Here is a 576716-nt window from a genome sequence, read left to right on the forward strand (position 1 = left end):
ACAAGTGTCCGGGGCCCCGCCCTAAGAGGAGAGAGACCAACTCCCGGAGCTCGGCTCAGCGGGACTAAGGGCATGGGCATGCGAGCACGAAAACACCTCAGCCCGGGGACAATAGGCGCCAATTTCGGGGCAAGCTATCAGGCTGCCCACGCGTGCAGGGATGCGCGCGTGGGGACACCTCGGCAGGAGCACGGAAACACCTCGGCCGGGCAACAATAGGCGCCAATCGCAGGGCAAGATCTTGGCTGCCCGGCCCGTGCAGGGGCGCGCACACAAGGACACCTCAGCTGACTCCAGCGGGCAGCAAGGGAGCGCGCGCCATGCCGGCAACCGCGGGCGCACACCATTGCTGCAAGAAACAAGAACCTCTGAACCGCCACACTAGACCAGCTGCGGACACAGAAAAAGAAGACGACACACCAAGGCTAAACTGAGTAAAAACATCCCTTTTTTTCTCTCTCTCTCTTTCTTATTTCTTCTTTCTTTTCTTTCTTTCTTTCTTTCTTTCTTTCTTCTTTTTTCTTGGGGATTTTTTTCGCGTTTTTTTTCCTTCTTCTTCTTTCTTTCTTTCTTTCTCTCTTTCTTTATTTCTTCTTTTTTCTTGTTGTTTTTTTTCTCCCCTTCCAAAAAGAAAAACAAACTTTATCTCAAACGTGTTGCATATAACCTCTCCTTCTCATCCTTTCTCTTTAATCGTTGTTTATTTGTGCGTCTAGTTTATCCCCCGATCACTCTAAATAATAGAATATAATTACTATATAAACGCAATACAATACAATCCCACTTTCTTACTATATTATGCATTTTTCCATCCTTTTCTTCTATTTTTATTAACATACAATGTAAATATTACCTACTGGCTTGCATAGTCTCAACTATTATTAATCTATCACGCCCTCTATCAAAAAATATATTTTTCCTCCCCCAAAACAACTCTTTTTTTTTTTTTACTGTGTGGTTGCCTCTCACTCACGCCCCTAACTGGGGACATGATATGCAACCTAGTAATGTGCCCTGACTGGGAATCGAACCAGCGACACTCCCAAAACAACTCTTATCTATTCTTCTTATAGTATAAAAACTCTAATCTCTTTACATTTATATTAATATGGGCTCGTTGGTTGATGATAGCGGGATAGAGGGTGGGGGATATTTTTTGAGGGTGTGGGTCTCCTGCCTGGGCCGTGTGTTTATGTTTTTAACAGCATATCCACAAAAGAACTCAAGACAAAGTGGACAGAGTAACTCTCAACCAACTAGCCAGAAGGAAGATTCTACCAAAGAACATCTGAAATATAACCAGGCAGAATAAACAAACGACATAAAGGGTAACTCAAGAACATCAGCTCAGGATATCAAGGAGACTGCAACACTGAAAACCCCAGATCTCCCATAAAGAATCTCATACCACAAAGAAGGGAAGTCAAAGCAGACCATCCCCCCCCAAAGCAAATAAATAAATAAAAACAAAAAGAATCCAACATGGTAAGATGCAAAAATAACCCCTCAATGAAAAGAAAAGAGGAATCCTCAGAAAGAGAGATAGATGAAATAGACATAGCCCAAATGTCAGACATGGAATTCAAAACAATGGTGGTATAGAAGCTCAATATACTCAACATCCTTAAAAACAACTATGACAACCTCCAAGGAAGTTACCAGCAGCTCCAAGAAAATTACAGGGAACTTGCAGAGAACTTGTTGTCGTCGGCGGCGGCAGCCGTCCATCTCGAGAGACGATGGTGTAGCTTCTTAAGAGTCTATCTGCACCGCCGAGAATGGCTGTGCAGTCCGACTCGAGTGACACGGTATCTGTCTCCTCCCGTGTTGAATCAACATCTTGCGATGACGCTGGAGTGTCCTCTCCAGTGAAGCTGAAGCTACAGAGCCTGGACAGGATGATATGGAGGGTCTGCTGTTGCCCATGCAGCAGACCCCCCCTCTCTTCACAGCTGAAGGGTCCAAGGGAAAGATGGAGTCAATACAGCTTGGCTTCAGGTGCGCCGCAGGAGTTGCCGGTGTTGACTACAATGTCAAACCGCCTTAGGGACTCCGGCTCCGGATTTTCTGTCGGGGTTTACTCCCTTAGCCTTTCCCCTGAAGAGGTATGCTGCAAGGCAGTGGAGGTTTTTTGGAGTCAGAGTTTTCCTTCTCTGATGTGCCCTGACTGGAAGATCGAACCAGCGACACTTAGCTCGCAGGCCGACGCTCAATCCACTACACCAGCATAAAAAAAGACATAGAAACTGTTAACAAGAACCGGGAAGAATTGAAGAATTCAATCTCTGAACTGAAAAACACAGTAGAATCAGTCAAAAGCAGACTAAACAAAGCGGAGGATCAGATTAGTGAGTTAGAAGATAATGTAGAGAAAAACTCCCAGACAATACAGCAAAATGAAAAAAGATTTAAAAAATATGAACAAGATGTAAGGGAATTACAGGATAGCATGATAAGAAATAATATCAGGATCATCGGAATTAGAGAGGGAGAAGAAAAGGAGCATGGAATTGAAAAACTGATAGGATAAATAGTGACAGGAAATTTTCCGAACCTGATGGGAGAAAAAGTTATACAAGTTCAGGAAGCACAGAGAGTTCCAATGAAGAGGAACCCCCAAAAACCCACCCCAAGGCATATCATAATTAAAATGGCAACATTTCAAGACAAAGAGAGAATCCTAAAAGCAGCAAGAGAAAAACAGCAAATAACATGCAAGGGAGCTCCGATAAGGCTATCAACCGATTTCTCAACAGAAACATTACAAGCCAGAAGGGAATGGTCAAAAATATTTCAAGCAATGAAAAACAAAAGCCTACAACCAAGAATACTCTACCCAGCAAGGCTCTCATTCAAAATAGAAGGTGAAATAAGGAGTTTCTCAGACAAAGGAAGACTGAAAGAATACATCTCCACCAAACCAGCATTGCAAGAGATGCTAAAGGGCGTGTTCTAAAAAAAAAAAGAAGAAAAGAACAAGAGAGGAGAGGAACAGAGGTACAAAGGGCAATGAATAAATACACGTCAATAATAACCTTAAATTTAAATGGATGAAATGCTCCAATTAAAAGGCATAGGGTAACGGAATGGATAAGAAAACAGGACCCACATATTTGCTGTCTACAAGAAACACACCTTAAAACAAAAGATTTACACAGACTGAAAGTAAAGGGATATAAAAAAATCTTCCAAGCCAATGGACCAAAAAAAAAAAAAAAGCCGGGGTAGCGGTCCTCATATCAGACAAAACGGATTTCAAGGCAAAGGCAATAAAAAGAGACAAAGAAGGACATTTCATAATACTTAAAGGAACAATCCATCAAGAAGATATAACACTGATAAACATATATGCACCCAACATAGGAGCACCCAAATACATAAAGCAAATACTAGAAGACCACAAAAAGAATATCAACAACAACACACTCATAGTAGGGGATTTCAACACTCCATTATCAACAATAGACAGATCATCCAAGCAAAGAAACACCAAGGATATACAGGCATTGAGCAACACACTAAACCACATGGACTTAACTGATATATATAGAACTTTTCACCCCAAAGAAGCAAAATATACATTCTTTTCAAAGGCACATGGGACATTTTCAAAGATAGACCCCGTGATAGGACACAAAACAAGCCTCAGAAAATTCAAGAAAATTGAAATCATATCAAGCATCTTTTCAGATCACAATGCCTTGAAACTAGAAATCAACCTCAGAGAAAAAAATCAGACACCCAAACTCATGGAGATTGAATAACATGCTATTAAATAATGAATGGATTAACAATGACATCAAAAAAGAAATCAAGAAATTTCTAGAAACTAATGATAATGAGCACACAACAGCCCAAAACCTGTGGGACACAGCAAAAGCAGTCCCGAGAGGGAAGTTCATAGCAATACAGGCATATCTGAAAAGGATAGAAGAATCTCAAATAAAAAACCTAACCATAAAGCTACAAGAACTAGAACAACAACAACAAACAAATCCTAGGCCAAGAAGAAGGAATGAAATCATCAAGATCAGGGCAGAACTAAATGACATAGAGACTAAACAAACAATCCAAAAGATTAACAAAACTAGGAGCTGGTTCTTTGAAAAAATAAACAAAATCGACAAGCCTCTAGCCAGTCTAATCAAGAAAAAAAGAGAGAAGAACCAAATAAACAAAATCAGAAATGAAAGAGGAGAAATCACGACTGATACCACAGAAATACAAATGATAGTTAGAAATTACTACAGAGAACTGTATGGCAAGAAATTTGACAATCTAGAACAAATGGACAAATTTCTAGAAACATACAACCTTCCAAAACGGAATCAAGAAGAAGTGGAAAGTCTCAAGAGACCAATAACAAAGAAGGAAATTGAAACAGTAATCCAAAATCTCCCTGCGCACAAAAGCCCTGGACCGGATGGCTTCACAGGCGAATTCTATAAAACATTCAGGGAAGAACTAACTCCTATCCTCCTCAAACTGTTCTGAAAAATCCAAGAAGAGGGGAAAATCCCAAACTCTTTCTATGAAGCCAGTATTATTCTAATCCCCAAACCAGGTCAAGACACAACAATGAAAGAAAACTACAGGCCAATATCACTGATGAACATAGATGCTAAAATCCTCAATAAAATATTGGCAAACAGGATCCAGCAATACATCAAAAAGATCATACATCACAATCAAGTGGGCTTCATTCCAGGGATGCAAGCATGGTTTCATCGTCGGCAGCCGTCCGTCTCGAGAGACGATGGTGTAGCTTCTTAAGAGTCTATCTGCACCGCCGAGAATGGCTGTGCAGTCCGACTCGGGAGTGACATGGTAGTATCTGTCTCCTCCCGTGTTGAATCGACATCTTGCGATGGCGCTGGAATGTCCTCTCCAGTGACGCTGAAGCTACAGAGCCTGGGCAGGGTGATATGGAGGGTCTGCTGTTACCCATGCAGCAGACCCCCCCTCTCTTCGCAGCTGAAGGGTCCAAGGGAAAGACGGAGTCAATACAGCTTGGCTTCAGGTGCGCCGCAGGAGTTGCCGGTGTTGACTACAACGTCAAACCGCCTTAGGGACTCCGGCTCCGGATTTTCTGTCGGGGTTTACTCCCTTAGCCTTTCCCCTGAAGAGGTATGCCGCAAGGCAGCGGAGGTTTTTTGGAGTCAGAGTTTTCCTTCTCTGATGTACCCTGACTGGAAGATCGAACCAGCGACACTTAGCTCGCAGGCTGACGCTCAATCCACTGAGCTAAACCAGCCAGGGCTAAGGATGGTTTAATATTCGCAAATCAATAAATATAATACATCACCTAAACAAAATGAAAGACAAAAAACACATGATCGTATCAATAGATGCAGAAAAAGCATTTGATAAAGTACAACACCCATTTATGATGAAAACACTCAGCAAAATGGGAATAGAGGGAGCATACCTTAACATAATTAAGGCTATATATGAGAAGCCCGAGGCCAACATCATACTGAATGGACAAAATCTAAAAACATTCTCCCTGAATTCAGGAACTAGACAAGGTTGTCCACTCTCTCCACTCCTATTCAACATAGTATTGGAAGTCCTAGCCACAGCAATCAGACAAGAAAAAGAAATAAAAGGCATCCAAATTGGGAAAGAGGAAGTAAAACTTTCATTATATACAGATGACATTATAGTATACCTAGAAAACCCTATAAACTCCACTAAAAGACTACTCGATATAATAAGTGAATTTGGCAAAATAGCAGGGTACAAAATAAATATACAGAAATCTAAGGCATTTCTGTACACCAACAATAAAATCTCAGAGACAGAGACAAAAAAGAAAATACCATTTACTATAGCAACAAGCAAAATAAAGTACCTAGGAGTAAACGTAACCAAAGAGATAAAAGACCTGTACTCTGAAAATCACATAACATTGAAGAAAGAAATTAAGGAAGGTACAAATAAATGGAAGAAAATACCATGTTCTTGGATGGGAAGAATCAACATCATCAAAATGGCCATACTACCCAAAGCATTTTACAGATTCAATGCAATCCCTAATAAAATACCAATGACATATTTCACAGACCTAGAACAAATCCTCCAAAAATTTATATGGAACCAAAAAAAGACCCCGAATAGCAAAAGCAATCTTGAGACGGAAGAACACAGCAGGAGGAATCACGATACCAGGCATCAAACAATACTACAAAGCCACTGTGATCAAAACAGTCTGGTACTGGCATAAGAACAGACATATAGATCAGTGGAACAGAATTGAAAGCCCAGAAATAAACCCAGGCCTCTATGGTCAACTAATCTTTGATAAAGGAGGAAGGAACATAAAATGGAGTGAGAAGAGCCTCTTTAACAAATGGTGCTGGGAGAACTGGACAGGGACGTGCAAAAAAATGAAACTAGACCACCAACTTACACCACACACGAGAATAAACTCAAGATGGATTAAAGACTTAAATGTAAGCCGTGATACCATAAAAGTCCTAGAGGAAAACATAGGCAGGAAAATTTCAGATATCACACGTAACAATATCTTCACGGATACATCTCCCAAGGCAAGAGAAATAAAGAAAAAATAAACAAATGGGACTACATCATACTAAAAAGTTTCTGCTCAGCAAAAGAAAACATCAGCAAGATGAAAAGGAAACCAACCATATGGAAAAACATATTTGCCAATGATATCACAGACAGGGGACTGATTTCCAAAATATATAAAGAGCTTATACGACTCAACATCAAGAAAACAAACAACCCAATTAAAAAATGGGCAAAGGACCTGAACAAACACTTCTCCAAAGAGGACATACAGAAGGTCGATAGACACATGAAAAAATGCTCAACATCATTAGCCATCAGGGAGATGCAAATAAAAACCACAATGAGATACCATTTTACACCAGTCAGAATGGCCATCATCAACAAATCAACAAACAACAAGTGCTTGCGAGGATGTGGAGAAAAGGGAACCCTACTGCACTGTTGGTGGGAATGCAGACTGGTGCAGCCATTATGGAAAACAGTATGGAATTACCTCAAAAGATTAAAAATGGAACTGTCTTTTGAACCAGCGACTCCACTACTAGGATTATACCCGAAGAATCTTGAAACACCAATTCAAAAGAACTTATGCACCCCTATGTTCATTGCAGCACTGTTTACAATAGTTAAGTGCTGGAAACAACCTAAGTGCCCATCTGTAGATGAGTGGGTTAAAAAACTGTGGTACATTTACACAATGGAATACTATGTAGCAGAAAGAAAGAAGGAACTCCTGCCATTTGCAACAACATGGATGGAACTAGAGAGAATTATGCTTAGTGAAATAAGCCAGGAAAAGAAAGAAAAATACCATATCATGTCACCTAATACAGGAAACTAAAGAACAACACAAACAAAGGAACTAAATAGAACAAAAAGCAGAATAGCAGTCAATAGGGGGGAGGGGGAGGGAGAGAAGGGGAATAAGTAAGGGAAGGGTTTAGTCAAAGAACCTGTATAAATGACTCATGAACATGGACAACGGGGAGGGATATGATTGCGGGAGAGGGGGTGGGTTGGGTGGGGGAGAGAAATTGGGGAAAAAGGGGACAATTGTAATTGAAAAACCAAAAAAAAAAAAAAAAAAAAAAGAAAGAAATTGAATGTATGCTGATCTTAAGTAAAATATTTTCTTTAAACTTTGCATTATGGAGAACCTCGAGTGTACCCAAGTATAATCCCACAGCCCCCAGACACCAATACCTGGTCCACAGGCCCTGCCCACATCGCATCTCCCTACACCAACCTCGATCCCACGTTATGTGAATGTCACACATCATCTCAGTTAATCTCTAAACATTTCAGTATATTTTTATGGAAAAAAAAAGATATTTATAGGAGTTTTTCAAAACACAGTCACAGTAACATTATTATACCTAAAAACAAATTCCTCAGTAGTATCAAATATCCAGTCAGTATAAAAAAATTAAGTACAACATCTTCATGTTCACCAACTAAAGATAGATTAGTATTAGACTCTATAATTTATGTAGTCTTATAATGTGCGCTGAGTAATTGCCTGTTTATATTTCAGTACATATATGTACTTCTATCATCTCCTCATGTGCTTATTTCTGAGGAAATAAAAATATAATTAAATGTTTATCTTATTACGTCTCCATCATTACAATGTTGTACAACATCTAAAATATTTTATAACACTATCCATTAGAAACAAACCGAATTACATTATGATTATTAACCACTAGATGCCACAGTTACTTCACACAAATGAAATAAGTACAGCCTTGATCTATCAAGAAGAAGCAACATTCTAAATATGACAGTAAAATACTAAGTCAGAGTGTCAGTACTAGCCTAAACTTGCTCACATCTTATAACGGAAGCATATGCTGAGCCATATATTTAAATATTTATCTTTAAATTTCATAACTGATCAAACTATGATATTTTTCCTTTTAAACTAATTTGTACCATTTTTGGTAATTTTAAAGTCATCTCTAATTCTTTCCAATCAATTCCAACACTCAATGTAGTACCTTCAGAGTGGTCTGGTGAATGGCTCTAAGTGTGTCAGAAGTGGTTTTGGGGTGGGTGACATTTATGTCATCCCAAAGCCAGGAACACAGCCCCTACCAGAGCTCTGCTTCGCTGTGAGTCTAGATGATGCCTATGTTCCCACAGCTCCAGCTCAGAGCTGGTGGCAAATGACTCACATGCTGCAGTTGTCAGATGTGGGCTTGTCTGAAATTGTTCAAGGATTCAGAGAGGACAGGGATCAGTTTTGTACTTTTCTCTGGAAACTGTTACAATTTTAAGAAGTTTTTGTTTTATAGTTTTTCTCAAAATCTACTGAAGTGCTTCACAGAGATTTTATCAGGTGGTTCAAAAGTGTAATTAGTGAAACTTTTTTGTTTGGACAAGAACAGTGATCCTGGACTTCTGACCAAGATGGAGGGGTAGACACGTTTTGCCTCCTTCCATAAGATTAAGAAGGATTACATCTACCTCAAACTAAAATACAGCCATAACTACCAGAAAATCAAACTGCATGGAAGTCTAACAAACAAAAACATAAAGAAGTAATAGTCACACAGACAGGTAAGAGGAGCGAATCCAGGGAACAGGGGCAGAGAGGACGTGGTGTGGTGGCAGCAGTGGCAGGCTATGGTTTCAAGGCAGAGGCTGCAGCCTGCCGGGGTTAACAAGCCATCGAAAATTATAAAATCCAGGAGGGATACCTGGGAAGTCATCCCAGTCCCAGGGCAGACCATGCTGCTGTGAGATTTCATTTTCCAGCACTGGGAAAATAAAGGCTCATTGCTTCTGGCTCTGAAAACCAGTGGGGACTGGGGTGGTGGAGGAAACTGCTGGTCTCTCAAGATAGTCTGTTTTAAGGCTCCTGCAGTCCTAGAACTTATGCAAAACCACCCACTCTAAGAACCATCACCAGGACAACTTGAGGGGCACCAGTTGCATACAGGAAGCAGGTGAAATGACTGGAAAAGGTGTGAATATGAAGCAGGCAGCATTTTCCCTCTCAGACCCCTGCCCCACATATAATGCCAAACGTGGTGAAACAGGTCACACTGATGAATACCTAGGGCTCCACCCTTTACAACATAACAGGTGTGACTGCTCTACCTAAGGCACAGGCAACACAGGTGGCTGTCAGGTTGAGGAGACAGAAAAGCATGGCCCAAAAGGGAGCAGATCAAGGTTCCAGAGGAACAACTAAGTGAGGGGAAGATAGCCAACCTAACATATGAAGAGTTCAAAACACTGGTGATAATGATGCTCACAGATATGATTGAGTATAGCAAACGCATAAAGGAAGAAGTGAAGGCTACATTAAGTGGAATGAAAAAAATCCACTTGAAACTAGGAAGGAAGGGAAGAAAGCTAGGGTTCAAATCAATTATTTGGAACATTAGAAAGAAATAAACAACCAGTACAGAATGAAGAAACAAGAATTGAAAAAAATGAGTAAAGGCTTAGGAACCTCTGGCACAACTTTTAACATAACAACATCCGAATCATAGGGGTGCCAGAAAGAGAAGAGGAACAGCAAGAAATTGAAAACTTATTTGAAAAAATAATGAAGGAAAATTTCCCTAATGGATGAAGGAAATAGAAATACAAGTCCAGGAAGCACAGAGAGTCCCAAATAAGCTAGACCCAAAGAGGACCACACCAAGACACATCATAATTAAAACGCTAAAGGTTAAATATCAAGAGAGAATCTTAAAAGCAGCAAGGGAAAAGAAGAGAGTTACCTGCAAAGGAGTTCCCATAAGACTGTCAGCTGATTTCTCAAAAGAAACTTTGTAAGCAAGAAGGGACTGGTAAGAAGTATTCAAAGTGATGAAAAGCAAGGACTACAATCAAGATTACTGCAGCCAGCAAAACTATCATTTAGAATGGAAGGACAGATGAAGTGCTTCCCAGACAAGGAAAAGATAAAGGAGTTCATAATCACCAAGCCCTAATTATATGAAATATTAAAGGATCACATTTAAGAAAAAGAGGATCAAAACTAGGAACAATAAAATGACAACAAATTCACAACTATCAACAAATGAATCTAAAAAAGACAAAAACAAACTAAGCAAACAACTAGAACAGGAACAGAATCATAGATATGGAGATCATATGGAGGGTCATCAGTGGGGAGGGGAGAGGGGAAAAATGGGGGAAAAGGTGCAGGGATCAAGAAGCATAATCGGTAGGAACAAAACAGACAGGGAGATGTTAAAAATAGTATAGGAAAGAGTGAAGCCAAAAAACGTACATGCATGACCCATGGACATGAACTAAGAGGGGAGGGATTCCTGGAGGGAAGAGGAGTACCAGGTGGAGGGGGGCAAAAGGAAACAAAATTTGGACAACTGTAATAGCATAATCAATAAAATATACTTAAAAAAAGAAAAGTGACCATATCATATATTTTTAGCCAGTGATATTAGAATTACCTACATTTCTGTATTCTCTCTTCCAACATAGTATACAGACCTAGCTCTATTTCAGTATGCATTTATTATGTTTACTTTCTTCAATGATAAAGGATTTCCATATAAATTTGTCTCTTTACACTCCTCTTCTCCAAATAAAACTGTTTCTTTAAATCCTTCCTAGAATGTATTATTTTAGTCTTTGTTTTAATAAAAAACAGTGCTTGGTAGAGATTTCCCAAATTTTACCTATCCTAAACCTCCTGTATCTTCAAAATTAACATATGAGAAAATTACTTAACTGGCTTTTGGAAATGCCAAATAAATAGCTAGAAGAATCTCAATGAGTATAAAATTAAACTCATAGAAAAAAACCTTTCCCATTGCTCTACTGATTACAAATGAGGAAGACACTGTAGAAAGGAGAAAACTATTTGTCTTTTATTTTGAAGGGGTCCGTTCAATAATGTTTTTTTTAAAGTATATTTTATTGATTATGTTGTTACAGTAGTTCCAGTTTTTTCCCCTTTGCTCCCCTCTGCCCAGTACCCCTATTTCCCTCCAGCAATCCCACCCCCCTTAGTTCGTGTCCAGGGGTCGTACATATAAGTTCATTGGCTTCACCCTTTCCTATATTGTTCTTAACATCCCCCTGTCTATTTGTACCAACCGATTATGCTTCTTAGTCCCTGCACCATTTCCTCATTTCTCCCTCTCCCTCATCCCAGCTGATACCCCTCCAAATGATCCCCATACCTATGATTCTATTCCTATTCTGGTTTGCTTAGTTGGATTTTGTTTTTATTTTTTAGATTCAGTTGTTGATAGTTGTGAGTTTGTTGTCATTTTGGTGTTCAGAGTTTTGATCTTCTTTTTATTAAGTAAGTTCCTTTGAAATTTCATATAATAATTACTTGGTGATGATGACCTCCTTTAGTTTCACCTTGTCTGGGAAGCACTTCATCTGCCCTTCCATTCCAAATGATAGCTTTGCTGGGTAGAGTAATTTTGGTTGTAGGTTGCTTTTCATCACAGTGAATACTTCTTGCCAGTCCCTTCCTGCCTAGAGTGTCTTCTGAGAAATCAGCTGATAGTCCTATAGGCACCGCCCTGTAGGCAACTCTCCGCTTCTCTCTTGCTGTCCTCAGGACTCTGTCTTTATTTTTCACCTTTGGCATCTCAGTCTTAATGCATCCTGGTGTGGTCCCTTCTGGGTCCAGCTCGCCCGGGACCCTCCGTGCTTTCTGGACCTGTATGTCCATCTCCTTTGCAAAATTTGGGAAGTTTTCCTCATTTTTTTTTCAATTCTTGCTTCCTCATTCTGCACTGGCTGATTGTTTTCTTTCCCCCCCTTATGTTCCAAATCATTGATTTGAACCCTGGCTTCCTTCCCTTCACCATTGGTTTTGTGTGGGCTTTCCTTCATTTCACTTAGCGTAGCCTTTACTTCTTCTCTTATGTGTTTGCCATACTCAAGCGTATCTGTCAAGGCTGTGAACATCTTTATCACCAGTGCTTTGAATTCTGCATCTGTTAAGTTGGCTATCTCCTTGTCGCTTAGTTCTCCCACTGGAACCTTGATCAATTTCCCCTTTAGGGCCATATTTCTTTGTCTCCTCATTCTGACAGGCTCTTGTGTTTGTTTGCCTGTGTCCCAGGTAGAGCTGTCGTCCTGTTACGTTTTAAGGGGCGGAGCCTTAGGGATTTGTCAGTACAGGGAGACCTGTTTCACCATGCTATGGCACTGTATGTTGGGGAGAGGTCCGAGAGGGAACAATGCCGCATGCCCACCAGCACTTGCCCCTTTTCCAGGCACTTCTCCCACTTCTGCACCGGACTAGTGCCCCTCTAGCTGCTGCCCTGGCCATCGTTCCCAGAGTGGGTGGGTCTGCAGATGTTCTAGGACTGTGGGGGCCCTTTAAACAAGCGGACTCTGCTGAGATCCGCAGTTTCTGCCTCCACCCCAATCCCCACTGGTTTGCACAGTCAGAAGCAACGAGGCTTGATTTTCCCTGGTGCTGGGACCGTGGGTTTCGAGGTCTGGTGAGGAGCTGGGAATGCTTCCCAGGTGTCCCTCCTGACTTTTTAAAACACGTGACTGTGCTTTCTGCCGGTCTGCCACTGCCCTCGCTGCTGCCGCCGCTGCTGCCACCACCACACCGCACCCTCTCCACCCCGGCTCTGCCCCTCCTACCTGCCTGGATGAGTATTTCTTCTTTATATCTTTGTTTGCTGGACTTCCATGCAGCTTGAATTTCTGGAACTTCTGGTTGTTTCTAGTTTTGAGGTAGTTGTGTTCCTTCTTAGTTGTGGAGGGAGATGCAACGTGTCTGTCTACACCTCCGTCTTAACTGGAAGTCTCCAATAATGTTTTAAATGCTTATTCTGCTTCCATTCTTGTCTCCATCCAGCTTTTTTCCCCCACAGGCACTAGAGTGGTCCTTATAAAACAAATAAAAACCATATCTCCACTTTACTCAACACCTTCACTGTTGGTCAGAATAAAAGCTCAAACCTTTTCAAATGTCTTCAAGTCTCAAAATACACACTGTCCAATATAGGAGACACTAGTTCCATGTGTCTACACAACATTTGAAAAGTGGCTGCTTTACTCTGGCTGGTGTGGCTCAGAGAATTGAAAACCAGTCTGTGGTTTGAGGGTTGTCAGTTTGATTCCCGGTCAAGTCCCCAACAGACATATCAAATGTTTCTCTTCCTTTTTTTCTCCTTTCCTTCCCCTCTCTCTAAAAATAAATAAAATCTTAAAGAAAAAAGTGAGTAGTCTGAATTGAGCTGTGATGTAAGTATAAAATACACAATGGATCTGGAAAACCTTACTAATGAAAAGAATGTAAATTTTCTCACTAATGATTTTTTATTGACTATTTGTTGGAATGATAATATTTGGATTCATTGAATTGAATAAAATACCTTATTAAATTAAATTTCACCTTTTAAAAATTGTGACTACAAGAAAAAATTTAAACTCCATGTTTTATATTTATGGCCCACGTTTTAATACTATGGGACAGCGCTGGCCTAAATGATCACTAGTCACCAGCTCTCTTCCGTTTCACCCATACGGGCCTCTGCTGTTTTCAATACACCACATCTCTCTCAAGCCTTGGCGTTGCTATTCCCTCTTCCTGGAAAGTCGTCCCTCAGATATTCTTATGATTAGTTTCCTCTCTTCCTTCTGTTTTCTGCTAAAATTATCAGAAAGAACTTCTCTGACCAATCAATTTATTATGGCCTCCAATACATCCACTATCTCCCTCCATTTTTTCAAAACACTTATAACCCAGACTATGTATAGGGGAGTAATCTCTCCTTAGGAGAATATAAACCACCTGAAGTCAAGGTCTTCTTTTTATTTACTGCTGCTTTTCTAGAATAATGTCTAGAAATACTAACAAATAAATAATTGTTAAATAAATGAAAGGATGAAATATCACAAAGAGTAAGGTGATATCTAAGAGATTTTATTATAAAGGAAGAGATTGGAAAATGAGAAGAAGTAACATTTCCTGAGTGCCGACAATAAACTGCACACTGTGCCAAGCACATAACATATATACTAATACATCCTCACAAAAAGATATTTACCGGTGAGAAATATAAAGTTCAGATAATTTAAATAACTTTCCCATGGTCACTTAGCCAGTATAGAACATCCTTTCATTGTTTTCATTTCATTTCAATGTCTCCACATGCCTCCCCTGACTCCCAGGCTAAATCAGATGGTCATACAAACACTCCCTCAGAGAATGGCTCTGCATGGTCCTCTCACATCACTGGTCACACTGTAGCTCATTTTGCCATGTAGTGTTCAATGTCTGACTTCTCCATCGCACTGTGAACTTCATGCTAGGTGACAGTGAATATCCTGTTGACATTTCCATGTGCAGAGACGTCCACCTTGTCGAATGCTTAATCTCTAACACCTATTTGTTGAATAAAGGAATGAATAAAGTTAATTTTTTCCCTAATGTTATAACAGTTGATGAGTGGGTTATTTCTGCCCAATTGAATGCACAATTTTGTAGATCAACTACATGAATGACACCCATTTGGATAAAGCCTGGCAGGATATTGCAGGGGAGAGTATGCTGGTGTGTTCTTGACAAGTTACTATAGATAATGGAATCAGATGGTATGGATTTCCTCCGACAATATGCTGTCCATCATGGAGCTCCTAGCCACTAAGGCTACTTAAATCAAAGTTAATTAAAATTAAACATAATTGAACAATCATTTCTTTAATCACACCAGCCACATTTCAAGTGCTCAATAACCATGCACGGCTAGTGGCTGCCTTATTGGACAGCACAGATCAAGAAAATTCCCATTAAGGAAGAGTTTTGTTGAAGAGCACTGTTCTAGAAAGTTTAAAATGTCCTTGGGAAGGTATATTTTTAAATCAGAAGCAACTGTTAGATTAGCTTTGTATTCTAAATAAAATTAAACTTTGAGATAGAGTCCAATAATCTGTATCACCAAGTGTTCCTGGTTAAAACCTAGACGTGGAAAAGGAGCTTTATGGTCCATAGATGAAACGCTTAGTGAGACATGCTGAGGCACAGCCAGTGACCCATGTGGGAAGACCCACTCCTCCCCGGCTCTGGGCAGGCCCCCTCTTCCAGGGTCCCTGCTAGCACCGTGCTGGGCGGAGCCCTGTGTCTAATACTATTCAACACCATCCCTTTGCATTTGATGCACAAAACAGAAGACTGAAATGTGAGGACAAGGAAAGGGCTTAGGATGCCAAATGCACCTCAGACCATAGTTATGTATATTCACAACCTCTGGGGAGAAATTTTTCAGTGTTCCCTTCTTCAAAATGTCATGTATCTTCGTTCAGGTAATTTCTTCATAGAGTGACTTTTAATGCTTTTGGCCAATAGAGTTTAAATTTTTTTTTTTTTTTTTAAGATCTGTTGCTTGGGATTTTACCTTCCCTAACTGGATATGTAGAACATTTCCTGTCATTGCCTTCGACAATAAAGTGGTTTATAGACAAAAATAAAAATTATATTTTATTTTATTTTCTGATTAAGTTCACTTATGGGGTGTGGGCGGGTAACAATCTTCAGGGTATTGGCCCTGTAATTTGCTCACATTTCTCCAGTCTTACTGAGCCAGTCTTCTACCAACACTGAAAATAGCACTTCTGGACAAGAGACCAGTAGGAGAGGTGGGGAGGGGAGCACTGGGTAGGCCTCTATTTCCTAACTCAGCAGGTGGGAACATGGAATTTGTATGTTCTTTATGGGGTGCAGCCCCCCCCCCCCCCACTTCCCATGATCTTCCCTAGCCTTTTAGGGTTAGGTCTTTCCTATCCCTCTGAGATTTTGTAGGAGGAGACACCAAGTGACAACGGTGTTTCCGTGGAGAGGGGGTGAAGGATGCAGGTATGCACTGGGGTGTTAGTCATGCTCAGGAGGAGGTGCTGAGATGGGACAGTTGATTTCCTGAGCAGTGAGCAGGACAAGGAGCCAAGACAGAAACCTGAAAAGGGCTGAGAACGCAGAGAGAAACGCAAGCGGACCTGGGCGGGGCAGAATAGGGAAGGGTCACGCCAGGCTCAATGGGCCGTGGGCCGGGGGAAGTGATTCCATTGAGACGCAGGCTCTTGCCCTGGGTTTAGGGAATCTAGCTCCGCTGATGAGCTCAGTGTAGCCTGTGCCCCGTGAGGAGAGTGGACCCCTGGACGCGGGCACCGTGAGGCTGGCGGCGGGGCGGGATGGGACAGGACGGGAAGCGGGATGAAGAGCCAAGGCCGCGGGAGGAGGGACGAGGGGGCGTAGGCGCTGAAAGCCGGAGGTGGCCCTACCGGGATCGTTTCCTTCCGGAGGGGCGGCCTGTCTGGACCCTGGCGCGGATGGGTGCGTCCCAGGGCGGGGGACTGGGAGATACCGTGGCTGTGCTTCCCAAGGCTGGCAGCAGCGGCGTTTGTGGCTCCTCCTCCAGGCCAGTTCCTAGTCTAGCTGCGGGGGGAGCAAGAGGCGGGGAGCGAGGGCGGGGGATCGAGAAGGAGGGCGGAGGGAGGAAGCAGGCGCGCCAGTGACAGGGTGGCAGCCGAGAAGCGGACGCGTTGCTACCGCTCCACCTCCTCCTGCAGCTCCTCTCCCTGTAGCCACCGAGGCCGCCACCGCTGCCCGGAGAAGTTTCACTCAGATCCTCGCTCGGAAGCCCCCGACAGAAAGCGGAGTGGGAATAGCGGCCAGCGACTGCGAATCACGGCGGGTTAGGCGCCGGGAGCGCACCGAGCCAGAACCGGCGTGGGCGCCTAGGCGACGCGCAGCGTTGTGGGCTGGGGGCTCCGAGGCGCAAACGGGGCGGGTGTGAGCTAGTGGACCCGCGCGCAGCGCTGTAGCAGCTCCGCTAGCGGCGGCGCCAGGCAGCAGCGATGGCCGTGCGCTCCCGCCGCCCGTGGGTGAGCGTGGCATTGGGGCTGGTGCTGGGCTTCACAGCCGCGTCCTGGCTCATTGCCCCCAGAGTGGCCGAGCTGAGCGAGAGGAAGAAACGAGGTTCCAGCCTTTGCTCCTACTACGGCCGCTCGGCCGCTGGTTCCGGCGCACAGCAGCAGCTTCCCCAACCCCAGCCTTGGCCGCGGCCGGAGCAGTCACCGCCCCCCGTGCGCCCGGAGCTCCAGGGGCCGCAGCTGCCTGAAACAGTGGCTGGGGTAACCAGTTTTCGGAGCAGCCCCTGGCAGCAGCCACCTCCGCTGCAGCTGTGGCGGCGAGGACGCGAGCCCGAAGGCGGGACGGGGCTCCCCGGTGCCCCCATAGCGGAGGGGGAACCCGAAGAGGAGGACGGGGGCGCGGCTGGGCAGCAGAGAGGCGGCCGGCCGAAGAGTAGCCACAACGGCAGCGGGGATGGAGGCGCCACCGCCCAGAGCTCCCGACCCCGAGATTTCCTGTACGTGGGGGTGATGACCGCGCAGAAGTACCTAGGCAGCCGCGCGCTAGCGGTGCAGCGGACCTGGGCGCGCTTCATCCCCGGCCGCGTGGAGTTCTTTTCCAGCCAGCAGCCCCCCAACGCTGGGCTTGGCCAGCCCCCGCCACCTCTGCCAGTCATCGAGCTGCCGGGGGTGGACGACTCCTACCCTCCCCAGAAAAAGTCCTTCATGATGATCAAGTACATGCACGACCACTACCTGGACAAGTATGAGTGGTTCATGCGCGCCGACGACGATGTCTACATCAAAGGTGACCTCCTAGCGCCGGTGCCCAGCCTGCCCACCTCCTTTCCCTGCATCCAACCCAACCCCCGTCCAGCCCCCTTTGCTCCTCCGCCAGCACGTGCTCCGGGCTCCTGCCGACCCCAGCCCGCCACCCCCACCCCTGGTTCGCTCCGATCCTCCTCCTTTCCTGCGTTTTGGGCTGTCCTCACACCTGCCGGGTTTATCCGCCTTCCTCACCCTTGCTTCCTGGTTTCCGCCCAGCGCTTAGCCCTGCTCTTTCCGATGTGGGGGAGGTGAGGACCAGCACCTTCGGGCTCAACAGAAGGCTGTTCCCACTATGTCCTGGCCTGAAAGCCTGGGAAGCTGGCAGTTTCCCAAAGGGATCCAGAGAGGCGTGTCCTCGTTGGTGGACTGGAGCGAGAGCCTGTCTGGAGAGCCCTGTTGTTGCTTTGTCCCCCTGCCTTTTTGCTGTAACTGGATCTAGCGCAGTTTCAGAACTGGGGAGACTGAGGAATCATCTTCCCTGCCCCGGACCCTCCCCGTGCCTTTCCTTCCCTCTTGCACGGCCCGCCACGCACTGGGAGTCCTTTAGCATCCCCATAGCCCACTCGCGTCTCCTTCCAGCTACTACAGTGCAGCACCAAGCCGCACCCACCCCCCACCCCCGCCCCGTCGCACCTCAGGTAAACCCCCAGGCGATGGGTGTATTGTCACATTTGGCGATGGGAAGAAAGAGGCAGCGTCCTCGAATTGTCCTGACCCTAGGAGCTCCAAGCTGTGCTAGCCCACACCAGTATGGATCCTTTCCAGTCCATCTTGGTGGCTGCGGCGGTAAGCAGAGGCGGGAAGTCCCTCAAACCAGGCGCAGCCACAGCATGAGAAAACTTTGTCAGCTTTTTAAAGAGGCGCAGCTCTGGCCAGAGATTTCTAAACCCAGCATAGAGAGGCTCCTGAGAGCTGGAGTAAGTCTTTCCAGTCCAGCCAACTGCGGGGAAGGAGAGGGACTTGAGGAAAGTAGAAGGGCTGTGTGGAAGGAGGTCTCTGTGCGTCTCACGTTTCCCAGCTTCTTGAACAAGGGGGGCAGCCCTTCCTTAGGTTCTGCCTCTCTACTTGGAGCCTCATTGCCTTCCCCTGATCCGGGTAGCAGTACCTTTCCCAGGGCTCAAGGAAAAACAAACTTTGTGAGATTGTCCTTTAGAACATTGAAATGCCATGTTCTTTCCACTTCTATTGAGAATGAAAGGCACTTTTTATTAAGAACCCAATAATAGCTGAAACTCATTGCGATCCGGGGGGCGTGGTCTGGGATCAAGATAATGAGTGCAGATGCTGTGTTTATCAGAAATGATGGTGAAGATGCTGACTGGGGCATACAGGCAGGTGACTACTTATTCCAACGCATCATTGCTAGAATGTCAAATGCTTTGGAACTGTGTCGGCAAATTTTAAATAGTTTTTCCTGATTAAGTCACAAATTAAGTAAGTCAATTTTATTCTTTAATTTTTTTACAAATGTTTATTTTTTTCTTAAAAGGGTGCTTTGCAAAGTTCCAAAGTTAAATTTCAAGGCAAGTTAAGGACAAAACACTAAACTGAATCGTCAGTAGAAAAATAATTTTTGGATTTTAACAGTCAAAGCTAATTATCAATATTTAATATATTGGGGATTTTTTTATTACTTCAAACATGCTAAGAAACCTCTATTCTGCTTATTATTATTTTAACTTTTAAAATCTGATGATTTTAAGACTCATTAAGGTTTATTCAGTGACCTTGACTGCAGGATTGATAAAATTTAATTATGATTTAATTAATAATGATAAATTAGCATTTTATAATAATAAATATCCAGAGAGATTTTTTTTCTTTTCAGTTGTTTAAGACTTATGAAGCGGTCACACACTATATTCGAAGTCCTGTCCCTTTGTACATTTAACTGATGATGAAACTAGGAGAAGCATTGATTGTTGCCTGTCTCTTTGTAGGTGACAAGTTGGAAGAGTTTCTTAGATCACTGAATAGCAGCAAGCCCCTCTATCTGGGCCAGACTGGCCTGGGCAATGTTGAAGAACTGGGAAAGCTGGGCCTGGAGCCTGGGGAGAACTTCTGTATGGGAGGACCTGGCATGATCTTCAGTCGGGAGGTTCTCAGGAGGATGGTGCCACATATTGGTGAATGCCTCGGAGAAATGTACACGACACATGAAGACGTGGAAGTAGGAAGGTGTGTTCGACGGTTTGGTGGGACTCAGTGTGTCTGGTCTTATGAGGTAAGACTTGAACTGTGATGAAAATGTTGGCATATGACAGGTGCGTGCCACTTTATAGTCTGGGCTGCGATTCTGCGTATTTTCTCTGTATCTGCATTTGCTTGAAAATGATAGCACAGCTGGTTATGGACATAGGGTGGTTGTGGGACATACCTTTTTTCTTAGAAAAAAAGCCTGTCTGAGGTTTTCTCATTAGTGTGTCTACTTACCTTAACCTTAATCAGCCGCCTAGATGTATGGTCACATCTCTGGACAATGCTCTCTCCTGTTACTTGCTTTGTGTATCCATTTCCTGTCTCTAACAAAAGGACTGATTCTCTGAGGCTATAATTTTTATCATTTGGTACTTTGTTGGTGTTGTTTTGATTAGGTATATACCATAATTGCATCTGTTTTTCTCAAATAGTAAACATCTGAAGTTTCTTTGAAGATTTTCATGTGGAAATTTACATGTATTTTTTAAAGCATAGGAAATGTTAACTCATATCACTTATGATAGATTTATTCACAAGATTTTAAAAGAAATGAATTATCCAGAAAAAAAAGAAGTAGTTCTGAAGATGTTAAGTAAGGGATTGATAGTTTGATTGGCTCCCTAGAGGTTGTTTATGTCTGCCCTTATTCTATTTGCTGAACAGCAACTATTATTTAAATAATCTGAGTTATGAACTGTTGTTTAATTACAGTGATTAGTTTTATGAAATACTCTGAGACTTTTTCCTTCTGTAATTGGTTTTTAAGTGAAATACAATTTAAAAAGATAGTTTTCCTGAAGATAATCTTAGTAAAAATTGATTAAACACTTAACTAGTGTATTGCAGTTTTCTAGCTTGGTTTTCAAGTAGTTGGAGTGTAATATATTTTATCTACCCAGTGCAACATTTGCAAATGATAACTCATTTACTTTTCAAATTTTCATGTCTCTTAGTATAGAAGATACATTTTATGAAAATATACAGGGGTGGCCAAAACTAGGTTTACAGTTCTAACACAAACAATACAATAATTAATAGATAATAATACAAGAACAAATTGTGTTTCACGTACTCCCAACTGTAAACCTACTTTTGCCCACCCCTCTATTGCCTGTGAAGTCCTTATACCTCAAAATTGCAGTCTCATTTATTTTACACTTAGCAGTTTATTCTCACTTTGGTGAATTTCACTTTTTTTTTTCCTTTTTCCTGTTTTATGGTATTTACACTGTGGGGAAATAGTTCTTATTTATTGCAGAAAGTAAAATTTATTTGAGAACTACTTATTTGGAATACATAATATGCAAACTTAAAATTGTTACATACCTCATTCATTTTAATAAGAAAAATAGTAACTTTTATAAAACTGTTTCACAACTACCTTTTAGAATAAAAATTTACACAAGCATTTTATGGTTTAAAAATAGGTAATTTAGAATAAAATGAATGAAAAAGATTTGTCTTTTGCCGTTTAATATATTGGGTTGGCCAAAAAGTTCATTAGTTTTTCTCCATAACATGGTTCTAGTCCCTTAGTTGTCTTTAACTTCATTTGAAACAATTTTGTTAGATTGTATTGTGATAGCTCTCATTGCAGCTTGTATTAAAAAAAAGTATCAAAATTGGTGAATTTTTGTGTAGCCATTTTAATATTGAAGATGTAAGTAAATAAGTGACATGTTTGACACATTATGCTTTATTATTTCAAGAAAGGTAACAATGCAACTGAAACACAAAAATGATTTGTGTAGTGTGTGGAGAAAGTGCTGTGACTGATCAAATGTGTCCAAAGTGGTTTGTGAAGTTTCATGCTGGAAATTTCTCTCTGGATGATGCTCCACAGTTGGGTAGACCAATTGAAGTCGATAGCAATCAAATCGAGACACTAACTGAGAACAATCAACATTCTACCAGGAGGGGAGATAGCAACATACTCAAAATATCCAAATCTATGAAGTTATTAGTGGAAATGAGAAATGTGTCTTTTATTTTATGAAAAAAATCTAAATGGACTTTTTGGCTTACCCAATAAAACTAACTGGAAGGAAAAAAACAACAACAAAAAACTCAATATAGAAAACACATCCAGTGGATTCTGTTTACCTGTGGATATTATTTTGCCAGCTTACTCTGTATGGATGAGTAAAAACAATCACATTTAAAAATAAAAATGAAAAATTATTTTTTTACTTGATACTTTGTTGCCTTACCACCACATACAAAGTTTTAAAAAACCTTTTGTTCGTGTCCCTCCCTTCAAGTTTTCATTGATTCTGCTGTGAAGGTACAACCCTTAGGAGGCGGTCTACCCATTCATGTTCCAAGAGAGTAGAATATGCTCAAGGGACCTACATGCTCAAGAATTGATTTAATGTTTTATTTATAACATAGGCATTTGTTCTGGTGAAAGTGAAGGGGAGTTATCGTAGATGTGTTTCCTCTCTGTCAGAGTAGTGGAAACTTAGATCTTTTCATAAACTGATGTAAAGGGAGAGACAAACCAAAGGGACTCCATGTCTTACAGAATGTAACTTTGTGATCACCATATTTTTGTTGACTTCTCACTATACATTTTAATTTTAGACCAATCCTTGTCCTTTACTGACTTTAGAATCTGTATGAAAAAATTATTTCTACATATTTTTAGCAATAGAAAATATTTTCTGAAGGAACTGTTTCAGAATGTTGACTTTATATTTTGCTAAGCAATTGTATAAAATTTATTTTGTTTTGGAATTTTACTCTTTAAGGGTAAACTTAAACAATATTTATTTTAGCAGAGGCATTGATTTAATTCTAACACAGGGTCTCAATGTCTTCTTTAAAAGAATGATGGATACTTTTATTATCTAGGAATATAATAAACAGCATCTATTAAAAATTTAGTAAAAATAAATATACTATGAAATTGTATCTAAGCATTTTAATATTAGGGTATGTTCTGTGTTTTATGAGACACCTGAGTGGGTCAGTTGGGCAGAGCCAAGCTAAGGCTTTCCAGTCTGGATATCCAGTTAGTAGATATGGTGTTCATCTTTTCTAGTGTTCACATGATATGGGAAAATTTACCTATTCTACTCTTTGCTGGCATCCTCAGTAAAGGTAAGATTTCACATCTGGTAATAGAGGAAGTTATGAAATTGATCAGTGATTTTGTTTCCATATTTCTTTTAAAAGAACCATCTGTGACAGAACTTTCTTAAAATTTTGAATTTCTCTAATCTATATCTCCCATGGATTTCAGGATTTTGTTTGGCTTTTTCTCCTAATAACTGTTCTTGCAGAGTTAACAGCACTGTTATAGATGCATGTTCATGATTTTTGAGTTTGAATAGATGAAACATTCATGATGGAATTATATCTTAAAAAGATGATGAACAGGCTTGCAGATCTTATAGGAAAAGAATTGGACAAAATATTAAAATACATAGATTATATAGCTTTTCTGGAATATAAATTTATGGTTTTTGTAAAATATAGGTATCTTCTGGTATTCTTCTTTCTTGTTCAATTAAAGTCTACTTTCTCTCTGTTGTGTATACAATTAAGCACAATGTTGAGAGGGAGAGAATATAAATGTGAATTTGGGTTTGAGACCTCACTCTACTACATATTAGTTTCATTGTCTTTTGTAAGTTACTTCTCTGAACCTTGTTTAATTGAACTGAAAGTGGAAATTATAATAGTATAATAGTATTTACCTAATATTGTATCTGTGCAATTACTAAATGTTAGTGAAAAATTATTCTATTCACTCTGTGAATGTTAGAATTTACTGGCCTCTACTGTTGGCTATGCTCACATTTGTGGTCGAGCTCAATCTTGGCTACTGTTTTTTTTTTAAAGTATCTTTTATTGATTATATTGTTACAATAGTTCCAGTTTTTCCCCTTTGCTACCCTCCACCCAGCACCCCCCTCCGCCAGCACTCCCCCCGCAATCCATGCCCATGGTTTGTACATACAAGCTCTCCCGCTTCACCCTTTCATATATTCTTCTTTTTTAAATAAATAAATGATTAATTAATTATTTTAATAATAAAAAATAACAATCCCTCCCTCTCAGATATTAAGACCCTTTATAATCTTATAAAGGACAATGGGCGAAGGTCTCAAGCTCCTCTAGCTGCTTCAAGCTGGACATGGTTGTCGTTCTACCTACCCTTGGGTCCAGAAATCCCTAATAAGAGTCGGGGTGTGGAGGGGAGGGTGGCCTTCCCACATGGGGAAGGATCGTGCAGACTCCAGGTCAGTTGGATGTCCCCGGACAACAGCATGCTTGGTTTAACAGGCTGGCATCCTTGTATTCTGGGGGCAACAGATTTGGCAAAAGGGTTAAAATATATCATTCAATCCATAACTACTAGATGACAAAAGACAGGTATTAATTTTTCAATGTCCCACATTAGGGGGAAAAAAAAGGGCTTCTTTGGAGGAAGGTGTGCCAGGCACATCTCACCTGTCCAAAACCCTTTTGCCCATTATACTAAGTTTGGGCTGAGGGAAATATTTTAGGTTTCCCCCCTCAGACCTCTGGGCGCTCTTGGTCCAAGCCATTAGGATAGAAAAGAGAAACCAGTTTTAAAGTGGAGCCCACAGACCACCTCATTCTTCACCAACCTAGCCACTTAGTTCAGCCAAACCATTGAGCCTCAGGAGGCAGCGCTGCAGACAGGATTAAGTGAGGCCTGTACATACAGACAATCACTCAGGTAAAGAGATCATAGGCTTATGCCCTTTGAAAACAGAAAACACATGTTAATTTATGCAACATAACCCACAAACAAGTCTCTAAATCTGTAAGACTGTCTTATTGGAAAGACATCCAGTTGCAAGGCACTTGACATTCTTCTTGCCTCTGGTTCAGTTTTGCTCATTTGTTTGTGTTGTTCATTAGTTTCCTGTAATAGGTGACAGCATAAGGTATTTTTCTTTTGTTGCCTGGCTTATTTCGCTAAGCATAATTCTCTCTATTTCCAACCATGTTGTTGCAAATGGTAGAAGTTTCTTCTTTCTTTCAGTACTTATTCATTGTCATTTTCCCCTTTTGTACTTGTGTTCCTCTCTGTCTCTCTCTGTTTCTTCATCTTCTTAAAGCAGACTGTTTAGCATCTCTTGCAATGCTGGTTTGGTGGAGATGTATTCTTTTAACCTTCCTTTGTCTTGGAAACTCCTTATTTCACTTCCATTTTGAATGAGAGCCTTGCTTGGTAGAGTATTCTTGGTTGTAGGCCTTTGTTTTTCATTTCTTGGAATATTCTTTGCTATTCCCTTCTGACTTGTAGTGTTTCTGCTGAGAAATCTGATGATAACCTTATTGGAGGTCCCTTGTATGTTATTAGTTGTTTCTCTTTTGCTGCTTTTAGAATTCTCTCTTTGTCTTTCAATGTTGCCATTTTAATTATGATGTGTCTTGAAGTGGGCCTGTTGGGGTTCATCTTCATTGGGACCCTTTGTGCTTCCTGGACTTGCGTGACTCTTTCTCTCGTCATGTTAGGGAAGTTTTCTGTCATTAGTTTTTCAAAGAGGTTTTCTATCCGTTGCTTTCTTCTTCTCCTTCTGGAATTCCTATGATATGGATATTATTACATTTCATGTTGTCCTGCAGCTGTCTTAGAACATCTTCAGTATTGTTCAGTCTTTTTTCATTTTGTTGCACTGTCTGGGAGTTTTTGTCTACATTGTCCTCCAGCTCGCTGATCCGATCTTCTGCTTCCTCTAGCCTGCTTTTAATTCCTTCTACTGTGTTCTTCAATTCAGAGATCGTATTCTTCATTTCCTCCTGGCTCTTATTGATAGCTTCTATGTCCTTTTTCATGCTGGTGTAATTCTCAGTAAGTTCCTTATAGTTTTTCTGGAGTTCTTTGTAGTTTCTGCTGAGCTCATTGAGCTTCTCCATAATCCATGTTTTGAATTCCACATCTGATAGTTTGCTCCCCTCTATTTCATTTAGCACTCTTTCTGGGGGTTCTACCTTTCCTTTCAATGGGGGGTTGTTTCTTTGTCTCCCCATTTTTGTGACTCCTATTGTTCGTTGGTGCTTGTTAGAATGATCTGCACTTCCTGGATCTGCCTCTGGTGGCGTCAGATCCTGTACCAGTCTGGGCCTAGGCAGCCTGTTGGAGACTTCCGGGGATCTACTGCCTTTGTCTGTCTTCTTTAGTTGTTAATCTATTCAATCTGTGATTAGCTGTCAGGCTTAAGGACCGTGGGTGTGGCAGCTTAATTCCTGTAGGCAGGGCCTTTGCTTCCCCTCAGGCTGACGCCACTTGGAGGGGAATGGTCTGCCTGCAGTACTGGGGATGAGTCAGCACTGGGACCTGGTCTGCTGCTCCCCTAGTTCTCCCCTCAAAGCCACCGCGCCAAACTCTCCCCAAGCATCTCCAGTCCTCTCTGCCTTCCCTCTGCTTGAGCCCAGGGTAAGTGGGGGCCAAAATATTTTCGTATGTGATCCGCTTAAGAGCTCTTTTTCTCCTGCTGTTTCTCTCCGGCTAGCAAGTAACCCTGTGGCTTTTCGCTTTTCATAGCTGGATACTATTTTACTTTCCATTCTGTTGCTGTAGGCTGGGAAGCCCAGCTGGGGGTTTAGACCCTGCCCTTCTCAGGGGGAATCCTTGGCTGCTGAGCTGTTTCTCAGTCCCTTCAGCTGCCACCTGTGTGAGCCCAGCCAGCCCTTCCGCGTCTCTGCACTCCCTACCGGTCACGTTGTGATGTAGTTATAAGACTTCTCTCCAGCTAGTGTTTGGTTGGTTATTCCAGATGATTTCTCCAAAATTAAGTTGTAAATCCAGAGTGGTCCTGGGAGGAGGTTAGTGTAGCTTCCACTTACTCCTCCGCCATCTTGGATCCTCTTGGCTACTGTTTTTCTAGTTATCGGAGCTGCAGTCTGGCAACTTGGGAGGCTGCATGTGGCTTGGAAACATTGTCTGGCAGGCACAGGGAGAGGTTGAAGGTTTTTGTTTTTGTTTTTTGATGACTTAAGCAGTCTTAAGTACCCTCATGTTCTAGTGTTGTCCATGAGGTTCTATTTGCATGTTTATTTTAACACATGTTGTAACTCCCTGCACATTTAATACTCCTTGCATGTTTATTTTAAGTGGTTCAGGTAGGCATATAAATTTTGATATTTTCCATCAGATAATTTACATGTTGCAAATTTCATTAAATAGACTCTAGGAAATTAAGTGATTTTTCCAGTGAGAATGAGATGTGTATTTTAAATAATTTACAGAAGAAATAAAATTTTCAAACTTGGCTGTTAGAATTATATGTCATATAATATAGTTATATGTTTTTACTAAATAGCTATGTATATATAATATAGTTATAACTAGAAATATATATAAATAGTTATAAGTTTTGACTAAATAACTACAAATATATATAATATAGTTGTATGCTTTTAGTAAATAACTAGAAAGTCCCCATTGTTAAAAAGTTGTGTATATGATTCATTTCCAGCCCATGTCTTAGCAGAATTGGAAGTTCTTTTTTTGGTTTTGGTTTTAGTAGGATCACTTATATTCAAGCATTAAAATAATTTTAACTGTAATGATTCTTTTCCCTATAGGGAGTTTCACATTTCATCTAAGAGTCATTTTCAGAATAGTTTGAATTTATCTTTTAATGTTTGCAGTCAAATGGAGCCACAGAATATGTATCTTTATTTCATCTAATTAAATATTGTTTCACAGAAAACTTAGGTCTACATCAATAAAAATATTTCTCTGTGGTTTGAAAAAACCCATTTCTTATGACTGGACTGATTTTTATTAGATTCCCTGAAGAGTTACATTTAAAATGTCTTATGTCTAAGCTTGGCCCCCTAAATGCTATAAACACCCTAGAAAATTCCATTATTTCACAAAAGTTTATGTTCTGGAAGTGTTTCTCTAGGCTTGTAATACCAGAGAGTTACATCTAAAAAATGTGAGTACATGAAAGTTCTTTATAACATAACCATTAAAGTTAAAATATGTGGCCATTCCTATAGGGCTATCTTTTTAGCTTCTTCCTGTTACTTACAGGCTTCCTTCTTCTGTAGTGCTAAATTTTACTATAGCATGAGCATGGTTTATACACAAGACGTATATCAATATCTACAGGAAAGTATCACTCTGGAATTTTGATCTAAAATTCAGTTTTTCAAAAATCTTTTCTTGGTTCTGATTCAGTCATATTTAGTTTTTAAGTTGACTAAAGGCAGTGAGCTTCTCACACCTACTTTCCCACCACTGTTCTACTTGTCAGATGAAATAATCATGCATTGATTTTATGAAATTTCTTTTCTGCCATACTGTTTCCTTCACTGTACAGAATAAAACTGCATTCTGAGGTGAAGGAGAAACGTGACATGGTTTTTCCCTACTTTGTAGTCTCAGCTGGATCATTTTCATTTTTCAGTGATGCCTTGTCTCCTGGATCATGAGCGTATGTGCTCTCCAAGAAGACAATTTCCAACAGTTGTGAAAAATGCTAAGTCTGGATGATGTTTTTATGAAATAATCCCCATGATAATTAAATATTTATATTACTTAACAAACCTTGGATACTCTTCTTCTTTAATTGAGCATAAGGGTTCTAATTTTCTGAAAAGATTCCAAATCAATTTTCTATTTCTACTTTCTTTCCTGGTCTCCAAAAAGCTTCTGAGAAACATTTATTTCAATCTGTTTTCTACCTAGTGAATTAGTGCTCCACATGGAAAGAAATTATCATATAACTGTATTACATTTTGCTCTGATTATAGCATTTATTTTGGCACAAAGGCATATATTTTAATGAGGTATTTGAGCTCAACATAGACTTCATTGAAATTAAAAAAAATCTGTGTCTAACCTAAGTAAACAGAAATACTGAGGAGTTGCAGTTTCTCAGAATTCTGATGTTTTCTTCATTTATTGTCCTATTAAACAATTCTCTAGTTAACCAGTTTGAGTCATGACATAACATTTAATGTGACACTTTCTTGCAATGGTGTTGGACATTTATAGTACAATAAGTATGTTACAAGTTTCTAAATTAACTGAATCAAAATAATATTTGAAAACAATTCATCAGGCACTATTTGGACTAATTAATAAATGAACTGAATATCTTAATTTTTTGATTGTAAAATCTTTACTCACCATTTATAATTTTGAAAGTTATGTCCCTTATTCTTCAGTCAGTGTTCTCTAAACTTTGTTATTTCTTTCAGCTTATTTTTATTGTAGAACTATTTATTGATAGAGTACTAGTACCTCATAAAGGATGTTTGAAGAAGTATACATATTAATAAAAGTAATGTACAATAGACTAAAGTTAAAATGTGAAAAAGTAAGGGAAAAAAGGTATACAAAAATAAGAAAAAAAATTAAAAATTAAAAATTCATGTTGACTCCTGTTTTCCTGGCATCAAAGGGGACCCTAACTTAGCGTGACAGGAAGCTGAGAGAAATCTTTGCCGCATGTACAGCATGGCTCCTGTGGTAAGTGGCAGAGTGTGAGTCTTTTAGGTCTTTCATGCTTGTCCCCTCAACGTGAACCAGAACTGCAACACCAAAGGGCAACTTTGCAGGAGGAGTTATACTCGCAGACAATGAGTTATGATGAGGTGCAGCTTTGTTTGCTTCCTTGCTTGATTTTACTTTAAAATTTGGAATACTCTTCAGATAGTCCTTCAGGGATGTCCTCACTCAACTGTTTTATATTAGGTTGGCTGACAGGAAGTTTGAGTTATGTCTATTTTCTGGTAAGAAACTAGATGGCAGCCATTATGACATTGGTTAAGGGGAGATCTGTGCTTGCCTAGTCCAGAGGAAGGGAGAGACTCCAGCTACAAATGGGGGACTCAAACCAGATAAAGGACCCGATGGCCACCCCAACCAAGGAGCAGAGTCAGGCCCAAGAGAATGCCTGCTGATGTGGCCTCAAGTTAGCAAAGTAGTCACCTAGCTACTCAGTTGGTTATTAGACATGTCTGTTTTCATAAGCTTAATAATTATGTAAGCATCTTATGTTATATAAAATTACATATTTATTAAATTTATTATATACATATATTTAATTTTAAGGTAAAATTTGCACGCATATATTAAAATATTGAAAGATCAACATTTTGATGAATAATACATTTTAATAATTCAATATTCTATTATACAGAAATAAATTTTATATGAAATAAGACATATAATATACATGATACATATCTTGAAATATGAAAGAAATAGTGTTAAAATACAGTATTCTCTCACTTATCGTGGGTATTACGTTCTAGACCCCCCCTGCGATAGGTGAAAATCCATGAAGTAGGAACCTTACATTTATTTTAGCATTTATATATGTTTTAAGGCTTTATAAACCCTTCCCACACACTTATTAACCATTCCCAGTCCCTTATTAACCTTTCCCACTCCCTCATTACCCTTTTCCACACTTTTATAAACATTACTTATGTTCTTAAACATATTCTACATTCTTAAACCTATGTAACTTTAACAACATATGTATACAGTACCTCAAAATCCTGCGATATAGTGAAAAATCCATGGTAAATAATTAAATATAATATTTTTAAAAATACTGTGATACAGTGAGGCCACAATAAGTGAACTGTGATATAGAGAGGGACTACTGTACATTGAATATAGTGTGCCTTAGAATTCAGCCATCTTGAATGTCCTGTAGCCAGCCAATTGCATTTGCTCAAATCTGTTTGCCCAGCACTTCCTTGCAGTGGCTAAGGCACACGGGCCTTCCTTGTTATCACAGAGCTTATGGGAGGACAGGTCAGGCTTCTAATCAGTCTGCTTTCCTGATGGGGAGAGACTTGGGTTCCCTGTCTTCATCATCTTTCATTCTTTTTCATTCTGAGTCATGAAAGCACCAGTTGGATCCAGCAGTGGTACCTGTCTTGGAACTATAATCAAATGATTCTTATTTCAGTTTTCTTAAATGAGCATCTTTGCTTTGTATTACTGTCTAAAGAGGAGGAGAAAGATGTGTTTAGTAATGTACTTGCATTTTTATATATTTTGTGGCTGTTGTATAACACAGAGCACAGGCTTTTGTTTTTTAATTATGTCTGGAGCTAGACTACCTGGCTTCAAATCCCCGCTCTGACATTCAGTAACTGGATGGCCATAGACCAGTTCTTCTTCTCTGTGCCTTAGTTTCCTCATCACTCAAATGGATATAATAACAGTACTTACCTCACAAAATCTTGTGAAGATTAAGTGAGTCAGTGTATATAGCAGCATTGAAATGATACCTGGCAATGATAAGCATTCTGCAACTGTTAGCTATTTTGCAGATGCAGACGGCATAAGAATGCCAACTGTCCAGAGCCTTTGTGAGGAATAAAAAGGTCAGTGTATTAGCAGTTCTTAGAATAATGCTTGACAACAATAATTCTGGTATAACTGTTCAGTGTTATTAATATTTCCCAATTAACAATGTTCACATTCTTTGTTTTTCTTTATGGGAAAGAAGGAATGTTGATTGGAAACAGCTTTTGCCATTGCTTTTTGAAAGATAGGCTTTGCTGTAGGGGGAAGGTGCTGATTTAGAGGTTCTCTACCCTGACTGCACAGCAGAATCCCCTGGGAGCTTTGAAAAATGCTGCTACTGAAACCCATCTCTGGCCCATTAGATCACTCTCTTACAGGTGAGGCTGGTAGCACGGTAGTGATTCTCATGAGGGTCCAGGACTGAGACCACTGTGTCCATTCTTGTATTAACTTTCTGTTTTCAAATACCCAATACATTTTTAACTGTTTTTTATGTTACTTTCTGTTTTATTTTCCTTTTGGGAAAATCGTAGTAAAGTAACGAACACTTCTGCATTTCTTTCTAAGTCTGTTCCAAAGAACTAGTCATTGGATTTAAAGACAATGAAGATAAAGCCATTGCTCACAACTGCCATATGTTTTCTTATGGTCTGGTTTTCATTTTTGTATAGTACTCCTTTTCAAAAAAAATTCAAGATGGATTTAAAAATATTCTTAAGAAAAGATATATTATGTATTCTTGTAAGGCTTAAGGCATTATAGCTGAGTTTGTGTTACATTTGAGTAATATATAGTAATAGAGGCAGGCACCTTGTTTTGTTGCTCTTCACTTTATTGTGGTTCACTGATGTGTGGTTTTTTAATCATTATTAATTTTTTTTTTTTTTTTACAAATTGAAGCAAGATTTCCCACCAGAAAAAGATTACAACTCTCCTTATTGTGATACTCACTTTATTGTGGCAGTTTAGAACTGAAACCACAGTATTCCCAAGATAGGCCTGTATAGGTGGAATGTTTTCATTGATTGATTGTTTTAACATTGCCTTATTGAATTGGAGCTCAAAGGGAAATAAAGAATGACTTTTTTGATGATTGCAGAAACTATAACTTATTAATACCTGGGTAATTGATTTCAACTAGTCATTATCAACAAGTATTTTCATGGCCACTGCTATAGCCAACTGCGATAATTGAGGAAAGTATAGGGTTCTCCAAACTAGAAGTAATGCTTTAGGGACATTGCCAGGTGAGTGGCGACACATGGGAAGGAAAAGATGGGAGAACAGCTTGTTAGCAAATTGTGTGTTTGGTTCAAGTACATCTGGAGGTAGGCTGCTGGTACAAGTTGATTATGAAAGGTCTTGTATCATCTGCAGAGGTTTAGAGTGTACCTTGTAAATCAGTAATTCTTAGAATTACTGGGGGTTATGTAATTGGTTTAGATCCACTTCTGATGGAACCCATGAATAATATGTTAAAAACGTCTCTGGGAGATTCTAACGAATAGCCAGTGAAAAATCAGTTTCATAAATATTGGGGAGCTTGGAAGCATTCATCATAGGTGAGCACTCTGATCAGATTACCATGTAGCATTTGTGGCTGAGAACTGTGGGTTGGAGGCTCTTATGCCTAAGGATAGGACATAACACAGTTAGGAGGCTATTGCCCCAGGCCAAGTGACAGACAAGTCTTGAAAGTCAAAGTAGAAGTAAGGAGATGGAATTTAGAGCTATTAAGAAGAGAGAATTGACAGAGGTAGGTGATTAATTAGATCAAGGGGTGGAATGGGGAAAGTTAAAGTTTGAATCCTAAGTTTTGGCCTTGGATGATAGTAATATTTCGAGGGATAAGGAATAAAGGGGAAGGCTAGGTCTGGGTGATTGTTGTGTTTGAGGCTTGGGCAGAGGAGAAAGGAATTCTCCTTTGGATACATTATTCATTTATTCAACAAACTTACTGAGCATCAAGGCAAGAGTCCCTGCCTTATTTTCTAGAGGGCAGAGGAGTTTCTGTTGTCTTACTTAAATGCAGTAGATAAGCAGGGAATGAGCTAAGGAGTGCAGGGCAGTGTGTGGTTTCTTTCTCTCTCTCTCTCTCTTTCTTTCTTTCTTTCTTTTTCTTTTCTTTCTTTCTTTCTTTCTTTCTTTCTTTCTTTCTTTCTTTCTTTCTTTCTTTCTTCTTCTTTCTTTCTTTCTTTCTTTCTTTCTTTCTTTCTTTCTTTCTTTCTTTCTTTCTTTCTTTCTTTCTTTCTTTCTTTCTTTCTTTCTTCTTTTTCTTTCTTTCTTCCTTTTCCCCAGCTTTTCTTTATTGATTATATTGTTACAATAGTTCCAATATTCTCCCCTTTACTCCCCTCCACCCAGCATCTCCCTCCCCCAGCAATCCCCCCCGCCCCAAGTCCATACCCATGGTTCGTAAAAAATAACTATCCCTCCCTCTCAGATATTAAGGCCCTTTGTAATCTTGTAAAGGACAATGGGCGAAGGTCTCAAGCTCCTCTAGCTGCTTCAAGCTGGACATGGTCGTCGTCCTACCTACCCTTGGGGGTTTCTTTCTTTAAAAAAAATTTTTTTTATTGTTTTTCTATTACAGTTGTCCCATTTTTTACCCCGATGAACCCCCCCCACCTAGCCCACCCCTTCTCCCACAGTCAATCCCCACCTTGTTGTCCATGTCCATGGGTTATTTATACTAATTCCTTTACTAAACTCTTTTCCTACTTACCCCCTTCTCTCCCTTCCCCTGATAACTGTTACTCTGTTCCTTGTTTACATGTCTCTGGTTCACTTTTGTTCATTTGTTTATGTTGTTCATTAGTCTCCTGTGGTAGGTGATATCATATGATATTTTTCTTTCATTGCCTGGCTTATTTTGCTAAGCATAATTTTCTCTAGTTCCATCCATGTTGTCGTAAATGGCAGGAGTTCCTTCTTTCTCTCTGCTGCATAGTATTCCATTGTGTAAATGTACCACAGTTTTTTAATCCACTCATCTACAGGTGGGCACTTAGGCCATTTCCAGCACTTGGCTATTGTAAACAGTGCTTCTATGAACATAGAGGTACATAAGTTCTTTTGAATTGGGGTTTCAGGATTCTTAGTGTATAATTCTAGCAGTGGAATCACTGGTTCAAAAGGCAGTTCCATTTTTAGTATTTTGAGGAAATTCCATATTGTTTTCCATAGTGGTGGCACCAGTCTGCATTCCCACCAGCAGTGCAATAGGGTTCTCTTTTCTCCACATCCTTGCCAGCACTTGTTTGTTGATTTGTTGATGATGGCCATTCTGACTGGTGTAAAGTGGTATCTCATTGTGGTTTTTATTTGCAACTCTCTGATGGCTAGTGATATTGAGCATTCTTTCATATGTCTATGGACCCTCTATATATCCTCCTTGGAGAAGTGTTTGTTCAGGTCCTTTGCCCATTTTTTGATTGGGCTGTCTCTTTGGTGTTGAGACATGTAAGTTCTTTATATATTTTGGAGATCAATCCCTTGTCTGAATATCATTGGCAAATGTATTTTCCCACATGGTTGGTTCCCTTTTCATCGTGCTGATGTTTTCTTTTGCTGAACAGAAACTCTTCAGTTTGATGTAGTCCCATTTGCTTATTATTTCCTTTATTTCCCTTACCTTAGGAGAAGTATCGGTGAAAATATTGTTATGTGGGATATCTGAAATTTTTCTGCCTATGTTTTTCTCTAGGACTTTTATAGTGTCACAGCTTACATTTAAGTTGTTGATCCATTTTGAGTTTATTCTGGTGTGTGGTGTAAGTCGGTGGTCTAGTTTCATTTTTTTCCATGTCCCTGTCCAGTTCTCCCAGCACCATTTGTTGAAGGGGCTCTTCTCACTCCATTTTATGTTCCTTCACCCTTTGCCGAATATTAGTTGACGATATAGACCTGGGTTTATTTCTGGGCTCTCTATTCTGTTCCATTGATCTATATGTCTGTCTTATGCCAGTACCAGGCTTTGTAGTATAATTTGATGTCAGGTATTGTGATTCCTCCTACTGTGTTCTTCTTCCTCAAGATTGCTGTGGCTATTCGGGCTCTTGTTTGGCTCCATATAAATTTTTGAAGTATTTGTTCAAGGTCTGTGAAATATGTCACTGGTATTTTAATAGGGATCGCATTGAATTTATAAATTGCTTTGGGGTGTATGGACATTTTAATGATGTTGATTCTTTCAATCCACGAACATGGTATATGCTTTCATTCATTTGTATCTTCCTTAATTTCTTTCTTCAATGTTATATAGTTTCCCAAGTGCAGGCCTTTTATCTCTTTGGTTAAGTTTATTCCTAGATACTTTATTTTTCTTGTTGCTATAGTAAATGGGATTTTTTTTTTTAGTTTCTATTTCTGATATTTTATTATTGTGTACAGAAATGCCTCAATTTCTGAACGTTGACTTTGTGCCCTGCTATTTTGCCAAATTCATTTATTATGTTGAGTCATGTTTTCACGGAGTCTGTAGGGTTTTCTATGTGCACTATCATGTCATCTGCAAATAATGACAGTTTTACTTCCTCTATTCCAATTTGGATGCCCTTTATTTTTTTTCTTGTCTGATTTCTGTGGCTAGAATTTCCAACACTACGTTGAATAGGAGTGGGGAGAGTGGACATCCTTGTCTTGTTCCTGATCTCAGGGAGAATGCTTTCAGTTTTTGTCCGTTGCATATGGTGTTGGCTTAAGGTTTCTCATATATAGCCTTTATTATATTGAGGTATGCTTCCTCTATTCCCATTTTGCTGTGTGTTTTCATCATAAATGGGTGTTGTATGCTATCAAATGCTTTTTCAGCATCTATTGATATTATCATGTGATCTTTTTATTTCATTTTGTTTATGTGGTGTATTACGTTTATTGATTTGCAAATATTAAACCATCCTTGCGTTCTTGGGATGAATCCCACTCGATCGTGGTATATGATCTTTCTAATGTGTTGCTGGATCCATTTTTGCCAGTATTTTGTTGAGGAAATTAGTATCTATGTTCATCAGCGATATTGGCCTGTAGTTTTCTTTCTTTGTTGTGTCCTGACATGGTTTTGGGATTAGGGTAACAATGGCTTCATAGAATGAATTTGGGAGTATTCCCTCTTCTTGGATTTTTTGGAATAGTTTGAGAAGGGTAGGCATTAGTTCTTTCCTAAATGTTTTATAAAATTCACCTGTGAAGCCATCCAGTCCAGGGTGTTTGTGTGCCGGGAGTTTTTTGATGATTGCTTCAATCACTAGTTGTTATTGGTCTGTTCAGACTTTCTGCTTCTTCTTGATTCAGTTTTGGAAGATTATATATTTCTAGAACTTTGTCCATTTCCTCTAGGTTGTCAAGTTTCTTGCCATGCAGTTGTTTGTAGTAATTTCTTACAATCGTTTGTATTTCTGTGATATTGGTTGTGATTTCTCCTCTTTCACTTCTGATTTTGTTTATTCGGGTCCTCTCTCTTTTTTTCCTGATGAGTCTGGCTAATGGCTTGTAGATTTTGTTTATCTTTTCAAAGAACCAGCTCCTACTTATGTTGGTCCTTTGAATTGTTTGTTTAGTCTCTATGTCATTTAGTTCTGCTCTGAACTTGATGATTTCCATCCTTCTACTTGCTCTGGACTTTGTGGGTGTTGTTCTTCCAGTTCTTGTAGCTGTAGGGTTAGATTTTTTATATGAGATTCTTCTATCCTTTTAGGTATGCCTGTATTGCTATGAACTTTCCTCTCAGGACTGCTTTTGCTGTGTCCCATAGGTTATGGGCTATTGTGTCTTCATTATCATTGGTTTCCAGAAACTTCTTGATTTCTTCCTTGCTGTCATTGTTAACTCATTCATTATTTAATAGCATGTTATTCATTCTCCATGAGTTTGGATGTCTTTGAGTTTTTTCCTTGAATTTGATTTCTAGTTTTAAGGCATTGTGATCTGAGAAGATGGTTGATATAATTTCAATTTTCTTGAATTTGTTGAGGCTTGTTTTGAGTCCTACCATGTGGTCTATTTTTGAGTATGTTCCGTGTGTACTTGAAAACAATGAATATTTTGCTTTTTTGGGGGAAAATTCTATATATGTCAAATACATCGCTTTGACCTGAAATGTTGTTCAATGCCTTAATATCCTTGGTATTTCTTTGTTTCAAGGATCTGTCCATTGTTGACAATGGAGTGTTAAAGTCCCCTACTATGGTGTGTTGCTGTTGATATCCTTTTTGTAGTCTTCCAATATTTTTCTTATATATTTGGGTGCTCCTATGTTGTGTGCATACATATTTACCAAGGTAATATTATATATTTTTGATGAATTGTTCCCTTAACTATTATGAAATGTCCTTCTTTGTCTCTTTTTGTGGCATTTGTTGTGAAATCTGTTTTGTCTGATATAACTATTGTGACCCCAGCTTTCTTAAATCTTCTTTTGCTTGGAATATCTTTTTTCATCCCTTCACTTTTAGTCTGTGTATATCTTTTGTTTTGAAGTGTGTCTCTTGTAGACAGCATATATGTGGGTCATGTTTTCATATCAATTCTGCTACCCTATGTCTTTTGATTGGAGCATTTAACCCAGTTACATTTAAGGTTATTATTGACAGGTATTTATTTATTTCCCTTTGTTCCTGTGTTCCTCTCCATCTTTTTCTTAAAGCATTCCCTTTAGCATCTCTTGCAATGCTGGTTTGGTGGAGATGTATTATTTTAGTCTTCCTTTGTGGGAACTCCTTATTTCACCTTCCATTTTGAAAGAGAGCCTTTCTGGGTACAGTAGTCTTAGTTGTAGGCCCTTATTTTTCATTTCTTGAAATATTTTTTGCCATTCTCTTATGGATTGTAGTGTTTCTGTTGAGAAATCAGTTGATAGTCTTATTGGAGCTCCCTTTTATGTTAGTTGCTGTTTTTCCCTTGCTGCCTTCAGGATTCTCTCTTTGTCTTTGAATATTGTCATTTTAATTATGATGTGCCTTGGAGTCGGTCTTTTTGGGTTCATCTTCATTGGGACTCTCTGTGCTTCCTGAACTTGCATGATTTTTTTCTCTCATGAAGTTAGGAAAGTTTTCCGTCATTACTTTTTCAATCAGGTTTTCTATCCCATGCTCCTCTTCTTCTACTTCTTTTATCCCTCGGTGTGCAGTTTCAATGCGGTGGTTAGATGGGCCTCACTGAGAAGATGGTATTGACTCACATAGATACCTGAATGGGGAGCTTTCCATCCTAAAAGCGGTAGGTGTATAAGTCCCCGGAGAAGTGCGCCTGGCAGGTCAAGAACTCGCCAGAAAGAAAGAGAAACTAGGGTTTAATAGAGGACTGGGAGTGTATTAAAATGAGAGATCACAGAGGAAGAGGGGTGAGAGATGGAGGCAGATGCTACATACAGCTTTGCAGCCCTTTGTACAATAAATACAAATTTTTAGTCGAAATGGAAGGACTACACAGTTTGAACTTCTTTTCCCAAATTAGGCAGGCAGAGGTATCATTCCATTGTGAGTATTTTTAGGCTACATAAATGCATTAATAAAAAAGCATTTTGAAGTAGTTATTGTTTAAAATGTAAAAAGAGATGTCACACCACAGTCATTGAATGAAAAAATTTAGTTCATTTAAAATTCAGGTAAGTTGACTTCCGGCCAAGATGGAGGCATAGATAGACATTCTATGTTGCCCCCACAACTAAGAAGGAATACAACTAGAAAACAACCAGAAGTTCCAGAAAATCAAACTGCATGGAAGTCCTGCAAACAAAGATATAAAGAAGAAATACTCATCCAGACAGGTAGGAGGAGCGGAGTGGATGCGGAGAGGATGCAGTGTGGTAGCGGCAGCAGCAGTAGGCCAGCAGAAAGCGCAGTCACATGTTTTAAAGCATGGGGAGGGACACCTGGGGAGAGTTCCCAGCTCCTCACCAGACTGCACAACCCACAGTCCCAGCACCAGGAAAAATCAAGCCTCATTGCTTCTGACTTTGCAAACCAGTGGGGGTTGGGGCAGAGGCAGACTACTGGTCTCTCAGCAGAGTGTGCTTGTTTAAAAGGACCTCATGGTCTTAGAACACCCACAGACCCACCCATCCTGGGAACGATGGCCAGGGCAACAGCTAGAGGGGCACCAGTCCCATACAGAAGTGGGAGAAGTGCCTGGAAAAGGGGCGAGTGCTGAGCAAGAAGCATTGTTCCCTTTCGGACCCCTCCCCCACATACAGCGCCACAACGTGGTGAAACTGGTTGTCCTGTACTGACGAATCCCCAAGGCTCTGCCCCTTACAACAACACAGGAGCGACAGTTCTACCTAAGACACAAAGGCAAACAAACACAGGAGCCTGTCAAGATGAGACAGAGAAGTATGGCCAAAAGGGGAAACGGATCAAGGTAGCATATGGGAGAACTAAGCGACAAGGAGATAGCCAACCTAAGAGATGAGGAGATAGCCAACCTAATAGATGCAGAATTCAAAACACTGGTGATAAAGATGCTCACAGGCTTGACAGATATCCTTGAGTATAGCAAACGCATAAGAGAAGTGAAGGCTATGCTAAGTGAAACAAAAATCCACACCAAACCAATGGTGAAGGGAAGAAAACCGGGGTTCAAATCAATGATTTGTAACATCAGGAAGAAATAAACAGTCAACTAGTACAGAATGTGGAATCAATAATTGAAAAAAATGAAGAGAGGCTTGGGAACATCAAAATCATAGGGGTCCCAAAAGGAGAAGAGGAAGAGCAAGAAATCAAAAGCTTATGTGAAAAAATAATGGAGGTGAAGGAAATAGACATACAAATCCAGGAAGCACAGAGAGTCCCAAAAAGCTAGAACAAAGGAGGACCACACGAAGACACATCATAACTAAAATGCCAAAGTTTCAAGGTAAAGAGAGAATCTTAAAAGCAGTGAGAGAAGAGAGTTACCTACAAAGGGGTTCCTATAAGACTATCAGCTGATTTCTTAAAAGAAATTTTGCAGCAAGAAGGGACTGACAAGCAGTATTCAATGTGATGAAAAGCAACCTATAACCAAGATTATTCTATCAAGCAAAGCTATCATTTAGAATGGAAGGGCAGATGAAGTGCTTCCCAGACAAGGTAAAGCTAAAAGAGTTCACCATCACCAACCCGTTATTATATGAAATGTCAAAGGGAGTTACTTAAGAAAAAGATCAAAACTATGAACACTAAAATGACAACAAACTCACAACTATCAACAACTGAACCTAAAAAATAAAAACAAAATCCAACTAAGCAAACTAGAATAGGAGCAGAATCATAGGTTTGGGGATCATTTGGAGGGTTATCAGTTGTGGGCAGGAGAGGGAGAAGTGTGCAAATGGTGCAGGGATTAAGAAGCATAATTGGTTGGTACAAAATAGACAGGGGGAGGTTAAGAATAATATAGGAAATGTTGAAGCCAAAGAACTTATATGCTCAACCCATGAACATGAACTAAGGGGGGTGGGATTGCTGGAGTGAAGGGGGATACTGGGCAGAGGGGAGCAAAAGGGAAAAAATTGGAACTACTCTAATAACATAATAAAATATACTTAAAAAATTTCAGGTAAGTTACTTAAAATTATTTAAAATTTAAATTTCATTTAGTGATTTAAACCAGTGATAATATAAAAAGGTTCCAAATCTAAAAGCATAAAAATACATACATTGTGAAACTTTCCAAATTCCACCCTCCATCTGCCAGAGTGGTCCTACCCCTACCGCTCTCCCGTCCTTTTTCCAGTTTCTCTCGCATGTCAGATGACTAGGTATACACTAAATTCTCCCACCCCAGTTTTTGTTTGCCACAAGAAGCAGCATATTATACACATTTTTCAGAAAGACTCTTTCTTCAGTGAAGACTATTTCTTGGAGTTATTCTTATATCAGTAACTCCTTCTCATTGAATCTCATGTTCAAAAAACAATCTTTATTCTTTTTTATTTTAATGTTGCCCATTGTAAAGCAGATGGACTGTTATTGCAAGAGAAGTTGCATGTGAGAGAAAAAGGAAAATGGACTGCACAACATTCACAAACCAATATGCAAATTCACACCCTTCTTAGCCTGATAAAATTTTTTTCAAAACAGGAAGACTCCCCAAATAATTAGCTTTTTAAAACTTGTCATATTCATTTATCCTACAAATATTTATTGAGCACTTCTTGGATTTCAGATGCTGTGATGGGCTCTGTCCTTGTGGAATTTATAGTCTCATAGAAGAGGTAGATGATAAGTAAACAAATATATGATCACAAACTCTGATATTAAATGAACAGGATGATGTTGGAAAGAGTAAATGTGGAGTCAACGTAAGGAAGCTTTACCAGAGAAACTTTCTGGAAAGAGGTGACATTTGAGCCCAGAGGGAAAACATTAGAATGAACTTGGGAAGATTTGAGTATCTAGGTTAAGGAAATGGCCAGTGCAAAGGCCCTGAGGTGTGTGTGGAACTGACTGGGTGCCAATGTTGTTGAAGTATTTAAATCCAGGGAAAAGGTGGTATGAGAAAGAGGTTCCAGACAGGTGAGAGCCAGGGGGTAAGAGAATGAGAAGGCTTGAAAATTTTTAAAAGGCCAAGTGGTATGACTTACTTCCAACTTCATGTTCCTTTTTACCTAAAAAATAATTTGTATTTATTTGAACATGTCGAATTTGATCTAATCCTTTTAGATGCATATAGTGTAATTTGAAAGATGTCTTGATGCTAATTGTAATATTAAAAACACATTTTATATTTTTGAATATTATTTATATTAAATATCTACATATTTAGTATAAATACACTAAACATTACATTTAGTACCTTATGTTACATAGTATTATAAATAATATATACTGGTTATATATGTTATGTTTAATATAATATGTATATATATGTAAAACATTAATATATGAGCTTGTGAGAGCAGATTTAATAGGGAGTCGCAAAAGTATTACTAAATGAACAGTAAGTAGATAATGGAGATAAAGTATAGTAAATGTCATTATAAATTTGGGCTTTCATTTATTATATGTGAATTTACCAGAACTTTTATGCAATATGTTATATCATTGTATAATTTTCTGCACTAGGATTACAAAAAAAAATTTGGGTCATTAAAGCATATAGCATGGAACTTTATCTCACAATATTATTTGGCAGTAGACCAATGTTCTTTTTATTTCCCTTGAAATTTTGGTTGAGAATTTTAAGTAAGTTATTTATTACATATTTACATGACATTATTTGTTATACCTGGAGGTTATTCTTGTAGAATCAGTTTATAAAATTTCTATCTGAAATGGCTTTAGTTTAATGTTTCACATCTCTTAAAATACATATCTTACTGTGTGAAACTGGAATTTTGGAATTATGAACATATAATTCTGTTTTGTGTCATAATTAATTGAATTGTAAAGGCTTTAGCTACAAATAGATTTAGAGCAGGTTAGCCTCAGATTAATTACATTGCATGTAAATCCATCACCCCTGATTTCCTATCCATATAATTGCTTATATTCATGTCCTTCCTTTGTATGTTTAAAAATCTGCATTTCTTATATTTAACCTTTATCTTGTCTTGTTTCCCTTTTTTTATTAAGTAACCATAAAAATTTATGAAACTGTGGTCATTAAATATCTTCTGACTTTGGTAGGTCTATGGAAAGACTCAGTATAATCAAATAATCTTTATTAATCAGTATTTGCTCATCTGACAATATATTTTATAGTAGTGTTTTTAAATATTTTAATTGGTTATAAGCATGTAACTGATGATTGCTCTTGTTATTATATACATTTGTTATATATTTGTTATAATATTTATACATTCAATCCAGTAAATCCTGCATAGAGATTGCCTAACACCTAACTGATTCAAAAATAATTTCAAATCCATTAAAATTGATTTGTTTTTCCATTTGATTATATATAGCTGTATACCATAAATTAGATTTTGAAACCTAAGCAATATAATGAATGGTAGCATATTAACTGGAATTATGATTACAATGTAATTATGACTCTTCTGTAATAAAACAAACACTCGAAGCAGACCCTGTAAATGTAGGCCTTTTTATGAGGACTTATAAGGCCCTAATATAAATAAATTTTAATTTTTTGTCTTTTCTCTTATTTCACTAATTTCTAATTTTCTTAATCTCAATTAATTTTTAATTTTGTTAATCTTAACTAAATTTTAATTTTCTGTTCTTTAATCTCGTTTTTTTTGAATGATGGGTTTGTTTTCTAAAATGATTCAGCCATATCGGCCTAACCTAGACATGTTATGAATTTTGATCACACTTTTCCTATAAAACTAAATTGCCAGATTAATAGAGAAAATAATTTCAATGTTGATACTTTTTAACTTTTTTCAATTATAGTTTATATTAAGTACTATTTTGTTTCAGGTGTACAGCATATGGTTAGACAATCATATACTTCACAAAGTGTTTCCCTGATATTTCCAGTACCCACCTGGCACCATATATTGTTATTACAATATTATTCACCATATTCCCTGTGCTGTACTTGACATTCCCATAACTGTTTTATTAACAGCCCATTTGTAGTTCTTAATCCCTTCATCTTTTTCCACCCAGCCCCTACTCCCCTCTCCTCTGGCAACTATGAGTTTGATCTCTGTATCTATGAGTCTGTTTCAATTTTGTTTGTTCGTTTATTCTGTTCTTCCTTTTAACAAGGGGTCACATGAAGTAGAGTTTATGTTCATAGATGCAAAGACTGGCATAGCCAACACCCTCAAACTATCCAAGGATTGTAAAATGTAAATTGCATTTGAATTACAGTAGTCCCTCTTTGTATCGCAGTTCACTTATTGCAGCCTCACTGTATCGCGGGATTAAAAAAAATTAAATTATTTATGGCGGATTTTTCGCTATACTGTGGGATTTTGCGGTACTGTATATGTATGTTGTTAAAGTTATATAGGTTTAAGAGTGTAGAATATGTTTAAGAACATAAGTAGTGTTTATAAAAGTGTGGAAAAGGTTAATAAGGGAGTGGGAAAGGTTAATAAGGGACTGGGAATGGTTTATAAGTGTGTGGGAAGAGTTTATAAAGCCTTAATATATATATAAATACTAAAATAAATGTAAGGTTCCTACTTCGCGGATTTTCACCTATCGTGGGGGGGGGAGTCTAGAACATAATACCCGCGATAAGTGAGGGAATACTGTAGTTCTATTTTATCAACTATATTATTTGAAGAATTGCTTGAAAGAGTTGTTAACGAGTGAAATTGGTTTACCAAATTCGACAGACAGTTGTAAAATGTATCTGGAAATAATGAAAGGTTTGTTCCATTACTTTTCAGGTGTCATTGTATAGCAATTATCATTTTTATATGTAACTATATAGGTAATGATACTGAAATTCTTGATTATGTAAAATGTTTGTGCTTTTACTTATTTATTTTTTAAATAATTTAATTAATTAATTATTAATTATTAATTTATTTGTTTTATTTATTTATTTATTTTTAGAGAGAGAGGAAAGGAGAAAGAGAGGGAGAGAAACATCACTGTGTGATTGCTTCTCACTCGCGCCCCCAACTGGGGACCTGACGTGCATGTGCTCTGACTGGCAATCGAACCAGTGACACTTTGCTCGCAGGCCGACGCTCAATCCACTGAGCCACAGCAGCCAGGGCTGTGCTTTTATTTTTAAAAGAACCTCCACTTTATTTTATTCTTTGTCCAAAGGAAAATTTGTGATCAAAAACATTCTGTGAAAAAAATACTTTCAGGTATTTGAGTGGTGAGTTCCTTTTTTGGTTTTCCATGTCTCCATGCTATTGTTAAATTCCCGTTTGTATACGTGAGTTTATGGGACATCACAATTTCCAGCCAGCCTTCATAATCCCCAGATAAATTGAATCGAGGATGATGTTAGTGACATATGCTTCTTATGGCCTATTTATTTATATTTATCAGTCACATATTTTGGAATGTTAGAAAATGATGAAAAAACTTTTTTTGTTCATGTATCTGCCATATTTTAAATTAATTAACTAATTAATTAATTAAATTTATCTGTTTTTAGAGAGAGGGGAAAGGAGAAAGAGAGGGAGAGAAACATCAATGTGTGGTTGCCTCTCACGTGCCCCCAACTGGGGACCTGGCGTGCAACCTAGTCAAGTGCCCTGACTGGGAATCAAACCAGTGACACTCAATCCCCTGAGCCACAGCAGCCAGGACTCTGCCATATTTTTTACTGTAGTATAGAATTAATGTATGTTGGCCAAATTAATCTAGATCTGGGTTTAATAGAGTTTCTTTTATTTTAAAAATTGGTGGGTAATGCTGGCATCATTTTGTATCAGTGTTTTTGATTAGATTTGTTTCTTTTGAATGCTGTAACTACTATTGATGGAAATTTAGATGAGTCTCTGAATCATTTTAACACATTTTAACAGTTAAGGTACATAGCCTGTGAAGACAATGGAAGCCAGAACAAGGACTTCCTGCAGTATAACAAGCAGTATAGACAACCTGATCAAATGCTGATCTGTAGCTTGGTGTGGTTCTATTAATTTCTACTCTAGCTCATTAAGAAAAAATACTATGCTAGGTAGGACATATCTCAAATGTCTAGTATTTCATTATACTAAGATGAACAATAATCTAAGCTTCTAATCATCTTCCTGAGTATATAATATAATAGTAACCACCAAATTGAGATATATATATATAATCTTGATCACCAGCCATGTACCAAACACTGAACTGGGCTACAAGGGGGAGTTAAGTGAGAAATTTCCTTTTCCTTATACTACAAGTGGGCAAGAGGCTCAGATGAGTCAGTGACTTGCTCAAGGTCACACAGTTAGAAAGCTGTTAGCATCTTGCTTTGAACTCTGGTTTATTTGATTCCTAAGACCATATTCTTATTAAAATGTACATTGACATTCTGCCTAAGGATTCAAAGAATGTCATTTCATTTTTATTTTAAAACTATGATGTTAGATTGGAATAGAAAAGGTGAAGTATATTCAATATGAGGAAATTGGAAAGAAAAGAGGTAGGTGACAAAGGACAGAGGGTAAAGACACCAAGTAGAGAGCTGCTGTCATCAGTTTTCATATTCTTTTCACTGGATGTGGTTACTTGTTAGAGTCTCTTCATCTTTCTGGAAGAGATCTGTGAAGAGTGAATGAAAGGGACCCAAATTATGACAGGTCTTCCAATACTTAGCCTGTAGGTTTATAGAAGAAAATATGTAACAATAAAGTTTTCATTTTCAGTAGAAACAGAAAATTGTTTATTTTACTCTACCTCAGAGCAAGAATAAAATAGAGGCTATTGTTTTATCTGAATTATTTTCCTTTCAGTTGTACTATTTAGGAACAAAGTATATATGGGCATATATATCACACTAGAATTTCATTTATTGGGATATACTCTGAGAAGTCATCATTTTATCTCAAAAGTATTCCTTTTTCTGGTCATTAGTTTTTGATAGAATGAAGATTTTCATTTACTGCTCAGTAATAACATACATTTAAAGATTTTAGAGGAATAGTTAAATATATATGTATTTAAAAGAGCCAAAACTTTGTAGAAACTCTTATTGTTTCTGCGAGTTTTAATATGAGTGTTTTATAATGATTTGTTTCTAGGAGTGACTTTTACCTGGACTTACACTGTTAATAAATTCTTGTGAAAATTCCTGAGGATAAAGGGGCTTTTTAGTGTCTTTGTTAGAGTTATTGTAGTTATCTGGCTCAGGTTGAGTGCCAGCCATATGCTTTGCTGTAGATAGAACACGAGGACAAGGATTCTGTTTTGATAACAGGTTTAGAAAGGTACAGCTGTTTCTGGAGTCAAATGCCAAGTCATAGAGTAGAAATCACAGAACATTAGACCGTGTCAGCACGAGTATGTGTGAAGCACTTACCAAGTACAAGATTTGTGCATTGTTCTAAGCAGTCTCCTCCCTTGAATTGTTTTGAGTGGAGCTGGGAAAGAGAATGGCTACATGAGAAGATTAATAACATGGAAGTGAGCGTGGCATTGATGAACTGTACTTAGACGAGCACTGGAGATGTTTAAAAGAAGCCATCCCTAGGGGAGCTGGGAGTTTGGGCCCCACGAAGAAGTTGACCTCGACTTTAGAGAGTAGGCAGGTCAGTCCTCCAACCCTGGGCTGTGTTGGTATCCCCAGGGCCCAAGGGCACGGTGGTCAGGCTGCTTTCCCTCAGGTCAGAGCCACAGAGGAGGGAGTCACAGCACCAAAAGAGGGAGCTAGAGATTCTTACTGCACAGGACTGACTGTCAGTGACTACAGGAGAGCCAAGCTTTTGGCAAAATCAATGCAAACACTACAGACGGGGTAACAGATGAACTCTGAATAAAATGAATGAGAATCCTCTTTCACCTCTGGGGACTGAGGATGTCCTCTAGCCTTCTGGTTAAAGTATGTTCTTGGACTTTAGAAACCCACTGGCCACTAGGCTAACTTAATCTCCTCTTTGCAAACAGCTTTACTTAAATTTTTCAGTGTGTCTCAATCTTTCCAATCTAGTTCATTTTCTTTTTTTCTTTCTTTCTTTTTTTTAGTTTGTCAAGCCAGGTGGCTTTTAAAATTTTTTTTTTCACTTTTTATTGTATTTTTCCATCACCATTTATCCCCTCTAGCCACCTCCCCTCTTCCCCGCATAGTCACCACACTATTATCCGGGTCCATGAATTCTTTTTCTTTTTTGTTGTATCACGCCACCCCCAACCCCCCTACCACCAGAGCTCTCAGCCTGCTCTCTATCCATGAGTCTGTCTGTATTTTGCTTGTTACTTTAGTTTGTCCATTAGATCCTACACATGAATGAAATCATGTATTTGTCTTCTCTGACTACCTTATTTTACTAGCATAGTGTTTTCTAGGTACATCCATGCTATTGCAAAGAGTAACCTTTTCTTCTTTGTTAGAGCTACATAGTATTTCATTGTGTAAATGTACTGTAGCTGTTTTATTCACTCATCTACTGATGGGCACTTGGGCTGCTTCTGTATCTTGGTGATTGTAAATAACACTACAATGAACATAGGGGTGCTTATGTTCTATCTAATTAGTGTTTTAGATTCCTATGGATATATTCCCAGAAGTGAAATTGCTGGGTCAAAAGGCAGATCCATTTTTAATTTTTTGAGGAAACTCCATACTGCTTTCCACAGTGGCTACACCAGTCTGCATTCCCACCAACAATGCACAAGGGTTCCCTTTTCTCCACATCCTTGCCAGCACTTGTTTTTTGACTTATTGATGATGGCCATTCTGATATGTGTGAGGTGATATCTCATTGTGGTTTTAATTTACATTTCTCTGATGGCTAGTGATGTTGCGCATCTTTTCATATTTCTACTGGCCATCAGCATGTCCTCTTTGGAAAAGTGTCTATTCAGGTCCTTTCCCCACTTTTAAGTTGGATTGTTTGTTTTTTTGGTGTTGAGTTTTATAAGTTCTTTATAAATTTTGAATATCAATGCCTTATCAGATGTATCAGTGAATACATTCTCCCAATTTATGGGTTGCCTTTTCGTTCTTTTGATGCTTTCCTTTGCTGTCTGACAAATCCAGTTCATTTTAAATTGCCTTTGTCTCAGCTGCCATGACCTTATTACAACCTTCTTATAGCAACATTTGTAGGTTCATATATACCATACTAACTAAAAAACTGTATTTTTTCATTTTGAATAATCCACTGAAAACAACCCCTGTTTAGTGAGCTTCGTAAGTAATTTAAAATATATATATTTGTTAAAAAGATATCTAGCTGAAAAGCGTGGCAATATCCTTATTTCTTAATGCTGTGCTACCACCATTCACACATGTGGAGAACCTGACTCTGCCCCGGGGGTCTCAGCAGATTGGTAGGGTTTGCTGCTCCCAGCAAAGCTGTAAATGAAGGTCTTTGAAAAGAAGACACTCACTATTTGCTGTCTCAAATTTTATTTAAGAAAATTATTAAGTGCTTAATAAATTATCCCTTGGCTTTCAATATTTTTATTTTTAAAAATTACTTTTTACTAACTTTCTGTAAGGAAACCAATATGTACCAGCTTAAGGCTCTAGATATTTGGGTAGATGTGTGTAAAGACATTTTACAAGTTACTGTGTCAGATAAGAATGTATTTGACTAAGAAAACAGAAAACTTGGCCATCGTAGCTTTTGTTTGTTAGTTTTCCTGACGTGTGGGTGAGAAGGCCAGGGTTAAGTGGATGCTGAATGACATCATCCTGGTCCCAGGCTTTCACTGTCCTTCTGCTTCACCTTTGCTGAGATGGTTGGCTTCTGTGCTCATGCTAGTAGACATGAGGGCACATTTAAGTCTAATCCTATTTCCAGGGTGGGAGGGCAGAGATTTCCTGCTGGCATGAGATTAGTCCTACTTTCAGTGATGCTAGTTCTCCCCATGAACTTCTGCCTATGTCTCCCTGGTTGGAATTGTGTCACACAGCCATCTGTGGCTGCAGGACCGGGGTCCATTGAGCACTTCGAGCATTCATAGCAGAGGAAAGCAAAGGAGAAGGAGCTTGGGAACAGGTGTGAACACAGTAACCTAAAGTACTACAGTTTTCTAGAGAAACAGACCAATAGGATGTATGTCTCTCTAGCTGCCTATCTAGCTATCTATAGAGAGAGATTTTAAGGGGCTGATTTACAAAATTTGGGAGCTGGCAAGTCTAAAGTCTTCAGGGAAGGCTGGCAGGCTGGAAATTCTGGCAGGAGTTGATTTTGCAGCTAAATCTGAGAGCAGTCTGGAGGCAGAATTCCTTTCTTCTTAGCTTTTTGGGACACCACATTCTTTTCTTTCAAAGCCTTCACCTGATTAGACGAGGCCCACCCACACTGGGAAGTGTAATTTGCTTTGTTCAGACTTTACTGATTTAAATGTTAAACACATCTTAAAAAAAAAAATACATGTATAACAACAGTTAGACTGCTGTTTCACCAAACAGCTGGCGTCATAGTCTAGCCAAGTTGACACATAGTTACTCATCACACCTACGTTATTTAATAAGCCTCAATTGTAACCAGTGGTTTAGAACTTTGGCCTACTGAAGGTCAGTATCAGCTTTAGTGCATTCACATATTTCTGATTCTTGTTTAGTTTGTGTGTACTAAATGCAATAATTTTTCTCTGTATCCCAGGAAATTTTCAGGATAATTCTGAGAGTTAAATAAAATGCCAGTATGCATCTAAACAAGGGAAAAGCTTAAAAAAAAGGTATATTGAGATTGCTTAGGCTCTTATTTAGTTCTAAGGTGGTAAATGACTGCTTTTACCTGCATGGACCAGATCAGAGAATGCTAGGGTGGGTAATGGAATTTTGACTGGAAATAAGGAGGTTTTTATATTATTGCTGACATCAGCTAGTTCATCACCTTGTCTTTCTGAACCACCTGTAAAAGAGGACTAATGATAGATTGCCTACCTTTCCTGCTGGATTGTGACAATTACATGAGTTAACGGATCTAAAAAATGCTTTGTGAGCCATAGATGATAAAAGTGTATAAAGATACTGGAATATAAATATAAATATCTTCCTGTAGCCTCTTGTTTGATTGGAGGGTGGCATGGGTGATGAGCTGTCAAATGGCAAGGTTAGAGCTAAAGGCAGACTCAAAAGTGATCTGGTCCAAATGCTGATGGGAAGCTTTAGCCTAGAGAGACTCAAAGGAACACAGTCTCATGAATCTCACTAGGGAGAGCAGGCCAAGGGCCATTTTTGGGCAGTTGAGGGATGTGTTGCAATTCACATCAGGCTGTCAGGTTTGGTCAGCGTGGCAGCCGTTTCAGTCTGTGCTTGTTCTGCCATCTCCTTTGGAAATATACAACAATTTTTCAGCTAATACTAGCAAAATATAACTTAAGACATTTTATTTTAAGAACAACCTTCTAGAGCTAAGTATTAATTAAAAAAATTAAATCAGGGTTACAGAAGAGCTTACCTAATGTATTTATAAGAGCAACTATTAAATAGTTTCAAGTGACGTGAGTTAATTTTACTTGTGGGTAGAATAATTAGGCACAACTAAAAGTCATTGGCAATTTCTTAATTCAGTGAGGCATCATTGCAAGCATATCAAAATCAGCTAAACTTCCAAAAATAGTTGATTACAGTATAAATGTACCTGCTGAATGGGATTTACATAACCCTAACTACATTTTATCTCTGACTTCTTTCATTTCATTAAAAATGTCTTTGGGAAAATGACTTTAATGTTTATATATGATATCAACTTCTCATTTATAAAATTTATAAGATATACCTAGCAGTTTAATTCCTTTAAAATATTTATTTTAAAACTCTTAAGCACTAGCTCTTAACACTTTTTCTTGATGTCCAATGTGAAATAGACACTTAAAAATTTTAAGTTGTTTCAAGTTTTCATGTTGGTTGTTTTTGATCTGTCCTTTATCCTTGCAGTTTTACCTTTGATCATTTATCCTAAGGGAGGTAGAGATGATTTTATTTTATTTTATTTATTTATTTTTATAGTTGGGTTATTTGTCTTTTATTATTGAGTTATAAGATATTTTTTTAATGTGTTTTATTGATTATAATATTACATTTGTGCCAATTTCCCTTCCCTCTGCTCCCCTTCACCCAGTGGCCCCCCTCCCTCCAGTTGTCCCCCCCTTTTAGATCATGTCCATTAGTTGTGCATACAGTTCTTCTCAACCTCTCTCTGTCTATTCCATTCCCTCCTACCATGATCCTTAATTCCTATATCATCTCCCTCCCTCTCCCCATTGCCCCTCCCTGTTGACCTCCCCCCAATATGTTCCCCGTACCTATTGTTCTTTTTCCACTCTCGTTGCCTGTTTAGTTTGCCTTTGTTTCAATTCCCTAGCTTCTGTTGTTTCTTGTGATGCAGTTTTCATTTTAGATTTCATTGTCTTGATCCTCCTTTTTCTAAACCAGTCCCTTTAACATCTCATATAACAGTGGTTTGGATCTAATGAACTCTTTCAGTTTTATTTTGTCCTGGAAACACTTTCTCTGTCCTTCTATTCTGAATGACAATTTCGCTGGATAGAGTATTCGTGGTTGTAGGTTTTGGATTTTCATTACTTTGAATATTTCTTGCCAGTCCCTTCTTGCCTGCAGGGTCTCCCTTGAGAAGTCAGTTGATAGTCTAATTGGGACCCCTTTGTACATAATTCTTTTCTTCTCTCTTGCTGCTTTTAAGATTCTCTCTTTATCTTTAATTTTTGACATTTTGATTATAATGTGTCTTGGAGTGGTTCTCCCTGGGTCCAGTTTTTTTGGAACTCTCTGTGCTTCCTGGACCTGTAAGTCTATTTCCTTCCCCAAGTCTGGGAAGTTCTCCTTTATTATATTTTCACTCAATTTTTCAAGTTCTAGTTCATCTTCCTCGCTCTCTGGCAGACCAATGATTCTTATGTTGGGCCTTTTATAGCTGTCCCAGAGGTTTCTGATCCTCTCATCGTTGCTTCCCATTTCCTCTCTCTGCATTGGTTGACTGCTTGTTCCTTCTCCATATTCCAGTTTGTTGAAATGAACTCTGGATTTTTTTTCCTCACCATCTGTCTCGTATGTGGTTTTGTTCCTTTCGTTATGAGTGTTTTTCGCTTCTTTCTCATCTTTTTCCAGATCTTTTGTGAATTCTGTAAGCCACCTGATAACAATGGCCCAGAACTGAGCATCTGACAGGTTTCTTTTTTTTTTTTTTTAAATATATTTTATTGATTATGCTGTTACAGTAGTTCCAATTTTTTCCCCTTTACTCCCCTCCACCCAGTATCTCCCTCCCCCAGCATCCCCCCCCCAAGTCCATACCCATGGTTCGTAAAAAATAACTATCCCTCCCTCTCAGATATTAAGACCCTTTGTAATCTTGTAAAGGACAATGGGCGAAGGTCTCAAGCTCCTCTAGCTGCTTCAAGCTGGACATGGTCGTCGTCCTACCTAGCCTTGGGTCCAGAAATCCCTAATAAGAGTGGGGGTGTGGAGGGGAGGGTGGCCTTCCCACATGAGGAAGGATCGTGCAGACTCCAGGTCAGTTGGCTGTCTCCGGACAACGGCGTGCTTGGTTTAGCAGGCTGGCATCCTTGTTGTGTTCTGGGGGCAACAGATTTGGCAAAAAGGGTTAAAAAGCATCATTCAATCCATAACTACTAGGTGGCAAAAGGCAGGGATTAATTTTTCAATGTTCCACATTAGGAGGAAAAAAAAAAAAAAAAAAAGGGCTTCTTTGGAGGAAGGTGTGCTAGGCACATCTCTCCTGTCCAAAACCCTTTTGCCCATTTTATTTAGTTTGGGCTGAGGGAAATAGTTTATGTTTCCCCCCTCTCAGACCTCTGGGCCCTTTCTGTCCAAGCCATTAGGATAGAAAAGAGAATTCAGTTTTAAAGTGAAGCCCACAGACCACCCCATTCTTCACCAACTCAGCCATTTAGTTCAGCCAAACTGTTGAGTCTCCGGAGGCAGCGCTGCAGAGAGGATTAAGTGAGGCTTATGCGTACAGACAATCACTCAGGTAATGCGGTCATAGGCTTATGCCCTTTGAAAACAGAAAACACATGTTAATTTATGTAACATAACCAACAAAAAAGTCTCTAAATCTGTAAGACTGTCTTATTGGGAAGACATACAGTTGCAAGGCACTTGACATTCTACTTGCCTGCAACTTGAATCTCTTTGGTGATATCACAGATATGGTTTAATTTTCAAGTGAAACCATTTTTTAAATGAGAAGAAACTTTTAAGACGGTTAGCTGCCCTACTTTACAGTCTGCCACTGATCATTGTGATTTTCCTTGAATACTGATTTTTCTCCCTAAGATTGCTCTCCTTGTCTTTAAAGGGACTACATTAAGTCCATTTTTAATTTATCCTGTTCATTTGCATAAGCATAACAAGAGCAGCAAATGATCACTTATGATCTTTAGTTCTGTTTTGCTGGAACTTACCCAAGGAACATTTAGGGTGGCCCTCAGTCTGCTCTTCAGTGCACAGAAGCTGGGCCACATACCTGGCATTCATCCTTGCCTGTACACACCTGTCCTTTCCAAGTCTTTCTGGTTTTCCATTGTGCCTTAAGGTCCCTTCTAGCCATCTTTCAGGAAAACAACCTTCGTTCCTTCCCTGGAGAGATTGCTGTGGACCGCACAACCAACCATGGCAGCAGGCCTTTTATTTCGCGGGCTTTTATTACCTTTGAAAGTCATTCCCAGTTCGTTAGGGCTTTTTGGTAACAACATGAGCCCAAGCATGTCTCCTTTAGGCTTGACATTCCAGTCAAAGGCTTGTTCAGAAAAAGGAACCTCTATTAACAACTGGTCTTATTAGGTCTATGCAAAGAAACTTAAGTCATTACTTACTTGTTTAGAATGCCAAACTCTGGAGAGATCAAATAGGGAGAAAAATATACAATGTGAAGGAAAATCTTTGTCCTAATATTCACTGAACTGGCATTTCCATTCTTCATATTTTCATTTTCCCCCACTAAAAAAAATTTTTTTGTTTGTTTTTCCATTACAGTTGTCTCTCTTTTTTTTTTTTTTTCCCCTCTTGCTTCCCTGTATCCTGCCCCTCCCTTCCCCCACATTCAGTCCCCACTCAGTTGCCCATGTCTGTGGGTCATTTATACATGTTCTTTGATTTTACACTTCCCCTTCTTACCCCCTTTTCTCCCTCCCCCCTCCCCCCTTGTTGCTGTTAGTCTACTCCTTGTTTACATACCTCTGGTTCAATTTTGCTCATTTGTTTGTGTTGTTCATTAGTTTCCTGTAATAGGTGACAGCATAACGTATTTTTCTTTCGTTGCCTGGCTTATTTCGCTAAGCATAATTCTCTCTAGTTCCATCCATGTTGTTGCAAATGGTAGAAGTTCCTTCTTTCTTTCTGCTACATAGAACTCCATTGTGTAAATGTACCACAGTTTTTTGATCCACTCATCTACAGATGGGCATTTAGGTTGTTTCCAGCACTTGGCTATTGTAAATAGTGCTGCTATGAACATTGGAGTGCATAGGTTCTTTTGAATTGGTGTTTCAGGATTTTTCGGATATAATCCCAGTAATGGAATTGCTGGTTCAAAAGGCAGTTCCATTTTTAGTTTTTTGAGGAAATTCCAAACTGTTTTCCATAGTGGCTGCACCAGTCTGCATTCCCACCAGCAATGCACCAGGGTTCCCGTTTCTCCGCATCCTCTCCAGCACAAGTTGTTTGTTGATTTGTTGATTATGGCCATTCTGACTGGTGTGAGGTGGTATCTCATTGTGGTTTTTATTTGCATCTCTCTGATGGCTAGTGATGTTGAGCATATTTTCATATGTCTATGGGCCCTCTGTATGTCTTCTTTGGAGAAGTGTTTGTTCAGGTCCTTTGCCCATTTTTTAATTGGGTTGTCTGTCTTCTTGGTGTTGAGTCGTATGAGTTCTTTATATATTTTGGAGATCAATCCCTTGTCTGAGATGTCATTGGCGAATATATTTTCCCATATGGTTGGTTTCCTTTTCATCTTGCTGATGTTTTCTTTAGCTGAGCAGAAACTTTTTAGTTTGATGTAGTCCCATTTGTTTATTCTTTCCTTTATTTCCCTTGCCTTAGGAGATATATCAGTGAAAATGTTGCTACGTGGGATATCTGAAATTTTCCTGCCTATTTTTTCCTCTAGGACTTTTATGGTATCGTAGACAGCATATATGTGGGTCATTCTTTCTAATCCATTCAGCTACCCTATGTCTTTTAATTGGAGCATTTAATCCATTTACATTTAAGGTTATTACCGATAAGTACTTATTCATTGTCATTTTTCCCCTTTGTACTCGTGTTCTTCTCTGTCTCTCTCTATTTCTTTATCTTCTTAGAGCAGACCTTTTAGCATCTCTTGCATTGCTGGTTTGGTGGAGATGTATTCTTTTAGCCTTCTTTTGTCTTGGAAGCTCCTTATTTCACCCTCCATTTTGAATGAGAGCTTTGCTGGGTATAGTATTCTAGGTTGTAGGCCTTTGTTTTTCATTGCTTGGAATACTTTTTGCCATTCCCTTCTGGCTTGTAGTGTTTCTGCTGAGAAATCTGATGATAGCCTTATTGGAGTACCCTTGTATGTTATTAGTTGTTTTTCTCTTGCTGCTTTTAGGATCCTCTCTTTGTCTTTGAATGTTGGCATTTTAATTATGATGTGTCTTGAGGTGGGCCTGTTGGGGTTCATCTTCATTGGGACCCTCTGTGCTTCCTGGACTTGCGTGACTCTTTCTCTCGTCATGTTAGGAAAGTTTTCTGTCATTAGTTTTTCAAAGAGGTTTTCTATCCCTTGCTCTTCTTCTTCTCCTTCTGGAATTCCTATGATACGGATATTATTACGTTTCATGTTGTCCTGCAGCTGTCTTAGAACCTCTTCAGTCTTGTTCAGTCTTTTTTCATTTTGTTGCATTGTCTGGGAGTTTTTGTGTAGGTTGTCCTCCAGCTCGCTGATCCGATCTTCTGCTTCCTCTAGCCTGCTTTTAATTCCTTCTACTGTGTTCTTCAATTCAGAGATCGTATTTTTCATTTCCTCCTGGCTCTTATTGATAGCTTCTATGTCCTTTTTCATGCTCACGTAATTTTCTGTGAGTTCCTTGTAGTTTTTCTGGAGTTCTTTGAAGTTTCCGCTGAGCTCATTCAGCTTCTCCATAATCCATGTTTTGAATTCCATATCTGATAGTTCGCTCCCCTCTATTTCATTTAGCACTCTTTCTGGGGATTCTACCTTTCCTTTTGATGGGAGGTTGTTTCTCTGTCTCCCCATTTTTTTGACTCCTATTGTTTGTTGGTGCTTCTTGGAATGATCTGCACTTCCTGGATCTGCCTCTGGTGGCGTCAGATCATGTACCAGTCTGGCCCTAGGCAGCCTGTTGGAGACTTCCAGGGATCTACTGCTGTTGTCTGTCTTCTTTGATTGTTAATCTATTCAATCTGTGATTAGCTGTCAGGCTTAAGAACTGTGGGTGTGGCAGCTTAATTCCTGTAGGCAGGGCTTTTGCTTCCCCTCAGGCTGACGCCACTTGGAGGGGAATGGTCTACCCGCAGTACTGGGGATGAGTCAGCACTGGGACCCAGTCAGCTGCTCCTCCAGTTCTCCCCTCAAAGCCACCGTGCCAAATTCTCCCCAAGTGTCTCCAGTCCTCTCTGCCTTCCCTCTGCTTGAGCCCAGGGTAAGTGGTGGCCAAAATATTTTCGTATGCGATCCACTTAAGAGCTCTTTTTCTCCAGCTGTTTCTCTCCGGCTAGCAAGAAAGCCTGTGGCTTTCCGCTTTTCACAGCTGATACTATTTTACTTTCCACTCTGTCGCTGTAGGCTGGGAAGCCCAGCTGGGGGGTTAGACCCTGCCCTTCTCAGGGGGAATCCCTGGCTGCTGAGCTGTTTCTCAGTCCCTTCAGCAGCCACCCGTGTGAGCCCAGCCAGCCCTTCCGCGTCTCCGCACTCCCTACCGGTCACGTTGTGATGTAGCGGCCTTTTCTGTCTCTCCGTGGTTATAAGACTTCTCTCCAGCTGGTGTTCGGTTGGTTATTCCAGATGATTTCTCCAAAATTGCGTTGTAAATCCAGACTAGTTCTGGGAGGAAGTTAGTGTAGCTTCCACTTACTCCTCCGCCATCTTGGATCTCCTCCTGACAGGTTTCTTATCTGTTCATCTGTCAGGTTCTCCATCTGTTGCCTGGTGAGCTGCGCCGTCGGGATTTCTATAGTTGTCTGCCTCATTTTGACAGATGCTTTTTGTTTTCTTGGGCCGGCTGTAGGGGGCAGTGCCTGTGTACGCGTCACAATTCAGCGACCGGCGCCTGTCCGCGACCTATTTCGCAGCCCTGTGGTGCTTTCTTTGGGGGCGGGGGTCCAAGATGGATTCACACAGTTATTCCGCTAGGAGACCGGGATCCGTCCTCCCGCCCCCCTGGGCCTCACTGTTCAAGGCGATGTGGTGGCTGCTTTCCCCAGCATTGGGGTCGCGAGCTGCCGGGGGTTCGACTGCAGCCGGGGTTGTTCTCCCCGCCGCTGTCCCAGGTGCGACCGCAAACAGCTCCGCCCCCTTTCACTTTTACCTGCCCAAAGGGCGCCGCTGGTTTATAACTTCATATGTTGGGCTTCCGTGTAGTTTTATTTTCTGGAATTTCTAGTTATCCTTTGTTTTGAAGTAGTTGTATTCCTCTCTAGTTGTAGAGGGAGACCTAGCGCGTCCGTCTAAGCCTGCATCTTGGCCGGAAGTCCCCAGTAGAGATGATTTTAGATTTGTGTGTAATATTTAGTATGTGAGACAACATAAATGATAAAGAGGGATAGTTAAACCACTGTGTATTCATATTCATATTACAGAATTGCAGCAGCCATTAAATTGATTTTCTATATTTATTATATAAAATAGAAAAATACTTATGATATAATGCTATGTGAAAAGAATGGGATAAAAATGTAATATGCATCATTATCTCAATTCAACATATTTACATATTGCAATATAATTAGGCCTTTGGGGACAGTACATTGCACTATTATTCTTGATAAGAATATGTTAATATATAAAACAATGTTGGTACTCTAATGAAATTTAGAGTGCTTTTGTTTGTGGGTAAATGACAAATAAAAAGAAACATGGGGGATTCATTGCTGGATGATGGGCATAATAAGAATCTTATACTAAGAATTAGACTCTCATGTTAAATGAAACACACTAACAGCTGGGCTTTAAAGAAAGACAATATACTAAAAGCCATTTTAACTACTGTACTAAGAAGTACATTTCTAGTAAAGATAGAATTTCCTTGGTTGCAGCATGTTTTCAATTGTGCAGTTATCTTTTTTTAATGTGAGAAAATTATTTTATTTATTATCCTCACCTGAGGACATTTTTTCATTGCTTTTAGAAGGACAGAAGAGGGGTTGGGGGAAGAGAGAGAGAGAGAGACATACATATATACAGACATACAGACAGACATCCACGTGGGAGAGAAACATTGATTCGTTGCCTTCCACACATGCCCTGACTAGGGATCCAACGGTAACCTAGGTATATGCCCTGACTGGGAATTGAACCTGCACCCTTTTGCACCAAGCATCTGAGCCACACTGATCAGGGCTAATGTGAGAGAATTTTTTTTTAAAGATTTTATTTATTTACTTTTAGAGAGAGAGGACGGGAGGGAGAAAGAGATGGAGAGAAACATCAATGTGTGGTTGCCTCTTGTGCATTCCCAACTGGAGACCTGGCCTGTAACCCAGGCATGTGCCCTGACTGGTAATCAAACTGGTGACCCTTTGGTTCGCAGGCTGGCATTCAACCCACTGAGCCACACCAGCCAGGGTGTGAGAGAATTTTTAATTTAAATATTCAAATGCACATTTCTGAGGTAAACTTTTTGAAATATTTTATTTTGAGCAGTCCTTTTAATGTTTAAATAATTTCTCTTTCTAAAAATCACATCCATAAAAGACGTATTTTTATGTATCATTTTTCCTTTTAGTGTACACATTGGTCATATATGCATTATGAAACTAAAAAATAAAAAAAGCTTTTGTTTATTTTTAGCAGTCTGTATCTTTATCCTGTGTCCCTAAATTAGACTTGCTACACAGCCTTATCTCAGAACACCCATTTTCCTGCGTCAAATAAAGAAGAGCAGACATGACTCTTGAGGTCAGTCTGTCATTCATCCAGTTAAAAGGTTGTTTTTTGACACTGTCATTTGCACAAAATATTCATTTGGCGCAGTTTGCATTTTCAGAGTTCATTTATCCACAACAAGGATAAGGAATAGCTACATGTGATGATTCTTCACAAACAGCATTGCTTGGAGGAAAAGGAAGAATGGATGAAAAAGAAAAATGAAAATTGTACTTAAAAATGAGATGGGATACTCTTGATTTATTTGCTTTTTATTAAATTCTGAGTCAATCAGTGGGAATACTGCATTTTAAAATAAGTGTTAGAACACGACATTCACAGCTCTCAAACTAAACTGAGTTTGGCACATTCAGGTGTTCACTTTAAATAGCTCATAAATCACTGGCCTCTGTTTAGACAGCGTTTGTCTACAGAGTTGGTGCAGGACAGCATCCTGTTCAGTGCTTTTTGAAACCAGATAGCTACAGAGCACTTTCTGACTGCAGAGATCTGGGAATAGGGCTGGGGACAACCTCTTTTTAAAAAAATTTATTTTTCAATTACACTTTACATTCAATAATGTTTTGTATTTGTTTTGGGTGTATAGCATAGTGGTTAGGAAATCATATACTTTATAAAGTGTTCCCCTCGATATTTCAAGTACCCATCTGGCACCATACGTAATTATTATGATATTATCGACTATATTCCCTGTGCTGTAACTTACATCTTTGTGACTGTTCTGTAATTACCAATTTTTACTTCTTAGTCCCTTCACCTTTTCCACCCATCCCCCTAGCCCCTTCTCCTCTGTCAAATGTCACTCTACTTCAATTTTTTGTTTATTTTGTTCTTTAGATTCCACATATAAGTGAAATCATATACTACTTGTCTTTCTCTATATGACTTATTTCATTCAGCATAATACCTTCTAGGTCTACCCATCCTATTGCAAGAGGGAACATTTCATTCTTTTTTATGGTCAAGTAATATTCCATTGTATATATGTGCCACCACTTTTTTATCCACTTTGATTGCTTCCATATCTTGCTTATTGTATATAATGCTGCAATATACATAGATCATATATTCTTATATGATCTATTAATGTATTGCTGAATTCAGTTTGCTAATATTTTGTTGAGAATTTTTGCATCTATGAAAACCTCTTATTTGATTTGAAAGGCAACTTTTGGCAAAAAAATTATTTGATGGTTTAAAAAATTCAGGATTTCAAAGCTCTAGCAAAGTACAAATTAAAAGATAATCTGTATTTATATTGTTTTAAACCATTAATTAGATAAAATATGTAAAATGTTGGGAAAACTTGATCAAGTTTATAAAATTCTTTAGAAGGTAAAAGAAATAACATTTCTAAATGCAATCCACATTTGGAGAAAATTAATTTGCCTCTAATTGACTTTTGGTTCTACATATCCTACAGAGTAAAAGTCAAGTACTCTTGGATGGCTTATAGGTCAGGATTCTTGGTTGAAAGCAAAGTACCACCTCTGGCTAATTTATACAGAGGAGACTTATTAAAGGATCTTGGGCAATTCACAGAATTCTGTTCAAGCCAGAAAACCAGGGTGTGGCCAGGCTGCCAGGGACAAGGCCCAGAATTATGCTCCAGCCCCTCTCTGGTGTGAGGTCAGGTGTCATGGTGGCTGCGCAAACAGCAGACACTGCTAGGAGCTACAGGAAGTCAGATGTCACTGTCTTAGAGCCATGTATGTAGACTGACCTTCAAGGACTATGCTACTTTAATGCTCAATGTCTTCCACAAAGTCTTCCTTTTTCCCCTAGGAGGAAATATCTGCCTTTATTTGTGTAAATGTACCCTCTATTCTTGAATATAGACTTTCTTTACGTATCGTCGGCAGCCGTCCGTCTCGAGAGACGATGGTGTAGCTTCTTAAGAGTCTTATCTGCACCGCCGAGAATGGCTGTGCAGTCCAACTCGGGAGTGACATGGTATCTGTCTCCTCCCGTGTTGAATCGACATCTTGCGATGAAGCTACAGAGCCTGGGCAGGGTGATATGGAGGGTCTGCTGTTGCCCATGCAGCAGACCCCCCCTCTCTTCGCAGCTGAAGGGTCCAAGGGAAAGACGGAGTCAATACAGCTTGGCTTCAGGTGCGCCGCAGGAGTTGCCGGTGTTGACTACAACGTCAAACCGCCTTAGGGACTCCGACTCCGGATTTTCTGTCGGGGTTTACTCCCTTAGCCTTTCCCCTGAAGAGGTATGCCGCAAGGCAGCGGAGGTTTTTTGGAGTCAGAGTTTTCCTTCTCTGACTTTACGTATAATAATAACATTAAATAATTACTATTTAAAAGTTTATTCTCAGAGGATATGCTCTTGATTAGCTGGAATGAAAGAAGGTATTCTCATTTACTGAACCAGACACCACACATAACATGAAATACATTAACTTATTTAGTTTTTAGAAGAGCCCTGAGGGTACAGATTTTTATTTCCATTTTATAGGTGAGGAAAACTGATACTTTGAGGGGTTACGTGACCTTCCAGAGCTCTGACTTCAGGCCTGTGCTCCTTGTACTCTACTTCCCTAGATCAGGGAGGGAGCACACTCTTTGGTTTGAATGTTTTAAGTAATCTTTTATTTGATGATGGATTTGGGAGGTAGAACTTATGTCTAACATTTTCTTCCCTTACAGCAGGTTGCTAATAGAGTGGATAACAAGTTTACCAGATTAGCTTCATTTGATCCTTGTATTTATCCTGCCTCCAATGGAAAGTCTCCACTGGGGTTCTTTCTTGGACCTCTGGGAATCAACAATTGCATTCTTATGGGTCTGAAAGTTCTCCACAGAAGTTATTCTATATTTTTGTTTTGATGATAATTGAAAAATATATAATGACATATGAAGAGATTATGGGTTGCTTGGATGACACCATTAGAATTGAGTCTTGCCATGCAGTATGTGTGTATTTATATCATTGGAGCCAAATCGGACTCTTTCCATTATCATGAGAGAAGGGTAGCAGAAAAGCATCAGCCTGAATATGGACATCATGCATTAACACCAAAATGAAGATTAAAACATCGTCAGTGTCCACGATGAGAAAGGTTTTTGCAATAGTTCAAACAAAGGAAACTGCTGGAGTAATTGCTTCATCAAATGGTGCCCATATAGGCAGGCTGGACTCAAAAGAACCTGAGCCCCTAAATACATTGCAAAATAACAATTGTGACACTAAAATATTGCTAAATTATTGTTAATTCAAATGTTAATGGTTTTCCATGTTTGCGGTTTGCAACTATAAAAATGAGGTTTGTAGAGTTAAGTATTAAACATTGCCATAAAATTTGGAAGGCATTAGCTGGAAATCTCATGAAATGAGGTGAATGCCAGGCAGGGTGCTCAGAGCTGGGGACACATGTGCATGAGGGTTGCAGCGAAGTAACTTTCTGTGACCCTCTCCCACTATTCAATGCGAAGTCTCTTTTCTCATGATGGCTCTTTGAGGATTCTTAAACTTCAGGTTTCCACTTGGAAAGTGCTAAGTGATGGTCACAGAACTATTGTTTTCCTCTTGGCGTCGACACTGATTCTACAATTTCTCTCTCCTGTGGTTGCTGGAAAAGGGCCCCTGAAATTAATCTGAGAGAGTCGTCAGCACCTCTAACCCAGAGGTCTGCTTCCTTGGACCAAGATAAATGACTCATCTAAGTACCCATGTAGTTTGCTGGCCGAGGTGGGAGAAGGGAGAAGACTAGCTGGTCTGGACCCATAGTGTAAGATATAATGAGAAAGAGCTCTGTTTAACTTGCTTAAATAGAACTACAAACTATGTGTGAAAATGGTCTCATACATTGCCTGCGGGCCTTCCATTCATTCATTTGGAACAATGAAGTGGACTTGGTATTTTGAACTGTTGACTACAGCATATATTTGTAACTATTGGATCTAATTTTTTAGATCAATACACTTCTTACAGATGAAAATTCCAAGCTCTGTGGTTTTCTTCTTCTTTTTAAATTACAAAAGTAATGCATGCTTCTTATAAAGTCACAGTACACACAGGTAAGGCGAACAAAAAGTCTTTCTCTGTACTCTTTAAAATGTGTGCATTCATAGTTTAGACCAAACAATGGCTTTTTAAAAAAATTACAAAATGAATGACACAGCAAGATTAAGAAAATTGTCATTTTCTTAGCAAATGCTGATGTCAAGTAGTAATTTTAGTAGTCTAATATTCCATGGTAGGAAGTCTGTTATTTTCTTTTTATTTCTTTGAATTTGTCTACCCAGATGAACTAAATTGAAAATGTTGTGCTTCAGTAAAAACAGATGTCTACTTAAATACCTGATTACTTCAATATCCTAAGTCAGTGAAGCACACTGAAGCTGTCCATGAGCTGCTGCCCTGGGCTGTGGAGGAAAAGATGGGCCTTTGGAGGCTGTGGGACAGGAGGAATGTGGGACATGGCACTTGTGCCTGCTGGGAGGAAGCAAAAACCCCCAAATCTCTAGTCTGTTCATTTCAGTTTGGCCTGGGCACCCCAAGAAAAGCCACAGGATAAATATGGTCCAGCTTTTCAAAGTCTCAGCTTTCCTTGAACTTTTAAGGGAAAAAAAGTTATAATGAAATAAAACTATGTTAAGGAATAAAATCGAGCATTTACTTTATGGGACTTCTTAAGTTTTAACATAAAACAAGCCTATTTTTTAGGCATTGAGCTTATCCCATCAATCCCTAAGAGTGTGTATCACACATCCTCTGCCCTTAAAGGTACTTTTGTTTGGATAAATTTGAGAAACTCTATTATATGTTGAGGATACAGAGAAAGAAGAGAGACTAAACTTGTGGATTTTTCATTTGGGAGTGTGGGAGAAGCGATGGGTAGATAAATAAAACTTAAGTATTTCTCACTCATTTTTTTTTTTTATTCCTCACAGTCTTTAGCATAATACCTTACTGATGGCAGGGCATATAAAAATGCTTGTGGGTATTTGATTTAGTTTCTGTTCTTAATAAGGAAAAATAATGCTGGTCATTGAGCACCAGTTCTCAAACTTGGCCAGTGAGTTTTTTAAAAAAATTCTTCAACTAGCTGGTACTTAAAAAAAATTTTTTAAAAAATTCTGTAGATCTAAAAGGCTCTGACTCTCTCAGAGAAAAAAGAACAAGACATGGAGAGAAGTGGAATTATAAAAATGTTCGAGTCATAAAACTTATTTTTAACAGCCTTCCCACATTAGCAGTAACTCAAATAGTTTCAGAGAAGTACACCTTGACTAGTGAGGTATGATGAGGTGCTGGGCTGAATTTTTCACCCTCATGAATATTGCATGATTATTGCTATTTTGTTCACCCACTTTTTCTTTTGTCTTTAAGTAGGTGGGTTGATGTGAAGTAGCATAGTTGAAGTAACTTTTTTGTTTTAGAAAAAATAAAGATTTCTAGAAATGTTTGTTTTTAATTTTATAGCTGCTTCCTAAAGAATAAATTTGAGTACAGTTTAGAGGATTTGGGGAGTAAACATAATTCCAAAAAAGATTTTTTTCAGATGAGGATATCATTATGCAAAGTTAGGTCAAGGTAAAATATAAAATTATAGGATTGAAAGTAAAAAATATATATGTCTTAAACCTAACAATTCAAACACAATTATAAATTTATGTAAATTTTTTGTTTAGGTTGAAATTGTGTAAGTACTCATAGATAAATTTTGCATTAATCTATGCTCTATTTTCATTAAAAAAGGTACATTTAAGCAGAATATAGGAAATGTTTTATTTGACATTAAATACTGAAGCATTTCAGTGTAAATTGCTTTGTAATGTTTAATAATTAGTATCAATATGGGAGAAGTAATTATATTGAAGCAATACATGTTTATATAAATAAATGTAATCAGGTAGAAAGGTAGTATGAGAATAAATATAACATTTTCAGTTTTTTATAATGCCTTTTCCACATTTTGAGAGTTAATATTATTATTCATGTTTTTGTCAAATCTTTGAAAAATTCAAATGTGTAATGTTAGTGCAAGAAATAATATATAAGGTCTTCACCATGACTAACATATTTTAGGAACAATTGTAAGGGTATAAATAGGAACCAGTGATGTCTATACCACTTAATTCTCAGGTATGTTAGAGTACCATGGAAACTTCAAGAATAGTTTTTAGAATCTACCTCCACTCAAAGAGTGATTAAATTAGTATACATACACACAGGTATTCTAAGAATATTTTTTAATCTCATCAATTTTTCATTTACTAAATTAGTAATTTTGTATAATCATCAGCAGATGGTAACAGCTAAACAATTAGTCATCCTCTCTGAACTACTACAAATCCTTTTTCATAGTGTGCATTGATGGTATTTTTATCTTCATTTTGGCACTAAGGGTTTATGTTTATATTAAATTTGACTTTCTTCTGCTACTCTAACTCAGGCTAATGAAAAGAGCCCTATCTGGCACCATTGAGAGAACAAACGTGGATATAAATATACAATACCGCATGACAAGACTCCATTATAATGTGTCTAGGTGTTGTTAGGTTCATATTCATTTTGGTATAAATACTTGTGCCCTTCAGATATGGGATTTCTCCCCTTATTATTTGATACATTCCTTTGCTTCATCTTTTCACTTCTTTTAAAAATTAATGCTTGTTAGTCAGATATTTTACCTGCTATATTGATTCTCTCTCTTAGAATCAACCTTTCTTTCATATTTTTCTCTTTGTCTTTCTCAAATTTACATCCTGGGCAATATCTTCAAATTTATATTCCATACCTTATATTAAACTGACAATCTTACAATTTTCTAAAGGTTTTACATGTTCTCAGGTGGTTTTTCTCAGAGCATCCGGTTATTTTTATGGGCATGATACCCTTCTTGAATATTTGAGTGTTACTTAGTTTGTGTGTGTTTCTCTTGTTGCTTGAATTAGCACTTTTTTTTCTGTCTTTTCTTGCTCACGTTGTTGATTTTCCTTGGAAATCTGGTAATTTTTGGTCGTCTGCCCATATTTGAATGAAAGCTTCGGTTGATTATTCTAAGGAGGCAGTGTGGATTTCTTCTGAAGCCCTGTGACCAGGCCTGCTTCCTGTTGGGCCTTCCCCTGGAGTAGTGTGTCTGGCAGGGAGCTGTGTGAGGGAGATGGGCAGCAGGGAAGGCCAGCAGGCGAGCAAGGAGGCACCAAGTGGATGGCCCTCAAGCCTGCCCTGGAAAGCTGTCCTCCAGGCTTCTTTCACATCTTTGTCAATTATATTGTTGTTTTTTTTTTTTTTTTTTGGCAGGGCCAGGTGAGACTTTATTTTGGGGAAAAAGGAAAACACTTGATTTGGCTTCTAGTCAGGGACATGGGTAAAAGGCAGTAAACTCCCCCACCCCAAGGGCGAGCTGAGGACTGGGTGGGGCTGAGCTTCAGGTAGGCCTCCTGTGCCCTCCACCCCCCTGTGTAGCTCAGAGGATGGGAGAGACCGCAGCAGTCATTCACTTGGGCAGGACATCAGATGACTTAGACCCCAGCTTCCCATCGCGGGTCTCAATCTTCTTCACAACCACCGACTTGGAGGAGCTGGTGCTGGTGCGGCTGAAGGAGCCAGAGCTCCCCCCAGAGCCCAAGCTGTCCTGGAAGCCCATGCCGTAGTTGAGGTTGCCGTAAACTGGGCTCAGCGCACCTGAGTAGCCGCTGGTGGTCTTGGTATGGACACTCATGTTCTGCATCCCGGACTCCAGCCGGCTCTCCTCGCCCTCCAGCAGCCTGCGGTAGGTGGCGATCTCCACGTCCAGGGCCAGCTTGACGTTCGCAAGCTCCTGGTACTCACGCAGCTGCTGGGCCGTGTCCTGCTTGGCGGTTCTCAGAGCAGCTTCCAGCTCAGCCACCTTGGCCTGAGCATCCTTGACGGCCAGCTCACCACGCTGCTCGGCATCAGCGATGGAGGACTGCAGGGCAGCCCTCTGGCCTTTGTGGCCATCAATCTCAGCCTGGACGCGGCTGATGCTCCGGTTCATCTCAGAAATCTCGGTCTTGGTGCAACGCAGGTCATCCTCATGCTTCCCAGCCAGTGTCTGCAGCTCTTCATACTTGATCTGGTACATGGTCTCAGTCTCAGCCCGGCTGCGGTTGGCAATCTCCTTGTACTGGGATTTGACCTTGGTGACGATGCTGTCCAGGTCCAGGGAGTGGCTGTTGTCCATGGACAGCACCATGGATGTGTCAGAGATCTGGGATTGCAGCTCACGAATCTCCTTCATACAGCTGCCGGTAGAAGTTGATCTCATCGGTCAGTCCTTCCAGGCGGGACTCCAGCTCTACCTTGTTCATGTAAGCTACATCCACATCCTTCTTGATGAAGACAAATTCATTCTCCATCTCTGTGTGCTTGTTGATCTCATTCTTGTACATATTCTTCAAGTCCTCCACCATCCCCTGCATGTTGCCAAACTCTGCCTCCAGTCTCAGTTTCTCCTGGGACAGTGTTTCCAGCTGCCGCCGAAGGTTGTTGATGTAATTCTCAAACATATTGTCCATGTTACTGTGAGTCATCTTCTTTTGCTGCAAAAGAGTCCACTTGGTCTCCAGAATCTTATTCTGCTGCTCCAGGCTCCGCACCTTATCGATAAAGAAAGCAAACTTTTTGTTGAGGGTCTTGATCTGCTCCTTCTCCTGGTTGCGCAAAGCCTGGATGTTGGGGTCCACCTCCAGCTTCAGGGGGCTGAGCAGGCTCTGGTTCACTTGGATGGCTTTGATGGACCCTATACTCCCTGCTCCGCTGAAACCTCCAGCCAGATTCATGTTGGCGCTCAGGCCAATCCGGTAGGTGCTGCCCACCCGGGAAAAGGCTGAGGAGCTGATGCTGGGACCACTCGAGTATAAACGGCTGCTGAAGGCCCAGGGGCCAGAGGTAGACACCTTGTAGGCCGTCTTCTGGGTCATCCTTGTGGACATGGTGGAGGCTGGAGTGGAGGCAAGGAGGCCAAACCAGACAGAGGTTCACGAAGGAGCTGAAAAGCTGCTCAATTATATCGTTTTGTTGAATTGTTTCTCCATTAAATTTTACTTTACTGCTGGTTCTACATTCAGAGAAATTCTACCTATTAACAAATTAAGAGTCAGTTATATTGACCCTGCAAAACAGAATTGAAAGTAAATTAAGAAAAGACACTGCGATTCCCAAGTAGTTGTCACAACAACCTTAGAGAAAAATCATGAGCTTTATTTCTTATCCTTCATATAGAACTTCATTGATTTTTATGTTTTCCTGTTTTACTAACAAGGTTGCTTTCTGTTTATTTAATTTAATTTAATTTATTTTATTACCAGAGAGAGAGAGAGAGAGAGAGAGAAAGAAGAAGAGATGTAGTGAGAAGTAGGTAGTCCACTAGAAATCAAAAGTAAATAGAAGATGAACCACACACTGTGAAGAATAGGTCATATAATCTCCATGTTAAATTGTGTTCAGTGCTTTTCTCTTTTTTTTTGAGAAAATAGAGACAGAATTTCTTTTAGAGAAAGATCATTTTTGAATGGCTAAAGAAATGTGTAAAGATTAATTCCTGAAAGAATAAAACACAGCACTTAATATTTCCCTACTAGCCTAAATAAATGAGTTGTTACCCTAAATTGTTGGCCAAACATAGCAAAGTTCTGTTCAACATTCAAAGCCAGCTTGAATCCTGTCCTTTTCAGTGAAATCTTCCTGGATAAACCCCAATGAGATGTGCTTTCTCTAGTCCATTTACTTACAACCTTATTTCTTTTGTGAGACTTGACATATTTTGCTTCATATTCTAACTTGTGTGCTAATATTATAGTTAATGTTAGATGTGAATCTTCTTATGAACAAGATTTTATTTTTTTAATTCTTTTTGTATATTTCTTGGGTATTTTTGCCAAGTAGGCACTTAAATAATATTGGTCAAATGATTGGAACAATGCCGATTTCATCATTTTCCAATAATAATTTGTTACTTGTTGATGCTTAACCTTCATATTTCCTAAATTTATCTCTGAGATTAGAGTTTGTATTTTGAATTATGGTTTACATCCTGAAGTTTGGATGCTATAAACAAAAAGCTTGAGCATAAATACTCTCTTCTCTATTTTTTCACATTCGTATTTATTATAACTCAGTAAAGAAACTTCTAATTTGCAAGTAAAAGAATGAGATGTGTCACAGAACAATAAACATATTTATGATCTGGAATAGCTGAGCTCGTTGTTATTCAGTTTGAATATACAGCTAAAGAGGCAAAATTTAAATAGAAGTGGTTTCCATAAATAGCATTTTTAGACTTATTTGCATTAAGATTTCTGTCACCAGCATGGGAAAGATGCTGAGGGCAATAATAAATTTGTAAAGTTTTTCAATCACAGTTTTACTTTTTACGTATTTTGTCATATACTAGTTCCCCTTATGCTTGGTTTTGCTTCCCGAGTCAACTGCACTTCAAAAATATTAGATGGAAAATGCCAGAAAGAAATAATTCATAAGTTTTAAACTGTGCGCTGTTTTGAGTAGTATGATGAAATGCTATGTCACCCCCTCCATGCTGCCCTGTATGTGACTCATCCCTTTATACATGGGGAGTTAGTCACTTAATAGTTGTCTTGGTTATCAGATCTGTCATGGTATCACAGTGTTTGTGTTTAAGTTACCCTTATTTTACTTAATAATGACTCCAAAGTTAAAGAATAGAGATGCTGGCAATTTGGATGTGCCAAAGAGATGTCATAAAGTGCTTCTTTTAAGTAAAAAGGTAAGTACAGTAAGTGATTTGCAGAGAGAGACAGGGAGAGAGAGGAAGACACCATACTCACATAACTTTTATTACAGGATATTGTTATAATTGTTCTCTTTTATTGTTGGTTATTGTTAATCTCTTACTGTGCCTAATTTATAAATTAAACTACCATCAGTATGTATGTACAGGAAAAAAACAGAGTATACATGAGGTTCGGTACTATTTGAGATTTTAGGCACCCCTTGGGGATCTTGGAATGTATCCTCCACGGATAAGAGGGTACTACTCCAGTTTAAGGTATGGTTTATCCTGTTATTGTAATTGATATACAGTCGGCAGCCGTCCGTCTCGAGAGACGATGGTGTAGCTTCTTAAGAGTCTATCTGCACCGCCGAGAATGGCTGTGCAGTCCGACTCGGGAGTGACACGGTATCTGTCTCCTCCCGTGTTGAATCGACATCTTGCGATGACGCTGGAGTGTCCTCTCCAGTGAAGCTGAAGCTACAGAGCCTGGGCAGGGTGATATGGAGGGTCTGCTGTTGCCCATGCAGCAGACCCCCCCTCTCTTCGCAGCTGAAGGATCCAAGGGAGAGACGGAGTCAATACAACTTGGCTTCAGGTGCGCTGCAGGAGTTGCCGGTGTTGACTACAACGTCAAACCGCCTTAGGGACTCCGGCTCCGGATTTTCTGTCGGGGTTTACTCCCCTAGCCTTCCCCTAAAGAGGTATGCCGCAAGGCAGCGGAGGTTTTTTGGAGTCAGAGTTTTCCTTCTCTGAATTGATATACAGTATATATATATATGTGTGTGTGTGTGTGTGTGTGTATGTATACATATACATACATACATATAAATATATTTTTACTTTCTAAGAACACTTTAGAACTCTGATATCTTTTTTGATTATTTCACAGACCCAGAGTTGAGTCATGTTGAGTGTTTAAGCATTTCTGACGCTTGTTCTGTTGTTCACCCAAACCTAGGAAGTCTCTAATCCTGAATAACTCTGAATGGACCAGTTGGTTTTATGACAACACACAACAATTGGCTTTTCAGGACCATTTCCCCCTCTACAGACAGCGATATGCCCAGCTTCTCGCTATCCTCGGCACATCCTACTGGCATGGCCCTTATGCTGCCTTTGTTGTCTTTATCGATTTATTTCTCCTGATTTTGTCCATAGAAGGCTGGTTAGCATTTGACACATAGGAGATACTCACTAAAACAGTTGAATGAATTAATTAATTTTGATTTCCCAAATGTTGGAGAATCTCTGAAGGTTTTTTACCAAAAATAACATGGTGAAAACGTGTTTCAAAACTTTATTTTCTAATATTCTTTAAAATGGCTATTGATGTTGGGATCGTATTGATACTTGGTATGTTTTTTAATAAATAAAATAATTCAAGGATTGATATTTTTGATGGATTGGCGCAAATCAATTTGTAGATTTTATTATTTGAAATGGACAACTGTAGTGAGATGAGCAAGGGTTTGAACATTTTACTTGAATACAAGACAACATGGAAATGATAAAAACAGTAATTTCAACTCTAGCTTTGATTAGGTTCATTTTTTTAATGTTTTAAAACTTTCAATGTATTGTAATAATCTCTGATGATTTGGTAAATGTGAAACTTTGTATCATCAATGTTTTAGCAAGTCAGTTGTTTTGTACACTTTGTCTCATTGTTTAAGAAGTAAAGTAGTTTATTCTTTTCCTGGAATCTATTTAGCAGATTTTTATGGAACATTTTATATGACCCTACTCCCAGTCTTAGCATAAATAGGGAATGGAGTCATATAGTCATGTCCTAGTAATAATTTGTGTCTAATGTTCTGAATTGTCAAATTGTAATTTGTTTTCTAAGCTCCTCTGAATACTCTGTCCACCAGTGGATATGCTGCTCAAACCCATAGAAAATTTCCACAGTGTGTTCTGAGTTGAAATTCTTCCCAGAGTTTGGTTGACTGTGGCAAGTCTGACTTGCTTTTCCCCATAAATGGTACAGACATGAGTTTTCAGAAAATGGGCAGTGGAAATTACAACTAATGCATGGAATACACCGAGAGGGGTAATTGCTTTCTTCCTTCCCTCTTTAAATTTAGTACTTCAGACATTGCCACAGTTGCTGAAGATGCTTACTTTCCTAATTGTAATGTATAAAGTCAGGAGAAGCAGTGGAGGTGTGTAATGCTGGTAAAAGGGTTTGTGTTGAGAGATAATGACTGATGTGTTCACACTGGTGTATTACCTCTTCTAATACATGTGAAACCATAGCAAAATAGAAAACACAGTCCTGCAAAATTGTCTGAACTGCCCAAGCTGAATCCTTTCATTTGAGAATAGAATTTTAAATCACTTACTCTCTTCTTTTAAGAAACAATGGTCAGCCATGATCCCCTCCATCTAACACATGAGCGCACTGCACTCTGTATGCCCTCAGCCCTGAGACTTACCTCTGACACCCACAAGCCCTAAACCCCTGTGGCCATCACTCAGCCTTCTGTGTTCCTAATTTTCAGCACGACCTCAGTTGGTCCCTCTTCTGATCACAACTGTTTTTTTTTTTTCTTTCAGCTTAATCATTTAGCTGTTTCCTACTTTCTCTCCCTCTCTCTCTTTTTCTTTTTGCTTTGCTTCCTTTCTTAGGGGAGGGGTGCATGTGTGTGTGTGTGTGTGTGTCTTTACACCATGGACTACAATTTCAGTAACACTTTCTATCATAACCCTCTTAAGCCCAAACTTTCTTATAGAAGCACAACTTGATGTTAACTTGTACAACAAGTGTACTTTGTTTTTCTGGTCAACATTTTAAAAGAAACTTCCAGTATTTTCAAACTTTCTCTACTCTCACACTTTTCATTTATCATGTCATTCTCCATAGCTGACCCTGTTTCTTCCATCCAAAAGAAAAGCAAAGTTGTCACGTGGAAACTCAGCTTCCCTCAGCCCAACCCTAGAATCCACCGCTCTCTGTAGCCATCTTTTCAATGTTTCCTCAGTTACATAAGAGGGATCCTGCCTTATAGTATACCATCCCCTTCCTCATGGCTTTGTTTCCTATGTCAACAACTCTTTCAGGAAATTCCATTATCAATTACTCTCTTCTCTTTCCCACTGCATTTTTTTTTTCTCAAAGAGACCCCTTCAATCAAGACTCAGACTCAACATCTCCATGACTGAATACATGACCTCCATCACCATCCCCTGCCTTTGAGCCTCTGATTTCAGTCAGTAGCGCTGGTCCAAGCCAACTGCACATATAAACATGAGTCATTCATGAGAGTCTTCTCTCATTCCCTGAATTCAGTGTATCCCAGGTCTTGTTGACATTGCTTCTTAAAGGTCTCCAGAATATCCACCTCTTTCCACATCCCCTCTGAACGTCCTCATTTAGGCCAGCATCACCTGTTACCAAAGCGATTGCAGTGGCTTCCTAATTCATCAAGATTGTTCTCCAATTCGAAGCTGTATTTTTCTTTTCTGATTATAAATATGGTCTGTCACTCCGCTGCTTAAAACTCTTTTGTCATTTCCCATAACAAACGAAATGAAAAACAAACTACTTTCCATAGCTTGTAAGATCCCACATAGACTGACCCCTGTCTGCATTTGCAGCCCTGCCTTGCTCTCCCTGCTCCCTGTTCTCCAGCCACACCAGCCTTCTCTCTCTGGTCAAGGAAAGGTATCCTGCTTCTTCCTTATTTTGGACTCTCAATTTTTTGTGAGAATTCTGGCTTCAAGGATTGCATCCAGCAGAAAAAGAGAACTTATCTAGAATTATCCAAACTATCTAGAAGGATAAATTGACTATCTGAGAAGTTAGAACACACAGATTGTGAACAATTGGCAGCAACCTTGGGTGTTGGTAGCCATTCTGAAGCAGCCAGGTTCAGGTGGGCTTTGTGTTGTATGTTCTGCTGCTGAAGTTGTCCTAAGCTCAAGGTGATTTCTAGGAAACTCAAGGCAGCTACCAACTTTCAATGGCGAAGCCAGAATTGACCATTACTTATAATCAGCCCAGCAAAACTATGATGTGGTGGGAAGAGATGACTTCTTTGCTGAATCATGGACTAGAATCCTATTGGTTATTAAAGAACAGTATGACCTTATTTTATTTATCAGGCTAAGGAAGTGCAACATTCTTATCTTGATAGCATTTTAATGTTTACGAAACTGTTTTCACCTACTGCCTTGGTTGATAGGTCACTTGGTTTTTAAGGGAGGCAAAACAAATATTTTTAAAAATTCTTTTTGTATAGATAAAGAAGCAAAAAGAAAAGTTGCAACTTTACCATTACACTTGGATTTAAAAGTCAGAATGAACAGCCAAATCTAATTTCTGTGCTGTTCCTCAGAAGGTTGGTATAAAATTTAATACTGTTCTGGTTACAGTGTGTACTATTCACATATTAGTGAGGTGCGATGCAGTGAGAAAATAACTGGCAGAGACATGGAGGAGTCCTTTCCCAGCTGTTTTTCACAATGCAGCCCTCTCTCAGCAGTTAAATCAACCTATTTTTAGTTGTGTTTGGGATGAAGCCCAGAGCCGTACTGAACAGAGTCTACAACCTTCTGCTTGGTGTTACTTGCCCTTAATCATCACTTGAATGTTTATGATGTTAATGTGACGCAGAAAATACACATTTTTATTTTCTTCTATGGTATTGGTCCAGCTGATCTTGAGTCCTATGTAACATTAGGTTTTTTTTTTTCATTTAATAATTTGAAAAACGCTAAGAAATTATTCTCTCTCCCTCTCCATCTCTCTCTTTCCTTCTCTCTCTCCTTCCCTCTCTGTGTGTGTGTGTGTGTGTTCCCTGTAATGCACCTGTGAGGAAAATTTGAGTCGTGTTAGTACTTCATTCCCCTACCCTCAGCTCTCAGAACATGTGTGGTAGTCCAGAGTAGAATAGGAAGGTAATTTCTCCATTAGGCCCACCTCATGGGCAATAGGGAACTATGCTGGATGGGAAGAGACAAGGTTCAGCTTCTTCCTCAGGAGCCTGGATTTCTATGTGGGCTAGAACCTGCTTCCAGAAAAGTAAATCCGATGTGTCTGCTGGTCACATCACCCCAGAGTGACTGACTGCAGGTCTGGCTGGAGTCCGAATGTGTACAGTGGTATAGGAGAGGAGGGGTGTTCTTGGATAGATGGAATTCTATCTTCCATGGCCTCTCCTGGCCACCCATCAAGCTCTTGCCTGGTTGTGAAGGAGAAAGCAGGAGGAGGTGACAGTGGTTCAGGAAAGAGAAGGGAGTAATTCTAACTGTCCTCGGAGCTGTGGCTAGCATAGCCCAAGTGCATCCATGTGCAGCTTGGAGATTACGACAGCTCCCACTTCATGCTGCCAATGTTTCGTGCCTCTGTTCCATTTGGGATTCCCAGCTGGAAACACTGCATGGTCTTCAACTCTCCTTATTTCTACAGCTATGATTGAACAATATGGGCTTGAGTTATTCAGCGTGATTTCCCCCGTGTATAGCAAATAGTATGCACAGAATTTTAATCACTTTAGAAATAATCTTAATTACTGACATAAGACAGGTTATTAGCCATTCTGGTATGTGTGAAATTCAAACTGATATGAAGAGTATTCCTCTCCATACAAATTCTCCATACAAGCTGTTCATGTTATAAACATTTCTTCTTTCTTTCTTTTCTTCTTTCTTTATTCCTTTCTTTCATTCTTTCTCTTTCTTTTTCTTTTTCTTTTTTTACTTTTCAGAGCTGTGATCGAACACAGCTCTAGAAGTAAAGGATTCTTACTCCTCCTTCCCACTGCCTGTGCATTTGTCATTCAAATATGGGTATCTTTTTTGAAATTTGTTTAGTTTGCAATCAAAAGTATAGATTCAGTCATTCAGAGGCTTTCATTTTTACCAATTTAAGCTGTCTTTTTTGAAAATTGAAAAGCCCCTTTCCATGTTTCACAAGAATGCCATGTTAGTGTCTGCCATGTTGCAAGTCTGGACACCACGAACAGTGACAGTCCCGTTACCAGAATCAGGGGCTGCAGCCGTGCAGATTTTCTTGGCTGCAGTGTGAAAGGCAAATGTCCATGCTGGTGGCTGTACAGTGGTGAAAGGAGTGTGTGTCTGTGTCTGTGTATCTGTGTGTGCATGTTGACAGATAGAGGATGGGAAGAAGAGGCTAGAAACTGTCAGGCTGCCAGGCCACACAGATGCCAGGAGCCATCTGTGCTGATACCTATTTCTGTCACAACTATGTCTGTATAGTTAAAAGTAATAGTTCTCATCTCATCAAAGCTGTAGGTGACTGGTATTGTGCATATTCTTTTGACAATACATAGAATGTAAGCTCATGGCAGGAGATTTACCAAAAAAAATCTGCTTTGTTCACTGCTGCACCTGTATCCGCACCTGTCTGGTGCACAGTCGGCCCTCCTTAAATGACTTCTGCATGGATGAATGAGTGAGTGCATGAATTGGTATTCAAGGGGCAAGTCTGATACTAATAATTCCTTTGCAGCCAGAGCACAAATGGATATTGGTCATTACCATCTAAAATTTAATTTTAGCGTGACATTTTCATAAATATTGAAGAGCATTAACAGAAGCTTTGTATATTTAACTTACTTGTTCAAAATTATCTCTGCCTATTATATGCCAGGAAGAGTTTTAGGTGCTAAGGATTCCAAGATGAGAAAACTAAGTCTTGGCCCTTGGAGAGTTTACATGTTAGTTCAGAAAGACAGGCAACAATCCAACAAATAAATTATTCCGTGGCAAGTGCTGTAGAGAAAAATCAGGATGAGGCCTGTCTGAGGTTACATGTAAGCAGAGACCTACAGGAAGTATGGTAATGATCTTGTAAATATCTGAAGAAAGAATGCTCTAGGCAGAGAAAGTGTACACAGGCTTTGTGGTGACAGCGTGCTGGGAGACTCACAGTCTGAGCAGGGTGGTTGAGGTGGTGAGAGGAGGGAGCAAAGCCAAGTGCAGTAGCCTGGGGGTCAGTGACACACTGGGGTGCCAGCAGAGCATTGTAGTATCAGACTCTGTTGTCAGGACGTAGCTTTTCCTGAGAATGAGCTGGGAAGCCAGTGGGGGCTTTCAAAACAACTTGGTACTGGGGTCATCAAGAAGAGAGAGTAGCCCCTGGTGGGCGTGGCTCAGTGGATTGAGCGCTGGCCTGCAAACCAAAGGGTTGCAGTTCAGCTCCCAGTCAGGGCACATGCCTGGGTTGTGGGCCAGGTCCCCAGTTGAGGGCATGTGAGACCACCACACATTGATGTTTCTCTCCCTTTCTTTCTCCTTCCTTTTCCCTCTCTCTAGAAATAAATAAATAAAATATTAAAAAAGAAGAAGAAAGAGTAGGACCTTCTCTATCATCTCTGGGGTGATTGGCTAGTGGAGCTACCCCACCCCTATAGCCACAGTGTCTGCAGTATTGTTATGGTTTCCCAGCACAATATATGTAGCAGAGCTGGCCCAAGAGAGAGTGGTAGGTAAGATGGAAAACATTGCCCCATGCCTCCAACTCCCCACACACATTTTTAAAGATTTCCTTAAAAGTTTTTGTTATTCTAAATTTCAACATTAGTTTGAATTCTTTGGGTATATGTGTTCACAAAGACTTGGATTTAAGGGAAGTTTGCATTTTAGGAATAGGAATTAAAAGATTGCGTGTTGGTGTGGTGCTTGTTATTTTATTTAAAAAAAATAAAGCTCTGGAATGGCTCTCAGAAATCAGGTTTTCACGCCAACTTCTGATAAACACTGCCATTTGTTGTTGGGCAAATGATGTTACCCCTTTAATACTCTGCTTAAAATGAGCAGCATTTGGCTAGATGTATCCCAAGGACTTGGCCAGTCAGTATCTTAGTCCACCTGGGCTGCTGGGGCTTCAACAATAGAAATTTATTTCTCACAATTCTGGAAGCTGGAAGTCCAGGATCGAAGTGTAGGCACCTTGGGTCCTAGTGTTAGTTCCTGGCTTGCTGACAGCCACCTTCCATGACTGTTCCTACAAGGGCTCTAATTCCATCCTGAGGGCTCCACCCTCATGACCTAATCATCTCTCCAAAACCACTCAGTTGAGGTTTCAACACATGAATATGGGGTGGGGGGCATCCAGTCCATAATAGGCAGCTTTAAAATCTGACACTATCATATGCTCTTTCATTTTATTGAAGAATTTCCAAGTTATAGTTCCCTATTGTAAATTTGTTTAACATGCACGTCATCAAAAGTTTGCTTTAACTTTTAGTACTGACAGTTAGTTAAATATACATCATGTGCACTTGCTTAGTGGACTCCTCAATTTTTCATTATAATACATTATTTTGGTTGTGTAGCGGACCTTGAGGTTCTCTTTAAGTACACTGTGAATTAGTACAATCCTTCTGAGAGTAGATGAAGAAAAGTTTTCATTGTATCTTACATTGAAACAAGATAAATGACAGGTTTCAAAAAGAAAACTGGAATAGTGGGGAGATTACTTATTCTAACACATAATTAATTGCCAAATGGTGATGGTCTTACCACACTCATCAAACAGTTTCTTCTTCAGTAATTCTTCTTTGCAGCTGTAAGAAAAGAAGAGCAGAGATGTCTCTTTGGGGACCATCAGAGACTTTGTTTGATATTATAAAATACTGATTTATAAACTGTCTCTTGTAAAATTTGCTGGCAGAAAAACATTTCAATTAGTGAGATCAGAGTCTTAAATTCTTGTTTTACAAGCCATAATTGACTAACTCTTCTCATATCTCAAGTGATCTGGATCCCATCCATCAGAAACCTATTTTAATGAGGGGAGATCTATACACACTTGGAAAGACGCACAGAGTCATCCTAACATTTCTGACAACATGCCTCATTCCAGATGTTATTCTGTAATTGTACTGTAGGCTGTGAAAGAAAAATTTCTCTTTAAAGTGTTAGAAATACCAAAGGTTGGAGAATAACAACTTCTGCAAGCTTGAGGTGTGTTTGTGTGGTGGAAGCTCAAGTGTGGGATGTTCGCCTTCTGTTGAATCTGTTCATCCAAATAAATTTATCCTTGCAAGCTATCCACTGCCTTGTACATGACATAATGTCATGTATGTGAGTGGCAGTAATCAACATCTTATTTCTAGTGCACAGCTCAACAGGAACGTAGATAATTCTGTAAACTTCGCTGCACAGCACACGTTTGAACCCTGGCTCTGCCACCTGCTTGCCTGACACCCCTTCTGTGTCTTAAACTTCTGTGTGAAAAAGGGGCAGTCATGAGATTCATGTCACAGGGCTGTTATGAACATTACATTGGATAAGAACGTGTAATTAAATGGTTCAATGTTAACAATAAATAAGTATTTTTATTTGGGCTTAGTACATTTTAGAGAAACCAAAACTGAAAGATTTCCATCAAATCAGCTTGGAGTGTATAGAGCCTGCAAATCCAGCCAAGGCTCTTTAGTAAATAAGTGGCTTTTTCAGTTCCATAAAACTTTCCAGCTTTATGCCAGTGGCTACTTGAGGGAGGAGACTCTAACCTACTATTGAGGATAAGTTGTCTTGAAATGTGTTTAGCTTTGGCCTTGAAAAGGGAAAGGAAAACGGAAATAAAAAGTAACAATGAGAAGGGAGGCTATGCCTGCCTTCATTTTCTGTCTAGGTGACCACATCGCATGTCTTACTGTAGGTAATTTTATACTTAAATTCAAAGGACTCCTTGTGTAGGGTCTCAGCATGTCTAGTGTTACTTGTTTTGAGAGCAATTTAAGAAGGTAATACTTGAATGATTCTGACCATCCTCTATTTATATAACCAATTTAGAGTGACAGGGTTGTAATGGAAAACACACTCATCTTATAATCAAAGGAAATTCTGCTTAAAATCAGACTTTACTCCTCCATGGCCCCCAGGTTCCTCATTCATAAAATATAAAAATGATAAACTTCTCTCACTGATTCTTTTTTTTTAAAGTATATTTTATTGATTATGTTGTTACAGTAGTTCCAATTTTTCCCCCTTTGCTCCCCTCTGCCCAGTACCCCTCTTGCCTCCAGCAATCCCACCACCCTTAGTTCATGTCCATGGGTCATGCATATAAGTTCTTTGGCTTCACCCTTTCCTTTATTATTCTTAACCTCCACCTGTCTATTTTGTACCAACCGATTATGCTTCTTAGTCCCTGCACCATTTCCCCATTCCCCCTCTCCCCCCTCCCAGTTGATAACCCTCTAAATGATCCCCATACCTATGATTCTCTTCCTATTCTGGTTTGCTTAGTTGGATTTTGTTTTTATTTTTTAGATTCAGTTGTTGATAGTTGTGAGTTTGTTGTCATTTTAGTGTTCATAGTTTTGATCTTCTTTTTCTTAAGTAAGTCCCTTTGAAATTTCATATAATAATGGCTTGGTGATGATGAACTCTTTTAGCTCTACCTTGTCTGCCCTTCCATTCTAAATGATAGCTTCATTAAGTAGAGTGATCTTGGTTGTAAGTCCTTGCTTTTCATCACCTTAAATACTTCTTGCCAGTCTCTTCCTGCCTGCAAAATTTCTTTTGAGAAATTAGCTGATAGTCTTATAGGCACCCCTTTATAGGCAACTCTCCACTTCTCTCTTGCTGCTTTTAGGATTCTCTCTTTATCTTTCACCTTTGGCATTTTAATCATGATTAAAATTATTATTTTTTCACAGAAGTTTTCAATTTCTTGCTCTTCCTCTTCTCTTTCTGGCACCCCTATGATTCGGATGTTGGCACGTTTAAAGTTGTCCCAGAGGTTCCCAAGCCTCTCCTCATTTTTTTGAATTATTGTTTACTCATTCTGTACTGGTTGACTGTTTTTTTCTTCCTTATGTTCCAAATCATTGATTTGAACCCCAGTTTTCTTCTCTTCACCATTGGTTTTGTGTGGATTTTCCTTCATTTCACTTAGCATAGCCTTCAATCCTTCTCTTATGCATTTGTTGTACTTAAGCATATCTGTCAAGTCTGTGAGCATCTTTATCACTAGTGTTTTGAATTCTGTGTCTGTTAGGTTGTCTATCTCCTTATCTGTTGTTGGCTATCTCCTCATCACTTAGTTCTCCCACTGGAACCTTGATCCATTCCTTCTTTTGGGCCTTACTTCTCTGTATTCTCATCTTGACAGACTCCTGTGTTTGTTTGCCTCTGTTGCTCCTGTTATGTTGTACGGGGCGGAGCCTTAGGGATTCATCAGTACAGGACGACCTGTTTCACCACTTTGTGGCACTGTATGTGGGGGAGGGGTAAGAGAGGGAACAATGCTTCTTGCCCAGCACTCGCCCCTTTTCCAGGCACTTCCCCCACTTCCGTATGGGACTGGTGCCCCTCTAGCTGTTGCCCTGGCTGTCGTTCCCAGAGTGGGTGAGTCTGTGGACTTTCTAGGACTGTGGGGGCCCTTTAAACAAGTGGACTCTGCTGAGAGACTGGCAGTTTCTGCCTCCATCCCAACCCCCACTGGTTTTCACAGTCAGAAGCAATGAGGCTTGATTTTCCCTAGTTCTGGGACAGTGAGTTGCATGGTCTGGTCAGGAGCTGGTAGCGCTCCCCAGGTGTTCCTCTTGACTCTTCGAAACATGTGACTATGTTTTCCGCTGGCCTGCTGCTGCCACTGCCACCACCACCACCACCACACCGCATCGTCTCTGCCCCAGTTCTGCCCCTCCTACCTGTCTGGATGAGTACTTCTTTATATCTTTGTTTGCTGGGCTTCCATGCAGTTTGATTTTCTGGAACTTCTGGTTGTCTAGTTTTGAGGTAGTTGTAGTCCTTCTTAGTTGTGGAGGGAGATGCAGCGTGTCAGTCTATGCCTCCATCTTGGCTGGAAGTTCCTGATTCTCTGTTTTAATGTGCTTCACACACCATCAGCACTGCCTATATGTTAATTAAAGGGGAAAGTAATCCAATAATTTGAGGTCAGCTTAATTCAAACATTAGTTTGGAGGAACATCAAAACTCTTTTCAAACTTATTTGAAGGTGTGGTAATTTTGGCGTTGGGCTGACCCATGGTGTATTTCCACACGTGTAACCTGTTTTTTTTTTCTGTATATATAAAGGTAGGAAATAGTTTAAGACTGCTATCACTTATTTCAATTTTCTTTATTTTTCAGAATTAAAAATCAATTATCTTTTAAAAAAATTGTTCAAAATTTAAATATTTAACAACAGTCTTAAATTTTTCATCACAATAAATTTTAGAATGCAATTTACAGTTATACTCAAACTTGTGAATTAGATTTTAGATTGAAATTGAAAAGTTATGTCATAAAACATAAGTGAGTAAAATAAAATACCATTAGGGGTATGGTATTCTTTTTATTAATATTATTATCTTTTTGATTATAGAGAGAGAAAGGAAGGGAGTTAGAGAAAGAGAGAAGGAAAAAACATTGATTTGTTGTTCCACTTATTGATGCATTCATTGTTGATTATTGTATGTGCCCTGATTGGGGATGGAAACTGCAACCTTGGCATATCAGAGACAATGCTCTCACCACCTGAACAACCTGGCCAGGGTGGGTATCATTAAAAAAGGGAGGATGCCCTGATTTGTGTGGCTCAATGGGTTGGGCATCATCCTGCAAAGCGTTAATGTCACCAGTTCAATTCCCCATCAGGGCACATGCCTGGGTTGCGGGTTCTGTCCTGGTTAGGGAGTATAAGAGGCAACAATCCATATTTCTTTTGCACATTGATGCCCCCCCCTTCTTCCTCTCTTCCCCTCGTGCTAAAAATAAAATCTTAAAAAAATAAAATTAAAAAGGATGGAAGGAAAATGGAAACATTATCTCTCTCTCCAGATAATTTTATTCACTTAAATGAGACTGAATGAAGTAGAACTTATTTCAAAAAGGCTGCATGACTCAGGTGACAGTAGCCTGGGAGGACAAGCCAGTGGCCCTAGCTTCTGCAGCTTATTTAACATAATCAGTAAGATACAGGAAAGAGCAATAAAATGGTTCTGGGGCAGCACCATATGCCAGTGTGCTGACACCTCTCTCAGGCAGGTCTAGCGAGCACAGAGCAAGTTCTAAGTTGAGCTCCAAGTGAAAACTTGTCCTCTAATGCATTTGGTAGGAAGCAGCAAAGGCACATTTCAGGGCATAAAGAGCAGATGAAATGCAGGAGGCTTAGAAGCTTGAGAATGAGGCTGATTGCATGGGGTAATATGTTAACATTTTCTAGGCCTCATTTAGACAGGGTGAGAAAAAAAGGATCTGAAGGAAAGTGCATCAGTTAATGAGGGCCTTTTATACCAGTCTAAAGAGTCAATATTTGACCCAAGAAGAATCAAGAAAAGTGAATTAAGATGACTTTCAAGCAATCAAACTTAATAGAAAGTATTTATATGACATACAAGTTATAGATGTGCCACACATATGTACATCTTGTTTACTTTTAAATATCCTTGGAAGAGAATAGAACAAATTTATTTCTGAAAAATGAATTCTAAACTACTCTTTTTCTGGCTAAGTATGGCATTTTTTTAAAAGGTCTAATATTTGCCAGTCACTGCTTCTATTTGTTTTCATAAAAACCTTCCTAATTATTTGAGAACACCAAAGATGATCTGAGCTTTCTTGGCAAAGGGATATTGACTTTCCTTAAGACTGAATTACAGTACAGACCTTTAAGCCTTTATCTGCGTCTCATTAACTGGCATGTGATTTAGGAGAGTGGCTATTAATTATACAGAAGACGGTGAGTGACTAGAAAGGATCGTTCAAAGGCAAACCATGCTTAAACCTGGCGTGTCCTTGAACCTTATACACTTCACCTGTCAGACATTATTTTTATTTTTATTTTTAATCTGCCTAAGTGTTTGGAATCAGCCATAGTAAGAGTTTTTAAAGGACACATCTAGAAGGAACATTAGTGTCTAGTTTTGTTTCATTTAATTTAATTTACCACTAAGTCTTTTTTTTTTTTTTTCAGATTTAATGTGTTTTATTGATTAAAATATTACATTTGTGCCAATTTCCCTTCCCTCTGCTCCCCTCCACCCGGTGGCCCCCCTCCCTCCAGTTGTCCCCCCCTTTTAGATTATGTCCATTAGTTGTGCATACAGTTCCTCCCAATCTCTCTCCGTCTATTCCATTCCCTCCTACCATGATCCCCAATTCCTATATCGTCTCCCTCCCTCTCCCCACTCCCCCTCCCTGTTGACCTCCCCCCACTATGCTTCCCTTACCCACAGTTCCTTTTCCACTCTCGTTGCCTGTTTCGTTTGCCTTTGTTTCATCTCCCTAGCTTCTGTTTTTTAAACCAGTCCCTTTAACATCTCATATAACAGTGGTTTGGATCTAATGAACTCTTTCAGTTTTATTTTGTCCTGGAAACACTTTCTCTGTCCTTCTATTCTGAATGACAATTTCGCTGGATAGAGTATTCGTGGTTGTAGGTTTTGGATTTTCATTACTTTGAATATTTCTTGCCAGTCCCTTCTTGCCTGTAGTGTTTCCCTTGAGAAGTCAGCTGATAGTCTAATTGGGACCCCTTTGTACATAATTCTTTTCTTCTCTCTTGCTGCTTTTAAGATTCTCTCTTTATCCTTAATTTTTGACATTTTGATTATAATGTGTCTTGGAGTGGTTCTCCCTGGGTCCAGTCTCTTGGGAACTCTCCTTGCTTCCTGGACCTGCATGTCTATTCCCTTCCCCAGGTCTGGGAAGTTCTCCTTTATTATATTTTCACTCAATTTTTCAAGTTCTAGTTCATCTTCCTCATTCTCTGGCAAACCAATGATTCTTATGTTGGACCTTTTATAGCTGTCCCAGAGGTTTCTGATCCTCTCATTGTTGCTTGCCATTTCCTCTCGCTGCATTGGTTGACTGCTTGTTCCTTCTCCATATTCCAGTTTGTTGAAATGAACTCTGGATTCCTCACCATCTGTCTCGTATGTGGTTTTGTTCCTTTCGTTATGAAAGTTTTTCGCTTCTTTCATATCTTTTTCCTGCTCTTTTGTGAATTCTGTAAGCCACCTGATAACAATGGCCCAGAACTGAGCCTCTGACAGGTTTCTTATCTGTTCATCTGTCAGGTTCTCTATCTGCTGTCTGGTGAGTTGTGCCACCGGGATCTCTATATTTGTCTGCCACATTTTGACAGATGCGTTTTGTTTTCCTGGGCTGGCTGTTGGGGGCAGTGCCTGTGTACGCGTCACAAATCAGTGACCGGCTGGCGCCTGCCTGTCCGCGACCTATTTCGCAGCCCTGTGGTGCTTTGTGTGGGGGCGGGGGTCCAAGATGGATTCACACAGTTATTCAGCTAGGAGACCGGGATCCGTCCTCCCGCCCCCCTGGGCCTCACTGTTCAAGGCGATGCTGCGCTGCTCTCCCCAGCGCCCGGAGTCGCACACGCCAGGGGCTTGATTGGAGTCGCGCACGCCAGGGGCTTGATTGCCTCCCGGATTTTTCGCCGCCCCGCCCGCCGCTCCGCAAACAGCTTTGCCTTCTTTAACTCTTACCTGCCCAAATGGCACCGCTGGTTTATAACTTCATATGTTGGGCTTCCGTGTAGTTTTATTTTCTGGAATTTCTAGTTATCCTTTGTTTTGAAGTAGTTGTATTCCTCTATAGTTGTAGAGGAAGACCTAGCGTGTCCATCTAAGCCTCCATCTTGGCCGGAAGTTCCCTAAGTCATTTTTTTTTTGACTTTGCATGACTGCTTAGTTGAAGTGGCAAGAAAGGAGCAAATATGATATAATAGGAATAAGTCCTATAATAGGAATAAGCCCTGGCTGGTTTGGCTCAGTGGATTGAGCGTCGGCCTGCGAGCTAAGTGTCGCTGGTTCGATCTTCCAGTCAGGGCACATCAGAGAAGGAAAACTCTGATTCCAAAAAACCTCCGCTGCCTTGCGGCATACCTCTTCAGGGGAAAGGCTAAGGGAGTAAACCCCGACAGAAAATCCGGAGCCGGAGTCCCTAAGGCGGTTTGACGTTGTAGTCAACACCGGCAACTCCTGCGGCGCACCTGAAGCCAAGCTGTATTGACTCCATCTTTCCCTTGGATCCCTCAGCTTCGAAGAGAGGGGGGGGTCTGCTGCATGGGCAACAGCAGACCCTCCATATCACCCTGCCCAGGCTCTGTAGCTTCAGCTTCACTGGAGAGGACACTCCAGCGTCATCGCAAGATGTCGATTCAACACGGGAGGAGACAGATACCGTGTCACTCCCGAGTTGGACTGCACAGCCATTCTCGGCGGTGCAGATAGACTCTTAAGAAGCTACACCATCGTCTCTCGAGGCTCTGTAGCTTCAGCTTCACTGGAGAGGACACTCCAGCGTCATCGTAAGATGTCGATTCAACACGGGAGGAGACAGATACCGTGTCACTCCCGAGTCGGACTGCACAACCATTCTCGGCAGTGCAGATAGACACTTAAGAAGCTACACCATCGTCTCTCGAGACGGATGGCTGCCGACGGAGGAATAAGTCCTGAGAACCTACACATCAATGTTTATGAACTAAATCTCTCTCCCCTCATCATAAGCTATGGTGGTGCACTGTTCTTAAATCCACTACAAGGTAAAGTAAAATGTTCCCTTAGTATAAAGATACAAGAAGAGGCAATCCTCACACCTACTGTTAACATGTCAGCAAGCAGATTGTGTCTTGTTAAATATAGACTCTACTGTAAATCTACATTCATCTTTCATTTCTATTAAAGAGACACCTCCTCATATTTGTATACATCCACACGTAAATAATACATTAAAATGAATTTGCAGTAAATGTCATGTGAAGTTGGTGTTTTCAGTTTTGTCTGTGCTGTTAATGCTTTTGAAATGTGGCCTTGTGCTCTCAAGTCTGTCCTCTTTTTAAAGTCAAATGCTTACCTCTAATTTTTGTATGCAAAATTCCTATTTCCAATATTCAAATTATCTGCCTTACTGTAATTCAGGAAACTCACATTGAATATTGAGTGCAAAATGCACTGTGCTACATTAGACCGTTTTGATGGGTGGTCAGAACTTGGAACTTTTAACACTAACCTTGTGAAAAGACAGGTAGCCATTTCCCAGCTCCACTTGTGTGAACAGGCTGTTTGGTATCTGATCTGAGCAGCTGCATGTTCTCCAGTTCTTTTGAGTTCAGGTATAACTGCCTATAAATGACAACTTTTTCTCAAACTTTGATGGAGCAAAAGCAAATGTAAACCAATCATTTTCACTGTAGATTTTTGTTCAATGGTAAGCATTGTGTGACCATAAGATTCTGGAGGAAAGAGGCTGATGTGCATTTAAACGTTGTTGTAGAGATGTTCCTGGTGTGTCCTAAAGCTGAGGCCGGTGATTGTCCACCTGCCTCTGAAATGTATGGGTATTTGTTAATGCAGATTTATTGGCCCCCTTTAGACTTAACTGAGTTAATCTGCATTTAACTCACCCCTTGGGTGTTTCTTAACAACTGATTTAAGTTGTCTGTCTAGCATTTGTTGGGGGTGGGAGTTGATTTGTTGCTATGAAAAATGTTTATACTTAATGGGTATCACATCAATTAAATCAGTGTTGTTATGTATTTGTATATATTTTACAGAATTACTATATCTTTCAAAAGAGGTATCTATGGGTCAGTGGAAGTAACTTGGTGCTGTGATAGATCCTTTCCTATTTTCTTATAAAACAAACTTCAAAAGAATTTACTTTATACTTATATAAACACACACATGAGGTTAAGAGGTGGCACAGCTAGGGTTAAATAAATTGGGACAAGTTTGGGACCAGATTTCTGGAGTCAGTATAAATAACACTGTGTTTAAAGTAATTGATACTACTTTCATTATCAAGGTAATGATTTACTCATTAATGTTTAATACTTAAACATTACTTAATGTAATTAAATGGATCATGTTTTATGATGCATATTTCCTTCAACTAAGCATTAGATAATTGTACTTAAGTCATTATGTATACTGATTGCATACTAAACACATTTTCTTGCTCTTTGTAGACATTTGATTTGAAAAACTATGGAACAACCCTGTTATTTTTATTTGCCTCTGACTGAACTCAGGCCTGAATAGAAACTTTCTCATAAAGTATTTAATTTATTTCTCTTTACACAAAGGACATGAAAGCATAATGTAAGTGGATTTTCAAGATTCTTTGGAGTAGAAAATAGATCTTCCTTCCCAATTTTAAATTATTTAATCTTTTATTTAACAGTGGAATCATTTTGGTAAGGTATTCTTAAGTGCTAGTTCTACAAGAGTGGAAGGTTAGCCAGGAAAATAAGCTTGGGCATAATGTCCTACTTTAATTAATTCATTAAGGCAGTTTTTTTTTTTCTTTCTGTTGAATCAAAGGGAAAAAAAGAACTCCCGACCAAAGACTAGTGAAGCATTATGCACTGATTTACTTGCTGAGTAAATAAAATGAGCACTGTGCTTGGTTCAGGTTCTTCAACACTGCACTCTGGCCTGCCCCAGGGTCCTGCTCACACACCATGCCTCTGCTGTAAAGGGGTCTGCGAGTCTGCAAAGCTTCCTCCTTGGTATCCTCTAGGCTCCCACTTGAAGGCAGTCTTCTCAGATCGGCCTTGTTTGACTGCTGTATTTAATGTAGCTCTTCACTTCAGCCTTTTTTTTTTTTTCTTTTGTAAGACTTATTACACCTTATAATTGTTTTATTTGTCTGTTGACTCATTTCATGCCTGTCTTTCCCACTGAGTTGTGAGGAGCTTGTAATCAGAGAAAATATTTGTCTTATAAACATTTACATCACCAGGGCCTAGCAGAATGACTGGCACATAGGCGGTACTCAGTATATATATTTGTTTGACTTCAGGGATAGATGGATGGATGGATAGATGGATGGACTTACTGACAGATGAATAATAAATGCTCTTGGGTTGAAAATGTTTGCAATGAGGGAGATCTTAAATGGCATGCTAACGTTAAATAATGCTTACATTTGTTCAGTAGTGACGAATGACAAACCCTCAGAGTAATTTTATGTTTAAACCACTTTAGTGGAATTGGACTGATCATGTTGGAGCATTTTTGTTCCTTGTGTCATTTTTATGAGACCCTGTACTTTATTCACACTTTTCTGTGTGACTTGGTTGATACTATAGATGTGATGTGATTTTTTTTTTGTATAAGTGTGAACATATGTTTTCTCCTTTTTGTAAAAAAGGCATGCTATGTGGATGTAATTTGATTAATATAATGCTACTCCAGGCTATAAAGCTGTGCTTCTGGAAGCCATGCTGTGATTTGAATTTGGAAAATGTCTAAACCTGATGATGTATGGGATAGCACTGGGGGACAATGAGTAGATATATGCTACTCTAAATTATTATTGTTACATAGCAATGTAAATGCCTCCATTATGTCAGATGAATATAAGGTCATGACAGCTCTTTTCCATGAAAGCTAGAAAATTGAGGTTTATTACAGTATGTACCTATAAAATGTATACTTAGCACATTCTTTGGTTTTCTGTTTTAAAATACATAAAAAGATTTAGAAGAAAATGGAATATTTAAAATTCAAAGGGAATGTACTGAACAGCTCTAAGACATTGAAAATGAGAAGTTTCAAGATGATTCAATTCTCCAGTTTATAAGAAGGTGGAAGTAACTCTGCATGTATTTTAATTTTAATAAAGTAGAAGACTGTACATTTTGGATTTGGCATCATTTAACAAAGAAGGGCAGTATAGATATTTAATACATTAATTAGTCAAATATAATAAGTAATTTTAAGACAGATGCTGTTATAAAGATATGCAAAAAATAAAAAATATGGGCTTGTTCCTAATTTTATTTTTACATGCTATTCATTTAGCTTTATAAATCTTCAGTCATTGATTAATGAAAGACTAGCATCAGAATACTATGTACTATAGGTTGAATTGCTGTTACATTACCAGACACTGAGCTGGGCAAGACTTTTACATATCTATATTCACAGTGACTCTGAAAGTCAGTGTTGTTACCTCTGGTTCACAAATGAGAAAACTAGTTTACAGAAATTATTGGTCTAAAGCCATATGCTAAAAAAACCTGCTGACTCAAGTTTATCTGCTTTCTAATCTCAATTTTTTTAATGCTGAATCACATTGCTTCTAGAAAAGAGCTTCAGCAATTTTAAATAATACCAGAGACATTATTTATGTAGTTTATATTTTCCATTTAGTCAGCCAACAAACATTTATAAGAAGTGACCAGGCATTGCTGAGAACTGGGGATAGTTTAAAATTATGCATGAATTTTGTCTCCAAGGACCTTAGGGTTTGTAAAGTGTGATTGTCTCTGGTGGCTGTAAATTTCTGCATGTGCTTGGCTTCTGCTGGGAATTCAGCTATGCTATTTTACATATCTCTTCATCTCTAGCTGATTCAAAAGAGTGAAAGGACTCCCTTCCCTAGAGCAACTCTTGATGTGCCTTGTTTAACCAACAATGACTAAATAATTCTGGCTAGAGACAGATTTTCCCTTATGAATCAGATTGGAATTTTGACTGAATTAAAGTAGGCAATTTGAAGAAAAAGAACGCCAATGTGCTTTCTATCTGTGGAGTAAATAAATCTAAATTATTTAGATTGACTTAAGAAATATATCCCCAGTTTCTAAAAGCACTCCAGATTGTCTCTAGACTACCACTCTGAACCCACAAATCCAAGAGGCTGGTTCTCTACCTCCTCATTCCCTAAGTCTGCCCTGGTGGTTACTGACAGTAATCCTTTGCTCTGGGGTTCTCCGTGCTTGCAGCCTTTTTGCTGCTTTGGCAAATCTTACTTGTATTCCATGGCTGGCTCAGGTCACCTTCCCTGGCGAGGCATTCTCCACTGTTTCCATTCCTATTAATCATCCCTTCCCAGAACTCTGTTAGCCCTATTGTTCCGCAGTTCTTTGTCCCCTACCCTTTCCTGTGCTCATCCATCTCTATCCTCAATGTGTGACTATATTTTCAAATAGACTGTACATACCATACCTTCATTTCGGTTGTTTGTTTTTGCAACACCCTGCTGGGATGACAGCCACAATTGATTTTTAATGCAGGCAGGTTCAGTGAATAAACCCCATTACTGGATCAGCGCTTGTCATTTCCATGGACTGGCAGCAGCTATAGTTACTTAACTCTTTTCAAGTTGAAACCTCGGTAGACCAGGATTAATTCCTTGGCACTGAGTATTTCAGTAGGGAAGGATTTTGCCTTAAGTACCTACTTGCTGCTCTTAGCCATGACCTATGAGACAGAGGGCCGAGGGCCAAGGGCACAACATTTTTAGTTATATACAAGAAATCTGTGATGAAAGAACTTGGATTTCTACTTGGTTCGACACTTAAGTTTTGAAGATTCATAAAAGCATAATTGATTCTACTTAAAAATGAGAAATCGCTTGCTGAAATCCATTAAAAGCTGATTGAAAATAAAATGTGCACGTAATGTCATCACCACAAACCTGTGACTGTCATGTCGTTCCATTTAGCCTAATCGTCTTTCTGACAGTGTCACCACAGGCTGTGTGCTTTTGTTTCGCCTTTAACTAGATACTAAAGATTGAATGTGTCTAATTTCCTGTAATAACCCATTGAGAGGGTACAATCTGTAAACTTGTATTTCCAACCTATTTCAAATCCTTTTATGACCTGAGTAACAAAATTCATATACAACGTACCAGGGAGTAATACCTCTTTTTATCTAACCCAATGCTCAGCTTCAGGAATTAGCACTACAGCTGAGTGGGGCATGGGGGTGGGGAGAAGAGCACCTCTGTATCTCAGGTGAATAGTATTCTGCTAGTATGCACCTGTGGTTTCTCTTTCCATTTGGAATGGCCTTTAACCATCAATGCCCAAGAGAGTGGTTTGGACTGAAATTCCTTCACTAGGCCTTTCATTAAAAGGGAGGGAATGCTCCTATACTTGTTTATTTACATTTAGTATTTTAGTGTATATTCACTTTGAAAAAACAATGTATTTTTTCATTTACATTAAAAATGTATTAATAGTTCTAGCTATACCAAAACCATGCATCCTAAGAAAATCTCATGTCTAAACAGTCTTCAGCATTCTGGAAACATAAAGGGACAAAAAATTATGCAAGAGAGAGGGGATGACCTCAGGACACTTAACCCCAGTCCCTGGAACTTTTCCCTTCCCACTTTCTATTCCCAGTATCCAGGATGTGGTGAAACAAGCCCGCTTTAGTCCTCCCAACCTGTACAGAGACAGAAGTAGGCATCCCAATATTTTTCATAACCTATAATTCTTGATGCAGTAGCCCTTCTTAGCTGAGTAATAATCTTCATGTCTGTTTCAGCAGCTTTGTTATGTAAAGCTGCACCAAGAAAGCAGCTACCGGCTTAGTTCTCCAGCCAAGTGTGTGTGTGTGTCTGTTTGTCTGTGTGTCTGTGCATCTGGATAAATAGGGGAAAATGCTCTGCAATTGGACACTCAAGGATATTTCCCCACCCACCATCATGCACTCAAAACCAGGCCTGTGATAGACAAGGAAGAAGTAAGGAAACTGTCCTCTTTGATCACCTTCCAACGTCCGGCTCTTAGATGTGCCGTCTGATATGTTCTCTGTCACCAGTGTGCTCCAGTTCCTGTGTCTTTGTTTTGTGCCTGTGTCTTTTCAAGGCTGTCATTTCCATCTCACAAGCCTGTCTTGCCTGCTCTGCCCTTTTCTCCCATGCACTGCCCTGTCTCTTCCTACGTGACCTTTAGCTCACTGACCAGGTCTTGTGATGGGTCACTCACACTTTCTGATCTCATGATGAGTCTCATGCCTTCTGTTGCTCTCATACTGTCTTTGTACATCTTTCACATGATGCCCCCTGCTTATTCCTCCCATTTGATGGTTCTTCCATGGACTTCCTCTCTTGTGAGTTATCACTGAGCTGCAGTGATTATGAAACTTTTGCACATCGGTCAATCACGCCTTATCGGGAATGTCGTCTTCTCAGCCATGATTGTTGATTTACATCACGTTACTCAGTGCAAGGTTACATGCTTTCCAAAAAGAGCTCATTGCTGTTCTATTTTTCCTAATTTCATCATAGTTTTAATGAAGAATTATAGAGAATATACAATCCTATTATAGCCCTAGCTTGGCTACCTCTAAGTGCAGTCAAATAAACTGAGCAAATTTTGTCTGTTTTTATAGATCTCTGAGTTATATTCCTATAGCTCTAGCTATCTTCTGACTTTCGAGCTCTTGTTCCTGTTCAAGTAAATATAACACGTTTCTTTTTGAATAGTTGCTAAATTCTGGAGGTCATTCTAAAGGCAACTTAGTTTCTTCTGGATTTCAAAGTGATTTTTTCCCCGCTCTCCCTCTCTTTCTAAAACCCACTGCTGTTTGGTATGATTTCTGTTAGAAGTTTTCAGCAGTCTGTATTGTCATTTGTAAAACCCACTTTCCCCAATTTCTATAGGCAGTGCTTTGATTAAGGGCCTTGTTCTGTCTCCTGGAAGAATGATGAGGGGCAGCCTCAGAGCTGAGCCCTCTCCCAGTGATGGCTCCTATGGTAGTCTTGCTAACACATGTCATTCTGCATGAGACATGTTTATGCTGAGGTTTTTTCAATATCTCCGTATTGACAAAGAACAGACTTCACAGTGAGGTCTGCCCCTGCTCACATTCTCAATAAAAATTACCCTCCTGCCTCTAAAGCCCAAACTAGTTGTATTTTCTCTTTAGAACGATAGCTATTTCACAACACCATAACTTTTTACATGCCGGTTCCTGGAATGCTTTTATTTTGTCTGTTTGGCAAAGTCTTATTGGGCCTACATTCTTAATAGATTGACCAACCCTGAACTTTTTATAGTTTTAAAAATAACTTATTAGCTCAAGTAGCTGGATGTGACATGTTAGAATTTCATCAAATCTGTTTTGGAGCAAATGGGGTTTCCTGGCACATAGCCTCTTTCTAGTAGTCCTCCATCAGAGGGACCCTTATCCTGAGCTGGTGACACTCCTGCCTGGTCCTCCCTGTGAATCACATGTGAGGGAGGGAATGTGCCAGTCTGGGTGTGCAGGTCATTCCCTCAGGAAGGAGAAGCTAACTGTCCCTTATGTGGACTGAGTCTGGCTCAGTCAGAGGAAGAATCATTCCAACCAAAATATTTCAAACATGTTTATGCTCACCTCTACCCACCCTCCAGTGCTCTTGATATATATAATTCCTGTTGCTCATCTTTAAAGTAGGGTTTGAGGACACCAGAATCTTTTAAGTTATCTATGGTGAAATAAAATCACCAAGGTTAAGAATAGAAGAGCAAAAGCCCCTGAGTACTTACGGTTCTTCAAGGTGATGAGTGTGGTTAGGGGTTGGGTACCCTTCACCGTTCTAGAGAAACTGTGTGGCACAGCGGTGAGGGGCTCTGAGAAGAGACAGCTGAGCCCAGGGCTCCTTCAGGGGCCATGGTGGGCACACAGCAGGTGGGCAGAGAGACGCAGCTGCTCCTACAGAGTTCAGACCACCTTAGAGTGCCCTTTGCTCTCTTTTAGAAAGGATCTCCATTTATAATTTATACTGGAAAACATGGTATTGGTATAAAACATAGTGCAGAGGAGTAATGTTATGTGTGGTGATATGAAACTCTAGTAAGACATTGCTTTTGTTGTTTATGATATAGAAGCTGCTTCTTAGAACTTGAGTTTTCAAACTCTGTGCAATTATTACTTAAAATGGTTATTTCATAATTTATGATATGACCAAATGACTTCTCATTGACCTTTAATTTCTAAAGGAAATAGCAAGTTAGTGGAAGAAGGTAAGCAAAGCATTGATTATAAGCTGAGTGTTATGGTCTTTAATGTTAAAATAATACTTTAATACAATGAACTAATTACTTCATAGGTAGTAAAATTATTTCTTTGAAAATTTATCTATGATGGTGAAATATAAATTTTAAATAAAAAGTGCTTTCTCCAATTTGATTATTTGATGATTTTCTCATTTTGTAAACTTTTTATATATATTATAGTGTGTCATTCTGTGACGATGTGAATATTTTTCTTGAAGCTTTCCATGGGTTTTCAGCATCATGAAACATCAGTGTAATGAAGAAATTACTTCTAAATCATCTCTCCTGTGAGATTTCTCTTCAGTGATGATGATGACAATGATGATGACAACATGATAGTTATTGTACGGAATTGGAGCTAATATTATGTGCAACTTGGTGTTCTAAGCACTTTGTGTAGGGCTGTTGCATGAGTTACTGGAGTTAGTTTGTGAGGTGGGGGCCATCGTTTTCCTTGCGTGCTGGCCAGGGGATCGAAGCATGGAGAGTTGAAGTAACTCCCCCAGGTAAGTAAGTGGCCGCCGCCAGAGTCGCATCCCAGCTAGTCTGGCCCAATTCTATGTTCTGTGTGTAAAACTAAGCTGAGGGGAGTGCTTCTCTGATTGAAACCAGAAGCACAAACCTACACCCTCTTGCACAGCATCCTTCTAACGCCTGTATTCTGAACTGAGAGATTTGTCACAGCCCTTCCTTTTGTAAATTAAGACACCACTGATTTAACAGACCATGTGATAGCCATGTGCTTTTCTGGGACCACACATCAGTAGCCAGTTAGAAGCAAAACCTCATTACTGCAAATCTAGTGTTGTGTCTGCTACCCAGTTTGTCCTAAGATTTAGTTAGACTTGAATGCAACTTCTGCGTGTCAGGCACAAGGCGCCTATTAAGTCAACATCTATCAAACGTTTGTCCATTTACTACATGCGCACCAGGACCATCTCTGTCTCTACCTTAGAGGTAATTTAGACACTTATGATGGCTTTTAGATTAGTAGTTAGAGGTGTTTTAGAGGCTGAGTGCACTGCTCAGATGCCGGAAGCCATTACCATCACTCCCCTTGGTTTGGGCAGGCGGCACTCAGGAGTCCTGTGTCAGCAATGAAAACAACTGGCTGCAGTTTCACCTTGTTTGGGAATTCTGATTGTCTTATTTTCTTTCTTTTTGATACGAGAGTTGGTCTGAAACTGTCCTTATCTTGAATATCTGCAACTGTTGGGGATGAGCCATGGAGGTCTCACAAAGAAGTGAGACTTGATCAGTTAGTTTGGAAAGAGAATCACTTTTTTATGAACTGGACACTGTACTAATGGGCAGAAAATTCCTGAGGAAGAAGCCACACACAGTACCTTCTGGAGTTGTAACTGAACGAGCCCTTTTCTTCCACTATCAACAGATGTGGTTTTTTAAAAAAGAACTTATCTACCCACTTTGGAGTCAGATTGTGTTCGCATGGTCCACTTCATTCAGTAACCATATTATATTCACTGAATTTTCCAGATTCTTTGACATTGCATTTGGGAGCCAGCCCCCTGGCTCATGATGTCTGTGTTCTGTTACTAGTACAGGTATTGCCACTGTTAGAGTCAATCTCCTGCCAGAATTGGGCAGGCTCAAGAATCCATGGATTTTGCACTTATTTTAGGAGTACAGCCATAAGAACTGTCTATGAGATGACTCACACATATACATGAGCATATTGTTGGGATATTGGTTAAATTAGACTTAAAGATATTTAATTTTTTTATGGATTGTCTTAGTCATTTCTGAAACATAATATTCTTTTATAAGTAAGAGTATAATGCAAAAATAAACAAATTCCAAATGTTTAGGGTTACATCCTCCATTTTTTTTTGTAACATGGAGCATGGTGCTTCTCTCTGAAATATTTAAGGAAATTTGGGGAAAACATTTTTAAAAACTAAAGGCTATAAATTATAAAAATTAAAGTGAGCAAATATGTAGTGATTTGAAATCTATAACCATTCCCATTCTGGTTTCCCATATCACATCCCAGTGCACATGCTCAGATGTTTGCTGCAATAGATGCTCACCTAATGACACAGGGAATTTTGGGGGGACATTAGAATCAAATGTTATAAAAGGGGTTGGTTGAATGAAGGATATCTTGGGATATTACTGTTTTGGACATTGTATTTTTTAAAAATTATATTTTATTATGTTATTAAAGTTATCCCAATTTTTCCCCTTTTGCTTCCCACAATCCAGCATCCCCCACTCCCTCAGGCAATCCCCTCACCATTGTTCATGTCCATGGGTCAAACATATAAGTTCTCTGACTGCTCCATTTACTATGCTGTACTTTACAGCCCCATGGCTATTCTGTAACTACCTAGTTGTACTTCTTAATCCCCTCATGTCTTCGCTCACTCCCCCACACCCCCTCCCATCTGGAAACTATCAAAATGCTCTCTGTATCCATGATTCTCTGTTCTTGTTTGTCTTGTTTTTAGATTCAATTGTTTACAGATATGTATTGTCATTTTATTGTTCATAGTTTTGATATTCTTTTCTTAAATAAGTCCCTTTAACATTTTATTTAATAATGGTTTGGTGATGATGAACTCCTTTAGTTCTTTTGCTGTCTGGGAAGCGCTTTATCTACTCTTTGATTCTAAGTCATGCTTTGCTGGGTAGAGCAATCTTGGCTATAGGTCCCTGCTTTTCATGACTTTGAGTATTTCTTGCCGGTCCTATCTAGACTGCAAAGTTTATTTTGAGAAATCAGCTGATAGTCTTATGGCAACTCCTTTGTTGGTAACTTTCTGCTTTTCTCTTGCTGCTTTTAAGATTCTCTCTTTAACTTTAACCTTTGGCATTTTAATTATTGATGTTTCTTGGAGTGGGGTTCTTTGCATCCATTTTGTTTCGGATATTCTGTGCTTCCCGGACTTGGATGTCTATATCCTTTATCAAATTAGGGACATTTTCTTTCATTATTTTTTCTCTTCTCATTGTGCAACCCTATGACGTGAACATTGGAATGCTTGAAGTTGTCCCAGAAGCTGCTTATCCTATCCTAATTTTTTGGGGTTCTTTTTTCTTCTTGTCGTTCTGATTGGTTGTTTTTTGCTTCCTTATGTCCCAAACCATTGATTTGATTCTCAGTTTTATTCACTTTACTGTTGTTTTCCTGTAAATTGTTCTTTATTTCATTTAGTGTATCCTTCATTTCTGACTGGATCTTTTTTATGCTGTTGAGGTCCTCACTAAGTTTCTTGAGCATCTTTATAACCAGTGTTTTGAACTCTGCATCTGATAGATTGCTTATTTCCCTTTTGTTTAGTTCTTTTTCTGGAGTTTTTCTTTTTCTGGAGTTTTGATTTGTTCTTTCATTTGGGTCATTTTCATTTGTCTCTTCATTTTGGCAGTCTCCCTGTGTGTGTTTTTGTGTATTAGGTAGAGCTGCTTTGTCTCCATGTCTGGGTAGTGTGGCCTAATATATTAGGTGTCCTGTAGGGTCCAATGGCAGAGCCTCCTCTATCATCCAAGCTGGGTACTAGAGGTGCACCATAGGTGTGGGCTGAGTATACCCTCCTCATGTAGTTGAGTCTTGGTCGCTGTTGACAGGTCAATTGAAGGGATTTACCCAGGCCAGTCAGCTGCAAGGATTGGCTGTGACCGCTGACCACCAACCTCTGTCCTCCATGGAGGATCAGCTGTGCAGGGGCAGGGTGGTGGTGTTCCAACATGGTCTGTAGCTTTCCACTGGGTGCCCAGGCCACTGGGTGTTCTGGGTTGTGCAGGCCAAGTTCAGTTCCCACCTTTGTTTTGCTTGGGGCCACCCTGCCTGAGGTATAGAGCAATCTGAGATGGCTGCTACTTGTGCTGGGCTTGGAGATTCCCATGTGAAGCCAAGCTGTAAATCTAGGCAGGTTGCTGCTATTGTCGTGCCTGGGGCCTCTTAGCAAGGAGTGCTGGGGTTGGGGACTCACTAAGGTCAGTTGTTGCTTGTTAACGGCTGTAAGTTGTGAAGGATGGAGCCTTAGGGAATCTCCAGGGTGGGGCAAACAGTGTTAGCCAGGTTGATAGAGTCTCAGATATGGCACCTTGCTGGCTCTGTGGCTCTACCCACCTTTTTGTCCAGGAGAAAGCTGTCCCCCAGCTCTCACCTGGAAGCCAGACACTTTAGTTCCTCCACGTATGCTGCTAGTGCCTTTCAAGCTTCTACCCGGGTGCTGGAGCTCAGGTGGAGTGAAGGTGAGTCCATGTGTGGGTTCTTTAAGGGGAACTTCTTGGGACTCCAGGAGTTTCTTCCACTGACTCAACCCCTGCTGGGTTTTGCAGCCAGTAGTTTTGGAGACTTATCTTCCTGACACTAGAACCCTGGGCTTGGGAGCCTGGTGTGGGGTGGGACTCCTCACTTCTGAGATACCCATCCCAAGTTTTTTATCCACCACATGTCGGTGAGAGACCACCTCATTTCGTGTCTGCGCCCCTTGTTCCCATCTCGATGGGTGTGGTTTCTTTAATTCTGTAGTTGTCAGACTTCCATTCAGCTTGATTTCTGCCAGTTCTGAGTGATGGTTGCTCTATAATTTAGTTGTAATTTTGATGTGGTTGTGTGAGGAGATGAGCTGTGTTTACCTATGCTGCCATCTTGACTGGAAGTCCCTGACATTGTATTTCTTTAACAATATTTAATATAGATCTTTCTGATTGCAAGACTTACATGTTCATAAGAAAACTTCACACATAGAGTTTTTTTAAATGGTGGATTTCAGGCTGTGTATATAATTAATTGTTTGTAGAGGGAGGATGGTAGCAGATTTTTAAGAACTGGCTACTTTGGCTTTTTTTTTTTAACCTAATAATGAAGAACACTGTAGAATAAACTGAATAAGATTTATTAAAAAGGAGAGCTAAATAAGTCACAGTTTTTCTTTTCTTTCTTTCTTTCTTTTTTTATGACTAGGGCAGTTTACTTGAGCAATCCATTAAAAAAGTATAAAAATTTGTTCTTTAATTTGTTAAGAGAATACAACTTTGTTGCTTATAGATAGGTATAGATAAGCTAGATATAATCGTCGGCAGCCGTCCGTCTCGAGAGACGATGGTGTAGCTTCTTAAGAGTCTATCTGCACCGCCGAGAATGGCTGTGCAGTCCGACTCGGGAGTGACACGGTATCTGTCTCCTCCCGTGTTGAATCGACATCTTGCGATGACGCTGGAGTGTCCTCTCCAGTGAAGCTGAAGCTACAGAGCCTGGGCAGGGTGATATGGAGGGTCTGCTGTTGCCCATGCAGCAGACCCCCCCCTCTCTTCGCAGCTGAGGGATCCAAGGGAAAGATGGAGTCAATACAGCTTGGCTTCAGGTGCGCTGCAGGAGTTGCCGGTGTTGACTACAACGTCAAACCGCCTTAGGGACTCCGGCTCCGGATTTTCTGTCGGGGTTTACTCCCTTAGCCTTTCCCCTGAAGAGGTATGCCGCAAGGCAGCGGAGGTTTTTTGGAGTCAGAGTTTTCCTTCTCTGATGTGCCCTGACTGGAAGATCGAACCAGTGACACTTAGCTCGCAGGCCGACGCTCCAGCTAGATATAATATATTACTGTATATAAGATTTTCTTGTTTATTTTAGTTTTATTTTTTGTTTCAGATTTTCAGTCTAATATTTTCATTTAATTGACATCATTTAATTGAGTAGCTACCATGCAAGGTCCTACTTGCTAGCTATTTATATATAATACTGCTAATCTATAAAAGAACTACTTAATGTAGAAATCATTAACTTTGCTTTATTTACAAAAGAGCCAGAGCTCAGATAATTTGAGGTAAAGCGACCTTCCAAAGGTCATGCAGGAAATCACATTGTTGCAACCCAAACCCAAGTCTCTTTGTCCCAAAGATCACACACTTTTCATTGTACCACACTGACCTCCAAGGACAAGATAGATCCAAAGGAAGCAATTTCAAGGGTAGGTTTTATTTGCAACTACTGATTAGCAGCAAAATGATCAAGTATTACAAACTTTTAAGGACTGTGCTCCATGGGGGCACTGGTTACTTGGGACTGCCTGTACTTGTGAACATTTGCTGCCCACCACTGTGGCAGCTCAAAACAGAGGGGCCCTTTGTGCACGTGCTGTGTCTTTGTTAAATAAATTAAATGTACTAACGTCACCCAAAACTGGTTCAAGTTACTTGTAAGACAGCTTTAACAGTGTAGGCAGATAATAATTAAAATATGTTGATGATTCATCAAACTATAAAAAAAGAATGGAGTGAATATAGCATTTAACCGGTGTATACATTTCAATGGTAATTCTTCTTCTTAAGAGAGTTAAATATTCTTTTACTTTGGGGGAAAATATCTTTTATCATGGTCATAAAACAATTTGTAGTATGGAGTATCTATACTACAAATTTAATTTTAAAGAAATATTTTTATATATTTTTGTCTTTTGGATATTTTTCTTTTTTATTAAAGTTTACATTCAATATTAGTTTGTATTGGTTTCAGGTATATAGTGTAGTGGTTAGGCAATCATAAGCTTTACAAAGTGATCCCCCTGATACTTTTTGTACCCAACTGGTACCGAACATAGTTATTACAATATTATTGACTACATTCCCTATGCTGTGCTTTACATCCCTGTGACTATTCTGTAACTACCAATCTATAGTTTCCAATCCCTTCACCTTTTTTTTTTACCCAGTTTCCCAAGACTCCACCCCTCTGGCAATAATTAGTCTGTTCTCTGTATCTATGAGTCTGTTCTAATTTTGTTTGTTCATTTATTTAATTCTTTAGATTTTATATATAAATGAAATCATATGGTATTTGTCTTTGGCTGACTTATTTTGCTTATCATAATGCTCACCAGGTCCATCCATGCTGTCACAAATGGTAAGAGTTCATTAAAGAAATATTTTTAACAACATGTATGAAAATACTGAGTCATTTCCTTGATTTTGGCTTGCTCAGAATTACTATTAGATATGTAAGTAAAAAACAAACAAGCAAAGCATGTAACCTACTTATGGAGAAAAAGAAAGCAGAGGTAGATACCTAAATGGTGATTATAAAAGGCATCTAGAACAAACTTTCACTAGATTTCCTCAGTCCTTTTCTTTTTCTTCTTTTTTTGGCCAGTTGCTGTTGTGCTTGTTTTCCACTTCAAACACAACTTTTTGTCTTTCTAGAGAGTAAGTGTGTTAAGAACTTGTACAGGAATTTACATTGATATGACTCAAACCTTAATGTCATTTATTTTGAGGTTCTAAATTACTTTGTTGGCTTAGATGGTTAAAGTTCTGCTTCCAATGAAGTATTTTAAGTAATATTTATAGTATGTCTTTGAGCCTCAAATATATAATGATATCTGATATAAAAGATTTATTTTAGCCATACCTAAGTTATTTAATATACACTATTTTGCCAATGGACATTACGCTAATAGGAGTTTTTCAGTAGCTTTGCTTGTATTTTTCTCTTAAGTTAGAGATAGTGGAAGCTCCTTGAGCTCAAGTCCCAGGCAGAGTTCATGCTACTTTATATCCTCACAGAAATTAGTCATTTCTTAAAGGCAGCGGGCTATCAAATGTCTGTGGAATTGAACCTTCTTTGTAAGAATATTTATTTTTTAAGCTTAAAATGTGGTTAGCTTCCCAACTGTATTTATGTAGTTCAAAGAAATGTCCATTAGTATTATACTGTCATTAGAAAAACTGCTCCTGATTTAGTAGTGAGCAATATAAACCAGAAATAAATCTAATGTGGAAAACACTATATTAAAAAGTTAAAGTCATAAGTCAGATTTAAAAGTTGACTTAAAGTTTGGATCTGTCTTATGTATTTTATACTCATTCACTGGATGATATCATGTGGTATTTTAACTTTTTAATTCATAATAACTGGTTTAATTAGAGATAAAAGGCTTGCATTTTAATAGAATTTGAGTGCCATGTATATTTTTAAATTTACTGAAGTAAACATTATTGTTTAGTAATTCAGTTCCATAATTTAGTTTCTTATATAAATCTTCTTTTCAGTTCTTTATAACACACTATTCATTTAATTCACTTATGTGATAGGAACAGTCTTCAATGATTCTTCTCTTCATATATTTCTAACTATATCCTTCTGATGTAAAAATAACCCCTCAATGAACCCTACACTAACACAGTTGGCTTTAAAAAAAATTACAAATATTTTAAAACATAGGACAAATAAGGAATGTATTTTTGTCATCCATTTATTACATGTGGTTGTGAACATATTCCTCCCATCATCTTTTCTGCTTTGGAATAGAATAATGTCTTAAAAGCAATTATATAATTTGATGAAAATTTGTGTCTTAGATCACTAGCCCAATCTGTAGTTTTCTTCTGGACAGTTTAGAACTATGTTAAAAAAGGGGGAAGGGGAAGAACAGTTACTGTATTTAATACCAAACCTTTCATTCACTCTTCCTGATATATTTTAGTAGTCTCATCAAATTCAAATGTAACTGAAACATTCCATTCCAGGCTTTAGGACATTTATATTAATTTAATTAAAGCAAAGTGGCAGAAGCATCACTCAGCAAGTTATATAATATCTACTAGAATTAAACTTGATTAGAAGTATATAGAGTTTTAGCTTTTGATTTAAACATGAAATTTATTTCACTTCTTAATGTTTCCTCATCTAATAGAAGTGAAGATGGTAGCTACTTCACAAAGTGGTTTTAAGAAGTAAGTGGCCCAGTGTAGGCAAAGGGATTAACATAGTACCTGGCCCACAATAAATGCTCAATAAATGTTAGCTTTTATTAATGGTTAATGTACATTATAATTTTCTGGTTGGGATTTAAATTTTATTTTTTATCATTAAACTAACCAGTTTGTAACCTTCTATGCTATAGTGAAACATTTTTTTCAATAAAAATTTAATTTTTATGGTCGTCGTCGTCGGCAGCCGTCCGTCTCGAGAGTGTTTTTATGGTACACTTTGATAAAAACTGCATTATATATATCCTCAGTTAAAAAGCATAATAAAATAGACATCTTTTGTATATTTTAAGTTGTGCCTTTGCCTCATTTCTCTTCATTTATCAACCCTATAATTGTTTCCAGAATGAAAAGATGAAATCTCTAGACTGTCAGTGTCTCATTCAGGCAACTTTAGTGCTGTGGTAAATTGCAATTCTTTTGAAGTTTATATTCACAGGACAACGTGATTAAATCTATTTTTTTGTTTAGTATTCCTTGTTCTCCTAGAGCCATATTTGTCAACATTATAATTAGAATTCATATAATATGTTAAGTTTATTATTTGCTCCTTTTTTGGAACCACATTAACATTTTTCTACTGTATACACTTAGATTAAGCTTAAATATTCTTTGATCTCTGAGGAAGGTGAAGCCCTTTCATTCTGCTCTGATGTGGATGATGAATGATCAGTTCAACACATACTTATTGAACACCAACTGTATACCAAATGAGAGGGTGAATGCTAATGGTAACGCCATGGAAATTGCCTTGAAGATGCTCAGGCACAAGCTAATTCTTTTCACTGTGGTTTATTAAATGTTAAGACCAATTCATGCATAAAGTGCTAGGAGAATAGCACCTAATCTGGCTTCCAGGAAATGAATTCAACCCAAACAACTCTTCAGAAGGTAGAATGATAATTATATTCAGAATTATTCCTCTGAATGATCACCAAGCCCTCAGTCATCAGTAAAGATTCTCTTATGATCATGATAATTTCCTGAATATTAAGCAAAACATCCTAATCATTTCAGTAAAAAATTTTAAATGTAGTAAACAAGGAGGGCTGTCTGCTTGATAACTACAGATTTCTTTAGAAACCTCATTTGTTAAGTATTACTGCTAATCAAGGATTCACACTTTATTTGATTGAGACTATATTTTAATTCTCCATTTACTACTGATTTTTAAAAAATGCCAGCATAATTAAAATGTATTGCCATTTTTTATATTTCAAAGAAAATTTTCATATTAATGAGGTTTCTTGGATTAAAAACATTGAACAAAGCTGGAAAATAGATACAATGAAAAAGTGTAGCAATGTTTTCCATTAATTTAAAAGTACTTAAGTTGCTAAAATCTTGCTTTTATTACAGGTACATTTTTTTGCAAAGTTTAGTGGTTCTATATTAGATCTTGATATTTAATGAAATAAAAATATTAAAATAAAGAATACAGAAAGCATAAAGATTTCACCACTACCCTAAAATCTAACTTGTGATGAAAGGAATTACATTCATTAATTTGTTCATAAAATTCTATGGGCCACATGCAGGAAATGTAACATTATGTTACCAGTAGAGCAATTTGAAAAGTAGAGGAATCTCATGATACAAAACTAACGTCAAACACCCATCCGAGTTAATGATGTACTTGAGTATGCAAAATGTCCTTGTCATATGAAGTGGGTACAAAATGTTTTATCCTAATAAACTTTTTTACCAATTAGATCTTAGGACAGATTCTGTGTAATCAATAATAGGAAATATTTCTTAATTAATGATTTCAGCTATTTAACAATATTTTTGGGATAATTTCTTAATTAAAATATATTGGACTTGTGGCATAGATATATATCACTTGGGTTTAAAGGAATGACTTCTCAAGGGAAATAATTATCTCATTCACAGATATTAGATATTTGGTGCTGTTTTTTGGCTTGGTTTCAGTTCCTAAAAAAAGATGAACTGCCATAACCCTGGCCAGGCGGTTCAGTTGGTTGGAGCATCCTTCCACACAGCAAAGGCCTGAGGGTTTGATCATATACAGCAGGCAACTGATGGATGTTTCTCTCTCTCCCTCTCTCCTTTTCTCTCTCTCCTTCCCTTCCTTCCTTCCTCCCTACCTCCCCATCTCCCCTTTCCCCTTTCTCTAAAACCAATAAACATGTCCTCTGGTGAGGATTTAAAAAAATTTTTTTCTGTCTTGGTCATATGTTTTACATGACATATTTATGTTCTGCATTATCTGAGGATAAATTGTACTTAAATTATAACTGGCAAGTAAGAAAATCATATTTGGACCAGTTTTTTTTCTGTTGTTAAATATGTTGAAAGAGTTGCAATTGTGGCTCTTAAATCATTTAACATCAACTGAAGATATGACTGCCTGTTTGAGATCATTCTCAAAATCTGTCTTTTGAAACTTACATTGTGCCATGAAATTTATAATTAGCAGTTAAATTTTTTAGGTAGCTGAGAAAATATATCTATAAAACCAAGGAGTGCAATAAAATAAATGTATAGAGATAAGATGACTTTTGCTTCAAAATGACATTTGGACTCAGGGCCAAAAACAAGTTACTGTCCTAGTCTACGGAAGTTCCTTTTTAGATAATGACATCTGTATTGTTCCCCAAATTTGGATGAGTAACAGCACCAGAGCCATTTTACATGTGACTCTAAATCTCCTTGATTATTTTTATCCTCTTAGGTCACTCAGGTGGTAAGTACACAAGATAAAGTTATTTTTGGTAAAAGCCATCCCTTGATCATTCATCTGAAAGCTTACACTGGGGAACACAATTTTCATTGAGTTAGATCTGACACATTTTTTACTAACTTTTGGGATCAGAATCCAAAAATGACTGCAGTTTTTCTCTACTACGTGAACTTTTTAAGGTACAGGATACCCCCTTTGTTCCCCCAAATCATACAAACTACATACAAAGGAAAAGAAAGAAAAATATTACCTGAATATACTGTTTATTTAGAGTTACTTTATTCATATAAAGGCTATATATTGTTACTGTAAGTCAAATTGTGTGCAAGTAGTAAAGTTCTGCTACCAAACATATATTAAGGTATTTTAACTTTTCAAACAACAGGCTAGAAAATGCCAAAATGAGATACTTGAAACAGTCTCCTTCAGTTGGCAGAGCTTTAACAAAGTGCTTCATGAGACCCAGTTTTATGTGCAGAGGTGGGAATATAATGTTCTTTCTGTCAACAAGTGGCTCATGTAGAATGTTTTGATCACCAGATTTGAGGTCAGATCTTGGAGGCCAATTCGACTCCACCCAATGCTTCTCACAGCTCTGCTGTCCCACATACACAGAAAACAGGAATACTTGGTGTATCCGCATTGCTGACCAAGAAAGAAGAAGACCATTTTAAGGTCAATACAGATGATCCAATTGTGCTTGTGATATTACAACAGATCAGTGACTCTCTTTATGTCTTCATATTTTTCACGAAAACAAACTGAATGGCCAATTGGGACTGCATCAAATAAATTGCCATTGTGGAGGAGGACACACTTCAAGCTCCACTTTGAGCTATCGATGAACAGTCGCCATTCAGTTGCATTCTAGATTGGAATTCCCAATTCCTCCATTAAACCCTGTATGGTATGGCAATATACAAAGCCACCATCACTTTGAAAGTACTGCAGAAATGCACTTTCTCTTGATCGAAAGTAGGATGCCTTCTCTCCTTTTTCAAGCAAGTTTTTCTTGTGCAGTCTTGATGCTAGGAGTTCTGAAGCCTTTTTGGATAGTCCCAAATCTCGTGCCAAATCATTCAGCTCATGCTAATCAAATCTCTTCCGAACTGAGTCATCTTCAATTTCAAAGTCTTCATTATTGCTGTCACTTAGTTCTTCACCATATTCCTGTTTTACAAAAGAGGGTAGTTCAATGAAAACTGGCACTGGGATTTCAGCTGAGTGAGGCACTGTGCGTATAGCTGATGGTAGACTCGGATACTCTATTTTACGTTTATTTTTCTTGTTCTATCCTGATGTTTTCACTATACAAAAGTAACAGTCACTTGAATGCTCTCTGAGCTCTCGCCAAACCATAGGTATACCAAATGGCAATTTATCACGTGTTTCCTTTGTCCACATCCATAAATTCCCAACACACTGCTTACACACCTTGCGAGGGGCCCAAGACTTATCTTGTTCACCAAGTTTTACTTTAAAATATGCAAAATAGGCTTGCCTGACAAATGCGCTGATGTTTGTCCTTTGGGAATGGTGAAACTGCCACAGATATAACAAAATGAATCAGGGTTGTTTAGGCACGTATGATGAGAAACAGCAGAGGCAGACATGATCTGAAGGAAAGAAGAACGTATGTAAATAAAAAAATAAATTCTGCCTCTCACCACGCTGTCTCATGCGTAACTGAATAGCCTAGAAAAGTATGAACCTGTTGCTAGTCTCCAAGTTTATCCTCCACCCCTCCCCACTCAAGGGAGGTTTGCTCTCAGCCAATAGGAGAGCACTAGTGCTTCCCTTGATCCAGGCTTGATCCAGCCTACAGTGGTTGCATTAAGATAAGCTGTAGAGAGAAAACTTGATGTGATAGAAGAAAATTAACTGCAGTTTTGAAATCAGCATGCCTATTTAAGTCTAAAACAGCTGAAAATCGAACTCCTTTGCATTACAACTTTAACATGAAAACGTTCTTTTCTGACAAGAAGAAAAAGATTCAATATTAACATTTCATTAGTATCTACAGGAAGGAATCCTTTCACAGCTTGTTAGCACAAGTAGTAAAATACTTTTACTTCTCTTTGTGTATTGATTTTGAAAGGGATAAAGCCAAATTTATCATATTTAAAATTTTTTCTTTAAAATCCAGAGCAGAGGTTTTTATTCACAACCGGTTTAAGGTATAATTATGATAAATTTTAAGGATGACTAATCAGGATTTTTAAAAATCAGTTTTGTTTGTTCACTGCTGTTTTCCCAGCACCTAGAACAAAGCTTAGTGCATAGTAGGTGCTCAATAAATAGTACTGACAAAGCATTTCTTAACTTCTATCAGAACTACCACTTGTGTGAGTGAATTAACTTTAGGTCATTGGGCTAATCAAGTCAAAGGTGGAGCCTTTGGGGCTACTGACTTTTCAAGTGAGAATAATAATTATATTATTTTAACAACTCTTCAAGGCTTTAGAAAACGTGTTGTTGTTTTTTTCTGGAAGTATACAACTCCATCAGAATTTAAAGAAGGGACAACTTTAAACCTGTACTCTGTTGCGAGCACCCTCAGAGGTGCCCATTCGCCCTCCGGGGAGGACAACTTAGGATGTTTTGCCTCCAGATGAAAGGAGGCAGGGGCACATTATAAGATCTTGAAATTCAAGAAAATATACTTGAAACAATTGGCCATTCTGATGCTTTCTAACAACTTGGTCCTAAAGCTTCACCTTTTAGAAACAAAGTGAGAAAGTGTATCATTGAAGGGAGAAAGCATCAAGATTAGCAACTATTTCAAGTAGATTTTATTGGATTTCAGAATCTATAGCCTGACTCCAAAGGATACTACTATGTGTTTTATATATAAATTACTGTTATGAGATATGCATTGCTATTGAATATTTTAAGATGATTTTTAATTTGGCAACTAACAAACTTTATTAAATAATGTGCTGCAGGTTAACTTGAATAAAAACACTATGACAACTAGGTTTGCGTGTTTGTGGAAACTATTTTTCTCTCTCACACCTAATTTTGTAATATTGATGTGTTAGTGTAGAAAATAAGGTATAGATTTAGCAACAACAGAAAAGAGATTTTGAATAACATTCTTTGTTGAGTTCCTTTCTATTAAATTATCTTGACAGGCAATGGTTAAGAGCAAAGGCTTGGAATCTGAGTGCCCTTTCCCAGTTATGCCACTTGCTAACTTTGGGACATTGGTCTCAAATTACTTACCCTCTTGGCACCTCAGTTTATTATCTATAAAATGGGAATAATTACAGTGCCAACCGCAGAGGGTTGTTTTTGTGATTTGGTGATTTAATATAGTGAAAGTGCCTAGAACAGCATTTGGCAGACTTTTTCTGCAAAGAGATGGATAGTTTATAAATATGAGATTGCAAGTCATGTGGCCCCTGTGCAACTGTTCAACTCTGCTGATGTGCTGTGCATGCATCATAGATAATTCTTAAATGAATGAATGTCGTTATGTTACATTAAAACTACTTACCAGAAACAAGATGGTGGAGGAGTAAGTGGAAGCTACACTAACTTCCTCCCAGAACTAGTCTGGATTTACAACATAATTTTGGAGAAATCATCTGGAATAACCAACCGAACACCAGCTGGAGAGAAGTCTTATAACCACGGAGAGACAAAAAAGGCCGCTACATCACAACGTGACCGGTAGGGAGTGCGGAGACGCAGAAGGGCTGGCTGGGCTCACACGGGTGGCAGCTGAAGGGGCTGAGAAACAGATCAGCAGCCGGGAATTCCCCCTGAGAAGGGCAGGGTCCAAACCCCAGCCGGGCTCCCCAGCGTATAGCAACAGAGTGGAAAGTAAAATAGTATCCAGCTGAGAAAAGCGAAAAGCCACAGGGTTTCTTGCTAGCTGGAGAGAAACAGCTGGAGAAAAAGAGCTCTTAAGCGGATCACATACAAAAATATTTTGGCCCCCACTTACCCTGGGCACAAGCAGAGGGAAGACAGAGAGGACTGGAAATGCCTGGGGAGAGTTTGGTTTGGTGGCTTTGAGGGGAGAGCTGGGGAAGTGGCCGGCTGGGTCCCAGTGCTGACTCATCCCCACACTGCAGGCAGACCATTCCCAGCCAAGTGGCGTCAGCCTGAGGGGAAGCAAAGGCCCTGCCTACAGGAATTAAGCTGCCACACCCATGGTCCTTAAGCCTGATGGCTAATCACAGATTGAATAGATTATCAACTAAAGGAGACAGACAAAGGCAGTAGATCCCTGGAAGTCTCCAACAGGCTGCCTAGGCCCAGACAGGTACAGGATCTGATGCCACCAGAGGCAGACCCAGGAAGTGCAGATCATTCTAAGAAGCACCAACAAACAATAGGAGTCACAAAAATGGGGAGACAGAGAAACAACCCCCCATCGAAAGGAAAGGTAGAGTCCCCAGAAAGAGTGCTAAATGAAATAGAGGGGAGCCAACTATCAGATATGGAATTGAAAGCATGTATTATGGAGAAGCTCAATGAGCTCAGCGGAAACTACAAAGAACTCCAGAAAAACTACAGTGAACTCCAGAAGAACTATAAGGAACTTACTGAGAATTATACCAGCATCAAAAAGGACATGGAAGCTATCAATAAGAGCCAGGAGGAAATGAAGAATACGATCTCTGAATTGAAGAACACAGTAGAAGGAATTAAAAACAGGCTAGAGGAAGCAGAAGATTGGATCAGCGAGCTGGAGGACAATGTAGACAAAAACTCACAGACAGTGCAACAAAATGAAAAAAGGCTGAATAAGACTGAAGAGGCTCTAAGACAGCTGCAGGACAACATGAAACGTAATAATATCCGTATCATAGGAATTCCAGAAGGAGAAGAAGAAGAGCAAGGAATAGAAAACCTCTTTGAAAAACTAATGACAGAAAACTTCCCTAACATGAAGAGAGAAAGAATCATGCAAGTCCAGGAAGCACAGAGGGTCCCAATGAAGATGAACCCCAACAGGCCCACTTCAAGACACATCATAATTAAAATGCCAACATTCAAAGACAAAGAGAAAATCCTAAAAACAGCAAGAGAGAAACAACTAATAACATACAAGGGAGCTCCAATAAGGCTATCATCAGATTTCTCAGCAGAAACACTACAAGCCAGAAGGGAATGGCAAAATATATTCCAAGTAATGAAAAACAAAGGCCTACAACCAAGAATACTCTACCCAGCAAGGCTCTCATTCAAAATGGAAGGTGAAATAAGGAGTTTCCAAGACAAAAGAAGGCTAAAAGAATACGTCTCCACCAAACCAGCATTGCAAGAGAAGCTAAAGGGTCTGCTTTAAGAAGATGAAGAAACAGAGAGAGACAGAGAGGAACACGAGTACAAAGGGGGAAAATGACAATGAATAAGTACTGAAAGAAAGAAGGAACTTCTACCATTTGCAACAACATGATTGGAACTAGAGAGAATTATGCTTAGCGAAATAAGCCAGGCAACAAAAGAAAATTACCTTATGCTATCACCTGTTAAAGGAAACTAATGAACAACACAAACAAATGAGCAAAATTGAACCAGAGGTATGTATACGAGGAATAAACTAACAGTAACAAAGGGGGAGATGGGAGGGAGAGAAGTGGTAAGAAGGGGAAGGGTCTAGTCAAAGAACATGTATAAATGACCCATGGACATGGACAACTGGGTGGGGACTGAAAGTGGGAGAAGGGAGGGACGGGGTGCAGAGAAGCAAGAGGGGGAAAAAAGTGAGACAACTGTAATGGAAAAACAAACAAACAGAAAAACTTTTAGTGGGGGGAAAAATAAAAATATAAAGAATAGAAATACAAGTTCAGTGAATATTAGAAGGACAAGGATTTTCCTTCACACTGTATATATTTTCTCCCTATCTGATCCCTCCAGAATTTGGCATTCTAAAGAAGTAAGTAATGACCTAAGTTTCTTTGCATAAAACTAATAAGACCAGTTGTTAATAACGATTTTTTGACTAAGACTTTGACTGGAATGTCATGCCTAAAGGAGACATGATTGGGCTTTGGTTGTTACCAAAAAGCCCTGAGCAACTGGGACTGACTTTCAAAGGTAATAAAAGTCCATGAGATAAAAGGCCTGGTATCTTGGATGGATGAGCGGTCCATAGCAATCTTTCCAGGGAAGGAACGAAGGTTGTTTTCCTGAAAGATGGCTAGAAGGGACCTTAAGGCACAATGGAAAACCAGGAGGACCTGGAAAAGACAGGTGTTTACAGGCAAGGCTGAATGCCAGGTATGTGGCTCAACTTTTGTGCCCTGAAGGGCAGACTGAAGGTCACCCTAAATGTTCCTTGCATAAGTTCCAGCAAAGCAGAACTAAAGATCATAAGTGATCATTTGCTGCTCTTGTTGTGTTTATGAAAATGAACAGGATAAATTAAAAATGAACTTAATGCAGTCCCTTTAATGACAAGGAGGGTAATCTTAGGGAGAAAAATCACGATTCAAGGAAGATCACAATGCCCAGTGGTAGACTATAAAGTAGTGCAACTAACCGTCTTTAAAGTTTCTTTTCATTTAAGATTTGTTTTCATTTGAAAGTTAAACTATGTCTGTGGCATTATCAAAGATGTTTAATTTACAGGCAAGAAGAATGTCAAATGCCTTGCAACTGGATGTCTTCCGAATAAGACAGTCCTACAGATTTAGAGACTTGTATGTGGGTTATGTTACATAAATTAACATGTGTTTTCTGTTTTCAAAGGGCATAAGCCTACGATCTCATTACCTGAGTGATTGTCTGTACGAATAGGCCTCACTTAATCCTGTCTGCATTGCTGCCTCCTGAGACTCAATGGTTTGGCTGAACTAAGTGGCTGGGTTGGTGAAGAACGGGGTGGTCTGTGGGCTTCACTTTAAAACTGGTTTCTCTTTTCTATCCTAATGGCTTGGACAGAAAGGGCCCAGAGGCCTGAGAGGGGGGAAACCTAAAATATTTCCCTCAGTCCAAACTAAGTATAATGGGCAAAAGGGTTTTGGACAGGTGAGATGTACCTGGCATACCTTCCTCCAAAGAAACCCTTCTTTTCCCTAATGTGGGACATTGAAAAAGTAATACCTGTCTTTTGTCATCTAGTGGTTACGGATTGAATGATGTCCTTTAACCCTGTTGCCCCCAGAATACAACAAGGATGCCAGCCTGTTAAACCAAGCATGCCGTTGTCCAGAGACAGCCAACCAACCTGGAGTTTGCACGATCCTTCCCCTTGTGGGAAGGCCACCCTCCCCTCCACACCCCCACTCTTATTAGGGATTTCTTGACCCAAGGGTAGGTAGGATGACGACCATGTCCAGCTTGAAGCAGCTAGAGGAGCTCGAGACCTTCGTCCATTTCCCTTTATAAGATTGTAAAGGGTCTCAAGTCTGAGAGGGAGGGATTGTTATTTTTTATTGTTAAAATATTTAACTAATTAATTATTTTTTTTAAAAAAGAAGAAGAATATATGAAAGGGTGAGCCATGGGCATGGACTTGGGGAGGGGATTGTCGGGGAAGGGGGGTGCTGGGTGGAGGGGAGCAAAGGGGAAAAAATTGGAACTATTGTAACAATATAATCAATAAAATATACTTAAAAAAAACAAACAAACAAAAAAAAAACTACTTACCAATATTTACAGTTCAGGAGTCATAGTTTGCTAGCTCCTAGCCTAAAATATTATTTAATATATAATGAAGTTTCAAAATGATTAGGTATTTTACTCCACCTTATGACGTGTATATTGATCCACATGTCATGGACATATAGAATTTTCCAATGTATAAAAAACAGCGTATTTGAAAATCTAATTTTTAAACAAACATAAGATGATTATAATTGAAAGAATGCCTGAAGATTTCTGATAGGAAATTCTCAAATTAATCAAGTGATATGATTCAAAAGTATTTTTAAAAGAATATAAATGATATTGGCTTAGGGACACCCAGTGGTTTGATTGAAGTTGAGAAAGTGGGATGCAGCAGGAACAGGGGCTAATGCTATGAGTGTCTGTGTCTCTGTATATCTGTGTCTCTGTCTCTGTGTGTGCATCCTACTTTCTGTTTTTTTAGCTTTTCCACCAGCCGGTGTTAACTATGATTAAATTCAGAAAGTATGTTTACCTCTTGACCAAACAAAAATTGAATATGAAGCAATGTGCATATTTAAAGATGGCTAGGGAGCATATTATCAACTTAAACTTTTGATTTTATAGACATTAACTTTGCTGTCTAGTTGTAACTACTTAATTCTAGAAGTATCCCAGTGTCATACATATCAGTTGGATTAATCCAATCAGACTCCATTTTTTCCTGGGTGTTCACTTATTTATTTATGGACTTATTTGTTCATTCATTAATTCATTTAGTAACAATTTGTTGAGTACCTTCTTTGGATTAGGCTTTTAGGACAACAAAATGAGAAAAAAAAGTCCTAGTGATCAAGAAGTCAACAGTAGAATAGAGATAAGGTGATAATATCATGGTTGACAAAGGTACCATAAGGATACACCCAGAGGACTGAGACTATGCAGAGGAAGGGCATATAATCTCGCCTTCCCATGGAGAAAAGGCCTAAACTAAGACCTAGTGGAGGGGTTATTGTGAGCAGGTTTAAAATGCCTGGGAAAAACATTTCAGACAGATGGGGCACCATGGTGAGATCACAGGGAGGCACCAAGGAGGTCATTAAGGGTGAGAAACTTGAGCAAGGTCCAGAGAGGTGGCAGGTCTTTATATAACCCCAGGCATGTTACTGAAGTAATTGAGGAATAGCATGATTGCATTTGTCCTTCAGGAAGAACATCGAGTGACAGGTGGGGAATTAATGGGAGGAAGGTGAGTCTGAAGATGCGAGATGATGCCAGCTCTGAAGGAGGATTTAGGAGGCAGAGTTTAAAAATTTGAAGATGGAGTCAAAGTGGAAGTGAGAGTATAGATGAAATCAGGGTGATTTCTAGATTTATGGCTCTCTTTTATACTAATTTCTGTTTGGCATCTCAAGTGTGACATTTCATCATACATTAAATACCCTGTGTGTTCTTTTTACAAAGTAGTGATGGTGTGACGTTCAAGATTTTGTTCCTTTATTTTATAGATTTTAACTTCACTCTCTAGTTTTAACTGGCTCGATGCTACAAGTACCCCAATCTCATGTACTAGTATGGAGGTATTTAAAGGTAAACAGTAGATCCTTGAGTTCTGATCAACAAGATTTTGAGTCTTTCAAAAAGTTAAGTCTTAAACATTTTCTATCCTAATCATCATTATTGTTGACTCTGTTCTGTTGCCATTGTTACAGTCATGATATTTGGATTATCTGAGTGATGTGAATGGAAAGCCGCCATGGGTAATAGGGTCAAAACAGCATGGATGAAGGAGTAGAAGAAAGAGAAACAAGAGAAGGAAGAAGAGCAAGGAAAGAGAGAGAAGAGGAGGATTTCTGTTTTGGATTGGGAATCAGAGAGCAGATAAGCAGATAACTGTTGGCCCCTAGATTTAAAAAAGAATGCAAGGAATAGTGTTGTCCCAGGGATTTTAGGGGAAATGAAGTTGCTTCTTGCAGGTGCAGACCACTGCACTGCAGTGAGTACCCTGTTTAGAGTGCTTGAAGAGACTCACTCTACAGTACATTTACAGTACATTTACTCGCTCTGTCACTCCATTTACATCTGTTCAAGAAACACTAGAAGTACACAATCAAGGATGAAAAGAATGTTTTAGTCAGTTAAAGTTGTTCTGTAGCTTTCCTTTGTTTTTTTTTTTTTGTTTTTTTTTGTTTTTTTTTTTTTTCTGGGCACCCCTTCAGCAGTTGGAACCAGCCTGTGACTATGTGAGGCAGCTTGTGAGAATCCAAGATCTGAGAGCAGTGAGCTTTTTCTTCCAGAATGTTACACACTTTTGCTAAGTACATACTTTCTTTACCTTTCAGTCACAACAAGAAAAGTAAATTAAAATATGACTAGAGTTCAATAGTACATTACTTTGGCCTCCCAACTAAATGATTTCCATGATTAAGTCAAATGGTTTTCAGAAGGAATAAGAATATTTCCCCTACTTGCACTTATTTTTTAAATAGCATTTGATTTTATGCAAACTTTTAAATTAGAAATCAGAAGTCACTCCGTTGCTATGTTTAATTAAAAAAAGGTGCTGATGTAAGCTACAAATAAAGCATAAGATACAGAATGGAAAAAATTGGCATTCTTGGGTACTTAGAGACATTGTCTTAAGGTCTTGAACACATTGCCTAGTCTTTAGGTTCTCAAATGGGATATATTTTCTATCCTACTGCTAAAGCGGGAAAGCAGACTTGAAGTCTGTCATTGGTAGCTTTGTAGACAGAGGAGATGGACTGTGATCCACAATCCCCATCAATATATTCAGTGTTTTATGGTTGGAGAAACCATTTGTAACTGCTATCATCTTTTGTGGCTTTGGCTTTTTTTTAAACATTCTTTATTGTTGACACTATTACAGATGTCCTCACCCCCACTTTGCCAACCTCCTCCCCCCACCCCACCCCTGCTTCCCTCTGGTCATAACCACACTATTGTCCATGTCTTATGCACATATATTCTTCTGCCACCCAGTTCCCCCACCCCCTCCCTCTGACAGCTGTCAGTCTGTTCCATGTGTCACTGCCTCTGCTTCTATTTTGTTCATCAGTTGGTTTTGTTTATTAGATTCCACATATAAGTGAGATCATACTGTGTTTGGTATTCATCTTTCTCTGACTGGCTTATCTTACTTGGCTTTTAAATCTCTCATCCGCCTAAACATTTTGCTAAAAAGAACCAAGCCATTTGTAATTGCAACATGATTGTCGATTTGAGGCAATTTACTAGTAAATCCCCAGTCATGCCATGTTGTATCCAATAGTGCCCTAAAACAGTAGGTTTAAATTCTCACACTTATTTATTATTATTATTGGAATAGATAAAGTGATAATAAAGTTTTTATTCAGTGTTTTTGAGTGTTTGAGTGTTTTAAGTTGTGTTTTGAATAACAAACTTCTGTTCAATGTTTTGGCACTCAAAAACTGTTCTAAATGGCTTATAAATATTGTCATTTAATTTTCATCCCAATTTTAAGAAGTGGGTACTATTATATGCTGTTTCAGATGAGAAAGTTGACCTCTGAAAGATTAAGTGTCTAGCTCAACCTTATACAGCAATACATGTTGGAATCAGAATTCTAGTTCCAGTCACTCATTCTGACTCCAGTACTGTCTATCCTCTATATCATTTAAGAATGATCTGGTTCCAAAGCATCTGTGTCCATTAAGAAGAGTAGTGCATGTGCGTAAAGGTCATGCTTATTCCTTTTAGACAAGACAGTGAACACGCATGAAGAAATTTCCAACTGCATTCAATAACCCTTTCTCAGGGCCACACTTCATAGCTTGGAAACCCTCGGTTTGTGTGTTGGCCTTTTTTTTGTCTTTGTTTTATTTTAAATTTTCTCTTCCACCCCTCCTTTTCCTCTTTTCCCTGTGTTCTCCCCACACCCCCTCTTTCTTTCACTAAAATTCTGTGGAACATAGGGCTTAGAACCAAATAGACCTCATTTTGAAGACTGGTTCTGTCTTTTATTTTGAGAAAGTTGCTGAATTTCCCATCTTAAAGAAGGGATAATAATACCCTTGTCAGAGTAATTTCCATTTAAAAGATTTTGTGTCTGGGAAGTGCCTAACCTCAGTAGCTATTGTTACTACTATTAAAATTTGTCATTATTGCCAATATTATTATTTTAGGTCACATCAGAGCCTCCATGCTGATGTCATTGGGCTGCTCGGCCCATGCAGCCCAGTTGCTTTGTCATCTCTTTTGAGCTGACGGAATAGTTTGCTTACAGGATCTTTTGAGCAGTTGTCATTTCATGCACTGAGAATGTCCTAATGAACTGCCTAGGGAGCCTAGTGGAACATGGTGGTGTTTTCGCCTTTTGGAACCCTAGTGTTGTTGGGATGTGAGGATGTGTTTATTTTACATCTTCCCTCAATATTTAAAAATGTTGTAGAACTTAATGCCAGCAATAATACCTGTCTCTCAACCAGTATACTGGATTTCTTGGTTTTGTTTCTTAGTTGATTGTTAGAAAGACTTTGTTTTAAAAATGCACAGCCAAGCTCTGTCTTGATGAATATCATGGATAAATTTCATGTGATGAAATTTTTGAAGAAGAGGACTTTTAAACCACTCTGGATATTTCAAAGTTTCTTTCATTTTTTAAAAAAATATGCTTTATTGATTATGCTGTTACAGTTGTCCCAATTTCCCTTCCCTCTGCTCCCCTCCACCCAGTGACATTCCCCCCTCCAGTTGCCCACCCCCTCAGTCCATGCCCACTGGCCATGCCTATAGTTCTCAACATCTTCCTGTCTACTCCACTCCCTCTTACCTTGCCTCTTAATTCCCATACCAGCTCCCTCCCTTTCCCCACTTCCTCCTCCCTGCTGACCTCCCGCCATAATGTTACCCGCACCTATAATTCTTCTCTGACTCTCGTTGCCTACTTAGTTTGCCTTTGTTTTGGTCCCTAGCTTCTGTTCTTGGTTGTTGTGATACAGTTTTCATTTTAATGTTCATAATTTTGATCCTTTTTCTCCTAAACAAGTCCCTTTAACATTTCATACAACAGTGGTTTGGATCTGATGAACTCCTTCAGTTTTCCTTTGTCCTGGAAGCACTTTCTCTGCCCTTCTATTCTGAATGACAGCTTCGCTGGATAGAGTAATCGTGGTTGTAGGTTTTTGCTTTTCATTACTTTGAATATTTTGTGCAAGTCCCTTCTTGCCTGAAGAGTTTCACTTGAGAAATCAGCTGACAGTCTTATTGGGACCCCGTTGTATGCAATTCTCTTCTTCTCTCTTGCTGCTTTTAAGATTCTCTCTTTATCCTTAATTTTTGACATTTTGATTATAATGCATCTTGGTGTGGTTCTCCCTGGGTCCAGTTTTTTGGAACTCTCTGTGCTTCCTGGACCTGTAAGTCTATTTCCTTCCCCAAGTTAGGGAAGTTCTGCTTCATTATTTTTTCACATAATTTTTCCATTTCTAGTTCTTCTTCTTCACCTTCTGGCAACCCTATGATTCGGATGTTGGCCCGCTTATAGCTGTCTGATAAGTTTCTGAGCCTCTCATTTTCCTCACTTCTCGTTTCCTTTTTCTGCACTGGCTGACTGTTTGTTCCTTCCCTATGTTCCAATTTGTTGATTTGATCCCTGGTTTTCTTGCCCTCAACAGTACTTTTGTATGTGTTTTTGTTCATTTCAGCAGGATAGCCTTCATTCCTTCCCCATCTTGTTTAAGGTCTGCTGTTAGATCTGTAAGCATTTTCATAACCAAAGCTCTGAACTGTGCCTCAGAAAGATTTTCTATCTGCTGCTTCGTTAGATTAGATATTTGCTGTCTGGTCAGCTGCATCACCAGGATCTCTATTATGATCTGTGGCATCCTGACAGTTTTGTGTTTACCTTTCCGTCTTGGTCAGGGCTGTAACCCTCCTATGCTATAGGGGGTGGAACCCCGTGCACTCTTCAAAACCGGGTGACCTGTCTCACCACACTGTGGCATTTACTGTGGGTCTGGGGGTTCAAGGTGGATTCCTGCCATTCACTCTCCGCTGAGAGACAGGGAGCCTCCTCCTCTGTCCCACCCTCTCTGGGCTTCACAGTCCTAGGCAATGGAGGTCTGCCTTTCCTAGCTTTGGAATTGCAAGCTGATGGGTCTGGTCCGCAGCCGGGGGTGCTCCCCAGGCACTTCTTGCCTCCCCTTAAATACGAGTGTCTGTGCTTACCGCTGTCCTGCCACCATCGCTGCTGCTGCCGCAGACAGCACAGCTTGAACCCTCCGCCCCGGCTTAGCCCCTCCTACCTGTCCAGACAAGCACCACTTCTTTATAACTTCATACGTTGGACTTCCATTTATTTTCTGGAACTTCTGGTTATTTCTGGTTTTGCGGTAGTTGTATTCCTTCTTAGTTGTGGAGGGAAACAGAGCGTGTCAGTGTAGGCCTCCATCTTGGCTGAAGTCTCCTGTGTTTGTTTGCTTTCGTGTCCCAGGCAGAGCTGTCACTCCTATTTCATTGTAAGGGGCGGAGCCTTAGGTTTTTGCCAGCAATGGGCGACCTGCCTCATCACGCTGTGGCGCTGGATGTGGGGGAGGGATCTGAGAAGGAACAATGCTGCCTGCCCAGCACTCAACCCTTTTCCAGGCACTTCTCCCACCTCTCCACCGGACTGGCGCCCCTCTAGCTGCTGCCCTGTACATCATTCCCAGAGTGGGTGGGTCTGAAGATGTTCTAGGTCCGTGGGGGCCCTTTAAAAAGAGGACTCTGCTGAGAGACCGGTAGTTTTTGCCTCCAGTCCAACCTTCACTGGTTTGCACAGTCAAAAGCAATGAGGCTTGATTTTCCCCAGTGCTGGGACAGTGAGATACGCAGTCTGGTGAGGAGCTGAGAGCACTCCCCAGGTGTCGCTCCTGACTTTTTAAAACATGTGACTGTGTTTTCCACCAGCCTGCTGCTGTTGCCACTGTTACTACCACCATACCATGTCCTCTCCACCCCGGCTCCGCCCCTCCTATCTGTCTGGATGAGTATTTCTTCTTTATATCTTTGTTTGCTGGACTTCCATGCACTTTGATTTTCTGGAACTTCTGGTTGTTTCTAGTTTTGTGGTAGTTGTATTTCTTCTTAGTTGTGGAGGGAGATGCAGCATGTCTGTCTATGCCTCCATCTTGGCCGGAAGTTTCAAAGAATTTCTTATTCTCATTTTTTTTTTTTTGGCTTTTTAAAAAAGTATATTTTATTGATTATATTGTTACAATAGTTCTAATTTTTTCCCCTTTGCTCCCCTCCACCCAGTACCCCTCCTCCCCCGGCAATCCCTCCCCCAAATCTATGCCCATGGTTTGTACTTACAAGCTCTCCCACTTCACCCTTTCATATATTCTTCTTTTTCTTAAATAAATAAATGATTAATTATTTTAATAATAAAAAAATAACAATTCCTCCCTCTCAGATATTAAGATCCTTTATAATCTTATAAAGGACAATGGGCGAAGGTCACAAGCTCCTCTAGCTGCTGCACGTTGGACATGGTCGTCATCCTACCTACCCTTGGGTCCAGAAATCCCTAATAAGAGTGGGGGTGTGGAGGGCAGGGTGGCCTTCCCACATGGGGAAGGATCGTGCAGACTCCAGGTTGGTTGGCTGTCCCTGGACAACGGTGTGCTTGATTTAACAGGCTGGCATCCTTGTTGTATTCTGGGGGCAACAGATTTGGCAAAAGGGTTAAAAGGCATCATTCAATCCATAACTACTAGATGAGAAAATGCAGGGATTAATTTTTCAATGTCCCACATTAGGGGAAAAAAAGGGCTTCTTTGGAGAAAGGTGTGCCAGGTACATCTCACCTGTCCAAAACCCTTTTGCCCATTATACTTAGTTTGGGCTGAGGGAAATATTTTAGGTTTCCCCCCTCAGACCTCTGAGCGCTTTGGTCCAAGCCATTAGGATAGAAAAGAGAAACCAATTTTAAAGTGAAGCCCACAGACCACCTCATTCTTCACCAACCCAGCCACTTAGTTCACAATCACTCAGGTAATGAGATCATAGGCTTATGCCTTTTGAAAACAGAAAGCACATGTTAATTTATGCAACATAACCCACAAACAAGTCTCTAAATCTGTAAGACTGTCTTATTGGAAAGACATCCAGTTGCAAGGCATTTGACATTCTTCTTGCCTGTAAATTAAATATCTTTGATGATACTACAGACATAGTTTAACTTTCAAGTGAAAACATTTTAAATGAAAAGAAACTTTAAAGATGGTTAGCTGCACTACCTTATAGTCTACCACTGATCATTGTGTTTTTCCTTGAATAATGATTTTTCTCCCTAAGATTACCCTCCTTGTCATTAAAGGGACTGCATTAAGTCCATTTTTAATTTATCTTGTTCATTTGCATAAACACAACAAGAGCAGCAAATGATCACTTATGATCTTTAGTTCTGTTTTGCTGGAACTTACGCAAGGAACATTTAGGGTAACCTTCAGTCTGCCCTTCAGGGCACAGAATCTGAGCCACATAACTGGCATTCAGCCTTGCCAGTATGCATCTGTCTTTTCCAAGTCCTCCTGGTTTTCCATTGTGCCTTAAGGTCCCTTCTAGCCATCTTTCAGGAAAACAACATTCATTCCTTCCCTGGAAAGATTGCTGTGGACTGCACAACCAACCATGGTACCAGGCCTTTTATCTCATGGGCTTTTATTACCTTCGAAAGTTATTCCCAGTTCCTCAGGGCTTTTTGGTAACAATCAGAGCCCAAGCATGTCTTCTTTAGGCATGACATTCCAGCCAAAGACTTGGTCAAAAAAAAACAAAAACAAAAACAAACCCTCTATTAACAACTGGTCTTATTAGTTTTATGCAAAGAAACTTATGTCATTACTTCTTTAGAATGCCAAACTCTGGTGGATCATATAGGGAGAAAAATATACAATGTGAAGGAAAATCCTGGTCCTTCTAAAATTCACTGAACTTGCATTTCCATTCTTCATATTTTCATTTTTCCCCCACTAAAAATTTTTTTTGTTTGTCTTTCCATTACAGTTGTCCCACTTTTTTCCCCCTCTTGCTTCCCTGAACCCTGTCCCTCCTTTCCCCCACATTCAGTCCCCACTCAGTTGTCCATGTCTGTGGGTCATTTATACATGTTCTTTGACTAGACCCTTCCCCTTCTTACCCCCTTCTCTCCCTCCCGGCCCCGCCCCCCCTTGTTACTGTTAGTCTACTCCTTATTTACATACCTCTGGTTCCATTTTGCTCATTTGTTTGTGTTGTCCCTTAGTTTCCTGTAATAGGTGACAGCATAAGGTATTTTTCTTTTGTTGCCTGGCTTATTTCGCTAAACATAATTCTCTCTAGTTTCATCCATGTTGTTGCAAATGGTCGAAGTTCCTTCTTTCTTTCTGCTACATAGTACTCCATTGTGTAGATGGACCACAGTTTTTTATGCACTCATCTACAGATGAGCACTTATGTTGTTTCCAGCACTTGGCTATTGCAAATAGTGCTGCTATGAACATAGGGGTGCACAGGTTCTTTTGAATTGGTGTTTCAGGATTTTTCAGATATAATCCTAGCAATGGAATTGCTGGTTCAAATGGCAGTTTCATTTTTAGTTTTTGGAGGAAATTCCAAACTGTTTTCCATAGTGGCTGCACCAGTATGCATTCCCACCAGAAATGCACCAGGGTTCCCATTTCTCTGCATCCTCTTCAGCACAAGTTGTTTGTTGATTTGTTGATGATGGCCATTCTGACTGGTGTGAGGTGGTATCTCATTGTGGTTTTTATTTGCATCTCTCTGATGGCTAGTGATGTTGAGCATTCTTTCATATGTCTATGGACCCTCTGTATGTCCTCTTTGGAGAAGTGTTTGTTCAGGTCCTTTGCCCATTTTTTAATTGGGTTGTCTGTCCTCTTGGTGTTTAGTTGTATGAGTTCTTTATATATTTTGGAGATCCATCCCTTGTCTGAGATATCATTGGCAAATATATTTTCCCATAGGGTTGGTTCCCTTTTCATCTTGCTGATGTTTTCTTTAGCTGAGCAGAAACTTTTTAGTTTCATGTAGTCCCATTTGTTTATTCTTTCCTTTATTTCCCTTGCCTTAGGAGATATATCAGTGAAAATGTTGCTACGTGGGATATCTGAAATTTTCCTGCCTCTGTTTTCCTATAGGACTTTTATGGTGTCATGGCTTACATTTAAGTCTTTGATCCATTTTGAGTTTATTCTGGTGTATGGTGTAAGTTGATGGTCTAGTTTCATTTTTTTGCATGTCCCTGTCCAGTTCTCCCAACACCATTTGTTGAAGAGGCTCTTCTCACTCCATTTTATGTTTCTTCCCCCTTTGTCAAATATTAGTTGACCATATAGACCTGGGTTTATTTCTGGACTCTGTATTGTGTTCCAGTGATCTATATGTCTGTTCTTCTGCCAGTGCCAGACTGTTTTGATTACCGTGGCCTTGTAGTATAGTTTTATATCAGGTATTGTGATTCCTCCGACTGTGTTCTTCTTCCTCAAAATTGCTGTGTCTATTTGGGGTCTTTTTTGGTTCCATATAAATTTTTGAAGTATTTTTTCTAGGTCTGTGAAAAATGTCATTGGTATTTTAATAGGGATTGCATTGAATCTATAAATTGCTTTGGGTAGTATGGACATTTTAATGATGTTGATTCTTCCCATCCATGAGCATGGTATATGCTTCCATTTATTTGTATCTTCTTTAATTTCTTTCTTCAGTGTTATGTAGTTTTCAGAGTACAGGTCTTTTACCTCCTTGGTTAAGTTTATTCCTAGGTACTTTATTTTTCTTGTTGCTATGGTAAATGGGATTTTTCTTTCAGTTTCTTTCTCTGAGATTTTATTGTTGGTGTACAGAAATGCCTTCGATTTCTGAATATTGATTTTGTACCCTGCTATTTTAACAAATTCACTGATTAAGTTGAGTAGTTTTTTTGTGGAGTCTGTAGGGCTTTCTATGTGCACTATCATGTCATCTGCAAGTAATGACAGTTTTACCTCCTCTTTTCCAATTTGGATGCCTTTTATGTCTCTTTCTTGTCTGATTGCTGTGGCTAGAACTTCCAACACTATGTTGAATAGGAGTGGAGAGAGTGGATATCCTTGTCTTGTTCCTGACCTCAGGGGGAATGCTCTCAGTTTTTGCCCATTGAGTATGATGTTGGCTTCAGGTTTCTCATATATGGCCTTTATTATGTTGAGGTATGCTCCCTCTGTTCCCATTTTGCTGAGAGTTTTCATCATAAATTGGTGTTGTACTTTATCAAATGCTTTTTCTGCATCTATTGATATGAGCGTGTGGTTTTTGTCTTTCATTTTGTTTATGTGGTGTATTACATTTATTGATTTGCGAATATTAAACTATCCTTGCATCCCTGGGATGAATCCCACTTGATCGTGGTGTATGATCTTTCTAATATGTTGCTGGATCCGGTTTGCCAATATTTTATTGAGGATTTTAGCATCTATGTTCATCAGGGTTATTGGCCTGTAGTTTTCTTTCTTTGTTGTGTCTTGACCTGGTTTTGGAATTAGGGTAATACTGGCTTCATAGAACAAGTTTGGGAGTCTTCCCTCTTCTTGGATCTTTGGAATAGTCTGACAGGATAGGAGTTAGTTTTTTCCTAAATGTTTTGTAGAATTCACCTGTGAAGCCATCCGGTCCAGGGCTTTTGTGTGCTGGGAGTTTTTTGATTACCGTTTCAGTTTCACTAGTTGTTATTGGTCTAGTAAGGCTTTCTGCTTCTTCTTGATTCTGTTTTGGAGGACTATATGTTTCCAAGAATTTGTCCATTTCCTCTAGGTTGTCAAATTTCTTGCCATACAGTTGTTCGTAATAATTTCTTACAATTCTTTGTATTTCTGTGGTATCGGTTGTGATTTCTCCTCTTTCGTTTCCTCTCTCTTTTTTCTTTATGAGCTTGGCTAAAGGCTTGTTGATTTGGCTTATCTTTTCAAAGAACCAGTTCCTAGTTTTATTGATCTTTTGAATTGTTTGTTCAGTCTCTATGTCATTCAGTTCTGCTCTGATCTTGATGATTTCCTTTCTTCTACTTGATCTGGGCTTTGCTTGTTGTTCTTCCTCTAGTTCTTGTAGCTGTAGGGTTAAATTTTTTTACTAGAGATTCTTCTAGCTTTTTTAGGTAGGCCTGTATTCCTATGAACTTTCCTCTCAGGACTGCTTTTGCTGTATCCCATAGGTTTTGGGTTGTTGTGTGTTCATTATCATTAGTTTCCAGAAACTTCTTGATTTCTTCCATGATGTCATTGTTAACCCATTCATTATTTAATAGCATGTTATTCATTCTCTATGAGTTTGAATGTTTTTGAGTTTTTTCCTTGAGGTTGATTTCCAATTTTAAGCCATTGTGATCTGAGAAGATGCTTGATATGATTTCAATTTTCTTGAATTTGTTGAGGCTTGTTTTGTGTCCTATCACGTGGTCTATCTTTGAAAATGTTCCATGTGCACTTGAGAAGAATATATATTTTACTTCTTTGGTGTGAAAAGTTCTATATATATCGACTAAATCCATTTGATCTAGAGTGTTGTTCAGTGCCTCAATTTCTTCAGTGTTTCTTTGCTTTGAAGATCTGTCCATTGTTGATAGTGGGGTGTTAAAGTCCCCTACTATGAGTGTGTTGCTGTCTATATCTTTCTTGGAGACTTTCAAAATTTTCCTTACATATTTGGGTGCTCCTAAGTTGGGTGCATATATATTTATAAGGGTTATATCTTCTTGATGGATTTTTCCCTTAAGCATTACGAAATGTCCTTTTTTGTCTCTTGTCATGGCCTTTGCTGTGAAATCTGTTTTGTCTGATATAAGTATTGCTACCTCAGCTTGTTTTTCATGTCCATTTGCTTGAAATACTTTTTTCCATTTCTTCACTTTTAGTCTGTGTAGATCTTTTGTTCTAACGCGGGTCTCTTGTAGACAACATATATGTTGGTCATTCTTTCTAATCCATTCAGCTACCCTATGTCTTTTGATTGGAGCATTTAATCCATTTACATTTAAGGTGATTACTGATAAGTACTTATTCATTGTCATTTTCCCCCTTTGTACTTGTGTTCCTCTCTGTCTCTCTCTGTTTCTTCATCTTCTTAAAGCAGACCCTTTAGCATCTCTTGCAATGCTGGTTTGGTTCTTATTCTCTTAATAGCAAGCCCAAAGTCATTCTAAAGTCTGCCATCCCCCATGTACATGCACATGCACACACACATGTACACGCACACATACCATGCCATTATTGTCTTTATTTTCTCTTCTGTATAGTACTTATCATATTTGTAACAACCTTATTTAATTGTTTACTTGTTTGTGATGTGTCTTGACCACCATGCTCAGAAAACAACAAAAATAGATTATCTGACTTGTTTTCCATAACCCTAGTGCAAGGCACAATTTCATAATTTATATGAGTTTTTTGAACTAATAAATGAGACCATGTAACATGCGATGTCTGGCTGATAACTGTGCCTTCCATAACATTTGTTACCTTTTCCTTTTTCTTGAATGATCTTTTCATAAACTTCTAATGATTGAAGTCTGCCAATGGACACATTTCTCAGATGACTCAAAGAGTGATTTAAAACTTCCAGCTCTTTTGTTTCCATTCTAGAGGAGAATGTGGACCAGTGAAAGAAAACCAGGCTAGTTTACCATCTGCACTACTTTGTCAAAACCCAGTTACATGAAGAAAGGACGACGTGCACTTCATCATTCTTTGGACACTAAATTTCAAGCAGCAGTGTTGAATCTGACCTTCTTAAACTAGCCTTTCTTTTGGTGAAAAGAAGTCAAAGTAACTATATAATGACATGAGAGTGTCTTTTCTGCCTCAGACCTTTTGGCTACATGCTCAGAAATAGTTATTTAATTTGTAGTAATTTAGCAGGAAAATATTTAGATACATTTCACTCTTTGCTAGCATCTATGTGTGGGTATATACTTAAATGAATACTACATTCACTGTTATAACCCCTTGGCTATTTCTACCTACTTGAAACTATGTGTATTTACAAACTGATGGTTGCCAGAAGGCAGGAGTAAGGGGCCTGGGTGGAAAAGATGAAGAGATTAAGAAGTACAGATCAGTACTTACAAGAGTCATGTGATGTAAAGGATAGGGAATGTAATCAATAATGTTATAATAACTATGTATAGTGCCAGGTGGGTTAGAGTAATCAGAGGGGAATCACTGTGTAAATTATATAATTGTCTCACCACTATGCTGTACACTTGAAACTAATATTAAATGTCTACTATAATTCAAAAATAAAATTTAAATAATAAAGTATGTATCTTTAGGAACTTTCTGTATTTGTATATGACCATATGTTTTTCAAAAGCAGTGTTTTATTGTGTGGATATAATTCCATTTATTGAATCATTTGTCTATCAATTAACATTAAGATAGTTATCAACCTTTTGGTATTTAAAAACAATGCTACAATAAATACTACTGTAAGTACTTTTTATATACACATTTAAAATATCTGTAGGAAGAACTCTTGAAGTTAAATGTTGCATCAAAGGGTTTGTGCTTTCTTTTTTTGTATATTTTATTGATTATGTTATTACAGTTGTTCCACTTTTTACCCCTTTGTCCCTCTCTCTCCGGTACACCCCCTTCCCTCCAGGAACCCCCCCCCCATGCTTAGTTCATGTCCATGGGTCATGCATATAAGTGCTTTGGCTTCTCCGTTTCCTATACTATTCTTAACATCCCCCTGTCTATTTTGTACCAACCAATTATGCTTTTTAATCCCCGCATCATTTCCCCTTTCTCTCCCTTCCTTCTCCCAGCAGATAACTCTTCAAATGATCTCCATATCTATGATTCTGTTCATGTTCTGGTTGTTGCCTTAGTTTGTTTTAGACTCAGTTGTTGATAGTTGTGAATTTGTTGCCTTTTTAATGTTCATAGTTTTGATCTTGTTTTTCTTAAATAAGTCCCTATAACATTTCATGTAATAAGGGCTTGGTGATGATGAACTCCTTTAGCTTTACCTTTTCTGGGAAGCACTTTATCTGCTCTTCCATTCTAAATGATAGCTTTGCTGGATAGAGTAATCTTGGTTGTGGTCCTTGCTTTTCATCACTTTGAGCACTTCTTGCCAATCCCTTCTTGCCTGCACAGTTTCTTTTGAGAAATCAGCTGAAAGTCTTATGGGAACTCCTTTGTAGGTAACTAACTGCCTTTCTCTTGCTGCTTTTAAGATTCTCTCTTTATCTTTAACCTTTGGCATTTTAATTTTGATGTATCTTGGTGTGATCCTATTTGGGTCCAACTTGTTTGGGACTCTCTGTGCTTCCTGGACTTGTATATCTATTTCCTTTGCCAAATTAGGGAAGTTTTTTAAAATAAGTTTTCAATTTCTTGCTCTTTCTCTTTTCCTTCTGGCTTCTTTATGGTTCAAATATTGGCACTTTTGGAAATGTCTCAAAGTTTTAAACTTACCTTTTTATAAAAAATTCTTTTTTCTCCTTTCTGTTCTGGGTGAATACTTCTTCTTTACGTTCCAAATCGTTGATTTGAATCCTGGCTTTCCTCCCTTCACTGTTGGTTTCCTGTGGATTTTTCTTTATTTCACTTGTGTAGCCTTAATTTCTTCCCTTATACCTTTGCACTACTCAGTGAGATCTCAGAGCATTCTGATCACCAATGCTTTGAACTCTGCATCTGATAGGTTGTCTACCTCTGTTTCATTTAGTTGTTTTTTCTAGGGTTTTGACCTGTTCTTTCGTTTGGACAATATTTCGTTGTCTCCTCAATTTGGCAGCCTCCCTGTGTTTGTTTCTGTGTATTAGGTAGAACTGCTTTGACTCCCTGTTTTGGTGCCCCTGTTATGTTGTAAGGGGTGGAGCCTTAGGTATTTGCCAGGGTGGGGCAATCCACTTCAACGCTTTGTGAAGCTGTATGTTTGGGAGGGGTCAGAGAGGGAATAATGCCGTTTGCTCAGCACTTGGCCCTTTTCCAGTCACTTCACCCACTTCCGATATGCAACTCGTTCCCTTCTAGCTGTTGCCATGGTGGTGGTTGTCAGAGTGTGTGGGTTTTTGTACATTCTGGGACTGTACAGGCCTTTTAAACAGACTCTCCAGAGAGATGGGCAGTTTCTTCCACCACCCCAACCCCCACTGGTTTTCACAACTAGAAGCTATGAGGCTTTATTTTCCTGGTGCTTGAACCCTAGCTGTGTGTTCGGGCCTGGGGCTTGGATCAGTCCCCAGGTGTCCCTCCCAGCTTTTGTCTACCACATGTGAATGTGGGACTGCCCATTCTGCCAGCTGCCTTGCCACCACCACCTCATTGCCGCCACACCGAGTCCTCTCCATTCTGCCTCCCAGTCTCTGCCTCTCCTACTCATCTGGATGAATATTTCTTCCTCAAATCCTAGGTTGTTGGACTTCCATACAGTTAGATTTTCTGGCAGTTCTGGTTGCTTTTATGAGGTTAGTTGTGATCCTTCTTATGGTTGTGCGAGGAGGCAAAGTATGTCTACTTATGCCTACATCTTGACCAGAACTTCCAGAACTTTAAAAAATGCATAGCTATTAATCTTTTCTGATACTTCTGTCCTGATGTTCCATTCTAAATGGTCTCTCAGGGCACCTATTAATAGCAATTAGAACAACATAATTTCATCTCCATGTGCAGTTACTTATCTAATTTCTGTGTTGCTCAATAGACTGTAAACTCCATAGGGTCAGGCACTGTCTGTCTGCAACTCCCTGTTATATGCCTAACACATGACATGCACTTGCCTGTTAAGAACAGCTTCTTAGGAAATGTTTGTTGAGTGATTAAAGGAGGGAAGTATTATGACATAATTTATTCTCTTTAAATATGTATTTATGTTCAGAGTATGTATTTATCACAGGCTCAAGTTCCAGTGGTATATATATACATATATCTTTAAAAATATGGCCCTCCATCTGGTTATATCAATACCAATCATTGAAGACTATATTTGCAACCTTTCATGTTTGCTCTAAGAACTGCTGATTTCTATGAGGCTGTGACTTATTTGGTTGTCATTTCTCACTTATACAACATCACTTGTTCATTCAGGAAGCTATAATTTCTTGCCAAGATACTTGAGATGAATTTCAGCATCATGTCTCACAAACAGCTAACTTTGAACTTAAAGAACTCAGGACTTTTTAAAAGAATACACACTTACTCTGTAAAGATAATGATTAAGAATAATATATATATATATATTTTAAACCTTTTGTTTCTTTTTTTGAGAGATAGGGGTATGCTAAGTGTGCTTTCCCATCTCCGTTTAAAAGCATCTTGTGATTTTGGTATAAAATTTTGATAGGCAAAATAAAAATAACACTTGAGTTAACAGTACAAATAACAAGTTAGATAGTGTGAGGTTGCATAATTTTGATTCAACCTTCAGTAATGGAAGAGTTAATAACAGAATTATGCCTGCTTTTAAATTTCAAGTCATCCCAAATTTATACTTTATTTACAAATTTACATTATTTCTGCAAGTTTATAAGATCTTTGTGTCTACTACCTTTTGATTATTTATGTTTTTGATGTCTTTCTCTCTCTCTTTCTGCATCTATGTAACCTTGAAGCTGACAGTTATTTCACAGATCTAGTAAAAGCCACATGCATTTCTTGGGTTCTTCCTTACGTGCATGCTTAGGAATTTTGGCAAAGGGCTCCACCTCTCAGCCCTTGAGTTCTTTGGAGGTTGAATTCATTCTCACAGGGAAGAAAAGATTTTCTGAGAATCAGTTATAATATAAAAGTTTTAGATATGGGTTTCTCTGGAATTTATTTTTTAAATTCTCCTTTTTTTAAAAAAAGACAATTGAGTAAGTAGGTCACTGAAGGAATTACCAGATGGTGGAAGTGTTGCCAATAACACATTAGGCATTGTCATTTTGTGCCTGTGGCAGGGATTGGGGCCAGGATACAGTGAAGGGCCTGAGATGGCTACCAGGACAAGAAGGACCTCATTGAGAATGTCTTACCCCCTCCTTTATCCCACAAGAATAGCACGAAGTAAGCATTCTCTGAGAATGTAAGTATTGTTGCTTCTAGGAAGGGGCAGGGTCCTATGTATAGAGTAATTTAAATGCCTGTGCATTTGCTATTCTTCACACTTATTTCATAAAAATGAATAGCATATTTTTTAAAAACATCTTTATGCTCATAAAAACTGGGCTCCCTTATTCTGAACATGCCCTCACCAACAACTTTCTGTATTTCTAAGTTAGGGGAATGCAAAAAGTCTGAATCCCTGCAATTGGTATTCAGAGATTTAATGTCATGTCAACCCAAAAAAGGGAAAAAGTAACTAAAACAGTTAGTTAGGATTCTGCCTGGTTTCCTTTAGGTTCGTGATATGTAAGTCAATGCTTATATTTACATTTCAGTTACTCTCTATGACCTTGGTCTATTCTTTTTAACCCATGACTTTAATAATTGAAGATGACATTCTGTTGCCTGTATATGAAGAAGGTGGTGCAAGGTGGCTTCTTTCTATGTCCCTATCTGTGGTCTTTTATGAGAATCACCTGGGTCTCTGCCTTAATAACGCAGCATGCACAGCTAAGGAGTAGCTTTTTTGGGAAAATGTGCACAGCCAAGGATTTTCAGGAGAAGACAAGGCGTGGGTGCCTCTCTTCCTACCATCATTCCAGGGAGAAATGTATCATGGCTAGGGTGTTTAGAGACCCGGGAACACAGGCAGATGTGTGCCAAAAGCCTGGATGTGTCAGCTACCTGGTACTTTCAGACCTTAGAATACCTGGGATATTACAGTTGCTTCCAGGGGCTGATAGAGTGATGGAAAACTGAGCCTCATGGCCTCTCCTGTGAGGAGACAGGAGTCCCTAGCCCAGATAGCTCAGTGTCTAGGCAAAATATGCCCAGAATCATTTTCAGACAATCGTTATGCTCGTACTAGATGAATGAGCCACTGAGAGCAGGTTAGACTCTAAAGAGACAGAAATAAATTTTAATAGTTGCAACCTGGCACATGCATTATGTATGTCTTCCTTTATTTTTCTTTTGTATTTTTCTTTTTGGTGGGGGCTTATTATTTGAATTCCCATAGTGACATTTCCAACCCAATTATTGTGTTCCCAGATGGTTCTATGAATGCTTTCATTTTTTTTCTTATAGCCCTGTTTGCCTTGTTTTTAAATTTCCTGTGTCCTTCCTAGTTTCCGTGTGTTGCTTTGCACAGGAATATTATCATGACTTCTCAGGGAACTTGTTACTCAGGCTGATTTGTTCCACACTGACCTTCAGCAACTGAAGATCAGCTGTATGAATCATCAGAAACTGTCCCGTATTTCAATGTTGCAGATAGGGTGGTTATTGCTAATTAAGTTGTTAGGACTCTGGACAGGATACTGATGACAGTTCAGGTTCTTGTTTCCAAAACTGTAATGTAGTCAGGAGCGTATTACTCAGGTAGCGTGCTTTTCATAGGTGCAGTGCTATGTTGCAATCGACTTTGCTGGCCTGTAAAAAGGATAGGCATGTCTTCATTTCCTTTGGATGGACAGGAGGCTTTCCAGCAGTAACATTTTGTAGTTCCTTGGGGGGTTTATTGTGGCCAGCGTGCACTTGCAGACACATGTGTCGTAGATGATCAACCTATATTGTAAACTGATTTGAGAAGAAAAATGATCTGCAGGCTTATTGCCAGGGCCTCGTGGTGGCTCAGGTTAGACTTGGCTAAGGGCAGGTGGCACTGGCAGCGTTGGTGGCCCTGGGCTCCAGGGCGCAGTGGCAGCTGGGGTGCATTCGCTGTGCCTTCTGTCCTCAGCTTGTGCTGAGGAGCAAGGCAGAGATGGGTAAGCCAGGCAGGGTAAAACAATACTTCATTTAAAGAGTGAGAAAGTAGAGCAGAGAAATCATCCAAAGGATAAAAGAAGAAGAACTTTAAAGTTCTTGCCTAGGCAGTTTGAGACCTTGAGGTCCAATTTTGTCTGAGCTTTATGTAATAATGCGGAAAATCAGCTGTAGCATTGTGCTCTGCCGTATGTGCCTTGCACCCCTCAGCTATTTTTTCCAATGTGCAAACGTAAAAAAATCATCCTTTGAGATGTCATTAATCAATTTTTATCATATCTCATGTTTATTATTAAGGGTGATTTATTTTTAACTCATTGGAAAACAGGTATTAAAGCAGTAGTATTTTTGATAAATTATTTTAAAATCCCACATTTACCCTTGCTTAAAATACAGGAAGCAACCAACGAATGCATAAATAAATGGAAGAACTAATCGATGTCTCTCTCTCCCCCCTTCCTCTCTGCTTCTAAAATCAATAAAGAAATCTTTTAAAAAATGTATTGATGCAAGAGTTTTACCAGGAGTCAGGATAACTAATGCTTGTTGTTGAAAAGTGGCCATTTCAGAGATGCTGACAACCACCAGGATCACTTAGTGCTGGAACTTGAGATTCAAACAAATGGTTTCCTTTAATGAAGTTTATATATGGGAAGTTCAATAAGTCTCTAAGGTAATGAGAACAGTTTATAAACATCTTATTTTTGCTCCACATTGCATGGAGAGATTTCTAATATGAATGAGAAACATTCACTTTTTTTCCAGCTTTATTGAGGTATAATTAACAAATAAAATTGTAAGATATTTAAAGTGTACATTGTGATAATTACACACACACACACACACACACACATATATATGAGGTCCTCTCTCTAGTTAATTTAATGCATCCATCCATTGCCTCACATATTTATTTTTTGATAACATTTAAGTTCTCTCTTAGCAAGTTTCAGTTATACACAATGTTATCAACTATAAGTCACCATGTTTTACATTAAATCCCAGACTCACTCACCTTATAGCTGACAGTTTGCACTCTTTTACCAACTTCTTATTTCCTCCACCCCCAGCTCCTGGCAATCACTTTTCTACTCTCTGTTCCAATGAGTTTGACTTCTGTTTTAGATTCCACATGTAAGGTATACTGTGTGGTATTTGTCTTTAGTTTGCATAGTGCCCTCAAGTTTCATTCATGTTGTCTCAAATAGCAAGATGTCCTTTTTTCTGAATAATATTCAGAATTTATTTATGGCTGAATAATATTCCATTTTATATACTCAGATTCTTTAGTCACTCACTTGTCAATAAACACCTAGGTTGTTTCCATGTCTTGGCTGTTATGAATAACGCTGCAATGAACACGGGTGTGTAGATATGTCTTTGAGATCCTGTTTTTATTTTCTTTGGATATAAACCCAGAAGTGGGACTCCTGGATCACATAGCAGTTTTATTTTCACATTTTGAGGAACCTCCATGCTGTTTTCCATAGAGGCTGCACCAGTTTATATTTTCTCCAACAGTGCACGAGGGTTTCCTTTTCTCCAGATCTTCACCAACAATTTTTTATCTCTTGTCTTTTTTGGCATAATAATTCTAACAGGTGTGAGGTGATATCTCATTGTGGTTTTTGATTTGCATTTCCCTGATAATTAGTGATGTTGAGCATCTTTCCATGAACCTGTTGGATATGTGTATGTTTTCTTTGGAAAAACATCTCTTTTGATCCTCTTCCCACTTGTTAATTGGATTGTTTGTTTTTCTGCTACTGAGTTGTGTGTGTTTTTTATCTATTTTAGATATTAACCTCTTATAAGCTATATGATTTTCTCCCATCCCATAAGTTTTTTTTTTCATTTTGTTGATGGTTTCCTTTGCTATGCAAAAGCTCTATATTTTGATATAGTTCCACTTACTTATTTGTTGTTGTTGCCTTTGCTTTTGATGTCAAATCCAAAATAATGTTGTGAAGATCTATGTCAAAGAGTACTCCCCATGTTTTTTTTCTAGGAGTTTTGCTGAATGATCTTAAGTTTTAGTCTATAATCCATTTTGAGTTGATTTTTGTGTGTGGTGTAAGACAGGGGTCTAGTTTCCTCATTTTGTATGTGGAGGTCCAGTTTTCTCAACACCATTTATTAAACTTTTAGAATTGTCCTAAGTATCTCATATAACATAGATATTTATTTACTTAAAGAGTGATTTGATGAGATAACCCTTTTGATTTTGTTTTCTTTGAGAACTTAACTTATTTGAGATCTCTACCCAGAATATGTTCTGAAACACATGAAGCCGTTGAAAAGTTGAATATTCTCTTATGCAGTCTTTAAGCTTGCTTTAATTTATTCACTATAACTCTTGAAATGCTAAAATGTTAGAAACAATTTGTCTCTTGTTTATTTTTGGATTATTTGTATAATGGCCATTCAACCCACTTTTATTACATTAAACTATTTTTTTTCTTGTCTAAACTACACAATGTAAAGTTGACTGTTGAGTGGCAAATAATGAATAGTGCAGTATCTTTCATTGAATAGGCTTGTATTTTGCAGTATTTAATATTTTTATATATTTTAATGTCAGTGATATAGTTCTGTTACCAGCGACGTCAACCCTTAGTTGTTGAGTTTGGCAAAGAAAGAATTCAGAGCCAAGAACTCTAGCACAAGAGGAAATTTATTTACCATGCAAAGTGAAAGCACCAGTATACTAGAAGAGAAGATTTGATCAGGCTGCTAAGAGAGCTGCCTTGGCCTTTAAGAGAGAAAGTCATGGAGGCAGAAAAAGTGAGCAAGCTGGGCTGCGTGGGTTCAGGAAACAAGTTACAGAGACAGAAGGGCACCTAGAGCTTAGGGGAAATCAAGTACAGATTCATGCCTGAAGAGGGAAGATAAAGGCATGCTCTAGAGAGAGGGTGTGTACTGGGTCCTTTGCCTTAAGAGTTTGTATCTGTTATCTAAAGGCAGGAATTTTAGGGGAGGTCTCAGGGGAGGGTCTCAATAGAATATTCATCAGCTTTCCAGGTGTGTCCTTTAATATGCTAATTAATCAAAATGAGTGTACAGGGCCAGGGTGTGGTCTCTATTGATTGGTCAGCATTAGAGGAGCGGGTCATTGGTCATTGCATCTGGTCTGGATGCCAGCCATGGGGTTGCTTCATCTGGTTTTGCTGCTTTTCTGGGCCTGGAACTGAAACACAACTGAGGACTAGATTTTATCTCTAGTTTGACCAGAACTCTGTCTCTGTGGTCAACAGACCAAGGCTTTGTTCCTAAGATTATTTGATGCTGATCAGAACCTCATTGCACTGAGGGCTTAATGTAAAGGGAGTGGTCATGTAAGGGAGAAGGAGGCAGGTGGTCAGGGTGCTGGATGAGGCCAGTTTGTTCAGCTATCTGTCTCAGTTTCCATATTCTACTTGCCAATGAATTTTTCTACTTTCTTTCTAGCCTGCCTCTGTTCTTTTTACTTTGAGGATTTTAAATCCTTTATATTGGAAATGCAAATTATAATGTTCAAGGAATGGAAGGGCCCTCGAATGTCTGAAGTATAGCAATCGCCTTGAGGATTAATTAATGATGAGGTTAAAATGGCATATTAGGTCTGGAATTTTTGCTTGGGTTTTTATTTAGTATGCAGTTGGCATTATCCATTGAACACTTTTGGGTTAGTAGAGGTACTGGTAGAGGGAGGATGATCAAGAGATACATCATGACCTTACTATGGGGCACAGTGTTGGTGATTCTGTGAAGGGTGAGAGCCTGAAGAGAGCTGACTCTCTTAGGAGACAATTGTCACTCCCCACCCTGATGTGGCTGAAGGCAGTTGAAAGACCCTCATATAAGCCAGATTTACATAGGTATTACTTTTTTTCTAGTTTCTTTATGGTGTTGTGAAGTCCTTTGAGGAAAAGGATCATGCTGGCAGTTTCTTCGTTCGTTCATGTGTTTTATATTGCTGCTCTGCAGGTGTGGAGGTTTGAGTGTGTCAAGTCTGTGTTTAGGGGGACCTGCTTCCACATATTCTGGAGCTTAGTGGCTGCCCCACACCTGGATTCTTGCCGCTTGTGTTTCCCAGTCTTAACTTGAACTCCCCTAACAAGCTGGCTCTCCACTGCCCCAGGCTTTCTTGAGTCATTAAGGTTTCTATTCCTACTGCCTCTCCAATGACCTTTACTATCTGCAGGCGCTCTGGGGAACTTGTCATCCTAATGGCTGTTAAAGCAATGACAGAGAAGTTTCTTGGCTGAACTGACCTCCTGAGATGTCTTTATTATCCTAGCTTCTCCAATAAAGGTGGGATTTTATAGTTTCTTTTCAAGGAACTTTCACTCCATCTTCCTCTCCCTTGAACAAGGTTTATATTTACTTATTTTTTTTCCTTCAGACAAGTTGAATGCCAACACTCTGAAGTAATTTTCAAAAAGTGTTCTATGAGCAATCTTTTGCTGTAGAATATAAAGCTTACTAAAACATAGTGTTCCAAAGGCCATGGTATTAAGTGCATTTAACACAGGAACTTCATAGAGGAACAGAAACAGCTTAGCTTCCACTTGCTTTCATGGCATTACTGGGAGAGGGAAAAACCAACCCCAGCCCTCTGCAAACCTCTTCCTATCAGCAAGCTTGCTCAGGATGGAGAATGGAGTTGAAGGACATGCGACTCCTTTATGGTAACAACTGTGCTTCTTGGTCAGTGGCCTGAGGGTCACAGCTGGGGTCCCAGTGCCTGGTAATCTTATGTGGGGATTGCCACTGGAGAGAATCCAAGTAGGTTGTATAGATACACCTTTAGGTCCTTTTATTTTTTAATATATAAGCTTCTAGCTCAACTATTTTGTTTTTCTCTTTAAAGGGAGATCAGGATGATATAGTCTCATATATATTGACTATAATTATATATAAATATATATTAAAGATAAATATTTTGGCTATAAATTATGTTACATAGAATATATTATATATTCATGTATGTTGTGTATGGTTTGTTTAAGTAAATCATATTAACTTAGTGAAAATATAGTAAGTCCTTATTTGCCAAATAAATTGCTCTTCCTCTTGCCTGGACCAGATAGACATCTGGTGTTTTAATAAGTATCCAGAAATTTATTATTTACATTAAAAACATCTACATATCTCCAGCTGTCTAACATACCTAATGACTAACTATGACATGGTCCTAGTGACTGACAGTAAATACTCTGCTTCAGGCATGGTTTATTCTGCTGTGCCTCTGAATGAATGTTTTCTTATGGAGGATTTTGTCATAATCATATTAGGTCAAATATATTTCTTAGAGTTTTGTTATTTATAAAATCACTTGATAACTAGTCGTCAGCCTTGTTTATGTTTTATGGCTCTATCCTAGTATATCTCATATAAAATATTTTTTCTAAAATGTGTTATAGTCCCATTTAACTATTTTTATATGTTTGTTAAAAGAGTAGTTGCTCTTAGCTGGCTGGTTTGGCTCAGTGGATTGAGCGTCGGCCTGCGAGCTAAGTGTCGCTGGTTCGATCTTCCAGTCAGGGCACATCAGAGAAGGAAAACTCTGATTCCAAAAAACCTCCGCTGCCTTGCGGCATACCTCTTCAGGGGAAAGGCTAAGGGAGTAAACCCCGACAGAAAATCTGGAGCCGGAGTCCCTAAGGCGGTTTGACGTTGTAGTCAACACCGGCAACTCCTGCGGCGCACCTGAAGCCAAGCTGTATTGACTCCGTCTTTCCCTTGGGCCCTTCAGCTGCGAAGAGAGGGGGGGTCTGCTGCATGGGCAACAGCAGACCCTCCATATCACCCTGCCCAGGCTCTGTAGCTTCATCGCAAGATGTCGATTCAACACGGGAGGAGACAGACACCGTGTCACTCCCGAGTCGGACTGCACAGCCATTCTCGGCGGTGCAGATAGACTCTTAAGAAGCTACACCATCGTCTCTCGAGACGGACGGCTGCCGACGAGTTGCTCTTATAATTATCATCAACATGGCAATATTATTAGACCTTAACACATCCTAGAATAAATCATTTTTTCTTTTTCCCTTTTCTTTCTTCATGTTTTCCTTTTGAATTATTTTTATTTTTCAATTACAATTGACAGACAATATTATATTACTTTTTAGTATAGAGTCCCAAACAAGATGGGTGCAAAGAGGCCACACCAAGACATATCATAATTAAAATGTAAAAGGTTAAAGACAAAGAGAGAATCTCAAAAACAGCAAGAGAAAAGCTGTTAATTACCTGCAACAGAGCTCCCATAGACTGTCAGCTGATCATCATGTATTCTTTATCTCTGTGAATAGCAACATCAATTTCCCTATCACTCAGCCCAGAAACCTGGGTACCCTTTGCCTCTGGTACCCATTCATCCCTCCACAATTATTATCTGGTTGATCTTAATATCTCTAATTTTATCACTTTCTCTCTATTCCTGTCTCCCAGTTGGCTCCCCTCCTTCTTAGTTCAGATACTCATCCCTTCTCACCTAGATTATTGCAGTTTCCACATAATTAATCTATGTCCAGACTAGCTGGTCCTTATACACACTTACCCCACAGAATAACAACCTGGTTCATGTTTCCCTGGTAGAATTTCTTTCACTTTGTGCAACTAAAACTGCATAGAATGTTTTCACTTGATCTTTGTATTGGAAAGTTTTGTACATTTTTAATTTAGCAATAATACATAATTTGAATGCCAACTAAAGGTCTCTGTACCTTTGATCTCTATCACTGGTACAATGGGAAGCCATGTTACTCTTCACAATACTCTGTGGTTTAGCGATCATATTGTCCCTCCTGGAAATGAAAAATGTTAAGGATTTTGACTGACTTATTACATGTTATAATTCTTTTCACTTAGGATAATGGAAAATAAGCTCCAATTAGCATTTTGCTGAAGAACATCTTATTTTCATGGGTTATTGATGTTAAGAATGAGATTCATATATTTTCTCCACACTGTTCTCTTGGAGATCATACTGAGACACACATTTCACCCCCACATCCTTTTGAGTCAAGTTCTGACTCTCCCCTGCTTGAAGAAAGTCCTGCATTCCTCCCCATGACTGTTCACACTGTCCTTCTGGCAGTCCCCTTCCCCTAGCCCCTGCCCCAACCCTGGACCACGTGGAGCTGAATCACCTGAGATGCACATAAAAAGTAATAGTTCACAGACTGTTTCCCACATATGCAGAATCAGAGATTCTGGAAATAAGGCCTAGGAATCTGTTCCCCTCCCCCAAGCTCATAAACGTGAAAGCTGCTGACCTTCCCCTAAGAAGCAGCTACATTTGGCCAGTGAAGCTGCTTATCCATTCCCCTGGGCTGCCTATTGCCTCTTCCCATCCCTGCTCACAGTGAATCAGGATGCTTCAGCTCTGTGCTCCTATTTGTCCTTGTGCAGTTCTTTATCTATGATACCTTCCCTTCATACCATAGTATTTGAGTTATTTACATGCTTTTTTTTCCTGCTGTAGACTCTCAAGAGAAGAAGCGATATTTTATTCAGTTTTGGGTCCCCAGAATTTAGTGTGTAACCAATGTCCCTGTACAAGTACATGACAAATAGATAATAAAAGCCTTTATCTGTGAAGGCAGTAAGCCTTGGAGACAGGACCTCTGTTTCTTTGTTGATATGTTGCCAATATAGTATATGCAGCATCTGCTCTCCTGTTTTTTTTTTTCATACATGTGTGAGATTATGGGTTTAGTCACAAGAATCTTATCCTAATCACAACTTCAGTAAGCCTGTATTAGTATTATCTCCATAGGTGTAGCTAAGGGGTGCCACACCACAAAATCCTTGGTTGCTATGCCTACACTTGTGGTTGTATTGTTACCTTTACTACCACCACCCATAAAGTGCCCAAATAGTAATAATACTTACCTAGCAAAAATTGAAGTTTTTATTACTATTATTTTCAGTCATGATTGAATTTCTATTCTAACTACATCAGTGCAACCTGATTTTCTGTTCACATCCTGCTAAATATGGGAAGAGAATAAGAGAAAAAAATTCCCTTCTTAGTTTCCATGGAAATGGAGCCTTTCATGTGTTGAAACAGGAAAGACTGCTAATAGGAACCTGAAAACAACCTGATTTTTCTCTCTCACCACCTCCCCTCCACATGCACACACATGAATGCATATACACACACGCACACACTCATCCATATACATACTGACATACCTAACAAACGTACCCCACAACAGTTTATCTTGACAAATTTTATCAAAACTAGAACAAATTTTAATATCTTTTCTCCTTCAGTTAATTTCTATTACCTAGTGGTATTTTCCTTATCAAAAAAGGTAAACACTATCTAAATGCATAAGTATCATATTTAGGAAATGAGAAAAGAGTAAATGTGTCACAGTTTCAAAATACACCACAATCCTCAGGGTTGTGAAACTTGTCATCTCTTAACATTGATGTCTCAATAACATTAGAAAGTAGATAGTGTTTATTCCTTATTGTCTTGCCAGTACAGTATACATTTTATGGAATTGCATGCCATCTATTGGAAGGGTTCATATAACTTGACAGACACATGGAATATGGAGGTAACTAACTGCATTATTTTTGACTGGTATGAATGAATTAGATCATTTGTTGGGAAAGAAGATTAAAATTCTGTCCTTTGAAATGCTGAATTCATTTTTAGAAACCCCCACCCCTATGGGGGCTAGATTGATTTGGCAATTTAATTTATAGTATTAATGTAGAAAATAATTTAGTTTTCTACCCATGAGATTAGTGAATGTCTATTTTCACCGGTATCAGTTTATAATTTGGATTTACTGTGGCCATTATTAACTTCGATTTTCACGTGTTTGCAGTATATTTACCTTATTGGCATATATTAGCATTATCTGTAATCTTGGTAAGTGGTCATGACTACAAATTGTGCTAAATAACTCTTTTGGTTTTCATGTTGTACACATGTCTTTGAATTGCTGTTGTTAATACCATGATGGTAGTAATATTATGTAGCTTGCATTTGATCCTAGAAAAAGTGAAAATTAAAAGAAAGTCTTTGAGAGTAGTACCAATTCTACTATTTATCCCTCTGTCAATGATATTTTTTCCAATTTTTGACACTGTTCAGTCAAGTATAATTTATTTTTTAAAATGTATTTTGAACAGAGAGTGAAATGATAAATTTAATGAATAACAATCTCTGTATAGAATTTAATCCTTCCACATTCAGGGCATTGCCCTTTGTTCAAAGTGGTCTTCTATGAAATCACATTATTTAAATGTTACCTCTGTGATTTGTATATTACTTTAGACTATGTATCAGAGTAGATGGAAAGTATATTTCGTAGAATGTAAACACAGAATAGGGATTTCTCTTCTTATTTTGTTTTCAATTTTGCAGAAAAATTCTATAGGACTTTCAAGAAATGTGAAATTTCATTCACTTGAAATTTAAAGTATAAAAATATGACCTGTAGTTGTATTTGGGGAAAAGGTAGTTTAGAAGTCAAACAATGATGGGCTTATGAACTTGAGATACCATAAACTTGACTTGAAGTAGCTTCATAAACTTGAGAAGCTGGGGACAATAAACAGTGACTAGAATATCTCTGGCTATTCCTAGAGAAGACACCAAAATTCTTGAAAGACTTCATAATATGCTCTAGAATGTTCCACATTAGAGTAATTTCTGTGATACACTCTGAGATAATGCGACCCTCAATTCCCCCATTAGAAAAAGAAAAATCTCTACATATGTATTGCACAGTCTTTTTGTTTTTGAAATTTTGTTTTTCCACCCTTTGCAGAAAAGAAGAGATGGTAGGTGTTACTGATGTTAGTGAACCTAACTGTAGAGAATTTAGTAAATAGTAATAGGTTTTTGGTACACATTCCTTCTACAGAAATTATGAAAGGCAGAGGGACCATAATGTGGCCATTGATTCTGATTATGCTGCAATTTATCTTCCTCAGAGTTCTGTTTCCCCATTTGGCTCACAGTAGCTCTCAGGAAGCTAAATATAATGCAGTAACACTAATCATATATGCCCAATGTAAGGGGAAATATATTTGGAAGTGAATAAAGGATGTTTATGAGAATTTCCTCAACCATTGAAAACCACTGTGTTTAACCTATAAATGGGGAGAGCTCACCTGAGGTTAAGTGAGAGCTAATTATTGTGCCTCATGCCTTCCAATTCACAGATTTTTAGTGAAGTGTGTTTATGCAGTGGAGAAAGGTTACTGCAGTGTAAATCCATCACCACAGGGTATTAAAGACCACCCTGAGAATAGAGTTGTAGAAATGAACATCCCGGCCTCATGGAACACACTTCACTTTTTTTCTGTTGGTTGGTCTCCTGTGTTAATGAAATACGCACATAGGGAAAATGAATCAGGCAATTTAACCAAGCATAGGTGGAGACACTTGTTCCCTAAATACCCAGCATTAAAGTAAACATTATTTAAACATAACACAGCAAACCCTTTTTTAAATTGAATTTATTGGGGAGACACTGGTTAACCAAATTATACAGGCTTCAGGAGCACAGTTTCACAACACATCATCTGTACACTGTATAGTGTGTTCACCACCCCACATCAAGTCTCCTCCCATCACTGTTTATCCCCCTGTACCCTCCTCCACCTCCCCCAATAGCTCTTTAAAGGGAAATGCAAGTTTTATGGCACGAACTACTGTGATGACTCATAGTATCACATGTTCCTGATACCAGGTATTGCAAGCACCTCTCAAAGTTTTTGAGCAGTTGACTTCATGTAAAACATGCAACCAGTAGAGATGTTTCCTCTGGATCGTGCTTACACGCCCCCCCTCCGCCCCGCCCCCCCGCCCCCTCCGGTCCCCGGTTACTGCCCCAGCGCTGTTACCACTCTTCCCTGGATTAGAGGCCCAAAGACACTAACAACTGTTATTGCTACATTTAGGGCTCACTCCCTTGCCTGTCTTGTAATTGTGTAATTCCCCACCCCCAGGAAGGATCTGAATTCTTTCTACATTAGGAATAACAAATCTTCACGTTTTTTTCCCTCAGCTTTTCTAGTAGAGATAGAATCCAATTTGATACGATTTCAAAATGTCAGTAGTTCATCTAAATCTTTTTTATATAGAATGCGTGCACACACACACACACACACAGGTCTCTATTTAGCCTTTACTTGGTTAATATAAGGAAAAATTAGGACATTGAGTGATGCAAGGTTCACACAAAATCTGAAGTCTCAGGTCGACACATTCTGACTGCTTCCACTCTTGCATTGTAATGACTTTGTATAAACGTAAGTGGGTAACGGAGGAATTGAAAACGTGACTGATATTATTGAGCACAGCAGTGGCCCTCCAACCCCCGTCCCAAACATTCCTGCAAAAAGAAGTGTGTGAGACCTCGGTAGGAATTAACTGGGGAAGTTAATGATGTCGACGAGTATTAAAGAGTGGTTTACAGAGTCAAGACACCTTTTCACATTTACCATCTCATTTAACCCTTTAAAAAGTGCCATGAAATAGGCTGGGCAGCTATCATTTTAATTCCAATTTTACAAATCAGCTTTCTGAGTTTCAGAGTTCCAGTATTGAAAAGGAGTGTGATAACACTGAGATGGAATTCGGTTTTGTGATGCCACAGTCATTAATTGATTCAGCAAATGTTTGATGAATGATTCATTGACATACTGGAGCAGAGTGTACAATAAAATAGAGTTCTCCCTCTGAGAGGGATGTTGATAAATACTTTTCTACACTGTGTAATACTCATTTCCAGGATCATAGTAGGGACCCTTATGGATTAGTGCTCCGAGCATCTTTCTGGTTGGCTGGCCCCTTAACTTGACTTTTCCTGAGGAAAAAAAAAAATAATAGAAGGGTCCTAATTTGATTTGGCAGGGCAGTTAGTGAAGTCCTCTCTCAGGAAGAGACCTGTAGGTGGAGACCTGGTGAAGTTAGACATGTGAGAAATGCAGGAAGATCTAGTCAAGACGCAATACGCATGAAGTGCTGTCCTGGGAACCTGCTCAGAAAGGTGGCCAGTGTGGCCAGAGTGAAGAGAGCAGGAAAGAGGGAGACTCAGACCAGCTGGAAAGCCACTGGGAGCCAGATCCTGTGGGCCTTTGGTGGGTCTTCAAAAAGAGTTGTCTTTTAACAAAAGAAGCTAAGGGATTATTTAAATGAGAGATGTGATGTCATCTGATTTATGATTATTTTGGCCACCATGTTGTGAATGGATGGAGGGGCCACGAAGGAAGCCAGGAGAGGTCAGTGTCCCTATCAAACACAGCACCTTGCAGGTGTCTAGGTGAGAAATGGTGGTGGCTCTGAGGCCCAGGGTAGCGAGGAAGAGGAGAGTGAATGGATGTGAAGGAAATCTCATGGGGCCATGCTGCTGTGAACCAAGGACAGTTACTATTTATCTTTCCTCTTTGATATCTCTTATCTCTGCAGTCCAGCCTGCCTTCCCTTGAAATTTCTGCATTACCATGGATTCCTAAGCTGAGTCCATACATAGGGCTTACTGTTTATCCATAACTCCTCCTGACCACCAGTCCAACATTTTGAAAAACATCACATTTTACTTCAAAAAGTATTAAAGTGTGAGTAATGAAGTGATTAAAATATACATTGTTTTCACTATAATAAAATACTATAGTAAAAAAAGATAAGCCTTTTAAAAATAAACTGCCTGCTGAAAACAATGAAAAGCAGGATTTCCTGCAATAGAATTCATTGCTTTACATCAGGAAAACAGGTTATTATGGACTATCAGGTGGGATTTGTGAGTGGCAGTGATACATTTTAAGTGGTATTGGTGTAAATGGATTTATGCCTTGTAATTTCTGAGCCTAATGTGCCGATTTGTATTCTTACAGGGATATCAAGTTTAATCATAGTCCTGGACTCATTCTCAAAGAAAGACAAATACCATATGATTTCACTTATATGTGGAATCTAATGAACAAACTGAACTAAAAGGGAATATGGGGACAGACACATAGATAAAGAATGACAGCTAGTGGGGAGGGGAATGTGTGGGTGGAGGGATAGAACAAAGGGGAAAAAGGACTCGTGGACATGGACAACAGTGTGGTGATTGCAGGGGGGAGGGAGTATAAGGGGGTCAAATGGTAATGGAAAAATACAATAAGAATTTTTAAAAGTAAATAAATTGTATGTATTACAAAAATGAGATTTCACTGCCTTTAAAATTGTATATAACTTTTTTTAGTAGTTATGTAAGGTTGTGTTTTAAAAGTTAAGTTTTTATAAGCAAATTACAACCAAAATTGGCTTTCCTTCTGATGGTTTAGCAGATGAGTCTATTTAAATTTGAATTCAGTAACAACATATAGTGAACCAAAACGTTTATAACACTTTATTCTGTTATTGCATTTTGAAAAATACTGGCTATGGCTAGTTCACATTATTTTTGTAATTTGTAAGAAGAAAATATTCTTTTTCCCAAGGACTGTGTGTGTGTATAAATCTAATTTGAAATAATGGACAGTGAGTTGCTTTCTTTTAGTGCTTTCTTTTTTTGTATTAATGACCCTCGCCACATAGGGGTCACTCCCTCACATGACATTCCCTGGCAGCCCCTTCAGGAACTGACTAACTATGTGCTACAAGACACCATGGCACATTCAGCCTTTTGTTCTCTAACACCTTGTTACTCCCTGCGACATGGGAAGAAACTCTGCTTTGCATTGAACTTGACATATTTTATGATGAGTCTAATGAATCTGCAGCAGATAAAGAATCTAGTCTTTCATTTGACATCTAGAAAACCCTGGGCAACTTTGTGAAAGGAGAATAGGTAGTGGGACAATGAGCCATTGCTTTGCTGGTTGTTAGCTAGTCTTTACAAAGACTGTAATATTGGCTAGATGAGCTCCTGAATCTCTGAACATTTATTTTATTTGTAAAAGAAATATGATAATAGGATTACTGTGGGGACTAAAGTAAACAAGGCATGCAACAAAATCCTAGGTGTATAGTAATTTTCAATAATTATGACATCATTATTGTTGTTATTATTTGGTCAAGCATTCATCATGTTGCCTATTATTAGTTGCTTAATAATAATTTTGGTTGAAATGAAACCCTAGTTAAATTGCTATAGTGAACATGAGAACTTACTGTCTCACATCACTGAAATGTCCAGGGATGGTCCTAGTTCAGTTTCATTTGGAGAGGGGGCTGGGAAAAAAATCAATCTCTCCTCCTCCTCCTGCAGCTGCTTCTCCTTCTGCTGCTCCTGCTGTTCCTTCTGCTCCTGCTGCTGCTTCTCCTGCTGCTCCTCCTCCTCTTCCTGCTCTTCCTCCTCCTCCTCCTGCTGCTCCTCCTCCTCCTGCTCCTTCTCCTCTTCCTCCTCCTCTGGCTCCTCTTGCTCCTCCTCCAGCTCCTCCTGTTGCTGCTCCTCCTCTTCCTGCTCCTCCTTCTCCTGTACCTCCTCCTCCTCCTGCACCTCCTCCTCCTCCTGCACCCCCTCCTTCTGCTCCTCCTCCTCCTGCTGCTCCTCTAGCTCCTCCTCCTCCTCCTGATCCTCTTGCTCTTCCTGCTCCTCTTGCTCCTTCTCCTGCACCTCCTCTTCCTCCGCTGCACCCTTCTCCTCCTGCACCTCTTTCTTCTCCTTCTGCACCCTTCCTTCTCCTGCACCCCCTCCTTCTCCTCCTGCTCCTCCTCCTCCTACACCTCTTCCTCCTGCTGCTCCTCCAGCTCCTTTTCGGCCTCCTCCTCTGGAACCCCTTCCTTCTCCTCCTGCACCCCCTCTTCTCCTCCTGCACCCCCTCCTCCAGCTCCTCCTCCTTCTGCTGCTCCTCCTCCTGCTGCTCCTCCTTCTGCACCTGCTCCTCCTCCTGATCCTCCTGCTATCTCTCTCTCTTTCTCTAATATTTTCTGTCATTGTATCTCTTTACTCTCTGTTTTTGTGTCTGCCTCTATGTTTCTGTCCCATTTTCTGTTTGCCTTTTGTTGATCTCTAAAACTGCTCCCTTTGTTTTCCTCTCATTGTCTCTCCCAGCCTCTGCCTCTTCTCACTACCTCTTTGCATCTCTTTCTTTTTCTGTCTCTCCCCTCACCCTCATTCTCCCACCTCTTCCATGCCCTGTGTTTCTTCTCTTTCCCTCTTTCTCTCTCCCTATCTTTCTGGGTGGTCCCTCTGTTTTTGTCACTTCACCTATCCTGTCTCTCTCCCCCTACTTTCCTTTGTGTTGGATATAATTCTTGGCAGACTCTGGTGTCAGGATGGCTTCTGACAAGTGTATTGGAAACCAGTGCTGGTGGCCTCGCAGAGAAGAGAGTACAACTTCTTCCATACCTCCCTCAACAACCCATTCACCCAGTCACCCTGGAGTGAGTGAAGTGCTGTGTCTGTGCGGGTCTGGAGCCAGAAGTTCTGTTCCACCCAAATCTCTTAGACTCAAAGTGGATGTGTACAACAGTAATAAACACTGCAGCTCATATGTGTTTACTGTGTAGCAGGTGCTGTGCTACACATTTTTATAATCTTACATCCTCATAACTCCTTTAAGAATTTAAAACTGTATTATTCCCTTTCAACAAATGAGGGAATGGAGGTTTAGAAAAATTAAATATCTTGCCCAGGTATATCAAGTAGGCAATGGAGCTGGCAGGAGAAAATAAACCATCTGGCCCAAGCCAATGTTCTTATTCCATTCATGCCCCTGCCTTGCGAGGAATTTAAATTCTCTGGGTCTCTCTATAGTTCTTATAATATTAATCTTGCAGTTCATCTGCAGTATATTATAAATATATTTAAGCATTTCAGGCTTCTCCCCAATACCTCCTAATTATCTTTTAAAAAATTTAAATAACAATGCATGGGATTTTACTTAAGAAATTGTTTTAGCTCTACCAGAGCTCCTGGGAACATAGTCTCTTCTTCTTCTTTTTTTTGATCTTCACCTGAGGATATGTTTATTGATTTTGAGAGAGAGAGAGAGAGAGAGGTCAATCAATTGCCTCTTGTAAGCGCCCCAACTAGGGATTGAATCCGCAACCTAGGTATGTGCCCTGACTGGGGATAGAACCCACAACCCTTTGGTGTACAGGACAATGCTCCGACCAACTGAGCCACCTAGCAAGAGCACATAGCTTCTTCTTGCTATCAGAGAGAAAATTAGCATTGGTTGGCACATTGCACTCAGAGAAAGTGACCCTAACCAGCCCCTGGCCTCATTTCTGTCTTTTCTTCAGGAATGAGGGGCTGAAATCATGGGCTAACCCTCTTTAAAATCTTTGGATATTCACAAGGAAAGTTACTGCAGACCTCAATGTTTGTATATGTCCTGTACTTGATTTTTTTCCCTAAATTAGTTTTCTGGTTTTTGTTTCTCATTATTTTTTATATTTCCTTTCAGGAGAACCTTTAATTTATTCTCTAGCCTGATTTATTTATCTATTTTTATTTTGTATACTTTAACAATAACTTGAATTTTCACTTATAAATATCTTTATCATCACTGATATTTTGTTCTAATCAATTGACAAGAGAAGCTTTAAACATGACGTTCAGCCCATTTTGTGCAGTGCAGGTTTAGAAGAGTATTTTTAAGACTTTAATTTTTTAGAGCAGTTTAATGTTTTTTAGGGAAATTGAGGGGAAGGTACAGAGATTTCCCATATACCTGTTTCCCCAATGTCCCCCACCAGAGTGGTACATTTGTTACAATGGATGCACCTATATTGACACATCCATCACCAGAAGTCCAGTTTACATTAGGGTTCATTATGGCATTTTATAGTCTGTGGGTTTGGAAAAATGCATCCCAGTTACACTACCGTGCAGAGTATTTTCACTGCCCTAAAAGCCCTCTGTGCTTATTGACCTATTCATCCCACCCCACCATCTCCACACCTTGGCAACCACTGATCTTTGTACTGTCTCCATAGCTTTTTTTTTTTTTTTAAGATTTTATTTTTAGAGAGAGGGAATGGGAGAGAGAAGGAGAGGGAGAGAAACATCAACATGTGGTTGTCTCTTCCATGCCCCCAACTGGGGACCTGGCCCACAACCCAGGCACGTGCCCTGACTGGAAATTGAACCAGTGACCTTTTAGTTCTCAGGCCAGTGCTCAATCCACTGAGCCACACCAGCCAGGGTTCCACAGGTTTTTTAAAAAATAGATATGTTTTTATTTCTTCTAGCTATGAAAGCAGAATGTTGTTTTAAATTTTCTTTATCAAGAAGTTGAGCTGTTATTTTTATTGTTAAAACTCCATTTCAGAGTTAATTCCCCCAAAGGAGACTGTTTCACAACTCTGATATAATTGCTGGTGCTTGGGTCAAAAATAGAAAAATTCTGAATGCACCTTGTATTATTATTTTGTTTTCTGAAAACAACCTATTAATTCAATAGTGGTTTTAAAATACTATTTGGCAAAGTGTTATATTAGTAGTAATTTGACATTATTAATTCCAAAATCCATGTTTGAAATGATTAAACTAATGTGAGATGTGATCCCACACCACCCTCTGGGTGGGCTCTTTACTGAGTTAGGGTCTTACAGGTGTGGGGGACAGACAGGTATGGGGAGATGTGGGAAGCAGACAGGCTTGGTTTAAAAGACTCTACCCGCTGTGTGGAACTGCCCCCCACTGGGCCCTTAGCCGGCAGGTTGTCTTCCAGGCCTGTTCTGAATTCCACCCTCCAGGGGCTTTTGAAGATAGAATAGAAATACAAAGTGGCTTTTAAGGAAAGAGGAACCTGCTCTGTTTTTTTCTGTATAGCCTCAAATCCTTGTCAGTGAAATGTGAAGAACAGAATGATTAAGAGGAAATGCTTTTGACCTTGTGTAAAATACCTGGATGTTTCAACCCTGGCTAATAAAGAAACAAGGGTGATTTTCCACTGGAGAAAACCCCCTCCCTTCCTTCCTCAGATGGAGAGTGTCTGAGTAGTTTCTTCATCCACTCAGAGGGACCCAGAGTCTCTCACAGGTGGTGCCCAATGTGGGGCAGAGGACACTGAAGTGCCACTGGCTACGAGCCGAGGACTGTCAACAGCACACCTAGACAGAGGGAAAAATTGGCCAAATCATCCCGAACGGAGTGACAGTGGCACTGTCTTCATTGGTAAGGCTACTGGCATGTTTAGTTAAAGGGAAGGAGCTTTCTTTTCTTTTCTAAATTTTCTCTTTTCTAAAAATTTCTCAACTGTTCTGTTCCTTTCTATATACTCACATTCATTTTCACTCTCTCTCCTCTCAAAAAATCGCCACAACACTGCGGGCATGGGACGAGTAGTTAACATGCCCACTAGGGGTACTCGCTGATATACAAGACTCCCGTGACAGGAGAAGCTGGAACGTGGATTGGGACAGAAACACTAGGTTTCCCGCCAGCCAGAAGACAAAGTCCATGCATCGCTAGGCACACTCTAAAAACAATTACAGCCCCATCCCTGTGGTGCGTCCCAATTTAGGATTTATATATAAGAGAGAGATAGAGAGCTAAAAAACTTTCTTTCATAAAAATTCTGTTTCTGTTTTCTTTCTATCATGGGTATGGGTCTTTCTAAAGAACAGGATGTTTATTTCCGCCAGCTCTTTCGGTTTTTAAAAGCTGCAGGATGTCAGGTGGAAAAAAAGAATTTACTCGATTTATTACGAGCAGTGAATCTACACTGCCCCTGGTTCCCAGGTAAAGGGTTGTATGATTTAGAGGTTTGGGAAGCAGTAGGACAGAAACTTAAATGTCTCCAGGAGAATGGGATCCCCATAGATCATCAGGATTTAGTTACTTAGGATATAATTCGTACAGGCTTTAACTCCCCTGCATATTCCTTCAGTAAAAACTAAAAGCAAAGTAAGCGAGGAGGAAATTTTCAGTTTGGAGGACAATCCCACCATCTCAAATATTCAGGAGAAAGAAAAGGAGAGATTAAATATCTATGATGAGAACTTTGCCAAGAAAGCATGAAATTCGCCACCCACAGGGGTGGTGGAAGCTACGACCACCTTGCCTGTGGCGCCTCTGCCACCCTGGTACAAAGAACCTGAAAGCTGGCCCCTGCCAGCACCCATGCCCCCAACCCCCGCTGCCACCTCTGCTGCCTGTATGCACTGCTGCCTGTGGGAAGCAGCAAAACCCGGTGATTGAAAAGCTATTTCAGCTTCTCCCACAATCATGAGGCAAGGCCAGAGAAGACGAGTAACTTATGAGTCCTTACCTTTTGAAATATTCAAAGAACTAAGAAAGAGTGTTCAAGAGAATGGGCTCCAGTCCCTTTTACATCTGGAATTATTGAGGCAATAACAGAGGGGTACACTATGACTCCCTGTGACTGGAAGAGCTTAGTTAGAACCATCCTCACTCCAGCTCAGTACACAATTTGGCTCACTGAATATACTGACCGCTGCCATCACCAAGCAGCAGTAAACGCAGACCACCAGGTTCCTATTGAATTTGAAATGCTCACCGGCACTGGCACGTATAATACAGTCAATGCACAAGCCTCTTTAGATCCCTGGGTTTTTGCTCAGTGCTTGGCAATCGCCTTGAAGGCATGGAGGCAAGTCCCAGAATCCAACACCCACAGTCCCAATTCATTTGTTAACATTTGCCAAGGGGCCACGGAAGTGTATATGGACTTTATAGATAGATTGCAACAAGCAATTCAAAAGCAGGTAGAAAGCCAGGAGGCGGCTCAGACCTTATTGCTTCAGTTAGCTTATGAAAATGCCAATAATGATTGTAAAAAGGCATTAACCCCAGAAAAATCTACTTTTACTGACAGGGCAATATTTAAAAGCATGACAAAATATAGGGATTGAGGAGCACAAGGTTACCTTGCTAGCCACTGCCATTTCTACAAACCAGAAATGCTTCAGGTGTGGCAAGCCTGGCCATATGCAGCGAGAATGCCGTTCTGTGCCTAAGAATTCAAAAAAACCCCAAGAGCTCCTAATCAGATGTGCCCCCGTTGCTGAAAAGGCAAGCATTGGGCCAATCAGTGCTGATCAAAATTTGATAAGGATGGCAACCCCTTACAACAACAGGGAAAAGGACAGTGGGGCATGAGCTGTAGCACCCCAGCCCACAACAGGAGCTCTGCAGAGACAGGCAACCAGTTATTTTGGTTGCAGGGAGGTGCCGAGTTGCAGAACTCAGTGCTGCTGCAGTGGGAAGCGCAGGAATGGACCTGGTCTCCAGCCGGGAATTAATCTTAAAGGAACAGGATCAAATTTCTCTGGCTCCTACCGGTATGGGGGCCATTGCCTAAAGGCACAATAAGACTAATTATAGGAAAATCTAGTGTCACTACTAAAGGAATTTTAGTTCGACCAAGTATTATTGATTCAGACTATGAAGGAGAAATTGAAATAATGCTGCAGGCTTCAGGATATCATGTTATCCCTCCAGGCACCTGTATAGCGCAGCTCCTTCTCCTCCCCCATACAGTACCTAAAACCCAGAATGCTGTACAGGGAGAGGGGAACATTGGAAGTGCAAATGATCAATCTGTCTTTTGGACAACCTCTATTCAATTAAATAAACCTATAATTGAGGTTTTCAGAGAAGGAAAACTCTGACTCCAAAAAACCTCCGCTGCCTTGCGGCATACCTCTTCAGGGGAAAGGCTAAGGGAGTAAACCCCGACAGAAAATCCGGAGCCGGAGTCCCTAAGGCGGTTTGACGTTGTAGTCAACACCGGCAACTCCTGCGGCGCACCTGAAGCCAAGTTGTATTGACTCCGTCTCTCCCTTGGATCCTTCAGCTGCGAAGAGAGGGGGGGTCTGCTGCATGGGCAACAGCAGACCCTCCATATCACCCTGCCCAGGCTCTGTAGCTTCAGCTTCACTGGAGAGGACACTCCAGCGTCATCGCAAGATGTCGATTCAACACGGGAGGAGACAGATACCGTGTCACTCCCGAGTTGGACTGCACAGCCATTCTCGGTGGTGCAGATAGACTCTTAAGAAGCTACACCATCGTCTCTCGAGACGGACAGCTGCCGACGACGACGAATTGAGGTTAAAATTAAGGGTAAAGTCTTCCCTGGACTATTAGATACTGGAGCTGATGTTTCAATGATTTCTAACCAATTCTGGTCTTCGGCATGGCCCCTAATAGAGGCTGATACTTCCCTAACAGGTATAGGAGGTCTTGCCCAGCCTAAGAGAAATGCCTGGTCACTTCAGTGTTATGGCCCAGATGGCCAAGAGGGGCGTATTCAACCCTATGTCCTTCTGGCCCCATTAAATATATGGGGAAGAAACCTTCTTACTCAATGGGAAATGAAAATTACCCTACCACATTTTCCCTAATGGCCACTGTCCCAATATCTGCTCTACCTCTCACCTGGCTTAAAGACACGCTGGTGTGGGCTGACCAGTGGCCGCAAAAGGGGGAGAAATTAGAAAAACTTCATGAAATAGTTCAACAACAACCTGAGGCAGGGCATATAGGACCTTCTAATAGCCCCTGGAATACTCCAATCTTTGTAGTTACTAAAAAATCTGGAAAATGGAGACTTGTACATGACCTTAGAAAAATTAATGAAGTTCCTCAACTGATGGGAGCTTTACAACCAGGCATCCCTAACCCAGTCTGCATACCTAAAGACTGGCCACTCTTAGTCATAGATTTAAAAAACTGTTTTTTGTTTTGTTTTGTTTTTTTACAATACAGGTATTGAGAACTCAGTGTTTCCATCTCAAGCTACTTTCAAGTGCTTTTGAGTTCAGTCACGGCTCTTGAACCTTCCTTACAGGGTTTGAAAATGGTCTGCAGTTAAGACTCATTAACATATTAGTTTCTTTTAAAGCATTTTGCTACAAGAAAAATGAAAGGAGGGTTTTGCCTAATTGCACAGTACTACAGAAGCAAAATGGAATACTTTTTACTTTCTTTATTTTAATAGCTAGAATATAGCAGAAGTGCAGGCACATTCTGGGAGAATGAGATCCCAGGTCTTTCTTTTTCTTTGAAAAAGATGAGCAATGCTTACTGAGGATGAAAGGCAGATAATATATGTAGACCTGGACCCTGCTCCTTCCGCAGGTCTGGATGGGCCCTTGCCTCCTGCACCTTCACTGACACGTGAGAGGGATGAAGGTCTGTTCAAGAACTGAGAGATCTTATTAGACTCTACTTGTTTTTTTTCATCCAAGAAATACTTGTTTCCTGCTTCCTCATTCTTTTATGGGTTTTATGCAAATTGTAGTTATGTAAATTTGAAACAGTGTAATATACAGTATTGTCCTGGCTGGTTTGGCTCAGTGGATTGAGCGTCGGCCTGCGAGCTAAGTGTTGCTGGTTCGATCTTCCAGTCAGGGCACATCAGAGAAGGAAAACTCTGACTCCAAAAAACCTCCGCTGCCTTGCGGCATACCTCTTCAGGGGAAAGGCTAAGGGAGTAAACCCCGACAGAAAATCCGGAGCCGGAGTCCCTAAGGCGGTTTGACGTTGTAGTCAACACCGGCAACTCCTGCGGCGCACCTGAAGCCAAGCTGTATTGACTCTGTCTTTCCCTTGGATCCTTCAGCTGCGAAGAGAGGGGGGGTCTGCTGCATGGGCAACAGCAGACCCTCCATATCACCCTGCCCAGGCTCTGTAGCTTCAGCTTCACTGGAGAGGACACTCCGGCGTCATCGCAAGATGTCGATTCAACACGGGAGGAGACAGATACCGTGTCACTCCCGAGTCGGACTGCACAACCATTCTCGGCGGTGCAGATAGACTCTTAAGAAGCTACACCATCGTCTCTCGAGACGGACGGCTGCCGACGAATATACAGTATTATTGTCTCACAGTGTGCACAATACACAGTGTATTAAAATTACATAATTTTTAATAGTGTGGAACCACAAATTAACTTTTTACTTCCTAATAAATTGCAAATTTTCAAAGATGGGTGGTTGTTTGTATACCTTGTTTATGATATCCCACGTGGCAGCATTGCTTTGGCTAGTAAACCAATAAAACTGCGGTCACCAGGATTCATGTCAACTACACATGTTTTCCTTTGGTTGAGGTCTGCAAGGGTACATGTCTCACATAAAATGTGAATGCCAGGGACTTTGTTCTATAAAATAGTGGAAATACCCTGCATGGTTTGAAAAAAGTTCACTTATTCATTCAACAATGTACCTGAATTAAATAAAATGCTGGGAACACAGAAGTGAACCAAATAGATACATCTCCCCTCATGAAGCAGGCAAGGCAGTGTCACAAGTATGTAACAATTTACTGTTTTCAGTTTTAAACATAAATTATCTCTATTGAAATGAACTTGTGTTATCAGAAATGGGTCTGGGTCAAATATTTTGATATTTCACAGAGGCATACTAGAAACTCTGAGGAGGAAAAAATGATCTTCAGCTCAAATGTAATTTGATAAACTTGAGACTTGATAAATCAGAGAGTGTAGCAGTCAATGAAATGTTAATCCAAATCTAAGTAAAGGCAAACTTGGATTTCACTTACAGCTGATTGCTCTTCCTCTCCTTCTTCCTGCCCATAAATCCAACTATATAATTACATATGAATGACTTTGTAATGCATCTATTACCTCTCTCTGTAGTGTGTTCTTTTCCCTGTAGTTACAGTCTCTTATGAGGTCCATTTGCAAATCACTTTTTCTCATATATTAAGATTGTGTAAAAAAAAAAAAAAAAAGGAAAAGAAATGTGTGACAACTTAACAATAAGGGAGTATTTTCCTCCTAAAATAGTTACTGTTTGGAAGATAGTATTCATGGCATGTAGATGATATGTATTATATTTCTAATAATGTTTTGTTAGATTGTGCTTACTTGTGTGATAGTGTTAAGATGGAAGCTTTGGCTGATCTTGTCTGGGCTTCTCTCAGAGAGCACCCTGCTGTGACTCAACACCCTCCATTTCCACAATGAAAGGAGTGTGAGGTGCCATCTCATACCCCAAGCCTGGCACAGTCTTTACGGAGATTTATTGGAGAGAACTCCACTGTGCATTCTGATGCTCCTGTCCCAGGGAGTGTTGCCCACTTCGCCTCAGGAGACCATTCTGAGGGTGTAAAACGCGTCCACTGGAGTGTAGAGCTGCAGTGGCAGATTGTCTAAAGCGTGCCTGAGCAAGCTAAGTGGGAGACAAATGCAAGAGAGGTGGGTTCTTTGAGGGAAACCTGCACTCCCGAAGGTGGTTGGAGCTTCCCAAGATGAATCTCAGACAAGTCCTGTCACAGGCTGGAGTTTCCAGAAAGCAGACACTGAGACAGAATTAGCACAAAAGGTGCAGTGCAGTGTGAACACCTGTGAGAGGTCATGAGCAGGACTGCATTGATTGGAACAGGGGCCCATCCATCTGCCATGCTCCCCGACACAGTACCTGACCACCCAGAAGGGGGTTTTGAGCTGAGTGCATTCAGAAGAGTCTCCTGTTGGGTGGCAGCGGCCAGGCCCTGGACCAGGGTCTTGCTCAGTCATGGGCTGGGGGTCACCCTGAGAAGACTGTGCCCTTGACTTCAAAGCTGAGGCCGACCCAATTGAGGTCGCCAGATGGAGACTCTTTGCTAGCCACACACTCATCACAGATGTGCGTCCGGTGCTTTCTTGGATAGGAAAATGCAAGCGAATGGCATCTTTCTTTGTAACAAAACCCCTAGCACTTCTGTTTATACTCACAGAAGTCCTTCCTGTACTTTTAGTCATGAAATGGTCTCTCTCAAGTAACTAAAAAATTTTGTTCTAGTGTAATAACTCAAAATTCTGAATTTTTTTCCAAGTTTTTCTTCTCCCTCTTACCCCAGCACATAGTATTTGACTCCTGTCTTTCCTACCTTTGCCCTTGAACTCTTCTTTCTCTGACTTGCCTGAGAAAGGAGACTTGTCAGTCTCCTCAGAGTTTAGACCCAGAGATCTCAGGTGTTGGAGGAGAGAGGGGACAATGCTGGGGTCTCCCTGCCCCCTGGATGTGCAGCCACTGATTCTCTCTTGTGAAACTTTACCGTGTGACAAGGGGATTGTTATTGAATGATGAAAGAATTGGATGTTTTGTATATGTTATCGTTAATCATAATAACTACCACTGCCCAGCAGACACTACCAAGCACTTTATTTACAAGCCCTATGGAGCTTTAATGCTTGCACTAACCCTTATAGATGTGAACCCCACTGGTAAATGAGGGGCTGGAATCTGGGTGTCTGAAGGTCCGAGTTCTTGTTCCCAGGCTGCCTGCCCAAAGGTTGGGTAGACTTCTTAAATGTTTTTTACCTTCTTTATTTTATATTTTCTTTTTTACTTTTACTTGAGTTTGATTATATTTATCAATTGCTGGTCTTACTGTTAGTACAGATCAAGTGAGTAAATACAATTAACTATCTCAGAAAAAATTCAAGAAGTTCAACTTGCATTTCCCTGCATGTTTGGAAGGTAGTTTTCAATGTAAAAACATATTGATTGCTTTAGGAAAATACATTTTAACAAGTTGAAAAAAGGTGAATTTGTTAGGGAAGGAGAAGTTGATGAGGAGAATAACTGATCTCCTTCAATTAAATCTTACCTTTTGCTGTTGCTCAAGTATTTCTATACAATAAGCTCTTGCAGATGCTTGTTTGCAAATGGTTTTGTTTATCACTTGAGATAGAACATACATTAACTGTGGCTAGTTCTACTTTTTTTATGTTCTAGAATAATACAGAATTTGAGATCTGTTTTTTTAATTTGTTTGCTATTATTGTTTACAAAGAACATAAATGAAATGGAAACAAATTTTACTTCCTTTTACAATGAATATTCTGAAAGGTTTTAGCATTTAATCTGGGATGATTCTTCTATGGGAGACTGTCATTATTAGCTTCCTAAATTATTCAGAATTCATCTCTTTCATATTTATAAGAAATAAAACTTTATATTTTTTAAAAGAATGGTTCAGTCCCCCAAATAGAAACCCGAGTGCATTTGTCACTATTCTTTTATTGACATTTAAACAGTTTCCTTTCAAAACCATGAAAGTATCTATTCAACAGATATTTATGGTACAGGCTTCATTCTAGGGGCTGTGGATAAAACTGAACAAGACAGACAAAGCCCTACATCACCTGGAACTCATGTTCTTGAATTCTGAGATAACAATTAAAAATAAGCAAGAACTTCCAGCCAAGATGTAGGCATAGACAGACACGCTGCATCTCCCTCCACAACTAAGAAGGAATACAACTACCTTAAAACTAGAAACAACCAGAAGTTCCAGAAAACCAAACTACATGGAAGTCCAGCAAACAAAGATATAAAGAAGAAATACTCATCCAGACAGGTAGGAGGGGCAGAGCCGGGGCAGAGAGGACGTGGTGTGGTTGTGGCAGCAGCGGTGGCAGCAGCAGGCCAGTAGAAAGCGCAGTCACACGTTTTAAAAAGTTGGGAGGCACACCTGGGGAGCATTACCGCTCCTCACTGGACCATGCAGCTCACAGTCCCAGCACCGGGGAAAATCAAGCCTCATTACTGCTGACCATGCAAACCAGTGGGGGTTGGGGTGGAGGCAGAAATTGCCAGTCTCTCAGCAGAGTCCACTTGTTTAAAGGGCCCCCACAATACTAGAACATCCGCAGACCCACCCACTCTGGGAAGGATGGCCAGGGCAGCAGCTAGAGGGGCACCAGTCTGGTGCAGAGGCAGGAGAGGTGCCTGGAAAAGGGGCGAGTGCTGGGCTGGCAGCATTGTCCCCTCTCAGGTCCCTCCCCCACATATAGTACCACAACGTGGTGAAACAGGTTGCCCTGTACTGATGAATCATTAAGGCTCTGCCCCTTACAACTTAACAGGAATGACAGCTCTACCTGGGACATAGAGGCAAACAAACACAGAAGCCTGTCAGAATGAGGAGACAGAGAAGCATGGCCCAAAAGGGGGAATGGATCAAGGTTCCAATGGGAGAATTAAGTGACAAGGAGGTAGCGAACCTAACAGATAAGGAGATAGACAACCTAACAGATGCAGAATTCAAAACATTGGTGATAAAGATGCTCACAGGTTTGACAGATATGCTTGAGTATGGCAAATGCATAAGACAAGAAATGAAAGCTATGCTAAGTGAAACAAAGGGAAATCCACTCAAAACCAATGGTGAAGGGAAGGAAACTAGGGTTCAAATAAATGATTTGGAACATAAGGAAGAAAAAAGTCAAGCAGTGCAGAATGAGGAAGCAAGAATTGAAAAAAATGAGGAAAACTTACCAAATTTTGCAAAGGAGATGGACATAAAAGTCCGGGAAGCAAGGAGGGTCCTGGGCGAGCTGGACCCAGAGGGGACCACACCAGGATGCATCATGATTGAGAAGCCAAAAGTGAAAGATAAAGACAGAGTCCTGCGGGCAGCAAGAGAGAGGCAGAGAATTGCCTACAGGGGGGTGCATATAGTACTATCAGCTGATTTCTGAGAGGACAATTTGCAGGCAGGAAGGGACTGGCAAGCAGTATTCAATGTGATGAAAGGCAACCTGCAACCAGGATTACTCTATCCAGCAAAGCTTTCATTTGAAATGGAAGGGCAGATGAAGTACTTCCCAGACAAGGTGAAGCTAAAGGAGTTCATCATCACCAATCATAATTATATGAAATGTCAAAGGGTCTTACTTAAGAAGAAGAAGATCAAAACTATGAACACTAAAATGACAGCAAACTCACAACTATCAACAACTGAATCTGAAGAATAAAAACAAAATTCTACTAGAACAGAATCATAGGTATGGGGATCATTTGGAGGGTTATCAGCTGGGAGGAGGGAGGGGGAGAAATGGGGATATGGTGCAGGGATTAAGAAGCATAATCGGTTTGCACAAAATAGACAGGGGAAGTTAATAATACAGGAAAGGGTGAAGCCAAAGAACTTATATGCAGAACCCATGGACATGAACTAAGGTGGGTGGGATTGCTGGAGGGAGGAGGGGTACTGGGCAGAGGGGAGCAAAGGGGAAAAAAACTGGAACTACTGTAGCAACATAATCAGGGCCAAGATGGAGGCTTAGACTGACACACTCTGTCTCCCTCTACAACTAAGTAGGAATACAACTACCTCAAAACCGAAGATAACCAGAAATTTCTGAAAATAAAACTACATGGAAGCCCAGCGTATGAAGTTATATACCAGTGGTGCTTGTCTGGACAGGTAGGAGGGGCGAAATTGGAATCGGGACAGAAAGGTTGGGCTGTGCTGTTCGTGGTAGCAGCAGGGATAGAGGCAGGACTGCGAGAAACACCAGGAGAGCAATCCTGGCTGCAGTCAAGACCCGGCAGCTCGCGATTCCAACGCTGGGGAAGGCAGACCCTCCATTGCCTTGGATGATGAGGCCACGGGGAAGGAGCCTCCTGGTCTCTCAGCAGAGAGTAATGTCAGGAATCCATCTTGGACCCCCGCCCCCACACACAGCACCACAGAGTGGTAAAAAAGGTCGCTGGTCGCCAGGTAGTGACAAGTGCACAGGGTGCCGCCCCCTACAGCCCGCCCAGGAAACAAAGGTAAACAGAAAACTGACAGGATGAAACAGACCATGATTGAAATCCGGGTGACGCAGCTCATCAGGCAGCAGATGAGGGACCTAACCAATGAGCAAATAAGAAATCTTTCTGAGGCTCAGTTCCGAGCTATAGTCATAAGGTGGCTTACAGAATTAACAAAAGATTTGGAACAAGAAGGGGAAGGAATGAAAGCTAGTCACCCTGAAACGAATGAAAACACATAGGAGACAAGTGGTGAGGAAATGAAAACCAGAGATCAAATCAAAAAATTGGAACATAGGGAAGGAACAAACAGTCAACCAGTGCAGAAAGAGGAAACAAAAAGGGAGGAATACAAGGAGAGGCTCAGAAACCTCTGGGACAGCTGTAAGTGAACGAACATTCGAATAATAGGATTGCCAGAGGGAGAAGAAGAAGAACTAGAAATAGAAAAATTATGTGAAAAAATAATGAAGCAGAACTTCCCAAACTTGGGGAAGGAAATAGACTGACAGGTCCAGGAAGCACAGAGAGTTCCAGAAAAACTGGACCCAGAGAGAACCACTCCAAGACACATTATAATCAAAATGTCAAAAATTAAAGATAAAGAGGGAATCTTAAAAGCAGCAAGAGAGAAGAAAAGATTTATATACAAAGGGGTCCCAATTAGACTATCAGCTGATTTCTCAAAGGAGATCCTGTAGACAAGAAGGGACTGGCAAGAAATATTCAAAGTAGTGAAAAGCAGAAACCTACAGCCACAAATACTCTATCCAGAGAAACTGTCATTCAGAATAGAAGGGCAGAGAAAGTGCTTCCAAACCACTACTACATGAGATGTTAAAGGGACTGGTTTAGAAAAAGGAGGATCAAAATTATGAACATTAAAATGAAAACTGCATCACAACAACCAACAACAGAAGCTAGAGAATTGAAACAAAGGCAAACTAAGTTGGCAACAAGAGTGGAAAAAGAATTATAGATATGGGGAGCATATAGGGGGGAGGTCAGCAGGGAGATGGTACAGGAATTAAGAAGCATAGCAGGAGGGAATGGAGTAGACAGGAAGAGGTTGAGAAGAACTATATGCACAACCAATGGACATGGACTAAAAGGGTGGGGCAACTGGGAGGGAGGGGGTGGTCACTGGGTGGAGGGGAGCAGAGGGAAAAGAAGTTGGGACAACTGTAACAGTATAATCAATAAAAGATATAAAAAGCATAATAAAATATGTTTTAAAAGAAATAAAATAAAAATAAGCAAGAAAAATACGTAGCATACCTGCTGGTAGCAGGTGCTATAAGGAAACCATGAAGCAGAATGTCAGGACTGAGTGGTGCTGATGGGTGAGAGTGGACAGTGTGTTGTAATTTTAAATCAGGAAGTTGTCACTGAGAAAATAACATCTGAAAGACTTGACTGAGGTCAGGAAATGAGTCAGACCAATATCTAGAGGATGAACATTGCACACGGGGAAAACAGTATGTGCTTGTCATATTAAAGAAGGGGCAGGAGGTCAATGTGGCCAGTAGGGAATGGACAGAGGCATGAAGAGAGAGGATGAGGCTGGATAAGTATGAAGGACAGAGAAGGTAAGGTCTTCTGAGTCTTTGTAGGAACTAGGACTTTTATGCTGAGTGAGGTGTGAATGCATGGAAGTATGTTGATCGTAGGAATGAGAGTGGTCTGACTGTCATTTGAACATATATTGAAAATACACTGTAGCAAAGCAAAAGGAAGAAGCAGAGAAATTAGGTAGGAGGCTGTGGCAGTAATCCAAGTGAGAGATGCTGGTGGCCTGGATCAACCATAGAAGGGGGACAAAGTGGAGAAGAGGCAGTTTTCTGGATCTGTTCTTAGAAAAGCGCTAATGGGATTTCCCGATGGATCCACAGTGGGGATGACGCAACCAGTGGTGTTCTTGCCTTCAAAATTTTTGGTTGAACAGCCAGAAAGGGCAAGATGGAGTTACTAGAGTATGTGAATATCTCCAACCCAATTATTATCATGTGTGCATTGGGTGTTTACTAGTTATAGTACAAGGCATTGCTAGACAGGAGGGAGAAAAACAATCTCAATTGGCAAAGCAACTTGAGGCCTATACATGACCTCAGGCTGTACATAATGCCGAGGAAGTACGTAGAAATGAGTGACGTGGTGTATGCGCCTCAAGATACAGGCAGCAGAGAATGAGTCCAGGTCAGTAGCAGAGGGTACACATGACTGGGTGAAGGGGGTGATCAATTCTTTTCATGAGAATTTTGATAGATCGGATCTTTAGTCACACTGAAAACAACTGCTTCTAACTAAATTCTTTTTAAATGCAAATGATATCTTAAAATCAGTACAGCTAATTGCTGTGACATTGGAATTAAGAACAATGTGTGTGGTTGATCAGAAGTCTGGCATCCCCTGGGTAGTTCAAGAGTACCTTCCCAAGGCTGATCACTAAGCAAGCATGATCATCCTGAGTTTAAAAGCCACCCATGCTAACATGGACTCACCTTGCTCCATACTGGTCCATGAAGAGAGCAGCTTTGGTTCCAGATGTACTGGCTGTCTTAACACAATGTAGGGAGATGGACTTAGCATTCAGTGTTGGCCCACTGTCTAATGTAGCATGGCAATAATTGATGCACACTTCTCTTGCACTAGGTCCAGCACATGATGGAGAGTGAATTGAGTAATACCTGTGAAGCAGGCACTGTTTAGGGACTATACTAAGCAAAAACAGTAGTCACCGTTTTCCCATGACCTCCGGTACTTGCATCTTCCGTATCTTATTATTTTGTCTATTTGAGATAACCAAATTTAAAATTTGTGTGCATTCTTAAATTCTCTAAATATGATTTTCCTAATAGGGTCCTTACATTCTGTTTACATATCATAGCTTACCCAGATCACCCATTTAAAAACTATCTAAAATGCTCTAAGATTTCTTTCAAAATGGGTACTACTTACTTTCTCCTTTATTAGTTTTGGCATGTTAGCTGTTTTGGTATATTTTTCAGTTTTGTTGAGCTGTAATTAATATATAAAATTGTATAAGCTAAGGTGTACAACATCATGATTTGACATATGTATATCGAATATATGTGAATATATTGCAAAATGATTACTGCAATAAGTTTACAGAACATCCTAACTTCACAGTTGTATTTTTTTTCTTATGATGAGAACCTTTAACATCTTCTCTCTTAGCCACTTTCAAATATACAGCAAAGTATTATTAACTACTGTCTCTATGTTGTACATTTCATCCCCACAACTTACTTATCTTATTGTTGGAAGTTTATATGTTTTGACTGCTTTTCCATTTCCTCCACCCCCACCCACCCTTCTCCTCTGGTAACCACCAATCTGTTCTCTGTTCCTGTGAGGTTTGTTTTAGATTTCATATGTAAGTCAGATCATATAGCATTTGTCTTTGTCTGTCTGACTTATTTCACCTAAATAATGTGTTCATGGTTCATTCATGTTGTCACAAATGGCACAATTTCCTTTTTTTAATGAATGAATAACATTCCATTTTATATATACTACATTTTCTTTACCCAGTCAACACCGGCAACTCCTGCGGCGCACCTGAAGCCAAGCTGTATTGACTCCGTCTTTCCCTTGGACCCTTCAGCTGCGAAGAGAGGGGGGGTCTGCTGCATGGGCAACAGTAGACCCTCCATATCACCCTGCCCAGGCTCTGTAGCTTCAGCTTCACTGGAGAGGACACTCCAGCGTCGATTCAACACGGGAGGAGACAGATACCGTGTCACTCCCGAGTCGGATTGCACAGCCATTCTCGGCGGTGCAGATAGACTCTTAAGAAGCTACACCATCGTCTCTCGAGACGGACGGCTGCCGACGACATCCATTAATGGACGCTTAGATTGTTTCCATATCTGGGCTACTATAAATAATGAAGCAGTGAAGATGGGAGTGTAGATATCTCTTCAAAATCCTGATTTTATTTCCTTTGGATATATACCCAGGAGTGGGACTACTGGATCATATCAATGATCTATTTTTAATTTTTGAGGAACTACCATACTGTTTTCCATCATGGCTGTACCAACAACTGCACAGGGTTCCCTTTTCTCCACATCCTTATCAACACTTGTTATCTCTTTTTTTGATAATAGTAATCCTAAAAGATATGAGGTGACATCTTATTCTGGTTTTGATTTGCATTTCTTTGATGATAAATGATGTTGAGCAGCTTTTCATGTACCTGTTGGCCATTTAAAAAATGTCTATTTCTTTAGAAAAATGTCTATTTAATTGGATTGTTTGTTTTTTGCTATTGAGTTGCATTAGTTCCTTACATATTTTGGATTTTAACTTCTTGTCAGACACATTATTTGCAGATATTTTCTTCTATTCAATAGATTGCCTTTTCATTTTGTTGATGGTTTCCTTTGCTATGCAGAATTAATATCATTAAAATGGCAATACTACAAAAAGCCCCCTATAGATTCAATGCAATCCCTATCAAGTTTCCAATGGCATTTTTAGAGAAGTAGAAAAAATAATCCTAAACCCCCCAAATAGCCAAAGAAATCCTAAGAAATAACAGAGTAGGGGACATTAGACTTCCCTTATATTAAAAAAAAAAAAAGAGACAACGGCCAGCACAATAGCCGATAAGTGTGAATGCCCTGTCTTGAACCATAAATACATAGGTCATATAATAGAGTTGCATCTTATTGGTCACAGAACATAATAAGGATGTATCTGATTTGTTAATTCTTGGTACCAGTAATCCTTATATGCAAGTATAGACACCTAATTTTTAAAAAAGTCATTTTGGAGCTAAAAGGGTAGGTAATTACTATTATTATATATTTTTTGTAAATCTAAATTATACCTATTTTTTTTGTCAGGCAAAAGTGTAATATACATATGTGTGTGTGTGTGTGTGTGTGTGTGTGTACATATATATAGTTTTTGGTATGCTGCAGAATTTTAGTACTTAGTTTATGTGTGCCATGACATGAAAAAGGTTGAAATCACTGATATAGACCAACGAAATGGGATGGAGAGCTCAGAAATAAAACCATTCATATGTGGTCAACTAATATTTGACAAGGGAGCCAAGAATACTGGATGGAGAAAAGACAGTCTCTTCACTCATTGATGCTGGGAAAATTGGATATTCACATACAAGAGAATGAAACCCATATCTTACACCACCCACAACAATGAACTTGAAATGAACTAAAGACTTAAATGTAAGACCTGAAATCATAAACCTCTTTGAACAAAATGCTTAAAGCCCATGCATCAGAAGCAAAAGTAAGCAGATGCTCCCTTTTTTAAACATGAAGTTGGTTTGTTCATTGCTTAAAAATGTTCCTTGCTCAACTGCCAAAAGATTGCTGAGCAAGTTGGAAACAGCATGAGGAGGCCGCTAAGAAGAACTCAGACCTCAGTGTCCTGTATGCCTCTCACCATCACCTGCTTCTTGCCAAAGAGGGTGAAGAAAGTGGAGTGGTTGTGCCCACAGCTCAGAGGCTGCAAGGTTTGATGAAATCAAAAGAAAACGACAATTTAGAAATATTATTTGTAAAACATAAAGCAGCAAAAGGCTCAATTTCTTCAAAAAAAATTAAAAATCTTTTAAATCAACAAGAAAGATGAGGGAGTGGAGGGTAGGTAAAGGCAGTTTGCATGTCCTTTGCCCTAGCAATCCCACCTCTGTAAATGTATACATATTAAAACCTTGATAGTGGCCACTTTTTCAAAATGAGATGGAGAAGGGACTTTTCCTTTTCACTTCATAATTTTCTCTTTCATTTGAATTCATTGTTAACAATTTGATTCACTCTCATTATTTAAAGTTTTTCTAAGTGAAGGGGGAAAGGCAATAAGTCCCCCAAGTGCCCAGAAGAGCATTGGGTTGATAGTAGGCAGCAGTTAGTATCCCAGAGCCAGACCCCCTGGAAGATGTAACCTTCCCTTTATAAGGAGTTAAGTTGTTGGAAATTTACCTTCACTTAATGTGGTCATTTGATGGTGTATAGAGAAAAGAATGTAGATTGTCTTTTAATCAAGGATCATTACTATTGGTAATGAGATATTTATATTTAGACCCTCTTATCCTCTTGACCCTCAATTTGTGGTGCTGTTTGACTTTAAAAATGGCTATGAGAGGATGTAAGTGAGATAAATCTTATTAACCTGAGCTTGACCTTTCATTAGCTTCTGTGATACGTAGTGAACTCAAAAAATACCTGTTGCAGTAGGGTAGTTTCTGCTGCAGAGGGAGTTGCTGAAATTTACATTTGCTGTACTTAACTGTCTGTAGGAAATCACTTTAGATATGTCTGCCTAGGAAAAGGGCAGAGTATTAATATTGTGCAATTATTCTTTCCTTTAGTCTCCAGAACATTTGTCACTGAACAGAATTCAGTGATAACGAAAAAGGCATCTCTTTTTGTTTGTCTCCTTGGAAAGTTACAAGGCAGTATTGTTTTCTTACCTTCTAGTAAATAATACAGCCTATTGTTATTAAATTAAAAAATACACTTTATAACTTCCCGGAAGACTATTCTATCCTTGTTCATAATTATGACTTCAAAGTGGCTTGACAAACTTTCTGTTATATGTGATTATGAATTTGTATTTAACTAAAAAGAGCAAGTAATGTAGAGATGTTGCAAGCATAGATTCATACCCTGCATGCAGATTGGGAAAGACTGAAATACATGAAAATGTTAGTGATGCTGTGAGGCTGCTAATTCTTTCTGGAGACTCTCTACCTTCCCCTCCACAGTTCATTGTTAGACCATTTGTTCCTTTGCCAAGTGATTAGTTCCCTCTGCATCTGCCACAGAAGACAATGCACATGCTGCAGGCTGAGTAGGGAATGTGTATCTGCATTGTGCTGTACAACATGTGCTTTGTTATTGTGGCTAAGAGTGAATGCTTGTTTTTAAGTTACTGGGAAAGAAGAAGCAAGCATATTCATTCCCAGCCCTTTCTCATTTTCCACCTAGTACTCTGTTTTAGCCCTGGCTGGTTTAGCTCAGTGGATTGAGCGTCGGCCTGCGAGCTAAGTGTCGCTGGTTCGATCTTCCAGTCAGGGTACATCAGAGAAGGAAAACTCTGACTCCAAAAAACCTCCGCTGCCTTGCGGCATACCTCTTCAGGGGAAAGGCTAAGGGAGTAAACCCCGACAGAAAATCCGGAGCCGGAGTCCCTAAGGCGGTTTGACGTTGTAGTCAACACCGGCAACTCCTGCGGCGCACCTGAAGCCAAGCTGTATTGACTCCGTCTTTCCCTTGGGCCCTTCAGCTGCGAAGAGAGGGGGGGTCTGCTGCATGGGCAACAGCAGACCCTCCATATCACCCCGCCCAGGCTCTGTAGCTTCAGCTTCACTGGAGAGGACACTCCAGCGTCATCGCAAGATGTCGATTCAACACGGGAGGAGACGGATACCGTGTCGCTCCCGAGTCGGACTGCACAACCATTCTCGGCGGTGCAGATGGACTCTTAAGAAGCTACACCATCGTCTCTCGAGACGGACGGCTGCCCACGACGACGACGACGACTCTGTTTTAAAGAAACAAAAGCACGAGTAAAGAAAATGTGAAAATTTCAATGAATGTTCTTACAGAATAATGGTTCATAAAGGATTATTAGACATAGAAGACAGAATTGAAAAATTAAGAGATTAGAGTTCAAATGTTTTGAAAACACTGTTCTGATTTTGATTGACCTCTAAAGATTCACCAAGAACAAGATGGCAATTCTGTGAAGTATGACTGCAAATGCAGTCCAGAGTTTCTTTCTCTGTAGACCCATCACTGGTATCACTTAGCAGATTCCCAGGAGCACTGGTGCAGGAGATGCCATCCAGGTCTTTCTTTCCATCAAATTGAGATAGAGCTCCTTTCAGAATCAATTGAATTCTCAACTCCTAATCAGTGACCATTTTCATGGCAATACTGAGTGACTGTCTTTGCATTTAGAGTAAACTCAGTGAAATCGAGTTACAGGGACTGCTCTCTTTGTCCAATTGTCAGCATTAGATTGTCATGAGTCCTCTGGAGTACTGATTTCCCTATCATGCAACAAGATAGTCATTCTAAAATTTGCTGCCCCCATTTTTTCCAACATGTAATCATATGTATTTGAGACTGTGAAAAGGTTAGAACTTTCAAAACTGCCGTTCTTTGCCCATATTTAATTCTGAGGAGATGGGAGGTTTCACAATAGCAGAGAATTTACTCAGTGGTTTATGATAAGTTCTCTATGGTCCTAATATTTTCAGTAGAATATCATGGAAGGCTGTAAATCATACTGTGCAGCTCTGATGATGGAAATTAGAAAGGCAAACAATTTGAAACTTTGTGTGCATTTAAAATGAGCAAATGCTTAGGTTTCAGGGAAACAAATTCCTTCACCCAACACCTAATGAGCAGTTTTCAGTCTATGCCAATGGTGGTCCTTTCACAGCTCTTCCTAAGGACCTTCAGCGTGTAGTCCATACAGGTCATTTTGGGAGGCCGTCTATATGATTAAGTACACAAAGTGGTCTGTTTGTTTTCAGAAGAGAAATAATATTTAGTAAGCTAATGCAGAAAAATTGTTTGGCTATTTCTTTAATAGAAGCAGATTAGTATTGAAGAACAAAGGTAATATTAGGGAAGGTCCTAGCTCTCTCCGCTGTTGGGGTGTGGCTCAGATCCCCATCTATACTATAGATGAGTCCTTCAGCAAGCTTCTCTAAGTTTTGACTGCTAGCAGCTCAACCTGTCTCCTTCTCTAGACAATTGCCATTGGCACAACGGTTGAGTTGTCTTGCCTTCCACGGAGGTTATGCCTCCCTTTCCCACACAATGAATGAATGATAAGAGGATATAGAAGGTGGCCCCTTTGCTTCAAGGTGGAATGCACTCTGCTATACAATTGGCAATTGATACCTATTCCTTCACCCCTAAATCAGGCTGCAGCTAGCTCCAGTTAGACCACACTGAGCTTAGCTCCTTCTGCTGTCTGCTCCCCTCACCCTCTTTTCCCCAAAAGTGCTCCCGGAGAAGACACGTGCATCTGATCTTGCCTCTAGGCAACCCAACCCAAGACCAAGTGAGTGTTGCATTTCTTTGACTAGACTGTTGCATTCCTAGTATCAAAAGTAAGAGATGCCAGAAGGCATTTGTTACTTAGGTCTGGTCGTTGTACTAAACTGACAGAATAATAAGTGTTTTCTCAAAAAGTATATTCTAATTCTGAAAAGATGAGGTTCAATGAAAGAGAAAGGATCAGATAATGACTTTAAAATACGAATGTGGGGTCATTAAATTTTCCTCTTTTGACAATTATTTTATAGTTTGCTTATTTTAAGGGTTATGAAGCTATATTTTAATATAGATATAAATAAGCTGCATGATGGATACTGAATAATAATTGAATTCTAAATTTTAAGAAATGTGAAAGTATTCCTCACATCTTTTAGGGATGCCTGTGTTTATATAAATTATATGTTGGGAAGAACATAGAAAGGGTAACAGTGGTAGAAGTGATGAAAGCTAAGAAATTTTAAGGAAGCTTGGAATTAAGAATCAAGAATCTCCTTTGTTACCACATGGCATTATTAACATCTAGATTTTATTTTATTTTATTTTATTTTTTAAGCATATTTTATTGATTATGTTGTTACAGTAGTCCAAATTCTTTTTCCCCCCTTGCTCTCCTCTGCGTATACCCTTCTTCCCTCCAGCAATCCCACACCCTTAGTTCATGTCCATGGGTCGTGCATATAAGTTCTTTGGGTTCACATTTTCCTATATTATTCTTAACTTTCCCATGTCTATTTTGTACCAACCAATTATGCTTCTTAATCCCTGCACCATTTCCCCATTTCTTCCCCTTTCCCTCTCCCCGCTGATAACCCTCCAAATAATCCCCATACCTATGATTCTGTTTCTATTCTGATTTGCTTAGTTGAATTTTGTTTTTATTTTTTAGATAGTTGTGAGTTTGTTGTCATTTTAGTGTTCATAGTTTTGATCTTCTTTTTCTTAAATCCCTTTAACATTTCATATAATAATGGCTTGGTGATAATGAACTTTTTTAGCTTTACCTTGTCTGGGAAGCACTTCATCTGCCCTTCCATTCTAAATGATAGCTTTGCTGGATAGAGTGTTCTTGGTTGTAGGTCCTTGCTTTTCATCACGTTGAATACTTCCTGCCAGTCCCTTCTTGCCTGCAGAGTTTCTTTTGAGAAATCAGCGGATAGTCTAATAGGCCCCCCTCTGTTTTTCTCTTGCTGCTTTTAAGATTCTCTATCTTTCACATTTGGCATTTTAATTATGATGTGTCTTGGTGTGGTCCTTTTTGGGTCTAGCTTGTTTGGGACTCTCTGTGCTTCCTGGGTTTGTATGTCTATTCCCTTCACCAACTTTGGGAAGTTTTCCTTCATTTTTTGTTTTTGTTTTACATAAGCTTTCCATTTCTTGCTCTTAATCTTCTCCTTCTGGCACCCCCATGATTCAGATGTTGGTATGTTTAAAGTTGTCCCAAAGGTTCCCAAGCCTCTCCTCATTTTTTTCAATTCTTGTTTCCTCATTCTGTATGAATGGTTGACTATTTTTTTCTCCTTTATGTTCCAAATCATTGATTTGAACCCTGGTTTCCTTCCCTTCACCATTAGTTTTGTGGGGATTTTCCTTCATTTCACTTATCATAGCCTTCTTCTCTTATGCATTTGCCATACTCAAGCATATCTGTCAAGCCTGTGAGCATCTTTATCACCAGTGCTTTGAATTCTACATCTGTTAGGTTGGCTATCTCCTCATCACTTAGTTCTCCCACTGGAACCTAGATCCGTTCCCTCTTTTGGGCCATACTTCTCTGTCTTGTCATATTGACAGGCTCCTGTGTTTGTTTGCCTCTGTGTCTTAGGTAGAGCTGTTGCTCCTGCTACCATGTAAGGGGTGGAGCCTTAGATATTCATCAGTACGGGACAACCCGTTACACCATGTTGTGGTGCTATGTGTTGGGGAGGGGTCTGAGAAGAAACAATGCTCTTTGCTCAGCACTTGCCCCTTTTCCAGGCTCTTCTCCCACTTCCATGTGGGACTGGTGCCTCTCTAGCTGTTGCCCTGGCCGTTGTTCCCAGAGTGGGTGGGTCTGCAGATGTTCTAGGACTGTGGAGACCCTTTAAACAAGCAGATTCTGCCGAGAGACCGGCAGTTTCTTCCTCTGCCCCAACCCCCACTGGTTTGCACAGTCAGAAGCAATGAGGCTTGATTTTCCTCAGTGCTGGGACTGTGAGCTTCAGGTGTCTGGTCAGGAGCTGGGAACGCTCCCCAGGTGTCCCTCCCAACTTTTTAAAATGTGTAACTGTGCTTTCCGCCAGCCTGCCGCTGCCGCCACCACACTGCGTCCTCTCTGCCTTGGCTCCATCTCGCCTACCTGTCTGGATGAGTATTTCTTCTTTATATCTTTGTTGGACTTCCATGCAGCTTGATTTTCTGGAACTTCTGATCGTCTCTCGTTTTGAGGTAGTTGTATTCCTTCTTAGTTGTGGAGAGAGACCCAGTATGTCTCTCTAAGCCTCCATCTTGGCCAGAAGTACTAACTTCTAGATTTTAATTTGCATATAAATTTATTGTAGCATAGCATCTAACTAATATGCATTTTTCCTCAGACAGTAATTATTCAGGCAAATCTTTAATTAGATCAAGGCAAAATAAATATTTATATACTCTAATTTTGAATATTTACACCTCCTATTACAATTTTAAAATGATAGATTCTCATCATAGTATCAATTTTTTGTCTACTGGTTTTAACGAGCCAAGCTCATCAATTTGTTTGATCAGCACCCTGCATATATGAGACAGGGCTTCAGTATTTATTTGTTTTTATATTTTATCTTATTTATAGTTTATAGTCATTGTTATTATTACATAACACAATATTTGTTTTTTTAAGGTATAAAGTCTGTTCTAAGTTTCATAAAGTTTTTCTGCAAGATTTTGTTTTAAAATTTTTAAATGATGATGCTTTGAGATAAAATCACTTACTTGCTTCTCACATAGGGAAATATGTAATAGCTACAGTGAGCTGGACAGAGTTATTGGCAAAATGTTGCATTGTTGTCTCTAATGTTCCTCTCTCTTCATAGAGCAAATAAACATGGCTTCATTATTCTGTTTTTCTGTGGAGTACCCTAGAGTAGTTTCTGTTTTTAATAACGCCCCATATTATCTAAGCTTCATGAGTAGAAACACAAAAGTATGTTCAGAAAAGGAGTCTAATTTTTTAGTTCCTCAGCAGGCTCATGATAGTAACTTACAGAATTCAACCTTGGGAACTAACATAGCCAACTCTGATTATTGAGGTATGTAACTGACTTCAGGTAGTTATCCTAACACCGGGAACTTAGGTTAAAACTGCTGCTGACCCAGTGAGCAAGCTGAGACGTTTTTCTCAATCATGACTTAAAGTTTATGTTAATAAGCAGTCCTCTTGCCTTCAAGACTTTCTCCACTAACTTGGTCAGAAACTCAAAAAGCTCCTGTGTTAGAGTTGACTTATTTTTTAGTTAGTTTTGTGTTTGTTTTGTTATTCCTACTAAATTGGAAACTTATTGTTCAATGTTCAGGTTATGTTACATGTTCAAATAGGGAGAAGTCACCTATTTTGGTAGCCTATAATTTATAAGACCAGGTGGATGATTCATTCATCAGATCTTTTCCTGAATATAGATTTGAATAAAGGGTTAAGGGATGGAAAGGAGGGTTTTGCATGAATTTGAGTATCTAGAGAGGGGAGGGCCTAGAACTGGAGGTAAGTAGTAGGCTGCTTGAGGTATTTTCTTGATTTCACAATCTTGCCTACAAAGGATTGATTTTTGCATTATTTGTCTTGACAGACAGGAGTAATGCATACACCATCTCTGAATCGAGTGTTAGAACATGAACTATCTACAATCCTAAATGAGGGGTGTGGGCAGTATAATTATCCTTTGCAGTACTACTACACAGGGTTTTGCCTTCTGATCTGGAAGTAAGTCACATAAATGCTGGTTCTTCATTTCTTGCATTGGATGTCATGTAGCGGAACTATAATAGTTTAAGAAATCATTGGGGAAGCACCCGATGTATGAACAGGTTTGATGGTGTTTATCATTGTTCTCAAGGTCATGGGACAAGAGCAGTCTTTAAAACTTCTTTCATGAAAAATACTGGCTTCTGGACTTGATTACAATTTAGTTATAGATTTAAGACCAGTGTATTTTCATGTTGAGAAACACGATTTCACAATGCAAGGCCTCTAATGTCAGCCCTGTGGTTCTATAACACATGAGTGTACTATAAATGAGGACTTTGTACAGGAAGTTGGTGATCTCATACATTTCCTTATTCATTTTGTTTGTTAAGCAAATATTTATTGAGCGCCCAGACAGTGTTCTTCACTGCATGGAGTGCTGGGAACATTGAGGTAAACAGGAGAGCAGATTCCTGCACTGGTGAAGCAGCCACATGGGGGAGTCAAATAAACAGGAAGACAAACAAGTATAAATCTTGAAAATGCAGTGAAGGGAGCTAATGATGTGATGCAATAGAAAGTAATGAGAGGTGGCCACATTAAGTAAGTTGGTTAGGAAGGAGCTTGCCATGACCAGGGGTGATGGTCCCTGTATTTGAGCAAAGGCAGGCAGGCCGGCTCTTGGGTGCCTGACTGAGCAATATTGAGAGTGTCAGAGCATGAGGATTGTTTGAGGCCAAAGGCTGGAAAGTGCCCACATCTCACAAGGTCTTACAGACAAATGGGAGACTTTCCTTGTAAGAAGAGTGGAAGTACAAATAACATGTTTTAAAGAAGGGAAGCAACATACTCTAATTATTGTCATTATGAAGCTAGGGGATCAGGTAGACTACCAAGATACTGCGGGTAAGGGTGTTAACAATAGAAATAAATAAAAATATTATGTCTTACTTATAAATTTTGGAGATAGAACTAGTAGGACTTGATGATTTAGGAAGAAAGAGGAAAAAGAATAATCAAGGATATCTTCCTTTTTTTATTTGAGTAAACTGAGTGAATGGTGCTGCTATTTCTTGAGATGGTGGAGATGAGAGAGACTAGACTGGAGTGACAGTACCAAGGTGGGAATCAGGACTTAGATTTGACCACACTGAGGTTGAAATTCATGTTAGACATCAATACAGAGTTGTCAGGTACAGAACTGAATTGAATCTACGGCTTAGTGAATAGATCAGAGTGCTATCCTGAAATATGTAAATCTTCAGTGTTTACAGATGGCATTTAAGGGCCCAGGATCAGATACATTTATTGTAAGAAGACAACGTAAGTTGAGAAAATCTAAAACATCCAGCATTGATTATCAATGAACCTCACTGTTTGGAGGTCAAGTAAAGGAAGAACAAGGAAATAGGACCAAGGAGTCACGAAGAATGCAGGATAGAAACCAGCAGAGTGCAGCACTATGGAGATCAGTGGAATAGAATGTTTCCAGAAGGGGAGAGGAGGTCAGCTGTGTCAGCTGTTGCTAATAAATGGAAGCTACAGACATGACCTGGATTTAGCAACCTGGGGTTTCGTAGGTGGCCTTGAGGGGACACAGATTGGAGTGCACAAAGCATGGTTGGTAGGGAAAAAAAAGAGGGCAGAAAGGAAGTGAAATCTTTTAAAGGGGAAGAAAAATGGTTGCTGGAGAGAATATGAGGTCAAAGGAGATATATGTTTTTTTTAAAGATAAAACAAAGCAGGAAGGTTTTGTGGATGGTACATTTGGGTAGTATAAGGAATATGGGTTTTTAACAGGACTAAATGAAAGACAAATGGGAAAACAGGCCAGGAACCCTCCTCTTGACCTCCTAGTCCCAGCCCATAGATCATTAAAGAAAATGAAAAAGTATTCACTAAGGAGAGTTTGTTAAAAAAAAAATAAAAAAGAAAGAAAACCAATGTGCTCAGGTACATTCAAATTTGGGTAATGGAAATATGAAGGAAATAAATAAAGAAGAGAATGAGAAGACAGGGATGTTTAGTGACCATAGACATGGGTAAGAGGACACACTGAAGTACTTCGAAGGGAGCAGAGCAGTGGAGAATTAGAAAATGTGCAAAGGACAGACTTGGGATGGAAGTGAGTGGGAGTGAGGGATATGGTCTGGGAGGTATGCTTTTTGCTGGTGGTCAGGGATGTGGACGAGATGAAATGAGTTCTGAGAGTGTCAGAGTTAAAGGAAGACAGATCAGTTCTGTGAACGTGGCCGTTCAGCTGCTGTAGCAGATTTGTTGCCCATCGTGGGGGTGAGTGGGATGCCTGGGCTGGGAGCTGCTGTTCCTAGAAAAGGATAGGAGCTTTGTGCCTTCCTCCTTCATTTTGCTTCAGACTGGCTTCTGCAAAGCCTGACCAGTCTTCTGAGGTAGGAAATGTGTCACTCTATGTCAGCCAACAGGAACGCAATGTGTATCCTCAGAGTGCGTGAAGAGTCCCAGCCCTGCCAGGGTGTGCTTCAGACCTGATTGTGATGGAAAATTCTCAGCGCTTGGTGGCAGGGCAAGGAGTGAAGGGGATGAGCTTTCACTGAGTGTTCAGCTGTGCCCAACTCTTGATATCCTTGTCTTATTTATTGTGGCTTCGGTGCACTTTTCTGCCCACCTGGCAAGCATCAGTCTCAACTCTGTTGAGCCCAATAAGGCTGGAGAGCAGGAAACAACCATGCTAACTCATGTCTTTAAAATTACCTTGTTAAGGGAAGAAGGCACTGGCCCAGGGAGGCCACTTGATTATTATCGCACTACATTGAAGTAGAAATGATACTGCATTTGAAACTTGGATTTGTTGCCTTCTTATCTTTTTCAAGGTTAGGAAGCCATGTAGCATCCAAATGAAGGTGAGCCATTTTTTCCACAGCAAAACTTAAACTGGTTCATAATGAAATGTCATGTGTGTTATGCTGTTCTTGTAGCATGCGCTAAAGTATATGGTTGAAGTTTGAGGAGATGCTGAGAGGGGTCTTATCATAGAAAAAAAAAACTAGCTAGTGACTAAGGTGCTTCACAATTTGACATTTTCACTATGACCTTCAACTTCAGGCTAATAGATTGGATCTTGTTATTATCCCAAATATCTGTTGAACAACTAATTTGAGGGAAGCTGTGCCTGCAGATACTGTATTAAATATGACATTTCCTGACTTGAATGAATTTACCGTCTAGTAGAAGATACAATCAGTTGGCATCTACATTGGAAGAACAGGGAACCTGAACTTGGGATAGGGTGTAAGGGCAAACCTCTCAAATGAACAGCCATTCCAGCATCAACAAATATTTTCACAGAGACTGCTGCATGAAATCTGAATTTCATTTTTGTTTTTAAATTTACTGTTAAAATGTCAGTCTAGAAAATCTGACTTTCTGTGGCCTCTCCACTGGCAGCAATTGATTATAAATAAGTTCAGTTGTTATCTGTTTGGAAGAGATTTGATTTTAATTAATTAATTATTAAATTACATTAATGATAATAATTACTAAAATAAAATATTAAAATACAGCATTGTTTCTCCTATACTGTTTCAGTGGTGCATACCTTCTGTAAATACAAGGAAAAAATTCAAATTTTAAAAATATATTTGAGAAATTGTTAAGATCCGGTTCTACAAAACCCTTGGGATGATATCAATGGAAGAGAAAATATTTTCAGCTTTGCCTATGATCAGTATAAATTGTGTTCATATTCAAGAAGGCATTGAAATGACTTTAACTCACTTCACCTTTTATCTTATTTCTCCCTTAAGAATTAACTACTTTTAGGAATAGTAATGAGTCACTTACTCAACAAAGATTTATTTTTCACCTCCTGTGTATAAAGTACATGAATTCTGAATGTTATATCAAGGTATACCAGACAGGGGCCTCCCTCCACATGGATTTCATAAATGCACCCTGATCAAATTACAAGTTAAATACCACATTATGGGGGGGGGGAAGTGTTTTCCAAAATATTTGAGATAAATAATTCATTGGCCTCTTAGAGACCATTATGATCCCTTTTACATCATGCAGGTTTTTTCTGGATCAGATCTCACCTCAATATAAAAGGAAAATTTCTGTTGGGGTTAGTTCACTAGCTGAGGTGAATAAAGTTCAAAAAAGATACTTCTTACATAATACATTCTAGAAATCCCCCAAAGCAATATATGAACTGTCACTAATGCCATCGTAATAGTAATATCTAATTCCAACTGAACTGTAGAAATCAGGAAATAAAGACCAGTACTTTACATTGCCATCCCTTTTTTCTTTTATCACTCTCTGACCAGATCTAATAGAATGAAGCCATTGCATTACATATGCATATATATTTTAACTACTTTATAAATTCAATTTTTAATATAACAGTTGCTTTCTGTAATTATTGAACAGAATATATTGTCAGGTTTTTTGTTTTAACTTGAAAATCTTAGGAGTGTCCATTTTTTTCTTTTGTATGTTGAGATAAGTAGAAGCTTATCTTCTTTGCAAACATGTTGCTTTAAAAAAGAAAGATGCTAAGAAAATAAATAAGGAAAAGAAAAAGTAGTTTTTAAATATAAAGTGGCATGTATAGCTACTCCCTGAAATATACTCCCACTCCTCCATGAATATTTCTGTGAACTTTGTAATCTTATTTAATTGTAACAATTTATGATTTTCAATGTGTGTCTCTGAAAAATGACCCCTCTGTGAATGATTATTTCAGTAGATGTGATTCTTCTCTTTTTGGTCCCCTCAAATGTATGGAGTGTAGCTTGAGGTAGCGGTGGTAGTGGGTGGACAGAGCCACGTTTCTGCAGGTCTCTGAGGGAGTCCTGTCCTCCGTTAGGGACCACATCAAGTCCATGTCTATGTGCATTACCCTGGAGCCCTCTCCTTCCCTCCTTCCTTCCTACTTTCCTCCCCTCCTTCCTTCCTCCCTTCCCTCCTTCCTTTCTTCTCTCCTTCCTTCCATCTCTCCCTCCCTCCCTCCCTTCCTTTCTTTCTTTTTCTCTCTTTCTTCCTTTCTTCTCCACCATTTTTCTTTTTCTTCTTCATGCTCTTGTTAGTTACATATTCTCCAATTTCTTCTCTTTCCTTAATCTTCTTCCAATTGTGAATGAGATGGTGAGGGTAGTGCTAAGCTCTGGACCATGCATGAAACCCATGTCTCAGCCCTAGTTTTTCCCCTTCACAGAGGTGGCAGGAAAAGAGGTGAGATAGTGGCTGCATAATTGACAACATTTATAATTTGGCTGAAGCCGTGAGATAGATGAACACATCCCCAAACTCTCATTTTAGAACTTTATGTAGAGTTTATAAGTAAAAGATAAATAATGACATTCATTTGGCCAGAGTTGAGAGTTTTGGTTCTCATGGTTGGGAAGAAATTATCACTCTAAGAAGATAAATTATACAATTTTCTCATTGGCAGCAACTGGAGTTTCTCTTTTTGTCGATTGGGAACATGCTTATGTAGTACAAGGCTTCTCTTATGAAAGCAAATAATTTGTTAAAGCTGTGCCCCCTTACATTTTGCCTACAGATAGCTGGCACTTGCCATGAAAAAGAACAAGAAATCATTCTCAGATGTTCCCTTACACGTTGTCCCAACCCAAAAGCCACCATGTAGCAGCTCCTTGAAATTAGGAAGTCTAACTAGAATTCTGGGAAAAACCTTTCAAGATGTTTCATTTGATACTGAATACATATATTTTTAATTGAAAAAGAAGCTGTTAAAGTACTCTAGTAACAACATAAGCTTCAGGATCAACTCCACCAGGAAGTGCTTTGTGAATGTTGTGATAAAATGCTGCTTGATGAGCTCATTAATTAGTGTGTAATTGGGCAGTTCTCTCCCACAGCCAGCGATCAATCAGTGATAAAACATTTCCTGCATCTCTTCCCATGTCCATCTTAACTGAGATGTCAATAACTATGCCTATTCCTTAGCAGTTTACAGATGCGAAGAAATCAAATTCTCCTGCTCCATCCAGTCAGCAGAATGGATTAATCCACTGTTGTCATATTGCTCTCTTGGTCAGATAGCAGAGTTTCTCTATGGTTTTCATTTATTTAACTGCCTTGCCAAGGGAGTTTAAAGTAGAACCTTGTATCTTAAGACTGTTTCTTCAACCCTTTAAAGGGACTAGGAGAACCTTGGGTGGTTATGGTGTGTAAGTTGTGTCTTCCTTCCTAATATTTGAACACTAGAAACCAAAATATTGCTCCTAAGTCATGTGGTGTTGGAGGACTTGGTTTAGTTATTCCACACATGCAGCTCTAGCAGCATCAAACCTAAGTGCTCCTCTCTGGCTTGTACATTCCCTTCCAGTGTTATATAAGTGCTGCCACTTGAGTGTCAGTTATCTCCTGTTATCTCTTGTTAAAGACTTGGTGAGACTAATTCAAATTAGCTTCCATTTGTTATATTTTCCTATTTAAAAATAATTCAAACTCCATTTGTGGTATCTTAAAACAATATATTATAGTGAAAAGTGGGCATTTTTAAATGACACCATCTGCCAACTAGAGGGAAATGCAGTGCTATGTCTACACAGAGAATACCAATTTATTGTTATGTTGTGAAATCTTGATTTAACCATCTGCTTTGTTGAGATACCAGAAATTTCTAAAATTTTTTTTTAATGAATATTAAATAATAGCTAGTTACATATACAATTTTACCCTTTAAAGATTTAATAAGCACTAACATTTAGGAACAAAGGTGGTTTAAAACTGGAAACCTGATAAAATGAAAGAAACATAGGCATTGGAATCACAGATAGTTGGAATGAAATTCTAGATAAGAGCCTGTCTTCACTGTCAAAAGGATGGTAATTGAACTCAGCCTATGTAAATAGACTCATTTTCAATATTGACAAACTCATCTAGGCAAGCAAGACTCACCAGGGCTTGAGGAAAACCATCTGGAACTATTGTCACCAAACTCAGCTGACAGATGAATTTGCCACAACTTATTTATCTTTTTTCACTGTTGCATTGTTGCAGTAGCAACTAATGTCCGCCAATTAGTTGATGGGAACTTAATTTGATGTATCTCTATTTTTGGACTATTAATGTAGCTATTACAAAGAATGTGGCATATTTATATGTATTATCATAGAAAGATAAACAATCTACTCTTATTCAGAAAAAATAAATTTTAGAATACTATAAAATATGGTCTTACTTTGTTAACAAAATTAAAACCTATTCATATTTGCATGTAAATCATCAGTAAAAGATCTGGAACATGTATATCAAACTCTGAACAGTGATCACTTTGTGCAGATGAGTGGATGGGCTGGGGTGGGTGCTGCATGCAGGGAGGCCTCATGTTATATTCTGTGCAATTCTATATTATTTGGATTTGTTTTTAGGGGAAATGTAGATTCATATACTGCTTCTGTAAGTAAAGTATAAGGAATATAATTGAAAATCAACAAAAGTAGTATGCTTAATTATAAAAAAGAAACTAAAGTCCTAGCTATGGAATTCTACTAAATTTTGATTTGTTCTAGCCTGCTTTACTTTTCTAATTCCGTTTCTTGCTGAAACCACTGATTGGGAGCCAGGGTGCGCCCACAGCACTCACAATGCATTCGAGTTATTACATAGCTGAGAAGAGAACTGATACCACAAGGATGTGTTTATTAGGACCCAAAAGAATGACCTAGAAAACTATGATAAAATGTCATAAATGCCTGGGGCATGGGACAGGGACATTTTCTGTGAGGAGGGCAAGCTTGACCACCTGGGGTGGTAAGTCAGGTCAGGCATTTGAAGAAAGGGAAAAACATGAGCCAGGTAGAGGTAACATTTAAGGCATATTCAAAGGACAGGGATCCAAATGAAATGCAAAATTGATAAAATGTTTTGGAGAAGCTAAGGGGAGAAGAGCAACTTTTAGTAAATTGTGAACAAGCTTGTAAATCAGTTGTAGGATTAGAGTGGCCAGAGGAGATGACAAGACACAGAAATTTGAGAATAGAATTGAGAGTGACAACTGTGTCCATTAAGATTTGTAAACAAGAGTGAAGTGTACTGAAGGGATTAGGTTGGAACAAACCAAGAACTATACCCCCCTCTGCTTTTCTGGGTGTATTGGTGCCATTCTTCCCTTTTCTGCAGATGCATCTTCACGGACCCTCAGTCCACCCTGCCTCAGCTGGCCACATGGTGCCCCTGCCACTTGGTGCAGTGCTAAGACAGAGGTACTAGTCCTCCTCTCACCCAGATCTATTTACAGGGAGGTAGGCCTGATTAGCCAAGCGTGGCTCTAGAATCCATCCAGCCATTTCCCAGACAGGAGTGGTGAGCTTCTACATAGTTCCATCATGTGAGACTACTTCAATGTGGGGATGCAGTTCCCACAGAAAGTAGGGGTTAAGTATGAATCAGACACCTTCTCCCTCAGCTAACTCTAACTATTAACTATGTAAGAGCCATTGTGGAGAGTTTCCTTTTGGAACTATCATCAATAAAAATATTGCTAAGAAATATTTTGTGACAAAGCATTGGTTTCATGGCACTGGTCACACCAGTTCACCAGCAATAATAACAATTTTTTAAATTATGGACTCCTAAGCAAGAATTGTAGGGAAAAGAAAAACAGAGATTTCTGTCTAATCAGGAAGTGCTGAAACCAATCTTGGAATTTTTTTTTTCATAGTCTTCTCATGGAACCTATGTCTCCAGCCATGGCTTTCTGAACTTTTATACTACTTCAATGGTGTAATCAGCTAATGTCTGCAGACTTTGGTTGATTTTTTCTGCCCCTGTTTTGAAAGTGAAAAAACTGAAGCACTTCAATTTTCTCAAAGCTACTAACACTGAAAAAACTGGACTGAATCAATAAACACATAACATTAACTACTAGGAAAAACTCTGATTCTAGAAAGAATGCCTAAAAGAGACAAAAACCTATAAACCATGACAAGTAAATAATATAAAAATTTAATAACTTTGAAAGACAGTGAACAAAGGGTGAATTAGCAAATCCATGATTAACTGCTGAGTCAGTTGTATAATGATAAATACTATAAGTTCAGAGGAAGTCAATATCCCATAAATTGGACATGCTCAACAATTTATGTATTCCCATATAGAGATATTCTTGTTAAATTGACCAATTAAGACAATTTGTTATAAAAAGAAAAATAGCTACTTTTTATAGACTCAGACTCATAAAAGAGAATAGAATCACAGGAAGACTAAATAAATAAAACCAAAACTAGGATGAAATCGAGTCTAAATAAGGCATAGACATGGAAGGCAGATACAAAGTCAGGACCAAAGTGGATCATAGCAACTCAAATTTGTAAGGAAGCAAGAACTGTGATTAAGGAGAAGTTATATAGAATGAGAGGTAAGAATTAGGGAATTGGAACTAGGAACACCAAGTAGACAGATCTGTAGAAGGAATCCATAGAGTAGAATTGAATCTGCTAATGATGGTCATTTCTCATATTTATAAGTCTCAGTTCAATAGATAGTTCCTTGGTTCCAGAACTATCTTGCAGTTTCTAATTATGATACCAGGATTATGGCCTCTTTGGATTGTGGACTGTATGATTCCATCACCTTTTTCACATGTGTGTCTTTACAGTGGCTTCTATACTGGCCTGAGTGAGTCTGTTCTTTCTGACTGGAAGGGTGTAGAATAATGAATAAATGTGGTAAATGTCTTGGTCAGCTTGGCCTGCCATAACAAATACCACAGTCTGGGTGGCTAAAACAACAGAACTTTGTTTTCTCATAACTCTGGAAGCTGAATGTCTGAGATCAGGGTGCCAACATTGTCCAGTTCTGGTGAGAACTCTATTCCTGGCTGGCAGACAACTGTTTTCCCACCATCCTCACCAGGAGAGAGAGAGCAAGCCCTGTGGCGTCTCTGCTTATAAGGGCACTAATCTTATCATGAGGGCCCCACCCTCATGACCTCATCCAACTATAATTACTGCCAAAAAGCCCTGTCTTCTGTATTTAAAAACAAGCAAAACTAATTCTACCCAACATACCTGGAAAAAGAAAGAAGTCAAGAACAGCTCTACTCTAAATGCCCAGAAAGATGAACAGTAGAGTAAAAAGGTGTTGAATTGAGGCCGAGAGGTCCACCTCTAGCAAAGGCTTTTAATGACTATTTTATTTATATGTTGTCTCTAAATGCAAAATGTTTAATCAAAGCCATCACCCTGGATGTGTTTGTTTCTGTGGAGGTGATGCATAAGGGGATATAACGATGAAAGCAGAGTTTGCTGCCTGCTGAAATGAAGGTACATCTCAAGTGCCCACCTTCATGGGCTCTGCAGGTGTGGGTCCATTTTCACCTTACTGGGGCATCTGCAGCACAGCAGGAACTCTCAGAAAATGCTGGAAAAAAGATGGATCTCCTCTGAAAGGCAGCTGAATAAATTAGTTTTAGCTTTGATTGTTAGGACAGAAAGCATTATATTAACCCCTGGGTAGTTTTAGGACTACATTGGTTTATCTTGAGGAAAGAGTACAGTGAAGAGGAAGGAAAGAAGTACAAACTGCCAGTTATAAAATAAGTCACAGGGATGTGAAGTACAGCATAGGAAGCATGGTCAATAATATTGTAATAACTATGCATGGTGTCAGGGGAGTACTGGACTTGTAGTGATGATTTTGTAAGGTATATGAATGTCTAATCACTATGTTGTACAACTGAAACTAGTGTAATATTGTATGGCAACTATAATTGAAAAGTACATATAAAGATCAATTTTCTGTTTTCATTACAGTTTGTATTTTAACACTGTTTTGTATTAGTTTCCAGCAGATGGATGTTCATATAGGTTACAAAGTGTTTCCTCTGATGATTCAAGTCCCTACCTGGCACCATGTATATTCTTAACTATACTCCCTATGCTTTACCTTATATCGAAAAATAAATGTAAAATTAAAAAAAAATTTAAAAGGAAGGAAACAAGAGTTCTAGGAAAGGAAACTTGATAGGACACTACCAATACATATTCCCAATATGACAAGATAATTTTATGCCAGCCTAAGCAATGTATTAATGGCACGTGTTTGTCCTATGTGAGACTCTGGGACTAGGGCTACCTCCTAGGAAGCATGTACAATAGATGGCACAGCATGGCCTGGGGAGAGGGCCCTCACCTGGGCATCAGGGGACTTCTAACTGGATCCCTGACTTGGACAAACTCTGTGACCCCTAACAGCAGCCTCCCTTCTCTGATAATTCTTTTCTCTTCTGAGACTAAAATGCCACCATCACCCTTCAGAAGGAGAACTGACCTCTCTGGGAGAAGCTAGGACAGTCTGTAGATGTAGAATATTAGAAGCGTGGAGGGGGAGGCCGGCCTCTGACTTGGACTTCATCCTTTCTGTGGAGTAGGAAGTGAGCTCACCCACTGCAGGAGATGGAGGCACTCATGTGAAGATAAGGTTTTGAGGGGGGCCTGGGTGAACAGACAGAGATCAGAAGAAACTAGCAGAGCCACAGTAACACTGACAGGCATAGACAGGTCCTGAAGTTAACAAGGTGCCTTGCAGTGGGTTTGGAGCTAGAAAATGCAAATCTTGGAGCAGTGAGGGCAGAAAGTAGGGGTCAGAAAAAGGTCTTGTGGTCAAATGTGAAGACATACTGCAGAGCACATTCCTTTAATGGAGATTCATGATGCATGTTAGCATATTAAAGGCTCTGAGAAGTCTTGCAGTAAAGAAAAAACAAGGCCCCATGTTCTACTATCATCATCACTCTGTGGGTCTTCAACATATAAATTTGCAGGGGACAGAGCTGGCTGGTGTGGCTCAGTGGATTGAACACCAGCCTGCTGCGAATGGAAAGGTTGCTGGGTCAATTCCCAGTCAGGGCACATAGGTAGGTTGCAGGCCAGGTCCCCAGCTGGGGGCGTGTGAGAGGCAACTGATCATGATTCTCTCCCTTTCTTCCTCTCTTCCCCTCTCTCTAAAAGTAAATAAATAAAATCTTAAAAAAAACAATGTTAGTTAAATGGACAGGGGACATAATTCAGTCCACAGCAGTCAGAAAAGAGAAATGTTAAAGAGGGCATTGCATTTGGAGCCTGAGAGATTGGGAGGTTAATATTAGTGACAGAGTAATGAAATTAAAATGAGTCTGTTTGGATTAGATGAGCTCAGTCATAGAGGTGATGAAAAGGCATGAAATAGAAAAGTTTAGTTACTCTGGAAAGTGTATCATGATGTATCTATTTTACTCATTTTACCCAGCATTCTTTGGGAATTCTAAGTCTGAGAACCAAAAACTTTCTCTAGTTTGGGGACATTTTGTTCTATTTGCATGTTCTCTTGCTTTATTCTCTCCTTCTCTCTTTCTGGAAAGCCTGTTGTCAAATGTTAGAATCAGTCCTCCACATCCTTTAGCTTTTCTTTCCACCCCTGATACGTCTTTGGATTTTTAACTGCTTCTGTGAGAATTCCTTGGGTCATTCTTCTACTTTGTGCTTGAGCTGGGTCCATTCTCTTATTCAGCTCATCTCTTGAGATTTAGATGTGAATGATCATTTTTGTCATTTCTATGGAAACTAATTGATTCTTTCTTGTGGATGATATAGTCTCATATTTCCCTGATGATGTTAATTATACTTGATCTAAATTCTTGAGCGGTTTGTTCTGTTAGTCTTTTCCCTATATATTAATATTTATTACCAGTTTTTCATGACATTGCCTCTCCCCAGATGTCTGTGTGCTCACCCTTGTTGTTGAGATTCCCTGTTAGCTCAAGAAAGAGTCTAATGAGGTAGTCAGGAGGATGAGGTTCAGAGAGCCCCACAGCTTGGGGTCTGTTAAAGACTTCACATTTATATGTGTCCATTTCCTCACCCATAAATTAAAGTTACTTAGAGCTCCTACCCCACAGGGTTTTTGTGAGATTTAAATGATTATGGTATGCAAAGGATTTGGAAGACACCCTAGCACACACGCCATCCCTACCACTCAATAAGCATGAAATTTTAATATTATGAGGACTATGGAGTGTTTAGTATTAATAAATACTGGCTGTTAACATTATGTGACTACAGAAGTGACTTTGAGCAGTTAGGCTGTGCCACTGGAGGACATATACTCATAGTTTGTCCTCTAGGTGTGGACACTTTCTGATCCTACTGCATGTAGTCAGCCACCTGGAGCACTGACTATTCCAAGGGGGTGGGTAGGCTCTGGAAATGTGGGAGGAAAAATGTGGTAGCTTTTTCTTTGAAGATTTTATTTATTTATTTTTAGAGAGAGGGAAAGGGAGGAAGAAAGAGAATGAGAGAAACATTGATGTGCAATTGGCTGCCCCAACCAGGGACCTGGCCCACAACTCACGCATGAGTCCTGACCTGGAATTGAACCAGTGACCTCCTTTTGGTTTGCAGGAGGATGCCCAACCCACTGAGCTACACAAGTCAGGGCAGTATGGCATCTCTTTCTCACTCTTAAGTGTGTGTGTGTATAGAGAGGGAGGACCACCCAGCCACTCCAATCTAATATCACTGCTCTTCACCCCATTGGGCATGTGTCTCCTTGTGAGTCTGTATATCATGTCATTTGTAGGGATCTATGACAAGAAAGTGAAGTGCAGCCTGTGCCCTGACCCCCATCTTGAGCAGATCCTCATTGATTGTTTTAAATATAAGTTGCCTAAAACTGTTAGACAAACGTTGTGTATTTTTGACATATTCTCTTCTTTCTCAGTAGGTCTTCCTATTTGCCCTTTGTCAAAATGTTCATTTTTTAGCTACAGCTATGGCAATCTACAAAAGTGTTTTAAAGATAAGGCCTTGGTTTCCATTCTGTAGTTTACAATATGTGGTTGTAATGGCTAAATATATGGGTTATTGCCAGAGAGTATAGATTTTTTCCTTGTGAGCTGAGGTTGTCACTAGTAGATATAGAAAGAAGACTTGGGAACAACCAGTGGTAACAACTGGGAAACATCTTCAACCTTGGCTTTTTTAGTGCAGATGAAAGAAGAGACACGAGAGTTTCTTCAGCTCTTACTAAGCTGAGCTGTCTTACCTATTTTCACAGAGTCAATGCCTTTAAGGGCAGAAAATGAGAAGACACAGTTATCCTAGTAGCAGCCATGTGTTCCCTCCACATCCCAAAGGATTCTTTGAATGGGCCCCTGGTAACAACAGCAGTGGCAGCAACCAGAGCACTGTGGTGGGGGTGGACTTCGTTTTCCAAGCTGAGTGCCAGTGAGGCTGGGCACTGCAAAGAGATGATATAGTAAGTGCCTGAGCTCATTCAGGCTGATGGCAGTGGCACTTGCCTCCCTTTCCTGCAGAGCTATCATTGTGGCAACTGGTCACCCACACCAAGAAATGACATTTGAGACAAATGATGCCAGCAGAAAGATTGGGAAGGGTGATGAGAATTGATTATGATTTTCTTTCTTTCTTTGAGCACAGAGTTAATGTTGCCTAGAATTTGGTGCTTATTAAAACTGTCCTTGGTAGAAGAGGGGAAACCTCTAATGTCCTAGGGACTGAGATTGGGGTGACATGCCTTAAAAACCTCATACTTTAATTTATTTTCTCTGCACATCCTAACTTCTCTGGGTTGGATGCAATTCATTGACCCAGAAAGTATTTGATGGCATTGATTTGGCACTTCAACAAACTCACCTGGTTAAAGAAAGTTTTCGTTCATGAGAAATAAAACAAAAAAAAAAACCAAAACTAAAAACTCAGGCAACTCATTTGACAGCTTAGTATTCAATTTGATTTAACATGTGCTGCCCTTTTGCTAAAGTCATAGTGTAACAGAACCCCTGGGCTGCTCTGATTGAAACAGAACCCACGGGCTGTTTAGTTAGGGGCCCGATTGCCTGCCGCCAGAATTATAACTCTCAATAGCAGAGTTTGGTGAAAAGAAAAAGAATTGTTTATTTGCACATAGTTCTGCCTCCCCCTCCAAGACCTGGCCAGTCTTAGGAAAGTCAGAAACACCGTTTCCCTACTTCCTAGGCACAGTTCAGCTTTACCAGTAGTTGCCAATCACTCAGTTCTGATTGGGGAGGTCCTTTCTGTGCTGTGGTGCCCTCCAGCTCTCAATGCAGAACCGCCTGGATTCTCAGCCTCCTTGTAAACTTCCTTCTTCCTGTAAACCACATGGATCTCCTCTCCTCAAAACCGCATGGTGAGAGCTTCTTCTTAAAGCAGCCTGGAGACCCCTTCTCCAAGCCACATGGAGGGAGCCCACGAGAGCCAGAGCCAGCCTCTTAAAGCAGCCTGGAGACCCCTTCTCCAAGCCGCATGGAGGGAGCACACGAGAGCCAGGGCCAGAGAGAGAGCGAGCCCCAGAGAGCCAGAGAGAGCCTGAGAGAGCATGAGCCCAAGACACAGAGTGCCAGACCCCAGAGAGCCCCAGCTAAAAATGTCCGCAGCTGCTTCTCTCTCTCTCACTGCGTCCTCTCACGCAGTGGGTGTTGCAAACAGTTCTGACCATTCACAGAACCCTACATAGGGTCTGTAGGCTTCTTCCATACCATCCCACAGTCCAAGATTCCTCCCATCTTCCTGAGCCTTGGAAGTAAAGCGGATCTTTGTGCAACAACGTTTCCAGCCACTAGCCCCAGGCATGCAAGGGCATCCTGAAAGCTGCTTCCTTTTCCCTATCTCCCAGCCGCAAACTCTGGGGTTTGTTTTTGGACTCCCCTGTTTCTGTAACAATAGCATTCATTTACTGGAGTTTTGCTTAAAGAGCTTTGATATTGTTAGGTTGTAGCACTGTGCAAGAGAAAAGGAAATTTCAACATTTTCTTTGAATGAAACAAAAGCAATTTCAAAAGGAGCCAAAGATGAATCTTCACTGATCTCAGCATAAGAGAAAAGGATAAATGGAAGGTTGACTTTCATAATTAATCTTTTTGTTTTACAGCTGGTTTTCACATCAATAAAAAGAAAGAAACTAACTCTATACATATCACATTCTCCTAAAGTGAATATCGGCCTTTATTTATAGCAAGCATTATTACATAGAGCAGCACAGCTTAGTGATTTGGATCATGGGTAAAATCCTGGTTTAAATCCTACTAGCTGTGTGGTCTAGGACAAGAGTCTGTGCACTGTGACTCAATGTCTTTATATATAAACTAGGAATAACAATTGTATCTGCTTGGTAGGATTGTTAAGGGGACCATATGAGTGAATACACAGAAAGTACACAGAACAGGGCCTACTACATGGAAACACTATATATGTGTTTGCTATTAGTATTTCCTTTAAAGGAAACCACCTGAAATTATGGGAAAGCTTAAGTCTTAGACTATAAAATGACATTACTTTTGAAGTTGTTTGTAAAAAATATTGTGTGCTTATGACATTGTGTCTAAATTACTGTTGAATAACTTCCCCAATTACTATTAGGTAATTAAACAATAATTGTTCTTACTGGTGTCATTGTTTTCCAAAATTAAAATATTTTTCTTTCTTTTGGATGAGTCATTATAAAAAATACAGAAAACAATATGTGCTGCTTTTGAAAGAAAAATGTTATCAGTAATCACATAATGCTGGTATTTGTCATTGATAGCATAGCTTAATAACATCATTAGCTTTTTAATTCATTTTCAGAGCTGATGAAAAAAATCACACTAAACTTTTGCATTTGTTGATTGACAATGCCTTTTAATGTAAGTACAAAAAGACTAATGGAATCATCTGTAATTCTTGGCTTGTTTTCTCTTTGGGTCTTCTTTAGTGCTCACTCTATGTTAATGAACCTATTCCTAACAAGATGTTTATTCAACCCCTCAAATTTAACATACTTCAAACTTAAGTTCTTATCCTCTCCCACCATCCTTCACTTTCTCTGGCCAATTAGTATATCCACACCCAGCGCCTCTGCTCAGCTTCTTGTCAGACGTGCCTTTGTTTTCCTAATCACCCAATCCCAACATATTTTCAGATTTGATTCATAGTTTTTCTTCATTTCATTCATACAGCAGACAACTAAATCTCAGTGGGTCTTCCTTTAAAATAGCTCTCCTTTGCATTCCTTCTATTCTACCACCTGTTGTGACTCAAGATAAAACCCTCAATTTCTGATTTTATTCTTTCCATACTAACACTATATTTAATAATCTGTATTTGTTGATCAAATTAGTTTTTATTATCAAATCTAGATGCAAGATGTTTATTGCTCTAAAATGTGTCTTGGTAGACTATCCTTTAGGTGTGGGTATATGAAAAATGGACATGCAGTGATATAAAAATCATATCATTATATCATAAAATAATATGAGAAGAAGTTTAGATTAATTGGCTGTAAGTAATTGTCTGAGATGAAGTCGATGTTAACTTCCAATTTATAGCTACTATATTAGTTTCTTGTGCTGTCATAATATAGTTCTTAAACTGGGTGCTATAAAACAACAGAGACAGTTCTGGAGGCCAGATTTCCAAAACCAAGGTGTGGATAGGGCTGTGCTCCTTCTGGGGCTCTCGGGGAGAAATGGTCATTTGCCTCTTCTAGCTTTGGTTGTTGTTGCTTTCTTGGCTTGTGGTGACATCTCTCTGCTTCATCTTCATGTGGCTTCCTTCTCTGTATCTGTGTGTGTGTGTGTGTGTGTGTGTGTGTGTGTGTGTCTTTTAAGGACACTTGGGTCAATTTTATATGTCAACCTGGTTAGGCTGTGATGCTCAGCTGTTCACTGAAATGCTAGTTTAGATGTTTCTGTGCAGCTATTTTGTAGATGTGATTAACATTTGTAATCAGTTGACTTAGAGAATAGAGTGCAGTTAGTTGAAGGCCTCAACAGCAAAAACTAAGGTTTCCTGAAGAAGGAATTCTGCCTCAGACTGTAACATAAAAATACCTGCCTGAGTTTCCAGCCTGCTGGCCTGCCCTACAGATTTGAGACTCAGGACTGTATTAACTCTTATCCCCACCCTGCCTTATGAATTTTGGAGATGCTGGCCCCCACAATTGCATGAGCTTATTCCTTAAAATCTCTAAAACTTCTGTCCATAGATAGACAGACAGACAGATATACACAGATATAATTGAGATTATATCTCCAACTGGTTCTGTTTCACAGGGGAACCCTGACTAATTACTAATATAGAACCCAGTCAGGTAATTGAGGGTGATCTCTTCTCCAAATGCCTAACTTAGTTCATCTGCAAAGACCCTTTCTCAAAATAAGGTAGCATTTATAAATTTCAGGAATTTGATCTTTTGGGGGCCATTTTTCTGCCTACTACAACTAATATGTAAATTAGGAATTACTGGTTCTGTTTTTAGGGGTACCATAGAATGTTACCAAGATTTTCAAGAAGTGAAAGAATTCTCAAAACCATTATCAACACAAAACTAATTTTACTCACATCAGAACATGAAAATGGAAACCAAATGGAACTCACAACAGGGAAGAATGTTATAAGGTGAATTAAAAAATAGTATAGTGAATTGTAACTTTAAAATTTATGCATCTAGTTCTATTTCTTAATTAAATTTAAAGTCTGAGTCTCACTTCAAAGAAAGAAATGAAAGTAATTCATAAGGAAATCCATCTTTCTACAAACCAGAAATCTAATTTTTAAATACTTGGCCTAGAGGTTAGTACATACTATATTTATTTTATTAATTTGCATATTTGCCAGAGTTTATGAAGATTTTTCCCAGTGAATAAATTGTTCAAACTCTTTATATGTCAAACTGAAATAAATGATGAGCAAAACTTTAAAGTATGTATTAACTCCCTTCTACCTATCCAATTTTTTTAAGCATGTCGAGAAAATATGGATTATTTTTCAGATAGGATCAGTACCCAAACAAAAAGCAGATTTCCACTTAAAAATAATTATTTAGTGGATAATAAATCGTTCCTGGATTTTGTTGAGTGTGACTTCTTTCACATTATTTTCTTTCTTCCATTTAAAATCTCTTAAGATTCAGCAGTAGAACTTAGCCTTCTATATTAAATGTCTGCATCTATTTTTTTTCCCTTTGTGTGTGTGTGATAAGGACTTTTAAGATCTCTCATAGCAACTTTCAATCATACAATACAGTCCAGTAGTTCCTCTCTATATCGTGGTTCACTTATCGCGACCTCACTGTATTGCGGTATTTTTAAAAATATTATATTTAATTATTTATCGTGGATTTTTCACTATATCGTGGGATTTTGCAGTACTGTGTACATATGTTGTTAAAGTGATGTAGGTTTAAGAGTGTAGAATATGTTTAAGAACATACGTAGTGTTTATAAAAGTGTGGGAAAGGTTAATAAGGGAGTGGGAAAGGTTAATAAGGGACTGGGAACGGTTTATAAGTGTGTGGGAAGGGTTTATAAAACCTTAAAATATATATAAATACTAAAATAAATGTAAGGTTCCTACTTCCCAGTTTTTCGCCTATCACGGAGGTGAGCGGCGGGGGGTCTAGAACTTAATACCCGTGATAAGTGAGGAAATGCTGTATTGTTAACTCTAGTCACCGTGCTGTACAATTACATCCCCCTGACCTAATTATTTTATAACTACAAGTTTGTGTGTTTTTTGATTTTTTAATTTATTTTCTCCCTGTTATGAAACAATATAAATTTTAAAGATTTTCTTATCATATTCAAATAATCTGAGCAGTAATTTTGTGACTATATGTCTACTGGCCTGAATCTCATCAACTATAGGATTTGGGAGGGTGGGTGGAGAAGAGTTGAAAATGAAGTAAAAAAGGAAGTAATCTCAGCCTAAGTGAATAAGCTATATGACTTCTAAGTTGGAGCTCAGCTTCCATTTATATTCGTGCACCAGTTGCCAAAAGATCCACAGACTTGGGCATGTTTCAGTTTGCAGTTTACCTTCACTAAAATGTTCTTCATCCGATTGATCAGTGTTGGGCCATTTGAGACATACATTCATGCTGCAGTTTTGTGGATCTCTTCTCTCTTTTTCTCCCAAATCTCCACTTTTAGTCCTCTTGAGAGACTATTGTTGTTGTATTAAATATTTGAAGAAGGTATCCAATCTTTTTGTAAAATTAGGTTTTTCATTTTATGGATAATGAGGAGTACATATTTTACCAGAGCCCCAGTGCTTTTCCTTGGGTCCACTTGCCTGTGTGCACTGCCCCAGAGAAATGCATGAGCAGGAGTTTGTGGTACTGTATAGAAAAAAAATAGTTTGTGATTGAATTGGCCAGTATGAGACAGGGAGCTAATGCTTATCTAAAGACCTGACTCCCCGATGGCTGTGTGTAGGTTACGCATTACATAGAGCAAAATCACAAGGCATCAAGGGTCCTGCTGGGAGCTGATAGGTCAGAGGTGAGGAAAGGTTAATAAATATTTCTTAAGGTCTTGAGGACAGTTCTGAAGTCTTTCATGGCACGTGTCTGTCCGATTTCATGGGGAAGAAGCCAGTTCATTCCACTTTAGAGCTCAGGGACTACAATATAACTTAGGTAAAGATGTTACCTTTAGCCAGCCAAAGGTCCAGAGTGTGACCATCAGCCAAGTCCAGGCTACTGTCTTCTGCTACTTGGGGTTGCTGATTATCTGGGACAAAGGCTAACTAGGTCTCTGGGGTGGGGGTGAGGGAGAGAGGTGATTCCTAGAGCTAGGATTTAAAGCTATATTTAATCAAAGTCATAAGAAGAACCCTCAGTTTCAAGTACTGATTAGAAGGGTTTCTAACAGTAAAATCCTTCAAGGTGACTGTAGAATAAATAACTCTTAAGTTTTTCTTTTTATTCAGACTCTTAAGAACAAGAAACAAAAAAAGACTCATAGCCCTGGCTGGGTAGCTCAGTTGGTTGAAGTGTTGTCCCAATGCACTAGGGGTTGTGGGTTTGGTTCCCAGTTAGGGCACACAAGGAATCAACCAGTGAATGCAGGAATGGGTGGAACAATAAATTGATGTTTCTCTTTCTCTCTCAAATCAATTTTTAAAAAAACCCTCCTAGACACAGACAATGGTATGGTGATTACTAGAGGGAGAGTGGGGTGGGGGAGGAGGTAGTAAAGGGTAAAGGGGATCAAATATATGGTGATGGAAGAAAATTTGACTTTGGGTGGTCAGCATACAATGCAATATACAGCTCATGTATCATAGAATTGTACATTTGAAATCTAGATAATCTTTTTTTTTTTTTAATTCTCACCTGAGAACATACTTACTGATTTTAGAGATGAGGGGCAAGGATGCAGAGAGAGGGAGAAAAACATCGATGTGAGAGAGAAACACCAATCATCTGCCTCTCGTACATGCCCTGACTGGGAACTGAACTGGCAACCTAGGCATGTGCCCTGACCGGAATTGAACCCACGGCCTTCTGCCTTATGGGACAATGTTCCAACCAACTGAGCTGCACCAGCCAAGACACCTATATGATCTCATTAACAAATGTCACCCCAATTCATTTAATAAAAATAAAACCATAAAATTTCTAGGATAAAAATAAGGAGGAATTGTAGGGAGCTTGGAAAATTACTATGGAGATATGCTGACAAAGACTGAAGACTACTGTCTTGGCATTTGAGCTAGAGACAATTTTGCATTTAAAAATATGTTCAGCATTGTCATATAAGCTGATAGAGATTCCTAGTAGTGTTATCAGCAGTTATTTTTAGGTGCAAATACTCTGTCAAAAATGTGCCAAGTGTTTTACACATCTTGTTTCCTGTCCTCCCAGCAGGCCTGTCACATAGGTAATAGGTCTATTTTACATGGAGATATTGAGGCTGAGAGAGGTTAAGGAATTTGCACACCATTATTTAGTGGCTGAACCAGAACTGGCGGTGAGGTCTGTTTATTGCTCCAATTCTTCCTTGACCATCCATTTTGTGTTTGGAATAAAGAAGGAGGTTTGGAAATGGTCTTTACTTGGTTTGGAATGTTTCAGAAGCAAACCTACTTCTGTGACACATATTAAGAATTTAGAAAACCCTTCAAATAATTTTACTTTATTTGGGAAACATCAAACTCTTGTCTGCTGTTCATTGACTTCACGTTTTACCTAGTGAATATGTGATTCTAACTATGCAGATGCCTAACTCTTCCTTAGAATCAAATCTGAGAGCGTTACCAAGGCCAAGGGCAGCTCCCAGGATTCTTCCAAATAATTTTCAGGGTCTAGAAAGTGAAGTCCAAACAAAGTCATTTACCATGAGGAAAGAGAAAAGCTGGAGAGGTTGCCAAATAATAGTACGGTATGTGAGACACTTTTCTTCCCCTTCTTCTGATGCTGTCTTTGTGTTAAGTTTAGGAGGTGCCTTAAATATGCCCCGAAGGAATATTTTTCTGTTGAACAGTCAGGGATCATGTATTCTGCTTTGCATACAGCAGTCTGCAAGTTTGTTTTTCTTCTTTTCTTTACTTTATGTGCAATGATCTCAGCATATGCTGTGAAGAGAACTTGTTTCTGGAACTCATTCATCTGGAAGAAGTTCGTTATATTTCTACTACTTAGTAAACAGATGCAGATGCCTCAAACAACTGCATTTATTTAAAAATCTGTTTGTTTGAGTTTGCCTTTAAGATATAAACTCAGTGTTTGTTATTTTAAAAGAATGAATTCACTTTGAAGGAAGATGGGCACCGTTGCTGGCTAACTTTGACATTTAGACCTGGCTTGCGAAGTCCTTGCTTAACAATGTTTGAATATTCATTGAAGAATTAGTAGTAGCTCTCTGTTCTTTTGGTCTCATGCTTATAAAAACAAACCAAAAAACAAACCATGGAAAACAGTGGCCAATTCCCTGCTCCTTTCTATAGAGAATTCGGATACAGGGATTTTAAAGCACTTACTATAATATGAGGTTGCTTGTTGGTGTTGCATAGAGCTCACTAAAGTTCGTCCTTTATATGACTCTTCTTTGGGGCAGCTCTTTGTCCCTGGGAGCTCCTGAGAAATGGTGGCGATCCCAGAGGACCAAAAGCTGTCCCTAAAACCCTTACGATTAATTTTCTAAGTCAATAAAAGCTGGGTAAGTGTAAGATATCTCAGAAATCACTACTGTTTCCGCACAGTATAAAAAGATCAGAGAAAGATGCACTTCTAGTCTGACATTCGGTCCAATTTGTTAATGTGTTCCTAACGTTATGGTCTAACACCATTGCTTAATCACAGCTATTCATCGACTCTTCCAGGTTGGTGAGATTCCAGCTCGCTAAACCGAAATGTCTGGTTCACACAAAGTACCCTCCCTTGTCACATTGGTTCAGGGCCCTTATTTTCCTAATTCTAAACAATTTTCTTGTTCATGCTGCTTTATGTTATACTAAGATCTCCCCAATGTGCTTTCAGTTGTGTTGCATTAATTAACTCATTGTTCCCAAACAGATACTGGCTGCTACCACGGAAAATAAACCCAAAATTGGACACAGCGTGCCCCGCGACTACCAACACAAAAGGTCATGGATCTTGCCCTCGCTTCTCCATCCTCCTTCACACCCGCCTTCTCTACTGCTTCTGCCAGAGCTCTCTGCTAACCATTACTTCCTTTTTAATATTCCCTGTTTGTATTTTCTGTCTTTTTTCATATTCTGGAGGAGACATAGGAGATTATTGAGTTCTATTCCTATTGATCTCACACACAGCTATGCTAAGTGTTATTCCAGAATGCTCTAGGTGTAATCTTTTGTTACCCCCCAAATGATAGCACATGATGGGACCACAGGAACTGCTTGCTCAATCTTCCTCCTTTTGAATAATAAGAGAACTAAGGGACATGAAAGCTAAGTGTCTTGTCCAAAGGTCCACAACCCATTCATAACAGAGATGAAATTTGGAGTTGGGACCCCTGACTCTAAGTCAAGTATTATTTCTGTACTGATCCTCTCTCAAAACAAAATGGAGCTGGGCTGTTTGCTATGGTAGGGTGTGACTAGTGCAAAAGGAACATGATGTGAGGCAGGGGATGGAAATTGGGGGAAAATGGGACAAGTGCAATAGAAAAAATATTAAAAAAAAAAAAAAACTTGAGGGTAAACCCAAAGCATAGCTTTCCTCACAACTTGAAGTATTTCCCTCAATCCTTTGCCTAACAGGTAAAAATTTACTTAGCCTACTTATTTGTTTTTATTATTTATATTTAACTTGCATAAGCACTTTGACATTTTTAGATGCTTTTCATGATATAATCTAATTTTTCCATGAAGAAAATCAAGAGTCATCTCCTCTGAGGATGCAGGCTCCCCTTCAGACCAGGAAAAGGCCAAAAATGCAGGCTAGCCAGGGCACTCAGGGCACCAACACCCCTGCCCCCAGTTCTGATACTTTTCAGCATGTGTTCAGGATCAAGGTTCTGTCACAGGCTTATGGAGACTTCTACAGCAAGGGTGGTGTTTGATGCTGAGCTGGACAACTGCCAGTCAGGCCTGGTGCTGGATCCCTTTTCAGTGACCTGCTGATGTCAGAAATGTGTTTCATAATAGTGCTTTAGAATCTTGTGAGTTAACACTTTAGTTTCTCATCCTGTCTGTGTTTCATTTTCATTGTTTTAAAATATATTTTGTACAACACAAGTTGTAGTGACTTTGGGTGGGAAATGGTTCTTTACTAAAGTTGTCACTGTATAGTTTGCTAAAACTCACAAGTCAGACTAACAACAGCATAATAGACCCATTCCTAAAGTCTTCTTTAATTCTACTAGCCAAATAGTTCTGTGCCTATTAAGTTTTATAATCACTTACTATCCTATACATTTCACTCTGACTGTACCATTTTCTACATCTTTATTAGCCATATCTCTGCAGTTCTCTTTTGTAATATGGTTTGAGTGCACAGATCATTTGTAAAATTGGCATCTCCTGTACAAAATTAACACAATGATTTGCATGCAGTGGGCACTCAAGTATTTTCTAACTGTATGACTCTTTGAGATGAAAATTTGTTCTTTCTCCCAACTTTAAAATAGCTGCAAAATAAAAGCAAGGATCCTAGACTGTTTCTATGAAACAGACAGTTGGGGGTAGAAATATTTATTTTGAACAGTTAAAGTTGTTTATAGTAGAAGGGATATGGGAAGAAAATCAATGTCTTTGAGTAACTAAGTGAAATAATTGTTACTTTTAGGTGTTAAGTCTTTAGAACTGAGCTCCCCCTCAACCCTGTTATCTTCCATGCAAAACAAACAAACAAACAAACACAAAAACAAAAACATGTGATGCTCTAATTTAAACCAAATATATTAGTATTTCAAAGTGTCATTTTGCTATGTGATTATTTCCTGCTGGATCCATCTATATTTTTAAGTATATGCCTCCCAATTAGAGAGATCTTTACAGAGATATAACAGGGCATCCTCTTTCCTGGATTTCTTTTTTCATAATGTCTTTTCCCATGTTTGATTCTTTTGGCTTTTCTGTTCACTCCTCCTAGCTATATTGACCATTCAAATGTTCTTGCTGTCTTTTCTCTAAACAGTTTATTGGGTCCCATTTTCTTTATTTTGGCAATATAACTACCATCCCCCATTTTCTTTCTTTTGATGATATAAATACTATCTGACCTTAGGGTGTGAGCCATGTGGCTGTCTGTAGGAAGGGCATTTCAGGCAGAGGGAAAAGTCAGTGCCTGGATAACTTGAAGAGTAGCAAAATTTAGTGTGGTTCAGAGGCAGTCAGCAAGAAGGAGAATAGTAGGGGATGGTGTGTTGACAATCCCATAGCAGAGCAATGCAGGAAGCAGGAATTCCTTCACCATGGAGGATGCATGGTGGTTTGGATTAGAATGGCATCGAGCGGTGAGACATGGTTAGATGTTGCATATATTAGAGTCAACAGGATCTGTTGATGTAGTGGACATGAGTACATAAGAAGGACAGGACTCAGAGATGACTCCACATGTTTTGACCTGATAACTAGAAAGGTAGGGTTGCCATCAAGATGAGAAAGATGATGTGGAAAGCTATTTTTTCCTCCCAACTTACTTAGCTGTGCAGGTAAGGAGTTGGGTGTATTTATAGATGTTTTCAAAAACCAAATGAGTGAATCAGGTAAGTGGTCATAGTTGAGGGTGCAGATTATTATAAAGGTTATAATAAAGGACCATGTGTTTTAAGCTAAGTAAGGAGGGAAGTAAGGGCTTAAGTAAAATAATGATTAGATCAATCAACTGTTGGTCCTAGAGGGGTTGAATTGTTGTGGTTGTACTAAAAGAGTGAGTTGTAATAATGATAGAAATAATGGTCATAGGATGGGTTAGTGGAAGTTGAGATAATGCATGGCTTGGTAGTAAGATAGAGAGTATGGCTTAAGAGAGGGACCGAGGTAAAGTGGTTATGAGTGTTTAAATTATTAGAAGGAAGAGTTTAAGAATTTGAGAGGTCAGATTATTGGGAGGTTGGTTTTGTGGATGTAGATATTATAAAGAATTATGACAGCATGAAGATATTTACAGAAACTCAGAGGCAAAATCTGTCAAGGATTGAGGGACAGTGGTCCACGGTTGCCATAAGTGACTGTGACAAGGAGGGGTGTAGATATAACTTGATGATAGGAAATTCAAAACTGGGTGTTTTTCTGTAGAAGAGAAGGGGATTCTGTGCAGCGGCACATATGACACCTCCTGAATGATGTGACACCTACTTGATGATGCTGAGGTTTTTTGGAGAGAAAACAGCCACTCCTCAGGAAGGTCCCAGGTAAAGCGGTACCCTCATGTCAGGGAGGTCAGAGCAAGAGGTGACAGGAATGTCCAGGGGGAGAATATGAATGACTATGGATGTTGGCATAACTGCCTTTTTTAACTCAGATGTCAGAGGCGTAGGCTATATTTCCTTCAGCTTTGGATCCCAATCCTCAATCACAATAAAGCAAGTTTGAATGATTTAATGTTATATAGGTTCCCAAAAATATCTAGACTATTTAGAAGATATATTGGAGCCATTGTTTAGGTTTGTGAAAGTTTAATGCTTGTCAGCCTATAAATAACTGTCCCATTGAATGGCAGCACTTGGCACGGAAATGTCCATGCAACTATAAGGATATATTTTGTGTAACTCCTTCCTATTTAAGTCACTGGCACTTCTTCTCCTCCTTTCTTCAGTGTGGCCTATTTTCATATTGAATTTAATTTCATTTGCAATTCTTTATTGGTTTTCCAGCCAGCAACTAAGTATCATTATCATACACAGAGTGCCACCAGTTCTGTTAATTAGCCCTGTAATTGCAAGTGAAAGAATTGAACACACTTGAGTTTCCCATGAAAATTTAAAAATACGATGGAAATCCACTAATTGCCTCTTTCACTTGCAGAAGATTTTATAATTACTGACATGTGTCTCTGCTGCTTTGTATGGATGCCTCTGATGTGAACTGTGGTCCAGGCGCTCACAGAATGGGCTGTCTCCAGTTGTGCCAGTTTCCTGTTTGTCAGTAGTCACCAGGAAAACAGTGTGAGAGAAATGCCACTTTTCTAAAGCAAGAAAGGCTATGCAACAAAATTTCTGTTCCCCTTCCTAATATAAAAATCTATGGGAAATTCACATAATGTCCCTGGATGGGCTTTGGAAAGGAAATAGGGCAAAAGGGAGGCCAAGCAGAAAAGTCTGGGTAGATAACAGGAAGCAAGATAACACCATAGTATGTTTCCTTATGAAGAAGACAGTCTTGAATAGTCTGATTCTATAAAAACATCTTCTGTAAGCATTAATCAGGTATGGTGGTGTGTGATGTTTGCAGTCCATTGACTTGTGGTCTGCACTATCGGGGTCTAGCTCAAAGAGTTGATCTTTTGCTTTAGGTAAGCTAATAGAATGTATTAAAAATAACTAACACGTTGACCACTCTTTGCATCAGATGCTGTGCTAAGCACTTTCCATGTTCACTGAATCTTCGCAACAACACTACAAGGTGAGACCTATTATTAAATTCATTTTTCAGATAAAGAGACCAGAATCCAGACGTAACTCTCCTAAGGCCACTGAGCTAGTAGGTGGCAGGGCTGGCAGAGCAGGTGGTCTGACCTGAGAGCCTACCCTGAATTACCCCCCAAGGATGTAGTTCCTCATAAGCAAGCTGTTCAAGAAGGAGGGCTTATGCCTGAGTCAGTTTAATGATTTTCTAAAGCCTGTCCTAATAGTCTTATATACTTATTATTTCATTGATTTGTTTACTGATTTAAAGTGTTTTATTCAGTGCTTGTTATGTAAATACCAGAAATGACCTTGGAGAGCAAGCAGCCACCTCTCCTTGTACCCTCTTGCTGGCTACATGTCTGCTCTGCACTCTGGGATGTTAAGTGAATTCCCCATAAAGGGTTTTATATCAGGAGAGTGGGTAGAAATCTTGATATGTATATTTATCATAGAAATGCACATTTCAACATAATGGAGTCTCTTGTTTCCAGTAGGAATTTATTAAAATACATGCTAAATGAATATTCCAGGTTAGTGAAAATGCTCAAATGCATACAAGTAGTTACTAACAAAGCTGAAATGGAAATTAGTAGTGTGTAACTCCCAGACAAGCTTCCAGGAAATCATCACTAGGAAGATGGAAAAATGAATGCTCTGGTTTGTAGTGTCCCTCAACAATAGTTTAAGTAGTAGGTTCTTGTCTGTGCACATAATCAGGAATGGTGCCTATAAAAAATACAACTATCCTTAAGCATCTAAATTTCAATAAACATTGAACAGAAAAGCAGATACATACTTATTCTGAAGTAGGCTTTTAACAAATAAGGTACAGTTTGATACATATCTGAACCATATTTACTTTTTTAATTTTGGGGACTTATCACAAATTCTGCCTGGACTTAAAATCCTTTTCTGTTGATTTGTTCCAAATGTTCTTCTTACTTAGTATCAAAGGATTTTTTTTCTGCAGGTCATTTGGACACATATTTGTCTTCTCACACACAGTTCCTAGAGCAGGACGAGCTATCCAAGTTAGCCTTTCCAGCCAACCTAGTTCTACTATCTCTCCCCATAAATGGTGGCAATGGGAAGAAGATATATTAGATATTTAATAATGAAGAAAAAACCTGGACCTTCTTCACAAAGAGGTATTTTTCCTCTTTCTTCCCAGACCTCCCTTCTGCCATCAGTCACAATATTCTTTTTTTTCAGTTAGGTCTACACTGATTTCATATACCATTTATTTTCCTCTATTATCATCTGTTGCTACTAAACCCCCACCCCCTCAAAATGTGGCTTAAAAGAGAAAGAGAAAGATTCCTTGAAAATATGTGAGTAGTATTTAGGTAAAATTTACACAAGGGTTTTGTCTAACAATGTTTGGTTATTTTATGTCATAGACTAAACTTTTAAGCCTAAGATATTCATAAATGAAAAAATTCACTGAAGTGAGTTTTTTAACCTTCTGTTTTAAATTAAGTAGACTGAGGATTACTTTATTTTTTACAAAGTTAGAAAGACACTATGTACCTTGCTTCTTTTTTATAATAGTGCTCTTAATCATGTTGACAGTTTCATATTTTCTGAATAGCCAGGCTCTTGAAAGAGGTAACTGCGATCTCGCATTTGGTAATATTATCTGTAATGACTACAAGACCAGAGACAAAGTACTTTTATTTTGCTCCTCCATCTCCCTGCACCCTGTTACTTACATATTTTATCAATTAACTATCTTACAAGTTATAGAAATTGACCCCAGCCATCTTTGGTTTTGAGGATGTATTGATAAAAACTGGGTGGTTTGCTTACTTGAAGGAGGAGCTGAGCACATGCCTAGGCAAGGTAATAACAAAGATCTTTCTGAGTGCCACACAATAGGAGCACTGGCCCTTTACAATAGTTGACTGCCAGTGATTTCGTAATACTGGGCTTCTCCATCCAAATGTGAGCGAGAATTTGAATGTTCCAGCTTAAGTCAGGGGTATTCACCCTGAGTTGGTATGCTCTGGTCAGGAGCAGGGTTTTGGAGCACGCACATCATTAAGCATCAAAGACTATTTGTACAAAACAGAGAGTAACTTGTGAGTGGGCAGCCATCTTTAGAAATATCTGCAATAATGGTTCATGTGGGCTTCCCTAGACAGGAAATGAGAGATTCCACCCAATTAAAGCACACACACACACACACACACACACACACATACACACCAAGGAGAACATATGTTCATTCTGCTTCAGATAACTTATAATGTAAACCTTTGCTAACATTTAGCAATATTTGCATACCACAATGAGTAATTTCTAAATGTTATTGACTTTGTTAATCTAGAGTTTGGAATTATCACTTGACAAAGATACAAGACTTGTGAGGCTAATATAACTTGTTCATGTTCTTGTTTTATACTTCCTGAAAGAAAAATTACAGTTCAAGAAGGGAAAAAAGGTGATTTATATAGATAGTATAGTAACCACCATAGAGCAGACTTATGGAGGAAAAGTATTCAGTTTTAAATTTATTTTAGCATCCACAGAATCTAGTATGAGTCTATCACCAGTCTAGAACTCAATAATTTTTTTGAATAAATAAACACCTGGTTTAAATACCCAAATGTTATGTACATAGTTTTTTTTTCTATTTGTAAATATGTTGTCCAAGAAAATCCATATATTCCCTGTTAGGCTATCCAGGTTTCCATCACTTTTAAATTAAGTTAGCATGAGTACTAGTTATCTAATTGGGTAGACAGTGTTATTAAAATTCAGCCTTATCCTTGGCGACTGTGTGCAAACATATGTTCACATGGCATACAGTCTGTGTATCATCTTCCCAGATGTGAAAGGTAAATGTGTTTGAACTAGATTGGAGGAAATTATTGTTAATAGTAATTTGCAACTAGAAGCATGATCAGGAACAAAATATACATTTGAATTTTATTAAATTAATCAAAGATAGAAGGAGAGCTTATAGGAGCAACTGTTATAGCATAAACAATAAAATATAATAATAATAAAAAAGAGCTTACATAGAACAATTTTTTTTCCTTTTTGTTTTTTTAAAACAATTTTCTCATGGAACTCTTTTTCTTCTTTTTGTTGTGCCACAGTCTACTTGGGAAGTGTATATGTATTTATCTTTGCTGACTTGGATACTTAATATTTGTGTAATTTTATGGCTGTATTTATATAATGCATCATATAGCATTTGACATTTTTGTTTTATTATTGTTGGATTAAAGGTCCAGGTTACATAATATATTCTAGACTATGCTCCAGATATAGCTAGTGGGTACGAATCTCATAATTTGGAAAAAAAAATTATCTACTACCTACATTTATGTTTCCCTTTCTTCTCATCAATTTTTCTAAATTAAGATGTTGGTCAATAATTTCTCTGTCCCTAAAAAATAATGAATTACTTTTGATATTTTTGACATTTTAATAAAAAGGCACTTTAGTACCATTACTACATAGTATTTGCATTTAACATTTGGCATTTATCTTAAATTTTTATGGAAGCATTAACATTTTTATGAAACATATATATGCACATATATTTATATCTATATTATCTATTTTGTGGTTATAGAATCGGAAACACTGAGAAGATCACATGTCTTAAAAATGTACTGATAGGTTAGCTAGGACTTCCAGCCAAGATGGAGGCGTAGACAAACATGCTGCGTCTCCCTCCACAGCTAAGAAGGAATACAACTACCTAAAAACTAGAGACAACCAGAATTTCCAGAAAATCAAACTGCATGAAGTCCAACAGACAAAGATATAAAGAAGAAATACTCATCCAGACAGGTAGAAGGGGTGGAGCCGGGGCAGAGAGGACACGGTGTGGTGGTAACAGCAGCGGCGGCAGCGGCAGGCCAGTGGAGAGCAGTTACACGTTTTAAAAAGTCAGGAGGGACACCTGGGTAGTGTTCCCAGCTCCTCACCAGACAACACAGCTCATGGTCCCAGCACCGGGGAAAATCAAGCCTCATTGCTTTTGACTGTACAAATCAGTGGAGGTTGGGGTGGAGGCAAAAACTGCTGGTCTCTCAGCAGAGTCTGCTTGCTTAAAGGGCCCCCACAATCCTAGAACATCCGCAGACACATCCACTCTGGAAATGACAGCCAGAGCAACAGCTAGAGAGGCACCAGTCCCATACGGAAGTGGGGGAAGGTGCCTGGAAAAAGGGCAAGTGCTGGGCAAGTGGCATTGTTCCTTCTCAGACTTCTTCTCCACATACAGCACTACAGCGTAGTGAAACAGGTCGTCCTGTACTGATGAATCCTTAAGGCTCCGCCCCTTACAAACATAGTAGGAGCAACAGCTCTACCTAAGACACAGAGGCAAACACACACAGGAGACTTCCGGCCAAGATGGAGGCCTAGACTAACACGTTCAGTCTCCCTCCACAACTAAGAAGGAATACAACTACCACAAAACCAGAAATAACCAGAAGTTCCAGAAAATAAATGGAAGTCCAACATATGAAGTTATAAAGAGGTGGTGCTCATCTGAATGGGTAGGAGGGGCAAAGCAGGGGCAGAGAGGTCAAGCTGTGCTGGCAGCAGCAGCAGCAGCGATGGCAGTGGGACAGCGGTAAGCATAGACACCTGTATTTAAGGGGAGGAAAGAAGAGCCTGGGGAGCACCCCTGGCTGCAGACCAGACCTGTCAGCTTGCGATTCCAAAGCCAGGGAAGGCAGACCTCCATTGCCTTGAACAGTGAGGCCTGGAGTGGGTGGGGATGAAGGAAGAGGCTCCCAGTCTCTCAGCAGAGAGTGAACGGCAGGAATCCATCTTGGACCCCTACCCCCGCAGAAAACGCCACAGTGTGGTGAGAAGGGTCGCCTGGTTGTGACGAGTGCATGGGGCTCTGCCCCCTATAGCATAGGAGGAGTGACAGTCTCATCCAGGAAGCAAAGGTAAACACAAAAATGTCAGGGTGGCATAGATCATGATAGAGATCCTGGTGATGCAACTGACCAGACAGCAAATATCTAATCTAACAGGCCAGCAGATAGATAATCTTTCTGAGGCACAGTTCAGAGCTTTGGTCATAAAAATGCTTACATACCTAACAGCAGATCCTAAACAAGACAGGGAAGGAATGAAGGCTAGTCCTGCTGAAGTGAACAAAAACACACACAAAACTAGTGGTGAGGGCAAGAAAACCAGGGATTGAATCAACAAATTGGAACATAAGAAAGGAACAAACAGTCAACCAGTGCAGAAAGAGGAAACAAAAAGTGAGAAAAATGAGGAGAGGCTCAGAAACCTATGGGACAGCTATAAGCAGACCAACATCCAAATCATAGGGTTGCCAGAAGGTGAAGAAGAAGAAATAGAAATTGAAAAATTATGTCAAAAAGTAATGAAGCAGAACCTCCCTAACTTGGGGAAGGAAATAGACTTACAGGTCCAGGAAGCACAGAGAGTTCCAAAACAACTGGACCCAGGGAGAACCACACCAAGACACACTATAATCAAAATGTCAAAAAGAGGTAAGAAGAGAATTATATACAAAGGGGTCCCAATAAGACTATCAGCTGATTTCTCAAAAGAAACTCTGCAAGCAAGAAGGGACTGGCAAGAAATATTCAAAGTAATGAAGAGCAAAAACCTACAACCATGATTACTCTATCCAGCGAAGCTGTCATTCAGAATAGAAGGGCGGAGAAAGTGCTTCCAGGACAAAGTAAAGTAAAACTGAAGGAGTTCATCAGATCCAAACCACTGTTATATGAAATGTTAAGGGGACTTGTTTAGGAGAAAGAGGATCAAAACTATGAACATTAAAATGAAAACTGTATCACAAAACAACCAACAACAGAAGCTAGGGAACCAAAACAGGCAGACTAAGTAGGCAACTAGAGTGGGAAAAGAATTATAGGCATGGGGAACATTATGGGGGGGGGTCAGTAAGCAGGGGGAAGGGGGAAAGGGAGGGAGATTTTACAGGGATTAAGAAGCATCATAGGAGGGAGTGGAGTATACAGGAAGATGTTGAGAAGAACTATATGCACAACCAATGGGAATGGACCTAGGGGGGAGGTACAAGTGGAGGATGGGGTGTCACTGGGTAGAGGGGAACAAAGGGAAAAGAAATTGGGACAACTGTACAACATAATCAGTAAAGCATATTAAATTTTTTTTAATAAAAAAAGTATTAATAGTAGATATAATGGAAAATTGGATTTTATAGTTTTGGGCCTATCTTACAAGCACAGTACATTCTTCTGAACTTCAGAAACAGATGGGGGTATCATCTATGCAAATGTTTCTCTTCATGAAAGTCATATATACATACAAAATAAAGATAAAATGTCTAAGGTTTTTGTGAAGAACATATATTTTTATTTTATTTGGATTATTGTTATGCATTCATTGTCATATACTGTTCAAAGCAATGGTAGCTATTAAAATAATCAATTATGCTAAGTGAAATAAGCCAGGTGGTGAAAGATGAATACCATATGATCTCACCTAATACAGGAAACTAATGAACAAAACGAATGAGCAAAATAGAACCAGAGGCATGGAAATAAGGAACAGACTTTGACAGTGACCAGATGGGAGGGGGGATGGGGAAAAGGGGGGGAAAGAAAGGGAAGGGTCTAGTGAAGTAACTGGTATAAATGACTCATGGACATGAACAACTAAATGGGGACTGACTGTGGGAGAGGTGTGAGGTGGGCGAGGTAGGGGAGAGCAAAGCGGGGGAAATGGGACAACTTTAATAAAAAAAGAAACAAACAAAAAGATACAAATAAATGGGAGCATATACCATGTTCATGAAAAGGAAACATTAATATCATTGAAATGTTCATACTAACCAAAGCAATCTATAGATTCAAGGCAAATCCTATCAAAATATGTAGTTACATATTTTTGTAATAAGAAATGTAGAGATCTACTTTTTAAGCAACTTTCAAATACATAATGCAGTATTGTTAACAGTAAAAATAAAATAAAGTAATTAATTTGAGCTGTTGCTCAAATTGACTGGATATTGATTGGGTTATCAAGCTTCTTGCTAGTGGGGGCAGGAAAATTGAGTTTTTGGCCAAAAATGAGCCAAAATTAGGTTATAGTGATTGAAAAGCAAAGAGTTGGATGAATGAATCCTCCAAATTGATATTTTCCTAGTTCATCACAGTGTATTTCCCATTGTTTTTTATGGCTATATTATGAGAAAAAAATGTTTCTAGGTATAAACATGCAATTAATTATAGAAGTCAGTGCAGTTTTAAAATTATTAAATACAGTAGATTTTATTGAAAGTTGAAACTAGGAAATAATTTTAAGGTCAGTACACATTTATTTGGCTAAAAACTATACTCTTGACTTATTTATTGCAGTTTTACAGAAATAAATTTAACTTTTACTACTTTGGTAAAAAATATATATCTTTGGTACTATTGAATTGTTAGTAAAAGTAAGTCTCAGTAGAGTTAAAGGTGTCTTCAGAAGCAAAATAAAACTGACCAGAATAAACATAGTAAGAACAGTCAGATATTTTTGTTATGAATTTATATGTATTTCTTTTTAAAATTGTTGACACTATTACAGATGTCCCCATTTTCTCCCCGTTTTCACCCCCAGTTCCCCATCTCCCCACCCTTGTTTTTACCACACTGTTGTCTGTGCCCTTGGGCTATGGATATTCGCATATATATTCTTTGACTAATCTCTTCCAGTCCCTTCCTCCCATCTCCCTTCCCTCTGAGATCTGTCAGTCTGTTCCATCTGTCTACACCTCTGGTTTTATTTTGTTTGTCAGTTTATTTTGTTCATTAGATTCCACATATGTGTGAGATCATATGATATTTGTCTTTCTCTGATTGGCTTATTTCACTTAGCATAACGTTCTCTAGGTCCATCCATGCTGTCACAAAAGGTATAAAAGTTGTTGTGTCATATTCTATTGTGTAAATGTACCACAGCTTTTTAATCCACTCATCTACTGGTGGGCACTTGGGCCATTTATAGATCTTGGCTATTACAAATAATGTTGCTATGAACATAGGAGTGCATAGATTCTTTGTGATTGGTGTTTCAGGATTCTTAGGATATATTCCCAGAAGTGGGATCGCTGGGTCAAAAGGCAGATCCATTTTTAATTTTTTGAGGAACCGCCACACTGTTTTCCACAGTGGCTGCACCAGTCTGCATTCCCACCAACAGTGCATGAGGGTTCCCCTTTCTCCATATCCTTGCCAGCACTTGTTTGTTGATTTATTAATGATAGCCTTTCTGACAAGTGTCAGGTGCTACCTCATTGTAGTTTTTAATTTGCATTTCTTTGATGATTAGTGACATTGAGCATTTTACCGTGTTTTTATTGGCCATGTATATGTCCTCTTTGGAGAAGTGTCTATTAAGGTCCTTTGCCCATTTTTAATTGGATTTTTTGTGTTGGTGTTGGTTGTATAAGTTCTTTATATATTGTGGGAATTAACCCCATATCAGATGTATCATTGGCAAATATGTTCTCTCATACAGTGGGTTCCCTTTTCATTTTGTTGATGCTTTCTTTTGATAATTCAAATTTTGACTACTTTCAAACTTTATTGGTGCTTTTGTAAAAACTGGAAGTCACTTTTATTTGATTCCTTTCTCTTTGCAGGGGAAAGTGTTTGGAGGTTTCATATATGTATTATATGTCAATATGTTCATATATCTATACAGAAATGCCTTTTAACTACATATTTTTAAAAGACGATATCAACTGTGTGAAATGCAATCTGATGTCCAACAATGACAATAAATCAATGTAATGTTCTGTTGGGAATAGCACTATTGAGATATAGAGAGTCTCATAAGCACATCTATTGTTTTTTCACTAATTGGAAAACCAGTAAAGGCACATTTTTATAACTGTGTACCAAAGTAACACTTGTTCAGTGAAATATTAACTATTTTTTGGTGTGGCCTAGTCTTTTAAATTTAGATGTTTGCCTGGAAATGAATGAAAGTTTCCATTCAAAAATTAATTTTTAAACTTGATATTTGCATATGTTCAGGAGAAGAGGTGAACCCATCCATTGAGCAGTTTGGACAGTATTAATAAATGAGTAAAAACATCCACAATATTTGTGAGAGAAAACCAAGCAGTTTTATTTCACCTCATAGTATGTACAGAACAAAGTACATACAGCCACATAAAAAAAAATATCAGAGACTTCCGGCCAAGATGGAGGCTTAGACGGACACGCTCGGTCTCCCTCTACAACTAGAGAGGAATACAACTACTTTGAAACAAAAGATAACTAGAAATTCTAGAAAATAAAACTACACGGAAGCCCAACGTACAAAGTTATAAACCAGCGGCGCCCTTTGGGCAGGTAAGAGCGAAAGTGGGTGGAGCTGTTTGCGGTAGCACCAGGGACAGCGGCAGCGAGAGCAGTCTCAGCTGCAGTCGAATCCCGGCAGCTTGCGACCCCAACACTCAGAAAAGCAACCACCACATCGCCCCGAACAGTGAGGCTCAGAGGGCGGGAGGATGGATACCAGTTTCCTAGCAGAATAACTGCAGGAATCCATCTTGGACCCCCACCCCCACACAAAGTGCCACAGCATTGCAAAATAGGTTGCGGATAGCCACTGGTTGCTGGGCAGTGCCGACAAAGTGCCACAGCGCCGCGAGAAAGGTTGCTGGACCACCGCCGGTCTCTGGGTTGTGACGGCAAAGAGCCACAGTGCGGCGAAAAAGGTTGCCGATCGCCGCTGGTCGCTGGGTTGTGACGAGTACACAGGCACTGCCCCCTATAGCCGGCCCAAGAAAGCAAAACGCATCTGTCAAAATGAGGCAGACAACTATAGAAATCCCGGTGGCGCAGCTCACCAGGCAACAGATGAAGAGCCTGACAGATGAACAAATAAGAAACCTGTCAGAGGCTCAGTTCAGGGCCATTGTTATCAGGTGGCTTACAGAATTAACAAAAGATCTGGAAAAAGATGAGAAAGAATTGAAAAACACTCATACTGAAAGGAACAAAACCACATACGAGACAGATGGTGAGAAAATAAAATCCAGAGTTCAAATCAACAAACCAGAACATAGAGAAGGAACAAACAGTCAACCAGTGCAGAGAGAGGAAATGGGAAGCAAGGATGAGAGGATCAGAAACCTCTGGGACAGCTATAAGAGATTGAATATACGGATTATCGGATTGCCAGAGGGTGAAGAAGAAGAACTAGAAATTGAAAAATTAAGTGAAAATATAATAAAGCAGAACTTCCCAAACTTGGGGAAGGAAATAGACTTACAGGTCCAGGAAGCACAGAGAGTTCCAAAAAAACTGGACCCAGGGAGAACCACTCCAAGACACATTATAATCAAAATGTCAAAAGTTAAAGATAAAGAGAGAATCTTAAAAGCAGCAAGAGAGAAGAAAAGAATCATGTACAAAGGGGTCCCAATTAGACTATCAGCTGACTTCTCAAGGGAGACCCTGCAGGCAAGAAGGGACTGGCAAGAAATATTCAAAGCAATGAAAATCCAAAACCTACAACCACGAATACTTTATCCAGCGAAGCTATCATTCAGAATAGAAGGGCAGAGAGAGTGTTTCCAGGACAAAATAAAACTGAAAGAGTTCATTAGATTCAAACCACTGTTATATGAGATGTTAAAAGGACTGGTTTAGAAGAAGGAGGATCAAAACTATGAACACTAAAATGAAAACTGCATCACAAGAAACAACAACAGAAGCTAGGGAATTGAAGCAAAGGCAAACTAAATAGGCAATGAGAGTGGAAGGAGAACTATAGATATGGGGAGCATATTGGGGGGGAGGTCAGCAGGGAAGGGGAAGGGAAAGAGGGAGGGAGATGGTATAGGAATTAAGAAACATAGTAGGAGGGAATGGAATAGACAGAGAGAGGTTGAGAAGAACTATATGTACAACCAATGGACATGGACTAAAAGGGGGGAACAAGGGGAGGGAGGGGGGCCACCGGGTGGAGGGGAGCAGAAGGATGGGAAATTGGAACAAATGTAACACTGTAGTCAATAAAACACATTTAAAAAAAAAGAAAAAAAATATCAGTGGCAAAATTGAAATCAATATAAAAGCATTCTCTAAAATGTTCATGTTGGAGACTATATTGCATATAGTTTTCAAAGCATATTCATATTTATTTTTTTTACCTTATTCCCATACTAAAGGTCACAAATAGGAGAAATGAGATAGAAATTTGAAGTGACAAACCTGAGTTTGAAGGACTACTATGTAAAGGCCACTATTCTCCAAGTGAGTGTCAGACTTTTGGTTTCCTGGTCTGTCCTTATAAGGTGAAATCACATTAGACAATCTGACGGTTCTCTTTCAGCTGGAATTCAGCTATCAGTTCTTTCATATTGTACTGCCTAATTGGAGATATGGTACACATTTCTAAAAGACTTGGCAACATGTTAGAATAAAACTGCAGCACCACAGGGAAATAAGAGGATAGATTTGGATATGATCAAATTAGATCTCTTCAAATCTTGGAAGTGCTGAAAGTAAAATAGTGATAGAATATGGAATTGCTATATAATTCCTCCAGAATCTATTCCAAAAGGTTAAACTATATATGTGTGGGCTGGCTGGTTTGGCTCAGTGGATTGAGCGTCGGCCTGCGAGCTAAGTGTCGCTGGTTCGATCTTCCAGTCAGGGCACATCAGAGAAGGAAAACTCTGACTCCAAAAAAAAAACCTCCGCTGCCTTGCGGCATACCTCTTCAGGGGAAAGGCTAAGGGAGTAAACCCCGACAGAAAATCCGGAGCCGGAGTCCCTAAGGCGGTTTGACGTTGTAGTCAACACCGGCAACTCCTGCGGCGCACCTGAAGCCAAGCTGTATTGACTCCGTCTTTCCCTTGGACCCTTCAGCTGCGAAGAGAGGGGGGGTCTGCTGCATGGGCAACAGCAGACCCTCCATATCACCCTGCCCAGGCTCTGTAGCTTCAGCTCTTAAGAAGCTACACCATCGTCTCTCGAGACGGACGGCTGCCGACGACGGATATGTGTGGGAAATATTTGGAATACTCCTATTTATTGGCTCTAAAAATGAGGAACGGTTTGCTCTAGTAAATGGTCTTAGAAGAAGAAATAATTGATTATAGATTATAAGATCACTCATTCCTTCAGTTTTTATACATTAACCTACTAGTGTCATAAATGTTCAGTACTTCCACATAAAAATACTGCTTCCACACTTAGGATTCAATAGTTATTGAATGCAATCAAGCTTTGCTTTTATTCTAAATAAAGAGGAAAACTAAATGTCTGAATGTGACCAATTGGAGTTAAGCAAATACGTAACAATGAAAATAAAGGGGGAAAAGTCAGAAGATGGGGAGCGCTTGTCAAGCTTTTTGACTTAATAGACACGTGCCTTTGGACAAGTCTGCCTGAGCTTCAGCTTCATCATTTGTCAATAAAATACGAACTTCTCTTACTGGAATGTTGGGATAAAATGGAAAAAAAGGGCTTTGAGACTATAAATCTCAGGCACAGTGAAGTGCTGTACCATTTGTTTTAAAGCTACTGTCATTTTGTTGAACAACAGCAAAGGATATTATGGTATACATACTTTAAATGTGCACAAAATATTTCAGGCCCAGTGAACTCATTATTTTTTTTTGCTCTACCGGAAACTTTCAAACACTTTCCTTGTTGTTTTTGTTGTTGTTAATCTTGGGCCCAAAGTGAAAATAAAATGCCTTGTTTTGTTTTGTTTTTAACACTCTGGTACTCAAAATACCTTAAAGCTAATTGAAATACAGTGATCATATGTTAAAGAAGTTTGAAATTTAAATAGATTGGTTGTAAATATATATCACATACTTTAGTTTAGCTAATGCAATAGTCTCTAATCAATGGAAAAACATTCCTTTGTAGTATACCATAGTTCCTCTCTATTCTTTTTCCTCTAGGTTCTCTAGGCAGACTGATTTCTTTTCCCTATTCATTCAAAATTTTATTTTTCAAATGGCTGTTACATATGTAATTTATTTTTCAAAGCACTGTGAAGAATATGACAAAACAAGTGTAAATCTTGATTTCAAATTGCTTAGTATCTAGTAGGGTAATAGTTGAAGATACATATGAAATACAAAATGCAAAGGAGACAGCAGTTCCCTGGGAAGCTGAGCACAGTGCTTGCTCTGCCATCTTTGAGGAGGAGAAGGCCATGTCAGTGGCATGAGATTAAGTGAGGCATGTACCACCTGAGGTTTTTTCCATATGGGCTAAAATTATTTATTCATATTACTTGTGATAGGTACGTTGCTTTCCCAGTACCTCACATTCAGTCATGCACAACTTGAATTTATCATGGTTTCCAAAAGTACTATTTTTGTTTAATTTAATTTTCCTATTTCTTTTAAGGACATCACAGCCATCCCAGCTGTGGACGCTTAAAGTCTTTGTAATCTTTTGTTTTTCCCTATTCTCAATGTCCAGTCTCTGAAACTGTATCATGAAGGAAACTATGCTTTGTCTATCTGTTGCCTTTCTGGTTCCAGCCTCACTTTGGGCTAACTCTCTCCACTTTGTACATGGACCCCATGGTGTTGCCCTCCTGCACTGTTACAAATCTGTTTTCCTCCACCTGCGTGCGCCATGTCAACAGTTATTCACCGACGGCCATAAACAGCTGGGTCAGATGCAATCTTGTCCATGAACCTTGTCTGTCCTCCAGTTCACTGTGGATCTTTGCATCTGGCTTCAGGACATCCCTCCTCCCCGCCCACCACTAAAAGTGAATCTCTTTTTTCAAAATCTCATGGACCTCAGTTTCTACCTCTTTTGCAGCTTCATCCCATACTACACCGCATTATAATTATTTGAGAACATTCTTTATTTCTTAACTATCTTAAAAGACCCTACTGGAAAAGGCCTGTTTCTTTTCATTTTGGTATCCTGAGCCTTGTGGAATAGGAAAGTAATAAATGTTTGTGAATGAATGAACAAATACATGAAGGCATAACCATAGATAACTTCAGACTTAAATAATTTAACATCTTATTGAGATTAATATTTTTGGAAATATTTCTACATACACTTTAAAAGTTCTCTAAAGAAAAAATATTATATTTAGATACACATACACATAGTGTTTTACTTGAAATTTACACTCAGTATAAAAATAAGCACATCTTCTTCCCAAGGATTCTACATTACACCTGCTAGTTTTATTTATTTTTATTTTTTCTTTAAAGTATATTTTATTGATTATGTTGTTACAGTACTCCCAATTATTTGCCCCCTTGCTACCCTCTACCCAGTACCCCTCTTCCCCCAGCAATCCCACCCCCCTTAGTTCAAGTCCATGGGTCGTGCATGTAAGTTCTTTGACTTCACCCTTTCCTATATTATTCTTAACTCACCGCTATTTTGTACCAACCAATTATGCTTCTTAATCCCTGCACCATTTCCCCATTTCTCCTCCTTCCCCCTCCCAGATGATAACCCTCCAAATGATCCCTATACCTATGATTCTGTTCCTATTCTGATCTTAGTTGGATTTTGTTTTTATTTTTTAGATTCAGTTGTTGATAGTTGAGTTTGTTGTCATTTTAGTGTTCATAGTTTTGATCTTCTTTTTCTTAAATAAATCCCTTTAACATCTCATATAATAATGGCTTGGTGATAATGAACTCTTTTAACTTTACCTTGTCTGGGAAGCACTTTATCTGCCCTTCCATTCTAAATGATAGCTTTGCTGGGTAGAGTAATCTTGGTTGTAGGTTCTCGCTTTTCATCACATTGAATACAGTAGTGCCTCTCTATATCGCGGTTCACTTATCGCAGCCTCACTGTATCGCGGGATTTTAAAAAATATTATATTTAATTATTTATCACGGATTTTTCACTATATCACGGGATTTTGCGGTACTGTATACGTATTTTGATAAAGTTACGTAGGCTTAAGAGTGTAGAATAAATATAAGGTTCCTACTTCTCAGGGTGGTCTAGAACATAATACCCATGATAAGTGAGGGAATACTGTACTTCTTACCAGTCCCTTCTTGCCTGCAATGTTTCTTCTGAGAAATCAGCTGACAGTCTTATAGGCACCCCTTTGTAGGTAACTCTCTGCTTTTCTCTTGCTACTTTTAAGATTCTCTTTCACCTTTGGCATCTTAATTATGATGTGTCTTGGTGTGGTCCTCTTTGGGTCTAGCTTGTTTGGGACTCTCTGTGCTTTTTGGACTTGTATGTCTATTTCCTTTACCAAATTTGGGGAGTTTTCCTTCATTATTTTTTCACATAAGCTTTCCATTTCTTGCTCTTAATCTTCTCCTTATGGCACCCCTATGACTCAGATGTTGGCACGTTTAAAGTTCTCCCAGAGGTTCCTAAGCCTCTCCTCAGTTTTTTCAATTCACGTTTCCTAATTCTGTACTGGTTGACTGTTTTTTTGTTCCTTATATCCCCAATCATTGATTTGAACCCCAGTTTCCTTCCCTTCACCATTGGTTTTGTGTGGATTTACCTTCATTTCACTTAGCATAGACTTCACTTCTTCTCTTATGCATTTGCCGTACTGAAGCATATTTGTCAAGCCTGTAAGCATCTTTATCACCAGTGTTATGAGTTCTGCATCTGTTAGGTTGGCTATCTCCTCATCACTTAGTTCTCCCACTGGAACCTTGATCTGTTCCCTCTATTGGGCCATACTTCTCTGTCTCCTCATCTTGACAGGCTCCTGTGTTTGTTTGCCTCTGTGTCTTAGGTAGAGCTATTGCTCCTGTTACATTTAAGGGGCAGATTCTTAGGTATTCATCAGTTCAGGGCGACCCATTTCACCATGTTGTGGCGCTGTATGTGGGGGAGGGGTCTGAGAGAGAACGATGCTGCTTGCTCAGCACCTGCCCCCCTTCCAGGCACCTCTCCCACCCTCGCATAGGACTGGCGCCTCTCTAGCTATTGCCCTGGCCATCGTTTCCAGAGTGGGTGGGTCTGCGAATGTCTAAGACCATGGGGGCCCTTTAAAAAGCGGACTCTGCTGAGAGACTGGCAGTTTCTTTCTCTGCCCCAAGCCACACTGGTTTGCACAGTCAGAAGCAACAAGGCTTGATTTTCCCTGGCGCTGAGATGGTGAGCTGCACGGTCAGGAGCTGGAACACTCCCCAGGTGTTTCTCCCAACTTTTTAAAACATGTGACCACGCTTTCCACCAGCCTCCTGCTGCCACTGCCACTGCTGCCACCACTGCTACTGCCACCAGACCGCATCCTCTCCTCCCAGGCTCTACCCCTCCTACCTGTGTGGATGAGTATTTCTTCTTTATATCTTTGTTGGACTTCCATGCTGCTTGATTTTCTGGAACTTCTGGTTGTCTCTCATTTTGAGGTAGTTATATTCCTTCTTACTTGTGGAGGGAGATCCAGTGTGTCTGTCTAGGTCTCCATCTTGGTCAGAAGTTTCTAGGTTTTAAATGTAACATTTGGGGTGGAGAGTTGAGGGTCTCTCCTTTGAGTTAAAGATTTTAGACTAGGAAAAATAGTGACAAAAATAGATGGAAGAGACACATAAATATCATCCACATGTGGCTGGAATTGAATGATGGTGTGCTTCACAAAATTTTCAAAACTCCGTGCTGATACTCCCAGTGATTCTGGAATTTGTTTTAATTTCTATCACATATATAGTTGGAAGGTATACTGGTAACTCCCTCTCCTTATAACTTGAAGTAGCTAGATGCCATCCCATGGCTCAAGTGTGAGAAACCCAGACAGAAATTTTAAAGGCAGCTAGAAGAATAAACTTGGGACATTCTCATTGTGAAAGTGTCAACCCAAGAACACCTGTACATGCCACAAGCAAAGGAAGTATGAGACAGAAGTAGTACTGTCCACCATTCAAGACAGTGTGTTTAGTTCAGACAGGTAGCCAAGAAAAGGAGTGGGAAAATTCTTAATGCATATTATACTTTATATACAAGCAGGTGTTTTATCCTGGTAAATGGAAATTTGAGATTATCCAAGAAATCTGAATCTCAGCAGGGATAAATAACCATATTACCCACTAAAAGATCCTAAAACCCTAAATACATGATGCGTAATTTTTATGTCTGACTTTTTATTTAACCTACTAGTAGTAGTTTGGAAATATACATGTATATGGCTTAAATAACTCATCCAAGGTAAGTAGCATATAAGTAATTGTGATAGGATTTTAAATCAGGCTGTCTGACTCCAGATCCCACACTGGGGCCATCCATACAACTTTGCCTGTTGTATCTGTTATCTGAATCATAAATACCTTCTTGTCAGCCTGCCTACTGGGGCTTCAGAAACACCAGGTATGATTCCTTTAAATTGTATATGCCCATCCTGTTGTGACGCCCTCACTCTGTGGGCCAGCCCATTGTTTCAGGACAGTACCTGCAAGCACTTGTCTACAACACTGCTGTAGGAAGCACATATTGTGGTTCCTGAAAAGCCCCTCATCTCAGTGACATGATCACTTTGGGAATACCAAGGGTTTAACTTCTGAGATCATCTTTTTAAGATTTTCAAAGGTTCACACCTCAGTTTTGTTGCCAATGGAAGCTGATGCTTCAATTTCTTATCAGATATTAAAAAACCGTAGATATTACTTTTATTTGTTACTCTAGGTATTGTTAAGGCAAATTGTCCTCCAGTGACTATTGTAGGAACAAAGATGCGTAGCTGGCCCTTAAAAACACAAAATACACACAAATACCATATGATTTCACATGTATGTGGAATCTAATGAACAATACAAACAAATAAACCCAGACACAGAGAACAGACCGACAGTTGTCAGAGTGGAGGGTGGCTGGAGGCTGGGTGGAAAAGGTGAAGGGGTTAAGCAGTAGAAATTGGTAGTTGCAAAATAACCACAGAGATGCAGTTTTCAGCGTGAGAGATACAGTCAATAATGCTGAAATACTAAGGAATGGGGCCAGGCGGGTGCTTGGGGCACTGTGGGGACCACTCTAGAGTGTATGGTTTTCCAGCCACTTTGATGTACATCTGAAACTGGTGTGGAATGACATTGAATGTAAACTGTGGTTGAAAAATAAAATAAAAAAATACACACCTAATACAAATCTCCAAAGTAAATTCCTGTTGATTTCATCAAAGCAGCCCTGACTGTTTTGCTCAGTGCTTGAACCTTTGTTGGCACAGGAGAGGGAGGAAGATGGGATACCACCTAGAAAATAGCTGTGTGTGTTTGGGGGCTGCACGGGCAGTGGAGACTCGGAGGGGCCTACTGGTACCTGACCCCATCTGTCTCGTCTCAGCCTCGCTAATCACCCGCCCCCCTGGCTCACTTGTCCAAAATGCTCTAGTCATCAAAGTGGTACATTAAGTACCCAGATTCCTTTTCCTCCAAAGGTTGTTCTGAGGATTGATGAGATTGTGTTGTGTATGATTCCAGGAGATATCAAATGAAAAGCACTGAGCATACTGAGAGCTGCTGTATTTGAAGCAAAACACCATTCATCTCTGCTTTTTTCTCTTTTCTGCTTCTCAGACCCTTGGCAACATTCATTTCTGACATTTTCCCAGCCTGGGTGTGGATTGTAAAGAGGACAGAGCTCAGAGCTGAGACCAGAGCTGCTTCCCTTAGATGTTTAGGTATGACTTGTATTGCCATTGTCTCTTCGAAGAAGGGTATTTCCTTTCAAGTAGATTCTATGCACCTGTAGATGTATTGAAATAAAGGAATATTTCTTTTTTTTAAAGACTTGAAATCAGATCTTACAAGGAACACTTTTTCCTGGCTATGGTAGTGTTGATTTTTGACATTGGGATAAACTTCAGGATGTATGTGGGAAACAATGTTGTATTATTAGGTTTAAAAGCAAATATTTTTGCTACATGCATTTGTGACTTCAATGTTTGTTCTCGTGTGTAGAATGACATTCTCTCAAGGATCCAGAGAATATGGTTTCAGAGAGAGGCAGAAGAGCCCCAGTTAAAAGTGCAGATAAAAATTTACAGACTTGGGTTCAAAATACCAAATCTGCCACGTACTAACTGCCTCACTTCAGGCCAACAGCTCAACCTTGGTGTATCTTCATTCTTCTGTAAAAATAGAATAGAAATTATACTTGCTGCATAGAGATGTTATAAAGAAACCAGATGCTCATATGAAGTACTTGGTGTAGGTGTCAAATGAAGGGTCATTACAGATGATGCTCCTGTACTTTTAAAGTACATAGAAACAAAGACATTTGTGGGCACATCAGAATGAGAATTAGAAGGCTAACATTTATCTCCCTGGCTTCTTTCTCATGGCCTGGATGGCCTTACAGAGCCATTAAATTGTTCTGCTGTTTGTCTTCTGGCCAGCTCATAGTTGGTCATACTCAGGGAAATATTCTCAGCCCTTAAGAAATCCATCTTAATATTTATATACATATGCATGCACTTAAACATACCACAAACACACACACACACATGCATACACATACAATTCTGTGTCGATCTGTTTGTCCATAATGAGGCTGGTACTACAAACCACAAAGAATTCAGTCTATTTAATGATTCTGTGCCCAAGATAAGTAGATTTGCCCTCAGTTTCTTCATCTAGAAAATGGAGTGTTTGTGTGAGATAAACTCCTGATTTAAAATTTTTAAGATTTTAAAATGTATCATTTCTTTTCATCTCCAAGTATAGTTACCAAGGAAGCCTGTCCTTGCTCTCTTATTAGGTCATGCTCCCATCACATGTTTTCACTGAACCATGTGCCCATCCCTCTGTGTGACCAGATTTCCCCAAAGGTCTTTAAATTTTGTACTATCTGCTCTGCCTATCACCAGCACAGGGCCTGCACATAGTAGGCACTCTGTCCATATTGATTATAGGACTGTTTTATGAATGGGCTGATTTCTACAAGTTGCCATTTGGAGCCCACTGAGAATCTGTTTCTTCTCAGTTTATTTCTGCAAGCAGGCCACTTTGAAATGAGCCTATTATTTTGTTTATAATATGCTGGCCCTGTTCTTAGGATAGTAGGTAAAATCTGGGACTATAAACAAAATTTTAGTCATTATTTAATGCAATCTTTGGAAAATAATCAAAAGCAGAAGTCAGTGTGTGCTGAGCTGAACAGATTGGCTTGTCTTTCAAAAAGACCATCTGTATTTTTTTCATTCCATTAATACCTAAAAATTATGTGCTTCTTCACTTACTCTGATCCTGGTCAGTTTTTAGATTCTCCAAGCCTCTGTCTCTGAATTGAAGATTATATACCCAGTGGCATAGTGCAAGGATTAAATTCAATATGTTGTATAATATCTCAAAACAGCATATTGCACCAACCTATATTCTTTTCCTCCTTTTAAAAATATTTGGCACAAAGATTTAACAGAGGAATTAAGGAAAGCAATCCCAAGTTATTGCTAAAACTAGAAATTATCTCTGCTCATGTGTCTTTCAAAAGTAAACCCTAAAGACATTCTGCATTGAACATAATCTTTCTCCAAGAATACTCACAGCCTGGTGTATACATTATGATATTTTTCACCTGAATTCTAACTAATGCAAACCCAAGTATTAGCATTAGTCATCTCCATGGGAGATTCATGAAATTATGGTGATGATGGTCACTATTTCAAAAGCCCAGCAGAAATGACATTTAGACTAGAATGCTGAATTTTGGTTTGTGTGTTATATGAAAAAGAGCTTTGATTTAAAAAAAAAAATTGTTGGAGGAGTATTCAAGATGGCAGAGGAATAAGTGGAGCTACACTAACCTCCCAGGACCAATCTGGAATTACAACTAAATTGTAGAGAAATCATCCGGAATAACCAACTGAATACTAGCTGTAGAGAAGTCTTATAATCATGAACAGACAGAAGAAACTACTTCACCACATGAGACTGGTAGGGAGTGTGGAGGCGGTGCAAGAGGGATTTCTGGGCCCCCATGGGTGGCACCTAAAGTTCCAGTGGGATATTTCAGTGGCGAGGGGCTTTCCCTTAAGAAGTGTGGGACCTAAACCCCAAGCTGGGCTCCCCAGCATACAGCACCAGAGCCAGGAAAGGAACCCAGATAACATCCAGCTTTGAAAAGCAACAGGGTCTCTGTCTGCCAGGGGGAGATGGCTGGAGATGCAGAGAGCCTCTTAAAGGGGCAGTGCACAAAATTTCTTTTGCAGCTACTTGCCCTGGGCTCTGGAAGAAGGAGAGCAGAGTGGACTAGAGATGCTTGAGGGGAGTCTGGAGTTGGTGACTCTGGGGAGAGAACTGAAGGAACAGCCCCCAGGATCCCTAAGTTGAATCATTCCCCATACTGCAGGAGCCATCTTGCTGAGGCAGACCATTCTTCTCCAAGTGGCATTAGCCTGAGGTGAAGCAATAGCCCCATGCACAGGAATTACTCTGTGGAGCTTAAACTGGACTTATGATTATAGTTTAAGGTTATATCGCTAATTAGTTTAACAACTAAGGTGGAAAATATGAAGAAGCAGCCAAAATGGGAAGACAAAGAAACAGGCCCCAAATGAAAGAACAAAAAACTCTCCAGAAGAAGAGCTAGATGAAATGGAGGCAAGCAATTTATCAGAAAGGGAGTTTAGAGTAACGATTATAAGAATACTCAACAGCATGAAAAAAGACATAAAAACCATTAAAAAAACCCAGTCAGAAACATGGAATGCAATATCTGAAATAAATAATATATTGGAAGACATAAACAGTATGTTAGGTGTAGAAGAGGATAGAATAGGTAATTTGGAAGACAAGATAGAAAAAATACCTAGACAGGGCAGCAAAAAGAAAAACAAATTAAAAAAATGAGAGCTTAGGAAACATATTTTGACAGCATGAAGCTTAACAATATCCACATGATGAGAATACCAGAAGGAAAAGAGAATGAACAAGGGATCAAGACCTATTTAAAGAAGTAATGACTGAAAACTTTCCTATCTGGTGAAGAAAAAAGATACACAAGTCCAGGAAGCTCAGAGAGTCCCAAACAAGTTGGACTCAAAGGGACCTACAATGAGGCACATCAAAATTACAATGAAAATATTACAAATTACTATATGACAAGAAACTGAACAACCTGGATGAAATTGATAATTCCTAGAACTATACAATATTCCAAAACTAAATCAGGGAGAATCAAAGAATCCAAATAGATTACACCCAGAGAAATTGAAGCAGTAATCCAAAAACTTCCACAACAAAAGCCCTGGGCTCAATGGCTTCACAGGAGAATTTTACGAAACATTCTGAGACTTAACACCTCTCCTTCTCGAACTATTTCATAAAATTCAAGAGGAGGGAAGGATCCCAAATTTATTTTATGAGGCCAGCATTATCCTAATTCCAAAACCAGATAAAAACACTATAAAGAAAGAATATTATAGGCCAATATCCCTGATGAATATAGATGCTAAAATCCTCAATAAAATGTTAACAAACCAAATACAGCAATGCATCATATTATCATACACCCTGATCAAGTGGGTTTATTCTGGGAATTCAAGTTGTTACAACATTTGCGAATCAATAAATGTGATTCACCACATAAAAAAATGAAGGATGAAAACCACATGATCATATCAAAAGATGCAGAAAAATCATTTTATAAAATTCAGCACCCATTTGTGATAAAACCTCTCAGCAAAGTAGGATAGAGGGAGCATACCTAAACATAATAAAGGTCATATATGACAAACCCATGATGAGAATCATACACAATAAGCAAAAACCACAAATGTTCCCCTTAAGATCAAGATCAAGACAAGGATTTCCACTTTCACCTCCCTTATTCAACATAGTACTGAAAGTCCTAGCCACAGCAATCAGACCACAAGAAATAAAAGACATCCAAATTGGAAAGGAAGAAGTAAAACTGTCATTATTTGCAGATGACATGATACTGTACATAGAGAAGCCCAAAGGTTCCACCAAGAAACTACTAAAACTGATAAATGAATTTAGCAAATTAGCTGAATTTATATCCAGAAATCAGTTGCATTTTTATATGCCAAGAAATCAGTTGCATTTTTATATGCCGACACTGAACTAACAGAAAGGAAAATTAAAATAATCCCATTCACAATTGCTGAAAAAGTGGAAATGTAGACTGGTGCAGCCACTTTAAAAAAAAAAAAGGAATTTCCTCAAAAAACTAAAAGTAGAACTGCCTTTTGATGCAGTGATCCCACTGCTGAGATTATACCCTAAGAATCTTGAAACACCAATTCAAAAGAACCTATGCACCACAATGTTCATAGCAGTGCTAGTTACAATAGCCACATGCTGGAAACAGCCTAAGTGGCCATCAGAAAAGGAGTGGATCAAAGAACTGTGGTACATTTACACAATGGAATGCTACACTGCAGAAAGAAAGAAGGAACTCCTACCTTTGGTGACAGCATGGATGGAAATGGGGAGTATTATGCTAAGTGAAATAAGCCAGGCAGTGAAAGACAAATACCATATGATCCCATCTATAAGTGAAACCTAATGATCAAAACAAACAAGTGAGAAAAATAGAACCAGAGACGCGGAAATAAGAAACAGACTGACAGCGGCCAGAAGGGCAGGGGGAGGGGATACCGGGGGAGAGGGGGGGAAGGGTCTAATCAAAGAACAAGGCTAAAGGACCCATGAACATGGACAACAGTGGGGGGGTTGACTGTGGGATGGGAGGGGGTGGGGCAGGGGAGAGAAATGGGGGAAAAATTATACAACTGTAATTGAGCAGCAATAAAATAAAATAAATGAAAAACAATCTATAAACATGTCCTTGGGAAAACAAATACCAAGGAATAACTCTAACCAGGATGTTGTACTGGGAAAATTATATCACTCACTGAAGAAAAAAATTAAAGATACAGATAAGTAGAAACACATATTGTGTTCATGGATAGGAACAAGTAACACCATTAAAGTGTCCATACTACCCAAAGCAATCTATAAATTGAAAGAGATTCCTATCAAGATTCCAATTTCACAGAACAAAACAAATATTTCAAAAATTTATATGGAACCACAGAAAGCCCCACATATCAACAGTGATCTTGAGAAAGAAGAACAAAGTTGGAAGAATCACACTATCTAATACCAAACTATATTATAAGGCCATAGTAATCAAAACAGCCTGGGAGATCCAGGAAGTGCAGATCAATCTAAGAAGCAACAACAAACAAGAAGAGTCACAAAAGTGGGGAGACAGAGAAAGGAAAGGAAGAATCCCCAGAAAGAGTGCTAAATGAAATAGAGGGAAGCAAACTATCAGACACGGAATTCAAAAGATGGATTATAGGGAAGCTCAATGAGATCAGCGAGCTCAAAGAAAGCTACAAAGAACTCCAGGGAAACTACAAGGAACTCCAGGGAAACTACAAGGAACTTACTGAGAATTACACCAGCATGAAAAAGGACATAGAAGCTATTAATAAGAGCCAGGAGGAAATGAAGAACACAATTTCTGAATTGAAGAACATAGTAGAAGGAATTAAAAGCAGCCTAGAGGAAACAGAAGATTGGATCAGCAAGCTGGAGGACAATGTAGAAAAAATTTCCATACAGTGCAGCAAAATGAAAAAAGACTGAAAAAGAATGAAGACGTTTTAAAAGAGCTGCAGGACAACATGAAATGTAATAATATCCGTATCATAGGAATTCCAGAAGGAGAAGAAGAAGAACAAGGGATAGAAAACCTGTTTGAAAAACTAATGACAGAAAACTTCCCTAACTTGATGAGAGAAAGAGTCACGCAAGTCCAGGAAGCACAGAGGGTCCCAATGAAGATGAACCCCCACAGACCCAGTTCAAGACACATCATAATTAAAATGGCAACATTCAAAGACAAAGAGAGAATCCTAAAAGCAGCAAGAGAGAAACAACTAATAATATACAAGGGACCTCCAATAAGGCTATCATCAGATTTCTCAGCAGAAACACTACAAGCCAGAAGGGAATGGCAAAGAATATTCCAAGCAATGAAAAACAAAGGCCTACAACCAAGAATACTCTACCCAGCAAGGCTCTCATTCAAAATGGAAGGTGAAATAAGGAGTTTCCAAGGCAAAAGAAGGCTAAAAGAATACATCTCCACCCAACCAGCATTGCAAGAGATGCTAAAGGGTCTGCTTTAATAAGATGAAGAAACAGAGAGAGACAGAGAGGAACACGAGTACAAAGGGGGAAAATGACAATGAATAAGTACCTATTGATTATAACCTTACATGTAAATGGATTAAATGCACCAATCAGAAGACATAGGGTAGCTGAATGGATTAGAAAGCATGACCCACATATATGCTGTCTACCAGAGACCCACGTTAGGACAAAAGATCTACACAGACTGAAATTGAAGGGATGGAAAAAAATATTTCAAGCAAATGGATACAAGAAAAAAGCTGGGTAGCAGTACTTATATCAGACAAAACAGATTTCACAGCAAAGGCCATAAAGGACACAAAGAATTACATTTCATATTACTTAAGGGAAAAATCCATCAAGAAGATATAACCCTTTAAACATATATGCTCCCAACATAGGAGCACCCAAATATGTAAGAAAAATTTTGAAAGACTTCAGGAAGGATATAGACAGCAACAATCATAGCAGAGGACTTTAACACCTCATTCTCAACAATGAGCAGATCTTCAAAGAAAGGGAACACCAAAGATATTGAGGCATTGAACAACTCTCTATATCAAATGGACTTAACTGATATATATATAGAACTTTTTACCCCAAAGAAGCAAAATATACATTTTTTTCAAGAGCACATGAAACATTTTCAAAGATAGCTACATGGTAGGACACAAAACAAGCCTCAACAAATTCAAGAAGATTGAAATTATATCAAGCATCTTCTCAGATCACAATCCCCTGAAACTAGAAATCAACCTCAAGGAAAAAACTCAAAAACATTCATACTCATGGAGAATGAGTAACATGCCATTAAACAATGAATTGGTTAACAATGACATCAAGGAAGAAATCAAGAAGTTTCTGAAAACAAATTATAATGAACACACAACAACCCAAAACCTGTGGGATATGGTGGAAGCAGTCCTGAGAGGAGATTTCATTGCAATACAGGCCTACTTAAAAAGGATAGAAGAATCTGAAATAAAAAATCTAACCCTACAGCTACAAGAACTAAAACAACAACAACAAAGAAAGCCCAGAGTGAGTAGAAGGAAGGAAATCATCAAGATCAGAGAAGAATTAAATAACATAGAGACGAAACAAACAATTCAAAAGATCAACAAAAGTAGGAGCTGATTCTCTGAAAAGATAAACAAAATCGACAAGCCTTTAACCAGGCTCATGAAGAAAAAAGAGGGAGGACTCAAATAAATAAAATCAGAAATGAAAGAGTAGAAATCACAACCAATACCACAGAAATACAAAGGATTGTAAGAAATTATTATGAACAACTGTATTCCAAGAAATTTGACAACCTAGACAAAATGGACAACTTTCTGGAAACATAAAATCTTCCAAAACCAAATCAAGAAGAACCATAAAGCCTGAACAGACCAATAACAACTAAGAAAATTGAAGCAGTAATAAAAAAACTCCCGGCACACAAAAGCCCTGGACCGGGTAGCTTCACAGGTAAATTTTACAAAACACTTAGGAAAGAAATAGCTCCTATCCTTCTCAGACTATTCAAAAAATCCAAGAAGATGTGAGACTCCCAAATTCGTTCTATGAAACCAGTATTATCATAATGCAAAACCAGGTCAAGACACAACAATGAAAGAAAACTACAGACCAATATCACTGATGAACATAGTTGCTAAAATCCTCAATGAAATATTGACAAAACGGGTCCAGCAACAATTAGAAAGATTATACGCCGCGATCAAGTGGGATTCATCCCAGGGATGCAAGGATGGTTTAATATTCACAAATCAATAAACGTAATACACCACATAAACAAAACGAAAGACAAAAAGCACGTGATCATATCAATAGATGCAGAAAAAGCATTTGTTAAAGTACAACACCCATTCATGATGAAAACTCTCAGCAAAATGGGAACAGAAGGAGTATACCTCAACATAACATAGGCCATATACGAGAAACCTGAAGCCAACCTCATACTCAATGGGCAAAAACTGAAAGCATTCCCCCTGAGGTCAGGAACAAGACAAGGATGTCCACTGTCTCCACTCCTATTCAACATAGTCTTGGAAGTTCTAGCCACAGCAATGAGACAAGAAAGAGAAATAAAAGGCATCCACATTGGAAAAGAGGAAGTAAAACTGTCATTATTTGCAGATGACATGATAGTGTACATAGAAAACCCTATAGACTCCATGAAAAAAACTGCTTGACCTAATAAGTGAATTTGGCAAAATAGCAGGGTAAAAAAATCAATGTTCAGAAATCGAAGGCATTTTTGTGCACCAACAAAAAAATGTCCGAGATAGAAACTAGAAAAAATTCCATTTCTTATACCAACAAAAATAAGTACCTAGGAATAAACTTAACCAAGGAGGTAAAAGACCTGTACTCTGAAAACTACATAACACTGAAGAAAGAAATTAAGGAAGATGCAAATAAATGGAAGCATATATCATGTTTTTGGATGGGAAGAATCAACATCATTAAAATGTCCGTACTACCCAAAGCAATTTATAGATTCAATGCAATCCCTATTAAAATGCCAAAGACATATTTCACAGACCTAGAACAAATACTTCAAAAATTTATATGAAACCAAAAAAGAGCCTGAATAGCCACAGCAAAGTTGAGGAAGAAGAACACAGTAGGAGGAATCACAATACCTGATACCAAACTATAGTACATCGCCATGGTAATCAAAACAGTTTGGTACTGGCATAAGACAGACATATAGATCAATGGAACAGAATAGAGAGTCCAGAAATAAACCCAGGTCTATATGGTCAACTAATATTTGACAAAGGGGGAAGTAACATCAAATGGAGTGAGAAGAGCCTCTTCAACAAATGGTGTTGGGAGAACTGGACAGGGACGTGTGGAAAAATGAAACTGGACCACCACCTTACACCATATACCAGAATAAACTCAAGATGGATCAAAGACTTAAATGTAAGCATGGCACCATAAAAGTCCTAGAGGAAAACTTCAGATGTCCCGTGTAGCAACATTTTCACTGATATATCTCATAAGGCAAGGAAAATAAAGGAAAGAATAAACAAATGGGACTACATCAAACCAAACAGTTTCTTCTCAGCAAAAGAAAACATCAGCAAGATGAAAAGGGAATCAACCATATGGAAAGATATATTTGCCAATGATACCTCAGACAAGGGATTGGTCTCCAAAATATATAAAGAACTTATATGACTCAACACCAAGAAGACAGACAACCCAATTAAAAAATGGGCAAAGGACTTGCATGCAGAGGATCCATAGGCATATGAATGAATGCTCAACATCTCTAGCCATCAGAGAGATGCGAATAAAAACAACAACCTGATATCACCTCACACCAGTCAGAACGGCCATCATCAACAAATCAACAAACAACTTGTGCTGGTGAGGATGCAGAGAAAAGGGAACCCTGGTGCACTGCTGGTGGGAATGCAGACTGGTGCAGCCATTGTGGAAAACAATATGGAATTTCCTCAAAAAAATAAAAATGGAACTGCCTTTTGAACCAGCAATTCTATTCCTAGGATTATATTAGAAGAATCCTGAAACCCCAATTCAAAAAAACCTATGTACTTCTATGTTTATACTAGCACTATTTACTATAGTCAAGTGCTGGAAACAGCCTAAGTGCCCATCTGTAGATGAGTGGATCAAAAAACTGTGGTATGTTTACACAATGGAGTACTATGTAGCAGAAAGAAAGAAGGAACTTCTACCATTTGCAACAACATGGATGGAACCAGACAGAATTATGCTTAGCGAAATAAGCCAGGCAATGAAAGAAAAATACCTTATGCTACCACCTATTACAGGCAATTAATGAACAACACAAACAAATGAGCAAAATTGAACCAGAGCTATGTAAACAAGGAGCAAACTAACAGTGACAAGGGGGTATGGGGGAGGGAGATAAGGGGATAAGAAGGGGAAAGGTCTTGTTCAAGAACATGTATAAATGACCCAATGGACATGGACACTGGGTGGGGACTGACTGTGGGAGAAGGGATGGGCAGGGTGCAGGGAAGCAAGAGGGAAAACAGTGGGACAACTGTAATAGAAAAACAAACAAAAATTTTTAGTGGGGGAAAAAAATGAAAGCAAAATAAATTAATAAATGAGCCAGCATTCCCCGTCCCCCCCAAAACACCTCATATGTAGGACAGTGAACAAAAGAAAATGTAAAGTATGTAAATGCAAAAAGCAAAAACAAACAAACAAAAAATACCAGCATGGTATTGGCATAAAAATAGACACTAGATCAATGGAACAGAACAGACAGCCCAGAAATAAACCAACATCTTTATAGTCAATTAATATTTGACAGAGGAAACAAGTACACACAATGAACTAAAGATAGTTATTCAATAAATTGTGTTGGCAAAGTGAAAGTAAACCACATTTTTATACCACACACAGAATAAATTCAAAATGGACCAAAGACTTAAATGTTATATCTGAAACCATAAAAATTGTAGAAGAAAATATAGGCAACAAAATCTTGGATATTGGCCCTGGCTGCGGTGGCTCAGTGGACTGATCATCGGCCTGCGAGCCAAGTGTCACTGGTTCGATTCCCCGTCAGGGCACCTGACTAGGTTGCATGTCAGGTCCCCAGCTGGGTGCATGAATGAGAGGCAACCACACAGTCATGTTTCTCTCCCTCTCTTTCTCCTTCCCCTTCTCTCTAAAAATAAATAAACAAACAAACAAATTATTTAAAAAAAAATCTTGGATATTGCTCGTAGAAATTTTTTATTGGTTATATCTCCCCAGGCAAGGGAAAGAAAATAAAACATAAACAAATGGGACTCTATAAAACTAAAAAGTTTTGAGCAGCAAAAAAAAAAAAAAAAGATCATTAACAAAATAAAAAGACAATCACGGAATGGGAGAACATATTCACTGATACATCTGATAAGGGGTTAATATCCAAAATGTATAAAAAATTTACAAAACTCAGCACCAGAAAAACAAAGAACCCAATTAAAAAATGGGCAAAGGACCTGAACAGACACTTCTCCAAAGAGGATATACAGATGGCCAGTAGACATATGAAAATATGCTCAAGGTCACTAATCATTAGAGAAATTCACGTTAACATCACAATGAGATACCATCTCACACTATTAGAATGGCCATCATCAATAAATCAATAAACAAGTGCTGGCGAGGATGTGGAGAAAGGGGAACTTTTGTGCACTGTTGGTGTGAATGCAAACTGGTGCAGCAGCATGGAACTACCTCAAAAAATTTAAAATGGATATGCCTTTTGACCCAGCAATCCCACTTCTGGGAATATATCCATAGGAACCCAAAACACTAATTCAATAGAACATAAGCACCCCTATGTTCATAGCAGCATTATTTACAATTACCCAGATATGGAAGAAGCCCAAGTGTCTATCAGTAGATGAGTGGATAAAACAACTATGGGACATTTACACAATGGAATCCTACTCAACCATAAAAAAGAAAACCTTACCCTTTGTGACAGCATGGATGGACCCGGAGAACATTATGCTAAGTGAAATAAGCCAGTCAGAGAAAGATAAATACCATATGATTTCACTAATGTGGAATCTAATGAACAAACTGAACTAAAAGGGAATATGGGGACAGACACATAGATAGAGAATGACAGCTAGTGGGGAGGGGAATGTGTGGGTGGAGGGATAGAACAAAGGGGAAAAAGGACTCGTGGACATGGACAACAGTGTGGTGATTGCTGATACGGGGGAGGGGGTATAAGGGAACTAAATGGTAATGGAAAAAAATACAATAAATTTTCAATTAAAAAAATAACAAGTTGTTGATAATTGCACCATAATTCGTTAGTTTTTTTTAAACATGAATTTTCTGTAAAAAATTAATACTAGGGATCCTGTATGACAAATTTGAGAAGCAGTTACTAGTATATTTTATTCAGAGATAGATCCAAGTACAAATCACATGTTTGATTTAATAGAACAATTCTCATGATACTTTATATTTGGCACTGAAAGCTATGAAAGGAATATCTTCTATTGTTATGATAGTTTATATGAATAACTCTCATTATTGCTAATCCCTAATCAAAGAATCAGACCAAATTCCCTGTCTGCTGATTTTTTTTTAAAATGACTCTTTCCTTATTGAGCATATTGTGTTTTATCTCCAAAGATCATGGTTAAGTAGGGGTTGAACAGGGGTCAGGAGGCATGTTTACATGTTCTTGGCTGTGCTTACAAAAAGTCTTCAAAAAACACATGATAAACACTAGTTTCCCAATTGTAGAAATAGGGTGTATTTAATTACTCGCACATGCTTGGGTCAGGAGTTCTCGTAAAAGTCCGGAGAGCATTTTTTTTACTATTTTTTGTAAAGCAGTTTTAGGATCACAGCAAAATTCAGAGGGAAAAAAATCAAAGCAAAACAAAAATTGCTACAAATTTCTAGTTGTAAAATAAATAGGTTCTGAAGATGTAATGTACAGCATGGTGACTATAGTTGACCCTGTGTTGAATATTTGAAAGTTACTAAAAATTGTTTAAAAGTCTGATAAAAAATGTATAACTATGTGCTGTGATGGATGCTGACTAGAAATATTGGGGTGATCCTTTTGCAATATATTGTATAAATATATTTAATCACTTTGTTGTACACATAAAAATAATATAAAGTTATATCAATTATATCTCAATAGAAGTAAATTAATTTTTCAAAATTGAGAGGAAGGTATAGAGACTTATCATTTATCACTTTCTCTCACACATGCACAGCCTCCCTCATTATCAGTATCCCCCACCAGAATGGTTCATTTGTTCTGGTTGATGAACCTACATTGACACAGCATAATCACCCCAAGTCCACAGTTTACATTAGAGTTCACTCTTGGTGTTTTATGTGTTATGGGTTTGGACAAATGTACAATGACATGTATCCATCATAATAGTATGACACGGAGTATTTTCATTGCCCTAAAAATCCTCTGTGCTCCACATGTTTAGCTCCTCTGCCATCTCCTAGTCTTTAAAAACCTTCTATTTAAAAGAAGGAATTGTGTTAGTTATAGAAACAGTGGTGACAGAAATAAGGAGCTTCAATTAATTTGTATAGCAAGTTCCCACTGATTACAGTGTGGAAACATAACTTGATCAAGACCTGAATGTTTCTCTTTCTCTTCTTAATATAACAAGTGATTACTGTATTCAAAAGCACTATTTGGTCTCTTTTCAATTCTTCTATATTTGGGGTTTGTACATTTCATCATCAGGAAAGCCAATTCTTCCTACAGGTGTATTTATGTGAAAATAGAGCAAGTATTGAGTTGGCAAGACATCTTTTTCACTTGATCCTGTTCTGTTCTTTTAAAAAATGTGTCTTTGCTGTGTTAGCATATTATGGAAATGTACGCATAGAAGAATACATCCTATTTTTCTCTTTTCTCTCTTACTTCCACTGCCCTAAGACTAACAATTCTATTTTATAAGCAGGTATTATTACTTAGCCATAAGTATGACAAGAAACATATTAAAACCAGTTTGAATCATTACGTGTGGTAAGATCTAATTTATCTGGCATTTTTAATGAATTAGATGATCAATATAAATGTATGTTTTATATAATAGGTATTTCCTTATATGCTTTTTCATTTTAGTAAGTTTTCTCCAATACATCTTTCTAAAATACATTTATATTTCTACGAATTCTTGAAATATAATGTTCCATTTTTACGATGATTCAGGAACATCATTAGAAATATTTTTGTTGTTTTATTTTTTCTGTATTAAAATATCTCAGGTCCCTTTCAGGAGTGTACATTTTTGCTATCTTTATCAATGACTTGTGCTGGTCTTTCTTTTTACTTTTTCACTTTCGGATTTTATTCTAGTGTTTTTCACCTTCTAAATATGAAATGTGCATTTTAATCAATTAAATAGCCCTACTGCTCATCCCTCATATTTACTTCTCTTTGATCTAACTAAATAACTAATCGTGTTAAATCAATTAATATAATTTGGCTGCAACTGAAGGTTCCTTGGTGTAAGGATATTTTATAGTCCTCATAACATAATTTATGTTAGCTCCACGATACCATTAAAGAGGCCCTTTCTTCACATAATTCTGGGTTTATGATTATGTTTGAGGTATTTGAAATTGCTAAAAATTTACTCTCTTCAACAAGTGGGAATTTCTTATAACAGATTTTTAAATAGGAAAATGTAAACATATTGTTAACCAAAAAATGACATTGATATGTGATATGTAAGTCAGCCTTGAATATATCACAAACAGGTTAAAATGAGTCAGCTCACTATCAGAAAATTTGTTTATAATTCTGATGATCTGTAAACTAGATGATCTGCATTTTTATTTACTTATTTTTTTAAAGTATATTTTATTTATTATATTGTTATAATAGTTCCAATTTTTTCCCCTTTGCTCCCCTCCACCCAGCACCACCCTCCCCCAACAATCCCCACCCCACCAAGTTCATGCCCATGGGTCGTACAGACAAGCTCTCCTGCCTCACCCTTTCATATATTCTTCTTCTTTTTTTAAAAATTAATTAATTAATTATTTTAACAATAAAAAATAACAATCCCTCCCTCTCAGACTTAAGACCCTTTATAATCTTATAAAGGACAATGGGCGAAGGTCTCGAGCTCCTCTAGCTGCTTCAAGCTGGACATGAACGTCGTCCTACCTACACTTGGGTCCAGAAATCCCTAATAAGAGTGGGGGTGTGGAGGGGAGGGTGGCCTTCCCACATGGGGAAGAATCGTGCAGACTCCACATTGGTTGGCTGTCCCCGGACAGCGGCATGCTTCATTTAACAGGTTGGCATTCTTGTTGTATCCTGGAAGCAACAGATTTGGCAACAGGGTTAAAGAACATCATTCAATCCATAACCACTAGATGACAAAAGACAGGTATTAATTTTTCAATGTCCCACATTAGGGAAAAGAAGGGCTTCTTTGGAGAAAGGTGTGCCAGGTACATCTCACCTGTCCAAAACCCTTTTGCCAATTATACTTAGTTTGGGCTGAGGGAAATATTTTAGGTTTCCCCCCTCTCAGACCTCTGGGCTTTTTCTGTCCAAGCCTTTAGGACAGAAAAGAGAAACCAGTTTTAAAGTGAAGCCCACAGACCACCTCATTCTTCACCAACCCAGCCACTTAGTTCAGCCAAACCATTGAGTCTCAGGAGGCAGCAAGGCAGACAGGATTAAATGAGGCCTATATGTACAGACAATCACTCAGGTAATGAGATCATAGGCTTATGCCCTTTGAAAACAGAAAACACATGTTAATTTATGTAACATAACCCACATACAAGTCTCTAAATCTGTAAGACTGTCTTATTGGAAAGACATCAAGTTGCAAGGCATTTGACATTCTTCTTGCCTGTAAATTAGACATCTTTGATGATACCACAGACATAGTTGAACTTTCAAATGAAAACAAATTTTAAATGAAAAGAAAATTTAAAGATGGTTAGCTGCACTACTTTATAGTCTACGATTGAGCATTGTGATTCTCCTTGAATCGTGATTTTTCTCCCTAAGATTACCCTCCTTGTCATTAAAGGGACTGCATTAAGTCCTTTTTTAATTTATCCTGTTCATTTGCATAAACACAACAAGAGCAGAAAATGACCACTTATGATCTTTAGTTCCACTTTGCTGGAACTTATGCAAGGAACATTTAGGGTGACCTTCAGTCTGCCCTTCAAAGCACAGAAGCAGAACCACATACCTGGCTATCAGCCTTGCCTGTAAACATCTGTCTTTTCCAAGTCCTTCTGGTTTTCCATTGTGCCTTAGGGTCCCATCTAGCTATCTTTCAGGAAAACAACCTTCATTCCTTCCCTGGAAAGATTGCCATGGACAGCGCATCCATCCAAGGTACCAGGTCTTTTATCTCATGGACTTTTATTACCTTTGAAAGTCAATCCCAGTTCCTCAGAGCTTTTTGGTAACAACCAAAGCCCAAGCATGTCTCCTTCAGGCATGACATTCCAGTCAAAGTCTTAATTAAAAAACAACAACAACAACAACAACAACAAAAAACCTCTATTAACAACTGGTCTTATTAGTTTTATGCAAAGAAACTTATGTCATTACTTACTTCTTTAGAATGCCAAACTCTGGAGGGATCAGATAGGGAGAAAAATATACAATGTGAAGGAAAATCCTTGGCCTTCTAATATTCACTGAACTTGCATTTCTATTCTTTATATTTTCATTTTTTCCCCCACTAAAATTTTTTTTGTTTGTCTTTCCATTACAGTTGTCCCACTTTTTTCCCCTCTTGCTTCCCTGCACCCTGCCCCCCTTCTCCCACATTCAGTCCCCACCCAGTTATCCATGTCCATGAGTCATTTATACATGTTCTTTGACTAGACCCTTCCCCTTCTTACCCCCTTCTCTCCCTCCCATCTCCCCCTTTGTTACTGTTAGTTTATTCCTTGTTTACATACCTCTGGTTCAATTTTGCTCATTTGTTTGTGTTGTTCATTAGTTTCCTGTAATAGGTGATAGCATAAGGTATTTTTCTTTTGTTGCCTGGCTTTTTTCGCTAAGCATAATTCTCTCTAGTTCCAACCATGTTGTTGAAAATGGTAGAAGTTCCTTCTTTCTTTCAGCACTTATTCATTGTCATTTTCCCCCTTTGTATTTGTGTTCCTCTCTGTTTCTTCATCTTCTTAAAGCAGACCCTTTAGCATCTCTTGCAGTGCTGGTTTGGTGGAGATGTATTCTTGTAGCCTTTTTTTGTCTTGGAAACTCCTTATTTCACCTTCCATTTTGAATGAGAGCCTTGCTGGGTAGAGTATTCTTGGTTGTAGGCCTTTGTTTTTCATTGCTTGGAATGTTTTTTGCCATTCCCTTCTGGCTTGTAGTGTTTCTGCTGAGAAATCTGATGATAGCCTTATTGGAGCTCCTTTGTATGTTATTAGCTGTTTCTCTCTTGCTGCTTTTAGGATTCTCTCTTTGTCTTTGAATGTTGGCATTTTAATTATGATGTGTCTTGAAGTGGGCCTGTTGGGGTTCATCTTCATTGGGACCCTCTGTGCTTCCTGGACTTGTGTGACTCTTTCTCTCATCAAGTTAGGGAAGTTTTCTGTCATTAGTTTTTCAAAGAGGTTTTCTATCCCTTGTTCTTCTTCTTCTCCTTCTGGAATTCCTATGATATGGATATTATTACGTTTCATGTTATCCTGCAGCTGTCTTAGAACCTGTTCATTATTGTTCAGTCGTTTTTCATTTTGTTGCACTGTCTGTGAGTTTTTGTCTACATTGTCCTCCAGCTCGCTGATCCAATCTTCTGCTTCCTCTAGCCTGCTTTTAATTCCTTCTACTGTGTTCTTCAATTCAGAGATCATATTCTTCATTTCCTCCTGGCTCTTATTGATAGCTTCCATGTACTTTTTCATGCTAGTGTAATTCTCAGTAAGTTCCTTGTAGTTTTTCTGGAGTTCTTTGTAGTTTCCACTGAGCTCGTTGAGCTTCTCCATAATCCATGTTTTGAATTCCATATCTGATATTTGGCTCCCCTCTATTTCATTTAGCACTCTTTCTGGGGATTCTACCTTTCCTTTCGATGGGGGGTTGTTTTTCTGTCTCCCCCTTTTTGTGACTCCTATTGTTTGTTGGTGCTTCTTAGAATGATCTGCACTTCCTGGATCTGCCCCTAGTGGCGTCAGATCCTGTACCAGTCTGGGCCTAGGCAGCCTGTTGGAGATCTACTGCCTTTGTCTGTCTTCTTTAGTTGTTAATCTATTCAATCTGTGATTAGCTGTCAGGTTTAAGGACCGTGGGTGTGACAGCTTAATTCCTGTAGGCTGGGCTTTTGTTTCCCTCAGGCTGATGCCACTTGAAGTGGGGGGAATGGTCTGCCTGCAGTACTGGGGATTAGTCAGCACTGGGACCCAGTGGCCACTTCCCCAGCTCTCCCCTCAAAGCCACCACACCAAACTCTCCCCAAGCATCTCCAGTCCTCTCTGCTTTCCCTCTGCTTGAGCCCAGGGTAAGTGGGGGTAAAATATTTTCATATGTGATCCGCTTAAGAGCTCTTTTTCTCCTGCTGTTTCTCTCCAGCTAGCAAGAAACCCTGTGGCTTTTCGCTTTTCACAGCTGGATACTATTTTACTTTCCATTCTGTTGCTGTAGGTTGGGAAGCCCAGCTGGGGGGTTTAGACCCTGCCCTTCTCAGGGGGAACCCCCGGCTGCTGAGCTGTTTCTCAGTCCCTTCAGCTGCCACCCGTGTGAGCCCAGCCAGCCCTTCTGCATCTCAGCACTCCCTACTGGTCACGTTGTGATGTAGTGGCCTTTTCTGTCTCTCCGTGGTTATAAGACTTCTTTCCAGCTAGTGTTTGGTTGGTTTTTCCAGATGATTTCTCCAAAATTAAGTTGTAAATCCAGACTAGTTCTGGGAGGAGGTTAGTGTAGCTTCCACTTACTCCTCCGCCATCTTGTTTCTCCTCTGATCTGTATTTTTAATCATAATGAGTTACTTTATTCAACAACAGAAAATTCATTTTTAATAGATTAATTAAAAAATTAATTAAACATCATTAATTATTAAAAATATGCTGCCTTCAATGGGGTATTAAAATTTTGCTTATCAGTTGTCTCAATTTGCAAGTGTGCAAGAGGTGTTCGGGTGTAGAACCTTGACTTAAATTCTAGTATCTCATTTATTTGGGACAGTGGATACACAATATGGGTTGGAAAATACTTGCTGAATTGATGTTAGAGTAATTGGCATTGCCTGACTTGCTCATGCCTGTAGGATGTTTTTTCTCGTCTCTTTGGAGAGCTGAGTTCCTGTGACTGACATGTGCGTGTATCATTATATACATTTCCTCTGTGCGGGCATATGTGTAGCTCTGTAAATTGGTATCCGTGAAGTCATGATGATAAGGGAGATAGATGCAAGCTCATTATTGTCAGCATGTGTTCAGATAGCATCTGCAGGCTAACGAGGCTGTTCGTCCAGTGTTTACCCTTCAAGGTGAAGACGCAGCTGTTGCTGATTTGTTGAACTGGCTGAACACAGTAAGGGTCACTGTGGTTGTGTGTTCATAAGGCCATCTTTCCTTCCTGCTCAGGCTAAAGTTCTCCACAGTTCCCATGGCTTTCAAATTCAGTGCAGGTACTAAGAATTAATTTTGTTTTTGTTTTTTGTTTTTCTTTTTCAGGCAATAAAAAGTCCACCCCAGTCTAATATTGAAGCTTAAATCTCTTACTAAATTGGAATTTCCCATTGTCCTCTGTGCAGGGCTGCTCATCCCTCAGCAAGAGGGGTGCAGAGGAGGGAGGAAGGGAACTGGATATTCAAATGCAGATTCTTTTACTCTTCAGGCACTTTCGTGGGTTCCTCTGAGAACCTCCACTAGGGCCTTCTCTTTTTTTGGTCTGATGAAGCCCCCTCTAGTTAGCCCCTACATCTAACTCCCTCGCAGTGCTTGGCTACAAGCGCTTCCCTTGTGGTCATTTACATCCATGTGTTCACCAGGTGGAGTCACTTCCAGTAACACACAAAGCTGACCTTATCTCAAGGGTCCACCTCTGGTCTCTCCTCTCATCACCATTACTCTCTCCTCACTCTGAAGGCTCTGGGTCTATTGAGCATTTAAACATGTTCAGCTGTGAGCCTATACCAATCCCCGCATCCTCCAAACTCTGGAGAACAGATATCACATCGCAATGCCTATGCATTTCTCTCCCCAGTGGCTCCCTTCGTTGCCCATGGACTTGACTGCCCATAGTTTATTTACTGAGGATACACACAGGTAGCATGGAGTTGTTTCCATTTAAGTGTGCCATGCTTGTGATATCACCTGTGGGAGAGGAGGGAGCAATGACTTCCTCAGAAGTGCAGCCTCTTGGATTGATACTTCCCAACATGGGGACTTTATACATCTTTTTGTATTGTACTTCGCTTTTGCCTCTGCAACAAGTGAATGAAGGTACCGTTGGAAGCATGTGAGTCTAGCCTGCTAGAAACTGTCTGACACGTGGGTGCTTTCTTGTCTTTCAGATCTGTTTTTTCATTTGGGATGTTCTGTTTATAAATAAAGTTCCTGTTTACCAGAATTGAATTTGGACCACTAGGTCTGCCATTTCTGAACTTTTTTTTTTTTAAAGAAAAAAAGAAGTCTTTGTTTTTGTTCAGTTTAATTACGTAGGCTTTTGCTTTCCCCTTATCAGGACTGTGTTTCAGTCCTTTCAGTGTGTAATTATCCCAAATGTCCTCGATTTGCTAAAATGAGAATCTCTATTTTTGTCAGAAAGCAATGCTGTTCAGCTTTGGAAATCTTTTTAAGCATTTTGTTTTCACTTGTGCCTTTGTGATCCTGAATGTAAACAAATGGATTGTAATTCCTATTTGGTAAAGAGAATTAATCTTAAAATAAATGAACTCAAAAAGGAGAAGGAAAATTCTCATCATCCACTCTTTTATCTGCAAAATAGCAGTGAACCACTGAAAGAGTTGATGGCAGGACCAGGCTGAGTGATCTTTTGAAGATCCTACCAGGTCAGTAATTTTCAACTGGTGTGCTTAGGTCAGTGATTTTTCAACTGGTGTCCCTCAAGAATATTTGAAACATGTAATACCTGATAATTTAGTCAGGGGCACTGACCTCTTTCCCCTTATATTGTCTCTCTAGTGTGAATGAATCAAAATAATATCTTTTTTTGACAGATCAGCAAAAAGTATATTTTTTGGTGACTTCAAAATTTTAGTTATTAGTTTATGTGTGCCATGAGATGAAAAAGCTTGAAAATTTCTGTTCTAAGTCTTAGTCCTGTAATGTGGCTAAGAACATGCACTGCTGAAAACAATTTTTTCACTTCTTTAATTTCCAGGTTTTTTAATCTGTAAGGTTAAAGGAACTATATTTCATAAAGTTCATAGGAACATTATATGATATAGCAGTGCCTAAAACAAGACATGAAATGAATGCTTGTTTTCTCTAATAATGCCTTATGTTGAGATTTTTAAAAACACTACCTTTAAAACCCCACTTGAAAAAAGGGTACTTTAAGAAATCTTCTGCCTTAACTGGTATGGCTTAGTTGGTTGAGTGTCATCCTGAAAACTGAAGGGCTACTAGTTCAATTCCCGGTCAGGGCACATGCCTAGGTTTTGGGCCATCCCTGGTGGGGGGCATGTGAGAGGCAATCAATTGATATTTCTCTCTCAGATCGATGTTTCTCTCCTTCTTTCTCTCTCCTTTCCTCTCTCTCTAAAAATAAATAATAGCATGACTCCTCCAACTTTTTTCTTTCTTAGGATTGCTGTTGCTATGTGGGGCCTTTTGTTTCATATAAATTTTTGAAAGATTTGTTCTAGTTCTGTGTAATACGTCATTGGAATCTTGATAGGAATTGTGTTGAATCTATAGATTGCTTTGGGTAGTGTGGACATTTTAATGATATTAATTCTTCCTATCCATGAACACAGTATGTGCTTCCACTTATTTGTATCTTTAATTTCCTTCTTCAGTGTCTTATAATTTTCCAAGTACAAGTCTTTTACTTCCATTGTTAGGTTTATTCCTAGGTAATTTATTCTTTTTGAAGCAATTGTGAATGGGATTGTTTTCTTAATTTCCCTTTCTGTTACTTCAGTATTAGCATATAAAAATGTGACTGATTTCTGGATATAAATTTTGTAACCTGCTACTTTGCTGAATTCATTTATCAGTTCTAGCAGTTTCTTGGTGGACTATTTGGGGTTCCTATGTACAGTATCATGTCATTTGCAAATAATGACAGTTTTACTTCTTTCCAATTTGGATGCCTTTTATTTCTTCTTCTGTTCTGATTTCTGTGGCTAGGACTTCCAGTTCTATGTTGAATAAGAAAAGTAAAAGAAGACATCCCTGTCTTGTTCCTGATCTTAAGGGAAATGCTTGTAGTGTTTGCCCATTGAATATGATGCTGGCAGTGAGTTTGTCATATATGGCCTTTATTATGTTTAGGTATGTTTCCTCTATTCCCACTTTGCTGAGAGTATTGATCATAAATGGGTGCTGTATTTTATCAAAACTTTTTATGCATCTACTAATATAATCATGTGGTTTCTATCCTTCATTTTGTTTATGTGGTAAGTCACATTTATTGTTTTGTGAATGTTATATGAACCTTGCATTCCTGGAGTAAGTGCCAATTGATCATGGTATATGATCTTTTTGATGCATTAATGTATTGAGTTTGCTAATAGTTTGTTGAAGATTTTAGCATCTATGTTCATCAGGGATATTGGCCTATAATTTTCTTACTTTGTAGTGTCTTTATCTGGTTTTAGAATAATGTTAATGCTTGCCTTGTAAAATGAGCTTGGGAACCTTCCCTCCTGTTGAATTTTATGAAATAGTTTGAGAAAGAGAGGTGTTAATTCTTCTCAGAATGTTTGCTAAAATTCACCTGAGAAGCCATCTGGTTCAGGGCCTTTGTTGAGATTTTAAAAAAAAATTACTGCATCAGTTTCATTAGATGTAATCTGTCTATTCAGATTCTCAGATTCTTCCTGATTTATTTTTGGAAGATTGTATGTTTCTAGTAATTATCTATTTCATCCAGGTTGTCCAGTTTGTTGGCATAAAATTGTTCATAATATTTTCTTAACAATCCTTTGTATTTCTTTGGTGTTGGTTGTTATTACTCCACTTTAATTTTGCATTTTATTTATGTGGGTACTTTTCTCTTTTTTTCTTGATGAGTCTGGTTAAAGGTTTGTCAATCTTATTTATCTTTTCAAGAAAACAGTCCTTGGATTCATTGATCTTTTGTATAGTTTTTAAAAATATGCTTTATTGATTATGCTGTTACAGCTGTCCAAATTTCTTTTCCATTCGTTCCCCTCTACCCAGTGACCCCCTTCCCTCCAGTTGTCTCTCCCCTTAGTCCATGCCCATTTGTTGTGCATATAGTTCTTCTCAACATCTTCCTATTGACTCCACTTCCTCCTACTATACTTCTTAATTCCTGTACCACCTCCCTCCCTTTCCCCCCTTACCCCTCCCCACTGACCTCCTTCCAAAATCTTCCCCATACCTATAATTCTTTTCCCACTCTCGTTGCCTTAGTCTGCCTTTGTTTCGGTTCCCTAGCTTCTGTTGTTGGTTGTTGTGATACATTTTTTATTTTAATGTTCATAGTTTTGATCCTCCTTCTCCTAAAAAATTCCCTTTAACATTTCATATAAAAGTGGTTTGGATCTGATGAACTCCTTCAGTTTTACTTGCTCCTGGGAGCACTTTCTCTGCCCTTCTATTCTGAATGACAGCTTCGCTGGATAGAGTAATTGTGCTTGTAGGTTTTTGCTTTTCATTACTTTGAATATTTCTTGCCAGCCCCTTCTTGCTTGCAGAGTTTCTTTTGAGAAATCAGCTGATAGTCTTATTGGGACCCCTTTGTATGTAATTCTGTTCTTTGCTCTTGCTGCTTTTAAGATTCTCTCTTTATTCTTAATTTTTGACATTTTGATTATAATGTGTCTTGGTGTGGTTCTCCCTGGGTCCAGTTTTTTTGGAACTCTCTGTGCTTCCTGGACCTGTAATTCTATTTCCTTCCCCAAGTTAGGGAAGTTCTGCTTCATTATTTTTTCACATAATTTTTCCATTTCTAGTTCTTCTTCTTCACCTTCTGGCAACCCTATGATTCAAATGTTGGCCTGCTCATAGCTGTCCCATAGGTTTCTGAGACTCTCCTCATTTTCTTCACTTTTTGTTTCCTCTTTCTGCACTAGTTGACTCTTCCTTTTCTATGTTCCAGTTTGTTGATTTGATCCATGGTTTTCTTTCCCTCACCACTAATTTTGTATGTGTTTTTGTTCATTTCAGCAGGACTAGACTTCACTCCTTCCCCATCTTGTTTAAGATCTGCTGTTAGGTCTGTAAGCATTTTTATAACAAAAGCTCTGAACTGTGCCTCAGAAAGATTACCTATCCGCTGATCTGTTAGATTAGATATTTGCTGTTTGGTCAGCTGCGTGATTGGGATCTCTATCATGATCTGTGCCATTTTGACAGTTTTGTGTTTACCTTTGTTTCCTGGGTGGGGCTGTCACACCTCCTATGCTTTAGGGAGCAGAGTTCGGTGCATTCATCACTACTGGGTGACCCTTCTTACCACACTGTGGCGCTTTGTATGGGGGCGGGTGTCCAAGATGGATTCCTGCCATTCACTCTCCACTGAGAAATCAGGAGCCTCCTCCTTTGTCCCCACACCCCCTGGCCCTCACAGTCTGAGGCAATGGGGGTCTGCCTTCCCCAGCATTGGAATTGCGAGCTGAAAGGTCTGGTCTGCAGCGGGGGGTGCTCCCCAGATGCTTCTTGCCTCCCCTTAAATACAGGTGTCTGTGCTTACTGCTGTTCCGCTGCCATCTCCGCAGCTACTGCCACCAGCACAGCTTGACCTCTCTGCCCCAGCTTTGCCCCTCCTACCTGCCTGGACAAGCACCACTTCTTTATAACTTTATATGTTGTACTTCCATGTAGATTTGTTTTCTAGAACTTCTGGTTATTTCTGGTTTTGTGGTAGTTGTAGTCCTTCTTAGTTGTGGAGGGAGATGGAGCGTGTCAGTCTAGGCCTCCATCTTGGCCAGAAGTTGTCTCCTCATCTTGACAGGCTCCTTTTTGTATCATTTTTAATACTTATTTAATTTATATCTACTCTGATTTTTATTATTTACTTTCTTCTACTCAGTTTGGGCTTTGTTTGTTGTTCTTTTTCAAGTTCATTTAAATGTAAAGTTAGATTGTTTATTTGAACTTCACACGTCCTAATATCAAACTATACTACAAGGTCATAGTAATCAAAACAGCCTGGTACTGGCATAAAACAGACACTTAGATCAATGAAACAGAATAGACAGCCCAGAAATAACTCCACACCTTTATAGTCGATTAATAATTGACAGAGGAAGCAAGCACATATATAATGGGCTAAAGATAGTTTATTCAATATATGGTTTTGGGAAAATTAGACATACATGCAGAAAAATGAAAGTAGACCACCTTTTTACACCATACACAAGAATAAATTCAAAACGGATTAAAGACTTAAATGTTAGATCCAAAACCATAAAACCTATAGAAGAAAACATAGGCAGCAAAATCTTGGACATTGCTCATAGAAATTTTTTTATCAAATATATCTCCTTAATCAAGGGAAAGAAAATAAAAAATAAACAAATGGGACTATATCACACTGAAAAGTTTTTTCACAACAAAGGAAATCGTCAACAAAGTTAAAAGACAGTCACAGAATGGGAGAACATATTCGCTGATGATACGTCTGATAAGGGGTTAATATCCAAAATTTATTAAGTACTTACAAAACTCAACACCAAAAAAACAAACAACCCAATTAAAAAATGGGCAGAGGCCTGAATAGACACTTCTCCAAAGAGGACATGCAGATGGCAGTAGACATATGAAAATATGCTCAAGGTCACTAATCATCAGAGAAATGCATATTAAAACCACAATGGGATATCATCTCACACCTGTCAGAATGGCTGTCATCAAGAAATCAATAAACAATAATTGCTGGAGAGGATGTGGAGAAAGGGGAACCCTCATATACTGTTGGTGGCAATGCATATTAGTGCAGCCACTGTGGAAAGCAGTATGGAGATACTTCAAAAAGTTAAATATGGATCTGCCTTTTGACCCAGCAATCCCACTTCTGGGAATATATCTATAGGAACCCAAAATGCTAATTCAATAGAACATAAGTACCCCTGTGTTCATAGCAGCATTATTTACAATCACCAAGATATGGAAGAAGCCCAAGTGTCCATCAGTAGAGTGGATAAAACAACTAAGGTACATTTACACATTGGAATCCTACTCAGCCATAAAAAAGATTTTACCCTTTGTGATAGTATGGATGGACCTGGAGAACATGCTGAGTGAAATAAACCAGTCAGAGAGACAAATACCATATGATTTTACTCATATGTGGAGTCTAGTGAACAAACTGAACTATCAAGAAGAGCAGAGACAGACAGACTCATAGATGGAGAGCAGATGATGGCTAGTCGGGGCAGAGGTGGTAAGGAGTGGAGTGATTGAGCAGAAAGGAAAAAGGACTCATGAACATGGACAACAATGTGGTGATTGCTGGGTGGAGAGGGGTATAGGGCACTAAATGGTAATGGAAAAATATACACTAAATAGTAAATATATAAATATAAAGTATTTTTAAAAATGTTTTTCTTAAAATTCCAATCTTACTGTCCTCTTTGCAAAATTATCCGATATTTCTAGGTACCCCATTGTCAAGTAACATTAACTAGCCTGGGATTTTAAATAGGATTCCACCAATGGTGACAATTCCCATTAATTGCTGACTCCTGCGCAGGTCAGGTTATCAGCAGTTATATTTGGAAATCCCCAGAGAGAGAGCCTGCTCCTGTTTATCCTCATGGACAAACACAGTTGGTGACTGGGGTCTGTCATTTTCTTCCTCTCTGTTCCTGCTGCTTTAAGTGAGGTCTGGTACTGGGTCATGTGGAAGTCCTACATGTTTCTAATCCTTCCTCTGGCCCCTTCACTGCCTGACTCTGCTACTGCAGACCTCTCCAGGAGCTACTGCAGACCTCTCCAGGAGCCAGACAGACCATAATCTTTGGAACTCTCAAAACACTGACTGGTTTCTTGCCTAAGATATGGAAGAATGCTTTTCTCCCTGTCCTGCTCCATTTATCTCACCGTGGCAAAGAGATTAGTTTAGGGGACACGACTGAGTTATAAATGCCATAATATATAAAGTACTGGCAGGCCTAGGCTACTAATAAGCCAGACTTGCATAAATTGGCCCAAACCCACTGTGATTTTGGCAGTCTTGAGCTGGAACCTCTACTCTAATGATGTTTAGGTTGGTACCTCTGCTTAAATTACTTAAGAGTTTTCTTTATGTGAAGTATAGACCCCAAGGGGCTGTGTATATGTCTGTCCAGAAAGTATCCAGCCATGTACTTTGAAAAATAGAGACATTTATTGAAGAAGATAAAAGAAACATTATACACAGGACAGTGATGCCCTCAGTCCCCTTCAAAGTAGGCACCTTGCAACCTCACACAGTTCTCCCAATCACCATCAGCTGCCTTGTTATATTTTTTCTGAATCTCATCCGCAGTCTGAAATCACTTTCCTTTCAAAGGTGATTTTAGTTTTGAGAAAAGCCAGAAGTTGCAGGGCACCAAATCTGGGCTGTAGTGGGGTTGAGTCACCTGTGTGGTTTGATTTTTTGCCAAAAAACTGCACAAGATGTGATGCATGAGCAGGTGTGTTGTTGTGATGAAGCTGCCAAACACCAGTTGCCCATAGCTGTGGCCTTATAGTTTCCATGGCAGAATGTTCCAGCTTAGTGCAAAATTTGATGCATATTTATTTCTCTACTCCCTCAGTCATTTTCAATGTGATGACCACACAGTACACATGCTCACTCAATGGCATCTACTGCCTTCACTGACTAGTATAGTAAAGTTTTCATTGTTCATACCTGCGTGTTCCAGTCCACTCTACTTGGCTGCCAGGTTACATTGATGCTGCAAAAACTGTTCTCATTATATTAACAATGACAGGACTTTTTCTGGACAGACCTTCATATATACTCTATTCCTAAGATGGCATGTGCTTCTGATTCCTCAAAGTACCAAAATGTGGACATTTTTAATGTACCAGGACATTGCTAACCATCTTTCACTTTCTATATTAACTTTGCTATTCAGTTGAATTTAGAGTGTTTTTGTTTGCCTGCTGTTGGAAGACCCTAGAGGTACAATTATGAAAAAGTCATGGCTCAGTCTTCTAGAACTCCACTCTGTAAAGAGTCAGACACAGAGAGAAATTTAGATGTATCAGTGCATGTTGTCTTATCATTTAAAAAAAGCAAACATTATTTATTTTATTTGAATGCCCTAACCACATAGAGGTTCTTTGTAATCATGATTATTTAAAAGTGTTTAATACTGTTTGGTAAATATTAAACACTGCTACTCCCATGTAATTAGATTTCCCAATCACCCAAGGAAATATGCTCATATGCTATTATTACTACTAGGTACTATATATACTTAAAGTTGCTTAATTATTACAACCTTGGTAGTTATATGTTATGTGGCTTATTTTACAAGAAGGAAACTTCTGAGAGCTATAGTGGGTTGCCCAGAATCACACAGCAGCTGGCCCAGGGCAATGGTAAATTTGAAGCTTTGTATATTACTTCTGCTTGTTTATGCCTCAAGGAAAGAGCATCTTCTCAAGGAGTGCCCCCCACCCCCCAATCCTTGTATCTTTTTGTAGCCACAGGTAGTAACCAACAGGAAGCACACTTTGAGAAATTGCTATTTAGGCATAGTGAAAGTCCATATAATGATAATCAGAAGTGGTTTTTTAATTCTTTAAGGAGGCATGACAACTAAATGCAAATGGGGTCTTGAATTGGATCCTGGAACAGAAAAATTACATTCCTGGAAAAACTGGATGAACCTGAATAAGTTCTGTTGTGAGATTTAGTTAATAGGATTGTATCAAAGCTCTTAATAGCTGGTGAAAGCTATTTGGGAATTCACTCTACTATTTTTGCAGCTCTTCTTTAAATCTAAAGTTAACTCAAAATAAAAATATTTTTTAATTTTTATGTTTCCTATCAAATATTCTTTCGATAATATGAAATAAAACTTTGCCAACCATTACTTCTGGGTGTTTTTTTGTTTGTTTGTTTTAATGAGTGACCATTACCTGCAGTTAGAAGCAGTGTTGCTGTCTTCCATTTGTAGCAAAATTCAGCCTCTTCATCCCAAGTACAGAGCTGGTTACTTCCAAATGGGTTTAATGGGGAGCAGCACCTGGAAGAAGGGCCTGGACTAAGTCACTAAATTATCCACAAATCATGATTTCATCTCTTTCTCCTTATAGTGCTACCACTTTTATTGCTGTTTCTCTTTCTCCTGTTCTAGTTTGTGGTCTATAATACTGATACTGAAATGCAGTACTTTAGTGTATTTTAAGGGCTTAATCTGGTTTTTTGGTTCCCTTAGGGGCATTCACATATATACACATAAAAGTACAGAAGTTTTGCTTGATAACATCATGGCTTAGCTATAAATTTGCTAAGCAATTGGGAATTATTGACTGTCCAAGGGACCCTAAGCTGCTGTATAGTATGTAAATTATAGTACAGTAGGCCATGCACTTCCCTCTGCTTGTAGAGTAGCATCTTCATTTTCTGAATAACCCCAACAACAGTGATTAGATAAATCTAATCTCAGGCTGACAGGAACTGCCAGTCAATGTGACCAGACAAAACTTGGAGAAAGACTCCCACCTCCTCTTAGTCTCCCTCTGGATTCAGTGCCACGGAAGAACGGTCTAAAGACTGGCTGCTGTAGCTTGTTTTTCTCCTCTTAGCATGTCACAGGTGAGTCTCCAGGAGAGACCAGGACTCTCCTACTGCCCGTGGCAGTGACTTAAGTGAGAAAAATGTTTCTTTAGGATTCTAGTCCCTGCCCCTGGATGCCTTTTGGGCTTCTCTCCAGAGTCTGGATTTTCAAAACACTAGCTTGAGTTCTTTAGTTCTGTTTAGTTCCCATTTCAGATTCATTTGATGTGACTCTAGGTCAAAATGCCTATCCTATTTTTAATTAAATGTTTTATTTTGAGATAATTATAGATTCGCATGCAGCTGTAGCACATGAGTTTTCCCTCAGTGGAAACATCTTCAGAATTATAGTACAATATCACAACATCACAACAGGATGTCTTAGTACATTTGGGTTGATGTAACAAAAGTACTGTAGACTGGAGGGCTTAAATAACAAACCCTTATGTCTCAGAGTCCTGGAGATTGGAAAGTCCAAGATCAAGGCACCAGCCAATTTGGTGTCTGGTAAGAGCCAGCTTCCTGGTTCATAGGAGACAGTCTTCTCGCTATGTCCTCACACAGAGGAAGGGGCATGGGAGACCTCTGGGGTCTCTTTTGTAAGGGCTCTAATCCCAATCATGAGGACTCTATCCTCATGACCTTAATCACCTCCCAAAGGTCACCCTCCAAGTTTCATCATATCGGGGATTAGGTTTCAACATATGAATTTGGGGATACAAACATTCAGTCTGTAGAACAGAATATTGTTACAGACTAGATACAGAGCATTTCCATCCCCTGAAGTACCCCTCAGGTTGCTTTTCTATAGCCACACTCACTTCCCTCCTACCCCAGCCCCTCCTTAATCCCCAGCAACCATCAAACAGTTCTCTATTTCTATGTATAGTTTTAAAAGTAATAATTCTTAAAGAGAGATAGATTTGCCTGTTTCCCAATGAAAGGCAGTCTTTCCCCTATGAGTTGAAAGTAGGTACTGCCACATTCATGGACTCTATGTGGAACTTGAGTCTGTCAATTTTGTGTTTGTGAGATTTGGTGCGCTCATGGTTTGGTGGTAAATTCATAAGTCTCAGAACCAAACTACCAAGGATCAAATGTTCACTCTATCTCTTACTGGCTGTGTGACCTTGGACAAATGGGGAGATTTCTCTGAAATAAAATTTTCTCAGCCAGGGGGCAAAAAAACCCAGAGACAATAAAGACATTTCCCTTGAAGTGTAGAGACAGAACTACAGGAGATGACTCAAGTAAGTTACTCAGCATGGCAACTGGCAGATACTAATTCTTCTGGAACTGTTACTTGGTGGAGGTGACTCTGGCAGAGTTCAGGAAGTGAGGCAAAAGCAAGTGACCTTTGAATACCCAAATTCCTAACTTGACTTTCTCAGACCCAGGAGGGGAAAAAGATCAGATTGATAAAAGGTCATTCACCAAAAGGAATCATCAAGCTACTCAAAAGTATGAAATTAGAATTAAAATTAGAAAGGATCCTTGACTAATATTTTAACTTTGAATAACAGTAAGTAGTGATATTTGCTTTTCATTGTCTATAATCAGATCCTATCCATTAGTGTCTTTGAAATTTTTAAACTGTATTAGCATTTCCTTTTTAAAAATGCCTTTGTTTTGCAAAGTGGGCTTGATTTGACTTTGCAGTACAGCCTTAACTGCACACCTGGACAGATTGAAATCTATTCTCTACTAAGCATGCAGCTCGCTGGAGCAGTTGGACAGAGCAGTGTCTGTAATTGATATAACATATTGGCAAATCAACATGTTTATTCCCCCCAGTGAGTCATGCAGCTGTATACATCTAAAAATAAGCCTGCGTTTTACCTCCCACAAACTGGTTTGAGGACTCTCTGTGAATGTTTGTTTGGCAGTTGGTTAAAATGGAATAATTATTGAATTTGTTTTCCTTTCTGGCATTTCCAATGCTCCTTTCCAAACAGGTCTCTTTGGGAAAATTTTGTGAGGTAATGCCTTCTATTTTCCATACCTTTTTGGCTGCTAGCGACTTGGAAGCAAAGAGGTGTGTTCATTGTTAGCCTTATCTTCTCAAACCAAAACTGGATCACATTATACCACCCATGCCAGGGATGTAGTGGTTTTGTGAAGTCTTACAGAACTCTCAAAACTTAACATGGTTTGACAATGACAATGAAATAGGAATTTCCCTTGCCTCTTTAAGTGAATGAAGACGTATGTGCACACATGAATGTGTGAAAATTATTATTTTCAATGTAATGTATTCTTTGACATATGTAAGTCATTACCTATAAAAGTGAGGTTGAACAATCGATCATTTCTTTTATACCTGTGTGAGGAGGTGTCTATTATTATAAATTGCATTTGTGAGCTGAGAATGGAGTCAGGCGCAAATGCAGAAAGGTTTCCAGGGGATCTTCCTTGCAGAGATTGTCAGGCTGAAATCACGAGGTCAGTCAGAGCACCTGGGAACCACGTCAGTCCCTTGCCACCAGATTCTGCCCAGCTGTCAGAGCACTGGTGAATGTAGCACAGCCAAGTCAGGCTCTGCAGGCCGGGCAGAGTCCCATGGGGTGCCTGTGGCTCATCATCAGTGAGTCCCTGGGCATCTGCCATTTATTCTTCACAATACCTGAAATAATCATGAGATATAGAGAAAGTTTTACAGGAAGAAAGTTAGAAAACTACACACTGTATTTGTGAAATTATCAATGATTCATGGGAGAATGTTTTTATGAGCAGAAGGACCATGGACGGGAATGCTCATATTAGGACAGATAAAAAGGAGACTCAGTATCCTCTGTTTGAAGGTTTAGACTTCTAATTTAGTTTTATGTTTTATGCTTAATATATTAAACTATCTGTCAGTTGATTGTTGAATTTTTTCTAGATTTCACCTGAAGCTTGAATCAAAGAGCCAAATTTAGGGTCCTTTAGTGATAATATTTAAATAAAGCAGCTGCTTTAATCGAGTGCTTGTTACTCTCCTTGCACTGGGTTGTGGTTTGCATGAACTGTATCATCTAATCCTCAAACTAACCTCATTAAGTTGATATTTCATTGTAAATATTACAGTAAACTGAGGCTTAAAGAAGGTAAACCAGGTTGTAAATATCTGGGACATGTATACTTTGTAAATGTGTAGTTATTATCTCAACACTTTAAGAAGTCTTAAAGAGGCATTTATTGATTTAATCAAATATCAAGTGTACCAGTAATGAAAAAACTCACTTCAACTTTGCCTTGAAATATAAATGTTTGCTTATCTTATCCGGTCTAAATTTCTCCAGTTGAGTTGCCCTGAAGGTATAAACTATCTCTTTGAATCTAAATATATTCAGCAGTCCCCAGAGTGTTCTTTAATTGAAAACCAAGACTGCTAGCAATTGTCTGACAGCTGGAGTGTCCCTGAAGAGCTGGCATTCAGCAGACTGTATATTTCTTCATGCTTCCATTTTCTCACACGTGATCACAATGCTGAAAAACCTTAAAAAACTCATCCATGGTTTTGTTTCTTTATTTAACATTGTCAAAGAGTAATTCCAGCCAAGTTAATGACCAAATAAATGTTACCTTTTCCTTCCTCACTTTCCCCGATAGAAAAATATCATCTGTGGTATTCATCATTACCACCAATTGAGCAATTATTACAGACTTCTGAGAGACACTCCATGGCACAGAAGTTTTTCCCTGGAAAACATATCACCAAAATGACATGACGATATCAATCAAATCTATAATATATTTTTCAAATTATATCAGTCTTGAAGGAGATTGGTTAAATTTCCCAAGTGAGATAGCTCAAGTGAGTCATTATATTTAGACATTCACATATAGGTACAGAATTTTATCATTATATAATAAAAGAATGTTGGGGAAAAGAACTTAATTGCAATTACTTTCACTATTTTGACTCAAGAAGTATTTGAACTCTGCCAATGGTTGAAAATTAAGCCATATTAACTCTCTATCTTTCTTCAGTTTTTACGAGCCTTGTCATGGTCCAGTTGCTCCCCCTGCATTAGTTTGAAAGGATCAGAATATGTAATTTTTGCATTTTGCAGCTTGTAAGGGATGTTGAAAATGAGACTGTACTAAGAAAAACAGCACTGTTTGTAGCATTATTATATTGAAGTGCTTTTTTACTATATACATTGAAGATATGGGTTTAAATTCCTGTTATACCATGAATAAGTTCTGAGGATCTAATCTAGGGTATTATAATACACTTAACAACACTATTATATACTTGAAATTTGCTAAGAGAGTAGATCTCAAGTGTTCTAACCACACACACACACACACACACAGGCAATTATGTGGGTGATGAGGTATTAACACTATTGTAGTAATAATTTCACAGTATATAAGTGTATGAAATCATCATGTTATACACCTTAAGCTTACATAGTGATATTATATCTCGGTAAAGCTGAAAACAAAAAAAGTGATCACACACACAGAATCGAGCTCAGTATTTATCACAAGGTTGAATTCTAATATATATTTTCTTGTATATTAACTTATTAATATATTGGACTTTAAAATCTTTCAAAGATTACCTTTTTTATCAACTGTGAATACTATTATAATTAAACAACAGTAAGATGTTTACCATTTAACAAATCAATATAATTCAAAATTCTTTAATATATTAATATAATTCAAAAACGTTATGGAGAGTTAACTACTGAGTAAGATTCTCTTTTTATTTTTTAACCACTCTCCTCCTGAAAAAAAAAAAAAAGGAAGGAAGAAATAGTTCAACCTAGTGAGCAGTAGTATTTTCAATTGTTTTATCAGAAACCATTTTGGCTTTATGGTCTAGAGAAGGAGCAAGACCATGACTCCACTTTCAGCAGCAGCTAGTTACCTTGAGTACATGCCTGACACTTTATCTGCTAGATAGATATAGGAGCACAATTAATAGGATGAGATAATGTTCTGACCACAAAGAATCCTTGATTTTAAAGCTGAAGCCTAAGTTATGAATATGCTTTAACTGGCATTTAAGCTTCTACATATGGGCCTGGTTGTGGAGAAGGAACCTGGGATTGGGGTGCCAGGAATCTTCAGGCCTGTGTTATTTCAGAAGTTATCCCTGCTCCCTTTCTTACAGACCTTATTACCCCCATGTTTTCCTAGCAGCTTGTTCCCTGAGGAGACTATATAAGGACAGTAGTAAAGGGTTCCAGCTGAGGATAGAAGTGTTTAACAAGGGACTCAAAGGGCAACAGAAGGGTTATTTACTTGCCTAACAAAAATCTAAGTTCCATGCCTTCCTGGAAAAATAAGGCTGCCCAGCTTCTTTATGCCAGGCTGCAGCCATGGATTCTGGCAGAGGAACATATGGCAAAGTCTAATTGAGAGACTCCTCCTGGGAACCAGCTACTTTCAGAGCCATCGCTAGAATGCTGATATTTTCTAGCAACAGTGCATTCTGGTCTTGTTTAGCTTTCTGGCCACATTTACAAGTTGTGTGGCAAGCCTCCTTATGCAGGAGATGGCTTGTACACAATCCAGAAGTGAGGGGAATCAGTGGAACTCTGAAATTAATATATTGTGAAGATTATATTCTAATTATATACTTCAATGAGTTTTTCACGTCTATGGTATTGTACAATGTTGAGAGCAGAAAGTAAGGTAAATGTATGAAGGCTAAGTATGTCTTATGAGGCTTTCATAAATGTCCCCTTTCTGAGCTGCAGTTTCATTATTATTATAATTATCTTCTTGTTATATGTTGGTCCATTCAAGTTTTATCTTTTTGCTGACATACATACTCTAGACCTAGGAAATTAGGTAGCATTGTGTTATCAGATATGCTATAAGGGAAAAATATCATAGTTGGAGGGAAAAAAATAGAGAGGGATATGTATGTGTATGTGTGTGTAAAATGTTTTTTTTTTGTTTGTTTGTTTTTTTTACAGAAAATGAGATCTTTTTGTGTGAACAATCTTAAAGCACTAGTGCAAATATAGGATTCTTAATGTTAGGCATAAGTTTACCTGAGGGCATTGGCTTCTTACTGAGTCCAGCCTTGCTTTCTGTATTAGCATTTCATGCTGATTTGTAAAATATCACCCTACCTCTGGCTTTTCCTTGCTTCCTGCATTTCTTGAACGTGTGAAGATCCATTGTTTGCTCTGTGATAATTCATTAATAATGGGGTTGCCAGGAGTCTCCTATCTTAAAAATGTCTTATATCTTAAAAGAGGCAACTTGTTCTAGGCAGAGAGTAAATGTGTGTTGATGGACTCAAAGCACTCTTTTTTCATAAATGGCCAAATGCATCTGCTGTTTTGGTAGTTAAACTTGAAAGCACATTTTATGTTAACTTTAGTGTAGCTTGTGTGTGTGTGTGTGTGTGTGTGTGTGTTTTAAGTTGATTTTTGCTTTGGGAGGCTTACATTTTACTGCTTATATCACCAGCCCATAAAACATAAAACTCAGCAGAGGCATAGATAGCTTGATTATTCACATTAATTTAAAAAATGCTTCTACAATTTTTGCCAGCAGATTAAAATTGAAGCTGTTGATTAAACACATACTTCCACACATCCCCGCCGTGATGTTCTCCTAAGGGAACCCTTTCTCACCAAAGAGCTCTCACACATACATATGTGGCTTCAGGAATGAATTAACATTCTTAATCAAATTAACCGAATGTGTTTTCAAATAACACCTTCCATCACAGTAATGTGTTTTGTTGATGAAACATAATGAGACTCAGAAAAGAAAAACTGGGTGTTTGGGGGCGGGAGAAGAAATTAACTTGTTTCAGGAGAGACTTCATACCACAAGCCTTAGCATGAGACATCAGGTAATTAGAGAGCAGGAAGAACACTGCAGTGAGCAGAGGTGTCCTGAGGGAGGGTATTGTGGGGGTGATTAGGGTGGCGGATTTTCCAGGACATTTTTTTTAAAAGGTGCTACCCAGGGTGGTAGTGTGAAACAAATAGGTAAGTTCAAGCTATCAAAGGCCTCAGTAGATAGGGGAATGTGGGTTAGATTCATCTGGTCAAAGAAACCATTCTTGCTCTTTGAGCAGAGTGGCTGAAGTGGTTTTTAGGGGTGATTTAATGTGACAGCAACATGATAATCAATTGGACATGGAAAATATGAATGTGAGATTGAGGATTAAGTGGGAGCTCTCTTAGTAGTACAACCCTAGATGCTCTCTCTCTCTGCTTCCCTTTTTCTCTTAAAAATAATTTGAACACGAGAATTTCAGAACTGCAAAGTACTTTTTATTTCAAATATCTAATGCTTAGACAAAGTGATTGTTTCACTACCAGTCATTCATTGAGACAGAAATGACTCCTTGGTAAGTAGAGTTGGCCCTTCATTTCATGCTTCGTGTCAACATGTGCACTGTGGCATAGTTTGTGATTCAGCTGACCCTTGAACAACACAGGTCTGAACTTCCTGGGTCCATCTATACATGGATTGTTTTTCCATAACTGCACTGAAGAAATTTTTGGAGATTTGTGACAATTGAGACAAATCACATAGCCTAGAGATATCAAAAATATTTTAAGAAAAAGGTATGTCACAAATGCATAAAATATATGTAGATACTAGTGTATTTTTATCATATTCTACCATACAAATCTATTATAAGAAGTTAAAATTTATCAAAACTTATGTACTTGATGCCCTTTGCAGTCAAGAGAAATGTAACCAAATATAAAGATGCAGTTGTAAATCAGAATTGCATAAAATTAGCTATAATACATCCTGTGCTGCTGTAATAGTGTAGCACCCATCTCCCATGGCTGTGGCAGTGCTCCCAGGTGTTGTGAGTATCCACTGAAAACACCGTGTGACAGGAATCATGTCCACATGAGCAGTTCATCTCTCCAGTAAATGGCCTGTTGTAGTCAAAGTGATCTCTTGTGATTATTGCATATTTTTCATCGTGTTAACACCATAAACTTTGAATAACACCATGGGACCCCTACGAAGTGCCACTAAGTGATGCTGGAAGTGCTCCCCAAAAGCAGAGGAGTGTCATGACGTCACAAGAAAAAGTTGACTTGCCTGCTCTGCACCATAGGTTGAAGTCCGCAGCTGTGGTCACCTGACATTCAAGATAAGTGAGTCTAGCGTGAGGACCATAGTGAAAAAAGAAATGCATAAAGTGGTCACTACAACTCCACCAGCAGGTGTGAAAACCTTGCACTTCTTGCAATATACTTTTTAATCTTGTATTGAAAATGCAGCTTTTATGTGGGCTCAGGATCGCTATAAGAAAGGCATACCTAAAGACTCTTAGTATGATTTGAGTAAAAGTAAAATCATTACATGACAACTTAAAGCAAAAGGAAGGTGAAGGATCTAAAGCTAGAGAATTTAATGCCAGCAAAAGATGGTTTGATAATTTTAGAAAGAGGTTACTTAAAAGACGTCAAAATAACAGGGAAATCAGCTTCTGCCGATCCAGGAGCAGCAGACAAGTTCCCAGACACCATTAACAAAATCATTGAGGAGAAAGGGTATCTTCCTGAACAGGTTTTTAATGCAGACAAAGTGCCCTGTTCTAGACAAAATAATGCCACATAGGACATTTATGGGTAAGGAAGAGAAGCAAATACCAGGATTGAAGGCAGGAAGGGACAGGCTAACTCCGTGTTTTGTGCAAATGCTGCTGGGTTTATGATCAGGACTGCCCTTATCTATAAAGCTGCTAACCCCTGAGCTTTGAAGGGAAAAGATAAACACCAGCTGCCAGTCTTCACAAGAAGGCCTGGACAATGAGAACCCTCTTTCTGGATTGATTCCATCTATGCTTTTTCCCTGAAGTCAGGATGTACCTTGCCAGTAAGGCACTGCCTTTTAAAGTTCTTTTGATACTGCACAATGAGCCCGGCCATCCCGAACACCCATGAGTTCAACCTGGAAGGTGTTGAAGAGGTCTACTTGCCCCCAAATCCAGCATCTCTAATTCAGCCTCTAGATCAATAGGTCATAGGACATTTAAGGCTCATTACACATGGCACTCTATTGAAAGGATTGTCAACATATGGAACCCTGGCTGAGAGAACATCATGAAAGTCTGGAACAAACACACCATTGGAAATGCCACTGTTGCTACAGAAAAGGCTGTGAAAGCCATGCAGCCTGAAATGATAAATGCCTGCTGGGGAAACTGTGTCCAGATGTTGTGTATGACCTCATGGGATATACAACAGAGCCAATCAAGAAAATTATGAGATTGTGAATATGGCAACAAGTCAGGGAATGTGGGAAGGTTTTCAATATATGGATCTTGGAGAAATTCAAGAGCTAATAGACACTACACCAGAGGAGTTAATAGAAGGTGACTTGGTGGAAACGTGTGCTTCTGAACCAGTGCCAGGAGATGAGGAAGAAGGCATAGGAGAAGCAGAGCCCAAAACAAACTGACACTAGACAACCTGGAGGTAGGGTTCTGATGACTCCAGACTGCTTTAGACTTCTTTGACAACTTACACCCTTCTCTGATATGGGCATGAAACTGAAGCAAATGGTGGAAGAAGAATTGGTACCATAGAGAAACATTTTTAGAGAAACGAGAAAGCAAAAATGCCAAGCAGAGATTGCAATGTAAATTTCTGTAAGGTTACCCCAAGTGTGCCCACTTCTCCCATCTCTCCTTCTACCTGCTGCACCTCTTCCTCCTCTGCCACCCCTCCCCTCCCTCCTCCTCCTCAGTCTACTCAATGTGAAAGTGACGAGGGTGAAGACTTTTATGATGATCTACTTCCACTTGATGAACAGTGAATAATCATCAGGCTGTACAGTTAGTAAACTTGTTTGTATATGTGTGTTAGAGTCTTTATATGAAAAATCTGGTAACTCTTTGGCAAGAACTGTCTGAGATGCTTTTGTCACATCATTATGGCCATTGCCATCACCTAATTATGCATCATGTAGAACACCGTGCGCAAGACTTGTATGGGAGCCGATAGCATATGCTTACATATGCATAATGTGAGTATATTTAATATAAAATTTAAAGCCTGTAACTTTTCTGACTGTTTTATAACTGCTTTCAAAGGTTCCAGTACTGTACAGTATGTGTTACTCTCTTGTAATTGGAGAAACTGCCTATCAGCCTATCATCACAGGTAAGTGGGGTTTTTTAATGTAATCATGTTTCCAATATTACATTATGAATAGGATTGTAATACCATATGCCATAAAATTTTTTAAACAATTTATTCATTAGTATATAGGTTTGGCTACCATGAAGCAATCGCATCAATTGCACTAGGCTACCACAAAGCAATCATATTGTTACTTCTTCATTATCAATGCATGAATAAATATAAATTTCTTTTTCACATTATCTTTCATTTTATATCTAGCATCAGTAGTATGTATAGCATTACAGTGTCTTGTATCATATAGGACAATATTGATGTAAGTACTGGCAGAAAGACAATTCATCTTATAAACAGACAAGGTAAACTTATGGTATCAATAAATAAAGTACTATAAATGTATTTTCTCTTCCTTTAATTTTCTTAACATTTTCTTTTTTCTAACTTAGTTTATTGTAAGATTACAGTATATAATACATGTAATAGAAAATATTTGGTCAACAGGAGGCTATTAGTAGTTAAATTTTGGGGTAGTCAAAAGTAGTACATGGATATTTGACCATGCAGGGGGTCAGCATCTGTAACCCCTGCATTGTTCAAGGTCAGATATACAAAAATGACTGACAGAGATTTGTTACTAACCTCAAGTAAGGCCTGCTTGATGGAACAGATATCTATTCAATATTGGCTTTATAAACATTGAGTTAAAGTGTTTGCGTATTTATTAAGTACATACTATTGATGTAAAGATTTAAAGGTCTAGAATCAAGCACAACTTTTAATTATGTGCATGGTTTCAGTCTGAAGATAGCTGTGGTTATGCTGTCACATTATACACATTCCTGTACAGTAGCTACTAAGTAGAGATTTAACATTATATTACATTTATAGCCTCTTGACTCTGGTTAAAATTCTGGCAGAGTTCACTGAAGTATTTCATCTTTAATCATTACTTCCCAGTTGCACTTATATCATTGTTATGACCACTGAATCATGTCCAGATTATCTTATTGAAACATCAAATGTAAAACAAGGTTATTAAAACAAAGGTGGAGATTGAGTTATTCTTGAAAGGGTGGTATGTAGCAATTCAAGTAGTCTGTTCTCAAAAAGTTCCAATAATTGGTCTACTTATGTCCAATTATAATTGCATCAAAATGCCTTTCCCTAGCATTCCCCTAAAGAACTAGGATGTTGATTTTCTCTTTCTAGTAAAGAGTTTTCTTTTGTTTCTACAGAGTATTTGTTGTGAACACATGAAAATGTTTCACTCTGATTGAGACTCTTATGTAGCCTCTCAAAGCAGACAAGTTCAAGTGGATTTAAATGTGAGAATAAGAGTCTCAGGACTTTCAGAAAACTAGTTGCCAATTATATAATTTTACTATAATATAAATGTACCACATGATGCACTTAATCAGCCATATTAACTGTAAGAGAATTTTGTTTTATTAGTCATAGGAAGAAACAATGCTTAGCTTTGTGGTGGCTTCAGTGGATGTATTACATTGCTGTGCCCTTACACTTCTCCACTAATTTACATAATTTCAGTGCTTTTGAATAGTGTGAATGGTCCTGACCCTTACCACAAAAGTCTTTACTTAGTGTTTAGGGCAGATTTCCCCCTGCTGTACAGGAGGAGAACCCATACCCCATGGTAACAGCAATTAGGTGGACCACCACCCAGTGTGCGCCAGGAACTGTTCGAAGCATTGGGGATACAAAAGGGAATGAAATAGATCAAGTCCCTGCCTTCAAGCAGCTTTGATCTACTGCAGGGATACAAACAGTAAACCCAGGTGGCGATGAAGTTCTATGAAGGAAAATAAAGTGGGGTAGGAGTGAGAAAGGATTGTTGGCAGGAAGGCATTGCACACAGCTCAACCTGTTCTTATATGACTTGGCTTCATCTATTACAAATATACATAATTGTATGCACATTATTACAGTTATGTTTGCCTGTCCCCAAACAGATTTGTAACCTCATCTGTTACTGTTTTGGAGTAATGTTACCTACCTCTGATTGTACCACTTACCACATTTATTTCTTGCAGGGGCTACAAAGTTTGGAAATTAGCCCACTTAGAAAGATGGCACTAAGAAAGAATCAATTCAGCTCTGCATGAATGTTAAGGGAGGTTGATAATTTCAGTCTAAGTGTTTTTTTTTTATGTGACATATACACTAGAATCTCAGTGACTTTTTTTGGTTATGCTTTGAAGAGTTGAGATTGAATGGCATTATTAATTATTGTCATTTTGTCCCCATAAGGGTACATTTCTGGCTTTACCATAGAGGAATCTTAGGTTGTTTACTAAAATATTAGTGAATAAGGTTATTAATGTGCTTATAATAGCCTAACATTGATAACAGTTGCTTCAGTTAATGTTGTGCTTTTCAAAGCAAATGGTTTGTACTTGTACAACTTGTATTATATGGATCAGAACTTTAATTCTTTACTGTTCATCTGTAAAAATGGAGATAAAACTGATCTGAATTGCAGTTTTGCCATTGAAGCATCATATAAGAGATAAATTCCCCTGACCTTCTTCACAATGTTACGATAACTAAAGTTAATATACTAATGTAGAGTTCCCACTAGCTCAGCAAAATGAGTAATATGTATTTTAAAATGAAGGTGACTTGCTCAAAGTCCCTTTTACTGAATAATTAAGCACTTCTTACAGGGCTATTGTATGTCTATATAAAGAAAATGGTACTGACATTCAAATAAATTTGAACTTAATTGTTTCCTTTTGCTTTATACATATATATACCACTTTTGCAAATGTGCTGTCAGCTGAGGCAGCCCAAACTTCACCCTTAGAGTATTAAATGTATTGTCAGAGTTTGTTTTGCAAGCATATACAACAGATCCTTGCAGGACTCAGAAATCAGACTAGCATGGAATAGGCATAATTGTAAAACTTGGTGATATTTGATCAATCAAGTGAGTTCAACTTAAAAAGTAGGTCTAATTCTTGATATCATGCATGCAAAGCAGCCTCTAGCCTCTTTACCTCTTCCCACAATTATCCAAATTAATTGACTAGTTAATTCTTCGCTCTGGTCACTGCCTTCTTTCAGCCAGAGGGAAGAGCCCCAGGTTTCCCTTTGCTTCCTGTTTTGCACAGTCTGCCATAAGGTTGGTAGATTTCTTCAGTATTTACAATGAGAAATATTCTTTGTCATCAAAAAAAAAATTTATCTGACTACATACATAACAGCACCTGACAATTCTATATGTCTTTATTGTTTATGAAGGACTTCCAGATACATTTTTTTTTTTAAATTTGGTACTCCCAACAGCCTTTTGAGTCTGTGGGGCAAAAATTAAGATTCTTGCCTAACTATATAGTTTATGCCTTTTAGTTGTACATTTAATTTTAAAGTGCTTACAAAAACTTTTTACATAACAAATATGCATATGGTTATATATTTAAATTTGTTAGTGATATGTTTGAAGTTATCTGTAAACATGTTAGTGTTGGAATTTCTATGTGCAATTCAAGAGAATTCTTTTTAAAAACAATGCACTCTCCTGCATTAATGCTTTATGTCTTTATATTAGCTGTATAGTATATACATTTTACAGAGCAAACCAGAGTCTCTGTAAAGGGCCTTAATACAAATAAATAACTTCTTCTTTGGCTAATTTATTTTAAGTGGTAATAATTTCCCATTTATTTAAAATTAAAGCTTTAGTCTCTCAGGAATAATACTTGTAATAAATATTCCATATAATGATAAAACATGTAAAACTAACAATTAGTCTAGGTTGTAATGCATTATCGAACTTTTACCTATTTGAGGCTGTGATGCATTCATGTGAGATTTGATCAAAGGTGAGACTGAATTTTTTAGTCTTGCTTTGTAACTATAATAAGTTTTAAAAACATTTAAAAGAACTACTGCATAGATACTTAGGCTTTTCATTAGAACATTCAAATGCTCTATCATCTCAGGAGTGGATTCACAAATAAGAGACAATAATTAAGCATTTTTTATCTAGAAGTATTTTAAAAGGTTTATTAACAGAATAACTTCTTTCAAGCCCACAGAATGGTCCTGGTATATGTATATAGCATTTAATCAATATAAGGTAAATATTAGTATTTCATATTTTGTGGGGAGTTTCTTAAACAAATGGGCCCAACTATTCTAAAGCATGGGTATTACTCATAAGAGTGTGTCTTATCCCTCAGGTTTCTTGTGAAGATAGAATATTGCAAACTTCTACAGTTATATTCTATAATTTATCTTATCAGTCATACAGTTCTCTGAAAATAAATGTTCTAATGGACATAGGCATTCATTGTGAATTGGGATACAAGTCCAAGAAATTTGAACAGTATTAATCTCTTCTTATACAAATGGGGACTCACTACAATTTAGAAACCTACATTGCTTAACAAAAAGCCTCTCTCCAGTCTTCACTTAGAAGTGTAAACATCATTTTAAGTGCCATGGATTTCCCTTAAATTTTCACCAGCGAAGCACAGAAATATCATATTATCGGCTACGTTTCCACTAGGGGGTGATCTCCCATTGAAAGTAGTAAGGAGAGAAGGCTTGAAAACACACTGCGCCCCTACCAATGCAAAATGGGAATTTTTGGATGAAAGTACTCAAAAAAATGCTTTAAGTAAAAGCAAGAGAAAATAAAATTAATACCTTTGGAGGTATATCCAACAAGGAAAACTTTAAAATCTTTATTACACTTTTTTTTTCAACTTTTAAATTTCTCTCGCGGTTCAAGTTTTTTTTTCTCATCAATGTAGAATATAAGGAGCATTGATTGCAATCAAAGAGGACTTCACCTTTGCTTCTTCTTTAAATAACAAAATTGCCTATTCTGTGGAGAGTAATCTTCCAAAACAAGATTTTGCATATGTAATGCTGTGTAAAACAGTGAGCAGAGCAGATGAATATTGGAAAATGATGGAGACTTGAGAAGAGGTTGGAATCTGAAAATAATGTAGAGCCCACTCAGAACTAGACGCTGTGGTAGGCAGGTTTCCTACATGTTCTCATTTAGTCTCCATAGCTTTCTTGCTTAGCGCATAAGTAACTTGAAAACTGCAGAACTACAAAGGCGAGTTGCACTAGAGATGGTGTATTAGGCAGTTCTGAGATGGGGTGGAGAATGAGAGGTTCAAAATGGCTTTGAAAATTATCACTTATAATTTGCTGAAGTAAAAGGCCCTTAAGTACCGAAGGGGGAGGTACCAAACCACCCGTAACCTCCCTGATACAGAGGAACTTGGAGGGGTCATGAGTGTCCATAGAAAACCTACTGCTTCTGACTTTTCCCCTCCAGAACCTTGCTTTTATAGTGACTGAAAATTAACCTTGGCTTCTAGTGAACATCAGTTTGTTATAGTCACCGTTGTTTCTTATTTAATTTCCTGATAAAAAATTCGACTGAAGTTTGCCTTTAGTCAAAACTTACACTGTAAAGAGTTGTGTTTTAAATGTAATGGATACCTAAATTTAGGATTAAGGAAAAATATACCTCCAGTTGACATTCTTCATCTTGCTACCGTGCCTACAAAAACAGAGAAGGAGCAACTATTGAGAGAAGTTGTTTCTTTAGTTTCTATAATTCATAAGAAATATGTTCTTACCTTTCTCAAGGGAGAACCCAGATAAACCCCAATCTAATCTGTGGCTTTCCTTCTGCCCAGGGCGTTTTGTGCTGACTATGCAAAGCATGGACCTTGTGGGGTCTGTCTTGAAGCTTAGGGAGATAATCTTCATAGTGCATGGACACCTACTTGCAGTATTTTGGATAAAAGAAATGATGCTAACTTATTTCCTATTTCATTTTAGAAGCATTGCTTCTTTATATTTTATTAACTTGGGCATTCATTACATCTAAATAAAATATATAGCATTAGAAATTCTTAAACTCTGTGTACAGTATATTCTTATTTATTTATTTATTTATTTTTAGAAAGAGGGGAAGGGAGGGAGAAAGAGAGGGAGAGAAACATCAGTGTGTGGTTGCCTCTCATGTGCCCCCAACTGGGGACCTGGCCTGCAACCCAGGCATGTCCCCTGACTTGGAATTGAACCAGCAACCCTTTGGTTTGCAGGCTGGTGCTCAGTCCACTGAGTCACACCAGCCAGGGCCAGTATATTTTTGATATCTTCCAAAGAGGAATATTTATAACATCTTTAGACATCTCCAGGCTTGTGGACTAAAAATATTTGGACAGTCCTCTGCTTCCATTAAGTATTTAAATTTTTTGTGAGTGGCTTTTTATAGCTGCTTTTCCAACTTTCACCATTTTATTTCTGATGTGTTGCTTGTTATCTATATACAAACCTCCATGTTTTTATCCTGGAAGTGTGATGGATGTGGGGAAAGTATGCTGCCCAGTGGGCTGGGCTCACTCACTAGCTCAGCAGCTTGAATCCAACTCGCCAGGCCCATGGCTTGCGTCCTTCAAATCTGTGTTTCAATAAAATACAAGCCCCCATAGCTACAAACCCTCAGGATGAAAACTAATTATGTTAAATGCTCAAATGCCAAGAATCGGCTATGCTGTGTCTTCACTACCATTGCCAGGATCGAAGGAACGCCTCTTCAACCAGCCAGGTGTTTGAAACACATTGCCTGGAAGTATATATTTTATAACCCTGAATATATATGGCTGATTTTATCAAGGCCTCAGATAAGTCACGATCCAGATTTTGAGTTTGTGAGGAGATTATGCTGGCAGCCCAGGTTTTTAAACAGCTCTGTGTATGGCAGTAGAGTTTTGCTCTACCCATGTAAAGTTCTTTACATTGGTTAATGAAGGATCCCAAATATGACCTTTGTATTCTAGAAACATACCGTGTATTTATAAGTTAAGGCAATAGTTTCCAATCCTTGCTGAATGTTAGAATCTCCTGGGCGGCATTTAAAGTACTGTAATACCTGGGCCTCAGTCTAGATCAAATAAATCAAAATTATGAAATCAATAATTTTTTAAAAGCTTCCTTGGTGATTCTAATAGTTAGCAGGGATTGGGAACCAGTGGCTTAAACTGATTTATCTAGTCATCCAGAAATAAAATGCTGGAAGAGTATAAGCAGGTAAAATGAGTTGACTTTGTGAGTAAGATATAACAAATGCAACTGATTTCACACAATTTGATTTTTAGATACACATACACAGGACTTCCTTGTTGCCAGGCAGAATCTTAAGTGAGTGACTTACTTAACCCTTCAGGCAATGCTGTGAGATATGCACTAACTTACCCCTATGAGATACGCGCTACCTATCCCCACGTACAGAACGCCACTTCCTCAAGCTCGCTCAACTGGTGAGGGGCTGAGCCGGCTTCCCAAGCTCTGTTCCAATTCGTAGGTTCTCAAAGTGTGATCCCTGGATCAGCTGCATTGGTCTCAGCTGGAAACTTATTAGAAATGCAAGTTCTCAGGCTTCACCCTTAGTTTGTTTTTTGTAAACCTGGAGTGGGGGCCTATAAATTGACCTTTCCAACTTCCAAGGTGCTGCTGCTGCTCTGGTCCTCACACCTGGAAAACCACAGCAGTATACACAGAGCCTCTCTAAATGGTCCACTATAGCATAGTCTCTCTAATTATAAGAACAGTGTAAGTGTAAAAGTTCAAGTCTTAATAAACATAAAATATTGTTGTTACCCCTTTGTTGATTTGGAGAGGCATAGGCTGGCATCGTTCGAGTTGATAAATCAGTGTGTAAATTGCACAGGCTGTCTCTGGGTTCTTGATTAGAGATTGGGAAAGGGAAACTAAACCAATGAAAGAGGGTGAGACTGTAGATAAAGAGCATCCTCACTTTGCTGTTCCTTTGACCACAGTCCAGCTATTTCCCTTTTTGGTACTTTGTTCCATGTCATTCTTACTCCATTATCCTTTGGCTAAATAATTCAGTGGTTAGCAATTAATGCAGAAAATTACTCTTGTGGGTTTACTTGTAGATGATATTTAGAGGAAATTAAAAGTCACATTTTAAGCTAGTAGCATTAATCTTGTGTCTTGTGTAGCTGTGTTGGGATGAGATACATATTATATTTGGAATTCTATAACCATAAGTCATGCTGTAAAGATGATTTATATGTAAGATATATATATGTATGAAAGAGAATTTCTGTTAGGAAAGTAAGACAGAATATCAACTCATGTTCATAGGAGGGAAATAAATGATATGTTCATAGATTATCTTTCTGGTAATATTTCAGATTGAAAACATTAGTGTTTGTGTAAATCATGTGTAGTATCTCAATATATTTTGTCAAAGCTTAGATCTTTCATATGCTCTTGTCAAATACAAGTGTGAGTTTTGATCTCTGTAGGAATTTTCAGTAATTCTGTGTACTTTGTCATCTTGCAGTCGATAAATGTCACACTGTGTATTTAAACTCAGAAGCAAAATGGAACTATTAAAAGAACATTTTAACTTCCTTCTACAAAATCATGTTTTTCTATTATAACTAGTAATCCAAAAATTTTTAAAAGAGATCTAGCAGTTAGGAAGCATGGATACACTTCAATTCCATGACTGGGCACTGAGTAGGCATCTGTTGTCTGCTGTGTTCTGCTCCTCGTGCGTGATTCCTTTGTCTGGCACATGGCTGTCTCTCCACCTGTAATCTTCAGTCTGATGCTTCCCAGGAGGTGCAGGGGAGACAGACTTACAGGGAAGACTACACCATCCTGAGCTGTCTTACCAACCACATCCGTCAGCAAATGGAATCGTTATTGTAGTGCTTTTTTTTATAGGCATAACAATTAATTATTTTCTATAAAAATATGCTGCATTCAAAAATACTGTTATAAAGCAGGAAAGTGCTAAAACTCCTCTCTACCAGTGGAGTTGATAAGAGTTAGATACATAATTCCCGAAATTCCTTTTATTGTTGCCACCATGAGAACTGCATTGTTTTTTAATGTGGGGTTATGACCCTGCCTCTACTGTTTCATATCATTGAAATCATTTTGAGACTCAATTTGTGTTCACATTCTTTTTCTTCATTTTGACATAAATGATGTGTCTGAAACAGACCAAGAAAACATCACTGTAGATTTAAAAAACCTCAGATAATGGTTTATCCCAAATATAGTTACCAATTATCTTATTTTTGTAATTTTAATTGTTCTGGATATTGGTTTCTAAGAACAGCAAAGCATCTTGAAGCCTGGAGAGTATTCTAAGTAGAGAATTGTGAGTAAGGTGGTTTATCATGGCGGTGGCTGATATGGAAGAGAAGGCATATGAAGTATGTAGAATAATCAATAACAGAGCAAAGGCCCATTGGATGTGGCTGTTCTTCTGGCTTCATTATATCTTGAAGCTCCTAAGTGAGACTAGACATATGAAAGCCTGTAATACTTTTCATCTCTACACTTGGACGATGATAAGAGTGCCCACCTCCTAGAGGAGTCATGAACATGCCATGCAATGGATGTGTGTGATCAATACAATAATGAATTCACCGGAACCAGACACATTGAAAGATTTCTCAGGTGATGTTCTTGAAGTGAAAAAGCTTTATCCTTTCAACTGTCCTTGCCATTTTCAAAATACCTGCATGTCCTGTTCAGATTGTATCCCTTTCTAGCTGTCCTTTAGGATATATGGTCATGCAGCCCCAGGCTGAGTGACATGATCCTCCTGCTCCCAGTCCTTGTGCTTGTTTCTCTTCTGCCTGTTGCCCACAGCAGCATCTGTCCTAAGCTGACTGCTGATGGTGCCACTGTGGTGTGGAGCAGCTCTCCCTACATTAGTCCTGGAGCTGCCACCTGTCAGCGAGCTCTGTAGCTATCACTTCGGAATGTGCAATTGACATATGTTAAAACCCTAATAATGATGATAACATTGTGTGCCAAGTATGATCCCAACAATGTAAAATGTGTGTGTAGGAAAAAATTAGGCCAATATTACATAAGGCTTTATTGGATTTAGGTAATTCTATTTTCTTGAGTTTTTACAAAATTTTCACAATGAAATTGAAAGATTAATATGAACAATCACAGAGAAGCCTTTTTTTTTCCTCTTTCAAATTTCATTCCCTCTCCCCACTTCAACAGAAAGGTTTTAGGTTTTTCTTTTTTATATATTTTTACTTCATAAATACAGAGAACAAGATTATTTTGTGAGCAAATAATCAAGTCTAACATTTTATTTTTTTAATATGCTTTATTGTTTATACTATTACAGTTGTCCCAATTTCTTTTCCCTTTGTTCCCCTCCATCCAGTAACCCCTCTCCCTCTAGTTGTCCCCCCCCCCTTAGTCCATGCCCATTGGTTGTGCATATAGTTCTTCTCAACATCTTCCTATTGACTCCACTCCCTCCTACGATGCTTCTTAATTCCTGTACCACCTCCCTCCCTTTCCCCTCTTCTCCCTCCCCACTGACCTCCCCACTATATGTTCCCCATACCTATAATTATTTTCTCACTCTTATTGCCTACTTAGTCTGCCTTTGTTTCGGTTCCCTAGCTTCTGTTGTTGGTTGTTGTGATACAGTTTTCATTTTAATGTTCATAGTTTTGATCCTCCTTCTCCTAAACAAGTCCCTTTAACATTTCATATAACAGTGGTTTAGATCTGATGAACTCCTTCAGTTTTACTTTGTCCTGGGAGCACTTTCTCTGCCCTTCTATTCTGAATGACAGCTTCGCTGGATAGAGTAATTGTGGTTGTAGGTTTTTGCTTTTCATTACTTCAAATATTTCTGGCCAGTCCCTTCTTGGCTGCAGAGTTTCTTGTGAGAAATCAGCTGATAGTCTTATTGGGACCCCTTTGTATGTAATTCTGTTCTTTGCTCTTGCTGCTTTTAAGATTCTCTCTTTATCCTTAATTTTTGACATTTTGATTATAATGTGTCTTGGTGTCATTCTTCCTGGGCCCAGATTTTTTTTTGGAACTCTCTGTGCTTCCTGGACCTGTAAGTTTATTTCCTTCCCCAAGTTAGGGAAGTTCTGCTTCATTATTTTTTCACATAATTTTTCCATTTCTAGTTCTTCTTCTTCACCTTCTGGAAACCCTATGATTCAGATGTTGGCCCACTTATAGCTGTCGATAAGTTTCTGAGCCTCTCCTCATTTTCCTCACTTCTTGTTTCCTTTTTCTGCACTGGTTGACTGTTTGTTCCTTCCCTATGTTCCGATTTGTTGATTTGATCCTTGGTTTTCTTTCCCTCACCACTAGTTTTGTATGTGTTTTTGTTCATTTCAGCAGGACTAGCCTTCATTCCTTCCCTGTCTTAAGATCTGCTGTTAGGTCTGCAAGCATTTTTATAACCAAAGCTCTGAACTGTGCCTCAGAAAGATTTCCTATCTGCTGCTTAATTAGATTAGATATTTGCTGTCTGGTCAGCTGCATCACCGGGATCTCTATCATGATCTGTGCCATCCTGAACAGTTTTGTGTTTACCTTTGCTTCCTGGGCAGGGCTGTCACACCTCTTATGCTATATGGGGCAGAGACCCGTGCACTCATCACAACTGGGGGACCTTTCTCACCATGCTGTGGCGTTTTCTGTGGGGGGCGGGGATCCAAGATGGCTTCCTCTGTTCACTCTCCACTGAGAGACTGGGAGCCTCCTCCTCCATCCCCACCCTCTCTGGGCCTCACTGTCCAAGGCAATGGACATCTGCCTTCCCCAGCTTTGGAATTGCAAGCTGACGCGTCTGGTCTGCAGCTCCCCAGGCGCTTCTCACCTCCCCTTAAATACAGGTGTTTGTGCTTACTGCTGTCCTGCCTCTGTCACTGCTGCTGCCATGGAGAGCATAGCTTGAATTCTCCTCCCCAGCTTCGCCCCTCCTACCTGTCCAGACAAGCACCACTCTGTTATAACTTTATACGTTGGACTTCCATTTATTTTCTGGTACTTCTGGTTATTTCTGGTTTTGCAATAGTTGTATTCCTTCTTAGTTGTGGAGGGAGATGAAGTGTGTCTATCTACACCTCCATCTTGGCTGGAAGTCTCCTGTGTTTGTTTGCTTCCATGTCCCAGGGAGAGCTGTCACTCCAACTATGTTGTAAGGGACAGAACCTTAGGTATTTGTCAGTAATGGGAGACCTGTTTCACCATGTTGTGGTGCTGTATGTGGGGGAGGGGTCCAAGAAGGAACAATGCCACCTGCCCAGCACTCGAAACTTCTCCAGGCACTTCTCCCACTTCCACACTGGACTGGTGCCCCTCCAGCTGCTGTCCTGGCTGTTGTTCCCAGAGTGGGTGGGTCTGCGGATGTTCTAGGTCCACAGGGGCCCTTTAAACAAGCAGACTCTGCTGAGAGACCAGCAGTTTCTGCCTCTGTCCCAACCCCCTCTGGTTTGCACAGTCAAAAGCAATGAGGCTTGCTTTTCCCTGGAGCTGGGACAGTGAGCTGCTCTGGTGAGGAGCTGGGAATGCTCCCCAGGTGTCCCTCCTGACTTTTTAAAATGTGTAACTGCACTTTCCACCAGCCTGTCACTGTTGCTGCTGCTGCCGCCACCACACCGTGTCCTCTCTGCCCTGGCTCTGCCCCCTCCTACCTGTCTAGATGAGTATTTATTCTTTATATCTTTGTTTGCTGGACTTCCATGCACTTTGATTTTCTGGAACTTCTGGTTGTTTCTAGTTTTGAGGTAGTTGTATTCCTTCTTAGTTGTGGAGGGAGATGCAGCATGTCTATCTACGCCTCCATCTTGACTGGAAGTCTCAAGTCTAACATTTTCATGGTGATATGTTTATATTAATAATCATGGTATTAGATCTGAAAAAATCACTTCAATGCAATGCATGAACTTCACGCTTTCCCATTTACAGAAAGTTTTTCTCTTTGTTAACATTTTCTCACATGATGTTGTATATCTCTAGTTTATGATAGCTTAGAACACCAAATTCTTTACACTTAAGATGCACTTTGCATATTATAGCCCTGATCATGTTGCCCAAGCCAGGATCTGACCCCTTACTGTCCTTTTTTCTACTTTCTTAAACCAGTAATTCAGCCTTTCTCTTTGTTCCTATGGCATCTTTTACTTCCACAAGGTCTTCTGTCCCAACATGTGACACTTTATTAACATAGAGCTTAATTATCCTCTTCTCACCTGGGGTGTCAGAGTATTGCTCTGTGGACTTCTTGTCTGTGCCTGGCTATATTCATGAATTTTGAACAAGCAACATGTCACCATTAATGGGAAATAACATTTGATCAGAGCACAGTCAGGTTGCATGATGATACTCCAGTCAGAGCTGCTCTTTGAAATGAAATTGTCCTGGGTTCTCTTTCCAGTCTAACAGCCTAGGGAAGCAGGTCTTCCAAGCCTCAGGTCAAACTCTTACAATGCTTCAAATATTCCTTCTCCTCCCCTTCCCAAGTTGTCTCCCCTCGCTGATCACACAAGAGGTTCTCATTTCTTGTCGAGAGGAAGCTTCTTATTCTCAGTTTCATCATCTATCCCAAAATGACACAAGTACATCAGAGCCCATTTCTTCACCAGAATCTCCCAGGCAATTCCCTCATTTGCCTCCCAGAATTATTTCTGAAAATCCTTTCTGGGAAGTTTTAAGACAGTTGACCCAAATAGCAAAATAACCATTTCCAGTAGTAAAAAGAGGAGGGTTATACTCCTACAGCCTTAAGCAATCATACTAATTATCTTACAAGAGTTCACAAAAAAAGTGACAAGGGCAGAACACTAATTGTAATGTTTACTCTCTGATATGATCACGCTGTAAATACTGTCCTCTAGATCCAAGTTAGGACCATGCTTTTAACTATATTCCAGAAATAATTTGTCACTTTTTATATCCAATATTTAATTCTGGCATGTCTGTTCCTATGGACTAAACAAGAGTTTCTATGAGTCAAAGAGTAGGAAGATTCATGGGCCATGTTAATCTGTAACTTTCAGTCTGGGCAAAAAGCTTAATTGGCATACACTTTACTTCCTTATGTTATGGTCATTGTGGTTGGCTATGATGAATTACTGCACGTTGGTGGGCAGTTAGCTGGTTCCATGTGGAGTGATTCTTTCTGATTTCATTAGCCCATTGCTCCTCCTGAAACGGAGAGTTCATTGCCTGTATGGACTGCCTGAGACTATTCAGAGCCCATTTGTGTGCCACTGGCAGGAATGCCAGCCCAAAGGCACTGTCATCAAAGGTCAGATGATCCACTTTGGCTCTCCAAGCCACACAGTGTACTAAGACATTCGACTAACTTGCCCTAAGTGGAAATCACCTTGCATCTTTAGCTTAAATCATTTGACTTTTATAGAAATTATTGCAGGAAAAAGAGAATTGTGATACTTTGCAATGTATATAGACAATTTGGCATCATTTCAGGGGAGACAGGCTACCTTTGGGAGGCTGGATAAAAGGGTTGAGATGGGAATGGCAAGCATACTTATTTATTACAGTATGAATGCATCCTTTCCTGCCTAGCAACCTCTTGTCATGAAGTGGAGCTGGATGGGAGCATGTCAAGGAGAACACAGAAACCTGTCACGTGGTGTGATGCGAAACCGATTAGAGCTCTGCACAGGCAGCAGGAGCTCTCCTGGTGGAGTACAAGGACTCGATGGCAGTGAAGGAGTAATGGGGCTGATGTGCCTCCAGGATCTGAGGAGCCCAGAAGATGTGTCATATGTTAGTAATTTCTACATTAAGGAACCATGTACTCATGGAACTTTGGTGATGAAATCTTGGGAATAAAGGCATCCAAATCATTTATGTAGTTTATAGCCAATGAAACTGAAGCCCAAGAGGTCCCCTTGATATCTCATCACTCAATACTGACAACTAGGAATTAGTAACCCATCTAGTATCAAACAACCACATATCCATGAAATGCTGGTGTTTCCAGATCATTTTTCTTGGTGCTCAGAGTAATATTGCTGCATTTCCACAAAATTCTTAGCATTCATAACTAACATTTTAGCTTTGTTTTTCACATACACAGTGGGGCAAAAGTAGGTTTGCAGTGTGAGTATGCGAAACGCAGTTTATTCTTATATTATTTATTAATTATTATATTATTTTCCATACAAACAGCTGTAAACCTTTGCCCCACCCTGAATATAAAAATCAGGACATTCATAATATTTTAAATGCAGATAGATTTACCAAAACCATCAGAATTTGCCAAGTTGTTTTATCACTAGACCAGATTGTTCTAAGGGGGCAGTTAACAGCATACCTAGGGTTACTACACTTAATAATCCACATTGTGGTCCACATTGACTTTAGGCCATTTTTCTGTTTGTGGAGAGGAGAAATTAGAGCATGTGAGCATGAGCTGTCAGTATGATACTTTTCCACAGGATTTTTGCAAATTACCATCAATTTTATTTCTGCACATGTAACCTTAAAATGAAGAATTGGGTCTCTTCATGGAAGTAAGATTTTCTTCCCTAAATTACTCTGGGTAATCATTTTGCTGAAGTGATTCCTTAGCCAAGGATCCATGAAATAGGAGCATGCTAACACTTTGTATTTCAGGGTGTCATTAAACAAGGCTGTGGTAATGAGGATCCTGCCAAATTTCCTGTCTTCTTTCATTCATAGAGAGGAGGGTGGAGAAAGATGACTGGAAGACCAGTGCTGGCTTTACACGCTTTATGTCCCTAGAGCAAGGCAGCAGCATAGAGTTTGCTTTCAAACTGGACACATCTTAGAATAAATGGCAATACTTTTAAGAATTACTGGGACAACAGGTGTACAGGTAAACCCCATATAACATGGTTGTTAGGTTCCTAACAAATGCCGTGTTATGCGAATCCATGTTATATGAAACAAAGAACTAGTGCATAAAGGGGGATTTGGTTTCAAAAATTAAAAAAAAATTACTGTATTTTTATAATTAAGAGAAATATCTTTATTAAAGCAATTTTCATCAAAAGTATTGCATATTAATATGAATTAAGTAATGTTTTCTTTGTCATCACTACTAAGTTTTATTAACCAAATGCGTTTTCTTTTTGACAAGATAGCCTCATCCTCTGAACTTTCTTCAGCATTATCTTGATTTCTATGCTGTACTTTTTGCAAAAAAATCTTTTATTTTAGGTTGCTTGCTTTTAGCTGAGAGATCTTTATAAATTTTGTTATATGGTGCTAAGCACTTTTGAAGTTCTCTCTTAAACTTTGTGCTCCTTTCAAGTGCAAGGATATTCATTTAAGAAATATGACTAACTGTTCAGCTAAGTCTAGGCCTTTCTTTATGCTTTTTAGAGTAAACTTTTTAACTTCTTCATTTTTATCAGTGCTATCATCCCCTGAGTTATCTTGGCACATTCCAGATATCATTTCCACCAAAATTGCTTCATCAGTTTCTTTTTCTGCCAGCAATTCTTGGATATCTTCTACAGTCATATCATGGTAGAGTGAAACTATGTTATAGAAGCACCATGTTATACCGGGGTTTCCCCAATTCTCTAACCATGTTATAGAACTACCGTGTTATATGGGGGATACCTGTACACAAAGACTACCCTGACAACACCAGGAAATGTAGCCATCCCATCTTTGACCCTGGGATGAGAGCATCAGACTCTCCTATTGTACAGGTACAAAAACAGAGATGTAACTTGTCCAAGTTTGTATTTAGGAAGTGGAAACTGCAGGATCTCAACTCTGGACTGGCCGACCCCAGAGCAGATGCTCTTTCCTCTATACTTGGTTTCTGTCCAGGCCAGAAGTTCCCAGAGTATTTGCACAAAAATTCCTTTTTTCCCCCTTTAAAAAAAAGTTGATTTTCTATTAGAATTTTCCCATTTTTCCCCCATTACTCTCTCCTACCCCACCCACCCCTCTTCCCACATTCAATCCACATTCTGTTCTCCATGTCCATGGGTCATTCATACTAGCTCTTTGACTAGACCCTTCCCCTTCTTTTCCTCCTTTTCCCCTCCCACCTCCCCCACCTGGTCACTGTCAGTCTGTTCCTTGTTTCCATGCCCCTGGTTCTGTTTTGCTTGTTTGTGTTGTTCATTAGTTTCCTGTATTAGGTGAGATCATATAGTATTTGTCTTTCACTCCTGGCTTATTTCACTAAGCATAATACTGTCCTGGAGAGTATCATACATGCCGTTTTGTGGCTGTGATGGCAGCAGTAAATGCTTGAGGAAAATGGAAATGTGCTAAACACCCCAGCTATTTCTTCGTGCCATTGGCCGATTCATTGTATGGGTGTTTGGAGTGTGAAATACCTTTAAAGGGCCTCAGACCTCGGGGAGGAGACCTCTAGTGGCTGCCTACATGCCCTCCACCTGGAACAGCACAACTGCCAAGTTTCCATCTTTATTCCGGGCTTCTATCTGAATCTTCACTCCGTTACTCTGACTGAAGGGATTACCTTCCCCTGGTGGAGGTTCATTGCTTGTCCTCTTGACTCATTACCCATGTTGTTTCCTCAGTGAGAAACTGCTTCTCTGCCCCTTGCTACCCTGTCCACCCACTTATTTATATGAAGAGCCTTCAGTTCTTGCTCCTGGGTATCCTTCATCTTCTCCAGGGCCTCAGGGCCTCATTACCTCTTGCCTAGATCATTTTAGAGGCTTCCCTCAAATAATTCTGCCATAAATATATATACATATATACTTTTTTTTTTTTTTTTTTACATTACTACCAAGACCTCTTCCTGAAAAACAAACCTGATCATAGCACAACTTGGACTGATCCTATGGTGTGCTCTGCTGTCTGTAGATAATATTGTCTTCCCAGAATAATATGCAGTCTATTAATTGAAAGGGTTGGGGGACTGTCCCAGGGACACACTCTGCAACACTGCACTACTGGTTGCACAAGCCCACCCATTGCTTGAATCTGGTGCACACGCAGCTCTCTGTAGCCCCAAGTCCAAGTATGTGGATGAGACTGCTTGGAAGAAGAGACTCCTTTTTCTAATTTGCACAAAAATTTCTGCACTTGCCAAGCCCTGTGCCCACCGGGTTTCATCCATCTGGGGATGAGCTCCTTTGAAAACTGCCCAGCTGCTCAGTTTGGACTGGCTCTGGCCCTGGCTGTTTCTTCTGATACTTTGTAACTCTTGAGGGTGGGGACTATGTTTTTATAGTGCTTCCCTAATGTGAATTCCAATGTGAATCCCCTGGGGGTCTTGTTAAAATGCAGGTTCTTATTCAGGGGCTCTGGGGGCTGATGCTGCTGAGCCCCACTTTGGATAACAAGGTGCTCAAATCTGGCAGCATGTGTAGCACAGAGCTAGGGCTTTATAACTAATGTGGACTGGATGGGGAACCAGAAGGGAGGCAGGGATGGAGGGATACAACCATATTCCATAACCACTGAGACCTAACGATCTGTTTTTCTAAAGTATTTAGGGAAAAGATGCCAAGTAAAGATAAAATCATAGAGGAGAATCAAGACTTTTTTTCCTTAGGTAAACATTTTCCCCAATTCAGGGACAGACTGTGAATCCATTAGAAGAGTTCTCTGAGATCCCCTCAGCTTCCCTGTAGCGCCTTAACCATGAAGCACGCCCCCAACAGAGCCCAGTCATATACAGGTCCACGGGGTACCTCTCGTGTTGAGTAACTACTGTGAAACGTTTGTGTATGGCGAGGGTTATGTAATTTCTGAGGAATTTAGGCTAGTAATCTCATTAAATAGACCTGGACCCTTTCTTTTCAGTATTTACTTTTTTTCCCCTAACATATAACAAAAAGGACATACTTGGTGATTGGTGATAGACAAGCGATAAGGGAAAACATTGGTTTTATCTCCAAATTGCTTATCTCATTTTGAAAATGAAGCTAATGAGACTGAGAGGGAGGAGGCTGGTCTGGTGCTGGCCGTGGAGTGGCCTGGGAGAGTTGCTGGGCCTCACTGCCCCCAGGTACATCCATCAGCACAGCACGTGGTGATCGAGTGCTTACTCTGTGTGCAGATGCTTGACCCGAGGAACATGTGTGAGTACATTGCATCAGGTGACCACAATACCCTTTCTTAGTCATAAAGTCAGTAATATCCGTGGCTTGCTGAAGTAGACATAAATACATGAATGAATAAGTAAGTAAAGGAATGAATGTCCTCGGGTGAGGATAAAAAAAAAAAAAAGATTGAGGCAAACAAAAGATGGGTCTAATCTAAGCAGAACTCTTGTATTGCTGTTCAGGTCTTAATGATGAATGATTTCATATTTAGGCTTATTCTTGAAGCCTTACCAGAAAGAAAAAGAAAGTGCACATTTTGTTCTCTAAGAGCCTGTGGCAAGTAGCACAAAAGCTGCACTCAGCTTCCTGAAAACACAGTCTGGGAGGAAGTATGTGTGACCGTTTTCAAAGAGAGGTGTTCAGACGCTTCCACAGTTGTGGATACACAGCAGCTAGTGTTTGCTGTGAGATTGGGGTCCCTCCCCAAACCAAAGAGAGTTTTCTGGGAACCTGATCAAATCAATAATTATGTCCTACCTAAATATTTTGTAATCAAAGAAAAGAAGATTATCACCAGCCAGGAGTAAGTTTATCATATTGCTTTCCTTTCATCTCATTTCTAAATGTTATATCAATACATATTAGAAGCAGCAGTAACACAAGAAAATTGCCTACCTCGGGGTGTTTCTCTTGTGCATTTGCTCTCATGTCAGTGGTCCAGAGAGGTGATGTTGATTGACCACATGGCAATTTTTCTGTGGTATGAGATACTATCTCACCTTTCAATTTCATGTACTGGGAACAAATATTCTGAAATCCATTCTTCCGGCCTTTTCTTGAAATGGCAGGTATGACCACTGCCCTCTGAAAATGCAGAAAATAAGGTTAGTTAAATGCCCAACAGCAAAAAGCCATAAACTAAAAATGTTTCCAAGAAGTATTTATAAAGTAAAAGTTTAATTTTAAAGAGTTGCCAGTGTGTTAAAAATAAAACTAGAGTAAATTGAAAACTTATCAATTAAGTCCCAAATAGGGAGGCTCTTTCAGAAAAAGAGCAGGTTTTAAACTCACCATTTTCAGTGTAAGGAATGTGGTGGTTTTTTAACGTTTCTGAGGCTGCTCAGCCACTGCCCTGTCTCTCAGGTTCTCGTGTCATTCAATGCACACTCACACACACACACAATCAGTGCCATAAAATAGCTTATAACCAGTGGTGGCAAAATTAATATAAACAAGTTAAGATAAACAGTTTTTAGAGCAATGGGAAAAAGCATAGAATGGTTTAAACCATTCAGGAAAGTCAGATGATAAAGTAGAGGACAGAATTTGCCAGGTGGTCTATAAGTGATGTCAACAGGAGGTGTGCCCAGGTGGCCAAGCAGTGTCTCTGAGGGCTGAAACCACCCGCTAAGCCGACCTCAGCCTGGAGGCTCAGCTGGGGTCTCCTGTCTTCCTCCTTTGTTCTCTGCCCTGAGTCCCTCCATGGAAACACCCTACTGAGCAAGAACCAGCAGTAGTAACCTTCATGGCCATGTCTATTAACCAGGGGAAACTGTTTTCTGTCTTACAAGTGTATCAATGCTTCAATTTGCTAGAAAGTTCTTTCAGTAAGAATACCAAAAACATGCACACTGGACTTCTACTCTTCAGAAATGCAGCTCTTTAAATTTGGCTCTAAGTGGCTCTATCCTTACTTTTAAAGCATCTCTCACATTTTGCTATCAATGTCAGTAAAAATTCTAGCTGGGAAAATGCTTGTTAAAAAAATAAATAAATGGATTGAATGTCAGCCATGCTGCATTTTTCTGCTTTTTTACTTCTTCCCTAGAAATCAAGAGAACTGAAGGGTTAGAACTGAAATGCTGAGCTATTGGTGAAGGGATTAAGCAGAAAAAAAAAAAAAACCCTCATAGACACAGACAGCAGCATGGTGATTACCAGAGGGAAAAAGGGATAGGAGGAGGCGGAAGAGGGTAAAGGGGGATGGAGATGGAAGGAGACTTAGCTTGGGGTGGTGAACACACAATATAATGTACAAATGATGTACTGTAGAACTGTATACCTGAAACAATTTTATTCACCAGTGTCACCCCAATAAATTCAACTAAAAATAAACTAAAAAGATATACTAAAAATAATACAGAAATAGTGATGAACTCAAGGTAAATCTCTAATTTAAGGTAAGAGTAAGAGTGTCAAAATTTAGCCTCGTGATCCCCATTTTGATCCCAAACCTGTACCTGGTTGTGATGGTTACCAGGGTGTTTGCTTCTGAATCTCTTGAATTGAGGTGGGAAAAGCAAAAGAGAGAAGTGGTCCCAGAGAGCTGCTCTTGGAAGTGTGTGCTGCTCACCAAGGTTTGCTTGGAGAGGAGACCTGAATTTTATATTTTTTGAATCTGTCTCTTATGATAGTGCAAACTGGTCTCAGGAATGTCATTCCTCCTGCTTTGTAGCTAATGAAACAGGCACAGTTAAGCCAAGCTTTTAAGCTGAACTGCAACCCTTTGGCTCATAAGGTGCCTCCTTATCACACTTTTTTGATATACTTGATGATGGTCATTATGCTAATAACTGGGTTTTAGCTTTTGTGTGCTTTTTTATATACTTGTTTTCTCATTGTTTTTTTTTTTTTTTTGACAAATGCTATTCTAATTAATAATCATGTTTTGAGGTTGTGTGAGACTGATTTCATGTCTGTGCCCAGTATAGTTTTCTTATCAATATAAAGTCCCTAACATATGTGCATATTGATTTTCTGCTGCCTGGCCTCTGCTGGGCTCATGAGCCTTACCTGAGGAAAAAAGACCAGTGATTATTGGTTATATAGGTTTAGTGAAAAGCGTGGGTCTGAGGCTGTAACATGTAATCTTGCTGCTTCCAAATTCTTATGCAAAATGTTGGACTGTGTTTATAGTCATGAAGGTATCAACTCTGAATCAGTGGAGACAAAATTATGCTTGTGGTATTAAGCAGAACTTCCTCATGAGAATGCTGTCCATCTATCTTTGGACTGACTTATAATTTCATTATAGAAGGAGAGTGAGAGAATGAGAGAGAGAGAAGAGAGAAAGAAAGAGGGAGAGAGAAAGAAAGAGGGAGAGAGAGAAAGAAAGAGGGAGAGAGAGAAAGAGGGAGAGAGAGATCCTGCTCTGTCTCAAAGCTGACAGAATGCATGTTGCTCTTAATGAATTTATGATTTTATGTTTTTGTCCTGTAAGTCAGAATGCAAATGGTCAGATCATTCACATTTCATTTCTTGGCCTTTTCTTTTTTTGTCCTATAATTTAAGAGTCTCATGACTGTATATTAGGTCATACAAACCAGGACACTTTTAGGTAAAAGGGGCACTTTTATAATTAGCTAGGAATGAAAAGTACCATCAGGAACTGTGGGTCACCTTGCCATTATTGTCTTTTATTATTTAAGCCCTTACTTCCCCTGCAAGCCACCTCTGTCTGACTTTAACAGATGCCGAAAGAGCCTTGCTGTGTCTGCTGCCCATGGCCTGCATGGCTCTGCTAATGGATTCTGCTTGTCACCCTCCAGAGCATCTTTCAAAGAGACAGGAAGATGCTGGCCTCTCCCAGCAAAGGCCGTGTCTATTTTTCTCTGATACACAACCAGGCACTAGCAAGGAATCTCGTCAGAGTCAAGCCACAGCTTTGTTTTCCACATGGATATTATCAGACATGCTGCTCTAGAGAAAAATGCTGTAGAGTCAGTCATGTGACTCGCACACTTTTCTCTTGAACTAATCATCATGGGCTTGGCCTTTTTCTAAATTTCAAGCCAGGGAATTATGTCAATAATATTAATAGATCCTAAGTAGGTCCCTATTTTATGCCCTACATGGCGCCACTTTCCTGCATTGTCTCTAATCATTAAAAACAGCCCACCCTGCAAGCTCAGTGTCCTGTCCCCATGTAAAATCTGAAGCAGAGCAGGGAGACTAGAAAACTTGCCTGCTCAATGAACTATGGATTCTGGGTTGCATCCAAGGTCTGCCCATGCTCTTTCTACTGAGCACTGATGCCTCTTTAATTAATAACAACCATCAACTCCAGAACATGATTATGTCTTGTTCTCAGTTATTATCTGATAGTCATTTTCTATAAAGCTATGAATAAAAATATTTTATTTTCATGTTACTTATGACTATTGTTAAGTCATAAGTTAGGAACACAGAACAGTCACAAAATTCCCAAGTACTCAAATTTAGGTAAATCAATGTGAAATTGCCAATGCTGGAGTTGTAAACATAGCAGCAGCTGCTTAAGGGTTAATCTGTTTCTTGTGCTTTTTCTTCGTGAAGTGGAACTAACAAGGTTTTGTTCTGTTCTAAAGAAGATTATTTCAGAGTGTAGGATGCTTTATTATGATTATACACCATTAGTGTTCTCAATTCTATAAATATATGCTTTGAAATAAAGCAATGAGGTATAATTTCAGCACCTTATCAACCAAGAAAGGAAGTATGTGCCTAAACTGTCACTACCACACTGACAATTTGCAACATTAAATTGTTCACAAAGTTTGAAAGAAGTATATCCCAACTTTTATGGAGAATATAATACAAAAAATAATGTTTTTAGCTTGTTCCAAGAAAATGTTTTCAGTTCTAACAATGAACACATACTGAGGAATGAAAATAGCAAAATGCCACAAAGAGAGAAAAAGTCTTTCAAAAATTCTGCTCTCAGAGATGAGCAAAATTAGAAAGATAATTCTTTATTTCTCATTAAAGGAAGGGTGTGGGCTTGTGTGTGTTGATGGAATGATAAGATCTTGCTTTTCCTTTCCCAGCACCTCTGCCTAGAGAATGCTTGGGCAAGGTCATGGCCCTTCTAGTTGCTGATACTTTAGAGAAATGCCCATGGGCACATCTAACCTGGGGTGCACACAGAGAGTCCCCTGTGTCCAGCTTCCTCAAGATAATTGTGCCAAACATGTGGATGGTCCCCAGTACTGTGTTCTTCTCCACTATTTAGTATGCCTGAAATATAACATTAGTCAAGGATATCTTCTATTTAGCTCAGATCTTCCCTTGACTGAGGGGCCCCTGGGAGGTTGGTGGGGTTGATGTTTGACCAACCTGAATGTGGGCTCATTCAAAATGTGGGTTTGGTTAAACAAGGGCTTCCAAGATCACTACTTGATGTGTCTCTGCTGCACATGGTTAAGGGTCCCCAACATTTAGATAAACAACAGAATCCTTAGCTTTGTCACAGATCCTCCCTGTTTACCTGGTGCAAATTAATTTATATTACACAAGAACTTCATTATCCTATTTATCTTTCTACATTGCAGAATAGATTGTTCATCTTTCCTTAGGGGTTCTACATGTGCTATTTATAAAACTAATAAAATGTTTAGAACTTTATCCTTCTTTATAAAAGCAATGATGTAAGTGCACATAGCAGTTTAGAAAAATTAACATTAAAATTATTAATTAAATTGTGTCATAAAAGCATATTGTAATGGAAAGAACAACTGACAACCTGTCGAGGGCTCTCACTCTGGAGCTGGCGTTGCCCACAGGGAGGCTGCAGACGCTAAGCTCCCTGCTCCTTGTGGGTAAGTGTGGGTGATGCCATGTCACCTGAGCTCAGAGTGACTGCAAGACCCAGCGAAAGAAAGCACGTGAAAGTCCTTTTGAAGCCATGAAGTGCTGTGCACTTATAAACTGATATTACTAAAAATACTGCAATAACATAATTTTCCTCTGAATCTTAAGTAAAACAAAACTAGCTCTTCATAGGTTAAAGATTGTCACAATGATAAGAAAATGAACTTCCACAGATTTCTACACCAATATAATTTTACAAGAAACTAGAAGTAGAGGAATTAAGTATCTTAATTATAACCTAAATTTTTTAAAATGTTTATTCTAGTAGGATGAGTTTATAGACAAATGGTCTAAGTATATATTTTCACGAGCATGATTTATTTTTTAAGTGTCCTACTGTTAACATATATATCCCTCCTTGTTTTCTTTCCCCCTTTCTTTCTCACTTAGTCTCTTTAATTTTTTTATTTATTGATTTGAGAGAGAGAGAAACATCAATTTACTGTTCCAATTATTTATGTATTTCTTGATTGATTCTTGTATGTGCCCTGATTAGGGAACGAACCCACAACCTTGACATATAGGGAAAACCTTCCACCCCACTGAGCTACCTGGCCAAGGCTCCTCTTTCTTTGTTTTTGTTATTCTTCCCTTCTTTCCTTCCTGCCTCCTTCCTTACCTACTGCTTTCTTTTCTCTTCTTTTTCTCCTTCTTTTCCTTCTTCTGCTCACCCTCTCTCTTGCTCTGTCTCTCTCTTGTTCTTCCCTATTTTAATCTCCTGACCTCAGACCCAAATACAATGAAGGCAGCATGACACTATGACTTCTGCTAGCCCCAGTGATCAGAGGGTTACATACCTGGGCACTGTCCACCTGGTCGCCTGGCTTTTATGCTCTTGATAGGCTTGCCCAGTTTATGCATTTCTGACTTCCCAGTTCTTCTGAACCATGCCATATGACCATTTAGAAATGCACACTTTTTAATCTATGGTATAGACCTGAATTCTCCTCTCACGTTCTCTCCCTAGCTTTCACAACCTCTGAGATGCTCCGATCACGTCATCTTGAGGTTCTCATCATCTCTCTAACCCATTCCTCCTCATTAACCAAAATTAAGTTTGCAATAACCCACCCCCAAGTCACATCTCCTTGGGACACTAAGACTCCTTTTAGTCCCTGACAGCAATGGCAGTTCACCCTTGGCACTGCTCTCGCCCTTGGACACCAGGTGCATCCCAGGTGTCATGCTTCTGTTCCCCCCCAGGCCAGTCACACAGATTGTTGAGTGATTCCTGCTGTTGTCAGCTCTTTCTCAGGCTCTGGCCTCTGCCTCAGCAGAAATGACCTCACAACTGACTGAACTTTTCAAGAAGGCACACTTTCTTCTGTGTCTGTGTCCCCTGTCTTATTCTTGTTTGCCACACATTTGTGTCACCCTGTGTTTGAGTCTGCTTTGTTCTAAAGCATTGGCTGACTCATTCTCCAGAAGTCCAATTTCACCCCCTGTCTGCAGGATCTCATACTTTTCTTTCTTTTTTTGGTATATTTTTTGATTATGTTGTTACAATAGTTCCAATGTTTTACCGCCTTTGCTCCCCTCCGCTCAGTACCCCCCTTCCCTCAGCAATCCCACCGTCCTTAGTTCATGACCATGGGTCATGCATACAAATTTTTTTGCTTCACCCTTTCCTATATTCTTCTTTTTAAAAATAAATAATTAATTAATTTTTTATAACAATAAAAAATAACAATTCCCCCCTCTCAGTCTTAAGACCCTTTATAATCTTATAAAGGACAATGGTCAAAGGTCTCGTGCTCCTCTAGCTGCTTCAAACTGGACATGGTCGTCGTCCTACCTACCCTTGGGTTCAGAAATCCCTAATAAGAGTTGGGGTGTGGAGGGGAGGGTGGCCTTCCCACACAGGGAAGGATCTTGCAGACTCCAGGTCAGTTGGCTGTCCCTGTACCACGGCATGCTTGGTTTGACAGGCTGGCATACTTGTTGTATTCTGGGGGCAACAGAGTTAAAAGGCATCATTCAATCCATAACCACTAGATGACAAAGGCAGGGATTAATTTTTCAATGTCCCATATTAGGGGGAAAAAAAGACTCTTTGGAGGAAGATGTGCAAGGCACGTCACACCTGTCCAAAACCCTTTTGCCCACTATACTTAGTTTGGGCTGAGGGGAATATTTTACATTTCCCTTCTCTCAGACCTCTGGGCCCTTTCTGTCCAAGCCTTTAGGATAGAAAAGAGAAACCAGTTTTAAAGTGAAGCCCACAGACTTCACCAGCTCAGTCACTGAGTTCAGCCAAACTGTTGAGTCTCAGGAGGCAGCAATGCAGACAGGATTAAGTGAGGCCTATACCTACAGACAATCACTTAGGTAATGAGATCATAGGCTTATGCCCTATGAAAACAGAACACACATGTTAATTTATGCAACATAATCCATAAACCAGTCTCTATATCTGTGAGACTGTCTTATTGGGAAGACATCCAGTTGCAAGGCATTTGATATTCCTCTTTCCTGTAAATTAAGCATCTTTGATGATGTCACAAACCTAGTTTAACTTTCAAATGAAAACAAACTTTAAATGAAAATACACTTTAAAGGCAGATAACTGCACTACTGTATTGTCCACCAGTGAGCATTGTGGTTTTCCTTGAATTGCGATTTTTTTCTCCTTAAGATTACCCTCCTTGTCATTAAAGGGACTACATTAAGTCCAGTTTTAATTAATCCTGTTCATTTGCATAAACACAACAAGAGCAGCAAGTGATCACATATGATCCTTACGTCTGCTTTGGAGGAATTTACACAAGGAACCTTTAGGGTGATTTTCAGTCTGCCCTCCAGGGCACAGGAGCTCAGCCACATACCTGCCATTCAGCCTTGCCTGTGAACACTGTCTTTTCCAAGTCCTTCGGGTTTTCAATTGTGCTTTAAGGTCCCTTCTAGCCATCTTTCAGGAAAGCAACCTTCGTTCCTTCCCTGGAAAGATTGCCATGGACTACACAACCAACCAAGGTATCAGGCCTTTTTCTCATGAGCTTTTATTACCTTCGAAAGTCAATCCCAGTTCCTCAGGGCTTTTTGATAAAAATCAGAACCCAACCATGTCTCCTTTAGGCATGACATTCCAGTCAAAGTCATGGTCAACAAAACCTCTATTAACAACTGGTCTTATTGATGTTATTCATAGAAACTTATGTCATTGCTTACTTCTTCAAATGCCAAATTCTGGAGGGATCAGGTAGGGAGAAAAATATACAATGTGAAGGAAAATCCTTGTACTTCTAATATTCACTAAAATAGCATTTCCATATTTAACATTTTCTTTGTTCACTGTCCTACATGTGAGGTTTCTTTTTGGGGGGGGGAGGGTGTTGCTGGCTCATTTATTAATTTATTTTGCTTTCATTTTTTCCCCCCACTAAAAATTTTTGTTTGTTTGTTTTCCTATTACAGTTGTCCCACTTTTCTACCTATTGCTTCCCTGCACCCTGCCCACTCCTTCTCCCACAGTCAGTCCCCACCCAGTTGTCCATGTCCATGGGTCATTTATACATGTTCTTTAACTAGACCCTTCCCCTTCTTTGCCCCTTCTTCCCCTCCTCCCAGCCCCCTTGTCACTGTTAGTCTACTCCTTGCTTACATAACTCTGGTTCAGTTTTGCTCATTTGTTTGTGCTATTCATTAGTCGCCTGTAATAGGTGATAGCATAAGGCATTTTTCTTTCATTGCCTGGCTTATTTTGCTAAGCATAATTCTCTCTAGTTCCATCCATGTTATTGCAAATGGTAGAAGTTTCTTCTTTTTTTCTGCTACATAGTACTCCATTGTGTAAATGTACCACAGTTTTTTGATCCACTCATACAGATGAGCACTTAGGTTGTTTCCAGCACTTGGCTATTGTAAGTAGTGCTGCTATGAACATAGCGGTGCATAAGTTCTTCTGAATTGGGGTTTCAGGATTCTTCTAATATAATCCTAGCAATGGACTTGCTGGTTCAAAAGGCAGTTCCATTTTTATTTTTTTGAGGAAATTCCATACTGTTTTCCATAGTGGCTGCACCAGTCTGCATTCCCACCAGCAATGCACCAGGGTTCCCTTTTCTTTGCGTCCTTGCCAGCACATGTTGTTTGTTGATTTGTTGATGATGGCCACTCTGACTGATGTGAGGTGGTATCTCATTGTTGTTTTAATGTGCATCTCTCTGATGGCTAGTGATGTTGAGCATTCTTTCATATGACTATGAACCCTCTGTATGTCCACTTTGGATAAGTGTTTGTTCAAGTCCTTTGCCCATTTTTTAATTGGGTTGTCTGTCTTCTTGGTGTTGAGTCATATAAGTTCTTTATGTATTTTGAACATCAATCCCTTGTCTGAGGTATCATTGGCAAATATATTTTCCCATATGGTTGGTTCCCTTTTCATCTTGCTGATGTTTTCTTTAGCTGAGCAGAAACTTTTTAGTTTGCTGTAGTCCCATTTGTTTATTCTTTCCTTTATTTCCCTTGCTATAGGAGATATATCAGTGAAAATGTTGTGATGCGGGATATCTGAAAATTTCCTGCCTATGTTTTCCTCTAGGACTTTTATGGTGCCATGGCTTACATTTAAGTCTTCGATCCACCTTGAGTTTATTCTATTGTATGGTGTAAGTTGGTGGTCTAGTTTCATTTTTTTTACATGTACCTGTCTAATTCTCTCAACACCATTTGTTGAAGAGACTCTTCTCACTCCATTTTATGTTCCTTCCCCCTTTGTCAAATAGTTGACCATATAGACCTGGGTTTATTTCTGGGCTCTATTCTGTTCCATTGATCTATATGTCTGTTCTTATGCCAGTGCCAGACTGTTTTGATTACCGTGACTTGTAGTATAGTTTGGTATCAGGTATTGTGATTCCTCCTACTGTGTTCTTCTTCTTCAAGATTGCTTTTGCTATTCGGGGTCTTTTTTGGTTCCCTATGAATTTTTGAAGTATTTGTTCTAGGTCTGAAATATGTCTTTGGTATTTTAATAGGGATTGCATTAAATCTATAAATTGGTTTGGGTAGTATGGACATTTTAATGATGTTGATTCTTCCTATCCATGAACATTTATTTGCATCTTCCTTAATTTCTTTCTTCAGGGTTACATAGTTTTCTGAGTATACATCTTTTACCTCCTTGGTTAAGTTTATTCCTAGGTACTTTATTTTTCTTGTTGCTATAGTAAATGGGATTGTTTTTTCTAGTTTCTATCTTTGATATTTTATTGTTGGCGTACAGAAATGCCTTTGATTTCTGAATATTGACTTTGTACCCTGCTATTTTGCCAAATTCACTTATTAAGTTGAGTAGTCTTTTTGTGGAGTCTATAGGGTTTTCTATGTACATTATCATGTCGTCTGCAAATAATGCCAGTTTTACTTCCTCTTTTCCAATCTTGATGCCTCTCATTTCTCTTTCTTGTCTGATTGCTGTGGCTAGAACTTCCAAGACTATGTTCAATAGGAGTGGAGAAAGTGGACATCCTTGTCTTGTTCCTGACCTCAGGGGGAATGCTTTTAGTTTTTGTCCACTGAGTATGATGTTGGTTTCAAGTTTCTCATATATGGCCTTTATTATGTTGAGGTATGTTCCCTCCATTCCAATTTTGCTGAGAGTTTTCATCATAAACGGGTGTTGAACTTTATCAAATGCTTTTTCTGCATCTATTGATATGATCACGTGGTTTTTTCCTTTCATTTTGTTTATGTCATATATTACATTTATTGATATGCGAATATTAAACCATCCTTACAACCCTGGGATGAGTCCCACTTGATCGTGGTGTATGATCTTTCTTATTGTTGCTGGATCCGGTTTGCCAATATTTTATTGAGGATTTTAGCATCTATGTTCATCAGCGATATTGGCCTGTAGTTTTCTTTCTTTGTTGTGTCTTGAACTGGTTTTGGAATTAGGGCTTCATAGAACAAGTCTAAATGTCTTCCCTCTTCTTGGATTTTTTGGAATAGTCTGAGAAGGGTAGGGGTTAATTCTTTCCTATATGTTTTGTAAAATTCGCCTGTGAAGCCATCTGGTCCAGGGCTTTTGTGTGCTGGGAGTTTTTGGTTACTGCTTCAATTTCACTAGTTGTTATTGGTCTGTTCAGGCTTTCTGCTTCTTCCTGGTTCAGTTTTGGAAGATTATATGTTTCCACAAATTTTTTTATTTCATCTAGGTTGTCAAATTTATTGTGATACAGTTGTTCATAATAATATCTTACAATCCTTTGTATTTCTGTGGTATTGGTTATGATTACTCCTCTTCCATTTCTGATTTTATTTATTTGGGTCGTCTCTCTTTTTTTCTTGATGAGCCCGGTTAAAGGCTTGTCGAATTTGTTTATCTTTTCAATGACCCAGCTCCTACTTTTGTTGATCTTTTGAATTGTTTATTTAGTCTCTGTCATTTAATTCTGCTCTAATCTTGATGATTTCCTTTTTTCTACTCGCTCTGGGCTTTCTTTATTGTAGTTCCTCAAGTTCTTGTAGCTGTAGTGTTAGATTGTTTATTAAAGATTCTTTTATCCTTTTTAAGTAGGCCTGTATTGCTATAAACTTTCCTCTGAGGACTGATTTTGCTGTATCCCATAGGTTTTGGGTTGTTGTGTCTTCATTTTCATTTGTTTACAGAAACTTTTTGATTTCTTCCTTGATGGCATTGTTAACCCATTCATTATTTAATAGCATGTTATTCATTCTCCATGAGTCTGGGTGTCTTTGATTTTTTTCTCTGAGGTTGATTTTTAGTTTCAAGGCATTGTGGTGTGAAAAGATGCTTGATATGATTTCAATTTTCTTGAATTTGTTGAGGCTTGTTTTGTGTCCTATCATGGGGTCTATTTTTGAAAATGTCCCATATGCATTTGAAAAGAATGTATATTTTGCTCCTTTGTGGTGAAAAGTTCTATATATATCAGTTAAGTCCATTTGATCTAGAGTATTGTTCAATGCCTCAATATCTTTGGTGTTTCTTTGCTTCAAAGATCTGTCCATTGTTGACAATGGGGTGTTAAAGTCTCCTACTATGAGTATGTTGCTCTCAATATCCCTCTTGAAGTCCTCCAAGATTTTCTTATATATTTGGGTGCTCTTATGTTGGGTGCATATATGTTTACAAGGGTTATATCTTCTTGATGGATTTTCCCCTTAAGTGTTATGAAATGCCCTTTTTTGTCTCTTTTTATGGCCTTCATTGTCTGATATAAGTATTGCTACCCTAGCTTTTTTTATGTCCATTTGCTTGAAATGTTTTTTTTACATCACTTCACATTCAGTCTGTGTAGATCTTTTGTTCTAAGGTGGGTCTCTTGTGAACAGCATATATGTGGGTCATGCTTTCTAATCCATTCAGCTACCCTATGTCTTCTGATTGGTGCATTTAATCCATTTACATTTAAGGTTATTATCAATAGGTACTTATTCATTTTTATTTTCCCCCTTTATACTTGTGTCCCTCTCTGTTTCTTCTTCTTCTTAAAGCAGACCCTTTATTATCTGTTTGGGTGGAGATGTATTTCTTTTAGCTTTCGTTTGTCTGGGAAACTCCTTATTTCACCTTCCATTTTGAATGAGAGCCTTGCTGGGTAGAGTAGTCTTGGTTGTAGGCCTTTGTTTTCATTGTTTGGAATATTTTTTGTCATTCCCTTCTGCCTTGTAGTGTTTCTGCTGAGATCTGATGATAGCCTTATTGGAGCGCCCTTGTATGTTATTAGCTATTTTTCTCTTGCTGCTTTTAGGATCCTCTCTTTGTCTTTGTATGTTGCCATTTTAATCATGAGTGTCTTGAAGTGGGTCTGTTGGGGTTCATCTTCATTGGGACCCTCTGTGCTTCCTGGACTTGCATGACTTTTCTCTCATCAAGTTAGGGAAGTTTTCTGTCATTAGTTTTTCAAACAGATTTCTATCCCTTGCTCCTTTTCTTCTCCTTCTGGAATTCCTATGATACAGATATTATGTTTCATGTTGTCCTGCAGCTCTCTTATAACCTCTTCATTCTTTTTAAGTCTTTTTTAATTTTGTTGCACTGTCTGGGAATTTTTTCTACATTGTCCTCCAGCTCATTGATTTGACCTTCTGCTTCCTCTAGCCTGCTTTTAATTCCTTCTACTGTGTTGTTCAATTCAGAAGTTGTATTCTTCATTTCCTCCTGGCTCTTATTGATAGCTTTTTTGTCCTTTTTCATGCTGGTATAATGCTCAATAAGTTCCTTATAGTTTCTCTGGAGTTCTTTGTAGTTTTCTTTGAGCTCACTTTCTTTGAAGCTCATTGAGCTTCACTATAATCCATCTTTTGAATTCCATGTCTGATAGTTTGCTTCCCTCTAGTTCATTTAGCACTCTTTCTGGGGATTCTTCCTTTCCTTTCGATGGGGAGGGTTGTTTCTCTGTCTCCCCATTTTTGTGACTCTTCTTGTTTGTTGCTACTTCTTAGATTGATCTGGACTTCCTGGATCTGCCTCTGGTGGCGTCAGAGCATGTACCAGTCTGGGCCTAGGCAGCCTGTTGGAGACTACCAAAGATCGACTGCCCTTTTCTGTCTCCTTTAGTTGTTAGTCTATTCAATCTGTGATCAGCCATCAGGCTTAAGGATCGAGGGTGGGGCAAATTAATTCCTGTAGGTGGGGCTTTTGCTTCCCCTCAGGCTGATGGTACTTGGAACAGAATGGCTTGCCTGCAGTTTGGGGAATGAGTCAGCACTGTGACCCGTTCTGCTGCTCCCTTAGTTCTCCCTCAAAGTCACCATCCCAAATTCTCCCCAAGCATCTCTAGTCCTCTCTGCCCTCCCTCTGCTTGAGCCCAGGGTAAGTGGGTGCCAAAATATTTTTGTACATGATCTGGTTAAGAGCTCTTTTTCTCCAGCTGTTTCTCTCAGACCAGCAAGAAATCCTGTGGCTTTTTGTTTTTCACAACTGGATGCTATTTTACTTTCCGCTCTGTTGCTGTAGGCTGGGAAGCCAAGCTGGGGGTTTAGACCCTGCTCTTCTCAGGGGGAATCCTTGGCTTCTGAGCTATTTCTCAGTCCCTTCAGCTGCCATCTGTGGGAGCCCAGCCAGCCCTTTCATGTCTCTGCACTTCCTACCGGTCATATTATGCTGAAGCGGCCTTTTCTGTCTCTCTGTGTTTATAAGACATCTTCAGCTAGTGTCAGTTGGTTATTCAGATGATTTCTCCACAGTTAAGTTGTAAGTCCAGACTGGTCCTTGGAAGAGGTTAGTGTAGCTTCCACTTACTCCTCTGCCATCTTGCATCCAGCCAGGATCTCATACTTTTTGTATCTTTACCCCCTTTTATTGAATTTTTTAAGACTCTATCTTAAAAATTGAGCCCAAAATTTCTGTTGAGGGATGGACGCAGATATCAACCATGCAAGATGCTTCCCCAGGAACCAATGCTATGTCCTCTCTACCTCCCTCTGTGCCACATGTTCCCACATGGGTGTATGCATGTGCGTATGTGGGGATGGTGTATCTAAAATACATGTGTACCTCCCATGAAAATAATAAAATAATTGACACAGTAGATATTGTTTATAGTGTACTTATGTCCACAATGAGAAATAAAACATGAAGGGGAATAATAATTATTATTATGATGATAACCAATACATGTCTTAGTCATTAACATCAAAGAGAATCACTAGAAAATTAAAGCAAGGAAACAACAAACCAACAAACGCTTTGTTAGTAAAAATTCTCATCCTTCTAGAATAACAATTGTTGGCTTGGGTCCCTAAAATACTATTAAAAATGCTTCCAAAGTATATGATTGTATGACCACTATGCTGTACAACTGAAACTAATGCAAAATAATATTGACTGTAAATTGTAATTGAAAAACAAAATTTAAAATATACTATTCATAGCTACTGACCATTTCTTTAGAAAAAGAATAAGTAAATTAATGAAGGAGCAATGATATTACTCATCAAAGCTGTAAAACCTTGGACACTCCCACCCCAAAGTAGATTAAACATGTAATATATATACTCTTTTAGAAAGAGAATGGGCTTAGGGCAGAGAGAATTGAATTGATTAATACAGATAGCCCCATGGATTTTCAACCGGGGGCAGTTTTTCCTCCCACCCAAAGAGACATTTGGCAATGTGTGGAGACATTTGTGATTGTCACAGTGGGGGGTACATCTAGTTAGCAGAAGCCAGGATGCTGCTAAGTTTTCTACATTCTACAATGTTCAGGATGGCTCTCTCTCTCTCTCTCTCTCTCTCTCTCTCTCTTTCTGTCTCTCTCTGTCTCTCTCTCTCTGTCTCTCTCTCTCTCTCACACACACACACACACACACACACACACAATTTTCTAGCCCCAAATGTCAATAGTATCAAGGTTTGAAAACCCTGAGATAGCCTAATACAGGCCCCAGAATCAGACTTCTATAGTCTTCCCCCAAACACATCACAAAAGTTACAATAAATACTTTCTAAGCTTATTTACTAGGTATAATACACATGGAAAATCTTTATTGGAAATTACTATGGGAGTATAAGACATGGCCTTCATTGACTCTTTCTGTAATATAACTGGAGATGTTGGAGAGATGTGTTATTAGCACTGAGTCCTGAGATTTTTATGTAAAAGACTATATAGTCATTTACCAATTTACCAAAAGTTCCTCTTGGTAGACATAAGAAGGACCCATAGTCTCAGTGCTATGACAAAGGCAGAGTTAAAAAGTTTTAATAGTTTTGCTTTCATTAAACTCTCAATCGTCTGTGAAATAACTGTGCAGATTACTTGTGATATGTTTTTTCTTCTCCTAGCCAGTCTTGGAATTGACCCCTTGTGATATCACCTGTGTGGCCTTTGGTGCTGTCTGGGGAACTTGGAATTAATGAATATTATGATTTTTACTATACCTCAAAAAGTAGGTTTCAGAAGGAGTTAAGCGTGGAGATAAGTTTATAAGATAAAAAAAGACAGTGAACCACTCTCTTAGAATGAGCTTCAAGAAGGGCATTGGAGAAAGTTTGAATTTGATTACCTACTTTCACCCCATGCTTAATTCTAATTCTTGATTTCAGTTGTTTTATAAAAACAATACCAGATAATTATGATGAACAACTATTAAGTATTAACATTTGAGCATCTACTAAGTGCCACTTAATGTTTTATATTTACATTTTCCAACTAATCCTTTAAACAGCCCAATGTGAAATGTTTCTTTGTTATTGAAGGGGACGATGAGGGTGATGGAAGCTATGGTTGCTCTTCTTGAGTCACACAGTTTGTAAGAGGCAGGTCTGGATCCAAATCCAGCGTTTCTGAGTCTGTACATGGGCCATGGTCCCGATCCCCAAGTTATGACTATTCTGGAGTGCGTGGTGATTTATTTTAATGTTTAAACAATTTACTTTGTTGTATTTTTTTCCCACTAGGGAAGTCATAAGTTTTATGCTAACTTTAGAAGAGGCACCTTAGAAATCAAAATATAATATATGTTATATATATTGATAAAGCACAAAAAGGTTTAGGATCACTAATTTGACAATGGCAGGTACTGATCAAGAACATGGAGCATTGTTCTGAATCCTGTTGACATTCACCCATTGTAATGTATAATTATGAGCTAATGTGACATCTTATTGCATATGTTAAAGACATTTACTCTCTTGAAGAGGGCTTTCACCTGCTGAGAGGAGAAGCTTAACTAAGTTTAAAAATGCATTGCCTAAAAATGTACTGAATCATATTGAAATCACTAATTACTATTGATATTACTTTGATTTATTTAATGTCTTGAGATGGAAGGTTTTATCTAAAAAATTTAAATTTTTGCTTGTAACACTTATCTATACACAGTGTCATATTTCAGTGTTTTTAATGGTAAGGAGAACAGCATAGTTTTTTCTTAAAGCAAAGTGAATAATTAAGTTGCACAATCTTCTCTGGTTTTATTTACTTAAGTGTTCTTTCACATTTTGTGTTTTTTCCCCTAATTATTATGTGGCATGTGGCTAAAGAGTCACAAGCTACAAAAGGGTAAACAATGTGAAGTGTTTTTCTGCAATATTGACCCTAAAGCCCATTCCCCAGAGTCACCAGAGTCGCCCATTTATGAATCTTATAATTTCAGAATATTCTGTGCAACTAGATATACATAGCTATAGATAAACACACATACACTCTTATATACATACATATACTTGGCTATATAAGTGAGTATATTATATAAATACTCTACTGTACTTAGGTTTTTTTTCACTTAATAATATCTCTTAAAATATTGCACTGTAACAAATACAGATTTACTTCATTTCTTTGAAGAACTGCAAAGTGAATTGCTGAATAAATGTTGAGATTTGTCTTTGGAAAATAAGCCCAAGAAGCATTTTAACTGTCAGAAATAAACTTTTAATTCCTTTTTTCACATATTTTCATTTGTTTAATTCAGCTTTGGAGCTTATGCCAGTCATGTTCTTTCACGAATTTTCACACCTTCAAATTCAGTATTGTTTGGTTGCCATCATTTTTCTCCACCTCTTCATATCACAATGAATTGGTTTCCCTGTGTGACAAAACTGCCACCAAAGTACTATTCAGAAAGCTCTCTGGCTTTGCAAGTAGTGTAGAACTGATTACTCATTTCTCTGGAAATAAGCTAGTGTTTCTCAAGAGGGACCATGTCTTGATTATATATTTCCTAATAAAGGTAAAAAAAGAAGATTATTTTGCTACTCTCATTAATCTTCAGACTTAGAAAAAATCAGAAAAAAAGTTATTGTTATTTTGCTTATATAGTTTAGAGACTATATCTTACCACTATACCAAAATTAAGAATGTTATTTTTTGTTCTTCCAAACATTCATTTATTTATTTATTTTTATTATATTACCTTCTTTAAGATTCACAATTTACTTTAGTGTATTTATTGTCAATCATTCAATAAATTATAATTAAACACCTGTTACAGAATCCCTGGGCCGCTCCAATTGAAACAGAACCCATGGGCTGTTTAGTTAGGGGCCCAATTGCCCACTGCCAAAAATATAACTCTCAATACCAGAGTTTAGTGAAAAGAAAAAGAATTGTTTATTTAATAGTTATATAGATTTAGATTTGTGGATTTCTGCTGTTAAGTCTTATGTTCCTTAAAACACCCACAAACACATCCTTGCCTCCCCCTACCAAACCAGGCTATTATAGAAAAGTTAGAGATACCATTTCCCTACTTTCTAAACACAATTCAGCTTTACCAGTAGCTGCCAATCATTCAATTCTGATTGGAAAGGCCTTGTCTGTGTTAAGGTGCTTGCCAGCTTTTAATCCAAAACCTCGTGGGTTCTCAGCCTCCTGATAAACTGCATGTAGTTTTTCCTTCTTTGTAATCCGCATGGAGAACCCAGTTAAAAATGTCTGCCACCCATTTTTAAATCCCTGATTGCGTCCTGTGACGCAGTTGGCATGGTTCCCAGTTCTGACCATTCACAGAACCTCACGCAGGCTGTGTGCTTTTTCCATTGCCCCCCTCCCCCTCTTGAGGCCTTGGAAGCATCCAATTATTTGCATAACAAAGACACTAGCCCCTAGCCTCAGGCATGTGAAGGCATCCTGAAAGTTGCTTCCTTCCCCATCCCCCAGCTGCAAGCTCTGGGGTTTTTTTGGACACCCCTGTTCTGTAACACACCTACCATGTACTAAGCAGTGTTCTGGGGAACTGGGGATACAGTGGTGAACAGAGTAAGCCAGTGGTGGAAACAGAGAGACAAATTATACCATGTATTCAAAAAGTGTCATGAAGGAAAAAACAACAAAGGTAAGCAGGTAAAAAGGAAGAGAAAGGGTATATTTCAGATAGGGTGCTCAGATTAGTAGGAGACAGGAGATAATGGTGGCTTATACTGGGATGATAGTGGTAAAGTGAGAAGTTAGGTTTTCCAAACATTTATTGAAGGCCCCGTGTTTCCTAAGTATTGTGCCATATATTCAGGGTTCACTAAGAAAAGTTCCACATTGCTCTATGCAAAATCGACAGCAAGAGATTTTGGAAGCATAATTTTTTGTATCTGGGCAGCTGATGATCATTGATCTTGGCATCCAAAAAAAAAAAAAAAAAAAAAAAACACGCTCCCGCCTTCAATAAGGTTAATAAAGGAGAACAGCAAGTGGGTGGAAAAAAAAATAGAACATGACATTCTATAATCAAGGTGTGCATTGGACACTGTGGGAATAGGAAGGTAGCCAGGTCGGGGTCAGAGGAAGGTTTTGCCATGAAGGTAATGCTTGATTTGAATCTTCATGGATGAAAAGATCACCCAGAAAGAGAAGGGATTGGGGGAGGAGCGATGCAGGAAGTGGAGAAATAGGGACACATTCAAGCAGAAGGAAATAACTCAATCCAAGGAGGCAGCCATGTATTTGGGGAACTGGAAGCAGTTTGGCACAACTGGAGGGCACTGAGTTCGTGATGGCTGCATGGAAGTCCCAGAGACAGGTGGAATGGCCAGCCGAGGGGCTGTGAGCGGCAGGAGTTTCGAGGCAGGGAGCCACGTGAATGCGCTGGAGCTCTGGCAGCTGCATGGCAGATGGAGTTGAGCAAGATGAGAGTGGATCACTTCAGAAGCTACTGAAATAGTCCAGGCATGAGCTGATGAGACACAGAACTAAGCACTGGCAGGGATGATAGAAAGAAAATAACAGTTGGAGATTTATCTAGAAATTAACCAGAAAGAGCTTAATTCACTCCAGAATCATGCTGGACCTCCTGACTAGTAATCGATACCCTAAATATTGAGGCTCCACAGCGCATATGAAGAAAAGGGTGAGTTCTCAAGGAGCAATGATGTTCTCCACTGCAAGATTCTCCGAGGTGCAATAAGGGCCAGCGCAGAGAGGAATCTCTTCTATCTGGGGAACTGCAGTCTCAGTCCTGCAGGAGCCTGGCATGTGGATGGCACAGAGAGGGCTCAGGGAACAGATCCCAGAGGCCTCATTAAGTGTGCGGACTTTGGCCTTTAGGCTCGGGAAGCAGTTTGCAGGTTTTAAGCTAGATAGGCCTTTTAAAAAGTTTACTGTAAAAATCGTGTGGAAGACAGATTGGAGCCGGAGTGAGACCTGGGGCAGGAAGAACAATAAAAAGGCTAGTTTAATAACAGAGGTGAGGTGAGGATTACTCAAGTCATGGTAGGAATGGAGGGCAGGGCACAAGGCAGATGTTATGAGTTAGAATCAGTAGTAGTAGTCATGAAGCAGCAGGAAGGGGGTAGAACAAGAGAGTTGAGGATGGCTCCCACATCCTGGAAGGGCCCCCTGAGAGCAAACAAGACAGGAACAGCACACAGGGGGCCACATCCCTTGGACATACAATGTGTCAGGTGTAGGTTCTGTTGAGTTTTAGGAAGTAGAGAAGGCCAGTTGGTGACTGAATACATGGGACTGAACGTCAGTAGTATTGTCTGGCAAAAGATGCAAAAAAGATCTTAGAATTATTGTGTAGAGCTGGCAGTTGTATTCATGAAGATGTACCCAGATGTTTGGGAAGAATGCTGATTGAACCCAACTTCATGGCTCTTGTCCAGCCTCGTTCCCGTTGGGGCCACTGACAAACAGTTTTTTCTGCAGAGAATGTTTTGCTTAATGGCTCCTTCCTCATAGAGGACATCCATGACCACCCTGTTTTAGATGTGGCCCCCCACCCTCATTCACATCACTGTCATCACTATCACATTCCCATGTTTTATTATCTTTATAGCATATACCCCAATGATCTTGGATGACACTTACTTGGCATCCCATTGTCACTCCTAATTCCCTCCATCCCAAAGTGCCATGAAGGAGGATCCTCACTACTGATTTTGCCACTGTACTTCCACCCCAGCTCTGTACCCCAGGTGCAATAGGTACTTGAGAAATATTTGAACTATGAAAGAAGGTCAAATTCCTAACACCAGATGTGATTTTATTTATATATGTGGAATATGTCATTGTTGGATGTATTCTTATTTCCAAGTATATGTGGATTTACAGAAAGACCATGGCAGCTTTTTTTTATGGTGCTATATCTTACATATTTTTGTTAATACAGCATATATTACTGCAGTACCAAACTTCAAATATTTGTTTAGATTTCATAATCTAAGTGGAGATTTTAATTATCTTGATATTTTAGTCAGAATCTCTTTATCTGCAACTTTGAGTCACTAATTGTTTTTAAAGATTTTATTTATTTATTTTTAGAGAGGGGGTATGGAAGGAGAAAGGGAGAGAGAGGAACATCGATGTGAAAAACATCAATGGGTTGCCTCCTGCACATGCCCTAACCCAGGGACTGAACCCGCAATCCAGGAATGTGCCCTGACTGGGAATCAAGCCAACAACCTTTTGCTTTGTGGAACAACACCCAACCAACTGAACCACACCAGTCAGGATAGACCAGTAAATTTGTGACAGTTCTTTTCCAAAAGAGATTAAATTTTATTTGGAAGATTTTTTTTTAATTTAAATTTTATGTAATTTTATATGCCAAAAATAGCTATAACATTTATTTAAAATATAAAACTTAATAATAACAGAAACATTTTTGAACTCATCATCCAACTCAATAGCCAGGTTTTCTTCAATAAGTAGATCTGTCTACAGTATTGATTTTTCCTCTGTCCTAACCCCTGTGCCTCAGCATAGTATCCAATATGTTGGGTTAGAGCTCATCATTTTTCTGTTGTAAAATACAATTCTATCATGTGAGTATGTATGCCTAACAACTATATTAATTAATTAATCAACCAATTAATTAATGAATTGATTATGTTATTGAGATTTATAAAAATGGTATCACACTCTGTAGAACCTTCTGATACTTGCTTTTATCACTCAGCATTACTTTTCTAGGATTCACTTATGTTATTTTGCATTGTTATAGTTAATTAATTTTTACTATTGCATAATATTCATTGTGTGAGTATCATAAATTACTTATCTAGTCTTCTTTTAATGAACATTTTTTTCTTTTCTCTTTTAGTTTACTTCAGTTTTGGTTTTAAGATTTGTGGTGTTGTTTTGCTATTATAAACTATTAAGATGACTGTTTTTGACAGCTTCTTAGTGCAAGAATTCTCTAGAGTAGTACTTCTCAAACCATCTTTGTAGAATGATCGGTTTCATTTTTCTTTTTTATTTACTTTATTATTAATACTCCAAAGGTTAAAAATATCATTTTGTAAAAAAAGCAAAGACTATAAAACTTCTAAGAAAATTAAAAACTCTAGCCTAATTTTTATTAGCTTTAACAGCTGTGAAATTACTGTTGGATTGTTATTAAAGTTTCATTTCAGTGCCCATTTTGTTGCAGGCAGAAATAAAGAGTTTGAGGACACACTTTGCCAAACCGTGCCCTAGGGTGTAATATCAGGTATGGACTTGCCATAGGCTCTATTTTGCCAAGTGATGCCAACTTGTTTCTCAGTGATGGTCTCAGCTTACTCTCCCAGCACTGTGCATGCACTTCTCTCCAGTGTCCAAATAATCACTAACACTTACCTTCTACCATTTGCCAGTTGGATAAATATAAATGGTTGTGCAATGAGGTTTAACTGAATTTCTCTGATTAGTTATAAGCTTAGGCACCTTTGTATAATGTATCAGCCTTCCTGTTCCTCCTGTGTGAAATCTCTGCATCTTTTGCCTATTTTTCTACTGATTTGGTTATATTTCTGTGGATACTGTATGCTAAACCTGTGCCAGCTGTATGTGTTGCAAATGTTTTCTCCCAGTTTGTGACTTGCTTTCCACCTTTAAGGCAAGTTTAATTGCATCAACATATATTCATCTCTATACTTCCCCCAAATCTTCACTTTTTATGAGAAGTCACAATTATGGATAAAATTGTAGCTACATCTACAGATGGAAGTTTTGAACATATTTAAAGAATATTCAGGTAAACTAAGTAAAAAACTTATAAAGAAGTTAACCTATACATGAGGAGAATGATTTAATAAAATGGTAACTATTTATTCTATTTAGATTTTCTATAACATATATGTATGTGAGAATATATATAGTATTAGTATTTTTCTCATTTACATAATTAAAATAGCAGGGAAATGAATAATCCCACTGATTCAGATACACCACAAATAAAAAAAGACTGGCTAATACATTGTATAACCAGAAAACACAGTGTTGGAATTCCCATGGAGACATCAAATCTTCAAGTCTGCAAGATTTGTATTTGGAAGAAAATTTGAGAGAAAGCCATAGGATTAGTAATAAAGTAGGTTTCCCCCCCTTTATCTATGATGAAACTCTTCCTTTCCAATTGACAAATTGTTTCTTTTTTCTTCTAAAATTTCCATGTTCATTCCCCCCTTCAAAGATAAGAAGTCAGAGCAGGAAGAAAAAAAAAACCCTAGAGAATATGAGCTATGGTCTCTGAAAGACAGTAATACAGAAGTAGTAGAGTTAAAATTGTTTATCAGAAAATCTTTTACTATGGCTGTCCTTTTTAAGAGTCTAGCTAATCACCTGAGCACAGGTGTGTTCTTTCTCTTTGGATAGTGGCTTCATTTTATTGGCTGTGATAAAGCACCAACCACAAATAGCAGGTACATTTTGAACATGCTAAAGCATTTGCATCTTTTGCTAGAGAGAATTAGATTTGTACAGCTACATATTTTGTGGAGGTATATTTATTTCCTTGATACCTCTTCTTTTCATTTACAAAATATAATAAATGCTTATGTTTAGTTTCATCTTAATGCCTGATCTATATTATATTGAGATTTTAAAGTAATCCATAATAACATGTGAATTTTGAAGCAAAACCAAAATGAACAACTGAAATTACCTGGGGCCACCTTTAAAAATGTTGGCAAGGTAGTTAAAAAGAATTTTTTTAGTAAAATCTTGTCAATATGCAGCAATCCAAGCTACCACTGTATACAGGGCTTCGGGTTATTTGCTATAGACATACACCTTAATGCATAAAAAAAATTAACTCATAAAAATTTCACTTATACATGAGGAGGAAAATAAAATAAAATGGTGACTATTATGATATTTTGAATTTTCTATTTCTTTAACTGAGCAAAAGTATTCCAGAGTAGAAGATTTAGTTGTTATGCACAGAGTATTTCCACAGGGTTTATTTTCAAAGACAAAAATGTATTTGCACTTAAAAAGCCACTTTCATTTTAAAAGATGTATTATTTTGGTGATCCTAGCATATGCCTAAAGCAAGTGTGAAATTGCTTTGGTTGGCATTTAACTTGTACATAAGTGGTAGATAGCTTTATAATTAATTACCTAAGAGTCTGTTCCCTGGATTTGTCTCCTGTGGAACTGGTAGTTTATAATAGGATAATTCAAATGTATTTTCTCTGAATTAAAGAGTATTTCAGCGCCCAAAACCTAATAAGCCTCAAAATGCCTAGCATCCCTTCAAAATTCTTAGGGTTTTCTTATCTTTTATTGGCTCCAAGTGATACTCAGTGTTCAAAACTGTTACCTACCTTCATTCTTTCTCCAATTTCTTTTATATAATACAATCTTTTACCCAGACTCTACTATCCAGAGAAAAGTGAGAAAAAAAATCATTGTTCTCAATACAATGTCTCCTACTGTATAAAAATGATAGACGTGTGGGCTGAAAGGAAAACTAGAGTCTCTAGGTGTTCTGTAGACCTGCTTGTATGTGTTCAGGGAAGAAGTTGCGTCCTGTGGTCTTACATTCTATTGAACACTCCCCAAATAGGTCTCCCTCCACCTCTTTCCTGTTCTCAGTTCCCTGGAATCATATAGAAAAAGTTAATTTTTCTTTTATTTCCCAGCTCTCCAAATATGTGAAGATTACCATGATCCTCCAAGTTTTCCTCCTATCCTCATAGTCTCAAACCACTAACTTTTCCATTAACAGCATTTCTGCTTAGATTTGAATCCTTTCACCATTCAGACTCTTTTCCCCAAAGCACTCTATTAAATGAGTCAAAAACTTAAATGCCAATAGGAATCAGGCAATTAATGTGAATGTGGGGGTTTGATGGACAGCATATCAGAAATACTGCACATTAAACATTTAGGAATAGTCTTCTCTTCCATTAAGAAATATGCCGTCTCTTTTTTCTTTTAGCATGTAGCTAGATCACTTGCTATACCATTTTTAGTAGAAATAAAGGTAGAATAATATATAAACTTTCTACTTAAATCTTCCATATAAAAAAAAAAGGTACAAATGTGATGAACAGGGTCACTGACATTTGGCTACTATTGAGGGATGCAGTAGTTTGGCAGCAACTGCAACATCTGGAAGGAGAAATCACACACAGCCTGAAGAATCAAGGGCTGTTCACCTCTGGTAGCAGGTGCCACGTGGCAGTCTGGACCCTGCTTGTTAGAGCTTCCACCTGCCAACCAGCCTGGAAATATGGTTTCTGCTTTTTGTTTTTGGGGTGTTTTTATGTGAAACTTTCTAATTTTTAAATGTTAGTAGCGATTTTTTAAAAAAGAGAAACAGAGAGAGAAAGAGAGAGAAAGACAACAGAAGAAGAGAAAAGAAAATCTCTATGTTTCAATATCATACTTGCCAAACAAAATACATCTGTACGCCAGACATGGCAGGCTTATAACTCCTGCTTACCGATTGCTACTACAGATGTTGTTTTCAGGATTGAAGCTCACTTGGCAGAAGTGTGGAGCCAAAGAGGCACAGCTGGACTAAAGAGGCCAGCACCAGGTGCCAGTGCCTATCTAAATTAGCCAAGAGCCTTTCATCCCCTTGGGAGTCTGACCACAGGCTGTGGGGAGGTCTCACACCCACCAAAATATAGGCAGGTTTCTCTGAAGGGCTGGTGGAGCCAGCAAGGGAGGACCCCATGTCAACAAGGGCACTGTAAGTGGGCATGGCCTAGAGCTAGGGAATTCAGGGACAGCCAGGCAGGCAGAGATTCTGAAACTGGAACCAGTTTCATGGCAGAAGGTGGACTATAGGAAAGAAGGCAAGACAGAGAGCAGATACTAGAATAAGAGCTGGTAGTAGGGCTGACTTGATGCTGAACTATTAGCACAGAGTCCATTATATGAGGTCTGTCCAGAAGGTATCCAGCCATGTACTTTGAAAAACAGAGACATTTGTTGAAGAAGATACAAGATACAAGAAACACTATACATAGGACAATGACTCCTCAGTCCCCTTCAAAGTAGGCACCTTGGGACCTCCCACAGTTTTTCCAATCGCCATCAGCTGCCACATTCCCCATTGTATTTTCCTGAATCTTATTGACAGTCTGAAATCTCTTTTCTTTCAAAAGTGATTTTAATTTTGGGAAAAGTCAGAAGTCACAGGGCTGTAGTGGAGCTGTATTGGGGGCAGTGTCACATGGGTGATTTAATGTTTCACCAAAAAACTCTGCACGAGATGTGATACATGAGCAGGCACATTGTTGTGATGAAGCTGTCAGTCACCAGTTGCCCATAGCTGTGGCCTTCTGAATCATCCAAATAGTTTCTAAAGAGGAATGTTCAAGCTTAATGCAAAATTTGATGCAGATTTGTTGCTCTGCTTGCTCTGTCACTTTGAATTAAATGGCCATATAGTATACACACTCACCCAAGGGTATCTACTCCCCCCACTGGCTAGTACAGTGAAGTCGTCATTGTTCACACGTGTGCATTCCAGTCCACTCTCCTTGGCTGCCAGGTTACATTAATGTGGCGCAAACTATTCTTGTTATATTAACAATGGCCGGACTTTTTCCAGACCCACCTCATCATATTCTCTGCCCAGAAATAGGATTGGTTCCAGAGCTGAGAATGCGGCTGAACCTGTGGTATGTAGGAGGTGCTGAGAGAGTGGGAGGGAAGGAAGCAGGACTGAGGAAAAAGCAAACAAACAAAAAATACAGGCACATTATCACAGAGGCAATTTTATCCTTTAACTAAAAACCCCAGGGATGAAGATTATTTAAAAAGTACAAATAGGTGTGTGTGTGTATCTTCCCTTTGCTAAAGTAGAGCAATGATAAAACTATATCAAAGGAAAACATCAAAAAAAAATTCAGCCAAAGCTAGAGATTATATATATAAAATGAGATATATAAGATATATATAAGATATATTACATATGTAATATATAATCTCCCTAGCTTATATATGTGTGTGTGTGTGTATATATATATATATATACATATACACATACACATAATATGTATGCATGTATGTATATATGTTCTAAGATATATATCTTAGAACCATTATAGAGAGTACTCCAATCACTTTTATGTTCTTTAAATAGTCTCTTATTTAAAGACAGGTTCATGTTTTTCAGCCGATGTTTTTCAGCATCTGCGGAGCACTTAATATACAAAGAAATATCCATTTTTAATAAAATCGTATAGAAATTCATTAATATTGCTCAAATATTTAAAATAATATTTTAATTTTAAGTTAATATTATTTAGTGGGGATGTAACAATATAATCATTCACCAGGATGTATATTATAGACATAATGAAAACAAGTGAAGCCGTTAGCTGAGTTCAGCATGCACTCAGGTTTCTTTTCTTATTCTTTATTACACTAAGCTGGAAGACTTTTAACTCAAAATTACAGATTGTTGGGAATGGAAGCAATGTTTGCTGGTTCTACCACAACACTTTAGATATTGACAGAAACATGGGCATAGAAATAATTAAAAGGCTTTTTATCAAACACCACTGAGAGTGTTCCAACAGATGCTATGTTGACAACAATATCAGTGAAATCTGCAAGGGTAAATTTTCAATTAGAGAGATAGGTTAAAATATTCTTAATCCACCCTTTAATTTTATTTGCCTCAGGAAAATCACTTCTTGTTCACTTGAAACACTTGTATATTTCACCACATATACATGATTCAACACAGCAGGCTAAGTACATGTGATATTCTTTACTTCTTCCAATAAGTTTATTAAAATTATAGAAAAGAAAAAGAAATGGTGGAAAATGACAGTGGGTAAGAATACATTTAAAACACAGCAATAAGAATAGGAATAAATCCAGGGATGTTAAGTGCAAACACACTTTAAGAATAGCAAAAGCAGATGGAAGCATGTTTATTGGTAGGATAAACCATGATAAGAGGGAGCTGCAGTGAAGGAGCAAGTTACTAATCCATCAAGTAGAACCTCAGAGAAACAAAGGGCTTGCTGTGGCAGGTGCAATCTGTATACAAAACCATGCTACATCAGTTTGGCTCACTCTGGAGTCATCCGTAATGCTATTACAAGCAGATTGAAGAAAAATGGCAGAGAACTCAACTCTAACAAAACGTAATAACCATCCTAAGGAAAGATAATGACTGCTACCATGCTTGATAGTGTCCCTAAGTAAAACGCATCTCTTTCTAACATTTGACGCTCCAAACATAATTGAAAGTCCCTAAGTGTTTAGGTGGAAATCAGAGCCTGACAGTGGACAGGAGCTACCAAGAGATAGAGTTCCAATAAGCCTATTTGGCACCAAAACTAGAAGGAAAACAGAGAAGAAAAGCATTGTATAATTGCATCAATTAAAAGCAATCCTTTATTCCTAAAGATTAAATACACTCAAAGATAACAAAAAACTAGAGAAAAATAGTTCTATAAAAGACCAATGTAAACAAATATAACTGACATTGTAGGAAACAAATAATTAGGGAAACAAAAAATCTAATTAGCTTACATTCAATATTTGAAAACATGCTGCATTCATAAAACTAGAACAAATTGCTATACAAATAAATAATCAGTGAATAAGAGCTTTTTAAAAGTTAGATTGTTATTCTATGATTAACAAACTTAAAAAATTAAGATAAATAGAGTCTACAGAGAAATAACAATTATTTTAATGTGGGAACCTCAATTGGACCTGAAAGAGAAAAGGAACATTAATGTAAAAGCTGGTAAAAGCCTAATAAAGCTTGTAGTTTATTTTAGCTAAGTCTTGTACCAATATTAATTTCTTTTTAAAAAAATATTTTTTGTATATTTTATTGATTATGTTACAATAGTTCCAATTTTTTCCCCCTTTGTTCCCCTCCGCCCAGTACTCCCCTTCCCCAGCAATTCCACGCCCCTTAGTTCATGTCCATGGGTTGTGCATACAAGTTCTTTGGCTTCACCCTTTTCTATATTCTTCTTTTATTATTAAATTAATTGACTAATTTTTTATAACAATAAAGAATAACAATTCCCCCCTCTCAGACTCGGGACCCTTTGTAATCATATAGGGGACAATGGTTAAAGGTCTTGTACTCCTCTAACTGTTTCAAGCTGGACATGGTTATAGTCCTACTTACCCTTGGGTCCAGAAATCCTTAATAAGAATTTGGGTGTGGAGGGGAGGGTGGCCTTCCCACATGGGGAAGGATCTTGCAGAATCCAGGTCAGTTGGCTGTCCCCGGACCACGGTATGCTTGGTTTAAAAGGCTGGCATCCTTATCGCATGCTGTGGGCAACAGATTTGGCAACAGGGTTAAAAGGCATCATTCAATCCAAAACCACTAGATGACAAAAGGCAGGGATTAATTTTTCAATGTTCCATATTCGGGGGCAAAAAAAGGCTCTTTGTAGAAAGGTGTGCAATGCACATTACACCTGTCCAAAATCCTTTTGCCCACTATACTTAGTTTGCGCTGAGGAAAATATTTTAGGTTTCCCACCTCTCAGGCCCTGGGCACTTTCTGTTCAAGCCTTTAGGATAGAATGGAGAAACCAGTTTTAAAGTGAAGCTCACAGACCACCCCATACTTCACCAGCCCAGCCACTTAGTTCAGCCAAACCATTGAGTCTCAGGAGGCAGTGAGGCAGACAGAATTGAGGCCTGTATGTACAGACAACCACTTAGGTAATGAGATCACAGGCTTATGCCCTATGAAAACAGAACATGCATATTAATTTACACAACATTACCCACAAACCCCCCCTGGCTGGTTTGGCTCAGTGGATTGAGTGTCGGCCTGCGAGCTAAGTGTCGCTGGTTCGATCTTCCAGTCAGGGAACATTAGAGAAGGAAAACTCTGACTCCAAAAAACCTCCGCTGCCTTGCGGCATACCTCTTCAGGGGAAAGGCTAAGGGAGTAAACCCCGACAGAAAATCCGGAGCCGGAGTCCCTAAGGCGGTTTGACGTTGTAGTCAACACCGGCAACTCCTGCGGCGCACCTGAAGCCAAGCTGTATTGACTCCGTCTTTCCCTTGGACCCTTCAGCTGCAAAGAGAGTGGGGGTCTGCTGCATGGGCAACAGCAGACCCTCCATATCACCCTGCCCAGGCTCTGTAGCTTCAGCTTCACTGGAGAGGACACTCCCACGTCATCGCAAGATGTCGATTCAACACGGGAGGAGACAGATACCATGTCACTCCCGAGTCGGACTGCACAGCCATTCTCGGCGGTGCAGATAGACTCTTAAGAAGCTACACCATCGTCTCTCGAGATGGACGGCTGCCGACGATGGATATATGATATTCCTAAAGAAGAATTTCTTGATAATCCTCATAAGATTCTTAAGTCAACTGTATGAAAAAACATCCTAGTGGAAAGCCTGTACCACATCATTGAATTTGCCTCTACATACCTAGGCTGGTGTGGTACACATTGAATATTGGTGCTTAATTAATATTTATGGAATGAGTGAATGTTTCACAATATGAAAAGTGCTTTAAGGTCTCTAAGAGAGAGATAAATGAAAGTTCCCTCTTAATTTGTGCTTGTGGGAGATATAGTTTTCACAAGAATGATGAAAAGTAACAGGTGTAGAAGATTTTGTTTTATGGTAAAAACAACATCTTTCCAAAGTGAGCATTTATGTTAATTTTACTTGCAGGTCCAAAAAGGTTAGATTAACCTATATTAAATATGCAGGTTTGCAGTATGTGAAACACAGTTTATTTTTGTATTAGTTATTAATTATTGTTTTATTTTCCATATGAACAAATGTAAACCTACTTTTGCCTTATTCTGTATATAAAAGGGATCATTCTAGTTAATTTGTCCCTATTTCATAATCATCGGCAAGGATAATACAGAGAAAACGGAGGACACAGAGAGAATGACTTCTTAATCTGATTTAGCAATCAGCAAGAGATTGCTAAAATAGTGATGAATTATGATAAGGATAATTTAGAGCTTATATGGTTCCTGTAGATTGGACTTGAATCCCTTCTGTTCAAGTAGAGCAATGATGAGGCTCTCAAAAGAGATATATCCAAAACAGCGATTCAGCCAAGGATGGTAATTGATTGGCTCAGGGTGTTCCCCTGGGCAAGATGCATGGGAAACGACCTTGCAGAGGGAGGTAAAGATAACAGTAGGTGATGTTTTTTTCCCATTTTATTAAGTTCAGAAGCTCAGAGCAAGTTGTGAGGGCTCTGTCATAGTTTAGCAGGACACTGAAATCTTACTTAGCATGAGCCCCAGGTTGCAATAAATGTTATAACCTTACGTCTGGTAACTGAAGTCAAGATAGCCTGTGAGGCAAAAAGCTGTCAGTCAGAATAGATGAGAGGAATACTTTATAAGAAAACCTGAAAGCAGTTTTTTAGAATAGGAGCTGCTTTATTTTACATTCAAGAGATTTTTTCCATCCTGCTAACAGGACATGTGGCTGCCCTCTGAGTTTTAACAAGGGAATATCAAAACCATATAGTTCTAATCTGAGTATTCCATATTTAAAATATGGCAAAGAATAGTCACAATAATCATAATAGATGTTGACTACTGTGGAGAGGTTGGAAGTAAATGCTAATATTTCTAGAGATTCTGTAATACTAGATTGCTTAACAGTGTAATTTTAAAACAAATGTCTAGCCAATGATTGTGCCTACAATAGACTTTACGAGGAGGGACCTAAAAAAATCAAAATTGTCTTCTGGAGGGTGGGCCCATTGTAGTACAGGCTTTCCTGCTAGATGGCTGTCTTAGGAACCCATCTGTATCAGTGTACCAACTGGTGTTTTTGTGAGAGGCTGCATTTGGCTTCAGTGAATTTTTCTGAAGACTCTTTCAAGGAGTTTGCCCATTTACTGATGGGTCACTAAATAATCCTCCAGACTATTTATTTGGTCACTGTCACAACTAGTCTGATGGCACTAATTTGAGTTCATCAGTTGAAATAGAAAGGAGACACTCCTCCAGAGTTAGATAAGTATGAGTATGATGATAATGACAAGACAATACTGATTTACTGGGAACACTAAGCAAAACATGAAACAGAGGACTCTTAAAGACACGCTAAGGTAACCAGAGTTCCAAGACAAGTGTTTCCCTGATGGTTAATGACACTGAGCATCTTTCCATCTCCCTGTCGGCCACCTGTATGCCTTCTTTGGGAAGATGTCTATTCAGATAGATCTTATGCCCATTTTTAAATTAGATTGTTTGTTTTTATTGCTACTGAGTTGTATGAGCTCTTTGTATATTTTAGATATTAGCCCCTTATCAGATATATGATTTACAGTTTTCTACCATTTATAGGTTGCTTTTTCATTTTGTTGATGGTTTTCCGTGCTGTGCATAAGGTTTGTAGTTTGAGAGAGTTCCGCTTGGTCATTTTTGCTTTTATTGCTTTTGCTTTGGTGTCAGGTGAAAAAAATCACTGCCAAAACATATATCAGGAAAACTTCCTGTTTTCCTCTAGGAATGTTAATAGTTTCAGATCTTACATTCAAGTCTTTAATCCATTTTGAGATTATTTTTTGTGTGGTGTCAGATGGTAGTCCAGTTTCATTCTTTTACATATCACTGTACAATTTTCCCAGCTCTATTTATTGAAGAGACTGTCATTCTTCCATTTTATATTATCTGTAGATTACTTTGGGTAGTATAGATAATTTTAACAGTATTTATTCTTCCAATCCATGGGCATGGAATTTCTTTCCATTTATTAGTTCTTCAATTTCTTTCATTAATGTCCTATAGTTTACAATGTACACTTTTTTCATGCTTGGTTAAATTTATTCCTAGGTATTTCAATTTTTTAATGCAATTAAAAAAGGGATTGTTTTCTTAACTTCTCTTTCTGATAGTTCATCATTAGTATAAAGAACCACAACAGATTTTTGTATATTGATCTTGTATCCTACAACTTCACTAAATTTGTTTATTAGAATTAACAGGTTTTTTTTTTTATGGAGTCTTCAGGGTTTTCTATAGGTAATAACATTTCATATGCAAGTAGTGAGGGTTTTACTCCTTCCTTTCATTTTATTTATTTCCTTTGCCTAGTCGCTCTGGGTAGAACTTTCAATACTATGTTGAACAAAAGTGCCAAGAATGGACATTTTCTCTTGTTACTAATCTTAAAGAAAAAGCTTTCAGCTTTTCACCATTCTGTATGATGATAGCTGTGGGCTTGTCATATATGGTCTTCATTATGTTGAGCTCTATTCCCTCCATAGCCCTGGCTGGTTTAGCTCAGTGGATTGAGCGTCGGCCTGCGAGCTAAGTGTCGCTGGTTCGATCTTCCAGTCAGGGTACATCAGAAAAGGAAAACTCTGACTCCAAAAAACCTCCGCTGCCTTGCGGCATACCTCTTCAGGGGAAAGGCTAAGGGAGTAAACCCCGACAGAAAATCCGGAGCCGGAGTCCCTAAGGCGGTTTGACGTAGTCAACACCGGCAACTCCTGCGGCGCACCTGAACCCAAGCTGTATCGACTCCGTCTTTCCCTTGGACCCTTCAGCTGCGAAGAGAGGGGGGGTCTGTTGCATGGGCAACAGCAGACTCTCCATATCACCCTGCCCAGGCTCTGTAGCTTCAGCGTCATCACAAGATGTCGATTCAACATGGGAGGAGACAGATACCATGTCACTCCCGAGTCGGACTGCACAGCCATTCTCGGCGGTGCAGATAGACTCTTAAGAAGCTACACCATCGTCTCTCGAGACGGACGGCTGCCGCCACCGCCATTCCCTCCATACCAATCTTGTTGAATGTTTTTATCATGAATGATGTTACTTTTTATCAAATGCTTTCTCTGTATCAATTGCGATAAACATATGAATTTTATCCTTCATTTTTTTAATGTGGTGTATCACATTTACTGACGTGTGGATGTCGAAACATGTTGCATTCCCAGAATAAATCCTATTTGATCATGGTGTATAATTTTGTAATGTATTGTTGAATTTGGTTTGCTAGTTTTTGCTTAAGATTTTTACATCTATGTTCATCAGGGATATTGACCCATAATTTTCTTCTTTTTTTTTTCCTGGCATCCTTGTTTGGTTTGGGTATGAGGCTAATACTGGCCTCATAAAATGTGTTTGGAAGAGTTCCCCTCTCTTCTATTTTCTGGAAGAGTTGAGAACTATTGGTATAAATTCTTTGAATGTTGATAGAATTCACCAGTGAAGCAGTCTGTTTCTAGACTTTTGTTTGTTGGGAAGTTTTTGATTACTGATTCAATCTTCTTGCTAGTAATTAATCTGTTCAGATTTTCTATTTCATCATACTTGAGTCTTCATAGGTTGTATGTTTCTAGTGGTTTATATATATTTTTATAGGTTGTCCAAGTTGTTGGTGTATAATTTTTCATAGTAGTCTCTTAATATGTTTTGTATTTCTTTTGTGGTATCAGTTTTAACATCTCCTCTTTCATATCTGATTTTATTTATTTGAGTCCTCTCTTTTTTTCTTGATGAGGCTAGCTAAAGGTTTGTCAATTCTGTTTTTCCATTTATCTTTTCAAAGAACCAGCTGTTAGTTTCATTGATCTTTTCTATTGTCTTTTTAGTCTCTATTTCATTTGTTGCTTCTCTAATCTTTCTAATTTCCTTCCTTTTACTAACTTGGAGTTTCATTTGTTTGTTCTTTTGCTAGTTTTTAAAGGTGTAAAGTTAGGTTGTTTATTTGAGACTTTTCTTGTTTCTTGAGGTAGGAGTTTTTTGCTATGAACATACCACTTTTGCTGCATCTTATAAATTTGGGTATGTCACATTTTCATTTATATTGAGCTATTATTTAACTTCATTTTGATTTCTTCTTTGACCCATTGTTTATTCAGTAGAGTATTGTTTAATTTCAACATATTTGTGAATTTTCCAGTTTTCTTCATGTAATATATCATTTCATACCATTGTGGTCTGAAATGATGCTTGATATGACTTAATTTATCAAATTTATTAAGACTCATTTGGTGGGCTAACATATGATCTATTTTAGAAAATGTTCTGTGTGCATTTGTAAAGAACATGTATTCTGTTACTTTTGGATGAATCATTCTTTCAATATCTGTTAAGTCCATCTATTCGAACATGTTAAGGTCAATGCTTCCTTATTGATTTTCTGTCTGGATGATCTATTTATTGATGTAAGTGGGATATTAAAGTTCCCTACTATTATTGTACTATTGTCTATTTCTTCCTTAGTTCTATTAATATTTGCTTAATTAGTTGTTTCCTGGCTGGTTTGGCTCAGCGGATTGAGCGTCGGCCTGCGAGCTAAGTGTCGCTGGTTCGATCTTCCAGTCAGGGAACATCAGAGAAGGAAAACTCTGACTCCAAAAACCTCCGCTGCCTTGCGGCATACCTCTTCAGGGGAAAGGCTAAGGGAGTAAACCCCGACAGAAAATCCGGAGCCGGAGTCCCTAAGGCGGTTTGACGTTGTAGTCAACACCGGCAACTCCTGCGGCGCACCTGAAGCCAAGCTGTATTGACTCCGTCTTTCCCTTGGACCCTTCAGCTGCGAAGAGAGTGGGGGTCTGCTGCATGGGCAACAGCAGACCCTCCATATCACCCTGCCCAGGCTCTGTAGCTTCAGCTTCACTGGAGAGGACACTCCCACGTCATCGCAAGATGTCGATTCAACACGGGAGGAGACAGATACCGTGTCACTCCCGAGTCGGACTGCACAGCCATTCTCGGCGGTGCAGATAGACTCTTAAGAAGCTACACCATCGTCTCTCGAGACGGACGGACATGGGCAACAGCAGACCCTCCATATCACCCTGCCCAGGCTCTGTAGCTTCAGCTTCACTGGAGGGGACACTCCAGCGTCATCACAAGATGTCGATTCAACACGGGAGGAGACAGATACCGTGTCACTCCCGAGTTGGACTGCACAGCCGTTCTCGGCGGTGCAGATAGACTCTTAAGAAGCTACACCATCGTCTCTCAAGACAGACGGCTGCCGCCGCCGACGAGTTGTTCCTATTTATATTTACTGCCCCTATGTTAGGTACATAAATATTTTTAAATGTTATATTCTCTTGTTGGATTGACCTGTTTTTCATTATTTGTCCTTCTTTGTCTCTTATTACAACCTTTCAGTCTATTTTGTCTAATATAAGTAGAGCTATTTCAGCTTTCTTTTGGTTTAAGTATTAATGACTTTAATGTGAAAAATTAGAAATAAGGTGTGCTAGAGAAACCACTGAAAATACTATTGATGAGCAGAGTAGTGTTCAGTCAGCCAGTGTTGATTGATAACAATCAATAGAATTCTAATGCTTGCATGACATTTAGGGCTAAAGCAGTCTCAGGATTCCTTTTAGCTGTAGCATTGAGAGCACTGGATAATGAAATAACTTTCATTTACTAAGTGAACCAATTTACAGGACAAATTAGGATCTCGGTCAGAACTATAAACTGCATTAATGCTTATGTCCTTCCTAATGAAAAACACATTTGGATTAACACTGGATCTACTTCAGTGGTTAATACCATGGATTTTTCATCTCTTCTGAGTCTCTTTGGAAGAATAAAACTTGCAGCTGTATTGGTTTCCCCCTCCGTGTTTTATGTAATTTGAAGTTTTCATTAAAATATTTCCATGTGCTCTAGAGAAATAACAAAAGATTTCTTAAAAGAAATCATATGTTTATATGGGTCTGCCCCCATCACCTCTAGGTCCAGTTGCAACACAACACCAAATTCATTTCAGAGCATGAAAATGAATACAGAAGCATTTCACAAGCTCACAGTTCTGAAAGAAAAATAGGGATTCTGTAGCTCAGTGTCATTCAGATCTGCAGACTTACACATTTTGCTGGTACTAGAGGTGCCATATCTTCTGTGACGTGTTAGAGAGTGAATTTGGAATGTGGATGCTGATTTGTTGTGATCCACCAAGGTGTTGCAACTTTTTCAGGTCTGTGCTCAGTTTTATAGACGGTTGGAAAAGAAAACTTTAATCGACATTAAAGTTTTAATTGACATTAGTTTCAGGACTGCTGATGACTTTGCAGAATGTCATCATTCTGATCCTGAAAATACCTCTTTTGATAAGACTGTGACATGAACCCTTTATCTGATAGATGATTAGTGTGAGATAGAGGAACAAATGAAGGGTATGAAGTGCAGAAAGCAAGTGCTGATGTGCTCAATTCATTTTTTTTCACCTATTTAGTCAACAAATGTTATGGAGATCCCCCTCTGTGCCAATCTCACTGCTGGGACATGGCTTTGAACAAAACAGGGAAAATCCATTTCCTCACAGAGCTTGCACTCACTGGCATTACATCTCAGAAGTTTTTAATTTCCTTGACAACCTGGCTGGACCTAATACTCAGTGCATTATCAGCCCAGCATTATTTAGAACTTAATTCTGGGGCCATTTGCACCACCCGTCACCAGCTGGCTCTTCACACTGAAGTTTAAAGACCACCAGTTCAGGAGTGTAGATCTTACGTTAAGTGTTCATAATCCACACACACACACAAATAATAAAATATAATGGGGGTGGAAGAAAACTTTGGGAAGTGATGGGTATGTCTATGGCCTTGATGGCGGTGACTGTTTCATGTGTGTATACATATGTATCCCCAGATTCATCAAGTTGTGTACATTAAACATGTATGGTTTTTTACATGTCACACATTTCTCAATAACACAGTTTAATTTTAATTCTAAAAGTTTATATAGAAATAAAAGCCACTGATACAGACATTTATTTCTAATATTTATTATAAAGAAATAATAGCAAAATACAGTATTTGAGGCCAGATTAATTTGCAAAATTGTGACCATAACCAAAATTGTTGACTTGCCATAAAAGCTGTGGTCTTTCTGTTCTAACACTCTGTATTCAAAAGAAAGCAGCTGCAGATTGACTGTACCAATGATTTGCAGAACATATATTGAAAAATTAAATAAAATATGCTTAACAGCATGTTTTAGTACTCTAATAAATTTTACCGTTTCTCTTCTTCTGGTAATTTTTGAAGATATTTTTGTGTTGAATTTTTTCTTCACCGAAGAGCATTTAAAAAATTTCCTATCATTTCTATGATGCTAACTACAAGAGGAGAGAATTATTGATGCTCTTTTACTAACTTTAGAGGTAAATAACTAAAAATTACAGATGGAATACTTACAATTAAAACTACAGATATAGCAATAGATATAAAAGTTTTTTTAGAAGCAGCAAATAAAAGAATCACAGATGTTGTTAAAAGCTGTTTTGCAAAAAAAAAAAAAAAAAGAAGTCAGCTTGGTTGATAATATTTAAGTGCTCTTCAAACATCTGTTGAAAGCCCTCCTTTCATTTTTTGGTAATGTAGGGGAGGAAAAACAATTTTCCCTCTACCTTTTAGGTTCTTGGATGAGATCCTTGTAATAAAGATTAGCAGGAGAAAAACATACAGCAGTTTAATAACATTTATACCTCCTGTATATAAAGGAGATACGTAGGAAAGCTGAATTATTCCCCAAAATGGCCCAAGCCACTACCTTAAATACCATCTCCAACTGTTGAGGAACAGAGGAGGTTTGTTATGGGAGGTTACCAGGAAAAGCACAGTAAACAAAAGTAAGATTGTTATGCAGATTTAACTTGCTGCCTCCTCCAATGGTAACTCCAGGAACAGAGAAGGAGACACCCTTACAAGTGGAGATTTCCTTTATAAATATAAATGTGCCTTACAGAAGGGTAACTTCTACTCAGTTTTCAGGGCTTCTCCTGTTTGCTGTTTCTTTGAAAATAGCCAGCCAGCTCAAGATTAATCCTTAAGCCAAAGAGGCATATTTGGGGGTGGCAAAGTCTGCTCCCCAGTATTATCTAAAACCTGAAGGAATTATTACAAACTACTTGCTAGCATAAGGAATATGAGTTTCTAGCTGGTGTAATATTAGAAAATTCTTACTTCTATGTGCATTTTCTCTATAGCCCCAATCAAATCAAAGACATACCAATAAAAGCAACTACTGATTAAGGAATTTTTTTTTCTTTTGCCTCATCCTGGAGAATGGTCATCCTAAAGAGGAAATCATATGATATTAAGCAAATTTGTTGCCTTTATATACTCTCCTCCTGGCCATTCTGAACTCTCATATTTCATCAAAAGGTCATTCTCTCTCTAGTCTTTACATTTTGCAAGTTTATTTTTCTTACCTGGAATGCTTTCTCCCCTTTATACTTTGCATCTTTTGATCTTGAAGCCTCAGCTCATAATCCCCAGACTGGGAAACTTTTCCTCATTGCTCTGGAAGTTAGTCCCTTTTCCAGTCACGGCCTTCTGCATACAGGATTCTACTTCAGCACATGTTACACTGTGCTTCCTTGCCCTGGCTGCCTCTGGAAATGTCACAGCTGCGCACAGAACCTTCATTGAGAGGCTGCTGCCAAGCCTCTGTTGGGGCAAAATACCCAGAGTTTCAAGTACACATAACAAACTTCAGCCCACAGAGGTATTTTGTTCAGTCCATTCCTTATTAGGTAGGGTTGGTTGTGTGTTGTAACCAGTATTTAAACATTAGGAAACTGCACATGCCATAAAATCTGGATTTCTGGCTGGTTTTACAAATCAGAAGACATGGAAACACTGGGCCCAACCAGCTGGAATTCAAGGTATAGTTGCCCCTTTAATGCAGGACAAATACCTTTCGCTTACTCCCCTTAACCCATTTGCTCCTGATCTTGTAGGTACTAGAATTTGATTTAAATTCCAAATGCCTTAGATTGGAGTATAAAATATCACCATATCTAATATAAGAGTATCTTAATCTATATTTCAGTGAACCCCCCTAGGCTCTTATTTTGGCCCATTCAGAATGTTTCAGAGCTTTCTTCAATGCCATGTTTCTCTGTGTCTGTCCATCCAACGTTGTGATTATTCATATGTGTCTAGACACTCTTAGCTCTTTGGGTTGAGAGTGTGTCTTTTAATTTTTGAATGTTATGTAGCACATGGATGCTCAATAAATAATAGTGTGTTAATGCATTAACGTCAACATGGGGTGTCTGTGATACTACTGTGTAACTCTCAGATTAAATTATTTTCTATTCAATATTATAGCAGAAGGAATTAAAATGACTGTTAGGAGTAGGAGATAATACAGCTGCGGAGTTAGGGATCATCCTGTAGAGATAGGGAATTGGATAGAAACTGACTAACCCTGTGCAGCTAGAACTTTGACTTGCTTCCAGATCACTTAGGGATCTTGGTAAACTGCAGCTTCTGATTTGGTTATTCCAGGGAGGGGCCCGAGAGTCTGCATTTCTAACAAGCTCCAGGGTCATGCCCATGTGGACACCTTGAGTAGCAAGTTCAACACATTATGCTTTAATAGAGAATTGGATGTTGGTTAAGTGGCAGACCACCATTCCAGGACACATTGTACTTTGAAGACAGGTCTGTAGGAGGCATTTCCATGAGTTTACTTCACTTTGGTTTTTATGATTCAGTATGTCAAGAGTTTGTAACTGACCAGCAGATTCTTTCTGCACAGTGAACATGGGATCTTTATGTGTTTAGGAAGCCCTCCCTTTGAAAAAAATGTTCACACAAAAGAGGGCTGTTTGATTTCAGATCAAGGGCAAGCCATCTGGCCTCTCCTTGCGTAGCAATCAGGTTAATAGTGCCCTTGGCTTCATTGGAGAAAGCAGAGAATAGCACTTCAAAATCTGTTCCGGGACCTATTTCTAGGTTCTGGTAGCCCAGGAAGGGGTGTTTATTTCATGTTTAATGCAACCTTCCACTTCAGACTCAAAATGTTCCTTTTCCTCTGCTGCGTTGCTATCAAGTCTTCCAAGAAACACCGCCAGCTTTGCATATCCCTAGCCTCCAAGATGATTAACTGTTTCAAATTGAAAAGCCCAGAAAATGCAAATCCCGCTGCAGGCCCCAGGTGGGGTGAAAAGACAACTCAAATAAAACATTTCCAGATGGTTTAGGCATTATAATGCTCTTTGTTTCCTTGAAGCAAGGGAGGGATCCTAAACTGGGCGAGTTAGTAAAAAGTCATTTTGGGAAATATTTAGCAGCTTCTTTTTCAGAAGCTTATGACAGCCACTGCATTGTTGCTGGTGTGGCGTGTCAGTGAAACTCGCTGAAGCATCTGTTCAGCTCAGCTCCGGTGGCATCGCTGCCTGAGCAGGAGGCTGGGGTGTCCGGTGTGATCTCTTGAGTTTCAAGCATTCACACCTCTAATCTATTTTGCAATCTCAAAATGTTTTCTCAATCTGACAGTTGAGGAGTTGAGAGCAAACTGTATCTGCTAATCCAAATCAATGGATCTTACTGTCTGAGAAGAGAGCAATTTTACCTTCATTAGTTATATTGAATTTTTACAGAAAAGAGTCTTGAACTGTCAAATTTCTTAGCATGCCACATCCAATGTGGAATCGTTTCTCCCACTGAGCAATTTAGGCACTTCTCCCTCTGTCAGTCTTTTCAAGTATATCCCCTGCCTTTTAAAAAGAGAGACATTCAAGTTACTGCTTATTTCTAGCTTTCTGTCACAAAATCCGTTAAAGATGTGTTGCTTAAAAAAAGAGGGAGAGAAAGAGTATGGATTCAGAGCAGGTGCCGCGTTGTTTATTTGGTTTCCCACATCAAGCAGGACAAAGGCATTTCAGTGTCCAGGTCTCATTAATTCCCAGGTACACTGTCCTCTGTTGAATATGCACATTTAGCATTGCAAATAGCATTTTTTGTATTCACAGTGTTTGGTCAACATGAATCAGCATTGCTTCACTGCAGGCCTGTGAGATGGGTCAGTATCCTCAGCACCACTTTAGAGATCAGAAAAGTGAGGTGACAGAAGCCGAGCTGTTTGAGTGAGGAAATGCACCAGGTCCAAGGCAGCCTGGGAGACCAAACAAACCCTACCCAGAGCTCAGTGGGGCTTTGTACTAGTAAATGCTGAGATAGTTTTCCTTAAGCAGCAAAGGGACAAATTATTAAAGTTTAGTTAATTACTACATGAACTGGGTTGGCTATTTGTAAGCAAAGCAGTGTCACACAGGGAGCTACTAACTGAAACATCCATCTCCGTGACAACAGCAAGGAAATACTTCATATTGAGGAGCCACCCTAAGGTGATCTCAGGATCCACAGATGTCATTGCTATGACACCTATGATGAGGTACACATTTTCATTCCCAGTTTGCAGATTTAAGAAACTAAGGTTTATGGCTAAAATTCCTTGTCCAGATCACTTGAGTGATTTGAGGTGATGAGTGATTTGAGGTGAGGCTTAGAATCAAACGCAGATTCATGAATAATTTATCTGGGGTCCCCAGACATCCAGCTGATAAGCTTAAATGTCAATCTAGAGAGAAGACCTTTATTGGTCCGCTCCCCAGCACTGACTTCTCTCTTTCTCATCAGTGACTCAGGTCACCAAGGCCATGCTGATCAGGCCATGATTGGAATGCTATCAAGTGTTTAGTGCGGTCATTATACTTTAAGGGGACTAAAGCCCAGAAGAAATATGTTTTGAGGTGAGTGACTAGAAGTCTAATAGGAGCTCTTATGCTGCTAGCAGCAGACGTAAATGATCATAGCCATTTTTCACATGAAGGGGTGTCATGTGGAAGGATAGGATCTGCATTAGGGACTAGAACACTAGATCTTAGAATTGATACCAGTAGTTTAGAGTTAAAGGGCAAAGCCTTGTTTAGTAGAGAAAATTTTTGAGAGTCAGATATATCCAAGCAATAAATCCATTAAATGGGGAGGTATCTAGTACCAATCATCAGTCATTTGATGCAGGAGCATACCTTTGGAACCAGACATGCCAGAGTGTGAATCCAAACTCTGCTACTTGCTCTGATGCTGTCTTTAAATTATTTTTTAATTAAAGAAAGTATTTATTCATTTGAGAGAGAGAGAGAGAGAGAGAGAGAGAGAGAGAAAGAAAGAGAGACATCGATTCCTTGTTCCACTTATTTATGAATTTCTGGTTGATTCTTATATGTACCTGACCTGGGATTGAACCTACAACCTTGGCATATTGGGACAACACTCTAAGCAACTGAGCTACCTTGCCAGGGCCACTCTAATACTATCTTGTTATTAAAGAATCAAGTAACTATAGGGTCTATCCTCTGTTAAATTTCTTAACATATTTCATTGCCAACAAGAGCACCTTGTACATCTTTAATGTTAGTATCTTAGTTTGGAGGGAACTAACATGCATTCAACATCACATGGGCAACATGTGCTTTAAAGGTTCAATGTTGCACCCTAGAGGGCCTTTGATTTCTACATCAGGGGCAGCCATTGATCAGGGGAATGAGTTTTATCAATGGGGATATTTTGTAAATGAAATTCCAGATGAATTGAATGCTTGTTTCAAAGTTTTTGCAGCAGGTCTCTGTAAAGTGTTACTTAAGTGTAAAGAGAGAAAGAAACTTATAGTAAGATAAATTTTCAGTCTATTATAAAAGACATTTATTTCTCAATTCTGTATTAAGATGTTTTAATGTATGTCTCATTCATAAGTTGACTTTAAATTTAGTTATAAGTACTTTTCTTTTACACTCTGTCTTCTCCCCTTTATCCTTTTTAACTGTTTCAATGGAGGCATCAGAAATACAGGAAATAAAAGCTTGAATACAAGATCTTAATTATGCAATATGAAATTTCTCTGTACGAATGCAAATGAAATCTAATGGCTTCAAACAACTGAATTATCATATGTCATTATACTTTTCATAGTAATTTTGTACACATGGTTAGAGTTGTGAGTGGCGAGGCTTAGTACTTTGGTAGTAATTGAGAGGACCAGTGAGAGCCAAAAGGGGCATTAGTGGTTACTGGGAGTCAGCCAGGAAATGCATCCAAGGTAAGTGGCTACTGGCAGTACTACCATAGGACAGCTTCTTGCTAGGAGTGCCTACCCAATGTGACATGGAACAGTTCCAACTCAAAATCCCTAAGAGTAATTTTTGATATAAAGAAGGTTGAAGGCAGCACAGTGGTTTGAAAAGAGTTTGAAGGTGTCACCTGGTTACAGAAAAAGGAAGCATATGTTTCTGGAGATATGCTATTTTGAGATTCGTTAGCACCATTTAAAGACAATTCCATCTTAGAAGATGGTTTCTGTCCAATCTTGCATTGCCGTTAGGGTCTAAATCTGGAACAGATTGAGTTTTTGCATCCTATTTTTATTCATCGAAAGATTATGTAAATTAAAATCACAGATTTTCTCATTTCAACCAAGCAGGGTTAAATTAAGAACAAGCGAGTTCCTGGACTGTCTTACTCCCAACACTCCCAACACTTGGAAGTAGTTACTTCGAAGCCCTGCTGTGAGGAACCCCTCACCTGCCTCCACCAGCTCCTCAGTCCTCCCTCTGCCTGTGCCACCCCCCACCACCCATTCCCTCCTCCTGTAACATGAGAAATGTCTTTGCTCCTATCAAAGGCCCATGCATCTCTGGCTTTTTTGGCCTCTTTCCTCCCTTTGTTAAGTCCCTCCCTTTGCCTCTTATCTCCTTTCAAAATTCATTACACAGTTCCCTGAGGCCCTACTCTGTGCAATTCTGGTATCTTCTGCATTTGGAGATGTGTCCTGACTCTAAACTAAATAAAGATTTGATTCCTTTAGTCTCACATAGGAGGAAGTTCATGGGAACCTTCCTTCTGTCTCTCATTAAATGCGACAGTCTAATGGTAGCTAGAAGGAACCTACACTGGTTTCAACTCTGTGCCTCCAGAAAGGACTCTGGTTATTTGGATGTTTCTAATCTTGATGGTGCTGTTCACTAGCAGGTGAGGGCAGGGGCAGAGGGTAAAGAAGGGGTGGCCAGTAGAGGAGTTTCACCACAGCTCCAGCTAACCATTGGAGGGGCTCCCAGGGGACAGCCCTGAAAATGGAGCAAAGTTCCAGTCTTTTCTATTACTTTCCAAGGAGCATAGGCTCCGGGCTCTGAGTAAGATTCAATGACTACTTCTTTTTATGGTGACGTGCTTATTTCTTGAGTGGTTACTGAATGACACACATTCTTCAAAACATGTTACGTACTAATTAGTCTTCATGGTCACCATAACATTGTTTACATTTTATTGGTAAGAAAACCAGGATAAAGAAATAGTATAGTAAATGATTTGGGCTGGGTCACATTTGGTAGAGCAAGATTTCAACCCAGGAAATCTGACACCAGAGCCATCTGTCCCAAGACTCTGTAATCTGTTTAGGAAGACCATCTAAAGAAGGCTCAGCAGGAAGTCTCCTGTGTTCTCACAGCTGAATATATTCTGTGACTTTGGGACACCTTGCTTAAATGAACAGAGAGTATAATCTGTTAATCTTGAGTCTTTCTATGAAATTCAAATGGCAGAAACAGAGTTCTTGGGGTCCATCTGGGGATTTTTCTTGTGTGTACTCCAAAACATGTGTGCTCCTTTCTTCTATGAAAATGTTTCCTCTCATGATTCAAAGTTCAATCTAAAGTATTTTATCTTAGGAAAGAGAGAGAAAAGGCAATATCTCTCTAATACTTACATACATATGTACATTAATTATCTAAAATGTATATTTGTGGGTGTGTTCTAAATTAAGAATCAAATTTATTTTCCCTAAATTGTAGACAATTATTCTAACACCATTTGTTTAATAATTTATCCTTTACCTACCTGTTGGAAATACTACACTTTAACTTATTAAATATCTGTATATATGTAGGATTCTTTCTGGATTGTTCATTCTATTCTATTGATTTATTTGTCTATTCTTGTGCTATTATCACACTATTTAAATTACTCAAAGGTATTTTAGTTTTATTCAACCACTGTAAATATTTTCAGATAAGCCTATCAAGGAAATTTTTTAAAAGTTGATAACTTTTTTTGTAATTGCATTGTATTTAAAAGGCATGTTAATAAATTATAATTAATTAATTTTAACTATTTTAGAAATTAATTTTTTAAAAATTGCTTTCTCATTCAGAATTATGGTAAATTTTTCAATTTATTCATAGTTTTCTCTTATATTCTTAAATTTTCTTTAGCAGATGTTATACATTTCTTATTAGGATTTTGAAGGTACAATATAATGTGTACTATGAAGTTGGCATGGTTATTTTGCAGAGGGTATCAGTCAATTATACAACCAGTACAAATTTGTTAGAATAAAAGAAGGTTTATTGTATTCTCTGACTACTTTGAACTTCACATAATGAGTGATTTTAATTCCTTAAAATGTAGTTTGATTATTTTGTCTTACAAAAGGACTCAAACATTAAAGAAACTCAGAAATAAGATAAAATTTAATTTGAACCATCCTTAAATTTTTTTGAAAAAGAACTATAAGGAATTTTAAGTTCTAATTATTGAGGCCCTGGCTGGGTAGCTCAGTTGGTTAGAGCATCACTCCACTACACCAACGTTGAGAGTTTGATCCCTGGTCAGGACACATACATGAATCAGCCAATGAATGCATAAATAAGTGGAACAACAAATCACTCTCTCTCTTTTTCTTGCTTGCTCACTTTCTCCCTTTCTTCCCCAGTCTAATGTCCTCTTTGCTATTATTTGAAATGGTAAATTAGATTGAGAAGACATAGTAAGAATAAAGGAAAGCAGTAACAATTTTAGACTATGTTTTGCGTAGACTGTGCTATCTGTATATCCTACCCCAGATTTTGATGCACCACCACCCCATTGAGAATCACTGATCTCAGCTGAAGAAAATTTGATTTTTTTACTTGAAAAATAGTTGAGAAATTGAAAGTACATGGACATTTCAAGTTTATACCAGAAATAACTTTCTATTTAATTATTATTTTTGTCAATTGATTTCACTCTTCAATAGATCTTTTATCTATGGCCCGTTTTACATGTAATAAGTGTCATTTCTTGGTTAGTTGGGACATTTGTAAAAGTTAGGATTTAACCAAAGATACATTTTTCTCTTCATCTGTTCTTTTAAACTGCTTATTTAAATAATATATTATATGTGTAAGTATATTTTAATGCTTTCACATAACTTTTCTCCTTTGACCTTCACACCAGAATTATACATATGAAAGGGCAATAATTTATTCTCCCCTCTTATTAGGTGAGACACAGACCATGTGGTTTGCTCACTGTCATGTTGCTGATCAACAGACTCCCAGCCCAATGCTCTTACTTGTACAATCAGCTCCTTCCTACTGTTCCATTTTAAAAACCATAATACTAACTCTCCAGATTCCTATCTTTGTCTTTTTAGTGTATATGTTAGTTCTCATTACTGGCAGTTTGGGGGCAGAGCTAAGAGGACACCCTAGGAAGTACTCTTGAGGCAAGAGAGAGAACCACACACCAATTGTAGTGGATTTCACAGTAATACAGACTGAATAAATTGCACAACCACAGTCAACCCAGATGCAAACTCAGGTACTGCAAATGGAGCGATATTGTGCCTTCCCTGTGTAATTGCAATTACCTTCAAGTTTATTTTGTCATCAAACAAGCAATTTTTCAATCAGTGCGGCTTGTGCAAATCAGCACTCTGGTATGTGAATTATTTAATTCATTTATTATGCACTTCTTATTGACCAGCCCCATCCTCTCAGAAATAAATTGGGGAGGGGGACAAGAAGTTTAAAGAAAGATTACATGGAAAGCAAGCATGTGGGAGAGAAAGGTAATATCTGAGCTGGTTATCAGAAAAAAATTATATGTGGAAGAGTAGAATAAAGCTATTAGCAAGATACATGATTTTATTTAATAGGAAAACAAAATATTTGTCAAAGAAGAACATAAAGTATATTTTACGCTTGGTTAATTTTTCCATCTTTTTAGATGACTTACAAAAACAGACATGGGGACTGTTTGTTTGGATAAAGAAGACATTTAGGCTGAAAGCAGGTGCCTTCACGTTTCATTTCCTCACACAGATGACAAATGCCAGGCCCATGGGAGTCACTCCCCTGACCATGCCACTTCTTCCCTTCAACTTCTGGATCTTTCTCAACTTTGGGTTCCAAGAGAGCCATTCCCACTTGTTCTAAGTTCTGCTCCAAAACAAATCTATTTGCTTTTTCTAGGACAGTATATTCCTTTTTCTTCTTATTTAAAACCATGACCATTTAATCTGATTTTGTCATTCCAAATCATCCCAACATAGGTCATAGTGAGGTAAATGAAAAATCTGTTAGGTGGTGTATTTACCAAAATAAACTTAAAATCTGACTCTGGATAGGGGAGGAGTGAAGATGTTGATAATTAAATAACTAAGCAAACAAACAAACAAACCCCTAATTGACAAAAGAATAAATTGGAAAGCCAAGTATTACAGTCAACATCAAACTCTGTGACACAGTGAGCTCTGTAACATCAGGCTGTCCTGGAAATGGTAGCAGGTGCATCTGTGTGGTAGGAATTTAGCTACATTTAATAGGGTGAAGAGCATTTGAATTGTCAGGACACTGGAGAAAGGTCAGCCCTTGGGTGATTGAAAACAGTGATTTTCTAACATTTTTTCCCTTTTGCAAAAATTTTTTTGAACTATTACTTTGAAACCTGATACATAACAGCTTAGAGCTGCTCTGATTGCAGGGAAACGAGTCCCAGAGTCCTGTTAATATGTCTTTCTGATTTCTCCTGCATTTCTGACTTACAGGTCCCAAACCACCCATTTGTACTTAATTCGTATCTATACCTTCTGTGGCTTCTTTGAGCCCTGATATTGGAAGCAGCGTCCGAGCAAGCAGTAAGAGGGGAAGAAGATAAAATAATAATTAGAGTGCACTAAAAAATATATACAATTTGTTGACAGGGGTGCTGAGAAGAGGAAGACAAGAGTCTGAGTCATGTTTCTATATCAGAAATAAAAACAATTGTACTAGTTAGAGAACTGGAAAGTCAGGAGAAGAAACTATACTTATTTCTTTGTTTTAGTATGAATATGTGTTAGTCAATTTTTCCCCCTTTTAATATAACACTGTGCTTAGATAGGCTTTAAAGCAGGAACTAGACAAGATTTATTCCAGTTGGATCTTTAATTCTCTATCTTTTCTGAAAATTTGGGATCTGCTCATAGGCATGTGATGTGCATCGAAGCTCCATTACCAGGCAGCCCTGGCCCTGCATCACCTACAGCCCCGGCCCTGCCTTGCCTACAGCCCTGGCCCTGCATCACCTACAGCCCCAGCCCTGCATCACCTACAGCCTTGGCCCTGCATCACACACAGCCTGCCTGGTCCCAGGGACAGAGTGAAAAGAAGTCACAGTCCTGCCTTCCAAAAACTCCCAATTTGTAGGGAGGACAGATGTACTTGGATGAAGAAACAAATGTAAAATTAAAACTGGATTAAATAGTGGGGAAGAATGACATTTAGTATCAGGAGAACATGTAACAGTCCTGGCATGGCCAGAAAAAGTATCCATGGGGCAGTGACATTTAAGCTGAGTAATGTTAAGCAGCTGCCCTGGCTGGTTTAGCTCAGTGGATTGAGCGTCGGCCTGCGAGCTAAGTGTCGCTGGTTCGATCTTCCAGTCAGGGTACATCAGAGAAGGAAAACTCTGACTCCAAAAAACCTCCGCTGCCTTGCGGCATACCTCTTCAGGGGAAAGGCTAAGGGAGTAAACCCCGACAGAAAATCCGGAGCCGGAGTCCCTAAGGCGGTTTGACGTTGTAGTCAACACCGGCAACTCCTGCGGCGCACCTGAACCCAAGCTGTATCGACTCCGTCTTTCCCTTGGACCCTTCAGCTGCGAAGAGAGGGGGGGTCTGCTGCATGGGCAACAGCAGACCCTCCATATTACCCTGCCCAGGCTCTGTAGCTTCAGCGTCATCGCAAGATGTCGATTCAACACGGGAGGAGACAGATACCATGTCACTCCCGAGTCGGACTGCACAGCCATTCTTGGCGGTGCAGATATACTCTGAAGAAGCTACACCATCGTCTCTCGAGACGGACGGCTGCCGACGACGACGACGAGTTAAGCAGCTGAAGAAATGGGATTGAAAAATAGGAGAAACTTCCAAGCAGAGGGAAAGGCACTAAGGAGGGATGATACCAATAGTCTGGAGGATAGAGGGCGAGAAGTTGGAGAGGAAGCTGGGGAGGAATGCATTATTCTAAGAGCTGTACTTGTATTATTCTCAGAGCATTGGATGTCACTAGTAGGGAAAAGTAGTCACATAACCTATTTGGGTCTTGGAAAGATGACTCTTGTTCCATCATAGAAAACTGTTTGTAGAGTGGCTAGTTGCGATGTGATCAGACAGGTGGCTATTGTAGAAATACAAAGTTCTTGGTGTCTTAGACCAGAATGACTGCCCTAAAGATATAAAGAAGAGGATCAAGATTCAGGAGGTAGGAGATAAGTAGATTGGAATTGCTGATGAGAGTTAAATGAGAGCAATGATAGATTAATGATATATTAAGGATAATAACTCCTGACATTGCATCATTATTGCAAAAATCATTTTCCCAATTTAATGTGCGCTTTTAAATTTTATTCATGGTGATTTTCATATGGGAATTTTTTAATGTTAATGTACTATTAAAATCTATTATTTTTTCATTTTTATTTTTTGTTGATACTTTTGTTTTTGCTTAAAAAGGACTTCGCCATGTGCTTAGAAGAGATAAATATTTACCTATATTTTTCCCATTCCTTTACAGTATCTTTTTATTTTTGTAGGGACTGGTGCTGGTAGGATTTAAGTTTTTAATCCATCTGAGACACACACATATACATACACATATACATGTATATGTATATAATGTATCTAGTACAAGACTTGAGATAGGTATGGAAATAACTTTTCTCTTTTAAATGACTGATTGTCCTATAATCCATGTATTAAATTGTGATTCCAAGTCATTTGCATTTTTTGAAATATTTTCACAATGAATATATCACTGAGATTAGCCCTATGAAATATGATTAGATATGATATTCATGTGAAGATTTTAAGTGATGTATCTAAAAAATAACCTTGTAAACATTAAGTAAAATAAATTTAAAATGCCCTTTAGTATTGGGAGCAGTACTGTTCAAAACAGAGCCATGAAGACAAACCCAAAAGCTAGTGGCATTCAGAGTGCATAGTTTTGTTTATAAAATACACTTTTTTGACTCATTGATTATACTAATCATAGTTGTATTCCTTGTATCTCATCCATTTCTCCTTAGAATTCTATCTTTGCCTTTTAGGACTGAAAAATAAGTCATTTATTTTTCTGCTCAGATTGAAAAATAAATTTTTTCAAAACTTCTTTTAACACATTTTGAAAGATAACCATGCATACTTGTCACTGTTCTCCTTTACTCTAATGACTGCCTGTGAAATGCATAAAATGATTGGGATGGGCAAAAGTAGGGTTTACAGTTGTTTGTATGAAAAAAGGCACACAGGTTCTATTACAATAGCTTTATTAACTTTGTGTTTCATGGACTCACAACTGCAAACCTACTTTTGCCCACCTCGTAAGTGCCTTTATCTGTTGTAAGAAACAAAGATGAGCTATAGCCAGTGTCCAATAAGGAAATATAAGTGTAATTAGAAAAGCAAAATGACTCAAGTAACTGTGTTTTTATTTCCAGAAAACTTGACTTTTAAAGATTAGACTTCACTTATTTTTAGTTTAGCACCATCTTGGAAACACCTACCTGTTCATTAGAGCTGTGATTCCGTCCCCTCCCACAGCAGGGCTGTGCCCATGCAGAAGTCTACAGCACTATAATTAGGACTTTTCTTCTAAGAAAAACATTGTAATAGACATCCTGCCATGCTTATGTTATTTTAATTGGGTATTTAGCTCTAGGGATCTTCATAATTTATCATAAAACTTTAATGTTAATAAAATCAGCTGGAAGGAAGCACTACTTATCTCCTTGATTGCACCATAAGGAGTAGGATCTTAATTTGAGCCTTTCTTTTCTTCTTCTTCTTTTTTTTAAGCTAATGAGAGCAAAGAGATATAAGTGGATTAAGGGATGTAAGCACTGAAACAGTTCTTCACCAAGTATTGCCTATGACCCATGTGGAAGAATAATTACACAGGGCAGAGTTAAACAGGGAAGGAAGACTTTATTCAAGACTATTGCAAAGTAGGAGAGAGATTAAACTCAACAACCGCTGAAACCAAAGACAGGAGAGTTTTGAAATGTGAGAGTGAGCTAGTGCAAATGTACTGGAGGTCTTCCCAGGAACTTTTGCCAATGGGATTAGACCACCTGTGTTTGCTGATCTCTGTCCATGGAAGGTAGACTCCTGCCCTCTCAGAGATACTGGGAGATAGGGACTCAATCTTTCTTGATGATTACATTTCACAGAGGTGGCTCCCAGCTCTGTGAGAAAGACATTCCTATGTTATAAAAAGAGGCAGAGGAAGAATTTACAATTAAAGTTTTCTAAAGTAAATGCTCTTTCAAAAGGGAGGTCTGGGGCCTATAGTCTAAAGTTTATGGGAGTCGAAGGCAATGTGCAGGACATCTTGCCACCCGTTGGTAGATGACTAGATTTTTCCTGATGATCCAGGAACTGATCTAAAAAGACAAGGTCTTTCTTACAGGTGAATTATACACAATCTTAAAATCTTTAAACTTTATGTATAAAGGTTACTCATTAGTAACCTACTAAAGTAGATATTAGCCATCTATAGCTTACTACTAATAATAGAGAAACCTACTGAGTACTTAATCTATGCCAGATATTGTTTTGAGTATATTTTATAGTGTAAAGAACAGTCCATGAGTTCTTTTCCCAGAAGCTGTCACTTGTCCAAGGTCAGACTAGGAATGGGAGAACAGATCTCAAAACCAGGCCTGTGACTCCAGAGTCAAGATTTGGCCCAAAATAGACATGTTTGAGCACAAGCTGAAAAAATGACAGAGGAACATGCAAGAGAGGTTCACTTCTCTTTCCTTAACTAAAATGTCCCCAGAAGTCAGGCTACCTGCACACCGCTTGAACAGTTCCTACCCATGTCTTAGTTATGTCCTTTCGTGAATGGGAGAATCTTTTCTGCATGCCAGTGGCAAAGGCCTTCTTCTGTTTTGGCTTTCATCCTCATTTACTGTGGTCTCTCAGTAGTACTTTGTTTATTTGTGCAGAAATATTAACATGACACAGCCCCGCCTGATTGAGAATCATTTTAGACTCCTGGAGTCATTTCACATTCCTGTGGCACAAAGCAGGAGTGGTTGTGGCTGCTTGGATGATTCCATCAATTACAGCTGGTAAAGAGATGTGTGGCCACCATCAGTCATTGTACAGCAGCACAGGACTGTGAGGTGCTACTTTAGGAAGATATACAGGCACTCAGACACACGCCAGATCCTGTACAACATGGATACAGAAAATCTTCTGTGACATTTTACTTTTTGATCTAAAGAAACATAGAAACCTGGGAAATAAAGTGGAATGCTAAAAATTTTTCATTAGAGAATTAAAGTCTTTTCAGTACATATTTTGGTCCCTCTTTAGTTATCAACTATTTTGGGAGGCATGTGCTAAGTTAAACAATGAATTATACATATTTTATTAAGTATCAGACCCAGGCTACCCCCTTGGAGCAGGCCATCTAGAAAGGTCAAGTAAAGCAACAAGTACAATATGGTATAATTAGTGCAATGAACACTTGTCAGAATCATACAGCTGTTTATGAATGTATGTATTTACTGCTTGTCTCCCCCACCAGACAGTTAATGCCATGGGGGCAAGCAACTTTTGTTGCTCTATCTGTAGCAACAGGCCCATTTTAGAAACTCAATAAATATTTTTAAATGAATGAATCAGGTAGCTGAAATGATGGGGAGGATTGGATTAGAAAGGTTTGGTCAGAATATATTCGAATATAGATCTACTGATGTAAGAAATTTGCCCATAAGCCAATTCACATTGAACACTGTGTAATGACCCTTCTTTTTGTTGGAAGGTCATCAAATTTTAGCTTCTTGCAAAGAGCACTCCAAATTGCCCTGAGGTTGCTATAGAAACATTAATGATGATTGACAAAAATTGTTATGGAGTCCAAGTCCCTAATCACAGACCTATATGTCATTCTTTATACAAAATCTCATGTTTCCCTCCATCCTTACCTGCCCCAATCTGATACCTTCTACATTTGTGAGTGACATGATACTCATACTGAATTAGATAAGCTCATTTTAACTCTTTCATGAAGTAAAATCGCTGGTTGTTTGAATTTTGGGAGACTAGAAATAAAAAATCAGCTTCAACAACAATGAAGAAAATCTTTTACTTTAGCTTTAGCACCTTTAGTTAAATAGGAATCTACTGGGGATTTGAAAGGTTTCATAACTGGAATAAAACCCATGAATTAGAAGCAGATTATTTTCTTATTTTTGAAAGTGGGGTGTGATGTTATGCATAATCAGTACCATCACACAGCCAATACATTCCTTCCAGTTGATACAACATGTTCATTAATGTCTTTCAAACTTGCGAGGCAATTATCCTTACAGTCTGTTTTCCAAAGTCTTTAAAGCATAGTTTGGAAGCAATAACCCCTCTCCTTCCTATTGTAATTGGTTATGGCATGAAAAACTAAATCACTGGTTAAGGAGTTACTTAAATTATATTGATATTATTTTTTAATGTGTTTTATTGATTATAGTGTTACAGTTGTCCCAATTTCTCTTCCCTCTGCTCCCCTCCACCCGGTGGCCCCCCTCCCTCCCGTTGTCACTCCCTTTTAGTCCATGTCCATTGGTTGTGCATATAGTTCTTCTGTACCTCTCTCTGTCTATTCTATTCCCTCCTACTATGCTTCTTAATTCCTGTACCATCTCCCTCCCTCTCCCCCTTCCCCCTCCCTGCTGACCTCCCCTGAATATGCTCCCCATACCTATACTTCTTTTTCCACTCTCATTGCCTATTTAGTTTGCCTTTGTTTCAATTCCCTAGCTTCTGTTGTTGTTTCTTGTGATGCAGTTTTCCTTTTAGTGTTCATAGTTTTGATCCTCCTTTTTCAAAACCAGTCCCTTTAACATCTCATATAATAGTGGTTTGGATCTAATGAACTCCTTCAGTTTTATTTTGTCCTGGTAACACTTTCTCTGCCCTTCTATTCTGAATGACAATTTTGCTGGATAGAGTATTTGTGGTTGTAGGTTTTGGATTTTCATTACTTTGAATATTTCTTGTCAGTCCCTTCTTGCCTACAGGGTCTCCCTTGAGAAGTCAGCTGGGATCCCTTTGTACATGATTATTTTCTTCTCTCTTGCTGCTTTTAAGATTCTCTCTTTATCTTTAACTTTTGACATTTTGATTATAATGTGTTTTGGAGTGGTTCTCCCTGGGTCCAGTTTTTCTGGAACTCTCTGTGCTTCCTGGACCTGTAAGTCTATTTCCTTCCCCAAGTTTGGGAAGTTCTGCTTTATTATATTTTCACTTAATTTTTCAATTTCTAGTTCTTCTTCTTTGACCTCTGGCAATCCTATAATTCATATGTTCGATCTCTTATAGCTGTCCCAGAGGTTTCTGATCCTCTTCTCACTTTCCTTGCTTTCTGTTTCCTCTCTCTGCACTGGTTGACTGTTTGTTCCTTCTCTATGTTCTGGTTTGTTGATATGAACTCTGGATTTTATTTCCTCACCATCTGTCTCGTATGTGGTTTTGTTTCTTTCAGTATGAGTGTTTTTCAATTCCTTCTCATCTTTTTCCAGAATTTGTTAATTCTGTAAGCCACCTGATAACGATGACCCTGAACTGAGCCTCTGACAGGTTTCTTATTTGTTCATCTGTCAGGTTCTTCATCTGTTGCCTGGTGAGCTGTGTCACCGGAATTTCTGTAGTTGTCTGCCTCATTTTGACAGGTGCGTTTTGCTTTCTTGGGCCGGCTATAGGGGGCAGTGCCTGTGTACTCGTCACTACCCAGCGACCGGTAGTGATATGCAACCTTTTTCGCTGCGCTGTGGCGCTTTGTCATCACTACCCGGTGACCGGTGGTGATCCGCAACCTATTTCACAGAATGTGGCGCTTTGTGTAGGGGTGGGGGTCCAAGATGGATTCACACAGTTATTCCGCTAGGAGACCCGGATCCGTCCTCCCGCCCTCTGGGCCTCACCGTTCAAGGCGATGTGGTGGCTGCTTTTCCCAGCATTGGGGTCGCGAGCTGCCGGGGTTTGACTGCAGCTGGGATTACTCTCCCTGCTGCTGTCTCTGGTGCTACCAAAAACAGCACCTCCCAATTTGCTCTTCTTACCTGCCTGAAGAGCGCCACTGGTTTATAACTTTGTACGTTGGGCTTCCGTGTAGTTTTATTTTCTGGAATTTCTGGTTATCTTTTGTTTTGAAGTAGTTGTATTCCTCTCTAGTTGTAGAGTGAGACTGAGCGTGTCCATCTAAGCCTCCATCTTGGCCGGAAGTCTGAAATTATATTGATATTATTATACATGAATAAAGGATACATGCAGATTTGCAAAATGGCAATGTGATGACCTCTTGGAATTCTTCTTTGCCTCTTCTCTGAAATAAATTATGAGTAGAAAAAATGGTTAAGGGCATAACGGATGTAAAAATTAACTTAACAGTTTACCAAAATTTTTGCAATATCTATAGGGGAAGTGAATTGAGTAGGTTACAACAATCATCCACCATTATCCTAACTACATGTCAGGAAGCAACTCACATCAGGATAAATCAGACAAATTGATGACCAGTCAAGTTCAAAGATCATTAATGAGTTTTTTTATTGGAGTATTATTTTATTTCTCACAGCGTAATTTAAATCAAGGTATACGGGTTTAACTAAATAATGATTATGTGCTATGATAACATTATAAACCGAAATCTGATGAACTGATTTATTTTTTATTTTAAATCTCTTTGCTATTTGCTTAAGATAGCATGTGCCCAAAATACACCCTGCTGGGACATCTATATCCTATGATTATTTTATGTTATTTGAAAGTATTATATTTTTAAAGTATATTTTATTGATTATGTTGGTACAGTAGTCCCAATTTTCCCCCCTTTGCTCTCCTCTGCCCAGTACCCCACTTCCCTACAGCAATTCCACCCACCCTTAGTTCATGTCCATGGGTCATGCATATAAGTACTTTGGCTTCACCATTTCCTATATTATTCTTAACTTCCCCCTGTCTATTTTGCACCAGCCAATTATGCTTCTTAATCCCTGCACCATTTCCCCATTTCTCCCCTTTTCCCTTCCCAGCTGAAAACCCTCATACCTATGATTCTGTTCCTATTCTGGTTTGCTTAGTTGGATTTTGTTTTTATTTTTTAGATTTTGTTGTTGATAGCTGTGAGTTTCTTTTCATTTTAATGTTCATAATTTTGATCTTCTTTTTCTTAAGTAAGTCTCTTTGACATTTCATATAATAATAGCTTGGTGATGATGAGCTCCTTTAGCTTTACCTTATCTGGGAAGCACTTTCTCTGTCCTTCCATTCTAAATGATAGCTTTGCTGGATAGAGTAATCTTGGTTGTAAGTCCTTGCTTTTCATCACCTTGAATACGTCTCACCAATCCCTTCTTGCCTGCAAAGTTTCTTTTATGAAATCAGCTGAGAGTCTTATAGGCACCCCTTTGTAGGTAACTCTCTGCCTTTTTTTTTTTTTTTTTTTTTTTTTTTTTTTTTGCGGCTTTTAAATTTTTTCTTTATCTTTAACCTTTGGCATTTTAATGATGATGTGTCTTAGTGTGTTCCTCTTTGGGCCTAGCTCATTTGGGACTCTCTGTGCTTCCTGGACTTGTATGTCTATTGCCAAATTTAGGGAGTTTTCCTTCATTATCTTCTCACATAAGCTTTCAATTTCTTGTTTTTTCTCTTCTCCTTCTGGCACCCCTATAGTTCTGATGTTGGCACGTTTAAAGTTGTCCCAGAGATTCCTAAGCCTCTCCTAATTTTTTTCAATTCTTATTTCCTCATTCTGTACTGGTTGACTGTTTTTTTACTTCCTTATGTTCCAAATCATTGATTTGAACCAAGGTTTCCTTCCCTTCTCCTTTGGTTTTGTGTGGATTTTCCTTTGTTTAATTTTGCAAGGCCTTCACTTCTTCCCTTATGCATTTGCCATACTTAAGGATATCTGTCAAGCCTGTGAGCATCTTTATCACCAGTGTTTTGAACTCTCCATCTGTTAGGTTGGCTATCTCCTCATTTGTTCAGTTGGCTATTTCCTCATCACTTAATTCTCCCACTAGAACCTTGATATGTTCTCCCTTTTGGGCCATACTTCTCTGTCTCTTCATCTTGACAGGCTCCTGTGTTTGTTTGCCTCTGTGTCTTAGGTAGAGCTGTCACTCCTGGTATGTTGTAAGGGGTGGAACCTTAGGTATTCATTAGTAGAGGGCAACACATTTCACCATGTTGTGGTGCTGTTTGTGGGGGAGGGGCCTGAGAGGGAACAATGCTGCTTGCTAGCACTTGCCTCTTTTCCAGGTACTTCTCCTACTTCATATGGGACTGGTGCCTCTCTAGCTGTTGCTCTGGTTGTTGTTCCTAGAGTGGGTGGGTCTGCAGTCTTGTTAAGACTTTATACGTTGGATTTCCATTTATTTTCTGGTACTTCTGGTTATTTCTGGTTTTGCAATAGTTGTATTCCTTCTTAGTTGTGGAGGGAGATGAAGTGTGTCTATCTACACCTCCATCTTGGCTGGAAGTCTCCTGTGTTTGTTTGCTTCCATGTCCCAGGGAGAGCTGTCACTCCAACTATGTTGTAAGGGACAGAACCTTAGGTATTTGTCAGTAATGGGAGACCTGTTTCACCATGTTGTGGCACTGTATGTGGGGGAGGGGTCCAAGAAGGAACAATGCCACCTGCCCAGCACTCGCCACTTCTCCAGGCACTTCTCCCACTTCCACACTGGACTGGTGCCCCTCCAGCTGCTGCCCTGGCTGTTGTTCCCAGAGTGGGTGGGTCTGCGGATGTTCTAGGTCCACAGGGGCCCTTAAAACAATCAGGCTGTGCTGAGAGACCAAAAGTTTTTTCCTCAGCCCCAGCCCCCACTGGTTTGCACAGTCAGAAGCAATGAGGCTTTATTTTCCCTGGCACTGGGACTATGAGCTGCACAGTCCAGTCTGGTGCTTGGAGTTATCTCCAGATGTTCCTCCTGAGTTTTTAAAATGTGTGACTGTGCTTTCCGCTGGCCTGCCACTACCGTTGCTGCTGTCACTGCCACCACACTGTGTCCTCTCTGCCCTGGCTCTGCCCCTCCTACCTGTCTGGATGAGTATTTATTCTTTATATCTTTGTTTGTTGGACTTCCATGTAGCCCAATTTTCTGGAACTTCTGGTTGTTTCTAGTTTTGAGGTAGTTGTATTGCTTCTTAGTTGTGGATGGAGACACAGCGTGTCTGTCTAGGCCTCCATCTTGGCCAGAAGTCAGTATTATATTTTTAAGCAGTAGAGAATATCCTGTTGAGAACACTTTATCATATCTGGAAGTTATTTTGTGTTGTCTGACAGCTATTTATTTTTAACAGGAATAAAAGTACCAGTTTCAATGGTACAGATTGGCCAGGTGAGATGTTTGGATTTCAAGCCAGGCTGAATTTGTTAATTAAACAAAGACATGTCATAAAGAGCATTAGCACAGGGCTGAAATTAAAGCATACCAGTTCATCAGATCATTTTTGACAGGATCCCTTTGGTTATAGGTCACAGACCCATAGCTCATCATCTAGCCAGAGGAGAAACTACTGTCTGAGGACACCACAGTCCTAGCTCGATCTGGCCTTAGGAAGAACCCAGTGCTGTGGCTGGTGCTCTCCACAGCACTGGCTTTCTTGTCACTTTTCTGCCTTCATCTGGGAGGCAAGGTCTGCTTTTCTTTCTATGGGATTTTAATGTGCAAAATGTGAACCTATAGAAGGGAACCATTTATTGCTAACCTGAAAAAGATCTTGCCCATGAATGAAGCTAAACTGGGTTAAATTTCATGACAAAGTATGTTAATTGGCCAGACTGTGACTTGTATTCCTCTTTAGGTTAGGACCATGTGGAATAAAAGGAAAATAAATTTTTTTACCACCTTAAATCATTTTTAACTATTTAGTGCAGTAGTGTTAACTATATTCACAATGTCGGGCAACAGACCTCTAGAACTTTTTCATCTTGCAAAACAAAATCTATGCCCATTAAACAACTCCCCATTCCCCCACCCCCCAGTCCCTGGAAATGACCATTCTATTGAATGCTCTCTGCTTATATGAATTTCCCTAGTTTAGATACTTTAGAGAAGTGGAATCATACAGTAGTTGTCTTTTTGTGACTTGCTTATTTCACTTAATATAATGTCCTCAAGGTTCATTTATGTTGTAGCAGGCAACAAGATTTCAAAAGGAAAACATTTAATTTTTTTTTTTTTAGTTATTTTAAAATAGATATTCAAGAAAATTAATGCTCCTGGGAAACTTAAATTCATAAATCAATCATAATGTTCCTGGGACTGAAAATAGCTAGAAAATGCACTCCTCACTTTGCATTTTTCAAATTAAATTCATTCAAAGCACTGTGGTTACAAAAGAATGTTAAAATCACACCTACAGTTTTGTACTATAAGTTTTCAACATCTGATGCTTTTAAGTACACTTTGGTGTGATTTTTTTTTTTTTAAGTGAGGCAAAATATCTTATTTTTAATTTTTGGCATGTAGTTTTAATTAAACATTTTTAAGATAATTATTGACTTATAAGCTGTTGAAAAAAAAAATAATGCAAAGAAATTCCATGTACCCCTTAACTACTTTCTCCCAATGAAAAATCTTGCAGAACAGTAGTTAAATATCACAGGACAGTGACATTGATACAGTCACCTGGTCTCATTCACATTCCTTCAGTTGTATCTGTAATTTATTTGGATGCATGTATTTAGTTCCATGGAATTTTATTACATGTTGTACTGTAAATGTTTAGTTTGTGGATTAGATCTGGCTACTTCCAAGGTGTCATTATTTTTATAAAACTTAGCAGCAAATAATGCTTTTAATTTTATGTGACAATTTATTCAAGCTATACTGTTTAACATTGTTTAGTTTCTATAATTATGGAATATATATGTGTATTTTTTAATATTTAGAATTAGGGACTGTTTTTACCTGGTCATTATCACTAGAGAAGTAGGACACACCTTAATAATGTTACTTTTAATATTTGAAGGCAAGAATTGTGGAAAAATAATAGTTTTAACTTGAAAATTTACTATTTGGCTTAGACCTATTACATTGACTGATATTAAAGAATAAAAAGATCATTAGGTATTTTCATTAAGGGGTAAAACTTTTCATGTAGTTATGTAACACTGTATAACTAAACCATAGAGAATAATATGAGATTAAATATTTGTAAGACAAATTAACCAACCCTGAGGTACAAATGCACCATTATATTTTATACAACTCTAAAGATTTACTTTCTTGTTTACCCTCACAAATTATTCACATTTGCAGAGTCTGTACTTCCTAGAACAAGAATCCTTCCTTTTCTCAAATCTGCCTTAAGCTCATACACAGAAAGAGATTCAAAGGGAATTTTCTAAGTTGGAGGGTTCTTTCTTTTTAGGAAAAATGGAATGGCATAATGGGAACAAAATAATTTGCACTAAATCAGAAAAAGCTTCCTTACACAAATAAATGAAGGAAATTTTCTTCTTAAAAGAAATAAATAAATGCAACTATGAAAGGTGTTTGTGAACAGCTCTCCAATCATGCCTTGGCCTCTTATTCCCCCTTCATTTCAGTAGAGACCTCATGATGTTGATTCAGTTTTTTAGTTTTTAATTGATAATCTGAAGTCAAATGATGGCCATACTGAGCATATTCAGGTGATTTTCTGGAGAAACTTAATCAAGGTCATTCTAACTTATTCATTTCATACCTATATTAATAATAATAGTAAACACAAATAGCAACTACAGTAATAATAATAGCTGACTCATAACTTGAATAGCAGTTACTATGTAACAAATACACTCCTCTAAGTCCCAAATTGTTTCTCTAATTCACTGTACCCTTTTAAAAAAATCTATACTTTTGCATGTTTTTACTTTAAAATATACTTGTTCCAATATACCTTTTAGTATTTCCCAAAGCTGTCTACCTTGCAAGCATGGAGCTTTCTGGTCAATATTTTAGCACAACTTCTCACCTTAAACTCTTCATTTCTATTCCACTTTTTAGCTCTCCTAATTTTTATCTTTTCTATCCCTTACTAAACTTTCCACAGTGTCTACTTCTGTGAACTTCGCATTGCTCTGAAAGTTGTGTTCTGTCTGGTTGCAGTCAGCCCCTTCCTGTTCCTTTTAAGATTTTAATTGCTGAAATGGAAACCCTTAATTTACAGAGCTGTGACCACTCCAGAAGCTACCTGGCTATGTTTTTGATATTAATAAATCTAAGGGGGAAACGGAAGTTTAATATAGTAAAAGATTAATAACATACAGCTGTATTTTGCCATTTATTCTTTCAGTCCCAGACTTTTGTAATAAATTTCTTTTATGGCTTCTCAGATAATTTCCTTCGCAGTCAGGACACACTGAGTGATTCCGTTATTGTGACATGATTGCCCTTTTCGGAGTAATGCTCTGCAGGTACCGTGACATCCATTGAAAATGCTGTAAAGGAGAGGAAACCAACTTAAAGTAGAGGTCCTGAACTATTTCAAACAAGGTAATATAATTTTAAAAGTAAATTTTACACCCGAAAACAATATTTACTACATTCAAAACTTAGTAGCAAAACTGGCTACTTCTTTTAGCTTTAGTGGTAATGTCATTATTCTCATTGGACCCTTGATTAAATCATTAACCTTCTTGAACCCTGGTTTCCTGAAATCCCTACAATAACTTATGTTTCTTCTAGTAAAAATGTTGAGGACTTTTGTGAGCAGAAGGTACCTCAATGGCACGTTAGATACAGTGAATCACTGAGTGTATGTGATCAAATTATAACTCCCAGGCATTCCCAGAAATGAACAAAGGTGGAGCAAGCCAACTGAAGGGTGCGGCTCTCATTCTCTGAAAACTCCCAGCTAGAAAGAACAATCTCTGGGGTAGGTTGGCAGATCCCTGAACTATTGTTTATACACAGTTATCATTTATGAAGTGTTATCTGTGTGCCAGACAGATTGCTAAGCATTATATATATATATTCCCCCTGGCTGGTTTGGCTCAGTGGATTGAGCATTGGCCTGCGAGCTAAGTGTCGCTGGTTCGATCTTCCAGTCAGGGAACATCAGAGAAGGAAAACTCTGATTCCAAAAAACCTCCGCTGCCTTGCGGCATACCTCTTCAGGGGAAAGGCTAAGGGAGTAAACCCCGACAGAAAATCCGGAGCCGGAGTCCCTAAGGCGGTTTGACGTTGTAGTCAACACCGGCAACTCCTGCGGCGCACCTGAAGCCAAGCTGTATTGACTCCGTCTTTCCCTTGGATCCTTCAGCTGCGAAGAGAGGGGGGGGTCTGCTGCATGGGCAACAGCAGACCCTCCATATCACCCTGCCCAGGCTCTGTAGCTTCAGCTTCACTGGAGAGGACACTCCAGCGTCATCACAAGATGTCGATTCAACACGGGAGGAGACAGATACCGTGTCACTCCCGAGTCGGACTGCACAGCCATTCTCGGCGGTGCAGATAGACTCTTAAGAAGCTACACCATCGTCTCTCGAGACGGACGACTGCCGATGACGACGACGATATATATATATATATATATATATATATATATATGCATTATATATATGTATATATTTGTTCTTTTTGAGAAATGGTTTAATATTCATTGAGGTAGTTGACATTTTCTCTTTTATAGATAAGAAGACTGAAATTTAGACAGATTGGCCATGGAATGGATTAGAGGTTGTGGAGCCTGTACTCAAATTCAAATCTTGCTGGCTCCAGAGCCAGACTCTTAAACATCCTCACATAGAACATTCTCACGTCTATCCTGTATTGCTTGCACCTCCCTATATATAAAAGGAGAAGAGTTGGATATGATCTATGATTCTCGGTGGAAAATATGACAAATTCAAGATGTTCTCATTATTACTGTGCTACCTGGATTATGTATTGATGTACTGCTTTTAAGGTTCCTCCCCATCACTGTTGTTGTCTGCTGGCAATATTTCTGCAAAGGAATACATTAGAAAGATAAGCACTACAGAGACAGCTTGGATTGTAAATGATGAGTGATGCAAGTTAGTTAAACATTTCAATCCTAAGGTATTCTTTGTTCCATAACAGAATGTCACCTTTATCTGATTGTGCTGTATGGATCCTATCAGTATCCCTAAAGCAGCTAGATAAGTCTGCAGTTTAACAGCTTAGCTCTGAGCAATGCTTCCTATTTAATTTAGAACGTTTTCTTTTTACATTGGTAAAACATGCCTTAGAAAAAATAATTTCAGATAGCCAATACTTTAGAGGTGGTATAATTAGTAGTATATCTATGATCTGAAATTTTTTTTTTTAACTTGCATAGAAAGAAAAATATATGTGGAAAATTACATAAAGTAAAATGTTGAAACAATTTCAGGTGAAAAATAATAATAATACTACAAAATGGAGATATAAAAGCCCACTGCATATTATAAATTTAATTTGATTTAACATAGTAATTGGCATGTGTTTGCAGGAAAAAAATATCGGCTGCAGCTGAACTAAGTCTTGAACCAAATCCAATCCTTCTCAAAATATCTACTGCTATAGTCTTCAAAGTCAAAAGATGTTGATTTGAAAAATCTGAGTATGGAAAAGCAACCAGGTGAAATACTGGAGATAAAAAATCTGCTATGGTCTTGGTCTTATTCCTTTTAGGTCACCTTCTCGAGGGAAACTTCTGTGATATATTCTCTCTCTCTCTCTCTCCACCCACATGGTCACACACACATTTATGTACATAGATATCAGAAAAACCTACCTAATTCTACATGCATGTATCTGATGTTTTAAAAATAAAGTATTTTATTAATTGGGATATAATAGACAAACATATCTTAAGTTCCATGAATGTTCCCAAATTGAATGCATACATTTAACCATGACCTAGATCAACATTAACAGCACTCTTGAGCTCCCAGCTCTCTTTCTTGATATTTGATCACTATTCTAACAGCTAACAACATAGGTTAGCTTTACCTGTTTCTGAATATCATATAAATAGAATCAACCAAGTGTATTTTTGTATATGGCTTTTTTCACTTATTTGTGAGGTTTGCCCACATTGTTGTGAGTAGTAGTGTTTCATTTATTTTAATTAATGTATTGTTTTCCATTAAATGAATATACTATATTTATTTCTCTACTCTTGATGTACAATTGTATTACTTTCAGTTTCAGGGTATTTTGAATAATGCTACTATGGAAATTCTTACATATGTTTAAATGTATGAATATATGCATTTGTATCAGATGCATATCTAAGAGTAGAATTACTGAGTCAAAGGTTTTAGTTGACACAGTTTTCCACATGGTTGAACCAAGTTTCATTCTCATCAGCCATGTATGAGAGTTCCAAATCTTGAAAGTGCATTATCAGTCTGTTGAGTCTTAGCATTCTTGTAGGTCCATAATGTTATTACATTGTGACTTCAAGTTTCATTACCCTGGTGATGAATGAACTAACAAATGTTTTGGGATGTTTATTGGGTATTTGCATATTCTCTTTTGTGAAGTGCTCATTCAGGTTTTCTTTTCATTTTTAATTGGGTTTGTCCTTCTTTCTTACTAATTTGTATGGGTTCATTACATATTCAGGGTATTAGTCATTTTCTGTAAGATCTATTAATATTTTCTCCCATTCTGTAGCTTTTCTTTTATAATCTCTTAATGATGTTTTTGAGAAACAGAGTTCTTAATTTTAAAGCAGCCCAATTTACCAATCTGTTTGTATGATTCGTACATTGTGTCATATTTAAGAAATCTTAACCTAACCTAGCTATTTTCTTGTGTCAACTTTCAGATATTGTATTTTTTTAACATTTTATATTTATACTAACAATTCATCTGAGTTTTGTTTTTTTTAGTTGTGGAATGTAGGGGTCAGGTTTTACTATTTTTCATATGAATATCCAAAATGACCTAGTACTGTTTACTGAAAAGACCCCCTTTCTTCACTCTTTAGTGTCAAGTAATAAGTACTAAGTCATGTGTATGTTTGCTTATGGATTATTTTCGTCCTTTGTTCTTTTTATCTTTGTACCAATATCATACTTTCTAAATTTCTTTAACTTTTTATTTGTAGTATTTTTAAGATTGTTCTGAGTATCTTTGACTTCTCATTTCTATATAAATTTCAGAATTAACTTGTTAATATTAACAGCAACATATTATGAAGAGATTTGTACCAGAATTGCACTGAATCTATATATCAAGTGGGAAGAATTGATACTTCACAGTATATTGTAAACAAATATTTGCAAATATATTCCAGCCATATGTAAAGAGAATATTATATTGGGATTAAGGTGAATTTAGTCAAGGAATACAAGATGGTATCATATTAGAAAAACAACCAGTGTAACCATAACAGAAAAGAAAAAAGGACATCACAGAATCTTCTCAATGGATGCAGGAAAAAAAACCATTTGCTCAACATCAAAAGTCACTCATGATGAAAACTCTTTGCAAACGAAAACTAGGAAAGAACTTCTTTAATGTGCTGAAAAGAGATATTGACTCTGGGATTGGGCCAAGGATTCTGCTATCCCACATTTTACTGAAAATCCTGGCCAGCAACAAGGAAAATAACTCAGACTTTTTACTTAGCAGCTGGCTTCTCCAGAGTATGAGCGCCAAAATACAAGAGTAGCTAATCTGGAAATTGGCACAGTGTCACTTCTGCTGTGGTCTGTTAGTTAAGGTAGTTACAGAGTCACCCAGATTTAAGAGAAGGGGACAGAGAACCCACCTTCCAATGGGAGGAATGTCAAATAATTTATCATCACCAATCTGCCACAAGTTCTCATATGTTAAGCGCTATTTTTTTTTTTTTTACATTAAAATTTGACCTCTAGCCTGTTTGGGATAATTTGAGTTCCAGATTGATTGAACATAAAATTGTGAGTCACTAATTTGCTGCTTGGGGGTATTCCTAGGCTGTGCTCTACGTTTTTCAGCATTGACTGTTGCTGTGGAGTGTGTTTTGGCAAGATTCACTCTTTCACTCTTAGAGTCAAGTGGGTTCTGTTTGTTTATTTGATTTTGTTTTTATCTTGGCCAAATTGCACACATATATCTGCCTCATTTTAAGGATAGTATGTCCCTCAGACATATTTTACATACATATTTTATCTCCTTTAATAGCTATTCAATAGTATTAAATAGATATCCTAACTTTTAAATTTATATTAAATATATATGAATGACATGAAGATATATATACAAACACACACACACATATATATATCCAAACTTTTAACTTCTATTTCATATTTCTATTATTTTAGTAAATTTTCTTGTCTCTTTTATTCCACCTGTGTTTTCCTCAAATCTCTTTATGCTTCTTGTAATGTAACTATCAGTGGTTTTATTATCTTCTTTAATATCATTTATTCATTCCTTGAGTCCTTTTTATGGAAATTGTATTTTCTTTAATTTATTTGATTGTCCCATAACTTTCACTTGCTTTGGATATATATTCTTAAGTTTGCAGTATTTCTTTTCTCCTCATTCATTAATATATTCATGGGTTCCTCCTCCTCCACCTTCTCTTTTAGTAGTTATCTTGAATAGGTGTGATGGAGGTTTCTTTATTGATTGGCAGAGGAGGAATCAATTGGCAGTTTGAAGTCTGATATCACAATTCAATGTTTTCCTGATTTCTGTTTATGTCTGAAGTAGTGAACTTGTTCTAGACTAGCAGAGACACTTTCAGGTGCAAAAGGACAACAAGTGTGTCTAATTTGAGATATGATCTTTTAAATTGGAGTATAGATCAATGTATTTTCTGTCCCACCTTACTTTACCAAGAAGTTATTCTGTAAGGATGGCATATCAAGCTACTAAATAAAATTTACATCTGCTTTGGAGGTAATATTGTCATTCCAAGCAGCAGGGCATTGGGTTTACACGTTAGGTGAGCCCCCCGTTTTGGAAAATCCATGCTCTACTGACTTGCCTAACACAATGATCCATTATAGGGTTATGGATATATTCAATTCTTGGTTTTTTTTTGATGTTTTAGGTCGATTTTAGAAGGAGTAGAGGGACAAAGATTCTTTACTTCAAAATATATAGCTGGGGGTTAGCATGCAGTATTTGTCTATGAATGGACAGGTTAGTGTGTAATATTTGAACATGTGGATGTGCCATTTTTAAATTACTTTCATTTTTTAAAAAATCTGTTGTATTCATTTATTTTTAGGGAGAGGAGAAAGAAGGGAGAGGAGTAGAGATCGTCAATGTGTGGTGGCCTCTCATGCACCACCAACTGGGGACCTGGCCCACAACCCAGGCCTGTGTCCTGACTGGGAATCAAACCATGTCCTCTGGTTTGCAGGCCAGTGCTCAATCCACTGAGCCACACCAGCCAGAGCTATTTTCATTTATTTTAAATACAAATTTTACAAGTGATTTTGTTATGAAATACCACATATATAATTTCTATTAAATATGTTAATTGTAATGTTGTAATGGTTTAGTTTATTGTTTTATTTAACATTTATTTTAACATCGCAATTTCCTTTTGCTTTTCAGATGCAGCAACTATTCCATGAAAATTATGAACACAATCGAAAGGGTTATATTCAAGACCTTCACAATAGCAAAATCCATGCAGCCATAACCCTTCATCCAAACAAAAGGCCAGCATACCAATACAGGCTGCATAATTACATGCTCAGCCGAAAAATCTCTGAACTTCACTACCGCACTATTCAGCTGCACCGGGAAAGTGCGCTGATGAGCAAGTTCAGTAATGGCGAAGTGAGCAAAGAGGACCAGCAGCTGGGAGTGATGCCTTCTTTCAACCACTTCCAGCCTCGGGAGAGGGACGAGGTGTTAGAATGGGAGTTCCTGACAGGAAAGCTCCTTTACTCAGCATCTGAGAACCAGCCACCTCGACAAAGCATCAGCAGCATCCTCAGAACAGCACTGGATGACACTGTCCTGCAGGTGATGGAGTTAATCAATGAGAATGCCAAAAGTAGGGGACGGCTCATCGACTTCAAAGAAATCCAATATGGCTACCGCAGGGTGGACCCCATGCATGGGGTAGAGTACATTCTGGATCTACTCCTCTTATACAAAAGACACAAGGGGAGGAAGCTGACGGTGCCAGTGAGACGGCACGCCTACCTCCAGCAGGTGTTCAGTAAGCCTTTCTTCAGAGAAGCCAAAGAGCTAGACGTCCCCAGTCTTGTGGAGAGCATTAACAGTGACATGCAGTCATTCTCCTTTATATCCAGTTCTTTAAAGATATTGTCCTCTTTTCAAGGGGCCAAAGCAATGGAAGGGCACAATGAAGAGAAAATACACATTCTTGTTCCTCTCATTGGAAGGTTTGACATTTTCTTGAGGTTCATGGAGAACTTTGAAAATACTTGTCTTATCCCAGAGCAGAATGTAAAACTGGTCATCATCCTGTTTAGTAGGGATTCTGGCCAAGATTCCAACAAGCATATTGAGCTGATAAAAGACTATCAGGGCAAGTACACTAAAGCAGAAGTGACCCTGATTCCCATGAAGGGAGAGTTTTCCAGAGGTCTTGGTCTTGAAGTGGCTTCTTCCCAATTTGACAATGATACTTTGCTGCTATTTTGTGATGTTGACTTGATCTTCAGAGGAGACTTTCTCCAACGATGTAGAGACAATACAATTCAGGGACAACAGGTGTACTACCCCATCATATTTAGCCAGTACAATCCAAAGGTAACCAATGGAGGAAATCCTCCTACTCATGATGACTTTGTCTTCTCAAAGAAGACTGGATTTTGGAGGGACTATGGATACGGAATTACCTGTATTTATAAAAGTGATCTTCTGGGTGTAGGTGGATTTGATACCTCAATACAGGGCTGGGGACTGGAAGATGTAGACCTCTATAATAAAGTTATTCTATCTGGCTTAACACCTTTCAGAAGTCAAGAAGTAGGAGTGGTGCATATTTTTCATCCAGTTCATTGTGACCCTAACTTGGACCCTAAGCAGTATAAGATGTGCTTAGGATCCAAGGCAAGTACTTTTGCCTCAACCATGCAACTGGCTGAAATCTGGTTGGAAAAACATTTGGGTGTCAGGTACAATCGAACTCTCTCCTGATAGGCCAGGCAACATGTGTTGCCTTTTTAAAGGGGAGTTTACCTCATTGTCAGTTGTTGTTATTTTTATTTTATTATTGTTATTTTTATTATAATAATTATTATTGTCATAATTTTATTTTGTTTTTCTGGTCCTAAACAACTCTTGGTTGTCTTCCAAAGGGTGTTTGTTGACCTCAAGCAAAAGGAGTCTGCAGTTCACTGATATTTCAGATTTCTACTGAAGTCAATATGTGTATTACTTTGATATATCTTTATTTGTGACTGAGCTAAGTCATGGCAGTCAAATGACTTTTGAAGCTCTTTCACCATGAGAGACAGCTTAGAAGAATGTTCTCTTGGGTCTTATAGATGCAATATCGACTTTTATTTTGTTTGTCAAATTCAATGTGATACAAATATTAACTGGTGAAAGGTACCACAAAAGTGCTTTATGCTTCCTATGGGGAAGGGACTCTGTAACATAAACTTGAGTTTTGTAATTTATACAAGGACTGAAATATATATATACAATAATTTTCTTCATCTTTAGAATTTTTAAAGTAAATGAACACTTATGATTGTATGTTTATTTTTTAAGAAAATGTTTTAAAAATTGAGGAGTTTTATTCCACAAGTAACCGGTACTGGCTACCCTGGTCTTAAGAAAATTATGTACTCCTCACAACTGCTATAAAAGCGAATGAACTTTATTTTCTCAAGAAATATGATTTAATTAAATATTCATGTACATTTTAGAAGCTTTATAAAACAATGTCCTTCATTTGCTGGCAAGAAGATAAAAATGACAGAACCTGGTTATTTATAATAAACACAGGTATACAGTATTCTTTTTCAAAAACACTGAAAAAGTCGTGTTGTTTCCTTTTAGTCACATTTGATGTAATTCTTATAGGGGTTATAGTCACCAAAATGTGTTTGCTACACAGACTGGAAAAGTTAATGAGAGATTATGGCCATGCTAGTTGTAATATGCTTTAAATTCTAGTTCAGTAAGTGATTAAAATGAGTGGTTTCTTTATTCAATAATTTTCAGTCCAGGACAAGCATTCCTCCTCAACCTCTTCAGCTTTGCAACCAACCTGAACCCAGAATAAGTCAGAAACAGCCTTTAATATGGATTGTCAATGGCTCAAAATTACAAAAACTCAATGGGGAAATTATGAATATAAAATTAATTTTATAATTAGAATTAGAATTGTGCAATTATAGAAACCACATAAGAAAATATCTCCTTTAATTTCATATATTATTCTTTTTAAAACAGAATCAGTGGTTTCCAATTTGTAGAAAACATAAATCTTTTTCAAGAGAGAAAATGGAAAACGATGCAAGAAGAGGCTCCATTCCCCATCCACCCACATCTATCTGTCCCAACCAGACATGACCCCATCCACCCGCATCTATCTGTCCCAACCAGACATGACCCCATCCACCTGCATCTATCTGTCCCAACCAGACATGACCCCATCCACCCGCATCTATCTGTCCCAATCAGACATGACCCCATCCACCCGCATCTGTCTGTCTCAAGTACACATGGCCACTGTTGGGGTGTATGTATGTTTGTGTGCCTGTCTTTCCAGAGTTTCTTAAGCAGAAAAGGCACATATTTATTTTTTCACCCTTTATACATACAAAATGTAGCACATTCTACATACTGTTCTGCACTTTGATTTTCTTTTTTCACACAATTAAGAGTAAAACTGGCATTGAAATAGACTTGAAAGAGATTGTTATAAATTGTTACCATTATTGAAACTGATTGTCAGGAGGCCCTGTAACATTTGCCTTAGTGATGGTAATCTCTTTCAGTGATGACATTTCAGGGGCCTCAAAAAAAAATAGCATTGCTTAATATTGCAACAAACATGGTAGCACTTTCCTGGACTATGACATATAATCTTCATAAAATGTCATATTCATTAGAAAGGGATTAATGGCACTTTTGGATGTTAAAAAATTTGACAGGGCCAACAGTTCAGAATTAAAGTCTGCTCTCATATTGTCTCTGGCCTTCACATACCGTTACTTTAATAGCTTATTTTTTCTACATTGTGTGACTTAGCTCTTCTGCAGGTTTTATCTTCCCAAACAGTATACACATTTTAATTTTTAAAAAAATGAACAGTACATCTGTTAACATTTAGTAATAATAGTCATTTTGGAAGCTCTGTTACTAAATAACAATTATTAATGATTTTTTTTAATGAAGAAAATAAATCAGGGACAACTGAAATAGCAGAGAGTTTTACAGAGGAATAAATATAAAGGTCTCATTTAAAAGACCCCAGGTCTGGCTCAGTGGATTGAGTGTTGGCCTGCGAGACAAGTGTTGCTGGTTCGATTCCCAGTCAGGGAACAGGACTAGGTTGCACGTCAGGTCCCCAGTTGGGGGCGCGAGTCAGAGGCAACCACACAGTGATGTTTCTTTCCCTCTCTTTCTCCTTTCCCCTCTCTCTAAAAATAAATAAATAAATAAAACACCCCAGGTCTTAGAGAGTCATGGGGCAGCTGCTCAGGGATGAAGTGGTATTCTCCCCTTATACTGATGAAATTAGTATATACTGATGAAACAAGGGAATCCAGGGATCTCATTTGAACATACTCACTGTACTGAAATTAATAAAGGTGTATTTAAATTCTATTTTATAATTTGGTATTAAGCTTTCCTGTGATTTTTTTCAAGTACTGCAATATTTTCTGACTGAAAATTTACTGGAATTATACTAGTAAAATTAAGAGTGGTTTTAAAAAATTTGTTTCGCATCTGTTGCTCAAAATCCCTTTAAGGTTGAAGAGCAACACAATGTGAATGCAACATAAAGCACAATATATGTATGTTATTGCCCCCTGGCTGGTTTGGCTCAGTGGATTGAGCGTCGGCCTGCGAGCTAAGTGTCGCTGGTTCGATCTTCCAGTCAGGGCACATCAGAGAAGGAAAACTCTGATTCCAAAAAACCTCCGCTGCCTTGCGGCATACCTCTTCAGGGGAAAGGCTAAGGGAGTAAACCCCAACAGAAAATCCGGAGCCGGAGTCCCTAAGGCGGTTCGACGTTGTAGTCAACACCGGCAACTCCTGCGGCGCACCTGAAGCCAAGCTGTATTGACTCCGTCTTTCCCTTGGACCCTTCAGCTGCGAAGAGAGGGGGGGTCTGCTGCATGGGCAACAGCAGACCCTCCATATCACCCTGCCCAGGCTCTGTAGCTTCAGCTTCACTGGAGAGGACACTCCAGCGTCATCGCAAGATGTCGATTCAACACGGGAGGAGACAGATACCGTGTCACTCCCGAGTCGGACTGCACAGCCATTCTCGGCGGTGCAGATAGACTCTTAAGAAGCTACACCATCGTCTCTCGAGACGGACGGCTGCCGACGACGACGATTATGTCATCTGCAAATAATGACAGTTTTACTTTCTCTTTCCACTTGGGATGCCTTTTATTTCTTTTCTTGTGTGATTGCTGTGGCTAGAATTATCAAGACTATGTTGAATAGATGTGGAGAGAGTGGACGTCCTTGTCTTGCTCCTGATCTCAGGGGAAATGCTTTCAGTTTTTGTCCATTGAGTATGATGTTGGCTTCAGGTTTCTCGTATATAGCTTTTATTATGTTGAGGTATGCTCCCTCTATTCCCATTTTGTTGAGTGATTTCATCAAAAATGGGTGTTGTACTTTGTCAAAAGCTTTTTCAGCATCTCTTGATATGATCATATGATTTTTGTCTTTCATTTTGTTTATGTGGTGTATTACATTTATTGATTTGTCAATATTAAATCATCCTTGCATCCCTGGGATGAATTCCACTTGATCATGGTGTATGATCTTTTCAATGTGTTGCTGGATCCTGTTTGCTAATATTTTGTTGAGGATTTTAGCATTTATGTTCATCAGCAATGCTGGCCTGCAGTTTTCTTTCTTTGTTGTGTCTTGACCTGGTTTTGGAATTAGGGTAGTACTGGCTTCATAGAAAGAGTTTGGGAATCTTCCTTCTTCTTGGATTTTTTGGAATAGTTTGAGAAGGGTAGGCGTTAGTTGTTTCCTAACTGTTTTGTAAAATTTGTCTGTGAAGCCATCTAGCTCAGGGCTTTTGTGTGTTGGGAATTTTTTGATTACTGTTTCAACTTCACTCTGTTATTGGTCTGTTCAGGTTTTTTCTTCTTGATTTGGTTTTGGTAGATTATATATTTCTAGAAATTTGTCAAATTCAGCTATATTGTCAAGTTTCTTGTGATACAGTTATTTGTAGTAATTTCTTACAGTCCTTTGTATTTCTGTGTTATTGGTTGTGATTTCTCCTCTTTTACTTCTGGTTTGTTTATTTGGGTCCTCTCTCTTTTTTTCTCCATGAGCCTGGGTAAAGGCTTGTCAATTTTGTTTATCTTTTCAAAGAACCAGCTCCTACTTTTGTTGATCTTTTGAATTTTTTATTTGGTCTCTATGTAACTTAATTCTGGTCTTATCTTGATGATTTCCTTCCTTCTACTTGCTCTGGGCATGTTTGTTGTTGTTCTAGTTCTTGTAGCTGTAGGGTTAGGTTTTTTTTTTTTTTTTTGAGATTCTTCTATCCTTTTCAGGTAGACCTGTATTGCTATGAACTTTCCTCTCAGGACTGCTTTTGCTGTGTCCCATAGGTTTTGGGCTGTTGTGTGTTCATTATCATTTGTTTCCAGAAAGTTTTTGATTTCTTCCTTGATGTCATTGTTAATCCATTCAGTATTTAATATCGTGTTATTCATTCTCCATGAGTTTGGACGTCTTTGAGATTTTTCCTTGTGATTGATTCCTAGTTTTAAGACATTGTGATCTGAGAAGATGCTTGATATGATTTCAATTTTCTTGAATTTATTGAGGCTTGTTTTGTGTCCTACCATGTGGTCTATCTTTGAGAATGTTCCATGTGCACTTAAAAAAAATGTATATTTAGCTTCTTTGCGGTGAAAAGTTCTATATATATCAACTAAGTCCATTTGATCTAGAGTGTTGTTTAATTCCTCAATATCCCTGTTTTTTTTTTTTTTGCTTTGAAGATCTGCCCATTGTTGACCATCGGGTGTTAAAGTCCCTTATTATGAGTGTGTTGCTGTTGATATCCTTCTTGTAGTCTTCTAGTATTTTCCTTGTATATTTGGGTACTCCTATATTGGGTGCATATATGTTTACCAGAGTTATATCTTCTTAATGGATTATTCCCTTAAGTATTATGAAATACCCTTCTTTATTTCTTTTATGGCCTTTGCTGTGAAATCTGTTTTGTCTGATATAAGTATTGCTACCCCAGCTTTTTTTTTTTCATGTCCATTTGCTTGGAATACTTTTTTCCATCCCTTCACTTTCAGTCTGTGTAAATCTTTTTTTTTTGAAATGTGTCTCTTGTAGACAGCATATACGTGAGTCATGCTTTCATATCCATTCTGCTACCCTACATCTTTTAATTGGAGCATTTAATCCATTTACATTTAAGGTTATTATTGACAGTATTTATTCACTTCCCTTTGTACCTGTGCTCCTCTCCCTCTCTTTTTCTTCTTTTTCTTAAAGCATTCCCTTTAGCATCTCTTGCAATGCTGGTTTGGTGGAGATGTATTCTTTTAGTCTTCCTTTGTCTGGGAAACTCCTTATTTCACCTTCCATTTTGAATGAGAGCCTTGCTGGGTAGACACCTTTGTTTTTCATTGCTTGAAATGTTTTTTGTCATTCCCTTCTGGCTTGTAGTGTTTCTGTTGAGAAATCAGTTGATAGTCTTATCAGAGCTCTGTTGTATGTTACTCACTGTTTTTTTCTTCCTGCCTTTAGGATTCTCTCTTTGTCTTTGAATGTTGCCATTTAATTATGATGTGCCTTGGAGTGGGCCTTTTTGGGTTCATCTTCATTGGGACCCTCTGTGCTTCCTGGGCTTGCATGACTTTTCTCTCATCAAGTTTGGAAAATTTTCTGTCATGACTTTTTCAATCAGGTTTTTTAACCCATGTTCCTCTTCTTCTCCTTCTTGTATCCCTATGATACAGATATTGTTTCATTTCATGTTTTCCTGCAGTTCTCTTAAACCCTCTTCATTATTTTTGAATGCTTTTTGATTTTGTTGCATTGTCTGGGAATTGTTTTCTACATTGTCCTCTAACTCACTGATCTGATCCTCTGCTTCATTTAGCCTGCTTTTTGATTTTTTCTACTGTGTTTTCCAGTTCAGAAATTGTATTCTTCATTTCTTCCTTGCTCTTATTGATAGTTTTTATGTCCTTTTTTATGCTGGTGTGGTTCTCTGTAAGTTTCTTGTAGCTTCCCTGGAGTTCTTTGTAGTTTCCCTGGACTTTTTTGTAGTTCCCCTGGAGTTTGTTGTAGTTTTCTCTTAGTTTGTCAAGTTCATCAAGCTTCCTTATAACCATTCTTTTGAATTCCATGTCTGATAGTTTGTTTACCTCTGTTTCATCTATCACTCTTTCTGGGGATTCCTCTTTTCCTTTCATTGGGATGTTGTTTCTCTGTCTCCCCATGTTGGATGTTTCTTCTTGTTTGTTTTTGTTTCTTAGATTTCTCTGCTTTGACTTTCTACCTTTGTGGTATGAGATTCTGTATGGGAGACCTGGGGAATCAGTGGTGCAGTTTCTTCGATCTCTTGAGCTTGATACTCTTGGGACACCCCTTATACCATTTGTTTAAGCTGTCTAGTTGTATTTCAGTTACTCTTTGGTGGAAACTTCCTTCTGGCTAGTTGTTTGAGAGTCACTCTGCCCACCACATCTTGAGTTCTTTTGTGGAGATACTGTTAAAACATAAACACACAACCCAGTCAAGAAACCCACACCCTCCAAAATATCTCACACCCACAATCACACTATCAGCAGCAAATGAGCCAGTATTAATATAGATGTAAATGGGTTAAGACTATTATACTATAGGACAAAGAGACAAAGTTTTTTTAACTGAAAGAAAGATGATTTTTGAGAGGGAAGATGGTAGAATAATAATAGTAGCAAGTAGGTCAAGACTATGTGAGACAGTAAGTAATATTTACATTGTATGTTGAAAAAGGGAGGGAAGAATGCAAAATGAAGTGAGAAAGTGGAAGTGTTTAGTATTAAGTTTATATAGCAGTTATATGTTATATATTTAGTGTGAGAGGGAGGATAAACAAACAAACAAAAAAATTAAAGAAGAATAGAAGGGAGAGAAGGTAGGAAGTAAAGAAAGAGCTTTTTTCTGGTACAACCTTTGGGCTCTGCCTTCTTTTTCTGCATCCATCCCTGGTCAAAATTCTATGGGTTTCAAATCTTTTCTGGCTGGCTGGCTGTGAGGGGATCTAGCTGGATTCTGAGGCTGCAGTTCTCTCACTCATGGACATGCAGCAGCTCTCTGCTGTGAGTCGCACTGAGTTGAGTCCCCCCTACTGGTCCCGCAGCACCCTCCAGCACTTTTCAGGCTTGTGTAGCAGTGCTACTCTGCTGGTGAGCCAGTGCACATGCCCCAAATTCCTGCACATCCTTGGGTCCTATCTCCACTTCTCCTCCAAAAAAGTCTCTGTGTTGCCTCCAAGCTGCAGCACTGGCCTGCATCCCTGCCTGGCAGAGCCTTGTTGCATGCACCTGCGTGTACAGAGTTGCCTGCCTGGGGTCCATACTGAGTCTGTGGTTCCACCCGCAGTTTTCCTGTATGTGCCCCTCTCCATGGCTCAGTTCTGCATTTTTGTTTGGTGGAGCCTCGGTGCATGCACAGACGCATGTGGGCACAGTGTTACCTGCCTGAGGTTCCCACCAATTCTAGGATTTTGCCGCATTCTCCCATGTTGGTCCCTCTCTGCGGCTCAATTCTGTGTTTTTTTGGTGGAGCCTTGATGCGAGTGCCCCTGGGCACAGTGTTGCCAGCCCAGGGTGTCCCCACCAAGACTCAGTTCATACAGTTTCTCACAGTCCAGGATGTTCTCTGTCTTCCCATGCCCCCAGCTGTTTCAACCAAACCTTTTCCCTGACTCCCTCCGGGACTTTGCTGGTCGGTGCACCTATGGCAGGGGGAAGTTTCCAAGGAGATCCTGGCTAATGAGCTGATCAGCAGCTGCCCCTTTCAGGTGCAGTGCAGCAGAGGCACCAGGCTGTGTAGCCCAGGGACTCTGCTTGGAGAGCGCAGGCTGAGCTTTCTGCCCCCTTTCACGCTGCTCCCACACTCCCATCCCCGTTCACCCTATCTGAAATCCACACTCATTCGCTCCACTCCGTGTTTGTACTCCAAGTCCTTCCACAATGGGAGCAAGCAGACAACACTGCTCCCTATTCCATTGCCATCTTTTTGTTTGTTTGTTTTTCTATTTTATTTACACTCCTACTGGCAATGTATAAGAGTTATTTTTCTTTACAATTTCTCCAGTATATATCGTCTTTCTAATTTTAATTTTTCTGATATTTCATTTTGGCTTTAATTTCCATTTCTCTGAGCTATCATGGGATCATGATATAAAGAGGAGATTGAACATTCTAAGGAAATAAAAAAAATTCATTGGACTTTTGAGTTGTTATTGAATTTTTATGATATAAAACTTCTATTTAGTTCTATTTCAGAGTGTCTATTTTTTCTTGAGGTTTTTCATCTCATCACAAATTATACCTGTCTTTTCCTTTAATATTTAATATTGTATTAAAGTTCCTGTTAATTTTAATAGGTTGCCTATTTCCAAGTCTGCTTCTATTGATTGTTTTTCTTAATTCTGAGACACATATTCCTTCTTCATATGTTTGCATTTTATTATATTCTGAAAATCATGTACTAAAGAATATTGGAGACTGAATATATGGTTGGTTTCTTTCTCAGAGAGCACATGTCCTTCTCTCTATCTAACAGCTTTGTTGAGGTCTGATAATTCATATTTCTCCCAAGATATGATTAGCTGGAATTAGGTTAAGTTTGTAAATAGATTATGTTTACCTGTGATTAACTTAAGTACTAATTCCCTGAAGTGTCATCTCTTTGACATGTTCATGATTTATGTAGGGACAGGATTGCAGATATTTTTAATGAACTCTAGATGTGCTGCAGAATCCAATTTTCACATATATTTTCATTCATCTCTAAGAAGATTCTTCTTATAATCTAAATCACAATAGTTAACATTTACTCCACTCTCACATGCTATGTACTATTCTAAATGTCTTTTGTGTATTATGCCATTTAGTCCTCAGCACAACCCTCTGAGATATATGAGTATTCCTATTTTATAATTAACAAATATGAGACTAAAAGTGGCAATAGATGCACTCACTGAGTTATTAAGTAGTTACTCTGGTGGTCTCAGTCTCCGTGGTTCACAATCTTAACCATCATGTGACTTTACCTCCTGTATTTTCTTACCACTCTGGAGACCCATGTAGTCACATGTACTGACGTCACCAGCTCGGTATTTTCTTCCAACTTTTACAGCTCTTATGGTTGTCTCATGTGTCTGATACTTGTACCTGCCTTTTTTACATCTTCTTGTGTAGTTTGCTACTTTGCATAAATGTTCCAGTGGGGACTGGCCATTGCCGCCTTTGCAGTCCCAGTTTCAGCTTACATGGGCAGGGAGGTAACCCTTCACCCAGGACAATATTCAAGGGGTTGGATCCGCCTAGGACCCACAGGCCTGTAGTGCCTGTTATCCTGAGGTGTGTACTGAACATGTGCGTGCTTTAAGGTGTAGGAAAGCCAGAGAGCTACAAGAGTTCGAGTAATGAGTGTCCTAGTTGCTGGAGTGGGGTCATGGAAGGCCCTACGTGTCCAATCCCTATCCTATCTAATGTTGCCTATCCCCCACAAAAGCAGAGCTGATGAAATGTAAAAGTCTTGGCAGGGTCGGGTGGGGAGGGGCTGGCTGGAGAATCTCCCCAGCAAGAGACACCTGGAAATCCTGGTTGATGGAGTGATCACGGCCTCTGGAGGCCGGGCAGCCAGTGTGCATGCGGGTCCCACGCCACTCTCTGGAGCAAGCAGAAATGAGACCCGGCCCAGATCCAGTCCTGCCAGGACCAGTTTGGAAGAGGTCCATTACTTTGGGGACTCTTGGGGGTAACGAAGCAGCTGTCAGTGTCCAAGCCAGCACCGGCACAGAGACTCTTACTCATCTTGACGCCAGACAGGATGCGAACACTGAAGCCCAGATAGGTGAGACCCGCTCATCATGGAAATAGACATCTGGGCATCCTGGTTCCAAGAGAGGCCCGCTGTCCCATCAGGAGCACAACCATATGGAGATTAACTATCATCACCTTTGCAGCTTCAGTATCCGACTGTATTGTGAGGATGGCCCCTCCCCCCAGGACAATATTCAGCTGGTTTGGGCGGGTCTGGAGGGCCTGGTAGGCGGAGGTCGGCTGAACTATTGTGTACTGAGCATGCGTGTGCACTTGAGTGGCGAGTGTGTCTACTCTTGGTGCATTTACTTCTATGGCGCTGCCACATCTTCCTCAACGTACCTCTATGGCCACTGGTCAGGATCCCTGAGTTGACTGAGGAAGGAAATTCCTGAGCCTGGTTTGCAGGTAAGTAAGTGCAATGCGATGGTGCTAGATAGAAATGAACTGTTGCGGTATTTCAGGGATATGATTGGACTACAGGGAGGAAGCGTTTGCATCATGTTCTCTGTCTTTAGATGATATATCTGAATGGCCTGGGAAAAGAAATGGCAAGGAGTATGAATGTATACTGATTCATAAATAGTGGCTAAAGTTTAAATGCAATGGTCAGATTATTGGAAGGAACGGGATTTGAGGAGTAGAAATAAAATTTGGGTTCATTTTAAGTATGATCTCCTCAGAATGGGCTCACGGTATAGGAATATGTGTCCTACATGAACATTCATCAAGGACACTCATTGCAGACCAGGCTTTCAATAATCAGGTGGACAGAATGACACATTCTTCGGATATCTTTGTGGCTTTTTGCCCTTACCTCAGTGCTTGTTTACTCAGTGGGTTAATGAGAAAAGTGGCCACAATGGCAAAGATGGAAGTTCACTTATATTCTCAATAACCTTGGTTTTTCTTCACCAAAGTTCATCTGGCTAATCCTACTGCTAAGTGCTTCACCTAACAGCAGAGACCAAAACTGACACTCTTTGCTCAGGTTAAAGAGGAAAGGGTTTTATAAAAGAACATGTCAGCATGAATGTGACAGAAATTCATCCCCAGCATTTGTTCTAGATATAGATTTGTCTTTATTAGACAATCCTGAATACTTTATCCCCCATAATTGTATATCTTATACATTGCATTTAACAAAGAAACCTTTGTGGTGAAAGGTGAGAAAATAGGCATATGCTTAAAAAATTTAATACAAAATGGTGTAGTGGTCAATAAATTACTTCACTATGATACCAGCTGGGTGTCAATAATTTGAAAATTTGAGGTGTTATCCTACATGATGCTGTTTGTGCTCTGAACCAGTATCCAATCTTTTTTTTTTTCCCCTTTTTCCCCAGAGCCAGAGTATAGCCATCAAGGGCAAGGTACTTTTCATTATTTCTCTAATGACCTTCTTTTGAAGATTTTGCTTTCATTCTCTCTAGCTATATTTTTTGACTACTTTAGAATTTTTGGTTTTCAAGACAGAAATGCTTTCCACAAGAGCACAAAATAATGGTTCAATTGACCTTGATGCTGAGGCTCCCCATTGGCTGTTGGGGTTCCTCCTGCCCTTAAAGCAGTGATGAAAGAAGCGAGTTGATAGACTCTCTGTGGGGAGTGAATGTGATGGATGTTATTACACAATGGAAACAGGGAGAAGTATGTCCAAAACCCAGGTATTTCTCTGGGATGCTTCTTAGCACTTCTGCATCCAGTTGAAAAAGTTCATGGGAGTTTCAAACAAACCAATTAAAAAAAAAAAAAAATCCCAAGGCTCAGCTTCCACAGGGTGAAAAGTTTGTATCACTCAGCCATACCAGCTGAGGAACATTGAAGTTATAAATACCACCTGTGACCTCAATGCCAGTTAAAGAAATAACTATAACAACAGTCATGCTATTTTTGTTTGTTTGCTTAACTTTGCTATTTTCATATTTATATATTTAATTAATTATTATTTTTTATTTTCCTTTTTCATCCAAAGTGTGTCGGTAGTGGTTAAATTCATAATCTAGTTCTGAGTTTTCAGTATATCAGAGTAGCATAGTGATTTTCAACAGGTGTGCAGCAAGAATTTTTAAAACATACAACACCTGACTATTAAGTCAAGGGAACTGACCTCTTTTTCCTCAGATTGTCAGGTTTTAAAGAATGACTATCTACCCAGTGTGAGTGAATCAAAATTATGCCTGTTCAGCTTGGCTAAATATATATATTTTTGGTGTGCCACATAATTTTAGTAATTAGTTTATGTGTGCCATGAGATGAAAAAGTTTGAAAATCACTGGGTTAGCTCTAGGACTATATTTAAAAGAATAATTTAAAAGAATAAAAAATATCCAGATGTCAAAATAGTTACTAATAGAATGAAGGATGTATTTGGATATTTAACAAAGTAGTGGACTTGGTGGATGAGTTCAGTAACAAATATATAATAGTTGTAGGCAGATTTATGATTGATGAGGTAGACCAAAATATATAAGTTGTATATAAGATAATAAACCATATGGTTGAACTTATCAGTATATCACAAAGTACCCTGATAATGAAGAACACTTTTTCTTTGTGTATTCCCATGACACTCTTACCAGTGGTTACTCATTAGGCCACTGAGAAAACCTCAAAAAAATTAAAAAAGTAGAAATCATGTAGATCATACTGATCTACTCTCTAACCCAAATCACCTAAATATTCTCTTTTGTTTTATATTCACGTAACTCCCATTTTTTTTTAAGTGAACATTTTGCTGTTAAAATACTTAATAGAGGACTTGGAGAAAAAGAATGGAAATGCTTATGAGGAAATTGCTTCTGGCCTCTGCAGTGGAAAGAATAGAATCTAGTTGCTGCATATTTTTTTCCCTAGGGAATGAAAATGATGCATTCCTACTCTTGCTTAAAACAAACAAACCATTTGTAAATCTTTCATTTTCTCTTAATAAGCCTTCAGATCAACTCAGGCTAGTCCTAACAAGCAAAACTTCCCTGGGGAAAGATATTCAGAAAAATTATTACTTTATCCTATTTTGCTTCTAAGTTATAATATATTATTCATTATAAACCATGTGTTAGAGTGTCCTAGACTAGTCAAATAGACATCCTAGTTACTGAATAAAATGAATTACATAGAAGAAGTCTGCGCAGGTCCCCAAAATTTTAATATACTGGATCTTTAAAGTAATTGGTCACTTTCAACATTCTTGATAAACTAAACAGATGATGTCTCTGTGTACATTTGATTTCTTCACAAAATGTATATCCATTATTCCTCTAAACATACGCTTTCTTATCTAGAAATACATCTTGTTTCTGTGCAACAATATGCATTTGTTTATCCACTCAATTCTTAATATTGAGGTTTTGCATAATCTCATTCCTCAAAGATCTAGAAATATAACACACAGAACAAATCAGTTGTGAATGCGAACTGCCATGCGAATCTGAGTATAATGAGCAGCATAGAAATAGTATGAGATGTTTTAGGAATTCAAGCTTTCAGCAAATATATAATGAGGTCCTACTAAGTATCGAGTACTGTTGCAGGTACTGGAGATAAACAGTGGATAAAACAAAGTACTATTCCCATATCTGGAGGAAACAGAAAACAAATCAGGCAAATATACCACATGTCAGATTATTATATACTATGAAGAAAGTACAGCAGGATAAGGAAGGTAGATGGTGCCAGAGTGAGCAGAGGTTGCTATTTTATACTGTACATTGTAACCTGGGAAGGCCTCTCTAAGAAAGTGACAATTGAGCAGAGACTAAGGATAGATTGCTATCAGAGGCAAGAGTGTCCTTAGCAAAAGGAATAGCAAATTCAGTGTCGTTGGGTAGGACTGGACTTGATATTGGATGAACAGCAAAGAGGCATATGTAATTGTAATGAAGCACTTGGGGTGAAAGAGATGAGGCCTCAGAGGCAGGGAAGGAGGAGCCAGGTTATATAGGGCATTGTAAGATGTAATGACTTTGGCTTCAACCCTTAGTGATATGGGAAGCCTTTGGAGATTATAAGCAAAGTGATGTGGTCCTACTTAGGTTATAAAATAGTTCTGGGGAGCTCAAATATAGGAGGAGGGGTGGATAGATACTCCAGATTTGTCTGAAAGCTGTCATGGTGAATGGAAACATCTACAATGGAGAGAAAAAAGCAGTGGCTTTCATGAAAATAATGCATGATCAATAGCTGTTGGAAAAAAACAATGAAAAGTGAGAGTAGTAACCAAAGTCTTAGTTTTAGGACTAAAACTCCTAAGTGCACAAATGGAGCTTGTGATTGTGGTACGCACCTCTAGCATGGATCCCCAGAGTGGCATGAGAAAATTTCTTCTCATAAGTTTCCTTTTATATATACTTCTCTCTCACTCTCTCCATCATAGAACAATGTGAGGGAAGGGGTTCTGACCCTTGTGTGGTCAAGCATCTGCACATAATTTTTGATTCCACTAAAACTTAATTACTGACAGCCTACTCTTGACCAGAAGCCTTACTGATAACATAAATAGTTTAATATATATTTTGTATGTCATATGTACTATTACAATAAAGTAAGCTAGAGAAAAGAAAATGTTATTAAGAATGTCATAAGAAAGAGAAAGTACAGGAAACAAGATGGCGGAGGAGTAAGTGGAAGCTACACTAACTTCCTCCCAGAACTAGTCTGGATTTACAACGTAATTTTGGAGAAATCATCTGGAATAACCAACTGAACACCAGCTGCAGAGAAGTCTTATAACCACGGAGAGACAAAAAAGGCCGCTACATCACAACGTGACCGGTAGGGAGTGCGGAGACGCAGAAGGGCTGGCTGGCATCACACGGGTGGCAGCTGAAGGGGCTGAGAAACAGATCAGCAGCCGGGGATTCCCCCTGAGAAGGGCAGGGTCCAAACCCCAGCCGGCCTCCCCAGCCTACAGCAACAGAGTGGAAAGTAAAATAGTATCCAGCTGAGAAAAGCGAAAAGCCACAGGGTTTCTTGCTAGCCGGAGAGAAACAGCTGGAGAAAAAGAGCTCTTAAGCGGATCACATACAAAAATATTTTGGCCCCCACTTACCCTGGGCACAAGCAGAGGGAAGACAGAGAGGACTGGAGATGCTTGGGGAGAGTTTGGTTTGGTGGCTTTGAGGGGAGAGCTGGGGAAGCGGCTGGCCGGGTCCCAGTGCTGACTCATCCCCACACTGCAGGCAGACCATTCCTGGCCAAGTGGCGTCAGCCTGAGGGGAAGCAAAGGCCCTGCCTACAGGAATTAAGCTGCCACACCCACGGTCCTTAAGCCTGACGGCTAATCACAGATTGAATAGATTATCAACTAAAGGAGACAGACAAAGGCAGTAGATCCCTGGAAGTCTCCAACAGGCTGCCTAGGCCCAGACTGGTACAGGATCTGATGCCACCAGGGGCAGACCCAGGAAGTGCAGATCATTCTAAGAAGCACCAACAAACAATAGGAGTCACAAAAATTGGGAGACAGAGAAACAACCCCCCATCGAAAGGAAAGGTAGAGTCCCCAGAAAGAGTGCTAAATGAAAGAGAGGGGAGCCAACTATCAGATATGGAATTGAAAGCATGTATTATGGAGAAGATCAATGAGCTCAGCGGAAACTACAAAGAACTCCAGAAAAACTACAGTGAACTCCAGAAGAACTATAAGGAACTTACTGAGAATTATACCAGCATCAAAAAGGACATGGAAGCTATCAATAAGAGCCAGGAGGAAATGAAGAATATGATCTCTGAATTGAAGAACACAGTAGAAGGAATTAAAAACAGGCTAGAGGAAGCAGAAGATCGGATCAGCGAGTTGGAGGACAATGTAGACAAAAACTCACAGACAGTGCAACAAAATGAAAAAAGGCTGAATAAGACTGAAGAGGCTCTAAGACAGCTGCAGGACAACATGAAACGTAATAATATCCGTATCATAGGAATTCCAGAAGGAGAAGAAGAAGAGCAAGGAATAGAAAACCTCTTTGAAAAACTAATGACAGAAAACTTCCCTAACATGAAGAGAGAAAGAATCATGCAAGTCCAGGAAGCACAGAGGGTCCCAATGAAGATGAACCCCAACAGGCCCACTTCAAGACACATCATAATTAAAATGCCAACATTCAAAGACAAAGAGAGAATCCTAAAAACAGCAAGAGAGAAACAACTAATAACATACAAGGAGCTCCAATAAGGCTATCATCAGATTTCTCAGCAGAAACACTACAAGCCAGAAGGGAATGGCAAAATATATTCCAAGTAATGAAAAACAAAGGCCTACAACCAAGAATACTCTACCCAGCAAGGCTCTCATTCAAAATGGAAGGTGAAATAAGGAGTTTCCAAGACAAAAGAAGGCTAAAAGAATACATCTCCACCAAACCAGCATTGCAAGAGATGCTAAAGGGTCTGCTTTAAGAAGATGAAGAAACAGAGAGAGACAGAGAGGAACACGAGTACAAAGGGGGGAAATGACAATGAATAAGTACTGAAAGAAAGAAGGAACTTCTACCATTTGCAACAACATGATTGGAACTAGAGAGAATTATGCTTAGCGAAATAAGCCAGGCAACAAAAGAAAATTACCTTATGCTATCACCTGTTACAGGAAACTAATGAACAACACAAACAAATGAGCAAAATTGAACCAGAGGTATGTAAACGAGGAATAAACTAACAATAACAAAGGGGGAGATGGGAGAGAGAGAAGTGGTGAGAAGGGGAAGGGTCTAGTCAAAGAACATGTATAAATGACCCATGGACATGGACAGCTGGGTGGGGACTGAATGTGGGAGAACGGAGGGACAGGGTGCAGAGAAGCAAGAGGGGGAAAAAAGTGAGACAACTGTAATGGAAAAACAAACAAACAGAAAAATTTTTAGTGGGGGGAAAAATAAAAATATAAAGAATAGAAATGCAAGTTCAGTGAATATTAGAAGGACAAGGATTTTCCTTCACACTGTATATATTTTCTCCCTATCTGATCCCTCCAGAATTTGGCATTCTAAAGAAGTAAGTAATGACCTAAGTTTCTTTGCATAAAACTAATAAGACCAGTTGTTAATAACGATTTTTTGACTAAGACTTTGACTGGAATGTCATGCCTAAAGGAGACATGCTCGGGCTTTGGTTGTTACCAAAAAGCCCTGAGCAACTGGGACTGACTTTCAAAGGGCATAAGCCTACGATCTCATTACCTGAGTGATTGTACGTATAGGCCTCACTTAATCCTGTCTGCATTGCTGCCTCCTGAGACTCAATGGTTTGGCTGAACTAAGTGGCTGGGTTGGTGAAGAACGGGGTGGTCTGTGGGCTTCACCTTAAAACTGGTTTCTCTTTTCTATCCTAATGGCTTGGACAGAAAGAGCCCAGAGGCCTGAGAGGGGGGAAACCTAAAATATTTCCCTCAGTCCAAACTAAGTATAATGGGCAAAAGGGTTTTGGACAGGTGAGATGTACCTGGCATACCTTCCTCCAAAGAAGCCCTTCTTTTCCCTAATGTGGGACATTGAAAAATTAATACCTGTCTTTTGTCATCTAGTGGTTACGGATTGAATGATGTCCTTTAACCCTGTTGCCCCCAGAATACAACAAGGATGCCAGCCTGTTAAACCAAGCATGCCGGTGTCCAGAGACAGCCAACCAACCTGGAGTCTGCACCATCCTTCCCCTTGTGGGAAGGCCACCCTCCCCTCCACACCCCCACTCTTATTAGGGATTTCTGGACCCAAGGGTAGGTAGGACGACGACCATGTCCAGCTTGAAGCAGCTAGAGGAGCTCGAGACCTTCGTCCATTGTCCTTTATAAGATTGTAAAGGGTCTCAAGTCTGAGAGGGAGGGATTGTTATTTTTTATTGTTAAAATATTTAACTAATCAATTAATTATTTTTAAAAAAAGAAATAGAATATATGAAAGGGTGAGCCATGGGCATGGACTTGGGGAGGGGATTGTCGGGGAAGGGGGGTGCTGGGTGGAGGGGAGCAAAGGGGAAAAAATTGGGACTATTGTAACAATATAATCAATAAAATATACTTAAGAAAAGAAAAAAACCAATAAATTATCATTATGCTTAAAAAAAAAAAGAAAGAAAGTACATTTACTGTATATTTACATTTTTTTCTGTAGGCATGTATAGATATGGAAAGATATCTATATACTTATTTCTATATAGATACATATGTATCAATGTTCTACGCATTATTATATAAGTATAGATCTATATATACACTTGACCCTTGAACACACAGGTTGGGACTGCATGGGTCCATTTATATGCAGATTTTTTCAATAAATACTATAAATGTATTTACCCTTCCTTATGATATTCTTAATAACAATTTCTTCTCTCTAGCTTATTACTGTAAGAAGACAGAATATAATCACCTAGCCTTTCAGAAACCACTCAAGTAATGCAGTCCCATGCTTTGCAGTGTGGTGTCTAATCCCAAATCTGAAAGTAGCAGGATTACCTGGTGTAGGTGGGACACTGACTGAGAGAGAGAAAAAGAGCAATTTCAGGAAACATACTGACAACTTGATGTTAGAACATCAGGTATGATAGACTGTTTGGTACAGTAATGGGTGTAGCAGTTTAGTAACTCATCTACAGTTTTATTTACAATCAGAACTTTATAATAATAAATCTTTTTTTTATAGTTTTTTTTTTTTTTGGTTTTTCAATTACAGTTGTCCGCTTTTCTCGCAATTTCTCTCCCCCACCCAACCCAACCCCTCTCCCGCAATCATATCCCTCCTCGTTGTCCATGTCCATGAGTCATTTATATATGTTCTTTGACTAAACCCTTCCATTACTTATACCCCTTCTCTCCCTCCCCCTCCCCCCTATTGACTGCTATTCTGCTCTTTGTTCTATTTAGTTCTTTTGTTTGTGTTGTTCTTTAGTTTCCTGTATTAGGTGATATATGGTATTTTTCTTCCTTTGCCTGGCTTATTTCACTAAGCAAAATTCTTTCTAGTTCCATCCATGTTGTCGCAAATGGCAGGAGTTCCTTCTTTCTTTCTGCTACATAGTATTCCATTGTGTAAATGTATCACAGTTTTTTGATCCACTCATCTACAGATGGGCACTTAGGTTGTTTCCAGCAGTTAGCTATTGTAAACAGTGTGCAATGAACATAGGGGTGCATAAGTTCTTTTGAATTGGTGTTTTAAGACTCTTCAGGTATAATCCTAGTAGTGGAGTCGCTGGTTCAAAAGGCAGTTCCATTTTTAGTTTTTTGAGGTAATTCCATACTGTTCTCCATAGTGGCTGCACCAGTCTGCATTCCCTCCAACAGTGCAGTAGGGTTCCCATTTCTCCACATCCTCGTCAGCACTTGTTGTTTGTTGATTTGTTGATGATGGTGTAAAATGGTATCTCATTGTGATTTTTATTTCCATCTCCCTGATGGCTAATGATGTTGAGCATTTTTTCATGTGTCTATGGACCTTCTGTATGTCCTCTTCGGAGAAGTGTTTGTTCAGGTCCTTTGCCCATTTTTTAATTGGGTTGTTTGTTTTCTTGATGTTGAATCGTATCAGCTCTTTATATATTTTGGAAATCAGTCCCCTGTCTGTGATGTCATTGGCAAATATGTTTTCCCATATGGTTGGTTTCCTTTTCATCTTGCTGATGTTTTCTTTTGCTGAGCAGAAACTCTTTAGTTTGATGTAATCCCATTTATTTAATTTTTCCTTTATTTCTCTTGCTTTAGGAGATGTATCCATGAAGAAATTGTTACGTGAGATATCTGAAATTTTCTTGCCTATGTTTTCCTCTAGGACTTTTATGGTGTCACGGCATACGTTTAAGTCTTTGATCCATCTTGAGTTTATTCTCGTGTGTGGTGTAAATTGGTGGTCTAGTTTCATTTTTTTGCACGTCCCTGTCCAGTTCTCCCAGCACCATTTGTTAAAGAGGCTCTTCTCACTCCATTTTATGTTCCTACCTCCTTTATCAAATATTAGTTGACCATAGAGGCCTGGGTTTATTTCTGGACTCTCTATTCTGTTCCACTGATCTATATGTCTGTTCTTATGCCAGTACCAGACTGTTTTGATTACAGTGGCTTTGTAGTATTGTTTGATATCTGGTGTTGTGATTCCTCCTGCTGTGTTCTTCCATCTCAAGATTGCTTTTGCTATTCGGGGTCTTTTTTGGTTCCATATGAATTTATGGAGTATTTGTTCTAGGTCTGTGAAATATGTCATTGGTATTTTAATAGGGATTGCATTGAATCTGTAAATTGCTTTGGGTAGTATGGCCATTTTGATGATGTTGATTCTTCCCATCCAAGAACATGGTATTTGCTTCCATTTATTTGTATCTTCCTTAATTTCTTTCTTCAATGTTATGTAATTTTCAGAGTACAGGTCTTTTATCTCTTTGGTTACGTTTACTCCTAGGTACTTTATTTTTCTTGTTGCTATAGTAAATGGAATTTTCTTTTTTGTCTCTGTCTCTGATATTTTATTGTTGGTGTGCAGAAATGCCTTAGATTTCTGTATATTTATTTTGTACCCGGCTATTTTGCCAAATTCACTTATTATATCGAGTAGTCTTTTAGTGGAGTTTATAGGATTTTCTAGGTATATTATCATGTCATCTGCATATAATAAAAGTTTTACTTCCTCTTTCCCAATTTGGATGCCTTTTATTTCTTTTTCTTGTCTGATTGCTATGGCTAGGACTTCCAATACTATGTTGAATAGGAGTGGAGAGAGTGGACAACCTTGTCTAGTTCCTGAATTCAGGGGGAATGCTTTTAGATTTTGTCCACTGAGTATGGTGTTGGCCTTGGGCTTCTCATATATGGCCTTAATGATGTTAAGGTATGCTCCCTCTATTCCCACTTTGCTGAGTGTTTTCATCATAAGTGGGTGTTGTACTTTATCAAATGCTTTTTCTGCATCTATTGATATGATCGTGTGATTTTTGTCTTTCATTTTGTTTAGGTGATGTATTATATTTATTGATTTGCGAATATTAAACCATCCTTCCATCCCTGGAATGAAGCCCACTTGATCGTGATGTACGATCTTTTTGATGTATTGCTGGATCCTGTTTGCCAAAATTTTGTTGAGGATTTTAGCATCTATGTTCATCAGTGATATTGGCCTGTAGTTTTCTTTCTTTGTTGTGTCTTGACCTGGTTTGCGGATTAGAATAATACTGGTTTCATAGAAAGAGTTTGGGATTTTCCCCTCTTCTTGGTTTTTTCGGAATAGTTTGAGGAGGATAGGAGTTAGTTCTTCCCTGAATGTTTTGTAGAATTCGCCTGTGAAGCCATCCGGTCCAGGGCTTTTGTATGCAGGGAGATTTTTGATTACTGTTTCAATTTCCTTCTTTGTTATTGGTCTGTTGAGACTTCCCACTTCTTCTTGATTCAGCTTTGGAAGGTTGTATGTTTCTAGAAATTTGTCCATTTGTTCTAGATTGTCAAATTTCTTGCCATACAGTTGTCTGTAGTAATTTCTAACTATCATTTGTATTTCTGTGGTATCAGTCGTGATTTCTCCTCTTTCATTTCTCATTTTGTTTATTTGGGTCTTCCCTCTTTTTTTCTTGATTAGACTGGCTAGAGGCTTATCGATTTTATTTTTTTGAAGAACCAGCTCCTAGTTTTGTTGATTTTTGGATTGTTTGTTTAGTCTCTATGTCATTTAGTTCTGCCCTGATCTTGATGATTTCGTTCCTTCTTCTTGCCCTAGGCTTTGTTTGTTGTTGTTGTTCTGGTTCTTGTAGCTTTATGGTTAGGTTTTTTATTTGAGATTCTTTTAGCCTTTTCAGATATGCCTGTATTGCTATGAACTTCCCTCTCAGGACTGCTTTTGCTGTGTCCCACAGGTTTTGGGGTGTTGTGTGCTCATTATCATTAGTTTCTAGAAATTTCTTGATTTCTTTTTTGATGTCATTGTTAATCGATTCATTATTTAATAGCATGTCATTCAATCTCCATGAGTTTGTGTGTCTTTGATTTTTTTCTCTGAGGTTGATTTCTAGTTTCAAGGCATTGTGATCTGAAAAGATGCTTGATATGATTTCAACTTTCTTGAATTTTCTGAGGCTTGTTTTGTGTCCTATCATGGGGTCTGTCTTTGAAAATGTCCCATGTGCATTTGAAAAGAATGTATATTTTGCTTCTTTGGGGTGGAAAGTTCTATATATATATCAGTTAGGTCCATGTGGTTTAGTGTGTTGTTCAATGCCTGTATATCCTTGGTGTTTCTTTGCTTGGATGATCTGTCTATTGTTGATAATGGAGTGTTGAAGTCCCCTACTATGAGTGTGTTGTTGTTGATATCCTTTTTGTGGTCTTCTAGTGTTTGCTTTATGTATTTGGGTGCTCCTATGTTGGGTGCATATATGTTTATCAGTGTCATATCTTCTTGATGGATTGTTCCTTTAAGTATTATGAAATGTCCTTTTTTGTTTCTTTTCATTGCCCTTGCTTTGAAATCCGTTTTTTCTGATATGAGGACTGCTACCCCGGTGTTTTTTTCCAGTCCATTTTCTTAGAATATTTTTTTATATCCCTTTACTTTCAGTCTGTGTAAATCTTTTGTTTTGAGGTGTGTTTCTTGTAGACAGCAAATATGTGGGTCCTGTTTTCTTACCATTCCGTTACCCTATGTCTTTTAATGGGAGCATTTAATCCATTTACATTTAGAGTTATTATTGACGTGTATGTATTCATTGGCCTTTGTACCTCTGTTCCTCTCCTCTCTTGTTCTTTTCTCCTTTTTTCTTAGAACACACCCTTTAGCATCTCTTGCAATGCTGGTTTGGTGGAGATGTATTCTTTTAGTCTTCCTTTGTCTGAGAAACTCCTTATTTCACCTTCTATTTTGAATGAGAACCTTGCTGGGTAGAGTATTCTTGGTTGTAGGCCTTTGTTTTTCATTGCTTGAAATATTTTTGACCATTCCCTTCTGGCTTGTAATGTTTCTGTTGAGAAATCAGTTGATAGCCTCATCAGAGCTCCCTTGTATGTGATTTGCTGTTTTTCTCTTGCTGCTTTTAGGATTCTCTCTTTGTCTTGAAATGTTGCCATTTTAATTATGATATGCCTTGGAGTGGGTTTTGGGGGGTTCCTCTTCATTGGAACTCTCTGTGCTTCCTGAACTTGTATCACTTTTTCTCTCATCAGGTTCGGAAAATTTTCTGTCACTATTTCTATCAGTTTTTCAATTCCATGCTCCTTTTCTTCTCCCTCTCTAATTCCGATGATCCTGATATTATTTCTTTTCATGCTATCCTATAATTCCCTTACATCTTGTTCATATTTTTTAAATCTTTTTTCATTTTGCTGTACTGTCTGGGACTTTTTCTCTACATTATCTTCTAACTCACTAATCCGATCCTCTGCTTCATTTAGTCTGCTTTTGACTGATTCTACTGTGTGTTTCAGTTCAGAGATTGAATTCTTCAATTCTTCCTGGTTCTTGTTAACAGTTTCTATGTCTTTTTTTATGCTGGTTTAGTTTTCTGCAAGTTCCCTGTAATTTTCTTGGAGCTGCTGGTAACTTCCTTAGAGGTTGTCATAGTTGTTTTTAAGGATGTCGAGTATATTGAGCTTCTTTACCACCATTGTTTTGAATTCCATGTCTGACATTTGGGCTATGTCTATTTCATCTATCTCTCTTTCTGAGGATTCCTCTTTTCTTTTCATTGAGGGGTTATTTTTGCGTCTTACCATGTTGGATTCTGTTTGTTTGTTTTTATTTATTTGTTTTTTGGGGGGATGGTCTGCTTTGACTTCCCTCCTTTGTGGTATCAGATTCTTTATGGGAGATCTGGGGGTTTCAGTGGTGCAGTCTCTTTGATATCCTGAGCCTGATGTTCTTGAGGTACCCTTTATGTCATTTGTTTATGCTGTCTGGTTATATTTCAGATGTTCTTTGGTAGGATCTTCCTTCTGGCTAGTTGGTTGGGAGTCACTCTATCCACTTTGTCTTGAGTTCTTTTGTGGATATGCTGTTAAAAACATAAACACACAGCCCAGGCAGGAGACCCACACCCTCAAAAAATATCCCCCACCATCTATCATCTGCCAATGAGCCCGTATTAATATAAATGTAAAGAGATTAGAGCTTTTGTACTATAAGAAGAATAGATAAGAGTTGTTTTTAGGGAGGAAAAATATAATTTTTGATAGAGGGGGTGATAGATTAATAATAGTTGAGACTCTGCAAGCCAGTAGGTAATATTTACATTTTATGTTAATAAAAATAGAAGAAAAGGATGGAAAAATGCATAATATAGTAAGAAAGTGGGATTGTATTGTATTGGGTTTATATAGTAATTATATTCTATTATTTAGAGTGATAGGGGGGCTAAACTAGACACACAAACAAATAAACAATGACTGAAGAGAAAGGATGAGAAGGAGAGGTTATATGCAACACATTTGAGATAAAGTTTGTTTTTCTTTTGGAAGGGAAAAAAACAACAATAAAAGAAGAAAGAAAGAAAGAGAGAAAAGAAAGAAGAAAGAAAGAAGAAAGAAAAAAGAAGAAAAAAATTAGAAAGAAAAATAAAATCCCAAGAAAAGAGAAGAAAGAAAGAATAAAGAAGGAAGAAAGAAAGAAGAAAGAGCGAAAAAAAAGTGAAGAAAAAAAAAAAGGGATGTTTATACTCCGTTTTAGCCTTGGTGTGTCGCCTTCTTTTTCTGCGTCCGCAGCTGGTCTAGTGTGGTGGTTCAGAGGTTCTTGTTTCTTGCAGCAATGGTGTGCGCCCGCGGTTGCTGGCACGGCATGTTCCCTTGCTGCCCACTGGAGCCAGCTGAGGTGTCCTTGCATGCGCGCCCCTGCCCCGTGATTGGCGTCTATTGTTGCCCGGGCTGGGGTGTTTTTGCGTTCATTCTGAGATGTCCCTGCCCACACGTCCCTTCACTCGCAGGCGGCCTGATAGCTTGCCCCGTGATTGGCGCCTGTTGTCTCCGGGCTGAGGTGTTTTCGTGCTTGCGTGCCCGTGCCCTTAGTCCCGCTGAGCCGAGCTCCAGGAGTTGGTCTCTCGCCTCTTTGGGCGGGGCCCTGGACACTTGTTCTCAGTGGAAGTGAGCGTCTGTGAGTCACTGCTGCCCGCTGTTCCCATGCCGCAGCCTCCCACCTCCCCTCACCCATCTGGGCGGGCACAAACAGAGCCTGAGCTAATGGTCTGCTTTCTGGCCTGGGGCCCAGCACCCACCGGAGCTGGCTAGGGGTGTCTGTGCACGGTCCTCTGCGTGTTCAGTGGGCCCTCCCTGTGCCCGTTGGGGCACTGATCTTATGTCCGTTGGGGAGTGTCTGAGGGATGCCTGGACTCACTGCCCCACGCACCTGGGCCAGTGAATGAGAGCACTTCCCTATGCGGGCCCCCAGGACCCAAGGGTAGGGTTGGGGAGTGGGTGAGCGCGCCTCTGCGTCTGCGCTCCTCAAGAATGGCCTACCACCCCCAAACTTTCCTCCCCTCTCCACCGTCCACTATAGAAAAATATAAAGGAGAGTTATGTTCTCACTTGCCTGGGAGCACGCTGTCTCCTGTCCTTCAGCGCCAATGCTACTTGGTCGAGTCCCGTCTCTGCAAGCAGGCAGAGATCCGCTCTCCTCCCGACTTCTCTCCGGGGCAGCCTGTGGTCGCCAAAAAGCCTTTGTGTACTTCCAGCCGCAGTTCGGGCAGCCGCCTCAGTCAGGAATCCTGTTTCATCCCCTTTTCCTCTGCTATCCTCACTAAACAGGTTGTTCCCAGGTGGATTTTTTCTAATCCAGCAGTGCCATGGCTCGACTCCTGCCAGTGTCGAGCTGCTCACTGCAATTAGCCCAAACTGCAGACGGGTCTCGGGAGCCTGAAAACGCAGCGTCCCCTCACTTCTCCGCCATCTTCTCCCTTCTGTAATAATAAACGTTAATGTCATTTGCTTATCCAGCCTTTAAGAAATATTTTTATTGGCACATATGCTTTGATAGAGTATCTACAAGATCTCTGGGGTAATTTTACTCAAAATGTGGTTCTGTAGAGAAGTGTAGAAATATAATTTTGGTTAGCACTACATGGTAAATAAAAGTACTTTTTAACTTCTTTACATAAGAATGCTGAAAGTTCTTTTAGAAATGGAACTAATTATTTGCTGGGTAGATAATAGGCAGAAGCTTTGCACAGCAGTGTAGGTAGTGAAGAATGTTTCACTGACCTTGGGGTTTTCTTTGTTAAGTAATGACCTAACTGAGAGGCAGGAAGGACCATACTGATAATGCATTCCATCTGTCTAAAGCCTGTGTCATTTTACTATCTATAAAACATCTGGCTGAGTATAATTTTAGTATACTTTACAGGTTCATAATGAGCTAGCCTCACAATTTTCTAGGCACATTTGTTTGTGATTTCAAAGGAAAGTTAAGATATCAGAGTTAGATTTTCATTGTGTTTCTGTAATGGTTTCAGACTGTGCTCATGACCCACAGAGATCTTTGAAAAATAAAGCAAATGATGTAATGCAGTGAGATAGAAAACAAGCATCTGGTACCTGATTAGAGAATTGAGCACTATTTTCAAGAACAAATCAGAATTTTAAAAAATCTATGAAATAGAGACATGAGTTTCTATTTAAATAAAATATATGGAATTAGAAGTGCTGATAGTACTGTCACATATACCAACCAGCTGGGAGAATATTTCTGCCAATTTTGGGGTTTGCTTTTAAAATAGTTCTAACTTTATAAAAAATCAACTATTTGAATTTAGTCCTCATGCTGAGCAGAGAAAATATATGAACTTCATTCTATCAGGATATTTAAAAAATTAGTCACTTGATGTTCTGCTTATGTCAGAATGGCAGGCCTGGTTTTCTGAGCAAATTCTCAGAAACATATACTTTTAAGGAGGAGGAAAATCTGAAATGTAAAGAAACTGGTAAGAAAGAGATGGAAAATATATGTAAACCTGAACAAATATTCTGTATATATATATATATATATATATATATAGTCAAAAAACTAAAATATAAAACAATAGTAGTAGGTATGTTAGATGGGAAATGATTAAAGTATTTTAAGAGTCATGTTTAGTTCTGGAGAAGGCTTAATAAATTCATCAATATTAGAATTTTTGGGTAAAATTCAAGGATCAAAGCTAAAAGAAATATAGAGTACACATTTCTGAAACAGTAGAAAAATATAATATAGAGAAATAGGACAAACAGAAAAATTAAGACAATACAAGTAAGTCTCACTAGACTAACAATCACAGTAAAAATGAATGAATTATAAATAAACCAGAAAAAAGGAAGACTAGATATTAGAGTTTAGAAATATAATTAGGAAAAACAATTTAAAATATGTGATAATAATAATAAAACAAAACTATTAACACCCAAATGGGTAAAACTTGTCTGAAAACATATACTTTTGAAAGATATTAAAGAAGCTCCAAGTAAATAGATATGTATTCCATATTTATGGAAATAAAACCACAAAATCATAATTAAATTCTCCCAAAGTTTTAAATTAAAGGCAATTCTATCAGCATATTAGCAGGTTTTATATGGAATTTAAAAATCTCTCCTAAAATTTATATGGAAGTACAAAGCCCAAAGAGTAGCCAAGACCTCACCTCCTGCAGGGAGTGAATAATGTAAAAACTTGTCCTATGAGTTCTGATTATTAAATATAATGATTAAGATATATATTTATTCAGGCTGAAATGTTCATATTAAAATGTTTTAATGATTTATGTGATGCTGATGCTAAGCAATCAGGATAGACTTCTGACCAACCAAATGGAGGTCTAACAAATTAGAACAAGTGAGAGAAGATAGGCTGCTCTGAACAAAAGGATACACTGACAGGAGAATAGAATGAGGAGCCTAGAGAGAGACGCAGCCTTATGCAGACACCAGGCCTGGCAGTGGGGTCATCTTGGACTCTGGGAAAGAAATGGCTATTTAATAAAATGAGATGGAGATGAGCATTTTTTGATATTAAAAAATACACAAAATTTAATTACAGATTAAGTACATAAAAGTGAAAAGAAGTACCTTTAACATTTTATAAGAATGTATTTAATAGCTTCTGTCATTAAAATAGATAAGATCGTAAAAGCAAAAGATTGATAAAATTGACCATATTAAAATTACCCACTTATGTTCATCAGAATTCAGAATTACAATGTTAAACTTGGAGAACTTATTATTAAAACATAAGGCTAACAATTTAGTATCCAGAATATATAATAAATGGCTAAAAATCAGTAAGAAAAGAACAAATTATTGTGTAGGAAAATAGGCATAAATATAGAAAGGTGAATGATGAATAATCATTCCAAAAGTGTGCTCAGCTTCATTAGATATTTGGGAGATGCAATATCTATTAAATTGAGAATAAAAAGGACAACCGGATATATAGATAAATGCAAACTCACATGCTGCTGAACAGGAAGTTAATTGATGCAACCACTGTGGAAAAAGAAATTTAACATTATTACATGCTAACATGTGCATTTCTTATGACCCAGCAATTCTACTTCTAAGCATATACCATAAAGAATGGGTACCACTAAACCTATACAAGAATGTTCTCAGTAGCACTATCTATACTAGCAATAAAACAAAAACATCCCAAGTGCATGTTGGCAACAGAATGGATACATACATTATGGTATATGTACACAATGGGATACTATACAAAGAAGGGCTACAAGAAATTATATGCAAACATAATTTTGTACTAAAGAATGTAAGTTCTTAAGGAGATTCCACGTATATAAATAAATCTCAGGAACAAACAAAACCAACTGGCAAATTTTAGGAATACATATATATGTGAGAAAACTTCATAGATAAAAAGCTAGAGATTAATTAAGTTAGGATATGTTGAGGGAATAGAGGACTAAGATGAACTAGGAGAGAAACACACATAAATACAAGGCACTGGTCATGTTATAGATCTTAATATATGTTACATATCATCTTTTGTTATTTCTCAAGTATTACATATTTTAAAAATATGTAGAAAAAATATGTAGTAAAAGAGGAAGATAAATTGCATATATAGATTTCATTGTATTTCAAAATCAAGATAGAACAATATTAATAATAATGATAATCATTAATTGAGAACCACTAATTCACAAGTTATAATAATACAATTTTCAGCAGACCTGAGTTCACATGTATACATTTAGTTAGGAAATAATGTGTTCAACTATAGCACAATATGTAGCAGTTAGAGGAATTTAAAAATTCAACAATGAGCTCTTTTAAGGACCTTAACAGAATTGTTTCCATGTTTAACAATACTTTAAACTTAAAGAGTCTAATTAAAGGTAGCCTAGCAAATAGTCAAGAACATGTGCTGGTAAAAGGGTGATAGCAATCTCAGATACTGGAACAGCATCTTGAGAATATCAAGCATGTGGGGATGGAGTGAGTAAATGGATTCTGAGAATGAACTTTTAAAATAAAGGTGAATAATCACGTTAAATAAACATTTTTGCTTTATAATCTTCCCACTTAACATACCAGGAAGAGAAGATAAGGAAAGATCATCTCATGTATACCATCTGTCAGGATGGAGCCAATAGGTCTCTCTGTCAAAGAACCTATCATGCCTATGAGCCAAAAGGAACAAGATCTGACTTCCTGTGTCAGAGGAAACATTTAGGAACATGAAGGCAATCAATACAGAGCTCGTGTCAAAAAGAGCTGGAAGATCAGATGACATGTCTCAGGAAAAACATTGTAAAGACTGACAATGAATGTCCCTAAACACTTTTCCTTTCTAATTAACCATGATTGATTTACTAAGAGCTTCTTTCTTAATTTAAACTTTAACATTTGTACTCTTCTACTTGTCCTGCAACAGGTCCACGAGTGGCTTTTATTTTGACTTTGCAGCCTGAAGAACCATACATTCTTGAGCAACTGCTATTTTATTTAAACAGGTAGAAATTGGTACATTTTTCTGAAAGCAAGCAAGGCTCCTATCCTCATCTAGTACTTGGTATGCAGATGTTCTTGCCAGTTACCGTTCTGTCTCAGGAAAGTGATTGGTGTATTAGAGAATAGCTTTGGCAATAGCCTAGAGAGGAGCATGTGAAATTGAATTGCCCCTGTAATTTTCTATTCTTATTCCTATGTTATGTGGTTTCCAGGAGATGGTGAGGGAAGAAACACTACCAATGTCTGTGTTTCAGTGATTAATGAAAATTAAAGTAAGTCAGTTGTAAAGAGTCCAGATTAAAGTATCTTTAAGGTTTAGGTTCATAAGAGAATGGCCAAACTTTCTGAGCCTTAATATAAAAATAAAATAAAATAAATGATATAAATATTTATTTTTCATTCTAACCATATGTACCCTTCACACAGCATGTCTGCAGAAACATGTTTCTATTTCATAAGAAAGCAGTATCAGTTCTAATGCACTCTGGTTTGATGTACAAAATTAGAAACAAACACAAAAAAATTATTTAGGTAAGCTAAAACTACTTTTCCAAGAATTTCCTCCCACCCATGGTTTTGAAAGGAGGTTGGCCACAGGAGAAACTGAGCATTAGGGGTAGAAGTGGATCAGCTGCCATGACTCCTAAGGTCATGTAGGGAGGGTACCAGGAGCCACCATTGGTAGCACATGCTGCTGTTGATCTGCTAGCTTATCTTGTTGGGGTGGGGCAGCAACCAGTGTAGCTGGCCACCTGGACCACTAGATTTTGCCAGACTTCCTTTGCCAGTAGAAACAGTCCTTTCTCTCCTATCAGAGGAGGTCCAGCTCTGTTCACCTCCTTCCCTGGTGGTTATTCCCTTACAAGGAATTGCTGATATTCCTAAGGCCTTAACACCAACACCTCTGTGCCTTCTCAAGCACAACCAGGCTCAAGTCCAAGAAGGCCCCAGAAGAGAAGATAAAAGATATAACCTGTGAGGAGTCTCACACCACACCACAAGTTCCAAGAATTTGTCATTTCATATTGATATAAATCTAGGGCACATATATGGAAGTGGATCCCAATGAATAGTGAATTGGGGTGGAAGGAATATAAAGTGGGACTGGCTGGAATTTGTTAATGGATACACTGAGCAGAGACTGGATTCAATGTGTTAACTTGGGCAACTCAGAGTTGCTCTAGCAATTTCCTTCGCTGGTTGATTCAAAGAAACTTGGACCCAAAGTTGGCCCGCACTGAAAAAAGTTGAGTTGTCCAAACTTCTTCAGTGTAGCATAGAGGAAGGTATCTACATGTTTCAGGAGATCAGAATTCTAAAATAGATTTGTCATGTAAATCATGTACCCAACTCCTAGTTATTTCTTCCAGAAGGTTCAGAGAAAAGTCTCTTCACCAGGGTTGAGAAATGAAACATCTGCATTCCTGAAGGGCTCTTTCATAGCTACTGTTGGTAGGCAAGAAATGACAGTGGCAACTGCTGTCCTCAAATGTAAGGCATGATTGCAGTAGAGAAGATAGGATCCCAGAATGCTAGAAGCCAAGTGGTGGCAGGAAATGCCAAAGATAAGCTGGGTGTGGTGACTGTATCAAACAGCAGAGGAGCAGTGAGTGGAGTTTTGATCCACAGAGATTGCTGCTGTTGGCTAACTGACTGATTCAGATAAGTCTCTAGTTTGGTAAAACAGAAGTCTTATCAGAATCCCTTAAATAAATCCCCAAACATAGTCCAGTTAAACTAAACAGAGGCTTTTGAATGAGAGACCGGGTTTGCTTGGAAAAAAGATCCTGCTGTGTCACCAAGAAGGTATACTATTAACATTTGTGTTGTTAAAATGCAGGATCAGATCCTGTCCTTGCTGACTCTGCCTCACTAGTTTTACCCTAACCCCCGTTAGATGCTAAATGTTTTTATTTAAAAATTTAATATCTTGTTCATCACAGATTTTTGCACTAATTTTGACTTTTAAAATATTGCATTGACTATATTGCATTAAGCCCTGGCTGGTGTGACTCAGTTGGTTGAAATGTCGTCCTGTATACCAAAAGGTTGTAGGTTCAATTCCCCATCAGGACACCAATAGGAGGCAGCCAATCAATGTTTCTCTCTCATATCGATGTTTTCCTCCTTCCCTCCCTCCTTCCCTATCTCCCTCTCTAAAATCAATAAACATATTTTTTTTAAATGAGAAAAAGATATATGCCATTAAAATAATTGTTTATCTTGATTACTAAGCTGTTTGGCACCCCATGACATTTTGTGCCAGAAATAATTAGTTCTCAAGGACTCGGGTCTCACTCATTTCCCAGCTGTGTATCCAGCTCCTGCTGGATTTCCTCCAGTTTCTCTGGTTCTGGGACACACAGGTGCAGCTCTCTGATAAAGGGCAGCAGCTTCCTCTGATGATCCCCATATTGCTGAGATTAGAAGTAACAAGGAATAGACAAGGATTAAAGTTTGACCTTGTGATTTCAGTTTGTTACTCTGGGTTTCAAATTCTAGTTTATCCTCACTCTCCCTGTTCCACGTTTCACGTTGTGTTTTTCCTCCCAATTTCTGACCCTGCTTACCTACAATAAATTCAGGGCCACCACCAGACATGGAAGCAACAGCTTTTCATAGACTTCTTCACCAGATTGCACAGTTATGTCAGGTCTCATTCCTATAGCAACACTTTATTCCACATCGCTCATAGAGGTTCCGCTTCCCTGCTTGAATCTTCAGTGTACCTGGTTGCTTTTTCTTTAGTTTTTTTTTTCCCCTTGGAAGCTCTTCAGTACTCTCCTAACACACTCCTGGTTCCACCCTGAGAGCTTGCCGGCACGGACAGAACTGTTTGAACTTTAGCAGCAGACTGCTCAAGTTCTTTGACAGCAGAATTCTCAGCTCCCATTTATATAAGGAACTGGCAGATCCTTTCGGACTGTTCACCCGATGTGACCAGACATGTCTGACTTTCTCCTCCTCAGGCCGTAAACCCAGGCTACCTAATATTTTATAGCTCTGAAATATGACCCCAGTTAATGTATAACTCAGGATGTATCCTCCAAAGCTCCTCAGATAAGTGGTGCCACCACCACCACCTCTCCATGCCACACCTAGTCTCCACCCATCTCTGTGACTCCCCCACTCCTGCCTGTCTGGATGAATGTGGCTTCTTTAAATCCTTGGTTGCCAGACTTTAATACAACTAGATTTTCTGATGGTTCTGGATGTCATTTGTTTTGAGATCTGGTAGTAATTATTTCTATGTTTGCACAGGGAGGTGAAGCATGTCTACCTATGCCTCTATCTTGACTGGAAGTTAAATATAAAGTATATTTTAAAAATTTCCCCTGATGTAGATATCCTAGCCATAGTTAATTCATGGTGGTATTCAGTAATCAATGCCTTTTTGAAAGGATTCAGAATCAGTCTATTTAACATTCACTTCTAGAAGTCTGCTAGGAATAAACCATTAACACATTGTTCTAAAGTTTCATAAAACTATCTTCACTCTTATTTAGAAAATTTTCACCAGTTTTCTGGAATTTCCTTTATTTCTATAAAAAAAATGAAAAAAAACAAACAAACAAAAACCCAATGATTTGTGATTCCATCTGCAAATTATTCCACTACTCTGAAATAGGATTTGGAGGAAATTCCCATCTAATCTACAATTTCATGTTTCCTGACCTGGAATTTGCTTTTTGTAATGTGTTCTCTAGCTTTGCTGGTTTGAATGTGATTCTCTTTGTGGGGGAAAAAAAAAAGGAAACAAGGAGAACTCCTTGTCCAGCTACCCAAGTTCTAATGTAAGAAATCATTGTATATAAATGTTTGTAGTCCATTTTGCTCACATCCCATCTCCCTTCACTGTCATTCAATGGAAGCATCATGAGTGCAGGAACTTTGCTTCATCCCTTGCTGTGTTCTCAGCACCTTGATCAGTCCAAACACCAGTAGGGGCTCAAAGAATAGTTGTTGAAGTAATGCAATGCTTTTAGTTGTTTTTTTGTTTTTGTTTTTGTTTTTGTTTTGGTCATGCTTTTAGTAAATCTATTTTATATGTATTTCAGAGAAATTTTACAAATAAAATCTATTTTTTTTGTGAGAAGAAATCTTAGAACTTTGTACTGCCATTTCTAATAGTTTCATATCATAACCCTTATATGTGAGTCTTCTCTATCTTGGCTAAGAACATATTTTGACTTTATTAATTATGTGCATGTAACCCTAAGAATGAATTCACAACACTACAGTTTAGATTGCTAAACAACTCATGGATTATCTTTAGTTAATCTCAGTCCAGACCCTCCATATCACCCTGCCCAGGCTCTGTAGCTTCAGCTTCACTGGAGAGGACACTCCAGCGTCACTGCAAGATGTCAATTCAACACGGGAGGAGACAGATACCGTGTCACTCCCGAGTCGGACTGCACAGCCATTCTCGGCGGTGCAGATAGACTCTTAAGAAGCTACACCATAGTCTCTCGAGGCTCTGTAGCTTCGGCTTCACTGGAGAGGACACTCCAGCGTCATCACAAGATGTCGATTCAACACGGGAGGAGACAGATACCATGTCACTCCCGAGTCGGACTGCACAACCATTCTCGGCGGTGCAGATAGACTCTTAAGAAGCTACACCATCGTCTCTCGAGACGGACGGCTGCCGACGACGACGACGACTTTGGAATCTAATATGTGGAGTGTCTTTGGTCAAAGTTCTCTGAGGACTGTCAGTTTGACTTCTGACTCTTTACTCATTTGGGAGGCTTGTCTTGCCACTTCTTCTGTGACAACTTTTTACAAGCTGCTTATTCAGCAGTTCCATTGTGCTGGAAATATTTTCAGTGATTTAGACTTCTTATCAAAAGAAACATCAGTTTCACTCTGCAAATCCAGTGGTGCTTTTACCTTTACCTCCATTTCTTTGCACATAAAAACAGGGAAAAGAATAGTGTTTACATAAGCCCCATCCTTATTTCACGATTTTATTTTCTTGACTTATACTCAGTTAAGTGTGCTTTTTTCCTTGTAAATGCTTTTTTCCTTGTAAATGCTCTTTCTGCATTTGTTTTCATAAGCATCTTAGAACTGATATATTATCATTGATTTAAAAATAAAAGAATCACTCAGTTGAGTAAAAATTTCTGAGAAAGTGGGTGGTGGTGGGAGTCATCAGATGGAGAACAAAGCTGAGACAGACACTTGTTACTGCATACTTTTCTGGGAATTTTTATTTTAAGAACAATATGAAAATATTACATATTCAAAAATTAAAAAGAAGAATTAAGAAATGCAAGAATTTAAAATACTTTTATTCAGGCTCTTACATGGCATAACAATATAATACCTAAATTAGGAATATTGACTTTTGCATTTAGAGTCTTAAGAACTGATTAAGTAAATCAACCGTACATGGACTTAGGTTTCAGGAAAGTTCTCTGAATATTCAGACTTAGAAATGTTGTCTTTTCATCTCTAGAATAGAGCCAGTTGTTTTCAAGACCTCTGAGATTTTTTTCCTTCAGCTATCACTCTCGCAGAGCCTTCCCTCTTTCCCTCACAGGGCGCCACTCCAGATTTCTCCTGCACCCTCACAGCTGTGTTCCCTGGTCCCTGCTCCCCTATCCTACATCTTACCTCAATCCAGTCATTGTTGCACTTGCTGCTCAAACACCTCTCGTGCTGCTTTGCTCCTCCAGTTTATCTATCTAGGCCGTGGTTTCTTAACCTAGATGCTATTGATATTTTGGGCTGGATAATTCTTGGTTGTGGGAGGCTGTCCTGTGTGTTGTAGGGTGTTGAGTAGCAAACCTTACCTCTATACACTAAATTCCTATACTACTGTCCAGTTATGACAGCCAAAAATGTCTCCAGATATTAACAAATTTTTTGGGGGGAGGGGGAGTTGTGAGGGGAGAAACCACCCTTGGCTGAGAGCCACTGATTTAATCCTATCCTGTTTATTAAACTCAATTTCTCACTGATAAGTTTCTTTGCTTTTCTATTAATATGCTATGCTCATTCCAAACTTGGTTCAGATGGTTTCTTTCTCCATCTTATAAAGTTCTCTTCCTTTCACATATGTGTAAATGCCATTCATCTTTCATTTTCTTCTAATTAAATGATAGCACTTATTTTATAAAAAATATTTTATGGCCCTTACATACAAATGCAGTTCTTTCATTATTAATAATGAATTCATGCATTTAAAAACAGTTTATTTTCCTTAACAAACTTCAATAAATCTGTCTCTTTAGTTGATAATTCAGGTTAATGACTCAATTTCCACACTATGCTCACTTTTAAAAAATAGTGAAATCTTTTATTGGTAACCAGAATTACCTCAAAGCAATCAAAATGATTATTCATCAGAATTTTTCTGTCTGCTTTTATATATTATCCTATCTGCATTACAGTTTTTTGAACTTTGACTTAAGATTGAGTCAGACATACTCTCTAGCCTTTTCTCTAAAATTATTTTATATAGTTGCAATAGGATTCTGTGATGAAGATTAAAATTTAATAAATGGGTTAAAAATTCTGTGAACCGGCTGCTTTCTTCTGGGATACACCAGTTTTCTTCTATATTAATATGCTTACTTTATGGCTTCTTTCTCTCCATTTTCAAATAAGGCCTAAGCAAACAAACAGAACTAACATTTCTCCTGTCTCACGCTTTATCCTCTCACCTTCCCTGCACCATCAACCTTTATTAAAAGGCAGTCTGCTCTAATTACAACATGCCTTGCATAAACATCACCTGCCTGCCACCAGAGAAGTGCATTATACTGACACTAACTGACAAAGCCAATGGTTTAATGTAAGTACTTCTCAAATAAGTAATATAATGACGCATATGGATCATCACCCCTTTTTTCTTTTCCAAATATATCAGATGTTTGGCCTGCACATGGGCAAGTTGGACAGAAGAGTCCATCTTAGTAATTATCTAAGGAATTCTTTCTCCTTTTTGGTCAGCACAGAATCCTGGAGCTTAAATGATTCAAGACATTTTGTTCTTCTACTGTCATTGACAGTTGTCACCTACTATACCATCTCTCATGCTGGATATCTACTCTTTCACAGATGTTTCTCCTACTCCAGTTCTCATATTCAGATGATCAGAGTCTGTTTCAAAACTCTTCACTGAATTTTCTAGTTACACTGTTGTTTTCTGAATTTAGGACCTTATACTCTCTTACTGTTTCAAAGTCCTTCCACTAGTATATTTGTACCTATTTTCTCCCACCTTTATTCTCTCTTCACAAAAATAATAAATAAATAAATAAGTAAGTAAGTAAATAAAATTTGCCCCTAAATTCTATTATTTGACTGTTCCACCACATTTTGCCCCAAACTTTAGACTTCAAGTGCTCTCTTATAGCTTTTCATTGATTTCATATGTATAAATATGGGTCAGGTACACTCCTGTGTTGAAGTGTCCTAGAGACCATGGCCACACAAACTTTCAATATTAGGTCTAGGAGGCATGAGAGAGGCAGCTACAGCCCCTGTAGGGAAGGAGTCTCGGGGCCCCGGCAGGAATGCTCACTGATTTTCATTTAGACAGAGTCTAGGGCCTTTTGCTCGAGGGGGCCTATTTATACTGGGCTGATTTCAAGAGTAGCAGAATTAGTCATATTCAGTAAAATTTGTAAATGAGGAATATATTGCCTCCAGAACCACAAAGGACTAAAGGCACACTTGCTTGTCCTCAATGAGCATGTGGCATGAAACCCCTTGCAGGAAGGTGTTGTCAGGGTGCTGTGGGTGCCTGTGCTCCTGGGAAAGATGACACATTTTAGATCTGGCATAAAGGCTGTGTGTGATAACGAGGCTCCTGGTGTACCTCATGGTAGCCTAGTAATGGTGTCCATGGTCCTGCAGAGATGAAGATGAATGTGGCTAAGAAGCCTTTCAGAACAGGACAGATCAGCCAAGTCTGCAATAGCAATGTACTTACCAGTTGTTGATTAGATGGAGTTAATAATTTTAATAATATTGGGTATTAGGTTTGGGGCCTGAATAGATGAAGCTACTGCATTAAGGTTGTAGTAATCCACCATGAGGCCTCCTTAGTTTTTCAGATTAAATGCAAAAGGAGTGAGATTAATGATCCTTTCATTAACTCGTTCCTGTATAAGAGGTCCAGACCGGAAAAGTGAGGTTTGAAATGTTCATTCTTCTACTGCCCTAAAGTGGGCCCTGCCTGGACTAGTCTCTGCTATCCAGGGCCTCAAAAGTGGGTGAAGATAGACTTGGGAAAGCAAAGCAAATGAAACCAACACTACATTATACCCATAGAAAAGGCAGGTCACTGGGCTCCTCCCCAGGCCACCTGAGTTGACTTTCTTGGGAATCTGTGAAGCCAATTTATTGTAAGGTTTCAACTTATTCAAGTCGGGGTCCAGAGTTAGCCTGTTTGGGTCACAGGCTACATTGGCCAACACTGGCCCCCAGATTCATTACTGCACCTCTTTAGGTCCCAACTTCCTCACTGTAAAATCAGATATAATAAATGATAGTGCTTACTTCCCTGGGGTGGTATTGAGTAGTGAGTAAAATAATATACTTAGAATGTTTGCCACAGAGTGCTTGTGTTAATGTTAAAGGTATGTGAGCTTAATAAATTCTTTGAAAAAAGCAGGGACTATAAATATTTAGTATTTTAAAACAATTAATTTAAAAGGATTGTGATAGTTGCATCTGATTTACACAAATACTAACACAGGGTCCGATCAAGTAGATTTCTCAAGAATTTTTAATCATGATAGACATGGGAAAATCCGGTCCCTCCATTCCAGTTCACCTTGATTTGAAATGAATCATTTTTAATTTTTGGAGCACTTGTGTCTTCCTGAAGTCTTTAAAAGTGTGTTGATAGTACATGTTTTATAGAAAGAAAAAAAGGCTTCCTTAAAAGCCTTTAATCTTTGTTCCATCAGGAGAGAATTGATGACTATTAGCTTGCAATTTTAGAAGTTGGGAAGACCCTATTGGTGTTTTCAAGATTTAGTTTTTCCTTTTACCTCATGGCCACAGTGAAAGCAAAATTGCCCAATAATGTGATATTAGTGGTCTGAGAGAAAATCTGAAACAGCCCTTTTCCATTTATAAGAAAGTTGTATTCTCTTCTCAAAGGACAAAACCTACCTGACTATTGAAAGAGATATGATATTTTTCAAAATTAGTCTTAAAATAATAAGACTTATACTTTCTGTTCTGTTATCAAAGGGTTTAGCAGACTTCCATATGTTTTATTAACTTTAAATTATAACTTCAGTCTATTAGAATAGAACTGTTAACGCAAACAATTGTAGTTTTAATTCACTGAATAAAATAGCTGCATTTGTTCCTATTAGGCTAGATTATAAAGATTTTTTAATAAGAAATTCTTTATAGCCATTATTAAAAACAGAAGTGTCTATCCAGTTATTTTACTCATTGAAATTACAAATATGGGTAACATTTGGCTTGCTAAATATTTACTACAAATAGTTTTTCTGGAGTTTTGATCTGTTCTTTCACTTGGACCATGTTTCTTTGTCTCCTCATTTTGGCAGCCTCCCTGTGTTTGTTTCTGTATGTTAGGTAGAGCTGCTTTGACAATGTGTCTTGGTAGTGTGGCCTAATGTAGTAGGTGTCCTGTGAGGTCCAGTGGCACAGCCTCCCTTATCACCCAAGCTGGGTACTGGAGGTGTGCCCTTCATGTGGGCTGAGTACACCCTCCTTTTGTAGATGAGCCTTGATTGCTGTTGGGAAATCAATGGGAGGGATTTACCCAGGCAGTCAGCTGTAAGGATTGGCTGTGACCAATTACCACCAACCTCTGCCTTCTGTGGAGGATCAGCTGTATGGGAGCAGGGTGATGGTGCTCCCACATGGTCTGTAGCTGTCCACTGGGTATGCTGGCTCTGGGGTTTCCTGGGTGTTGCAAGCTGAGGTCAGCATCAACCTGTGTTTTGCCCAGGGCCTCCTTTCCTGAGCTGTAGAGCAATCTGAGATGGCTGATACTTGCGCTGGGCCTGGAGATTCCCAGGTGAAGCGAAGCTGTGAGTCTAGGCTGGCTGCTGCTAGTGCCACGCCTGGGGCTGACTGAGGCTAGCTGTTGCTTGATTGAGAGGATTTAAGAAGTTGTGAAGCATGAGCCAATACCAGCCATTGATATGGAAAAGGAGCTTAGGTAGGCCTGTAAATTGGGTGTGGTGCGGAGCCTCTGGGGATCTCCAAGACAGGTGTCAGTCTGGTTGACAGTCTGCCTGCTCTGTGCAGGGAGGGTTCAGAAAAGGGATAATGGCTTCTGCTCACCTTGATGCCAGATACTCCAGTTTCCCCCTATATACCACTGGTGCCTTTCTAGCTACTACCCCTGTGCTGGAGCTCAGAGGCAGTGAGTCTGAGTAGGTGAGTCTGTGTGTAGGTTCTTTAAGAGGAGCTGCTTGGGGCTCCAGCAATTCCTTCCACTGTCTCAATCCTTACTGGTTTTTGCAGCCAGAATTTGTGGGGACTTATCTTCCTGGCCCTGGAACTTTGGGCTGGGGGCCTGGTGTAGGACTGGGACTCCTCATTCCCTAGATGTCCCTCCCAAATTTTTATCCACCACAAGTGGTTGAGGAACCAGCCTGTTCTGCATTGAGGCCCTCCTACCAGTATAGATGGATGTGGTTTCTTTAATTTCATAGTTATCAGACTTCCATTCAACTCAATTTCTGACAGTTCTGAATGATGGTTATTCTATATTTAATTTTAGTTTTGATGTGTGCAAAGAGGTGAGCCATGTCTGCCTATGCCGCCACCTTGACTAGAAGTCAATATGCACACTTTAAAATAGTACAAAGAAACAGACAAAATAAACTTTAATATGTTTTAATTAACCTAATGTGTGTAAAATATTATTTGAGCATGTGTCATTAGCCACATTCATGCACCCAATAGTCATATGGCTGGTGACTATCATGTTGGAAGATGCAGCCTTATCTTCTTCAAATTAGACTATATAAGGGATTGTTGGTATAATAGAAATTGTCTTATTACAGAGATTAAAGAGTGTTAAAAATTATCAAAGCATTTAAGATCATAACTATGTTTAATAACAGTCCATTATTTTTCATAAATAATTTTTTGATGAATATTTTACTATCAACTTCAGTAAAGAAAATAGGAAACCATCTGTCCAAATAAATGTGGATCAAAGAGGCTAAAATCAGGATGGCATCTTGGAACAAAGGGGCCCATCTATGAAAGCTCACCTTATTCTTAAGCATCTTCAGGTTATATTGCATTGGATCCTTCAGCCCGAGAGGAGGGAGTGCCATTGTCATTGGGGTTTACATGCAGCACACTACTGTCTTTTCAACATTTACAACTCAAAGCTTTCTTGTTTGGTTATCTTCAGAAGTGACTTTTTGTGTGCAATTAGCACAGTCAGTGTTAGGGGTAAAAGTATTAAATAGAATGGAGTTTTCAGAGAATGTTTAATGTGGAAGGTAGCAGTTTGATCATTTATATGCCAGTAATATTGCAAAAACATCTTATATGTTTTTGTTAATTTCTTATTGTTGCTTTATTACAGTGTCCCATTTTCCGCCTTTGCTCTCCTCTACTCAGCCCACCCTTGCTCCTACAGTCAATCTTATATAGTTTTAAAAGTAAAGAAACTTCAGATGGTTTCACTATCTTTAGTTTATCCTTTTATGTGATACTTATTAATCCCATCCAAATGCCAGCTTCAACAAACATCATCAAAGCTTTTAGTGGAATGCCACATAAAATTTTTATATTTTTAAATCACTAAAGACTGCTTTAACTTCAGTGTCCTAAATAGCATTTATTATGATGATCTATTATTGGTTTTAACTAATTAAAAGTAAATTACATTTTGTGGGGTCAGTATATAGCTCTTCTGCCTCCCATAACTGAGGGCTAGTCAGAGGGTCTCTGGCCAGAAGGAATGTGTGTTGTTTTGGGAATGGATTGTAACTTCTTCTTTATCTCATTTTGGGAATGGCTTCTTGTCCTGTGACTGCTTCTTGACCTTTTCTGTCTGCACATACACACTGATATAATGTACCTCTAGGCCACATGTAGGTTTGTGCACCCTAGACCCATGCTGCCTTGTCTAGGACTCCTTATAATGAGCCTCAGACCGGAGGAATTGTGTTCTCTCTCACACTGACCTGCTGCCATTGGTGTGCTCCCCTGTATTGTGAATAATAAATGGCATGTCCACCTTTGCTGGTCCTCCGGTGGTCTTTTCAAAATATCATGAACACTTAAGCAGCTCCCTGGTTTGGAGCTCCTCTGCTACACATTGAATATAATTACTATATTGTGTTTATTTTTTTTCATGCTGGCTTGCATGTTTTCTCTATCCCTCACCTCTCCCCTTAATCTCTAAGAGTCAGTAATCAATTATTTGTCATATAGCATAAATAAAAGGAAAACATGTATGTGGAGCTAACTAATTTCCAAAATGTTAAAGAGAAGATACATTTTCTGCTTTCATGTATTATAAATTTGGAATGTAAAGAGAGAATATGAAAGGAGACTTTTTAAAAAGAAAAAACATCTGATTTATGAAGATTATCTTTTAAATTTTATGACATTTGCTCTCTGGCCCTGGAATTCCTCAATTTTTCACTACTTCTATTTGTCCCACGGGATTATTTGTAAAATTAAGCAGACAATGCATACAAAGCCTCTCTCCAATTGGCTTTTTTATTCCCCCTCCTCCTCTTCCCCTTCCTTCCTGGCCTTCTCTCCATCCTGTTGCTCTTAAAGCTCTCCTATTCTCCCCTCCACATCACCAGATGGCTTCATCTATTTTTAAAGCTGTCTGAAAAAAATATATTTAAACATTGAAATTGATTTTTGCATTCCCTATAACCAAAGGTTTTAAGAGTTAAAATGTTTGTTCTGAATTGAACTAGCAATATAGCTATTATTAGTAAATATGCAATCCAAACAACATATTGGACATTTTGATAGTAGGTATCCAATTTAAAGTTAATGATTTATTGAAAATGCATTCCTTAAATATATGGATGGTATTTTTTTTCTTCTGTAGGTATAAAGGCTGAGAAGCTTCATTCTCACAGATACGTAAATGGAATGGAAGAAATTTTATTAGTTCAATGTCACTCAGTTATTTTAATGTCTGAGTTATATAACCACAATCACATTGTGATCCATCACAAAAAAATTAAAGATTTATGGTTGACAATTTGATTAGACTTCCCTCAGTTTTGGTGAATGCAGAGAATTAAAACCACCTGACCTGCACAACAGTTACTATTTTGTCATTAGAGTAATTTAATTTTTTATTTTCTTGGAAGTTATCCACAATTTTTTTAATCGACTTATTCAATGATAACATTATTTGTTACACTTTCAACTCGAAGGCACTTTATTTATCAAATGTAATTGGGAAAAATAATTTGATTTTTTTTTCTTTATGAACAAAGAGCTGAATTTTAATACTCTAGAATATCTGGAAAGACCTTATGAAAGCATGCCACATAGGCTAGCAATGTGGACCCTTATGCATTATTACCTTTAGCTAGATTTTTAATACTATTTAATGGTTGAAAACCCTTATATTTATTAACATAGTTTGACAGAATTAAAACATTATATCCATGTGCAAAAGGGAGGAATTAATCATAATGAAATAAAACAGATTTTCCAAGGTTAAGGACACTGAATTGGGGGACATTTTTGTCCTACAAATATGTGTATAAAATCATTCAATTTTTTAAAGTGAAATTTAGCCTTAATTTATTGAAATGAGCAGCCCAAAGTTAGATATTGGCCCGCTGTTAGATGAAGGCTTCAAAACTCAGTTAATAATGTAATATATGTGCTATTTAAAATAAAATTCACAACGTTCAGATTAAGCTAATCTACATCTAATATGCATTTAGTTTGAATGAGTAAGTGAGCAGCAAAGTGTTTGACAAGTAACAATGAGCAGGAATTTTTCATTTGAATGAATAATAAGAAGGGATTTATTTTAATGAAATAGTATCTTGAATGAGTGTGAATAAATGGTCAAGAATATTTCAAGCATGAACTAGCCTCTTTCAAAAGTTTATAATTTGAATATGCAACATTGATTTGTCAGACACAGAAGTAGGATTTTCAACTTTTTCATGCTTAATATTATGCATTTTCTTAATAAGGCTGCAGAGTGGACCTGCTTCCCTGAGACTAGGTGTTTGCTCCCTGCTTATACAAGTCTTGGAAAACGTCACTCTAAAATAGCTGAACAAGGCACAGGACCTTGCCATAGGTTTGTCTCCAGGAGAAAATAAGCTCCACTGGCTTCCATATTTCTCTCTTATACTCTCTCAGGAGTGCTATATTTTTAGGAAGTCTAATATGAGGAGCAGCAAAGTCTTTATTTGATAATTGTCATCATTCTCTCTGCCCCACTACACCATGCATGGAAATTTAGAACATCCCACACAGGCTATAATGCCCTGATTCTCCACCATGGAACTATAAAAAAAGGTGCTTTCTCAAGCACATCAGTTTTATGAAAACAAATTTAGTGAACTGAGGATTTCAAAATAAATCCCTTAATACTTACCATTTGTTTATGTGCTTTCAGAGTCTAAATATTCTGCCAGCAACACGCAAATCAAGTTTACAGATGTTGTGTTTATTTGTTGTTAATAGGCATGGCTGTCTCTTCCCATAGCTGTATGAAAGCACAAGCTGTTCTCTCTGCTTTATAAACCAATCACTGCACCCTTTTAGTTTACATTTCTTCTCTGTGTGAAAGAGTCTCTTACCCTGAGCAAGAAGGTTGGGAGTGCTAGCCAGTTTCATCTTCTGCCGTGTTCTCAGTATGTGGCTATCATTACTATACTAGTATCGTTTGTGTACATGTCTCTAAATTAGGTTCTGGACTCAGTTCCACTGGTGGGGGAAGGTGTTTTCCATACAACACCAAGCTATTCTCCAGACACCAGGTGGTGTCCTACAATTCAACTCAATTCTGACCCTATCCAGAGATAGCATCAGACTCCACAAATTGAGGATTCAGTCCTGCAAGCCCCCACCCCCCCACCCCAACACCAACACAGACCCCAGGCCCAAGCTCAGGTTGTTACCTGTACTCTGACAGGCTACAGATTGGAGGTTCCCATGACCCTCTTCTTGTATTTCAGATGCTGGTCACAAGTCCAGGTTGTTCCCTATACTTCTGACCAACCAGCTATAAATCAGGGGTTCCTGTGACCCCATTTAACCATCCTTGGGTTCAAGCAATTTGTTAGAGTGCTCATAGGACTCAGGGAAACATTTTACTCACTGGATCATTAGTTTATTATAAAAGGATGTAACTCAGGAACCGCTAGATGTGAGTGATGCCTAGAGCAAGTCCAGTGGGAAAGGGCACAGTGCTTCCAGGCCATCTCTGAGCACATTCCTCTCCTCTCCACACATTCAACCACCCAGAAGCTTCTGGATTTTTATGGAGGCCTCATTATGTAGACATGATTGATTGATTCATTGCCCACTGGCAATTAATTTAACATCCAGCTCTGCTCCTCTCCTCAAGATGCAGGGAGAAGAGTTGGGACTGAAAGTTCCAGCCCTCTGGTCATGTGATTGGCTCCACTGGCAACCAGCCCCCACCCATAGGCACAATTCAAAAGTCACTTCATTGACATAATGCGAGGCACCTTTATGGCTCTCATCACTCCCTGAATACCTCCTGCCCAGTACTTCTTTTCCTCTTCTGAATTTACCCTACTCTGTCCCTTAATATAACCCTCCTGAGAACATTCCTTCCCCATGAAGTATCTTTCTCTTTTTGACTCAGTGGATTGAGCGTTGGCCTGCGAGCTAAGTGTCGCTGGTTCGATCTTCCAGTCAGGGCACATCAGAGAAGGAAAACTCTGATTCCAAAAAACCTCCGCTGCCTTGCGGCATACCTCTTCAGGGGAAAGGCTAAGGGAGTAAACCCCGACAGAAAATCCGGAGCCGGAGTCCCTAAGGCAGTTTGACGTTGTAGTCAAAACCGGCAACTCCTGCGGCGCACCTGAAGCCAAGCTGTATTGACTCCGTCTTTCCCTTGGACCCTTCAGCTGCGAAGAGAGGGGGGGTCTGCTGCATGGGTAACAGCAGACCCTCCATATCACCCTGCCCAGGCTCTGTAGCTTCAGCTTCACTGGAGAGGACACTCCAGCGTCATCACAAGATGTCGATTCAACACGGGAGGAGACAGATACTGTGTCACTCCCGAGTCGGACTGCACAGCCATTCTCGGCGGTGCAGATAGACTCTTAAGAAGCTACACCATCGTCTCTCGAGACGGACGGCTGCCGACGACGACTTACAAAGTCCAAGGGTTTTACAAGCTCTGAGCCAGGGACCATGGAAGAATACCCAATATGTATTTCTTACTATAAATCACAGTATCACAGTCTCTCTCCTCCATTAAAGTTATAAATTTTCTATTGGGGAGGCTAACATATATTCCCAATCCCCAACATTTTGCACAATGCCTGTCCTAATATTGATGTTCAGTAGATTAACTGTGGCTGCAAGAATGATCATGGCTGTTAACATAGCCCTAAATGTAGTCTAGTTAAATTGCTTATTAATGAAAAGAATGTCTTTCAAACCGTTCTAATACATGGTTACCCATTTTTTGCAAATGGTATCCAGGTTACTACTTCTTGTGACAGTTAATTGTTGCTCTTTTTATTTGGGAACCAAGTATGTATCAATGTAACTCCAACCATGTGTCTGAGTTCTCCTATCTGGAGAAACAAAGTATATGAACCAGTACTTTTTCATGGCACTTGTATTTTCATCTATATTTATAGAAAGATAATTATTTTAAGTTAAGTCATCCTTACTATTTCAAGTATTCCAAATATGACATGACTATCAAATACTTAATTCTGGAAAACTACTACCTTTTTCCAAATAGCCCATTGAAATATGACACAGATATTGAAAATATTACTTTAGATATGAAGTGATCAGCCTTAAGCATGTTGGTTACATGGCCTCTCTGTATTTTGGTTTAATAATTTATTATATGGCCAAATGACAAATATTAAACTAATGTTACTTATTGCTTGAAATGCTATTACATCTTAACTATATTATCAGTGCCTGTTCTGATGTTATTTAAATTAAAATGTTGGTGCCTTTTCAGAAGCAAACTCTCCTTTGACTTACAGCCCATGGTAGCTGTTGATCATTTTTCTCTTCCTATCGTTTTGCCTGTTCCAGAATGGCATGGCTTCTCTCTTAGCATACTGCTTTTGAAAGTCTTCCATATTGCTTGCTGTATCAGGAGTTTGTACCTTCCTTTGTTGAGTAGCATTCTGTTGTATGACTATACCATGGTTAATTTATTAATTTAGCAGTCAGAGGAAATTTGAATGATTTCCAGCTTTTGGAAATTATGAATAAAGCTGTTATGAGCATCCACGCATAGATTTTTTTTCTGTGAACATAAGTTTCATTTCACTTGGATAAATCCTAGGAATAGGATTGATGGATTATATGTAGATAATTTTTATAAAAGATGCCAAGTTTGTTTTTCTCTGTTGCATTCCTATCAGCAATGTTTGAGAATTCTAGTTTTCAATTAGAAAATTCCAGTTATACATCAGCCTCCCAGCACTTGGTATTGTCAGGTTTTTATTTTACTCATTTTAATATGTGGGCAGTGTTATCTCATTGATCTTAATTTACATTTTATTAATGCTTAGTTAACACTGTGCAGTATCTTTTCTAGTGCTTGCCATTTGTGTGTCTTTTTTGTTCACATCTCTGTCCATTTGTTTTGTTTGTTTTCCTATTAAGAAGTTTTAAGAATCCGAGAAACAAGATGGCGGAGGAGTAAGTGGAAGCTACACTAACTTCCTCCTAGAACTAGTCTGGATTTACAATGTAATTTTGGAGAAATCATCTGGAATAACGAACCGAACACCAGCTGGAGAGAAGTCTTATAACCACGGAGAGACAGAAAAGGCCGCTACATCACAACGTGACCAGTAGGGAGTGCGGAGACGTGGAAGGGCTGGCTGGGCTCCCACGGGTGGCAGCTGAAGGGGCTGAGAAACAGCTCAGCAGCCGGGGATTCCCCCTGAGAAGGGCAGGGTCTAAACCCCCAGCTGGGCTTCCCAGCCTACAGCGACAGAGTGGAAAGTAAAATAGTATCAGCTGTGAAAAGCGAAAAGCCACAGGCTTTCTTGCTAGCCGGAGAGAAACAGCAGGAGAAAAAGAGCTCTTAAGTGGATCACATACGAAAATATTTTGGCTACCACTTACCCTGGGCTCAAGCAGAGGGAAGGCAGAGAGGACTGGAGAAACTTGGGGAGAATTTGGCACGGTGGCTTTGAGGGGAGAACTGGAGGAGCAGCTGACTGGGTCCCAGTGCTGACTCATCCCCAGTACTGCGGGTAGACCATTCCCCTCCAAGTGGCGTCAGCCTGAGGGGAAGCAAAAGCCCTGCCTACAGGAATTAAGCTGCCACACCCACAGTCCTTAAGCCTGACAGCTAATCACAGATTGAATAGATTAACAATCAAAGAAGACAGACAACAGCAGTAGATCCCTGGAAGTCTCCAACAGGCTGCCTAGGGCCAGACTGGTACATGATCTGACGCCACCAGAGGCAGATCCAGGAAGTGCAGATCATTCCAAGAAGCACCAACAAACAATAGGAGTCAAAAAAATGGGGAGACAGAGAAACAACCTCCCATCAAAAGGAAAGGTAGAATCCCCAGAAAGAGTGCTAAATGAAATAGAGGGGAGCGAACTATCAGATATGGAATTCAAAACATGGATTATGGAGAAGCTGAATGAGCTCAGCGGAAACTTCAAAGAACTCCAGAAAAACTACAAGGAACTCACAGAAAATTACGTGAGCATGAAAAAGGACATAGAAGCTATCAATAAGAGCCAGGAGGAAATGAAAAATACGATCTCTGAATTGAAGAACACAGTAGAAGGAATTAAAAGCAGGCTAGAGGAAGCAGAAGATCGGATCAGCGAGCTGGAGGACAACCTACACAAAAACTCCCAGACAATGCAACAAAATGAAAAAAGACTGAACAAGACTGAAGAGGTTCTAAGACAGCTGCAGGACAACATGAAACGTAATAATATCCATATCATAGGAATTCCAGAAGGAGAAGAAGAAGAGCAAGGGATAGAAAACCTCTTTGAAAAACTAATGACAGAAAACTTTCCTAACATGACGAGAGAAAGAGTCACGCAAGTCCAGGAAGCACAGAGGGTCCCAATGAAGATGAACCCCAACAGGCCCACTTCAAGACACATCATAATTAAAATGCCAACATTCAAAGACAAAGAGAGAATCCTAAAAGCATCAAGAGAGAAACAACTAATAACATACAAGGGAGCTCCAATAAGGCTATCATCAGATTTCTCAGCAGAAACACTACAAGCCAGAAGGGAATGGCAAAAAATATTCCAAGCAATGAAAAACAAAGGCCTACAACCAAGAATACTCTACCCAGCAAGGCTTTCATTCAAAATGGAAGGTGAAATAAGGAGTTTCCAAGACAAAAGAAGGCTAAAAGAATACATCTCCACCAAACCAGCATTGCAAGAGATGCTAAAGGGTCTGCTTTAAGAAGATGAAGAAACAGAGAGACAGAGAGGAACACGAGTACAAAGGGGGAAAATGACAATGAATAAGTACTGAAAGAAAGAAGGAACTTCTACCATTTGCAACAACATGATTGGAACTAGAGAGAATTATGCTTAGCGAAATAAGCCAGGCAACAAAAGAAAATTACCTTATGCTGTCACCTGTTACAGGAAACTAATGAACAACACAAACAAATGAGCAAAATTGAACCAGAGGTATGTAAACAAGGAATAAACTAACAGTAACAAAGGGGGAGATGGGAGGGAGAGAAGGGGTAAGAAGGGGAAGGGTCTAGTCAAAGAACATGTATGAATGACCCATGGACATGGACAACTGGGTGGGGACTGACTGTGGGGGGGGCAGGGTGCAGGGAAGCAAGAGGGGGAAAAAAAGTGAGACAACTGTAGTGGAAAAACAAACAAACAGGAAATTTTTTAGTGGGGGGGGAATAAAAATATAACGAATAGAAATGCAAGTTCAGTGAATATTAGAAGGACAAGGATTTTCCTTCCGATAAGACAGTCCTACAGATTTAGAGACTTGTATGTGGGTTATGTTACATAAATTAACATGTGTTTTCTGTTTTCAAAGGGCATAAGCCTACAATCTCATTACCTGAGTGATTATCTGTATGCATAGGCCTCACTTAATCCTGTCTGCATTGCTGCCTCCTGAGACTCAATGGTTTGGCTGAACTAAGTGGCTGGGTTGGTGAAGAATGGGGTGGTCTGTGGGCTTCACTTTAAAACTGGTTTCTCTTTTCTATCCTAATGGCTTGGACAGAAAAAGCCCAGAGGCCTGAGATGGGGGAAACCTAAAATATTTCCCTCAGTCCAAAATAAGTATAATGGGCAAAAGGGTTTTGGACAGGTGAGATGTACCTGGCACACCTTCCTCCAAAGAAGCCCTTCTTTTCCCTAATGTGGGACATTGAAAAATTAATACCTGTCTTTTGTCATCTAGTGGTTACGGATTAAATGATGTCCTTTAACCCTGTTGCCCCCAGAATACAACAAGGATGCCAGCCTGTCAAACCAAGCATGCCGTTGTCCAGAGACAGCCAACCAACCTGGAGTCTGCACGATCCTTCCCCTTGTGGGAAGGCCACCCTCCCCTCCACATCCCCACTCTTATTAGGGATTTCTTGACCCACGGGTAGGTAGGACGACGACCATGTCCAGCTTGAAGCAGCTAGAGGAGCTCGAGACCTTCATCCATTGTCCTTTATAAGATTGTAAAGGGTCTTAAGTCTGAGAGGGAGGAATTGTTATTTTTTATTGTTAAAATATTTAACTAATTAATTAATTAATTTTAAAAAAAGAAGAAGAAGAATATATGAAAGGGTGAGGCGGGAGAGCTTGTATGTACGACCCATGGGCATGGACTTGGAGAGGGGATTGTTGGGGAAGGGGGGTGCTGGGCGGAGGGGAGCAAAGGGGAAAAAAATTGGAACTATTGTAACAATATAATCAATAAAATATACTTAAAAAAAAAAAAAGAAGTTTTAAGAATCCTTTGTATTTTTTTGAAGATACATGTACTTTTTAAAAATGTGCTTTGCAAATACTTTCTCAGATACTGTGGTTTATATTTACTTTTTGATCTGTATCATTCCAAGAGGAAGAAGTTTTAAATTTACAAGAAGTCCATTTTATAAATTTATTATGTTTTTTCTTTTATTGATTGTGCTTTTGGTGTCACACCTAAAAACATTTTTTTCCCTTCATTTTTTCTAGAGGTTATACAGTTCAATTTTAAATTTAGGTTTATAATTCATTGATAGAGGTTCATTGTTTTTGCATGTGAACGTCCAATGTCCAGCTGTTAAAAAGTATTTTTTACCAACTGATTGCCTTTATCAATAACTGGCGTTTGTCAGAAATTAACCACATACATGTGAGGTTTATTTTGCATTTGTCATATTGTTACATTTACCTATGTGTTCATTCTTTTGCCAATATCAAACTGTATTGATTATTATAGCTTTAAGGTAAGTATTGATACCTGTGGGTGTTGTTCCTCCACCTTTATTCTTTTATCAAAATTGCTTTTGGCTACTTTAGATCATTTTTAATATAAATTTTAGTATCTGTTTCTCAAAAAAATTGCTGGAATTTTTTTGTGTGATTGCATTGCATCTATAGATCAGCTTGGGAAGAAATTATGACACTGAGTCTTCTATGCAGAACACAGTTCATCACATACTTAGGTATTTTTTGCTTTCTTACATCAGTGTTTTGCAATAAACAGCATACATATTTTACGAAGTATTTGTTAAAATAATGCCTAAGTATTTCACATTTTTCTGTGCTATTATAAAAAGTAAGTTTTTTCAGTTTTTAATTTCTAATTGTTCATTGCTAGTACTTAAAAATACAATTGATTTTGTATGTTCACTTTGTGTTTTACTACCTTGCTAAAACTAATTGGTTCTAATAGCTTTTTTGTAGACTTATTGGGATTATCTACATAGAATCATATTATCTATTGATAAGAAGCAGTTTTATTTAGTTATTTTTTCATGCCTCCTTGCATTGACTAGGCCTTTCAGTAAAATGTTGAATAGGAATAATATGTATGGGCACGATACAAGATCACTACTCAAACACCAATATCCAAGCGACAAGCAATTAGAAATTTTTGTTATAACCTAACTTGCAATAGCTTAATGTCCCAATCCTATATTATTTTTTTCCCTTCTATTTCTCCTCTTCTTTTTTTAGGTCTGTTATTCAGATACAAGTCTTCTTAGCTTGATTCTTCTTTCTTTCTTTAAGATTTTATCCATTTATCTTCAGAAAGAGGGGAAGGGAGGGAGAGAGAGAAACATCCATGTGTGAAAGAAACATTGATCGGTTGCCTCTCACATGCACCCCCAACCGGGGGCTGCCTGCAACCCAAGCATGTGCTCTGACTGGGAATCAACTGGTGACCTTTCATTTCATGGGGTGATGTGCAACCAACTGAGCCACACTGTTTAGGGTATAGCTTGATTTTTAAGTCTCTTTGTTTTTCACATAGTCTACCTTTTATTGCTTTTATTTTGTTTCATTTTAATATCGATGTACTTTTTCACTAGTAAGCTTTAAACCTTCTATTCCCTTCTTTCCTTTGGCAATCCTATTTTTAACATTCACTAGATTTATGTTTTATGACTTGTTTTTCTCTACATTCTCTTTTTCCTCCTGTTATCTATGTTTCCTTCAGAGACTTTTTTCTCTTTTTCTTGGGCTTTTTCATTTATGGAACTTTCTTTTATTCATTATTGTCCTTTTATAAAAATATGTCAATAGAAACTCTGACCAGCAACTCAGTATAGGTGGGTAACACTGTCCACTTTACTTGAAACCATTTAACACCAGACTGTGGAGGATTTTGCTGTTGAGCTGCAGCACTCACTGTAGGTGCCCCAGATTTCTCCAGACAGCACTGATTCCTTTATTTAATGAAAATTTATTAATTACCTTCTGTATGTGAATCACTGTTCTAGGCCCATGGGATACAAAACTAAGTAGATATATATCCTACTTAATATGTATGCATTGCCCCTGGCTGGTTTGGCTCAGTGGATTGAGCGTCGGCCTGCGAGCTAAGTGTCGCTGGTTCGATCTTCCAGTCAGGGTACATCAGAGAAGGAAAACTCTGACTCCAAAAAACCTCCACTGCCTTGCGGCATACCTCTTCAGGGGAAAGGCTAAGGAAGTAAACCCCGACAGAAAATCCGGAGCCGGAGTCCCTAAGGCGGTTCGACGTTGTAGTCAACACCGGCAACTCCTGCGGCGCACCTGAAGCCAAGCTGTATTGACTCCGTCTTTCCCTTGGACCCTTCAGCTGCGAAGAGAGGGGGGGGTCTGCTGCATGGGCAACAGCAGACCCTCCATATCACCCTGCCCAGGCTCTGTAGCTTCAGCTTCACTGGAGAGGACACTCCAGCGTCATCGCAAGATGTCGATTCAACACGGGAGGAGACAGATACCGTGTCACTCCCGAGTCGGACTGCACAGCCATTCTCGGCGGTGCAGATAGACTCTTAAGAAGCTACACCATCGTCTCTCGAGACGGACGGCTGCCGCCGCCGCCGCCACCGACGATGTATGCATTTATGAAAATATAGATACTGACACTACAGTTATCAAGGTGCATGCACACAAATGTTCTAGTACTACAGTGGAGAGATTGTCTCTAGAGGGGAGGGCGACAAAGAACACAGAGCATCCAGAGTGGGTTTTGTTGATGATTAAGCATATATATGTGTTCATTCCTTCTGTCTCCTCCCTATGATACTTGCTATTCATAAGGCCAGATAGAGACCTTGGAAAATGGAGCAAAGAGTTTCTAAAAGTAAAACATAACAATTTGAATTTGAAATTAATAAACACCAAAGGCATCAACCCAGCTCATTCATTTCAGTTCAATAGCCACTTCTTAACCTTTTGTACAAAGAAGAAACAATTGGAATATTACCCCAAAATGTTTATATTTGAAATAACATTGAATTGCCTTCTGTGGGAAAAAAGTCTGTCAGCATACTGGAAGGGCAAGCCCTCCATGAATGGGAGCTGTCAATACCCTGCCTTCAGCGACATCACTGAGAATGACATCTGAAATAAATTTAGTAAAAGAAAAATAATGACAGGGCGCTCAAAGAGGCTTTGTATTGTTTGTCTAAAAGGCTTTTAAGAATGCTAAATAATTATAGCCTTTTTATAATGTACATTATCAAATACATTTAAAACTATTCTGAAATATTAGTAGTATATTAGTTACTGCTCCAAGGTTGTAGAGGATTGCATGACAGACCTTTTATATAGCTGTTGACCTTATATCCTGCTATTTATATACACATTTTGGGCCAAAAAGCTTTCAAGCTTTATCAAACATATTCACAAATTTACTTACATCAAAAGTAAAACAAAATAGAGAAATGATAAAGAAGTATAAAATGGCAAAATTGAAAGAATAGATACTTGAGTAGTAATTCCTGTGCAAGAAGGAAGTAATAGTCTTTCAATACACTTTGCTTTATTTGGATCATATTTAAATATCAGGTTTTGCCTTTAGATCATTATGAGAGGAAAAGTAAAGGGATTGTCATTCTACTCTCCTTTTTCTGAAAACACTCACCCCTACCTTCAAACCAGAGGTGAATCTCTGCTGTCAAGTGAAGTAAGAGAAAACAGAGTCTGAGCCAGTCATGCTGGTCTATAAGCAAGAGGACCAGAGAAATCAGCTCCCATACACCAAAAGAAGGTGGTGGGTTTGATTCCTGGCCAGGGCACATATGGGAGGCAACCAATCAATGCCGCCCCTCCCCTTCCTCACTCTCTAAAAAAGCCAATAAATATATCCTTGGCTAAGCATAAAAAATACTCTGGTAACAAAATCCAATGTGTGATGGGTTTTTTCCTGTACCAGCAAGCAATTCCCCACACCATTTGGGTGTTCTAAAGTTCATCTCAATTCTGACACTCTCCCACAGGTTAAAGACTGTCCTGTAAGACTGTCCCCCTTCACCTTCAGACCATAATCACAAGCCCAGGTTGTTATCTGTGCTTCTGACCAACTGGTTATAGATTTGAGATTCCATTGATCTCCTCCTTGGGTTCAGCTAATCTACTAGAGTGCTCCTAGGACTCAGAGAAACATTTTACTCATTAGATTACCAGTTTATTATAAAAGGATATGACTCAGGAATAGCGAGATGGAAGTGATGCACAGGGCAAGGTATGTAGGTAGGGGCAATGGGCTTCCATGCCCTCTAAGTGTGCCACTCTCCCTCTCATCTCCACCTGTTCGCCAACTTACGTGCTTTGGAGCCTGTCCTTTTGGGTTTTTATGGAGGCTTCATTACACAGACATGATTGATTAAGTCACTGGCCATTGGCATTGGATTCAACCTCCAGCCTCTCTTTCCTTCTTGAGGTTCAGCGGTGGGGGTAAGGTGGGGTGGTACTGAAGATTCCAACCCTCTAATCACATGATTAGTACCCTTGGCAACCAGCCCCCATCAGTAGGCTACTTAAGTGCTTCCTAAAACCCACCTTGTTACCATAGCAAAAGATAAATTTATGGCTGTCACCACTGAGGAAATTTCAAGGGTTTTAGGAACTTTGTGCCAGAAAGGGAAGAAGAACAAATACATACTTCTTTTCAGACAATACAATATTACAAATATTACTGTTAAGAAAACAAAGTTCACAATAAATGTGAAGACCTAATAGGCCTTATTAAGTGATTTACGAATCAGGCAGCATCCCAATTAGCAACTAGAAGGGTGCTCAGAGGAGTTGTACAAAATGAACAGTTTTATAGGAAGAAGGGTGGGGCAAGGGACTTATTAAAGAAAAAGATTATTTGGGGGCCAGGATGAAAGAGGTTTTGTTTTGTTTTGGTTTTTAATGCAGATTGCCTCTTTTTTCTTTGGAGGATGGAGAGGGCCTACCTGACAGATGAATTCCTTGGTGTTGACGGAAACTTCCAGACTGCTTCATTAAGATGTTTTTGGGAGAGGTTGAAACTAATAAATCTAGGTTTGGTATTGTTGCTGGGGGAAATAGGATTCTTCAACAGTAGCATAGAAAATGTATTTCAGGGATACACAGATAAGAGGATGTCGTGCATTGGGAAGATTTATTGGAGCCAAAGCACAGGACTGCCCTCAGGCGCCCAAGTCTCATCAACACCGAGATGGCTCAGCTCTGTCTCATGGTGGAAGCAGCACAAGCTACCGTGCCATTAGCCTGGCATTGGTGCTCTAGGAGACCAGCACAATCTCTGCTCTGTCATAATCCCGCTCCCTAATCCTTCGTGGGCTTGTGCTGGCTCTCCCCCATCCAATTACTTCCCTGGATTGTCCGGGCTTCTGTGCCCTTATCCTAGCCGATCTTTTCCCCAGATTTTTCCGTGTTAGCCTCCTTCACTTTGTGGTCGCCATGTTGGCTTCTACTGCGCGTGCCTCGATAGTTCTGCTGCATCACCTGGCTTCCACTGCACATGCCTCAGCAGAGGACTTCCCCCTTTACCGGTTCTCCCTCCCGGCAGTAATCTATGGGAAGGGCTAGTTGTTTCCTGGGGAGATTGGAAGGCTCGTCTTTCCTCTATTCGGATGCCTAGAGTGACTGTGAAATTGTCCCTTCCTAGATAACCTCGTTGATATCTGATTCCATTTGCTCTTTTCCTTTGTTAATAATTAACTACTGAAACAGTGTCATAGGCTTTCAGCCTGAGTGAAGCCGTTTTGGGCCTATGGGTTTCTCTTTAACGCTCTCTTGGTTGGCTGGACCTTATCGGTATTAGATTCTACATGTGGTTTCTAAGAATGAGTCTATTCATGTAAGAAGCATCCTTGTAGGCCTTTAGTTCTGTCTAGTGTAAAACTGATGGAAACTCTATAAAAAATTGTTAAGCCAATTTTTTTAAGCCAATGGGGCAAAAGGAGAGTTCAATTACATTTAAAGGGCATTTTCAAGACTGTTCAATTTGGAGATGCTGATTTCTTTCCCCAGCAACTCTCCTGTTGAGAATCTTCCCTGTAAAGAATTCTATTGAGGTAGGTTCACTTTTATTTGATTTAAGTTACTTGCCCATACTGTTAGCCACATTTCACGCAACATCTCTATGAAACATGTTACACAGCTCAGGAATATTTAACTCCACGGAACTGTGATGTGACTGTGTTAATAATCATATCTATTAAGAGGCTGTTTTCAATTTTCTGAGAAAATAAGTGTGGTACTGTAAAAGGGTTGGGGAGTATCAATGGCTTCAAAATCATTGATTCAAAAAGTCAAAGAATAATATAGGGCAACACCGGAGAATATGTACAGGGTTTTCCTGTTATATTTAAATACCAAAATTTCAGTGAGACACTATTAAAGGGGTTTAAAGCCTTCTATAAATAATCACTTATTGACCCAAGAACTCACACTATCCTGGTGAGATTCTTAACTCATAACCTTAACTTCTCAGCTGGTTACTAGTCAAAATGTCTGTGAACTTCAAACTCTGATAATTGCTTTTCTTTTTAAACCAAATTTTATTGCTTTAGGCACCTGTGACCACACTGGATAACAACCAGGAAGTGTGACAGGAACAATTATTTATTTAGTTCCTAACTTGCTGTGGGCTACAGTGTAGGCACAAGATTTAGAATTGCCTTTGCAGAATACAGACTTCAGCACTAAGGATTTGATAGTGAATGAACAGGACTTGATAGTAAATAACATTTATTAACTTTAGGTTACTATTAATGATTCATGTTATTGGTTTTAAAATATTTATACTTATCTCTCAATTAAATATCAAATTGGCAATTTAGTTTGCCATCCATTGAATAATTTCTGGTTTTTTTTCTTTTTAATTGTCATGCTTCTTTACTTTTTAATTTTTTTATTTATTGAATTTATTGGGGTGACATTGGTTAACAAAATTATATAGGTTTCAGGAGTACAATACTATAGTGCATCACCTGTATATTGCATTGTGTTTACCACACCAAGTCAAATCTCCCCAATGAGTCATTTCTATTGCCAGTTTGTTTTATATAGAAGCATATGATCAGAAGTGCACATCTTTGTGGATTTTTTAATTCTGCCCTATTTTTCACTTTTCACATGTTGGACTTGATCCTAAAATTTGCATGTTCTTATGTATCATTAGTGGACATTAATACCAGAAGGATTCACAGTCCTACTTTATGACTGTGTACGAATGGGTATGTTATAGAGTGGAGTGTTTGGTGAGAAGAGGCTCATCTTATTGGTATTGATCAATAAAATATGCGAAACACCAGACGGTGAGAGACTAGGAGGAAAAAAAGATTGGGATGGGATAGTAGCCATTGTGATATAAAATAAATAGTGGAATCTGGGTCCAAAGAAAGCTGAAAATTAGGAAGAGATGAGAGAAGTAATTGGAGTTTAAGATTTTCTGATATGATATGATTAATGTATTCATTTATTTAATGACTAATTATGCACCTAATATGTACAAGTTAAAAGGAGCTTATTCTGTGGGATATTCTGGATAATAACTAGGTTGAAAGTGGGGATATGTCTGTGAGTAGCTACAGTAGGATGGAGCTGAAAATACCTGGAACTGAAGAAGTCAATAAATTTGAGAGTAGATGTTGCATGAGTCATGCCTGAGAATAACAGAATAAAGAAGAAAATATTGAGCCCACTGCCCAAAATATAGGGTATGTCTAGGATAGACATATAGGAAGTTATTATGCTATATAGCCCAATAATAGAATCTCTAGAATACAGGGTTTTTTATCATGAGATATGAGCAGTGACCTAGAGTAAAACAGCAATGCTAAGGAAAAAGACTACCAGTCTTGTCCCAACCTGACCCTGAAGGTAACTAGGGTGGGGTGTAGGTGTCTAAGTGGCCACTGCAGCAGAAAATTGTGGAATAAGTAATGTTCAGTTAAGGAAGGGAAGGGAAGGGCATAAAAATATTCAGTGGAGGGAATAAAGATGGCAGAAAAGGAAATCTTGACAAGGTAGGAAGCAGCACTAGAGAAAGACAATGTGCTCTTATTCTCTGTAAAGTGAGAGATGCAGGGTTTTTCCCACTATTGTGTATTTTCAGTATTGAGCTACATGTGTTTATATAGTTGATTCAGTTTTGTTAGTTAATGCTGAATTTAATTCTCTGTAAGAAAGAATTTCTTTCTATAAAAAAAAATTGTATTGCACAACTCTTTCAAAATGCCTGTCAAGTATGTTCTTAGTACTTCACAAATGCAAATTGAGTTAAAATGGCTGTACAATTTTGGACCTAGGTGACATTTTGAATTGTGTGATAAAGCGTGACTATTTTAGGTAAAAAAATTTGCCTTTGACCTTTTAATATTTTACCACGTCCTTGTCCTTTTCAAATGAATATCCATTTTTAATTCCAAAAGTTTGCTAGGGTTGAGTACATTCTTGCATATCCAACCCATCCTTGTCAGGGCAAGCTTAGAACATTGTGTTCGGAATTGCAAGGCACTGTAGTAAGCAAGTGAAACTGATATAGTAGGCAGTTAGACATGAGCAGAGTAGCACTGATAAACCAGGTACTAAAGGTTACCAGGATGGAAAGCCCCAGGTACACAGCAAGGGGCAAAACTAGGGTGGGACCTTGCTCCCAGGGTGATCTTTCCTCCCTTAGCATGTTGCTGGTCATCTGGTTTAGACCCCCTGACCTTTCATATCATTGGCCATGAGTGTCAGACCTTCCCCTGGCATGTCACCAGCCATGCAGTAGACCCCCTTAGAGGAGGAACAAGGGGAGACTGGAGAATACCCTCACATGACTCCCAAACAAGCCCTTGCATGACAACTCCCTTAAGCATTATGCACTAGAAATATAATCAAGTCCTCAGTTGTGTTTCAGCTCCAGGCCATGAAAAGCAGCAAGGCCAGGCAGGGCAATGCCATGGCTGACATTAGGATTAGCTGCAATGACTAATGATTTCCGTGACCTGGTTGCTGCTGACCAATAATGACCCTGAAGAGACAAACCCAGAAAGCTGTTCAATTTGGGTGGTATTTCCTTTTCTAGATTTTTCTTCGAAACCAAGCTATTTTGTTAAGGAGAGTAAGTTCAAGTATATGGGGAAAAAACTGCTAATTAAAAAAAAATTGAACAGTCACATTCCAGTTTAATTAATATAATAGATTACTTTTAAAAAGTCATTTAATAAATTATATCTGTGGTGAATCTTTGTCCTGGAGTAAATAGCAGGTTTAATAGAATGGTTAGGAGGATGTATCTGAAAACATGCTGCTGTGGGTTAGAATTTCAGCTTCATTTCTTTCCAGGTGTAAGAAACATCTCTATCTCCTCTTTTCTTCTCAATATTATGAACCTCATGGATATCTTGTGAGGTTTAAATGAATTACTTTTAATAGAACATTTAGAATAGCACTCAGAACCTATTTAGAGCGCAACAGTGTTACTGTATGTATATACACATACACATATATGTATTAGCTTTAACATAGAAAATGCTTTAAAATTTTAGAAATCAAAAGCTATTTATTTCCCAAAAGTACATAATACTCTTTTAATCAAAGAAAGCAATTATAAATATAAGAAAGGAAGGAAATAAATAAACTTTTGAGTGCATAACATGTATGAAGCATATATGTTACATTGTTTAAGCCTCAGAGCAGCCTTCTGAGGTAATGGTTATCTCATTTAACAAATGAGAAAACTGAGGGTAAATGTTTATTTTCCTCAAGGTCATATGCTAGTAAGTAGCCTAGACTAGAATTCAAATGATAATCTGAATAACACCAAAATATATACTCTTTGCACCATTCCACATTAACAAACCTTGGTTGTATGAAATGGAACATTTAAAAATAGTATTTGTTAAACATCAATTAGGTAAAATAACACAGAGTTTCTTGTTCAACTTCTATTCAGTATTTTTACAAAACTGAGTTTATTCAGAAGGAGGAAATTTTTTTTCCTATTCTCCAGTAACCTACAAACAGAGCCACAATATAAATAGATTTTTACTTTGAGTTTCCCTCAAACCTATATAGTTCCAACCAGAGTAGGGACAGAGAGAAATAGAGGAAAATCTGTGCATTCCTACTTCAGTGTCACCTACAGGGTGAAGTAGAAATATGAATACTGAGTGGATGGGGTAGATTGAAAGTATCTAATGTCATGAGGCAGAGTCTCCATCCTGGGAATTTGGGTGTGGTCATGTGGCTAGTTGTAATCAGTATTAGCAAGCATGATTCAGGCACAGGAGTGAAAAGTGCCTGAAGACTAGAGTTGAACCTCTTTTGTTGTTAGGAACATTCTTCTTCTATGTGCATAAGCCTGGAGTAGCCTCCTGGAGATTGAGAGACCACAAGGAGGGAGGACATCCCAGCTGTCCCAGCTGAGGTCACATAGATTATACAACATACTAACCACCAGATTTGTGAGAAAGCTAATTCTAAACCAAGCCATTCCAGACTGGAAGAAAAGCCTAGTCAATCTACTGAATTGTGAGAATATAAATTTTGGGGTGTTTTGTCACGTACCAAAGATTTTCTAATACAATATACATGTGTTGGACACGTTGCTTGTCACATTGGGGATTCAGAGATGAGTAAGTTCTTGTCACTACCCTTATGGAAGTTGTAGTTGAATGAGGAAGTCAAGATAAATATGTCCTAAAATGTGTCATAAAAACAAATGACTGAGTCCTGGGCAGTGTGGCTCAGTTGGTTGAACATCATCCTGTGAAGCAAAAGGTCACCATTTCCATTCCAGGTCAGAGCATATGCCTGGGTTACAGGCCTGGGCCCTTGTTGGGGCGCATGTGAGAAGCAACTTATCGATGTTTGTCTCTCACATCAATGTTTCTCTCCCTCTCTTTCTCCCTACCTCCCCCTCTCTAAATAAGTAAATAAAAAACTTTAAAAAATGAGCGAGTCACATTGCATCCTAATAATAGACAATATATTACAATAAAACAAGTTAAAATTTACCTTGGAGTTAGTGAGCTATGGAAAATTTTTCTCTTCAATCTCAATATAAGGAAAGGTGAATATTTAAAGAATTTTGAAACTACATTTTAGAGGCATAAGCAATCTCAGAATAATTCTCACATTCTATAGGTGAGAAGATGGAGCAGGATAGTCATGGCAGTGCAAGACTTGCACTTGTCCAACAGCTTCCATTTCTGTAGATGGCTGCCACTAGGATGAAGAGCTCTTTCTCTTTATTCCTTACACCCAAGTCCTTCCTGAGAAACCCCAAACTCCACTTGACCAGGCCCTGGCCCATGATAATCCCCCATGGTTTTCAATAGGAGAAGAGGTTGGGTGAAGGAGCCAGCCCCCGCACCCCCAATCCCCAAGTGCTGATGGATGGCATGGGTTCCAAGCAGACAGTAATGCCCTGAGGCTGCTTTTCAAGGCAAATATTGGAGAAACAGACAGAGATGATTTTCCAAGTTATAGGAGCAACTGGCTCTGCAGAAGTGCAGTGAAATGGCATATTTGGACCTTGGCAGAGGTTGAAATGAGGCCCCAGGCTTCTGTGCCAGAAGCCAAGGTCACTCCCCTGGGCCCTTCTGCTTCTGGAAGGCTATAGTTTTTGGCCTTGAATGTGCAGTTCACTCCCTGGTTCTGGCTTCCGCATTTGGGGTGGGGAGGGACCCTTCTCAGGCACCAAGTTGACACCTGGGCATGTTTCTGGCTCATGGGTGGAACTCTGGGGTGAGGCTACGCTGCATTGTGACTCTGACTGGGGAGGTCAAGAAGTCCACAAGCAGTGGAATTTCATGACAGGTGGTGTGAGCCATACCCCTTACAGTGTGAAGCAGTGGCCTTGGGCAGGGGCATCCAGGTGTTCCCCATCCCAGGTGCCCATGCGGTCCACCTGGATCCCCAGAGATCCTGCCAGATCAGGCTTCAGCCACTGCACCTCTGGCCTGATTCCGCCTTTCTCAGAGCCACCAACGATGCTTGTGCGTAGTATCCAGTCCTCTCCTTGCAACAACAACAAAGAAGTTACAATGTAACAGGAGCAACAGCTCTACCTAAGACACAGAGGTAAACATACACAGGAGACTTCCGGCCAAATGGAGGCCTAGACTGACACACTCCATCTCCCTCCACGGCTAAGAGGGAACACAACTACTGCAAAACCAGAAATAACCAGAAGTTCCAGAAAATAAATGGAAGTCCAGCGTATGAAGTTATAAAGAAGTGGTGCTCATCTGGACAGGTAGGAAGGGCGAAGTCAGGGCAGAGAGGTCAAGCTGTGCTGGTGCGGCAGCAGCGGTGATGGCGGTGGGATGGCAGTAAGCACAGACACCCTTATTTAAGGGGAGGCGAGAGCACCTGGGGAGCACCCCCAGCTGCAGACCAGACCTGTCAGCTTACAATTCCAATGCCGGGGAAGGCAGACCCCCATTGCCTTGGACTGTGAGGCCTGGAGGGCATGGGGACGGAGGAGGAAGTGGCTCCCGGTCTCACAGCGGAGAGTGAACAGCAGGAATCATCTTGGATCCCCACCCCCACAGAATATACCACAGCGTGGTGAGAAGGGTCACCCGATTGTGATGAGTGCACGGGGCTCCACCCCCTATACATAGGAGGTGTGACAGTTCCACCCAGGAAGCAAAGGTAAACACAAAATTGTCAGGATGGCACAGATCATGATAGAGATCCCAGTGACGCAGCTGACCAGACAGCGAATATCTAATCTAATGAAGCAGCAGATAGGAAATCTTTCTGAGGCACAGTTCAGAGCTTTGGTTATAAAAATGCTTATAGACCTAACAGCAGATCTTAAGCAAGACAGAGAAGGAATGAAGGCTAGTGCTACTGAGGCCAATTTATGGTGAAGCCAACGGAAGCCTGTGGCTGTCCTGACCCGGCTTGGTGCGGGAGGAACACCGTGGCCTCTAGAAAGGGCAGGTGTGTGGGCACAGGTAAGCGGAAGGATACTGCGCTGCCAATGCTGGCATGCCTGAGAAGGACCTGGGTGAGAATTTTTTGCAGCTGCTCAAAGACCCCGGGAATCCAAGAGCACTGCCCGCCGCGTGCACCACAGCCTGCCCCTGAAAGTGAAGGGCACGTGTTCAGAAACAAGTGGAACCTCCTGGAGCACGCCCACGAATGATAGTGGACATGGTGCCCAGAATCTTCTGAGTGGGCTGGGGCCGCAGGGTGGGGACCCGGGGAGCTTTGGAGTGCACCGTGGAGCAGAGCAGCTCCGGTCAGGGCCGAGAGTGGGGAAACCAACCTCTCAGGCCGTCAGAGGTTCTAAAGCTGGCAGGGGCTGGGAGAAGGGCTACATCTTGGGGAGCCCTCTGTTCCCCAAATAATTTACACTTGCAAGTTTTATAAAGCAAATGGTCTAGGAAAGGGGAGATTAGGGTCATAGGAAGAAACTTTTAAGTTCAGTCAAACAGAAGAGAATGTAAAGGCTGCCTGGGCCAGCGGAACTGTGAACATCATTGCATGTCTGACTCGAGCCTAAAGGAAAACTCATTCACTAGACCGTCTCTTCACTGCTTTTCCTGTTTGCCAGAATGGAATCCTGGTAGTGTGTTTGGCCATTTAGAGCCTGGTCAAAGGACTTTAAGATTCATTTTGAAAATAAATACTTTCCGTGCTGTTGCAGTCAGCTTAGGAATAGGTGCTTCCTTTTGGACAGATGGCTTCTAGGATTTCTTTATTAGGAAAGATACTTTTCATACATTGAAGTCAATAATATACTTTTCTGCAAATTTGAGGACAGTTAAAGGATTTAACATCTTCACAAGAGACAGGCATACAGGAGCTCCATACTCGAATCTACTAAATCCCAGTAAAGCTTAGCTGTGCTCCTGAGGAAGCATGACTACAACCACTGCCTTAGTTTGTTCCCTAAGATGGGCTGCCCAACAAAGATGCCAGGAATATCTCAGTTTTTTTTTTTTTTTTTTTTATCTTTGACTTTTGAAAGCAAACCACATTTACTGATGATATTTTGTTTAACATGTTTCCTGTCTTCAATATGTTAAAAACAACCTTTTAACAATTATCTTTCCTTCATAAGGTATTTTGTGCTAATTTAACTACTGAATACAGGGTAAAACACACAAGAATAAATAGGGCGAGATAGTATTCCAGTCATACTCCTTCCTTGCTAGGTGAGTTTGTACAAGTTTCTTTACTTCTATGATGTTTGGTTTTTGTCATGATAAAGTTGAAGTAATGGCAATTCCCCTTCAGGGTTGCTATGATTTGGGATTATGTATGTTAAGTTCTTGAAACATGGTATGTGCCCAATAACATATTGTTATTGATATGAAAGCTCAATATGCAGTGTGGTTATATGAAGGGGATGCTGTTGTTTCATACATGTAAGGCAATTTTCAGGATACCCCCAGGTTTTCTGAGTCCATATGTAGTTGATGAATTTTCTGTACTCATTCTCACTTTCTTAGAAGACCAAAAATATTTTGAGCCCTGACCGATGTGGCTCAGTTGGTTCAGCATTTTTCCACAAAGCCAAAGATCACTAGTTCAATTCCTGGTCAGGGCACATGTTTAGATTGTGGATTTGGTCCCCAGTTGGGGCACATATGAGAGGGAATCAATTGATGTTTCTCTCCCTCTCTTTCTCCCTTCCTTCCCCTCTCTCTAAAAATAAATATTTAAAAAAAAACACATATATTTTGAAGATGTTAGTACCAAACAATAACTCTAAGTCATTTGTTTATGAGTGGTGGGATCAGATCCCTGGCCTCTGGACTCCAAAGCCAAATCTTTTTCAAGAGCATCCAAAGAGATTATGCAATTTTTTTTTTCTGTTAAGTCTTTTATTTTTATTTTTATTTTTTTTATTTTTTAAGTATATTTTATTGATTATATTGTTGCAATAGTTCCAATCTTTTCCCCTTTGCTCCCCTCCACCCAGCACCACCCCTCCCCAACAATCCCCTCCCCAAGTCCATGCCCATGGCTCACCCTTTCATATATTCTTCTTTTTTTTTAAATCATTAATTAATTAGTTAAATATTTTAACACTAAAAAATGACAATCCCTCCCTCTCAGACTTAAGACCCTTTACAATCTTATAAAGGACAATGGACGAAGGTCTCGAGCTCCTCTAGCTGCTTCAAGCTGGACATGGTCGTCGTCCTACCTACCCTTGGGTCAAGAAATCCCTAATAAGAGTGGGGGCGTGGAGGGGAGGGTGGCCTTCCCACAAGGGAAAGGATCGTGCAGACTCCAGGTTGTTTGGCTGTCTCTGGACAACGGCATGCTTGGTTTAACAGGCTGGCATCCTTGTTGTATTCTTGGGGCTACAGGGTTAAAGGACATCATTCAATCCGTAACCACTAGATGACAAAAGAAAGGTATTAATTTTTCAATGTCCCACATTAGGGAAAAGAATGCCAGGTACATCTCACCTGTCCAAAACCCTTTTGCCCATTATACTTAGTCTGGACTGAGGGAAATATTTTAGGTTTCCCCCCTCTCAGACCTCTGGGCTCTTTCTGTCCAAGCCATTAGGATAGAAAAGAGAAACCAGTTTTAAAGTGAAGCCTACAGACCACCCCGTTCTTTACCAACCCAGCCACTTAGTTCAGCCAAACCATTGAGTCTCAGGAGGCAGCAATGCAGACAGGATTAAGTGAGGCCTATACGTACAGACAATCACTCAGGTAATGAGATCGTAGGTTTATGCCCTTTGAAAACAGAAATCACATGTTAATTTATGTAACATAACCCACACACAAGTTTATAGATCTGTAGGACTGTCTTATTGGAAAGACATCCAGTTGCAAGGCATTTGACATTCTTCTTGCCTGTAAATTAAACATCTTTGAAAATGCCACAGACATAGTTTAACTTTCAAATGAAAACAAATTTTAAATGAAAAGAAACTTTAAAGACGGTTAGCTGCACTACTTTATAGTCTACCACTGGGCATTGTGATCTTCCTTGAATCTTGATTTTTCTCCCTAAGATTACCCTCCTTGTCATTAAAGGGACTGGATTAAGTTCATTTTTAATTTATCCTGTTCATTTGCATAAGCACAACAAGAGCAGCATATGATCACTTATGATCTTTAGTTCTGCTTTGCTGGAACTTACGCAAGGAACATTTAGGGTGACCTTCAGTCTGCCCTTCAGGGCACAGAAGCTGAGCGACATACCTGGCATTCAGCCTTGCCTGTAAACACCTGTCTTTTCCAGGTCCTCCTGGTTTTCCATTGTGCCTTAAGGTCCCTTCTAGCCATCTTTCAGGAAAACAACCTTCGTTCCTTCCCTGGAAAGATTGCTATGGACCGCTCATCCATCCAAGGTACCAGGCCTTTTATCTCGTGGACTTTTATTACCTTTGAAAGTCAGTCTCAGTTGCTCAGGGCTTTTTGGTAACAACCAAAACCCAAGTATGTCTCCTTTAGGCATGACATTCCAGTCAAAGTCTTAGTCAAAAAATCGTTATTAACAACTGGTCTTATTAGTTTTATGCAAAGAAACTTAGGTCATTACTTACTTCTTTAGAATGCCAAATTCTGGAGGGATCAGATAGGGAGAAAATATATACAGTGTGAAGGAAAATCCTTGTCCTTCTAATATTCACTGAACTTGCATTTCTATTCTTTATATTTTTATTTTTCCCCCCACTAAAATTTTTTCTGTTTGTTTGTTTTTCCATTACAGTTGTCTCACTTTTTTTCCCCCTCTTGCTTCTCTGCACCCTGTCCCTCCCTTCTCCCACATTCAGTCCCCACCGAGCTGTCCATGCCCATGGGTCATTTATACATGTTCTTTGACTAGACCCTTCCCCTTCTTACCCCTTCTCTCCCTCCCATCTCCCCCTTTGTTACTGTTAGTTTATTCCTCGTTTACATACCTCTGGTTCAATTTTGCTCATTTGTTTGTGTTGTTCATTAGTTTCCTGTAACAGGTGATAGCATAAGGTAATTTTCTTTTGTTGCCTGGCTTATTTCGCTAAGCATAATTCTCTCTAGTTCCAATCATGCTGTTGCAAATGGTAGAAGTTTTTCTTTCTTTCAGTACTTATTCATTGTCATTTTCCCACTTTGTACTCGTGTTCCTCTCTGTCTCTCTCTGTTTCTTCATCTTCTTAAAGCAGACCCTTTAGCATCTCTTGCAATGCTGGTTTGGTGGAGATGTATTCTTTTAGCCTTCTTTTGTCTTGGAAACTCCTTATTTCACCTTCCATTTTGAATGAGAGCCTTGCTGGGTAGAGTATTCTTGGTTGTAGGCCTTTGTTTTTCATTACTTGGAATATATTTTGCCATTCCCTTCTGGCTTGTAGTGTTTCTGCTGAGAAATCTGATGATAGCCTTATTGGAGCTCCCTTGTACGTTATTAGTTGTTTCTCTCTTGCTGTTTTTAGGATTCTCTCTTTGTCTTTGAATGTTGGCATTTTAATTATGATGTGTCTTGAAGTGGGCCTGTTGGAGTTCATCTTCATTGGGACCCTCTGTGCTTCCTGGACTTGCATGATTCTTTCTCTCTTCATGTTAGGGAAGTTTTCTGTCATTAGTTTTTCAAAGAGGTTTTCTATCCCTTGCTCTTCTTCTTCTCCTTCTGGAATTCCTATGATACGGATATTATTACGTTTCATGTTGTCCTGCAGCTGTCTTAGAGCCTCTTCCATCTTGTTCAGCCTTTTTTCATTTTGTTGCACTGTCTGAGTTTTTGTCTACATTGTCCTCCAGCTTGCTGATCCGATTTTCTGCTTCCTCTAGCCTGTTTTTAATTCCTTCTACTGTGTTCTTCAATTCAGAGATCATATTCTTCATTTCCTCCTGGCTCTTATTGATAGCTTCCATGTCCTTTTTGATGCTGGTATAATTCTCAGTAAGTTCCTTATAGTTCTTCTGGAGTTCACTGTAGTTTTTCTGGAGTTCTTTGTAGTTTCCGCTGAGCTCATTGATCTTCTCCATAATACATGCTTTCAATTCCATATCTGATAGTTGGCTCCCCTCTCTTTCATTTAGCACTCTTTCTGGGGACTCTACCTTTCCTTTCGATGGGGGGTTGTTTCTCTGTCTCCCCATTTTTGTGACTCCTATTGTTTGTTGGTGCTTCTTAGAATGATCTGCACTTCCTGGATCTGCCCCTGGTGGCGTCAGATCCTGTACCAGTCTGGGCCTAGGCAGCCTGTTGGAGACTTCCAGGGATCTATTGCCTTTTTCTGTCTCCTTTAGTTGGTAATCTATTCAATCTGTGATTAGCCGTCAGGCTTAAGGAACATGGGTGTTGTAGCTTAATTCCTGTAGGCAGGGCCTTTGCTTCCCCTCAGGCTGACGCCACTTGGCCGGGAATGGTCTGCCTGCAGTGTGGGGATGAGTCAGCACTGGGACCCGGCCGGCCGCTTCCCCAGCTCTCCCCTCAAAGCCACCACACCAAACTCTCCCCAAGCATTTCCAGTCCTCTCTGCCTTTCCTCCGCTTGTGCCCAGGGTAAGTGGGGGCAGTATATTTTTGTATGTGATCCGCTTAAGAGCTCTTTTTCTCCAGCTGTTTCTCTCCGGCTAGCAAGAAACCCTGTGGCTTTTCGCTTTTCTCAGCTGGATACTATTTTACTTTCCACTCTGTTGCTGTAGGCTGGGAAGCCCAGCTGGGGGTTTGGACCCTGCCCTTCTCAGGGGGAATCCCCGGCTGCTAAGCTGTTTCTCAGCCCCTTCAGCTGCCACCCGTGTGAGCCCAGCCAGCCCTTCCGGGTCTCCGCACTCCCTACCGGTCACGTTGTGATGTAGCGGCCTTTTCTGTCTCTCCGTGGTTATAAGACTTCTCTCCAGCTGGTGTTCGGTTGGTTATTCCAGATGATTTCTCCAAAATTACGTTGTAAATCCAGACTAGTTCTGGGAGGAAGTTAGTGTAGCTTCCACTTACTCCTCCGCCATCTTGTTTCTCCCAATTTTTTTTTTAATACAGGATTAAGTAGCACTAATCCATGGCTTAATTTTTGGTAGGCAGTGTTAAAACTTAAGTAGCAATGATGTGATGAAACCAGAGAAGGTATTGGGATAACTCCAGCAGATTTAGTCATTCATTCACTTATTCATTCATATGTACATGTATATATTTTGAGTTCCTACTATTTGACTAGCACTGTGACAGTTACCAGAAGTGGTAACTGATTTTTACTAACTTCTGATGGTACTGAGATATAGTATTCATTTTATTTTATTTTATTTTACTTTTCAACACTTCTGACATAGACAATTATTATTATCTCCATTTTATAAATAAGAAACTAGAGACAAAAGTTAGATAATACACCTATGGTAACATAAACTAGCAAAACCAGAAGTTAGGCAGTCTGGCTCCAAAACTCATTTTGAGCACTCCTTACTGTTTTTCAAATAATAGTAAGCAAGGTAGACATGATGCTTAGCCTTCACTAATGATGGAGAAATAAATTAATCAAATAATAACAAATATATGATTATAAAATATAATGGGGCATGTCTAGGAGTAAGAACATTACATAGGGAAATCATGACATATGAAGGAACATGAAGAGTATGAGAAATTGCATGAAGACCAGAGTGGCTGGGACACAGAGAACTAGGAGAGAAGTGGTACATAGTATTGTCAGAGAGGTAAGGCTTTCAGATCCTATAAGCCTTACCTTTGGTATCAGGCAGAGGCAGAAGCAGAGGCAGACTTATGTTTCAAATCCAGCTGTGCCACTTCTTGACTGTGTACTCTGGACAAGTGACTTAACCGATCTGAACTTGTTTGTTTGTTTTAGAAATAGAGGTAATAATAGAATCAACCTCGAAAAGTTACTAAAAGCAACAAATCAAATAGGAGTGGCACTTAGCATAGTGCCTAGCATGTATAAAAATTAGGAAAAGATTTGTTATCATAATTATCTTAAATACCAAAAAGACATAATTTTAATTCCTCATATTGAATCTAATTCTTTACATTCAACTGAATTGATTTTTCACAATTTACTTACTGAATATCCACACAGCAAGATGTAAGCTAAACTGGCTTTCTTCAGCAGAATTTGGGCTATAAAAACTTTTAAAAGATAGTTTAAAATAAAAAATGTGACTTCTGGCCAAGACGGAGGTGTAGACACGCTGCATCTCCCTCCACAACTAAGAAGGAATACAACTACCTCAAAACTAGAAACAACCAGAAGTTTCAGAAAATCAAACTACATGGAAGTCCAGCAAACAAAGATATAAAGAAGAAATACTTATCTAGACAGGTAGGAAGGGCGGAGCTGGGGTGGAGAAGACAAGGTGTGGTGGCGGCACCAGCAGTGTGCTGGGGGAAAGCACAGTCACACGTTTTAAAAAGTCAGGAGGGACACCTGGGGAGTGTTCCCAGCTCCTCAATGGAAGTCAAAGCTCACAGTCCCAGCACCAGGGAAAATCAAGCCTCATTGCTTCTGATTGTGCAGACCAGTGGAGGTTGGGGTGGAGGCAGAAACTGCTGGCCTCAGCAGAGTCTGCTTGTTTAAAGGGCCCCCATGGTCCTAGAACATCTATAGACCCACCCACTCTGGGAATGACAGCCCAGGCAGCAGCTAGAGGGGCGCCAGTCCACTGCAGAGGTGGGAGAGTTGCCTGAAAAAGGGGCAAGTGCTGGGCAGATGGCATTGTTCCCTCTCAGACCCCTCCCTCACATATAGCACCACAACATGGTGAAACAGGTTGCTTTGTACTGATGAATCCCTAAGGCTCTGCCCCTTACAACGTAACAGGAGCCACAGCTCTACCTGGGACGTGGAGGCTAACAAATACAGGAGCCTGTCAGAATGAGGAGACAGAGAAGTATGGCCCAAAAGGGGAAACGGATCAAGGCTCCAATGGGAGAACTAAGTGACAAGGAGATAGCCAACCTAACAGATACAGAATTCAAAACACTGGTGATAAAGATGCTCACAGGCTTGACAGATATGCTTGAGTATGGCAAACTCATAAGAGAAAAAGTGAAGGCTATGCTAAGTGAAATGAAGGAAAATCCACACAAAACCAATGGTGAAAGGAAGGAAACCGGGGTTCAAATCAATGATTTGGAACATAAGGAAGAAAAAAACAGCCAACCAGTTTAGAATGAGGAAGCAAGAATTGAAAAAAAATGAGAAAAACTTCCCAAATTTTGTGAAGGAGATGGACATACAGGTCCAGAAAGCATGGAGGGTCTCAGGCGAACTGGACCCAGAGGAGACCACACCAGGACACATCATGACTGAGATGCCAAAGGTGAAAGATAAAGGGATAGTCCTGGGGGCAGCAAGAGAGAGGCTGAGAGTTGCCTACAGGGGGATGCCTATAGGACTATCAGCTGATTTCTCAGAGGACACTTTGCAGGCAGGAAGGGACTGGCAAGCAGTATTCAATGTGATTAAAAGCAAACTACAACCAAGATTACCGTATCCAGCAAAGCTATCATTTATAAAGGAAGGGCAGATGAAGTGCTTCCCAGACAAGGTGAAGCTAAAGGAGTTCATCATCACCAAGCCATTATTATATGAAATGTCAAAGGGACTTACTTAAAAAAAAGGTGATCAAAACTATGAACACTAAAATGACAACAAACTCACAACTATCAACAACTGAATCTAAAAAATAAAAACAAAATCAAACTAAACAAACCAGAATAGGAACAGAATCATAGGTATGGGGATCATTTGGAGGTTTATCAGCTGGGAAGAGGGTGGGGGAGAAATCGGGAAATGGTGCAGGGACTAAGAAGCATAATTGGTTGGTACATAATAGACAAGGGGACGTTAAGAATAATATAGGAAAGGTGAAGCCAAAGAACTTATATGCACGACCCATGGACATGAACTGAGGTGGGTGGGATTGCTGGAGGGAAGAAGGATACTGGACACAGGGGAGCAAAGGGGAAAAAATTGAAAGTACTATAACAACATAATTAAATATATACTTTTAAAAAATGTGCTAGTTGTCACGAAGAAACTTTCACCCAACTCCTTTGCCTGCATGTGTGCCCAGCTGTGTGTATGTGTGTGTGCAGACATTTGTACCCACAACCTTTCTATGTTCCAATTGTACCAAGTCAGTAAATCTTGACACAGGCCAGGTCACCATGTTACTCTTCAGAGCACAGTTTGTTGAAACCCCAAATCACTGACTTCACCACTCCAGACTTGCTAAAACAACCCAAGAGCTAGAGAAATGAATAAGTTTCCCAGTTTAGTCTCAGTGATTGTCCAGAGCAGTGACTATTATTGTAAGGAATCCTATGGGTTAGTACAGTTGATTCCCAAGTAGGTGGCAAATTTCCTCCTTACACAAGACTGAGGCAGTTAGTGGGTTTATAAAAACTAAGGGGCAATGCAATTTTTAAATTTGTTCCACATGAGTAGAAGCAAGGAGAATTTCTTTTTTTGCGATCAAGAGGAAGGTAACAATTATATTATAGTCACCTCTCAAAAAGATAGGTGGGTTGAGCTTACCCAATGGAAGGGGTAGCACAAGCCTACTCAGCAACCCTGAGCAGCAGACTTTTCCTCAGTGGAAGGAAAAGTAAATGGCTTTTGTATACATTATCACCTTCCTGGGCCTACTGTAATGAACACCTTAGGAAGAATTTATTGATAGTCAGCACAAAGCAACCATAGGCAGAGGTACCAACCAAATGGGCTAGGAGGGAGTCTGTTTTTGGTATTTCTTATTATTGTGCTTAACTATCCAAATTGGCTATGAAGTCAAACAATTCAGTCTTTTCCTACAGCTATCACTAGAATACTAAAAAATAGATCTATAGGAATTTTTAATAGCTAATTGCTTTCTAAAACTATTTTTAAAGTGAACATAGTTTTAATGGAAATAGTCTGCTGTTGGTAATACAGAATGGGGCAAAAGCAGGTTTATAATTGTGAGTACTGAAACAGTTTATACAATAATTATCATATTATTTTCCATACAAATAACTATAAACCTAACTATAAACCTACTTTCGCCCCCTGGCTGGTTTGGCTCAGTGGATTGAGCGTCGGCCTGCGAGCTAAGTGTCGCTGGTTCGATCTTCCAGTCAGGGCACATCAGAGAAGGAAAACCCTGACTCCAAAAAACCTCCGCTGCCTTGCGGCATACCTCTTCAGGGGAAAGGCTAAGGGAGTAAACCCCGACAGAAAATCCGGAGCCGGAGTCCCTAAGGCGGTTTGACGTTGTAGTCAACACCGGCAACTCCTGCGGCGCACCTGAAGTCAAGCTGTATCGACTCCGTCTTTCCCTTGGACCCTTCAGCTGCGAAGAGAGGGGGGGTCTACTGCATGGGCAACAGCAGACCCTCCATATCACCCTGCCCAGGCTCTGTAGCTTCATCACAAGATGTCGATTCAACACGGGAGGAGACAGATACCGTGTCACTCCCGAGTCGGACTGCACAGCCATTCTCGGCGGTGCAGATAGACTCTTAAGAAGCTACACCATCGTCTCTCGAGACGGACGGCTGCCGACGACTTTCGCCCCACCCTTTATTTGATGTTCCATTAAATTGAAGATAATGGGCATCCTTGTTTTTAAAAGGGGCTGTATGTCTTTTGAAGATTTGAACTTCATTCTTTCTGAAATGTATACTTACTGAATAATTCAATTTTGAATTGAAGTAATTTATCACTTTTATAAATTAAGTGGTTTTCCCTTTTCTATCAAACAATGAAGTGGTTCATCTAATCATGCTGCAATGTAATGGTCTCTCTTGAAAGAACACTCTAGGCAGTTTTATTCTGATATGCTATAGAACCCAGGAAACTTGATTAATTACAGCATTCGCATAAGTGACCTGTAAAATTATGAGGAAAAAAAAGGACTATACTTAGCTAATGTGATTGAATTTTCATTATAAAATGAAAAGATGTTCATACACTCTTGTCTTGACTCAGTGTTACTTATTATTTTGAAATTATTATAAATGTTATTAATGACAATGATAACCATTTTTGAGCAATTGCTGTATGACAGGTACTATATTTAGTAATTTATATGGAGTTAGTATTAAGTACTTTGGCTTTGGATTCACACAAATACCATTCTTCATTACAATTTTAAGAAGTACATCTTTTAGTACTCAGTCACCAGACTATAGCTTATTCATGATTGTTCCAGGGAAAGCCTTGTGAAATATCTTTATCTGAAAAAAAATGAAGATAATAACAACTACTGCATAGGATTGTTACTGTGGGACAGAATTTATGTACAACACTAGCAGAGTTTTTAGGGAATGAAATTAATGAAAACCAGACCAAGTATACATTTTTAAAGGTGAAATTAAGTTTAAAAGCCATTACTTGTAAAAGACATAAAAATGCTGTTTTGGCTTGAATTATTCAAGTAATGACCTTAATCTTCTATTTCAGTCCTTTTACATATGCATGGCATTTGGCAAGTAGGCAATTTTAAAGTGTTAAATTATTTTCTGGAATGTATTTTGCCTAATGATATATTAGAAATTCATCCAGCTCAGTAATTATGAGTTGGTCTGAAGTAGATATTAAGTATTTTGGGCAATAATTTATATCACTACCCTATATATAGGCATCATAAAATATTTGAAATAATTATTAATAAGCTTCTGTGTGCTGAGATAAATAAGAACAGGTGTAATAAAATGATTAGTAACAGTATTACTTTACTTTTTCAGGTGATTGTTGTCGTTGTCGGCAGCCGTCCGTCTCGAGAGACGATGGTGTAGCTTCTTAAGAGTCTATCTGCACCGCCGAGAATGGCTGTGCAGTCCGACTCGGGAGTGACACGGTATCTGTCTCCTCCCGTGTTGAATCGACATCTTGCGATGACGCTGGAGTGTCCTCTCCAGTGAAGCTGAAGCTACAGAGCCTGGGCAGGGTGATATGGAGGGTCTGCTGTTGCCCATGCAGCAGAGCCCCCCTCTCTTCGCAGCTGAAGGATCCAAGGGAAAGACGGAGTCAATACAGCTTGGCTTCAGGTGCGCCGCAGGAGTTGCTGGTGTTGACTACAACGTCAAACCGCCTTAGGGACTCCGGCTCCGGATTTTCTGTCAGGGTTTACTCCCTTAGCCTTTCCCCTGAAGAGGTATGCCGCAAGGCAGCGGAGGTTTTTTGGAGTCAGAGTTTTCCTTCTCTGATGTACCCTGACTGGAAGATCGAACCAGCAACACTTAGCTCGCAGGCCGACGCTCAATCCACTGAGCCAAACCAGCCAGGGACAGGTGATTGTACTAACATAATTTCATGAGACTCAAAACTACTGAGAGATGAACAGATAGTATTATCACTTTTTTAGATGAAGACCCTGAGATTCAGAAAAAGAAGTGGTCTAGGTTTCACAACAGTTAGTCATCAAAGCTGACCAACTGGCTCCATGTTCAAAGCTCTTATTCTACTCTTTACCCTTTTATCTGCTTCTTCATCCTTGGAAGGCAACTATGTCAAGAGAGTGAAATTCTATGGGAAAGAAAACAAACAAACAAAAATCATGGAGTGGGTATCACTTTGTATAAAATGTTACCAATAAAACTATGAGACACACTATCATCATTATGTGTACAGAATGGATATAGGTCCTTGGTTGTAGTCATAGGCTCTTGAATCAGGATAGTATTCCTTTCCTATTCCCTTCCTATCTGATGTTTTGCTTAATACTTATAGATAACTGACCTAAGATCAGGAGCCCTCAATACAAAGCCTTAACCATGAGAAATTTCATTATATCATCATATTACATGTCAATTACAGTATATATTTTGCACTTTCTATTTAACTTCATAATTTTGAACTCCAGGATGACTCAGACTTTTAGAAATTGAAATGCCTACTATATATAAGCAAAACCATGGTTGTCAGTAAGCAAATAGAAGCAATTATATCAGTCATAATTTTTCTTATTACATCTTTTTTTTCTTTTCATTCTCCTGTTGGAATATTTTGGTTTTGATATTTAATTATGTATAAATGGAATTTGTGTGAAAAGAAAATTTCCTCATATTTTAAGATAAGTTTTAATGAGCATTGAAATATTTTCACCTGTCATGGTAGACCAATAATAGGCAATTATTTTTCCTATATTTTTATTTGAACTAAGCATAGAAGAACTAAGAAAACTTAGACATAAATTTTAAATCATTAGGATTAGGGATGTACTAGAACTTTGGCCTTTATGTATCTTAATTAACAAAATTAAGAAAACTGATACAAAACTTGTAACTGTACAAATTGTAAGTAATCCAGTAGATCTGTGTACTTCAGCTGTGCTAACTGTGACTGGACACTTTGTTATTTGTATGCATTAAGATAGTGGAAATAGATGACATTGTATTGTGGTGACCTTTGTTGCTTATCTGAGGAAAGAGTCTCCACTAAAATAATTATGTAAAAACTGAAGAGAATGAAACAAAGTTATAAAATGAGATGGAATACTTTAGGAAATTAAAAAAGAAAGGAGCATATTGAATTTCAGGTTTAATGGGATAAATTGTTTTAGTGTTTTCATTGTGGTTGGTAGCCTAAAAAACTGAATTGGAAATGTCCCAAAATTTTCTGTATGTTGACACTTCCATGACACTCTTGCTTCTACTATCATATTTGGTGATAGTATGCTTACTTGAATTGTATCTTGGTTGAGGAGTTTATTAAAAGATGGAATGCAGTCCTGGCTGGGTGGCTCTGTTGGTTGGAGAGTCATCCCTCCTGTACACCAAAAGGCTGTGGGTTTGATTTCTGGTTAGGGCGCATACCTAGGTTGTGGGTTCTATCTCCAGATGGGGCACATATGGGAGACAACTGAACAATGCCCTTCCTTCCTTCCTTCCTTCCTTCCTTCCTTCCTTCCGTCCTTCCTTCCGTCCTTCCTTCCTTCCTTCCTTTCTTCCTCTCTTCTTCTCTCCTTCCTCCCTCACTCAAATCAACAAATGTAGCCTTGAATGAGGATTTGAAAAAAAAGATAGAATGCAAACACTGGGGAAGCAATACAGCATCTAATAATTTAATTAATTAAAGAAAAAATCTGATCTTTTAAGAAAGTAAAAAGCAAAATGATTATTTCATGTTGTTAATTGCTTATCATTTTATTATTCTTGGTTCATTTAAGTCCAGGTTGAAAAAGAAGCAAATGAGATAGAAGCTGAGGGGACCAGAGAAGAATTTCTGCCTTAAGAGGTAAGTAAATGCAGTGATGTTAAATAATACCTGGAAAGTGAAATGGATACTTTTGCATAGCCTGAGTGATCCTAAAGAAAATCTTATATTTTATAAAAGTAAAGTGTATGCTGTGATTTATAATTTACAAGGTACAGGAAAATAAAAAGAAGAGAAATGTATATCATTGATGGTATCTGCTCCTGGAGAAAACTTCAGTGACCATTTTGGTATGTTTCTATGCACTGACTGTGGTTTACTTTACATATTTTTTATCAAACTTTCTATGGAAATTTTTGTGCTAAGTTTTTAAAGTTTTTATAAAAGTATAAGATATTATGTTACTATAAATTTAATAAACATCTTTAATCCTTGCACGATATTTCCTTGAGGACATTCATTAGGGTAATTTGTTATTCCCTTACTTAGATTTTTTTCTTATTTCACACAAAAAATTGATATATAGGTATATAGGGTAAATTCATTGGGGTAATTACCACAAAACTTCCTGGTGCACTTGTTCTTGACACTCTTGTAAGATGTGCACTATAATCACTAGTGAATGAAAAGAACTATATTGATTACCATTTAATATTTTGACTTTTTATTCTTTGCACAAAAGACTAAAGCATCGATGATTAATTTCATAATTAGATCATCAGGGCCATTTCTGTCCTTATATATTTCCTGTTAAATTTTATAATTTATAGTCTGGTCTAGTTTTCTCCATCAATTTATGAAGGAAACTTTTTTACTTCCACCTTTATACTTCTCAGTCACCTGTATTCTGAGACTTTTCCCTGGGAAAACTTAGCTTGTTTAATTTAACCAACATTGACTTCCAATCACTTCTAGTTGCTAGTAGATTATAGCAATATTTGGGATTTTTTGAGCTTTCCATTCTGCCACACAGCCTGTAAAGTCCATCCAAATAAATCGTTAGTCAACATGGACTTGTACTTATACAGATTTTAGTGTACATAGTCAGATTTTCCATTTTTCTCCACCAAAACAGAAAAATACCCCATTTGTTTCAATTTTCATTTCATTTTTTAATTTTATGTTTTTTTAAGTATATTTTATTGATTATATTGTTACAATAGTTCCAATTTTTCCCCTTTGCTCCCCTCCACCCAGCACCCCCCTTTCCCAACAATCCCCTCTCCAAGTCCATGCCCATGGGTCGTACATACAAGCTCTCCTGCCTCACCCTTTCATATATTCTTCTTCTTCTTTTTAAAAAATAATTAATTAGTTAAATATTTTAACAATAAAAAATAACAATCCCTCCCTCTCAGACTTAAGACCCTTTACAATCTTATAAAGGACAATGGAAGAAGGTCTCGAGCTCCTCTAGCTGCTTCAAGCTGGACATGGTCGTCGTCCTACCTACCCTTGGGTCAAGAAATCCCTAATAAGAGTGGGGGTGTGGAGGGGAGGGTGGCCTTCCCAGATGGAGAAGGAAGGTGCAGACTGCAGGTTGGTTGGCTGTCTCTGGACAACGGCATGCTTGGTTTAACAGGCTGACATCCTTGTTGTATTCTGGGGGCAACAGGGTTAAAGGACATCATTCAATCCGTAACCACTAGATGACCAAAGACAGGTATTAATTTTTCAATGTCCCACATTAGGGAAAATAAGGGCTTCTTTGGAGGAAGGTATGCCAGGTACATCTCACCTGTCTAAAACCCTTTTGCCGATTCATACTTAGTTTGGACTGAGGGAAATATTTTAGGTTTCCCCCCTCTCAGGCCTCTGGGCCCTTTCTGTCCAAGCCATTAGGATGGAAAAGAGAAACCAGTTTTAAAGTGAAGCCCACAGAACACCCCGTTCTTCACCAACCCAGCCACTTAGTTCAGCCAAACCATTGAATCTCAGGAGGCAGCAATGCAGACAGGATTAAGTGAGGCCTATACGTACAGACAATCACTCAGGTAATGAGATTGTAGGCTTATGCCCTTTGAAAACAGGAAACAGATGTTAATTTATGTAACATAACCCACATACAAGTCTCTAAATCTGTAGGACTGTCTTATCGGAAAGACATCCAGTTGCAAGGCATTTGACATTCTTCTTACCTGTAAATTAAACATCTTTGATAATGCCACAGACATAGTTTAACTTTCAAATGAAAACAAATTTTAAATGAAAAGAAACTTAAAAGATGGTTAGTTGCACTACTTTATAGGCTACCACTGGGCATTGTGATCTTCTTTGAATCGTGATTTTTCTCCCTAAGATTACCCTCCTTGTCATTAAAGGGACTGGATTAAGTCCACTTTTAATTTATCCTGTTCATTTGCATAAACACAACAAGAGCACCAAATGATCACTTATGATCTTTAGTTCTGCTTTGCTGGAACTTACGCAAGGAACATTTAGGGTGACCTTCAGTCTCCCCTTCAAGGCACAGAAGCAGATCCACATACCTGGCATTCAGCCTTGCCTGTAAACACCTGTCTTTTCCAGGTCCTCCTGGTTTTCCATTGTGCCTTAAGGTCCCTTCTAGCCATCTTTCAGGAAAACAACCTTCATTCCTTCCCTGGAAAGATTGCTATGGACCGCTCATCCATCCAAGGTACCAGGTCTTTTATCTCGTGGACTTTTATTACCTTTGAAAGTCAGTCCCAGTTGCTCAGGGCTTTTTGGTAACAACCAAAGCCCAAGCATGTCTCCTTTAGGCATGACATTCCAGTCAAAGTCTTAGTTAAAAAAGAAAAAAAAAAAAAACCTCTATTAACAACTGGTCTTATTAGTTTTATGCAAAGAAACTTAGGTCATTACTTACTTCTTTAGAATGCCAACTTCTGGAGGGATCAGATAGGGAGAAAAATATACAGTGTGAAGGAAAATCCTTGTCCTTCTAATATTCACTGAACTTGCATTTCTATTCTTTATATTTTTATTTTTTCCCCCCACTAAAAATTTTTCTGTTTGTTTGTTTTTCCATTACAGTTGTCTCACTTTTTTCCCCCTCTTGCTTCACTGCACCCTGCCCCCACTTCTTCCACATTCAGTCTCCACCCAGTTGTCCATGTCCATGGGTCATTTATACATGTTCTTTGACTAGACCCTTCCCCTTCTTACTCCTTCTCTCCGTCCCACCTCCCCCTTTGTTACTGTTAGTTTATTCCTCGTTTACATACCTCTGGTTCAATTTTGCTCATTTGTTTGTGTTGTTCATTAGTTTCCTGTAACAGGTGATAGCATAAGGTAATTTTCTTTTGTTGCCTGGCTTATTTCGCTAAGCATAATTCTCTCTAGTTCCAATCATGTTGTTGCAAATGGTAGAAGTTCCTTCTTTCTTTCAGTACTTATTCATTGTCATTTTCCCCCTTTGTATTCGTGTTCCTCTCTGTTTCTTCATCTTCTTAAAGCAGACCCTTTAGCATCTCTTGCAATGCTGGTTTGGTGGAGATGTATTCTTTTAGCCTTCTTTTGTCTTGGAAACTCCTTATTTCACCTTCCATTTTGAATGAGAGCCTTGCTGGGTAGAGTATTCTTGGTTGTAAGCCTTTGTTTTTCATTGCTTGGAATATATTTTGCCATTCCCTTCTGGCTTGTAATGTTTCTGCTGAGAAATCTGATGATAGCCTTATTGGAGTTCCCTTGTATGTTATTAGTTGTTTCTCTCTTGCTGCTTTTAGGATTCTCTCTTTGTCTTTGAATGTTGGCATTTTAATTATGATGTGTCTTGAAGTGGGCCTGTTGGGGTTCATCTTCATTGGGACCCTCTGTGCTTCCTGGACTTGCATGATTCTTTCTCTCTTCATGTTAGGGAAGTTTTCTGTCATTAGTTTTTCAAAGAGGTTTTCTATCCCTTGCTCTTCTTTTTCTCCTTCTGGAATTCCTATGATATGGATATTATTACGTTTCATGTTGTCCTGCAGCTGTCTTAGAGCCTCTTCTGTCTTGTTCAGTCTTTTTTCATTTTGTTGCACTGTCTGGGAGTTTTTGTCTATGTTGTCCTCCAGCTCACTGATCCGATCTTCTGCTTCCTCTAGCCTGTTTTTAATTCCTTCTACTGTGTTCTTCAATTCAGAGATCGTATTCTTCATTTCCTCCTGGCTCTTATTGATAGCTTCCATGTCCTTTTTGATGCTGGTATAATTCTCAGTAAGTTCCCTGTAGTTCTTCTGGAGTTCACTGTAGTTTTTATGGAGTTCTTTGTAGTTTCCACTGAGCTCATTGAGCTTCTCCATAATCCATGCTTTCAATTCCATATCTGATAGTTGATTCCCCTCTATTTCATTTAGCACTCTTTCTGGGGACTCTACCTTTCCTTTCGATAGGGGGTTGTTTCTCTGTCTCCCCATTTTTGTGACTCCTATTGTTTGTTGGTGCTTCTTAGAATGATCTGCACTTCCTTGATCTGCCCCTGGTGGCGTCAAATCCTGTATCAGTCTGGGCCTTGGCAGCCTGTTGGAGACTTCCAAGGATCTACTGCCTTTGTCTGACTCCTTTAGTTGCTAATCTGTTCAATCTGTGATTAGCCGTCAGGCTTAAGGACCGTGGGTGTGGCAGCTTAATTCCTGTAGGCAGGGCCTTTGCTTCCCCTCAGGCTGACGCCACTTGGCCAGGAATGGTCTGCCTGGAGTGTGGGGATGAGTCAGCACTGGGACCTGGTCTGCTGCTCCCCTAGTTCTCCCCTCAAAGCCACCACACCAAATTCTCCCCAATCATTTCCAGTCTTCTCTGTCTTCCCTCTGCTTGTGCCCACGGTAAGTGGGGGCCAAAATATTTTCATATGTGATCCACTTAACAGTTCTTTTTCTCCAGCTGTTTCTCTCCGGCTAGCAAGAAAGCCTGTGGCTTTTCGCTTTTCACAGCTGATACTATTTTACTTTCCACTCTGTTGCTGTAGGCTGGGAAGCCCAGCTGGGGGTTTAGACCCTGCCCTTCTCAGGGGGAACCCCCGGCTGCTGAGCTGTTTCTCAGTCCCTTCAGCAGCCACCAGTGTGAGCCTAGCCAGCCCTTCCGGGTCTCCGCACTCCCTACCGGTCAGGTTGTGATGTAGCGGCCTTTTCTGTCTCTCCGTGGTTATAAGACTTCTCTCCAGCTGGTGTTCGGTTGGTTATTCCAGATGATTTCTCCAAAATTACATTGTAAACCCAGACTAGTTCTAGGAGAAAGTTAGTGTAGCTTCCACTTACTCCTCCACCATCTTTTTTCTCCTAATTTTATGTTTTATTGGACTCTTTCTAGAAACTGTCTACCTGAAATTACTAGTAGAATTAATGCTCCTACTTAAACGTTTTTTCAAAATTTCTATTTTTTTTATAGCTATTTTTGGAAACTTTAGTTTGACACTATATGTGTGTATATTCATTCATGCACATCATTAGAAGACAAGAAGTGTCTCTTTGCTTGTGAAGAGTTTCTCAATAGTCATGTGTTCTTATAAGAACAGTTTTTATGGTGCCTTTAGAATAAAAATTACTGTGCAGTAGAAGGATCTTCAACAAATAGCAGCAAACAGATCGAATTCAGCAAATAAAACAGAGGTTGGTCTAATTGCATCCAAATTCAAATTGTACTAGTGGCACCAATGACATTTCTTTGGCATGCTGTGAAAGGCAGTGGGTGTCTGTTGGACAGATTGTTACTTTTAATTTGTTCAAATATGTTTTCATTACCACTTGGCATAGAGGTGGCAAGGGAAACAGTCTCTGGAAGAAGAACAAATGAAGAAATATGTCCCTTTCAGTGGCAGTCAGTTTGATATCCCTTAAGAAATACTTCTTGACAATAATTACAAGAAAAATACCAACATTTAATTTCCTAATGTTTGACAAAATGGAAACTCTTGTATTTGCCAGGAAAATGGAACTGGTGGACCCTTTAATTTCAGTATTTAATGGAGTCTTAAAAAAAGAATGTAAAGGATAAATTGTGTTAATTGTGTCCCAAATAGGCTGTAAAGTCAGTATAACTAACAGACACTCTGCATTTATCTAGATCTACCTTATTGCTTTCCTGAAGTTTTTTTGGTGGGTGTGGGGGGTTCGTTTGTTTTTAATTTTTTCTGCCTTTCACTTAATTCATTGTGTTTTCTTTGGTCTTTTCTCTTTGTTCTAGTTGTTTGAAAATTGTGCATTAAAAAAAATCTTCTAGTAGTTACTAGAGACAAATTTTAAATACATTAATTTTTATATCAAGCTAGTTTAAAGTTTTAAATTTTCCTAATAGTTCAATAAAAAAAAATTAATACATAAAACTAAAGTTACTGTCATGAATATTTGGAAGCTATTCTTTTTCCAACTAAATGCTAATGAAAAGAATGGCAGGAAGAAGAATGACCACAACAATTGGCAAATTTAGTTATTTTTCTAGCTTTTAAAGTTTATTTTAAGCATGAAAGGCAAAAAAAAATATGCCAAAAGCAAACAAGCACCACCCAACCAATAAAGCACATTTAAAAAAAATCTCAGTGATCTCAAGTCTTCTGTTATTTGAGTTTATTCATTTTTACTGCTTTTTCTTTATTTTTTCTCTATTACACTTGATAACAATATACGCTAGCTGAGTGTGACTTGATCACATGTCACCATTTGAGAACACATAAACAAATAGATATGCTAACTGAATGTGACCGGATTTATGGGAAAAGCTTTCCCATAAATCAGAAATCACATAACATCATTCTGCAAAGCTTCTTTATTTGCTCTATATAATTAAGATCTGATAGGGAATTTCCATTTTTACCTTATAAGTCTGATAAATACTTGGGATTAATAGAAAATATTTAATTTGAAATTTTATTGCATCAGAAATTAGCAATTAACAGATATTTTATTTATCTAGTCAATTCATAATTACTTAGTTTATTTTATGTTAGAAATATTGTCTGAGTAATCATAAATCCAGGCTTTGCTATTCCCAACATACTTGATAATCCTTTAAGCTTTGCAAGTGAGTTTATTTAGAGCTCATCAACAGGGAGATTTCATGGTTCAGCTTTTTCTTCTGTCATTGTGATAAAAAATTTAGCCATGGCCCTCCTTTGTTTTTAATACCATTTTGGGTGATGGTTCTTTGTAGTAAAAAGAGCTCATTAAAGAAAAGAAGAAAGAAAAAGAACATTTCAAGATGCCATTATTAAATTCCTCATGATGAATATTTACTGCATTGCTATTTAGATGTCTCAGAGGGTATTCAAATTAATTTGATGTAACATGGAGAGACTAGCAAACAACATCATTAGGCTTGGGAAAAACACTGATTAAAATAACTAAAATCAAACACAAGCCAAAAAAGGAGGACAGAAGGGTAACACTTTCTCACAAACTTGTTTTGGGAATTTCTGCAAAAACATTCTGACTGTTAATCAGCATAGCAATGTTTTTCAGAGTTTTTGGATCCTTATATATTCACCCAATAAAATCATGTTTTTATTTATTTTTTTAAAGTCAGTGCGTGATGACAGGCTTGTGCTTCTAGCAGGAATAATATTTTTCTGGTGTCCATGCTCCTTCACTTCTTATTACAGTCATTTATACAGGAAGTACAAGGTAAACAAATGTGACTTAAAAATTGTAAGTTATGTAGAATCATACTTGGGCGTTTTGAAAATATAGATTAATTGGTAAGGCCTCTAAATGATACAGATATTGAGTCAATGACAGAAATGCAAATAAAACTGTGCCTTGGCTGCTTAAAATTCAGTGCAAATGTTAGAAATGTTAAGCTTTATTTTCAGTCATTCAACAAACAGTCCCTGAATATGTAGAAAAATCCTGGCACTTTGCATACTTGTACATGGGACTAGAGAAATGAATGTCATGAAATCCATTCTTGAATAATTCAATATAAGTGTAAGGAAATATAAATATTAGTTTTAGTCTAAGTTAGACATCTGATCCCACACTCTTATGGTCCCTTACATTTGCATAACTAACTTCAATTTTACTTCTTATAGAACATCACAAATTAAACTGATTGAAATGTTAATCAGGCAAACACGTATTATGATGCTCTTCTCCCAAATTCTTCATGAATGGCTAATTTTCTTTAAATGTACAGGGGAATTGCTCAGAATAGTGCTTAATGATGATCTAATCAAGAAGGCACACTGGAAATATGGTATCAACCATTCCTCCCTGTTTCCAAGTTCCTTTTGAAATAACAAAAATTTACTAAAGGAAAAAGAAAAAATATCTATGTCAAAAAAGAGGAAAACAGGAATAGTTGCTTTTTGGAAATGGTAAAAAGATTGTTTGGAATTGATAGGTAAATTTAAAACACAGTCATCTAAAACCTAACACTGTACACAATGCACATAACCTCCTGCAGAGATGATTAGTCTTCCTAGTACCACCCTGGGAAATTGCAAATCTGGAGTCAAGGGGCAGATGTGATCACATGTCCTCCTGTCAGATATTGGACAAGGGATGTCAATCTCATTCTCAGAATATAGAAACCCTCAGGGTCAGACACTTGACTCAAGCTTTAGGGTTTTTAATATATAGGATAGTATCAATTACATAGAATAACAGTTTTACTCCCTCCATTCTGATTCAGATGCTCTTTACTTCTTTGTCTTGCCCACTTGCTCTAGCTAGAATTTTTAATACTATGCTGAGTAAGAGTGGTGAGAGTGAGCACCTTTGTTTTGTTCCTGATCTTAGAGGAAAGCCTTCAATCTTTCATGGTTGAGTATGATGATTGCTGTAGATTTGTCATATATGGCCTTTATTACATTGAGGTGTGTTCCTTCTATATCCAGTTGGTTCCATTTTAATCATGAAAGTATGTTGCATTTTATCATATGCTTTTTCTGCATCTATTGAGATGGTCATATAATTTTTACCTTTTATTCTATTAATGTGGTGTACCACATTTATTGATTTATTGTGTATGTTGAACCATTCTTACATCTATCTTAGGGATAAATCCCCCTTAGTAATGATGTATGATTCTTTCACTACTTTGCTGTCTCATTGGGCATTGAGATAGAAGAAAACAAATCAGAGCCTAAGGCAATACCAAAATGAAAATAGAAAGAAAAGGCAGGTGTGTTTGGTGACATTCCCAGTATGTCATCTCTTACTTTATCAATCTTAAAGGCCACAACTTGAGTATCTATTCCTCATCTACTTACCTGAAAGAAAGCCAAAGGACACAGTTGAAATTTCTCCTTTTTATTCATATTCTGCTGTGAAAACTAGTTTCACAGTTGTTTAAGCAATTCAAGCCAGCTCTGTCTCTCTCTCTCTCTGTGTATGTGTATATATATTTAGAAAAAAACTTTATTTTCTTTTGATTTATTTTTAAATTAAAAACAAATTATTTTTTAAATTATAGTTGACATGCAATATCATATTAGCTTCAGGTGTACAAATGTAGAGATTTGACATCTGTCATCTATAGTAATCATAATTCTTGATAAATAGATTCAGTCAGCTAATACATATGTTACTGAGCCCATCTGATATAATGAGCACTGTTCTAGGCATGAGATATACAGAGGTGAAGAAACCAAACAATTTAACTGAGTTAAATTCCTTACAGAGAATACAAACAATAAATAAGCAAAGAAAAATACAGATTGTGGTAAGTACTAGGAAAGAATGAAGTACAGGTGAGAAGCTAGAGAGTAATAAGGGAGTCACTTTATATAGGGTGATGAGAAAGGTCTCTGTGGTGACGTGAGTTTTGAGATGGAACCTGAAGAAGGACAATGAGCCAGGTATATGAGAAGTTGCAGGGAAGGTTATTCTGAGCAGACAGTAGTAAGAAAGGGGGCATAGTATATGGGTGGGGAGGAGGAGTCAGTAGTTCAAGGAATCAGAGAGGCCAGTGGGACTGGAGCTGAAAGCATAATGAGAAAGGAAAAGAAGGATATAAGGTGAGGGAGGGTCCATGTCAACAAGTGCCTGTAGGACAATGTAGTCTGGATTATTTTTCTGATTCAGTAAGATGTAATTAAAGGTTTTACCCAGAAGTTGGTGTCAGCTGAGTTTTATTTTTTTTAACAAGTTCACTACATCAGCTCCGTGGAAAATGAATAATGGCAAAGTGGAAAAAGGAAAACCAATGAGTGGTGAATGGTCTGTAACAGTCATCTAGGCAAGAGTGATGGTGTCTTAGACAGAGGTGGTGGCTTTAGGGGTGATTACTAGATACTTGATTTGAGAAACAAGGAGGGTAGAGGTAGTATTTATTGAGATAGGGATATAGGGAAGAGAAGATTTAAATGAGAGGTAATCCAGAGTTTTTGTATTTTAATATGTTATGTTTGAAATGTGTGACATGTTATATGTAAAAGTTTTGAAGATTTTTTTTTAGTGGAAGACTAATGTTTGACTGTAGTGATAGAAAAATATGCTTGAGTAAGTTTACTGAAAATTCAATGTTAGTCAATAATACTGTAGAAATAGAATTTATAATTTCCAGATAACCAGAAGAAAAGTATTGGGAAAATCTCATAAGTATAACAAGCAACAGGCAAGGTGAAGGCAACAAGAAAAAATAAAATCATATTACACTGGGGAACACAATTTTTGTTGAGTTAGATCTGACACTTTGTCCCTGGCTGGTTTAGCTCAGTGAATTGAGCGTCGGCCTGCGAGCTAAGTGTCGCTGGTTCGATCTTCCAGTCAGGGTACATCAGAGAAGGAAAACTCTGACTCCAAAAAACCTCCGCTGCCTTGCGGCATACCTCTTCAGGGGAAAGGCTAAGGGAGTAAACCCCGACAGAAAATCCGGAGCCGGAGTCCCTAAGGCGGTTTGACGTTGTAGTCAACACCGGCAACTCCTGCGGCGCACCTGAAGCCAAGCTGTATTGACTCCGTCTTTCCCTTGGACCCTTCAGCTGCGAAGAGAGGGGGGGTCTGCTGCATGGGCAACAGCAGACCCTTCATATTACCCTGCCCAGGCTCTGTAGCTTCAGCGTCATCGCAAGATGTCGATTCAACACGGGAGGAGACAGATACCATGTCACTCCCGAGTCGGACTGCACAGCCATTCTTGGCGGTGCAGATAGACTCTTAAGAAGCTACACCATCGTCTCTCGAGACGGACGGCTGCTGACGACGACGACGACGACGATCTGACACTTGTTTTTGACTAAGTTCTGGCATCTGAATCCAAATATGACTCAATTTTTTCTCTATCACATCAACTTTTTAAGGTACAGACTACTTTCCCTTTGTCCCCCAAATCATACAAAATGTACATACAAAGGAAAATAAAACAATTACCTGAGTATACTGTTTATTTAGAGTTATTCTATTCATATAAAGGCTATACGTATAGTGTTACTGTAAGTCCAATTGTGTATAAGTCAAAGTTCTTCTACCAAACATACATATTAAGGTATTTTATCTTTTCAAACATCAGGCTAGGAAATGCCAAAATGAGATACTTGAAACAGTCTCCTTCTGTTGGCAAAGCTTCAACAAATTGCTTCATGAGACCCAGTTTTATGTGCAGAGGTGGGAATATAATGTTCTTTCTGTCAACAAGTGGCTTATATAGAATGTTTGGATTACCAGGTTTGAGGTCTGATTTTGGAGGCCAATTCGACTCCACCCAATGCTTCTCATGAGCTCTGCTGTCCCACATTTTAAGGTTAACAAGATGATCCAATTGTGCTTGTGATATTGCAACAGATCAATGACTGTCTTTATGTCTTAATATTCTTCATAAAAAACAAACTGAATGGCCAATTGGGACTGCACCAAATAAACTGCCATTGTGGAGGAGGATACACTTCAAGCTCCACTTTGAGCTACCGATGAACAGTTGCCATTCAGTTGTGTTCTAGATTGGAATTCCCAATCCCTCCATTAAACCATGTATGTTATGGCAATACACAAAGCCACTGTCACTTCAAAAGTACTGCAGAAATGCACTTTTTCTTTATCAAAAGTAGGATGCCTTCACTCCTTTTTCAAGCAAGTTTTCCTCATGTACATTTTTTAAAATAATTTATTTGTTTGTTGTTTTGTTTATTTATTTATTTTTAGAGAGAGAGAGGAAAGGAGAAATAGAGGGAGAGAAACATCACTGTGTGGTTGTGTCTCACTTGCGCCCCCAACTGGGGACCTGATATGCAACCGAGTCATGTGCCCTGACTGGGAATTGAACCAGCGACACTTGGCTTGCAGGCCGACGCTCAATCCACTGAGTCATAGCAGCCAGGACTCATGTACTCTTGATGCTAGGATTTCTGAAGCCTTTTTGGATAGTCCCAAATCTCGTGCCAAATCATTCAACTCATGCTGATCAAATCCCTTCTGAACTGAGTCATCTTCAATTACAAATCTTCATCATTGCTTTCACTTAGTTCTTCACCATACTTCTGTTTTTTGAAAGAGGGTAGTTTAATGAAAACTGGCACTGGGATTTCAGCTGAATTAGGCACTGGGCGTATAGCTGATGGTAGACTAGGATACTCTATTTTACGTTTATTTTTCTTGTTATATTCTGACATTTTCACTATACAAAAGTAACAGTCACTTGAATGCTCTCTGGGCTCTCGCCAAACCATAGGTATACTAAATGGCAATTTATCATGTGTTCCCTTCATCCACATCTGTAAACTCTCAACACACTGCTTGCACACACTTATCTTGATCACCAAGTTTTACTTTAAAATATGCAAATATGACAAATGTGCTGATGTTTGTCCTTTGACTGGGAATGGTGAAACTGCCACAGATATAACAAAATGAATCAGGGTTGTTTAGGCACGTACAATGAGAAATAGCAGAGGCAGACATGATCTGAAGGAAAGGAAATAAGTACGTATGTAAATAAAAAATTATATTCTGCTAATTCCTTGTATACCGACAAGAACTTGGACTACACTTCGAAATACAATTTACTATATAGAGTAGCACACAACCTCTCACCACACTGTCTCATGTGTAACTGAGTAGTCCTGACAAGTATGAACCTGTCGCTGGTCTCCAAGGTTGTCCCTTACCTGTCCCCACTCGAGGGAGATTTGCTCTCAGCCAATAGGAGAGCACTAGTACTTCACTTGATCCAGGCTCAATCCAGCCTAGAGTGGTTGTATTAAGATAAACTACAGAAAAAACTTGATGCGATAGAAGAAAACTAACTGCAGTTTTGAAATCAGCATGCCTATTTAAGTCTAAAACAGCTGAAAAATTGAACTCAATGGGAATTATGTTAAAAAGTGTTCCATAGTTGTGCATTTGTTGTCTTTTTACTGTTCATAGTTTTGATCCTCCTTTTCTTAAATGTGACCCTTTAACATTTCATATAATAAGGGCTTGGTGATTATGAATTCCTTTAGCTTTTCCTTGTCTGGGAAGCACTTCATCTGCCCTTCCATTCTAAATGATAGCTTTGCTGGATAGAGTAATCTTGATTGTAGTCCTTGCTTTTCATCACTTTGAATACTTCTTGCCTGCAAAGTTTCCTTTTGAGAAATCAGCTAACAGTCTTATGGGAACTCCTCCGTAGGCAATTATCTGCTTTTCTCTTGCTGCTTTTAAGATGCTCTCTTTATCTTTAACCTTTGGCATTTTAATTATGGAGTGTCTTGGTGTGGTCCTCTTTATATCCATCTTGTTTGGGACTCTATGCTTGTATGTCTATTTCCCTCACCAAATTAGGGAGGCTTTTCTCCATTATTTTTTCTAATAGGTTTCCAATTTCTTGTTCTTCTTCTTCTCATTCTGGCACCCCTATGATGCAAATGTTAGAATGTTTGAAGTTGTCCCTGAGGCTCCTTAAACTAGCCTCAATTTTTTGGATTCATTTTTCTTCTTGCTGTACTGATTGGATGTCTTCTTCCTTGTTTCAAATCATTGATTTGATTCTTGTCTTCATCCACTCTGCTATTAATTTCCTATAAATTGTTTTTTCAGTTAATATAGCCTTCATTTCTTCTTGGGTATTTTATATGCTATTGAAGTACCCACTGAGTTCCTTGAGCATCCTTATAACCAGTGTTTTGAACTCTGCATCTGATAGATTGCTTATCTCCATTTTATTTAGTTCTTTTACTGAAGTTTTTTCTGTTCTTTCATTTGCATCAAATTTCTTTGTTTCCTCATTTTGGCAGCCTTCCTGTGTTTGCTTCCATGTATTAGGTGGCATTGCTTTGACTCTGTGTCTTGGTCCATGACCCAATGCAGTATGTGTCCTGTAAGGTGCAGTGGCACAGCCTCCCCTCTCTCCCAAGCTGTGTACTCAAGGTGCTCCCTCTGTGTGGGCTGAGTATTCCCTCCTCTTGTAGATGAGTCTTGCTTGCTGTCAGCAGGTCAAAGGGAGGGATTTATGCAGTCCAGTCAGCTGGTAGATTGGCTGTGACCCCTGGCCAGCAACTACCTTCCTCTGTGGCTTGTGGAAGTGTTTGGGTGGTCTCCATTGTGGCCTGTAACTATCTGCTGGGTGAACGACTCAGGTTTCCCAGGTGGTGCAGGATAAGTTCAGGCTCTACCTGTGTTCTGTCTGGGGCCCATTACCTGTGTTCTGTCTCAAACCCCTTGGCATAAGCTATAATGCAATCTTCAGATAGCTGCTGCTAGTTCTGGGTCTGGGGTCACTCAGAAAGAGGTATGGGGAAGGGCTGGGCTCAGCTGTTGCTTGTTTGAGTGGGTATATAAAGGTCTGAAGCCTGGGTCTAGCCCAGCCCTTCATATGGAAAATCCAGTGTGACCATGGTGGGAGGTTGCTGAGGTGAGCCCATAAGTTGAGTGGGGTGGACCCTTAGGTAATCGGCAGGGCAGGGCATACTGTGTGAGCCAGGTTGATGGAGATTCAGATGTTGTGCTGCTACATTGTGGCTCTGTGTGTGGGAGGGCTCAAAAAAAAGGTACAATGGCTGCTACCTGCAGTTCTGTCTAGGAAGAATCTGTCCCCCAACCCTCACCCTGATACCAAACACTTCAGTTCTTTTCTGTATGCCTCTGGTGACCTTCAAGCTGCTGCCCCTGCGCTGAAGCCCAGATGGAGTGAGTCTGAGTAAGTTTGTGTGTAGTGCAAAGCCCTTTAAGAGGAGAGGCCTGAGAATCCCAGAGTTTCTTCCACTGATCCAACCCCCAGTGGTTTTTACAGCCAGTTTTGGGGACTTATCTTCCTGGAAATGGAACCCTGGGCTGGGTGGTCTGGTGTGGGGGTAGGGTCCTTTGCTCCTGTGATATCCCTCCATTTTATATCTACCACATGTGGGTTAGGTTCAGCCAGTTGTGCATCTCTGCATCTCTACCCCTCCATCCCTTCAACCCATCTGGATGAATGTGGTTTCATTAATTCCTTAGTTGTTGGACTTCCATATATCTTGATTTTCTGATGGTTCTGAGGGATTCTATATTTTTGTTGTAATTTTGCTGTGGTTGTGCAAGAAGGGGAGCTGCATTTACGTATGCCTCCATTTTGACTGGGAGGTCTCCATTTTAATACATCAATGATGAACTGTCAGAAGGAGAAACTAAGAAGATCCCATTTACAATTGCACCAGAAAATTAAATACTTAGGAATAAATTTAACCAAGGAAGTACAAGACCTGTATTTCAGAAAATGATAAAACATTAAAGGAAGAAATTGAAGAAGATACAAATAAATGGAAACATATACCATGCTTATAGATAGGAAAAATTAACAACATTAAAATGTCCATACTACCCAAAGCAATCTATAGATTCAATGCAATTCTTATCAAAATACCAAAGGCATATTTCACAGAACTAGAACATATAATCCAAAAATGTATATGGAACCACAAAAGATACCGCATAGCCACAGCAATCTTGAGAAAGAAGAACAAAGTTGGAGACATTATTCTATGTGATATCAAACTATACTCCAAGCTACAGTAATCAAAACAGCATGGTACTTGCATAAAAACAGACACATCAATCAGTGGAACATAATAGAGACCAGAAATAAACCAATGCCTCTATGGTCAATTAATAAATGACAAAGGAGGCAAGAAAATACAATGAGGTAAAGACAGTCTCTTCAGACAGTGACCAGAGGGAAGGGAGGAGGAGAAGAATCTAACCCTACAACTACAAGAACTGGAACAACAATAACAAACAAAGCCCAGAATGAGTAGAAGGAAGGAAATCATCAAAATCAGAGCAGAATTAAATGACATAGAGACTAAACAAACAATTCAAAAGATCAACCAAAGTAGGAGCCAGTTCTTTGAAAAGATAAACAAAATCAACAAGTCTTTAGCTAGGTTCATCAAGAAAAAAAAAAGAGAGAACCCAGATAAAATCAGAAATGAAAAAGGATATCACGAGTGATATCACAGGAATACAAAGGATTGTAAGAAATTACTACAAATAACTATCACAAGAAACTTGACAACTTAGATTAAATGGACAAATTTCTAGAAACATATAATCTTCCAAAACTAAATCAAGAAGAAGCAGAATGCCTGAACAGACCAATAGCAAAGAGTGAAATTGAAACAGTAATAAAAAAACTCCTGTTGCACAAAAGCCCTGGACCGGATGGCTTCACAGGCGAATTTTACAAAACATTTAGGGAAGAACTAACACCTACTCTTCTCAAACTATTCAAAAAAATCCAAGAAGAGGGAAGACTCCCAAACTGTTTCTATGAAACCAGTATTATCCCAATTCCAAAACCAGGTCAAGACATAACAAAGAAAGAAAACTACAGGCCAATATCACTGATGAACATAGATGCTAAAATCCTCAACAGAATATTGGTAAGCCGGATCCAGCAACACATTAAAAAGATCATACAATACTTAATGCAGTCCCTTTAATGACAAGAAGGGTAATCTTAGGGAGAAAAATTGTGATTCAAGGAAAATCACAATGCTCAGTGGTAGACTATAAAATAGTGCAGTTAACTGTCTTTAAAGTTTCTTTTCATTTAAAATTTGTTTTCATTTGAAAGTTAAACTAGATCTGTGGTATCATCAAAGATGCTTAATTTATAGGCAAGAAGAATCAATCTCAAATGCCTTACAACTGAATGTCTTTCCAATAAGGCAGTCCTACAGATTTAGAGACTTGTTTGTGGGTTATGTTACATAAATTAACATGTGTCTTCTGTTTTCATAGAGCATAAGCCTATGATCTCATTACCTGAGTGATTGTCTGTACGTATAGGCCTCACTTAATCCTGTCGGCATCGCTGCCTCCTGAGACTGAACAGTTTGGCTTGAACTAAGTGGCTGGGTTGGTGAAGAATGGGGTGCTCTGTGGGCCTCAATTTAACACTGGTTCCTCTTTTCTATCCTAATGGCTTGGACAGAAAGAGCCCATAGGTCTGAGAAGGAGGAAACTTAAAATATTTTCCTCAGCCCAAACTAAGTATAATGGGCAAAAGGGTTTTGGACAGGTGAGATGTGCCTGACACACCTTCCTCCAAAGAAGCCCTTTTTTTCCCTAATGTGGGACATTGAAAAATTAATACCTGCCTTTTGTCATCTAGTGGTTATGGATTGAATGATATCTTTTAACCCTGTTTCCAAATCTGTTGCCTCCAGAATACAACAAGGATGCCAGCCTGTTAAACCAAGAACACCATTGTCCGGGGACAGCCAACTGACTTGGAGTCTGCACGATCCTTCCCCATGTGGGAAGGCCATCATCCCCTCCACACCCCCACTCTTATTAGGGATTTCTGGACCCAAGGGTAGGTAGGACGACAACCATGTCCAGCTTGAAGAAGCTAGAGGAGCTCGAGACCTTTGCCCATTGTCCTTATAAGATTATAAAGCGTCTTAAGTCTGAGAGGGAGGGATTGTTATTTTTTATTGTTAAAATAATTAATTAATTAATTAATTATTTTTAAAAAGAAGAATATATGAAAGGGTGAAGCGGGAGAGCTTGTATGTATGACCCATGGGCATGTACTTGGGGGGGTTATGGGGGAGGGGGGCTGCTGGGCGGAGGGGAGCAAAGAAGAAAAAATTGAAACTATTGTAACAATATAATCAATAAAATATACTTAAAAATACATTTTAATCAAGTGGGATTCATCCCAGCAATGCAAGGATGATTTAATCTTTGCAAATCAATAAATGTAATATACCACATAAACAAAATGAAAGACAAAAATCACATGATCATATCAGTAAATGCTGAAAAGGCATTTGATAAAGTACAACACCCATTTATGATGAAAACACTCAGCAAAATGGGAATAGAGGGAGCATACTTCAACATAATAAAGGCCATATATGAAAAACCCAAAGCCAACATCATGCTCAATGGACAAAAACTGAAACCATTCCCCCTGAGATCAGGAACAAGACAAGGATGTGCACTCTCTCCACTTCTATTCGACATAGTACTGGAAGTTCTAGCCACAGCAATCAGACAAGAAAAAGAAATAAAATGCATTGAAATTGGGAAAGAAGAAGTTAAACTGTTACTTTTTGCAGATGACATGATAGAATACATAGAAGACCCTATAGACTCCACCAGAAAACTACTTGACCTAATAAATGAATTTGGCAAAATAGCAGGTTACAAAGTCAATATCCAGAAATCAAAGGCATTTCTGTACACCAACAATAAAATATCAGAGATAGAAACTAGAAAAAAATATCCTGTTTACTATAGCAACAAGAAAAATAAAGTACCTAGGAATAAATTTAATCAAAGAGGTAAAAGACCTGTACTCAGAAAACTACATAACCCTGAATAAAGAAATTAAGGAAGATACAAATAAATGGAAATGTATACCATGTTCATGGATGGGAACAATCAACATCATTAAAATGTCCATACTACCCAAAGCAACTTATAGGATCAGAGCAATTCCTATTAAAATACCAGCAGCGTATTTCACAGACCTACAACAAGTACTTCATAAATTTATATGGAACCAAAAAAGAGCTTGAATAGCCACAGCAATCTTGAGACAGAAGAACACAATATGAAGACTCACAATACCTGATATCAAACTATACTACAAGGCCACTGTAATCAAAGCAGTCTGGTACTGGCATAAGAACAGACATATAACTCAATGGAACAGAATAGAGAGCCCAGGAATAAACCCAGGACTCTATGGTCAACTAATATTTGACAAAGGGGGAAGCAACATAAACTGAAATGAGAAGAGTCTCTTCAACAAATGGTGCTGGACAGGGACGTGCAAAAAAAATGAAACTAGACCACCAACTTACACCACAAATGAGAATAAACTCAAGATGGCTCAAAGACTTAAATGTAAGACGTGATATCATAAAAATACTAGAGGAAAACATAGGCAGAATAATTTCAGATCTCCCACATAACAATATTTTCACTGACACACCTCCTAAGGCAAAAGAGATAAAGGAAAAAATAAACAAATGGGACTACATCAAACTAAAGAGTTTCTGCTCAACAAAAGAAAACATCAGCAAGATGAAAAGGGAACCAACCATTTGGGAAAACATATTTGCCAATGATACATCAGATAAGGGATTGATCTCCAAAATATATAAACAACTTACACATCTCAAACACAAAGAAGGCAGCACAATTAAAAAATGGGCAAAGGACCTGAACAAACACTTCTCCAAGGAGGATATACAGAGGGTCCAGAGGCATTTGAAAAAATGCTCAACATCACTAGCCATCAGAGAGATGCAAATAAAAACCACAATGAGATACCACTTTACGCAAGTCAGAATGGCCATCATCAACAAATCAACAAACAACAAGTGCTGGGGAGGATGTGGAGAAAAGGGAACCCTAGTGCACTGTTGGGTGGAATGCAGACTGGGTGCAGCCCTATGGAAAATAGTATGGAATTTCCTCAACAGCAAAAAAAAATGGAACTACCTTTTAAATGAGCAATTCCACTACTGGGATTATACCCGAAGAATCCTGAAACCCTAATTCAAAAGAACTTATGCACCCCTATGTTCATAGCAGCACTGTTTACAATAGCCAAGTGCTGGAAACAACCCAAGGGCCCATCTGTAGATGAGTGGATTAAAAAACTGTGGTACATTTACACAATGGAATACTTACTATGCAGCAGAAAGAGAGAAGGAACTTCTGCCATTCACAACAACATGGATGGAACTAGAGAGAACTATGCTTAGCGAAATAAGCCAGGCAATGAAAGAAAAATACCATATTCTGTCACCCAATACAAGAGACTAATGAACAACACAAATAAATGAACGAAACTGAACAAGAAACAGAGTAACAGTTTTCAGGGGGGAGGGAGGGAAGGGGCTAAGTAGGGGAAGGGTTTAGCAAAGGAATTAATATAAATAACCCATGAACATGGACAATGCCAACAGGGTTGGGATAGACCATGGGAGAAGGGGTGGGCTGGGTGGGGGTTAGTAATGAGGGAAAAAGTGGGACAATTGTGACAGAAAAACAATAAAAATAAAATAAAATAAAAACCAATGGTACGTTTGTACAGGGGAATATTACTCAGCCATAAAAAATGAAATTTTACTATTTGCAGCAGAATGGATGTTTCTCTGAGAGGTTATTATGCTACAAGAAATAACTCATAGAAAGACAAATACCATATGATTTCACTTGTATGTGGAATCTAAAGAAAAAACTGAACAACAAAGTAGAAATCGTCGTCGGCAGCCATCCGTCTCAAGAGACGATGGTGTAGCTTCTTAAGAGTCTATCTGCACCACCGAGAATGGCTGTGCAGTCCAACTCGGGAGTGACACGGTATCTGTCTCCTCCCGTGTTGACTCGACATCTTACGATGACACTGGAGTGTCCTCTCCAGTGAAGCTGAAGCTACAGAGCCTGGGCAGGGTGATATGGAGGGTCTGCTGTTGCCCATGCAGCAGACCCCCCCTCTCTTCGCAGCTGAAGGATCCAAGGGAAAGACGGAGTCAATACAGCTTGGCTTCAGGTGCGCCGCAGGAGTTGCCGGTGTTGACTACAACGTCAAACCGCCTTAGGGACTCCGGCTCCGGATTTTCTGTCGGGGTTTACTCCCTTAGCCTTTCCCCTGAAGAGGTATGCTGCAAGGCAGCGGAGGTTTTTTGGAGTCAGAGTTTTCCTTCTGTGATGTGCCCTGACTGGGAGATCAAACCAGCGACACTTAGCCCTGGCTGGTTTGGCTCAGTGGATTGAGCATCGGCCTGCAAGCTAAGTGTCGCTGACAAAGTAGAAATAGACTCATAATTACAGAGAACAGACCAATGGTTGCCAGAGGTGAGGTGTTTTGGGGGCTGCATGAAGAAGTTGGAGGGTTTAAGAAGTGCAAATTGTTGTTACAAAATAGTCATGGGGATGTAAAATACAGCATAGGGAATATAGTCACTAATATTGTAATTACTATGTTTGGTGCCAGGTGGTACTAGAAGTATTGGTGGAATCACTTTGTAAAGTATATGATTGTCTAACCTTGATGTTGTACACCTGAAACTAATACAAAATAAGATTGAATGTAAACTGTAATTAAAAAATTAAAATAACAAGCAGAAAAAGCCTTAGTTTTTCTTCATTAAATTTTTTTTTCTGGAAAAATAAGTCTAGGTAGACACCCCTCACCACAGTATTTTTATAATGATGTTGTGCTACTGTGTTTTGGGTTACATTGTTTCCAGTGAGAAATATGCTGTCATATAAATTTTTTTCATCCCAGTCTGCTTGATTTTAAGATTATTCCTATACCACTGATTTTAAGCAATTTGATTAGAATGTGCCTTGATTTAATTTTATTTGTTTTTTGTAATTGTGTGTTGGTTATTTGAGATTTTGGGATCTGTGGGGTTTGTAGTTTTCATCAAATTTGAAGATTTTTCCACCGTATGTTTTCCTCCTATTTCTTACATTTTCACAAACACTGGACACATGTATATTCACCAAGGTGAACGTGTTCAAGAGCTCAACCACACGCTGCTCATTTATTTTTTGCCATTTTCCCCCTGTGTTTAATTTTGTACAGTGTCAGTTGGTGTTCTAGTTCACAAATCATTTTGGTTTCCATGTCTGAACTGCCATTAATTACAGCCAGTGTATTTTCTTTATATTTGACATCGTCATTCTCATCATTAAAAATACTGGGTCTATTTTTATATTCCCCTTATCTCTTTTTTGAAATTATGAAGTACAGTTACAAAATTATTTTAATGTCCTTGTCTACTACTAGTTCTATCTGTATTATTTTTCTGTCAATTTCTTTCCATTTATTTTTTTCCTTATTGTAAACAACATTTTCCTTTTCTTTGCTTATCTGGTAATTTCTTATCAGATACTAGATATTGTGAATTTTATCTTGTATAATCCTGCGTATTTTTTAAATTAATTATTTATTTATTTGTTTGTTTGTATTTTTTAGAGAGAGGGGAAAGGAGAAAGAGAGGGAGAGAAACATCACTGTGTGGTTGGTTGCCTCTCACTTACGCCCCCAACTGGGGACCTGACAGGCAACCTAGTCATGTGCCCTGACTGGGAATCGAACCAGCGACACTTGGCTTGCAAGCCAACGCTCAGTCCACTGAGCCACAGCAGCCAGGGCTCTCCTGCATATTTTTTATTGTACTTTTATTTTGTATATTTTTGTATATGAGGATTATCATTTTGCCTGGAGTAAGCCCTCTACTTTTTTACTAGTGATTCTTTCTCTGTATTCAGATAGTTTTTTTACACATGTGCCGATCAGTCCTTAGCTAAAGACTTGAGAGAAACCTCTGCAGTCTCCGATCTCTACTGGTGCAGCACTTCAGTTTCTGAGATTCTGTCCTTTATGCTTTAGCGGTCTAGGACTCCCTTGATTTGCAGAGGTCTTCTCACCTCAGGGAACCAAGATCCTATTGAATTCCCATTCCTGTACAAGACCTGGAAAACTTTCTTCAGGAAATAAGCTCTAGCAGTCTTGGGCCTCAGCTCATTTTATTGCCTGCCTCTCAGGAATCATCGTCCTTCATTTCCTAATCTCATATATGAAAACTTATATATATACATCGTCGTCGTCGTCGTCGGCAGCCGTCCGTCTCGAGAGACGATGGTGTAGCTTCTTAAGAGTCTATCTGCACCGCCGAGAATGGTTGTGCAGTCCGACTCGGGAGTGACAGGGTATCTGTCTCCTCCCGTGTTGAATCGACATCTTGCGATGACGCTGGAGTGTCCTCTCCAGTGAAGCTGAAGCTACAGAGCCTGGGCAGGGTGATATGGAGGGTCTGCTGTTGCCCATGCAGCAGACCCCCCCTCTCTTCGCAGCTGAAGGATCCAAGGGAAAGACGGAGTCAATACAGCTTGGCTTCAGGTGCGCCGCAGGAGTTGCCGGTGTTGACTACAACGTCAAACCGCCTTAGGGACTCCGGCTCCGGATTTTCTGTCGGGGTTTACTCCCTTAGCCTTTCCCCTGAAGAGGTATGCCGCAAGGCAGTGGAGGTTTTTTGGAGTCAGAGTTTTCCTTCTGTGATGTGCCCTGACTGGAAGATCGAACCAGCGACACTTAGCTCGCAGGCCGACGCTCAATCCACTGAGCCAAACCAGCCAGGGCTTATATATATACATATATATCCATATATTCATATATTTATTTATTGTTTTACACTATTTGGTGAATCTGGCTAGAAATGGAAGTTCAGTGTGCTTTTCTTTTAATTTATTCTGTTTAGTGCCTACGACTCTTACAATCATAACTTAGTTTTTAAACATAAATGTTGAAAATTTTCTACTGTTCCTTTTCTGGTCTTATTCTTATCCATCTTCTATCTCCTTTCCTTCTACACTCCAGTTACACATACACATATATTGTACTTTTTTCTCTGTACGCTGGGTCTTTTACTTTTTCTTCTGCATTTTTCTTTTTCTTTAAAAAAACCTCTATACTGATTTCTGGAAATTTTCTTTTGACATATCTTCCAGCAAGTGACTATTTTTGCAATATGCTGTTAAATCCATATTTAGAATTCTCACTTTTGAGGTTGTTTTCAAAAAGTGGGAGAATTTAGATTATTTTGTTTTTCTACCTTCTCCTATAAGTCTTAGTTTTCTTATCTCCTGAACATACAGTAAGTACATTTATTTTGATTATGTGTCTTGTACCCTCATTACTTGTATTCCCAAAGCACTCATTTTTATTGTCTGTTATCTTTCTTGGTTTATGTTTATGCTGTTTTATTTTTCATATGCCACTTTAGTTTTGAATGACAAAAAGTGTAGAAATAATTTTTAGGCCTTAGATGGTGTTCCGCTTTCAAAGAGGAATTTGCTTCTATGAGGTAGCTAAGGTTATGAGCAAATCAAAATCATAGAGCCAGTATACCTCCAAATTTTCTCTTCTTCCCAAGATATTATCTTCTGGGATCCCAGCATAGAGGAAAAAAGAGATGCCAGGTACCTTCTTTTGGTATGTTCTGACTCCAGCTTTTTTTCACTAGCACAAAGTTGTCAAAACAACAGCTCAACTCTTCAGCTTTTCAACCTCCTCTCCTCAACTCAGCAAACATCATTTGGAGGCATGCAGCTTCAAATGCTGGGCTCATCTCACTAGGGCTCTTCTTTTGCATTTTGGCCTTAAAATTTTTACTGTCTTACCCTGGCTGGTGTGGCTCAGTGGATTGAGCACTGGCCTGTCAACTGAAGAGTTGCTGATTCTATTCCCAGTCAGGACACATATCTGGGTTGCATGCCAGGTTCCCGGTTGGGGGTGCACAAGAGGCAACCACACGTTGATGTTTCTCTCCCTCTCTTTTCTCTTTCTCTTCCCCTCTATCTAAAAATAAATGAAATCTTAAAAAAAACTTCATTGTCTTGTCAGCTTTCCAGTACCATCAAGTATATATTTTTAATATTTGATCGAGCTACTAATTGTTCTCACCGGGACTGTTAGTCTGAATTACCTTAATTGTGATTATTGGGAATGGAAGCTTCATTCTCATTGGCTCACCTTTTTATATAAGTACATCTGTCATTTTGATAAAATTAAATAAATTTATAATTAAATACTTTTTGAAATAAAAAATTTTGACCAGAAGTAAGAAACCACTATAAATTCTAGTTTAAGGTAGAGACAAGAAGAAAATATAAATAGAGAAATGAACAAAATTAGAGATGTTTAAAATTATAATTGGCCATAGATGTCCATAATCTCAAGTGGAGCTATACTCTTTATAGCAACCATTGTATTAGTAAACCTGGTTTTTACCTAATAGTAAAAATAAGTTAATGTCCCAGTTAATTGTTCACAGACCTTTTGTTACTATGCTTTTAGTGGAGATACCAGTTTGAAACTGGGTTAAATCCAATGTTGTGAGAAGTGTGTACACATGTATGTTCAATATAAATTCTAATTAAGGAGAATTGGGAGAAATTAAAGCTTGGGAGAACGGTCAAAATTAAGAAGGTATAATGTAGAAAAATTACTTAAATTTTATATTTGAAAAACTGTTTTAGTAGTAAGAGTTAATTAGGAAATACCTTGTGAGCTAACTATTTTAATAAGAAGGGTATTTTTCATCACTGCCACCAAAGAGACCCAACAGGGTGTCAGTACCAGCAGTGAATACAGAGGGAAAATTTAATACTTATACCTAATGCCCATATATTAGACTCTATTTTACTCGACATTAAGTGTTATTTGAAGAGTGGTTGATTTCATGTCTTTAGCTATAAAAACATTAAAAATAAAGTGTTTGAAATATTGCCAGAAAGCAGAAATGCTTTTAAAATATCTGGCGTAGTGTTGAAAGAAGCCAGCTTTAAGGCATTTCCATTAGCTAAATTGGTGCAAAGTGAGATTCAAAAAGAGAGTAATAATTATGGCAAATTGGAACAAATTGAATCTGTGAAAAATCTACCACTTCTTAATGATACTCAAAATGTCTTGATATTTGGGGTAATTTGTATGTCACACTGGACAATGCAATAAATTCTGAGGACATAAAATTGTAGCACTGTTGTACAGGAGAAATTTTGACTGTATTTTAAAATAAAGAATCTTTTAATATTGATTTTTAACCCTTTGAGTGCCAGTGTCACTGTGAGCAACGCTGACAAATTTTCCCAAAAGTGCCAGTGTTGTTCCCAGCTACTCTTTTTTTTGATGGCTATATGTGTAAATGGTGATGGAATAATTCACATTTTATGTCTTGTTCTCTTTTTTTGTACCTCGGGTTATATATTGATATAACTTTTTCTCATGTTGGTGCAAATTTTGAATTTTGACTTGTTCAAACACTGACATATTAATTCTGTTATAATTTTTACTTACATTTTAAACGGTCCTTTTAATTTCATTTATCTTTGCAATAATCGTCAAAACTCTATGCAGTGTGCATGATAAGGAAGCTTTTGGGCATTTTCATTCCTTTACAGTATAGCATTAGCATTTTGTTTATAAACTGTTTTTCACTGTTGATATCTATTGATATACGTCTCTAGTGTGAATGTCATTTGTGTTCATTTTTTTGTATGTTATGAAGTTTTCTTTTTTCATAAATTTATGCAATATTTGGCATACTTGTTGCTTGTTATCCATGTTGCTATGTGTTTTTTCAAATTATAATTGTAGGTTTTATATTATGCCATATATTATACTTCAAAAACCATATTGAAAGAAAGAATTTATTTTTCCTAAAATAATTGTTATAACAAATAATTTTAATGCAATAATTTTTTTGCTAAATTGTGTCAAAGAACACTGCTTACAAAAGAAGAGTGCATTTACTATATGTTGTGAAATTTTCAGCAAATTATTATGAATAATGATGTTTTTATAGATTTTTTCATAAACTCTGCATTTCTCAGCAAAATAGCCTGGCATTTCTCACATGAACTTTAGCAATTACGCATGGCATTCAAAGGGCTAAAACTCTTGAATATAAATATTTCTTCTATGCTAAATATATAATATAAAAATATATTTTAAAAATATTATAGCAGCATATGGTGAAATTTATTTTATCGCCACAGCCAAACAAAAAAGTAATTTTACTAGTAATTTCATATAAATGTGTGTAGTGGTAATACACATTCCCATTAGTTGTGATGAAAATGCACCTATCATTCTATAATGTTGGGCCAACTTTTTAGAGAATTTGTTACCCTCTACTACTTTTTGGCACTGTTTTAAACGCTCAGCCTAAAGCAGTGAACAAGACAGAGAATATCTGTGCTCCCATGGAGAGCTACCATTCTAAGGAAGAAGAACTATCCGAACATGAAACAAAAATCATAACTCATTGTTAGAGATTGTTCTTTTACTTTCTTAGAGAGTGAATGTCATATAAAAAGTCTCAAGGACAGTGTCCCTTTATAATGGTGACTATATAATGTATTGTCTGAGTTAGGGCACGTTAAAGAGTGAAAGAAGATGTTAAAATAACTGAAATAATTGAAATTTTAAATATTTATTAATTGACTAAGAAATTAGGTTTATTATATGTCTGGATCTATAAAATACTATTCCTCAAAAATTATTTTAAAATATAATTTCCTTTAAAATAACATGCATTTATGTACGTCAAAGCAAAAATTTAAAAAATCATTGATTATCTAACATTAGAAATGACATTATTTAAATATTTATTCTTTATTTTATCTTGATTTTAGAGTGAGAGAGAGAAAGTGGGGAAGAGAGAGAAACATCGATTTGTTGTTCCACTTATTTATGCATTCATTCGTTGATTCTTGTATGTGCCCTAACTGGGCATTGAACCCACAACCTTGACATATTGGGACAATGCTCTAACCAACTAAGCTACCGGCCAGAGCCTAAATACTTATTATTGATACATATTTACATACTTTAATCATTTTTTAAACTTTACTACTCTCTAATACTTTGTCACTGGTGTTCTTCTGAAGAACTTATTTTTTTCCAACTGGTCTTGTTTTTATTTTTCCAAATAATTCCAATACTCTAAAAAGTTTAATTTTATTATTTGTAATTATGAAGCATATTGCATTTTTAATCAACTCCTCCTCTCTGAGGACCATACTGTTTTTGATGGAGAAAATTTATTTCTATAAATGGTGAAGTACCTGGTAAAAACCAAACTATTTTTTTTCTAAATAGAGGATATTCTAAATTTTATTCTTTTCATATTGAAATGTGTAAATATGTATTTTTCCAAGTACTGTGTTTTTTACCTGTTTTAGAGTATTTCTTTGATAAATATGTTTTTCAAGCTCAAACTCATAAATTCTCTCTACTTATTATCCTAATTGGTTGTTTCACCAAATTTAGATGCAAATCATAGTCCTTCTCAATTTAATTCCACTCTGTTCTATGATGTAAATTTTTCCAATGAAAAGTGGGAGTTTTGTCAAAAGATTCTTCCAACAAATCAAAATATTACAAAAGTTCAATTACAGAATTTCAGAATTAAATCTTGTAAACTGTTTGATCTTTCATCATTCAATTTGTTCATTTCCTTACTTACTCTAGTAGGAATAATTTTCAATATCTTCTGAGGTATAATTTTTGTCTGCAAAGTAGTGATAGAAATCTGAATGGTGTTTAAAAATTGACTAAGTGAGTCAAAAGAAAATTTCCTGGGATGATGGAATTACCCTGTATTTCATTGGGGTTATGTATAAATGAATGCTTTACCAAAACTCATCAGAATGTGTACTTATGATCTGTGCTTTTCATTGCATATAAGTTTTACTGTGATAAAAAATTCAACCAAAAAAGCAAAATTAGAAACTAAGTGCTTATATGAGAAAAGTTAAAAAACAAATCAGAATAAGCTGTATAACCCCATTTACATGCATACAAAACAACAATACATGTTTTTTAAAACACTTACTAAACATAAAAAACAACACTAAACAGCATAGAATGATTTTTTTGGTTGGGGGTGTGGTGGGGCAGGAGTAGCACATGAAAAAGGAGGTAAACAATTAAAATGGGAGTTTCCTTGCATGAGTCTTTCAAGTACATTTTACTTTCAGGTACAGCCTTCTGTCCAAAACTGAAAACAGATTTCTTATTAGAATTGTATGAACAGTCATTTTAAATGTAATTTTATAAACATATTTAAATTGAGAATTTGTCTCTTAATTATTTCAGTTTACTTGAGAGCAAAATTTCTCTTGGACTATAAAAATTCTATGAAAGTTGGACTATGGAAATTCTTCTCAATATATTAAAAAATAACAATAGACAAAAAATAACTGAAAATTCTGAAACACACATAGCAGACTTTTTTGTAAGAAAACAAAAGGAGAGAAAATATATCTCTAACAAAGGAATTGAACCCTTAATTATCTGTGTTTTACACATATTGAATAAGGGATTCCCACCTACTATTTATAGAAGTTCAGTTTTCACAGAATCTTGAGGGTGAGTGTCCAACATCTTCGTGGATTGCAGTTTTACAAATAAGGTATATATTTTAAAATACAGTTTATGATTTTTAAGAAGAATATTTACAGAAGCATTGTAGTTCATATATTAAGATAGAATTACAGTTCTTCTTGGCAGAGGTCATTCCCAAGACTTTTTAGCTTTGGGTGCTGTTTTCATGGTTTGTTGGTTACAAATTAGGTAAGTTGTGGATTTTAAGTGATAGAATCAATATTACAAAGTTATAAAGATGACCTTGCAAAGTACCAGCATATTACTTTGTATTATTCAAAAACTAATAACACACATTTTGTAGGCTTTTGGCTGAAATGTATGAAAAATAAAAGTGCATTCTGTCTTTCCAACATACTCTTTACAGGTTTCATAATGTTGCTTTAGTAGTAGTACAAAGACTTTTATTTTCATTATTATTTTTTAAATATGTCCTCAAAATGGCAAATATTATTATGGTATAATTTTAGGTAAGCAAAACATTTGTAGTATTGTTAGGTGATAGGGTGAAAGATGAACCTACTGGTTAGTCGAACCTTTACATATAGACTCTGTGTTATGATTGATAATGAGTATTGGTGACATGCAGGTGATTCACAGGGTCATTAATTTAATCTCTATGATCAGTAATGCTTAATAAAAATCATACAGATTTTCCCCCTTTCTAAAAGTATTTAAACAGATTTGTATAATTTTGTGTATAATTTTATTTTAACTTATAATGTAGATACTATCACTAAATTCTGTTGAGAAATTGGCTACTTCAATATTTTTTGTTTAATTTGGAAAATAATTTTAAAGTGTGTATGTATATGTGTATTTGCATATATATTTTAAATCTAAGGTTACAGAGTACTATATAATAGAATCTGACTTTTTATTTGTAGGGATAGGTCTTCATCATTATCCTTTAGAATATGAAAATTTCATGCATGTTCTTTGGGACAATGTTAGAGTGAGTTAGTGAAAAGAAAATCAGAGTTAATGTTACTAAGTACCCTGTGCTTTTAACTCTTTCCCATATGAAATGTGGTTTCCTAGGTTGGAAGAGAAAAGGAGAATGTCTTTCTAATAATCTTATTGCCTAACTCTACTCTTTATAAATGATTATATTTATTTCTTCTAATTTATAAAATCATTTTATATATATATATTTTTCCCACCCATGGCACAAATGAAAGAATGATGAAAATTTATTCTTAGAGGTGTTCTGCCTTAATGCTGTTCAACAGTAAAAACATGGACATCATGGGGAAAAAAACAAAATTTCCTCTCATGATTTAAAAAAGCAGATACCATAGGATTAAATAAATTTACAGCTTCTATAAAGCTGTGGTCCGCGGCTGGTGTTCTTGTGCTGTAAATAGTACTGTCAAAGGCTGTGTTAGTCCTTTTAGATAATGAGAATTCCTGTTGATTTTGTCCTTAGACATTAAATGAAAACAACTGTCTTGGTGACTTTCAAAATCTATGAAATTATTATAATAATTATAAATGTGTAAAAATGTAAAGTATGTAAATGGCAATTTTATTTAAGCTTTCAGGCACTATTGAAGCATATTTCAAACTTAAATGTTGATCCAGAGGCCTTTGAAGTAAATTGTTTACATTGATTCATAATCCCATAACCTTTAGAGGAAGCTTATCCACTTTGAATTTACAACCTTGCTTAATTCAGCAGAAAATTGCTTTCTGCCTGTATCAGAGACCCACTGAATTGATGAGGAGCACAATAAAAGAATTTGGCCTCTGATGATTATGAAGGCAGACCTGAGATCCCTTTGATGACTAGACAAACAGAACTGACTATGCACGGAACAGCCTTTGCTTATGGGGACTGAGCTCCATGCCTCTAACTAAAGGAGGTGAGAGAGGACTTACAGTGGTGCCTGGCACAGTATAGGCACAGCAAACTATTATTCCTATAAAACAGCAGCAAGAAACTTTTACCTCCTCAAACACTCATCTCCAGAGTGAGTGTAGAAGTTACATTCTTCCTTTGCTTAAGCAGCTCTTAAGTATCTCTTGATATACTTTCAAAAGGTACATTACATCAAAATATCAATGGCATGTGAAATTAAAAAGGGGAAGTAAGCAGTATTTCTAGAATACCCAGAAGATAAACACAGGTCTTATGAAATCAAATGTGCTAGTGGAGAAAATTTTAAAGCAAATTAAAATCTTTCCTTTAAATTTACTCAAATAAGGATATCCTAGTACCTAATGCTTCGCGATTTAGAAAATATAAAAGGTATTTCTTTTATTATGCCTATATATCCTGCAGTACTTCCTGTTCTGAATAGTCATATTGAGTGTTTACTATGTACTGAAAGAAAGGCAGCACGTGGAGAGGTGAAGATCATATACTCAGCAGCAGACCGGATGCGAGTCTGAATCCCCGCTCTGCCTTTTATTAACCTCTTAAATAGGAGTGCTAATAATGGTTGCATCTTAAGGATGTTATGAGGATTAAATAAGTTAATATATGTAAAGTACTGAGAACAGAATCTGACAAATAATGAAAACTATATAAATGTTGGCTAGTATTAATATTTTGTTATTCATAAGCATGAATTTTCTGTACTCAGAGAACATAAGAATAAAGTGAAGAATCCCTGCTTTTGTATGAAAGTATATAATTGAGTATCTAATGGAGTTACTATCAAATGTGAGAGTTTAGAGAACAAGTAATCTACATTGGTTACATGAATGGGATTTAGACTCAAAGGAAATAACTGGCTTCTGTTAGATGATGTCAAGTCAATGTTCAGTCATTTTCAGACCTTTTTTTTTAATTTTTCTTTAAAAAAATATTTTATTAATTTATTTTTTAGAGAGAAAGGGAGGAGAGGGTTTGTAACATCTATGTGTGAGAGAAACATTAATGGGTTTCCTCTGGCATGCCCTCAACCAGGGACCTGGCCCACAACCTGGGCATGTGCCCTGATCGGGAATCAAACTGGTGACCTTTCAGTTTATAGGATGATGCCTAACCTACTGAGCCACACCAGTCTGGTCTATTTTTTCTTTTTATTTCCTTCAAGAACATTTACTGTTGTATCTGCCAAAGCTCATTTCTACCTTCTTCTCATAAGTAAACACAGTTTCCTTTGAAATCACTCCTTCCTAACAAGGATGCCAATTTTGTTCCACCAAAATTGACAAGGGTAATGTGATCTGGTCCTGGTCAGGCAACCAGTATATTGACTGAATGTTACAACAGAAGGTCTAGCTGATCTTTTATGTGAGAATTAACACATATATACTGGGTGACAAAGTCATCCTTTATTGTGAGATCAGTAAAGCTGGGATCATGTGAGCCTGAGGCCGTCTACAAATATCGCCTTTCAATATTTTGTACTCGAGGTGAGGGAAGCTTACCTTCAGTAGAGGAAATGAAGCCAAAACAGAGGGAAGCAGAGGACTGAATGAAATTCAGAGATAGAAAAACACAAAAACTACTATGAATGATTATACACCAACAAATTGGACAACTTGTAAGAAATGGATAAACTTTTGGAAAACACAACCTACCAAGACTGATTCAGGAAGAAATAGAAATTAGTCTTAACTCTTTTAAAGATTTTATTAATTTATTTTTAGAGAGAGGGGAAAGGAAGAGAAAGAGAGGGAGAGAAATATCTAAGTAGGAGAGAAACATCAATCATTAATCATCAGGGAAATGCAAGTCAACACCACAATGAGATAATCTGTTAGAGTGATTATCAACAAAAAGACAAGAGATAAGAAGTATTGGTGAGGAAGGAGAAAAAGGAACTCTTGTGCTCTATTGGTAAGAATGTAAATTGGTGTAGCCACTATGGAAAACAGTATGGACGTTCCTCAAAAAGTTAAAAGTAGAACTGCCATATGATATTGTAATGCCACTTCTGGGTGTATTTACAAAAGAAATGAAAACAGGACCCCAAACAGCTACCTGTACTCCCATGTAAGTTGCAGTACCATTCACAGCCCTCTGATGCTATGCAATGCCCTGTGCTGTGTGGCATGTGTAATAATTTCCTACATTAAAATTTACTTTTCACTAGAATGAAGCTTGGGGAAAGGGCAGATTAGCTCACCTTCAGTATCCCAGTTCATCTTTTTTTTATTGCTGTTAGGCAGAAACCAACACTACCTTTTGAGCTGGCAATTAAGGGTAAAGGTAATAACCCACATGCTGATTGCTAATGAACAGAGAATACTCAGACACTGCCTCCATTCAAAGCTCTGATTAGCAAAAATTCTGGCCTTGAGTGTTGGGTAATGGAATCCATAAGAGCAAAATGGACAGCCAATTAGAGTTTTATGGAAGTTGAATTTTCAGAGAAATCTGAGTTTGGCATTTAACTTAATACCTCTTAATTTTTAGGCCATAAAACTGGCACAAACAACTGGACTGCTGAACTGGCATAGTCACCAGCAGGGGATGTATTACCAGCATACCTCTGAAGTGTGAGGAGTAGAGATCCTACAGTGAGTAGAGCCAGGGGCAGCCAGATAAGCAGAACAAGAAACTTAGGGACTAAGTCCGCAGTGGAAAAACTGCTTCTCCTGCCCATCCAGATGTTATACAAGTTCTAGACCAATAATCTCTACTATCGATTCCTTTTCTTCCATGTATACATGGGGAGTATTTAGTATTTATTCCCACAGTGTTTTGGATTAATTAATCACACTTTATAGGATACTAAGACACTATTTCTGAACCTGATCTGTCAGAGATCTTGAATTTGGAATTAGAGGATCTAGATATTATTAAGTATAATGACTAGATATTATTAGATAAAGAAAAAATGATATTCTTTGGTGAAAGAATAATTCTTCCTGTGTGTATATAAAAAAATAGCACCCAATAATTTTTTTTTAATTAGTATAGAACTTATAGACTACTTAAAAATGGTATTGGAAACATGGCATGTGTTTGGCAAAACTAGAGTTAATACCTTGTTTATTGCCGTCACAAAAATAAAATAAATTCTAGTTCAAGTTCTAAAACAGAATAACCAGAATTATGAAAGTTTTAAAAGAAAATAAATGAGAATATTTTCATGTCTCTGGGTTATGGAAACTGTTAACCAGTGTTATTAAACATAATGTCTAAATGCTGCCTTGTGCTATAGTCAAGATCATTTTAACTTAGTGGTTAGAAACCCTATAGATCCCATATGCCTATATAAAGAACAACATAAGTATCCTCAGAATATAAAAATGAATCACTTATACAAATTAATTAGCACTTTGGTCATTTATGTAACATTGAAGTTTTAATTATTCATGCCTTTTGAATAAGTAGATTTTGATTAATAATTTGAGCCCCAAATTCCAGGAATTGTACATTTCTCCTATTGCTAATACTTAAGTAACCCTAAGGTACTATGCAGAAAAATAAAATAAAAAATATTTTTTAAAAGTAGTTCTGATATGTATACTCTGTAAACCAGAAAACTTGGCCTTTATTCCAGACTAAAATTTAAAATACATTATTTCAAGCTTGATACATGAGTAATTGGGGAAAGAAGCAGTGATCATTGAAGCCTCTATGGCCTTATTAAAATAAATGATGTTAGAATAACTACAGTTATTTTCTGACAAGGTAACAAGATTGGTAGGTTATAGAAATAAGGACAATAATAATAGAGATAATAATTGTAAGGATAACAACAATGGCAGTAATGTTCACTTTCATCTTTAGAGCTCTTACAACATGAATCAATAGAGGTAAAGCCATTGGAACACTGCCTGATACATGATACTAGCTCAAAAAATAAGCTATTATTATGGCTGTTATGTTGCGATTATTTTTAAAGAAACTTTGGATAGATTAAAATATACTGGGTGGTATAGGTTGAATGTTTGTGTACCCCCAAATTCATATGTCAAAATCCTAATACCCAATGTTACAGTGTTTAGAGGGTCGGGCCTTGGGGAGGTAATTATGTCATGAGGGCCGATTCCTCATGAATAAGATTAATGTTCTCATAAAAGAGGCCTGAATGAGCTCCCTTGCCTCTCCCACCACATGAGGACAGAATGGAAAAGTTGGCAGTCTGCAACATGGAAGGGGACTCTGATAAGACACAGGATTTGCTGATGCCCTGACCTTAACTCCTCAGCCTCCAGAATGTGAGAAATGTGTATTTTCATAAGCTACCAGGTTTATGGTATTTAGATTACAGTGGCCTGGCAGGCTAAGATTCTGGGTATTCATCTAAATTTTGGGGAAAGATCTTAGTGTTTTCTAACTTGATTAAATGGAACAAATTGGGGCAGATTTTACTGTAATTTAGGTGAGTTTGTACCTGAAAGACAATACTGTAATAATTTAACATAAAGAAATGTCTTCAGTGACATAACGAAGGTCTGTGATCTAGACGCTACTTGTCAACATTTTCAGTAATGATTTTACAAAAGTATAGTTATTCACTAGTAGATGAAATAAAACAGAAGGGTAGCATGCAGATCAAGATCCCAAGGATTTTTGTTATTCTAGAACAAGAGACTAAGTAGAGTAAAATAAAATATAATAGTAGATTGAAGAACAGTACACTCAAGTAAAACAAACACACGGAAAACTGTCCATGTACATTAAGTGGGGGAGACATTACTTAGCATCAATGTTAGTGGAGAGAAAAGTCTTTTGTACTAGTTGAAAAGAAAGCTTATTATGAGTCAAAGTGTAAAATGACTCGTCAAGACTTGTCAATTTAAGAAGCAATTCTGATCTTCATTAAATTCCAATTTGTTATATGTGTCAGAGGTATAGAATGAATATCAATTGGAAGAGAATAGAGGAAACCGGATGTTTTTTCAAGCACTCAAACTTTCTAATGATCAATTGGAGTTATTCAAAGTGGGATGCTCAGCCTTGGGAAGCAGTTTATTCTCAATTTCTGGAGTATTTTAAGCAGTCATAGATTCTATAGAGTTGATTTTATAATCTAACATGAGAAGAAAATAGGGAGGTTGTTTAGAAAATATATGAATGACTAGAATCTACTCCTTGATGTCCTGATCCAAGAAGTCTGGAATGGATCCAGGCATCCAATCTGGTTTGTCTTTTTTTCTTTCTTTCTTTTCTTTACTTTTTTCTTTGTTCAAAAGTTTTCCTCTTGATAACCCAGGATTGAGAATCTGACCTAGATTGTGATTCAACAAGACTTGGTTGAAATTTGAAACTTAAGTATGTAAAGAGGAGGAAGAGTGGTCCAGACAAATGGAACAGCATATGCAAAGCCTCTGTGGTAGGCAAAAAGCAGAATAGCATAGGTAATTAAATGAAAGCTGTAATGAACTTGGAGCATGAAGGAGAAAATAATGAGATGACACTGTGGAAGTACACAGGAATAAGACAGCTCTGAGCAATGGGAAGCCACTGAACAGTGCCAGGTAGGCAGGTGACATGTCCAATTACAGTTTTGACAGGATTATCCTATTTGCAAGGTCGTTAATAGACTACAGAGGGGCAAAGGGTGATACCAGAAATTCAGATAGGATCTCAGGCTTAGAGAATTTTAATCTCAGTTAAGAGATAAGCGGTAATTTAGGCTGGCAAGGTAACACACGAGATGGAGAGACATTGATAAATTCAAAATATACCTAGAAATTAATATCAACAAGACTTAGTGAAAGGTTGAATATGGAGTTGGAATAGAAAGAAATGTCAAGAATCTGTTTATTTAGTGAATATTTATGAATTCACTACCATGTGCTGGACACTGTTCTAATAGATGTTCTAGTACCAATGAACACAATGGACAGACAAGGTCTCTGTTCTTGTGAATTTACAATCTAGTGGAGGTGACTAATAAATAAAAAATTAACAAAATGATATAAAAATAATATGTACATTGAGGAAAGTCAATTGCAGTGATGTGATAGTGACTGAAGACATTTTTTACTTAGAAGTGTCTAGATAGGACTTAAGTTGACTTCTCAATGACAAAAATGGGCTGGCCACAAGAACTAGAGTTGGAGTGCTCCAGACCAAAGGAAATAGCCAATGCAATGATAATATTTCTATAGGTAAAAAAGGCTACTTTGGAAATCAGTGAGCAAGAGGGTAGTAAGAGGAATGAAGTTGGAGAAGTAGGCAGGGCTAGATTGTGTAGGGCATGGTAGACCTTGTTAAACAGTTAAAAGTTTATTCAGTAGCTTCGAAAAGGCCTAAGATTGTTTTTAAACAGCAAGGTGATCAGAATCCAATTGCAGCAAATTAGATGACAGATGATTGTGATTTGGACTAGTATACCATTGGTGAAGATGGAGAAAATAAATACCCTTGAGATTCTTTCTGAGTTACGTAAGGAAGGATTTGGTGTTGAATTAGATGTAAATATTCAAAACAGAGACCCTTCTCTAAGTTTTTAGTTGAACAGCTGAGCAGATGGTAGTCATAGCCTTAGATGGGGAATATCTGGGGAGAAATAGGTTTCCAGGGAGGGAAGGGAGAATAAAGAATTTTAGATCATCTATGTTGTTTAAGATACAAATTAAACATTCAAATATACATGCAGTTTTGATCAGGGTTAATTAGTTTAAACATCTGCATAGGTAGTGGTGCCATTTTTTTCAGACAGAAATTCTGTCTGAAGTGCAACTGAATGACAACATATGGTCCAATGGGATACTAAGTAACAAAGCAAAGCAAACTGTTGAATTCATTGGTAGCAGCCTTCCAATGGTACAGTTAGCTTTGCTGAAGTAGGAAGGCTGCTGTTCCTTTGGAGACATTAGCAGACAGATTCTGTTCTCTATTTCATTAATTTCTGCTCTAAACTTTATTATTTCCTTCCTCCTAATTACTTGGCACTTATTATTTTTCAGTGTCTTATCCTCTAAGGGCTAAAATTTAAAGCCTACATATTTGGTTTGAGATAATTAAAAATCTTTCTAGAATGCAAATCATGACATATCCATATATAAAAATGACCTTCAGTAAAAAATAATAAATCAAATGCTCCCTCTCCAAGCAGAAAGTCACAGCATAAGTGGAACTGGAGAGTATTATGCTTAGTAAAATAAGCGAGGCAGTGAAAGATAAATACCATATGATCTTACATATAAGTGGACCCTAATGAACAAAACAAACAAACGAGCAGTTTGATTTGTTTTTAATGTAGTTTTCATCATTTTCAATGGGGAGCAAGGTCAACAGACTTTCTCAGTTGTCATGTAGATCCATCTCTAATATACAGTTTAATCATTTTAACTCCTGTGCTCAATGTTTATGAGTATGTTCTATAAGAGTTGTTTGAACAAATGGTACTTAACCCTCAGATGAAATAAGAATTATCTTTTGTCTGAAAAGAGAAACAATTTACACTAAATCTGTTGTTAGTCATTCAATATATGTCCGGGGGTGTGTGTGTGTCATATTATTTGAAATTTATCAATTTAATGGAATGTACACATACCTGCTTTCTTTCAGTACTGGTATATAGGTTGGTAAGAAGTAATCAAATTGTAGCTCAAACAGACCTTTCCTCCCACAAACTCTTGCCGATTGACTTCTATTCCCAGCTTTTGTGATAGGTTCTTGCAAAGCCTTTCTTTGAGATGATAATGAAAATGTAGGCAATTTTCGACTTTGGTTCCTGACGATAAATCTTAGTGAAAAGTAAAGAGTATGCTTGGACTATCAATAATCTATGGCCCCTATCAAAATGTGACTGAATTGCAAGTTCTTCTTGCAGAGAATTAACAGCAGCCTCTTTACAAAAGGAACAGCACAAAGGAATGGCATCCTCCCCCTTTGTGTGCTCTGCTGCGAGGCACTCCTCCACAGGAGGGCGAGGTTCCTGAGGTGGAGGGGGTGGACGTGAATGCCCTTGCTTCTGAGGCTGTGCTGCCCAGTCAAGGGAATACTGGAAATATGGGGTTGACTCTAAATGTGTAATTCATTAAGTCTGTGACCTTGACAAGGTCATCCAAACTTCTGGATCTCAGTTTGCTCAGCTGCAATGTGAACGTTGGGTGAGATGATCCTATTCAGCTCCAGTATCTACAACTGCATGTGATGTCTGGTGCTCTGGTGGGACACAGGGAAGTGAAACCAATGGTCCCTGACCACAGATTTTGAAAACCATAATATGATAATCAAAAGGATATTTAATCATGCAAAGGACTATGGGGAATGTTAAGTAAGCACTATAGGAAATAATTCTCTCATGGCCAAATAAATATGTCTTAGATATACAGTAGTCCCTCTCTATATCGTGGTTCACTTATCGCGGCCTCACTGTATCGCGGGATTTTTAAAAATATTATATTTGATTATTGAGAATTTTTTGCTATATCGCGGGATTTTGTGGTACTGTATACATATATATGTTGTTAAAGTTACATAGGTTTAAGAGTGTAGAATATGTTTAAGAACATGAGTAGTGTTTATAAAAGTGTGGAAAAGGTTAATAAGGGACTGGGAATGGTTTATAAGTGTGTGGGAAGGATTTATAAAGCCTTAAAATATATATAAATGCTAAAATAAGTGTAAGGTTCCTACTTCATAGATTTTCACCTACCGCGGGGGCGGGGGGTCTAGAAAGTAATACCCACGATAAGTGAGGGAATAGTGTAAATCACCTAAAATTCTTTTTCTCTGTTTAGCTTTCATAATCTCCAAATACCTAATTATCGGTGAGATGAGTTGCAAAATGTGATAGCTGAAGAAATTCCCAGAATAGGGGGATAGATTCCTTAACTCTAACATTTTAGAATATATGAACAAATTAAGAATTGTAGAGCCACGAGAAGCAGGATTTTAATTCAAAAATCTTCTGAAAAGCTGAAAAAATATTGAGTTGTAGTATGATTCAGTACTGACACCTGAGCCAATAACATGTTTAAAGTGAAGCAACAGAAAAATTGGTTACAAGCTACCATTACCTTGGATTCCTCTTTTATTAGTTTAATGATGCAGGTACAACAGAATCAAATAAATAATTTCTGACAGCTTCTATCAGCTCCTTCTTGTACCCCAGCTGTCAGAAGTGGAAGTAGTTGCTCTTGTGGGTAATGGCATATATGGAACCATTTGTCTATTTTGAAAGCTTTATGAATCATTTTCAAATGATTTCCCCTGATATATTGTAATATCAGCTATTATAGCCTTCCTCTGCTTCTCCTTGTTAACTTCCACCTCACTCCATGGACTTAACTCATTTTTGAATATAGCTAAGTATATCATAATAAGCCACTTTTCATAATTAACTAGGTTAATGAATAAATTTTCTTTTGGTAGCTTTCCCTATAATTTATTGTCTAAATACTGGAAGAAAAGACTTGAATATTCGGCAAAATTTTTACATGCTAAAACTCAAATGTAGTTGACTCATGAACTTAGATGAATTCAGGGCCAGGACCTGATACAATATTTTATATTTCACACTAATATTACGATTTCCATAACAAAAACATTTTTGTTGAAATAAATCTGTATTATAATCATCCTAGAGGGTTAAAAGCAATTTAATTGATAGCTAAAAGAAATGATCTAGAAACTGAATAATATCTATATTTTTAAATAAAAACTTGCCAACAGGTACATTTTTGAAGTATTTGCAGCATATCCTGCAGGAAAAATACCTTACTTATTTCATAGTGAAAAATTGAGTAATTGTTCATTATCTAGTAGATTTTTAAATGGTTTTTTAAGTCAGTTACTTCAATTTTGTTAGTTTTTTAAAGTATATTTTATTGATTTTGATATTATAGTTGTCTGAAATTCTTTTCCCTTTGCTCCCCTCTATCCAGTAACCCCCTTCTCTCCAGCAATCCCACCCCCCTTAGTTCATGTCCATGGGTCATGCAAATACGTTATTTGGCTTCATCCTTTCCTATATTATTCTTAACTTCCCCCTGTCTATTTTGTTCCAGCAATTATGCTTCTTAATCCCTGTACCATTTTATTTCCCCATTTCTCCCTTTAGTCGTGAGTTTGTTGTCATTTTAATGTTCATAGTTTTGATCCTCTTTTTCTTAAATAAGTCCCTTTAACATTTCATATAATAAGGGCTTAGGGATGATGAACTCCTTTAGCTTTACCTGGTCTGGGAAGTACTTTATCTGCCCTTCCATTCTAAATGATAGCTTTGCTGGATAGAGTAATCTTGGTTGTAGGTCCTTGCTTTTCATTACATTGAATACTTCTTGCCAGCCCCATCTTGCCTGCAAAGTTTCTTTTTAGAAATCAGCTGATAGTCTTATAGGCACCCCTTTTTAGGTAACTCTTTTCTCTTTCTGCTTTTAAGATTCTCTTTATCTTGAACCTTTGTATGTCTATTTCCTTTGCCAAATTAGGGAAGTTTTCTTCATTATTTATTTTTTTTAATTATTTTTTTAATGTGTTTTATTGATTACCGTGTTACATTTGTTCCAATTTCCCTTCCCTCTGCTCCCCTCCACCCGGTGGCCCCCCTCCCTCCCCTTGTCCCCCCCTTTTAGTCCATGTCCATTGGTTGTACATATAGTTCTTCTCAACCTCTGTCTATTCCATTCCCTCCTATGATGTTTCTTAATTCCTATACCATCTCCCTCCCTCTCTCCCTTCCCCTTCCCTGCTGACCTCCCCCCCGATATGTTCCCCATATCTATAGTTCTTTTTCCACTCTCATTGCCTATTTAGTTTGCCTTTGCTTCAATTCCCTAGCTTCTGTTGTTGTTTCTTGTGATGCAGTTTTCATTTTAGTGTTCATAGTTTTGATCCTCCTTTTTCTAAACCAGTCCTTTTAACATCTCATATTTTGGATCTAATGAACTCTTTCAGTTTTATTTTGTCCTGGAAACACTTTCTCTGCCCTTCTATTCTGAATAACAGCTTTGCTGGATAAAGTATTTGTGGTTGTAGGTTTTGGATTTTCATTGCTTTGAATATTTCTTGCCAGTCCCTTCTTGCCTGCAGGGTCTCCCTTGAGAAGTCAGCTGATAGTCTAATTGGGACCCCTTTGCACATGATTCTTTTCTTCTCTCTTGCTACTTTTAAGATTCTCTCTTTATCTTTAACTTTTGACATTTTGATTATAATGTGTCTTGGAGTGGTTCTCCCTGGGTCCAGTTGTTTTGGAACTCTGTGCTTCCTGGACCTGTAAGTCTATTTCCTTCCCCAAGTTTGGAAAGTTCTGCTTTATTATATTTTCACTTAAGTTTTCAATTTCTAGTTCTTCTTCTTCGCCCTCTGGCAATCCTATGATCAGTATATTCAATCTCTTATAGCTGTCCCAGAGGTTTCTGATCCTCTCATCCTTGCTTCCCGTTTCGTCTCTCTGCACTGGTTGACTGTTTGTTCCTTCTCTATGTTCTGGTTTGTTGATATGAACTCTGGATTTTTTTCCCTCACCATCTGTCTCGTATGTGGTTTTGTTCCTTTCATTATGAGTGTTTTTCGCTTCTTTCTCATCTTTTTCCAGATCTTTTGTTAATTCTGTAAGCCACCTGATAACAATGGCCCTGAACTGAGCCTCTGACAGGTTTCTTATTTGTTCATCTGTCAGATTCTTCATCTGTTGCCTGGTGAGCTGCGCCACCGGGATTTCTATAGTTGTCTGCCTCATTTTGACAGATGCGTTTTGTTTTCTTGGGCCGGCTATAGGGGGCAGTGCCTGTGTACTCGTCACAACCCAGCGACCAGCGGTGGTCCAGCAACCTTTCTCGCCACACTGTGGCACTTTGTCGTCACTGCCCAGCAACCAGTGGCTACCCGCAACCTATTTTGCAGCGCTGTGGCGCTTTGTGTGGGGGCGGGGGTCCAAGATGGATTCCTGCAGTTATTCTGCTAGGAGACTGGGATCTGTCCTCCCGCCCTCTGGGCCTCACTGTTCGGGTCGATGTGGTGGTTGTTTTCCGAGCTTTGGGGTCGCAAGCTGCCGGGGTTAGACTGCAGCTGAGACTGCTCTCGCTGCCGCTGTCCCTGGTGCTACCGCAAACAGCTCCGCCCCCTTTCACTCTTCTTACCTGCCCAAAGGGCGCTGCTGGTTTATAACTTTGTACATTGGGCTTCCGTGTAGTTTTATTTTCTGGAATTTCTAGTTATCTTTTGTTTTGAAGTAGTTGTATTCCTCTCTAGTTGTAGAGGGAGACTGAGCGTGTCCGTCTAAGCCTCCATCTTGGCCGGAAGTCTTTTCATTATTTATTCACATAAGTTTTACTTTCTTGCTCTTTCACTTCTTCTGTCACCCCTATGATTCCGATGTTGGCATGTTTAAAGTTGTTCCAGAGGTTCCTAAGCCTCTCATTATTTGTTTTTCGATTTCTATTTCTTTATTCTGTACTGGCTTGCTGTTTTATTCTTCCTTATATCCCAGATCATTGACTTGATCCCCAGTTTCCTTCCCTTCACCTTTGGTTTTGTGTGGATTTTCCTTCATTTCACTTAGCATAGCCTTTACTTCTTTTCTTATGCGTTTGCCATATTCAAGCATATCTATCTAGTCTGCGAGCATCTTTATCACCAGTGTTTTGAACTCTGCATCTGTTAGGTTGGCTATCTTCTCATTTGTTAGGTTGGCTATCTCCTCATCACTTAGTTCTCCCACTGGAACCTTGATCCGTTCCCTCTTTTAGGCCATCCTTCTCTGTCTCCTCAACTTGACAGGCTCCCGTGTTTGCCTCTGTATCTTAGGTAGAGTTGTCACTTCTGTTATGTTGTAAGGGGCAGAGCCTTAGGTATTCATCAGTACAGGGCGACCTATTTCACTACGTTGTGGCACTGTATGCGGGGGAGGGGTCTGAGAGGGAACAATGCCGCTACTCAGCACTTGCCCCTTTTCCAGGCACCTCTCCCACTTCCTGTATGGGACTGGCACCCCTCTAGCTGTTGCTCTGGCTGTGGTTCCCAGAGTGGGTGGGTCTCCAAATTTTTTAGGACTGTGGGGACCTCTAAACAAATGGACCCTGCTGAGAGACTAGCAGTTTCTTCTTCTGCCCCCAACCCCTATTGATTTTCACAGTCAGAAGCAATGCAACTTTATTTTCCCCTGCACTGAAACTGTGAGCTGTGTGGTCTGGTGTGGTACTGTGAGTGCTCCCTAGACAGCCCTCCCTACTTTTTTTTTTAAATTTATTTATTGTTTTTTTCTGTTACAGTTGTCCCAGTTTTTTTCTCCATTGCTCCCCCTCACCCTACCCACCCCTTTTTCCACAGTCCATCCCCACCCTGTTACCCCGTTGTCCATGTCTATGGGTCATTTTTACTAGTTCCTTGACTAGACCCTTCTCCTTCCTCCCCGTTCTCCTCTCCCCCTCCCCACCTGATCATTGTCAGTCTGCTCCTTATTTACTTGCCTCTGGTTCTATTTTGCTCGTTTTTTTTTTTCCTGTTGTTCATTAGTGTCCTGTGTTAGGTGATATCATATGGTATTTGTCTTTCACTGCCTGGTTTACTTTGTTAAGCATATTACTCTCCAGTTCCATCCATGTTGTTGCAAATAGTAGGAGTTCCTCCTTTCTTTCTGTTGCATAGTATTCCATTGTGTAAATGTACCACAGTTTTTTAATCTGCTCATCTACAGATGGGCACTTAGGCTGTTTCCAGCACTTGGCTATTTTCAATAGCCCTGCTATGAACATAGGGGTTCATAGGTTCTTTTGAATCGAGGTTTCAGGATTCCTCAGATATAGTCCTAGCAATGGAATTGCTGGATCAAAAGGCAGCTCCATTTTTAGTTTTTTGAGGAAATTCCATACTGTTTTCCATAGTGGTTGAGCCAGTCTGCATTCTCACCAACAGTGCACTAAGGTTCTCTTTTTTCCACATCCTCATGAGCACTTGTTGTTTGTTGATTTGTTGATGATGGCCATTCTGACTGGTGTGAGGTGACTTTAATTTCCATCTCTCTGCTGACAAGTGACATTGAGCATTCTTTCATATGCCTATGGACCCTATGTATGTCCTCTTTGGTGAGGTTCTTGTTCAGGTTCTTTGCCCATTTTTTAATTGGATTGTCAGTCTTCTTGGTGTTGAGTCTTATAAGGTCTTTATATATTTTGGAGATCAAGCCTTTGTCTGAGGTATCATTGACAAATGTGTGTTCCCATATGGTTGGTTCCCTTTTCATCTTGCTGATGTTTTCTTTTGCTGAGCAGAAACTCTTTACTTTGATATAGTCCCATTTGTTTATTCTTTCCTTTTTTTCCTTTGCTCTAGGAGATATATCAGCAAATATATTGCTACTTGGGATATCTGAAATTTTTCTGCCTGTGTTTTTCTCTAGGACTTTTATGATGCCACAGCTTACATTTAAGTCTTTGATCCATGTTGAGTTTATTCTGGTGTATGATGTAACTTGGTGGTCTAGTTTCATTTTTTTGCATGTCCCTGTCCAGTTCTCCCAACACCATTTGTTGAAGAGGCTCTTTTCACTCCATTTTATGTTCCTTCCCCCTTTGTCAAATATTAGTTGACCATATCGACCTGAGTTTATTTCTGGGCTCTATTCTATTCTATTGGTCTATATGTCTGTTCTTATGCCAGTATGAGACTGTTTAGATTACCATGGCCTTGTAGTATCATTTGATGTCAAGTATTGTGATTCCTCCTACTGTGTTCTTCTTCCTCAAGATTGCTGTGGCTATTCAGGCTCTTTTTTGATTCCATATACATTTTTGAAGTATTTGTTCTGTGGAATATGTTGTTGGTATTTTAATAGAGATTGCATTGAATCTATAAACTGCTTTGGGGAGTATGGACATTTTAAGGATGTTGATTCTTCCCATCCATGAACACGGTATATGCTTCCATTTATTTGTATCTTCCTTAATTTCATTCTTCAGTGTTATGTCGTTTTTTGAGTACAGGTCTTTTACCTCTTTGGTTAAGTTTATTCCTAAATACTTTATTTTTCTTGTTGCTATGGTAAATGGGATTTTTTCCCCTACTTTCTATGTCTGATAATTTATTGTTGGTGTACAGAAATGCCTTTAATTTCTGAATATTGACTTTGTACCCTGCTATTTTGTCAAATTCACTTATTAGGTTGAGTAGTTTTTTCATGGTGTCTATAAAGTTTTCTATGTACACTATCATGTTGTCTGCAAATAATGACAGTTTTACTTCCTCTTTTCCAATTTGAATACATTTTATTTCTCTTTCTTGTCTAATTGTTGCAGCTAGAACTTCCAATGCTATGTTGAATAGGAGTGGAGAGAGTGGACATCCTTGACTTGTTCTTGACCTCAGGGGAATGCTTTCAGTTTTTGTCCATTGAGTTTGACGTTGGCTTCAGATTCCTCATATATGGCCTTTATTATGTTGAGGCATGCTCCCTCTATTCCCATTTTGCTTAGTGTTTTCATCATAAATGGGTGTTGTACTTTATTAAATGCTTTTTCTGCATCTATTAATATGATCATGTGATTTTTGTCTTTCAGTTTGTTTTTGTGGTGTATTACATTTATTGATTTGCAAATATTAAACCATCCTTGCATCCTGGGATTAATCCCACTTGATTGAGGTCTATGATCTCTCTAGTGTGTGGCTGGCTCCTGTTTGCCAATATTTTGTTGAGGATTTTAGCATCTATGTTCATCAGCGATATTGGCCTGTAGTTTTCTTTCTTTGTTGTGTCTTGACCTGGTTTGGGAATTATAGTGATCCTGGCTTCATAGAAATAACTTGGCAGTCTTCCGTCTTCTTGGATTTTTTGAAATAGTTTGAGAAAGATAGGAGTTAGTTCTTTCCTAAATGTTTTGTAAAATTCACCTGTGAAGCCATCTGGTCCAAAGCTTTTGTGTGCCTGGAATTTTTTTGATTACTGCTTCAATTTCACTAGTTGTTATTGGTCTGTTTAGGCTTTCTGCTTCTTTTTGATTCAGTTTTGGAAGATTATTTGTTTCCAGAAATTTGTCCATTTTATCTAGGTTGTCAAATTTCTTGTGATACAGTTGTTTATAGTAATTTCTTACAATTCTTTGTATTTCTGTGATATCGGTTATGATTTGTCCTCTTTCATTTCTGATTTTATTTATTTGGGTCCTCTCTTTTTTTCTTGATGAGCCTGGTTAAAGGCTTGTCAATTTTGTTTATCTTTTCAAAAAATCAGCTCCTGGTTTCACCAATCTTTTGAATTGTTTGTTTAGTATCTATGTCATTTCATTCTGCTCTGATCTTGATTTCCTTCCTTCTACTTGCTCTGGACTTTGTTTGTTGTTGTTCCTCTAGTTTTTGTAGCTGTAGGATTAGATTTTTTTATCAGAGATTCTTCTATCCTTTTCAGGTAGACCTGTATTGCTATGTAATTTCCTTTCAGGACTGCTTTTGCTGTATCCGTAGGTTTTGGGCTGTTGTGTGTTCATTACCATTAGTTTCCTAAACTTTTTGATTTCTTCCTTGATGTTATTGTTAACCCATTATTTAATAGCATGTTATTCATTCTCCATGAGTTTAATGTTTTTTGTTTTTTCCTTGAGGTTGATTTCTAGTTTCAGGGCATTGTGATCTGAGAAGATGCTTGATATAATTTCAATTTTCTTGAATTTGTTGAGGCTTGTTTTGTGTCCTACCATGTGGTCTATCTTTGAGAATGTTCCATGTGTACTTGAAAAGAATATATATTTTGCTTCTTTGGGGTGTAAAATTCTATATATATCAACTAAGTCCATTTGATCTAGAGTGTTGTTCAATGCCTCAAATCTTGGTGTTTCTTTGCTTCGAAGATCTGTCCATTGTTGACATTGGGGTGTTAAAGTCCCCTACTATGAGTATGTTGCTGTCTGTATCCTTCCTGAAGCTTTCATATTTTTTCTTACATATGTGGGTGCTTTCATGTTGGATGCATATACATTTATTAAGGTTATATCTTCTCAGTATATTGTTCCCTCAGGTATTATGAAATGTCCTTTATCTCTTTTTATGGTCTTTGCTGTGAAATTCGTTTTGTTTGATATAAGTATTGCTACCCCAGTATTTTTTCCATGTCCATTTTCTTGCAATATTTTTTTCCATCCCTTCACTTTTAGTCTGTAGGTCCTTTGTCTAAGGTGGGTTTCTTGTAGACAGCATATATGTGGGTCATGCTTTCCAATCCATTTTGCTACCCTATGTCTTTTGATTGGTGCATTTAATCCATTTACATTTCAGATTATTATTGATAGGTACTTATTCATTGTCATTTTCCCCCTTTGTACTTGTATTCCTCTCTATCTTTCTCTGTTTCTTCATCTTCTTAAAGCAGACCCTTTAGCTTCTCTTACAATGCTGGTTTGGTGAGGATGTATTCTTTTAGCCTTCTTTTGTCCTGGAAACTTTATTTCACCTTCTATTTTGAATGAGAGACTTGCTGGGTAGAGTAGTCTTGGTTATAGTTCTTTGTTTTTCATTGCTTGGGATATTTTTTGCAATTCCCTCTGGCTTATAGTGTTTATATTGAGAAATTTGATGATCACCTTATTGGTGCTCCCCTATATTTTATTAGCTGTGTCTCTCTTGCTGCTTTTATGATTCTCTCTTTGTCTTTCAGTATTGCCATTTTAATTATGATGTGTCTTGAAGTGGGCCTGTTGGGGTTCATCTTCATTGAGACCCTCTGTGCTTCCTGGACTTGCATGACTTTTTCTCTCATCAAGTTAGGGAAGTTTTCTATCATTACTTTTTCAAACAAATTTTCTCTCCCTTGCTCCTTTTCTTCTCCTTTTGGTATTCCTATGATACAGATATTATTACCTTTCATGTTGTCCTGCAGCTCTCTTAAAACCTCTTTATTCTTCAGTCTTTTTTCGTTTTTATGCACTGTCTGGAAAATTTTTTTCTGTGTTGTCCTCCAGCTTGCTGATCTGATTTTTTCTTCCTTTAGCCTGCTTTTAATTCCTTCTACTGCATTCTTCAATTCAGAAATTGTATTCTTCATTTCCTTCTGACTCTTATTGATAGCTTCTGTGTTTTGTTTTGTTTTGTTTTTTTCCATGCTGGTGCAATTCTCAGTAAGTTTCTTGTAGTTTCCATGGAGTTCTTTGTAGTTTTCTTTGAGCTCGCTGAGCTCACTGAGCTGTCTTATAATCCATGTTTTGATTATCATGTCTTATAGTTTGTTTTCCTCTATTTCATTTAGTACTCTTTCTAGCAGATTTCTCCTTTCTTTTCTATGGGGGTGGGGGTTGTTTCCCTGTCTCCCCATTTTTCTGACTCTTCTTGTTTGTTGCTGCTTCTTAGATTGATTTGCATTTCCTGGATCTGCCCCTGGTGGTGTCTGATCTTGTACCAGTCTGTGCCTAGGCAGCCTGTTGGAGACTTCCAGAGACAAACTGCCTTTGTCTGTCTCCTTCAGTTGTTAATCTGTTTAATCCATAATCAGCTGGAGGGTGGGGAAGATTAATTCCTGCAGGCAGGGCTTTTTCTTCCCCTCAGGCTGATGCTACTTGAAGGGGAATGGTCTGCCTGCAATATGAGGAATGAGTCAGCACTGGGACCCGGTCAGCTGCTCCCTCAGTTCTTTCTTCAAAGCCACCACTCCAAATTCTCCCCAAGTGTCTCTAGTCCTCTGTGCCTTCCCTCTGCTTGAGCCCAGGGTAAGTGGGTGCCAAAATATTTTCATACATGATCCAGTTAAGAGCTCTTTGTCTCCAGTTGTTTCTTTCAGGCCAGCAAAACACCTTGTGGCTTTTTGCTTTTCACAGCTGGATGCTATTTTATTTTCCACTCTGTTGCTGTAGGCTTGGAAGCCAAGCTGGGGGTTTAGACCCTGCCCTTCTCAGGGGGAACTCCCAGCTGCTGAGCTGTTTCTCAGTCCCTTCAGCTGCCACCCATGAGAGCCCAGCCAGCCCTTTCATGTCTCCACACTTCCTACCAGTCATGTTGTGATGAAGCGGCCTTTTCTGTCTCTCTGTGGTTATAAGACTTCTTTCCAGCTAGTGTTCAGTTGGTTATTCCAGATGGTTTATTTACAATTAAGATGTAATTCCAGACTGGTCCTGGAAGGAGGTTAGTGTAGCTTCTACTTACTACTCCTCCATCTTGGATCTCTGAGCTGTCTATCTTCTTGGTGTTGAGACATGTAAGTTCTTTATATATTTTGGAGATCAATCTCTTGTCTGAGATATCATTGCCATATGGTTGGTTCCCTTTTACTCTTGCTGATGTTTTCTTTTGCTGAGCAGAAACTCTTTAGTTTGATGTAGTCCCATTTGTTTATTCCTTTTTTTTTCCCCCTTGCCTCAGGAGATATATCAGTGAAAATATTGCTACGTGGGATATCTGAAATTTTCCTGCCTATATTTTCCTCTAGGACTTTTTTGTTGTCACGGCTTACATTTAAGTCTTTAATCCATCTTGAGTTTATTCTGGTGTATGGTGTAAGTTAGTGGTCTAGTTTCTTTTTCTTTTTTTTTTTTTTTTTTTTTTTTTGCATGTCTCTCTCCAGTTCTCCCAGCACCATTTGTTGAAGAGGCTGTTCTCATTCCATTTTATGTTCCTTCCTTCTTTGTTGAATATTAGTTGACCATATAGACCTGTGTTTATTTCTGGGCTCTCTTTTCTGTTCCATTGATGTATATGTCTGTTCTTATGCCAGTACCAGGCTGTTTTGGTTACAATGGCTTTGTAGTATCATTTGATGTCAGGTATTGTGATTCCTTCTACTGTGTTCTTCTATCTCAAGATTGCTGTGGCCAACTGTTTCACCAAACCTTCTAAATGACTCCCTCCTGGACTTCGCTGGACAGGGCACCTGTGGTGGGAGTGCAGTTTCCAAGTAGATCCCAGCTAATGAGCCAGTCAGCAGCTGCCCCTTTTGGTGCTACAGAGGTGCTGGGCTGGGGAGCCTGATGACCTCACGTGGAGAGTGTGGGCGGTAGTTTCTGCCCTCTACCATGCTGCTCCCATGTTTCCATTCCTGTTCACTCTGAGAGCCACTCTCACTAACTTTCCACTCCATGTTTGTACTCCAAGTCCTTACATGAAGGGAGCAAGTAGAAAAGACTGCTACTTACTCTGCTGCCATCTTTCCCCTCTCCCTCCCTACTTTTTTAAATGTGTGACTGTGCTTTTCACCAGAGGGCTGCTGCCACTGCCCCCACCACCACACCACATCCTCTCCACCCTGGCTCTGCTACTTCTCCCTGTCTGGGTGAGTATTCTTCTTTGTATATCTGTTGGACTTCCATGCAGCTCAATTTTCTGGAACTTCTGGTTATCCCCTGTTTTGAGGTGGTTCTATTCCTTCTTAGTGTGGAGGGAAACATAGCGTGACTAACTATGCTTCCATCTTGGCCAGAAGTTAGTGTATTTTTAATATGAAGACACACTTTTTGTGTCTTCAGAAATTCAGAGTTAGAGACTCATGTGATTGCACAGTTCCAATGTCTAAAAGTGGAATTTTGCATAGTATTTTATAATTAAGCCCAGTCTGCTTATTGCAGACAACTCAATCTAGATTTGCTTTTCCCAAGAAATTCAGTCTAGTTCATGGATTTCTTGGCAAAATATAAATTCTGCCTCAAGCTTTGCACTTCTTTTGTTAAAGTATTCCTATGCCTTTTATTCTTTCTGATGCTGTTGTAAATAGAATTGTTTTCTTATTATTGTTATTATTCTGGGAGTCATTATTGGAGGTCTAGCTTAAAGCAAGCTGCTTCAGTTTTTTTAAAAGATATTGCAGTATTTTATATTGAACCTCTTGCTGCTTAAATACCTGAGTGATATGTATTCCTTGCAACAAATGATGAAGGATAGAGGGTTACATTGTTGGCTTATTATTCATGAGCAATGTTAGGTTAATATATACTATATGAGATGATGTTGACCTTTACAAATTTGGATTCTATGTCACTTATTACATTGGGAAAATAATCCATAAATTTCATACATAAAGTATAAGTATTGCCTGAGAGATAAGAAGAAAAAATAATTATTTGAAGGTGCTGAAAATAAGACGCTATATCAAGTCAGTGGTAAAATTCATTGAAGTGTTCTAAAATGATCTTAAATTGGAAGAGATTAGTCATATAGCATCTGTTTCTATGTCCTGTGAATGCAAGGGATATTTATACTCTGATGTTTAGGAATAGACTGGATGCTGTAAGTTGAAGATACTTGATCTTATAAATAACATTAGGAAAGCTGAACTTACTTGATGATGAAGCAGCTGTTCGACTCTATAGAGTGATTTTAAATCTTCCATTTTGCACTGCTCTGCAAAAGTGAAAAAGATAAAATTAAAGAAGTCTTAAGATAAATTTTATTTAGATAAAAAATTTTTCCAGACTAGAAAATTTTAAGCTAATAAGTTGGACCATATTGTTCTTAGTAGTCCTTATAAGAATTTTGGTAGATATAATCTAAAAACTTCTGAAGAAGTGGTGTAAACAGTGTTATTTGATCATTTATCCTGTCTTATTCATTTAAAAATGTTGAAAAGATAGGTAAGGTTATTACTTAGGTTGCATAGCCAAGTTTCCATTAAAATGCTTTTTAAAGCAATAAATAAAAGAACATTTAAACATCAGTTTTAGTATATCAGATAATTCTCAAAGGTAAAGATCATTAAATCTTTTAACAAAATTTTTAGTGTACTAACTAAAATTGTGTGGCTATTAGCTGATTATACCACATGTAATCTATCAATGATTTGATTAACCTGACTAGTTTCATATGAGTTAGAAAAGTAAGGAACAGAAAGAGTTCACTGTATTCATTAAATTTAAAAAATATATTGTTTTCTTGCGCTCCCACAATGCACATAGAAATTTAAGCTGGAATTGGTTTTTATTTTAGAATTACTTTATTATAGAAAAATTTATTCTTACCAATTGCTGTGTAGAATATCTAGATTCTATGTCGATATTTTTCTGTTCCATTCATTTACATAACAAAACATCTGTTATTTGAAGGAAAATAGCCATTAGAGAAAGAAGATATTTGCCTATGAATCAGTTGGACAGAAAATAGAGAATTTTAATAAACTCAAATTAGTTACATGGAAAGAACACCAATTTTCTTAAATCAGTCTGTAAATAATTCTATAATTATATATCTCACATTCTGTGTGGCCCCACATCCATTCTATGGATAGAAAAGCAGGATTTATTCACATCCTGATTTTTTAAATTTGTATCCCTCCTCCTTCACCAATAGATTTCTAAGATAAAGTCATATTTGACTCCATTCTGCATTTTCCTAATTTAATCTTATTTATAATGCTATTTTTAAAAGATTCTTACCTCTGATATGCATTTTAAATAATTTTCTATTGAGATTTATGTTTACTTCCTAACTTCTTCCTCTTAGTTATTGACTCCAAAAATATTTCATGCCATTATTTGTAATACACTCTCCTGGGGCAGGGATATGATAATGGGGAAAATAATACAAAAATTTATTGTTTTTTACAGACTTCAAAAACATTAATATACAATAATAAAATGAATATAGTATAATCGTAAGATTGGGAATAAAAACTGGGGATCCTTCTTTACCAAAATCCTCTTCCCTCCCATCCCAGAGACCATTAATCACTTAAAATAGAACAGAAATTTCTGCTGAATAGAATCATGCAGAAATGCATGATTTACAGGTGTGAGAATGCAAAACAAAGAGTTTGTTCTTATGTTACTTATTAATTATTGTATTATTTTCCATATGAAGAACTGTAATCCTACTTTCGTCCCACCCTGTATGCTTCTTAATATTCGTTTTTCTCTTAATGGCGATTTAGCAGTCTTTCCATTTCAGCGAATAGAGCTGTCATTTAATTACTGTATGAATGGAGGTAACAACATATTTAACCATTCCCCTACTGGTTAACATTGAAGTTGTTACTAATTGTTTACTAATATAATAAATGCGGTAATGAATATATTTATATATTTGTAGATATTTAAAAAGTAGATCTATAGCACAAAAGAATAGATATAAATAGACATATGCAGATATTCTTGTAAAGCAGTTTCCAAAATTGGACCACTATGTCCAAATAATATATAAATCTATGTTTGTTTCAAAATAAAATTTCAAAAAAAATTGCACCGGTGATATTGCTATCACTACTGTTGTTACATTCCTGTACCTAACTCTCATACACAATCTCCACAAGAGTTGTTCTTGTTTTTATTAATCTGGGGGGTGAAATATATTGTTGTTTTAGTATGTATTTTTCTGATTTCTAGTGAGGGTCCACATCTTTTCACATGAATATGGGCTTCTTTTACTTCTTTTATGAGTTGTTACTTTAGACTTTGTCCATTTTTCATCAATTTATATATCTTTTGGTTACTGAAGTGTAGACATTATATTTGTTGAATATAAAACCTCTATGCATTCTACATGGAGCATCTATTATTTAATATACATATAATTAATATGATCAAGTCCTTTAGTTTGCTAGGACTGCTGCAACAAAGTATCATAAACTGTATGGCTTAAATAACAGAAATTTATTGTGTCACAGACCTGGAGTTTTAAGTCCAAAACCAAGATGTTGGCAGGGTTGGTTTCTTCTGAGGTCTGTGAGGAAAGGTCCTTGGTTTATTGATTTCTGTCTTCACGTTCACATGCCATTCTTCCTATATTTTCATGTTGTCTACTCTTTGTACATATCTGTATCCAAATTTGCCCTTCATATAAGGACACCAGTCATATTGGATTAGGGTCCACCATAATGATCTCACTTTAACCTGGTTACCTTTGCAAGGACCCTGTCTTGAAATAAGATCATTCTCTGAGGTACTGCAGGCAGGACTTTGACATTTGAATTTGGAGGGACACAGTTCCACAAATAACACTCTATTCTCTGGCCCTTCAAAATTCATGTCCTCACATGCAAAATACATTTACCCCAACCCAATAACTGAAAGTCTTAATCCATTCCAAGATCAACTCTAAATCCAAAACCCTACCTAAGTATCATCTAAGTCAGGTATAAGTGAGACTGGAGATATGATTCATCCTGAGGCAGAATTCCTCTCTAGCTGTGAACCTATGAACCCAGGCAAAAAGTTATCTTCTTGCAACATATAATGGTAGAATAGGCATAAATAGACATTCCCATTCCAAAAGAAAGGGGTCATGGGTCCTAGCAGAGCAAATTCCACTAGATTTTAAAGCTTGAGAATAATCCTTTTTGGCTTAATGCTCTGTTCTCCAGGCCCAAAGGGGTAGCAGCCCTGCCGCTTTGCCCTGGGCAGTGCAGCCCATCATTCTGGAACCAAGGGAGAGACAGCTCCACACAAGGGTCTGTCCCCACTGGGCCCATGGTGACATGGCAGCCCTGCCAACTTCTGAGCCACCTTCTGGGTTATTCTTTTTTTTTAAAGGATAATTTAAGTTCACTCTGTTAGCTCTGTTCCTCCCTGTAGACTCCCAGAACTTGAAGAGCCTTCTTTCGTTTTGTCCTGTCTCAGTTCCCTTTTGTCCAAGCTAACAGCATGTCTCCTGCTGTAAAATTCTCAAAAACCTGTTGGCAATCATAGGGGTCCAACTGATCAAGACAGGTGGTTCCTCCACAGATCTTTTCTAGATAACAATGGCTCTCTTCCTGGCTCCTCCTGAGATGGTTGATTGGACACATGAGTCACATGCCTGTCCCTTGAAAACTGTGTCCAGCTACATCCTTGATGTTCTCTTAGGAACATGGTGTTTCTCTCTCTACCCCTTTCCTCTCCCACCACCCACCCCTTTCCCTGCAGTACAGTTATCCTGAGAATTTTCCAAATCTTCAAGTTCTGGTTTCTTTGTGCTTAACAATTTCTTCTTCAATTTATTTCTCTCCTGTCACATTTTACTAAAAGCAACAAGGAGAAACCAGGCTACACCTTTAACATTTTGCTTAGATATCTACTCAGCTAAATATCAACATTCATTATTTTTAAGTTCTACTTTCAACAAAACACTAGAACACAATTCAGCCAAGTTTTTTTGCCACTTTATAGCAAGGATTACTTTTCTTCAATTTTCCAATGGCATGTTTTTCATTTCTCTCTGAGACTTCAACTTAACACCTTTAAAGTCCATAATTCTACCAACAGTCGCTTCAAGGAAGTCTGCACTTTTTCCATCAAGCATCACAAAATTCTTCCAGCTTCTACCTAAAACCCAATTTGAAATCACTTTCACATTTTTTTTATAGTAGCTACTATTTTTATGATCTACTCAGGGAGGCATATTTAGGTCTCTCATAAATTTGGATTGGTTTATTTCTCTTTAAATTGTTAAAATGTATTTGCTTAATGTTTGTAATAATTTATTGGAAATATTTGTTTTTATCAAATCTCTGCCTTCAAACACACACTCTTTTGTTTTGCATGAATCTTCCTTTCCAGTTCTTTGTTGACAGAACCCTTTAGCTGATGCCTTTGCATTTCTCTCTTCTTTGCTTCATACACTCTCTTAAGTGCTGGGGATAAAGTGATGACTAAAAGAAGCAAATTCCTCTCCTTACTAGGCACCACTACTACTGGGGTAAGTGAGACAGACAAAAAGACAAATAAATAAATAAGCATATCATGTCAGGTTACTTTATAGGGTATAGAGACAATAGAAGCAGGGCAAGGGAGAGGAATGGAGAGGCTGCTCTCTGATGCTGTGCATTCAGGAATGATTTCTTCTGATGTACTGACATTTGAACAGAGACTTGAATGAAGTGATAGAATATCTTATAGGACATACAGGGTAAGAAAGTTCCAGACAGAGAAAATGTGGATGCGAATGTCCTAAAATAGGTGTCTGCTTACCTTTGATGAAGACAAGACAAGAGAACACTGGCTAGAGTGCAGAAAGAGCACACTGAAATGTTTGTTATGGTATTAATTCAAACAATGACTTTTCATGGGGTCCACAGAGAACCTCATCAGGTGCCATTACTACAGGCAGGTGGTGTACTCATGGCTCATTTCTCCTCTTGGAAAATTCTGTTAGTCAATATAAAATCTACTAAATCTAAACTTTTTACCTTAAATTCACTTTATGTAATATAGTTATTACTTTTATATATTTCTGTCTTCTTACGAATGATATATTTTCTATCTTTTTAAATTCTTTAACACAATTTTAGATATATTTATGCAAACATGATATACATGGCTTTAGATTTTGTTTTCTATGAAATTTGAGAGTCTTAACCTCAAGTGGTTTTAAAAATTCTCATTTGTCGATTTAGATTTATTCCAATCATATTCTACATTTTTATATACCATGAATTATTTTTTTTCTTCTTTGTCTCCTTGCATGTCTCCTTTATTGAATTGATGGTATTTATTTGCTCCATAACTTCCCTATATCATATTTTATTGTTTCCAGTTTGTTGCCTTTGTTCTTCGTCTGTGTTCCACTCTTTTCCTGCCTATTGTGGCTTTAATTGAGTATTTTACATGGTTCTGTTTTCTCTCCTTTTTTAGCATATTAGTTATACTTCTTTAAAAAAATTTTAAGTGGTTTCCTTAGAGTTTGCAATTAACATTGAACAAGTAATCTAAGAATCTTAGTTCATTTTCAAATAACCTTGTATTACTTAATGTGTAATGTGTTTCCTATATTAACAAAATAATTCTAATTTTTTGTACCATTGCTGTCATTCATTTCATTTATATATAAGCATACACAAATATATATATACACATAAGCATATATAATGTAATACATTGTTGCTAATATTTTGAACAGATTGTTATCTGTTAGATCAATTAAGAATAAAAAATAAAATTTTGTGTTTTACTTTTATTTATTCTTTCTTTAATGTTTTTTTTAATGTAGATCTGAGTTTCTGAACTGTATTATTTTTCTTCTCTAAAATTTTCTTTTAATATTTCTTGCAAGGCAGGTTTATGAGCAACAGATTCCCTCAATTTCCATTTGTCTGAGAAAATTGTTATTTCACCTTCACTTTTGAATGATAGTTTTGGCAGATACAGAATTCTAAGTTGCTCTTTTTGTTTTTGTCTCTCAATACTTTAGATATTTTACTTCACTCTCTTCTTACTTGCATGGTCCCTGGGAAGTCACGTCTAATTCTTACCTTTGTTTCTCTGGAGGTAAAGAGAGTGTGTGTGTGTGTGTGTGTGTGTGTATGTGTGTGTATTTGCTTCTTTTAGGATTTTTTTTATCTTTGACTTTCTGTAGTTTGAAAATGATATGGTTATGTGTAATTTTTTTTTTTGGCATTTATGTTGCTTGGTGTTCTCTGAACTTCCTGGATCTGTGGTTTAGTGTCTGACATTAATTTGGGAAAATTCTCAGTCATAATCATTTCAAATATTTCATCTGCCCTTTCTCTCTTTCTTTTCCTTCATGAATCCCATTACACATATGTTACATCTTTTGTAGTTGTCCCAGTCTGTCCTTGAATATTTTGTCCTGTATTTTTCAATCTTTGTTTTCTTTTATTTTAGTTTTTATTAAATTATCTTCAATCTCAAAGATTCTTTTCTCAGCTGTGTCCAGGCTACTGATAAACCTATCAAAGGAAATTTTCACTTCTGTTATGGTAATTTTTATGTTTAGCTTTTTGGGGAGGTTGGAGGATAGTTGGGATTTTCATCTCTCTGATTATATTGTTTGTCTGTTCTTGTATGCCATCTACCTTATCCATTAGTAGCATACAAATCATAGTTGTTTTAAATTCAAGATCTGATAATTCCATCTTCACATGCCTGGTTTTGATGCTGTTTTTATTTATCCTTTCAAGTTGTTGCTGTTTGTTTGTTTGTTTTGTCTTTTAGCATGCCTTCTAATTTTTTTCTGGATAGTTAGACATGATGGTACCAGGTGAAAGAAATTGCTGTCAATAGGCCTTTAGTAATGTGATGGTGGGGTGTGGGGACATGGGAAGCATTCTGTAGTTCTGTGATTAGGTCTTTAGTGAGCCTAAGCCTCTGTACTGTGAATTACACATATGTTTTTTAGTTTCTTTCTTACCCCTTAGCTGGGAGAAGATGGCTAGAGGGTTGGATTTGAGTATTTCCCTTCTCCAAGGCTAGGTAGGCTCTCATTAGCTAGTTTCTCCTGAGCTCAGGCTTAGTTAAGGTCAGGGTGCTCTGATGTGTTACAAAATGGTTCCTTTTCCCTCCCCCTGCTGGAAGCATGAGGGGATTAGGCTCTGACATTTACTGTGAAAACTTAAGTTTCCAGAGGTACAACTCAACAAAAATGTGGGACTCCCTATCACTGAGCCTCCTGGAGTTCTAAACTCTCAGACCTGTCCAGCAATCTGTCAAATACAATTCTGGTTTTCCAACCAGAAACTGGGGTCCCTCAGAGATTTCAGCTCATGAGTTTCTGTTCTGGTAAGCTGTGATTCTCTATATTTGCCAGTTGGTCTCTTCAGTTTTGGAGCAGCAATTTATCTTATGATCTTACTTCTCTTATGGCCCTAAGAAGAATTGCTAATTTTTTATCTTTTGATTTGTACTTGTTGTTAATGTGGAGTGATGAGTTCCAAGCTCCATATTTGCAAAACTAGAGCTGATACCATATTTTAAATCCTCAGATTTAAAAGCCTGTTGTAAAAGGTTTATTAAGAGAGTTAGCTCCTTACAAGGTAGGATTGTTAACCATGACCTAAGGTTCCAGAGAGAACAATGCAAAGAGAGGGATAGAAGTAGTTGACAGTTGTTTCAAGTGGGAACAGCCTCCTCAGGTAGAAAAGAAGGGGCTGCTAGTTTGTCAGGATGGCTGGAGAGGCTTCAAACTAGGGTTCTTGAGGTCATTCCAACACACCTACATGTCTCCTCTTGAATTCCCAGGGTGCCGTTCTTTTATACCCAGTGTTCTTATTGCCTGCCTCTAAGAGCCCAGATGATATTTCAAATTAAAATGGTATAATTTAGCAGTTTACAAAACTAAATTATTATTGATGTTTTAGTTATTTCAGCACTGTGAAAGCAAGATTAAGGAGGTTTTTAGTAAAGTCATAATAAGTCTCTGGTTCTTTAAGCCAGTAATTTAGAACATTGAGTTTGTCATCATTTATTTCATCTCTCTAGAGAGAGTCTTATGTCCCTTATATTGTTCATAGATAGTGATTACAAGAACTCAGAAGACTTGCCTTCAGTCTATATTTTAGGAATTGCATTTGACTTTTTAATTAACTACTTTATCACCGTCAGTTATGGGTTGCCAGAGTGCTATGCTCTAACACTAGTGAGATTTTCACTCATGTCACATCACCAATTGTTACTTCTAATTTCCTTCAAATTTTGTTTCCTGAAATTGCTGTTGATAGTAATTTCTATATTAGTGAATTTTCTTCATTCCAAATGGCAAAACCTATTATGTATAGCTTAATTAGAAAATAAATTCATTCACAGACTTTATGTCAGTGCCAGACAGTCATGTTTAGAGGCAGTGTAAGGAGCTACACTGACAAATTATATCATGGAAGCAATTCAGAGAAGCCCTCATGCTTCCACCCAAACACACAGTCACCAATGTACACCTGTGCACTCTGGGCACTTCTGTTTCTCCTCTATCTGAACACTGTCTCTGCCAACCCCTTGTTAGAAGGTGGTGCTCACATTTTCACAGTATCTATTTTTGAATCAAAGTCTTACAAGGGTGCATCTGAATGGGAGAGTGTGGATCACATACCTGTTGAAAAGGAGGCTGGAGAATAAGTTTAGGACTTCAGCCTTGGGTATACAGATTCAGAGACAGAAACTCTCCAAGTGTAGAAGGGATGTGCAAAATGTTCCACTGTTCTGCATTCCTGAAGTTTGTAGTGACCTTTCTTTTTTCTTGTTGAAAAGAAGAAGGTAAGAATTAATTTTATTCCTAAGGTTGTTACCATCTTTATTGTATTATTTGTTACAGTAAATCCACTTGTTTCCCTAAGGAGATTCTTGCAGTTTTAAGACTTCCCTCATCCATTTGGACTACTTTCCAGGCTCACCGCCAGCTGCTTTCCTCAGATTTCTTCCAGTTGCTCTTGTGGTTTAATTGCCCTGTTTCCTGGATTCCATGGACCTTCTTTCTTGGATTTCTTCTGTTTTTATAGAGTGCACTCTTAATTAATTTTCTCAGAAAAAAATCATGGGAGGAAAATTTTGAGTTGTTCCATGTCTGTAAATTGTTTTATTTTTCTCTTTAACTCAGTGAAAAGTTTGGCTATGAATAGAATTCTAGATTCAAAATTATTTTCCCTCAGAGCTGTGAAGATATTGGCCCATTTTCTTCTAGTACTTAGTTATTTTAATTATATTGGTAATAATAATTGTACTAATTTTGGGGGGTACCCTATTTATGTAACTAGGCAATAATGGTGTTGGCAATCACGGTATGGTTTTAACTACAGAAACAGTATTTTATTGGGTGTGGGAGAAAGAAATGGAGACAAATTTCCACTATAAAAATCTTTTGTTAGTAAGTACATTGAGTTTATGGAATGTGAGAGAGACAAACAGGATGCAAAAAAATGAAAGCAGGAGAATATTGTATACTGCTCTCACATACCTTTTATCTCATAGTCCCTTCCCTTCTTTTTCCTTCTTAGATATAACCATCCCTCTTTCTTCCAGCACAAACTTCTACACTTCCCACAGCAAATTAGAGAGCCCATTCTACATTCTTCCACTACGGTTAGTGCTTGGTTAGGAATTCTGGATTCAACCAGAGAAGCAGAACCAATAATGTTTATATTTCATACACATGCATACCTGTATATCTGGCTGGTTTGGCTCAGTGGATTGAGCGTCGGCCTGCGAGCTAAGTGTCGCTGGTTCGATCTTCCAGTCAGGGCACATCAGAGAAGGAAAACTCTGACTCCAAAAAACCTCCGCTGCCTTGCGGCATACCTCTTCAGGGGAAAGGCTAAGGGAGTAAACCCCGACAGAAAATCCGGAGCCGGAGTCCCTAAGGCGGTTTGACATTGTAGTCAACACCGGCAACTCCTGCGGCGCACCTGAAGCCAAGCTGTATTGACTCCGTCTTTCCCTTGGACCCTTCAGCTGCGAAGAGAGTGGGGGTCTGCTGCATGGGCAACAGCAGACCCTCCATATCACCCTGCCCAGGCTCTGTAGCTTCAGCTTCACTGGAGAGGACACTCCAGCGTCATCGCAAGATGTCGATTCAACACGGGAGGAGACAGATACCATGTCACTCCCGAGTCGGACTGCACAGCCATTCTCGGCGGTGCAGATAGACTCTTAAGAAGCTACACCATCGTCTCTCGAGACGGACGGCTGCCAACGATACCTGTATATACATATACATATTTTTACAGGTCACTTATTGGCTTTTCCAATCACAAGGGCTGGCTGGACAGTGTTTTTAAAAATGTGCCTGATTCCACATCTAATACTGGAGCTTGAAGTTCACAGTCAGGCTAAGAAGGGAAAATCATGAAAATGAGCTGGAACCCCATGAGAATATACTGGAACTCCATGAGGATGAACTGAAATTCTTGTCCATTCTTACTGAGTGAAAAAATTATCCTAGAGAAGCAGCTTTTTTTTCACAAAGCTAAACACACACTTTCATTGGTATTATGAAGCTAAGTTTCATGGAAAACCTACCTCACTAAATGTCCTAAAATAGTAATTATTGTATTCAGTTAGAGGAAAGGGTGACGGAAAACCAGGTGTTGTGCCTCATTAAAAATATCTGACTGAGGTTAGGAAATAATATATTTACCCCATCAGATTATTTAAAATTATATTTTATTTCAATATTTTTATGAACACTATCTTGTAAACTAATAATCAGGTGGATGATAAATTTCTGGATTGGTTCAGGATTCCACAAATTTTAATTCAAATTTTTCTAAATATGTTATACTATTAAAATGTAATTAACACAGTTGTGTTATGTAGACTAGCTTAGCATATCAAAGATGATAAGTATGTTGATTTTATGTCAGATTAAAAAAATATTTTTATAGTTTTCAAGGAGAAAATCTTTTCTTGCTAATTCTGTGTGAAGAATAGCCTAAGATTTCAGGGTAAACTATTAAAAACATTGTGTCATAACCATCCAATTGTTCATGTATGTGAAGTTTGGATGCACATATTAGATTTGACCATTGCCCATAATTCCAAATTTTAAATGCCTGTGTTCATCAAAAACTAACCTTGTTTAATAAGTAAATGTTATGCATTTGATCATATGTAGTTAAATAATATTAGTACAATTCTGGTTATTTTTCTCCTTGATTTTAGGGAGTTCACGTAATTTCTTATGAAAAAAGATTTATACTGCTGGAAACTTTGAAAATTCATGTCTTAAATTCTATTGATGTTCAGTAAGCCATTTATTCCTCTTTAATTGAGCTCAAGGGCATGAGAAAGCCTCTGCTCCTGGTTCTCTGCATTCACAGCAGTGGTTATGCCCTCTACAATATGCTATAACCCTCTATAGCCCTTCACATCTTTTGCAGCTCTGCAATAAGTAGGCCAATAAGCCGGGCTGGCAGATCAGTTCAGGATAACTGAGTGGTCCAGTCAGGAGGGGAGGCCATACTCATCTAAAGTTTATATCCATAGTGCCCACAAAAGAGCAGGTAGTCAGAAAGTGCCTCCTCCACCATGTAGCTCTGCAGGTGGTTATCAGCCACCATTTGAGTCATGTACAAAATATCGACCTCTTTTCTGGACCCTAATCTCATGTAAAATAAAAGCACAGGACCTTGGGAGGGAATTCAAATCCTCCCAAACCGAGGACCCAGATACAGATCCACTGCTTCTAAGGACGGGTGGAAGCAAAAGCCATTTACCTCGGGGAAGAAGCAGGAAAAACTGATCTTAGGCTCTGGCATCAACACAAAACTGTTTGCTCAACTGGAGAAGGAGCAGGAAGTTTCCTCCTGCCCACAACCAGGTAGAATTTATCTTCCAAAAGGAGGAAGAGCAGTAATGACTAAAGGCCCCATATCGTAAAGTACAACGTAGAAAATACAGTCAGTAATATGTTAATAACTATGTATGGTGCCAGACGGGTACTGAAAATATTCTGAGGAACATATGATAATATAACCACTATGCTGTACACCTGAAACTAATAACAAAACAATATTGAATATAAACTGGAATTGGGGGGGTGGGGGAAAAGCCCCATATTCAAGGCTCCATACAAACCTGACTACTATTGAAGCTAAACACAGTACTGAGAACTTCCCGGTTGCACCGCCATGAGTCCAGCAGTCTATTCATGAAGAACAAGAGAATGCCCTCTCTGTGGCATGGACATCCAGGAACCACGGAAAGCTGAGGGTGGAGTCGAAATACTAAGAAAAATACTCTGGCACCTCAGGCCATATAAAATTCTAAGCAGAAGATAACAGAAGCTTATGACTGGAGAGATTTGAAACTTCTGAGGCATGGACAGCTATGGGATAATATTGAAGAATCCTAAAAGGATAAGAATATTAGAAGAGGTAATGCCAGAAATTTTCAAAATTAGTGAAAGAAAATATTGAAGAAACATAAAAAACCTTGAGAATAAACAAAATTAAAAAAATAAACAGAAAACAAAACACCACATAGACATATTGTAGTCAAACTTCTGAACACCAGAAATAAAGAAAATATCTTGAAAACAGAGGGGAAAAAGAGATTAGAAAGAAAAGTAAGAATTATAGCGTACTTTTCATGAGAAAGTAATGCAAGTCAAAAAAGAGCAATAACTTTATGTTATGAATTTTTAAAAAGTCACTCAGATTTCTATACTCAGCACATATAGCCTTCAATAATAAAGGCAAATTAAAGATTTTCTTGGAAAAATGAAAGTTGAGAGAATGCATTGCAAGCACACCTGCAATCCAAGAAATAGAGGAAATTCTTCAGGCATGAGGAATCTTACAACAGAGGGAAATTTGTATCTACATAAAGCACTAGAAAAGGTAAAATTAAATGTAAATATACGTGTTTTTTTAGTTGTCATTCTAAAAGACAATTGACCATTTAAAGTTTACAGAGAACAGTGTATTTGAGGGTTTTATAACATAAGCTGGTGGGTTCTTGTTTGGTGGCAAAATTAGTAAGAGGTAAAATGTATTTTCTGTCTGCCCCATCCCATGTAATTCTCCAGAATTTCAAATCCTGGAGCAGGCCTTGAATTTTAGGTGAGTTTATCAAAGATTCTTTGTCATGGTTTATTATAGCCCTTAACTACTCTTCTTAGTATTTCTTTTCCTAAGTATACAATCATTCAGAAAACTCCAATATAGCATGGTAACTTATTATTCATAATTATTACTTCCAATCATTCCACACTTGATTATGACAGCATACTGATGAATTCAAATATCCCAGTGACAAAACACACATGTGTATGGAATGTCATTTCATAACAATGCATATTGTGCCTGATGGAACTCTGATACAGAAATAGCAAAGAAGACAATTGCCAAGCCTACCATAGTGTATCAGCCACCTTGCCCTGTTGTACTTTTTGTACTCTCTTCACCGTGTGAGTGAAATGGTAGAGCCACCAAGTTTCAGCCCCAGAGTCTCCAGAAAAACTGGACCATATGAAACAGAGATTTTAGAATCAGTACTCTACTTTCAATCATTTCCCTAAAAAGGGCTACTATTTCTTGCTACCCTCCTGGAAATCCATATTGCTTACAGGGAAGTCAGGGCAAGGTCATTAGCCTGTTTCCAACGAGACAGGGAACTCCTTCTTCACCTGCCTGTGTGAAATAATGCACACATCTCTGTTTTATTTTTTCATCCTCCATCTTTCCCCCTTCATTGTAGTCCAGCAGGAAAACTTTCAGCCATCAGTCTGAAGATCACTGCCAGACACAGGGAAATCTCACTGATTTTCTGCATCAAAGTGATGCATATGCATGAAGCCATGTTTTTGTCCTTGATTCTCTTCTTTTCCTCTGGAGGCAGGATTAACAGAAATGGTGCATTTTCATGTAACAAGGATATGGATACTTTTTCTTTTTCTTTCTCTCTACCAGATATACATCTTTTATAAATGCTAGTGTAATTTTCTTTGGCAAGTTTAAGCTATTGTATGCCTTAGTCACACACTTTCAAATGCATTTTTGTCACATAAATGTGGTTTTGCTTTAGAGAGACCGTCAGTCCCAATGATTAGGGGCTGAGCTCAGGGCCCTGTTTTCCCACTCCTACCTCTTTGTGGAACATTTTTCATGAGTGTTATTACCCACTTACTATTTTTCATGCATTCTGCCTGAGATCATATACTTCGTAAATGATTTTAGGAAAAAAATGGCATTTTTGTCACCAAGGATCAACTCACTGCACCTCCAATAATAGCCCTCAGTTTTCAGGTGTCATGTTTTTCAAGCTCTACTCTACAAGCCTGTGGTCTTCTTGGCTGGAATGTAACTTGAGAGAATGTGAAGCTACAGCTGTTTTCCACCAAATAAATAGTCCTAGCATGAAAGAGATAAAACCATGCTAAAAGGTGGACAGAAATTCAGTTCTGATAACACTATTTAATCCCTGAATCTGGATTTCCATGGAATTCTGTTTTCTCCCCAGCTTTATTGAGGTATAATCGATAAATTAAAAATTATATATATATTTCAGGTGATGTTTTCACATACATATACACTGTGAAAGGAATTCCACAATTAAGCTAATTAACATATTCATCACCTGACACAGTTACCATTTTTATGCTGAGAACATTTAAGATCTTGCTATTCGCAATAGCATGGATGAATCTGGGGGGCATTCAGCTAAGTAAAATAAGTCACTTGTGAAATACAAATACCAGTGATCTCATTTATAAGTCGTCGTCGTCGTCGGCAGCCGTCCGTCTCGAGAGACGATGGTGTAGCTTCTTAAGTGTCTATCTGCACCGCCGAGAATGGCTGTGCAGTCCGACTCGGGAGTGACACGGCATCTGTCTCCTCCCGTGTTGAATTGACATCTTGCGATGACGCTGGAGTGTCCTCTCCAGTGGAGCTGAAGCTACAGAGCCTGGGCAGGGTGATATGGAGGGTCTGCTGTTGCCCATGCAGCAGACCCCCCCTCTCTTCGCAGCTGAAGGATCCAAGGGAAAGACGGAGTCGATACAGCTTGGCTTCAGGTGCGCCGCAGGAGTTGCCGGTGTTGACTACAACGTCAAACCGCCTTAGGGACTCCGGCTCCGGATTTTCTGTCGGGGTTTACTCCCTTAGCCTTTCCCCAGAAGAGGTATGCCGCAAGGCAGCAGAGGTTTTTTGGAGTCAGAGTTTTCCTTCTCTGATGTACCCTGACTGGAAGATCGAACCAGCGACACTTAGCTCGCAGGCCGACGCTCAATCCACTGAGCTAAACCAGCCAGGGCAGAAGACCATGTGCAGACACCCCTGGCCAGTTCCTGTGGGCGCTAAAGCCAGAGCGCAGACCATTTGCTCAGACTCTGCTCGTGCCAGCCCAGGCGGGTGCGGGAACAGCGGGTAGCAGCAACTCACAGATGCTCACTTCCACCATGCACAAGTGTCTGGAGCCCCACCCTAAGAGGCGGAAGATCAACTCCTAGAGTGTAACTCAGCAGGCCTGAGACTAGCACTCAGGCCATCTTGCACATGCACAGGCACGCACGCACAAAGGCATCTCGGCCGGCTCCAATAGGTGCCAAATGCTCACTTCCACTGTGCCCAAGTGTCTGGGGCCCCGCCCTAAGAGGTGAGAGACCAACTCACAGAGCATGGCTCTGCAGGCCTGAGGCTAGCTCCAACAGGCGCCAAAGGAACGCGCTGTGCTGGCCACCGAGGGCACACACCGCTGCTGCAAGGAACAGGAAACTCTGGCCCGCCTCATTAGACCAGCTGTGGATGCAGAAAAAGAAGACGACACACAAAGGCTGAACTGAGTAAAAACATACCTTTTATATATCTTTTAAATTTCTATTTCTATCTTAGTTTTTTATTTGTATTTTATTTTACTTTAAATTTTTTTAAATTTCTTATTTTTAATTCTAAATTTAATTTTAATTATAATTCTTACTTTTTTCTTTCCTTAAAAAAATATCTCTAATTTGTTTCATACAATCTCTCCTTCTCATCCTTCCTTTTTAATTTTTGTTTATTTGTTTGCGTGTCTAGTTTAGCCTCCCTTTCACTCTAAATAAATAGAATATAACTACTATATAAATCCAATACTATACAATCCCACTTTCATACTATATTCTGCATTCTTCTCTCCTTTTCTTCTATCGTTATTAACATACAATGTAAATATTACATACTGTCTTGCATAGTCTCAACTGTTATTAATCTATCATCCCCTCTCTCAAAAGTCATATTTTTCCTCCCTAAAAACAACTCTTATCTATTCTTCCTATAGTATAAAAGCTCTAATCTCTTTACATTTATATTTATACTGGCTCGCTGGCTGACGATAGCAGGATAGAAGGTGGGGGATATTTTTGAGGGTGTGGGTCTCCTGCCTGGGCTATGTGTTTATGTTTTTAACAGGATCTCCACAAAAAAACTCAAGACAAAGTGGACAGAGTGAATCTCAATCAACTAGCCAGAAGGAAGATCCTACCAAAGAGCATCTGAAATGTAACCAGACAGCATAAACAAATGACATAAAGGGTACCTCAAGAACATCAGGCTCAGGAGATCAAAGAGACTGCACCACTGAAACCCCCAGATCTCATATAAAGAATCTCATACCACAAAGGTGGGAAGGCAAAGCAGACAAATCCAAAAAACACAAACAAGAAGAATCCAACGTGGTGAGATGCAGAAACAACCTCTTAATGAAAAGAAAAGCGGAATCCCCAGAAAGAGAGGTAGATGGCATAGACATAGCCCAAATGTCAGATACGGAATTCAAAACAGTGGTGGTGAAGAAGCTCAATATACTCTACAACCTCAAAAACAACTATGACAACCTCCAAGGAAGTTACCAACAGCTCCAAGAAAATTACAGGGAACTTTCAGAGAACTACACCAGCATAAAAAAAGACATAGAAACTATTAACAAGAACCAGGAAGAAATGAAGAATTCAATCTCTGAACTGAAAAACACAGTAGAATCAGTCAAAAGCAGACTAAACAAAGCGGAGGATCAGATTAGTGAGCTAGAAGATAATGTAGAAAAAAATTCCCAGGCAATACAACAAAATGAAAAAAGACAGAAAAAGTACAAAGAAGAAGTAAGGGAATTACAGGATAGCATAAGGAAAAACAACATAGGAGTCATTGAAATTAAAGAGGAAGAAGAGGAACAAGGAATACAAAAACTGATAGGAGAAATAGTGACAGAAAATTTTTCCAACCTGATGAGAGAAAAAGTTATGCAAGTTCAGGAAGCACAGAAAGTTCCAATGACGAGGAACTGAAAAAAACACACTCCAAGGCACATCATAATTAAAATGGCAACATTCAAAGACAAAGAGAGAATCCTGAAAGCAGCAAGAGAAAAACAGCAAATAACATACAAGGGAGCTCCGATAAGGTATCGACCGATTTCTCAACAGAAACACTACAAGCCAGAAGGGAATGGCAAAAAATATTTCAAGCAATGAAAAACAAAGGCCTACAACCAAGAATACTCTACCAAGCAAGGCTCTCAGTCAAAATGGAAGGGTGAAGTAAGGAGTTTCTCAGACGAAGACTGAAAGAATACATCTCCACCAAACCAGCATTGCAAGAGATGCTAAAGGGAATGTTCTAAGAAAAAGAAAAAGAAAAAAGAGGAGAGGAACAGAGGTACAAAGGGAAATGAATAAATACATGTCAATAATAACGTTAAATGTAAATGGATTAAATGCTTCCATTAAAAGACATAGGGTAACAGAATGGATAAGAAAACAGGACCCACATATTTGCTGTCTACAAGAAACACACCTCAAAACAAAAGATTTACATAGACTGAAAGTAAAGGGATATAAAAAAATATTCCAAGCAAACAGACCTGAAAAAAAAGCTGGGGTAGCCGTCCTCATATCATACAAAATGGATTTCAAAGCAAGGGCAATAAAAAGAGACAAAGAAGGACATTTCATAATACTTAAAGGAACAATTCATCAAGAAGATATTACACTGATAAACATATATGCACCCAACATAGGAGCACCCAAACACATAAAGCAAATACTAGAAGACCACAAGAAGGATATTAACAACAACACACTCATAGTAGGGGACTTCAACACTCCATTATCAACAATAGACAGATCATCGAAGCAGAGAAACACCAAGGATATTGAGGCATTGAACAATACTCTAGGTCAAATGGACTTAACTGATATATATAGAACTTTTCACCCCAAAGAAGCAAAATATACATTCTTTTCAAATGCATATGGAACATTTTCAAAAATAGACCACATGGTAGGACACAAAACAAGCCTCAAAAAATTCAAGAAAATTGAAATTATATCAAGCATCTTTTCAGACCGCAATGCCTTGAAACTAAAAATCAACCTCAGAGAAAAAAATCAAAGACACCCAGACTCATGGAGAATGAATAACATGATGTTAAATAACGAATGGGTTAACAATGACATCAAAGAAGAAATCAAGAAATTTATAGAAACTAATGATAATGAACACACAACAGCCCAAAACCTATGGGACACAAAATATCAGTCCTAAGAGAAAAGTTCATAGCAATACAGACATATCTGAAAAGGCTAGAAGAAACTCAAATAAAAAATCTAACCCTAAAGCTACAAGAATTAGAACAACAACAACAAACAAAGCCTAGGGCAAGAAGAAGGAAGGAAATCATCAAGATCAGAGCAGAATTAAATGACATAGAGACCAAACAAACAATTCAAAAGATCAACATAACTAGGAGCTGGTTCTTTGAAAAAATAAACAAAATTGACAAGCCTCTAGCCAGGTTCATCAATAAAAAAAAAAAGAGAGAAGACCCAAATAAACAAAATCAGAAATGAAAGAGCAGAAATCACGACTGATACCACAGAAATACAAACGATTGTAAGAAATTACTACAAACAACTGTATGGCAAGAAACTTGACAACCTAGTAGAAATGGACAAATTTCTAGAAACATATAACCTTCCAAAACTGAATCAAGAAAAAGTAGAAAGTCTCAACAGACCAATAACAAAGAAGGAAATTGAAACAGTAATCAAAAATCTACCTGCACACAAAAGTCCTGGACCGGATGGCTTCACAGGCGAATTTTAAAAACATTTAGGAAAGAACTAACTCCTACCCTCCTCAAACTATTTCAAAAAATCCAAGAAGAGGGAAAAATCCCAAACTCTTTTTATGAAACCAGTATTACCCTAATCCCAAAACCAGGTCAAGACACAACAAAGAAAATTACAGGCCAATATCACTGATAAATATAGTTGCTAAAATGCTCAACAAAATATTGGCAAACAGGATCCAGCAACACATCAAAAAGATCATACACCACGATCAAGTGGGATTCATCCCAGGGATGCAAGGGTGGTTTAATATTCGCAAATCAATAAATATAATACATCACCTAAACAAAATGAAAGACAAAAATCACATGATCATATCAATAGATACAGAAAAAGCATTTGATAAAGGACAACACCCATTTATGATGAAAACACTCAGCAAAATGGGAATAGAGGGAGCATACCTTAACATCATTAAGGCTATATATGAGAAGCCTGAAGCCAACATCATACTCAATGGACAAAAACTGAAGCATTCCCTCTGAAATCAGGAACTAGACATGGCTCTCCACTCTCTCCACTCCTATTCAACATAGTGTTGGAAATCCTAGCCACAGCAATCAGACAAGAAAAAGAAATAAAAGACATTCAAAGTGGGAAAGAATAAGTAAAACTATCATTATATGCAGATGACATGATAGTATACCTAGAAAACCCTATAAACTCCACTAAAAGACTACTCAATATAATAAGTGAATTTGGCAAAATAGCAGGGTACAAAATAAATATACAGAAATATAAGGCATTTCTGTACACCAACAATAAAATATCAGAGACAGAGAAAAAAGGAAAATACCATTTACTATAGCAACAAGAAAAATAAAGTACCTAGGAGTAAACTTAACCAAAGAGATAAAAGACCTGTACTCTGAAAATTACATAACATTGAAGAAAGAAATTAAGAAAGGTACAAATAAATGGAAGCAAATACCATGTTCTTGGATGGGAAGAATCAACATCATCAAAATGGCCATACTACCCAAAGCAATTTACAGATTCAATGCAATCCCTATTAAAATACCAATGACATATTTTACAGACCTAGAACAAATACTCCAAAAATTCATATGGAACCAAAAAAGACCCTGAATAGCAAAAGCAATCTTGAGACAGAACACAGCAGGAGGAATCACAATACCAGACATCAAACAATACTACAAAGCCACTGTGATCAAAACAGTCTGATACTGGCATAAGAACAGACATATAAATTAGTGGAGCAGAATAGAGAGTCCAGAAATAAACCCAGGCCTCTATGGTCAACTAATATTTGAAAAAGGAGGAAGGAACATAAAATGGAGTGAGAAGAGCCTCTTTAACAAATGGTGGTGGGAGAACTGGACAGGGACGTGCAAAAAAATGAAACTAGACCACCAACTTACACCACACATGAGAACAAACTCAAGATGGATTAAAGACTTAAATGTAAGCCATGACACCATAAAAGTCCTAGAGGAAAACATAGGCAGGAAAATTTCAGATAGCCCACATAACAATATCTTCACGGATACATCTCCCAAGGCAAGAGAAATAAAGGAAAAAATAAACAAATGGGACTACATCAAACTAAAGAGTTTCTGCTCAGCAAAAGAAAACATCAGCAAGATAAAAAGGGAACCAACCATATGGGAAAACATATTTGCCAATGACATCACAGACAGGGGACTGAACTCCAAAATATATAAAGAGCTTATACAACTCAACATCAAGAAAACAAACAACCCAATTAAAAAATGGGCAAAGGACCTGAACAAACACTTCTCCGAAGAGGACATACAGAAGGTCCATAGACACATGAAAAAATGCTCTACATCATTTGCCATCAGGGAGATGCAAATAAAAACCACAATGAGATACCACTTTACACCAGTCAGAATGGCATCATCAACAAATCAATGAACAACAAGTGCTGGCGAGGATGTGGAGAAACGGGAACCCTACTGCACTGTTGGTGGGAATGCAGACTGGTGCAGCCACTATGGAAAACAGTATGGAATTACCTCAAAAAACTAAAAATGGAACTGCCTTTTGAACCAGCGATTCCACTGCTAGGATTGTACCTGAAAAATCCTAAAACACTAATTCAAAAGAACCTATGCACCCCTATGTTCATTGCAGCACTGTTTACAATAGCTAAGTTCTGGAAACAGCCTAAGTGCCCATCTGTAGATGAGGGGATTAAAAGCCTGTGGTACATTTACACAATGGAATACTATGTAGCAGAAAGAAAGAAGGAACTCCTGCCATTTGCAACAACATGGATGGAACTAGAGAGAATTATGCTTAGTGAAATAAGCCAGGCAAAGAAAGAAAAATACCATATGATATCACCTAATACAGGAAACTAAAGAACAACATAAACAAACGAACTAAATGGGACAAAGAGCAGAATAGCAGTCAATAGGGGGAGGGGGGAGGGAAAGAAGAGGGATAAGTAAGGGAAGGGTTTAGTTAAGGAACGTGTATAAATGACTCACGGACATGGACAACGGGGAGGGATATGATTGTGGGAGAAGGGGTGGGCTGGGTGGGGGAGAGCAATGGGGGGAAAATGGGACAACTGTAATTAAAAAAGCAAAAAAAATATTTTTTTCATTAAAAAAAATATATATCAAACTCATAGAAGTAGATGAGGAAGGGTTGTTTGTTGCCAGGGGTGTGGGGTGAGGGATGGGGGAAATAGGGAGATGGTAGCTAAAGGATACAAAGTTTCATTTATGCTGGACATTTTTAATTATATGGAACAAGCAAATTTCCCTTTATTGCTGCAGCTAGTTTAAACTGTATTTTTCTGTTACTTGTAATGATACATTAGTGGAGTCAGGATTTGAACCCAGCTCTGCATGACTTCACAGTTTATGATGTAATCTATATACTATAGTGCCTCTCAATGGTATTGTACTGAGGACAAAGTTCAAGGGAATTATCACCAATATCTATTGACTTACATGTAAAAACTACTCTATAATTTCCTCCTCTATGAATGAGAAAATTGTCTTGAACAAAGTCAAATGCATCCAATGTGACAATTTGTTGGGGAAGTGCAAAAATATTTGGTAACTTTCTCGAAGGGATAACCTATATTGTGAATGATTTTTTCCTTACAAATGCCATTATATATTTTCTGTACACTTGAAGCATATTTTACTTAAAAGTGTCCAACAATAAAAGATCTCAATATCATTCTCTTCTTCCAAAAAATAATCATCTGATACATAACTATTTTTTTACCTAGGTCAAGTTATGTAAATGCTACTTAAGAGAGTTGTACATATGGCCCATTTGTTTTACTTCTTTCTAGTGCCAAATCACTACATTCTAGTGATGGGACAAATGACTCTCTTTTTCCTCTCACTATCAGGAAATCACTTCACCTGATTCAGACCTTGAACCTGACCACACACATTTAAGCCATTAGGATGAATTGGAACCAAAGAAAAGGGACTGTTCTCAGATACACAGCCTTTAGGAGGGTTGATAAAAAGATTCCTTTTTCACGTGGGATATGGAGAATTTGCTGCTCTTTGTGCTGGATGAAAGCAGTGTGTGTTTGATTTTTATCTGATACACATACTTACTGGCTCTGAAATGAATGAAGTCCATAGTATTATTTGTCAAGTGCCCATTTAAAAACACTCATTAGTTAGCGCCCTTGGCACAGAAGTACTCAATTACAAACCTTGTGCCCCATAAGCTATACCTGCCCTAGCCACACTAGTAGATACTTCCCATATATGGCTTTCTGAAGTTAGTGCCGCCACTTAGAAAGCATTGAGTAACAACAGAGACATTTCTGTGTGAACAAGGCAGCAACATAGAACAGCTGTAGAGAGCTCTAAGAAAAAGCCCCAAGGCATGGCACTGCAGACTTAGCAACTAGTTTTGATTTTATTTGTATTTGTTTTTTAGGCCACCTAATTTCAGTTCCTCATCGCTGCTTTGAGCACCAGTTCTACCTCCAAGGAGGCAGAGAGGGTGTTAAACAGTATTTTTCACAGTTGAAGACTCTATTTCACATTGATGTCCCTTAAGGAAGATAACAGTTCCCCATTTAGACCAACTGGAAGTATGCAAGCTGAGAAGAAGTAGAGGGAAGTTACAGAAGCTTTGAACGGTGGAGTAGAGGCAAGAGGCGAGGACTTGTTTATGCAGAAGGCACTTACCTGGAGACTTGTGCTGCAATTTTAACTTTGTGCCCTTACCTAGGAGGATACAAAGGGGACTAACAGTTAATGTGTTGAACTTCCTATGAGCAGTCACTATAAGGAAGGTGGAGGTTTAGAGAGCTACAGAGGAAAAGAAGAAAAGCTTAGAACATCATTAAAATGTGGTCTGTATCCTTATGAAATAAAATAAGTGAGAATATGAAACATGAACAATTTTTTAGAAAATCAGTTGAGTACAAACATTCAGAGTTCAGGAGGACTCTTCATCATTTCTCTCCATTAGTCCAGTCCATCTGATCACATGCAGTACTTTGCAGCTGTGCCAGGCCTGGGATTCGTACCTGTTGAGTTATGCTCCCTGATGCAGTCCTCATCTTTTTGAGATTCTGAGTTCATCTTCTCCAGGAGGGCTTGCTTGAAATGCGGTGCCCCACTGGGCTCTCTCGCAGCACATGTAACTCGGCTCTAAGTATCATACTTCAAAGATATAGCTTTACATTTTGTATCTTCGGGTCCTGAAATACAGTGCTCATTCAAAAAATAAAAAAACTTGATGAATAAAGTTTTCTAACTCCCTCATTTTATAGATGGGTTGATCAAGACTTTGGGAGATAAGATTTTTGCCAAAGGCTGAGCATCTGAAGTGAAGATTTTAGTGCGTTTTGTTGTTGTTGTTGGGCTTACCCATGACTTTGCATCATAGGACTTTGCCCAAGGTGTACTCTGTATATATCCAGCCCGGATATACATTCCAACACATGTCTCACTACCCACATTTGGCAAATGATTGTGTGTATGAAAAAAGGAATAATGGTTTTCTGAATCAAAGGACTAAATATCATGAAATATAATCTTAGACTTGAAGAGACTTTAGCAGTTACCTTTTATAACCCTCAGTAGCTGAAAAAAAATCTCTGACATCTAAGACAAAATGGTCATTCACTGTCTATTTGAAAACTCTAGTGAAGGCAACAATACCTTCTTTTTTTCTTTTAATTCTAACCTGATGATAGGTGGATGTGTTTATTGATTTTAGAGAGAGCAGAAATCGAAGGTGGGGAAGAGAGAGAGAGAAACAAGGCCACAGTTCTTTCTGAGGCATGTTGAATGGCTAACATTATAGAATTCTTCCTCACAGTGTGCTGAAACATGCCTGAAGTTTCCCAGGGCTACCCTTCTTCATCATGGCAAAACTATAAATGTTTGTTAATTGTCCTCTGTGAAGGGTTGGCCAAGACCGGACCTTCCCCTAGGGTTACATAGTTTCAAATCCCCTCATGGCTCTGGATCTCAGAAGGACAGGTGTGAACATCAAACTGATCACTGCTGTTTAGATACTGAGGGCACTGGATACGTGCGCAGTTAGTCCTCACTTAATGGCAGTGGGTTCTTGGAACAGTGGCGAGATGACATATAACAAAACCAATTTTACCACAGGCTAACTGATAAGAACAAGAGTTAAGTTCCTACAGCATTTTGTCAACGTTATAATAAAATGACATTGAATGAAACAACATTCTTTAAGGACTCACTGTATGTAAAGAATGTGGGTAAAAGGAAGAAGGTGGAGATACTATGGGAACAGGAAGAATGAATTATATAATGGCCTGTCTTGGGTGAAGCTTGTGAGAGTGAGCATTACTTGTACATGTTTATTTGAGATAAATGTGAAATTTCTTAATAAAAAGTAACTTTTAAATAGATTGCTAACTTCTAGTATATCTAAGGTGATCTTTGTTAATTCAAAACTAATAAAAACACAAGCCATGACCATTCAGCAGATATAAAGTCCAAGTAATTTGAAATAAAATTACTGCTTTGCTAGATGCTTAAATAATTTTGGGTTGCTGGAGTGAATCAAAGAATCCTTGTAGTGTAAGCTCATTTGGTTCATGAGAGAGATATGCTTCTTTAATTCAGGAGTTCTCTAGTTCATTTAAATCTCACCTTCATGTCTTACTTTGGATGCTTTGACTAATCCCAAGCATAAAACTGCATCTACTTTTATAAATTTAATCTTTTTGTGAACTGTCTTTGCTGTTAAAAATTCTGTACCTATAAATCGCTTGAATTTTAGGAAGTCATTAAAAATTTCTGTCCCTTAAGAGTACCTCTTTATTCTCTTCATCTGTAGTATCTCATGGTACACAAAATAAGTTAGCAACTTATATATGATTTTAATATCTACTGTGGTTTATATATGATGGCTTACATATGATTTTTATACTTATAAGCATTCCTAAATATGACAAAATTAATTCCAGGATTAATAGAGATTTATCCAGTTGATATCATAGCCCAGCACTGACTTTATAGTTTGAGATTTTTTGACAAACTTAGGGGGAAACCTGAATCTCTTATTCTGGCACATAGTCTTTTTCTTCTCATAGGAAAAAATGTTTTTTAAAAATTACAAACATTGTTCTAAGAGCTCTCCTTTTTTTTCCTCTAAAATATGTACAAGCTTGCACTGAGGAATACTGAGTAGTATATGTTTCTCCTGGCTTTAAGTTTTTTAGTTTAGGAATCCCATGATCACTCTATGTAAATATACTTTAGAAAATACCTCTTTCTCTGTTTAAGAGATTACTTTAGGACTTGACAGTAAACAGGGTAGTAGTGTATAGATTTTATCACTTGTCCTATCTCAGCATGCTTAGGCCATGAACAGGTTATATATATAAAAATAGACTGACACATTAACTTCAATTATTTAGTCAGATGGAGGTTGTGATACATCCTCTGCCCAACTTGTCTGTCCCCAACATATCAAAACAGCAACAACCTGGGGTCTAAGGCTGTATGGACTGCTGGCTTTGCCACAGCTAGGCAGAGATGTTGGAAAGAGTCATGAATAATAACTGAATATGGTTTACACACTGTAAAAACAGGGAACCCAAAGAAATATCAATCCTTTCCATTCTATTAGTGTCCTCAAATTTTTACTCATGGCAAGTAGAAAAATTTCAGTGAGATTTGCCCCAGAATGAGGAGCTGCTTCAAAACAGAAGGATTAAAATCCAAAGTATTTGTCTTTTAATACTGTAATTCTGTTATTATAAACTCTGCTTTGCCGCTTAAGGATACAGTTGAACACTCAGGTTCTACAGGATAAAAATAAACACATAAATGTAAAAATTCTATTACGTACTTCATCCAGCATGGTTTGTTTTCAAATTACTACTATCATGATCTTTTTGCTCTTTCCCCAAGAGATTGAATTATAGAGATAATATGTGGGGAATGAACCCCCATTTTATACTTAATGACAGCTTTTGAGGTCTTACAATAATGGTAAAATATAGACTGAGTCTGTACCAAAACAAAACAAACAAATATAATCTTGGGGCTATTTGAGCTTACTTTTTTTTTCCTATTTCAGTGACCTGAATATTTCAGCCAAAAGGAAAATCTTTTTTATTATTGAGACTATTACACCAAAAGGAGAATTTTATTAAGATTTGAGTTATCTCTAATTTGATCTGGCCATTTATCTGTATATCATTGTCATTTCAAATATTCATTTCATTTTAAGTATTTAGGTACAGGTTTCATTTACACATACATGACAAAGTTTAGGACATTGTTAAAATATCAAACTAGCTAGGTGTATGTCACAACACAGTTGATCTGATCTTGTGTTGTTAAATTTAAACAAAACCAAACTGAAAAACAATCATAGCTAGAGTAGCTTTTTCTTTTCTCAGAAACTAGACTATTATTTTCCTGAAATTGCAAAGTTACAATATTCTTTCACACCTAATTCCTTCATTTCAAAAATGAGTGAAGATTATGTATAGACATGTTTTTGATGGCTACCTCATTGACAAATGGAAGTCACCTTTAAATTATGAGGTGAAATGTGAAATTAATAATGAAATTTGACATTTTAAGAGGTTCATTTTAAATACAATTATGAAAAACTAGTTTGAAAATAGGAAATGCCATTCACTCTCTTAAAGATGGGTGTTTGGGAAGCCTAATGCTCTTGATTGGTACACCAAACATTACTGAGGACTGTAGAATAGTGATATATTGAATTTATATTAACTTCACTATTTTTTCCAGCTTTATTGAGGTATAGTTGACCAATAAAAATTGTATATATTGAAGATGTGCAACATGATAATATGTAAACACTGTAAAATGATTACCACCATCAAGTTAGTTAACATATCCATCACTTCACATACTTCCTTTTTTTGTGGTGAAAATATGTAAGATCTACTCTCAGAAAATTTCAGGTATACAATACAGTATCATAAACTATAGTAACCATGCTGTACATTAGATCCCCAGAACTTACTCATTTATAACAAAGTTTGTACCCTTTGACCAACATCTTCCCATTTCTCTACCCTCCAGCCTATGGCAACCAAGGTTTTATTCTCTGGCTCTGTAAGTTCAATTTTTTTAGATTCCACATATAAGTGAGATCAACAGTATTTGTCTTTCTGTGCCTGGCTTATTTCACTTAGCATAATGTCCTGCATGGTTATCCATGTTGCTGCAAATGGAAAAATTTCCTTCTTTCTTTTGGCTGAATAACACTCCTCTGTGTGTGTGTGTTGTGTGTGTGTGTGTGTGTGTGTGTATGTGTGTGTGTAATTTTCCTCATCCATTTATCTGTCAGTGGGCATCTTGGTTGTTTCCATATCTTGGCTATTATAAATAATGCTGTAATGAACATGGGGTACAGATATCTTTTTGAGTTTCTGATTTCATTTTCTTCAGATTAAATACACAGAAGTGGGATTGCTGAGTCATATGGTAGTTCCATTTTCAATTCTTTTAAGAATCTCCATACTGTTTTTCTAAAATTGTGTTGCTTCTTTCTTTGTTTATATACTTATATCCCATCTTGTCTCAATAAAATTTTAAGAGGAAAATGTTAGTATGATTAAATGATTAAAATAGTTTTGAGTGATTCAGAATTCTATGTATTGGTAAAGCTACCAAAAGCTATGCATTTGTTAAGAACTGTTGAGTGCCTACTATGCACCAGGAGCCATGCTAGGTGATGGAAATACAGTGGTAAGCCAGGCAGACATGGCTGCTGCTCTCACAGAGTAAGAGACACATATAACAGCTGTCAAATGAAAAAAATAGTTGTTATGGTAAATGCTATGAAAAGGGATGGAGAAAAATGGGTGTGTGTAGGTAGAATGGAGCTACTCTATTTGTGGGAAAATCTGGTTGAGGAATAGATGTTTAAACTGAGAACTGAATGATTAGAAGGTGCTAGCCAGGTGAAAACTGGAATGAAAGGAATGACAAAAAGAACTCAGAGAAGAAAAATGTGGCAGAATCATAGTGATCAGTGAAGGGCAAGAAGTCTTTTGAATTTTTATTCCAAGTGCAATAGGAAGCCTTTAAAGGACTTTAATTAGGGAAAGGATAGATCTGCTTCACATTTTAAGATGTATAGGGAACTATTGAAGGTGTCAAGAGTAGAAGCAAAGAAACCACTTGAAAGGTAGCTGCAGAAGTTCAGATAAGAGATAATATGATTAACAAACTTGTGGTAACTATAGATATAGAAAGGTAAAGATCTTAGTAATATACTTCAGAGCTATATTGGTTGAAACTTGAGTGATTTGATGTAGTGATAAGCAGGGATTGGCAACTTCTAGATTTCTGCCTTAGGAAACTGGGTATCTGGGAAACCGGTATTTGGTGTAGATAAAGCATTATGTTCTGCATATTGAGTCTGACATGTTTGAAGTATTCAATTAAGACTTCATGTGGAGGACTTTCAGTCAAGATTGTTAGGTAAACATGGTACTCACCTTCTTCCACAACTACATCAAAATTACCACTAAACTAAAGAACAACCATTATTCAGAACCACCTGAAGTCTAGTTGAATAGACGTCCTACACCTGGGGATATAAAGAAGAAACCACATGGAGTGTGGTAGGAAGGGTGGGGACACAGAAGAGGTGGGTCCCATACCTTTGTGAGGCAGATAAAAGTTGGAAGGGATATCTTGGCTGAGGAGGTTCCCCCCTTGGGAGCAAATGGTCCCAGCCCCACACCAGGATCCCAGCCTAGGGTTCCAGTGCCAGCAAGTTATTGTTGCTGAATGAGACAGAGGACTTCTGGTGTCCCAGGCATTCCTCTTAAAGAACCCACACATGGATTTACTCAGACTCACTGCTCTGAGCTCCAGCACTGGGACACCAGGGACATACATGGAGGAACTGAAGTGTCTGGCTTTAGGACCAAGGCTAGAGGGGCAGCTTTCTCCCAGATGGAAGTGCTGGCAGAGGCCATTGTTCCTTTGCTGAACCCTTCTCCCCACAAAGCCAGCAGGTGGGCACCATATCTGAGTCTCCAACAACCTGGTTGACACTGTTCCCCTGCCCTGATGATTCCTTGAGACCCCACCTCGCCCAGCTTGTGGGTCTACTCAGGCTGTTTTTAGTGGCTTTTCTACACAAATGGCCTTTCTTGGATCATGCTTCAGACTTCCCTAAAATCTCTCAAGCGAGCAGCATCTAGCTCAGTGTGCCCTGTACAACCTCTCACTAAATGGCCCCAGGCCTGACACGAGTGGCAGCTGGCTTTGACTCTCATCCTGGCCTTTCCTGGGCACCTCCATGCCCAGCACTAGTAGCAACCATCTCTAGATCACTCTGTAGCTCATGCCAGGTTAGCCTGGGTAAAACACAGGTGGTAGCTGACTTTGGCCTGCACCTCCCCAGAGGCTCCAGAATCAAGGAACTTTGTGGACAGCTTCCAACCACATTGAAGCACCACCCAACCACGTCTATAAATGACACACTCAAGAGCTGGACTCAGCAAGCACTAGAGCCTCACTGTAGTAAGTCCTGCTCTGTGGGGTGGACCTCTGCACAGCTGATCCTTCATGGTGGTCACAGCCAGTCCTTGCAGCCAGTTGGCCTGGGAGTAAATCCCTCCCATTGATGTGCCAATAGCAATCAAGGCTTAACTACAACTGGAGGGTGTACTCAGCTCACAGGAAGGGCACACCTGGAATATCCAGCTTGGGTGATAGGGGAGGCTGTGCCATTGGAATCCACAGAACACCTAATACATAGGCCATTTTATCAAGACTGAGAGACAGTAGCTCTACTTAGTGCATAAAAACAAACACAGGGAGTCTGCCAAAATGAGACAGAGGAACATGGCCCAAATGAAAGAACAGAACAAAACTCCAGAAAAAGAACTAAACAAAATGGAGACAAGCAAGCTATAAGATGCAGAGTTCAAAACACTGGTTATATGGATGCTCAATTAACTTAGGGAAAGAGTAGATGAATGTAATAAGGACTTCAACAAAGAGACAGGAAACATTAAAATGGAGATAGAAAACATTAAAAAATAAACAGAAATGAAGACTATGTTTACTGAAATGAAGAATGCATTACAGGGAATCAGCAGTGTATTACATGAAGGAGAAAATCAAATCAGAGATATGGAAAATAAAGGAGCAGAAAACAGTCAAAATAGCAAAGATAAAAAAGAATTTGAGAATATCTCGGTGAGCAGCTGGACACTGGCAGGAGTTGAGCCAAGGCACTGCTGGATTAGAGAAAATCCATCTGGGAACAACCTGTTTAGTGAGGATAGCGGAGGAAAAGGGGACGAATCAGGATTCCTGACTGGGGCGGCTGCCCGAGCTGTGGCTGGAAGCACACAAAGGCTTTTTGGTGAGCACAGGCTGCCCCGGAGAGAAGTCGGGAGGAGAGCGGATCTCTGCCCGCTGGCAGAGACAGGACTTGACCAAGTAGCATTGGCGCTGAAGGACAGGAGACAGCGTGCTCCCGGGCAAGTGAGAACATAACTCTCCTTTATATTTTTCTATAGTGGACGGTGGAGAGGGGAGGAAAGTTTGGGGTGGTAGGCCATTCTTGAGGAGCGCAGGCACAATGGTGCACTCATCCACTCCCCAACCCTACCCTTGGGTCGCAGGGGCCCGCATAGGGAAGTGTTCTCACTCACTGGCCCGGGTGCGCGGGGCCCTGAGTCCGGGAGTCCCTTGGACACTCCCCAACGGACATAAGATCAGTGCTCCAATGGGCACAGGGAGAGCCCACTGAACACTCAGAGGACCTTGTGCAGATACCCCTAGCCAGCTCCCGTGGGCGCAGGGCCCCAGGCTGGAAAGCAGACCACTAGCGCAGGCTCTGTTGGTGCCGGCCCAGACAGGTGAGGGAAGGCAGTCGGTGAGGGAAGGCAGTCGGCTGCGGCGCCAGAACAGTGGGCGGTAGCGACTCACAGATGCTCACTTCCACTGAGCACAAGTGTCTGCGGCACCGCCCTCAGAGGCGAGAGACCAACTCCCGGAGCTCGGCTCAGTGGGACTAAGGGCACCGGCACACGAGCGCGAAAACACCTCAGCCCCGGGACAATAGGCGCCAATCGCGGGGCAAGTTCTCCGGCCGCCCGCGCGCATGCAGGGACGCGTGCAGGGACACCTCGGCAGAAACTCGGAACCACCTCTGCCCAGCAACAATAGGCGCCAATCACGGGGCAAGCTCTTGGGGCTGCCCCGCCCATGCAGGGGCTCGCGCGCAAGGACACCTCAACTGGCTCCGGCGGGCAGCAAGGGAGCATGCCCTGCCAGCAACCGCGGGTGCACACCATTGCTGCAAGAAACAAGAACCTCTGAACCGCCACACTAGACCAGCTGTGGACGCAGAAAAAAAAGGCGACACACCAAGGATGAAACGGACATCTCTACAGAAGAATTCGAGATAAAGTGGATAGAGTGACTCTCAATCAACAAGGCAGAAGGAATAGCCTAACAAAAAAATCTGAAATATAACCAGACAGCATAAACAAACGATATAAAAGGTACCCCAAGAACATCAGGCTCAGGAGATCAAGGAGACTGCACCACTGAAACCCCCAGATCTACCATAAAAAAATCTCATACCACAAAGGTGGGAAGGCAAAGCACACAAATCCAAATAACAAAAACAAACAAGAAGAATCCAACATGGTAAGACGCAGAAACAACCTCTCAATGAAAAGAAAAGAGGAATCCCCAGAAAGAGAGGTAGATGGAATAGACATAGCCCAAATGTCAGACATGGAATTCAAAACTATGGTGGTGAAGAAACTCAATATGCTCGAAAACCTCAAAAACAACTATGACAACCTCCAAGGAAGTTACCAGCAGCTCCAAGAAAATTACAGGGAACTTGCAGAGAACTACACCAGCATAAAAAAAGACATAGAAACTATCAACAAGAACCAGGAAGAAATGAAGAATGCAATCTCTGAACTGAAAAACACAGTAGAATCAGTCAAAAGCAGACTAAACGAAGCAGAGGATCGGATTAGTGAGTTAGAGGATAATGTAGGTAATAATTCTCAAATGATACAGCAAAATGAAAAAAGATTGAAAAAATATGAACAAGATGTAAGGGAATTACAGGATAGCATTAAAAAAATAATATCAGGATCATAGGAATAAGAGAGGGAGAAGAAAAGGAGCATGGAATTGAAAAACTGATAGGAGAAATAGTGACAGAAAATTTTCCGAACCAGATGAGAGAAAAAGTTATGCAAGTCCAAGAAGCACTGAGAGTTCCAATAAAGAGGAACCCCCAAAAACCTACTCCAAGGCACATCATAGTTAAAATGGCAACATTCCAAGACAAAGAGAGAATCCTAAAAGCAGCAAGAGAAAAACAGCAAATAACTTAGAAGGGAGCTCCAATAAGGCTATCGACCAATTTCTCAACAGAAACACTACAAGCCAGAAGGGAATGGTCAAAAATATTTCAAGCAATGAAAAACAAAGGCCTACAACCAAGAATACTCTACCCAGCAAGGCTCTCATTCAAAACAGAAAGTGAAATAAGGAGTTTCTCAGACAAAGGAAGACTAAAATAATACATCTCCACAAAACCAGCATTACAAGAGATGCTAAAGGGAATATTCTAAGAAAAAGGAAGAGAAAAAAACAAAAAGAGAGTAGAGGAACAGAGATACAAAAAGGAAATGAGTAAATACATGTCAATAATAACGTTAAATGTAAATGGAATAAATGCTCCCATTAAAAGACATAGGGTAACGGAATGGATAAGAAAACAGGACCCACATATTTGCTGTCTACAAGAAACACACCTCAAAACAAAAGATTTACATAGACTGAAAGTAAAGGGATATAAAAAAATATTTCAAGCAAATGGACCCCTGAAAAAAAAAGCTGGGGTAGCAGTCCTCATATCAGACAAAACGGATTTCAAAGCAAGGGTAATAAAAAGAGACAAAGAAGGACATTTCATAATACTTAAAGGAACGATTCATCAAAAAGATATAACACTGATAAACATATATGCACCCAACATAGGAGCACCCAAATACATAAAGCAAATACTAGAAGACCACAAGAAGGCTATTAACAACAACACACTCATAGTAGGGGACTTCAACACTCCATTATCAACAATAGACAGATCATCCAAGCAAAGAAACACCAAGGATATACAGGCATTGAACAACACACTAAACCACATGGACTTAACTGATATATATAGAACTTTTCACCCCAAAGAAGCAAAATATACATTCTTTTCAAAGGCACATGGGACATTTTCAAAGATAGACCACATAATAGGACACAAAACAAGCCTCAACACATTCAAGAAAATTGAAATCATATCAAGCATCTTTTCAGACCACAATGCCTTGAAACTAAAAATCAACCTCAGGGGAAAAAAATCAAAGACACCCAAACTCATGGAAAATGAATAACACGCTCTTAAATAACGAATGGGTTAACAATGACATCAAAGAGGAAATCAAGAAATTTCTAGAAACTAATGACAATGAACACACAACAGCCCAAAACCTATGGGACACAGCAAAAGCAGTCCTGAGAGGGAAGTTCATAGCAATACAGGCATATCTGAAAAGGCTAAAAGAATCTCAAATAAAAAACCTAACCCTAAAGCTACAAGAACTAGAACAGCAACAACAAACAAAGCCTAGGGCAAAAAGAAGAAAGGAAATCATCAAGATCAAAGCAGAATTAAACGACATAGAAATTAAACGAACAATCCAAAAAATCAACAAAACTAGGAGCTGGTTCTTTGAAAAAATAAACAAAATTGACAAGCCTCTAGCCAGGCTCATTAAGAAAAAAAGATAAAAGACCCAAATAAACAAAATCAGAAATGAAAGAGCAGAAATCACGACTGATACCTCAGAAATACAAACAATTATAAGAAATTACTACAAACAACTATATGGCAAGAAATTTGACAACCTAGTAGAAATGGACAGATTTCTAGAAACATATAACCTTCCAAAACTGAATCAAGAAGAAGTAGAAAGTCTCAACAGACCAATAACAAAGAAGGAAATTGAAACAGTAATCAAAAATCTCCCTCCACACAAAAGCCCTGGACCGGATGGCTTCACAGGCGAATTTTAAAAACATTTAGGAAAGAACTAACTCCTACCCTCCTCAAACTATTCCAAAAAATCCAAGAAGAGGGAAAAATCCCAAACTCTTTCTATGAAGCCACTATTACCCTAATCCCAAAACCAGGTCAAGACACAGCAAAGAAAGAAAACTACAGGCCAATATCACTGATGAACATACATGCTAAAATCCCCAATAAAATTTTGGCAAACAGCATCCAACAATACATCAAAAAGATCATACACCATGATCAAGTGCGATTCATCCCAGGGATGCAAGGATGGTTTAATATTTGCAAATCAATAAATATAATACATCACCTAAACAAAATGAAAGACAAAAAATCACATGATCATATCTATAGATGCAGAAAAAGCATTTGATAAAATACAACACCCATTTATGTTGAAAACACTCAGCAAAATGGGAATAGAGGGAGCATACCTTAACATCATTAAGGCTATATATGAGAAGCCTGAAGCCAACATCATACTCAATGGACAAAAACTGAAAGCATTCCTCCTGAATTCAGGAACTAGACAAGGTTGTCCACTCTCCCCACTTCTATTCAACATAGTGTTGGAAGTCCTAGCCACAGCACTCAGACAAGAAAAAGAAATAAAAGGCATCCAAATTGGGAAAGAGGAAGTAAAACTATCACTATTTGCAGATGACATGATAGTATGCCTAGAAAACCCTATATAATCCACTAAAAGACTACTTGATATAATAAGTGAATTTGGCAAAATAGCAGGGTACAAAATAAATATACAGAAATCTAAAGCATTTCTGTACACCAACAATAAAATCTCAGAGACAGAAGCAAAAAAGAAAATACCACTTACTATAGCAACAAGAAAAATAAAGTACCTAGGAATAAACTTAACCAAAGAGATAAAAGACCTGTACTCTAAAAATTATGCAACATTGAAGAAAGAAATTAAGGAAGATACAAATAAATGGAGGCAAATACCATGCTCTTGGATGGGAAGAATCAACATCATCAAAATGGCCATACTACCCAAAGCAATTTACAAATTCAATGCAATCCCTATTAAAATACCAATGACATATTTCACTGACCTAGAACAAATTCTCCAAAAATACATATGGAACCAAAAAAGACCCCGAATAGCAAAAGCAATCTTGAAACAGAAGAACACAGCAGGAGGAATCATGATACCAGACATCAAACAATACTACAAAGCCACTGTGATCAAAACAGTCTGGTACTGGCATAAGAAGAGACATATAGATCAGTGGAACAGTATTGAAAGCCCAGAAATAAACCCAGGCCTCTATGGTCAACTAATCTTTGATAAAGGAGGAAGGAACCTACAATGGAGTGAGAAGAGCCTCTTTAACAAATGGTGCTGGGAGAACTGGACAGGGATGTGCAAAAAAATGAAACTAGACCACCAACTTACACCACACACGAGAATAAACTCAAGATGGATTAAAGACTTAAATGTAAGCCGTGATACCATAAAAGTCCTAGAGGAAAACATAGGCAGGAAAATTTCAGATATCACACGTAACAATATCTTCATGGATACATCTCCCAAGGCAAGAGAAATAAAGAAAAAAATAAACAAATGGGACTACATCAAACTAAAAAGTTTCTGCTCAGCAAAAGAAAACATCAGCAAGATAAAAAGGGAACCAACCATATGGGAAAACATATTTGCCAATGATATCACAGACAGGGGACTGATCTCCAAAATATATAAAGAGCTTATACAACGCAACATCAAGAAAACAAACAACCCAATTAAAAAATGGGCAAAGGACCTGAACAAACACTTCTCTGAAGAGGACATACAGAAGGTCCATAGGCACATGAAAAAATGCTCATCATCATTGGCCATCAGAGAGATGCAAGTAAAAACCACAATGAGATACCACCTTACACCTGTCAGAATGGCCATCATCGACAAATCAACAAACAACAAATGCTGGCAAGGATGTGGAGAAATAGGAACCCTACTGCACTGTTGGTGGGAATGCAGACTGGTGCAGCCACTATGGAAAACAGTATGGAATTACCTCAAAAAACTAAAAATGGAACTGCCATTTGAACCAGTGATTCCACTGCTAGGATTATACCCGAAAAATCCTAAATCCCTAATTCAAAAAAACGTATGCACCCCTATGTTCATAGCAGCCCTGTTTACATAGCTAAGTGCTGGAAACAGCCTAAGTGCCCGTCTGTAGATGAGTGGATCAAAAAACTGTGGTACATCTACACAATGGAATACTATGTAGCAGAAAGAAAGAAGGAACTCCTGCCATTTGCGACAACATGGATGGAACTAGAGAGAATTATGCTTAGTGAAATAAGCCAGGCAAAGAAAGCAAAATACCATATGATATCACCCAATACAGGAAACTAAAGAGCAACACAAACAAACGAACTAAATAGGCAAAGACTAGAATAGTAGTCAGTACGGGGGAGGGGGGAGGGAGAGAAGGGGGATAAGTGAGGGAAGGGTCTAGTCAAGGAACGTATATGAAAGACTCATGGACATGGACAATGGGGAGGGATATAATTGTGGGAGAAGGGATGGGCTGGGAGGGGGGAGCAATGGGGGGAAAATGGGACAACTGTAAGTGAATAACCAAAAAATAAAATAAAATGAAATAAAAAGAGAATAGAGAATTTAATGATAGTATAAAGGATCCTCTGGGACAACTTCAAGGATACTGACATTCACATCATGGGGGGTGCCAGAGAGAGAAGAGAGAGCAAGGAATTGAAAACCTATGTGAAAAAATAATGATGGAAAACTTTTCTAACCTGGTAAAGGAAATAGACATAGAATTCCAGGAAGCACAGAGTCCCAAACATGATGAACTCAAAGAGGCCTATGCTAGGACACATCATCATTACAAAGGCAAAGATTGAAGACAAAGAAAGAATCTTCAAAGCAGAAAGAGAACAGCAGTTAGTTACCTTCCAGGGAGCTCCCATAGACAGCTGATTTCTCAACAGAAACTTTGCAGGCAAGAAGGGATTGGCACAAAATATTCAAAGTGATGAAAAGCAAGGACCTGCAACCAAGATTACCCAGCAAAGGTATCATTTAGACTCAAAGGGCAGATTTAAGAGCTTTCCAGAGAAGAAAAAGCTGAAGGAGTTTATCACCACCAATCCAGTATTACATAAAATGTTAAAGGGTCTTCTTTAAGAAGAAAACAAATCAGAAATATGAATAATAAAATTGCAATAAATAACACACCTATCAACAATTGAATCTAATGTGAACAAGCAGAATTAAAATAGACTAATAGATTCAGAGGTCACTTTGACAGTTGCCAGATGGAAGATGGGTGAGGGGGATGGGTGGTAAAGGTGAAGGGATTAAGAGATACAGGTTGGTAGTTACAGAATAGTCATAGAGCTGTAGGGTACATCACAGGGAATATAGTTAATAATGTTGTATGGTGCCAGATGGGTTCTAGATTTATCAGTATTATTACTTAACGGGTTATATAATGTCTAGTCACTGGCTTGTACACTTGAAGCTAATATAATATTGTATGTCAACTGTAATTTAAGAATAAAAGTTTATTTTTAAAAAAGTTCATGTGGAAATAAGAATTTAGAACCCAGGGGCATGATTTGGGCTACAAATATATAGGTAGAGATTATCAATATATAAATTTTATTGGAATTCTTTCTACTAGCGATATGATTAAATGTTCATGATGAGGTACAAGTCCAATTCAAGCTCATGCAAATAAGGCATAAACTCCTTTTTCCATAACATTTTTACCATTACTCTTTCAATAGCTACCCTTAGCTTGTCTTTTTATATTACTGAGTAAAACACTATGCCCCTCACTTCTTATATGAGCCACCTATAATTCAGAAGTTTTCTCTCATTCCTCAACCTCACTCATGTAAAAGCCATATCCAGGGGTCCGCATTCACTATTCAGACAGCCCCTGTCAGGTTTTTGCAGAGTCTATCATAGAATGCTTATTTTACTATCTTGGGTTAAATATTTCATATAGTAATAAGTTATTTTCCAGATTTACCTGTTTTCTTTATTTCCAATCAAAATTATTATCTCCTGTGTTCCACTTAGAGCTGATCTAATGAGACAATTGGTTAATGTTTGGGTCTAATGAATTTAAATATTATCTTAAACCAGGTATGTACTTGCTCTGATCTGCATGGCCATAATAGTGTTACTTAGAGACTACCATGATCCACTTCTAATCCTTAGTCCCTGAAGGTCCCATCTTTCTTAACTATTTAATTTCTACTCATTATTCAAGACCCAGGCAAGCATTTGCCCTCCATGAAGCCAACTTGAAATACTTAGTTTGCACTGATGTCCTTCTTCCAAGATTTTCCAAGGCCCTTGTTGAGTACTTTACTTATTTTATTCTTGCTCCTTTCTCCCCCCAAATGTGTTTGATATAATTTCTTAGGAAGTCCTCAGGATTTGAACTGTGGCTTACAACTCACAATGATTTCTCCTGGAAACTGCATAGCACAGTGGTGAGTTATAAAAGATGTTCAATAAATAGTAGCTGTATATAACTTTTTAACAAGTGCTTATTGGAGATATTAAATGGAGGGATATTTAAGCAGAAACTTCAAGTCATTGTAATTGGTGAAAAAAAGTATTTCAGGATTGTTAGACTTCTTGACACTTTTTCAATAAAACCATATCTTTTGGTTACTTAGCAATTTTGCAAGGACAGTTTTACATAGAATTATATAGAATAATAAAAGACTATTTGCCACAAAATACTACAAGACACAGAAATGCAGGTTGTTTTTTTTTCCTGTAGATGGTGAAATTATACTACCAAGTATAAAGTCTCAATTGAAGAGCCTAAAAGACAGACTTCCATTACATCACTCCTTTTGTTCTTATTAGCAATTATTCTCCTGTTTTCTGAATACTTGAGGAGAACAACTAATGAGAACATTTTGGAATTATTAATTTTATCTTAATTCTAGCCACTTGCCCCCTTATATTCAGAGGTATATTTAACAAATAGAATATCATATCAACAAGAGCCCCATTTAATCCAAGAGATTTATTTAGAACAGCAATTTCACAATGACAGGGATATTGCACAATGAATTCATTGGGTCGCCCACTAAACAGATGGAATAGAGTCTCAGATTTTATTTAAATGGAGAGTATGTGATTATTATTTAGCTCAAAAGAATTCACTATGAATCCATCACATGATAATTTAATAGATGCAGTAGGGAAGGCACTAGGGAAACAAAAAATGAATATATTATGAGCACTCAGATTTCATAATGTCATATAATATGTTCAGTGATGGGAACGTGTATAAATTGTTTTTTAGGTATATTTTATTTATTATGCCATTACAGTTGTCCCAGTTTTCTCCCTTTATCCCCCTCCACCCAATACTCGTCTTCCCTCCAGCAATTGTCCCCCCACACACACTTAGTTCATGTCCACGGGTTGTGCATGTAAGTTCTTTGGCTTCTCCCTTCCCTATACTATTCTTAACATCCCTCTGTCTATTTTGTTCCTACCAATTATGCTTCTTAATCCCTCCCCCTTCTCCTCTTCTCTCCCCTTCCCCCTCCCTGCTGACAACCCTCCACATGATCTCCATACCTATGATTCTGTTCACGTTCTAGTTGTTTGCTTAGTTGGTTTTTGTTTTTATTTTCACTTTTTAGATTCTGTTGTTGATCATTGTGAATTTGTTGTCATTTTCATGTTCATGGTTTTGATCTTTTTCTTAATTAACTCCCTTTAACATTTCATATAATAAGGGCTTGCTGATGATGAACTCCTTTAGCTTTACCTTGTCTGGGAAGCACTTTATCTGTCTTTCCATTCTAAATGATAGCTTTACTGGATAGAGTAATTTTGATTGTAGATTCTTGCTTTTCATCACTTTGAATACTTCTTGCCAGCCCCATCTTGCTTGCAGTTTCTTTTGAGAAATTAGCTGATAGCCTTATGGGAACTCCTCTGTAGATAACTCTCTGCTTTTCTCTTGCTGCTTTTGGGATTCCTTCTCTATCTTTAGCCTTTGGCATTTTATGGTATGTCTTAGTGTGGTTGTCTTTGGGTTCAACTTGTGTGGAACTCTCTGTGCTTCCTGGACTTGTATGTCTATTTCCTTTCACTGTTGGTCTACTGTATATATTTTTTTATTTCACTTTGTATAAACTTCACTTCTTCATTTATTTTGTGGCTGCGCTCAATCAATTCTCTGAGCATCCTTATTACCAGTGTTTTTAACTCTGCATCTAACAGGTTCTTTTTCTGGAGTTTTGATCTGTTTTTCATTTGGGCCATGCATCCCTGTCTGAACTTGAGAGCCATCCTGTGATTGCCTCTGTGTATTAAGTCGAGCTGTCACACTTGTTAGGTTGTAAGGGACAAAGCCTTAGGTATTCGTCAGTGCTAGGTGACCCAGTTCACTACTTTGTGTGGCAATGCATGTGGGGGAGGAATCAGAGAGGGAACAATGCCCCTTTCTCAGCACTTGCCCCATTTCCAGTCACTTCACTCTCTTCCCGTATGGGACTGGCACCCCTCTAGCTGTTGTTCTGGCGATGGTTGCCAGAATGGGTGAGTATATGTACATTCTAGGGCCATGAGGGCCTCTAAATAGACTATCCTGAAAGATGGGAAGTTTCTTCTGCTGCCCCAAACTTCTCTGTTTTTCACAGCCAGAAGCAATGAGACTTTTTCCCAGCAGTGGAACTGTGAGCTGTGCAGTCTAGCCTGGGACTGGGTTTGCTCCCCAGGTGTCCCTCCAGGCTTTTATGATGTGGACCCTTTTATAGTGTGGGACTGCTCATTCAGCTGGCCGGCCCCAGCCTCTGCTTGCCACTGCCACCACCACCATACTGCTTCCTTTCTTCCCCAGCTTCCCAGCTCTGCCCCTCCTCCCCATCTGGATGAACACTTCCTCTTTAAATCTTTGGTTGTGAGGCTTCCATAAAGTTCGATTTGGGGGAAGTTGTGGTTTTTTTATTTGTTTTGAGGTAGTTTTAATCCTTAATGATTGTGTGAGGAGGTGAAATGTATCCACCTATGCCTCCATCTTGGCTGGAAGCTCTAAATTGCTTGAGAAGTCATTGGTATGCATAGGAAGCTAGCCTTGAAGGGTGAGTGAGAAATCACCAGGGGAATAAGGAGAACACATGGAAAGAACAGCATGGGCAAAGGTGCAGCTGCAGCAACCAGGGAAATGCTGATCCGGAGCCCACCTTTCACTTTGCCCCCAGCTATACACCCTTTTCAGCTCCATTCTCTCATACATCATGCATTTAACCTAGGGGTGGCCACACTGGAGATGTGGTCTAAATTTGAGAAGGTGGACATGTGAAAGGCCTGGTACAGGCTTAGGATATGGGCTTAGCACCATTTGGACAGGGAATTCCAGGGGCTCAGGCATCAGACACATGGTTTAGAAGGGAAAGCATCCAGCATCAGTGAGCTTGTCCCTTGGCCTCCCAACTCACAGCCTTTAGGGCATAGTGAAGGGAAGACCAGAAAAGGGCTACCTGAAGTACAATACCTAACCAAGGGCCTCTCTTGCCTAGATTTAAGGATTGTACTGGCTGCAATCATCTGTGTTCTCTGATTATAGAAAGTAGCAGTATAAATGCAGACCCTCAATCCTAAAGGTATTTTTCTAGGTCCTGATCTTGGTATTATAGTATTCTCCATAATAGGATGGCCAGTAATGGTTGCCTCACTTAGACAATGAATAATAAGCAAAATTATTTAAAATAATTGAAGAAAATGTAACCCTGCCAGTAGTTTATCTATTTTTAATATTATGCCTAAATTCCCCTTGTAATAGAACTAAATGTAGCAAGATGTTTTTCCTAATTTTTAATAAGTGCAACACCTTTCACTAAAAGTTCTAATAGTTAATATTTTTGTGACCTTCTCTGAGGGAAAATAGTTCAATTAACTACTATATTAAAAAGCTATTTGTTGTAAGAAGAGAACACTAATCTTGTTTCCATCTCATTTTCATAATCCTTTGAAATATCTTATACATAAGGGAAAACAAATAAATATACCAGATAATTTATCAACTCAAATATCAGTTTGTCCCCATTTCTCTCACATACTTATCTTGCCATTTCTGCTTCAATGTCTTATCCTCTGGGTTAATGCAGTATTTTAAAATTACTTTAAGAAAGCTTAACAGAGATAGGAATAATCCAATTAGGAACAGTCTTGTTCTTGCAGCTTTGTTACTTATTGTAGAAATTTAATTCTTGCTATAACTTTGGTTTATAAATATGTTAAAGAGAAAAATTAAAATTTAAGAAAGAGATATTACCTAGACACAATAGCCTCCTCTACAAGTAATTATTTCTTACATTTTGTTCAGTAAAAATTCTAACATGGCCCCAATGATAAAATTCCATGGTCCGCTAGTAAAACATCTAATTGTTCCTTTAATATGAATAGTCAGAGATGCTCAGCCAGTGACCTATCTGTACTTTTTTACCATCAGTTAACTTTTACTTTTCAGATAATGGCATTTATAGTCATCAGTTTTAAGTGTCTGATGACACTTTAACAATGAACTAATATTAGCAGTTAACAATTAACATTAACTATCATCAAAATTATTTACAAACCTTATTTCTATGAGAAATAGAATTTCTAATATAAAGTTACTGATTTTTGCTTTAGACCATTTACAGTACAATGAAAATTACATAAATATATTGAAAAACATGCTGATACATTTTGAATATAAACAAAACACAGGGAACAAACAAACATGAACACACAAATAGAAGACAGGCCTAGAGCTCCTGCCTGTGCTGTTCTTTGCTAGTTGCTATTTTTTAGTGCAAAGTTCTTGAACCATCGATGAGCTGTATCCTGGCAAAAGACACTGGAAAACAACAAGGTTATATTTCTCTGGGTTCGTTCCCATATCCTTGGTGACAATTTGCTCATGATTATCAAACTGCTCAGGGGAAATGAGCTCTATTTTCAGTTCAAAACATGATGAATTGGGAAATGTACAACTCTGGAAAAACTTACAAAGAGATTCTGTTTTATCTCATAGGCATGTAGCAGGGAATAAAGTGACAAAGAATCCTTAGCTATTGTATTACATTTGGCATGCCTGGGAAAGCTACCGCAGAAAGAAAGGTTAAGGTGTCTTAGTGAGCAAAGAGTAGCATAAAGCCTGGGGATCAGCACTGCGGGAAGGATGGGCTGAGGAGGAGGAGGAGGAGACACCTAAGTGAGGAAGGAATGGTGACTGGTGTGACATGCCATTGAATAGTCAAGAAGAGAGGCTGAAAAATGTCCTCTGCATTTATGAATTTGGTGTGATTTTTCTAGAGAAATTTCAATGGAGTCATAAACAGCAAATATAGAACTTCCAAGAGACTCAAATGAGATAGGAAAGAAGTGTTCTGAGAAAGAGAATGCAAGGTCAAAGAGATTAGTTTCGTTGAGTTTGAATGACTTAGCTCTTTGAGAAAATTAGTTGCCTAATGTCTTTTATTTTTTTAACATTGAATCCAGTATAGAGCTTTAAATTTATTAATAGAAATTTTTATTTTTACATAAATTTTACTCTTTTTTAAAGTCATACTATAAGCAGATATGTATTTTCTTTTCAATTTGATTAAATTATTTAGTAAAACTTCTTATATAGGTGCTTTATCAAACCTAATGTAATATCTAATGAACTTATAGTTTTAAATAAAATATAGCTCTGATTATAAATACCTGATGACTTATTTGTTTGTTTGTTTACAATGTTGTTAGTATAGTGAAGAACCTGAATAATAATAGAAATGTGTTTCTGGCTAATGTGTTTCTGGTTTCAGACTTTATGTGGAGTGTACTTAGAATTGCAGATAGTGGTACCAGTTTTCCTTAACAAAAATGTGTATCAGTATTTTCCTATGCTCACAACTTCAAAAGCTTCTACAATATTATTCTAATATATTAGAATCCATACTTATTCATGCTAATTCTGTTACTTTTGTCTTAATTTATAACAGTGATAAAAACATAATTCTAAAGCATAAACTAGACCCTAAATGCTGAAGAATTTATTGGCTTCCATTATATGTCCTTACCTGTATTCCCAGAAATTAAACTATTATTTGATACAAGTAAGGGCTATACAGTCTCACATAGTCATCATTGATGCTTGTGGGTTGGAAAGGGGGAGGAGGAAGGGTGACCAATACAATCTGTGAATTCATTCAGTCTGCACATGTCCTAGCCTCGTAAGCCTGTGAGAAAAACAGTCATGACCAGCTGTGACTAAAGGAAGGCTCCAGGGTTCAATAGCAAGACCCATCTCTTACTTTCTCAGTGTATCAGATGAGGAAGTCAAAGAATCAATGTGTACAAATTTGCATTGGAGGATTTGGGTAAGAAAGTGGTGAAAAGTGATGATTTTGAGAGTAATTCCTGTTTGTTTGTTTTTGTAGTAAATTTTCAGGCTCTTGTGGCCCAGAGAACTAGAGCAGACAGAGTCTGTGTTTGTGATGAGTGAGTACTGGATTGGGTTTGTATGGACACAAAAGAATGCAAATTGTTTGCATCTGAACAGTATTTCACCATAAATAATAATATGAAAAACATGATTCTATGCAAACTTAAAAATGATTTCCTCAGGTATCTTGATGTCAGGTGAAAGGTTAGTCTTAAGTTCCCTTTTCCTGAGTCACACAGTGTACTCACTGGAGGGCCTTGGTCCTTGTGTGGCCAGCAGAACTGTGGGGTTTTCTAAGGGTGTTTGTTGTACATGATATTTCTATATGTTTGAGGACATAGTTTCACTCATGTCATTGCCTGATATTTTCTATGCCATAGAAATGATGCTACCCACCGTTTGTTACTTCTTACTGATATTTGTCATCATTGTATTTAACCTAAATGTTTGTACAAGTGAAAAAAAGAAACTCTTTAACGTGGGAATAAAATGAGGAAACCACACTACCTGAGGAATGACACGCATTTCTCAGCAAACATGTGTATGCATAGAATTTCTAAGTATTTACAACTTAATAAGCTTCCTAGATGTTTGACTCCAATGAACATATTGAAATTCATAATCTTATACTATGCATTTTTTATTAATTTTTTCCTCTAAATTTCTAAAAATGACATAAAACCCCAATTTTAGTGCAAATTATATTTTGGCTTTTTTAAAAAAATTGTTTTTCTATTACAGTTGTCCCATTGTTTCCCCCACTGCTCCCTGCCACCCAGCCCACACCTTCTCCTACAATCATCCCCGCCCCCCTTGTCCATATCCATGAGTCATTTATACATGTTCTTTGACTAGACCCTCCCCCTACTTATGCCCCTTCTCTCCCTCCCCCCTCCCCCCTGATAAACGTTATTCTGTTCCTTTTTCACTTTTGTTCATATGTTTGTGTTGTTCATTAGTCTTCTGTATCAGAGGATATCATATGGTATTTTTCTTCCATTGCCTGGCTTATTTCACTAAGCATAATTCTCTCTAGTTGCATCCATGTTGTTGCAAATGGCAGGAGCTTCTTCTTTCTTTCTGCTACATAGTATTCCATTGTGTAAATGTACCACAGTTTTTAATCCACTCATCTACAGATGGGCACTTAGGCTGTTTCCAGCACTTAGCTATTGTAAACAGTGCTGCTATGAACATAGGGGTGCATAAGTTCTTTTGAATTGGGGTTTCAGGATTCTTCAAGTATAATCCTAGCAGTGGAATTACTGGTTCAAAAGGCAGTTCCATTTTTAGTTTTTTGAGGTAATTCCATATTGTTTTCCATAGTGGCCGCACCAGTCTGCATTCCCACCAGCAGTGCACTAGGGTTCCCATCTCTTCAATCCTCACCAGCACTGGTTGTTTGTTGATTTGTTGATGATGACCATTCTGACTGGTGTAAACTGGTATCTCATTGTGGTTTTTATTTGCATCTCTCTGATGGCTAGTGATGTTGAGCATTCTTTCATGTGTCTATGGACCCTCTCTGTATCTTTCTTGGAGAAGTATTTGTTCAGGTCCTTTGCCCATTTTTTAACTGGGCTGTCTGTCTTCTTGGTGTTGAGATGTGTAAGTTTTTTATATATTTTGGATATCAATCCCTTGTTTGAGGTATCATTAGAAAATGTTTTTGCATATGGTTGGTTTCCTTTTCATCTAGCTGATGTTTTCTTTTGCTGAGCAGAAACTCTTTAGTTTGATGTACTCCAATCGGTTTATTCTTTCCTTAATTCCCTTGCCTTAGGAGATGTATTGGTGAAAATATTGCTATGTGGGATATCTGAAATTTTCCTACCTATATTTTCCTCTAGGACTTTATGGTGTCATGTCTTAAATTTAAGTCTTTGATCCATCTTGAGTTAATTCTAGTGTATGGTGTAAGTTGGTGGTCTAGTTTCATTTTTTTTTGCACATCCCTGTCCAGTTCTTCCAGCACCATTTGTTGAAGAGGCTCTTCTCCCTACATTTTATGCTCCTTCTCCCTTTGTCAAATATTAGTTGACCATATAGACCTGGGTTTATTTCTGAGCTCTCTATTGTGTTCCATTGATCTATATGTCTGTTCTTATGCCAGTACCAGACTGTCTTGATCACAGTGGCTTTGTAGTATAGTTTGATGTCAGGTGTTGTGATTCCTCCTGCTGTGCTCTTCTGTCTCAAGATTGCTTTGGCTAATCGGGGTCTTTTTTGGTTCCATATAAAATTTTGAAGTATTTGTCTAGGTTGGTTCCGTATAAATTTTTGAAGTATTTGTCTAGGTCTGTGAAAGATGTATTTTAATAGAAATTTCGTTCAATCTGTAAATTGCTTTGGATAGTATGGACAGTTTAATGATGTTGATTCTTCCCATCCATGAACATGGTATTTGCTTCCATTTATTTGTATCTTCCTTAGTTTCTTTCTTCAGGGTTATGTAGTTTTCTAACTATTGTACAGGTTTCTTATCTCTTTGGTTAAGTTTATTCCTAGGTACTTTATTTTTCTTGTTGCTACAGTAAACGGGATTTTTTTTTTTTTTTTTTTTTTTTTTTTTAGTTTTCATCTCTGGTATTTTATTGTTGTTGTACAGAAATGCCTTTGATTTCTGAATATTGACTTTGTACCCTGCTATTTTTCCAACTTCACTTATTATATTGAGTAGTTTTTTAATGGAGTCTATAAGGCTTTCTATGTACACTACCATGTCATCTGCAAATAATGACAGTTTTACTTCCTCTTTTCCACTTTGGATGCCTTTTATTTCTTTTTCTTGTCTGATTGCTGTTGCTAGAACTTCCAATGCTTTGTTAAATAGGAGGGGAAAGAGTGGACATCCTTATCTTGTTCGTGACCTCAGGAAGAATGCTTTCAGCTTTTGTCCATTGGGTATGATGTTGGCTTCAGGTTTCTCCTATATAGCCTTAATTATGTTTTGGTATGCTCCCTCTATTCCCATTCTGCTGTGTTTTCATCATAAATGGGTGTTATACTTTATCAAATGCTTTTTCTGCATCTTTTTGTATGATCATGCGATTTTTATCTTTCATTTTGTTTATCTGGTGTATTATATTTATTGATTTGTGAATATAAACCATTCTTGCATCCCTGGGATGAATCCCACTTGATCGTGGTGTATGATCTTTCTAATATGTTGCTGGATCCGGTTTGCCAATATTTTGTTGAGGATTTTAGCATCTATGTTCATCAGGGATATTGGCCTGTAGTTTTCTTTCTTTATTGTATCTTAACCTGGCTTTGGAATTAGGGTAATACTGTCTTCATAGAAAGATTTTGTGTGTTTTGCCTCTTCTTGGATTTTTTGGAATAGTTTGAGAAGGGTAGTCATTAGTACTTCCTTAATTGTTTATTAAAGTTCACCTATGAAGCCATCTTGTCCAGGGCTTTTGTGTGTTGGCAGTTTTTTGATTACTGTTTCAGTTTTACTTTTTGTTACCAGTCTGTTCAGTCTTTCTACTTCTTGATTCAGTTTTGGAAAATTATGTGTTTATAGAAATTTGTCCATTTCAGCTAGGTTGTCAAGTTTCTTGCCATACAGTTATTTGTTAGTAATAATTTCTTACAATTTTTTGTATTTATGTGATATCGGTCATGATTTGTCCTCTTCCATTTCTGATTTTATTTGGGTCCTTTCTCTTTTCTTCTTGATGAGGCTGGGTAAATGCTTGTCAATTTTGTTTATCTTTTCAGAGAACCAGCTCCTGGTTTTACTGATCTTTTGAATTGTTTGTTTAGTCTCTATGGCATTTAATTCTGCTCTGATCTTGATGATTTCCTTCCTTCTACTTGCCCTGGGCTTCATTTGCTGTTGCTGTTCTAGTTCTTGTAGCTGTAGGGTTAATTTTTTATTTGAAATTCTTCTATCCTTTTCAGATATGCCTGTATTGCAATGAACTTTCCTCTCAGGACTGCTTTTGCTGTGTCCCGTAGGTTTTGGGCTGTTGTGTTTTCATTATCATTAGTTTCCAGAAACTTCTTGATTTCTTCCTTGATGTCATTGTTAACTCATTCATTGTTTAATAGCATGTTATTCATTCTCTATATGTTTGAATGTCTTTGACTTTTTTCCTTGAGGTTGATTTCTAGTTTCAAGGCACTGTGATCTGAGAAGATGCTTGATATAATTTCAATCTTCTTGAATTTGCTGAGGCTTGTTTTGTGTCCTATCATGTGGTCTATTTTTGAAAATGTTCCATATGCATTTGAAAAGAATGTATATTTTGCTTCTTTGGGGTGAAAATTTCTATATATATCAACTAAGTCAATGCCTCAATATCCTTGGTGTTTCCTTGTTTTGAAGATCTGTCTATTGTTGATAATGGAGTGTTAAAGTCCCCTACTATGTGTGTGTTGTTGTTGATATCCTTCTCGTAGTCTTCTAGTATTTTCCTTATATACTTGGGTGCTTCTATGTTGGGTGCATATATGTTTACTGGGGCTATATCTTTTTGATGGATTTTTTCTTTAAGTATTATGTAATGTCCTTCTTTATCTCTTTTTATGGCCTTTGCTGTGAAATCTGTTTTGTCTAATATAAGTGTTGCTACCCCAGCTTTTTTTTAATGTCCATTTGTTTGATATACTTTTTTTCATCTCTTCACTTTTAGTTTGTGTAAATCTTTTGTTTTGAGGTGGTCTTTTGTAGACAGCATATATGTGGGTAATATTTTTGTATCCATTCCGCTACCCTATGTCTTTTAATTGGAGCATTTAATGCATTTCCATTTAAAGTTATTATTGACAGGTATTTATTCATTTCCCTTGGTACTTGTGTTCCTCTTCTCCCCTTTTTTTTCTTTCTTTTTCTTAAAGCATTTCCTTTAGCATCTCTTGCAATGCTGGTTTGGTGGAGATGTATTCTTTTAGTCTTCCTTTGTCTGAGAAACTCCTTATTTCACCTTCCATTTTGAAGGAGAGCCTTGCTGGGTAGAGTATTCTTGGTTGTAGGCCTTTGTTTTTCATTGCTTGAAATATTTTTTGCCATTCCCTTCTGGCTTGTAGTGTTTCTGTTGAGAAATCGGTTGATAGCCTTATCGGAGCTCCCTTGTAGGTTATTTTCTGTTTTTCTGTTGCTGCTTTTAGGATTCTCTCTTTGTCTTTGAATGTTTCCATTTTAATTATGATGTGCCTTGGAGTGGGCCTTTTTGTGTTCATCTTTATTGGGACCCTCTGTGCTTCCTGGATTTGCATGATTTTTTCTCTCACCACGTTAGGAAAATTTTCTGTCATTACTTTTTCAATCAGGTTTTCTGACCCTTTTTCCTCCTCTTCTCCTTCATGTATCTCTATGATTCTAATGTTTTGTCTCATGTTGTCCTGCAGTTCTTTTAAACTCTCTTCATTCTTTTTAAATCTTTTTTCATTTTGTTGTATTGTCTGGGAATTTTTTTCTACATTGTCCTCTAACTGATCCAATCTTCTGCTTTTTTTAGCCTGCTTTTGATTGATTCTACTGTGTTCTCCAATTCAGAGATTGTATTCTTCATTGTTTCCTGGTTCTTGTTGATAGTTTCTATGTCCTTTTTTATGCTGGTGTAGTTCTAAGTTCCTTGTAGCTTCCCTGTAATTCTCTGTAGTTTCCTTGCAGTTGTTGGTAATTTCCCTGGAGTTTGTCATACACTTTTTTGAGGTTGTCAAGGTCATTGAGCTTCTTAATAACCATTTTTATGAATTCCATGTCTGATAGTTGGCTTATGTCTATTCCCTCTATCACTCTTTCTGGGGATTCCTCTTTTCCTTTCATTGGGAGGTTGTTTCTGTGTTTCCCCATGCTGAATTCTTCTTGTTTGTTTTTATTTATTAGATTTGTCTGCTTTGATTTCCCACTTTTGTGATATGAGATTTTTTATAGGAGACCTGGGGGATTCAGTGGTGCAGTCTCTTTTATCTTCTGAGCCTAATGCTCTTGTGTTGCCCTTTATGTCATCTGTTTAAGCTGTCTGGTTGTATTTTAGTTACTCTTTGGTGGGTCCTTCCCTCTGGCTAGTTGACTGAGAGTCATTCTGCCCACCTTGTCTTGAGTTCTTTTGTGGAGGTGCTGTTAAAACATAAGCACACAACCCAGGCAAGAAACCCACACCCTCCAAAATATCCCCCAACCGCAATCTCACTATCAGCAGCAAATGAGCCAGTATTAATATAAATTTTAAGAGATTAAGACTCTTATTTTATAGGAGAAACAGATAGGAGTTTTTTTAAATGAAAGAAGGATGATTTTTGAGAGGGAAGGTGGTAGAATAATAATATTAGCAAATAGGGTCAAAGCTATGCAAGGCAGCAAGTAATATTTACACTGTATGTTTAAAAAGGAGGGGAGGAATGTAAAATGAAGTGAGAAAGTGGAAGTATATAATATTAGGTTTATATAACAGTTATATGCTATATGTTTAGTGTGAAAGGGAGGATAGACAAAACAGACAACCAAACATACAAACAACCAAAAATTAAAGCAGAAGGATAGGAGGGATAGAAGGTAGGAAACAGATTAAAGAAAGAGTTTTTCAAAAATAAAAAAATAAAAAAAACAAAATAAAAATAGAAAGAAAGAAAGAGAGAAAGAAACGAGGGAGAAAAAGAAAAGAAGGGGAAGGGAAGAAAGAAAAGAAGGGGAAGGAAAAGAGAGGGGAAAAAATAAAGAAAATTTTTTAAAAATATAGAAAGAAGGAAAGAGAAAAGAAAGAGAGAGAGAAAGAAAAGAAGGGGAACGGAAGAAAAAAGAAAGGAAGGGAAAGAAAAAGAGAGAGGACAAGAAATTAAAATTAAAAAATTTAAAAATTTTATAAAATAAAGAGAAAAAGAGAGAAAGAAAAGAAGGGGAAGGGTAGAAAAATGAAAGAAAGGGGAAGGAAAAGAGAGGGAAAAAATAAAGAAAAAAATTCTTTAATTTTTTTAAAAATTAGAAGGAAATAAAGACAAAAGAATGAGAGAGAGAAAGAAAAGAAGAGTAAGTGAAGGCAATAAAAAGAAAGGAAGGGGAAGGAAAGAGAGGGAAAAATTAAAATAAAAAAATTAACAAAAATAGAAAGAAGGAGAGAAATGAAAGAGAGAAAGGACTGAAGGGGAGGGGAGGAAAGAAAAAGAAAAAGAAAGAAGAAAAAAGAAAGGAAAGGGCAGGAAGAGAGAGAGAGGGAAAAATAAAAGAATGAATTGGTTTTTACTCAGTTCAACTTTTAGGCAGCCTCTTTTCTTTTTTTTTTTTTTTTTTCCTGGATCCACCCCTGGTCAAAATTCCATGGGTTTCAAATCTTTTCTGGTTGGTTGGCTGGCTGTGGGGAGATCCAGCTTGATTCTGGGGTTGCTAGTCTTTTATTCATGAACCTACAGCCACTCTGCTGTGAGCCGCATTTAGTTGTCCCCTGCTGCAGCACCCTCAGCCCTCCTCAGGTTTGTCTAGCAACATTTTTCTACTGTTGGGCCAGTGTGTACATGCCAGTAATCTCTGCTCTGCCTCCAATCATGTCTCTATTCCTGAGCTACAGCATCCACTTGCGTCCCTGTTTATACGCCTGTGCGCCACCTGCCAGCCTGTGGTCCCCACCAAGGCTGCAGATCCACCACAGCTTTCCCATATGGGCCCCTCTTCTTGCCTCAGAACTTCCCCTTTCTTCGGTAGGGTCCTGGCATGATCACTCAAAGCGCCGGGGCATGCACCACCTGTCTGCCTAGGGGTACCCCCCTCCAGTCTGCAGTTCCACGCAGCTTTCCCATGTGGGCTCCTTTCCTTGCCTCAAAACTGTTCCTTTGTTCTGAAGGGCCTGAGCACAGAGCTTTCAGTCCTGAGTTGCAGCCAAGGAGGTTACCACCTAGACAGTTCACACAGTTTCTCCCAGTCCGGGTTGTTCACTGTTCTCTGGCCTTTTCAGCCAAACCCTCTCACTGACTCCCTGCAAGACTTTGCTGGTCAGTGTGCCCCTGGCAGGGGGTAGCCTCCAAGCAGCTCCTGGCTAACGAGCAGTCAGCAGCTTCCCCCGTCGGATGTGATTCGGCAGATGCACCAGGTACTGGAGGCCAAGCGACTCAGTCTGGAGTGCGCAGACGAACTTTCCGCCCTCCTTCACACTGCTCCCACACTCCCTTCCCTGTTCACGCTGTCTGAAATCCGCATTCACTCAGTCACTCCTCTCCGTGTTTGCACCTGAAGTCCTTCCATGATGGGAGCGAGCAGACAACGCCGCTACTACCCTGCCGCCATCTTTTTCCTTCTCCAAAAAAGGTTCTTTTAATGCAATATACATGGCTTTGTTCTCTATAAACCTGGATTGACTGTGATACTTTATAATCTGTCTCCAAAATCTGAACTCTGCTACCTATCACATGCTGCAATCTATATGAACAGAGTATACAAATGATTTTCAGTATTATATCTTTATTTAATAGCAACAAATCATTTTTGGAAGCTCAAAGCACTGAGGTTTGATGAACTGTCTACTCATGGTGACAAGCCACAAAGCTTAGCAAATTGTATGTGTAGGTATATTCTTCACGTATTTCATAAGAAAATGAGGGTTTGGTTGGCATTATTGCTAGTGTTTTAGTTAGAGAAAGTTCTTGGCCTTTCAATATGACCTGCTTTTTTCTATACAGAAGTAAATAGCTTTTATTCTTTTTAAAGAAAATTGGGTGTAGGAAACCTGTGAGAATTTTAATGGGTCCTCATATACTCAGTCTCTTATAGTTTTCTGTTCATGTCATTCTCCCAGTATACTGTGTACATACAAGGTGATTCTTAAATTTTATAAAGGGTATGGTGAGGTAGTCTTTTGCACAGATTATGGGTAGAAGTCATCCAGCTCTGAGGATGTCTGAGGCATAGATAACTGGTAGCAGATGTAAGAATGTTAAAGTGCCGCGAATGTTTCTAGATTTTATTTTAACCACTGATTCTCGTGTGAGCCCTCATACTGGACAATACCTATTTTTATCAATTCCCCAAAAATGTAATCTTTATTTTTATTATATACATATGTGTATAAATTTGAAGTTCACTGTAATTTTTTAAGACTAAGGAATAAATAGAATAAAAAGTTACTACACAAAATAATATATATACACATATATACATATATATCTGAAATACTAGTTGTGAATAAAGAAAATAATATAAACTCTAATTACCCATGTAGAAAATAGTTTATTTAGTCTTGGTGCTACTGGGTAATATTCTAATAGCAACTTTCCCAATAAGTATATGAGTCCTTCAGTAGATATGGTCAATAGTCTTCATTTAAAAGAGTCCAGAAAAAGAATCCACTGCTCAGAGAAATGCTCCTTTACTCAACCTTATAGTAAAATTTCATAAGAATTAAACCATTGCACAGCATCAACTCTCCCTAGTGAAGAGGAAAGAAATCAGGGACTTTGGAGTTATACACTTGGAAGAAGCATTAAGTTACAGTCTATGGAAATGTTTCTCATGTTTTACTTATTGTGTAGCTATTCCTTTAGACTGTGCTCTCTCTACTAGATTGTAGTTTGTTGTCTACCCACAGTGTTCCAGAGACCTGACAATATGTTGGACAGAGTTCAGATTTATTATATATAGCTCCAAATTTATATTGAAAATGTATGCCTTTTAATAATATGGTTCTCAAGTAAGCTTTCTTCATCATGGTACTTCAAATGTATAAGAAAGATACTTTAAAACACAGTCAATGTATACTGTTTTTCAGGGAGTAACTTCTATTTGTTTTGTTTTTTTTAAACTGCTTAATATTTAAGGAATAAAATGGACCATAAAATGTTTGTAATAGGTAGGTTTTATTTCAAAATGATGTGATCAAAAACAGCTGTGTTGGCAAGGTCTCTTACATCGACCACTTTAGAGTCGCGCTGTAAAAGCAACAACCTCTCTTCTTCCTCTCCGTCATTCATTCAGCAGCTGCAAAGCAGCAACCATGCGTGAATGTACCTCCATCCACATTGGCCAGGCTGGTGTCCAGATCAGCAACGCCTGCTGGGAGTTCTACTGCCTCGAACATGGCATCCAGCCTGATGGCCAGATGCTAAGTGATAAGACCATTGGGGGGGGGGTGATTCCTTCAACACCTTCTTCAGTGAGACAGGTGCTGGCAAGCACGTGCCCAGGGCAGTGTTTGTAGACCTGGAACCCACAGTCATTGGTGAAGTTCACACTGGTACCTACCACCAACTCTTCCACCCTGAGCAGCTGATCACAGGCAAGGAAGATGCTGCCAATAACTATGCCCATGGACACTATTGGCAAGGAGATCATTGACCTCGTCCTGGACCGAATTTGGAAACTGGCTGACCAGTGCACAGGTCTTCAGGGCTTCTTGGTTTTCCACACCTTTGGTGGGGGAACTGGTTCTGGGTTCACCTCCCTGCTGATGGAGCATCTCTCTGTCGATTATGGCAAGAAGTCCAAGCTGGAGTTCTCCATTTACCCAGCCCCCCAGGTTTCCACAGATGTAGTTGAACCCTACAACTCCATCCTCACCACCCACACCACCCTGGAACACTCTGATTGTGCCTTCATGGTTGACAAAGAGGCCATCTACGACATTTGTTGCAGAAACCTCGATATTGAGTGCCCAACCTACACTAACCTGAATAAGTTGATAGGTCAAAGTGTGTCCTCCATCACTGCTTCCCTCGGGTGTGATGGAGCCCTGAATGTCGATCTGACCGAATTTCAGACCAACCTGGTACCCTATCCCCGCATCCACTTCCCTCTGGCCACATATGCCCCTGTCATCTCTGCTGAGAAAGCCTACCTTGAACAGCTTTCTGTAGCAGAGATCACCAATGTGTGCTTTGAGCCAGCAAACCAGATGGTGAAATATGACCCTCACCATGGTAAATACATGGCTTGCTGCCTGTTGTACCATGGTGATGTGGTTCCCAAAGATGTCAATGCTGCCATTGCCACTATCAAGACCAAGAGTACAATCCAGTTTGTGGACTGGTGCCCCACTGGCTTCAAAGTTGGCATTAATTACCAGCCTCCTACTGTGGTGCCTCGTGGAGACCTGGCCAAAGTACAGCAAGCTGTGTGCATGCTGAGCAACACCACAGCTATTGCTGAGGCCTGAGCTTGCCTGGACCACAAGTTTGACCTGATGTACGCCAAGCGTGCCTTTGTCCACTGGTATGTGGGTGAGAGCATGGAGGAAGGAGAGTTTTCTGAGGCCCGTGAGGACATGGCTGCCCTAGAGGAGGATTACAAAGAAGTTGATGTGGATTCTGTTGAAGGGAGAGGGTGAGGAAGAAGGAGAGGAATATTAAAGTTAAAACATCGATGGTGCTGCTTTTACAGGGAAGCTTATTCTGTTTCAAACATGAAAAGTTGTGGTCTGATCAGTTAATTTGTATATAGTAGTGTATACTCATACAGTTACTGGCCTATGCTTTAAAACATGAAGCTTTGTTACAGACCCAGGTAGTCCACTTCTCTGATGGGTTTGAATAAAGTATTCCCTGTCTTAAAAAAAAAAAAACAAACAGCTGTGTTATTTGCAGTAAAAGTAGTGAAAATATAGTCACTATTTTTGTTGTAGTTAGGTTTGTTTGTTTGTTTGAAACATTTTTAAAGATGACTCTACCAAGACATTTTAAGTTATTCTATTTGAAAATATAAATTTTCTGAATACAATAATGACTAATTACTAGTGGAATCTGAATTATCACCTTATTTTCCATTGAAACATTCATGAAAATGCATGCTTATGTGCAACATTACTACAGTTATAAAAATTCAATTTAGATTTAATTACTTACAAGATATCAAAGGAGCCTGCACTAATCAAATCACAACAGGACTGTAAAATTTAACCACAGGAAGAAATAAAAGGGCATTTTCACTACCTATTGGAGAGACAGGGCCTTTAAGAATCAAAAACTAAGAGCAACATCATTCCAAATGAGAAGTCTTGGTACAAGAACCAGAAAACATAGTAATAAAACCTTGTAAAAAAAACTCCATCTAGATAATTGCTATATATATGTTTATAAAATTTAATATAAATAGAACAAATAATGATAAAATATATTATCTGTATATAAAATTCCAAATTTTCTTATCAAAATGTAGAGTAGAATGAGTGAGGCAAAGAAAAATCATACTTGGTTCTTCATCTTATTTAAATAAAATGTAAACTAATGTTATTCATTATATTATCGATCTACTAGGAATTAAGAGATAAGAATATTTATACACACATGCACACAAACATAGCTTTGATTCAAAATTGCAATTTTGGTGGATGTTTTCTAGGGAAAATAAAATTAAAAACAAATCAATTAAACATTAAAAAATGTAGAAAAAGGCAGAAATTTGAGAGTTCTGAAAAAATGCCTCTTCCAGAATAATTGTATTAATTTATTGTTTAAATTTAAAAACACTCAATACAAAAATTAGGAAGAATTTCTTGGTAGGAATACTTCACATTTCAGGTCCTCTATGCACAGTACCCTACAAGCCAACAGACAGGTGAGGCACCAGTTTTAACCCCTCCACATTGGGAAGCAGTTCTTTTTCCTCAAGATACCTCATCTCCTAGATGGTTGGGAATGTGAGTGTTTGAACATTAAGTGCTAGAAAACCAGAGCTTAATTTTTTGTGGAAAGTAAAAACAAATAGAAATTTTACTATTTTCTTTTCAATTCATTTGGATTGCCTTGTGTACCTAAAACAGTGGGGATACCATCTTGAAGACCACTGTTTTTAATAATGTAGTAGAGTTGATAACATAATAAAAACTATCCATAAAAATCATCAATGTAAAAATCAGGAAGAATGTCTTGGTAGGAATACTAAAATAATTTTCATCCGTAGTATTCTACTCTAGGAATGTGCTATCCTAGACCATGTAGTCACACACCAAACCAAAATGGAAAAAACAAACAGCTCCTTAGGAGGTAGGTATTCTTTTGGGTCACTCTTTCTTCTTCTTCTTTTTTATTTTTATAATTTATTTATTGTTTTTTCTATTACAGTTGTCACCCTTTCTTCTTTTTGTTCCCCAAGTAACTTGAAAACATTTAGTCAAAAGAAAATGTTATAATTATTAAAGAAAATAACATAATTATTAAGGGGGCAGTTATTGCAATCAAGTGCTAGGTTTTACTGTATAAAGGGTCAAGAAATATATCCAATATTTCCTTTATAGAAGAGTTTGTATGTTTTTCTGATTGAGATTGTAATCCTATATCTTTTATTATGAAGCATACAAACTGTATAGTCAGGTGTATATAATAATGCCAAAAATGTACTTACCATTCACCTTTACAAGAGAAATGAAATAATACACAAATAACATTAGGGACACAGACGTCTTACTGAAAATGAAAAGGGCCATGAATATAACAAGAAATTATGCACATTTGAACCAGAGACATATAAACAAGGAACAGAGTAACAGTTACCAGGGGGGAGGGGAGGAGAGAGAAGAGGGGGTGAGTAGGGGAAGGGTTTAGTAAAGGAACTAATGTAAATAACCCACGGACACCATGGACATGTACAAAGATGTGGGGATTGACTGTTGGAGAAGGGGTGGGCTGGGTGGGGGGCAGCAATGGGGGGAAAAGTGGGACAAGTGTAATAGAAAAACAAATAAATCAAGAATTTTTAAAATCTGACAAAGATAATAGGAAAATAAAATCATTGATTAGTTTTATGAAAATATTTGCAGAAGTCTTGAATAAAACCCTAAAAGTGGAAAGAAAAAAAGAAAAGATACACACAAAGGAGGTCAGCTTCAACATTATCATGGTACAGTAGAAAAAGCAACATCTTAGGAGAATTTTCAGAGGCTCTTTTGCTAGTTAAGCACCAGACAAATTCTTCTACCTTTTATCTTTCCCTGGTCCCACACTTCAAAGTCACACTGTAGTGTCTAGTTCCAGTGCATTTCACTTGATTAAGAGTAGAAGCTACCATAAACAAAATACGTAATTTATGCAGCCATGTCATCATGTAGTAATAAAAACAGCTTAAGAAATGGTATGGTAATTAATTTGAAGGAAATTAAGAGTTAAAGTATATAATTGTGAAGGTATGATAAACGCTTTATGATAATATCAATTATATTTGAAGTTCCTTGTTTTTTTAAGAATAAGGATGAACTAAATAGAGTAAAAAATTATTACATAAAATAACAGCTAAAAGGAAAAGAGATTTACGATGAATAATAGAGAAAAAATACATAAGATATATAGCACAGATTGGAAAAATATGCATATGTCCCACAGGGCAAATCCAGCCCACTTCATGTTCTGAGATAAAGTTTTAAGGGAACACAGATACACTCATTTTTAATGTATTGTTTATGACTGCTTTTCCACTACAACTATAGATAGACAGAGTGGCCCGTGCCTAAATTTGTACTACCTGGCACTTTACAGAAGTTTGTCGAAATGTGGTACAGAGGAATTCCAAGACAAAAATGTTAATTAATGCCATAATAAAAATACAACTCACATCCCTTAACTCAGCTTGATTAGACTCTTTGGGCTTCATTCTAAATAAATAAATAAACCCATTATAACATGAAGGAAGCATCCTGGTATAGCATGAAAGATCACAAATTAAAATCCCTTATAAATAGCCAAAAATGTTATTTTGCTTAGATATATAATTCACATTGCTCCACATTTAGAACAATTTTAATATCTAATTTGCTTTAAACTATTAAAAGTTTTACATTATGAATAGTAAAAATTGGTAAACTTTTAACATAAGTTTTGTAATCATAAATTATAATGAAAGTGTATTCTTGGAATTACAAAGTCTTCATTGTCATTTATTGTAATATTTGTCTCTTATTACCTTTGAAAGGAAGAGTAGTTGATCATTTTTCTGCAGACAACATTTGACAGCAAAATAAAACCAGTCTGTGTAAGTTATATTAATCATAAGCACACAGTTTCTAGAGATTGCCTTTCACTAAGAGATAATGAAACAGCCATGGCTGGTTAGCTTTTGATATACTTTAACTTTCTATGGCTAATCTTTCCACTTAAATAGATTTGTGAGTCTCTTCCTTACACATTGAATTTATCGAGAAACAGTCTCTCTTGTCATGACTTGAAATAAATATTGATTTTTCTTTTAGTCTTAAAAGCCCTCAATTGAGTTTCTAAGTGTATCGGTGATTATTATGAGAATTCAATAGTGCAAGTAAAATGACCCACTTTAATTAGTTCAGTTGAGCAATTAATGACTACATTTTTTCCCCCATGAAATCCTGTCCTTTTCTTTAGTTAGAACTGAAGCATTTTGTCAGGAAGTTTGATAAGAATAGTAGAGATTGTCTCCATATAAAGTTGATCATAAGGTAGAGGCTCTGAAACTGATCTTTTCAGAAGCTGGTAGAAGAAAGAAAGAATGAAGACAGTGGCCTAGCCCCTTAAAAATTATTTATAATTTAGGAGGTAAAAAATCTGTTTTTTTTTTTTTTTTTTTGTCTTCCCACCCAAATGTTTTTACATTTGAAAATTACAAGGGAAAGTTAACCAGTTCTTGAGGGATGTGTTGTAGTTGCCATTTTAAAAATGAAACAAAAAATGGATGGTTAATTTTACTTTATTTTCTTTTACTCCCTATTATTGATATATTCAAATATTTATCCATAACTTTCCCTGAGATCAGCTTTTCTTGCCTTCTTAATTATTTAATCACTGAAATTGGTTTAACTCCATCAAGTAAGAGGTGTAATTAGTTTTTATTCCAAAACCTATTTGAGATCAGACTAAGTCGCAGGTACAACTGTAATACTCTGTGGTAAGACCATGACAATTTGAGGTGGCCGCTGTAGTTATTCAGCTATAAAAAAAGGACCTCAGAGATGTTTAATGGCATTTTCTTATAGCTTTTTGACTTTTTAGCCCAAAGTAGAAATGAGCCTGGATTAAAGATATGCATCGGTGTGTCTTTCGTCTAGGGGAGTGGATTATAATCTACACTCAAAGTACTTTTAAAGGATTTGTGCTGTCTTGGACTAAAACAGAGGTTCTCAACCTGTGGGTCATGACCCCTTTGGGGGTGGAACGATCCTTTCACAGGGGTCACCTAAGACCATCGGAAAACACATATATAATTACATATTGTTTTTGTGATTAATCACTATGCTTTAATTATGTTCAATTTATAACAATGAAAATACATCCTTCATATCAGATATTTACATTACGATTCATAACAGTAACAAAATTACAGTTATGAAGTAGCAATGAAAATAATTTTATGGTTGGTGGTCACCACAACATGAGGAACTGTATTAAAGGGTCACAACATTAGGAAGGTTGAGAACCACTGGACTAAAGGATAGATTGTTCAGAATCAGAAGAGGTTTGTACACCCCCAACTTTCTTCTGGGAGCAAGCAATCTGAGAGAGCAACTAAGATGCAAATGTGGGCCATTTCTCATAGAAGAAGAGCAGAGGAAGGAACCAGGGTTACAGAGAGTGAGCCACACACCCTGGAGAGCTGTTCTCAGAGAGTCAAACTGGGTTCTCACCGCCGCACTTCCATCGCCCAGAGCATGACGGGTGCAGAAAAGGTATTTGCTTTCAAAATGCTATTCAATATGCAATTACGACACACACACACAAAGGGAAACAGTAAGTTAGAAATTGATGGGCATTTCCAAAGTACAGTAGAGTTTTTCACAGAAATCTAGAATAAACATTGACTTAAACAGGGTAAAAATAGAGGTAATTCCTTAAAAATAATAAATAAGTCAAGTATATTCACTACCACCCCATTATTCTTCATGGGTGGAGCTAGGTAGTATCTGAAGAAACAAAAATATATTAGTGCATAGGATAGGAAAGCAGAAACTTATTTGGGGATCTTTTTATTTTTAATGTAGAAAATGCAAAAAAAACATAAGTCTAGCTAAAGACAGAATATAAAAATTTGACAACATTTATATACACCAGAAGCAGACATCTAGAAAATAAAAATAAAGAGAAGGCATTATTTGCAATAGTGTGAATACTATTTATAAGAATATAAGAAAGAATAAATCTATCATAAGATGTACAAAACTGCTACAGGTAAAATATAAAACTCTTAGAGTCATTAAAAATAACTGAAAAACTTCAGAGATCTACCATGTTTATAATAAGAAAAACTTAATATTATAAAAATATTAATTTTCCCCAAGGGGACCTACAGATTTAATATAATGGGTCATTTTTAAGAAAACTCATTTGGCTTATTATAAAATTTATATGAGAGAATAAGAGCCAATAAATAGCCAAGGTTCAAGATGGAAGACATATTCTACTAGATATTTTGAAGTCATAATAATTGAGGTGGTATGGTATTAGAGCAGGGATAGACAGTATGTTCTAAACAGTTAATAAAGATGCTAAGAATGTTTTTGGAACATTGTTATATGACAGGTAACATGACAGATTTCTGGATAGAGTTGGAGTTATTTAGTAAATGGAGATTTAAAAATACAGTTACCAAAATGAATGAGATAAAATTAGATTCCTACCTCATAGTACATAAAATTTTATTCCATTAGGATTAAGCCTTAAACCTTCTTAGTAAAAATATATAGATATGTACCTTTTAGACTTTGGGGTAAGAAAAGTTTCTTAAACTAATACAAAATGCATTGATTGTACAAAAAAATTGATAAATTAGACTATGTTAAAACTAAGAACAATAAATAAAAAGAACAGACCAAACTGGGAGAAGATATCTGTGTTATACACAACTGGCAGAAAATTGGTATGGAAAATACATAAAGTTCTCCTATAGATCAATAAGAAAAGCAAACATTAAATAGAAAATTGATGGGAGTTACAAATATTAGTTTCAAAAAGAGAGCTATATATGGCAATAACATATAAAGAAATGCTCAAAAGTATTAGTGATTATGAAAATATGAATTAAAATTACTGTGAGATACCACTTTACATTTGTTTGAAGAAAAATGAAATCAGAGGTTACCAAGTATCGACACATATGTATAACCAGCAAATCTCTTACATATTGTTGAAGAAAATGCTAATTGATGCATCCACTTTAAAGAAGCTTTACATTTTTTTCTAAACCTGAACATATTATGCCTTACGGTGCAGAAATTTCACTCCTAAATATCTGTATATATAAAAACTGCCACTCCATATGTATAACAAAAGACATGCACAAGGATATTCATAGCAGCACTGTTAACAGTAGCAAAAACTTAGAAAGAAATAACTTAAATGTCAATGAATAAATTCTGTTATATCACACAAAAAATATTGTATAATAGTCAAAATGAAAGTTCCAAACCACCATATGAATGAGTTCAGGGAATATATTATTAAGTTAATAACATAATTCCCCAAATATTATATTTAGTTTAATATACTTTAATTTAGTTAAAGTAAAAAACTTATTCAAAGGATATATAGGTGTAAAAAGATAGTATAGAAAAGAAAAAAGATAGTATGAAAAGGAATGACAAATATGGAATTCAGAAAGATGTTTGTTTAGGCTGAGGTAGGTAGCAAAATGGAATATAGAATAACAAAATTATTTTTTAAAAGAAATACTTTCAATTATCTGCCATTTTATCCTCTGAGAGTGAATAAGAAATTGGAGATATAAAAACAATGATCCCTCATGAGTATCAGTTCCCAAAGACCTCCCAGGGTGTGAGAATCCAGCCTAACTGAATGTGATTCTAGTGATAAAAAATAAGTAGCTTCCTTTGGACATTGCATCTTAACTCCATGCCTACCTCTTGTGGACTCATCTAGAGAGAACCAGCTCCTGGAGGAGATACTGTACTTACTGAGTGGTGGCATTTCATCATTCAAAGTGACAAATTCCTAAGGTATATTGAGGGTAATTTCACCTCTCATGATTTCATCTTAGAAGGTATTAACATGTACACTCACATTATAGTTTAGCTTTTGTGTAAATTAATAATATTTCCCTTAAACCTGTCTAGTTTTCACTAAATGATATTAAGTTAGCTGGAAGCAAATTATGATTTAATTTATAATAAAGAGTTTCTGTAATTTTTTTTACATATCTGACTCTTGCCCTAATGTGAGTTTCCTAATAATGTCTTATTTATCTTTGTATCCAGCACTAAACACTGTACCTCCAGCACACAGTGAGCACTCAACATAGTTTGCTGAAATAATGAATGAATGACAAAATGAAGAGGTAAATATAAGTCTAGAGTTAGAAAGACCTGCGTTCAAGTCCTACTTCCTGTTTTACTAGCTATGTGATTTATAATATTTAGTCTGTCTTAATTGCTCAGTAAAAAAGTAGGTAATAGCAGTGAACTCATGGAGCTGTTGTGACAATTAAATCAGTACATGTATGTAAAGTACTTAACAATAGAGTGGCACATGTTAAACACTCATTGCCATTATTATCATTATTATTATTGAGGATGATTGCTCAACTAGACTTTCTCATTACTTGATGATATCCAATAAGAGAATTTCTTATAATATCTAAAACTTAAGAAATTTATTAATTCACAATGTCACAAAGACTAAATAACTATATTAAATCTTAATTGGGCATTGAAAGTTTTTTATCATAGCAATGGCCTATATGTTCTAGGAAAGATCATTTAAACATCTTTAATTTTTCTTTACTGAACAGAAAATGTTGAATGTAGAATAAGCATTTGGTATAGCTCTCCTTTCTTAACAAAAAAGATTAGCCAACTTTTCTAGTGAATTGCAAAGTACTAAGCCATTCCCTAATTCTTTTGCGAAATTGCTCCAAGTGGTTTTCAAAAGCTTCTGAATTAATATTTTCTGATTAATTTATAGCATCATGAATAACAGTGTCAGTTATTAAAACTGAGAAATGTCTTTCCTTTGGTTTGGTGATAATCAAGAACCAGCTCGCACCATTAGATGTTAGGAAGGGAGTCCTATAGCTGGCTTGGCGGCTCCATGCTTAAGTTCACCAGAAAGATTACCAGTGTGGCAGTCAGTGAAGTTGTAAGCATCCCTTGACCTTGACTCAGTGCTTTCCTTCAGAGAACTTGCCAGGTAGGACCTGTGTCAAAGACTGAAATAAAACTATCTATTACACAGAAATCTGACATTTAATATCCTGTAGTTTATTTCAAATTTGAAAAGAAACGTACAAACTCAAGAAATGGAATTTGACCAAGAAAGATAGTGATAGATGGTCAGAGGGATGGTCGGGGCAGCATTAGGTAAGGGCCTGATGATAAAAAGGCTAGTTTTTTCAAAATCCACATATATTTTTAAAAATTGAAGTAAAGTAAATACATATATACAGTGAAATACACAAATTTTTGTGTTCTATTTGATGAACTTAACAAAAACACATTTGTGTAATCACCGTCCCAATGAAGGTACAGAACATTTCCATCCCACCAAAAGTTCCTTTGTCCTCTTATCCAGATGATGCCCAACTGCACAGAAACAATTGCTTTGATTTCTGTCACCACTGATTGATTTTACTTGTTTTGAACTTCATTCAAATGGAATAGTACATTAGTGAGAGTGTATACTATTTTGTGTTTGATTTCTTTCTCTGACACAGTGTTTTGGAGAATTATCCCTATTATTGCATGCACCAGTAGCTTAATTCCTGTGTTACTTGGTATTATTTCACTATATAAAGATACCACAAATTGTCAAATATTCTATCAAAGAAAATATAGATTTTTTTCAGTTTGAGGCTGATATGAATAAAGTTGCTAGAAACAATATTGTAAAAGGCTTTGTGAGGATGTGTGTTTTTATTTCCCTTAGGTAAATATCCAAAAGTGAAATTTCTAGGCACCTTTCGGATCTCTGCCCAGCTGCACTCAGTGGGAGCAAACCGTACCCTCAATCCTTTCCCCTGCTGGAAGGGCAGCTGCGCACAGGGGCCCTGCCCAGCACATCTCAGCTCCCCTTTTAAAAAGTCTCTACGGGCTCTCCCACTGTAGCACTGAGTCACTCTCTGGCTTTCCATACACAACACCTCTCCAAAAAGCCAAAAGTCTCTCACAGTAAAGGTTGGCCATGGCCTGCCTCCTCTGCCCAAAGCAGGTGCAGATAGAATCCCCCTCTCTCTCTCTGGCTCTCTCCTGGTTGGTGTTTGCCACTGCAGCTATGGGTGTGCTGCTCAGTCTGTGTGTGTGTGTGTGTGACCTGGATCTCCCCGACTTTGTGTATCCAAGTCACTCCTGGCCTGGGTCTGAAGGTTCTCTGCCTGGGAGGGGAGGAAGCTGCGAAGCTGTGATTTCTGACCAGCCTGCTTGAGCTGCAGGCACCAGGCCCAGAGTATTTCCCCTTCACTCTATAAAATCTCCTTACCGCCCATTGTGAAGTGTTGTCTGTGCTGCTTGGCTTCCTAATGTCATATCAGCTAAGATTCTGTTGAATGTTCAGTTTATTTTTTGGAAGATCAGCCAAGTATCCAAGTTGTGGGCAAGAGCAAGTGGACTCAGCTTCCACCTACTTGACTGCCATCTTGGAAAAGCTACCTTTACTAGTCTTATATATTCATATACTTCCATGTTACTAAATCCTCTTTCTGCACTTCATGGAAAGTAAAATGTAACTTCTCATACCTGTGAATACCAGGATTATAGTAAGATGTTTTCTTGCACTATGTTTTTTTGTTTTTGACTTATTATTTACAATATCTGACATCATAGTGTATTTTTTCTTTGCGCCACAGATCATAAAGCATAAAGTATAATTTTCCCAGTCCTCCACAGAACACTGAGCACACTAGCCATTGTGTTTTGTAGGTTTTAATAAAGATGTGGGAAAATGGAAGGGAGGTGGTGTTGCTGCATTCAAAAATCAGCTAAGCCTGTCACTAGGAAGACCTTATTAATCCTTATTTATAGCCATGTAGCAGAGTCTATTTCACAGTTGTGTTGGAATTCTCTCCCTTTGGTTTTTCCTCTACTTTCAAAACTTTATTCCTAGTGTTTCTTAAAGAGGTCATCACTTTGTTTTGCATCTTTTTTCAAAACATGACCTTGTATCTGCTTATTCAGGTATTTTCTCAGACAAAAGCTCATTTTCTCTAGAAAGAAACAATGCCACTTCCTACAGGTCAGAAGTATTAGCTATTATTTGTAAATTTACAATAGCAGTTATTGATACGACATTTGATAATGTGGTGCATATTACTGTCTGTCATATGCAATATCATATTTGTCATTATTATCATGTAACCCTGTAGCTTCCATCTAGTGAGCTCCTTTAAAAAAACATGATCTCATTTTCAAGCTCTGCACCAAGTGCTGTAATATGTGGGCTCATGACCAGTTAGTGCTATGACTTACATGATATTTTCTCATTTGTGACCTAGGGATGGCAATGGCTGAAACAAAGGCTGTTCTGTGGTTCAAATTTATATATTAATATGATTTATTAAATATACATTGTAAATCATAAAATGCTATTGTAGATATCAAGTATTGTTATGTTTCTCATTCATTCTTTCATTCAAAGGTGTTTTTTTTTTTTTTTGCATAGGTTGTTTTTTTTTGTTTTTCAATTACAGTTGTCCCATTTTTCCCCCATAACTCTCCCCCACCCAGCCCACCCCTTCTCCCGCAATCATATCCCTGCCTGTTGTCCGTATCCATGAGTCATTTATACATGTTCTTTGACTAAACCCTTCCCTTACTAATCCCCCTTCTCTCCCTCCCCCCTCCCCCCTATTGACTGCTATTCTGCTCTTTGTTCTATTTAGTTCTTTTGTTTGTGTTGTTCTTTAGTTTCCTGTATTAGGTGATATCATATGGTATTTTTCTTTATTTGCCTGGCTTATTTCACTAAGCATAATTCTCTCTAGTTCCATCCATGTTGTTGCAAATGGCAGGAGTTCCTTCTTTCTTTCTGCTACATAGTATTTCATTGTGTAAATGTACCACAGTTTTTTGATCCACTCATCTACAGATGGGCATTTAGGCTGTTTCCAGTACTTAGCTATTGTAAACAGTGCTGCTATGAACATAGGAGTGCATAAGTTCTTTTGAATTGGTGTTTCAAGGTTCTTCGGGTATAAACCTAGTAGTGGAATCGCTGGTTCAAAAGGCAGTTCCATTTTTAATTTTTTGAGGTAATTCCATACTGTTTTCCATAGTGGCTGCACCAGTCTGCATTCCCACCAACAGTGCAGTAGGGTTTTCGTTTCTCCACATCCTCGCCAGCACTTGTTGTTTGTTGATTTGTTGATGATGACCATTCTGACTGGTATAAAATGGTATCTCATTGTGGTTTTTATTTGCATCTCCCTGATTGCTAACGATGTTGAGCATTTTTTCATGTGTCTATGGATCTTCTGTATGTCCTCTTCGGAGAAGTGTTTGTTCAGGTCCTTTGCCCATTTCAAAGTTGTTTAATGAGTGCCTAAAATGCTGCAGTGATCCTGGTGATGTTCTAGGTACTGATGACATAAAGGAAAGGTTTCCACCCTCATGGGATTTATAGTTCTCACATGTTCCACAGGGCTATTTTTTGTAAAATATAGGATTCTCATTTTTTCTTCTGAGCAGAAACAGAATATTGAATCTAATCATTTATGGGATTCCATGTAGTTAGTAATTCCCACAGACATCAGCTACAAGTTGTTATAACAGTTAAAACAACATCTTGTTTAACATGCAAACAATAAGAACAGTCCTAAGAGGGAATAGACATCAGCACATTGTTTAACTGTGCCAGTCTGAGCAAAGGAATAAATGGTGTATGTGTATGTCAGGGACAGAAAATTGTGCAGGTTTTTGTCTCTGAGATTCACCCTTTAATTTATTCCTTTTAAAGACATTTCATTTATTAATGATCATAGAAATGGATATTTCAAAGCAGGGCATTAAGTTTGTAGAACTGAGAGCTATGAATTTCTTTATAATGAATTGGATCCAGATGTATGAGCAAAAAGGATAGAAATGCCATTTTCATGACTTACATGTCTCCAAAGTGCCAGTACAACATATACGAGTATATAGATTGGGGTTTCAAAATTACAACTTGTGCTAACTTCCCAAATGTTCCCAGAATATCTTCATTCTGGTTTATAATAAAAAGGACAGTTTATAAATGAGAAGCGAGAGAATATGATTCTGTTGAATCTGTGTCAGTAATGCTATTGTCTCTCACATGAATCAGATGATATCTTTATTAGCAGCCAGGAAATCAATACTTAAGCCTTTTAATTTTCAGTGCTATGGAGATACCACCACAATCCATGATATCATGGCTTGTAACCACAGAAATAAGACCTACATATCTCAGTACCCACTGCAAGGACCATTATTTACTAGGCAAATGACCACATTTGGACAGTTGTTAAATATGGAACAGTAAATTCTCCATGCTCTTACTTGAGAAGTACTGAATGCAAAAGAGAAAACAAAAACAGAAGAAAACTCCATTGCCTATGAAAACAGGAGACAGCTGCACAACCAAATCATAATCTATGAAATGCTTTTTATAAAAAGAATGAAAGATCAATCACATTGTGAAAGAGCACACACCTCTGCAGATAAAAATTAGTATGCAGAATTGATCAAAAGATGAGGGCACAATCAAAGTATCTGGGCCAGTGATTCCATCCCATTAATAGTAACATCTAAATGTGCATGGTTCCTTTTATAACAAGGTAGGCAAATCAGGTTTTAACACACATACACATGTATAATAACTTTGCAAGAACCAGAATTTCAGTGTGGTTAGATAGTGAATAAGTGAACCGTGATGATTACCTCTAGAGTAGACACTAAGATGGGTTAGCTGAGAAGCAAACACTCAAACACTCCCCAGAAAGACTGTAAATGGGGCTTCCCTGGAAGCAAGCACAGCTTCTGCCAGTTCATGGAAGACCCTACCCCCTAGGTGAAGTCTTATGAAAATGACTAACTTCTCTTAAACCAGAAGTTTCTACCTCTTGGAGTTGAGTCCCAGTTGTTACAAAAATAACCCACCCATTAACATACTCACTCCCTGGAACTGAGCCTGATAGATGCAGTCCTGGTAAAACACCACAGCCAAGACAGCTGTGCATCCTAATTCTGGGCTCACCATTCTTGGACTGAGTCAGTGGGCTTAGTCTACTGCTTTACTCAGTGGTTCTGATATTCTGTTCCAAAATTCAACTTTTAACTATTTCCAAAGTCTCTGTGGTTTCCTGAGATTGCAGGCCTCCATTAAAGAGAGAACTCTTCTGGTTTAAAAAAAAAATTATGAACAATACAATTTTGATAATATACTGTGAAAATAAATCAGTTCTATTTTAAAATTAGCCCTTTCATTTTATTTATCTGTGGTGATCTTTATTTCCTCAAGATCCATATTTCCCAATTACTCTCATGCTGTCTGGTTTTCTACCTTGAACACTGCTTTCATATTCTCCTCTTTGGATTCTTTATTAGTTTCCTGTGGCTGCTGTGACAAATTACCACAAACTTGGTAGCTTAGAGCCACATAAATTTAGTCACTCACAGTTTTGGAGGGCAGAAGTCTGAAATCAACTTCATAGGGCTGAAATCAAGGTGTCCAAAGGGCCCCTCTCCCTCCATTGGCTCTAGGGAAAAGCTCATTTCTTGCCTCTTCTAGTTTCTGGTGACTGCCAGCATTCCAGTCTCTGTTTTAACATTGCCTTCTCTGCAGTGTCTGTGTCTAACCTCTACTCTGCCTCTCTCCTATAAGGATACATAGGATGTCATTTAGGGCCAACCCAGGTAATCCAGGATAATCTCTCCTCTTAATAATCACATCTGCAAAGATTTTTTTTTCCAGATAAGATAACATTCACAGGTTCCAGGGTTTAGGGCTTTATGGCCAGAATTCAGCCCACTACAGACCCCATCTAAATGCTTGTTCACTGTTCAAATGTCAGGCATAGAGATATTCTTTCTCTCTGCTTTATATCCTATATGCTTGATGAATTAACACACTCCAAATTCAATTCAGCAAAGTCAGGTATCTATTCATATAATTTACCGATTGTTTAATAAACAATTCTCCCATCATTAACATCCTGGGAAGTGACACCCAGAGATTTAGACTTCCATTAGCCAATATTTAAACCAGACTTCTCTTGTGCTTAGTGAGAATATGCTTGACTCCCTTTTACTTTGTATACTGGATTCCTAACTCCATAAATGCCTTCGTCATGTTTCCCACCTAAAATAACTAGTACTATAAGACACAGTATATAAAGTCTCATGTGTTCTTATGGATCTTCTTGGCCTTTCTCTTTCAACTGTGTCAAATTGTATCTTGCAATTTCATGTAGCTATATCTTAACTATCTAAAGAGAATTTTTCAGTAGCTCATTTCATTCATTTTCTATCTAAAGCTTTGAGAGATTTACCCTCAGAAACTTCTTGGATCTAATTTTCTTTGGGGGAAATTATTTAATATATCATGGATCTATTCATCCTCCTCTAGATCATCCCCCTTTCTACTTTTGTTACCTGGTAATCTTTTAGTTTGCTCTGTTGTTTCTGAAGTTAATAGAAATTAGTCCTTTATTCATGTATAATAATATCCTGTTGCTAAATATTGTAATTCCTTATTAATCAAAGTATTGTCCTTAGTTTGACATACACAGTATTACATCGTTATCTGTTAGGAATGAAAACTTTTAAAACTATTCAATTAGATCTGCTGAATTGGAACCTGAATTTTAGAAAGACCTCTAGGTGATTTATAATTATATTAAAGTTTGATAAAGTTTGAAAAGTGTAACAGGAGTCAACCAGTGAATATATGGATGGGTGGAGTGGCAAATCAATGTCTCTCTCTCTCTCTCTCTCTCTCTCTCAATTAAAATCAAAACAAAATAAATAAATTTTGAAAAGTGATGTCCTAACCAAATCAATTCTCATGTAATGGTTAAACAATTTATAAGCTTAGTGAGTATTTTTTCTATGTAAATTTATAGTAATTTCATTCAAGTTTTTTCTCTCTTTCAGTCCAGTTGGTAGTCACTAGTCACATCAATCTTGTAAGCCATTTCTCTTACCTGGAGGAAGAAAAAGAATGGGGTGAGAGACTAATAGTTCCCTTCCAACACTCCAGGAGTTAGGATAAAATGATTTTGAAGGGTTCTAACTTTGATATTGGATGAGTAAATTAACAGAAAATCTCTGGAAGACAGAATTGTGCTAAGAGTAATATACATTAAAAATCATCTATTTATTGAGACATTATACATAGTAGAGCAAATCTAGCAATTTACTAACACATTCGCTTATGGTTACCTCATTTTGGTGAGTGACATCAGTATGTCTTCCATTATAGTTCTTAGCTTCAAAGCAATTTTCAAAATAAATTACTGAAGCTTGGTTAGTATATAGATACAATTCTCAGTTCAAATATCCTCGGGGATTTTTCTATAAAGATGCCTCTGGGGATTTACGTAGTTCATAATTTATATACCCTTGAGCCTAAGTCATTGGCTATAAATGTTTGTTGTTAATAGGATATTATACATAATAGTATTATTATAGAGGTGAACAAGGAAATCATTATAGTATAGAGAGAAATCACCAGTTTCTCTGAGTGAATTAAGAGTGAAAAGAGATACGAAATACAGGCATATTTTTAAGGCTCCACTAGAAGTTCAGTGTCCATTGAAAACCTTTGTACATTTTAATAGCATGTATAGTCTTAGTTGGTGAGTTCCCCCAGACTTGCTTGTAACTTATAAATAATAGACTAACCATTAACATCTATAAGTAATACAGGGTTGGGCAAAAGTAGACTTAAAATTTCAATACAAATAAATAATGCAATAATTAATAAATAATAACACAAGAATAAACTGTGTTTCGTGTACTCACAACTATAAACCTACTTTTGCCCACCCCTGTGTTTGAATCTTTTCAAAAATGGCAACTATATTTAGGCTGAGAAATTGATCCTACTTTTATATCTCTATCTTATTTTGAAATAACTTTATCATGTAGTTTCATGTTATTATCTAGTGTTAAATATTTTTAAAATGTATTTTTTATTATTTATATTTTATAGAAGTAATTTCTAACATTTGAGTGCTTACTGTGGGCCAAACACAGTTCATTTTATTTTCCCCATAAGTTTGAGTTGTAAGTAATATCATTAGCTTCCATTTACAAATGTAGGAACTGAATTAGCAAGATTATATTGCTTGACAATACATGATTAAATTGAGATTTTTATCACAGGAAGTTTGATAGTGATAATTATTAGAAATGAACTTAAATAAAACAGTGCAGTAAGTAAAACATTTCATTTTGTTTCCCACAGTTCTGTTTCAAGTAGGCACTATTAGTTATTTTGCCTGTGTTTTTAGACCTCAGTATTCAAACATAACTACCTTATATACACAGTTATGTATATTAACATTTTCTAATATCTATTTTTATGGTAGATTAACTATTTCTGCTTGGGAAGCAACATGACACAGAGTAGATGACCTGTTTTTAAGGTTCTGAATAAATACTGAATCATACAAAAATTAAAAAGCATTTATATAATGTCAGGTTTAAAGAAATACAATGTAAAGAACATCTTACACTTACCCCCAGTTTTTTTTAATTAATTTTTTGACAAAAAAATTAATTTTTTTTCAATTACAGTTGTCCCATTTTTCCCCCCCTCTTCCCCCAGCCCACCCCTTCTCCCTCAGTCATATTTCCCTCCATGTCCATGACTCATTTATACATGTTCTTTAACTAAACCCTTCCCTTACTTATCCCCCTTCTCTCCCTTCCCCCTCCCCCCTAATAACTGTTATTCTGTCCCTTGTTCTAATTAGTTCATTTGTTTGTGCTGTTCCTTAGTCTCTTGTATTAGGTGAGATCATATGGTATTTTTCTTTCATTGCCTGGCTTATTTCACTAAGCATAATTCTCTCTAGTTCCACCCATGTTGTCACAAATGGCAGGAGTTCCTTCTTTCTTTCTGCTGCATAGTATTCCATTGTGTAAGTGTACCAGTTTTTTAATCCACTAATCTACAGATGGGCACTTAGGCTGATTCCAGCACTTAGCTATTGTAAACAGTGCTGCTATGAACATAGGGGTGCATCAGTTCTTTTGAATTAGGGTTTTAGGATTTTTTTTTTTTTGGTATAATCCTAACGGTGGAATCACTGGTTCAAAAGGAAGTTCCATTTTTAGTTTTTTGAGGTAATTCCATACTATTTTCCATAGTGGCTGCACCAGTCTGCATTTCCACCAACAGTGCACTAGGGTTCCCAAAAGGAGAAACAGGTAAGGATTATCCTACCTGATGATACCACCAGTTATTTTAATAGAACACACCAATAACCTTCTGTGTTCTCTGCCTCTCTCCCAGTCTGGTCATTCCACTCTACCTGTCCAAAGATAATGACTAATCTAAATTGTTTGTCATTTTTTACTTTATATATTAGCAATCTCTAAAACATGTACTGTTTAGTTTGAATGTCTATGTACTATATGTAAGTACAAATTTTTAATTAATTGGCTGTTTCTTGTCCTCAGCTACATTCTATAAAACTTTATTTGAAGACTTTTTCATATTCAGTCACAGAAACTTTAGAGTTTCTTGTCATGAGATAAAGCATAGCTTTTATCTTATTTTGAAATAACTTTTATCACATAGTTTTGTCATATGAAAAATTGAAAAATTAATCTGATTCTATAAAGCCTGGTATACACATACCTATCTGAATGTGTTAATTACCCAATTCCTTTATTAGATTTATATAAACTCCATCTTTATTTTTTCCCAAACTTTCTATTACTCATCATTAGCCATTTCTTCTTTAATTCCAGAAATAAATCTAGATGAACAAAAACCCTTGCTCCTTCTTCTAACTTCCAAGATCAGTTGTGGCAGAACATTATCATTAGATGTCAAGATAGCTGATATCTTTTAAATCATGGATTTGTTAGGCTGCTGTAATAATACATGTTCTCTATGTGTCTAGAATATCTGTAGCGTATTTATTTCCTCAAACATATTGCTTCTTCTGTTCTCAGTGTTAACTTGACTGTAGGCTGTCAGCACCTACCCCTGCTCCACTCCACGTTTTGTACTTTTATACAGATGAATGAATTATTTTAATCTCTAATGCCAATTTATTTTCTATTCCATATTCAAGCCATAAAACAGTGCTATAAAAGTCTCAGGTACACTCATACTTACAAGAACATAAAATTTTTGTTATTTTAAAACCAAGCTTATCCCATTATCTGAACTCTCTGCAATGAAAAATAGATAGGAAACTATGAAATAAGTATTACATGTATATATATACGGCACATGTATGATATGACCATACATAACTATTGTTGCTAACCATCATCATTAGTTTCCCCCTGATAATTACTGAAATCTTTTCACCAATTATTTTTTTCTTTTTATAACATAACTTTGTCCTATATAGTATATGGTTGTCCAGGGAATTTAAGATTGTATTCTTCTCTTATTTTAAAATTTCACTTTAATATTGAATACTTCGATAAATTCACTCTATGACCTACCAAAAAATGTTTATACTAATTTTCTAAAGAGCCCTTTCCTCTTGGCTATAAAGAATTTAATATTCTACCCATTATCTATGAAATAATCTTTGCTACAATGTCAACTATATATTTTTTAAATTATTATTTCCACAAACATAGAATAGGGTCTTGGGATGAGGTAGTGTCAAGTCTAAACCTGTCCTTGCCCTCGAGATGCTCACACCCCTGTGAGGGAGATGAATAGCAAATGACCAAACACATAACAGCAGTTACAGAATGCAACCATAGTTGTAAAGAAAATACACAAGTTGGTGTGAAAGGGAGAGACTATATTAGAGAGAGACGTAACTGCCAGATGGATCTCAAGTAGAAGTGCCCTTATCCTACATGATTTCCTTTCACTAATTTTAAAGACACTAGGGATGCATCTGTTCCCGTGTCAGTTAAAGTCAGTAGGACTGAAAAAATTTAGGAGGGTTCTTAAATGTGTTAATAATAAAGACAAGAACCACTGTTACTGTATCTAATTGCATTTCCATATCTACATCAGCGATTCTGTAACACTGAAAACCCATCTTTTCTCCATGGGGCTATTAGAAGTACCCAACAATTTTTATGTGTGACTATTCATCCTAAGGTTTTATTGGATACTTGTTGCTGTTGTTTCCTCAGAATATCCATATTTACTATTCTGTGAGGTAGATAAAAATATAGCTCAAATAGTGGTTTGTTTCCCCTTTGTTTGTTCTGTTCTGTTATTCATCAGCCACTTGCCATTGACTTTGGAGTTCTACCATCACTTAGATTTGTCTAGTAAATATATCTTTTTTTATTTTAGCTATTCAATAATTTATTGGTAATGTTCAGCTAATATATAATATTTTGTTTTTTAACTTTTCATAGCACATTTAAAAAATCTTTATGGTACTTTTTTCCATTACCATTTAGTCACCTCATACCCCACCACAATCACCACACTGTTGCCCATGAGTCCTTTTTCCTTTTTGCTCAATCCCTCCACCCCCTCAAGCCCCCAACACTAGCTGTCATCCTGCTCTCTTATCTATGAGTCTGTCCCCATTTTCCTTCTTAGTTCAGTTTGTTCATTAGATTCCACTTATGAGTAAAATCATATGGTATTTGTCTTTCCCTGAATGGTTTATTGTACTTAGCATAATTTTCTCCACATCTATCCATACTGTCCCAAATGGTAAAAATTTCTTCTTTTTTACAGCTAAGTTGTATTCCATTGTGTAAATGTTTATTGTTGTTTTATCCACTCATCCATTGATGTATACTTGGGCTGCTCCCAATACTTGGCAATTATAAATGCTGCAGTGAACATAAGGGTGTTTATGTTCTTTTGAATTACTGTTTTGGGTTCCTTTGGATATAATTCCAGAAGTGGGATCACTGGGTCAAGAGGCAGATCCATTTTTAATTTTTTGTGGTATCTCCATACAGCTTTCCATAGTGGCTGCACCAGTCTGCATTCCCACCAACAGTGCACTAGGGTTCCTGTTTCTCCACATCCTCGCCAGCACTTGCTGTTTGTTGATTTATTGATGATGGTCATTCTGACTGGTGTGAGGTGGTATCTCGTTGTGGTTTTAATTTGCATTTCTCTGATGGTTAGTGGCATTGAGCATGTTTTTATATGTTTGTTGGCAATCTGTATGTCCTCTTTGGAGAAGTGTCTGTTCGGGTCCTTTGCCCATTTTTAAATTAGGTTGTTTATTTTTTTGGTGTTGAGTTTTGTAAATACTTTATAAATTTTGGATATTAACCCCTTATCCATGGGTTGTCTTTTAATTTTGTTGATGATTTCCTTTGCTGTGAAAAACCTTTTTAGTTTGATGTAATTCCATTTGTTTATTTTTTATTTTGTTTTTCTTGCCTGGGAGATATATTCGATATAATATTTCTATGAGCAATGTCCAAGATTTTGCTGCCTATGTTTTCTTCTATGATTTTTATGGGTTCAGGTCTAACATTTAAGTCTTGGATCCGTTTTAAATTTATTTTTGTGTGTGGTGTAAAAAGTTGGTCTAGTTTCATTTTTCTGTGTGTATGTGTCCAATTTTCCCAGCACCACTTATTGAATAAGCTATCTTTAGACCATTCTATGTGCTTACTTCCTCTGTCAAATATTAACTGACTAAAGATGTGGATTTATTTCTGGACACTCTATTCTGTTCCATTGATCTATGTGTCTGTTTTTGTGCCAGTACCATGCTGTTTTGATTACTATGGCCCTATAGTGTAGTTTCATACTAGGTAGCGTGATTCCTTCAACTTTGCTTTTCTTTCTCAGGATTGCTGTTGCTCTGTAGGTCCTTTTGTGATTCCATATAAATTTTTGAAATATTTGTTCTAGTTCTGTGAAACATGTCATTGGAATCTTGATAGGAATTGCATTGAATCTACAGATTGCTTTAGATAGGATGACATTTTAATGATGTTAATTTTTCTTATCCATGAACATGGTATGTGCTTCCACTTATGTGTATCTTCCTCTATTTCTTTCTTCAGTGTCTTATAATTTTCCAATTACAAGTTTTTTACATCCTTGGTTAAGTTTATTCCTAGGTATTTCATTCTTTTTGTAGCAATTGTGAATGTGATTGTTTTCACAATTTGATTGTTTTCACAATTTCACTTTCTGTTAGTTCATTATTGGCATATAAAAATGCAACTGGTTCTGGCCAAGATGGAGGCTTAGACGGACACACTTGGTCTCCCTCTACAACTAGAGAGGAATACAACTACTTCAAAAAAAAAAAGATAACTAGAAATTCCAGGAAACAAAACTACACGGAAGCCCAATGTACAAAGTTATAAACCAGCAGCGCCCTTTGGGCAGGTAAGAAGAGTGAAAGGGGGCGGAGCTGTTTGCGGTAGCACCAGGGACAGCAGCAGGGAGAGCAATCTCAGCTGCAGTCTAACCCCGGCAGATTGCAACCCCAATGCTGGAAAAAGCAGCCACTGCATCGCCCCAAACAGTGAGGCCCAGAGGGCAGGAGGACGGATCCCGGTCTCCTAGCGGAATAACTGCAGTAATCCATCTTGGACCCCCGCCCCCACACAAAGCGCCACAGCACTGCGAAATAGGTTGCGGATAGCCACTGGTTGCTGGGCAGTGACGACAAAGGGCCACAGTGTGGCGAAAAAGGTTGCGGATCGCCGCCAGTCGCTGGGTTGTGACGAGTACACAGGCACTGCCCCCTATAGCCGGCCCAAGAAAACAAAACGCATCTGTCAAAATGAGGCAGACAACTATAGAAATCCCGGTGGCGCAGCTCACCAGGCAACAGATGAAGAACCTGACAGATGGACGAATAAGAAACCTGTCAGAGGCTCAGTTCAGGGCCATGTTATCAGGTGGCTTACAGAATTAACAAAAGATCTGGAAAAGGGTGAGAAAGAATTGTAAAACACTCATACTGAAAGGAACAAAACCTCATACGAGACAGATGGTGCGGAAATAAAATCCAGAGTTCATATCAACAAACCAGAACATAGAGAAGGAACAAACAGTCAACCAGTGCAGAGAGAGGAAATGGGAAGCAAGGAAAATGATGAGAGGATCAGAAACCTCTGGGACAGCTATAAGAGATCGAATATACAGATTATCGGATTGCCAGAGGGCGAAGAAGAAGAACTAGAAATTGAAAACTTAAGTGAAAATATAATAAAGCAGAACTTCCCAAACTTGGGGAAGGAAATAGACTTACAGGTCCAGGAAGCACAGAGAGTTCCAAAACAACTGGACCCAGGGAGAACCACTCCAAGACACATTATAATCAAAATGTCAAAAGTTAAAGATAAAGAGAGAATCTTAAAAGCAGCAAGAGAGAAGAAAAGAATCAAAGGGGTCCCAATTAGACTATCAGCTGACTTCTCAAGGGAGACCCTGCAGGCAAGAAGGGACTGGCAAGAAATATTCAAAGTAATGAAAAGCAAAAACCTACAACCACGAATACTTTATCCAGCGAAGCTGTCATTCAGAATAGAAGGGCAGAGAAAGTGTTTCCAGGACAAAATAAAACTGAAAGAGTTCATTAGATCCAAACCACTGTTATATGAGATGTTAAAAGGACTGGTTTAGGAAAGGGAGGATCAAAGCTATGAACACCAAAATGAAAACAGCATCACAAGAAACAACAACAGAAGCTAGGGAATTGAAACAAAGGCAAACTAAATAGGCAATGAGAGTGGAAAAAGAACTATAGGTATGAGGATCATATTGGGGGGAGGTCAGCAGGGAAGGGGAACAGGGAGAGGGAGGGAGATGGTACAGGAATTAAGAAACATCGTAGGAGGGAATGGAATAGACAGATAGAGGTTGAGAAGAACTATATGTACAACCAATGGACATGGACTAAAAGGGGGGGACAAGGGGAGGAAGGGGGGCCACTGGGTGGAGGGGAGCAGAAGGAAGGGAAATTGGAACAAATGTAACACTGTAATAAATAAAACACATTAAAAAATGCAACTGATTTCTGGATATTAATTTTGTATCCTGATACTTACCTGAATTCACTTATCGGTTTTAGTAGTTTCTTGGTGGAATCTTTGGGGTTTTCTGTGTAAGTATCATGTCATCTGCAAATAATGAGAGTTTTACTTTTTCCTTTCCAATTTGGATGTCTTTTATTTCTTCTTTTTGTCTGCTGTGGCTAGAACTTCAAGTACTATAATATGTTGAATAAAAAAGAGGTGAAATAGGACATCCCTGTCTTGTTCCCAATCTTAAAGAAAATGCTGATAGTTTTTGCCCATTGAATATGATGCTGACAGTGGGTTTGTCATATATGGCCTTTTTTATGTTTAGGCATGTTCCCTCTAATCTCACTTTGCTGAGAATTTTTATCATGAATGGTTGCTAGACTTTATCAAATGTTTTTTCTGCATCTACTGATATGATCATGTGGTTTTTATCCTTCATTTTGTTTATGTGGCTTATTGATTTGCAAATGTTATACCAACTTTGCATTCCTGGAATAAATTCTACTTGATCATGGTGTGCAATCTTTTCCATGCATTGCTGAATCTGGTTTGCGAATATTTTGTTGAGGATTGTAGGATCTATGTTCATCAGAGATATTGGCCTATAATGTTCTTTCTTGTAGTGTATTTATCTAGTATTGGTATTAGGATAGTGCCGGGCTTGTAAAATGAGATTGCTGGGTACAGGAAATACTAGGGGAGCACTGAGTGAAGTGTATGATTGTATGACCACTGTGTTGTACACCTGAGACTAATGCAAAACAATATTGAATGTAAACTGTAATTAAAAAAATAGATATTTATTCTAAATAAAAGAATCTGAATCTGTACTATTGGAGCTTTCCTTTTTCATACATGAAGCCCTTTTGAAGTCATATAACTGTTTCCCATTCCACAGGGGAAAATACTGAGCCATTGGCCTCAGACATATCTAGGTTTGAATCCTAGTCTCATCACTGTATGAGCTTGACATGTTACTTAACATTTCTGAGCCTTTTTCCTTAGTGAAACAATACAGATAATACCACTGGAATTGGTATAGTAAACCATAGCACCAAATACATCTTGGATATTTAGAAATAGTGGCTATTGTGATAATGGCTCATTCATTTAACAGCAGTAAAGAGTCTTCTAAGAACCAAGTGCCATTTAAGGCACAGAGAATACAGCCAACCTCAGGGAACTCTGGTCTTCATGGAGACAAGTCTTTTCAGTTGTTTGTGTTCAGGCTGTGTGGAGCTGGTGGGAATGGACTGGAGTTTGTTTCAAGATCATGAGTTATCTTCTTGGCTTCATTACATTTCCTAACAGAGTACTCTAATGAGATCATATAACCCCACCTCTGTCACCTTGTAAGGTCAAAACTAAGTGAAGGTGCAGTCAGTCTCTCAACTAGAGAAATTCTTAGGGCGTGAGAGGAACACGCAGCTGTCAGTGGAACAGCAGGTTATTATCTTGGTGTGAAGTTGTTCTTGCTGCTGCTATTGTTGTAGTTGCTGTTTTCTAAGCATTTTGCCTCTTTATGATTAAGATGAGAATGTTATATCATGCTGATGTTCTGCTTTGGAAAAAGTAAATAGACATTTTCAACAACTGTACCATTTTTATAAGTAGACAATTATCTCCCTACACCTGTTGGCTTGGTAGGGCAATAAAACCAAAGTTGTTTCCTCTCCCTGAACATTAGAACACTGTTCAATCTGCTCTATTTTTATGTTCACAGTAGAAAGGTAAGTGTGCAAAGAGCTGGCAAGTGCGTGTCTCTGGCAAGTAAGAAAAGTAGGGAATTAAATGCACAGTTTCCAAAAGAAAGCTCACTCATTGCATTATAACCAATTGAAATTGTATGAAATTTTATTTAGTAAAGATGTGTCTTAAATTACTGGATAAGTATGGCGCTAAATATTACATGTGTATAAACATTTGGTGCACAAAGAAAGGTTTGATACTTAGTCATTCTATTGTTAATTGTTTTCAGTAAACAAAACCATATCCTTTTTATTTCTATTATGTAAATTCAGAGTTACATATGTATTAACATTTTGAGATTCAAAATTATATTTCTAAAAATACATAATCAGAAAAAACTCACATATTAAATGTGTTTTTCCGTTACTGGTATTACTCTGTGTTTTTTACTTTTTAATTATCTTTATGCCTTTACGTACTTTCCAGGGTCATATTCTCACAATAAGCATGCATACTCTTTATAATTTTATATGAATATTGTCCAAAAAATATGGACCCTCAAGATAGGTTCAGAAACAAAGTTGGGCATCATTTGATCTAGTTTCCCAAAATTCTCTCTTTTGTACAACTTCATGCTTTTTTGCCAAAATCTGTGTATGACCTTTATCATATACATTTTAAATCATAATTTTTTACTTCAAAAGGTATCATTTACAATGGAATGGCAGATAAAGTGCTTCTCAGACAAGGTAAAGCTATAGGAGTTTATGATCACTAAGCCATTATTACATGAAATGTTAAAGGAAATTATTTAAGAAAAAGAAGATCAAAAGTACAAACATTAAAATGACAACTATCAACAACTGAATCTAAAAAATAAAAACAAAAACAAACTAAGCAAACAACCAGAACAGGAACAGAATCATAGGTATGGGGATCATTTGGAGGGTTATCAGCAGGGAGAAGGAAGGGAGAGGATGAGGAAAACGTGCAGGGATTAAGAAGCATCATTGGCAGGTACAAAATAGACAGTGGGATGTTAAGAATAGTATAGGAAATGGAGAAGCCAAAGAACTTATATGTACAACCCATGGACATGAACTTAGGGAAGGGATTGCTGGAGGAAAGGAGGGTACCAGGTGGAGGGGGACAAAGGGAGAAAAATTGGGACAACTGTAATAGCATAATCAATAAAATATATTTAAAAAAACAAAAACAAAAGATTAATTGAAAATGAAATTTTATATCTCAATGATCATAATTTGTCATGAAGAAAAGGAAAGCATAGAATAAATATAAGGAACATAATATAAAATTCCAGCCAAATACCATTGCTTATTCAAAGATTTCATCCTGAGGTTTATTTTCATGTAAAAATCAAGACTAGCTGGAGTTTGAGGAGGTTAAAGATAACACCAAACTGAGAGTTTCTCAATGTAGTAATTAAAAATGCTAAAGTAGATTTGGAAAGGGAATTACTTGATGAAGGCATAAATCTTTACCACTCTCGATGCCCTTGCTACTTACAAACATTTCCTATGCTTTTATGTCTCCCGGGCTTTGAGGCCTATTGGTCTAAAGCAGCTCGGGCAAATGAGTGAGTGCGAGAGTTTCTAAGAGTCCTCCAGAACTGCAGAGTTGACATTTCTGTCATAATGCTTTATAGTGATCACCGAGGTGACCATACATCCCTGTGCACCCCAGTCCACCTTTACACTGTTGTCCCAGCATAATCATGATTGTGTTCCCTTTACACTCCAATGTGTCCTGGTTTGGGACAATCCACTGTACAATCAGCAGGTTGGTGGTTCACCTGATCATGCTGAGCACCTGCTCAGACCTGGCTCTGGGATAATGACTGGAACACAAAGGGGAGTGAGATAGTGCCTAGCCTCCAGGAACTCAGGAATGGAAGGTCAGGGCAAGAAGGGGAAGGGAACCACTTAAGGACAATACGGAGTGATGTGCTGTTTAGATCACATGGAAGGAGGAGAGATAATCAAAGGAACGTGGTAGTTTCCTCAGTGCAAAGGGCAAGCAGATCAGCTACTCAGTGATGTAAGAACAATGAATCAGCACCGCAGAGGCAGGTAGGTCTGTTCCTTTTAAAACAACACATTAACTTGCATTTCTACCTGCTTAGGGAACTGAGGTGAAAAGGATTACAGTGAAAAAATACAGTTTTCTGATCATATTTCTTCAGTGGTTATGGGAAAACCTGCCTTGCCTGGTGAATCTTCTAATATGTACAGATAGCTAAAATTGTTTGCACAATTTACTAGTTTTAAAACTTAAATCGGATCATATGACTTCCTTGCTTAAAACCCTTCATGGTTGACTACTGTTCTCTGAGTAAAATCCACACCCCTTCTGAGGCCTAGGAGCTCTATCCTTCATCTGCAGCCACGTCTCCTGCCGCCCTCACTGCAGCACACTGAGCCTGGGCCTCCTGGAGGTTCCCTGCTCCCTCTACCTGGAGCGCTCTTCCTCCAGCGCCTTACACGTCTGACTTGTGTAAAGGGAAACACCCCTGAGATGACACCAGCCCAGATATCAGGAGAGGTGTTTCTTGCTGATGTCATAGAGCACCCAGGCTATGGGCTGCCTGGCAATAGAGACCTCTGTCTGCTTCACCCCCTTGTGTGCCCTGATGTCTGGAACCTTCCCAGCACACTGGGCGCTGCCTTTTCCCCTGCAAACCCACATCTGTTACTGTTGGGAGTTCCCCTAATAAAGTCCGAGTACTACACCACTACCTGCTTCTCACACTACAGGGTGCCCCGCACCAATTCAGTGCAGAGAGGATAAAAGCAGAGTATCCAGTACATCTTTCTGAAGCATCATGTCTATTACAAAATTTGGAAACACCAAGTACTTCAATAAGAACCCCCACAAATATGGGAGCAAAGGAGAGCAGGGGAAAGGAGAAGGACCCCAGGAAAAACAGTACAGTCTCTGAAGTTTCATTCAGGTGGGGGCCAAGTGGAGGACCCACAGCTAGTGCAGTCTCTCTTCCTGACCCCCAGGGGGCTCCACACCTCCCTCCAAGCTCAGCAGGTATTTTGGATTAGATGCTTTTGGTGGCCAGGGAGATGCTAGACACCCTCCTGACGCCCTTTCGGAGAACGCTGCAGCAGTGTGCACACATCCATCTCCTGCGGGACCAAGTCCTCTCACCCACACACACACAGCGTGTGTTTTAGGCCCTGGTCTCACCCGCAGCTGTTTGTGTACATCCTCTGGCTCATCTCCTGAACCACACATCCGGCCTCCCTGGAGCTCAGCACCTTAACACGTAATACTGAAAACGTGGCCCTAATGTGGCTCAGTGGGTTAGGCATATTCCTGCAAGCCAGTCACTGATTCTTTTCAGAGCACACGCCTAGTCAGGGCCCCTGTTGGGGGCCTGCAAGAGGCAACAGGTTGATGTTCCTCTGTCTCTTTCTCTCTCCCTTCCCCTCTCTCTAAAATAACCCTGGCTGCTGTGGCTCAATGGATTGCACGTCGGCCTGTTAGCCAAGTGTCACTGGTTCGATTCCCAGTCAGGGTACATGAGAAGCTTGCACGTCAGGTCCCCAGTTGGGGACGCAAGTGAGAGGCAACCACACAGTGATGTTTCCCTCTTTTTCTCCTTTCCCCTCTCTAAAAATAAATAAATTATTTAAACAATAAATTTTTAAAAATAAATTTTAAAATGAATAAAATAGATTTTGAAAATAAAATTTAAAAATAAAAATGTGTGAGTACAGGTCAATCTTCCCAATGTCTGACTATGGCCCTGCCTCAGCCATCCACAACTTTAAAAATTAGATGGGTTTGACTCTTGTTTTTTTGTGATGCTTCTTGCTGGTGGACAGCTGACAGCATATGCATTTTAACAAAAACCCAAGGACCCTCCCAGCCACTCCCTGCTGGCTGTGGCTGGGGCCTGAGGGTGAGCCTGGGGTCCCACCACCCAGCTGTGCAGCTTGTAGACAGCAGCATGTGCAGCTTCTGCTGTGGGTGGAGGAGCCCCCAGGGCCATGCTGGAGGGCCGGACTTGGGGTGTCAGTCCAGGATTCTGGGCCAGGTAGGGGAGTGGTGGTCCTCAAGTCCAGGCTGGCTGGGGGCATGCTCATCATGGAAACCAGGCTGACTTGGGGAATGGCCACCCTTGACCACAGGCAGCTTGGGGGGCTGCGCATCCTTGTTGTCATGCTTCCTGGGACAATGGCCATCCTCATTTCTAGTGAGGGCGAGGGAAAGATCATTCTTGCTCCCAGGCTGGGTGGGGGACTGATGGTCTTCGCTTCTAGGTTGGGTGGTAAACTGGCAAACTCATTCGACTTTGGCCTTAATGCCTGAATCCCCCAGGTGGTGCAAAGACTGAAGTCAGGGGAGGGGCAGGGCCTTACCTTAATCATTTGGCCCTTCATTTTATTTTTTGTGTTGTGCAGGATCATGTATGTGCCCATGATATTATTGTATTTTCTTTCTGACACTGACTCCTCTATCTCTTCCTTCTTGAATCCAAGACTTTCCATTATTTCTGTCACCTGGGGGTCAATGTCACCCCCGGCGGCTTGCTGTATGGCTTCAGTTCTTTCTCATGGCAGATATTGACCCACAGATCACTCAGACAGCTTCTGTGGTTATTCTTTGGTTAGGATCAACAGTCAGGAGTTTTTTCAATAGTTCTTGACATTCCAAAGACAGGTAGGCAGGTATAAGAAACTGCACATTCACTATGTGCTGCTTCTGCTCTTTAATGTTTTCCCCCACAAATGGCAGCTTCCCTGTCACCATTCTGTACAGAATGACCCCCAGGCTCCAGGCATTGGCCTTCGAGCCATCATAGGGCTGGAACTGCACGATCTCTGGGGCCATGTAGACTATGGTGCCACAGAAGGTTTGCAGTTTATGGTCTAAAAATTTGGCGCTCAACCCAAAGTCAGCCAGTTTAATGTCATTTCACCATCTACAAGTATGTTCCCTGACTTGAGGTCCCAGTGTGTGATCCCCTTCAAGTGGCAGTATTGACCCACCAATACCATTTTCCAGAACACAGCCTGGGTTTCCTCCTCCATCCTGAGGCCATGGTGCATGAGATAGGAAAGTAAGTTCCCTACTCTCATGGGTTCCACGAAGAGGAAAGTTTGGCCCTGGCTGACAATCACCTCAAATAACTGGGTGATGTTGGGGTGACTTAAGCTCTTCAGAAAATCAGCTTCTTGAAAAGCTTCAGAGAAGCCCTGCCTAGTGATGACTTTCATAGCCACCTCTGTGCCCGTCAAAACGTGTTGAGCCAACCTCACCTCAGCAAAGGCTCCCTTGCCAATGGTGCCCAGCAGCACATAACCACCAATATGGCACTCCTCATTGGCAGAGATGGCTACAAAGTCACTATACATGATGGCTTCAAAATAAAACAAATAAAAGAAAAGAAAACAAAAAGAAAAAAGAAAGACCTCAGAAAATAAGCAAGCTTGTTCAAATCCAGCAGGTCACCACAATCAGCTTCCTGGGCTCTCATGGACTGAGACCTCAGGCCCACCAGGAGCTTATATGAGAGCGGGTTGTGACCCATCACGATGGCGTCTCATGTGGTCAGAGCAAGAAGTGGACAAATCCCCACTGGGGATAAACTGCATTGCCTCAATTTTTGGTCTCATGACAGTTTTACTCTGGAAAAAAAGAAAAAGAATCCCAAAAGCTTTTTTTATGTGGGTTATTAAAGATTGATATTTACTTTATTAGAAATGAAAACTGTAAGATGCAAAAAGAGAAAAGAAGAATGAAAAATCTGACCTACTCTCACATTACAGATCTGAGTTTAAACACCACCTGCTTAGAGAGGGCTTCCCTGATCCACCCTTTCCTACCTGCCTCACCCAGCTCATCACGTTTGTCATCTTCACGGCACTGACCACGGAGCACCTGGCTCTTGTTCGCTGTCTGCGCTTCCCACGAAGGGAGAAGCATGACCGCAGTGGCCACTGTGTCTAGCATGGTGAGTGGCAACAAAGTAAGTGTTTAATAAGTGTTTCTTCACTGGATTAATAGAAGAGTTTAGGGGAACAAAAAAAAAATATGACCAACTATTTATTTAATCAAAATGATTCATAAAGTATTTTTTAAATTTATGTCTGTCCTCACTCAGCTTTTGCGGCAGATAAGACAGGAAGGAGGGATGCTGAAGTCTGGGTTCCCAAGTATGTGGGTGCTTGGTGAAGCTGAGGAAAGGCCAACTGGAAGGAGCCTTGCTATAAATATTAAAGAGGATGATCCCTTCCTCCCTTGAGTGCTACTTGCTAAGGATGTGAGGAGTTTGGATCTGCAGTGAGGCTGCAAGGTGATTTTACACTTTGAACATCCACTTGCAGATCCCACAAAGGACCTCTCAGAGGACCTTGAGTGGGCCGTTTAGGTAAGTTTCTGTGCTACTGAAATGAACCAGCTCTGTGGAGAGAAGTAATGATGAAGCTGGTTAATTTACATTAGCAAAAACACTTGGAAACTTCTGGATGAAAGGACTTCTGCAAAGGTACAGAGGGTGAGGTGACATGTTGGGTCCCATTCTACCCTTTTATGGCAGCACAGAGGGAGCAGGCAGGGCTTGAGGACACTTAGGTGGAGCCTCTGGCACATTATATTTTAGACTAATCCTCAAAGACAGCTCCCTGCTTTCAGTCCATGGAGTGTTTTAATCACATGTGTAAGTTTTTGTTCTAGTAATTATTTTCCTTTAGTATTTCTTTCCTAAAATCTCAACTTTGCATAAAGCATGTCTTTAGAGGAAGTTGCCTGTGAGGTTTTCCCTCTACAACACTTTACTTGGTTAATTTTTACTGACATCTGTGATACTCAGTTCCTAAGCATGACAGTCTCTGTTGCTGAGCTGATTGGGACCAAACGGGGTCATTCCAACAATTATAGACAAATGTTTACTAGTTATAGTTGGAGATTAGAATAAGCTCAGGAAGGAGGAGAGAGAATGAATTTCAACAAAAGCTGCTGGTCTATGAGTTAATTATATCTATAAAAACAGAATTCATAGTTACTTAAGAAGTAACACCAGTAGAATAGAACATTTTCTTAGCATAATGATCTGATTTCAGCAAAGTAAATGTGGACCCAAAGATACAACATGTAACGTAAAACTGTCAAGGCAAAAACCAAGCTCTGGATAACTTTAATCTGAGGTCCCCTATAGGCTTGTGTGTTCAATCAAGTGAATAAGGTGTAAGTTGGAGAGCCTTTTAAAGTAAAAATCATAAATTCATGGATCAGTACTTATTAACCTTGCAACCTCAGATGTTAGTTAACAATATTCAGTATTGTCCACTCCAGTGATGCTAGAGTATATTGTTTTGATGGACCACATATCTAGGTTGTAAGGCCTTGATCTTTGGTGTCTTTGTCTCCTGGGAACACACTGTAGAAAGACAGCTCTATAAACCTGCATTAATTTCAAGATCCTTTGCAAGTTCCTTGCAGTAAGTTAGAAGGACTCCTTAATGAGGCAGGTTCGCAACTTCCCTGATCTAGCATCACAGGTAGGTTGTCCGGTAACAATTTTAGAAGGGGACAATCGATATACAACAAGAGGAATTAATCTTTAGTTAAGTAACACCAAGGGAAAGGCCTTAGGCCAAGGTGGATTAAAAGGTTCAGCAAGTTCTACCAATTGAATTTTACCAATTTTAACAGTTTGTTCTATAAAACCAGAGACCTGGGGTGGATAAGAACAATAAAAATGCTGCAGAAGCCATCTTTTTGGGGCAAAGCACTCCCCTCCATGTGACATCAATCTGGTGGGAAGCAATAATCCCACACCCAAGAATCCCTTTAGCCACACACTGTGGAGCTGAAGCTGGACTGCAAAGGAGTACAAGAAGAGGCAACATCAGTGATTAAGTATAACAAAGAGTTTTCAGACCAAGATGGATCTCTGGGAACTCTGAGATTTTAGCTGACTCTCCCCTAGGCCCAGTGCTGGTAAAAGCCAGCCTTGGTGCACAACGTGATCCTTTCTGCACACACCAAGGCCCAATAGAGGAAGCCACAAGCTATGGATCTCTGATAGCTCCAAACAGGTTGCCCAGGCCAGTCACAGGCAGCATCTGCCATGGAACTCAACCAAAGGCTTTGCATATCTACCTATACATAGAAACACACTCAAAGAGACAGCCAAAATGGAAAGACAGAGAAACAGGCTCCAAATGAAAGAATAGAAAAACTCTTCAGAAGAAATAAATGAAATGGAGGTAAGGAGTTTATCAGATACAGAGTTTAGAGGAATGATTATAAGCATACTCAATAGCATAAAAAAAACAAAACAAAACAAAACACAGAAACCATAAAAAGGACGATTCAGAAATAAAGACTGCAATATATGAAATAAATAATACACTGGAAGGAACAAAGAATAGTCAATTAAAGCAGAAGATCAAATCAGCAATTTGGAAGACAAGCAGAGTAGCAAAGAGAATAAAGAATTATAAAAACTGAACAGAGCTTTAAAACATTTGGGAAAACATGAAGCATGACAACATCTACATCATGGGAAAACCAGAAGGATAAGAGAGTGAGAAAGGTACAAGAGCCTATTTCAGGAAATAATGACCAAAAGCTCTCCTAGTCTGGTGAAAGAAAAAGACACACGAGTCCAGAAAGTACAGGAAGTCCCAAACAAGGTGGACCCAAAGAGTCCTATACTGAGACACATCATAATTAAAATGGCATAGCTTAAAAACAAGTGGAGAATTCTAAAGCCACAAGGGAAAAGGAAGTAGTGTACTACATCCTAGCTCCAATTAAACTGTCATTTGATTTCTCAACAGAAACATTTTTTGTGAGACAGGTTTGGCATGAAATACTCAAGATGATTAAAAGCAAGGACCTACAACCAAGGCAACTTTACCCAGCAAGGCTAACATTTAAAATTGAAGAAGAAATAAGGACCTCCCAGACAAGAAAAAGCTAAAGGATTTTGTTAACATCAAACCAGCATTGCAACAAATGTTATAGGACTTGCTTAGATAAAGAAGAAAAAGAAAACAAAAAGACAAAACTAGTTAAAAAACAATATGGCAATAAATATGTATCTACCAATAATCATTTTAAATGTAAATAGCTTAAATGTCCATTCAAAAGATATAGGGTAATTGAATGAATAAGAAAGCAAGACCCATACATATACTGTCACCAAGAGACCCACCTCAGAACAAAAAATACACACAGACTAAAAGCAAGAGGAGGGCAAAAGATATTTCATGCAAATGGAAAGGAAAAAAAGCCTGCAGTAGTGATACTTATATCTGACAAAATAGGCTTTAACACCAAGGCAAAGAAAGACACTACATAATGACAAAGGGAACAATTTAACAAGAGACTATAACCCTAGCAAACACTTATACACCCAATTTAGGAGCACCTAAATACATAAAGCAGATCTTGATTGACAAAAAGGGAGAGATTGACAGAAATATAGTAATAGTAGGGGATTTTAACACCCATTGACTTCAGTGGATAGATCTTCCAGACAGAAAATCAACAAGGAGTCAGTGGCCTTAAATGACACACTAGATAAAATGGATTTAATTGATATCTACAGAGCATTTCAATCCAAAGCAGTAGAATACACATTCTATTCAAGTGCACATGGAACATTTTCTAGGATAGACCACATTAGGACACAATAGAAGTCTCAATAAATTTAAGAAGACCGGAGTCATATCAGGCATCTTCTCTGACCACAATGCCATGAAGAAAACTGAAAAATACACAAAGTCATGGAAACTAAATGACATGTTATTAAACAATGAATGAGTTAATAATGAGATCAAGGAATAAATCTAAAGATACCTTGAAACAAATGATAATGTGAACACAACAACCCCAAATCTGTGGGACACAGGAAAAGCATTCCAGGCCTATCTCAAGAAACAAGAAAAATCTCAAACAATCTAACTTTACAAAAAAGGAATTTGAAAAAGAACAACGAACGAACCCCAAAATGAGTAGAAGGAAGGAAATAATAAAGATCAGAGCAGAAGTAAATGAGATAGTCTTAAAAAAATGATACTAAAGATTAATGAATACAAGAGCTGGCTCTTAGATAAACAAGATTGACAAACCTTTAATCAGACTCATGATGAAAAAAAAAGAGAGAGAACCCAAATGAATAAAATCAGAAATGAAAGAGAAGAAATAACAACTGACACCAAAGAAATACAAAGACTTGTAAGAAAATATTATGAACAACTATGTGCAACAAACTGGACAACCTGGATGACATGGATAAATTCCTAGAATCATACAGTCTTCCAAAACTAAATCAGGAAGAATCAGAGAATCTAACAGACAGATTACACTTAGTGAAATTGATGCAGTAATTAAAAAAAAAAAAAAACCGGCAGACAAAAGCCCCAGACTGATGGCTTCACAGGTGAATTTTACGAAACATTCTGAGAACGAGCACCTCTCTTTCTCAAACTTTCATAAAATTCAAGAGGAGGGTAGGCCCCCCAACTCAATATACAAGACCAGCATTTTCATAATTCCAAAATCAAATATAGACACTCTAAAGAAAGAAAATTATAGGCAAGTATCCCTGATGCACATAGACACTAAAATCCTCAACAAGTTACTAGAAAACCAAATACAGTAATGCATCAAAACTATCTTTGTTAAAAAGCAGAGGAAAGATAAGTATTCTTCAATATTACTAGTTATATTCACAGGTATTTAGTGATTTTCATCTCAAATCTAATGCAGGAGAGAACAACCAGTAAGGTGACTAAACCAGGGCTAATAGGGCTCTTCCAACTCAAAGTCAAGTGCTCTTTCCAACACATACAGAATGAAATGAAGATTTGGTAAGTTTCCAGTTTAGCAGAGTGTGTACTGAAACTTTGTTTGAGTTTCTCCCAAACCTTCTTTGGGTTCTTATTCATTAGTTTACAGACAAGTTATCAGTACAATGGGTAATTTCCAAACTTTGTAAAGTTTATGCAACATAGAAAAAGCTCAAGGCAAAAAGAAAACAAGATATCACAATTAAAAGAATCATGGGTATCTGATGAATGTTCTAAATTTATGATTTTAGATGTTAAAACTGGTGTCAGTGTGTGAGTTTGAGTAGTTAAAATTATTACAAATTGAAAGCCTTAGTTATCTTTCTAAAGATGTCAGCTCTATACTTTGTATTTATTTCTTACAGCATATTTGTTAAATATTTCTGGAGGTAAATGTTTCATGTGGAACTATGCATATCAACACACAGCCACAGTCATTTTTCCCAACTTAACTGTATTATAGATAATTCTTTCAAAATTGAACTCTTATGATATTTTAGCAGTAAAAATATGAGGTTCTGTAGATCCCAAGATGATCATTTCTCTCACATACTAGGCACTAAATAAATCGATCCTTTATGGCTTTGGAGATTTGGCAAAAAATATTGATGGCTTTGGTATATTTTTGCTATAATGTATTATTTTCTCAGGTTAATGTTTCTAGCTTATATGTACAGAATTTCATAATAAAATAAATTGTCCACTCTTGACATATTAATAATAGAAAGTTAGAAGGTTTAATGTTCCCCACTATGAAGGAAAAAATAAATTTAGCACATTAAAATTGTATTTTGAAAATTAACTTAATTACTTTTGCCTAGAGCTTTCCCATCTTTTCAGAAGATTAGGCATTATGACAGGCAAATATGTGCCTGAGGAAAATAGATTTATTATCTATTTTACATGTTACTATGAAAAACAGCACATCAAAGTGGCTGGTATTCAAATTAACTGCATGTCAGTAAACCCAGTGGAAAAGACAAGACTACTAAAACCTCTGTCCTCTTAGGAGGTGCAATGTGCAGGCAGCTTTTCTACTGGCCACCATTTGCAAATATGTGTGGACAGATTTTGTGAAATCTCTTTAACTTATTTTTCTCATTCCACATTATTCAGCTAAGTCCTATTGAAAGAACATGATTTCTAAGAACCAAAAAAGCACAAAAGTATTAGAATCGCTGAGCCATAATTTTATAACATTCATGACTGAAATTTAAGGTTTGTTCTTGAGTATGGAGAGTTTTCTCAATATTGAATCAAATGTCAGTACACAAACCACATGTGTTTATTAAAGTCTATGATCTTTATAATTTATTCTTATATAGCTTATTAATGATATACATCCATTAAGAAAATTAAAAAACACTATAAGTAAAATGAAAACATTTCAATGTTTATAATGTTATCAGCCAGATGTTTCCTTTTGGTACAGACTCTTTTTCTATTTTTTTAAATTTATCAGAATTTTTACCTTAAAGTGTTTTTTATTTTTATTATTGCTTTATTGAATTTATTGGGATGATATAGGTAAACAAAATTATATGGGCTTCAGATGCCCAATTCTACCACACATCATCTGTACA

The 576716-nt window shown here is 38.5% G+C and overlaps 1 protein-coding gene, 1 long non-coding RNA gene and 3 pseudogenes across 2 annotated transcripts; 3 read left to right on the plus strand and 2 right to left on the minus strand.

Annotated features, from left to right (window-relative positions):
- Positions 1–16998: 16998 nt before the first annotated feature.
- On the plus strand, positions 16999–352826 carry CHSY3 (chondroitin sulfate synthase 3). The gene is made up of 3 exons (XM_090288002.1): positions 16999–18160; positions 20121–20404; positions 350601–352826. The coding sequence occupies exons 1-3, from the start codon at positions 17359–17361 to the stop codon at positions 352161–352163; spliced, it is 2649 nt and encodes an 882-aa protein (XP_090144128.1). The 5' UTR covers positions 16999–17358; the 3' UTR covers positions 352164–352826.
- On the minus strand, positions 67709–69188 carry LOC150000518 (keratin, type II cytoskeletal 8 pseudogene; annotated as a pseudogene).
- Positions 300810–300912, plus strand: LOC150000519 (U11 spliceosomal RNA; annotated as a pseudogene).
- A 27148-nt stretch (positions 352827–379974) lies between the features above and the next one.
- LOC150000520 (uncharacterized) lies at positions 379975–385103 on the minus strand. Its single transcript, XR_016513569.1, has 4 exons — positions 384725–385103; positions 384453–384571; positions 380636–380669; positions 379975–380140 (listed from the first exon to the last, which is right to left on the minus strand). It is a non-coding gene; the product is annotated as an uncharacterized LOC150000520 (long non-coding RNA).
- A 152465-nt stretch (positions 385104–537568) lies between these two features.
- Positions 537569–538919, plus strand: LOC150000521 (tubulin alpha-1A chain-like; annotated as a pseudogene).
- Positions 538920–576716: the final 37797 nt, after the last annotated feature.

The sequence above is a fragment of the Furipterus horrens genome, unplaced genomic scaffold (assembly GCF_987537825.1).
Source record: "Furipterus horrens unplaced genomic scaffold, mFurHor1.1.pri manual_scaffold_10, whole genome shotgun sequence".
Lineage (NCBI taxonomy): Eukaryota > Metazoa > Chordata > Mammalia > Chiroptera > Furipteridae > Furipterus > Furipterus horrens.

Bases quoted from the DNA above. Each gene is read 5' to 3' on its own strand.
- CHSY3 (XM_090288002.1), top strand. From the start codon at position 17,359: ATGGCCGTGCGCTCCCGCCGCCCGTGGGTGAGCGTGGCATTGGGGCTG. The intron at 18,161-20,120 runs GTGACCTCCTAG...GTCTCTTTGTAG, and splicing joins CGACGATGTCTACATCAAAG to GTGACAAGTTGGAAGAGTTT. The intron at 20,405-350,600 runs GTAAGACTTGAA...TTTGCTTTTCAG, and splicing joins AGTGTGTCTGGTCTTATGAG to ATGCAGCAACTATTCCATGA.